The sequence below is a fragment of the Chiloscyllium punctatum genome, chromosome 11, assembly GCF_047496795.1.
Source record: "Chiloscyllium punctatum isolate Juve2018m chromosome 11, sChiPun1.3, whole genome shotgun sequence".
Lineage (NCBI taxonomy): Eukaryota > Metazoa > Chordata > Chondrichthyes > Orectolobiformes > Hemiscylliidae > Chiloscyllium > Chiloscyllium punctatum.
In genome coordinates this window covers 99,596,702-100,052,889 of record NC_092749.1, presented here as the reverse complement: position 1 = coordinate 100,052,889, position 456,188 = coordinate 99,596,702, and the positions used below count along the sequence as shown (strand labels likewise).

The window sequence follows — 456,188 nt, the reverse complement described above, 5'->3', positions numbered from 1 at the left end:
AAAGCCCGCCTTGCTGATCTCTGAGGAGCCCTATTCTCTTCTTGGTCACCCTTTTGTCCTTACTGTATTTGTAGAATCCCTTTGGATTCTCCTTAACCTTATTTGCCATAGCTATCTCCTGTCCCCTTTTTGCCCTCCTGATTTCCCTCTTAAGTCTACTCCTACTGCCTTTATACTCTTCTGAGGATTCATTCAATCCCTCCTGTCTATACCTGACATATGCTTTTTTTCTTTTTCTGCACCAAAACCTCAATTTCCCAAGTCATCCAGCAATCCCTACACCTGCCAACCTTTCCTTTCATCCTAACAGGAATATACTGTCTCTGGACTCTGTCCTTTTAGGGAGACATTCAATTCTTCCCAACATGGTCCAAAATAATTCTTAGCTGTTGAAGGTGAAACATCTATATTTCTGTTTCTAGCCCAGAAAATTTAACTCCTGAATTGCCTTTCACAGTACAAGGTTTTCTTGAGATTTCTCTCAGCAGCTAAAGCTAGGCAAATCTCCCAGTCTCATTTTTTTCTCCTCATGAATTTAACCTTTCCAATGTCCCATCTGCACTCTGGCACAGTGAACCTTAGAAATGTTTAGCCTTGAACTGCTCTCTCTATTTCCCTCTGGGACCCAGTCAGACCAAAATGTCTGTGATGTTTCAGAAAAGCCTGTAACCTGATAACATAATGGCTTCTTCTTTGCCCTTCCTATCTCAAAACACTAACCATGGAAATGTGAATTAAATGGGTCTTGTATCCAGGTAGAGATGTTAGTTTGCTATATTCAAGAGCCCAACTCTCCTTCATCTTGAATATTTGAAAGCATAACTGATTCTAACATGATATTTTCAACACTTCTTTTCTGGGACTTTGGAGACTCTCAGTCAATCCCTAGGCCACTGCTTTTATTTCTCATGAAAACACCATTCACCTTCTTCCCAGTGAAACAATCTGGGCCCCTTTAATCTCCAAGAATCAAACCAGGTAGGCTTTTCTCAGATAGACTTCATAACAGATCACCTGAACCCCGCATTTTACCTTAAATTAAGGACACCAGCTCAAAACATAACAATCTTAAACCTCACAATTGGACAGCATGGTTGCTCAGTGGTTAGCACTGCTGCCTCACAGCACCTGAGCTCCAAGTTTGATTCCAACTTTGGGTGACTTCTGTGTGGACTTTGCACATTCCCTCCATGTCTGTGTGCGTTTACTCCCAGGTGCTCCAGTTTCTTCCCACAATCCAAAGATGTGCAGGTCATTGGACTGGCCATGCCAAATTGCCCATAGTGTCCAGGGATGCGCAGGCGAGGTGGGTTAGCCATGGAAAATGCAGTGGTAGGGTAGGGTAGGGAAATGGGTCTGGGTGGGATGCTCTTCAGAGGGTTGATGTGGACGCGCTGGGTTGAATAGCGTTCTTCCACACTGGAGGAATTTTACAAATTACGCCACTGCATGCAGCAGGATTTCACCAGAGGGTACAATATCCATTGGTATTGGAGGGATGCTGCTAAAAGTCTTATTTTTATTTTGGCAGTCCTTGTGGTGAAGAGCTAGTGTCCCTATTCCTGAACCAAGAGACCTGGATTAAAGTCCCATCTGCTGCAGAGGTGTGTACCAACATCTCTGAACAGGTTGATTAGGAAAATGGGTTAAATAAAAATAGAAAAATTAGAGGCAGTCCTACCTTGGAGAGGGTACAGAGTTGACATAAAGTCTAATTCAATGCAAATATATTAAACGTTCTGTTCCTCAGACTATTATAAATCAAATACAGAAACTGTAACATGTTAAATCACCTGACCTGTCTGTCAAACATGAACAGAGAAGAAAAGAAAGACTTCAATATCAATTTTGATGGTCACAGGCTACTCCCAAAACATTTTACAGCCAACAAGTTACTTCCCATTTTTATTCATTAAAACTATCTATAAGTACATGCAAAGTTTCTAAATCACATCTGTACTGAAATTAAAAAAACAAAGAAAACATTGGAACTCTGATATTTCTCAGAGCTTCTCCGCAGTTGCAAAAGAAAGCATTCCTATAGGAAAAAAAATATACAGGAAACAATTTATCTTCATTTTGAGGCACTGAGAGAGCCTGTCAATTGTACAAACCCTTGTTATAGTTTGGCAGAAAGACCTCTTTCCCCACTGCGCCTTGGCAGCAGCTAGCTCAAGCTTTAGTGCATCCTTCAGCACGTTATTCCTGAACCTTGGAATGTGCCTATCTGCAACACCAGGTCGAGGTCAACTCTTTACACTGGAATACCAGCATGTTTCGGGCAGACCAAAGGGTGTCTTTCACCAAGTTGACGGTCCTCCGTGCTGATGGTGAGAAGAGAACTGTCCATCAGGTCCTTTGTGCACAATGTCCTTGAAGCAGGACTGTACTGGTGAAGAGACTATCCTTCTGGAATGCACCTTTGCAAAGAATGTCTGAAGAGAGACACAATAGTTTTTATTGAGGTTTGTAACACAGACTCTCTATAGCTACTCCCTAGGACTCACACCAAGCCATTGAATTCCCACGCAGTATCATGTAAAAAGCCAATTGCACTCTATAAGACCCTACAAATAGTAGTGTGATAATGACAAGGTAATCTGCCTTACTTAGGCAGCTTGAAGCATAAATAATGATCACGTCATTGGAAAAAACGTCCCTGTTCCTCTTTGAAGTAGGCCTGTAGAATATTTTGTAATAGGTAACAGCTAAGTAAGTTGAACTGTTGAAACTAAAACCTGAAGATACAGAGTTATGAAAATCAGGGATTATTTGCAAGTCTGCATTACCATGCATTAAATATGAGGGAAATTCGAATGTTGTATTCAAAAGATCTGCAAATGAAGAAGCTGAAAACAAGGTTTTATGTTTTGCAGTTTTGAGGATTTGATTCTGTTGATAAATAAAATCATTCCTCTCTTTCTGTTTTAACTTATTTGTAAAATCAAACCAAAAATCAATGGAGAAAATTAAGTCTTTGGGATTAAGCTATCACACAAACTGGTTTTTGTCTCCAACAATTGCCTGACACAGGAATTCTTATGTTATCGCTTTTAACATAACAAATTGAACATGGATATCATGGTTGGAGAAAGTGAGGACTGTAGATGCTAGAGATCAGAGTGGAGAGTGTGGTGCTGGAAAAGTGCAGCCGGTCAGGCAGCATCTGAGGAGTGGGAGAGTCGACGTTTCGAGCATAAGCTCTTCACTAGAAATGAGGCATTCCTAATGAAAATCTTATGCTCAAAACGTCGACTCTCCTGCTCCTCGGATGCTGCCTGACTGGCTGTGCTTTTCCAGCACCACACTTTTCGACATGGATATCATGGTATTTAAGGGACTGACATATTTATTGCGGTTAACTATTAAATACAGAAATTACATTTCTCAGATGCATATTGTCTGGCTTGTATTAAGAAATTCAGTTGCATTAGAGCTGCATGTTTTCAGTGATGTGTCAGGCATAAGGTGATCCTTCCAGTTAAGATGGAGCATGTGACTTTTATACCCTCTGGTCATGTGCTATGATATGATATGATGTCATGAGCATGTCTTTTAAAAGTATACTGACCATGAGATGTAACACCACATATATAGTTCCTCATGGATTTGCATAATAAAATAACATGACAACAATAGATATTTTCTAACCAACCTGTTGAAAAATGTTATTACACACCTCCAGAGTGGGTGGGACTTTTACTCAGGTCTCCAGGCATAAAGGTGGGACACTACCACTGCACCACAAGAGCCCTAGAATGTAATAAACTCACTGCTGAAACTCAGGATCGAATCAGGGACCTTTAGTCTAATGCTATCCCAATCTACTATTTCAATCCCTGTGATAGCCATACACTTTATACTCATAGAATCCCTATGTTGTGGACGCAGGCCATTTGGTGCAACAAGTCCACACTGACTCTCTGTAGAGCATCCAGCCCAGACCCACTCCCCATCCCTGTAACCCCACATCCACCTTGGACAACCCTACCCATCACTGGGGACTATTGGCAATTTAGCATAACCATTCAATCATTAGGCAGCGGGTGGAAACTGGAGGACCTGGAGGAAACCCATGAAGACAGTTGCCCGAGAGTGGAATCGAACCTGGGTCTCTGGTGCTGTGAGGCAGCAGTGCTAACCACTGAGTTACTCTCCCACCTCATAGAGAAGTAATTTTATGTTAGCTGTAGCCCTGCTGGTAACATATAGTTTCTGATTTAGAAGGTTGTAGATTGTAATCAGACTCCAGAGAATTGATCACAAAAGTCTAGGCTGATAATTCAGTTCAATACAGAAGGAACAATGCACTGTTGGAGGTAACGTCTTTTGAATGAGACATTAAATTGATGTTCTGCCATCACTGTCAGGCAGATGTATAAGATCCTGAAGAAGTGGATGGAGGTCCTGATCACCTGAGCCATATTTATTTCCCCCAACCCTCATTAGGTTAAATTGATATCCTCATCCTACTGTTTGTCAGTGCTTGATACATCATGCATAACAATACAGCATGGTTACATTGTAGCTGTAATGGGTGCTTCGAAAATAATTAATTTGCTGTAAAATGCATTTGGAACATCCCGAGATTTTGGAAAATGTTATATAAATGCATTATTTTTTTTTAAAATGCAAGGACATCACCGTCACAGACAAAAGTTGGCAATATCTCCATCATGTGAGAATATTTGTTGAGTCGCCAAAAAAATCTTGTTACTTGCATGCGAAGGCGATCGTCCGTTTGAGGGTTTTCTGGCTCCCATTGTGAGAAAATGAAGTCTGTGCATCGTATTTTTGTAAGTGACCTAGCATTAACAATGTAAATGCAGGAAGCAACAGAGGAAACTTCATTGCCTATCCATAATTTGAGCTTCATGATGACCAAGTTTAAAAAAAAGGTTTGACTAGTCTCTCCTCACCAGCAGCCTGAATCTAGCCGTTATTATGAGTACTCAGTATGTGTTTCCAGAAAAATAAAATCTGTGTTTGATTCAAAATCACTCTGTGCGCTTGTGTTCTTTCGAGGGTTGGTTTAGGACAAGGTATCAGGATATTCACTGCACATCTGGTGCGACTATATCTAACCAGGGAGTTGTTTTCTTGTACTTATGCTGCCCTCTTGCATTGCTGCAAGAAAGTCTTTTGCATCGTATTGATATCACACTGATGTACTAGGTCACTTCAAAACTCTGTCAAGTTTACATTAGTTCAGTACTTTGCAAACTGACGCTCTAACAAAGATGGCACCTTTCCCAGTTTTTCTGCTGGATCTCTCAAAATTCTGAATGAATGAGAGCAACAGACTACTACAACAATTTGTATTTAATCAATGCATTTGTTTGTGATAAATATCCGAAGGTGTTTCACAGACCTATTACAAACAGAGTTTGACAAGGCACCACCTAGGGAGATGCTAGAGCAGTTGACCAAAGGTTTGGCCAAACAAATAGCTTTCAAGGTGCAACTTAAGTACTCAAGTGAAGTGAAAAGATGAGAGAGTTTTATGGAGGAAATAATAGATGTTGGAGTCTCAACAGCTAAAGAAAGCTCCACGAATGGTGGAACAATGAAAGTTGCAGATGCTCAAGGGGCCAGAATTAGATGAGCTCAGACGTCTTTGAGGAACTGTGTTTTGTAACAATCAGTTTCACTGTTAGTTGCAGACTATTACATAGTACACTTACTCAATTAGAACTGATTGAGCTGGTCGGGTCCTAAAGGACATAACTGCTACAGAGGGACTGTGGCGTGTGGTGAAGGAACCAACAAGAGAAAAAAACACCTCTGACCTCAACCTTACCAATTTGGTTGCACAGATGCATATGTCCATGACAGTATCGGTAAGATTGACCTCAGCACAGTCCTTGGGGAGAGGAAGTCCTACCTTCACATTGAGAATAACCTCCATTGTGTTGTGTGGCACTATCACCGTGCTAAACGCGACAGACTTCGAACAGGTCTACCAACTCAAGTCTGGGCATCCATGAAGCACTGCGAGCCATCAGCCACATCAGAATCCTGCCCTGACATGATCTGCAATCCCATTGCCTGGTAGATCCCCCATTCTATAATTACCGTCAAGCTAAGGGATCAACCCTAGTTCAATGAAGAATGCAGGTGGGCAAGTATGAAGCACCACCAGGCACACTGAAAAATGAGGTGTTAACCTGGTGAAGCTACTAAATAAGACTACTTGCTTGCTGAACATCATAAGCAGGAAGTGACACACACAGCTCAGCAATTCCACAACCAATGTATCAGATCTAGGCTCTTTAGCCTTACTCTAGCCTACCAAATTGCCTTGATCCTTTGCAATTTGCCTACCAGTGCAACAGGTCCACAGCAGATGCCATCTCCCTGGCCCCACACTCATCCCTGGAACATCTGGATAACAAGGGTACCTACATCAGGCTCCTACTTATTGATTACAACTCCGCCTTCAACACCATAATTCCAAACAAACTCATCCCTAAACTCCGAGACCTAGGTCCCGGCTCCCTCCTCTGTAACTGGATGCTCGACTTCCTGACCCATAGACTGCAATCAGTAAGAATAGGTGACAGCCTCTCCCCTACAATAATCCTGAACACTAATGCCCCACAAGGCTGCGTACTTAGTGCCCTACAATACTCCTTATACACTCACGACTGGGTGGCCAAATTCCAACCCCAACCCCATTTACAAGTTTGCTGATGACACCACCGTTGTAGGTCGGATCTCAAATAATGATGGGACAGAATACAGGAAAGAGACTGAGCTCTTAGTGGCATGATGTAAAGACAACAGTCTCTCCATCAACATCAGGAGCTGGTCATTGACTTCAGGAAGTGATGTGGAGGGCCCTGTCTACATCAACGGTGCTGAGGTGGAGATGGTCGAAAGTGTCAAGTTCCTGCGAGTGATACTCACCAACAATCTGTCCTGGTCTACCCGCATTGATGTGATGATCAAGAAAGCACACCAATGTTTTTACTTCCTCAGGAGGCTAAGGAACTTCAGCATGTCGATAAGGACTCTTACCAATTTTTATAGATGCACCATAGAAAGCATCCTATCTGGTTGCATCACAGCGTGATTTGGCAACTGCTCTGCCCAATACTACAAGAGACTACAGAGAGTCATGAACATAGCCCAATCCATTACACAAACTAGCCTTCCATCTATTGACACCATCAATATTTCCCGCTGCCTTGGGAAAGCATCCAACATCATCAAAGACGCCTCCTGAAGTAACCCCACAGAGGACATATCCTGTCACCATGTCACCCTTTATTTATATATGGAGAGTCCTTGACACTGATCTAGTTCCTTCAGAGCTAGTTCTGAGAGTGAACAGGATGTTTGACTCCTCCTGTTCTTAACTGTCAGGCAAGGCTTCCTGATTGGGGCTGTTAATCTGGTTCAATCAGGAAATGCACATTCTATGAGGTCTATCAGGCTGACCTCGTTACCATCATGACATCCCTTCCCCTCTGTCAAGGTTTCCCAGTATAGGTTCTCAGTCTAGTTCAGTTGTTCTTGCACAAACTTAAGGGTTAGAATCCAGAGTGAATTTTGTTAAAGACTGGTTCTGCAATCACTGAAACAGTCGCACTGGCTTCGACCTCCATTAGAACCAGGAGACCATTTAACCAGAGGTTTACTTTGATTGGTTCTGTTTTGGATGTTGCTAAGCAATTTAACTGTTCCAGATGGAGGTGGTGTTTTCAGAGTGTGCACTCTCCTGGATATCGGCCTATTGTTATCACTCAATTTAGTTGCAGTGCGACTCTTTTGCTGTCATGAGTCTGCATTCTGGCAGTAACTACAATGGCTTGACAGCTCAGATCCTGAAGAAACTTTTAACTGTTTGGCCGAGGCTTGGCTTTGTTTTGGGGATTTGCTGTGGGCTGACCTAGAGTCTCTCAGTTCAGGATATGGCCTGAATGAGGCTATGCAATTGCCTTTGCTCAAGTGGTGTCTGCCAAGCTCCGTCAGACTGGTGAGGTTGTCCACTTCCATCAGAATACTCTGTAACTCATCTGCTCCACTTGCTGCATTTTCCAATGATAAAGCCAGTTGTAGTGTCTGTTTGAAGTTCATTTGGGCTTCAGCTAGTAGATGCTTTTGCATGGTTACATCATTAATCCCACATACCAACCGGTCTCTCAGCATCTCATCAAGGGTTAAGCCAAAGTCACATGCCTCTGTCTGTTAGGAGAAAGTGGGGACTGCGGATGCTGGAGATCAGAGCTGAAAATGTATTGCTGGAAAAGCACAGCAGGTCAGGCAGCATCCAAGGAGCAGGAGAATTGACGTTTCGGGCATGACCTGAAGAAGGGCTGATGCCCGAAACGTTGATTCTCCTGCTCCTTGGATGCTGCCTGACCTGCTGCGCTTTTCCAGCCACACATTTTCAGCTCTGCCTCTGTCTGTTATCTTAACTGAGTCAAAAATCTCGATACAGATTGCCCTAGTTCTGAAGTAAAACCGATAAGGTCTCAGAATTAGAGGAGGCTTGAGTTTGTTGTATTCCTGAACCAATTTCACCAACTCTTGAGAGGTTTTAGTATCTGGTGCCTCAAGGAACATTAGGTCAGGGAATGAAAAAGCTCTGGGCCCACAGGCTGTCGGGAGAATTACTCCCTGCTTTTCATCTGCCCCAATGTTATTTACCCAGATAATAATAATGCATTCTTTCCACATACAGGGCTCAGTCTTTGATGGCAGGATCGAACTAGTCAAGCTTCCCAAATAACGGCATGGTGTCAGAAATGCTTACCCCAACTCAAAGGCTACTGTTGCAAGGGAATTTCTTCGGGAGCCTGCTATTGTCTCGTTGCCACTGAAATAAATCCTGGTATCCCATCACCAAGCCACCCTTTATTTACATCTAGAGAGTCCTTGACACTGATCCAGTTCCCTCAGAGCCATCTCCTGGAGTCTCAGAATGTCTGACCCTCCTGTTTTTATCTGTCAACCAGGGCTCCCTGACCGGACCCGGTTAACAGCCCTAATCAGGGAACTCATCCACCTGACTAACCTCATTACATTCACTACATCTCCCACCCCCGTTATACTCTCTCCCACCCTCTTCTGTTAGGCAGAAGATATCAAAGCTTGAATACATATACAAACAGATTCAAGAACAGCTTCTTCCTCATTGTCATCAGAATTTCCAAGAGGCCTCTCAAATATTAATGTTGATCTCTCTCTCTCTCTCTCTCTCTCTCTGCACCTTCTCTCTAGCTATAACAATGTATTCTGCACTCTGTTCTGCTACCCTGATGCACTTTGTCTGGTAAGGTCTGCCAGTGTAGCACACAAAACATTTTCTCATTACAGGTCACAACAATAAATCAAACTCAAACTCAGTCCTGTCACGGTCAGTCATGAATGGTGGTGGGCACTTAAACAACTCACTGGTGGAGCAGGCTATCATCAATGATGGAAGAGCCTAACATATCAGTGCAAAAGGTAAGGCTAAGCAGTTGCAATAATCTTCAGCCGGAAATGTCAAATGAATCTTGCCTTGCACCAGTTGTCCTGGTCATTACAAAAACTAGTCTTCAGCTAATCTGGTTCACTCTAACTGCTAACATGAAATGGTTGGAAACACTGGACACTGCAAAGGCTGTGGACGCTAATGATATTTCAGAATTAATACTGGAGACTTGTGCTCCAGAACTTGTTTCTGCCTTAGCTGTGCTGATCTAGTACAGCTACAACACTGGCATCTACCTGACAATTTGGAAAATTACCCAGTATGTCCTGTACCCAAAAGCAGGACAAATCCAACCCAGCCAATTACTGCCCCATCAGTATACCCTTGGTCATTAGTGATGAAAGGTGCTATCAACAGTGCTTAGATTAGATTAGATTAGATTACTTACAGTGGGGAAACAGGCCCTTCGGCCCAACAAGTCCACACCGACCCGCTGAAGCGCAAGCCACCCATTCCCCTACATTTACCCCTTTTACCTAACACTACGGGCAATTTAGCATGGCCAATTCACCTGACCTGCACATCTTTGGACTGTGGGAGGAAACCGGAGCATGCGGAGGAAACCCACGCAGACACGGCTATCAAGCAGCACCTGCTCAGCAATAACCTGCTCAGTGATGCCCAGTTTGGGCTCCACCTGGGCCATTCAGTCCCTGACCTGTTTCAAACATGAACAAAAGAGCTGAAGTCCAGAGGGGAGTGAGAGTGACAGCCGTGAACATCAAGGCTGCATTTGACCGAGTGTGGCATCAAGGAGCCCTACCAGAACTGGAGTCAACGGGAATGGGGAGAAAGCTCTCCATTGGGTAGAGCTATGCCTGGCAGATAGGAAGATGGTTGTGGTTGTTGGAAGTCAGTCAGCTCAGCTCCAGGACATTTCTGCAGGAATTCCTCAGAGTAGTGTCCTCAGCGACCTTCCTTCCATCATGAAGTCAGAAATAGTAATGTTAGAAGATGATTGTACAATGTTCAGCACCATTCACAGCTCCTCAGATACTGAAGCAGCCCATGTCCACATGCAGCAAGATCTGGACAATATCCAGGCTTGGGCTGAAAAATGACAAGTAATACTCATGCCACAAAATGCCAAGAAATGACCATCTCCAATAAGGTACAATCCACGTACCATCCCTTGACAGTCAATGGCTTATCATCACTGAATCCCCCACTATCAGCATCCTGGGGTTCCTATTGTTCAGAAACTCAACTGGACTTGCCATATAAATACGATGATTACAAGAGCAGGTCAGAGGCTAGAATACTGCAGTGAATAACTCACCTCCTGAGTTTCCAAAGTCTGTCCAGCATCTACAAATCAGGAGTGTGATGGAATACTCCCCACTTGCCTGGATGGGTGGAGCTCCAACAACACTCAAGAAACTTGACACTATCCAGGATGAAGCAGCTGCTTGATTGGCACCTAATGCACAAACATTCAGTCACTCCATTACCTATGGTCAGTAGCAGCAGTGTGTACTATCTCCAAGATACACTGCAGAAATTCGCCAAAGGTCCATAGACAGCAACTTCAAAACCCATGAACCTTCCATTGAGAAGAACAAGAAAGTGTATACATTACCCTCAAGTTCCCCTCCAACCGCTCACCTTCCTGATTTGGAAATATATCACTGTTCCTTGACGGATGTTGGGTCGAAATCCTGGCCTTCTTCCCCAACACCATTGTGGGTCTACTTACACCACAAGGACTGTAGCAGTTCAAGAAGGCAGCTCACCCCCACCTTCTCAAGATCAACCAGAGACAGGAAATAAATGCTGGCCTAGCCAGTAACACCCACATCCCATGAGTGAATTTGTAAAAATGTAGTTATCTTCTCTATCTGTGACTCAAAGCTGACATGAACAAACAATATTGTTCTATGCTTTTGACTTACCATTCCCGAAAAGGTGTATCAATGTCATTCTGTCCCCAACATTTTACCAAGGTAGCATCCCTTCACTGTGTAACATGACTTTGTCTTTGCTTCATCTCATGCCCTTTTAATATTGGAATGTGCCCCTCTGTGCTTTAATTATATCAAGGCTGAACTTCTTGAACATACTCTCTCCAGGTTTCTCAATTCATCCCGATGCCAATTTGTCCACAACGCTACAGCCTGGATCTTATTGCTCACTGGGCCTTGCTCACCCAACACTGACAGTTAATGATCACCCATTTCTCAATGCACTCATTCAAAATCCATCTATCTCGCTGAATTGTTATGGCACATAAGGAGGCCATTCGGCCCATAGTGCCTGTGCCTGTTTATATATCCCTCTAAAACACCACCGCAATGTATTTTTTTCTTGTTGTGAGTCTCCGCTTGTGTTGCAAGGTTTTCTGATCCTTGACTCCTTGCCCACCCATCTCCCCCTGCCACCAAAAAACTGTGCCCCCCAAACAGCTTTCCTAAGACATAGTGGCAGTCCATGTCTCTACCCTCTGGAACATCCTCCTGAAACCTCTTAACCAATGCTCATCAAAACTGGATACAAGCTCAATTCCCAGCATTGACCTTCCTAACCAAGAATATGCACAGTGGCCGAGGGTGTCTAAGCATAATGCTCATGGAAGTCCATGAAAATGAATCAGTTTCAAACTACATCATGATTGGAAACCCTAGGTAAATCCATCAACTTAAACCTTTTTCCACCTAATATTCCATCTATCAATACCAGATCATTGAAGGTAGCAGGACAGGTAGAGAGAGCAGCTAATGTAAGACTCAGTGTCCTTGACTTTATTAACAGGGGCATAGCGAACAAGAGCAAGGAGGTGATGTTAAACTTGTACTGAACACTTGTTAGACCTCAGCTGGAGTCTTGCCTGCAGTTTGTGGAAGCCATACTGTAGGAAAGATGCAAACATATTGGAGAGAGCGCAGAAGTAGTTTAAGAGAATGGCTCAAGGTAAGAGAATCTTCAGCTGTGAGGACAGATTTCAAACTGTTTCCTTGGATAGAAGGATCCAGAGTGAAGATTTGATTGAAATTTCAAAAATCGTGAGTGGGCTGGACTGAGTAGGTAGGGAGACGTTGCTCCTGCTTGCAAAAGTTTCAAGAACAAGGGAGCTTAGGTTTAAAAGTGATGTGAGAGAAGCCTTTTTCACAAGGGACGTAGTTCCATTATGGAATGCATTGCCTGGAAAATGTGGTGGAGGTGGGTTCAACTGCGGCAGTTGGTTTTGTTTTCGACAGTAATTGTCTGCAGGGATACAGGGAGCAGGCAGCAAATTGGTGCCAGATAATAGAGACAGTATAGGCACAATGGGCACCTTCAGCACTGTAAAATTTCTGTGACTCTGTAGATGTTTTCAACCAACCAGTTCAGAGATGCTATCACACACCCTTGGAGCAGGTAGGGACTTGTACCTGGGCCCTCTAGCTCAGCGACAGGGACATTACAACTGAATCACACAAGACTCCTTGTGTACACAGCTGCATACCAACCCGCATGAAAGTCAACTTACAGAATGACCACAACCTGTAGTTATTCAAACACTCGATTATTCTTCATTGTTCGCAATATCAAATATTTAACATAAAGGTGATTTTTCACTCAATGTTGGGCAAATGAATCATTTTTAGACTGTGCCAGCCTAACAGCTGGATGTAAAACTGACCATTTGGAATGTTTATGTTATAGATTAGAACAAAAAGCTTTGAAGTTGACTCTCTGTGTTGTTTCATCAGCTGTTCATGGTAAGTAGAAACAGATGTTAGTCCTGGGACCATAACCCACTGACATAGAAATGTTATTTATTTTTCACAATCGTCAGTCGAAGGCCCAATTCATCTCAGCAATCATCCTGCCACCCCTAACACAGAGGGCACATTCAGTTCAAAGCACCAGAAATGGAATTTGATCAATAATACTTTTTTTTTTGACCTGTGCTTCCCATTGTGCCTGATTAACAGTAACTCATCAACTTGACAGGGCTTATCGTTCCTGCAGAAAAGTAATGGAAGGTGCAGGAAAAAACATTGAATATGAATATAAGGAAAAGCAACTGTGCTGCTCGATACATGCTGCATCTCACTGGCACCTCACTGGGTGGAATTAAGTATTGCCAAATGGGCATCTTACCTAGAGAGCTGGCAAGAGCTCTACATTGCCTCCCTCAGGAAAGATGTGCTATACACAGCTGATTGGCACTAAATGCATTTGCCTTCCTCAGGATCAAGGCACTTGAGGACAGAGGTCCCGCCTGCTGAGAGCTGCCAATCAATCAAGAGGGTGGAAGTTCTTGTTTCCTTGGCAGTGCCATGCCAGTTCCTTTGAACAAGGGTTTTTGAACAAGGCTTTGAACCTATCTCCCCAGCTCTGACAGGACTTTGGACTTCCTGCTTGGTGAGTCCACTGCCCAACACTCGGTCAATACCAGTGGTGCTGGAATGGGCCCCTTAAGTGGGCATTAATCATGATCATCAATTGGCAGCCAGTCATCCATGAGCCATTCCTGAGGGGGATATTAGTATGACAAATGCATAAAGGTAGAAGAGTCCATACCAGCCACTTCTGCTTGACTTAATGCATCTCTAGTCACTAAACTTATCACATCCCATCTGTATGTTGGGTGTCACAGTTCCATCTAACCATCACATCTTCAATTCCGGTTTTTCACACTGCTTGCCCGACTTTCAGTACTGGATGAAGCGAAAATGTCCACATTTATCCCAATCCCTCAACTTATATACTGACAAAACTCTCATGTATGTCATTATAACCTCCAGGTACCTTTTAAACCTTCTAGATGCTACTATTCCAAATCACCCCTAGCTGCTTTTCCATCTTCTAACTTTCATATAGTTGGCTCATTCAAAATTCTACTGCCCATGTCCTACACACACCGAGACCTGTTCACCTCTATCAAGAGCTCCTCCGTTACATGGGAACCAGTCCAACAATATTCTGATCCTTGTTTACAAAACTCCTATGTGACCTTGACAGTTGACATTGACTCATGAAGTCTCATGGCATCAGATCAAACATGGTCAAGGGAACCTTCAGCTGATTACCATCTTCAACCTGGCATGGCTCAAAAGAGCTGACCTTGCAGAGATGAAGCGACAAAGATATCAAGACAGCGTTTGACTGACAACAACATCAAGGAGGCCTAGCAAAACAGGAGTGAATGGGAATCAGGGAGAAAACTCTCTGATGGTTGGAATAATACTTGGCACACATGGGGATGGTTAGTTATGCTTGTTGGAGACCAATCATTTCAGTCCCAGTTCGTCACTGCAAGCATTCCTCAGAGTTGTGTCCTCAGCCCAATTATCTTCAGTTACTCCATCAATGACCCTGCCTCCATGAAGAGGTCAGAGAGGGGGATGTTCTCTGAAGATGGTACAATGTTCAGCATCATGCATATCTCCTCAGATACTGAGGCAGCTTGTGTTCATATGCGCAAAACCCAGAAATGATCAGACTTAGGCTGATGTAAGGTGTGAATGGTACTTACCACTCAAACAAAGGAGAATCTGACTATCACCACATGTCACTGAGCCCCTGGCAGAACCAGCACTGAATCTCCCACTATCAACAATCTGGCGAGGTTACCATTGATCAGAAATTGAAATGAGTGAGTTATGTAAATACTGTGGCGACAGGAGCATGTCAAATGCTAAGAACTCTTTTGCAAATAACTCACTTCCTGACTGTCCATTATCTGTCCATCATCTGCAAGGCACAAGTCAGGAGCATAATAGAATACTCTTCACTTGCCTACAGGGGTTCAGCCCCAACAATACTCGATCCCAGCACCATTCAAAATAAAGCACTCTGTGGCTCATCCATCACATTCCATATGCACACCCCTCACTACAGATACACAGTGACAGTAGTACCACTTCCAAGGTACACTGTGGCATCTCACTGAGGCTCCTCCAATTGCCACTTCTCAACCCATGACCGCTAGCACATATAAGGACAAGGGCAGATGATACATGGGAACACCACCATTTCCAAGTTCATCTCCAAGCCACCCACCATCTTGACTCAGAAGTATATCACTGTTCCTTTAGTGTCACTGGGTCAAAATGCTGGAACCCCCTCCCTAACAGCACTGTGGGTGTACCTACACCTCACGGACCATGGCAGGGCAGGAAGGCAGCTTATCACCGCCTCCTCAAGGGCAATTAAGGATGAACAATAAATGTGTGCTTAGCCACCAATACCAAATCCCATGTGTGAATAATCTAAATAAAACTCCCCATCTCTGTAACCTCTTCCAGTCATTAAACTCAGATAGCTTAGCACTCCTCCATCTTTGGCTTCTTGTACATCTGGTATTATTTGTTCCAACACAGCCGAGGCTTTAAGCCTCCAAATTCCCTCCCTAAATACATCTATTTCTCCCTGCTCCTTTAAGACAATCCTATTATCCAGCTGTGTCTACTACCATAACAGCACATGACTTTGTTCCTGCCTCACCTCACCATATTTCACCTGAGTTGAAACCCTCAGCCGTCCCTTTGTCACCTCTGTTCTAAGGCCGTATTCTCATTTTCCACCCTCCACAAATGTATCAACATCCTCTCTCGCACTGAGTCCAGTTCATCTATCATTTCTGTGTTCACTGCCCAAAACTGGCTCCCGGTTAATCAATGTCTCAATCCCAAAGTTCTCAACTACGTTTCAGAATCCCTCCATGGTCTTGTCCTTGCCTCCCTCTGTAACCTCCTTACAATGCTTGGAGTTATCTGTATTCTTCCAATTCCTCATCCTCTTGAGCTATTGCCCTATCACTGACAGCTATGTGTCCACCTGTTTATGTCCTAAGGTCTGGAATTCCCCCTTTAAACCCTGGAATTCCTCAACTAAACTCTGGAATTCCCTGATTGAATCACTTTGTCTCCCTCTTCCCCTCTTTCCTCCCTGAAATTATTCCTTAAAAATCGAACTCTTTCCTGTCTTCTATTTCCTCACGTGACTCAGTATCAAATTTAGTCTGACTGCCCACCTGTGAAACACTGGGAGCATTTTCCCACATTAAATGGCTGTATCAACTCATAGAGTTGTTGTCACAGAAGGTGTGGAATTCTATCACTAAAATCCTGCGCTATCCTGTTGGGGGGATAGAAAAGGCAGAAAAAAATCCCTTTTCCTAACACTGATATTATTCATTGAGGTGAGATTTTTGCTTCCACTAGCATAGTAAATCTATTTTTTCTTTGACCACAAGCACTTCTGTTCTGCAAGAGGATAAACACTTTCACACATGCGCAACCAAATGGAATTAAGATTGTGGAAAAATTGACACCAGTATGAAAAGTTGTGATGTCAATACTTGGGTCTCCAACCAGCTGGCTTGTCAGAAATGATCAGTAATGAAATCGTGCAGTGAATTCCTGCAGGGCTTCTGGCTATCAAATGATCTTCAGAACAAATCATGCTTGGATGCTTAAAGTTGCTAAATTCACAGCTCAAATGTAATATTTTCAATCCCCCTAAAACTCCATCAAGGAACAAAATATCATTGTCTCATCCAGGCTGGGCTGAGATCAAATTTGAAATAAAAACAGAAAACGCTTCTAAGTATTTGGCAACAGCTGGGCAGTGAGAAACAGCTCACGTTTCAGGTCAATGACAGAGAGTTGATCCTCCAGGGCTAAAGGCAATGGTAATGGGGGGGGGGGGCAAGCAAAAAATGGGCAAGGCTTTCCATTCTTTTTTTACGTACAACAAATATTTCTGAAAGGAGACTAGGGATAAGGTGTCGGGTATGTAGGTTACTGGGTGGGTAGGGTACCAGGGTGAGGGTGGGTGGCACGGTGGTGCTGTGGCTAGCACTGCTACCTCACAGTGCCAGGGTCCCAGATTCAATTTCCACCTTGTGCGACTGACTGTGTAGAGTTTGCATGTTCTCCCTGTATCTGCATGGGTTTGCTCCAGTTTCCTCCCACAGTCCAGTGACGTGCAGGTTGGGGTGAATTGGTCATGGGGAATGCTGCACTGCAGGGATAGAGGAGTGGCTGGGGTGGGATGCTCTTAGGAGGGTCGGTGCTGACCTAATAGGCTGAATGGCCTTTTTCTGTACTGTAGGGATTTTATGACTCTGAGCAGGACTCTTTCAGATGTGCAGAGCTGTAAATCCATTCCGATAGGTCCATAGTGGTATTGAATGATGGGAGAAGGTAAGGCAGATCCCTTTCTCACAGCTATACTAGAAAAGACAAGCATCAAAGGCAGCTGCTGTCAAAGGATAAGAACTTAGGTGCGAGGCTACAGTGCTGAGGAGGATGCTAGATGGGTAGGGAATAAGGTGCCAAGTAGGTCACATACCATTTGGGTATGGTGCCAAGCAGGTGCACGTGAGGTGTTAGGTATGTAGGTTACTGGGTGGGTCAGGTGCCAGGGTGAAGGGGCTTGAGAAGCGATGGAGTATTTAGGTTAGGTCAGGGTGGGAGGGAGATATCGGAGGCTGGGGGAGACTTAGGTCAGGTTGCAGGGGGAGTGGGATTGGCTGATTTCATGGCAGGGCAAGAGAGGTCACATTCAGGGTTGTATCCCAGCTGAGGGAGTAGAGACATTGGGCACTGTGTCAGTGCTGTGAGCAAGCTGGGGCTCAGTTGAATAGCTAGTCGGAACTAGACTAGGAATTTAATAGTCTCACTTTTCCTGAGTAAACATTTGCTTTGCTTTAGTGGCACCCTCTGATTTAAATGGATAACTTTAAAGAGTTACAGGTGAAAGGGAATGGTTTCAATTTCCTGGGTAATTCCCATAGCGTCTGTTACCATGGGGATTGCATCTAGTCCCCATACACGACCCCATCTACTGTATATTGACTGTGACTATCTGGTCACTGGAAAACCTGAGCTAAAGAAACAGATGATGACCCCTTCTATCCTTCCATTTCTCCAGATTTCCACCTACCATAGATCTTCCTTTGCCCATATCTACCTCCATCTCTTGCTCAAATCCTGTCCTGTCTCTAACTTATCCCCATTCTCAGGAAGGATTGTGAAGTGTGCTTTCCCTCTCTCTCTCTCTTCCTCCACAGATGCTGCCTGACCTGCTGAATATTCCCAGCAGCTTTCTGGTTTTTTTTATTTTCAGCACCTGCAGTATTCGGCTTCTCACACAGCGGTTTGTGGTTCGCAAACAGCCCAAGAATTTCCAGTGTGTTGAGACAATCCCACAGCAAAGGGTGTGGGTGGCTCAGCGGTTAGCACTGCTACCTCATTGTACCAAGGACCTGGGTTTGATTCCACCCTTGGGTGACTGTTCTGTGTGGAGTTTGCACGTTCTGCCCATGTCTGTGTGGGTTTCCTCCCACTGTCCAAAACTGTGCAGGTTCGGTGGATTGTGCAGATTAGGTTAGGTAGCCTGGGGAAATGCAGGAATGGAATGGGTCTGGTCGGGATGCTCTTCAGAGGGTCAGAGTGGACTCAAAGGGCTGAATAGTCTGCTTCCACACTGTAGGGATTCTATGATCGCTGTGACCACCTCGTTCTCCTCCTCCCACTGTGGCAGCAGCTGGTATAAGCATCATGGTGTCTCTGTGTTACTAGGATGTGACTGTGTGCTGGTGGTTTTGTTGCTTTCTGAATGGATTTGGCCTTTATGAGGGCCAGCTGCAGTTAGGTTTAATTAATGCTCAGACTTTGTGCAGAAATGGTTGAAAAACTCATGTGTTGCTATTAATAACAACACTGCCTCCTCAAGCAAAGTGCTGATTGAATAGAATAAAGCTGGAAAGGGCACTTGTGGTGCTCTGATAGAGTCCCAACCTGGAGACACAGGTTCAAGTCTTACCTGTTCCAGGAATGTGTCGTATCTGAACAGGTGAATTTAAACAAATTCTGAGAACCAAGCTGTAGGTATGAATGAATTCAGAATCAAAATGTTAAAGGGGATTTCATGCCAACATTCAGGATAGTAACTTGCACTGTGAAGGCAATTGCTTCTGGGAATATTTCATTCAATGTCTCTTCTGAACGGGTCCCTTGCACATAAAAGTAATTTATTTCACATAGATCCTGGGATGAAAGGCCGCAGATGGTGAGGAAACTTCCTTCTCTGAAAACAAAGCCTGTGCTGAGAACTTTGATTCCTCATATGAAGTTATCATTATCAGTTCACAGGCACAATGTTCCCGTCTGACGTGCTGCGGTGTTGCATACACGGGGCATTCTGAATCCTGCTGATGAATGCTGTGGTCTGAGCCACAGAGAACAAAGAATCCTCAGTGATGATTCATCTCGCTACTTAACATCGCTGTGGATAATATCCAGACGGCTGTGAATCTTCCTGGCTCAGCCTGACACCAGGGTAATAGATCACATCAAGAAAATATCCTGAAGACGACTAACAATAATCCAGGGATTACTGCATTTTTATCCCTTTGCTTTCGAAGGAATTAAGAATAAAAACCGCTATGCAGCGAATTGTGCTGTCACTGAAAAAAAAAGAGGTGACTAAAAATAGTTGGTTAATACTGAGGTAGCCTGTTATTATTACTGAAACCACATGCTCAAGTTATCTCAGGTATGTATCTCCTTCTTAAGCTTTGTTCGCAGAATGACTTTCACAGACATCTGTATTCCTTCCTTTCCTGCCTTTTCAGTACTTCCTCTGTCTTCTGCTTTCCTCAAGACATTGCTGGTAAACCTGAATAGGGCATTGACCAGCAGGCTATTTGACTGCAGCAGCATCACAGCCCAGTCAAGGCCCTGCCCTGGTCTTGCGTTGGGATTTCAGAAAGGCTGACAAGACAGACCTCTTCCAGGGTTGTCCTGCTTGGCATCCAGTGGAATAATTGAATGCCAATCCATAGGTGGAATCCTGACTGAGCTGCTCTCTCTAATCCAGGGCAATATGGCAATGGCTTGTGGGTTCTCCGTGCTGTGACCAGCTGGGAATGGGCATGTTGGCGGACTGGGATCTTTCTGTGCTTGTCCTATGCGTGCAGGCACACGTACTACATGAATTTGAAAAATAATTAAACCAAGACAAAGCTCTTTTCAACGTGCGAAAGGTAATTAGTTAAAGTAAGACATGAAACCCTTCATTCCTTGGCACGGTTAGCCAGGGGTGGGCGTCACATTTAATCAAACAAGAGGAAGATGGGTAACATCCTGCTGCTTTCTTGCCATTGTCCCAATTCAGTTGGGACCTCCTACCTCGGCCTCAACCGCTGGGGTTCTCAAATGGGCAATTAATGACCCAATAAGATCCCTTATCCTCCTATTGTTGGTGCTTACCCAGTGATGGGTACCTGCAATGAGGCAATTGGTTTAGCTCAGTTGGCTGGATTGTTGGTTTGGAGAGTAGTGTGGGTTCAATTCCCATCACCGGTTTGAGGTTACGATGAAGGATTCTCCTTCTCACCCTCTTCCATCCCCGAAGGTCTGGTGGCCCTCAGGTGAAATCACCACTAGTCACTTCTCCCTGATGAGAGAGCAGCCCCTGTGGTCTGGTCAGACTATAACAACACAATAACGACTTGCAGTGCAGGTTAGTGAAGTCAAAGGTAAATGAGGGCATGTTTGCTGGTGAGTTATTTTGGGAGTGAGGGGGCACCCTTTGTTCCGAGGGGCTGAGTGCCAGTTTGAAAGATGTGGTATGAGGAAAGTGGGAGGGGCAAGGGGGTAGGAGTAGGGTCACTGTGAACCGCTTCCCCATCTGGAGCCCGCTGATGACCTTTCCGCAGCTCTCACCCTGACATCCATTCCACAATCTCTCAATTGTGCTCGAATCCGTGGTAATGACAGGTCTCAGGTGAGTGTGCCATAGGTAGCTGCCCTAAACAGTGAGGATCTGTCAGCATCTTGATGGGCAGAACATCCACCTTCAGAGTCCGTAATCCCAGGCAAAACCTGCCGCTGCTCATTTTAGTCCTGATTGCCACTCTAGTGGTTGGTGGGCATCATCCCTGTCCCCTCCACTAAATACAGTCAATGTTTTCTTCCACCACACCCTTATTGATATCCTTCCGCTGAAAACAAATGAGTAATGAGAGGACGGCTGTGAACACGCACACTACTTTGTATGTATTGCCCTCTCGCACTTCCATTGTTCTCAATGGGCAGACTGTCTTGGCACATCTCTCACACTCGCTGATTCACAAAGGGAGACTGCTTTCATAAAAAATAAACGCCGTTGTCAAACCGTGACTCATCCATACAGAGTTTTTTTCTTTAAATATTGGTCAGTGGGACTTTGAGCAGATGAACGAATAGTCAAGCCATTGTGTATGACAGGAGGCAAAATTCCACAGGCTGCCATTGTAACTTAACTCCGTCTTAAGACCATAAGACCATACAAGACAGGAGCAGAATTAGGCCATTTGGCCCATCAAGTGCTCCACTATTCGGTCATGATTGATCTGTTTCTCAACCTCTTTCTCTTGCCTTTGTCCTGTAACCTTTGATCACCTGACCAATCAAGAGTCTGTCAAACTCTGTCATAAATAGACCCAGTGACTTGGTCTCCACAGTCCTCTGTGGCAATGAGTTCCACAGATGAACCACCTTCTGGCTGAAGAAATTCCTCCTCATCTCAGTTCTAAAGGGTCATTCCTTCACTCTGAGGCTGTATCCTAGGGTCCTAGTTTCCCTTACTAATGGAAACTTCTTCTCCATGTCCGCTTTATCTAGGACTCTCAGCATTCTGTAAGTTTCAAACCTATCCCCCCATCTTTCTAAACTCCATTGAGAATAGATCCAGAGTCCTCAACCCTTCCTGATATGACAAACTCTTCATCCCTGGGATAGAACTTAGATCATAGAATAAGAGAGTGCAGAACATGCCCTTCGGCCCTTGATATTGCGTTGGCTTGTGAACTAATCTAAGGCCATCCTCCTACACTATCCTATCATTCTTGTAAACCTCTTCTCGACCCCCTCCAAGGCCAGCACATGCTTCCTTAAAAATGGAGTCAAAAACTGCCCACCATGTTCCTAATGCAATCTGACCAGAGCTTTGTAAAGCCTCAGCAGTACATCTCTGCTCTTGTATTCTAGCCTTCATTTACATTGCATTTGTCTTCCTAACTGCCAACTGAACCTGCATGTTAACATTAAGAGAATCCTAAACTAGAACTCCTTTTGTGCTTTAGATTTCCAAAGCCTTTCCCTGTTTAGAAAATAGGCTATGCCTCTATTCTTCTGATCAAAATGCAGAACCCCACACTTCCCCACTTTGTATTCCATCTGCCACTTCTTTGCCTACTTTCCCAGCCTGTCCAGGTCCTTCTGCAACCTCCCCACTTTCTCAACACTACCTGCCCCTCCAACTATCTTTTTGTGTCATCTGAAAACTTAGCAACAATGCCTTCAGTTCCTTTGTCCAAATCGTTAATGTATAACGTATGTAGTTGTCCCAACACACATCCGTTCTGACCTCCACTAGTCACCAGCTGCCATCCTGAAAAAAACTTGTTCATCACTACTCTCGACCTTCTGCCAGTCAGCCAATCCATACCAGTACCTTGCCCTTAACACCATGGGCTTTCATTTAGATTAGATTAGATTACTTACAGTGTGGAAACAGGCCCTTCGGCCCAACACGTCCACACCGCCCCGCCGAAGCGCAACCCACCCATACCCCTACATCTACCCCTTACCTAACACTACGGGCAATTTAGCATGGCCAATCCACCTGACCTGCACATCTTTGGACTGTGGGAGGAAACCGGAGCACCCGGAGGAAACCCACACAGACACGGGGAGAACGTGCAAACTCCACACAGTCAGTCGCCTGAGGCGGGAATTGAACCCAGGTCTCTGGCGCTGTGAGGCAGCAGTGCTAACCACTGTGCCACCACTGTGCAGCCTCCTGTGCACCACCTTGATAAAGGCTTACTGGATATCCAAGTAGATCATATCCATTGGATCTCCTTTAACTAACTTACTCATTAACTCCTCCAAGAATTCCAATGGATTTGTCAGGCATGGTCTCCTCTTAACGAGTCGTGCTGACTCAGTCCTGTTTGACCAACCACTACCAAGTACTCTGCAATCTCACCTTTAATAATGGACTTTAAAATCTTAGTAATGACCGAGGTCAGGCTAACCAGCCTATAATTTCCTGCCTTCTGCCTCTTTCCCTTCTTAAACTGAAATGTTACATTAGCCATTTTCCGAGCCTCTGGAAACCCCCCTGACTCTAGTAATTCCTTAAAGATCACCACTAGTACCTTTACAATCCCCTCAGCTATCTGCTTCTGGGGTGTAGTCCATCTGCTCCAGGTGGTTTATCCATCTTCAGACCTTTCAGCGTCCCTAGCACCTTCTCCTTAGTGATGGCCTTGACACTCACCTCTGGCCCCTGACTCTCTTGATGTTCTGGTGCATTGCTGGTGTGTTCCACAGTGAAGACTGATGCAAAGTACTTGTTTAATTCTTCCACCATTTCTTTGTTCCCCATTACTGCTTCTTAAAACGATCATCCAATTTTTTTCTTTAAAACAAAATTGTAAAAGATTTTCAGATAAAGGGATCATCAGGACAATGGGGCATCCCTCAAACACCTTGTGACCTCAACTATCTAGAAACTGAGAGCACCAGCACCTCCTAGTTCCCCTGCAAGTCATGTACCATCCTGAGTTGGACATGTATTGCCATTGCCATGCAAATACTGGGTCAAAATCCTGGGTCACCGTCTCTAATATGGACTTCTCTTTTACCACATGCACGGGAGTAGTTATAGAAAGTGGCACACAACAATTATAGATCCCTGATGGGTTATGGCTTTGCCAGTATCAGCCACATATTCCAGGAATCAAGAAAGATTTTCGTACCTTCCTCAGTTGGATTCATGATTTGTGTTAATTTTGAGTGTTTCCTTAAACCAGATTACTTTGCGTTAGGTTGCAATAAATAACAATTTATCTCCTATTAGAGAGATAAGACTTAACAGGCTTAGTAAACATCGATCATCATCTTAAATCCAAGATTACAATCAAAAGCTTAAAAGCCTTATACAACCGGCATGAATTTCAACACAAGAGTTACCAAATCAGACTGGCAGATGTATCTTCTATTAGTTTTTTCTTCATTAAACTGTTGTGTTTTTTTCACTTGGTTGTGACATTTAAATGACACCTCTCTCTCCTGACACATTTTTATTGCTGATTTGAAATATCCTCACCCTGTATCTTTTCTTCTGGAGTTCTTTTCAATTATTTGGAACTTTGAAATCACATTCCTGATTATGCACAAGGCAAGGAGCTATTTCATGATGAGTCAAAGTGATCTGACAGAACTTAATGTTGTATGAACATAGAGAAGAACAGGAACAGACCATTCAGCCTCTCGAGTCAGTTCCATCACTCATTGAGATTGTGGCTGATCTGTGGCCTAACTCCATATACTTGCCTTTGACCCATATTTCTTAATACCTTTGCTTACCAAACGAAATCTGTCTCAGATTTAAAACTAACAACTGATTTAGCAAGGAATGCACTGCCAGCAGTGGTAGTAAAATCAGATACATTAGGGATATTTAAGAGACTCTTGGATAGGCACATGAAAGTTAGTAAAATGAAAGGTACGTAGATTAATCTGATCTTAGAATAGGATAGAAGGCTGGCACAACATCGAGGGCCAAATGGTCTGTACTGTGTTGGACTGTTTAACTGTTGTTTGTGGAAGAGAGTTTGAAACATATCCCACCCTTTGTATGTAGAAGTACTACCTTATATATCTCCCCTGAATGGTCTGTCCTTAATTCTCAGACTATGCCCTCTCGTACTAGAATCCCCAACTCGTGGAAATAGTTTATTTTATCTGCCCCACCTTTTTCTGTTAAAATGTTGAAGACTTCAACCAGATTACCCCTTAACTGTGAATTTTGGAGAAAACAGTCCTAATTTGTATAATCTCTCCTCAAACGAAACTCCTGAAGTCCAGGTATCATTTTTGTAAACTAACATTGTACACCCTCCAAGGCCAATATATCCTTCTTAAAGTATGGTGCCCAGATATGCTCAAAATACTGTACTCCAAGTCTAGCCAGGGTTTTGTATCACTGAAGCATAACTTCTGTATCCTTGTACTCCAGTCCTCTGGACATAAAGGTCAGCATTCTATTCTCTTTGCTGATTACTTTCTGTACCTGTATGTGGCATTTTAAAGATCTATGCACTGAACTCCCAGATCTCCTTGAACATCCACTATATTTAACTACATACTGTCTAGAAAGTATCCTGATCCATGCTTTATTGTTCCAAAGTGGATACCTCACCGTTGCTTACATTGAACTCCATCTGCCACAGTTTTGCCCGTTCACCTAGTCTATCCACATTCCTTTGTAATTTTATGCTATTATCTACACTGTCTAAAATGACACTGAATTTCGTATCATCAGCAAAATTGGATAAGTGACTTTCTATGCCAATATTCAAGTCATTAATAAATAATATAAGTGAAAGAAGTGCTAACACAGATCCTTGTCTGGTCACATCCGACCCAATATCCCCACTTTCTGTTGCCCGCCTCTCAATCAATTTCCCAGCCATGTCAATAATTTGTCCTCAATTCCGTGTTGAGAAGATTCAGATAAATGGAGGGAGCTTATCCCACCCAGTCATCTATTACTCTCCACACTTCAAATTTAAGGAAAGAGATTGAGAGTGTCTCACCTGTTGTAAGAGAACATAGGAGGACTGTGAGATAACATTTTGTTCTTGGATGAATTTGGTGGCTTACTGAATTGAATGAAAAGGCATGCAAGACTGAGCATGGAACTTCATCGGATCATTCTGACTATGCTCTGTGGCACTGATGTTACACCAAGTATTAGTTCAATAAGGTTCACTGTTTTCTTACGCATTTTCAGAAGTGAATCAAATTTGACACAAATAAAAGCCAACCTCACCTGGAGAGACCACAGGAGGGAAACTATGAGATGCAATGTTTGGTGTGGCAGAGTGTTTCCAGAGTGTTGGCGAGACTGAGAATACAATTTGGTGCAACAAAGTAGAAAGATACAGTTTTGTGCATTCAAGGGTTTATATATCAGTAAATCCAAAACATGCTGTTTGATATGCTTTGTAGTTTCTTATATATTAGCCCATATAACATATACTACAGAGTTCAGCTGATGAAGGAGCAGCACCCCAAAAGTTTCTGATTTCAAATAAACCTATTGGATTATAACCTGGTGTCGTGTGACTTCTGACCTCATATACCACAGAAAGTTAGGTTCTTGTTGAAACATATATTTGGAAGATTATTTACAGCACTAACAATGTGCTGGGCTACAATATCACAGACTTACACACATGGGTTATTTTCTTCTTAATCATTCACAGGATTAGAATATCACTATGGACTTATTGCCCTTCCCAGAGGGCAGTTAAGAGTCAGCCACATTGTTGTGGATCTGGAGTCACATGTATGCCTGACTAGGTAAGGATGGCAGTTTCCTTTCCTAAAGGACATTAGTGAACCAGATGGGTTTTTCCAACAATCAATTCATGATCATCATTGGACTCTCAATCCCAGATTTTTATTTGAATTCAAATTCCATCATCAGCCGTGGTGGGTTTTGAACCCAGGTCACCACTTATGTCTCTGGGTTAACAATCCAGCAATAATACCATTAGGCCATTACCTCTCAACTGTTGTCACTGTACATTACATACACACAGGTGACTGAAGACTCTATATTGATTCCAATACGCAGAGAAAGAAACGACTGAAGGGCAGGTACTTTCATATTGGAGCATCACATCATGTGGTCAAGTAACTATCTTAAAGGTATCTGTTTGGTCTAGAACCTAAGCAATAGGACAATACTCCCTATGATTTTTGTCCTCTTAGTTTTAATTGATGAAGCATAATGGGAGGTTGATGTTCATTCCCCAATCTCAGTTTCTGGCAGGTGAGTCTGGAGTGTGGGATACTGAAGCTGCCCAACAGTCTGTCACTACTTGAGGCACGCTGGTCTGAGATCATTTCCCACTCTACTGGGTACCTGAAACAGGAATGATCCATTCATTGCCGCTTTGACAAGTGCAAAATTCATTTTCAGCTTGCCAGATGGTGCCAGTGGATGGTGGGCAAATGAGTCACAATGTGAACCTTATGATTTGAATTTCCAACCTCCTCACTAAATAAAATACAAAGCCTCGGGCAAGATAAAGTTCCAATCTTGGAATCATGTGGTTTAGTGGTGGGTTATGTCTGCACGCGAGCTCAAATCCATCAGTCGCATGACTGCAGGTCAGCTGTGACAGATGCATCTTGGATCCCTACTGTCTGACCAGGATGGTGGTTACAAAACAACACGGGAGCAAGTTTCTGTGCGTTTTGCCCATGTCAGGTTTTAGCTGATTTTCAGCCTTAGGCTGAGTCAGCAGTGGGTCCCTTCACTAAAACTGTGGCTGGTTCATTACACAACTTCCTCCTTGACATCTGGCTTTCCTACATTGTTTCCTCTATCTGTGAACTAGACAGCCAGTTTTAGAACCCTCTGTAATTGCCATGTTTTCCCCTGTTACATCATTTGAGCCACGAGGTTGTTTAGCCATTGTACTGTCATCTCTTCAGGTTAGAGTTATCTCTAAGTCCTTCTCTTCCAGGATGGTATGGTGTGAAAATGCTTAACTCCCCTCAGTTTTAACCAATGAAGTATTTAAGTATCAGATTTGATTCAACAATCCATGTGCGCAGGTTTATCTTCATAGAATAAAAACCCTACAATATGGAAGCAGGCCATTTGGCCCAACACACCCACCCAGACCCACTCCCCTATCCTATTACTCTACATATACCCCGGACTAATGCACCTAACCTACACATCCCTGAACACTATGGGTAATTTAGCATGGTCCATTCACCTAACCTGCACATCTTTGGATTGTGGGAGGAAACTGGAACACCCAGTGGAAGCCCACACAGACATGGGGAGAGTGTGCAAACTCCACACAGACAGTCACCCAAGGCTGGAATTAAAACCAGCTCCCTGGTGCTGTGAGGCAGCAGTGCTAACCACTGAGCCACCATGCCGCCCATACACTTCTTTTACACTTCTAAATCTTGTTGGTGTCTAACTCTGCAAATCTTATTCTTTCAATGTTGATATGAAATTAAAATAAACACACAGGTCTGAATGTTCAGCCAGATGGAACGCCTGTCTGTCTGGGGTGTGGGGTGAGTATTGAAGTAGATTTTAATGTGAAAATCTATAGTTGCAAAAGTGATGCTGTCTTCAAATTTTGTGATTTGTTTCAAGTAGGATGTCTGAATCACAAGATGCATATTATAGACTTGGTAGGAAAAAATTTAGGATCCCTATGTTCTTTGAAGATGTATATTACCTTTTTGGAAAAACAAGGTATCCTTTTGGATGTGGTCCTAGAATACCTTTGGGAGTGGTCAAGTGTTTGTTGGGATTGTTACAAGTAAACATGAATGTGCGTACAAAGTTCACAAACTCATTAGGACTGTCAAGCTCATTAGAATTGTTGAGACAACTATCAAGGTAGCCATCAAGGGAGGAGAAATATCAAGAAAGCAGTCAAAGAGAGCATATAAAACTCCTACCCTTTAAATATTTGGAAAAAAATGGTCTGCAGTGCTTAATTATTCAATATGTTCTATTTTCTCTCTGTCTGTTGACACAAGCCTGAGGGCATTATGGGATTAGTACTGCGTGTCTGATTCACAATCTTCCAATATCACAGCAGGTGCCTGTCAGTTCACAATCTGATTGACAGGTCCAAATGGCCATGAAGTCAGACTATGAATCTCAATGCTTATTTTTATAAGGGGGGTTAAAAGAAATTAAATATAATGAATTCTTTTTTTTCAATCAATGTGAGTTTTGTTCTAAGTTAGTGAATTCACCAATAGATGCTTAAGGACATGATTTAACCTTAGCATAGAATTGAGGTCTGCCCATAATTGATATTAGGTGAGTTGGCAAAGTGGGTGCCAGGATAAAAGATGGTGTGTTTGGGTATGGGGGGGGTTGGTATTAACTGGCTCTTAGCTGGCATGAGGCTATGCAGGGGTATGGGAAGTAAAGTGTTAAGATTGGAATCATAGAGTCATAGAGATGTACAGCATGGAATCAGACCCTTCGGCCCAACTTGTCCATACCGATCAGATATCCCAACCTAATCTAGCCCCAGCTGCCAGCACCCGGCCCATATCCCTCCAAACCCTTCCTATTCATATACCCATCCAGATGCCTTTTAAATGTTGCAATTGTACTAGCCTCCACCGCGTCCTCTGGCAGCTCATTCCATACACATACCACCCTCTGCGTGAAAATGTTGCCCCTTAGGTCTCTTTTAAATCTTTCCCTTCTCACCCTAAACCTATGCCCTCTAGTTCTGGACTCCCCCAACCAGGGAAGAGACTTTGTTTATTTATTTTATCCATGCCCTTCATGATTTTATAAACCTCTATAAGAATAGGAACCACAAAAAGGCCATAGAGTTGGGCAGTAGAATAATAGGAGTTATATACGGTCATGGGGGTAGGTAGAGATGCATGGGCTGGCATGGGGAGCATGGGCAGTTGGAGCAGCCATAGGGCTGGGTGGAGACCTGAGAAGACACAGGTTAAAATGGACGGGACTTAAACACAGTGTAGATCTCTGCAGGGGATTGTGTGTGGTTTGGGGGGAAGGGAGAGAATTTGAGGAACAGAGAGGATTAATCCAGTTTTATCCCCTTCATGAAGTTGCTTTCCAAGTTCGGTTATAATTCACTGAAATTGTGGTTTACTCTGGTTGTCACATCCTTAACTCGTTTCGCTAGCACTGCAATTGTTATTCAGAGTTAAAGCTAACAGCTGGCCATGCACTGTGGCTCAGTGGTTAGCACCACTGTCTCAAAGTACAAAGGGTCCAGGTTCAATTCCACCATGAGATGACTGTCTGTGTGGAGTTTGCACATTCTCCCCGTGTCTGAGTGGGGTTCCTCCGGGTGCTCTGGTATCCTCCCACAGTCCAGAGATGAGCAGGTTAGGTGAACTGGCCGGACTAAATTGCCCATAGTGTCCATGGATGTGTATGCTAGAGGGGATTATCCATGGGAACTGCAGGATCCCAGGGACAGGGTAAGGAGAACGGGTCTGGTTGGGATGTTCTTCAGAGTGTCGATGTGGACTCGATGGGGCGAATGGCCTGTTTCCAAGCTCTTGGGATTCTATGATTCACTGACACAAATGCTGACCTGACAATTGGAAGTCTGGGTATGTGAACTGTCCAGGCCCCACTGTTCAGTCCAGGAATTGAAAACGGTCGAATTGTCAGTGAACAGCTACGTGCCTGATGAAGCAGAAAGTGGACATTTCCCTGCAGAACAGTGACAGTAACGTCCTGTGGTGGGAGCAATTAACATCGGAGACCACAAATATCTTCTTTTGCAGCAGCTATGACTCCAGCCACTGGAATGGTTACCGAGTAGTTATTTAGTCGCCTGAGCAATCTGGAGACTTGAGCCAAGGATCTGAGGCTAGAGGTTCAAATCTCTTCCTGGCAGCTGGGGATCTGAAGTCTAGATTAGAGTGGTGCTGGAAAAGCACGGCAGGTCAGGCAGCATCCAAAGAGCAGGAAAATCGATGTTTCGGGCAAAAGCCCTTTTTTGAAGTTCACTTTCATGGAGTAAAGTTCTAGACTGCAAAGTTAATATCAGCAATGGTGAGAGAGGTGGGCATTGCAGGGCCTGGGTGCATCATCTCTCTCTCTCTGACTGCACTTTATCTCCCTCTTCTCTTTTCCTTTCCTCACTATATGTATTGCACTGCTCCTGGTGGGTGGTTCTTTCAATCTTTTGATCGGTAAGATTGACGATTTGGTCGTGGTAAAATAAATGATTAGAAATGGTGACTTCTGTAGTGACTGGCTGCTGTCACAGCTCCTCTGATTCACTAATGTCCTTCAGGGGAATTCATCCGCAATTAAGCATCAGGCATTTATGTGATTCCTGATCTATGGGAATATTGTAAACACTGGATATGAGCAAGCCACTGAGTTACGGCCAGTTAAGGATGAAAAATGAATGCTGCTGTTTAATGCCCATATCCTATGAATTACTTAAATAAACTTGAGTGATTTCTCATTAATCACCTCGTTATCCTTCACTTTAATCAATCAACTGGCCTTTTGATAGTTAAGAAACTTATTCTAATCTAGCATTCAGTGCTGACATCCACTGCTGAATGAGATTTAGAGTCATAGTCATCGAGATGTACAGCACGGAAACAGACCCTTCGGTCCAACTTGTCCATGCTGACAAGATATCCCAACCCAATCTAGACCCATTTGCCAGCACTTGGCCCTTATCCCTCTAAACCCTTCCTATTCATATACCCATCCAGATACCTTTTAGATGTTGCAATTGTACCAGTCTCCACCACTTCTTCTGGCAGCTCATTCCATACACATACCATCCTCTGAGTGAAGAAGTTGCCTCTTAGGTCTCTTTTATATCTTTCCCCTCTCACTCTAAACCTATGCCCTCTAGTTCTGGACTCCCCCACCCGAGAGAAAAGACCCTGTCTATTTACCCTAACCATGCCCCTCATGATTTTATAAATCTTGATGAGGTCACCCCTCAGCCTCTGACGCTCCAGGGGTAACAGCCCCAGCCAATTCAGCCTTTCCCAGTCACTCAAACTCTCTGATTATGTTTGAAGCAAATGGCTGGGAGCATGTTTAGCTGGGACCTAGAGCTGAATTTTCCCAGGAGCTAGCATTGGTGAGGCATTTTGGAAAGGTGCATTTTAGGCAGGGCGAGCTCACTGCCTCCCAAGTACCATTCCCAGAGATGATTAATGGGTTTAATGGCAATACTCTTTCCAAACAATAGTGACAGTTTACACTTATCAATGAAAAAAGGTGCTGTTACATTGACAGAAATACACACTGAAAGTGAACCATACAGATGGAAAGGGCAAATGTCTTGCTATCACACTTCAAGGAGAACCTAACCATTTTGATAATGCTGGCCTTGCTGACGATGCTGGAGTCCTGGGCCTCTGCCACTGCCAATTTTTAGCCATCTGACGCTTGGAGAAAGAACACTTCATCTTCTGCCTTGGGGCCCTCCAACTACAAGGGATCAACTTGTCGACTTCACCAGTTTCCTCATCTCCCCTTCTTCTACCTTCTTCCAATCCAACTCTCCAACTTGGCACTGCCCTCTTGAATTGACCTACTTGTCCATCTTCTGTCCCACCTATCCGCTCCACCCTCCACTCCGACCTATCACCAACACCCTCCTCACCTTCATCTACCTATCGCATTCCCAGCTACCTTTCCCCCAGCCCCACCCCCTCCCATTTATCTCTCAGCCCCTTTCCCCCCCCCCCCCCACCCCACATTTCTGATGAAGGGCTTATGCTTGAAACACTGATTCCCCTGCTCCTTGGATGCTGCCTGACCGGCTGTGCTTTTCCAGCACCATACCTTTTGACTTTGAACTCCAGCATCTGCAGTCCTCACTTTCTCCTCCCTGATAATCATGTCCCATGGATGAAGGAGATAAAGGAGGGGGGTGAGGTGTTCAAACCAGTTCTGTGGGTGTAGAACGAGCCATGACCAAATTTGGACCGCGTTACACAACATTTCATCTATCGCCAGGATTCCTGCTCTCCCCCCCACTCCGTGCCCGGGCAAAAAGGTCAGCAGTGAACCAAACCCTCTTCCATCAAGCTGCCATCCCTGCTCCGAGAGATACCAGCTGCTCTCTGTTCTTAGTAACGCCATCGGGAATGGTGGCCATTGTCGAGACTGCAACCAGTTGCCAGTGAAGATTGTCGCTGGAGCTGGATGAAGAGGTACGTTGAGGTGGGACCAGGGTTGGTTGGTCCTGGTAAGTGGTGGGAGGGGGTTGGATTTGGAGTGGGGAGGTGGGGTGGGGAACGAGACTTAGGGGCTAAAGAATACAAGCTCAGAAATGGTGAAGGGAACTCCAGGTGGAGCTAAACCATTTGTTTTGGTGGGGGCAGGAGGAAGGGGGGAATGTTCCTCTGTTGCATCTAGGGGACTCCCTTTTCCACCAACTCAGGCATGGGACCTCACAGGTTTAGATCTCCCTCCTCCGATCTCTACATTCAAAAAAGAATTCCCTGGCCCTTAAGTGGAGATAAAATCGCAACGGGGCTGGTACAGTTTGGTAGGCATCGGGAAAGACATCCATGGCATTGTGCCCATTTTCATGCCTCCCTACCATCCTTGTGTGGAACATAAAATTCTGCTCCTTAGGTCAATCGGTGATGATCTTGTCCTCCTGATCAAAGCTGAAGATATGGAGAATTCCAGTAACTGCACCTCACAAAATGACTCACTGTCAAACTTAGACTTTATTGCATCTGATGACCTCACAGATAGTTTGACCATCTGCTGTAAAACCAGTCAGGTTTTCATTTTTGCATGTCGCAGAATATGATCAGATTCCCTACAGTGTGGAAACAGGCTCTTTGGCCCAACAAGTCCACACTGACTCTCTGAAGAGTAATCCACTCAGTCCCATTTCCCACTGACTAATGCAGCTTACATTGTGGGCAATTCAGCATGGCCAATTCACCTGGCCTGCACATCTTTTGACTGGGGGAGGAAACCGGAGCTAACCCATGCAGACACGGGGAGAATATGCAAACTCCATACAAACAGTCGCCCGAGGCTGGAATTGAACCTGGGACCCTGGCGCTGTGAGGCAGCAGTGTTAACCACTGAGCCACTGTGCCACCCCAAACATGTGAAAAACTTATAAGGAGCATCATCCTCTACCAGTCATTCCCAACGGGGGCCATATGGCCCTCTTAGGGGCCCTGGCACATTTGAAGGGGGTCACAGGGTAATCAATAATAAATGATTTTCTGTCTATCTGTTTGTGCTGTATCCCTTTTTGAAAGGGGGGCCCTGCAATCTGAGAAGCGCTCCTCAGGTGACCAAAAAAGAGTTGAGAATCACTGCCTTGGGTATACCCACCACCCAGACCATGTTAAACCCAAAGTTCAGTGGTTATTATCTCCAGAGGAGTTACACCCTCCATTTCCTAAGTGGTATCTGAATCGTTAGCAGAAATCAGATTGAAAAGAGTATCTGCATCTCATGACTTATTTGCCACACTGGATGGCAGAGTAGTACTGAATTGCATTTACCAATTCTAACTCATTACTTTTAGCAGTTCAATTTTAGTTGATTGAAGAATCCCACTGGAAAAACTCCTCCATTTTCAATCTTCTTCCTCAGCCTAACGCTGAGCACATTCTTGTGCTGTCCTGTAGGTCTGTAGTAGCAGCATTGACTATTTTCTTCTTGAGATATCGAACCAGTTTCTTTTATCTTGTAACATGCACTTGCACAGAAACATCACCAATTAACTCCCAGATGTCTGTCACATTGGTCTTACAATGCATTCTTTCCTGTCACTCTCTTTTCCGAACACACTGTACTCTTGAATGTTAAAATTCCTTTCCATCATTGTGGTTTTTGTGTTCCTATCAATCTGTAGCTCTGTTCTGTTGCTAAGCCTAGCATTTTAATCCTACCATAACTTGGATACTTCATGTAGAATCACCTCCTCTGTTTCCTATTATCTTTTCATTCCAGATCTCCATTTCTTGCAAGTCACTCTGGGTATTGGCACACTTCCCCATCTATTGACCATGTTCAATTCTGTCCTTAGTCTGAGATCTGCTTTTGTTCCCTGTTTTCCCTACTTGCCTGCTGCCTCAACGTGAAACCCCCAAACTGAAAATGACGGGGAAAGCAACCATGTAAGTGACCACAACTACTTAAAAAAAAGACTTAATAAGAAGGCAAGTCAAACGTTTGCCGAAGTTGAAGAACCACAAGCCGTCTAAACTATTACAAGAGATCCTTTTCTTTGACAAGTAGAATGTTTTACCTTCACTAACCATGGAGTTAAATGGCCACCGAAGTGCTTTGATAGCAACGTAGTTGTACAGAACTGGTTTTGAGTCAAAGTGTGTCAGATTGTGCATTTTTGAAACTTTATTCATAAGAGACTAGCAGAGAGTAAAGCAACTGTTCCTAGTTTCCCTTTAAAGAAGGTAGAGTATACTTAAATCACATGCATCAGTACAGTAGGTATTTCACAAAAGCTTTCGGGACTTGAGTGAGAACAGTGCAAAACATTGCTCTTTGTATTTGGTTAAAAATATAAATGGAACTGATTTGGCATCACGATGCACTGAAGACCCGAAAGTCTGGCATGAAGCTGGAAGGCACCAGCTTATCCATGCTGTTATTCACATGCTGTATCCAATATTAGCCAATCTGTCGTGGGAATGTGCCAAAGATGGTCAAACAAGGAGCAGGGTAAATGGGGAGTCAACTTTCACTAAAGACTAGTATAGAGAGGTATTGGCTTCGGGTACCTTCCATCTTTCTTAACTGCGCAAACTATAGGGGGTACAGAATAAAAGCCATGGATAGGGACAGTTCTGTAGCACTGCTTCAGCGCAGTGATTCATGAGCTTTTAAATAGCAGGCTACTTTTGATTGAATTCACTGCTAGGAACTGCACAGCATGGAAAACAAGAGTTAGTTTATTCTGATAGTTGGCCGAGAAAAATAATAAGAGTTAAATATCTACAAAAGTAACTGTTGTCTTCAAATTTCAACATTCCTCACAAGAAGAACTGGTTTCTTTTTTCAGTGATTTTAAAACCAAGTGCATGAAGCAACCAGTTTCGACATTTTCGGCACAAGCAGAAACTATTACAAGGTATTAAGAGATTACAAATACATACAGTGCAATAAATTAACAGGAGGCTTTATAGAAGCAGTGCATATAGAGCCAAGTTGAAAAGTACTTCCCAACTTGTAAAACAACTTTGATTCTAAATAATACAATACTGAATCACTAGGGAAAAAAAACTTTATTAAGTTTTTTTCTATGTTCACCTGAAATGCACAATGTCACTGGTTCCAAAACAGGGGATAACGTAATTCATTTTGTACAAACTCCACTTTATCCAAATGGCTGTCTTTTACAGAGCTGATGGGAAAGGTCTCTCTCCTTCCCCACTCCATTAGAACGTATTCATTGTGATTGAAGTGTCGGTTCAGTGCAGTGAGAGGGAGATACAGAGATGTAATGTGCTGTTGTAAACATTCAATAGCAAATATCCAATGATTAAACCAAAAGAAAAGGAATTGAAAAGGGCTGAACAAAATTCATTTGGGTTCAGTCTGGAGTAAGGGGTTCATGACTAAACTTTTGATGGCGCTCAGCGTTTGAAGGCAGCAGGACTGGATCTTGACTTTGCACAGAGATAAAAGCAGTGGACAGCAAAATCACTGCTTTGTTTTACATCCATACGATTTTTATTTCCAAAGTCCGCAAAGAAATCTAAAATGGTTCGCAAACTTGCTATCACACAAGATCAAGGGCTACCTGAGAGACTCTTAGCAACCTCTCACTTAGTTACAATTTTATTAGAATATAATCGAAGCACTGAGTGACCATTTGATTCCTCAGTGAAGTACTGAAAAAATACTTTCATCAATAACAATGCGCCACTACTGCTGAGACTATCTGGGCTATGCAAGTGAAAAATAGCTTCCAAACTCCCAGTAAAGGCTTCAGAAGTCATAACGAAAGCATTGGATCTGGGCCTACTATTTTTGTTTACCAATAAGTCCAGAAACAGATCAGTGTCAATTGAAGACAGCTGACATTACTCATTGAGATCAAATCCTTCAATCATAATGTTATCGCAGACTCATTTGTCAAAAATTGTATAGAGGTGGGGAGTAGGGGATACAATACAGGGTCAGTCACAACACCTTTTTATAAATTGCCATTTTTTTGTGAGCTGCAAATTAACGGTGAAAGTTAAATGAATATTTTTTATTTTTACCTTCTTGCAATGTTCCTTTTGAATAAGATGTGAATTTCAAGCATTTTCAGAAGGGGTGAGCTGTGTTTAGACCAGTCCGAACTAATTCCCTTCCGAGTCTGTACGGAGGACATTGATTTCTTTGCTATGAACCTGGTTATTATCTGATCCTTCACAATGTTTTCAACAAGCTAAATTACCCATAGTATTCAGGCATGTGTAGGTTGGTGGCAGTAGTCAGGGGAAATGTAGAGTGGTAGGATTGGGGAATGGGTTATTCTTTGGAGGGTCAGTGTGGACTTGTTGGGCCAAATGACCGAAGCGGTTCTATGATTCTATGAAGATGATTACCTTCTTCCTGCTGTACAAACCGTCATTCATCATTATGAAGCAAAACAACATACATAATGCTTTCTTACAAACCATTTTAAAAGATAAACCTGCTCAGACATCCCTGGTATATGACCACACATGACTTTGGTGTGCACGGTTTGTGTTGCTTACTCTCCAGGATTGTCCTGGAGGTTTTGGGGTTTAAAGATTAATCTCCTGTTAAAAAAAAACTTTTTTGTGTTATTTGCGATTAAAGTAAGGGAGACCTGGGAAAAATAAGCGAATTGCAAGGCTGAAGCTCTTGGAGGTGGGAGGTCATGTAATGATGCTGCCATGAGTTGAAAGCCCTGGCTGAGACCTTAAGTGTTCAAATGCAATCGCAAAGATAAAACCTCTTGTGATTAATAAAGAAATCGACTGTGGAAGTTTCACCTCAGTGTGAATCAACAATCCCCATTCCTAATGGTTAAAAGACACTCAGGGAAACCCAGAAGAATTTGATGTATTTGTTGCACTTTGGGGTGGCACGGTGACTCAGTGGTTAGCACTGCTGCTTCACAGCACCAGGGCCCCAGGTTCAATTCCAGGCCTTGGGTGACTGTTTGTGTGGAGTTTGCACATTCTCCCCATGTCTGCGTGGGTTTCTTCCCACAGTCCAAAGATGTGCAGGTCAGGTGAATTGTTGATACTAAATTGCCCATAGTGTTAGGTCATTTAGTCAGAGGGAAATGGGTCTGGGTGGGTTACTCTTTGGAGGGTTGGTGTGGACTGCGTGGGCCGAAGGGCCTGTTTCCACACTGTAGAGAATCTAATTTAATCAAAGCAAGCCCCTAACGTAGTGTTCTGGGATCAGCCTCAATCATAAAAGAAGGGCAAGGTTCTAACTACCTGTAATCCATAAGTACAAATGTTGATGAACTTATGCTGTTTCCTTCAAGCTCACAAAAAGCGGATGGAGGTGTCAGGCAATTCCCCAGTGAGGAGGGCAGATTCACCCACTTCCAAAGCAACTTCAGTGGGTGCCTGATGCAACCGCTTTTCACTCTGTTTCTCTGGGGCTTCTCTTCAATCTTTCACTGCTGCTGTGATGGGAAATTGGGACTGAGTGTCCTGTCTGTGTGCAAAGGCATTAGCCAGCAGCAGAAATAAAAGTGGCTAATGGATATCTGTAGGTGAGTCACAAAACAGGTGGACAATGGCATATGCTATGGGGGTAAAGATTGAGCCATACTGATTGTCAGCTGTCCTAACCTACAGCCTGAGATACACTAACATGCGGCAGTTATAAATAATGGACAGAACATTTCACAAAATTGCAGCTGCGCATTTCTTTTATTCAACCTTTTGATCTCTAAATAGAAAAATAACACTGTCTCAGATAAAGCAGAATATTTCCTATGCTATGGTGAAAAGGCTTGGTGATATAGTGGATCATGTTTCCAGTATGGTGTGATTCAGTTCAAACAGGATTCATTATTACTCTGGAAGTCGACTCTGTAATTAACTTTAAATGGGTATGAAGAAAACCAACCAATTTGACAGGTCCCTTTAAACATTATTTTATTATTGGCATGCTAAATGGAAAAGTATCTGGTTGACAAAAATTTGAACCAGATTTATTTGGGATATGTCAAATACAAGAGCACACAGTGTAATGCAGTCAACTCCAGCTCAACACAAACCTGACCCTCTGATCTACTGCTAAATCTCATAACGTAATCTTTGTGTATTACTATTGTACAAACAATCCCTGCTTATTACTATTGTACAAACTTCCCATCTGAGCAGAAAATGTTTCATTGTTGTCTGCATTTTTTTTTTACATCTTTTATTCTCACCAAACTGAGGAATGCAAACTCAAGAGAAGAACACAGGCTGTAGCATCGAATTACTCCCAGGGCTGAGTAGTCCGTGGTCAAGTGCAATGTAAAGCTCCCTTTGCCGGGCTTTGAGACAGTGGCTCAACCCACCACCTGCTCCTCTCAAGGGCAAGGGAGCCAGAGGGGAATGTGAAATGTCTAGATCCCAGTATTGAAGACAAGCCTAACCTACTAGAGGGGTTTTCAAATCCATTTCATTTAGGATCACTTTTCTCCTGACAGTCAGGGCTTGAGGATAAGACAAGTATTCCTCCACATTGCACCACCCGGTCCACTAATTCTACGTTTCTATTTTTAAGAACACTCCACATTTTGAAAACATAAACCACTGCTAAATATCAAGACAAAACAGCGCATCCTCAATCTATAATCATGTTAACTTATAATAACAGCGTTTGGCCAGTCTTCCACTTTTGTTTGCAGTCCAATTCGTGAATAGAGGATTAACTCAGCTGCATCGATTGGAATGTTTAAATTCCCAATGTGATTTGTACAATTCCTGATCCAGATAAAATTCTGACCGAAGCAGACAATTTCTTGGCAAACTAGTGACATTTTTGAAGTATTTAATTGCATGGGATCTAGGGGAAAAGTGCAGGGAAAATTCCTTGTGAAAATCAACACAACATAAATTTTGATCACAATTCACTCCAACAATGGAAGGAAATAACTAGAGCCGTGATTAAAACAGAACTGTCCTAAAAGGTCCAAATTGGAATTCTTTCATATTGGCACTGTGGTCCCTGAAGTGGGATGCATTCCTGTATGACTTTCAAAACATTGTACATGATGTTCATACTAAGAACATGAATGCATGGTGTACTCTGCTGATATATGTGAAACAGGGTTACTCCTTCCAAAAGACCCATTTCTATTGTTATTAATAAGAATTAAGTTGACATTTTGACACGTGTTGATGCAAGGGAGATACTATTTGGCAACTTAGTTATTGATCATCAGGATGATGTTAGCTGGCATTGTTTTAATTATGGAAAAATGCCAGGGCATTCAAAAGGAAGAAATAAAATTGACCATTGCTGGAGAAACTCAGCAGGTCTAGCAGCATCTGTGGACAGAGAAACAGAGTTAATGAATCAAGTCTCTTTTCAAAACTCATATTTTGCATTTACTTACAAAGGAAGAACTTGATTGCAAAAATAAATTGCATTGAATTTAAGCTATTTAACCTGCCATTTCACAGTGATGAATTAATCGAAACAGGGCTATGAGTTGATAATAATTTGCCTAATTAACCTTGGGGGAATAACCCATAAATTAAAACCAGCTTCTTTGTAGGTGAAGTTAAGAGAACTTCCCCGGGCAAAGAGTGGTAGACATTTGGAATTCTCTTATGGGAATGGCATTCAATGAATTGTTAATTTTCAATCCAACATTGAAGATTTAAAGAATATGGGACAAAGGCTGATATGAATTAGGTCACAGCTCAATCATGATCTCTATGAATGCTGCAGCAAACATGAGGAGCTTTTAACGGCTTACTCCTGTTCTGTCAAATATTAGAACATTTGTAGAGGTTTACAAAATTATGATGGGCATAGATAGGATAAATAGAAAAAGTCTTTTCCCTGGGGTCGGGGAGTCCAGAACTAGAAGGCATAGGTTTAGGGCGAGAGGGGAAAGATATAAAAGAGACCTAAGGGGCAACTTTTTCACACAGAGGGTGGAATGAGCTGCCAGAGGATGTGATGGAGGCTAGTACAATTGCAACATTTAAAAGGCATTTGGATGGGTATATGACTAGGAAGGGTTTGGAGGGATAAGGGCCGGGTGCTGGCAGGTGAGACTAGATTGAGTTGGGATATCTGGTCGGCATGGACGGGTTGGACTGAAGGGTCTGTTTCCATGCTGTACATCTCTTTGACTCTATGAATTAGTAGCAGAAGTAGGCCATTTGGCCCTCAAGACTGCTTGACTATCCCAAATGGCAGAGTTCCTCTCAGCTTGAGTTCCCTACCTTTATTCAAGAGAAATTTGATCAGTTAGCTCTATGTTTACTGACATTTAGAAGAATTGAGGTTGGGGGAGAGGTAGAATCTCAAAGAAATGCATTAAATGTCACAGATCTAGACAGGGTAAACCCAGGAAGTATGTCCCTGGTGACCAAGAAATCCAGAACTACGGTTCACAGTTTAAGGCCGTTTAGAACAAAGATGAGGAGAATTTTTTCTCCCAGCCTGGGGAATTCACTACCATAGTGGTGGAGGCCAAAATGTTGAATGCTTTCAAGAAGGAGTTGTTAGCAGTTAGGGGATCAAGGGAAGGGAGAGAACAGGGATAATGAATTGAACAATCAGCCATCATGACATTGAATGGCAGAGCAGGCTATTTTCTGCATTTCTATGTCAACTAACAACAATTCACATCTCCAAATGCAAAGGTTGGTTAATCATATCTGCTGCCCTCCAGCACAAAGCTTTGGAGCCAGGAGATCACATGAGGAAAACTCTGAGGCATTCCAAAGCATTCTGCTCCTCAGGCTCCTGGTTTTCTAATGTATGCTCCCACAAGTAAAAAAGATACTGTTGGAGGAGGCATTCAGAAAGATTGGCCAAACTGCCAAAATATTAGCTGGGTCTGACAGGGTTTAACTAGGAAACATTGCATCACTCACACACGCTGTCAGAATAATGCAAATAATACCCAGCAGATAAACACCCAGTCCCCCAAAACACCGACTCCCTAACGAAGCAGAGTAGCTGTTCATATAATGTGAGCTTGCTCGCCAAGTATTACTGAGGATGGTGTTGAGGGACACCTATCTCAAGCAGCAGATTCTGCTATTGCTTGCCCCGCTGTAAGTTGTTTCAATAATTGATCACAAAACATAAAAAGACATTGATGCAGAGGTTTTTAGCCCCTTCGAGAGCAGGGAATGCTCTATTCCACTGGGGGGAGAATAACCATAAACATAACAGTACAGCTTTTTTTTCTGCATTCTTGGAATGTGGACAGCACTGGGACTTGTTTCTCATTGTATTTGTCCTTGAACTAGGGTTGGTTCAGGGGGCAGCAGTCACCTTGTTGTGGTTTGGAGTCACGTCTAAGTCAGAGATGACAGATTTTCTCTCCTTAAGAACATAGGTGCGTTTTATTTTTAATAATGATCATGCCATGGTCACCATTACTGAGGCACGCCTTCAACGCCTGACTTTATTAATTGAACTTAAACTTTACAGGCTGCCAAGGCGCGGTTTGGGAACCCTCGTAGTGCAGTGGTAGTGTCCCTGCCCCTGGACTATGATCCCCAGGTTCAAGTCCCACCTGCGCCGGAGTTGTGTAATAGCACCTCTGAGCAGGTTGATTTAGCGAAACAGGTTAAATAATGTCTGTGGCATTATCACTACACCACTATCTTCCCCAGCCTAAATGTTAATACCAGATTATCAGATCACCCATTATCTCATTGAATGGCAGAATAGACTGGAGGGGCTGAGTGGCCTACTGCTCTTCCTACATCTTATAGGTTGCCTTATGTTCTACCTAACCCCTTCTGTTGTACTGAGTCTAGGAACAGAGAACAAAAGTGTTTCCTACTCAAACGCGATTCCAACAACAACGATTACCTGAATAAAAGATTTCCACATAAATCTAGACCTACATTTGAAATGGCTGCAAGTTGCTGCAGGATAGCAACTGTCTTCAACTTGAGGGAAGTTAGTAAAAAGCAAAAAGCATTTGAAGTCAGCCAAGAACTGCTTGCATTGAAATAACTGGACCATCATTTCCGACTGCTCAGTTGAGCTGGGAAGTAAATGCTGTGTGAGTTTACCCACTGGGGTGCCACACTTTACTGCTGCACTGGAGATAGGGGCTGAGCAAACAGTGTCGCAGTCTCTTAGTCCAGCAGTGATATGGGAAGCAGAAAGTTACACTCTGAATCAAAGTCGTGTTTTGAGTCATTTGGTGATTACTTCTCACAGGAAGCAGAAAACGCAATGCTGAAGATACTTGGTTATCAAGTCGGTTTCCATTTCAAGGCATCTCCACAGTCCTTTCACATTCATTTACCGTCTTTGATCCTCATGTGTTTCTGCAGAAAGTGCAACTAAACATTGACCTCATCCTTGATGAAACTGAAGAAACCGGAACTGCACATTTAGCACAGTTGTGGTGATTCTTCTTTCAATGGGTTATGAGAGGCCTCAATGATTATTCTATTCAAACATTTCCTGTTAGGTTCTTAAGACCATAAGACACAGGATTAGAAGTAGGCCATTCAGCCCATCAATCCGCTCTGCCAATGAGACTGATCTGATCATCCTCAACTCCACTTGCCTGCCCTTTTCGCCACAGTCCTTCAATCCCTTCCTGATTATAAAAATCTGTCGATCTTAACCTTGAATACACTTAGTTCAAAATCATACACCATCAAGTTTAGACTATAGTAGATCCCCTACAGTGTGGAAACAGGCCCTTCAGCCCAACAAGTCCACACTGACCCTCTGAAGAGTAACCCACTCCGACCCATTTTCCTCTGACTAATGCACCTAACATTACGGGCAATTTAGCATGGATTGTGGGAGGAAACCGGAGCACACGGAGGAAATCCACGCAGACACAGGGAGTATGTGCAAATTCCATGCAGAGAGTCGCCCGAGGCTGGAATCGAAGCTGGGTCCCGGGCGCTATGAGGCAGCAGTGCTAACCACTGAACCAACGTGCCACCCTAAAGAAAGCTGCTCAAGGAGACATTGAGCAGTTATAGTCCAATATGTTTATTTGGAAGTACTGCTCCGAAAGCTAGTGCTTCCAAATAAACCTGCTGGTCTATAACCTGGTGCTGTATGATTTTTAACTTTGCCCACCCCAATCCAACACCAGCGCCTCCACATCTTGAACACACTTCATAACCCAGCCTTGATGGCCTTCTGATGTAAAGATTTCCACCGATTCACTCCCCTCTGAGAGAAGACATTTCTTCTCATCACCGTGTAAAACATGCGACGTCTTATTCTGAGATGAGTCTAAGATTCTCCAACAGGGGGAAACAGCCTCTCCCCATCTCCGCTGTCAAGGCCTCGAAGTATGTTTCAATGAAGTCGCCTCTCATTCTTCTGATTTCCAATGAGTATTGTCCTAATCCAACCAACCTCTCCTCAGAAGACAGTCCCTTACCCTGGATCAGCCGAGTGAGCTTTCACTAGACTGCCTCCAAGGCCAGTGTATCTTTCCTTAAACAAGTATTCTAGCTGTGGTCTGCCGAATGCTGTACAACTTCTTACAAGCCACTGGAAGCAATTTTGTACCTTCCTGCAAGCTGACAGCTTCCCACTGAACATTTTGAATTGCAATAAGTGATTTTAATAGGGTTCTTTCATCAGGTCAACTTTGAAATCTGACACATTTGTATTATTGAGATATCTGAAAGCAACACTCCTCTTATTAATTTTCACAGCCTGATAAATGCAACTCTAGCAACTGTTATCACTGCTCCCTCACAGCGCCAGAACCCAAGTTCAATTCCACCCTCGGGCGACTGTCTGTGTGGAGTTTGCACATTCTCCCTGTGTCTGTGTGGCTTTCCTGTGGTTGCTCCGATTCCCTCCCACAGTCTAAAGATATGCAGACTAGGTGGATTAGCCATGGGAAATGCAGGGTTACAAGGGTAGGGTAGGTGGGTGGATCTGGGTGGGATCCTCTTTGGAGGGTCAGTGTGGACTCAATGGCCGAATGGCCTGCTTTCACACTGTAGGGATTCTATGATATCAGTACTGACTATCTAGATTTAGTAATGCTGTGGATAATACAATATTCAATCAAACATCAATTCATTCAGTCCGTTCTCCTTCATGACAGACAGATGCAGAAATTGAATTGATTGTGAAGCAATTTCTGTAACAACTAAAGTTGGAAGAGATGCATTTACTATAAAGGACTCTCCTTCTCAACCTCTTCCTTGCCTGGGCTGTGGTCACCCTTGAGGTTAAACCACCACCAGTTGTCTGACTGATATGGTAGCAGTCTTATGGTCTGGCAAGGCTATGGTGACTCTAGCTTTTTAACAACCATTATCACACCCTTTGGTTTTTCTCCCTGAGCACCCTCACCTAGTCCACTCATTGTTTCTCCCTCTTTGTCAACAGCATAAAAACCATTGTTTTCCAACCTAAAGAAGAGTCTAGAGTTAAGCAGTATGGAAACAGACCCTTCGGTTCAACTCATCCATGCTGACCTGCTTTACCAAACTAACTAGTCCCACTTGCTATTGAACTCAACGTGTTTCATCTGTTTCTCTCCTCAGCGATGCTGCCAGAGCTGCTGACTTCCTCCAGGACTTTACTTTTTAAAAAATTTCATATCCAGCATCCATCGTATTTTGGTTTTACCATAATCTGCTGCAATTGAACAGATAGGGGCATGATGTTGGAGCCATACAGAAAGCAGAAATACTTCCCAAATAAATAGCATCAGTTTGGTGATCCAGAATTCCCCACACCAGTGAAATGCCACTGGGTTTTAAAGCAAAGGCTTTGAAATAAGGGAAACACTTGTTTATATCTGTCAGCCAAGGTTCCCTGATTGGCCCAGGTTAACAACCCCAATCAGGTTGATTCCAGAATTGCTAATAATATATTTTATGGCATAGGCTAAATTTCTTTTTAAAAACATTTTTATGACTTTGGTTTGGTAGTGTTTGGAATGAGATTGGCCAGGTGGATCACATTGAGGATGAGTTAGAACATGAGAACTGGGAGCAGGAGTAGGCCAACTGACCCCTTGAACCTGCTCCGCCATTCAATAACATCAGCGGACTCAGCTTCACTTACCCGCCCGCATGACCCTTAACTCCTTGACTGTTTAAAAATCTTCCTTTGCCTTAAAAACATTTGAGGCAGCCTCAACTGCTTCCCTGGGCAGGGAATTCCACAGATTCACAACCCTTTGGGTGAAGAAGTTCCTCCTCAACTCAGTCCAAAATCTGCTCCCCCTTATTTTGAGGCTATGCCCCCAGTTCTAGTTTCACCCACCAGGGGATACAATGTCCCTGCTTCAATCTTATCTATTCCCTTCATAATCTCATGTTTCTATAATATACCCCCTCATTCTTCTAAATTCCAATGGGTATTGTCCCAGTCTCCTCATGAGCCAATCCTCTCAATTCTGGAATCAAACTAATTGGGGTTGTTAACCTGGGCCTATCGGGGAGCCCTGGCTGACAGACATAAACAAGGGTCTCCCTGCACACACACAACATGGGTGCTGGGGAGAAAAAAAGCACTACCGCAGTTAGGCGGTAGTGTGGGAAAGGAAACTAAAAGAAAAAATAATAAACAAGGGTCTCTGGGATTCTCCTCCCTCCCGGGACTGGTCCTGAGCCAACTGGTCAGAGTCCATGTACTGTGCACATGTAATAAAGGGCAACTCAGTGATGGGATACCAGTCTCTGTGGACTTATTTCAGGTTTATTATGGGCTCCAACACTAAACAGAGCTGCACCATTCCCCTTACAACACCAAAGCAGTCGTTGCCACTACGGTGTGAATACTGGGCTACCACAATCAGCTGGCCATTCACAGTAAGCCAATAGTTTTTCCAACAGCTCCACATCCAGCCACGTCCTTTTCACACAACGGGACCGTCTCGTTAAACGACTTTCCTCATCGAATCGAACCTTCGGTCGACTCAATGCCAGACGGCCGTAATTCTGAACAACGTCTGAGATGGAAATGCCGCGGTTTACACGCCACAGGCACTCTCCAAACACGTCCCATCACAATTCAAAAGGCAATCACACTGTGTTGAGTTATTTTGCAGAAGACTGCCACTGAATATTTACCCTGGCCAAGCATTCGGGAGTGAGATTCTGGTTGAGGTTTCCTGACTGAAGTTGACACACATACCTAATGCAGGAGATGCTATTCTCCAGACGAGTGAAGCTCCATGGAACTGGAAAGCAAACTATTGCAGCAATTAGCAGGTGAAAACCATTGATAGTTGAAAATAATTACACAAATTGATGGATGTGTGGTGTATCCAAGCCGTTCATTTGCCAATCAAGTCCCCATGTTCAATAGATCGGTCATTTTAATTTCCAGGCATGCTAGCAACATAGTTTCATTTTAAGTTTTCCTTTTTGTACAGAGATCCTACTTTGGGAGCAGATTGCAGTGGAGTGAGGATAAAGGGAGAGGTGAGGTGGGGGTGGGGGGGGGGGAAGGCGGGGAAGTGCAGGGAGAGTCAAGAACGGCTTTTTAAAAAAAAATCAACTTATTCTTCAAATTCTGATTTGAGGACTGATGATGGAGTGTGAAGGAAAGACATGAAAACACACAAGTGCTGTAAAGATATTTACTGAAAGCCAGCACAAGGAGAATAGGACTGAGTAATAATGATAACGCAGTCCATGTAGCTGGTGAGTAAATCCACATACATTACTCATGGCAATCTCTGAAGCTTAATGGCGAGGAAAAGTCTGAAGTGCGTTAAATTTCTTATGCATTGTATCTCCAGAGCAAAAAGAAAGTCACGTTCTTAATGAAAATAGGATTTAACACTGTTCTGTAGCAGTAGGAGTTGGCTTGTAAACTTTGGTGAGGTGAGACACATTATACAACAATTCACCCCTTTCAGATCATGACTTGGAGATTCAGTTATCATTTTAAAAACAAAGGAACCAGTTATATTCAGATCGAGACAACTAACTGTAAGCAGTTTGGTTGAGCCATTTTGTAGCAAATTCATCGACAAATTTATTAACTACAGCAATAGTTAAAGACAACAGCCTTCCTCAGCACGGTCATTCCTCTCTGTGTAAGAAGTGGAAAATAAGTGGAATAAGACAGTACACTTAGACTGGGTGGGGGGGGGGGTAGGAGAGGTGGAGGGGTGGGGTCAAGCATGCAGGTGTGCACAGAGCTGTCAAGTATCCCTGTAAAAATGTGCTGTGAAACTGCAAAGTGGCCTCCTGTGCTGTTTTATAAATATATAAATTAAACATGCTTTATTCTTAAAACTACCTGTACAGACAAAAACTAGAGTATCTTTGCTTCTTCAGCTGCACCATTTGTACCTTAATCAATATTTCCAAATCTAAAACCGTGCAGCAGGATAAAACTGTGATAATAATTATAATTTCTCATATACTCTACTTTTTCGAAAAGAAAAAGAAAATTCCCAATATATACATTTTTATACCATCAATATACACACATGTACCATTGACTATGCAACTGTTCCAACTACAAAATAAAATAGTTTCGTGCAAATATACCTCCTGGAAAAATCAGTCTCGTCAGGAGGGAGTAGTATCTGGATACAAACTGCAGTGACTGTCGAGATTTCAAACTTCACATCTCAGACTTTGCATGAAGGCCATGGCTCAGAGCTAAAATCCCACTTTCCTTTCAGCAGAAGGAATAGCTGGTGAGCAGAAAGATAAGGTGACTCTTGTCGATTCTTGGTATTCAAGCTCTCTGTGGGAAGGGCGAAGGCGGGAGGGTGGGGGAGCGGGTGCAGGATGGAGATTGAGGATGTAGAGGGAAGAAAGTGAGAGGTAAAATCACAGGGCAATATGACCCCTTGCTTCCAGGTACCTGTACACCTTACTCGCTTCAGTAGCAAAATTACCACTAAATCTCTTTCAGTCCCACTCAACCATCTCAGGACAAAATATCTTTTTTCTGATACAAGTGAGAATATATCAACGTGGCAGGTAAGTCATCCAGCCTTACGTTGATTAGCAGCCAATGAATTCAGATAGTTTGTGTGTGTGTGTGTGTGTGTGTGTGTGTGTGTGTGTGTGTGTGTGTATGACTCCACATAAATACATTAAAAATACGTTCACATCAATACAGGTGTCTTTTTTTTCTCTCAAAAATAAGTCGTGTACCAAGTTCTCAGTAAGAGCGGTCGCAGCCAGCCAACAATAAGCCAAGGGCCTTCAGCTCTTTGTATTGCACTGATACCAAGGTGCTTGCTCCCAGGTCATCTTCATTGTCCATCAGTGTTCCCGGCACATGGGGAGGTTCACAAACGTGAAAACATTAAACTCTGTCATGATGGAGAAGCACAGAAACACGGCGTACAGGAACAGAGACACACACCCAAGCTTCTTATCTAGTTTCCATTTGTTCAAATGAACGCCAATTACCTGCACAGGAAACAACAAAACACGTTTTAGAGGTTCTTTTAAAGTGGCACGGCGACTCTGTGGTTAGCACTGCTGCCTCACAGGGTCAGGGACCCGGGCTCGATTCCACCCTCGGGTGACTGTCTGTGAGGAGTCTGCACATTCTCCCCATGTCTACATGGGTTTCCTCTGGGTGCTCTAGTTTCCGCCCACAGTCCAAGGATGTTGCAGGTTTGGTGAATTGGCTGTGCTAAATTGCCTGTAGTGTTCAGGGATGTGTAGGTTAGGTGCATTAGTCAGGGGTAAAGGAAGAATAATAGGGTAGGGGAATGAGTCTGGGTGGGTCACTCTTTGGCGGGTCGGTGTGGACTTTGAGTCATAGGGATGTACAGCACGGAAACAGACCCTTTGATCCAACTCATCCACACTGAACCAACCTAATCTAGTCCCATTTGCGAGCAATTGGCCCATACTCTGTAAACCTTTCCTATTCATATACCTATCTGTTGGGCCAAATGGCATGTTTTCACACTGTAGGGATTGAATGAACACAATCTTCAGTACTTGACACTTCTCTGATTATTTAGTTGTTGTACAATTGAAGGCTCAAAGAATTGGGGCAGATGATGGCCTAGTGGCATCATCACTACATTGCTAATCTAGAAGCTCAGATGACGTCCCAGGGAACCAGGTTCAAATCCTGCTACGGCAGATGGGGGAATTTGAATTCAGTTAAAAAATTAGAAATGATGACTTTGAGTTTGTTGGGAAAAACCCATCTGATTCACTAGTGCCCTTTAGGGAAGGAAACTACCATCCTCACCTGGTTTGGCCTATATGTGACTCTAAGTCCACAGCACTGTGGTTGACTCCTAACCACCCTCTGGGATGGGCAATAAATGCTGACCCAGCCAGTAACATCCTCATCCTGTTAATGAATAATAATGGAACATTAGGAAGAGATTTCATACTTTGATCCTCCTCCATATTCCTTTAGACCATGGCTGATCTACACGCCAACTTTATTTTCCCGTCTATTCTTTGACACGCTAACTTAAATCTTGTTGTACTTGAGAGTTTAGCAGGATGCTACACTTGCTGTGGATTAATGAGGCACCTTGTTTTCTGGTTGTTCTGCTCCCCACCTGAAGGTGTGGGGTCCCAATTAATGGAAGGACAATGCTGCAGCCTAGCTTCATATCATGCTGCCTGTTCATCCTCCACAAGCAGCTTCAGTGGGGGAAAAGGGCAAAGAATATCACAGCTGAACCTAACTGTAAACCCTCAATATGCACATGTTTATGGTCAAGCTTGTGAACACCGATCAGGACCACAGTGCGGAGAGACTTCTCCTGAGCAGCAATGTACAGACTGAAAGAGATTCGTGGATTTGCATATAAATCTATTGAAACCTGGACCTCTACCCTGACTGATTAAACATTTAAGGGCTGTCTTGCATATGTTCAACTCATTCCCATAACCCTTTGACCTTTTCCTTATACATTCTATGTCTAGGATCTTCCTCTCTCACTAGCACCTGATGAGGGAGCAGCGCTCCGAAAGCTAGTGTTTTTAAATAAACCCCGTTGGACTACAGTCATGTGATTTTTGACCCAGACTGGATTGGCTGTGAAGAGCTGCAGTAGCATGTCTGATGATAAGTAACTTGGTAAGCTAGGAGTGTAAATATATTAAAAATACACGAATAATTGTTGGTTGGTGAGAGGTCCTAATTAACCTAAAATCAGATGAGCAAACTTTTTACAGAAAGTATGAAGGAAAATGCTTGCAATCCTTTAATTTTAGAATGGCAGATTTTAAAATGAAGTACCAAAGAATAAATTTGATCCCAGTTGTTTTTTTTCCTATTCATTCATGGGATGTGTGTGCCTCTAGCTAGGCCAGCATTTATTGCCCAGAGACCAGTTAAGAGTCAACCACATTGCTGTGGGTCTGGAGTCACATGTAGGCCAGACCAGGTAAGGATGGCAATTTCCTTCTCTGAAGGACATTACTGAACCAGATGGGTTTTTCCCCTAACTATGGTTTCACGGTCAGCCTTAGACACTCAATTCCAGATTCTTTATTCATTTTAAACTCCACCATCTGCTGTGGCAGGATTTGAACTTGGGTCCCTGAAACATTAGCTCAGTTTCTGGATTAGATTCCCCTACAGTACGGAAACAGGCCCTTCAGCCCAACAAGTCCATACCGACCCTCTGGAGAGTAACCCATCCAGATCCATTCCCCTAACTAATGCACCTAACACTATGGGCAATTTAACACAGCCGATTCACCTGGCCTGCAGAGTACCCAGAGGAAACCCACACAGACACAGGGAGAACGTGCAAACTCCACACAGACAGCTGCCCAAGGCTGGAATTGAACCCAGGTCCCCAGCCCTATGAGGCAGCAGTGCTAACCACTGAGCCACCATGCCACCCCAAGTCTATTGATAATCTATTGATAGTATCATTAGTCCTTTGGCTGCCCATTGAATTAAATCCCTCCCCATGAATTAATGGTTTTCCTAAACAGCATTTTTGGTAACATGTGATTGCTCGGCTGAAGAATGTTTACAGATTTAAGGACAACAATATTCATTGAAATAAAAATTAATGCCCGTTAATTTTTCACATTATGGCTGAAAAACCACCTGATTTTAGTTTCAAAGGTTCAAGCATGAAGACAATGAGTTCATAATATTTAATAGCTTTCTAGGTCACTAAATGACCAAGTTTTGGTGGCAGTGAAACATTAGTAGTGTTCTTCCAAAGGATTTATACTTGATGTGGACGTTCTAACAATTAGACGTGATAAGAGACCCCGCTGTGTAATTTCCATCCATTTAAAATTCACAATCACACTTACACGCTGCAGGAAGCAACCGAACTTTTGCAGCATAACATTATCAAACTCCTTCACATCATCATAGCGCCACGATGCAAAATGGCACTGGAGTTTTTGTAACAGGCAGATAAACTGCCAGGACACTCAGTACAAGTAAAGAACAGGATTTCTTTTCCTGGTCTTTCTGCCGAGATAACATGTTGTTTTCAAGTCCTTGAGACAGACTTATCTGGAATAAAATGTCTGCTTGCAGACAGATCCAGGCTAGGAGGCTAATGATGAAGATTGTATCAAGTTAGACCGTTAATTTGAATATCTGTGTGGGTGGACTGAATTTAATTCATGTTGGTCATGATTTCAACTCAGATTGGTTGAAACAGAATCTCCATTTAGTTGAAAGCACTTTAAGCTGACTTGAAAGAAGGGAGGAAAGCAGACATTGTGTGAAGAGCAAATAGTGAAACTATGTTCCTGTAAGAAATAGGGGAAGCTGTAAGTTTTTAATAGTGCACCAAAGGGTATGTGGAAAAATAATGCAGGTTTGAGGAAAGAATGTTCTCGCAGACTCAGAATGCACCCTTTGCCTCTTACAGAAAATCAACAAAGCCAGATGTTATGAGGTTTGTAACATACAGCCATGGAGTTATGGTAACAACATTGGATAAACCCCAAGGGTAATTCATCACTGGCTCAGTGATGGCATCAGAATGGCAGTATACAATGGCAACGACTGAGTCCATTACTTACTGTTACGAAAACAGAAGCTAGCAGCAATCCTACCGAATACACAAGGCCCCGGCTGTTCAACGCTAACTACAGAAAGGAAAAGAGAATATTTTATGACCTTGTTAGAAAAATGCACAGTGTTCGTGTTAGACTACTTTCAAGTGATTTCTGCTGAGTGGAGCAAGATGTAAATGTTACGGTTTAAGCTCCAGCTCATCAACTAATCTGTCACTTTCTTTGTTTTCACACTGTCACCTTCTATCGACTCTCATAGACAACGGAACAGCTGTTCCAATTCTGGATGTAGGTTTGCCCAACCTGACCTGCAAATCTTCTCAAACCTTGCGAGTTATTCCAATGTCTCAAAGCAATAGATCAGAGAACCAATTGCCCATGATTTTGTAATAAGTGTTCTCTATATTCAAAATATCTTCCAATATGTGACCATCTTGGAAATCTCTGGCAATGACTCATAGTTGCACAGGTCCTGGCTTTCCCTGGTTATTGGTACATTCTTCATGTATGAGCTTGGACAGCAAGTATTGGCATGCTACTTCATGTGGGTGTGGGGAGTAATCTCAATGATGCTTGATGTCATTCTGTCCTAAATCCATTGTTAAGGAATATTGCAGTATCAGAAGGATCGCTATCCTTGGAAACCAATACCTACAATTAAGGGCACTCCCAGCCTTGACATTATATAAACCCATTTTTGCTTTATTGTTTCTGACTCTGATAATTAAGGAATGGATATCTCTTTCTCGTGGATACAATGGAATTGCTGGACATCCCATTCTTACAGGGGCCACCTCAATATCGTAACATTCACAGTTATCAGTCCGCATTATATACCACGTCCCTGTAGCAATCCAGATGGATAAAATCGGCTAATTTTCCAAAGAGTGCTGACCTACTTTGTTTTTAATGTTGAGAAAGAGCTCCCCATTTCTGACGGGAGATTCCAATCACGGTTCCTTCAGAAATGTGGAGCGTACTTTAGGCCTGACAGATCCTGTGAAGTGCAGGATTGTCAGGGAAAGTCAAGCCAAGTCCCCTTTTTGACGGCATCAATTGATGGATTCTGTGCTTTACATGTCCATCATCACAGATAGTCACTTTGACAGCTCTGGATGTAGGTTTGCTCGCTGAGCTGGAAGGTTCGTTTTCAGATGTTCTGTCACCGTACTAGGTTACATCATCAGTGAGAGTCTCCGGTGAAGCACCGGTGTTATTTCCCGCTTCCCTAAACACATAAATAGAAAGCAGGACATAACACCAGTGCTTTGCCGGAGGCTGACTGATGATGTTACCTAGTATGGTGACGAAACGTCTGAAAACAAACCTTCCACCTCAGCGAGCAAACCTACATCCAGAGCTGTCAAAGTGGCTATCTGTGATGATGGACATGTAAAGCACAGAATCCATCAATTGATGCCGTCAAAAAGGGGACTTGGCTTGACTTTCCCTGACAATCCTGCACTTCACAGGATCTGTCAGGTCTAAAGTACGCTCCACATTTCTGAAGGAACCCTGATTGGAATCTCCCGTCAGAAATGGGGAGCTCTTTCTCAACATTAAAAACAAAGTAGGTCAGCACTCTGGAAAATTAGCCGATTTTATCCATCTGGATTGCTACAGGGGCGTGGTATATAATGCAGACTGATAACTTCCAGCTCAGCGAGCAAACTTATATCCAGAGCCTCAACCAGAGCTACAAATCTTCTCAAAATTCATTAATTCTGACAGCTCCTGGGAAAGGCTAACTGCACAACTGTGAGTTTAGGGTGCCAGTCGTATCAGGTGCCAGGACTGTAGGGTGCTGGATGGGTAAGGTAAAAGGTAAGTGTGGTGCAAGTTGTCAGGTCTGGTGGCAAGAGGAATTAGGTCCAGAGGTGAGAGTGGGTGTAGGGTACATGGTTGTGGGGCAGGACTGTATCAGGGTCTGGAGCTTGTAGGGGGTTAGTGTGACAGATTCAGGGTTAAGCTGGGTTTTAAATGGTCCAACATTTCCGGGGTGAAAATTTATTTAACTGCAGGGGAACCCTCGGATTGAAATGGATGATTTTGGAAGGTCCCTAGGTGCAGGAGAATTGGCCAGAGGATTCTTCGATGCTCTGGACTCTTCCCTCGGAGTCTGCGATGTTGGGCTTTCCTCCATCTAAGCTTCAGAAATGACTAACTGCCTTGGATTTTCCAATGGTCAGTGCTTCCGTACGTTATGAGGAAGGGTTACAGGACCCGAAATGTTAACGCGAATTTCACTCCACAGATGCTGAGATTTTCCAGCAATTTCTGGTTTTGCTTCAGATTTCCAGCATCTGCAGTTCTTCTGGTTTTCTTTCTGTCGAGTGCTTAAGCCTGTGTTTGTCTGACCTATCCCTCAATGAGTCTGAAATTCCAGCTATGCGGCAGCTCTTTGAGAGTTCGGTTAACAGCTTTACCGATCCGGCCAAAGACATTCTCAGATGTCTGTGCAGGTGAATTGTTGGTTAGTATCCCAGGTGACCTGCCAAATGAACTGGTGCTAATTGGAAAGTCTTAGTTAGTTTCAGTGACCGGCTGGGGTGTCCAGACACTTGTCAAATGATGATATTCTGTGTCTCTGGTTTGGGAGCAGGTAGCAAGGAAAGGAGGAGATGGGAGACTGGGATGGGACCATTCGCTGCTGACGATTAGCCACTGCCCTTAGACCACCGAGGTCGCTTAGCCACCGCCCATTGGCCACTGAAGACGATTCCGCAAATAAGCAGATTCACTGCTGATGATTAGCCACTGCCCTTTGCCCTTCTTTTAAGCTTGTTTTCTTTTCCGATTTACCCTCAAATCTTCAAAATGGAAACAGAAATTATTAGTAAACGTGGGAATACGAAGTTTTACCACGATGATTTTATATATGTTTTTGATAAACTATCCAAGAGTGATTCGAGTTTTAAGTTTTGGCGATGTGAACAAAGGGGCCGGTGTAATGGACGGATCCACACCAAGAGTGGCACTGTGATAAAAACAACAAATGGACACACACATTCTCCTTCCGCAGCAAGTGTCCAAGTTACGAAAGTGAAAACAAGTTTAAAACGTCGTGCAGAAGAATCGCAGGAAGTACCTAGTGTTCTTATTAACAAATGTGTAGCTGATGTCCCTCAGTCACTCCTAGCATCTTTACCGACGACAAGCAGCATGAAGAAAATAATTCGACGATAAAGGAATGATATTAGTTTAGCGCCACCAAACCCTACTGATCTTCAGCATTTGGTGATTCCAATTAGATACAAAGTATATAAGCCGGATAATGGAGCAGAAGAAAAATAGACGTGGCAGTAGCCGAAGGGCACCTTTGTTTCCCCATGATATGTGGTCGGTCTATGAGACAATAATAAACGATGAATATCGCACAAATAATCACGCTGAAGCCGCTCATCAGAGAATTGCTTTTGAACTCGGAGCTCACCGTATGGAAATTTATTGGAATGTTAATGAAAGTGCAAAAGGGGCGTGATTTATATATGGAACAGCTGATAGTTGGTTACCCACCACAAATAAAACTAAAAGAAATCGAGAAGCAAACGATTGAATTTAAAAAATTGTTCTTGAATACGGTGAAAGAGATTGTTTGGAATATCTTAGAGGAATAGTGCATAACTATCAAATGAACTAAAAAAATTCATTGTTTAATATTAATGTGAGATTTTACTGCCATTATAAAGATTTTTAAAATATATTTCCTTTTTCTGGTTAAAGTTTGTAACTCATTTTTATATATAAACCAATAAAATGATATTTATTTTACCTCTTTTTTTATCAATATGTAGTATGTAGTTGTATAAATAAAGGGGACTGAGAAGTATGAAAGAACAGGCAGGAGGGAAAACAATTCGTACATATATATATATTTCCGGTGGTGAATAGTCTCCAGAGGTCAAACAACCCCACTGGAGAAACGCTGGTGGAGAACTGGCAGTGGCTAATCATCGGTGGTGAATCTGCCGTGGTGAATCATCACCAACCCTGGGAGACTTGTGGGTGGCACAGTGGTTAGCACTGCTGCCTCACAGCGCCAGAGACCCGGGTTCAATTCCCGACTCAGGCGACTGACTGTGTGGAGTTTGCACATTCTCCCCGTGTCTGCGTGGGTTTCCTCCGGGTGCTCCGGTTTCCTCCCACAATCCAAAGAATGTGCAGGTCAGGTGAATTGGCCATGCTAAACTGCCTGTAGTGTTAGGTAAAGGAGTAAATGTAGGGGAATGGGTGGGTTGCGCTTCGGCGGGTCGGTGTGGACTTGTTGGGCCGAAGGGCCTGTTTCCACACTGTAAGTAATCTAATCTAACTTGTACTGTCTCATTCACCTCCAACTGTGCTGCTCGTGTATCCATCAAATGTATTTCCATGGTGCTTCAATTTCCCTCCTTTGTCATCTTCAGTAATCTTTAGTTGTTCAGCATCTAACATTTCTGAATAATCCAAATTGTTCAAGATGGATCAAGAGCAAAAACCATTAGGTGGGGGTTGTCAGGTGCAGTCGTGGAGTCTTGGAGGGATTTTAATGTTGAAGGTGTTAATGGAAGGAAAGACACTCACACTGAAAAAAGACTGTGTAGTTTTGCAAAGGTCGAAATGGAAAGAGACTGTTGGAATATGAGAATCATTGTCAAGATTAGAGTGGTGCTGGAAAAGCACAGCAGGTCAGGCAGCATCCGAGGAGCAGGAAAATCGACGTTTCGGGCAAAAGCCCTTCATCTGGAGGATCATTGCCAAGGCTGGCTTTAATTGTGTGAACTATTGGATTGAGTTATGAGTCGGGAAGCGGGGAGGACAACACGTTTAGTGCAACGTCAGGGAGTCCAAGAAACAAATACTACATTTTGGGCACTGTGTATCACTTCAGAAAGTTGGTAAATAAAGTCAGGCTAAAGAGGTGAAGACTGCAATATGTTTACACTCAATAACTGCGCAGGGGTTCAGCTGAAGACTTACGTATGAGCCGTAATTCACCACAATTGTTTTTATAGTCCAGGGTAGGCCAAGCCCCATCAAGATGTCGAAGACATTGCTTCCTATAGAATTAGATACTGCCATATCTCCCATGCCTGTGAAGATCAGAAGAAGTCATTCGTTATCCAACACCTTATTCACTCTTTTGCTGTTACCTCATACCTTTTGGACATGTTGAGTGCTGAACCAGTCAATGATTGCAATATTTCTTTCACTTCCCCTTATTCAGGTCTAACCCATGGACAGAGAATACACACCATCCATTTTTACTCAAAACGTACATTTTCTTGTGCAGATCATGGTTTGCTATTGGAGTGAAGCCTCCATCTTGGCTTTGTAAGATTCCAGCTTCCTCCTGTAAGTACACAATATCTCCTGGATTGATGCCTTGTGCAAATCTAACAATTTTGCAGTGAGATTGCAATTCTAGATCATTATGTGCATTAGGAATAACAATCAGCACAGACTCCCAGCATCTTACTCAACTCCGTTCCCCAACCCCAGAATAATTGAACATCTCTTTAAATGACCCTCTGCTTCCTTTTCTTTAGCCAGTTAAGGTCTTCTGACTTTACAGTAAAGAGCAGAGAAGCTTTTGTTTGTCATTTCTGCCGTATACAACTAATTCAGTAAAAAACGAGACAGCGTTCCTCCAGGACCAAGGTGCTGCGTGGACAGCACAAACTACACGATCATACACAGGGCAGCATAAAGTGCATAAGAAGTGCAAAACACGCAAGTGACAGTGTAATAATAAGAATGACAATTAATAAACATTGTTCTAGCAGCAATTTGAAGTTGTGCAAAGAATTTCAGATGGGAACAATCCGATCATAAGCTAAGGAGTCTGATGGCTTGGGGGAAGAGACTGTTGCACAGTCTGACCATGAGAGACTGAATGCTCCAGTATCTTCCGACAGATGGCAGGAGGGAGAAACGTTTGAAAAAGGGGTGTGTGGGGTCCCCCACAATGCTCTTAGCCTTTCGGATGCAGCATGTGGTGTAAGTGTCTGTAATGGAGGGGAGAGAGACCCTGATGATCCTCTCAGCTGTCCTCACTATCGTTAATGCTCCATTCTCCAATATCATCCCCTCCGGAACCTCAGCCTTCAGCTCACGTCTATGTAACCTGAACCTCCACTGTGTCTATTTGTGTGAAACAGGCTGCTGTTTTAGACATGAATGCACTGCTTTTGATTCCTGTTATTTTTACTTCTCTTGATACCTTGTCTTTTTGGACTCTGCCAGTGCGTCAACAAACACGGCCACTCTCTACATTCCCCTCCAGAATATCGAATTACTTTGAAAGAAAATTGGTGCCATTGACAAGCTTTTTCTGAACCGTTTTGCTGATGTTGTGAATTTCAGGGAACCTTGCCAACATTAATCCCAGTCCCTGCTTTCTGAAAGAATAACTTCGCGCAAAAGCAGCTCTCCTCGCTACCTGAGCCAAGAATCCTTGGCTTTCCTATTTTCCCTTGTCCCCGTCTGAGCTCAGAAGTCACACAACACCAGGTTATAGTCCGACAGGTTTATTTGAAATCACAAGCTTTCAGAGTGCTGCTCCTTCATCGGGTGAAACATTACCAGTCTCTGCTTCTGGACCACCTTTACCCGGTGTGGTAATCGGTTCTCTTTTCTCAGATACTGTCCCCTCCATTTCAAAATCACCATCTTGCCCTGCTCCTTCTGAAACGACTCCTGGCTCTCCAGTCATTGCAAACAATTTCCATTTGTGACATCGTCTTCAAAGTCTTCGCGTGTTCCCAAACCAATGCACGTCACTGCTTCCAGTTCCATATCTGAATTTCTCCAATCACGTTTCCACTTCAGTAAGAGCACTGGTAGAATCCATATCAAAGTCACACAAATTCACGCAATATGGCCATGAACTTGGAGTAGGTTTCTTCCTCGTCCTTTCTGTAGCCTTCTGCAAAATTGATCCCACCATTCACCTCAGAAGCTTCTTCCTTGCTCTGTAAACCAGTGGGACTGCCTTATCTTTATTCTAATTCTTTTTGTCAAACGTTGCCTGAACATCTCCAGAGCTGGCCTCTCTTCTCAGCTCTGTACCATTGTGTCTCAGTCTGCTGAAGGATCCATGCTTGGTCCCTTTGACTTCCATCTACTCGAAGCCCTGGTCCAGATGTAAAGACCGAATTTCCATTGAGATGACCTTTTTTCAATATGGCGCACAGATGATGGAAGCAGAAGATCTGGTGGAAACAGAGCTTGCTGCCTGCTTGCTTTTGAGATTTGGCGCCTTATCCACACATGAATATGTAATGAGCTGAGAAGAGCAAAGACGTGTAAGAGAACTGAACCTGCTCCCTCCTGATTTAAAGCCCCACCCCTGACACACACAGCCTGAAAACCAGGGAAACCCACTCCTTCAAGTCTGCAATGTCATCTGCATTTTTAATCTCCAGCTCATCCATTGTTTCAGGTTGAACCAGGCAATTTGCAACCTATTGGAGCCCCCAAGCGGAACTTTTGACAACATTTCCTCCCCATGATGAAGACTGCATACTTCTACCTTCCACTTACCTAGTCTTCCAGGCTCAGCCTGTCTGCGAACGAATACCTCGTCCACATTTTTCTCCTCTAGACTTCACTATTCCTGGACGTCCTCCAACCTCTGTCGACCCTTCGCTGATCTCAGCTAGTCCCATTCATTTATCATCTTTATGCTTACTGACTTACGTTGGCTACTGTTGCACGTTTACAATTCTCACTTCCCCGTCTAAGTTCCTTCCGGGCTTTGCACCTCCCTATGCTCGATCCTTCTCTTGAGGCCAAACAATCTCTGCATACCTGTAACTTGGGCGGATTGGGCATTCTTCATGCATTTCATCCCTTCAGCCCATCTCGGTGCTCGACTATGGGATTATCTACTTCTTCACTGCATCCCTCTAAGACCCTTTTTAGAATCCTCTTTGACTAAGTGTTCAGTCAGCTCTGCTTACACGCTTGGCTTTGGATTATCTGTGATCTTTTCCTTGATAATATTCTTGTGCAGTGTTTTCTGATGTATTCCGCATGTCAAAGGTGCTATAAAAACACAAAATTCTCATTGCGTGGTCTATTGTTCATGTCTCTTTTGATTACATCTGTAACAACTAGCTATTGAACAGCATAACAATTCCATGGTCACGCTCATACAATGACATTAATACATCAACCGTTGCTAATGTGGCACAGTGGCTCAGTGGTTAGCACTGCTGCCTCACAGCACCAGGGACCGAGCAGTTCGATTCCAGCCTCAGGTGACTATCTCATTCAACTCAATGAGATTTGCTTTCTTACATTCTCCCTGGGTTTCCTCTGAGTGCTCTAGTTTCCTCCCACAGTCTAAAGATATGCAGGTTAGATAAATCAGCCATGGTAAATTGCCCACAGTGTTCAGGGATGTGTAGGTGCATTAGTCAGGGGTAAGTATAGGGTAGGGGGACTGGGTCTGGGTGCGTGATTCTTTGGAGGGTCGGTGTGGACTTGTTGGGCCGAATGGCCTGTTTCCACACTGTAGGGATTCTGTACATTCTTTTGTAGTGTTTCTTGAACACTGAATCTCTCAAGGTGTTTCTTTCTGCTGAAGTTCACAAAATTTATAGATGCTGGAGTTAGGCCAAAGTAGTGATTGGGTTGCCAAAAAAAATGGAAGATGGATGGTCTGCATGAAGTACATTTCAGGGAATCAGAGAGAAAAGGGAGAAACCTCATGGTGTAGATAGATTTGAAAGGTGGAACAACCCACATTGACACAAACAAAGTATATGCCCAATCTGAAATGACAGGACTTCCCTGATTAATTCTTTGATTAGATTCCCCACAGTGTGGAAACAGGCCCTTCGGCCCAACAAGTCCACATCAACTCCGGAGAGTAACCCACCCAGACCCATTTCCCTACGCTATATTTACCCCTGACTAACGCACCTAACACTATGGGCAATTTAGCATGGCCAATCCACCTGACCTGCACATCTTTGGAATGTGGGTGGAAATCGGAGCACCCAGAGGAAACCCACACAGACATGGGGTGAATGTGCAAACTCCACACAGACAGTCGCCCGAGGCTGGGTCCCTGGTGCTGTGAGGCAGCAGTGCTAACCACTGAGCCACTGTGCCACCCCAAATGACGATACTCTAGTATTTGAGAAACTTGTTTGGCTTATATTTGAATCTGCCTCTCGGATCTTTTCCCATGTACCTTTGCCAGTGGCAAGATCTTTTTTCTCTTTTTTCTTTTTCTTAATCTCCTGTTTATATTTCTTTTTCTTTCTTTAAGTTTTCCTTTTATTTTCTTTACCCCCACATTACCGTCTAACTGCGGTAGTGCTTATATTTACCCCCAGCACCCATGTTGTGTGTGAGCAAGTGTAAGACACAGTGAGAGACAACAGGTCATAGAGTCATAGAGATGTACAGCATGGAAACAGACCCTTCGGTCCAACCCGTCCATGCCGACCAGATATCCCAATCCAATCTAGTCCCACCTGCCAGCACCCGGCCCATATCCCTCCAAACCCTTCCTATTCATATACCCATCCAGGTGCCTTTTAAATTTTGCAATTGTACTAGCCTCCACCACATCCTCTGACAGTTCATTCCATACAAGCACCACCCTCTGCGTGAAAAGGTTGCCCCTTAAGTCTCTTTCATATCTTTCCCTCTCACCCTAAACCTATGCCCTCTAGTTCTGGCCTCCCCCACCCCCAGGGAAAAGACTTGGTCTATTTACCCTATCCATGCCCCTCATGATTTTATAAACCTCTATAAGGTCACCCCTCAGCCTCCGACGCTCCAGGGAAAACAGCCCCAGCCTGTTCAGCCTCTCCCTATAGCTCAAATCCTCCAACCCTGGCAACATCCTTGTAAATCGTTTCTGAATGCTTTCAAGTTTCACAACATCTTTCCGATAGGAAGGAGACCAGAATTGCATGCAATATTCCAACTGTGGCCTTAACCAATGCCCTGTACAGCCATAACTTGACCTCCCAAGTCCTGTACTCAATACTCTGACCAATAAAGGAAAGCATACCAACTGTGGCCTTAACCAATGTCCTGTACAGCCGTAACATGACCTCCCAAGTCCTGTACTCAATACTCTGACCAATAAAGGAAAGCATACCAGACACCTTCTTCACTATCCTATCTATCTGTGACTCTACTTTCAAGGAGCTATGAACTTGCACTCCAAGCTTTCTTTGTTCAACAACACTTCCTAGGACCATACCATTAAGTGTATAAGTCCTAATAAGATTTGCTTTCCCAAAATGCAGCACCTCGCATTTATCTGAATTAAACTCCATCTGCCACTTCTCAGCCCATTGGCCCATCTGATCAAGATCCCATTGTAATCTGAGGTAACCCTCTTCGCTGTCCACTATACCTCCAATTTTGGTGTCATCTGCAAACTTACTAACTATACGTCTTATGCTCACATCCAAATCATTTATATAAATGACGGAAAACAGTGGACCCAGCACCGATCCTTGTGGCACTCCACTGGTCACAGGCCTCCAGTCTGAAAAACAACCCTCCACCACCACCCTCTGTCTTCTACCTTTCAGCCAGTTCTGACTCCCATGGGGAACCTTGTCGAATGCCTTACTGAAGTCCATATAGATCTGTACAAATCTTTATTCAATTTCCACCACCAGAAAGAAAGGAAACATTCAAGTGGGCAGTGACAAGCAATGCTCTTCTCAGAGGGCGTTTTGTGATCAAACAGGGAAGGGGAGGGCAGGGATTAAATCAAAATAGAGTTGGAGGGGGAAATAAAACACTCCACTCCCCGTGGTGCCCACCTCTCCCTGAAAATCTCAAGGCAAAATCTTTTTATTTTATCTTTCTGCCTTAGGGGACTATTTAGGGATGTATGAACAGGCCTTGGTGCTGATATCCAAAGTTTAAATCAATGTTGCCATTAAACCTGCACACACCCTGGCTTTAGATACGGACAGGTCTCAGCGCTCTGATTTAGAATTGTCCTGCAACATGACAGGAGCTAAAAGTTGGACTGTTTTAAAAGTACACAAAACTTAGATAGGATGCAGCAATATTCACCCAAATGGATTCGAATTGGGTGGATTTTGTGAGCCAGATGATCATGATCCTTGGCTGTGAGCATTAATTCAGTGAAAATTGACAACAGCGCGGCAGTGGGTCATCTTCTGTGTGTGCTGTTGAAGATGGAAACGAAGGAGCAGTGGTTTGGATCAAACCCACAACCGGACTGTGCTGGAGAGAACTTGAGGCTGGCTTTGGGGATTAGAAATGTTCCGTCCTCTCTGCAGGATATTCCTTATTTTGATCAACATGAATAAACAAGTGCAAGAAAGGAAGAGCTGAAATGTGTTGCTGGAAAAGCGCAGCAGGTCAGGAAGCATCCAAGGAACAGGAGAATTGACGTTTCGGGCATCAGCCCTTCTTCAGGAAATGATTTCCTGAAGAAGGGCTGATGCTCGACACGTCGATTCTTCTGCTCCTTGGATGCTGCCTGACCTGCTGCGCTTTTCCAGCAACACATTTTCAGCTCTGATCTCCAGCATCTGCAGTCCTCACTTTCTCCTCTAAGAAAGGAAGAACGTTGCAATGTACAACAAGGGCAGCACCTTGTAATACGTGGATGGAGAAGGAGCTGTCTGATTCCACCAAATTATATCAAAGATAAGCAGCTTGTTGTACAATTCAGGTTTGAACATTTAAATCAACAATCAATGGCAATATATTACTCTTAGTGTTGATCTCTGTACTCTGCTTACCTTGCCGGGCAACTATAAGGCTGGCCATGCAATCTGGTACACTTGTCCCAGCTGCCAGGAAGGTGATTCCCATTATAACATCCGGAATTCCGAGCGTGTACCCAATTATCGTGACCTAGACAAGAGCACATTACTCTCGGTAACTGAACACAGGATTCTGAACCCTTTATGTTTTGGCGTTTGCACTAAGATAACTACCAGAGAATTTAAAAACCACACAACACCAGGTTATAGTCCAACAGGTCTATTTGGAAGCACTAGTATTGGGAGTGCTGCTCGTTTATCACTTGACAAAGGAGCAGCGCTCTGAAAGCTAGTCCTTCCAAATAAGCCTGTTGGACTATAACCTAGTGTTGTGTGATTTTGAACTTTGTCTGCGCCAGTCCAACACCAGCACCTCCACATCATACCAGAGAATCCTTTTATGGATTCATTTTGGTTATTCACATTATATTCGCTTCTTCTGTCTTTGTGCCTCCCAGTACTCCATACAAAAGTTTTGGCTCCCTGCATTATTCTTGCATTAGAGAGGTGCAACGTAATTGCCATTGGGGAAAAACTTTGCTGCTTTCTTGCCTTACTTATGGTCTGCATCATGATGCTCGGTGAGTCCCCTCACTGCTGCAGACTGGACACTTTCTCATGTTGACCGCATGACTATTGATTGTCCAGTCTTAACCCAAGTCCAAACGGTGTGAGAGCCCCATGACACAAAACTGCCTGAAACTGTTCATCTGACCCCACGGGAGGAGCTGGGATGTGAAACAGAAAGTGATGTATCATTGCACTAAACTAGACCAAAGCTTGAACAAGACTTCTCTGGAGCGAACCTATGCTATGTCTTGCCTGGGACCCCTTGATACTGATATAGGAAGAATTCCTGAGCACTAACATCTGAGTGAGCAGAACAAATTAGTAACAATATCAAGCATGACAGATGTCTTTTTAAGCTAAGATCCATCCCTAATTGCAATGATGTTGATGCTTTCAACCCAGTACTGTATTTATGAATCTTAAAATCTTTCGAATTAATTCTCAAAGTGGAGTTCATAAACATCCCACATCTATAGAGCCAATTTGCCAAAGAAAATCGCATCTATTGCTCCAGAAAGGTCGAAGGGCGAATTGAGAGAACAGTGGCTATAAAACGTTGGCCGATATTTGGTAATCGGATAAATGTGACATATTTTAGCTTGCGGGCCAGTGCGGTCACTCACATAGGTGGTCCCGGTAGCATAATAGAGAGGACAGAAGGCCAGCCTACAGCTGTGTCCAGTTTGTATCACTGGGTCTGACCTCACAGAGACGGCTTAAATAGCCAGGGTCTGGACCACCCCACGGGCAAGTGCATCACTCAGAGCACCTGGCTGAAGCCTTTTGGACGCCTTCCCACATTTTCTCCCAGATTGTTCTGTCTTGTGATATTTCCGAGACTACCAGGACACCTACTCCTTAAAACAGCTGTTAACAAAACACACACACACATAAACATACACATACACATACTATCATACACACATACACACACACATATATACACACGTACAATCACACACACATACATACACACATACACACACACATACAATCAATCACACACATATACACACACATACAATCACACACACACATACAATCACACACACACATAACACACACATACACATACATACAATCACACACACACATACAATCACACACATATACACACACACATACACATACAATCTCACACACACACATACAATCTCACACATATGCACACACACATACAATCACTGACACACATACATACGCATACAATCACACACACATATACACACACACATAATCACACACGCGCATACACACACATAATCACACACACATACAATCACACACACATATAACACACACATACACATACATACAATCACACACACACATACAATCTCACACATATGCACACACACATACAATCACAGACACACATACACACGCATACAATCACACACACATATACACACACACATAATCACACACGCGCATACACACACATAATCACACACACACATACAATCACACACACATATAACACACACATACACATACATACAATCACACACATACATACAATCACACACACACATACAATCACACACATATATACACACATACAATCACACACACACATACACACATACAATTACACACACACATACACACATACAATCACACACACACATACAATCACACACATATACACACACACATACAATCACACACATACACACACACATATACACACATACAATCACTCACATATACACACACATGTACACACACACACATATACATACACATACACACACGCATACAATCACACACTCATACAAACAATCACACAAACACATATACACACACATACAAGCGCACACACATATATACACACACATACAATCACACACACATACACACACATATACACACGCACACATATACACACGCACATACACACATACACACATTTACACACATACACTCACACACACACATAACGCACATACACACATATACACACATATACACACATACACACATTTACACACACATATACACACATGCACATACACACACATATACACACACATATACACACACACACACACACACACACACACACACATACAGAGTAAAACATCTGTGTCACTTCAAATAGCTATTTTCCAAACCATGGGGTGACTGCATGACTTCACTTACAGGAAATTCACTGAGGAAAAAGGACAATGAAGTATGATAATATTTCACATTCTCCTGTGATCTTGTTTCTTCCAGCATGGACATCTTGCAAGTTCAGGACTGAACTCTGCTGCATCAAGGAGAGTCGCGAGTGTGGTGCTGGAAAAGCACAGCAGGTCAGGCAGCATCCGAGGAGCAGGAGAATCGACGTTTTGGGCAAAAGCCCTTCAACAGGAATCGGACTTATGCCTGAAACGTTGATTTTCCAGCTCCTCGGATGCCGCCCCTGACCTGCTGTGCTTTTCCAGCATCCCAGTCTCGACTCTGATCTCCTGCATCGGCAGTCCTCACTTTCTCCCTGCCTCAGAGGAGCATCTCCCAAAGTGGCACAGCTCAGAGGATGCGTGACACCTCTTTAATGGGATGTGGACACCTCGGGCAAAACCAAGGCTTGCCAGCCTCAATTTCCTTTGAACTGAGAGACTTGCTCAGCTATTTCAGAGCACAGTCAAAGAGTCAACCGCTTAGTTGTCCATGGGGAGTCACATGTAGGACAAACCAGGTGAGTTTGACAGATTTTCTTCCCGAAAGGAAATCACTGATGGATGTTCATGACACTTCATGGGTGTTAGTGATAATCTGTGTTAGACAATAGACAATAGGTGCAGGAGTAGGCCATTCTGCCCTTCGAGCCTGCAGCACCATTCAATATGTTCATGGCTGATAATCCTTTATCGGTATCCTGTTCCTGCCTTATCTCCATAATCCTTGATTCCACAATCCTTGAGAGCTCTATCCAACTCTTTCTTAAATGAATCCAGAGACTGGGCCTCCACTGCCCTCTGGGGCAGAGCATTCCACACAGCCACCACTCTCTGGGTGAAGAAGTTTCTCCTCATCTCTGTCCAAAATGGTCTACCCCGTATTTTTAAGCTGTGTCCTCTGGCTTGTCACTCACCCATCAACGGAAACATGTTTCCTGCCTCCAGAGTGTCCAATCCTTTCATAATCTTATATGTCTCAATCAGATCCCCTCTCAGTCTTCTAAACTCAAGGGTATACAAGCCCAGTCGCTCCAGTCTTTCAGCGTAAGGTAGTCCCGCCATTCCAGGAATTGACCTCGTGAACCTACGCTGCACTCCCTCAATAGCCAGAATGTCTTTCCTCAAATTTGGAGACCAGAACTGCACACAATACTCCAGGTGTGGTCTCACCAGGGCCCTGTACAGCTGCAGAAGAACCTCTTTGCTTCTATATTCAATCCCTCTTGTTATGAAGGCTAGCATGCTATTAGCCTTAAACGATAGCCTCATCAATGATAATTTTCCCAGAGCAATAGCCCAGTGCCTCTGCATGGCTAATCCAGCAATATTACCAATACGCCACCACCATGCACATGTACATTTAAGGCTGAGCTAGATGGATTCCTGAACACTAAGGGCTGAGGGGGGGAGAACCACAGGAACATGGACGTTAGGAATGTTTGCTGAGCCATGATCCCATTGAAAGGTGGAACAGGCTTGAGGGGCCAAATGGTCTACTCCTGTTTCCATTTCTCATGGTCTTGTGCATACCTAGTGGTTTTATGCACAATTGAAATGACCACACTCTGCACATTCCTGAAAAAGTATCCACTCTCCCAAGGTCGTTTCTCCGAGTTGGGATTTCTCATCCCACCCATTCACTGGCTGGCCAATCTTTGAATTTTCCTCCTGCCCTTATATTCACCTCTCGTTGCTCTGTTGTTGCGTACTTGTGACAACGGAAGGAAGTGAAAGGTCAAGAGCAGATTATTCCAATTGTTTCACTGTAAGGTATATGATGGTCATCGGAAAAAAATAAACAACTGTTTAAATAACTGCCTATAAATGTGCTAATTAAATAAATTTGCTCTATTGTGACAAAAAAGTACAAGAAATACTCAAAAACGTAACTGAGGTTAGTGCATGCTTTTAGGAATGTAACGTTACCAGATGGAAATCTGCCCTGATGCACAATGTCGATGTGTGCGAATAAATAAGACTTTAACACCATAAGAAACAGGAAAAGGAGTTGGCTGTTCAGCCCCTCCATCCTACTCCGCCATTCAACAGGAGTGTGCCTGATCCAACATTCCTCACGTCCACTTTCCTGTCCTTTCCCCACAACCCGGGATTCCCCTCCTGACCAGGGATCTGACTTTGCTGGGGTCCAGTGTTCAACACACTGCACCCATCAGTCTCGGAGACGACAGTGGTCCCTGGGAGATAGTGAGAGAATGAGGGAATATTTGAAGGTGGACACAGATGGTTCACTGACACAACAACTGGAAAAAATTGTTTACCCGATCACAGGCAATGCTGATGTTGTCACAAAATGGGGAGCTTATTCCCGTAGCAAGGACTTGAATGATCTGGCTGACATGACAACCGACTATTGGGCTGTGGTCATTTTGGTGGCCAAACTGGCTCTGAACGTAGGGGATTCAAACAAAGGTAACAAGAAGTATGTTTGTCCTTTTAACTATCGAGGGAATGGGAAGGATGTTTTTGTTCTGTGCTTATGCGACGATCTGAATAGAGCATTCCAATCGAATGAATGAGCTGGATGGTGTCCAGGAACTCATGGAAAAAAAAACAACTGAACTGATCTCTTTATAATGATGTCCCTCATATATTTCTTTTTTGTATTTTTCTTTCCCCTCTCCTGCTCTTATGGAGACAATGAGTCACAATACGTATGGTTATAAACTGGACCCCAGTACATTCTCCACACGTGCACTAAGATAGTGAGTGATGGTAAGTTAATGGCAGGGTCACCTGGTGAACAAAAGTAGGGTTCCAGGCTGACTCCCTGGGTCCAGACCTGCAGGCCGAGCGAAGGCTCCAGCTCTGCGACTAGGCCCAGGTGCCCGAAGGAGCAGTAGTGTCGACGGAAGGGACGGTGGAGGACTGCGATGACTGGAGTCTAGAGGAGCGTCGGGTGGGGCTATAGAACCCAGGCATCATCCCCAGGTCCGTGGTTCCAGCTTGTCGGTGGTGGCCCATAACCGAGACCCCAGAGCCTTTTACAGAGACCCAGGACCCCGTATCAGAGACCCCGGTCAATGTCAAACAGTGACTGGAGCAGCAGGAGAGGAGGGATAAGCAGAACAGAGAAAGATGAACGCTACAGCAGTAAAATCTTGCATTATATTCAGTGTTTCAAGATGGCGCTGGAGGGTGGCGACGCATTGCGTACGACATGCGAAAATAACACTTCCCATTGTATTTTTTAATGTATGTGCGCCAATAAATTTAAATTCAATGAACTCAGAGAGGCCACACCAAATCTTGTCCTTGCTGAGGGTTTGCACATGCACCTTCGTAGGGGGGAGAGTCCACTACAAAGCATAGAGCCATGTCTGATTATTTTGTGACTGGAGTTGGGAAAAGGAAGCGAACTGACATTGCCTGTGCTAACCAAATACAGGGAGCTCGCCTGGACCAAGATTTGAACCGGCAACTCTCAGTGGAGTGTCTTCATTCCTCAGGACAGCTGTCAAAGAGTCTCCAGCTTGCAGTAACTCTAAATGAAAACTTGAAAAGGTTCAAGAGAGCAGGAGACAGGGGCCGGGGTGGGGTGGGGGGTGGGGGGATGCTGCCTGTTTTTGCACCAGTCCTTTGTGAAACGTGCACTTACCATCCACACCATCATGTACGAGAAAACTGCGATCCACAAGGTGGCTGAGACAAACGTGAACATGAAGTATTTCTCCCAACGAGGCTTGGCACAGTTTGGAATTGTGAAGTACATCAGAAAGCACAGCGGCCATGCAATCGCCCACTTTACCACATCCCACATTCCCACTGTGGAGACAGAGACAAAAAGACATTCATCACCCAATTGCCATTTTAATCGGTATCACGGCACTCATTACAATCCATCTTGAAATGCTTGCCCCTTCCTTGTCCTGACTTCTACTCATATCGTTCAACTGCTTCTCCTTCTCACTGCATGGGAACACAATGTCTTGTGGTTTGGCTACATCTCCTAGAGTCATAGAGATGTACAGCATGGAAATAGACCCTTCGGGCCAACCCGTCCGTGCCGACCAGATATCCCAACCCAATCTAGTCCCAATTGCTAGCACTTGACCCATATCTCGCCAAACCCTTCCTATTCATATACCCATCCAGATGCCTTTTAAATGCTGCAATTGTTCCAGCCTCCACCACTTCCTCTGGCATACATTCACCACCCTCTGTGAAAATGTTGCCCCTTAGGTCTCTTTGAAATCTTTCACCTCTCACCCTAAACTTATCTTCTCTCATTCTAGACTCCCCGACCCCAGGGAAAAGACCTTGTCTATTTATCCTATCCATGCCCCTCATGATTTTATAAACCTCTATAAGGTCACCCCTCAGCCTCTGATACTCCAAGGAAAACAGCCCCAGCCTGTTCAGCCTCTCCCTATAGCTCAAACCTTCCAATGGCGACAACATACTTATAAATCTTTTCTGAACCCTTTCAGGTTTCACAACATCCTTCCGAGAAGGGAGCATTGAGGGTGGAAGTGTTGAGGGAGTGTTGAGGGTGGAAGTGTTGAGGGAGCTGCTGCAGGCTATGTGTCTAAATGTCCAGTGTGAAGTGCCCTTAGAAAGTGAAAGAGTGGATCTATTCCCAGCTGTTCACAGGGGAGATAAACTGGGAGGTGGAGCATATTAACTTACATTCCCTAACTATTAATCAAGAGCTAGCTGGAAGCAGCAAACAGATCACTGTGGAAAGTATTGATTTTATGAAGTAACTGTCTTCGTTAGAAGTGTTTCGCAATCTGCATAGACTAATAACTGGGGTGATGACTGCCAACAAAATCCAACATCAGTCTTGAACTGAAAACATAAATAATTCATATCTTCTTTTTGTAAACGGAAGACTTTCTTTTCATTTCCTATTGAAGGGCTTTTCTCTTTCAAAACTGAAATGTGCCAAATGACTGTGACTTGTGGCGATAATGAACAAAAGTATTTTTAAGTCTAGACTCTCTGGGTATTGTTATCGCTGGCAACATTGGTGCATTCTGCCCATTCTCCGTTGCCCCCCTGAGAAGGTGATGGCAGTGGTGTGCTTCCTTCTTGAACAGCCACCGTCCAAGGGGTGAGGCGTCTTTCCCCAGTGTTGTCCAGAATTCTGACCCAGGGGTGGCAAGGGAAGCGAGATGATCAATGTTTGCGTCAGGATGCTTAAGTGACTTTGATGGGGAAACTAGAAGCGATGGGTTTTTCATACAGCTGTGGCTCTTGTCCTTCTCCTGTGGATAATGCAGGAATCTCAGCTGCTCCCTACACCTCAGAATTCACCAGACACAACTCCTTTTGCTTTCTCCTGAATCTAAATTTCCTGTGCGTGCTCAGGCACTGATAACCAGAACCCGGCTTCCTGACTGGTAATACTTCCCACTGTTGTTTGGTTTTTGTTAAGCCCTGCCTTTGCACTGTCGATTGAGAATTAATGATTCGATTAGGTTCTGGGAACACCTCAGCTTTATCCATTGAAGGGAACCAATATCTTCCAGGCTTGTAATGGCCAGGCACGAACACAGCAAAGGTAACAGCCTGAGTTGGAAAATGCAGTTAAGCTGAGGAACTTGCTAACTAACAGCTTTCAGTCAACATTTGAAACATTACATGACCACAAACCTTGGAAGGATTTTAAATTGTGTAGAGTTCTAAAAGGACATTGACAAGTTGGGCAGTCAGATGGCAGATGAAGTTCATTGCAGAGAAAAGTGAAGTGATGCATATTAAGCAGCTGGACAGACAAGATACCGTAAGGAGTGCAATTCTAAAGGAGGTATAGGAGCAGAGGTACCTGGGTACATCGGCGCACAGATTGCTGAAGGTAGCAGGGTAAGTGGAGAGAACAGTGAATAAAACATATCGAATCCTGGGATTTATTAATAGGGGCATAGATTTCAAATTCAAGGAGATCACACTGTATAAGACACTTGTTAGACCTCAGGAGAAAGTGAGGACTGCAGATGCCAGAGATCTAATTGTATTCTAATTGAATACAATACAGTATTCTAGTTGAATTCAGTACTCTAACTGAGGTCTGACAAGTCGAGAGTGTGGTGCTGGAAAAGCACAGCAAGTCAGGCAGCAACCTGAGCAGGAGAATTGTCGTTTCGAGCATAAGCCCTTCCTCAGGAAGGTGGGCTTATTGCTGATGAAGGGCGTAAGCCCGAAACGTCGATTCTCCTGCTCCTCGGATGCTGCCTGACCTGCTGCGCTTTTCCAGCACCACACTCTCGACTTGTCAGACCTCAATTAGAGTTCTGTATTCAGTCAATGCGCCACACTATAAGATGGATGTGAACACATTGGAGAGATTGCAGAAGAGATTTACAAGAATGGTTCCAAGTATGAGAACCTTCTGTTATGGGGTTAGATTGAAGACTTTGGGAATATTCTCCTTGGAGAGAAGATGGCTGAGATGAGATCTGATTGAGGTTTTCAAAATCATGGGTGGGTTGGATAGAGTAGCTAGGGGAGAAATTGTTCCTGATTGTAAAAGGAACAAGTGGGTGTATGATTTGCAAAAGAAGACAATGCAATACCAGAAAAAGCTTCTTCACCGAATGTGTGACTTAGATCTGGAATGCATCGCCTGCAAGTGTGGTGGAGGCAGGTTCAATTTTGGCATTTGAGATTATTTAAAGAGACACACTGAGCAAGGAAAGGTGGGGGGGAAATGGCATTAAATCATAATGCTGGTTTGAAGAGCCAGTGTAGATAATGACGGGTTGAATGGCCTCCCACTGCACCATTATCAATTTGCAATTTGGCCATTAACAATTTCCTACAAAGTTGTAGGTGAATAATTTCTGGCTCCCCACAAATACATTTGAATGTTAGCCCAGAGAGAACATTAACTTAATGAGATGAAATTGTAATGCAACCCATGGCTTACGGACGGTAGATTTGTGTGCATGTATGTTATTTCAACAATGGTGTTCACATATGTGCAGGATCCTGGTATGCATCAAACTAGTTCTTGTTTCTCCGATATCACAACAGTGATGGCACCTCAAAGAGTAACTCTTCGACTGTACTGTGATGTATTTAAAAGGGTTGCTAGAAATGCAGCTCTTGCTTGCATCAATAGGTTACAGAAATTTCCACAGCAACATATATTTACTTATACCTTTTAGCTGTACTGTCTGACACTCAGGAGCATATGTGGAAGTTAAACAAAGCCTGCAGTAAACTGTCAATCATCGCTAACTGGTGCATTCTCTATGGTATTGCTTTGACCAATTAGAGTCCACTTGCAAACTAATTATCCCTCTCCTTTCAATAATATAAATAATGTACACATTGGCTTACTCCTTAAATTGGTATTCTTGCAAATGGTCCTGATAAAGACAAATCAAAAAGCTTCAACAAATGTCTTTTATTCAGCAACTTTGGTGTTCCCAGATGACTATAAAACCTTTGCCACAATGAAACATCCCAAGGTGCTTTGCAGGAATGGTATCAAAATGAAGTATAACACTAAGCCACGTAAGAGGAGACTAGGTCAGATTGCACAAAGTTTGGTCAAGATAGATTTTAAGGAAGGAGGTGATGAGATAGATAAGTGTAAGGAGGGACTTTGCAAACAAGGGGATGGCCACCAAGCAATTAAAATTAGGAATACACAAGAGTCTGGTATTAGAGACACAGAAACCTCAGGTGTTGGGTTGGTGGAGATTCCAAAGAAGGGGACTGTGCTCAGACATGGAGGAATCTGAAAGCATATATGCATTCGAATACAAGTTAATACAAACATATTTACATGTTTCAGTGCTACTACCGCAGAGCATGATTTCAACACACCATAATAGAAGATTAAAACTGCAGCATGCGACGACAATTCCAAAGAACACAGTAACAGAATGTAATGGCAAAGGGTGTTCTGGGGCAGGTTGCAGTCGCGCAGCAAGTACCAGCAGAGGGAACTCAAGAGCAGATACTGTTCAATGTACACCGAGCAGCCTCAGAACAATATACTAACTGTCCTTCACTGAATTAGGGACAAACAGTAATAAAGCAAACCACAGAGCCAGGACACTTCACAGAGAATGGTGCCTTAGAATAGACACAGAGTATCCCAGTCCCTCTCCTTTTTTTAAGATTCCCTACAATGTGGAAACAGGTCCTTCGGCCCAACAAGTCCACACCGACCCTCCGAAGAGTAACCCGCCCAGACCCATTCTCCTCTGTCTAAAGACCCTAACACTATGGGCAATTTAGTCTGGCCAATTCAATTGACCTGCACATCTTTGGGCTGTGGGAGGAAACCCACACAGAATGTGCGAACTTTACGCAGACAATCAGCCAAGACTGCAATCGAACTGGGACATCCTGAACACTGTGGGCAATTTACCGTGGCTAATTCACCTAACCTACACATCTTTGGACTGTGGGAGGAAACCAGAGCAAACCCTGCACAAACATGGGGAGAATGTGAAAACTCCACACAGTCACCCGAGGCAGGAATCGAACTGGGGTCCCTAGCCCTGTGAGGCAGCCGTGCTAACAGCTGAGCCACCGTGTCACCCCTTTTCCAAGGCCCAATGGGACTTACATCCACCACCAGCCCATCTAAAAAGCAGAAAGGCTCACATTTACATGTAGTGTCTTTAGCAACATCTGGGCATTACAAAGCAAATTGCCGTTTGAAATGAAGTCTCTTATGTAAGACGTAATATACAGCAGCTGATTTGCCTACAGCATGGTCCCACTGATATCAATGCGACAATGTGTTTTAATCATGCTGATCAAGGGATAAATATTGGCCAGCACACGGGAGAGAAACTTCCTGTTCTTTTTCAAAATAGACAAAGTCTTTTCCCTGGGGTCGGGGAGTGCAGAACAAGAGGGCATAGGTTTAGGGTGAGAGGGGAAATATATAAAAGGGATCTAAGGGGCAACTTATTCACACAGAGGATGGTACGTGTATGGAATGAGCTTCCACAGGAAGTGGTGGAGACTGGTACAATTACAACATTTAAGAGGCATTTGGATGGGTATACGAATAGGAAGGGTTTGGAGGGATATGGGCCGGGTGCTGGCAGGTGGGACTAGATTGGGGTGGGATATTTAGTCAGCATGGACGGGTTGGACCGAAGGATCTATTTCGATGCTGTACATCTCTATGACTCTATGGATATCTTACATGCAATGGAGAGAGGGCAGATGTTGGCTCCTGCAAAAGCACAGCACAGCTATTAGCACTGCACTGGGACTTGACCCAACAACTCTCTGACTCAGAGATAAGAACACTGCCAACACGATCAACATGGACAACTCACCCGGCAAGTGGAATGGTACATACGGCCCCTCGCCTTCCTCCTCCTCCTCCTCCTCTTCATCGTTCTCATTGTTCTGATTGTCCTCATTCTCGTTTTCATTCTCCCTTTCATTTCTGGCCTCAGTTCTGTCCTCTTCCCTCCTTTGCCCGTTGATGCTCCTCTCAGTGGAGTTGCTTGGCCCCGTTCCATTCTCGATGTTGTGCTTCGAAGGCATTTTAATGGAAACCTCGGGTTCGCCATTGGAGACGGTCTTGCTGATTAGCCTTTGCCTCTGAAAAATGAGAACGGGGATTGTGGGATTGTGGTTATCACCAGTGAGGGCAGGATGCTGACTGAGAGCTAACAACCTGAACCTATGCTTTCCTGAAGAACCAGTAGAACTAGTGAATTCTGAAAGGAGAATGAAAACAATTAAGTTAGCAACCCCAAAAAATCACAGTGGGTTGTTAGGGTGGGGGAGAACAAACGTGAGCAGTCACTGAGTCATCGAGATGTACAGCATGAAAACAGACCCTTCGGTCCAACCCGTCCATGCCGAACAGATATCCCAACCCAATCTAGTCCCACCTGCCAGCACCCTCCAAACCCTTCCTATTCATATACCCATCCAGGTGCCTTTTAAATGTTGCAGTTGTACCAGCCTCCACCACTTCCCCTGGCAGCTCATTCCATACACGTACCACCCTCTGCGTGGAAAAGTTGCCCCTTAGGTCCCTTTCAGATCTTTCCCATCTCACCCTGAACCTATGCCCTCTAGTTCTGGACTCCCCCTCCACAAAAAAAGAGACCTTGTCTATTTACCCTATCCGTGCCCCTCATGATTTTGGAAACCTCTCCAGTCATTTTGGTTTACAGAAGATCAAGTCAAATCAGACTTTTGGAGTCTTCAACATGCCGTTGTTTTAGTGAATATCAAATTGAAAGTTGTCATCTCTTGGTTACAATGGGGTAGGATTTTTACTTTGGTATAGTGTCCACTACTTACAGGAGCCTCACTGACAATACATCCACATTGGGCAAAAGGTGATAACCACTTACCATCAGAAGGAACCACAACACGTGTTGGCTAGAAAGAAGGTGGATGTTCAGTCACATTAATTGTTGCACTTTAAAGCAGATGAATTGATTAGGGTCTGTAACAAAGCCCTGAGCCTCTTTATCAATACTCCCATGGGTTGCTAAGGGAACCATGTCAGGCTCATGGGAAAGGGCAGTGCAGGAAAATGTCGAAGTTGAACAATGGAGGTATGACATTAGATTGGCATTCAGAAACTGCACCCAAAGGGGAAATCAGGACAAAGTTTCACTGGACTTGCCCTCAGTCATCTGAACAGGGAGGTTATTCTCCTATGGGGTGCAGCAAATTATAACTTGTCTCTGGTTGTTCCATGGGCCTTTTCTTATTTCAAGCTTTTTTATGTTCTTAAATAAAAACAAATTACTGCAGATGCTGGAATCTGAAATCAAAAGAGAAAATGCTGGAAAATCTCAGCAGGTCTGGCAGCATCTGTAAGGAGAGAAAACAGCTGACATTTCGAGTCTAACTGACCCTTTGTCAAAGCTGTGACAAAGCTGTCAGTTTTGACAAAGGGTCAGTTAGACTCGAAACGTCAGCTCTTTTCTCTCCTTACAGATGCTGCCAGACCTGCTGAGATTTTCCAGCATTTTCTCTTTTGGTTTTTTTATGTTCTTACTGGATTCACTCTTCCTGCCTGTTTCATTGCATAAAAAAAGTCTCAGGAATAAGGTGCACACTGGATTAAGGCAATCCTTGACAAAATGGAACACTGATAAATAAAATACTAATTCAATCCGGGAGTTCTTTATGGGAAAGCAGCACTGGCTTCTATCAAGATAAGCAGTGGCTCAGTGGTTAGCGCTGCTTCATCACAGCACCAGGGTCCCAGGTTCAATTCCAGCCTCAGTTGACTGTTTGTGTGGAGTTTGTACATTCTCCCCATATCTACATGGATTTGCTCTGACTTCCTTCCACAGTTCAGGTGAACTGGCCATGTTAAGTTGGGTACATTACACAGATGGGGGTGAATTGCTCTTTGGAGGGTCAGTGTGAACTTGTTGGGCCAAAGGGCCTATTTCCACACTGTAGGTAATCTAAAATTCTTCACTTAAAGCTTTCCTGCTTATTGTTAAATCATAGTACTTTAATTATGAACCCCCTCTATCCATTTCAAATCTCTCTACTTGGTGATCCATGGAAGAGGTTTCTTCTATTGGTCTCAGGGGCCACCTGCTTCACAAACAGGATCCAGGGCAATTTTCTTTACAGTCCTGTGTTCTCTACCTGGTGTTCCCTGGTTCTCTAAGTCAACAGTTAGACAACTGGGAAAGCAGCAGAGTGAGATAACTGGACAAACACTTCGCCATCTTATATTCTCAAAGTCTTTGATGAGAGAGGGGAGCTGGGAATCAAGCCCCACTACCCCACAAGCAGTACCAAAAGCAAACATGGCTCATTCAATTACCATAAATGGTCAATGGGGGGTCTTGCTCTTTTTAACTGGAACATAACAAGACTTTCACCAGGATTTTCCTGGGTGGTGTTGTAGAACAGACAGAGAGAGAGAGAGAGACCCAGGAGGTTAGGTTTTTCATTCTTTGAAATTTGTGTCACAAATAGACACGGTGAATAAGAAGGTGTTTCGCACGCTTGCTCTCATTGCTCAGACATTTGAGTAGAGAAATTGGAACGTCAAATTGAGGTTGTATCGGACATTGTTAAGACCCCTTCGAGAGTGCTGTTTGTAGTGCTGATCATCCTGTTATGGGAGGGTTCAGAAAAGATTTACCAAGGTGTTGCCAGGAATGGAGAGTTTGAGTTATAAAAGTAGCCTGGAGAGACTGGGACTTTTTTCACTGGAGTGTAGGAAGTTGAGGGGTGACCTTATAGAGGTTTATAAAATCATGAGGGGCATGGCCAAGGTCTTTTCCCGAGGATGCAGGATTTCAAGACTAGGGGGCATATTTTTAAGGTGAAAGAAAAAAGACAGTAACAACATTTAAAAGACATTTGGATAAGTTAGTCAATAGATTCAGAGTCATCGAGATGTACAGCACAGAAACAGACCCTTTGGTCCAACTTGTCCATGCTGATCAGATATCCTAAATTAATCTAGTCCCATTTGCCAGGATTTGGCCCATATCCCTCTAAACTGTCCCTATTGCTGTACCCATCCAGATGAAGAGGCAAGTTATGGAGGAATATGGGCCAAATGCAGCCAGTTGGGACTAGTTTAGTTTGGGAACATAACTGGCGTGGACTAGTTGGACCGAATGGTCTGTTTCTGTGCTGAATGACCGTGACATGTTTATTACAGGCAAACATATGTTTCATTCTGGTTATCAATAAGTATGTGAATAAATATCTCCCCTTAATCTCACAAACATGCATTCACATACAAACAGTGCAAAGACATATGTGACTCCTTCGGGCCAGTATGGATAAGGAAAATATTAGACCAAAACGGGGAAAGAAAACACAACATCCCTCTGGTCAAGGGGCAAATTCAGTTCTGAAAATGGGCTGATTTCTCACAATTGAATTCCCGACAAGATCCGAATGCCGACAGTCACAGAATATTGGAAGGTCTTCAGACTAGATTTTGGATTTAGCTGAGAAATAATCAGGAGCCCTGACATAGTCATTGAGTGATGGAAACAGACCCTTTGGTCCACCCAGTCCATGCTAAACATAATCTCAAACTCAACTAATCCCACCTGCCTACTCCTGGCCCACGTCCCTCCAAACCTTTCCTATTCATGTACCCATCCAAAAGCCTTTTAAATATTGTAACTTGTACCCGGATCCACCAGTTCCTCAGGAAGTTCATTCCACACACGAACCACCCTCTGTGTAAAAACATTTGCTCCTCATGTCTTTGTTAAATCTTACCTAGTCTCAAAATCCCCCATCCTGGGAAAAGGCAGCTACCATTAATTCTATCTATAGCCCTCATTATTTTATGAACATTTTTCTCTCCCAACTACTTCACATTAGAAATATACAGAGTGCTGCTTTTAGCTCTAGGTTCTGACTGAGACAGTTCTACATCATCGTAAAACCTCTCCAGCAATAGCCCACAGCTTCTAAATGTGTACTGAAAAGAAAACCAATTACCTCAGTCCAGAATCTGTTGCTTAGGGGGTTGCATAGATCCATTAGAGGTTACCAGGTTCATTGGTTCAACATTTAAAGTAATAAAACTCCACCCTTACCTCTTTCTAAAAAAAAACCAAATTGCTGGATTCTGTTTTCCGAAGTCACTTGTTCTTTTTTGTAAACAGCAAATCTACCAAAGTAACCTTTAACCTTTTGACATTCCAGTTCCATAAGACCAATAAAAAATAGGAGTGGAAGTAAGGCCATTCGGCCCATCAAGTCTACTCCGCCATTCAATCATGGCTGATGGGCATTTCAACGCTACTTACCCGCACTCTCCCCATATCCCTTAATTCCTTGAGAGATTAAGAATTTATCAATCTCTGCCTTGAAGGCATTTAAAGTCCCGGCTTCCACTGCGCTCCGTGGCAGTGAATTCCACAGGCCCACCACTCTCTGACTGAAGAAATGTCTCCTCATTTCCATTTTAAATTGACCCCCTCTAATTCTAAGGCTATGCCCATGAGTCCTAGCATCTCCACCTGACCTGAATCCCAGTTCCAAGCGGTCACATGATAGAACCTTGGTAACCCAGTAACATTTGATCATGTCAATAGTCCAGTTCTCATAATCCATAAATATATGTGTGTTCTCAACAAAGATGTCATCTCAGAGCAGGATTCCAACAAGGGTGGCACGGTGGCACAGTGGTTAGCACTGCTGCCTCACAGTGCCAGAGACCTGGGTTCAACTCCTGCCTCAGGCGACTCTCTGTGTGGAGTTTGCACATTCTCCCCGTGTCTGCGTGGGTTTCCTCCGGATGCTCCAGTTTCCTCCCACAGTCCAAAGATGTGCAGGTTAGATGAATTGGCCATGCTAAATTGCCCGTAGTGTTAGGTAAGGGGTAAATGTAGGGGCATGGGTGGGTTGTGCTTCGGCGGGTCTGTGTGGACTTGTTGGGCTGAAGGGCCTGTTTCCACACTGTAATGTAATCTAATCTAATCTAAAAAGGGCCTGGGCCTGAATTTTATTGTGAGCATCAGTACCACGATATGGCAGCAAAACATAGGTCCTGGGCTGGAAGCCCTGATGCTGTAGGCCCAATCATAAGACCAGCAGATCTGAACCCCCTAGCTCACCACAGGATGTGGTTACCTCTGGGGCAGTTAAGGTCACCTCAGGAACTCGGCTTGATAAGTCCATGGAAGTAAGATGAGTTCTGGCAGCTGAGGGTTGGAGGAGAAATGCTCCTGAGGGGATGGTTGGCATCACAGGGATTGTCATCGCTGTCCCCTCTGTGTACCCCTTAGTTTGGACAGTCACCCTGGTTGCTGTAGGGAAACCTCCTCCATTCAGTTGTCAGCCTCCATTATGTGGTGGTTCTTTAAGATGGCCATTAACTGGCTGCCCAGCCCCTCAGAATGCCAGGGTCCCATTCTCCTATTAACTCACCTCCTCCCGCTCCCCCCCCCCCCCCCCCCCCCCCCCCCCCACCCCGCCCTCCCACCTACCAGCACTACCCATCTCTGTTCCTACCAGGAGTCACGATCGGGCTCAATTCTCAGTAAAACAAAAAAGGCAAGATTAAAGGTCAGACTTCTTTAAAGAAGGAAAGCATGTCACAGAATCCCAAAAATGCAGTTAGAGACCACTTGGCCTATCGAGTCAGCACCAAACAACCAAATAGCATTGTGGCCTGTACCCATATTAGCCAGGGCCCATCCACCTAGCCTACACACCACTGGACACTATGGGGCAATTTAGCACGATCTGCACATCTTTGGACTGTGGGAGGAAACCCACACAGTCATGGGGAGAATGTGCAAACTCCTCACAGTCACCTGAGGTGGGAATCAAACTCGAATCCCCTGGTGCTCTGAGGCAGCAGTGTTAACCACTGTGAGTGAAAATGACAGAAGCGAAGAACCATAGCATCATGTCTGGACTGTTGGTATTAAGCTTTTACCAATTAGGCCATGATTTAACCTGACAATTCAAGGGGATATTGAACACCTTGAGTTTGTGTGGTGATAATGGCACGCACAGTTCATCCCCTTTGACCTGTTAACACATGGATCGAGCCCTCTGTCCCGTTGTAGCTGACCGATGGGAGTAATGTACCTCATTGATGAGCATGCGACTAGCCATGCTGAGCCGGGTCTTGGGTCCAAAGTGACTGGTTATCATGATCCTTAAACTGGCCTCAGAGAAAGACAGCTGATGTGGATAAGCTGACAGCAGCTCGTCCACCATAAGCACCGAGGAGTTACGGCAGAAGTTGGCTGTGAAAGAAAGATAACAACTTTAAGCCTCACGGTTAAAACTCTTGCCAATAATTGTACAAATAGCTGGATAGCACAGTTCAAACAGCCAGCACAAACACTGGGCTCCCTGTGGGATTTTATGTATCCATTGTACCATTGACTTTGGGCAATTGACAAATTGACATTGACATTGGGCAATTGACATTGAAAGCTTTGGGCTTTCTTCAGGTTTTTGATTCCAGTGGTTTAGTAATCTCAATCAGTCAACTCACTCCCCAGAACTTTCATCACAGTCCTGCCATTTGTTTATATCGCCAGCCTTTTGAAAATTCCTATTGATTCTGTTTTTATGAGTGTTTCGGTCAGTGCGTTCTGGATCACAACAATTCACTGAGCAAATTAAGTTCTCATCTACCCTTGAAATTTTGGACAACTATTGCAAATCCTCTTGCTACTGACTAAGTGTCTCCCACCCCCTTATTCTTGACTCTCCCCTCTCATTTTAGTCAGGATGACTGACCTCCACTTACCCACTACACTTTCCAAGATCGCCTTTCCAGTAAAACCTCTCTCCTGTTCCCAGATTCCTTTTCCACCCTGTCAGTTCAACAGACATTGCTTGTTGCCTTGCTTGCGAGAGTGCTCCCAATGTTCCAGACAACTCTAACTTTCTAACTGTTGGCAACATGGCACTATGCCACTTGCAAACTGACCCATCAATCCCAAACTGACCCATCAATCCCAAACAGCAACTATTTCACCTTAAATCTCCCATTGCAACATACCATTGCTTTCCAGTCATAGAGTCATACAGCACGGAAACAGGCCCTTCGGTCCAACCAGTCCACGTCGACCATGTTCCCAAACTAAACTAGGCCCATCTGCCTGTGCTTGGCCCACATACCTTCAAATACTTCTTCTTCATGAGCTGATCCAAATGTCTTTTAGATGTTGTAATTGTACCTGCATCCACCACTTCCCCTGGAAGTTCATTCCATACACAAATCACTCTCTGTGTAAAAAATGTTGCCCCTGTCTCTTCTAAATCTTTCTCCTCTCACCTTAAAAATATGCCCTCTAGTCTTGAAATCCCCCACCCCAGGGAAAAGACACCCACCATTCACCTGTACCCCTCACAATTTTATAAGCCCCTCCAAGGTCACCCCTCAACCGCCTACGGTCCAGTGCAAACATCCCCAGCCTTATAACTCAAACCTCTTCCATTCTATGACAGAAGCGAAGAACCACAGCATCACGTCTGGACTGTTGGTATTAAGCTTTTACCAATTAGGCCATGATTTAACCTGACCGTTCAAGGGGACATGAACACCTTGAGTTTGTGTGATAACAATGGCATCCCCTTCTAGGCAGCATCCTGATAAATCTCTTCTGTATCCTCTCCAGCTTAACAATATCCTTCCTATAACAAGGTGAGCCTGAAAAATCGTTCAACAAATCTTCCACATTGAAGTCCTTCTGTGTGGCTTCCATCTGATTTATAAATCTGAAACCGTGACTGACATTCTGCGTAACTGCAACCAATTGTCGGTTAACATTGTCTTTCCTCTTTGTGGTGCTCAGGGTCACCCCACTCTGCGGTTATCCAGCCCTATCAGCCTGCCCCTGTCTGGCTTAACACCTGCCCACCCACCCAAACCCAGCCCAGTGCATCTCCTGTGTTTCTCAGCTCTGTTGTGTCCAGTTGCTTCGAGAATTCCCCATGGATCCATTCTGTCCTGTTTAGCATCAACATCACATCACTTGGCACCATCATTGGCATTGCATGTTGTCAGTACCCAGCTCCACCTCTCTGTCAGTCACCACCTTCTGGTGACCAGCTCAGTGTTGGCAGACTGCGTCAGTGACATTACATCACAATCGAGTCAAAGTTGAATCCTGGTGTGCTTTGGGAAGATCAGAGCGTTTAGCTCTCATCACAGATCGCGTTCCCTTTCCATCGATTCCATCACTGATTCATCAGCCACTTGCTCAGATTGTGCAAAATTCCCAGCAGCCAGCGCAATCCACCGTCAATTCCCAAACCCACATCTTGCCAGATGCTGCCACTGCTCCTACAGTGTGCAAGCAGGCCATTCAGCCCATCGGCTCCACCAACCACCAAACAGCACCCACTCAGACCCAACCTATCCCTGTAACCTTGCATTTCCCAAGGCTAATTCACTAATCCCTAGTGTGCAAACAGGCCATTCAGCCCATTGTCTCCATCGACCCTCCAAATAGCACCCACTCAGACCCAACCTCTCCCTGTAGCCCTTGCATTTACCAAGGCTAATCCACCAAGCCTGCATGTCCCTAGACACTAGGGCCAATTTAACAAAGCCAATCCACCCAATCCGCCCATCTTTGGGAGGAAACCCACGCAGACACGAAGGGAATGTGCAAATTCCATGCAGGTAGTCGCTCGAGGGTGGCATTGAACCCAGATCCCTGGCGCTGTGAAGCAGCAGTGCTAATGGGCTTGGGGCATCAATGAAAAAGGCACAGGTAATTGTTCTTTTACTATGCCCCCTCACCTCCCATCTGAAGCCAGTCCTGTTCCGGTTTTGTGGAACTGCCAATTAATCAATTCTCTCTGCTGTCTCCCTCCATTCCACCAAACTTCTCTTTCGGAGAGGTGGAGTATGGTGACAATGGGACTGCAGTTATAATCCAGAACCCCAGGCTAATGCTCTGGGGACATGGGATCAAATCTTACCATGGCAGATAATGAAATGTGAATTCAATAAAATCTGAGATTAAAAAGCCAGCCCAATGGTGACTGTGTGTCCATCGCCAATTGCCATAAAATCCATCTAGTCCACTAATGTCCTTTAGGGAACAAAATTGGCCATCTTCATCAGGTCAGGCCTGCCTTACATTTATCTGCAGATCCACAGCAATGTGGTTGACTCTTGCATTGTTCATACAGGCACAAACTGCTTTTTAAAGGCAGAACTGCACAGGTTCCTATTTTCCGATACAATGTCTTATGCACAAACTACATGATGTACAATATTTCTGACTTCTTTTTCATTTGCTTTTTTTTGCAAAAAGATCACTAAACAAAAACTCTCTTCCAAGAATGTGTGTGTGTGTGTGTGTGTATACCCATGAGTGTGTGTGTGCGTGTCCCTGTGCATGTGTCCATGTTTGTGTGTGCGCGTGTGTCCATGTTTGGCTATGTGCGTGTGAGTGCATGTCTGTCTGTGTGTGCATGTATGTGTGTCCGTCTTTACGTGTGTGTGTGCATGTGTGTGTGTGTGTCCGTCTTTGTGAGTGTATGTGCACGTGTCTGTGTATGTGTCTGCTGCGTGTGTGTGTCTGTATCTGTGTGTATGTGTCCGTGTCTGTCCTTTGTATGTGTGTGTGTGTTTGTGTGCGTGCATGTCTGTCTGTGTGTGTGTGTCCGTGTTTGTGTGTGCGTGCGTGTGTGTGTGTGCTGTGTCCATGTTTGTATGGGTGTGTCCATGTTTGTGTGTGCGTGCGCGTGCATGTTTGTGTGTCTGTGTGTGTGTGTGTGTGTGTGCTGTGTCCATGTTTGTATGGGTGTGTCCATGTTTGTGTGTGTGTGCACGTGCATGTCTGTACATGTGTGTGTGTGTGTCTGTGTGTGTGTGTGTGCTGTGTCCATGTTTGTATGGGTGTGTCCATGTTTGTGAGTGCGTGCGCGTGCATGTCTGTATGTGTGTGTGTGTGTGTGTGTGTGTGTGTGCTGTGTCCATGTTTGTATGGGTGTGTCCATGTTTGTGTGTGCATGCGCGTGCATGTCTGTATGTGTGTGTGTGTGTGCTGTGTCCATGTTTGTATGGGTGTGTCCATGTTTGTGTGTGCATGCGCGTGCATGTCTGTATGTGTGTGTGTGTGTGTGTGCTGTGTCCATGTTTGTATGGGTGTGTCCATGTTTGTGTGTGCGTGCGCGTGCATGTCTGTATGTCTGTACATGTGTGTGTGTGCTGTGTGTGTGTGTGTGTGTGTGTGTGCGCTGTGTCCATGTTTGTATGGGTGTGTTTGTGTGTGCGTGCGCGTGCATGTCTGTATGTCTGTATGTGTGTGTCTGTGTGTGTGTGTGTGTGTGTGTGTGTGTGTGTGTGTGCTGTGTCCATGTTTGTATGGGTGTGTTTGTGTGTGCGTGCGCGTGCATGTCTGTATGTGTGTGTGTGTGTGTGTGTGTGTGTGTGTGTGTGTGCTGTGTCCATGTTTGTATGGGTGTGTCCATATTTGTGTGTGCGTGCGCGTGCATGTCTGTATGTGTGTGTGTGTGTGTGCTGTGTCCATGTTTGTATGGGTGTGTCCATGTTTGTGTGTGCGTGCGCGTGCATGTCTGTATGTGTGTGTGTGTGTGTGTGTGTGTGTGTGTGTGTGCTGTGTCCATGTTTGTATGGGTGTGTTTGTGTGTGCGTGCGCGTGCATGTCTGTATGTATGTGTGTGTGTGTGTGTGTGTGTGTGTGTGTGCTGTGTCCATGTTTGTATGGGTGTGTCCATATTTGTGTGTGCGTGCGCGTGCATGTCTGTATGTGTGTGTGTGTGTGTGCTGTGTCCATGTTTGTATGGGTGTGTCCATGTTTGTGTGTGCGTGCGCGTGCATGTCTGTATGTGTGTGTATGTGTGTGTGTGCTGTGTCCATGTTTGTATGGGTGTGTCCATGTTTGTATGGGTGTGTCCATGTTTGTGTGTGTGTGCGCGTGCATGTCTGTATGTGTGTGTGTGTGTGTGTGCTGTGTCCATGTTTGTATGGGTGTGTCCATGTTTGTGTGCGTGCGCGTGCATGTCTGTATGTGTGTGTGTGTGTGTGTGCGTGCGTGTCTGTTTGTGTGCATGCTGGCGTCTGTCTCTGTGTGTGTTTGTATTCATGTGCTTGTTCAGACTCTGAATTGCGTTACTGAGGGACAATTGGCAACATGGGGAAGAGAACCCCCCCCCCTGCCACATGACATGCCTGGTTACTGCAGCTCCCGGTTCTCCAAGTAGAGCTGACTTCATTTCTCTGGCCCCATTTTCCACAGTCAAAGTTAATGTCTGTATCCTGTTGGGTGGTTGACTCTTAACTGCCCTTCGGACATCTGGGGGAATGGGCAAAAGGTGTTGGTCTAGCCAACAATATTCACATCCCATAAAGTCAAGTAATTGCACATATTAAGCATCTCCTGATAAAGTGCATCCTTTAGTGTGAGGGACAAGGTTGAAAATGAGACATCGTTGAACATGAAATTTACCAAGAGGTTGCCTCCAGTACATAGAATCTGAACTGAATTGAATTGAATTTATTGTCACGTGTACCGAGGCACAGTGAAAAGCTTTGTCTTGCGAGCAATACAGGCAGATCACAGAGTTAAGTAGCATGGATAGTAAATAATAGGTAATTTGAACCGTACCTTTCTTCAGTAAGACCACAGTTGCGTCACAGTTGCTGTTATCATCCATTTCGGTGTTATTTGCATTTCCATTCACCATGTTCACAGAAGTCTTCTTCCATTTATTTTCAAAATAAATCTGCATCACGCTGTTGAACCTGACACCCATTAGAGCAGCCATTAGATATCTTTAAAGGCAGAAGCTTACACCTGGAAACTAATTCAAATGCGTGTTTCCACAACCCTTGTGAAGTGATACCGTGCATATTTCATTGTTGTGAAACAGCGGGGAGGGTTTCATGGAGATATTACATGACTCTCTTCTTCTGAATGAAATGGGATGGTGTTGTTGGCCAGTTTTTGCAGGGTGGCGCACTGTACAGTGTGTTGTAGTCAGCCCAATTCCCAAATAGTTAACCCTATGTCTCACTCTGAGTGCCCTAATGTCTCAACCTTGCTTCACCTCCCAATCCCTCAGGGGATAATGTCAAAGCTCTGGACCATTTCCTAACCGTAAGTCACAGCCAGTGGGCTTCACGCATCAGTGAAATGCAACATTTCCTACAGGCAAACCTTTGACCAGGAGTGGATTAAGAATTACATTGGAAAGCAAATTGAAATCGTCAGTCAGGCCTATAGTGTGATTCATTTGCACATGCTGCAGCTATATACATTCACACATAGGGTCCTGATCTTTGTGGGCAACAGGAATACGTTCACACATTTTTTTAATTGAAAAGGGCTGTGGAGACACCCAAACCCATGGCCTTGCCCAGACCAACCTTGTCAGGTTAGAGTTTAATCAGTTAACTAAGACTGACATGGCCAATCCTGCACATCTTTGGACTGTGGGAGGAAACCCATGCAGACACAGAGAGAATGTGAAAACTCCACACAGACAGTCGCCTGAGGCTAGAGTCGAACCCAGGTCTCTGTTGCGGTGAGGCGCAGTGCTAGCCACTGAGCCACTGTGCAGCTATTAATTATCTGAGTACATAAACCCGCACCTATGCCTCCAGGGTGTGAAGGATTGAGTAGGCGATAACCTCTATCCACAAAGAAAAGTGCCTTGGTTCTTATAACCTCTTAGAAGCAAAGAGGTGCTTCTGCAGCTGTACAGGGCCCTGGTGAGACCACACCTGGAGTACTGTGTGCAGTTCTGGTCTCCAAATTTGAGGAAAGACATTCTGGCTATTGAGGGAGTGCAGCGTAAGTTCACTAGGTCAATTCCTGGAATGGCGGGATTACCTTACACTGAAAGACTGAAGCGACTGGGCTTGTATACCCTTGAGTTTAGAAGACTGAGAGGGGATCTGATTGAGACATATAAGATTATGAAAGGATTGGATACTCTGGCAGCAGGAAACATGTTTCCGCTGATGGATGAGTGCCGAACCAGAGGACACAGCTTAAAAATACAGGGTAGACCATTTAGAACAGAGATGAGGAGAAACTTCTTCACCCAGAGAGTGGTGGCTGTGTGGAATGCTCTGCCCCAGAGGGCAGTGGAGGCCCAGTCTCTGGATTCATTTAAGAAAGAGTTGGATAGAGTTCTCAAGGATAGTGGAATCAAGGGCTATGGAGATAAGGCAGGAACAGGATACTGATTAAGGATGATCAGCCATGATCATATTGAATGGCGGTGCAGGCTCGAAGGGTAGAATGGCCTACTCCTGCACCTATTGTCTATTGTCTTATCTCACTGACTGCCTTAGATCGGGATTGACAAATCAACTGACTGTACGTGTATAAAGCAAATAACCAAGACCTGGTTTGCTTGTGCAAGTCGTTTCATCTCTGACTTAATAGATGACTGGTAGCGACATGACAGATATTATTGACTTTCTTCTTCTGTACAATGTGGTCACCAATGGTCAGGCCAGCAATTGTTACCCATCCCTATTTGAACCCAAACTGAATACTCGCGGGGCCATTTCAGTGGACAGTTAAGATACAAAGTCAAATACAAAGAGTGCTTGCAGAGTGCTCCCACCACAATAATGCTCGATTCAGCGGAATATCCCCATCACAGCTCCAGCTGTGGAAAAATCTGTACTCACTTCATAATCACAATGTAGATGGCATACATCGATATCAACACCAGAGATTCCCACCTGAATGGAGGAAATAAAAACATGCCCGGGTTTAATCGCTCAAACACTGCACCGTGCTAACCTCAAAATAAACAGCCATTTCTAAAGGTCAGTGACACAAGAAAACTTCAAATAATGATTGGTGTGTGTGGGGTGTTGATGGGGAATTAGAGAGTGTCAGTGAGGGAGTATTGGTGAGGAGTGAGGGCCGGTGAGGGAAAGGTACAGATGAGGGGACAGGGAGAGGAGTAAGGGATATTGCTGCATGGGGAGGGGGTGAGGAGGACTGATGGGGGCGGAGGGAGAGATAGAATGGATGAGGGGCGAAGGAGATGGGAATATTGGTGAGGGGGGAAGGGAGTGAGCAGTACTGATGACGAGGGTGAAGTGGAAGTGTATTTTACAGCTAGATGAGATTGATTGCATTTGGAAAGGTATATGTTGTTGCGTACACACAAAAAACTAAAATGGAGCAAATATATTCTTAAATCTATTTCCGAAATAGGATAGTTTCTTTTTTTTCTGCATCTTCGTAAGAACAGTCTATGTTTTCCATTTCTTGTGAATTGGTGTGCTCGATTAGTAAGGAACACTGAACTGTGGAAGAGAAATTTTGGCACTCACCAAGATACTTTTTCATCATAAATAATCTGGGGAAAAACAAAATGAAAAAGATTTAATTTGTGCAGGAGCTATACCATTTCGCATTATATCAAATTCAAGCAGAGAATAAATTCCAGATTAAACTAAGCAAGGCTTCGGCAACAATAATTAGTAACTAACTAAAGGAAAGGAACAACTTTAAGCAACACACTGCAGTCAGGGTTTTTGAAGGTCGCTGCTGCGATTAGATTTTTTGGTTGCTGTACCAGGTTCACATGTAGGGTGGGGGTAGGTTGCTCCCCCCCGGGTTCCCATGTAGAGAGGGTGTAGGTTACTCCCTCCGTGTTCACATGTAGACAGGGTGTAGGTTACTCCCCCCGTGTTCACATGTAGAGAGGGTGTAGGTTACTCCCCCCCGTGTTCACATGTAGAGAGGGTGTAGGTTACTCCCCCCGTGTTCACATGTAGAGAGGGTGTAGGTTACTCCCCCCGTGTTCACATGTAGGGTGGGTGTAGGTTACTCCCCCCCGTGTTCACATGTAGGGTGGGTGTAGGTTACTCCCCCCATGTTCACATGTAGGGTGGGTGTAGGTTACTCCCCCCATGTTCACATGTAGGGTGGGTGTAGGTTACTCCCCCCATGTTCACATGTAGAGAGGGTGTAGGTTACTCCCTCCGTGTTCCCATGTAGAGAGGGTGTAGGTCACTCCCCCGTGTTCACATGTTGAGAGGGTGTAGGACACCACCCTCCTGTGTTCACATGTAGAGAGGGTGTAGGTCACTCCCCCGTGTTCACATGTAGAGAGGGTGTAGGTCACTCCCCCGTGCTCACATGTAGAGAGGGTGTAGGACACTCCCCCGTGTTCCCATGTAGAGAGGGTGTAGGACACTACCCCGTGTTCACATGTAGAGAGGTTGTAGGTTACTCCCTCCGTGTTCCCATGTAGAGAGGGTGTAGGATACTACCCCGTGTTCACATGTAGAGAGGGTGTAGGTTACTCCCCCGTGTTCACATGTAGAGAGGGTGCAGGACACTACCCCGTGTTCACATGTAGAGAGGGTGTAGGTTACTCCCCCGTGTTCCCATGTAGAGAGGGTGTAGGTTACTCCCCCGTGTTCACATGTAGAGAGGGTGTAGGGCACTCTCCCCTTGTTCACCTTTGGAGAGGGTGTAGGTTACTCCCCATGTTCACATGTAGAGAGGGTATAGGTTACTACCTAGTGTTCCCATGGAGAGAGGGTGTAGGACACTCCCTCCGTGTTCACATGTGGAGAGGGTGTAGGACACTCCCCCGTGTTCACATGTAGATAGGGTGTAGGACACTCCCCCGTGTTCACATGTAGAGAGGGTATAGGTTACTCCCCACTTGTTCCCATGTAGAGAGGGTGTAGGTTACTCCCCCTCGTGTTCACATGTCGAGAAGGTGTAAGTTACTCCCCTGTGTTCACATGTAGAGAGGGTGTTGGTTAATTCCGCATGTTCACATGTAGAGAGGGTGTAGGACACTCCCCCGTGTTCACATGTAGAGAGGGTGTGAGACACTCCCCCGTGTTCACATGTAGAGAGGGTGTAGGGCACTCCTCCGTGTTCAAATGTAAAGAGCGTTTGGGACACTCCCTCATGTTCACATGTAGAGAGGGTGTAGGGCACTCCCCCCTTGTTCACTTTTGGAGAGGGTGTAGGTTACACCCCCCGTGTTCACATGTGGAGAGGGTGTAGGTTACACCACCCGTGTTCACATGTGGAGAGGGTGTAGGTTACACCCCCCGTGTTCACATGTGGAGAGCGTGTAGGTTACACCCCCCGTGTTCACATGTGGAGAGGGTGTAGGTTACACCCCCCGTGTTCACATGTAGAGAAGGTATAGGTTACTCCCCCTGTGTTCACATGTAGAGAGGGTGTAGGTTACTCCCCCGTGTTCACATGTAGAGAGGGTGTTGGTTACTCCCCATGTTCACATGTAGGAAGGGGGTAGGGCACTCCCTCCTTGTTCACTTTTGGAGAGGGTGTTGGTTACTCCCTATGTTCACATATAGAGAGGATGCTGGTTACTCCCCCGTGTTCACATGTAGAGAGGGTGTAGGACACTCCCCGTGTTTCCATGTAGAGAGGGTGTAGGACACTCCCCCGTGTTCACATGTGGAGAGGGTGTAGGTAACAACCCCGGGTTCACATGGAGAGAGGGTATAGGTTACTCCCCCCTTGTTCACATGTAGAGAGGGTGTAGGTTACTCCCCCTGTGTTCCCATGCAGAGAGGGTGTAGGTTACTCCCCCCTTGTTCACATGTAGAGAGGGTGTAGGTTACACCCCCTTGTTCACTCGTAGAGAGGGTGTAGTTTACTCCCTTCATGTTCCCATGTAGAGAGGGTGTAGGTTACTTCCCATGTTCCGATGTACAGAGGGTGTAGGTTACTCCCCCGTGTTCACATGTAGAGAGGGGGTAGGACTCTCCCCCGTGTTCACATGTAGAGAGGGTGTAGGACTCTCCCCCGTGTTCACATGTAGGGAGGGTGTAGGTCACCCCCCCGTGTTCCCATGTAGAGAGGGTGTAGAACATTCCCCCGTGTTCCCATGTAGAGGGTGTAGGACACTCCCCTGTGTTCACATGTAGAGAGGGTGTAGAACATTCCCCCGTGTTCCCATGTAGAGGGTGTAGGACACTCCCCCGTGTTCACATGTAGGGAGGGTGTAGGTTAAGTCCCCCATGTTCACATGTAGAGAGGGTAGGACACTCCCCCGTGTTCACATGTAGAGGGTGTAGGACACTCCCCCCCGTGTTCACATGTAGAGAGGGTGTAGGACACTCCCCCCCGTGTTCACATGTAGAGAGGGTGTAGGACACTCCCCCGTGTTCACATGTAGAGGGTGTAGGACACTCCCCCGTGTTCACATGCAGAGAGGGTGTAGGACACTCCCCCGTGTTCACATGTAGAGAGGGTGTAGGACACTCCCCCGTGTTCACATGTAGAGGGTGTAGGACACTCCCCCGTGTTCACATGTAGGGAGGGTGTAGGACACTCCCCCCCGTGTTCACATGTAGGGAGGGTGTAGGACACTCCCCCGTGTTGATATGAACCGAGTGGGTCTGACACTTACGTTTTAAACTCACATCACCATCATGAAACCTTGCATGGTAATTCCTAACATGTACTGGATTAGTGGTGCTGGAAGAGCACAGCAGTTCAGGCAGCATCCAACGAGCAGCGAAATCGACGTTTCGGGCAAAAGCCCTGCATCAGGAATAAAGGCAGTGAGCCTGAAGCGTGGAGAGATAAGCTAGAGGTGGGTGGGGGTGGGGAGAGAGTAGCATAGAGTACAATGGGTGAGTGGGGGAGGAGATGAAGGTGATAGGTCAAGGAGGAGAGGGTGGAGTGGATAGGTGGAAAAGGAGATAGGCAGGTCGGACAAGTCAAGGAGACAGTGCTGAGCTGGAAGTTTGGAACTAGGGTGAGGTGGGGGAAGGGGAAATGAGGAAGCTGTTGAAGTTCACATTGATGCCCTGGGGTTGAAGTGTTCTGAGGCGGAAGATGAGGCGTTCTTCCTCCAGGCGTCAGGTTTTTACCTCAATTCCTGACTTGTGTCTGGCGAGGCCACAAATGATGTGATCAGTGAGTCACGGTGCGCTGCTTTGGTTTGATTTGACCTTTCGGCCGATCCTGGGGTCAGTGCCTTTTATAACCCCAACAGTCAGGCAGCAGAGGGAGTGTGGAAGTGAGTGAATCCTGTTGTGTTGTGTATTAGCTTTACCATCAGCTAGTAAATGCAGATTCATGTCAAAATACAGCAGTCATTTTTCTGGCACATTAATGCATTGGTTTGTCATGTACCTGTTGTCATTCTCTGATGTGTGTGCATGCAAGAGCACCCTGCCAAAGCACAGTGCCTGTCTCTCTGATGTTGTTCGCCTTGGCTGTGGGGGATATGCTTTCACCTCAATGTCATAAATTTGTGGGTTTGATTCCACTCCACTGTCTTCAGCTCAAAGGCCAGGCAGAATAACTCAGTGTGGTCCTAAGAGAGGGCTGCAGTGTCCGAGTTGTTGTAGTTTACCCAAGACATTAAACTGAGGATCCCTTTACCCTCTCATTAAGGTCTCATGAAGAGCAAGGCTGTTCTCCCAGGTACACTGACGCATCTTTATCTCTCAAACAGCATCGGCTAAACAGATGGTCCGGGCACCATGTGGGATCGCACTGTGCTCCCTAGCAAGCAAAGAACAGTTTTCGTTGATGATTAAATACTCTGGGAAAGCCTGAGGATGGGAAAGCCACTATATAAATGAAAACTCCATGTTTTGTTTTGTGGATAATGGACCTTAGCAGATGAAAGGGCTCATGCTGACTCTCCACAAACAGCTAATCATTTAGGACGGCTCAGTGGTTAGCACTGCTGCCTCACAGCACCAGGGACCTGGGTTCGATTCCACCTTCAGGCAACTGTGTGTTGGAGCTTGCACATTCTCCCCATGTCTGTGTTGGGGTCCTCTGCTTTCCTCCCACTGTCCAATGATGGGCAGATTCGGTGCAATCGCCATGACAAATGCAGGATTATAGAGATAAGGTCTGGTTGGGATGCTCTTCAGAAGGTTGGTATGGACTAGATGGGTTAAATGTCTTGCTTCCACACTGTAGGGATTCTATGATTCTAACCTCATTATACCTAGCCACAAAATCTGGGTCAAATCAATAAGTGGTAGCAATTAGCTCCACAACTAATAGGAATTGATTTTCTCTTATTCTGTTCATTGTTTTTCTGGTTTAACCATTGCAGTTTGAATTTCAAAGTGATCATTTAAATCCTTCACTTGTCCATTTATTTATTTTTATTCAAACACGGGATGTGGGTGTCATTGGTTGCTCAGCATTTATTGCCCGTCCCTAGTTGCCCTTGAGAAGGTGATGGTGAGCTGCCATCTTGAGCAGCGGCAGTCCACCTGCCATTGATTGACCCACAATGCCCTTAGGGAGGCAATTCCAGGATTTTGACCCAATGACACTGAAGGAACAGCAAAATGTTTCTACGTCAGGATAGTGAGGGGAACTTGAAGGTGGTGGTGTTCCCATGTATCTGCCTCCTTTGTCCTTCTAGATGGACGAGGTTGTGGGTCTGGAAGGTGCTATCTGAGGATTTTTGGCAAATATTTGCAGTGCATCTTGTAGATAGTACACACTGAGCATCAGTAGTGGAGAGAGTGGATATGGTGCCAATTAAGCTGGCTGCTTTGTCCTGGACAGTGTCAAACTTCTTGAGTGTTGTTGGAGATGCACCCATCCAGGCAAGTGGCAGTGTTCCATCACACTCCTGCCTTGTGCCTTGTAGATGGTGGACAGGATATTTTTGTGGCGGGGAGTTGGAGGGGAGGTGAGTTACGCACTGTCGACCAATATGTGTCTTTTCTAGGTGCTGCTAGACCTGGTTTTCTCCAGCACTTCCTGTGTTTGTTTCAGATTTCCAGCATCCATCATATTTTGATTTTATTTGAGGGCAAACACCAAGTTGGTCTTGACTTCATTCCTGATGAAAGGCTTTTGCCTGAAACGTCGATTCTCCTGCTCCTCAGATGCTGCCTTTTCCAGGACCATTCTCTCGACTCTAATCTCCAGCATCTGCAGTTCTCACTTTCGCCTTTACTGCAAGTGGACAGATACAAGGAGCTCTTGCCACAATTGTGCCAAATTTTGATGGGACTGCACTTGGAGTGCAGTTTTGATCTTTGTATCTATTGAAGGATTTACATACTGTGGAGATGGGGCACTGAAGGTTCATTACCTTGGCTCCTGACACAGTTGGGCTTGCCCAATGCTGAGAAGCTGAGCAAACTGGACCAGTGCTCACTGGAATTTAGAAGAATTCGAGGTGCTCTGATTGAAATGGAGAAGGTTCTGAAAGCTAAGCAAGACACTGAGAGGTTGTTAGGGCAACTATTGGGGGATCTGGAACACAGAGGCACAGGCTCAGGATAAGCAGGTCAATCATCGAGGATCGAGATGAGGGAAGATTTCTTCATTCAGTGGGAATGTGAATCTTTGGCGTTCTATGTCCATGGATGCTCCATGATAGAACATATTCAAGATTAAGATACTTGCTATTTGGTCTCCCAAGGACTCATGGGATATGAACAGTGGACAGAAATGCGTTGAGGCTGGAGGTCAGCCATATTGTATTGGAGCAGACTTAAGAGGTTGTTGGCTTACACCATTTCCCACTTTTCACGATCTTAGATACAGACAAGAATTAAATGGCACACATTTAGTAGCATCTACACTATGGAACGTTAAAAAAGTGAAGGACTATACCAGGGTTCAGAGGATTAGCTGTCAAGGACACAGTTGCGCAAATATGGCTTCTATTTTCTTGACCACATGAACATTGAGGGGTATAGAACATGATTGTATACCTTCAAAAAAAAACTGCTACTTCTTCTGACTGGGGATATTAACAATTAGGAAAATACTGCTTAATTCTGACACTAGGTCATTCAAGGGTAAGCCTAGGAAGCACATATTCACACAAATGCACAGTGGAAATTCAGAATTCTCTCCCACAAAAGGCTGTATATCTTGGGGGACAGGCTGGGCTATCAACAGAATTTCGGGTAACTGACAATATCAAGAGATATGGAGCAAAGCAGAGTAAATGGCGTTGATGTGTGGATCAGCTATAATCTAAGTCATTGATGTAGCTCAGAGCCCAGAGGGACTGAAATGGCCTCCTGCTGTACTTGAGTACCTTTATGAGGACCTCAAATATATTTTCAGTTGAAAGCGTTTAAGAGCGCATGATTTTCACTTCCTCACGGAAAACTGGACCTTTTTCTGAGTAAAGACATCAATACGCAATGTCTCCTTTATGTCAGTTCGTTGCATATTCTATTCTTTAGTGTGGAAGGCATGATTAAAATGCAGCATGTTCACCTTTATAGATCAGCTGAGGAACTGTCAATCACTCCTGTGTCGAGACTGATCTGCAATAGTGCAGTCAAGATTGAAAGCTAACAAAATGAATGAGCCCCAATTTCCAGCAACAACAGAACAATCTTGCAGACATGGAGAATAACCACCAGATGGCACTCAAACTCTAGGGTGCAGTCAACAAATTTGAGCTTTTAACCCCTTCAGCTCCTGTGCTTTTGTAGATCTTTCAACGGGTTTGGCAGGTGCTATAGAAGATTGCGGAATCAAAGTTTCCGAGTCCCTTACTTCCCTAACGCTGTCTGAGCTGATCTGCTGCCAAAACCTTCACCCACAGCCTTGCGGCCTTCATGCCTGACTTCCAGCTGAGGCCCTCCCAATATAACACTGCAGTTGGAAACGCTGCAGTCTGTATCATAACACAAGTGAAGTCCCATTTACACATTCCCCTCTGTGCTTGTTGACCAACACTGGGTGCCAAATTGGCTGCAGCTGCTTTCCTCTCAGGCCTCCATTCCCTTCCTACCCCTTGTAACCTCCTCCAGTCCCACAACCCTCGTCCCAGTTCTGGCTTCATAGATATCCCTCACGTGAATTACTCCAGCACTGGTTGTCTTGCCTTCAGCTGCCCAGGTCCTGAGCTCTGGAATTACCTTCTTCAATCTCACTGTCTTCGCATCACTTTCCTCATTTTGGACATCCCTCAAAACTTGCCTTATTGGCCAAGCATTCGTGTTGTAAAATTCTCTGTCAATCTTTGCAACAGATAATACGAACTGGCTGGGTAATTGCAGGGTAAAAGAGGTTTATCTAGTTTGTCTACCATTATCCTGACACTCACATTATTTATTCACTCATGGGATGTGGGCATTGCTAACTGGGCCCAGCATTTATTGCCCATCCCTAGTTGCCCCTTGAGAAGGTGGTGGTGAGCTGCCTTCTTGAACCGCTGCCGTCCACGTGCTGTAGGTGGACCCACAATGTCCTGAGGGAGGGAACTCCAGGATTTCAACCCAGCGACAGTCAAGGAACGGTGAGATATTTCCAAGTCAGAATGGTGAGTGATGTGGAGGGGAACCCACAGATTAGATTAGATTAGATTCCCTACAGTGTGGAAACAGGCCCTTCGGCCCAACAAGTCCACATCGACCCGCCGAAGAGCAACCCACCCAGACCCATTCCTCTACATTTACCCCTTTTACCTAACACTACGGGCGATTTAACATGGCCAATTCACCTGACCTGCACATTTTTGGACTGTGGGAGGAAACCGGAGCACCCGGACGAAACCCACGCAGACACAGCGAATGTGCAAACTCCACACAGTCGCCTGAGGAGGGAACTGAACCAGTGCTAACCACTGTGCCACCGTGCCACCCATGGATCTGCTGCCCTTGCCCTTCCAGGCGGAAGTGGTCGTGGGTTTGGAAGGTGCTGTCTGAGGAGCTGCGGTCGATTTCTGCAGGGCATCTTGTAGATGGTACACACTGCTGCTACTGAGTGTCAGTAGTGGAGGCAGTGGGTGCTGAATGGATGGTTGGGCCTAGGTCACTAGGATGTGATGCCAACCAAGCGGGCCGCTTTGTCGGGGCTGGTGTCAAGCAGAGCAATAATCTACCCAATGATGCCCAGTTTGGGTTCCACCATGATCACTCAGCTGCCAGTCTCAGCTTTGGTTCAAAAGAGATGAATTGCAGAGTGAGAGTGAGGTGAGAATGACAGCCCTTGACATCAAGTGTGGCATGAAGGGCCTGAGCGAAACTGGAATTGATGGGCATCAAGGACAAAGTCTCCACTGGCTGGGGTTGGAGTCATACCAGGCACTTTGGAAGATGGATGTGGTTGTTGGAGGTCAGTCATCTCAGGTCCAGGATATCTCTGCAGTAGTTCCTCAGAATAACTCCCTAGGCCCAACCATCTTCAGCTGCTTCATCAATGACCTTCCCTCGATCATGAGGTCAGAAATGGGGATGTTCATCAACAATTGCACAATGTTCAGCACCATTCACGACTCCTCAGACACTGAAGCAGTCCATGTTCAAATACAATAAGATCAGGACAATAGCCAGGCTTAGATCGTACAGTGTGGAAACAGGCCATTTGGCCCAACAAGTCCACACCGACCCTCCAAAGAGCATCCCACCCAGACCCATTCCCCCTCACCAAATCTACATTTCCCTGAACACTGTGGGCAATTTAGCCTGACCAATCCAACATCGTTGGACTGTGGGAGGAAACCAGAGCACCCGGAGGAAACCCCACGCAGACACGGGGAGAATGTGCAAACTCCACACAGTCACCCGAGGTGGGAATCGAACCCAGGTCCCTGGTGCTGTGAAGCAGCAGTGCTAACCACTGAGCCACTGTGAGGCTTGTGCAGACAAGTGACATGTACTATTCATGTCAATAAATGCCAGGTAATCGCCATCTCCAGCAAGAAAGAATCAAACTACTGCACCTTGACAATTTGAAGGCATTACCATCACTGAATCCCACACAGTCAACTCCCTGAGGGTTCCCATCAACCTGAAACTGATCAAGCCTAGCCATAATATTATAATGGCCATAAGAGCAGGTCAGAGGCTGGGAACCCTGCAGCAGGTAACGCACCTCCTGACTCCTCAAAGCCTGTCCCTCATCTACAAGGAACAAGTCAGGAATGAGACGGAATATTTCCCACTCCCTGAGGAGGCTGAGGAAATTCGACATGTCCATAGGCACTCTTGCCAACTTTTACAGATGCACCATAGAAAACATCCTTTCTGGGTACATAATGGCTTGATATGGCAACTGCTTTGCCCAGGACCAGAAGAAACTGCAGAAGGTTGTGTACATAGCCCAGACCGTCTGGCAAGCCAACCCCCTATCCATGGTCTCCATCTACAAGTCTCGCTACCGCAGAAGGGCTGCCAATATCATCAAAGACCCCTCCCACCCCAGTAATGCTCTCCCATAACATCTTCCATCAAACAGAAGATACAGAAGGAGAAAGTGAGGACTGCAGATGCTGGAGATCAGAGTCGGGAGTGTGGTGCTGGAAAAGCACAGTGGGTCAGGCAGCATCCAAGGAGCTGTAGAGTCGACGTTTCGGGCATCAGCCCTTCATCCTCGGACTAATACCTGAGATGTCCATTCTCCTGCTCCTCAGATGCTGCCTGACCTGCTGTGCTTTTCCAGAAGATACTGAAGCCTGAACACACGCACCAACAGGTTCAAGACCAGCTTCTTCCCTGCCGTTATTAGACTGCTGATTGAATCTCCCTAACTTCAAATCAAATGTCGAACTTCCTTTGTGTACTTCCTGTGCAGATGTAACCTTGTGTACCTCACTCTGTCTGAGCACCCTATGCTCTTTGTTGCTGCCCGCACAGTTCGCAAAACAAAACTTGTCACTGCACTTCGGTACATGTCACGACAATAAATCAAATCAAATCAACCAGTTAATGTACATGGTTAATTGAAGAAAGATACAGCCCCATGCTGAGTGCTTAAAGATCTGGAGTTATTGATCCAGGAGACTGGAGACAGGACAGCCCCTTCTCACCTGGTTATACCCCACATCCCTCCCAACGCTCGGAAGCATCTCCTGACACTTTTCCCACCTTTTGAGACAAACCCAATAATATTCTTACCAAAATGAGCGCCATCACCGATAAGGTGTAGTAAGTGGAATCTCTGATCAATGACCACCACGTCAATGGCACAACCTGTCAGCAGATACAGCAGAGAGAACATGTTACTTACTATCCAAACAAGTCAAATCTCAACACTGTAAGCAATGGCTCCCTGAACTGGGAGAACACAAGGTGGTTTGCTGAGTAACATGGCACTCATGTTCTTGAACAGAATTGCCTGTAAGATTACACGTAACACCTTCTTAAATGGAGAAACCCTAAACACACTCGTTGTTATGTCTGTGAGTTACACCTAAAGTTGAATTGAAGGTAAAATCAGTGCAGTCTTATTCTGTCATTGGAAAGTTAACAATCCCACAACACCAGGTTGTAGGCTAAAAGGTTTATTTGGAAGCACTAGCTTTCGGGGCGCGGCTCCTTCATCAGGTGGTTGTGGAGAATAAGATTGTGACATGCAGAATTCATAGCAAAAGTTTACAGTGTGATGTAACTGAAATTATATATTGAAAATGACCAGGGTTGTTTGTTAAGACTCTCATCTTTTAGAATGACCATGTTGGTTTCAGTTCTTTCATATGTAAATGGAAAAACATTTTTTTAAAGGTTACATTCTCAAGTTCGCAATTTACATATGAAAGAACTGAAACCAACATGGTCATTCTAAAAGATGAGAGTCTTAACAAACAACCCAGGTCATTTTCAATACATAATTTCAGTTACATCACACTGTAAACTTTTGCTTTAAATTCTGTGTCTTCCAATGTTATTCTCCACAACCACCTGATGAAGGAGCGGCGCTCCGAAAGCTAGTGCTTCCAATTAAACCTGTTGGACTATAACCTGATGTTGTGGGATTGTTAACTTTGTCCACCCCAGTCCGACACCAGCTCCTCAACATCATGACTCTCATTAGAGTTGAATGTGAGGGTCACCGTGCCTCAAGTCAGGGGTACGGCTGAGAATGTGGGGTCTTCATGGTAACCCCTGTCAGTGCAGGAACTCAACCATCGGCATCACAAACCAGCCATCCAGCCAACTGAGCTAACCAACTCTCAACGATAAATTATATAATTGATGTCACATTGCATTTCCTATGTTTGACTGAGAATATGAAGCAGAAGGCAACATGAAAAGTGTAACTAGCCAGGCTGAAGAACATCAGAGCTGGTGGGAAAGAGAGGACGGTTGCAGAGGGAGGTCTCTCAAACGAAGGTGACCAGTGGCAGACATTGGGAAGTTGGGGTTGGTGAAAGTTACCGCTAGCCCTCGCTCCTGATCCAAGTCTCCATGCAACTCCCAATCCATGAAACCCATCTCTGAAACCCCTCTCATTATTTAATAGCAGTCTAGGACCACCATGATGCTTAGCCTCTGGAGGTTGGGGGTATATGTATGTGTGTGCACATCATGTCTATCCTGTGTGTGTGTCTGCACGCTTGTGTGTGTACATGTGCGCCTGTCTATGATTAGATTAGGTTAGATTACTTACAGGGTGGAAACAGGCCCTTCGGCCCAACAAGTCCACATCGACCCTCTGAAGAGCAACCCACCCAGATCCATTCTTCTACATTTACCCCTTCACCTAATACTATGGGCAATTTAGCATGGCTAATCCACCTAACCTGCACATTTCTGAATTGTGGGAGGAAACCGGGGCACCCGGAGGAAACCCACACAGACACAGGGAGAATGTGCAAACTCCACACAGACATTTGCCTGAGGCGGAGAATTGAACCTGGGTCTCTGGCGTTGTGAGGCAGCAGTGCTAAGCACTGTGCCATCGTGCCGTGCTTCCATACATCTGTGTTTCTGCATGTGTATGCCTGCCTGTGTTTCCAAGTGTATTTTGTGTGCCTGTTTCCATGTGTAGCTTGTGTGTCTGTGTTTCCGTGTGCATGTTTATGTATGTGTCTTGGTGTTTGTGTGAGTGTCTGTGCTTGTGTGTGTGTCTCTGTATTTCTGCATGTGTGTGTGCGTGTGTGTGTCTAAATGTGTTTCTGTCTATGTGTCTCTGTATTTCTGTGCGTGTCTCTCTGTATTTCTGTGTATATCTCTCTATTTCTGTGTGTGTCTCTCTGTATTTCTGTGTATATCTCTCTATTTCTGTGTGTGTCTCTCTGTATTTCTGTGTATATCTCTGTATTTCTGTGCGTCTCTGTATTTCTGCGTATATCTCTGCATTTCTGTGCGTCTCTGTATTTCTGTGTATATCTCTGTATTTCTGTGCGTGTGCCTGCATTTCTGTGTGTGTCTCTGTATTTCTGTGTATATCTCTGTATTTCTGTGTGTCTCTGTATTTCTGCGTATATCTCTGCATTTCTGTGCGTCTCTGTATTTCTGTGTATATCTCTGTATTTCTGTGCGTGTCTCTCTGTATTTCTGTGTATATCTCTGTATTTCTGTGTGTGTCTCTCTGTATTTCTGTGTATATCTCTGTATTTCTGTGCGTCTCTGTATTTCTGCGTATATCTCTGCATTTCTGTGCGTCTCTGTATTTCTGTGTATATCTCTGTATTTCTGTGCGTGTGCCTGCATTTCTGTGTGTGTCTCTGTATTTCTGTGTATATCTCTGTATTTCTGTGTATATCTCTGTATTTCTGTGCGTGTGCCTGCATTTCTGTGTGTGTCTCTGTATTTCTGTGTATATCTCTGTATTTCTGTGTGTCTCTGTATTTCTGCGTATATCTCTGCATTTCTGTGCGTCTCTGTATTTCTGTGTATATCTCTGTATTTCTGTGCGTGTCTCTCTGTATTTCTGTGTATATCTCTCTATTTCTGTGTGTGTCTCTCTGTATTTCTGTGTATATCTCTCTATTTCTGTGTGTGTCTCTCTGTATTTCTGTGTATATCTCTGTATTTCTGTGCGTCTCTGTATTTCTGCGTATATCTCTGCATTTCTGTGCGTCTCTGTATTTCTGTGTATATCTCTGTATTTCTGTGCGTGTGCCTGCATTTCTGTGTGTGTCTCTGTATTTCTGTGTATATCTCTGTATTTCTGTGTGTCTCTGTATTTCTGCGTATATCTCTGCATTTCTGTGCGTCTCTGTATTTCTGTGTATATCTCTGTATTTCTGTGCGTGTCTCTCTGTATTTCTGTGTATATCTCTGTATTTCTGTGTGTGTCTCTCTGTATTTCTGTGTATATCTCTGTATTTCTGTGCGTCTCTGTATTTCTGCGTATATCTCTGCATTTCTGTGCGTCTCTGTATTTCTGTGTATATCTCTGTATTTCTGTGCGTGTGCCTGCATTTCTGTGTGTGTCTCTGTATTTCTGTGTATATCTCTGTATTTCTGTGTATATCTCTGTATTTCTGTGCGTGTGCCTGCATTTCTGTGTGTGTCTCTGTATTTCTGTGTATATCTCTGTATTTCTGTGTGTCTCTGTATTTCTGCGTATATCTCTGCATTTCTGTGCGTCTCTGTATTTCTGTGTATATCTCTGTATTTCTGTGCGTGTCTCTCTGTATTTCTGTGTATATCTCTGTATTTCTGTGCGTCTCTGTATTTCTGTGTGTGTCTCTGTATTTCTGTGTGTCTCTATATTTCTGTGTGTGTCTCTATATTTCTGTGTATATCTCTGTATTTCTGTGTGTGTCTGTATTTCTGTGTATATCTCTATTTCTATGCGTGTGTCTCTGCATTTCTATGCGTGTCTGTGTGTGCATGTGTCTCTGTATTTGTGTGTATGCGTCTGTATTTCTGTGCGTGTCTCTCTCTCTCTGTATGTTTCTGTATTTGAGTCTGTGTGTCTCTGTATTTCTGTACGTCTCTGTATTTGTGTGTGTGTGTGTGTCTGTATTTCTGTGTGTGTGTGTGCGTGTGTGTTCCTCTGAAAGCAGTCATAGCCTTCTCATTGGCAATGCTGGGCATAACAGCAGCTAGCCTCTGATTGGCCAGCATTCCCAGGGTCTCGAGTCCAAGGGGCAGCCTGAATGACCTCCCAGAGAATTATCGCCCAATCTTGGGTTCTTTCCTAAATATTCTCTTTATTGAGAAACCCTGAAACTACCCAGCTACCAGTGTTAATAAATTGAAAAAATTCTAGACAAAAAATAGTTTTAGACACTATGACATGGATCTAAATGTCAGAGAATTGCAGTGGGACATTGATTTGGTGTAATGTAAACTGCAGACTGACAGGACTTTTTTATTCTTGAGATGGAGCTGTTGCTAAAAAGACCAGAATTGGATGCCCATATCTAAGAGCCCCTGTGTGGATATAACATTAATGACTTGTGTTGCACCATTCAGTTGTCAGATTTTAACAGGAATCTTCTTGGAAATTACGGGAGTAGGTGTGAGCAGTGACAGCAGCAGATGTAAGGTGAGGTTGCAACCAATCCTGAAGTGATTGATTTTTGCCCTCGGAATTGGTACAATTTCGGACAAAGTAACAGTCGTAAACCATTGAAATTGTGTCACACGCCCCACTCAATTTCCGATTGCTTGTAGCTCTGTGTGTGGTGTCAGAGGAAATGAATAATGATTGAGACCATATTGAAAATAAGGTTCTCTACAGTCACTCTAGAAGGCAGTAAAACAAGCATAGAAGTTGCTGGAGAAACTCAGCAGACCTGGGGAAGGGTTACACCTGAAATGCCGACTTCTCCACCCCCCCACCTCCGCCCCCCCCCCCCCCCCCCCCCCCCCCCCCCCCCCACCCCCCACCCTCTTCCCATGCTGCCTGGCTTGCTGTATTCTTCCAGCTTCCTGCCTGTCTATTTTGGATTCCAGCACCTGCAATTTATTTGTCTCTAGCATCAGGTTCTGAGCAGATTGGAAGTGTTAACGCTGTTTCTCTTTCCACACTTGCTGCCAGACCTGCTGGGCTCCTCTAGCAATCTCTGTGTGTTTTAGATTTCCAGCACTGCAGTATTTTGCCTTGGGGAGGGGGGGAGGTAAAAAAACCCACTAAACTCCCATGTAAAGACAATAGCCCAGTACGCTCCAGAAGGGAAACTTTATGTTGACAAAGCAACAATTTAGCGACTCACTGGGAGACAGATGCTACATAAAATACCTGTTCCTTTCAAAAACTCAACAGCATTAGAACAAAGAATTTTTACAGCCCAGGAACAGGCCCATCGGCCCTCCAAGCCTGAGCCGATCCAAATCCACTGTCTAAATGTGTCGCTCAATTCCTAAGGTATCCTTCTGCTCCCTACCTACTCAGGCATCTGTCCAGACGCATCTTAAATTAATCTAAATGAAATCTAAATGTTTTGAATGGTTTGCCACCAGTAGTTCAATGACATATGACAGGGGGAGGTGAAGGCTGTTTGATTGATTTCAATGCTGGCCCCAAATTGTTCTAATGGGTTTCAGTCCTGCTCAGCAAGCGCTCAGATTAATTCCTCAAGTCTTCAGCTCTACCCACAAAGCAGTCTCATTGACTGATTAAAACCCGCATCTGATTCGAGGGGAAGCAAGCTGACTTCACTCAGGACAGGACAGACTTGCGACATGGTAACATTGGCATCACTTAGCTGAGCGGTTTATGGAGTCGATGAATGAGGATGTCGGATCCATGCCTCCCATGAACAGGGATCACCCTTTGCCTGTCTCGTCGGCGGGAATGAGTTCTGGGTTCTCTGCTGCTGGCGTTTGAGACCACGGCCACATGGTGAAGCCTAGCAGGGGAGTGATGAAGCTGTTCAATGGGTCGTAGGTTCATCACCTAAAGGCCTCAATCAGTGGCATGGTGTGGAGGGAAATCCACAAGCCTTCTTGGCCTTGCAGAGATGGGAGTAGGTGCAGGCCATTCAGCCTGCCATTCAATACTATCAAGGACTTCAATACCTCTCATCCACATTATCCCCATAACTCGGTATGCCACTGAAAATCAGAAATCTATTCAACTCTACCCTAAACATATTCAAGACTGAGCTTCCAAAGCCCTGTGTGCTAAAGAATTCTGACCGTTTGAACAAAAATGTTTCTTCCCATCTCAGACCCAAGGGGCACTGCCTTAATTTTTAAATTGCGCCTCCTCATTCCAGAGCAGGAGACACAGCTTACCCGCAGTTACCCAGTCTGTGCCTTTAAGTATTTTGTAGGTTTCAATTAGATCATCTCTCATTCTTCAAAACTCTAGAGAACCCAGACCCAGTTTGCACCAGCCCCTCTTCAAAATCAGTGGAGGTCCCACTTGGCAGCCTCCTGCCTGAATACATGCCCTCTTTCCAAACGTGCCTCAGGGAGGGCACTGCATTTTGCCCTCTATCTTGATTTAGAGTCTTGGAGACGTACAACTTGGAAACAGACCCTTCGCTCTGACCATAATCCCAAACTAAACGAGCCTTATCTCCCTGCTTCTGGCCCATAACCCTCCTGGGGATGGCATGGTGGCTCAGTGGTTAGCACTGCGACCCCACAGCACCAGGGACCCAGGTTCAATTCTAGCCTCGGGTGACCGTGTGGAGTTTGCACATTCTCCCCGTGTCTGCGTGGGTTTCCTCTGGGTGCTCCAGTTTCCTCCCACAATCCAAAGATGTGCAGGTTAGGTGGATTGGCCAGGCTAAATTGCCCACAGTGTTCAGGGATATGTAGGTTAGGGGTAAAAGTTGAGAAATGGGGCATGGATTTGGATGGGATACTTTTTGGAGGGTCAGTGTGGAATTGTCGGGCCGAAGGGCCTGTTTCCACACTGTAGGGGTTCTTAAAAAAAGGAACTATAAACACTACTATTCCAATGCAAGACCCTATCTCCAGGGCTATGAGGGACTTGGGTCTTCACAGTCTATTCTAGAGTTGCAAATGGTGGCGCAGTGGTTAACGCTGCTGCCTCACAGCTCCAGGGACCCAGGTTCAATTGGGTGACTGTCTGTGTGGAGTTTGCTCATTCTCCCTGTGTCTGTGTGGGTTTCCTTCAACAATCCAAAGATGTGCAGGTCAGGTGACTTGTCCATGCTGAATTGCCCATCGTGTTAGGTGCATTAGTCAGGGGGAATGGGTCTGGGTGGGTTACTCTCCGGAGGGTTGGTGTGGACTTGTTTGGCCGAAGGGTCTGTTTCCACATTGTAGGGAATCAACATTCCTACTGGGCGGCACGATGGCTCAGTGGTTAGCACTGCGGCCTCACAGCACCAGGGTCCTGGGTCCGATTCCAGCCTCGGGTGACTGTCTGTGTGGAGTTTGCACGTTGTCCCCGTGTCTGCGTGGGTTTCCTCCGGGTGCTCCGGTTTCCTCCCACAATCCAAAGAATGTGCAGGTCAGGTGAATTGGCCATGCTAAATTGCCCATAGTATTAGGTGCATTAATCAGGGGTAAATGTAGGGGAATAGGTCTGGGTGTTGGTGTGGACTTGTTGAGCTGAAAGGTCTGTTTCCACACTGTAGATATTCTATGAGATTAATACAAACAGTCTTTACAAAAATCTTCTCAGGTGTCCCACTGACTGGGAACAGAATGGCTCCTCTCAAGCAAACAGCCAGGATGATAACTCCATATTCAGAACTGAACCCAGTTTAAAAGTAAGAATTGTGTGACACACAGATATCATAAAATGTAACAACTGAATGGGGGAGAAAACACACTTAAAATTAGATTACCCAAAGCAGTGTCATATCTCTTCAGTAATTCAAACAGTTTGCATTATATAATTATCTGCAAGTGCATACTTAAAATATATTTGTAACATTCTGTAGTCAAATCTGCTTTATATAGATTCTAGTCATTTCCAATGATTACTGAAATCTTTGTTTGGCAACTACAAGGCAATCTCATTACCAATAAAAAATAAGTCAGAAGAAGCAGATATAGACTGAAAAGGAGAAATAACTGGAGAGCTTTGGGGAGACAGTAGGAGAATGGGGTCAATTGGATAGGTATTTCAAACAGATCAGACAGCTTCAATGGGCTCAATGGCCTCTTTTGGGGCTGTCTGATTCATTTCTGTTTTAAGAGGATAACTAACACTGAACGTCAAGGTCATAAACAGTCTGCAAAAGCCAACAAAAGGGATAATATGTCTTGGAAATGGTTGAACTGTAGTTCTGTGATCCCTGTGGGAGGATTGTCTTATCTCACTTCAACACAAATGCCTCATGCATTTTCCGAAAAGCATCTAAGGCAGCTGCAAACGATAAAAAGGCTGTTCTGGACAGTGCTGCCTCCCTCGCTGCACCTCTCCCCTTGCCAAACCCAATGGTTCAACATGCAACATCCCAATCCCCAAAACTCGCCACACTTTCCCGCATAAAAATTGGGCAAATGCTCCCATCTGTTATAGACTCATGGAGATGAACAGCATAGAAACAGACTCTTCGATCCAACTCGTCCATGCTGACCAGATATCCTAAATAAATCTCGTCCCAATTGCCAGCACATGGCTCATATCCCTCCAAAACTTTGGAATTCATGTACCCATCTAAGTGCCTTCTAAACGTTGTCCAGCCTCCACCACTGCCTCAATCCATACATGCATCACCCTCTGCATGAAAAAATTGCCTCTCCAGTCCCTTTTATATCTTTCCCCTCTCACCTTTAACCTATGCCCTCTAGTTTTGTACTCCCCTACCCTGTGGAAAAGACCTTGTCTATTTACCCTACCATGCCCCTCATGATTTTATGATAAGGTCACCCCTCAGCCTCCGATGCTCCAGGGAAAACAGCCCCAGCCTATTCAGCCTCTCCCTGTAGCTCTTTCTTTCCTACTGTCATCCTGAATGAAATGCTTCATCCTTCAGTTGCCTCCTCTCCCTGTGAGTAATTTTAGTTGGGTGTACGTGACCTTTCGTAGTTAATAAAAGAATTCAGTGCTAGGGGCCAGGTAACGTAATGGAACACCATTTACGCAGACAGTACAAAAGACTAGCTACAGACCCAGCTAAAAGATTGTGAGAAGCCAGGTACGTTTGGCAAGGAAGCAACAGACTAATGTTAGAGTCCAGTTTCTAAAAGAAAGGCCGCATTATGTATAACACCTTCCACAAGCACTGGATGCCTCAAAGCACTTTGCACTCAAAAGGAAGTCCCTCTGAAGTTTGATCACTGTAATGGCAGAACCGCAGCAAGTTCCCACAAACAGTAACATCACATGATCACCAGTGAAGCTGTATACCATGATGCTCGTTGAGGGCTATATATTGGTCACAACTTGATTTCTCTTCTCTGAAATACGGCCATGTAAGTCTGAGCAGGCAGATAGATCTGCCATCCAAAAGACAACACCTCTAACAATGCAGCACACCTGCAGTATTGCATTACTGTTACAGCCCTGACTTCCATGTCCAAGATGTGGAGTGGGCTTAAGTCCAGAATTTTGTGACTCTGAGGTGAGAGTGCTCCCAAGTAACATCGTAATTTGCTACCTCCCCTGAACTGGAAAGGAACCAATGACCTAAAACACTTCGACTCTCCTTGTGTGGAATGTCCTCAGGTATTTCTGAGGAGTTGGTTGTGAGGTCACATTGTTACAAAATTTTAGATTACAGTTTAAGAACCAAAGAATCAGACTGAGAAGAAAACAAGTCCAATGACTTAACTCCCTTGGAAATTTTAAGAGATCTGTTCTCTCTCACCAGTAGAGGAACCCTGTGCCTCCAAACCAACGACCCAATTTTGGCTGCCAAAATAAAGCTTGTCCAAAGAATCAAACAACAAAGGAGATTTTCTGACAGAAGGAATTCTGGGATACATATTCAGTACTACCTCCTGCCTCAGAGGTAGGGACATTACCACTGCACCACAAGACCCTTCTGGCTTCCATGTCTATTAATGGCAGTTAGCAACGTGTATTCCCCATTCCCAAGTGCCACTGGGATTTTGTCATAGAGTTCAATTGAGGGGTCTGGAATTTTGACATATTAAGGATGGCTTTCAGATTTAATCTTTTAAAAACGCTTAGTATTTAAATGGTTTTACATTCTACATATATGTTTTCCAATATAATTTGCAGAATTAAAGTCTCCCTTATGTTCATAGAGCAGACCGCCAATATTTTCTGCTCCCCCGTATAACCAGTTTTAGAAAAACACATGCCTTTGTCCCCAATTTGGCCCCCCTGTCCATGCTGGAAGAAGGGCATGATGGGCTGAATGGCCTCCTTCCATAATGTGACCATTCTATGATTGTGAAATGGGAAACTCAGTTAGATCTATCCCATGACTTTGCCCCATAGCCTTGCAAAGACTTTTCTCTCTGGATAATTATCTGATACGCTTTTGCAAGTTACAACTGACTCTAACTCTACTGTGCTCTCTGCTGAACAGTATGTTCTAGATCCGCACTAATTGCATTAAAAGTAAATTTCCTCATGCCACCTCTGCTTCTTTTGCCACTCACTTTAAATCAGTGTCTTCTGTTTCTAGATCCCTCTGCTAATGGGAACAACTCCTTCCCATCCATCCTGTCCAGATCCATCATAATTCTGAATGTCGCTTATCAAATCTCCTGTGTCGCAAAGTGTGGATGCTGGAAAAACACAGCAGGTCAGGCAGCATCTGAGGAGCAGGAGAATTGACGTTTCGGGCAAAAGCCGTTCATCAGGAAAGCCCTGATGAAGGGCTTATGCCTGAAACGTCGAATCTCCTGCTCCTCAGATGCTGCCTGACCTGCTGTGCTTTTCCAGCACCCTCACTCGACTCTGACCTCCAGCATCTGCAGTCCTCACTTTCTCCTTTTCAAATCTCCTCTCAACCAATATATTTGTACAGCGCGTAGTATTTGTAAAGTTCCCAGAGAGTAAGGGCAATTAAGTTCCATGAGGAAATCCAATGTTTATCAACCAGAAATGCAGTCTCGCCTCTATATTGTTTGAAAAGTTTATAGAAGTTTGTAAAATCATGAAGGGTGTAGATAAGGTAAATGTCAGGTGTCTTTTCCTGAGGGTGGGGGATTTCAAGACTAGGGGCATATTTTTAAGGTGAGAGGAGAAAGATTTAAAAAAGACGTGAGGGTCAACTTCTTTTACACACAGTGGTTCCTGTGTGGAATGATCTTCCAGAGGAAGTGGTGGATGTGTGTATGGTTACACTTAGAGAGAGATTTGGATAAATACATGAATAAGAAATGTTTAAAGGGAAATGGGCCTAGCGCAGGCAGGCAGGACTAGTTTAGTTTGGGATTATGGTCAGCATGGACTGGTTGGACCGAAGGGTCTGTTTTCGTGTTTTGTGACTCTAAAAATGCTTAAGGTGCAGGTCATTGAAAAATGATTCCCAATCTTAAAGGCGAAAAGGAGGGAAGGAATGTAGTATCATGGCAGAGATTCCAGAGCGTACAGTCCTGTACCTTTAAGAGATGTTACATGACATGACAATATACAATATTCCAGTATAAAGGTGCCCTCCTTGCCTTCAGTCACTGTGTCTGCGGGATGGAGTCTCTCAGTTGTAAATGTGTATAATGTACAGTAAAATCAACAAGCATACAACACAGACTATTATATTGTAGCCTTTTAAAGAGTTAACGTTGAAAGTAACTTTCAGACGTCTGAATCAAACATCAGATTAAAACATATTGTAAACTATAAATGGCTCCACAGTTCATTTTAATATGTATGTAAAGCACAAATGTTACTCAATGACAACATTTAGGAACTACAGTTCGAAACCCCCTCTTGAAATGCCCTTCGAGTCATTGGCAGCTGGCCGGCTGTGTAATTCTGCACGGACTGTTTGCTGACTCCCTCCATTTGGTCTCTGTCCACCTCAAACCCTGAGCCCACACTCAGGCTCATCCCTTTCGAACTTTCTCGGGCGGTTCTGTGAAATGAGTTGCTGAATGAAGCACTTGTTTGAAATTTCTCTGCTCTCCAGATGCTCCGAATGCTTCTGTAGTGGAAGGATGAATATGTTTGCACCGAAGTTTTATCTATTTGAAGGAAATACCATCAGAACCTTTCCAGTCCATGTTTGGGAATATTGTATTGTGGCACGGTGGCTCAGTGGTTAGCACCGCTGCCTCACAGCGCCAGGGACCCGGGTTTGATTGGCTGCATGGAGTTTGTACGTTCTCCCCGTGTCTGCGTGGGTTTCCTCCCACAGTCCAAAGATGTTCAGGTGAGGTGAATTGGCCATGCTAAATTGCCCGTAGTATCCAGGGAAGTGCAGGCCAGGTGGGAAACACAGAATTACAGGGATAGGGTAGGGGGTGGGTCTAGGTGGGATACTTTTCAGAGGGTTGCGTGGACTCGATGGGTCGAATGGCCTTCTTCCACACTGTAGGAATTCTACGACAAATGTGAACAATAACTCAGTGACCCTCTGTTATAGAATCAGAATTAGCTTTATTGTCACATTGACTCACACGAGCACAGTGAAAAGTTCACAAATTGTCACCCCCAGCACCAACTTACCTACAAAGATACCTAGTTACAGATTCTTAAGTACAAATTCTGAGGGGAAAAGAAATGAGAAAAATAATGAAATGGAAGTTCAGAATAATAGTCCTTCCAACCCAGTCCACATCTAACCTCCAGACTGCTCCGGGCTCCCCCTTGAGGGTGGAAGTCCACACGGAGGCCACTCTGGGCTGAGAGACAGCCATGCCAGGCTGGGAGACAGTCACACCAGACGTTTCATCCATCTGCAGTGTCTTTCACTCGCTCCCTTTCCCAGTCCTGACATAGAGCAGAAAGTCATTGACTGCACACTTCTGATGGATTTCTGATCGGTCACTAAAGGATTCTGCCACACCACCTCAGTGAATAACAGCAGGTGAGAGAGAGACTGGGGCAAGCAGCACCCCTCAACCCCCACACTTCTCCAATTCCTCCCTGCCACCCCCATTCCCCTCCCCACACCACATCAACAGAAAGCAACAACTGCAGTTTCTTTGGAAGACATGGGGACACGTCCAAGTGAATGAGTGAGTTACAAATAAAAGTAATGCCAACTTTCACAGTCTTTTCAGTGCAAAAATCCCTTTGTTTTGTTTAAATTGTTGTGAATCTGAAATAGATTGGCCGTAGCCGGCAGTGAGACTTGTCAGAAGACTTTACAGAACTCTGATTGAGAAAATGCCAGTTGTCACCATCGCTTGTCTGCTGTTATTTCCATCCTAGATACAGGCTATTTTCCAGACTGAGGCTTTCACAGTCGACTGTCACCAGGTGAATGCACCCATAGGGCAGCTCCCTCATTAGAGAAACAGAGAGATGACTGATGGTGGTTTAACCTGAGGGTTACCTTGCCTCAGATGAGTGTTGAGAAGGCGAATCCTTCATGGTAACCTCAGCTCTTGTGGGAATTGAACCCACGCTGCTGGCATTATTCACCCACTGTCCAGCCAGGCAAGCTAACCAACCCTCGGCATTGGGGGTGGCACAGTGGTTAGCACTGCCGCCTCACAGCACCCAGGTTTGATTCCAACCTTGGGCAACTGTCTGTCTGGAGTTTGCGCATTCTCCCCGTGTCTGCATGGGTTTCCTCTGGGTGCTCTGGCTTCGTCCCACAATCCAAAGATGTGCAGGTTAGGTGGATTGGCCACGCTAAATTGCCCATAGTGTTCAGGGATACGTAGGTTAGAGGCATTAGTCAGGGGTAAATGTAGAGTAATAGAGTAGGGGAATGGGTCTGGGTGGGTTACTCTTCGGAGGGTTGCTGTGGACTTGTTGGACCGAAGGGCCTGTTTCTGCTCTGCAGGGATTCTATGATTCTATGATGATTCATTACAACAACAATGGAGCATGACAAACTTCAGTCTTGATAGCTTGTAGGTAGATTGCAACTATCTGCAGGAACACGATGTCTTCCACAGTAGAGCCATTTGGAGATCACCAAGAATTGAATTGCCCAGTCTCCAGTCAATGATGGGACCTCAGCTCGCAGTACTGGAGGAAGGCAGTGGTTTGTACCTGCTGGGTGTCTCAGGTAGGTCGTCACCTCTGGCTGGACAAATCCTGGGAGATGTCAGCAGGTGACCCATCTTCAGTTGCATCATTCCTGGGACTCCTGCCAAGGCAGCCCTGCCCTCCTAAGGCTTCTCAACCCATCCTGGTTTCTAATCTTTGAAAATTTGGTGCCTCTCCTCATATCGTAAGATCAAGATATTATTAAGTTATAGAGTCATAGAGATGTACAGCACGGAAACAGACCCTTCGGTCCAACTCATTCATTCCGACCAGATATCCCAATCTAATCTAGTCCCATTTGCCACCACTTGGCCCATATCCCTCCAAACCCTTCCTATTCATATACCCATCCAGATGCCTTTTAAATATTGCAATTGTACCAGCCTCCATCACTTCCTCTGGCAGCTCATTCCATACCCATACCACCCTCTGTGTGAAAACACTGCCCCTTAGGTCTCTTTTATATCTTTCCCCTCTCACCCTAAACCTATGCCCTCTAGTTCTGGACTCACCCACCCCAGGGAAAAGACATTGTCTATTTACCCTATTCATGCCCCTTATGATTTTATAAACCTCTATGAGGTCACCCCTTAGCCTTCGATGCTCCAGGGAAACAGCCCCGGCCTGTTCAGCCTCTCCCTATAGTTCAAATCCTCCAACACTGGTAACATCCTTATAAATCTTTTCCGAATCCTTTCAAGTTTCACAACAGCCTTCTGATAGGAAGGAGACCAGAATTGCATGCAATATTCCAACAGTGGCCTAACCAATGCCCTGTACAGCCGCAACATGACCTCCCAACTCCTATACTCAATGCTCTGACCAATAAAGGAAAGCATACCAAACGCCTTCTTCCCTATCTTATCTACCTGCGACTCTACTTTCAAGGAACTATGAACCTGCACTCCAAGGTCTGTTTGTTCAGCAACACTCCCTCGGATCTTTCCATTAAATGTATAAGTCCTGCTGGGTTTGGTTTCCCAAAATACAGCACCTCGCATTTATCTGAATTAAACTCCATCTGCCACTTCTCAGCCCATTGACCCATCTGATCAAGATCTCATTGTAATCTGAGGTAACCCTCTTCGCTGTCCACTACACCTCCAATTTTGGTGTCATTTGGAGAGGGTTCAAAATTAAGATTTACCAGGATGTTACCAGGCATGGAGGGTTTGAGTTATAATGATAGATTGAAACGTTTTTTTCACTGGAGCATAGCAGGTTGAGGTTTATAAAATCATGAGGGGGATAGAGAAAGTGAATGGCAGGTGTCTCTTCCTTAGAGTTGGGGATTTCAAGACTAAGAAGCATATTTTACGGTGAGAGAAAACTTTAAAAGGACATGAGGGGCAACATTTTTCTTACCCAGAGAGTGGGTTCACATACGGAATGATCTTGCAGAGGAAGTGGTGGATGCAGGTTCAGTTACAATGTTTAAAAGACACATGAATAAGGACATGAATAAGAAACATTTCGAGGGTATCGGAGGCTGAGGGGTTGGCCATATTGAGGTTAATAAAATCATGGGGGTCAGAGGTAAGGTGAATAGCCAGAGTCTTTTTCCAAGGGTGGGGGAGTCCAAAACTAGAGGGCATAGATTTAAGGTGAGAGGGAAAAGATTTAAAAGGGATGTAATGGGAACTTTTTTCTGCCGAGGATGGTGCGTGTATGGAATGAGCTACCAGAGGAAGTGATGGAGGCTGGTAGAATCACAGCATTTAAAAGGCATTTGGACATGAATAGGAAGGATGTAGAGGGATATGAGCCAAACGCAGGCAAATGGCAGTATTTCAATTTGGGAAACTTGGTTGGCATATACGAGTTGATACAAAGGGCCTGGTTCCATGCTGTCTGACTCTATTCTGGATTAGTGGTGCTGGGAAAGCACAGCAGTTCAGGTAGCATCCGAGGAGCAGTAAAATTGATGTTCGGGCAAAAGCCCTTTATCAGGAATACCATTAAACTCCATCAGTATTCCTGATGAAGCGCTTTTTCTCGAAACGTCGATTGTACTGCTCCTCGGTTGCTGCCTGAACTGCTGTGCTTTTCCAGCACCACTCTAATCTAAACTCTGGTTTCCAGCATCCGCAGTCATTGTTTTTACCTGTCTGACTCTATGTCCTATCTGGGCTTGAGGACTTTGTACTGACCTTCAGCAATGGCAACATGAGGAGAAGCATTTTTATGCAATAGTGGTTTCGATTCAAAATGCAGTCCTGGACTTGTTGGGCTGAATGGTCTCTTGTGCTGTAACTGTTCAGTGGTTCTACGTTGAAGGTATATACCCACCCTGTGTGGATGAGATTAAGTGTACAACAGGGAGCAAGGACACTTGTGGTGCTTTGGTAGAGTCATCACCTTTAGGAGAAAGTGAGGACTGCAAATGCTGGAGGTCAGAGTAGAGTGTGGTGCTGGAAAAGCACAGCGGGTCAGGCAGCATCCGAAGAACTTACGCTTGAAACGTCAATTCTCCTGATGAAGAGCTAATGTCCGAAAGGTTGATTCTCCTGCTTCTCGGATGCTGCCTGTCCTGCTGTGTTCTTCCAACACCACACCCTCGACTCATTACCTTTAGCGGCAAGGTCTGGCTTGGGTTATACCTCTCCCCAGTGTCTTATGGTCTTTTCTTTGTTAAAGATGAGAAATAAATCAAGGGAAAGCCTAATGTAGGTACTTGCAGAAGCAGCTTCATGCTTGCCTTCAGTTCTGATATAATGGGGGTGAACAGGATGCATGAATGGACTACTTTTGGAATACTGCATTCACTTCTGCTCTCCCTGCTACAGGAAAGATGATGTGAAACTTGAAAGGGTTCAGAAAATACTTACAAGGATGTTGCCAGGGTAGGAGGGTTTCAGCTATAGGGTGAGGCTGAATAGGCTGGGGCTGTTTTCCCTGGAACGTTGGAGGCTGAGGGGTGACCTTATGGATGGTTATAGCTGTGGTCTATTTCCCAGGATTGGTGGAGTCCAGAACTAGAGGGCATAGGTTTCAGGTGAGAGGGGAAAGATTTAAGAGAGACATAAGGTGCAACTTTTTTCTGTAGAGGGTGGCACATGCATGGAATGAGCTGCCAGAGGAAGTGGTGGAGGCTGGTACAATTACAGCATTTAAAAGGCATCTGGACGGGTACATGAATAGGAAAGATCAGCGGGATATGGCCAAATGCTGGCCAATGGGACTAGAGTAATGTGGGATATCTGGTCAGCATGGCTGAGATGGACTGACGCGTCTGTTTCCGTGCTGTAAAACTCTATGACTGAAGCAGACTGTCTACTTCAATGTAATAGTATTGGAATCAATAGATCTGAGATGTGGGTGTGTGTGGGTGTTAGTGTGTGTGGGTGTGTAGCTGTGAGTGTGTGTGGTGTTAGGAGTGTGTGATGGTGTGCGTGTTAGTGTGTGGGTGTGTTGGTGGTACTGCATGTAGTTGTGAGTGTGTGGGTGCAAGTCTGTGTGGTTGTTTGGGTGTTAGCATGTGGGTGTTAGCGTGTGTGGGTGTGAGTGTGTTGGCGTTAGTGTGTGTGGGTGTGAGTGTATGCAGGGGCTAGTGTGTGTATGTGAGTATGTGTGGGTGAGTGGTATTCGTATGTGTGTGAGTGTGAGTGAGTGAGAGAGTGTCTGTGGGTGAGTGATATTATTATATGTGTGTGTGAGAATGTGTGAGGGTGTGTGGTGCAAGTGTGTGTGTGGGTGTGTGAGTGTTATTATTGCACGTGTGTGAGAGAATGTGTGAGGGTGTGTGTGGGTAAGTGATATTATTGTATGTGTGTGACAGAATGTGTGAGGGTGTGTGGTGCGAGTGTGTGTGTGTATGGGTGAGTGTTCTTATTGCATGTGTGTGTGTGGGTAAATGATATTATTGTATGTGTGTGTGAGAATGTGTGAGGGTGTGTGGTGCAAGTGTGTGTGAGTGTTATTATTGCATGTGTGTGTGTGAGAATGTGTGAGGGTGTGTGTGGGTAAGTGATATTATTGTATGTGTGTGGGAGAATGTGTGAGGGTGTGTGGTGCGAGTGTGTGTGTGTATGGGTGAGTGTTATTATTGTATGTGTGTGTGAGAATGTGTGAGGGTGTGTGGTGCAAGTGCGTGTATGTGGGTGAGTGTTATTGTTGTATGTGTGTGAGAATGTGTGAGGGTGGTGGTGCAAGTGTGTGTGTGTGGGTGAGTGACATTATTGTATGTGTGTGCGTGTGAGAATGTGTGATGTGACTGTGTGTGTGGGTGTATGATGTTAGTGTATATGTGTGTGAGGGTGTGTGGTGCGAGTGTGTGTGTGTGTGAGTCTGCCTTGAAGATCTCTCAACTGAGCTTTCTTTTCACTGTCAGGCAGAGATGGACAGTCGGTGTACACACAGCAAACCTCTTCTGCTCCACTCTCTCTCTGACTTTCACAGCAACAAATCAGGAACTCAACAGACTGCCCAGGCCTGAGCCTGTCCACTGCACGTGAGGTGCTGTGCGGAGCTTGGCATCAGGTGCTTTGAGCTAGGCTGCACATGATTGAATTCGAAATAAATTGTAAAATGTCACATTAAATTTGACTCATTAAACCATAACTACTGGTTTGATTTATGAGCCACATTTAATGCGCAATGTTTTATTACCACTGCTGCAGAGCCTTAAATGATGTTCTCCCGAGAGTGTGGCCGAGCATTGAAATCCCTTGCTTGGGAAAGTAAGAGAAAACCAGCAGCTGGATTTACTCTCAGTATTACAGCACATGAAGTTCAAATGGTAGCATGACTATGATATTTTATAACACTGTCAATTACTGAGATAAAATGATAATCACATGTGATTAAGTCACCCAAAAAAGCTCAATGTGTCACAGGGTGAGAGGCTCACAACAAGGTGGTAAATGAGGGCAAGGAGGAAACTATGTGAAACACTTTATAAAGAGAGAACCAGGAAAAGTGACAGAAAAATCAAAGAGAGCAAAAAGAACAAGCAATAATTCAACAGAATCAATGGGAATTCAGGGATGTCAACTGAAAACGTCCATGTTTGATTAGGATAAATCAAATGGTACTGAGGAATTTGAAGATAAGGCAGAGACTCCCCATCTCTACATCTTGGAGAGTAAGTGGAGCTGGGCAAGGACAGAGATGGCCATATGGGAGGTCCATTTGGGTTGCCCAATTATAGACTAGCTGAAGGCTGGCACCAGGGATGACAGTGATTGAGATTGAGAACCCAATTCCAGAGCTTGGGGGCTTAGGGGGCTGAAAGCACAACACCCCTAGAGACGGTGTGAGTCAGTTCAGGATGGTAAAGAGTCCTGCATTAGAGGAATGCTGATATCACAAATGTTTGCAAGTTTGGAGGAGATCACAGAGATAGGGTAAGACATAAGACCATAAGACATAGGAGTGGAAGTAAGGCCATTCGGCCCATCGGGTCCACTCCGCCATTCAATCATGGCTGATGGGCATTTCAACTCCACTTACCCGCATTCTCCCCGTAGCCCTTAATTCCCCGAGACAACAAGAATCTATCAATCTCTGCCTTGAAGACATCTAGTGTCCCGACCTCCACTGCACTCTGCGGCAATGAATTCCACAGGCCCACCACTCTCTGGCTGAAGAAATGTCTCCGCATTTCTGTTCTGAATTTACCCCTCTAATTCTAAGGCTGTATCCACGGGTCCTAGTCTCCTCGCCTAACTGAAACAATTTCCTAGCATCCACCCTTTCCAAGCCATGTATTATCTTGTACGTCTCTATTAAGTCTCCCCTTAATCTTCTAAACTCCAATGAATACAATCCCAGGATCCTCAGCCGTTCCTCATATGTTAGACCAACCATTCCAGGGATCATCAGTGTGAATCTCCGCTGGACATGTTCCAGTGCCAGTATGTCCTTCCTGAGGTGTGGGGACCAAAACTGGACACAGTACTCCAAATGGGGCCTAACCAGAGCTTTATAAAGTCTCAGTAGCACAATGGTGCTTTTATATTCCAACCCTAAGCGTGGTCCCTAACCTAACATTGGGCTCGGATGAATTGCTTCAAATTGAAACAGCAAACTTTGCTGCAGAAAAGACTAAAGTTGGAATGAGGTTCTGGAATCACTTGAACAACATAAACATCTTCAGGAAACATCCAACACTGAGCACAGCGTTATGACTATAATAACCCAATTACAATGTTATAAACACACCCATCTGTTCCACTAATGTGAGAGGTTGTATCATCAGCTCACTGAGGTGTGAGGAATGTCCCCTGGAATCTCTGCTTACACAGCAGGAAAGATCAAACATTGGCAAAGAAATCTCTTCACACCGTCCTTCGGTTTCTGCTAATTTTGAATTTTCGTTGCAAAAAAGAGAGTGGCCTCTGAATCATGCTGCAGACTTTACTGGAGATAGAGGGCTGATTTTAGCTACAAAGGCAGAAAGCAATTACCCAACTCACTGGGTCCAACCTGGTAAAAGGTATCTTGCAGTGGGCACAGGTTGGCCTCCCTCCTTCATGTCTACTGTCTACAGGACATAAGAAAGGAGTGTATGATGGAATCACTCTCGACTGACCAGCTCTGTCTTTGTCGAAGTTGATTCTGAAACAGAGATTCCAGTTTGACCCTTTCCTCAGTGGCACAGTGGTTAGCACTGCTGCCTCACAGCACCTAAGACCCGGGTTCAATTCCCACCTCAGGTGGCTGACTGTGTGGAGTTTGCATGTTCTCCCCGTGTCTGCGTGGGTTTCCTCCCACAATCCAAAGATGTGCAGGTCAGGTGAATTGGCCATGCTAAATTGCCCATAGTGTTAGGTAAGGGGTAAATGTAGGGGTATGGGCGGGTTGCACTTCAGCGGGTCGGTGTGGATTGTTGGGCCAAAGGGCCTGTTTCCACACTGTAATGTAATCTAATCATACCTCATATTCTCCATACTAACTCGATGCTATACCATAACCTCCTGCTCGTCCACATGCTTCCCCCCCCCCTCAACATTCATAACATCGCTGCAGTCACTCACCCAGTACCCACAATGCACAGCCCCTCAGAAGTCACGTGGAGAATAAACAATAAATTATTCAAGCAATTTGACATGGCTCTCACACAACTAATAGTGACAAAATTCTCATCCACTGTATTAGAACAGTTTTTGTTATTTTTCCACCAAATAAAGATCATCTTTCACCTAGAGAACCAAAAATAATACGCAGAGTGGACAAATGGTTCTGAAGTCTGGTTCCAATATTTTGAAGATTTCTCAATGACGGGGTTGGCATGATAACTCTACTTGTCTCTTCGACAGTTCCTTGGGGTCAAAGATGGCTTGCTTCCCCTTTGCTGTTGTGTATCTAATATTGAACCCTCATACCCTGCGACAGGAGCAGGGTAGGACGTGTTTGGTGAGGTGGGTCAGTGGGGTGCCTGAATTTCTGCATCCTCCTTTTGCTGCTTGCTCCTGGAATCCACCAGTGCTTGTTGGAGATGCTCCAATCCGCTGGCAAACTGGGTGGCTGCTTCTTCTTCAAATTGGTCAGTCTTGGGCTTGAGATTCCTAAGAGTCAACAGAGGTGGGGAGGGAGGGTTGCTTTTTTCTTTCACTGAGGTTTAGAGAACATCCATGAAGTGTTTTCTCTTCCTTTCTGGAGAACAGCTTTCAATGACAAAGTTCAGAACAGAGAGCTTGTTCTGGAATCTCAATGGGGAGAATGTAACACAGGCTGAAACGTTAAGTCAAGCTGTCTCTTACTGATTTTAATTCAAAATACTTAAGTGTATTTGAGACAAGAAAGTAAATAAAAGTCAGTTTTGCAGTTACTAGCGGTGTTCCACAAGGATCTGTTTTGGGACCTTTGCTGTTTGTCATTTTTATAAATGACCTGGAGGAAGGGTTAGAAGGTTGGGTGAGCAAGTTTGCGGATGATATGAAAGTCGGTGGAGTTGTAGACAGTGAGGAAGGATGTGTCAGGTTACAGTGGGATATAGAGAAGCTGCAGAGCTGGGCAGAAAGGTGGCAAATGGAGTTCAATGTGGGTAAGTCTGAGGTGATTCACTTTGGTATGAGTAACAAAACGATGGGGTACTGGGCTAATGGTCGGATACTTGGTAGTGTGGATGAGCAGAGGGATCTTGGTGTCCATGTACACAGATCTCTGAAAGTTGCCACCCAGGTAAATAGTGCGGTGAAGAAGGCATATGGCGTACTGGCTTTTATTGGTAGAGGAATTGAGTTCTGGAGTCCTGAGGTCATGTTGCAGTTGTATAAGACTCTGGTGCGGCCGCATCTGGAGTATTGTGTGCAGTTTTGATTGCCATACTATAGGAAGGATGTGGAGGCACTGGAACGGGTGCAGAAGAGATTTACCAGGATGTTGCCTGGTATGGTAGGAAGATCGTATGAGGAAAGGCTGAGGCACTTGGGGCTGTTTTCATTGGAGAAAAGAAGGTTTGGGGTGACTTGATAGAGGTGTACAAGATGATTAGGGGTTTAGATAGGATTGACCATGAGAACCTTTTTCCATGTATGGAGTCAGCTATTACGAGGGGGCATAGTTTTAAATTAAGGGGTGGTAGGTATAGGACAGATGTTAGGGGTAGATTCTTTACTCAGCGAGTCGTGAGTTCATGGAATGCCCTGCCAGTAGCAGTGGTGGACTCTCCCTCTTTATGGGCATTTAAACGGGCATTGGATAGGCATATGGAGGATAGTGGGCTAGTGTAGGTGAGGTGGGCTTGGATCGGCACAACATCGAGGTCCAAAAGGCCGGTACTGCGCTGTATTTTTCTATGTTCTATGTTCTATGTACCTGCATGTGCCTCTTTAGCCTGGGAGTTCCCTGAAGGATTGGTCCTCAGCCTGATTTATATGCTTTGTCTTTAACAACATCAATGTCATCAACAACATTCGGTTAGATTCCAAAGATCTGCTGGTGACATCCAACTGTTCCTCACCACCACCTCTTTTGTCGCTTCCACTGACTCTCTGCTCAGACAGCTTGGAGAACATCTCGTCTTGGATAAACTGAAATTTCATCCAATTAAATCCAAATTTTACTTCCAAGCCACTGTCTTAACATCAGAAGAATTGCAACCTCAGTGACCTGTTACTGTTAGCTGAGCTTCCAATCCTTGAACCTCCATTAAAAAGAGCTCTTCCTTCCCCTCACTTATCACCAATTTTACTTCACCCCTTTTATCACTGAATCCTATCGCATAATGTCCTTGTGGTTCAGTGATAACCTCCTTATGTCTAGTCCAGGAGACCAGGGGTTCAGGTCTCACTTGCTCCAGAGGTGAATCTCTGAACACACTGATCAGAAAACATCTGTCACTGAAACATTTATTTTCAACTTTATTATTTGAATATTAATTACTCATGAATGGGAAATGTTTGGAGAGATCTGGGCCAAGTGCATACAGGTGGGACTAGTTTAGTTTGGGATTATACTCAGTATAGGGTCTGTTTCTGTGCTGTCTGACGCTATGATTCTTATCTAGGGGGACCTCCCATTCTCTGTCCTCTAAACTTAAACTCAATTCAAAACTTTGTTGCCTACATTATGTGCAGTGCTAGGTCCACTAACATCGGCTAAAACTAATAATCAAATTTATTTACAGAACATATAATTATATAGATGCAGAAGGATATTATAGATAAGATAAAAATAATTATATCACAATATAATGTCTGACTTAGATATTACTTGAAATTACTTGCTTTGAAAACCAAATTAATACCATATAAAATTTTAGGATCTTTTCCAGAGAGTTTTAAATGATACTTTGAAGCTTATAACATCAGTGTACTCAGCACAGAACTCTGACTCATCAGAATCTTGCATCAACAAATGAATTAACCCCAGGATTTGGGGTGGCATGGTGGCTCAGTGGTTAGCACTGCAGCCTCACAGTGCTAGGGACCTCGGTTTGATTCCAGCTTTGGGTGGCTATCAGTGTGGAGTTTGCACATTCTCCCCGTGTCTGCGTGGGTTTCCTCCTGCAGTCCAAAGATGCGCAGGTTAGGTGGATTGGCCATGTTAAATCGCCCTTGGTGTCCAGGGATATGTAGGTTAGGTGGATTAGCCTTGGGAAATATAGGGACAGGGTAGATCTAGGTGGGATGCCCTCCAAAGGGTCAGTGTGGACTTGATGGACTGAATGGCCTGCTTCCACACTGTAGGGATTCTATAAAAATCCCCACCAGTATTATATAAATCTGAAGGTCAATCTTTTTTCCCATGAGCAGATAATTATGCCATCATCAATTTTAAAACTTGAGTTGAAAACCTCTTAAAATTATTGCAAATTGCTTATATATTTCCACACCTGATTTGTATAACAAATAGATTGGCTCTGACAATTGTGAGCATTTAGAAGTTCTTGTACTCTGTTAGCCCGTTTAAGGACCCAAGGTACTAGTCTGCGCCAACGTGATTTGATTAGATCTTAACTTAAGCTGGTCTATTAACTAAAATTGATTGACTCTCTTAGAAGTAACAGATAGCTTGAGGTTATCTTTGTGTATTTTCTTGTTTCCCTGACACAAGCACAGAAATCCTTTGCGGGTGGCAGCTCAAAAACATCTAGTTTAAGTTCACAAACTGGTCATTCTAAAACATCAGATGGAAAGGATCAAATAGAGATTCTGAAGCACTTTGGAACTCTGCTTCCAATGTAGTAGGCTCACCTCTTTACCAGAACATCTTACCATGATTAAGTAATAATTGATATATAATCTAGTGTGTGACACTGCACTTTGATGTCAAGAGAAGTCAAGTTTCTAGGACTGATGATCATCAACAATCTATCCTGGTCCGCCCACATCGACACTACGGTCAAGAACGCATAACAATGCCTCTACCTCCTCAGGAGGCTATGGAAGTTCGGCATGTCCATAAGGACCCTTACCAATTTTTATAGATGCACCATCGAAAGTGTTCTACCCAGATGCATTATGGCTTGGTATGGCAACTGCTCTGCCCAGGACCATAAGAAACTACAGAGAGTTGTGAACTTATCCCAGTCCATCTTGCAAGCCAACCCTCCATCCATTGATTCCATCTACACCTCTCGCTGCCTCGGGAAAGCAGCTAATGTCATCAAAGACCCCTCCCACCCCGGTTATAATCTCTTCCAACCTCTTCTGTCGGGCGGAAGATACAAAAGCTTAAACACGTGTACCAACAGAGTCAAGAACAGCTTCTTCCCCGCTGTTATTAGACTTCTGAATGGTCCTCTTAAATCTTAAATTTAAAGTTGATCTTGCTCTCTGTTCACCTTTTCTACAGCTGTAACATTGTATTCTTTGCTCTGTTCTATTACCCAAATGCACTTTGTATGGCATGATCTGCCTGTACTGCACACAAAACAAAACTTTTCACTGTACGTAGGTACATGTGACAGCAAGGGACAAACACACTGCAGAGAACAGGAAAAAAAAGGCCGCCTCACTTTAAATTATAAACAGTAGGACGCACCTTGATGATAGAATTAATCTGAGTTGATGATTTTGGATTCCAACTCCATTCATGATCTGGACACAGAGTCTTAAGTTCAAGTCTCTATTGTTGAGTTGTTGATTTTATTCATGGTTACCTGGGAAGAAGGCTGATAGGGGCATGCAACATTCACAGAAATACCTCAACTGCCTCAGGATTTTGAGACAGTTTTTCTTCCACGTAGGCCAGACCAAGTTAGGGCAGCAGAATTCTGTGTGACTCAGTGGTTAGCACTGCTGCCTCACCGTACCAGGGACCTGAGTTCGATTCTAGCCTCGGGCTGTCTACATGGAATTTGCATATTCTCCCCATATCTGCATGGGTTTCTGCTGGATGCTCCAGTTTCCTCCCACAGTCTAAAGATGAGCAGGTTAGGTGGTATGGCCATGGAAAATAGAGGGCTGGGGGTTGTGTCCAGTTGGGATGCTCTTTGGAGGGTTGTATTATACTCAGTGGGCTGAATGGCCTGCTCCCTCACTGTAGGGATTCTATGATTTTCTTCCTTAAAACGCATTAATAATCCAAATGGTTTTTGATAACAATTGATGATCATAGGGGCAATGGGCCTGGGTGGGTTGCTCTTCAGAGGGTCGGTGTGGACTTGTTGGGCCGAAGGGCCTGTTTCCACACTATGACTCTATGATTTCATGGCATTAACTGAAATTAGCTTACAATTGCAGATCAACGTTAATTGAATGCAAACTCTACCGGCTGCCAGGGTGAAATTTGAATCTTAGCCTGTGGAATATTAATCCAGTGACAGTATTGTTGTACCATCATCCCCATATACCCTCAGCAAAAGCAGCTCACCGAGTCTCCTTGGATAGTTCCTTCACAATTGTAACCTTTCCCACCAGAAAGGTCAAACAGCGGACTCATGGGAAATCCTGCAAGCCCTCCTCCAAGCCAAATTGCATCCTGACCTTCACAGTGTAGAAACTGGAATCCCTATCCCTGTGGTACCTACCCTCATTACAGAGATACAAGAAATGCTGGCCAAGTCAGAAGCTCATACAGAAATAGCTACAAGACTGTGAGAGCTAAACTCTACACACTCCACAATGGTTCAACAAACCTTGTTCTGACAAAACAATCGGTCTTTATTAGCAAGGAAACTGCATGCAGAGTGGCTGAACTTGGAAAAGAGAGAGCTGATCACAGCTTGTTCGCACTTACAGAGAGAAAAGCAGCAATACTTATGCTTAAAATTTATCGATAGCTATCAATAACTATCACCAGAGGTTAGTCATCCATTAGACCGGTACATTGAATTATGATCTGTGTTATTACTTCAGAGATTTATCATATTGACCTCCTAAAACCTAGTGCCACGTATGTCATCTCATAACTATGTCCTTGTTGGGGGCTGAAAGGATTTTGTGTAATGTCCTTATTCGGGCTTAGTCAGTATCCCAAAATTTATGTGGAACCAGCCTGATGAAGCTCTGCCTAGGTCTACCAAGGTTAAGGAAGTTATGTGGATTCAGTCTACCTCAAGTCCTGCTGAGGTTAGCAATGCTTTGACCTTTGTTATAGTCTTAACTTGTGTTGTGCCAGGCAGTGCTGGGGTTGTACAAAGGTCAGTCAAAGAATATGTAACAACCAGAGATTGGCCAGTTTTCCCATCATGCAACTATCTGTTTCACACAATTCCACACTCACACCTCATGATTTAGTTTACCTGGGAGCAGGCTCACCAAAAATCAGTTGGCGACAACATGAGGAATAAAGCAAAATAAAACAGTGCGAATTTTCATTGGAAAGTTGTACATCTGAAAATTGTCAATTTATATCTTTCAAGGAGACCTCCCTATTGCATTTCTGCATGACCTAGGACTCTGGGGTCATAGTGTGGCAAGATTTATTCAACACCACTGCATTTGACAATCACAAAAACAAAATGGCTGCTTGTATCGTTACATCCAATTGCCTCCAAGAAAATAGCAGGAGGAATAGGCCCTTTGAGCCGGGTCTTTCTTTCACTAAGATCACATTTGATCTTCTACCTCAAGTACGCTCGTGTGCACTGCCTTTATCGCGTCCAAAAATCAATCAATTCCTGACTTTGAAGATGCTCAATGATTGAGAACCTCCAGTGCTCTGGAATAGAACATTTCAAAGCTTCGCAAGCCTTTAACTGAAATTTCTCCTCATTGCAGTCCTAAAGGGCTCCTTGGAGGTTGTGATCTGATGCTCTAGATACCCCAGTCAAGGGTAATGCCCTGCTGGTATCTGCCCTGTCAAGTCCCTTCAGAATTTTATATCAGCCAAAGTATTTAATCTAGCATGGATCTATTTGCGAAGGATCACGGAAATGCTATAAAGATCATCCCATTGGTTCATGTCTAAATATTAAAGGTCAAATCATTGATGAGTTGTACATTGCTTTAAGGTAAAATAATTTCCACTGGTACTCTGTAGTATCTAGTGAGAGTGTAAAGGTGTCTCAGATATACTGCCCTCATCCCTGAGTGAGTAATCTAGGCGATGTGTTAAAGCAACGTTATTTTTAAAGTGGAAATGCAACTGCATTGGACTGATCAAAATCATGTCAAAACAGCAGTATATATATATATATTAAAAAAATGGGACTGTCACAATTTTAAAACTTGGGTACAGAACCTGAAAGCTGTGCTGTGCCCAACACATGGCCAGCAAGACAGGAAATCTAACCAACACAAAGATGCAACCCAGCTTTTATCAGTGATCCGGTATCAGCCTCCAATTCCCTGGCGATGTCCCTGGCCTGTGGAGACCGCAGCGGAATTGGGGATTAAGAGTTTGCCAAGCTGGTTATTTGAAGTGATCGATTTGACCAGCTTTGAGGTGGGTGATGCATATCAATCACTCATGTAACATTCTCTCATTTGGTCACCGTTGGTTGTATGACAGCAGCGACTCAGTTGCTAGTAATGATGAATCAGAAGGTTCAAAGTCCCACAACGGGTCAAAACACTTAAGCTGACACTTCAGGGATCATTGAAGGAATGCTTTCTTTTGGGTGAGATGTTAAACCAAGGTCCCATATGCCCCTCTTAGGTGGGAAGGATCCACGGCACTGTTTTGAAGAAAGGGTAGGAGAGTGAGATCCACGGTTCCACCTGCATTTATCCCCCGATTAGATTCCCTACAGTATGGAAATCGGCCCTTCAGCCCAACAAGTCCACACCGACCGACCTAGTCCCATTTCCCTACCCTATATTTACCCTTGACTAATGGACTGAACAGTATGGGTAATTTAGCACGGCCAATTCACCTAGCCTACACATTTTTGGATTGTGGGAGGAAACCAGAGCACCTAGAGGAAACCTACGCAGACACAGGGAGAATGTGCAAACTCCACACAGACAGTCACCCAAGGCAGGAAGTGAACCCAGGTCCCTAATGCGGTGAGGCAGCAGTGCTAACCACTGAGCCATCGTGCCACCCCATGGCAGCATCACACAAAATAAAACACACACCCTGGTCATTGCAACAGCGCTGTTTACATCCCAGACATGGGAGAGGTGGGTGGGCGAATTCCTTTAAAGAGCTTGCGTCGATATTCAACAGCCTCAAGACTGCTTCTAGCCTGTATCTGGGGAGTGGCGGAGTCCACGCCATCCCAGCCCCCAGAGGGCGATCCCAACTGGTGGGGCAGTCTCTCCTAAGGCAGGAAACTTCCTGAGATGCATCAATCAACTAGGGAGTGAACAGCCGGGCCTTAGTTTAGCATTTACACTGGGTCAATTTTCACTTCCACTGATCCAAACAGTTTATTGCTTCAAAATCGACACAGGCCATCCTCTGAAACTATTACTGCCTCATTTTAACATGGATCCATTTCGGTTTAGAAGCTAGTAATGCCGGTTCCTGTCAATCCTTGGAGAAAGCAGTCCAAATGTGATCTGGAAGACCACCTCTTGCCAGGTCTGACACACAAGGTGGGCATCTCCAAGACCCTCGGAATAAACAGCTGGCTCTTGTTCATTGTGAATGGTCATAGAGTCATACAGCATGGAAACAGGCCCTTTGGTCCTACCAATCCACACTGACCATGTTCCCAAACTAAACTAGTCCCACCTGCCTGCACTTGGCCCATATCCCTCCAGACTTTTCCTATCCAGGTACTCATCCAAATGGACCTGCATCCACTATTTCCTCTGGCAGTTCATTCCACACATGAACCACTCTCTGTGTCAAGAAGTTGCCCATTATCTACTTTAAATCCTTCTCCTGTCACCTTAAAAATTTGCCCCCTAGTTTTCAACCCCTCTACTCTCGGGAAAATACCCTTGTCATTCACCTTATCCATGTTGCTCTATAAGGTCAAGCCTCATCCTTCTACACTCCAGTGAAGAAAGACCTAGCCTTGTGGGTGGCACGGTGGCATAGTATTCAGCACTGCTATCTCGCGGCGCTAGAGAGCCGGGTTCAATTCCCGCCTCAGGTGACTGACTGCATGGAGTTTCCACGTTGTCTGCGTGGGTTTCCTCTGGGTGCTCCGGTTTCCTCTCACAGTCACAAAGATGTGCAGGTCAGGTGAATTGGCCATGCTAACATTTCCTGTAGCTTTAGGTGTAGGGGTATGGGTGGGTTTTGCTTCGGCAGGTTGGTGTGGACTTGGGCTGAAGGGCCTTTTTCCTCACTGTAAGTAATCTAATCTAATCTTTCCGGTCTATTTTTACAACTCAAACCGTCCATTCCCAGCAACATCCTGGTCATTTTTTTCTGAACTGTCTCCAGTAACAGTAGACCAGAACTGTACCACAGTCCTCCAGAAGAAGCCTCACCCAACATCCTGGACGACCTCAATATGACATCCCTGTACTCTGAGCACTGGAGGCGAACATGCTAAACACCTTCTTAAAGACCCTAACCATCTGGGATGCAAATTTCAAAGAATTATGAACATGAACCTCCTGAAGACCTCCTCGTGGGTCTGCTCCTGGGCCTGGCCAAAGTGGCCATCAACAGGTCGAGGCAGCGGGCCATGGAGGAGGTCGTTAGGGCCTGCCCCTCTTCCACGGTTACGTTAGAGCCCGGGTGTCCTTGGAGAAGGAGCACGCGGTGTCCACCAACACCTTGGAGTTGTTCAGGGAGAGGTGGGCGCCGCAGGGAGTGGAGTGTATTATTTCCCCCTCCAACTCTATTTTGATTTAGTCCCTACTCTCCTCTTCACTGTTTTGATCACACAGCATTGCCCTTTGATGTGAAGGGCAGTGCTTGTCACTGGCCACTCGGGTGTTTCCTATCTTCCTGGTGGTGGAAATTAAATAAAGATTCATGCACCTTGTGTTTCTCACTGTGTCTCACACCTACACACACACACACCATGGGTGATGGGAAAAAATAAGCACTACCGCATTTAGGCGGTAGTGTGGGGGTTAAAGAGAAATAAAACAGGAGTGTGATCACACAGCATTGCCCTTTGATGTGAAGGGCAGTGTTTGTTACTGGCCATTCGGGTGTTTTGCCTATAAAGAAAACAAAATGAACATGAACCTCCTAGGTCTCTCTAATGAAGACTGCTTGCCAGGATCCCATTGGTGAGCTTTAACAACCCCATACCATCAAATTGTTGCAATCCCCAGCTCTCAGACTGCACTCCAAACCAGAGATGAATGGCACTGTCATGAAAGGGAGTCGTACAAAACAGCCCAACATGTAACCACTTCCAGCCCCTTCCCTTTTAAATAGGTGTGAATGTTTTTCAGAGGGTTTAACAGGCTGCAGTCACCACCTTAGCTTCTGTCAGCACCACACTCTACCAGGAAACTCTAGAAGGAGTTATCCATGTTTGGTCAACACACAAATTGACCAGAAGTCAAATCAGGGACAGAGTGTGAGTGGGTGCACACTGAAAGTTTGGATATTTATGAAAAGCCACAACAATTAATGGCTTTGCGGCATAAGACTGAGAATTTTATCATCAACTTTCTCCCCTCTCCTGAAGACACTCCAGGAGTGCTACTGGGGCACACTTTTGGTTTGCAAAGTTGCAGGAGGACATGCTTGATAAATGTGTTGCTGGAAAAGCGCAGCAGGTCAGGCAGCATCCAAGGAGCAGGAGAATCGACATTTCGGGCATGAGCCCTTCTTCAGGAATGAGGAAGGTGTGCCAAGCAGGCTAAGATAAAAGGTAGGGAGGAGCGTTGGGAATGCGATAGGTCGAAGGAGGTTAAGGTGAGGGTGATAGGTTGGAGAAGGGGGTGGGGGGGGGCGGAGAGGTCAGGAAGAAGATTGCAGGTCAAGAAGGCGGTGCTGAGTCCGAGGGTTGGGACTGAGATAAGGTGGGGGGAGGGGAAATGAGGAAGCTGGAGAAATCTGCATTCATCCCTTGTGGTTGGAGAGTTCCTAGGTGGAAGATGAGGCGCTCTTCCTCCAGACATCGTGTTGCCATGGTCTCACGATGGAGGAGGCCAAGGACCTGCATGTCCTTGGCGGAGTGGGAGGGGGAGTTAAAGTGTTCAGCCACGGGGCGGTTGGGTTGGTTGGTGCGGGTGTCCCAGAGGTGTTCTCTGAAACGTTCCGCAAGTAGGTGGCCTCTCTCCCCAATATAGATGATTGTTTTAATGCCAATGCAGGCCCAAGGGATTAAATGGTCAACATCTGCTCCTGTTTTGTATGTCCTTAATCAGTGAATGTTATTCAGAGAGCTGAAGTCACTGGAGTGACCCATTTTGAGCCTGGATAGAGAATGCCAAAAGAAACTCTTGCTGATTGGCCTGCCTTTAATCTAGACGCCAATCACAGGATTCCTGCCAGCCAGGAAAAAACTAGCTCACTCAGCAGAGAGCAGGCAATAAACCTGGGAATCTTCCTGCTCTGTATGTCTCAACAAATTACCCCGATGAGCTATCAGAGCCCTTCTCTTCCACTTTATGCCCAGAGTGTGATGATACAAATGTTTCCAAAGGATTTTGGTGGTGTTGCCTTACCGTAAACATTTTAAAGAGTCATGGCAGACTAGGTCAGCAATAGATACATTTGCAGAGGCCATTTTGTCGCTGATTACACACCTGCTTGGGAATCAAAAGCTTATGGGCGGCACAGTGGTTAGCACTGCTGCCTCACAGCGCCAAAGACCTGGGTTCAATTCCCGCCTCAGGCAACTGTCTGTGTGGAGTTTGCACAAGCTCCTGTGTCTGCGTAGATTTGCTCCGGTTTCCTCCCACAATCCAAGAATGTACAGGTTAGGTGAATAGGCCATGCTCAATTGCCTGTAGTGTTAGGTGAAGGGGTAAATGTAGAGGAATGGGTCTGGGTGGGTTGCTCTTCGGAGGGTCGGTGAGGACTTGTTGGACGGAAGAGCCTGTTTTCACACTGTAAGTAATCTAATCTAATCTTAAAAAAAATTTTGACTGCAGAGATGGGAACCCATAATCTGGTTGACACATGCCACACTGAGGGAGTGCAGCACTGTCACAGCCCCATCTTTGAGATGGAACATCAAACTAAAGCTTTCATTGCTTGTAAGTTAAACTCGCTGAGCATGAAGTTTCTCAGCGAGCTAATTTACATATTTATCATCAACCTGAGCTACAAGTCTTCTCAAAAATCACTTTCATTGCTCTTTTAGGTGGGCAGAAGAGATCCCACTACACTACTCAAGAAGAACAGATTATTTCTCAAGGTCTCCATGGCAATATTTAGCTCCCAACAAATGGCATTATAAAACAGATCATGTGGTTGTTATCCCATTGCTGTTTGTGGATACCTTTAGCGCACGCGCACACACACACAGTTTCTCAACCGTGGCTACATCTCATAAAGATCTCACTGGTTGTAAAGAACTTGGAGAGAGACTTAAAAAAATAAAAAGAATTCATGTTTTTCAGTCTGTAAGCATGTAGTGAACCTTTCTCTGTAAGACAGCAGGAAAATGAACCCCCACCAACATTACCTGGATGACCATGTCTTTTTATAGAGAGCATATCTTTAAACTGGAGAGGTTTCAGAAGTGATTTACCAGGTTGTTGCCGGGAACAGAGGCTTGGAGCTATAAAGAGAGACTGGATAGACTGGGACTTTTTCACTGGAGCGTAAGAGATGAAGGGGTGACCTTATAGAGGTTTATAAAGTCATGAGGGGCACAGATAAGGTGAATGGCAAATGTCCTTTCCCTAGGATGGGGGATTTCAAGACCGGGGGCATATTTTTAAGGTGAGAGGAGAAAGGTTTAAAGAAGACATGAGGGACAAGGAGTGGCTTGTGTGTAGTATGAACTTCCAGAGGAAGTGGTGGATGTGGGTACAGTTACATTTGGATAAGTACATGAGTAGGAAAGGTTTGGAGGGATATGGGCCAAGTGCAGGCAGGTGGGTCTAGCTTAGATTGGGTTTATGGTTGGCACGGACTGGTTGGACCGAAGGGTCTGTTTCCTTACTGTAGGACTCTAACTCAATAAATCATCTGTGTGACTAGCAGTCTCCAAACATTAGGGAGAGAAAAGAGTTGTTGTTAGCTGCAACATAACAACAAGTATATTGTTAATCAGAAATAAATTAGGTTGTATAACATATGCTGTCTAGCATAGAACATCACAGCGTCAAACTCTAAATCTATGTTTCCTACCAATTAATTGCAAATCAGATTAGATGCAACTAATCCAGATAATTAGAGATATTATTAAATCAGTCCCTCAAGCACAACTTCCTACCTCTACTTGTGATGAGCAGCAGGAGCCTGAAGCAATCTGTTTGACAATTTATTTCAGATATGCAATTTAAAGAAAACGCAAATACCTTTACTCAAATTGTTTCAACTCTTCAGCTTAATAATACAGCACTGGAATCATTTGGGATCCTATTTATCTAACCGGAACTCAAGAAAGCCACATTCCTTTCGAGTTTGACAAAGTGAATTACCTATTTTGCACAGAAAACCAAAGGGTCAATACTTCAGTCCAAAAGTGCATTATCATATAAAGTGTCAGTTATCAAACACATCCAAGTAGCAACTAATTAACACTCAACCTCACATCAATGGCTGACCATGAGCGGTTTCAGCTTCCCAATGTGAGAAAAAATGCAGCAGCTGTTGGCCAGTCCTGGGCTCTGACACTGCAACAAATTCAACAGCTGCAAAGTGGTAGGATGCGAGTCGATCACAATTCATGTAAAAGCCACACGAATAACAGTAATTGTGAATTTCCGGTGAACTCAACTGGTTCACACACATCTTGACCATCGACAAACACGCAACTCCAGCAACAGTCAAGACCTGAACCCTGTGTTTCTGTGTAATTCCACTGAACTCAAAGAGATATTTTCTGTAAGTTTATTGTGGCAAATTGAGACAAACATGGGGCTATAGTTTTCAGAACATTAAAAAAAAACAGGTGTAGGGTATGTTGGCCCACTGAGCATGACCAGCCATTAATAAGATCATGACTAATCTAATGTGCCCTTAAATTCAGTTTTCTTCCTGTCCCTGGAACTCTGGACTCCTTAGTCAATCAGCAATCAGCCAATTTTGTTATGACTGAGATGGGAGAAATACAGAGTCTTTCTCTTGTCCCACTATTCCATGGCTCACACCATAAATGTAATACTCTCTCTATCCAAGTAATCATCCAATGTCCCTCATGAAAGCCTCAAATGAATGTGACTCCATCACATATCCAGGCAGTACCCAAACGATTCGCTAGGTAATTTTCCCTGACAGCACTCTTGCTCGTTTGCACATCACTTTGAATCAATGCCCTTGTGTTCTTTTTTTCCCTGTTATGAGTGGAAACAGCTTCTCCCCATCTACTCTAGCTCAAACCTCAACCCGATCTCCTCTCAGACCCCTTCTCTCCAAGGGCTACTGGGATAAATATAAAGCAGGTAATCCTATGTACAGGCCGCGAGGTACCCTTTGACTGAACTGTTTTCGCTTCTTTCTTCCTCTTCATCAGCTAACTATTCAGCTATGATCTATGTGGGCGGGATGGCATAGTGGTATTATTGATGGGCCTGTTAATCCAGAGACTCTCAGGACCTCGGTTCAAATCCCACCATAGAACATGTTGGAATTTGAATTTAATAAAAATCTGGAATTAATGACCATGAATTCATTATCAGTTGTTGGGAGGAGAAAACCCATTCTGGTTCTCTTCCTTTCGGGAAGGAATTTGCCATCCTTATCTGGTCTGGCCCACATGTGACTCCTGACATGCAGCAATGTGGTAGACATCTAACTGCCCTCTAGACCATAAATACTGGCCTAGCCAGTGACATCCTCATTCTGTGAATGAATGAAAAATAAACATATATTCTTATTAAATCAGAACTACCGAGAGTATGATAGAATCAACACCAGCCAAGATTCCTCTTCCCAATAGTTATCATATGGGCTGTGCACATTGGGAAAGTACAAATTTTGGCTTTGTTCTGACAACCCCATAGAAAAGCACAATTATTTGCAAATATTAGCTAACCCTAGTGAATTATGTTCTCATGCAAAAACTGACATAATTGGATACAAAATTGGCTGGACAGTAGGAGACAGAGGGTGTTGGTAGAGGGTTGTTGTTCACACTGAAGGCCTGTGACCACAGGTGTGTTGCAAGGCTCAGTGGTGGGTCCACTGTTGTTTGCCATTTATATAAACAATTTGGATGAGAATACAGGAGATATGGCTTGTAAGTTTGCAGATGAAGCCAAAAATTGGTGGTGTGGTTGACAGTGAAGAAGGTTATCTAAGACAACCACATCTTTTTTCAACCAGGCCAGTGGGCCAAGGATTGGCAGATGGAGTCTAATTCAGATAAATGTGAGGTTTTGCATTTTGGTGAAGCAAAACTGGGGAGGTCTTACACAGTTAATGGTAGGGGCCTGGGGAGTGTTGTCAAACAGAGAGACCTAGTGATGCAGGTACATAGCTCCCCGAAAGTGGTGTAAAGTATGGACCAGGGGTTGAGGAAAGCATTTGGCATGCTTGTCTTCATCACAGCATGATGTACAGGAGTTAGGATGTCATGTTACAGCTGTACAAGACATTGGTAAGGTCGCATTTGGAGTACTGCAACAATTCTGGTCACCCTGCTATAGGAGGAATGTTATTAAAGTGAAAAGGGTGCAAAAAATATTTACAACGATGGTATCGAGAATGGAATGTTTTGAGTTATGAGGAGAGGCTGGATAGGCTGGGACTTTTTTCCCTGGTGCATAGGAGGCTGAGGGGTGACCTTGTAGAGGTTTATAAAACCATGAGGACATGGATAAGGTGACTAACCAAAGTCTTATCCTCAGCGTAGGGAAGTTCAAAACTAGAGGTGATAGGTTCAAGAGTCAAGAGTGTGGTGCTGGAAAAGCACAGCAGGTCAGGCAGCATCTTAAGAGCAGGAGAATTGATGTTTCGGGCAAGAGCCCTTCATCAGGAATGAAGCTTGTGAGCTGAGGGGGTAGAGAGATAAATGGTAGGGGTGGGTGGGCTGGGGGAGAAGGTAGCTGAGAGTGCGATAGGTGGGTGGAGGTAGGGGTAATGGTGATAGATCAGACAGGAGGGTGGAGCAGATAGGTGGGAAGGAAGATGGACAAGTCATGAGTGCGGACAGGTAAGACAGGTCATGAGGGCGTCGGTTTAAGGTGAGAGAGGAAATATTTAAAAAGGGCCTAGGGGCAACCTTTTCATGCAGAGGGTAGTGTATGAAGGGAACGAGCTGCCAGATGAAGTGGTTGAGGAGGGTACAATTGGACAGATACATGAATAGGAAAGGTTTAGAGGGATATGGGCCAAACACAGGCAAATGGGACTAGTTCAGTTGAGGAAACCTGGTCAGCAAAGATGAATTGGGCTGAAGGGTTTGTTTCTGTGCTGTATTCCTCTATAGCTCTCTATTCAACAAGGTAGAGTATTGGGGACGGTGTTCCACTGAAAGTTCTCTGCATCGGGGCACGATAAGGGTCAGGACCTGAAGCTGTTGTCTCATTTTTGCAAGATCCTTTCCATGGTTATTTCTCACTGTTAGTTATCTTGGTTCCATTACTTTTCTGATAATTGCTTGAAAGTGATGGTCAAACTGAATTGCTCGGGATCATTTCCTGTAGACTTAATTCGTATCTCAGCTTTTACAATCCATTTTCTGGTTATAAGTACTGTTCCTCATTGATTATCTTATTAATATTTTTAATGAACTGAAGTATAGTTTATCAGGTGGAGAACCTTACGGTCTGTTAATTCCTTCTGATGTCTTCATTTACATAATTTGAAGGTTTCAAAGCTTGAAAGTAATATCAAACTGAGTGCCTTTTTTGCAAGTTATTAACATAATTAATTTTATGGTTTTAATGATTGCTGCAAAATAATTAACTGAACAGCCCAGACCATTTCCTGCATTTTGATAATGGCTCTGTATTCAAACCGGGAGTTGATTGAAATCAGTTGCCTTGTAAATGGCAACACTGCTGTAGACGGACACTCCAAATGCCAAATGATTCAGATTTTTACTGTAACTGCCAAGAACATTTTGGGAACCGGAAGAAGAGCTTGCATTTTAAAATAAAAATTGTCCATGGGATTTGGACATCGCTGGCTGGGCCCAGCATTTATCGCTCATCCTTAGTTGCCCTTGAGAAGGTGGTAGTGAACCGCCTTCTTGAACCGCTGCAGTCCGTGTGCTATTAGGGAAGGAATGGCGATATATTTCCAAGTCAGGATGGTGAATGGCTTGGAGGGGAGGTTGCAGGCCAATGGTGATCCCATGGATCTGCTGCCCTTGTCCTTCTCGGCGGAAGTGGTCGTCAGTTTGGAAGGTGCTGTCTGAGGAGCCTTTGTCGCTTGTGCATCGATAGCACACACTGCTGCTATTGGCCACTATTTTTGGAAGGGAGTGAAAGTTTGTGGGTGGGGTGAAAATGAAGTGGGCTGCTTTGTCCTGGATGGTGGCAAGTTTCTTGAGTGTTCTTGGAGTTGCACTCATCCAGGCACATGGGGAGTATCCCAGCACACTCCTGTCCTTTCACTCGATGGCGAAATCCTGGATGTAGGTCAAATGTTAAGACTGATTTTTTTTTCAGCTGCTGTTTTGGCGATTTGTGCTTCTTTTTTAGTTGTTTCAAAATGCAATGGTCAACAGGGGCATGGCGTGGCATGTGCTGAAGGGATTTTTACTGACTTCAAACTTTATGCATGACCCAATTGCTCCCTGCTATTTCTGCCACAGCTGAACAGGACAGCTTGGAGAAACAAGAAGATCAATACAGAACAGGGTCAAAAAGTGTGGTGCTGGAAAAGCACAGCCAGTCAGGCAGCATCTGAAGAGCAGCAGAGTTGATGCTTTGAGCATAAGCTCTTCGTCAAGAATGTGAGGCGGCCCAAGGGGCCTGAGAGATAATAGGAAGGGCGGGGCAGGCTGTTGGAAGAGGGAGTAGGTCGAGAAATTAAAGCTCTGAGTTATAGTCCCTGCCACTTTGGTTGTGCGGAGGACAGTTCTCCTAACTCACTGAAGAAAATCATGCGCAATGTTGGACACTTCAGTAAGGACATCCTCACCGACACTTTTCAACTGCTGGAGCCGCAAGTGCAATGCTAGAGCAGAGCACTGAAAACCTTGAGCTGACTCCCTCCACCGCTGTGTCACCTCTTCACGCAGCACAGATCTGAGACACTGACCTTTCTAACTATGATGGACCCCTAAAGGGATGCAGGTTATCTTTTTTTTTCTTTTTTTTTCTTTTTTTTTCGGAAATCCCCTGTTTATTTTTTTTTTGCAGGTTAGCTTTAAGTGGTGCTCATGGTTTTCACCTACTTCTGTTGCATCCAGCCAATTAACAATGCAATTAATGTTGGCCGCATGCCGAAATCATTGGAATGAACAGGCCGCATGAAATTGATAAGGTATCTGCATTTCAATCAATAGGTGCCTTTTAAATCTCATGCCGGCGCCTGGGTCTATCAAATCTGGTCTCGGTGATTTGCAACTCCTGTTACAGACACAAATCCCTGCATGTTCTAAATAGATTGCATTGGTTCTGCTGAAGGAATGTGACAATTTGTACCTCTATGTAACCTAAACCTTTCATCTGACAGGGTAAAAATATCACATCCTGAGGTTGCACTGGATGTGATATTTTTACCGTGTCAGATGAAAGGTTTAGGTTACATAGAGGTACAAATTGTCACATTCCATCTCCAGATCCAATACAATCTCAGGTCACCTCCAAGAGTTTTGCATCGTTACTGGTGCCCTTCGAAGTACAAGCAGAATGTTTAAACCTCATGAGTGGAGTTTAACAGCCTCGCTGGAATAAGCTTCAATTTTAAGGTGCAGGATTATCTTCATTTGATTTAAATGGAATTATCAAGGTGAAAGACCAATATTTGTGGTGCAGCTCCCACTATAAAGGCAATGCAACCGACAGCATTCTTTTAAAATATCTTTACCAGTTGGGTGTTTCCATCATATCGGTCAAGGCAAACCAAATAGGACAGTTGGCACTTTCCTTCTGGAACCCACTTGGTTTTGTTTTTCTATTGCTTTCACTGGAAAGAAGATTCCAGCAAATGACATTCAGTCCACTCTATCCAATTCTCCCTTCCTTGTGTCCTTGTTGAGGTGACATTATTGCCCAGATGTTAAAGATGATCCCCTGGCGAGTGAGGTCATAAATGACAGAAGAATCTGAATAGGAAGCCATGCTTGCAGGAATGGATAATGAAATTTGAAGGATCACTGGCTCGAGTGGAATTTGACTTTAAGGAAGAAGAGAAGGACTCACATTCACATCGTGCTGCTGATCATTCTTCAATTGTTGAAGTGCAATCAGTGTAAGAAAATTCAACAGCGCTGAATGCAGACTGTCTTAGTCCCACAGTCAGCCAAGATATAAGGACTAAATATTTCATTTCTCAGGGAGATATAGTGCACTGAGATCTTTCAAGCTCTTCCAGGAAACGCCTCATTTGATCCAAAGTGCAGGGTCTGTGGCATTCCTCTCAGGGACTCATGGGAATGCCAATTTACTATGTGCTCAAGTTCCGGAAAACAACCTTATGAGTCAGGCTGAGCAGACAGCTACAAATGGAAGGAATCCATCATGTTCCTAACTTCTGCTGGATTGGAGTTCATTCCTTGAATCACATTTCTCTTTCATGTTCCCACATTCTCAGGAAGCATGTACTGGCCCTGGAGAGGGTTCAGAGGAGGTTCACGAGAATGGACCCAAATATAAAAAGCTTAACATATGAGAAATTTTTGTGGACTCTGGATCCATACCTGATGGCTTAGAAGGATGAGGGGGGATCTGATTGAAACATTCAGAATACTGAATGGCCTGGACAGAGTGGATGTTGAGACTTTTAGATTAGATTTCTTACAGTGTGGAAACAGGCCCTTCGGCCCAACAAGTCCACACCAACCCTCCGAAGGGCAACCCACCCAGACCCATTCCCCTACATTTACCCATCACCTAACACTACGGGTAATTTAGCATAGCCAATGCACCTAACTTGCACATCTTTAGACTATGGGAGGAAACCGGAGCACCCGGAGGAAACCCACGCAGACACGGGGAGAATGTGCAAACTCCACACAGACAATTGCCCGATGTGGGATTTGAACCCGGGTCTCTGGCGCTGTGAGGCAGCAGTGCTAACCACTGTTTCCATTGGTAGGAAAGACTAGGACCCGAGGGCACAGCATTAGAGTAAAGGGAACATTTTTTTGAACGGAGATAAGGAGAAACTTCTTCAGCCAGAAAATGGTCAATATATGGAATTCATTGCCGTAGAAGGTTGTGGAGGCCAGGTCATTAAGTATGCTTAAGACAAAGATAGATAAGGTTCTTGATTGTCAAGGGGATCAAGGGGATTAAGGAGAAAGGGATCCATGATTAAATGGCGGACCAGACTCGATGGGCTGAATGGCCTAATTTCTACTACTATGTCTTATGGTCATATAGTCATTCCTTTTGAAATCCTTATGTGTTCACTCTAATTAACATTTTGTCAATTTTCTGGTAAAGTGATCCATGTTATGTTAAAATTCTCTTGTTTTATGTTGACAAAACATAACATTATCTTCTTTTGCCTGTGCCCAAGTTCTTAAATGGAAAGTAAAATTCAAAGGGAGGCCACTTCCAACACCACAGCAGTTTGTTCAGTTTTGGTTCATGGCTATCTCTCTATCCATGTGGTCACTGCTCCTTTAACATCACCTTCCTCACTGGTAGGACATTATTAAGATGCTCTCTGAAAACCCGCCCACACACCGTCTCCCGCTTTCCCTTCTTCACTTCTTCAGAAAATTAAATAGTTCAAACTTTCACTTGGGTTCAATATTGTGGTTTGAAGTCCCTGCTCAAATGTGTCACAAAATTAGTCTTTATGTTAATCAAGGAGCAGCAGAATTCACTCTGACAGATTGAAAATCATTTACACTGACACTGCAAACCTTTTGGGTCTTCGAAGGAATTAATGAAAATGGTGAAAAGCTGAAAATAAAAAGTGCGGCCTAAAATATAACAGAATATCACAAACTGCCTTTCACTATTTTGATGATATAATGCTAACAAGTCTAACACAACAGTCAGGCAGGATACACAATACTTGAACAACAGTCATAGCACTTTTACAAACATCCTAAATCAAAAAGGACCATCCCTACGATGGAACTGTTCTCCCTCGTGGACTATAAAATTCCACTGTTTGGACAACTTCCATCTGGGTCAAGAGTCATTGCAGGGAAACACTTATTGCTGCCATTTCTGCATGATCAGTTTATATTTGCAAGCAACTGCGTTCGCATTTTCAAGAGGATCCAAACAAATTTCTGCCTTCCACTGCCAATGTACCTGTACCTGTGTGCAATGGTGTGTCAAAACATATCTGGATGGGTTTAAAATCAGGCCATTAGATCCCTTAAGCTTCATTCAATACAGTCAGAGCAACCTTCGACCTCAATTCCACTGTCCTACCACCCATAAGACCAAAGGACAGAGGAGCAGGAGTAGGCCATTTGGCCAATCGAGTTTACTCATGAGTTCAGTAAAAGATCCCAGCTGATTCAATGATCCCCAATTGCACTTACTGGCCTTTTACCCATCATCCTTAATTCCCTTATTTATAAAGAATCTATCTCAGTTGTTTATATATTTAAAGTACCAGCCTGGACAGCCCTCTGCAGCAAAGAATTTACTACCTAGTGAGACAAAATTCCTCCTCGTCTCTATTAAATGGGTGAGCCCTTACTCTGAGATTATTCCCTCTGGTCCTAGACTCTCCCACAATAGGGAAACAACCTCTCACTACCTACATGCCAAGTCCCCTAAGAAGTTTGCATGGTTCAGTCGGGTGTCCTCTCATTCTTCTAAAATCCAATGAGTACAAGCCCACCCCCCAGCCCTACCTTGCTTCCCACCTTCCTCGATTTCCCGATAAGTCAAACGTCTATCCATCTCAGTGTTGGAGGTACACAATCATGGAGCATCCATGATCCTCTGGGATAAAGGATTCCAAAGATTCACAATCCTTACTGAGGAAATTTCTGTTCACTTCTGTCCTAAACAATTGATCTTTTATCCTGATATTACATCCCTGCATCCAAGCAACTTCCAAATGTGAAATTTGCTCAGCTTAGGGAAGGTTGGGCACCAAATAAAATTAGAGTCGAGAGTGTGGTGCTGGAAAAGCACAGCAGGTCAGGCAGCATCTGAGGAGCAGGAGAATCAATGTTTCGGGCAAGAGCCCTTCATCCTCATTCCTGATGAAGACCTTTTGCCCGAAACGTCAATTGTCCTGCTCCTCGGATGCTGCCTGTACTGCTGTGCTTTCCCAATGGCACACTCTCAACTCTAATCTCCAGCATCTGAAGTTCTCACTTTCACCAAATTAAGTTAACCTAGCTGGGGACTTCCAAGGTTCTGACAGGCAGATCTGCAGTCCAATGTGATGGCAGTGTCTCCAACTTCCACTGAAATGCTGGCAGTTGTTAATACTGAACATAAGGTAAGCATTCGCTCCATCTAGTGTGAATCCTGCCTGGCGTCTCTTGATGTTAAAACACTTCTGAGTTCAATCAGTGACAGCTTTGATCTAGAGTCCAGATTGCTTAAACATATTGTGAACATTACTGGGGAAACAGTGGTGGATTTGCTGTTCCTTTTCACATTGTCATTATTCACAACGAACAAGCCAATAGTACATATGTTGCCTCCTCTTCCTCTAGAAAGGGAGAGAAATAGAAGCTCTTCTATCTGTACTTGGACGTAAAATATTAAATAGAACAGCAGTCTCAGTCGTTTCCTGGTGTTGGCCCTTTTATAGTACTCGGTGCCAGGGCATGCCACCCAAACAATTGCCAATGAGGTGTCCATGTGCCCAGGAGCTTCAGTACTTTGATGCCACTCATTGACTACAGTGCAATACTTTATGGATGGTTGTGGAAAGGTTTGCTTACCAGTCCTGAGAAAAGCCCACACACTCCAATAATGCAGAGAATGTTGAATACTGCAGAGCCCACAATCGTTCCGACCCCGACATCCCCCTTTGTGATGAACACTCCTGAGAAATAGAAAGGGAAGGTTAAGTAGGGAGAGCTGTAGTACCTCTGGACACACAGTAAAAATGTAACAGCACAAACAGTAAACCCAAAAGGGTTTATACGCAAAGTATTTGGCCATAATCAAGCACTGAGTGTATACTGAAAATTGCAAGTTTGCGATGTACACGTTCAGTGTGTGAGCTACCTTGACATTACCAGGCCTCAATAATGAGCCTCCACAAAACTAATAGCCCAACACCATCACTCAATTGCTCCAGAATTCTTCAGAAAGCATCTGAATAAATGGACAATTTGTTGAGATATTGTTTCGCTAAAGCATTAACTTTGAACGGCCAGCTTTCAAATCATGCGCTGATTCACAATTCTTCAGCTATGATTTTCAAAAGTTTGTTTAAAAAAATTGACTTAGAGAATATGTCAAAAAACAGGTAACACTGAATAAAAATCATTCCAGTCTCTATACCATTGTACATGAGGAACAAAGGAAGTGTTGTCAGCAGTTAGTGGACACGTGATAATCAGGTTAGACAATGCAGAAGTGAAGTTTTTAAGTAAGATGTAAATTTTATATAGAATAATGAGTTTCAATTTTAAATCTGTACATTTTAAATTTGACAATGTCAGATCAAAGTCTAATATATAAAAACAAGAATTGTAAGTACGACTTCAAAATTAGGAAGTGGGAAGGCAAAGTTACTTGGAGATTTGGATAAATATTTTGGAAGACAAAATATCAGAAAAGGTGGGGCAAGTGCAATGAAGTCAGGCCAATTGGATAGCTCATGGGGCTGCGACCAGAAGGAAGGGTCGAATGGCCTCATTCTGTCCGTATGCATGAATAATTGACCATGTAGAACCAAATGGACCATGAAGATGGCAGGTTCATTTCCTGGAGAAACAAGCAGCCAGGAGTTGAAGCTGAGACCTTCCTGGTCCATGTTGTGTTAACAGATAGAAGCCAGAGTGACAGATATGGCACTATAATTGGTGCCATTGCCCCGTTATTGTAAGAGATCCAGCTCCTAATTATTAACCAGGGACTTGTGGCAGATGCTAACTGCATCTGGATGTCAGTGGTGATACCCAAATGAACAAATATCCTCCAATGCCTTTCAAAAAATTAACTGGTGGGTGGGACATCGAAAGAATTGAACAATGCACCAGCACACGACACACCATTGAGCTTGGAGAAAAGATGAGAATATTCTGTTTCACGCAGACAGAAACACTATACAGCTGAGTTCATAAGCAGACTACGGTTCAATTTGAAGATCCCTCAAATGTTAGGGGGTGAATTATATCGAATCCATTCACAGAATATAAACATACTTTGTCCATAATTTGTGTAATTTTTTGTGTAAAGTGAGCCCGACAAATAAAATAAAATCACTTTAGAGTGAAAGGATAAATAAAATCATAGAACCCTTGCTGATTATTTTTCACCATTTTGATTTTTAACTTTTTTTTAAAATTATTTTTGGTCTGGAGCTGTTAACTGTGGGCTGAGAGCTGAAAGATGACCTTTGGACTGTGAGAACAAGCTGTTGCTTGTTCATGAGGCCAGAACTGGAAGTTAACTACAGATGGTTCCAAGTTTAAAAGGTGCCCTGTAGACACTTCAAGCACAGGGAGGCCTTATACTTAAGCAGATGTTGAATGTTAACTGAGACCTTACAGGCAGACAACAAAAAGAGTTGCCAGAGTTTGAATTGGTTTTTGGACTGTATTTGAACTGTAATTGGATCACAAAGATTGTGCCTGTGAAAGCCACGGGACAAAGGTTTGATTTCTCCCTGTTTGTACTCTCATTATCAATGTGTTGAAAGTTTAAAGAATAGAATCAAAGTTCTACGAATTGAATGAACGTTCCTTAGAGCCTTTTGGAAGAGATTTGCATGCACCGGTGTCATCAGAAACCAAGCAAGATATAATTTTATATGCTGATGATGTTACAGATTGGGAAGTCTGCTGAATTGTACTGGCCTGTTACATCTCCCTTTTGATTTATCCCTTAACCCTTTTGGTTTGTCTTTCAGTCTTTGTGAGAGTGTGAGGCTAGAATTAAAAAGGACTAGGTTTAAATCTTAGACATTAATTAGATTACCTTGTGGTTTGACTTTGCTCTGCAATTATTATTAATAAATTGTCTTCCAACGCCTTTCATAAAAAATGTCTGGTGGTTGGGATATAGAAAGAATTGAACACTGTATTATTAATAAATTGTTGAGTCTTTTGTTTAGCCTGGTTATCTTGTATGGATTATTCACAAAAATTGGGACTGTTTATTTAAAATGTCTGGCTAGGAATCATTGGGGTCAGTTCCGAGGGTGTTTGAAGGTTTTAATTTTACTATGTTGTGAATACAGCGGTAGGGAGGCTGATTTGATTCAGCTGTCTGTGTCGTAACACAGGGCCATACTTTAAAGATACAAACCTTGTTATTGCTATCAAAAAGGAAGCCTATTCTGGTAGACCCAGAATTAAGCAACAAAAGCTAAATGTAAGCATGTAGGTGGTAAGGAGGTATGGTATGTTGTCCTTAATATTGGGAGGATTTGGATAAAAGTGTTGAGATGTCTTGCTGCATTCATACAGGGCCTTGGTGAGACCAGCCTTGGAGTAACATATGCAGTTTTGGTTTCCTTATCAGAGGAAGGATGTTCTGGCTATGGAGAGAATAAACAGAGGCTTACCAGACTGATTCCTGGGATGGATTAGTGGTGCTGGAAGAGCACAGCAGTTCAGGCAGCATCCGAGGAGCAGCAAAATCGACGTTTCGGGCAAAAGCCCTTCATCAAAAGCCCTGATGAAGGGCTTTTGCCCGAAACGTCAATTTTACAGCTCCTCAGATGCTGCCTGAACTGCTGTGCTCTTCCAGCACCACTAATCCAGAATCTGGTTTCCAGCATCTGTGGTCATTGTTTTTATCTACCTGATTCCTGGGATGGCATGGCTGACATAAGACGAGAGGTTGGATTGGTTCGGACGACATTCGAATAATGATGGGGCATTCTCATAGAAACCTATAAAGTTCTCAAAGGTCTGGGCACCATACATGCCGGAAAGGTGTTCCTATTGACCAGGGCCGACAGTCTAAGGATATCGGGAAGGTCATCCAGGACTGAGATGAGGACAGATTTCTTCATCCAGAGAGTGGTGAGCCTGGGGAATTCTCTGCCACACAAAACAGTTAAGGTCACAACATTTGAAGTTTTCAAGAAGCAGTTAGTTATAGTTCTCCTGGCTAAAGGGATCAAGATCTTAGGGATCTGAGGAAAGAAACACAATATTAAGTTGATAACAAGCCACCATCATATCAAATGGCAGACCAGGCTAGAAGGGCCAAATGGCCTACTCCTGTTCCTATTTTCAATGTTTCTATGTAAAGCCTGTGACTTAGCAGGAACAGTGGCAATGTGGATGCATAGTTGGCTGAGTGACAGGGCATGGGAGTAGCTGTGAACAACTGTTTTTCAGACTGGTGTAGTGTGTACAGTGAGAATCACCAGGGTCGGTATTAAGACCATTGCTTTACGTATGTGAATAATAATATTCTATACCTGTATTCGTGACATAGACTTGGGGGTGTGTAGGGCACCATTTCAAAGTGTGCTCATGGCACAGAACTTGAAAGTATAGTATACTGTGAAGAGGACAGTGATGGACTTCAAGAGACTAAGGCAGGCTGGTACATTGGCTGATTGTAGCAGATGACTGGCAGCATGGTGTCTCCATGGTTAGTACTGCTGCCCTACAGCACCAGGAATCTGGGTTCAATTCTAGCCTTGGGTGACTATCTGTTTGCACATTCCCTCTGTGTCAATGTGGGTGAGCTCCTATTTCCTCCCACAGTGCAAAAATGTGCAGATTAGCTGGATTGGCCACGTTAAATTGCCCATACAGGCCAGGGTTCTGCAAGCTAGGTGGGTTAGCAATGAGATATATAGCAGAGGTGGGGTCAATGGGATGCTTTTTGGAGGGTCAGTTTTGGCTCAATGGGCCGAATGGCCTGCTTCCACACCGAAGAAATTCTACGACAAAGAGAAATGTGAAGTGACACATTTTGGTGGAAGGAATGAGGCGAGGCAATGGAGAGAATTCTAAATGGGGTGCAGAAATGGAGGAATCTGGGGGTGCAGAAGTTGTTTGTAAGTGGCAGGACAGGTTGAGAAAGTTGTTAAAAAGCCACCCAGATCCTGAGCTTCATAAATGGAAGAACAGAATCCAAAGCATATTACGGTGAATGCTTATAAATCACTGGATTAGCCTCTACAGGAATAATATGTCCAATTTTGTGCATCACATTTTTTGCACAATGTGTTGCAGTGGGGGTGAGGAAAGGATTGATGACAATGAGGGACTTGAGTTACACAGTTGATGGACTGTTCGCGTTAGGGAACAGAAGATTGAAAGGAGCAGATGTTCAAAGCTTCGAGGAATTTGGAGAGAGATGTCAATAGGGAGATGAGGGAGATACGAAACACAAACTTCACGTCAGTTCTTACTGTGGAGAAAGACATAGAAGCTAGGCAACACAGGAAAATAAATATTGATGTCTTGAAAACAGTTCACATTACATAAGAGGGGGTGCTGGAAGTCTTAAAAACATAAAGGTGGATAAATCTCCAGGACCAGATCTGGTGTATATTGTGGAAAGTTAGGGACGAAATTGCAGGGCCTCCAGCAAAGATATTTGTATCATCAATAGTCACGGGTGAGGTGCTAGAGGACTGGAAGGTGGCTAATATTTTGACTTTATTTAAGAAAGGCTGTAGGGAGGACCCTGGGAACTACAGACCAGTGAGTCTGGTGGGTACGTTGTTGGAGAGGATTCTGAGAGATAGGTTTTACATGTCTTTGGAGGGGCGAGGACTGATTAGGGATAATCAGCATGGCTTTGTGTGTGGGGGAAATTGTGTCTCACAAACCTGATTGAGCTTTTTGAGAATGTAACCGAAAGGATAGATGAGGGCAGAGTGGTAGATGTTAGCTACATAGATTCTAGAGAAGTCTTTGACAAGATTCCGCATGATAGACTGATCAGTAAAATTATACCACATCGGATTCAGGAAGAGCTTGCCAATTGTACACAAAATTAGCTTTGTTAGAGAATGGTGGTTGAGGGTTGTTTTTCAGACTAGAAGCCTTTGACCAGTGGTGTTCTGCAGGCATTGGTGCTGGGTCCACTGTTGTTTGTCACTGTATCATCGACAGTGAAAGAGGTTATCTAACATTACAAAGGATCTTGATCAATTGGGCCAGTAGGCTGAGGAATGGTAGATGGAATTTAATTTGGATAAATGTGTGATAATGCATTTTAGTAAAACAAACAAGAGCAGGGCTTATATATTTAATGGTAGGGCCCTTGGTAGTCAAATAGAGAGACCAAGGGGTTTAGGTACGTCGTTCTTTGCAAGTTGTGTCGCAGGTAGACAGGGTGGTTAAGAAGGTGTTTAACACAATTGCCCTCATTGCTCAGACGATTGAATAGAAGAGTTAAGACGTCATGTTGAAGTTCTGCAGGACGTTAGTGAGGCCACTTTTGGATTACCGTGTACATTTATCTGCAATAGGAAGGACATTATTAAATTGGAGAGAATTCATAGAGTCATACAGCACGGAGACAAACCCTTCGGTCCAACCAGTCCATGCCGAATGTAATCCCAACTAAACTAGTTCCACCTGCTTGCTCCTTGTCCATATCTCTCTGAACCTTTTCCATTCATGTTCTTATCCAAATGTCTTTTAAATGTCGCAATTCCTAAGATATTGCCAGGAGTGAAGGATTGAGTTATAAGGAGAGGCTGGATAAGCTGGGAAGTTTTCCACTGAAGCATGGGAGGTTGAGGGGTGACCTTATAGAGGTTTATAAAATCATGAGGGGCATCGATAACGTGAACAGCCAAGGTCTTTTCCCTATGGTAGGTAAGTTCAAAACTAGGGGGCATACTTTTAAGGTGAGAGGAGAAACATTTAAAAAGGACCTGAGGGGCGAATGTTTCACACAGAGAGTGTATGTAGAATGAACTGCCAGATAAAATGCAGATACAGCAACAACACTAGAAAGACATTTGGACAGGTACAAGAATAGGAAAGGTTTAGGGGGATATGGGCCAAATGCAGGTAAGTGGGACTAGCTTAGACTGGGGAACTTGGTTGGCATGAATGAGTTGGACCGAAGAGTCTGTTCCCGTGCCGTATGACTCTATAATTGTTCCCATTAGTGGAAGGATGGAGATCCAGAGGATACTTAAATGGAACATCACCACAGTCCCAGAGGACCGTAAGCTGCTTTCTCATTTGAGAGAGATGATTGGAATTGAACCTGCACTGTTGTTGTCAACACCAATCAAGGAGTGTTTTTTATTCACTCATACGACATGGGTGTTGCTGGCTGGGCCAGCATTTATTCCCCTCTCCCCAGTTACCCTTGAGAAGGTGGTGGTAAGCTGGTTTCTTATACCCCTGCAGTCCATTTGCTGTAGGTAAGACCCACAATGTTGGTTCAGGTGGATTTCCAGCTCTATGACCCAGAAACACTAAAGGACGGGCATTATATTTCCAAGTCTGGGTGGGGTGCAGCTTGGGGGAAATTTGCAGGCAGTGGTGTTCCCACTTATCCCATGGATTAGCAAAAGAAATAAAGGTGATGAGAGGTAAAATCTTAGTTTTAAAAAACCCAACAAGTTGTCAGGAGAAGCAAGAATCAATTACAACTTTCAAAAGAAAGTTGGATAATTATCCGAATAAACGAGAAATAGCAGGGCCTCGGGAATAAAGGTAGGAGAGTAGATCAAGTGAATTGGCCTTATAGACAGCTGGCACAGCCAAGAACAAAGAGGAATGACATTCTGTGCAATAACTGCCCTACGATATTGAGAGAGTTCTGGGTTCTAGAGGAACACTTTAGTAAGAGTCGCCTAATTCTCAAAGGCTTCTTGTGGAACACCAGCAAAGATTTAGATAACCTCGAGATCTCAAGTCTCAAGATTTTGTTATTATGCTTTAAACACAGAACATAGAACAGTACAGCACAGTACAGGCCGTTTGGTCCTCGATGTTGTGCTGGCTGTTTATCCTACTCTAAGATCAGACTAACCTATGTAGCCTACATTCCATGTGCCTATCCAAGAAAATGAAGCCACATGCAAAATTGCATTTCTGCAAAAAAAAACTAGTGTCAAAACAATTTTGTTGGAGAAATGACGAACAAGACAGGGATGAACAAATCAGGAATAACAAAGCGCAGCTTTGCTTTCTTGCACTTGACTTCACTCAGTTACCTATGATGGAGGTGAAGAGCTCAGGGGCTGAGCTTCCAGCTGCCATGAATGTAGCTCCGGCCACATCTTCACTGAGGTGTAGGCGCTGCAGAAGAGAAAGCACAGTAAGAAACAGTCATGGTCAGTCATCACCATGACAATTACCAATAGTGTTTACCCATCCTGAACCGATGCTCATTATTCTGATCTGGCAGTCGGTCCATATTCCCCATTTAATCTCCTTCCACAATCCCACTTGTAATACTAGCACTGGATGTTTCCGTTTTGAGCCAGATGTAAATATGGCTGGATCTGTGTTTTTTGATATGAATTCATTAGAAGCTGTAGCAAAAGGTTGCTTAAAGGGATAATGTCAGGAAAGAAAATGCATCGTCAAACATTTCTTTAAAATTCCGGGGACATGGAAGAGGTTACTTAATGTCATTATGGCGATTTCACATGGGGGTGATACAACTTGCAGACTGTGTCAAACAAATGGGAAACAAGTCTCTTTGAGATTTGTTTTAATGCCGAGTAATGAGACAAAGGCATTTATCCTACCTAACAGCTGGAGAGGAATCAGGTTTCCTGGGTTAATAGTGTTGCTCCAAGCAATCCAATTGCTGAGCTCCCTGATAAATTCAACAATCTGTCCCCAATGACTTAACCAAACAGACCCTGAAAGCAACTACGAACCTCTGAAAGAGGAGCGATGTATTTTTTCAGAATGCAACAGAAACCAAACAGTTACCTTGCTCAACAAGAGCAAAAACAAAATACTGCGGATGCTGAAGATCTGAAATAAAAACTGGAGCAACTCAGCACATCTCACAATATCTGTGCAGAGAGAGAAACCAAGTTAATGTCTTTAGACCTTTCTTGGAAACCTCTTTTTTGCATGGGTTTTATGGCTGCTTCCACATATATATTTGAAGGCAGAGGATTAGCAGTAAAATGAAGCAGCTCCTTTCTGCTCATCCCTAACCTGTCTCCCATATTACAGTGGGCAGGACAAGCACAGTCAGTCCTCGTAAAGCCACTTCCTGTTCTTACACCAATACCTTTGACATCTCCTGAGGATCTGACTACACCCTCAACATCCCCTCTCTTGACCTTTCCACTAACCCGAAATTGTCAGACTGCTCATCTGATATCCAGCAGAACTTGCCTCAATTCAGTGTTGGGAAGGCCAAAGGCCATTGCCTTTGGTTCCCGTCACACACTCCACTCCCTCACCATCAATTCCATCCCTCTCCGCAACACTGTTTCCGGCTGAAGAAGCCTGTTGGTAAGCCCGGTGTCACACTCAGCTCTGTGATTAGCGTCCACACTGAGATGTCCTGTTCCACCTCTAACTGTGACTGAGTTTAACTCTGCCTCTGCTCTTCTGCTAAAGTCCACATCCATGTCTTTGTCATCTCGACTTAACTATTCCAAATGTTGGATTAGTGGTGCTGGAAGAGCACAGCAGTTCAGGCAGCATCCAACGAGCAACGAAATCGACGTTTCGGGCAAAAGCCCTTCATCAGGAAGCCCTTCCTGATGAAGGGCTTTTGCCCGAAATGTCGATTTCGCTGCTCGTTGGATGCTGCCTGAACTGCTGTGCTCTTCCAGCACCACTAATCCAGTATTTGGTTTTCAGCATCTGCAGTCATTGTTTTTACCTTATTCCAAGTGTTGGTCTCCCACATTCTACCTTCCATAAACCTCAGAGATATCCACATTTCTGTAATTGGGATCCCTTGAACATATTAGTCATTCCATCATTGATGGTCCTGTCCTCAGCTGCCTGGGCCCAAAGCACTGGAATTTTAAGACCTCCACTTCTTCTGCTCCTCCCTCACCTCCTTAACAACCTACCTTTGACCAAACCTTTGGTCATCCAATCTAATCTCTCCAAAAATGGCTTGATTTCACATATTTTTCATAATGCATCTGTGAAGTTCCATATCAATGCATATAATCCACATAATAAAAGCAGTCAGTCAATTAGGTTTGGATTTTAAAAATCTGGAACTAATAATGGCCATGAATCCATTGTCAATTGTCAGAAAACTCCATCTGGTTCACTAATATTCCTTAAGGAGGGAAACTGTCATCCTTACCTTTTCCGGCAATGTGACTGTCTCTTAACTGCCATCTGGGGAATTAGGGATGGGCAATAAATGTTGGCCTAGTCAGTGATGTCCACATCCCATGAATGAGTAAAAAAAATTAGTGCAAAGTAAGATTCCTCAGGTTTTATTGAATTGCTTAACACTCAGCTCTCTGTTAAACTTATTTTCTTATTTACTTGATGAGTGATAATGCAATGAAGTGAGAGTTGTGAAGTTTCAGGAAATGTTGGGGATAACACCATGTTCACAACATTTAAGTTTAATACACAGAAAATCATAACTTGTTTGTATTAATAAACATTCCTGAAGAAGGGCTTATGCCCGAAACGTCGATTCTCCTGCTCCTTGGATGCTGCCTGACCTGCTGCGCTTTTCCAGCAACATGTTTTTCAGCTCTGATCTCCAGCATCTGCAGTCCTCACTTTCTCCTGTATTAATAAACATTGAGTCATTCGCTTGGGATTGCCGAATTAAATTCCACCGAGACGTACGGTCCATACAGATGGAGTGTGGTAACCTTTTACCCCCTCAGTTGGAGCTGGACTGAGATCCAGGCAGCGTGCTTACATTTCCAAATTCATTAATGGACTCATTAATCCACTTTCTAAATAACCTGCTTTAATACATGACTGCAACAGATGGGAACTGAACCCAGGCCTCCTGGCTCAGAGATATGGACAAAAACACTGCAGCACAACAGCCCTGCACTCAAGGTTGGAAAATATTTTCTAATTAACCTGTTCAGAGATTCACCTCCAGAGCACAAGTGACTTGAACCTGGTCTCTTAGCCAAGATGTGATTTGATTTATTTATTGCCATGTGTATCTTGTTTCAGCATACACTGAAAAGTGTTGTAGAGTGTGGCCAATTTCTTAAAACACAGGGTAAAAAAACAAAACAGCACAATCGCTCAGTGGTTAGCATTGCTGCCTCACAGCACCAGGGACCCAGGTTCAGTTCCTGCCTTGGGCAATTATCTATGTGGAATTTGCACATTCTCCCCATGTTTGTGCTGGTTTGATCCGGTTTGCTCCCAAAGTTGAAAGATGTGCAGGCCAGGTGAATTGGCCTGCTAAATTGCCCACAGAGTCCAGGATGTGTAGGTTAGGGGAGCATTAATCAGGGGTAAATATAGGATAATAAGTTAGGGGAATGGGTCTGGGAGGGTCCGTGTGGACTTGTTAGGCCAAAGGGCCTGTTTCCACACTGTAGGGAATCTATGAAAACATGGAATATAAAAGCCAAAACATAAAGAAAAATGTGTCCAACTTCACAGTCCTTCTTGTTAAGTGCTTATCCATGTGCCATGGGTCAGGAGGCTAATACGAGTCCCCATTGCCACAGAAACTAAAGTTGCCCCCTCTTTGGCATGATCACACCTCCACTGTCACCCTTGCTGCTGAATTCTCAGTGGACGTCGCCAATGCAGACACTGTTAATGCTGCCGGGTACCGTACTGTCCCAAACTCAATTCCACTGCGGCCATGAGTCCATTACAGGCTCATCACACTGATGCAGCCACGTGATAATGATGCCAGGTCTCGTAGTGAGTGCAAACTCATACCACCGCCACATCCATGAAACAACACTGGCACAGACATTGCCGGGAATCCAAACCCGTCTCCACCGCAGCATCCATGAGTCGGTGCTGGGACCACCTTGACAATGCAGAAGCTGCTGGGAACCTGAACCCACCTCTGACTTCGCTGCCACAGGTTTGCAATGCCAAGCCCACTCCAATACCTCCTACTGATCCCACTCCAGTCACCCCTGCCGGGTCCACTCCAGTTCACGGTGCGGGGCTCACTTCAGTTTGTGCTGCCGGCCCCACTCCAGTTCATGCCACGGGGGCCATTCCAATCCACGCTGCAGGACCCACTCCAGTCCACGCTACCAGGCCCACTCCAGTCCATGTTCTGCTGGGCCCACTCCAGTCTGTGCTCTGCCAGGCCCACTCCAGTCTGTGCTCTGCCAGGCCCACTCCAGTCCATGTTCTGCTGGGCCCACTCCAGTCCACGCTACCGGGCCCATTCCAGTCCCTGCTCTGCCGGGTCCACTCCAGTCTGTGCTGCTGGGCCCACTCCAGTCCCTGCTCTGCCGGGCCCACTACAGTCCGTGCTGCCGGGCCCACTCCAGTCCCTGCTCTGCCGGGCCCACTCCAGTCCGTGCTGCTGGGCCCACTCCAGTCCCTGCTCTGCCGGCCTGCTACAGTCTGTGCTGCCACGTCCACTCCAGTCCACGCTCTGTCAGGTCCACTCCAGTCCGTGTTACCGGGCCCATTCCAGTCCGTGTTGGTGGGCCCAATCCAGTCCCTGCTCTGCCAGTTCCATTCCAGTCCATGCTACCGGGCCCACTCCAGTCTGTGCTACTGGGCCCACTCCAGTCCATGCTGCCAGGCCCACTCCAGTCTGTGCTCTGCCACGTCCACTCCAGTCCACGGTCTGCTGGGCCCACTCCAGTCCATGCTGCCAGGCCCACTCCAGTCTGTGCTCTGCCACGTCCACTCCAGTCCACGGTCTGCTGGGCCCACTCCAGTCCGTGCTACTGGGCCCACTCCAGTCCCTGCTCTGCCGGGCCCACTCCAGTCCCTGCACTGCCAGGCCCATTCCAATCCGTGCTCTGCCGGGCTGACTCCAGTCCCTGCTCTGCCACGCCCACTCCAGTCCATGTTCTGCTGGGCCCACTCCAGTCCCTGCTTTACCGGGCCCACTCTAGTCCGTGCTGCTGGGCCCACTCCAGTCCCTGCACTGCCGGGCGCACTCCACTACGTGCTGCTGGGCCCACTCCAGTCCCTGCTCTGCCAGGTCCACTCCAGTCCGTGTGGCCGCGCCCACTCCAGTCTGTGCTACCGGGCCCACTCCAGTCCGTGCTGCTGGGCCCAATCCAGTCCCTGCTCTGCCAGTTCCACTCCAGTCCGTGCTACCGGGCCCACTCCAGTCTGTGCTACTGGGCCCACTCCAGTCCATGCTGCCAGGTCCACTCCAGTCCATGGTCTGCCGGGCCCACTCCAGTCCATGCTCTGCCGGGCCCACTCCAGTCCCTGCACTGCCGGGCCCACTCCACTGCGTGCTGCTGGGCCCACTCCAGTCCCTGCTCTGCCGGGCCCACTACAGTCCATGCTGCCACGTCCACTCCAGTCCACGCTCTGCCAGGTCCACTCCAGTCCATGCTACTGGGCCCAATCCAGTCCATGTTCTGCCAGGTGTACTCCAGTCCCTGCTCTGCCAGGTCCACTCCAGTCCACGCTACCGCGCCCACTCCAGTCCGTGCTACCGGGCTCACTCCAGTCCATGCTGCTGGTCCCACTCCAGTCTGCATTCTGCCAGGCCCACTCCAGTCCCCACTCTGCTGGGCCCACTCCAGTCCCTGCTCTGCCAGGTCCACTCCAGTCCGTGCTGCCGCGCCAACTCAAGCCTGTGCCAAAGAGCCCACTCCAGTCCCTGCTCTGCCGGGTCCACTACAGTCCGTGCTGCCACGTCCACTCCAGTCCACACTCTGTAAGGTCCACTCCAGTCCGTGCTACCGGGCCCATTCCAGTCCGTGCTGCTGGGCCCAATCCAGTCCATGTTCTGCCGGGTCCACTCCACTCCCTGCTCTGCCAGGTCCACTCCAGTCCCTGCTCTGCCAGATCCACTCCAGTCCGTGCTGCTGGGCCCACTCCAGTCCGTGCTCTGCCAGGCAAACTCCGGTGCATGCTGCCAGGTCCACTCCAGTCCCTCCACTGCCGGGCCCACTCCAGTCCATGTTCTGCTGGGCCCACTCCAGTCCATGCTCTGCCAGGTCCAACCCAGTCCACGCTCTGCCAGGTCCAACCCAGTCCATGTTCTGCCGCGCCCACTCCAGTCCCTGCTCTGCCGGGCCCACTCCAGTCCGTGTTCTGCCGGGCCCACTCCAGTCCCTCCACTGCCGGGCCCACTCCAGTCCCTGCTCTGCCGGGCCCACTCCAGTCCGTGTTCTGCCGGGCCCACTCCAGTCCCTCCACTGCCGGGCCCACTCCAGTCCCTGCTCTGCCGCGCCCATTCCAGTCCATGTTCTGCCGGGCCCATTCCAGTCCATGTTCTGCTGGGCCCACTCCAGTCCCTGTTCTGCCAGGCCCACTCCAGTCCGTGCTGCTGGGCTCACTCCAGTCCGCGCTCTGCCGGGCCCACTCCAGTCCATGTTCTGCCAGGCCCACTCCAGTCCCTGCTGCTGGGCCCACTCCAGTCCGTGCTGCTGGGCTCACTCCAGTCCGCGCTCTGCGGGCCCTCTCCAGTCCATGTTCTGCCGGGCCCATTCCAGTCCATGTTCTGCCGGGCCCACTCCAGTCCCTGTTCTGCCAGGCCCACTCCAGTCTGTTCTGCTGGGCCCACTCCAGTCCATGTTCTGCCAGGCCCACTCCAGTCCCTGCTGCTGGGCCCACTCCAGTCTGTGCTGCTGGGCCCACTCCAGTCTGTGCTGCTGGGCCCACTCCAGTCCATGTTCTGCTGGGCCCACTCTAGTCAATGCTGTCGGGCCCACTCCAGTCCGTGCTGTCGGGCCCATTTGCTGCCACCGATGTCTTTGCTGCGACTGAGCTCTTCACGAAGAGGTAAATGAAATAAAGTCAAGAGGTAGGGACATTACCACTGTGCCACAGGAGCACCTGTAGTCACAGTGTGTCCTTGGATTTTGTTCTTGAATGAAATATCTAGTCATTTTCTTCAATCATCAGTTCAGAGATGTTAGTTACATGTGTATTTTCCCGATCAACCTGTTCACAAGTGTTAGCTTACACCTCTTAAATGGGTGGCTCTTAAACATGGGACTCCTAGGTCAGAGGTGGGATACTACCACTGTGCCATGAGACTCCCAGTTAAAGTTGAAATAAAAATATCCTTTTCCTGCCAGGAGGTGTGCCTGGCAGATTTGGAAACAGGGTAAAAACAATGACTGCAGATGCTGGAAACCAGATTCTGGATTAGTGGTGCTGGAAGAGCACAGCAGTTCAGGCAGCGTCCAAGTAGCTTCGAAATCGACGTTTCGGGCAAAAGCCCTTCATCAGGAATAAAGGCAGTGAGCCTGAAGCGTGGAGAGATAAGCTAGAGGAAGGTGGGGGCGGGGAGAAAGTAGCGTAGAGTACAATGGGTGAGTGGGGAGGGGATGAAGGTGATAGGTCAGGGGGGTTCAGTGAAATAAGATTGGTTTAGCGAATCGGTGACATCTTGTGTCAGGAGGTCGAAAATGCTGCATTTTTGGACATAAGGCCTTCCAAATTCCCAACTGTGAGCCAAAGGGCTTCAAGCTAATTAAATACTTTTGTCCTGGAAACACAGTTTACGTGTAGGAGAACGCAGTCACCCACACACAATAGTATGGTTCCATTAATGTAACTTGTATTTATTGATCACCTCCAGATAATACGTCTGCCTGACAGCATCGATAGAAAGAAAAACAGTTGACATTGAGTCCAGTGATGGTCCTTCAGAACCTGACACAAAATGTTAACTCTGCTTTTTTCACTTCAGACCTGCTGAATTTCTCTAGCACTTTCTGTTTTTGTTTCAGATTTCCAGCACCCACAGTTCTTTGCTTCATTAAGTGGGTGACACGGTAGCTCAGTGGTTAGCACTGCTGCCTCATAGCACCAGGGACCTGGGTTCGATTCCTGCCTTGGGCAACTGTCTGTGTGGAGTTTGCACATTCTCCCCGTGTCTGCGTAGGTTTCCTCCGGGTGCTCCGGTTTCCTCCCACAGTCCAAACATGTGCAGGTTAGGTGAATTGGCCATGCTAAATTGTCCATACTGTTAGGTGCATTAGTCAGGGGTAAATATAGAGGGGTGTGTTGCTTTCTGGAGGGTCGGTGTGGACTTAATGGTCTGTTTCCATACTGTAGGGAATCTAATCTAAAACAGCCTTAAGTGCCTCACAAAAGAGTTATCAAGGAATTCAAATGATGCCAAGTGATATTGGGACAGGCAGGCAAAAGGTTGGTTGAATAGATAGGTTTTCTGGAACAGCTTCAAGGAGATGAGAAAGGCAGGGAGATATAAAGTGGGAGGGACAGCGTCCAGGGCCCAGGAAACTAAAGACAGTTCTACACACAAAGGATGGCAGATATTTGGAACTTTCTTCCACAAACTGTACAAAAAAAACCCAAAAGATTTGTGGATGTAAGGCAGGTGTATGGAGTTAGGCCACAGGTCAGCCATGATCTCACGGAATGGTAGTATGGGCTTGAAGGGTTGAATGACCAACTCTTGCTCAGTATTGTGGGATGTTGTAGCTGAGAGTGCAGACAAGGCCTTGGATTTGTACCACAGCTGACAGTGCGTCAATCTCTCAGTATAGCACTGAAGTGACAGCGTCTATCCAAAACGTGTCATCACAGACAGGAGCCAAGAATTATAATTCAAACCAATAGGTACCTCTTCTAATATTAATAAAACTCGAGTAAGAAATGAATCCTTGCAATTAATAAATGAACTGAAATGGGATATTGAAGTTAATGCAAGAGGAAATAATTTGCTGGTCGGTTGAAACAAGGCAGGGGAATAAAAGAGGTCTTCATTCATAGGATGTGGGTGTCACTATCAAGGCCAGTATACATTTCCCATTCTGAATTACCCCCAAGACAAGCTGTGCTAGTGCAATAGGCAAAATGCTCTCCCCTTGCCCTGTACAATCAATGATCAGATATGGATTGCCAAGCATTGATCTCTGATTTCCGAATCCCATCCCTGTTGACAGCGACACTGTGTGGATTAATCCCACAGGAGTGTGGGGAACCAGGGTTATGACAGTCTTACAAACCTTTTATAAAACATGGTTACTTATAACGCTGACCAAGGTGTGTGAAAAGGCTGTGGGCTGTGGTATGATAACACACACACACACACACACACGCACACACACGCGCATACACACACTTGCACATGCACACGCATGAACACGCACACACACAGGTGCACACACACATACACACATGCATGAACACGCACACATGCGTGCACACACACATGCGCACACACACATTAAAATATAAGGAGGGAAGAAATTGTGAAGTGAAAATAAAATTAATTCGGTCTAAGATACTGGGATCACAACATTCGAACTTATTTCTAACCTGTTAAAGTAAACCACCCGAAAAAATAGTCAGTGTTCTGAATTATGATCATTGACTGAATCTTTAGTTAAATATAGAAAGTTTCAGACTCGATTGAGTCATACAGCATGGAAGCAGACCCTTCAGTCCAACCAATCCATGCCAACTATAATCCCAAATTTATCTTGTCCCACCTGCCTGTACTTGGCCCATATCCCTCCAGACATTTCTTATTCATGTACTTATTCAAACGTTTTTTAAATGTTGTAACTGTATTCCCATCCACCACTTCCTCTCATTCCACATACGGACCAATCTCTGGTTAAACAAAATTGCCCCTCATGTCCTTTTAAAATCCTTTTCCTCTCACCATCCAAATAAGCTCTTGAAATTGCCCAGCGTAGGTAAAGACACTTGTCAGTCACCTTATCTATGCTCCTCATGATTTGAATAACAGCACCTCTCGACCTCCTACACTCCAGTGAGAAAAGTCCCAGCCTCTCTCTATAACGCAAACCTTGCATTCCAGCAACATTCTGGTAACAGGATGGGAACAGGAGGAGCCCACAATCTTGTTCTGCCCTTCAGTTAGATCATGCCTGATCTGTAATGTAACTCCATCTATCCTCCTTGGTTCTGTAAATCCTTACGTTAAAAAAAACTACATATTCCAGATTTTGATTTTTCAATTGACCTACAGCCCCACCAGATTATGATGCCAGAAATGAAATGCTTAAGGTTAGCAACAGGCTCAACTCAGAGCCAACAGCAGCTGAGTTATCATTTAAAGTGAAGGGAAGCAACACAAACCTGCATCTAAACAGTGAGACACTAAACAGTGGTTTATAGAAACCAGTATGGACAATTGGTATGGACAAAGCAATATGAGTAATTGGCCAATTCTGCGAAAATAGACCGAAAACAAGGATGCGTTGACAGCGTCGGCTCAGGTAGTGCATAAAGAATCTTATGTGAAACATAGTTAAAAATCACACAATATTAGGTTGTAGTTCAACAGGTTTAATTGGAAGCACTAGCTTTTGGAGCACCGCTCCTTCATCAGGTGGTTGGCAGTCCTATGAAAGCTAGTGATTCCAATTAAACCTGTTGGACTATAACCTGGTGCTGTGTGATTTTTAACTTTGTCCACCCCAGTCCAACACCGGCATCTCCATATGTGGAACATAAACACCAGCGCAGCCCTGTTAGTCTGAATGCACTACGTTCTGTGTTGCGAAATATATGCAACTTAATATGATCCCCGTTCACTGGTGACCTTCAGGTCAGATCACGAATATCAATTTTCTCAGTGTCAATTCTGACAAAAAGAGTCTTATCATGCGAGGATTTACAAACAACAATCATAAAGTCTTCAGGCAACTCTTCGTCTTTTAAAGCTTTGAAAGCACAATGGCCCATATTAATGTAAGTAAATTAGGCAAGAATACACTATTCTCCTGATGGATGGTCGCTAATGCTGCCTGTCATGGTTGGGAAATAATATTTCACATCTAATTAACTGCATACCTCTTCTTTCCAACTGATTTGGTCCTCATCCATCAAGTTGTGCGGCCCCTTTCATTCTGGCTCTGCCCTGCTTATACCTCACCTCCTCCAAAAGGTCTGTTCTGGAGATGTTTACATCCCTCTGTGTTTATACCCACAGTTTGCATTCTCCATGCTGTGCCCCTTGTTTGCGGCCTTTGTCATTTTTCACCCTTCGTGAGGTGCTGGCTCCACAATGTCTTTTGGGAGATAGTTTGAAAGGGGTAATTTTTAAAAAGATTTGTTTTAAAATAATTTTAATATGTACACACAGCTGTGGGCTCTGTGGGTGCAACTGGAATGTAGGGGCAGGGACAGGCCGGGGATTCCGGGCACACGCTCAATCGTTAAGATGATAAGATGGAGGAGCTCACGTAGGCCATTCAGCCCATTGAATCTGCTTCACCAATCAATCAGATTATGGCTGATCTGATAATCGTAGAAACCCTAAAAATACAGAGATAGACGATTTGGCCTGCACCTCTGAAGAGCACCCCACCCAGACCCACACCGCCACCTCTGCGTGGGGCTTTTACCATGGCTAACCCACCTAGCCTGCACAACCTTGCACACTTCAGGGTAATTTTGTTCCTCATGGCCAATCCACCTAACCTGCACAGCTTTGGACTGTGGGAGGAAACCCAGGCAGATAGTGCAAACTTCACATAGACAGTTGCCCAAGGGTAGAAACTGAACCCATGTCCCTGGCACTGTGAGGCAGCAGTGCTAACCACTGAGCCACTGTGCTGCCCTACTCCAATTTCCTGCCTTTTGCCCATAACCCTTGAACCCCTTATCGATTAAAAATTGGTCTATCTCAGCTTTGACACTCAGCACTACCTCAGCACTTAACCATCTAGCCTTGCATGGAACTGGTGGAGGCTGGTACAACTACAGCATTTAAAAGACATCTGGATGGGTACATGAATAGGAAAGGTTTAGAGGGATATGGGCCAAATACCAGCAAATGGGACAAGGTTAGTTTAGGATACGTGGCCAAGTTGCACCAAAGGGACTGTTTCCGTGCTGAACCTCGCTATGACAACCCACTGTGGTGTGAAATTCCACAGATTCACTACCCTCCAAGAGAACAAATTCCTCCTCATCTCTACCTTAAATGTGTGCCCTTATTCTGAGATGATGTCCTCTGATCCTGGGCTCTCTGGATAGTTAACTGGAGCTGCATTTTTAATCTGCCAACCTTCTTACGCCAAATCGAGACAACTCGGACTGGCAGGAATGCTACAACCTGATTGGCTGACCATTATCTCCTTAACCGGCACATGGTTGCCTTTTGTATTCTTTTCCATCACTGAATATTCGAAGACAGTTCACTCAAAATACTGATGTTTGTCATTAGCATTGAGTACAGGAGTTGGGACATCATGTCACAGTTGCATAAGACATTGGTAAGGCTACACTGGAGTACTGCATACAATTCTGGTCACCCCTGCCAGAGGAAGAAAGTTAGCAAAAACGTTTGACAAGAATGTTACCGAGACTGGAAGGTTTGAGTTATAAGGAAAGGCTGGATAGGCTAGAACGTTGGGTGGATGAAATGTGACGAATCATGAGAGGCATGGATAGGATAGACAGACAAGGTCTTTTCCCCAGAGTAAGGGAGTCAAAAACTAGAGGGCATAGGTTTAAGCTGAGAAGGGAAAGATTTAAAAGGGACCTGAGAGACAACCTTTTCACACAGAGGGTGGTGCGTGTATGGAACGAGCTGCCAATGGAAGGTACAATTATAACATTTAAGTTATAATTGTTCCGCCTCGGAACACTTCAACCCCAGGGCATCAATGTGGACTTCAACAGCTTCCTCATTTCCCCTTCCCCCACCTCATCCTAGTTTCAAACTTCCAGCTCAGTTACTGTCTCCGTGACTTGTCCGACCTGCCTATCTTCTTTTCCACCTATCCACTCCACCCTCTCCTCCTTGGCCTATCACCTTCATCTCCTCCCCCACTCACCCATTGTACTCTATGCTACTCTCTCCCCACCCCCACCCTCCTCTAGCTTATCTCTCCACGCTTCAGGCTCACTGCCTTTATTCCTGATGAAGGGCTTTTGCCCGAAACGTCAATTTCACTGCTTGTTGGATGCTGCCTGAACTGCTGTGCTCTTCCAGCACCACTAATCCAGTATAACATTTAAAAGTCATTTGGACAGGTACACAAATAGGAAAGGTTTAGAGGGATATGGGGCCAAATGCAAGAAAATGGGATTTGTTCAGTTTGTGAACCTGGGCATAGATGGGTTGGGCCAAAGGGTCTCTTTCCATGCTGTATGACTCTGTTAAACCAACATTGCCTAGCTGTGAAATGCTGTCACTCAATGGAGCTGAGTAAGGACATTGCTGGCTATTGAAGGGCTGCTGGAAAAGAGAAGTGACATACATCTGTAGGCACAGGTTAAACCGGGGGCAAGAGGCTTTGGCAGTTTTTCTGTAGAAAGCGATGAGCAAAATGGACGACACACTGGTTTTCACACAGCGCTGCTGATTGTCTTACATCCCAGTGAGTTCTGGGCACAGCTTAAAGCTGCTGGATTACATCAGGATGCACAGCATCTCCCCTGATAATCTTCTCTCTGCTGTCTTACTGGAGGCACTAACCCAGTTATTTCAGTCATAGCGAACAAACAACTGCAGGGACCGGAGATCTGAAACCCAGCAAGTCGGCCTGCATCATGGAAAGGAAAACAGAGATAACGTTCTCGAGTGTTGTACTCCTTCTTTAGCAGTTAGCGTTAAAAATCATACAACACCAGGTTATAGTCCCCAACTATTATTCCCTACAGTGTGGAAACAGGCTCTTCAGCGCAACAAGTCCACACCGACCCTCTGAAGAGTAACCCTCCCAGGCCCATTTCCCTCTGACTAATGCACCTAACACTCTGGACAATTTAATATGGCCAATTCACCTAACCGGCACGTCTTTGGACTGTAGGAGGAAACCCATGCAGAGAATGTGCAAACTCCACACAGACAGTTGCCCACGGCTGGAATTGAACCTGGGATGCTGGTACTGTGAGGCAGTAGTGCTAACCACTGAGCCACCGTGCCGCCCTTAGGTGAAGGAGCAGCGCTCCGAAAGCTAGTACTTCCAAATAAACCTGTTGAGACTATAGCCTGGTGTTGTGTGATTTTTTTTTAACTTTGTCCATCCCTGTCCAATACTGGCACCTCCACATCAGCAGTTAAAGCAGCAAGGAAAAGCTGATGACAAGGATTGGGGGTGAGGGGGGAGGGTGGGAGAGAAGTGCGCAAATAAGTGGAGAGGGAGTCCACAGAAAGCGAGAAATGGTGAGGCAGACAAAGGGATTGTTGATGGTCAGCCAGGGAAAAAGAGAGGTGATATTGAGGACTATAACGAGTTTGAAGATAGATTGTCTGCACTAAAGGCAATCCATTCATGACAGGACCTGGGGTATGGGGGTAGGTTAAGGACAAGGAATCGGGGTGTTTGCGCTCTGAAATTGTTAAACTCGATATTGAGTGCTGAAGGCTGTTAGATTTCTAAGTGGAGGCTGATGCTTTATTTCTCCTGCCTGCATTGAGTTTCACTGAAGCACTCCAGCAAGCCTAATACAGTAATATTTATTTCAGGCTGTTTTGAAGAATTACACAGCGTCATTTCAGGGCCATAATTAACATTAAAGAAATTGGAAAAAGTCAGAAAGACCTTTCCATTAACTGCGATGGGGGAGGGTAGACCACCAATCTGTCTGGGGGCTCTGTACAGAATGGCAGAGCTGGTGTGATTTTTAATAAAGGCCAGAACATTATGTTGTTTAAATTAAAATGTTTGACTCTCTTGCTGAAATGTAGGTGCATGTTTCTTTCAGGGAACACTGAATGTCTGAATGTCATTAATTCAAAGGTCAATTGCAATTTGGGCTGCAGATTTCTCGGCTTTCCAATGTCTGACTTGGTTTCTTTGCATTCTTTTATAAAAAGACAGAAGAAAATAAAAATCACTGAAAATCACTGGAGCAGCTGAAATATGGTGACAGATTTCTGCCTCAGTTCTATATAAATAATTCTGCATAATATGTACACACTGCTGTGGGCTCTGTGGGTGCAACTGGAATGTAGAGGCAGGGACAGGCCGGGGATTCCTGGCACACGTTCAATTGTTAAGAGCATAAGATGTAGGAGCTCATGTAGGCCACTCAGCCCATTGAATCTGCTTCACCAATCAATCAGATTATGGCTGATCTGATAACCTTAGAAACCCTAAAAACATTTATGATGGAAGATGTAACAGTTAAACATCCACACTTGCAGTTCTGCTTGGCTGTGACACAATTAGATGGCGCTGTTACAGGAGTTTCAATGTTAAATGTAGCATCCAGCCTGTCACATCAAGCTCAGTGGTAAATAGTCAGTGCTGTGCAAGGGTTTGAAATCTGAAGTAGCATAATTTTGTATGCCTTTTTGCGAAAATCTTCTGCATATTTTTCCTCTGCTTTCAATAGATTTATACAACATATGTTCTTTTCATATGTTGTTCACTCTTTGTCGGTGATGCATGTTTGTGGACATGGTATCAATCAAGCAGACTGCTTTGACCTGGAGGGTGCCAAGCTTCTTGGGTATTGACAGAGCTGTACCCAGTCAGGTGAGGATATTCTATCTCATTCCTGACTTGTGCCTTGTAGATGATGGACAGGCTTTGGGGAGTCAGGAGGTGGGTTACTCACTGCAGGATTCCTAGCGTCTGATCTGCTCTTACAGTCACGGTGTTTACTTGGCCAGTTCAAATCAGTTTCTGGTCAACAGTACCTCCTAGGATGGTGACAGTGTGGTATTCAGTGATGGTAATGCCATTGAATGTCAAAGGGCGATGTTTAAATTGTCTTCTACTGGAGATGTTCACTGTTGGCACTTGTATGGCATGAATGTTACTTGTCGCTGTTCAGTCCAAGCCTGGATATTGTCACTTGAACACTGGAGAAGGTTCAGAAAATATTTACAAGGATATTATCAAGAGTGGAAGGTTTGAATTATAAGGAGAGGCTGGATAGGCTGGGACCTTTTCCACTGGAGCGTAGGAGGTTGAGGGGTGTCCTTGTGCAGGTTTATAAAATCATGAGGGGTACAGATAAGGTGAATAGCAAAGGTCTTTTCCCTAGGTTGAGGGAGTTCAAAACTAGGGTGCATAGTTTTAAGGTGAGAGGAAAAAGTTTTGAAAAGGACACAAGGGGCAACGTTTTTACACAGAGGGTGGTTCGTATGTGGAATGAACTGCCAGAGGAAGTCGTGGATGTAAGTACAATGTCAATGTTTGAAAGGCATTTGGATAAGTACACCAGTAGGAAAACTTTGGAAGGAAATGGGCCAAACGCAGGCAAGTGGGACTAATTTAATTTGGGAGCATGGTCGGCTTGGACTAGTTAGACCGAAGGGTCTATTTCCGTGCTGTATGACTGATTCAGCACCTAAGGTTACACAAATAGCGCTGAATATTGGGTATGCTGAGGATATATGATGTGATAGTGGTGTGTTAGAGTTGAATTGGAGTCTGAGTTGCTCTGGCAACATGAATTTTACTTGAGGCCTGAAGCTGTGGAGAGTGACAGTACAGGCTCCAACATTTTCCCATTACATGGCTGACCAGGGATCTCTCCTGCTCCTGTCACCTCCACTGATGCGTGTTCAAAGGATTTACAGGTTTTACTGTGTTATGAATGGGATTCGAACTGGGAGCTTCTCTCTCCAAAGCAGGGACCATAAGACATAGGAGCAGAAATTAGGCCATTCAGCCCATTGAGTCTGCTCCACCATTCAATCATGGCTGATACGTTTCTCAATTCCATTCTTCTGCCTTCTCCCGTAACCCTTGATCCTCTTACTACTCAAGAAACTATCTCTCTCAGTCTTAAATATACTCAATATATTTGTCATGATGATGGGGTGTACAATCAGATGAAATGTACTGCTATCAGAGTATTGTAGCATTGCTGGTGTCATTTTTGGCTCAATACTCATTGTAAAATGGTGACCGCAATTTCCCTTCCCACATGGTTAAAGATGCCCTCCAACGCATCTCGTCCACATCCCGCACCTCCGCCCTCAGACCCCACCCCTCCAACCGTTACAAGGACAGAACCCACCCTGGTGCTCCCCTTCCACCCTACCAACCTTCGCATAAATCAAATCATCCGCAGACATTTCCGCCACCGCCAAACAGACCCCACCACCAGGGATATATTTCCCTCCCCACCCCTTTCCGCCTTCCGCAAAGACTGTTCCCTCCGTGACTACCTGGTCAGGTCCACGCCCCCAATAACCCACCCTCCCATCCTGGCATCTTCCCCTGCCACCGCAGGAACTGCAAAACCTGTGCCCACACCTTCTCCCTCACCTCCATCCAAGGCCGTAAAGGAGCCTTCCACATCCATCAAAGTTTTAACTGCACATCCACTAATATCATTTATTGTATCCGTTGCTCCCGATGCGGTGTCCTCTACACTGGGGAGACTGGGCGCCTCCTAGCAGAGCACTTTAGGGAACATCTCCGGGACACCCGCACCAATCAACCACACCACCCTGTGGCCCAACATTTCAACTCCCCCTCCCACTCTGCCGAGGACATGGAGGTCCTGGGCCTCCTTCACAGCCGCTCTCTCACCACCGGACGCCTGGAGGAAGAACGCCTCATCTTCCGCCTTGGAACACTTCAACCCCAGGGCATCAATGTGGACTTCAACAGTTTCCTCATTTCCCCTTCCCACACTCACACTAGTTCCAAACTTCGAGCTCAGCATTGTCTCCATGACTTGTCCGGACTTGTCCTACCTGCCTATCTTCTTTTCCACCTATCCACTCCACCCTCTCCTCCCTGACCTACCACCTTCATCCCCTCCCCACTCACCTATTGTACTCTATGCTACTTTCTCCCCACCCCCACCCTCCTCTAGCTTATCTCTCCATGCTTCAGGCTCTCTGCCTGCATTCCTAATGAAGGGCTTTTGCCCGAAACGTCAATTTTACTGCTCCTTGGGTGCTGCCTGAACTGTTGTGCTCTTCCAGCACCACTAATCCAGAATCTGGTTTCCAGCATCTTACCTTATAAAATGGTGAACCAGGCAGCTTCTAACATAGGTGCAAATTACTGCAGGTATTGGAACCTGAACTGAAAACAACGAATGCTGGAGATCACAGCGGGTCAGACGTCTAGGTGACTCTTCATCAGAGCTGGCAGCTTCTAGGTGATGAGACATCAGCTCTCAGCTCTCTTCTCTGATCCAGAAGATGACCCAATTACTGACCACTTAAATGTCTGAGTAGCACTTAATTTGATGGGCTGTCTCTAAAAGAGCTTTCCCAGGCAGTGAGCAAGACCGACTCCAGGTTCCATTAAGCCCTGCCCATTGTGTCTGAGGTCGTGCTGTAGTATTTATAATCCCCACCGGAGGACGGAAGGGTGCACTTACAAGGTGACTTTTTTTAGATTAGATTCCCTACAGTGCGGAAACAGACCCTTCGGCCCAACAAGTCCACACCGACCCTCTGAAGAGTAACCCACCCAGACCCATTTCCCTCTGACTAATGCACCTAATACTATGGGCAATTTTGCGTGGCTAATTCATCTGACCTGCACATGTTTGGACTGTGGGAGGAAACCGGAGCACCCGGAGGAAACCCACGCAGACACGGGGAGAATGTGCCATCTCCACACAGACAGTCGGCCAAGGCTGGAATCGAACCTGGGACCCTGGAGGCAGCAGTGCTAACCACTGAGCAACTGTGCCACCCCACCATGGCCTTTTCCATTATGAACATGGGTATCCAAAACTATGTGCAGTTGTAAGTTGTTTTTAAAATCTTCATGGATAAGAATAGATTGATGGGTAAACTAAGATTATCTGCAATGGACACCAAAAAATGTTTTTAAAGAAATCTTCACTATCACAAAGACATTGGAAGAACAACCATTATTTTGAATATGTCTGCCCAATTCCCTCCATTATTGCTTCCCTTCCAGTGCAAATATAAGCTCTGATGGTCTAAAATATTAAGTCAAGGCAATCGAGCTGTCTCTATTGAGATCACCTTTGCTCAATGCTGCATGTTTTTAGTTTGCAATTCACAGAAAGGATTAATCAGTCAGAGCACAAAGCCATTATTTTGTACTCATCTGTTATCGGTAATTATCAATTACAAATTCAATACACAGTGAAAACATTACACACAGTCTGACAATAACTGTAAACACTTGCACAATGCCTTACTCTCTGAGAATCAGCATGGATAATAGGCAGCACCTACCTCACAGATTTTGTCTAATGAAGGAACGAAGTAGTCATCGCAGACAATTGCCAGAGCGTAGAACATGTACATGGTCTGTGGGAGAAAGAAAGAGGTTGAAAGGAATTGTTTAAACCACATGTGTTGTATCTTCCACTGAAACAATGATATTGTACAGATACAGTTATGTAAGAGTTGGGCATGTCTCCTGAACAAACCTCTTCCGAACAGAACAATTTGTTCTTTAATCACGCTTAGTGGTAAGAAATGGTTAGCTGTAAGAAATGGTTAGCTATCAGATGTCATTAGTTATTGCATTTTCATCAGTCAAAATGAAACACTTTACTTCAGAGTGTAAATGACAGCTCCAATTAATAAACAATTAATTTTGGCGGAACAGACTCGATGGGTCTATTCTATGACCCTACAAGCTTGGACTTAAGGGGAGATGATTGTGTAGTGGTATTGTTACTGGATGAACAGGCCACTGGGTTCAAACCTCGCCACTGCAAACTTGATGGAATTTACACATAATTAATCAACAAAAATATGGAATTTGAAGCTAGTCTCGGTAATGAGGAGCACGAGCATGAAGCGATCATCCAAAATTGCAAAAACTCATGTGGTTCACTAATCCGTGAGGGAAGAAAAGTTGGCATTATCTGATTAGGCTTACAAGTGAATCTGGAAATGCAGCAATGTTGTTGTCTCTTAACTGCCCTCGGAAATGGCTGAGAAATCAATTAGGGATAGGCAACAAACACCTGTCAGCAACACTTTAACAAGATAGACCATCACTGTGAGTACGGTACCTGTTCACTTTGAGAGATACCACCTCACGTTGAAACATTTGCAATACTACATGGAGCTCACCCAACGAAATGGCTTTATGTTAAACTCACCCTTGTTCCACAACCCTAAGTATTCTTGCCTAACAAAATGCCAGCGATCTCAATTTTAATACCTTGTTGACCCTTGATCTCAGCTTCCCTCCCTGGCTGAAGTCCAGATTTCCACTGCCTTGGTGTGAAGTATTGCTTCCTGCCACCAAACGCCCTGGCTCCAAGACAAACCTCAAACTTCATCTGCTCAAACTCTCCTGTGGATAACACAGTCCCAGATCATATGGTTAAATAGAAAGATGTTACATTAAACATAGGATCAAGCCTGATATTCTAAAACAGGCCTGAATTTTGGGTTCTGTCTTTAACTTTTCTATATCACTTAATTATTGTTATGCTTCTTGGCACTCAGATTCATAGAGTACAGCACGGAAACAGACCCTTCGGTCCAACTCGTCCATGCCGACCAGATATCCTAAATTAATCTGATCCCACTTGCCAGCACTTGGCCCATATCCCTCTAACCCCTTCCTATTTATATACCCATCGAGATGCCTGTTGGATGTTGTAATTATACCAGCCTCCACCACTTCCTCAGGCAGTTCGTTCCATACACGCACCACCCTCTGCGTTAAAAGGTTGCCCCTCAGGCCCCTTTTAAATCTTTCCCCTCTCAGCTTAAACCTATGCCTTCTAGTTTTGGACTCCCCTACACTGGGAAAAAGACTTGGCTATTTATCCTATTTATGCCCCTCACGGTTTTATCAACTTCTATAAGGTCATCCCTTAAGGTATCTATTTTTATTTTGACAGGACCATGGTATTGAGTGAGAATTTTCTGGGGATATGCATTGTTGTGATAGGATAACTATGCTGTATGACCTACTTCCCAGCACGAAAAGAAAAATTCTTGTCATAGCCTATATTTCAGCTGCTCTGCTTAGGGTTAACCTCGCTGAAACATTGAAAAATTAATTATGGCTCCTCCCTAATTAAAATCAATGACATTTACAAATGAATTAATATCATCCTGATCACTGCTGTCACTTAGACTGAAAAATAATTGTGTTGGTGGACCTTGGCAACCCAACAATAATACTTGTATAAGTATTAATGCTAATCTGAATTTCTATAATGCTAATTTATATGTTTGTATATTTGGATACCTGATTGTCCTTGAGTGTATTGCAGTACAGTATGATTTATTGAATTGTATGAACAAATCAGTGTGGAGGTTTGAGAGAGAGGGAGAACAGAATGAAAAACAATTCCAGACTCTTAATTGTTCATCGCCACATGGATGCAATTAGTGAGGGACGGGTCAAGAATTTTCTTTTCAATGTATTGATCATCGAAATAGGTCATGGGCTTTCATAGTTAGGGAATTACAAAGGGCCAGCTCAATAAAAATCTACTGATACCTAAAGTAATGATCCAGTTCCATACACAGTTCAACACTGGTTCGCCATTTAATCTGGGAATATCTTCACATTGCATTGTACGCCCTTCCATCTTGAATTCAGAAAACTCCTTTATCACAAGGGATCAATTCTGATGAAGTAGCCAGTGAAATATAGGTCAGTTTTAACTACATTCCCATTTTATTGCCTGTAGTCTTGAAGTCCTCAGATGGGATTGTACTTCCCTCGCCTTTTCATTTGTCTAGCTCATAATATTTGCTATATCTAACCAGCATTACTTTAACATGGTCTGATCCTGAATGAGATTGGTGACATATCGATGCTCCATTCACAAGACTGAATGACCATAGCAAGGCGACAATGCATATGATTGGCTCAAGTGTTATGCTAATCTGAATTTCTATAATGCTAATTTATATGTTTGCATTATTGTATTCCTGCTGTCCTTGGAAGTAATGCCACATTTGCTTGCCACATGGATTTTGAAAAGCTTTGATTTGTTATCTATGTGGTGTTTATTATAATTCAAGCATGTAGGAGGGTATGTCAGAAGCAATACCAGGAACACCTAAAAATGGGGTGTCAAGTGATAGATCTAAGTGATCCCACAACCAATGGATCTGCAGTCCTGCCAGATCTAGTCGTGAATAAACAACTCACTGGAGGAAGAGAAGGCTCCACAAGTAGCCCCACCCTCAATGACAAGGGAGTCAGCACAAAAAAAGGCTGACGTTTTTTAAAAATCCCGACAGCCCAACAACTCCATACAACAACAATCCGCCCTATCACCCCACACCCACCCCTGACTAATGCATCTAACCTACACATCCCTGAACACTATGGGCAATTTAGCATGGCCAATTCACCTAACCTGCACATCTTTGAACTATGGGAGGAAACTGGAGCAAACGCACGCAGACATAGAGAGAATGTGCAAACTCCACACAAACAGTCGCCCAAGATTGGAATTGAATCCAGGTTCCTGGTGCTGTGAGGCAGCAGTGCTAACTACTGAGCCATCTTACCACAACATTCTTCAGCCAGACATGTCAAGCAGATGATGCATTTCTGCTGCCTCCAGAGATCCCAGATACCAGTCTCCAGACAATTTAATTCAGTCCACATGATAGCAAATAACAATGGGAGGCACTGGATAGTGCAAAGACAATGGGCCCTGACAGCATTCCAGCAATAGTAATGAAGGCTTGTGTTCCAGAACTTGCTGCTCCCCTAGCCAAGCTCTTCCAGTACAGTTACAACATTGACACCTACACGACAATGTGGAAAGTTTCCTGGGTACTTCCCGTACACAAAAAGCAGGACAAATCCAACCTGGCCAATTACCGCCCCATCAGTTTACTCTTGGACATCAAATGGAAGGTGTCATCAACAGAGCTATCCAGCGGCACCTGCTCAGTGAGGCCCAGTTTGGGTTCCGCCAGGAGCACTCAGCTCCTGACCTCATTCCAGCCTTGGTTCAAACATGGACAAAGGAACTGGATTCCAAAGGTGAGGTGAGAGTGATTGGACTTAATATCAAGGTCACAGCTGACTGAGTTTAGGTATCAAGAAGCCCTAGTAAAATTGATGTCAATGGGAATCAGGGAGAAAACTCTCCACTTGGTGCAGTCATACCTGTCACATCGCAAGATGGTTGTGGTTGTTGGAGGTCAGTCATCTTAGCTCCAGGATATTTCTGCAGGAATTCCTCAGGGTGGTGCCCTGGGCTCAACTATCTTCAGTTGCTTCACCTTCCCTCCATCGTAAGGTCAAAAGGGGGTGGGGGGGGGGGGGGGGGGGGGGGTTGTTCGCTGATGATTGCACAATGTTCAGCATCATCCATGACCCCTCAGGCCATGTCTAAAATGCAACAAGACTTAGCCAATATCTAGGGTTGGGCTGACACATGGCCAGTAGCATTCATGCCACACAATTACCAAGCAAACATCTCCAACAAGACAGAATCTAACCCTTGTCTCTTGACATTCAATGACATTACCATTGAATCCCCCACTATCAGCATCCTGGAGGCTTATAATGTATCAGAAACTGAACTAGATGAGCCATAAAAATACTGTGACCACAACAGCAGGTCAGACGTGAGGAAGTTGCAGCAACTAACTCACTCCTTGACTCCCTAAAGCCTATCCACCACACACACACGGCATGAGTCAGGATGCTCAACTGGCATCACATCCACAAACATCCATTCCCTCCACTACCAATGCTCAGTAGCAGCTGTGCATACCAACTACAAAATGCTTTGCAGGAGTTCACTAAGGTAGCACCTTAGACAGCACCTTCCAAACCTACGACCACTACCGTTCAGGAGGACAAGGGGAACAGGTACGTGAGAACACTAATGTCTGCAAATTCCTTGTTGCTGGTTGAAAATCCTGGAACTCAAAAAGTGTGGCACTGGAAAAGCACAGCTAGTCAGGCAGCATCCGAGGAGCAGGAGAGTAGACGTTTTGAGCGCAGGCTCTTCATCAGGAAGAGCTTATGCTCAAAACGTCAACTCTCCTGCTCCTCGGATGCTGCCTGACCTGCTGTGCTTTTCCAGCACCACACTTGACTTTGATCTCTAGCATCTGCAGTCCTCATTTTTGCAAAATCCTGGAACTCCTTCCCTAACAACATTGTAGGTCATCTACACCAAATGGTCTACAGTGGTTGAAAGCATTTTCTCAAGGACAACAATGGCTAGGTAATAGATGCATGCCCAGCCAGTAATCACCTGAATGAATTTTAAAAACTCCGTGAATGTTAATAATTTGAAGGTATAACTAGTTTGCTCAATGATATTATTTGCGTGAGTAAATTGAGAATTCAAGATGGTTTTGCCTTTTGAAATGCAGTAGGTATTCCACACTCCTTCATTGTCAAGAATAGTGACTAATCTTCCTTTCTATGCAAATAAATCTCAATTATTTTCAACACTGAACATACTGTGCTAGGCTTTGCTGTTTGTAACAAGTTGTAACAGCTACTGGCTGCAGTGTTCTCTAATTTGCCTCTCAGTTTCCTGTGGTCTTGCTTCAATCATAAGCCCAATGTACTCCTGTGCTGAGAATGGGAAAATCCAGGGCATTGGTCACCAACAGTGCTGTCATAGGAATTGTCACTGCACTGTCTTAGATTTTCAGATGGCAGTCAGAGCGGGCGGAACACAAAGCAAATGCAGAGTAGTTCTCATTCCATTGGACTCCAAAGTAATGCATTTGAACCTACATAGCTCATTGTGCCAAAGTTAATTGGGGATCCTATTCAGTTATAGGACCCACCCGATGCTTCACAGGTAAATGTATTCTTGCACAGGTATGGGATGCCTCTGGTTTGTTTGCTGGATACAGCAAAACTCAGATGTTTATTTGTTTTCTTAATATGCTATAGAACTGCGTTAGAGACTGTGTAAGTATATAAAGATATTTTATGAATAGGGTACATTTTTGAAACTTAAAAATACTGCCTCCAAGGCACTGTGTGGAAAGATCACTGTCTAAGGTTAAATGAAGATCCATTCAGTTTCCAGACCCCCTCGGTGCCTCAAATACATATAATTATAATCTTGTATAAGTAAGAAATGGCTTTGGTTTGTTTGTTAGACTCCAATGTTTCTTCATACGCTACTGTACAGAACTGAACTGCTCTACTGACAATGTATGTAAAGAAATTTTTATGAACAAAGTATTGTTTCAAAATAAATATAAAATCCCAGCATAGGGCTAACCATTTCTCTACAAAGGTCACCCTTGGTGACTGGATAGTGACTGCTTAGTCCTGTTTGATGGTATGTGCCATAGATTCAGGAGCTGTGTTTTATGTTTCCTAGCAGGGTGATGGAAACTGAGTGGACTGTTATCTCCTGTACCCTGCTGTCTCAGCTCACCCAATTACGTGTCAGATAATATTGCCAGGAATGAAATCAAATAGAGGTGCCAAGTTGGGGAAAAGGCTGTTGGTGATTCATTTGCTACAAGCTCAACAGATTGTCAAAAGGCTATTCAAAATGGCAGGCAGGCCGCTGATTCTAACACCCACTTGCCTTCTGTAGTTTCAGAGACAGATATGATAATATCTCATTGCTGACTTGAATTGAATTTATTGTCATGTGTACCGAAGCACAGTGAAAAGCTTTATCTTGCGAGCAATAAAGGCAGATCATAGAGTTAAGTAGCGTAGATAAGTAAATAATAGGTAAACAGCAGCAAAAACAAAAACACAGGTACAGGCAAATGCTAAGAGTTTGTGAGTCCATTCAGAATTCTAACAACAGTAGGGTAGAAACTTTCAAAACCAGCTGGTGCGTGTGTTCAGGCTTCTGTATCTTCTCCCCAGTGGGACAGGTTGTGGAAAAGGGTGGGATGTATCTTTGGAAACCATTGTCCCCCAATATTTGTTTGGGTGGGGTGGCTGACCTGTATTGTGGTAAAATTCAGTCTGACTACAGCCAGGCATGAACTAAATCAATTTGAGTAGCTGTCAGAGAGAAGACAACTTTATTGCATCTGACTGAACTGAAATCGAGAGCTTGCAAAGTTGCAAGACAACTGGCTAACTTCATGCTTGGAGCAGCCCAGTACAATGTATGGACAGAATTCATAATCGACTATATGTTTTTTGTTTGGAATAGTCTTGAGTCTAACACAATGTACGGTATTCCATGACCATTAATTGCAGTCCGATACTATTATGGTGGTAAATTATCACAGTCAGAATTGTGGAGATGTTAATTGCACAGAGTTACAATGCTGAATACTGAGAGTGAAAAGTGTATGTGATTGCAAGCCTGTTGGGTTGCTCATTAATGATAGAATGGGGAGATCTTGGAGTGCAATGGCCACCATCTAGATCATAATGTCCGGCAGATGGAGTACAATGTTAATAAATGTGAATTAATCCATTTTGGTCGGAGTAACAGTAAAAAAGGACTTTTATTTGAATGGTTAAAAAAATTACAGCATGCTGCTGTGCAGAGGGACCTGGGTGTCCTCATGCATGAGTTACAGAAGGTTGGTCTGCAGGTACAACAGGTAATTAAGAAGGCAAATGGAGTTTTGTCCTTCATTGCTAAAGGGATTGAGTTTAAAAGCAGGGAGGTTATGTTGCAGCTGTACACGGTGCTGGTAAAGCCACACCTGGATTACTGCGTGCAGTTTTAGTCTCCTTACTTGAGAAAGGATGGACTGGCACAAGGGGGGATGCAGAGCAGATTCACTGGGTTGATTCTGGAGTTGAGGGGATTGGTTTATGAGGAGAGACCGAGTAGACTGGGATTATATACATTGGAATTCAGAAGAATGGGGGGGTGGTCTTATAGAAACATATTATGAAGGGATTAGATAAGATAAATTTAGAGAGGATGTTTCCACTGGCACAGCCTCAAAATTAGCAGGAGCAGATTAGGACTGAATTAGCAGGAGCAGATTAGAAAGAACTTCTTCACCCAGAGGGTTGTGAATCTGTGGAATTCCCTGCCCAGTGAAGTCGTTGAGGCTTCCTCATTGAATGCTTTTAAAGCAAAGATAATTTTTTGAACAGCAAATGAAGTAAGTATTACGGTGAGAGGGCGGGTAAGTGGACCTGAGGCCATGAAACGATCAGCCTTGATCTTATTGAATGGCAGAGCAGGCTCAAAGGGCCAGATGGCCTACTCCTGCTCCTCGTTCTTATGCAAGCTCCAAGTTCAAGTCCCACTTCAGAGGTTGCTGGCTAAGGAAGGTGCAATTCTAACACGGTCGAGTAGACTGATTGTATGTCTGTAATCCTTCCAATACACACAATGCTGGGGTAGTAAGAACAGGAGAGATTCCTGATTAACCATCCTTCAGAAGGCAATGCACGACTCCTTAATGAAGCAGCCCATGTTCAAGTGCAGCAAAACACAGCAATATGCAAATGGGTTGTAACATTCACACCAGGAAATACCAGGCAAGGACCATCTCCAACAAGAGAGAATCTAATCACTGTCTGTTTACATTCAATGGCATTACTACCGCTGAATCCCCTATTACCAACATACTTCTTATTAACCAGAAACTGAACTGGACTGACCATACGAATACTATAGCCACAAGGCAGGTCACAGATAGGAATTCTGCAGTGAGTAACTCACCTCCTGACTCCCAACAACAGCCCCTCCTCCCCCAATCTCTCCCCAAAACAAATCCTGTCCATTATCGACAAGGCACAAGGCAGGAAGCTCCAATAACACTCATGAAGCTTGACACAATACAGGACAAAGCATCCCGCTTGCTTGACATCACATCCACAATCATTCATTCCCTCCATCACCAATACTCAGTAGCAGCAGTATGGACTATCTGCAGAATAGTCTAAAACTCCTTAGACAGCACCTTCCAAAACCCTCCACCATTTCCATCGCAAAGGACACGGTCAGCAAATTCATGGGAACACCACCACCTGCAAGTTCCCCTTCAAGCCAGTCATCATCCTGACTTAGAAAAACATTGCTATTTCTTCACTTCACTGGTCAAAACCCTGTTACTCCCTTCTAAGGCATTGTGGATGTTCTTACACCTTGAGGGCTGCAGCTGTTCAAGACAGCAGCTCGCCACCACCTTCATAAGGAGAACTTGAATACTGCGTGCAATTCTGGTCTCTATGTCATAGGAAAGATGTTGTGAAACTTGAAAGGGTTCAGAAAAGATTTACAAGGGTGTTGCCAGGGTTGGAGGATTTAAGCTATGGGGAGAGGCTGAACAGGCTGGAGCTGTTTTCCCTGGAACGCAGAGGCTGAGGGGTGACCTTATAGAGGTTTATAAAATCACAGAGGGGCATGGATAGGATAAATAGACAAGGTCTTTTCCCCAAGGTAGGGGAGTACAAAACTCAAGGGCATAAGGTGAGAAGGGAAAGATTTAAAAGGGAGCTAAGGGACAACTTTTTCACTCAGAGGGTGGCGTGTGTATGGAATGAGCTGCCAGAGGAAGTGGTGTTGGCTGGTACAATTACAACATTTGAAAGGCATCTGGATGGGTGTATGAATAGACTGGGTTTAGAGGAATATGGGCAAAGTGCTGGCAAATGGGATTAGATTAATTTAGGATGCCTGGTCATTGTGGATGAGTTGGACCAAATGGTCCGTTTCTGTGCTGTACACCTCCATGACTCCGTAACTGCAGATGGGGAAAAATAGTGCTGTATTGCCAGGGATGTTCACATCCCAAGAGTAAATAATAAATGTATTTTGCCAAGTAAAACCGTGGACTGATCCAATGGAAAGCCGGAGTTGCCAATAATCTGAGGCCATGGCTACCGAGGAGAGAGGAGAAAAGGGAGAGGGTGCCTGGAAGCCCAGCAAAGTCAGGGCAAGTCTTGAAATAAGAGCTGGTTCAATCCTTGGTTAGGATTGGAACTGGAAGGGATAAGTTTGTGCAGGAAGTGAAATTACTTCATACTATGCTGGATCATGGAAACTCCATCGACACAATGTGCTCACCAGGCACGAATTGAGCAAGAGTATGTTTAGGCAGGTAACGTCCATCCTTTTTGCTGGTTGGATTTTGAGTAGAGGTTACCCTGAACTTTCCCTGGGGACTGAATAAGATGAATAGATTTTTTTTCTTTGTTAATATTAATAAAAAGTCCACAGAAGCACGTAATGTACTTTTCTTACGACTTGCTTGCTTATGTACACATTTCAGTTTGAATCTGTCACACACTGTACAACAGCCTCTTCAAACCAACATTCCTAATTAATGCCTACTGGCACCAACAGAGGCTGTGTTGACACTGGATGTTGTATCTGTTTAGAACTGGATTAAACAGTTGTGAGGCACTCAATAAACATAAATGTAGCAGCCTGCAAAGTCTCACTTAGCTGGATTCAAGTCAAATCCAGGACAGGACTCCATACAAGATCAGACCTTTTCCAAAGCACTACTGTCAGTGATAGCATCTTTTGGATGTGGCGTTAACTCACATGTCCTCTCAAGTGAGCGAGGACAGTTCCACAGTGCTACTTCACAAAATATAGTTCGCCCACTTTCCTGGACAATGCTATCCTGCAGCGAACATCATGTTGAAAAAATCTGGTCACTACCATATTGCTGACTGTGGGACTGCACTGTTGGTAAAATTGTCATATTTCCCAAATTTACTGAAGGAGTTGCTTATCACTAGTTATTGGTGGACTGTGCTGTGCTTGGGGATGTTTTGTGGTTTGTGAAAGGTGCTATGTAAATGCAAGTCTTTGTTTCTATCTGTTGAAATTCTATCAGACACCATGTTGAGAATTCAGTGAGCCTGAATGCCTGGAATGCATCTGAATTGATGGCAATGAGCTTGTTCAGCCACATCTAAACGGCAAATTAAATCCAAACCATCTAGATGTCTCTATCTGAGTGCGAGAGACGAGTTGAGGTAAGTGAAATTTCAGGTCACTTTGAGCTTGACTGAAAGACTTGAGAATGTACCTGGGGAAATCCTGTAGAGAACAGTGGCTGCAAATGTAAATCAAGATCCAAAAAAAAGGCAGGAAAACACCAGCGAGAACAAACGCTGTGACAAGGGCAAATCGTAAAGAAATCCCAAAGGAAATCCATTCTCCTACCTTAAGTTTTCACTGTGAACCAGACTTCTCATTCAAAGTCTATTCATTGTGAGGATATGAAATGCAATCATGTAATACCTGCACAGCCTTAATCAAGAGTTCTCTTTACATCTCTACAGATATTCTGCCCAAAGCACATCTTTTGAGAAAATTTAAGCAATCTTACACCAGTGGAAACAGATTTTCCCTGTTTAACAGTTACGATCCAAACCAGACCCCCTCAAATATATATTACAAAGATAGTCTAGACCCTAACATTTTCTTATTTTAAAGGTAAGCATTAGATGTGGTGTTCCACATGCAATTCTATTGGTCAAATTACCAGATTTGAAGCAAAGCACACTTTATTCATCCACCCCAGTTAAAATACAACAAAAGAAAAAAGAAAGAATTGTCTTAGCTGTAACTCTATTGGAAAACTTAACAGAATAATAGATTCGCTAGCTACTAAACAGTAACCCTTCCAATATAGTGACATTCCATAACCAAACCTGTGGCAAAAGGCAAGTTCAGAAAACAGATTGTCTCACATGCAAATCCAGTAGCTCTGGGGGAAAAACATCAAGACAACTCTGAGAGAATGTATCAGGGAGAGATGAGGTGTAGCAACAGACCCAGCAGCAACTGCTACTATTGAAAAGCACAAACACTAACAATCCTGGTGCTGTGACAGCTTGACCACACCCATTCAGGCTGCTTCTATTGTTCCAACCTCTATAAAAAAAACCCAAGGCCTCATAAGCTGTTTACTTTATGAATTTTCAATAAACATCTTGGCATCTCTGACTTGAAATCTTTCTTTCAGAAAAAGTACAAAATAGATCTCTTAAACCCACAGCATTGTTACATAGGCCTTTATAATCCCATATAATTTTGCATACTTCTATAAATCCCACCTTAAACTTGTTTCCTTTAAGCAGAACAATCCTCACTTCTCCTCAATGTCGTCCCCCAAATCTCAAGCCATTCTGATTTGGACATGCATTGCCATTCCATCAATAGGTCCAAAGTCTCAGGAATTGCTTATTAAAACAATTCCAAGTCAGTGGGTGAAGTATGAAAGGAGACACACCTACTTGAGAATGGTTTTGTTCACAAAATGCAATACTTACGTATGTCTGTTCCTTAGCTAGCAAAAACCCTGTCTCTCAGCAGTCTCTCTTCATAGCCTTTTCAAGATCTGAATTAACTAATTCACTTAAAAGCCTGTCCTTGGGGCCCTCCTATGGTACAGAGGTAGTGTCCCTACCCCTGAACTGGGAGGCCTGGGTTCAGGTCCCCCTGGACTACCGGTGTGTAATAATATCTTTGAACAGGTTGATTTTAAAAATAAAAGCCAGGAAACTTTCCCATTTTTTAAGAAAAAAACTGTCCTTGGGGCCCCCTTGTGGTGCAGTGGTAGTGTCTGGGAGTTCCAGGTTCAAGAACCACCTGCTGCAGAGGTCGGTAATAATATTTCTGAACAGGTTGATTGGAAAAATAGGTTATTTTTTAAAAAAAATCTTTTAGAGGGGGACAATATCAAAACCACAAAATTAATCTTAAATATTTTAAGTTAAATTTAAGCTAATTTTAATTACTTAATACAAATGATGTATGGGTTGCTGATTTTAGGCCTGTCTGCTGGCCTACCATTTTCTGGAGACCTGGATGGGATTGGGCTAGTCACTGGTCTTATACTGTCCCTCTGCCTGGAAGATGCATGGCAATATGGAGTGAAGCTGGGGGAAGGGATGGAGTGTAATCCAGCCCAGCTAGCAAATGTTTCCCCACATGTAGCAGACCTCTGACCTCCAGCCTAAGCCTGATGCTGGGGCTCAGAAATCTACAGGTATATTATTGCTCCAGGCAAATGGGGGGGCATGGTGGCTCAGTGGTTAGCACTGCTGCCTTACAGTGCTAGGGACCCGAATTCAGCTCCAGGCGACTGTGTGGAGTTTGCACGTTCTCCTCTTGTCTGTGTGGGTTTCCTCCCACATTCCAAAGATCTGCAGGTTAGGTGGACTGACCATATTAAGTTGCCCTGCAACGTCTAGGGATGCACAGGCTGGATGGATTAGCCACGGGAAATGTGAGGATGTGGATCTCTGGAGGGACAGGGAGGTGTGCTCTTCAGAGGGTCGGTGCAGACTTGATGGGCTGAATGGCCTCTTTGTAGGGATTCCATGAATCCCTTTGAGCTGGAATGTGTGTGCTGAGCCAAAGCTATGGTGTGTTTTGGAGTAATTGCCTTTAGCCCTGTACTGAGGAAAAGACAGAATTATTCAGAATAGAAGTTTTACTGTTTACCCATCACCGTCACTTTGTAGGAATGGGGGACTAACCTCAGCCTCCACCACAACGTCCCAGTTGCTGCTATAGACGGCTTTCCCACATTATTTAGTTTAGGGAATGGAGATATACACTCGGGAGACTAACTGACAAGCTGCCAGAACTGGTGCAGCTCTATTCCAGCACAAGGAGCAAGCTGCGGAGGATGGTGAATGAAAAATGTAACCTATTTGGATGTACATCACTGTGAAAAATAAACGCAGCCCCACATATCCAGATAGGTTTACAAACTGCGTCACTCTCTACAATCATCCATCTCCCAGCTGACATTGCCTCAAGGTTGACAGCTCTGTTAAAAATGTGCTAAGAAACACACAAATGAAACAAGTTGAAGTAAAGGTCATCCCTGCATCACTGTGTTGACAGCCTGCATGTATTAATCAATATATTACAGCTGTTCAGAGCTATCCCACTGATATGTCACAATTCAGCTAGGGATGTCTCCAAATGCAAGTCAATAGCTGATCACTTGAAACTGGGCTAAAATATTACCTCCCTCATATCAACAGGAGTTGGCAGTCCTCATTGAATCAACAGCCTTGTGTTTAAACTTACATTGAGGAGACATGCAGATGTGCTGGACTGACCACCGTCCAGTGGTGGCAGATGAAAGCACTCACTTAACAGAATATCCTTTGAATCCAGCTGTTCTGACGATTTCCAAATGTGCCCTTCACCATTCTTTTGAAGAGGTTTATTCCCATTTATTAGTGGATACCCCCCACCCCGATCAATGGTTCTCAGCCAACAGAAACCAATTTACTCTCATCTTGGAACAACAAACTCTTTCAGAAGTTTGGATAAGTGCACTAAATGACACCAGAGGTCCTGGTCAGTGGTGGGGAAGGCTGGTCCTGGTCAGTGATGGTGAATGCTGGTCTTGGTCAGTGATGGGGAATGCTGGTCCTGGGCAGTGGTGGGGAATGCTGGTCTTGGGCAGTGGCTGAGAACACTGGTCTTGGTCAGTGGTGGGGAAGGCTGGTCCTGGTCAGTGGTGGGGAAGGCTGGTCTTGGTCAGTGGTGGGGAAGGCTGGTCTTGGTCAGTTGTAGGGAAGGCTGGTCTTGGGCAGTGGTGGGGAAGGCTGGGTCTTGGTCAGTGGTGGGGAAGGCTGGTCCTGGTCAGTGGTGGGGAAGGCTGGTCTTGGTCAGTGGTGGGGAAGGCTGGTCTTGGTCAGTGGTGGGGAAGGCTGGTCTTGGTCAGTGGTGGGGAACGCTGGTCTTGGGCAGTGGTGGGGAAGGCTGGTCTTGGTCAGTTGTAGGGAATGCTGGTCTTGGTCAGTGGTGGGGAACGCTGGTCTTGGTCAGTGGTGGGGAACGCCGGTCTTGGTCAGTGGTGGGGAAGGCTGGTCTTGGTCAGTTGTAGGGAATGCTGGTCTTGGTCAGTGGTGGGGAACGCTGGTCCTGGTCAGTGGTGGGGAAGGCTGGTCCTGGTCAGTGGTGGGGAAGGCTGGTCTTGGTCAGTTGTAGGGAATGCTGGTCTTGGTCAGTGGTGGGGAACGCCGGTCTTGGTCAGTGGTGGGGAAGGCTGGTCTTGGTCAGTTGTAGGGAATGCTGGTCTTGGTCAGTGGTGGGGAACGCTGGTCCTGGTCAGTGGTGGGGAAGGCTGGTCCTGGTCAGTGGTGGGGAAGGCTAGTCTTGGTCAGTTGTAGGGAATGCTGGTCTTGGTCAGTGGTGGGGAACGCCGGTCTTGGTCAGTGGTGGGGAAGGCTGGTCTTGGTCAGTGGTGGGGAACGCTGGTCTTGGGCAGTGGTGGGGAAGGCTGGTCTTAGTCAGTGGTGGGGAACGCTGGTCTTGGTCAGTGGTGGGGAATGCTGGTCTTGGTCAGTGGTGGGGAAGGCTGGTCTTGGGCAGTGGTGGGGAAGGCTGGTCCTGGTCAATGGTGGGGAAGGCTGGTCCTGGTCAATGGTGTGGAACGCTGGTCTTGGTCAGTGGTGGGGAAGGCTGGTCCTGATCAGTGGTGGGGAAGGCTGGGTCTTGGTCAGTGGTGGGGAAGGCTGGTCTTGGTCAATGGTGGGGAACGCTGGTCTTGGTCAGTTGTGGAGAGGGCTGGTCTTGGGCAGTGGTTGAGAACGCTGGTCTTGGTCAGTGGTGGTGAAGGCTGGTCTTGGTCAGTGGTGAAGAAGACTGGTCCTGGTCAGTGGTGGGGAAGGTTGGTCCTGGTCAGTGGTGGGGAAGACTGGTCTTGGTCAGTGGTGGGGAAGACTGGTCCTGGTCAGTGGTTGAGAACGCTGGTCTTGTTCAGTGGTGGAGAATGCAGGTCTTGGTCAGTGGTGGGGAAGACTGGTCTAGATCAGTGGAGAAGAATGCTGGTCTTGGTCAGTTGTCAACAATGCTGGTCGTGGTCAGTGGTGGAGAAAGCTGATCTTGGTCAGAACTGGATAAGGCTGGTGTTAGTCAGAACTGGAGAAGGCTGCTCTTGGTCAGTGGTATAGAATGCTGGTCTTGGTTAGTGGTGGGGAATGCTGGTCTTGGTCAGATGTGGAGAAGGCTGGTCCTGGTCAGTGGTGGAGAAGGCTGGGGTCCTGGTCAGTGGTGGAGAAGGCTGGGGTCCTGGTCAGTGGTGGAGAAGGGTGGTCTTGGTTGTTGGTAGGGAAGGGTGGTCTTGGTTAGAAGTGGGGAAGGCTGGTCTTGGTCAATGGTGGAGAACGCTGGTCTTGGTCAGTGGCCAAGAAGGCTAGTCTTGGTCAGTGGTGAGGAAGGCTGGTTTTGGTCAGTGCTAAAGAAGGCTGGTCCTGGTCCGTGGTGGGGAACGCTGGTCTTGGTCAGAACTGAAGAAGGCTGGTCTTGGTCAGAACTGGAGAAGGCTGCTCCTGGTCAGTGGTGGGGAAGGCTGGTCTTGGTCAGTGGTGGAGAAGGCTGGTCCTGGTCAGAGGTGGAGAAGGCTGGTCTTGGTTTTATAAACTTCCAGAAGGTCACCTCTCAGTCTCTGGCACTCCAAGGAAAAAGCAGCAGCTTATTCAGCTTCTCCCTATGGCTCAAACCATCCAACCTTGGCAACATTTTTGTAAATCTTTTGTGAACCCTTTCAGGTTTCACAACATCTTTCCTATAGCAGGGAGACCAGAATTGAATGCAGTTTTCTAAAAGTGGCCAAAACAATATCGTGTACAGGCGCAACATGACTTCCCAACTCCTATTCTCAATGCACTGACCATTAATGGCAAACTGCTGTTTCATTATGGCTCCACTTTCAAGGAACCATGAACCTGCACTCCAATCTCTCTTTGATCGTGAGGGACGCTTGGATATATTTTGGACGCTGGAGGAATGGGAAGGTCATAATCAAACAGCACTGCTCACCATTGTTCCTAAAAGAAGTGCCATTGTTTCCAGGGAATAATCCCCTCCCCCCACATTACTCCTGAATGGTGGAGGCTAACTGGTAGGTTTATAAACAATCTCTTCAATCAACAAGAATTGGTGAGTGCATACTCTGTACTTTGTTCCATTACAACATAAGAGCAATAACGACGAAATAACAACCGTGTGATGGAAAACTGCATGACTTGAAATTTAAACTTGTCTTTGGACTCTTCTTGCCTATGGAACAGCAGGCACTACATTCTAATATCATTGATCTTGTAGCAGAGAGGAGATATTAAATAATCAAGGGTCAAAAAGAGGACGTGACACAAGTACAATAAACTATCACTAGAGAAAACATGCCAGAGAAACTAATGGGACTCAAAACTGATAAGTCCCCTGGACCTTATGAGGTGCATCCTAGGATATTAAAGGATGTAGCTAAAAATTTAATGCACTTGTAGTAATCCTTCAAGAATCCTTAGACTCCCAGAGGATTGGAAAACTGTCAAAGCAATACCTTCATTTCAAAAGGGGAGACATAAAAACAGGAAACTATAGGCCAATTAGTCTGGGAAAATTTGGTGTCTGTTATAAAGGATGAGGAGAAGAGTACTTAGGAATATGTAACCTGATTAAGCAGAGTCAGCATGGTTTCATGAAGGGGAAATCATGCCGAACAAATTTATTTGAATTCTTTGAGGAGGCAACAAGATAAAGGGGAAGCATTGGATGTCATGTATGCAGATTTTCTAAAGGTATTTGATGTCACACATTAGGCTACTTAATAAGATAATAGTGCCTGGTGGTGGTGGTAAATTAGCATGAACAGAGGATTGGCCAACCAGTAGAAGACAGAGTTGGGATAAGGAGGAACTTTCAGGTTGATAACCTGTGGAGTGCTACAGGGATCAGTGCTGAGGCCACAATTATTCACAATACATAAAAACTTTCCTTGTTCAAGTCATGAATTCACAATCACCAAGTTGGTGGATGACACAAAAAACAGCTGGGAAAGCAAGTAACAAGGATGGCATGGAGTCTGCAGACAAATATAGGCAGGTTAAGCGCATGGAAGAAGCTTGGCAGATGGAATATAATGGAGACAATGTGAGGTTCTGCACTTTGACAGGGAGAATAGAGGAGCTGAATTTTATTTAATAGAAACACTGCAGAGGGATTTAGGAGTCTGTATAAATCATAAAAAAAGCTAGCACACAAGTTCAGTTGGTAATAGGGAAGGCAAATGAAATATTGACTATATCTCAAAGGGAATGCAATATAAAATAGGGAAGACTTGTTAAAACTGTACACACACAAGGCAGTTCACAGCTTGAACAGCATGAACAGTTTTGGACTTCTTATTGACTGAAAGATGTACAGGCATTGGAAGCAGCATTCACTGGGGCAATCCCTCGTACAGAGAGACAGGTTTATGAGCAGATGTTGAGTAGGCTGGGTCTGTACTCATTGTTGTTCAGAAGAATGAGAGGTTATTGAAACATACAAGATTTTTAGGGAGCTTAACAGGGTAGATATGAAAAGGTTGTTTCCCCTCGTGGGAGAATGTAGGATCCAAGGGTGCAATCTCATAACAAGGGGCTGCATATTTATGTTGGAGATGAGGAGGAATTTCTTCTTTCAAAGAGTAGTGAATCTATGGAATTCCTTACCACACAGGGCTGTTGAGATTGGCTCATTTTCAAGGCTGAGATTGACAAATTTTTAATCAGTAAAGGGGTCAAGAGTTAGGGAAAAGCAGGAAAGGGGTGTTGAGGATTCGGATCCACCCTAATCTCATTTAATATTGAAGCAGAGTCAATGGGCTGAATGGCTGACATCTGATCCTAATTCTAATCATCTTGTGGAACATTGTGATGGTGCTAGATCTTCAAATGAGCTTTCTGACAGACCCACTCCCCAACTCTACAAACATTGGCTTTTCAAGTAGATTCAATTCCCTTTCGAAAATTATAGGTCGACCCTGCTTCCATTTCCCTTTTAGACTGGATATTCCAGATTGTGGATAAGGTAATTGCTTCACCATTCATACTGCCATCAACTACAGTCTGCGAGTGGAGGTAAGGAGTTCTAGTCTGGAGTTTGGATAGAACAGATGCATCAGTATTAGTTTTCTAAGGTCTCAGTAATTATGCCTGATCAAATGTGGTTGTGCTTATTGCACAAAGCCATCTTATTCTCTATGTACAATGTCTCTTTTGTAGATGACCTACAGTGGCATATTCACTACCACTAGATCCAAACCAAAAGGTGAATTGGTGGCAGTGAACTAACTCGAACAACCGTCCCCCATGTCATCTACTTTTAGAGGGCCAAATACCACAAACAAGCCAGCAGTGGTCTTCTGGGAAAATACTGCAAAATGACAATTCAGAGAGTTTAAGAAAATATGTCCGCCCATCTTCTGCCAAACCTTTCAGGGATTTGGGATTCGGGATCTGTGTCAGGATTGGGACTCTCTCACAAACAAGCATTCAACCAGTGGAGTCAACTGTATTTTTATTTGCATCTCCAACATAAATATGCAGCCCCTTGTTATGAGATTGCACCCTTGGATCCTACATTCTCCCACGAGGGGAAACAACCTTTTCATATCTACCCTGTTAAGCTCCCTAAAAATTAATTGCATCAAAGTGAGAAAATACTTCTGGGGAGAAAATTCCCACCACTTGATTCATTGGAAGAGGTATTATTGACTTAGGATATCGAGCTATCATTTTGCCTTCAAGTATTGATATTGAGCTACTGTGTGGTCTTACATTGCCATTGTACAGAACTGAAAAACTAGCCTTTATCTTCAGCTCAGAGCCTATGGGAGAATTTTAAAGGCAGTCCTTTCACACGACAACCAATAATGACCACTGTTGCAAGCTTCTGAACTCTGAGGGATTCTCATTGATGCTCACTGCTCCTGTTTTCTGAGTACCACGTGTCAGGGTTTCCCTATACCATGCATTAACCAGTAGACCCACCCCAACCCTTTGTAACCCAAACCTGATATAGGGGTTAAGTTTGGAATTTCCCACCCACACAGTAACGTGGGCCCAATGAACCACTTGGACTTTGTGAACTCGGCTGACTAATGTCCAAGGGATTTGGATGGGAAGGGGTTAAAACCAAATCAGGTAGGCAGAGAGGGGAGAAATCTGGGAGAAAATACATCCTGGAGGGGGTGGAGGGGAGAGGGACAGAAAGAGCCAAATTACAGCACAGACCCAGGATAAATGTTCAACCTCGGGCCACAAAGTAACTGCAGATCGCAAGCACTCTGAAGAACTTTTAAAAGGTCTTATTTGAGAATGTAGTTCTCTTCTCCTGCAGCTCACAGTCCAGAGGGTTTGTAGTTAACCTCCCCTGTGAAACATTTAAGAAGCCCATTAAATACCATCTCTTTGAAGTGGATACATTTGTGTTATCTTTGAATCTTGAGTTACAGGTGACAGCAGTGGCTCCATTTCCTGTTTGTAAATGCATATAGAAATGTCAACACTTCTCTGCCTTGCATCAATCAATGTCACTGGACCAGGCTTTGTACTCCAATGCTTTCTAGCTGCTAATTGATGTGCTGAAAAAAACGGGAACAATATAATTTTCAGAGACCTCCTTTTCCAAGTCATCGCCTCAACAATCTACCCTTGCAGTGTTTTTACAAAGGCCTCGAAGACATAATGGAGCACTAACATTCGAAATAGACGCAGGGTAGACCTTCAGCCTGCTCCACCATTCAATACGATCATCCAGTCCCATCTCCTCAGTAAAGAGCTCAGTAAAATTTCCAATGGAATCTGATTCAGACTGTGTTCCCGATCACAACATCCACCATCACTAAACCATTTTGCCTTCTTTCTCCTCGAGTCGTCATGCCAGTTATTTTCAATGTGACATCTGCCTTTTTTTTAAAACACATTAATGTTGTTAATTGTTCTGTTATAAACAGCGAAACACTATTGTCATCCAAGAACATGAAGAAAGTCAAGTGCATACACAATCATAGAATCTTGACAGTGTGGAAGCAGGCCAGCCAGGCCATTAATTTTGCACCAACCCTCCAAACAACATCCCACTCAACACCACCACCTCCCCCCCCCCCCCCCCCCCCCCCTCCGACTCCCAATCCCTGTAGCCCTGTATTTTTCATGGCCACTCCACTGAATCTGCACATGTCAGGACTGTGGAAGGAACCCAGAGCATCCGAAGTAAACCCATGTGATATGGGCACAATGCAAAATTCCAGACGACAGTTGCGGAATCAAACCCGAGTCCCCTGCAGCTATGAGGCAGCAGTGCTAATCACTGAACCACCGTGCTACCCCTTGTTGGATTGTCTTCCACAAAGCTGATACCCTGGATCAGAGCAGAACACGTTTCCACGTGCTAGCAGAAGTATTTGTTATGTTGCAGCAAATATCAGACTCAGTCAATGCAGACTTTTTTCATCAATATAGCTCAAGCATCGCCAGGACACCTGTACAAATTAATAACAGGGAACAAATGTCTGGAAGGCCATCCATCATGTTGAACTGACATCCAAGAATTCAACAGGGTACAACAAAACATGTCTCCACCAACACGGAACTACTGATGTAGGTACTGAAAAGGAAATGGTCTTTTAGATTAGATTCCCTACAGTATGAAAACAGGCCCCTCAGCCAAACACCGACCCTCCAAAAAGCAACCCATCCAGACCCATTCCCCTACAATTACCCCTGACTAATGCACCTAACACTAGTTTAGCATGGCCAATTCACCTAACCTGCACACAGACACGGTGAGAATGGGCAAACTCACACAGTCACCTGAAGCTGGAATCAAACCCAGGTCCTTGGTGCTGTGAGACAGCAGTGCTAACCACTGAGTTACCATGCCGCCCCACATGGTCAAAGGCACAATAGACCCACTCACCAGAGAAAGAACAGACTGTTGCCAATGACATGGTGGTGGATGTAGGAGAGAATGTCAAAAAAGAGACACCTAAACTATTCAAGGTGCTCAACATAAGACAGTTCCCCCAGTCTGAACAGCAGGCTGCTTAGAGAAGCAAAGCTAGATGAAACAACTCTACCGAGACCGGTATCCTGTCACCAAGTCACACTTCATTGACATGTGGAGAGTCTTTGACACCGATCCACCTCTGTCAGAGCGAACAGGACTTCTGACACCTCCTGTTCTTGTCTGCCAGCCAGGGCTCTCTGATTGTACCAGATTAACAGCCGCAATCAGAGAACTCATATTCTATGAGGTCCCCACGCCACACCCCCACCACAGCTGGCAATCACTGCAGCGGAGATTGCCGAAACACGAGCCACAATCTTCCAATCCTCCTTACATATGGGAAAGGTGGAGCAGAGACATACTGTAAACAGCCCCCCTGTGTGTTATGTGCACACACACACACACACACAAAAATGCTAGCAATAATAATGAATTCTTTCCGGCCATGAAGAAGTTTTCTGAAGCAGTCTTGTGCTGTCCCTGATGCCTAATGTTAACCTTTGCCCTTTCCTTTCATCGTTGCTCCCCACTGTCTCGCTGCAGCACCTAAATCCCCAGGGTGGAATTATTTTTAACAGACAGACTGAGGATAATTAATAGCAGATGCCAGCACAGCTTCAAATTCCCTGCTTCGTTGACGGCTGGTTCTGACGGGAACATAAATCCATGCTCGCTGGAGCTATAGCATTTAAACAAAAGCAGGTTCAGCCAACCTACATCGAGTAGGGCGATGACCTATCCAAATAGATATTCAAAGTACATGTTGACTCAAAGGCTACTCATTACACTCTGTAGCTAAAAGGGTCAGCAATTACCTGATAGAATGCCAGAACTCAACAAAACCAATTGGACTAACTCGTTCAGATAAGCCCAATGTGTTGCCCAGTTATAGGAAGGATGTTATCAAGCTGGAAAGAGTTCAGAAGAGAGTTATCAGGATGTTGTTGGGTAGGGAAGGTTTGAGTTATAAAGAAAGGTTGGGACTTTTTTCGCTGGAGTGTAGGAGGTCGAGAGGCAACCTGATAAAAGTTTATAAAATAATGAGGGGTATAGATAAAGTTAAGGGTAATTGTCTTTTCCCTTGGATGGGGGATTTCAAGACTATGGGGCAGATTTTTAAAGGGAGAGGACAAAGATTCAAAAAAGACATGAGGGGCAAATTTCTTTCGACAGAGGGAGGTTCGGGTATGGAATGAACTTCCAGAGGGAGTGGTGGATGCGGGTGCAGTTACAACATTTAAAAGCACATGTAGAGAAGCACATGAATAAGAAATGTTTAGAGGGATATGGGCCAAGCGCAGGCAGGCAGCTGGGACTAGTTTGGGATTATGGTCATCATGGATTGGTTGAACCAAAGATTCTGTTTCCGTGCTGTATGATTCTATGCCATATGTCGTTTCTAATGTAGCAAGGCTGATTTTATTTAGGATGGGGTTAACCATGGAAGGGATGTCTGCACCCCTGCATCATCCAGTATTCTCTTAATCTTAGGCTTGGTTTGTCCCCAGGCCCCTGATAAGGGGTGATCTGCTTGCTAACCCTCATCTGTTCTACTCTCCCAGTAAAATGGACCAATGTTTTAATCATACTTATATTATGCGACTACAGGATACTTGAGAGTGCTGCTTCTCTCTCAGTCTCTGACTCAGACTCTTCTCTCTGACTCACCTGGACTCAAATCGATAACTCTGCTTTCTCTCCACAGATGCTGCCTGACTTGCTGAGTTTCTCCAGTAATTTGTGTGTTTCAGAAAAATAAAGTCTGTTCTTTAGAAACAAATGGAAACCGGTGCCTTTCTTTAAAATATTTCATTACTGTAAACAATGTTTTATTTTAATCAGTACAACTGTCTGAGCTACTTAAAGGTTTCCTAAATATGCACTGAAAGCACTCATAGTCAAACATGTCTCAATATTTACTTTTGCGAGAGAATCCACTATGAGGGCCTTTTACTATCGCCACTGCAAGAAGTTATTTTTCAAGAGGAATCTCTCTGCCTGGCCAAGAGTTGGTGTTCAAGGTTATGTGGCCATTGGAGGAACTAGTGAATTTCCAATGGCAATGCTGGAATATCTCGAATCTTAATGAGCAACGTCTGCTTATGAGATGAGTATCTCATTGCAAACAGTTGTGAACACAGCCCAGACCATCCCGCAAGCCAACCTTCCATCCATTGACTCCACCTACACCTCTTATTGCCTCAGGAAGGCAGCTGACATGAAAGACCCCTCCCACCCCAGTTATAATCTCTACCAACCTCTTCCATCAGGCAGAAGATACAAAAGCTTAAACACATGTACCAACAGGTTCAAGAACAGCTTCTTCTCCACTGTTACTAGACTTGTGAATGGAGCTTTCAAATTTCTCGATCTTACTTTTTGTGAACCTTCTTTGCAGCCGTAACTTTGTATTCCTCAATCATCCTATGTTATGATCTGCCTGCAAAACAAAACGTTTCACTGTACCTAGGTACATGTGACAATAATCAATCAAATCGAATCAAATCTCAGGAAGTGGACTCCTGTTTTCTTTAAACAAACATGAGCAGGCTAATGGAAATGGCCATCATTCTTTTCCCTGGCCAAATTATTCGCTGCTCATTGAAGCTAAAATTGGGGAAGTCTCTAACGAGCAAATGAAGAGGGAAGTGGGTGGTGGCGAGGTTTGGAGAAATAAGCTGAGGCACTACTTCCATTCTGGGAAGCTTCCGAGCTGGGGATCCAGAGCAAAATCACAAGGGGCACGGAGAAAGTAGATTGGGAGAAACTATTCCCGTTTGTGAAAGGACTGAGAGTGAGAAAGCATGGACTTAAAGCCATTTCTAAAAGAATAGAAAAGGTGATATGAGAGAAAGCAGTTTCGTGCCGTGAGTGGTTAGGACCTGGAATGGACAACTCAAGAGTGTGCTGGAGTCAGCTCCAATCAATGTGTAATTCCCTTTGGAACGTTGTTATTGAAATGAACAACATGCAGTGTTGAGGGGAGGAGGCAGGAGAATGGCACAAAGAGAAGCACTCAGTCGGAGAGCTAGTATAGACATGATAGGCTGAACAGCCTCTTTTTCACTGTTACAATTACAATTCTCAAGTTTCTCCTGAAAATCTGAAACAAAGGAACAGCAGTCTGGCTGAGACAACAAGTTCCTGTGGCATGGCACGGCCACATTCTTCAGCAGGTCAGAGGCTAGGGATACTACGGTGAGTAACTCACTTCCTGACTCCCAAAAGCCTGTCCAAGTCAGGAATATGATGGAATACCCTCCCACTTGCCTGAATGAGTGCAGCCCCAAACAACACTCAAGAAGTTTGACACCATCCAGGACAAAGCAGTCCACTTGATTGGCACCACGTCCACAAGCATCGACCCCCTCAACCACCGACGCTCAGTAGCAGCAGTGTGTACCATTTACAAGATGCACTGCAGAACTTCACCAAAGATCCTCAGGCAACAGCTTCCAAACCCATGACCACTTCCATCTGGAAGGACAAGGGCAGCAGAACAAGGGAAAACCATCCCCTGCAAGTTCTCCTGCAAGATACACACCATCTTGACTTGGAAATATATTGCTGTTCCTTCAGCATTGCTGGGTCAAAATCCTGAAAGTCTCCCTCTAGTAGCTCTGTGGGTCTATCTACACCAAAAAGATGGTAATGTTTGAAGAAGACAGCTTATTACCACTTTCTCAAGAGCAACTGGAGAAGGACCTGCTAGCAAACCTTTCATAGCCTTAATAAATGAAGTAAAAGGGTTATCAAATTGGGCTGGAGATATTGGCAGTAATGATGCCACAAAAAGTTGGTGATGTGGGGTAGTTGGGTTCTCAGGGAGCTTGAAACGGGATAATACTCAAAGGGAACAAAAATAGAAGTTGCTGGAAAAGCTCAGCAGGTCTGGCAACATCTGTGGAGAGAAAGCAGAGTTGGCGTTTCGGGTCGTTGACCCTTCCTCAGAACTGAACCTCCATTCTAGGGAAGGGCCACCAATTTAAAAAAAAAGGGGTAGGCCATTTAGAACAGAGTTGAGGAGAAACTTCTTCACCCAGAGAGTGGTGGATATATGGAATGCTCTGCCCCAGAAGGCAGTGGAGGTCAAGAAAGAGATGGATAGAGCTCTGAGAGATCGTGGAATCAAGGGTTATGGGGATAAGGCAGGAACAGGACACTGATTGTGAATGATCAGCCATGATCATAATGAATGGTGTTGCTGGCTCGAAGGGCCGAATGGCCTCCTCCTGCACCTATTATCTATTGTCAATTGGATCTGAAATGTTCACTCTCATTTCTCTCCAGAGATGCTGCCAGACTTGCTGAGATTTTCCAACAACTTCTGTTTTTGATTCTGATTTACAGCATCTGCAGTTCTTTCAGTCTTTAATACTCAAGGGACCTCTATCCACCACTTCATGCCAACTAAAGCCTCCTGGATAAATTCTCACCAATTCTCCGAATAGTTTCAATTTATACAAATATAAGCTAGCCTCAATCGATCTGTATGACTTTCAATGTACTGCATGCTAATACTAGGCTTGAATAGTACAGCCCTTTTATACCTTGCGTTCATCTGTAGTTTAAAAGGAAGGGAACAATAATCATGAGCTCCGTACTGCTTTACATTTTACATCATCCTGCCAAGTACACAATTAGATCAGCGTTGTGTAATTACCCGATGGAAGATAAATGTGCAATAATTTATTTCCTTCAGTTGAAAATTTCCCAGATTCTTTCAATAGCCATCAGGAGGTTGATGCTGATTCCTGTAGACACCCAGCCATTCCATTTGGGATGCCAACTCCAATTACAGGTGAAGTTTGACAGCTATGCTTCATGGATCATATATGTGCATCACTATACCTGGCTTGCTGTGTAAAGCTCAGTTTGTGAGTGACACACACCAACTTCCCATCATGCCTTTCCTGTTAGCTTCCCAATTTGTGTTGTGTACTTTTCATTGAGTGTGCTACTCCAAGGTACTCCTTCACAGATTCTTGACATCCTGCTCCCAATGGTTCCATTGAATATAGGAGTTGGGAGGTCATGTTGTGGCTGTACAGCCACTTTTGGAATACTGCATTCAGTTCTGGTCTCCCTACTATAGGAAGGATGTTGTTAAACTTGAAAGGGTGCAGAAAAGATTCACAAGGATGTTGCCAGGGTTGGAGGGCTTGAGCTATAGGGAGAGGTTGAAGTTTATAGAGGTTTATAAAATCATAAGAGACATTGATAGAGTGTAGAGCCAAGGTCTTTTCCCTGGGGTGGGGTGGGGGGGCATCCAAAACTAGAGGGCATAGGTTTAAGGTGAGAGGGGAAGGATTTAAAAAGGACCTAAGGAGCAATGTTTTCATGCACAGGGTGGTACTTGTGTGGAATGAGCTGCCAGAGGAAGCGGTGGAGGCTGGCACAATTATAGCATTTAAAAGACATCTGGATGGGTATATGAATTGGAAGGATTTAGAGGGATATGGGCCAAGTGTTTGCAAATGGGACTAGATTAGGTTAGGATATCTGGTCGGCATGGACGAGTTGGACCGAAGGGTCTGTTTCTGTGCTGCACATCTCTATGACTCTATTTACCATTTGCACCTCTTTTGGTGTTTCAAATTCAGCCCTGTGCAGTGCTCAAACAATCTTGGGCCCCCTTTTTGCTCCCCATCTCTAGAACCCCAGAAACATTCCCAATCCCCCTTCTTTCTCGCATTCTTGACTCTTGATTTCCTCTCGGTATTCCCACATCCCAAGTGCCTCTCCTAATGTTCCAAGCTGCTGTTCCATATTCCCAGTATTACCAACCCATTCAAGGACTCCCAGCACCCTGGCACCACGTGCCCATCCTCCCATTACCCTGTAACTCTGCCAGACCTTTGCCTCTTCCACACACCTCCAAACGCCAACACAAATCCGGGCTTCTCTGACCCCAAAATCTGAGGCTGATGGTTACAACACTTCCTTTCAGGGAGGGGGAGGGGAGTTCAATTCAAATTCTGTTTCTGCTGAGGAATCAAGAACTTTTCGTGACAGCGAGAGCAATGGACTTAGACTACATTGGCTTGTCCAAGTTTTGTCCTGTTACGTTACAGTTTTAAAATCGGTGTGAGAGTTTCTCTGATTAGTTTGCCCTTGCAGCAGCTGCCCTTGACCCCACTGTGAGCTTCTCTTTGTGTCTATGTTCCTGTGCCTCCAAAGGCTCGGCTTCTGATGCCAGCTCCTGCTCGGGAATCTCAAATTTTCACCTCGTTCCAAGCAGCAAAGTCCTGGAGGACACGTACAGCCGAACACAATAATTCATGAGATGTGCTTGAGCGAGCTCCCACAACCAGCCAGGCCATCTGATCTTTGCCATCAGCATGGCAACTGGCTGCTTCACTCCAATTTGCTAGTGGTGAGGGTGTGATCACCCCCAGCCAATTTGGTATTCCCTGTCAGTCATGCTCTTGCCTCCGAGACAGACAGCTATGAGCTCGACTCCCGCTCCAGAGACTCAATGGCATGACCTGGGCTGACATTTGAGTGAGTGGTGCCCTCCCCTTTGTTAAATCCGAAGCCTTGCAGATGCAAAAAGAGCTTTCTCCTTTCAAGAAGAACAGAGATTTATACCTAATGCATTACTTATCCTTCAGCCAATGTCACTGACACTAATCATCCGATCAACCACCTCATTGTTAGTGCAAGATTTCCCCTCAATCAGCCGCTGCTTCTGCCTACAAAACAGCAGTGTCCCTTCAAATGTACTTCAGTCGCTGTGAAACCCTTTGGGATGACTGAAGCCACGATAATCCTTTACAAGGGAATGTTTTACTTTCTCTTGGTCCATTGTAAAACATCACAATTCGCTTCTTAGCAACATGCTCAGCCCCTCGTAGTTCCGACGCTGAGATTCCTCTTTGACACTGGCTTGCTCTGTGTGGGCACTGTGTGAGGATGGTAACAATGACATTTTGTTATTAATCAATATCTGGTCGAAAGCCAGCCTTTACAATGCTGAATTCACTATCCTTCCTCTTTCCCCACCTATCCCACCCCCTTACTCTAGCAGAATTTATAGGATGACTTAAGTATTGTTGGAGATTCTTGTTTCATCAGGACACACACAAGAATAGCAAAACTCCAAAGGGATATCAACAATTCATACAACTGAAGGAAAGGGTGCTGATTGGTCCTGATGGGGTCAAGGTGTTGCCATGGAGAATGCACCTGTTCTCCTCCATGCTGTTGCCTAGTTTGAACACAAAAAATAGGTAGGCAGGTTTCTTTGTCCTGTGTCTGAAGACATTAGCACGGCTAAATCCAACCTTACTGGTCCCTAGGGCGGTGACATTGTCCACAGATTGTCTTCGAGTTGCCCTTTTAAAGCTCAGACCTGTGCTAGGGACTGGCAACTAAATGGAGAGCACAGCATCTTGTGTCCAGCTAAGGCCTGTCCACGAACAGTGTTTTTGAGGGGAGCGATTTGATGTTCACAACTTGCAGATCTGAAGACACAGGCCAACCAACATGCAATGATCGCTCAGCGTGTAGGGGCAAGCTACTGGTCCATCCACCAGCCCATCTGACTCTTTCCCCATGACCTAACGACGACGCGTGCCATCTCCTAACAGGCAGGACTGCTCCTGGACATCTCTCAAAGACACGCAACAACGTCCTGATCCACACAGCGCCCACTGTGGAATGCTCCAGTGTGGCTCACTGCCTTCTGCACGCCACTCAGAGTTCAGCCCAACATCAGATGGACCCCCACCTTCTCAAAAGCATGGCTCAGTGGTTAGCGCTGCTGCCTCACAGTGCCAGGGACTCGGGTTCAATTCACGCCTCGGGCAACTGCCTGAGTGGAGTTTGCACATTCTCCTCGTGTCTGTGCAGGTTTCCTCCGCATGCTCTGGTTTCCTCCCACAATCCAAAGATGTGCAGGTTAGGGTAGATTGGCTAGGCTAAATTGCCCATTGTGTTCAGCGATGTGTAGGTTAGGCGCATTAGTCAGGGGTAAATATAGGACGATAGGATAGGAGAATGGGTCTGGGTGGGCTACTCTTGGGACTTGATGGACGGAAGGGCCTGTTTCCGCACTATCGGGATTCTAGGATGCTATGAATTATCAGAACGGCCTTGACATCTGCAGTCCTTGATAAACCAGCAACATCTCTGAATGGCTGGAGAAAGACCTCATTGCACATGGACCCAGTCTGGATCTATCAGAGGCTGCTGGCTGTTCCTTTCTGCAGAATAATCAGTCTCATCAGGGCTGGTACCACAGAGATAGTGCTCTGGCGGACAGATTGTGGATTTAATGGACAAGGAGGCTGGCACACTGCCTCTCTCTCTTCCCTTTCTTCACGACCAGAGAACAGACTGGTGAAAGCAGAAAACAAACATGCTGTTAAGAGTCAATCCCTTGCCACCAAAGGGTTGCTTGGAATTTTTGGCATCAGTTACAAACCAGCATTGGACCTCAGTGGCCAAAGTCATCAAACAGCGAGTTGACTGCCAATTCTACTTTGTTTGTTCCAAATTGATGTTCTGTGTGAACTTTTTCTTCGAATGTTTGCCACTTTGACTCCTTTCAGAGTGCTTTACAACTGACCTCCAATTCTCACAAGTATTGCTAGTGAGCAGAGGACAGGAATCAATTCTCATTCTCCTGACGTTCCAACATTGTCCCTTCACTGTTGGGCCTGGTCAAAGGGAATGGCTGCCCTTTTTCCCCAATAGGTGCCAATTGTTTCATTTTGAATAACGCACAGTCAATGAGATTTGTTCTGACAAAGACCGTATTAGACCATTAGACATAGGAGCAGACATTAGGCCATTCTGCCCATCGAATCTGCTCTGTCATTCAAACATGGCTGATAAGTTTCTCAACCCCATTCTCCCCCTTTCTCCCCATAACCCTTGATCCCCTTGATACTCATGAACCTATCTATCTCAGTCTTAGGTATCCACAATGGCCTGGCCTCCACAGCCTTCTGTGGCAATGAATTCCACAGATTTACCACACTCTGGATGAAGAAGTTTCTCCTTATCTCCATTCTAAAAGGTCTTCCCTTTACTCTGAGGCTGTGCACTCGGGTCCTAGCCTCTCCTACCAGCGGAAACATCTTCCCAAGATCCACTCTGTCCAAGGCATTCAGTAGTCTTTGTGTTTCAATTAGATTCACCCCCCTTATCCTTCTAAAATCCATTGAGTATAGAGCCAGAGTCCTCAAACGTTCCTCAGATGTTAAGCTTTTCATTCCTGGGACCATTCTCATGAACCTCCTCTAAACACGCTCCATGGTCAGTACATCCTTCCTGAGATAAATGGGCCCTAAACTGCACACAATACTCAAACATGGTCTGACCAGCCTTATAGCCTCAGAAGTACATCCCCACGTTTATATTCAAGTCCTCTCGAAATAAATGCCATCATTGCACTTGCCTTCCTAACTACTGACCCAACCTGTAAGTTTACCTTGAGAGAATCCTGAACTAGAACTCCCAAGTCTCTTTGCAGTTCAGATTTCTGAATTTTGTCCCCATTTAGAAAATAGTCCATGCCTCTATTCTTCCTACCAGAGTGCATGACCTCATATTTTCCTACATTGTATTTCATCTGCCATTTCTTTGTCCAATCTCCTAATCTGTCCAAATCCTGCAGCCTTCCTGCCTCCTCAATGCTACCTGTCCCTCCACCTATCTTTGTATCATCTGCAAACTTAGCCAGAATGCCATCAGTTCCTTCATCTAGATGGTTAATGTATAAAGGCAACTACAGAGGCATGAGGGAGGAGCTGTGTAGAATTGACTGGGAGAGGAGCTGAGCCGGAAACACAGTGGAACAGCATGGCAGGGGTTTCTGGGAGTAATCCAGGAGACACAGCAGAGATTCATCTTGAGGAAAAAGAAGCGTGGTACAGGGAGGATGAGGCAACCGTGGCTGACGAGGGAGGTCAGAGAGAGCACAAAGGCAAGTGTGAAACATATAATGTAATGAAGGGCAGTGGGGGACTAGAGGATTGGGAAGCTTTCAAAGATCAACAGAGGGCAACAAAAAAAGAAATAATGTTCAATGTAAAGCAACTGGAACAGCAGGTCCCACCAACTGTCCCCAATATTCACCTCTGCCTTCAGCACAGTTGTTTGATGTCAGAACTCCTGGTTGTAGAGTGGAGATTCAGTTGTCAGTGAAAGTGGAGAGTGGCATTAGTTTAACAAGCTTCCTGGATCATGGGTGTACAGCATTCACCTCAACTTTGGTGTAGGGAAGCAGGATATATTCTCCTGCCTGGCTCCTATTACATGGGGTTCAAGTGGACAAATCATTGAAGGGCAGTTTATGAAAGCAGTTGAGTCTGAGAGTGCAAAAGCAGGAAGTGACTTTAAAGTTGTAAAACCCCTGGGTCTTTTGCGACATTGCACTGGATGGGCGCCTCCCCTCCCCCAGGGATTCCACACCAACCAACCTGAAACAGCTGAGGTTCAGACCGCTACCCCACCAAAGGCAGGAAGTCCCACCCTCGAGAGCTGTCGATCAATCAGATTGACTAGCAGCTCGTGAGGTCTCAGCAGTGCCAGACCCCAGTAGTGGGCACTGCCGGGATTACGTGGAGACCCACACAGATCAAAGGTCCAGCCAGGTCCTGGGCTTTTAGGGTGGGGAAGGATTGGGCATTATGGGTGGAGAAATGGTGACAGAGGGTTTGGTTCTGCAGGCCTTGTGGGGGGGGGGGGGGGGGGGGGGGGGGAGAAGCAAAGGGGGAAGGGTTTTTCACTAATGCACACAGAGCAGTTCTCATCAATGGGCTCCCCCATCCTAACCCCATTTTCACCAAATTTGTTAAAAAAACACAGGGTTCCCATTCCCAACCTCCCTGCTCCTGATCAGCATTGCATGGCAGTGAAGGTGAATTGAGGGCCTCAACGAGTCAACAATTTGCCTTCAATAGAGTGAGGGGGCGATGGGTGAGTGAACACTTTACCCACCGGGCACATGATGAGGATGGGCTGGAAGGTGCAGGGTTAGCCCCCTCCACCAACATAATTTACATGACTCTATCCCCCCGAAATCGCTGTGTGCCCAATTGACGCAAGGACCCCAATCGGAGACAGAAGGCACAGGAATGAAAAGAAAAATGTTGTTGCAGTGCGGGCGGTGATACACGGCCTCAGAACGTCGAAGAGGCAGGGCCAATTGAGGTCTTCGACAGAAAGTTGGATCACCACCTGAGCAGAAAATAATTGCTGGCCCACAAAGTGAGGAGCTACAGGAATCTGACATGGTCCGATTGGTGGAAACCTCCTGCTGTGAGGTTTGAGGATAAAGCTGTTCAGAGGCATGAACCTGGAAAGCTTCACTGGCTGAGACGATGAAGATGGTTGGAACTAGAAAAATGCCAAGACCCTGAAGTCTTGGTGAATCTGTGCTGCTCACACTTTGATTTTTTATTTATTTATTTGACGTCCGTCTTGTTTGCAATTGACGGATTTGGAGCTTTGACAAACGTTTCTCTTGTATTCCACATCTCTCCGAAGGATAAATTTGATATTTGTCAGGATTGGCATTCGGGACTTGAATCAATTCTCTAATTGCTCTGGGCCTAGGTGGGATGGGAGGACGAGGGCAGCTAAGGTGAAGTGGGGACCGGGCATCTCCATTCTGTTCTTGCAGATGACTCTGACTGTTCCACACTGTCGGAAGCCAGCAAGGTCATTCTTTAAATACGTAGATCCCCCTCAGATTACATTTTCTTCCATTCACAAGAATGTGGGTGTAACTGGCTAGATAGGAATTTATTGCCCATCCCTACTTGCCCAGAGGGCAGTGAAGAGTCAACCACATTGCTGTGGATCTGGAGTGACATGTAGGCCTGACCAGGTAAAGATGGCAGTTTCCTTCCCTGAAGGGTATTAGTGAACCAAATGGATTTTTCTGATAGTTGGCAAAGGTTTCATGGTCATCATTAGACTCTAAATTCCAGTCTGTTTTTTTTTAATTGAGTTCAAATTCCACCCTGTACCATGGCAAGATTTGAATCCAGTTCCATTACTGGGTCCGTGGATTAGTAATCTAGCAATAGTATTAGGCCACTAGCACCTGGCTGCTTTTGTTATCTGAGGCCTTAGCAAAGAAGCTTTGTACATGAGGGCAAAACCAGTACGGTCAGCTCCCAACAACTAGACTGACCTTCAGAGACCAGAGACTGGGCAGACATTTGGAGCCTGCTGCTTTAGGCTTAACTGTGGGTGAGTAGGCCGCACTGCGACAGTCCCTCACCCGTGATCTTCCCTGAATGAGTGGCCAGACATTGGACTCGCTGTTGCTCAGTGGACTCTCAATCCAGAGTGCCAGGTAATGTTCCAAGGACCTGGGTTCGAATTGCACCATGGCAAATTTAAAACAAAAACTATCTGGAACTGAGTGTCTAATGATGACCGTGAATCGACTGAGAGGGGAAAGCCCATCTGGTTCACTAATGTCCTTTACTGAAGGAAAATGCCATCCTCATTGACTCCAGACCCACAGCAATGTAGTTGACACTTAACTGCCCTTTAGGCAACTGGGGATGGGCAACAAATCATGGTCTAGCAAGTAAGGCCCTCAATCCATGAATGAATTAAAAAAAGGCAGCTGTTTCCAAGAGTAAGGAACGGAGAAAATGATTTAAAATGGAGGCACCATCTGCATCACCAGCGTTTTTCAAAACTTTTAATTTAAGAAGTAGCCTTTACCACCTAATCGAGGGGGAATTATACCCCTCTGCAGGTTGGCCTACAGCTGCTGCCTCACTCGGGTGAGCAAAACTAGTCTCCTGCACTTCCTGGGCGTGCTGGACCCCTCAGTCTGTCCCCACCCCTCCACACCGTGAGGCCACTTCCACTTGGCCAAACCGTCCCTTGCCTCCTTCTGGATCATGGAGGTCAACATTCAGGGAAGTTCCAGTCAGGCTTCGATAGTGGGCCTTCACCTTAGCTGGGTGGCTAGCTACAGGCTGGTTGGTGCTGCCAATCCTAGCCCACATGAACTCAAGCTACTTAGGAGAATCGGGCCTGGGGGTTGTGGAGGTGGGGTGGCGGTGATATGGGGCTGGGAAAATCAATGGGCAAAACTTTGTCCACTCTAGGCCTCGTGTGGGGGAGAGGAGGGTTAAGATATCTAGCCACAGATGTTTAGAAACCCCTATTGTGAAGGGTGCTCTTCAGGACTTGGAAGAGGTGTGCACAGCTGGAGACGCTTTGCTTTACACATGGACTCGGTTAAATCCGAGCTGGGAATATCCAAACGCTGACTGTACAAGAGTGCTTCAACAATACGTAATTATCTTCCACTTAAACATGAGCCAAAAATCAGCAATCATCACATTCGCTGGAATACATACAGATGGGCTTCCTGCAGCTACAGACAATAAGCTTTAATTTTTTAATGTCATGCCTGATTGTGATGAAACAGTTTCAAATGGAAGGCACCGAGCAGCACAGTTTAATTATTTTGCGACATAAGTAGAGTGAGGCACAAAGGCTCCTCTGTTGGGTGGAAAGGTAAATTGTGAAGTGTAAATTGATGAAAAGCAGCCACAATCAGCAAGTCCAGGGGATTGTTGTGAGAGAGAGAGAGAGAGAGAGAGAGAGAAATGAAATGCTAAAATGTGTGGCAGATTGATCATTCCTAGTCTATGCACAGTTTGGCCTAGTTCATAGGCTCCATTTGCCAAGAATCCAGCCTGGGATTAGTGACAAGGCTAACAGGGCAACACTCAGATGCTTGGAGATACTGGGGACTGCAGATGCTGGCAAGTCAAGAGGCAGTAAAGTGCGGAGTTGGACAAAGCACAACACGTCGAGCAGTATCAGAGTCAGGGAGCTTTCATCGGGACGGGTGAGGAGGAAGGGGGCTGAGAAATAAATTGGGAGGTGGGGGAGTGGTGGTGCTGGGGAAAGGTACGTAGAATGGCAATCGGTGGATGCAGGTTGGAGGTGATTTTAGGTCAGTGGGTAGGGTGGAGCAGACGGGTGGGAAGGAAGACGGACGGGTTAGATCGGGTCAAGAGGGCGGGGTGGAGAGGGAGGTATGGACCTGGGATGAGGTTGCAGGGTGGGGGGATTTGGAAGCTGGTGAATTCTACGTTAAAGCCACTGGGTTGTAACCTCCTGAGGTGGAAGATGAGGCGTTCTTCCTCCAGTTCAGATGCCCCTGAATTCACTTCCTTACGTTTTAGAAAGAGTGGGAAGTTGAACCACATCAGTGCTAACTGGGGGTGCGTTCAGCATCCTGACTGGGTCAGATCATCTGCTGTCAGCATACCTCTGAGCAGACTGATTAGGAAAATATCTGCTAAATACAGCTGCCCCACACCTCAGTCCAGTTGCTTAACCCCTCACAAATCGCAACTGGTGGTTGGACACCCAACATAATAAATTTTAAATCTTCCTCTTTGCATTCAGATTCTCGTCAATGCTTCTTTCGCTACTTCCATCTTGTAGTAACTTGGGCCTTCTCTTCACCATCTCTCCACCGCCAACCCCAAACCTTCAGCTCATCATTGATGGAGAATCATCTCTGGAGTTCCCATCTGCTCCTCCGTATCTCCTCCCACCGTGAAGACTTTTCCGAAAGCACGTCTCTTTTCCAGAGTCTGCAGATGTGCTATCTGTACTTCTCCCCATTCCTCTGGACATGTTTTGTATGGTTCCCTCTTGTGGCTAGTTTATCTTCATTAAAAGGCACTGCACATGTTCATTAGATTAGATTAGATTAGATTACTTACAGTGTGGAAACAGGCCCTTCGGCCCAACAAGTCCACACCGCACCCGCCGAAGCGCAACCCACCCATATCCCTATATCTACACCTTATCTAACACTATGGGCAATTTAGCATGGCCAATTCACCTGACCTGCACATCTTTGGAGTGTGGGAGGAAACCGGAGCACCCGGAGGAAACCCACGCAGACACGGGGAGAACATGTTCTTGCCATTGGGAGTACTGTCTCATCACTGACTCAAGTCTCACGTTAGAATTACCAATTGGATGAATTATCAAAAGGTCAACTAATATTTGTGGCACCCAAATGAATAACTGACCTCAGAAGACAAGAAAATCTATCACCAAAAAAGACAATTAGCTTTGCTGTCATTTGATGGAGGATGCTGTGAAACTTGAAAGGGCGCTGAAAAGATTTACAAGGATGTTGCTAGGGTTGGAGGGAGAGGGAGAGGCTGAACAGGCTGGGGCAGTTTCCCCTGCAGGACCGGAGGCCTATAGAGGTTTATAAAATCGTGGATAGGATAAATAGACAAGGTCTTTTTTTCTACGGTTGGGAGGGGAGTCTAAAACCAGACGGCATACGTTTAAGGTGAGAGGGGAAAGATTTAAAAAGGACCCAAAGGGCAACTTTTTCATGTAGAGGGTGGTGCGTGTATGGGATGAACTGCCAGAGGAAGTGGTGGAGGCTGGTACAGTTACAACATTTAAAAGGCATCTGGATGGGCACATGAATAGGAAGGGTTTAGAGGGATATGCGCCAGGTACTGACAAATGGGACTAAGTCAGATTGGGATGTCTGGTTGGCATGGATGAGTTGGACTGAAAGGTCTGTTTCTGTACTGTATGATGCTCTGATTGATCCAATTTTCCTCATCTTCAGACCCAGTCCCTCTGATTGCCCAACGATCTGAACTCTCTGTTTCTCACAAGACAACAGGAAAGCTAAAGCAGAAGGATTTTACCTTTCACTGTAACTCTCAGCAGTAATCTTTCAAAGGGTCTGATCAGCCAGAGTCTCCATTGAATCGTTCTTGAAAAGGTCTCGGAATAAAAATGATGAGATGAGATTTCAAGAGGATTCTGCAAATAGCAGCCACGGTTGTACTACGCCAAGGCACCGTTTTCAGACTCTGCTCTAAACTCCAGTCTGAAGCAACTGACCCCCATCCCTCTCCCTGGTCCCAGTCTGTGATTGAACCGGTCCATTCACAATCTTAGTGCCACATTTGATCCCAAGGTGAGCTTCTGTCCTCATATTTACGCCACCAATCCGACTGCCTATTTCCAACTCCACAACATCCTCCGACTTTCATAAAATGTCAAGTCATCAAGGGAAGTGTCACTGAATGGGAATAATCAAAGTGTCAATCATGTAAAACTCCTGGCCTTTAAACTTTTGAGAAAATGGTTTACAGTGTTTTAAAAAAAGTCTCTGCTTGCCAGTTAAGTCTGTTCACATAAATTCGAGGGCTACCATTAAAAAGATCCATACAAGCATGACTGATTCCACAACCTAATGTTAGCGCAGTGGGCTGCCTGTCAGTTTACAGTTTGACTGACAGCTCTAAGACTTATAAAGTCTCTGAAGTGGATCGGTGAATACAAATGCTTGTTTTTATATGGATCAAGCAGTTGAAGGATGTGAAATGTAGTGAAGGAGTTCTTAAATCAATGAATGTTTTTAGACAAAAAATTGAATTCTCAGCGGACATTTAGAACATTGCATTATTTCATCTCAGCAAAGGTTCTAAAGTTTGTTCATGTGTGAGTTGGCACAGTAGGTATAAGGGTAAATAGTGATGGGTGGGGGTTCATGAGTTGGTATGACTTGGAGGTAAGAGGCTATAAAGGGCCTTATAAGGTGGTGAGGTGGAGGTTGGAAGTGGTATGGGGTAGGAGGGATGATGGCCGTTAATTTTTATTTCATAGATTTCCTGTCGACTGTGACCAAGTCTCGGCCCTGCTGCCCCCATGTGGTTGCCTCCGATGTCTACACCGAGGCGACCAATTCCAACTCTGGCCTGGAACAGAACTCCATATGTCTGGGGCATGCTCACTGGAGTCTAGATGGCAGAGGCAGGAATTTTCAACGCTGTACGCCCAAGTGCGGGATCAGACATTCAGAGCAAAACCTTTGAATTGCAGTAAATTGTCAACTGAACATTTGCAAAGGTTGCAAGTAAATAACTGCTGGCAAGGAGAAGCTTCAGATTTGGAGGAAACTTTCAGTGTAAGAACTTAGTTACTCATCCAAAATCATTGGTTCAGAAAGTCATGGAAAGCAGGTTCATTTGCTTTGGTCAACTTTGATTCCATCCAAATCAAACACCAGCAACAAAACCTTTTGTTTTTAGCCCCCTGTTGAAGTGTCACTGAGTTGCGAACATAATCCTTTGCAATCAAAGGGATCAACACCTCCTAAATACTTGCATTGGGCAACACTAGCTTTCAACACTAGAATAGAGACAAAGAGACTGCAGATGCTGGAATCCAAGGTAGACGGGCAGGAGGCTGGAAGAACACAGCAAACCAGACAGCACCAGGAGGTGGAGAAGTCGACGATTCCACCCAAAACTTTAACATTAGAATGATGGTGACAAAAGGAAGCTACGACTTACACAGAGCAGATGGAGAGCGATAGCCCCATGTCTTCTTTCCTCGTTTGTAAAGATGTCATTGGGGAATTCACGAAGAGCTGCAAAAGAATGAAAAAAAGGTGAATTCATTTCACTTAAACCCTGTGGAAAAGCAAACAGCACTAATTCACTGATTTCGAAGGAGAGGGCCCGAAGGGTAACGCAAGGCTGAAAGCTCCAGCTCTCATGTGGTTTAGGATTGATGGAGTCTCTGTCTGCCACTCTGCCCCTTTCCCTCTCCCTGCCCATTCAGAAACCCCTTCTCACTCGGTCACTGATCGAGGAAGGAAGAGCCACTGAACTGACACACCATGGAACGCACTCTCTGCCATCATGAAAGCACAAAACAGAGTCAGGAAAATTAGGGGCCAGCCATATACATAACCAGCTCACATTCTGTTGCACAAGCCCATGAAACGCTGCATTTCAGAGGGAGCAGGCCTTAATCAGGTGAGATCCATCAATTGGTGACTTAGAGTGGAATCCCTACAGTGTGGAAACAGGCCCTACAGCCCAACAAGTCCACGCCAACCCTCCAAAGAGTATCCCACTTAGACCCATTCCCCAACCTATTACTCTTTCTTTACCCCTGACTAATACACCTTACCTACACATCCCTGAACACTATAGGCAATTTAGCATGGTCAATTCACCCTAACCTGCATATCGTTGGACTGTGGGAGGAAACCAGAGCACCCAGACGAAACCCAAGCAGACACAGGGAGAATGTGCAAACTCCAGACAGACAGTTGCTTGAGGTGGGAATTGAACCCAGGTCCCTGGCACTGTGAGGCAGCAGTGCTAACCACTGAGCCACCGTGCTGCCCTTTGTGGATACATCTCTGCTGCAGCCTCACAAACTCACACCATTAAGAATACACTCCCTCCCGCCAAATTGACGGAGGACCTCTATAGAGCCCCAAAAGAAAACTGATTTGAGTCGACTGCTCCTGGCTGAAATTTTTAGATTACTTACAGTGTGGAAACAGGCCCTTCAGCCCAACAAGTCCACACCGACTCTCCAAAGAGTAACCCACTCAGACCCATTCCCCTATATTTACCCCTTCACCTAACACTATGGGCAATTTAGCATGGCCAATTCACCTAACCTGCACATCTTTGGACTGGGTGAGGAAACCCACGCAGACACGGGGAGAATGTGCAAACTCCACACAGACAGTTGCCTGAGGTGGGAATTGAACCCAGGTCGCTGGCGCTGTGAGGTAGCAGTGCTAACCACTGTGCCACCGTGCCACCCTATGTCTGCCAGCTAGCTCTTAGCACTTTCTTGGCACACAGTAACCTGTATCCTTGGCTGAACATTGAAAGGGATGTAGATATTGATTATTGATCACCTTTCAATACTCAGGAACACATTTAAAATGGTAAGTACAATTAAACATGTCCCAAAGAACTGAACTCTCCCCCACTGCCAATCTTTATCCAGCTCCACCCCCCATTTTGTTTTTGATGGTTATGACTTATTTCTTGGCCTTTCGAGCTGTCGCACAGAGAATGTATTTCCAACGTGGAATGGGTGGAAGGCCGGTTGGTGTGTCGCTGGGTGCCAGTGCCTGGGAGGTGGAGCGGCAACTCCACAAAGTGCCTCATTCATCAGGGATGAAGGCTGCATTCCACCACAAACCATGCTAGGCAGAAACAGAACTCTGAAAATAGCAGAAGAACCAATGCCCTCAAGGCACTTAGAGAGGGGTGGGCACAGCAGGGGCTACAAGAATACAAGACCACAAGAAACAGGAACAGGAGGAGGCTATTCAGCCCCTTGAGTCTACTCCACCATTCAACAAGATGACATTCTCCTTGTGTGTTCTCTTTCCCTTTCCCCATAATCCTGGACTCCCCTTCTCATTAAGAATCTTAAATATATCCAAGGACTCTGCCACCAAATCTCTCTGTGGTAAGGAATTCCAAACACTCAACCACTGAGAGAAAAAAAATCCTGCTTATCTCAATCTTAAATTGGTGCCACTTTATTCTGAGACTGTGCCCTCTGTTCCCAGACTCTCCCATGGAGGGGAAGCACCTTCTCAGCATTTACGTTGTCAAGCCCCTTAAGAAACCTGTATGTTACAATGAGATCACCTCTCACTCCTTGAAAACTACAGTGAGTAGATTCCCAACATTGGTTGGATTTTAGTTCATAGGACAATCCCTCCATACTCGGGCAGGGGGACATCCTAATGAACCTCTTCTAAACTGCCTCCAATGAAATAATATCTTTGCTAAAGTTACCTGATGAAGGAGCGGCGCTCTGAAAGCTAGTGCCTCCAAATACACCTGTTGGACTATAACCTGGTGTTGTGTGATGTTTAACTTTGTCCATGCCCGTCCATTACCGGCTCCCCCCCACATCATGGCTACCGTCTTTGCTAAAGTGAGGGGACCAAAACTGCTCACAGTACTCCAGGAGTGATGGAACGTTTCACATCCCCCTTCATAACCATTTTCAATTCATCTCTCCCTGGTTCTCTGCACCTTTTTGGTTTCAGTTATTGTTCACTGCGCCTCTAAAGAGAAAGGAAAAATAAATGGAGAGAACCTAACTGTACGTTGTTCCTTGGGTGATCTCAAGACTGACCAAAAGTGCTGGAGATCCAATTGAGCGCATACATTATTTATAGCATGAGTCCTTTTGTTAATATTTACTGAGGATAGGAAGTCAAGATGATGGAAATCAAATGGCAATGGGGTGTGAGCGGGCTGAGTCCAGGAGACAAACATTTCAACTGAAGACAGTTTCTGAGGGACGAATGGAACAAAGAGACTGAGAATTGCTGCAGTGATTCTCTCTCTCTCTCTCTCTCAGCGTCATAAACCACTCAAATTAAACAGCTTGGAAACGATAAAATAAAATGCAATTATATTTATTGTCGCTCATAATAGTTTATATGATGACTGTTTCACGTCTAATGTTTATTAAAACAGTGGCTCCATCATGAATCGCAACATTCCAGTTCACGTATGGTGCCGGCCAGTCCGGAGAGGCTTACAAAACAAAAAGTAACTACGTTTTCTCAAACAAAAATCAAATCTCCAAGGTGCCGCAGTGAGCAAACCTGGGAGAGGAAATAAAATCGAACCGTTAGAAAATTGAGCTGAGACAATTTTGAACGCGTTTGCTGACATGCTTGGGAACAAAGGAATTGATGAGCGATAGTGACGCTGTTGCTGGGAACGTGGTCATTGTTTCTGGGGTTGGGGGGGGTGCCTGGAAACTGCCGGGAGGTGCCAGTTTCCACTGAGCGGTCCTCCCCCTCCCCTCACTGGGTGATCAAAATGACCATTGCTCCTGAGTGACCACTCTGTGAACCACTGAACAGCCACCCTTCTCCAGACGGCAAACTTCATCGGACTCCCCTCGTGATGTCCTCGTCTTGCCATTTTCCTTCCTCTCCCACCAATATATTTCCCCCCTCTCCCCACAATCAAGACCCTTTCTCAACCCGTTGTCAACAGGCTGAGAAAATTCATGTCTGTTCAAGTTCCACTTGGCGTGGGAAGGCAGCGGCCTTGGAGGATTCATACGGTGGGGATTGGAGTGAGGATGGGTTGAAGACAGGCTATCGTGATAAAAGCTTAAATACAGGTCAAGGTCCACAACAGTTATGCACTGTTACAGAAACCTTTCAGTGTGCAAGTAGGCCATTCGACCCATTGAGTCCACACCAACGCTCCAAACAGCATCCCACCCACAGCCACCCTCCTGACCTATAACCTCATATTTCCAATGACTAACCCATTTAGCAATTTAGCACAGTCAATCCACCTAACCTTGCACATTTTTGGACTGTGGGAGGGAACTGGAGCACCCAGAGGAAACCCACGCAGACACAGGGCGAATGTGCAAACGCCACACAGACAGTCGCCCGAGGCTGGAATCAAACCCGGGTCCCTGGCGCTCCCTAAATGCAGACCCCCCCACTCTGCTTTCCAAAGCCACAGCTGCTATCTCTCACAGACCTGTTTCCTGCCATTCCCATCCACACTGGGAGTGCAGCCACCACCTGGAAATGACTCTGTCAGGAACGGAGACTGTTCCTATCTCCCGGAAGGTGGTGATGTTGCTGTTTATGTGGAAAGGAAATGGGAAAGGAGTGGAGGGGCAAAGTAGGCAGTTAAAGAGATATAAAGGGGGATAGTAATGGCAATAGGTACAGACTGACTTTAAAGAAGTCCTGTCCATTGTGAACCAGAGTCCATATGAGGGGCAGATGCTGTTCCATCAGAAGTAAAACTGAACAAACCAGTTTAATCTGGTATGGGTTTCATTATTTCATGACAAACAAAAATAAATGCCCCTCTCATCTCCACATATCTTGAACTGAACTCATTTCCACATACCTCGATACTGTCCTATTCCCCCCGGTTCAGGAACTCCCTACATATGCTTGGGACACCACCCACATCCTCCACCTGCTCCAAGACCTTTGTTTCCCCGGCCCCCAATGCCTCATCTTCACCATGGACATCCAGTCCCTATACAGCTCCATCCACCATGACAAGGGCCTCCAAGCCCTCTATTTTCTCCTCTTCCGGCATCCCCACCAGTACCCTTCCACTGACACTCTCATTTGTTTGGCTGAACTGGTCCTCACCCTCAATAATTTCTCCTTTGAATCCTCCCACCTCCTCCAGATGAAAGGGATAGCCATGGGCACCCACATAGGCCCCGGCTATGCCTACCTCTCTGTCAGTTACGTGGAACAGTCCATCTTCCACAGTCACATCGGCACCACTCCCCACCTTTTCCTCCATTACACTGTTGACTGTATCAGTGCCACCTCGTGCTTCCACAAAGAGGTTGAGCAGTTCATCAACTTCACCAACACGTTCCACCCCAACCTTAAGTTCACCTGGACCTTCTCGGACACCTCCCTCCCCTTCCTGGACCTCTCCACCTCGATCAACACAGACATCTTCTACAAACCCACCGACTCCCACAGCTACCTGGACTACACCTCTTCTCACCCTACCTCCTGTAAAAATGCTATCCCTTATTCCCAATTCCTTTGCCTCCGTCGTATCTACTCCCAGGACGACCAGTTCCACCACAGAACACACCAGATGACCTCCTTCTTTCAAGACCACAAGTTCCCCTCCCACTTGGTTGATGATGCCCTCCAGCACATCTCATTCACTTCCCGCACCTCCACCCTCGAACCCCACCCCTCTAACAGCAACAAGGACAGAGCCCCGCTCCTCAACTTCCACCCCACCAACCTCCGCATACATTGTATCATCCTCCGCTATTTCCGCCACCTACAAACAGACCCCACCAGCAGTGATATATTTCCCTCCTCAACCCCATCTGCTTTCTGTAAAGACCACTCCCTCCGCGACTCCCTTGTCAGGTCCAGGCTCCCCACCAACCCACCCTCCCGTCCTGGCACCTTCCCCTGCCACCGCGGTAATTGCAAAACCTGCGCCCGCACCTCGCCCCTCACCTTCATCCAAGGCCCCAAAGGAGCCTTCCACAATCATCAGAGCTTTACCTGCACTTCCACACATGTCATTTACTGTATCCATTGCTCCCAATGTGGTCTCCTCTACTGGGGACACAGGATGCCTACTCGCAGAGTGCTTCAGAGAACATAATTGGGACACCCACATCAACCAATCCCTACGCCCCATGGCCAAACATTTCAACTGCCCCTCCCACTCCACCAAGGACTTGCAGGTTCTGGGCCTCCTACATCGCCACTCCCTAACCACCCGACGCCTGGAGGAAAAATGTCTCATCTTCCCCCTTGGGACCCTCCAACCCCATGGCATCAATGTCGACTTCACCAGTTTCCTCATTTCCCCTCCTCCCACCTTATCCCAGTTCCAAACTTCCAACTCGGCACTGCCCTCATGAACTGTCCTACCTGTCCATCTTCCTTCCCACCTATCCACCCCAACCTCCTCTCCGACCTATCACCATTACCCCCACCTCCATCCACTTATTGCACTCTCAGCTCCTTTCCCTCCAGCCCCACCCTCCTCCCTTTATCTCTCCACTCTCTTGGCTCACAAGCCTCATTCTTGATGAAGGGCCTTTGGCTGAAACGTCAACTCTCCTGTTCCTCGGATGCTACCTGACCTGCTGTGCTTTTCCAGCACAACACTTTCGACTCTAATCACCAGCATCTGCAGTCTTGACTTTAGCCTTTGAATCATCTTTGTCCAGTGCCCTTTAGGGAAGGGAAAGTGCCATCCTTCCCTGGTCTGGCCAACCACCTGACTCCAGACCCTGGGCAATATGGTTGACTCCTAACTGCCCTCTGCAATGGCTGAGGATGGCACTCAGTGGTCACTGAAAGGTAATAAGATTTGGGCAATGCCCACATCTGGTGGATGAAATAATTTGAAAAGGTTGCTCAACCTTTTGTGTTACCCCTGGGTTGGCACGGTGGCTCAGTTGATAGCACTGCTGCCTCACAGCGCCAGGAATCCACAAGATGAGATGGACAGCAGGGTTTTGGATGATCTCAGTTTTACAGAGGGTGGAGTGCTGCAGACCAGGAAGATATTGGAATGGTGAAGACTGGAGCTAATGAAGGCATGTGTGAAAGCTTCAAGAGCAGATGAGCTGAGACAGGAGCAAAGGGACCTGGGTTCAATTCCAGCCTCGGGTGACTGTGTGGAGTTTGCACATTCTCCCCGTGTCTGGGTGCTCCAGTTTCCTCCCGCAATCCAAAGGTGTGCAGGTCAGGTGGATTGGCCAGGCTAAATTGCCTGTAGTTTTCAGGGATGTGTAGGTTAGGTGTATTATTCAGGGTTCAATATAAGATAATAGGGTGGAGGAGTGGGTCTGGGTGGGTTGCTGTTCGAAGGGTTGGTGTGGACTTGTTGGGCCGAAGGGTCTGTTTCCACACTGTAGGGATTCTATGATGATTCTCCAAAACAGAAGGTAATTTCCATGGTAGCACTCAGAAGACAAGCCCTCAGGACATTCATCAATGTAGCACTTTTTCCTCTCAGTTCCTTTGACCATTTGTTCGGGAAATCACGGGAGCTATCTTTAAAAAGCTGAGAGTTAAGAATCATTGTCCAAAGTGAGGTGGATTGGCCACGCTAAATTGCCCACAGTTTCCAGAGAAGTGCAGGCTGGTGGATTAGCCATGGGGAAACATAGGGTTACAGTGATAGGGTAGGGGTCATGGGATGCTCTTCAAAAGGTCAGTGGGGACCTGATGGGCCGAATAACCTGCTTCCACCCCCGTACAGAATCTATGACTGGCAAGGGTGGCAATTGTGGGTGATCAATGGTGTTTGGGGGCTGGGGACAGCGTTTGAGGGTGGGATATTTTGAAATTTGCAGGCAAACATCCGACCAGAGTTGGCCACTGTATCCGCGCCTCCACTCATGTTTATTTTTGATTGCGTGCCTTTTCTCGGAGTCTTAGCTTTTTCGTTATTAAAAGAGAGATAGAAGCAATAAATCTTTTGAGCTGCTCATGACGAGTGAGAGTACAAATCATTGCTGCATTACCCAATGGATAATGAACTCGGAGTGATTTATAAACACAATGAAGAGTTATGGAAGACTTGATTACAAAAGCAATGTCTCCTTAACTTTATTTCCTTGAATTACCAGCACTCTGAAGGCACAAGCGACATAAGAAGAGAGAAAAAAAATGACGGGTATTCCAGCTCACTGGCAGGTTCTAAACACTGCCTGTGCAGGCCAAAGAAGATACCATCGGTTTTATTAAAACCGTTTTGTTTTCCTCCACTTCACACTCCCGCTGGCTGCAATTATCACTTACTCTTCTCCATGTTTTTTAAGATCATATCTCCCTGACAGAGGAGTGCTGACAGAGTTGATAAAGCCTATGTGCTGTGCTAATGACACATCCAAACCAGGGATGTTCCATATGCTGAGCTGATCTCCAAAACTAAACAGAGATAAAGCATCCCAGCTTAGTGCCTCACACCCAATCACTATTCTGCAGTGTCCATTAAAAACCGACTAATATTGGATGGAGACTGTTATATATTATACCAATGTGCTGGTCTCTCTTGTGTCAAACATCAACCAGTGAAGGATTAGAGTCATAGAATCCCGACAGTGTGGAAGCAAGCCATTCGGCCCATTGAGTCCACACCGCCCTCCAAATTGCACCCCCCCCCCCACCCTATCCCTGTAGCCCTGCATTTCCCATGGATAGGAGAAAGTGAGGACTGCAGATGCTGGAGATCAGAGCTGAAAATGTGTTGCTGGAAAAGCACAGCAGGTCAGGCAGCATCCAAGGAGCAGGAGAATCGACGTTTCAGGCATGAGCCCTTCTTCAGGAATGAGGAAAGTGTGCCAAGCAGGCTAAGATAAATGGTAGGGAGGAGGGACTTGGGGGAGGGGCGTTGGAAATGCGATAGGTGGAAGGAGGTTAAGGTGAGGGTGATAGGCCAGAGTGGGGGTGGGGGCGGAGAGGTCAGGAAGAAGATTGCAGGTTAGGAAGGTGGTGCTGAATTCGAGGGTTGGGACTGAGACAAGGTGGGAGGAAGGGAAATGAGGAAACTGGAGAAAACTGAGTTCATTCTTTGTGGTTGGAGGGTTCCTAGGCGGAAGATGAGGCACTCTTCCTCCAGCCGTCGTGTTGCTATGGTCTGGCAATGGAGGAGTCCAAGGACCTGCATGTCCTTGGTGGAGTGGGAGGGGGAGTTGAAGTGTTGAGCCACGGGGTGGTTGGGTTGGTTGGTCTGGGTGTCCCAGAGGTGTTCTCTGATATGTTCCGCAGGTATGCGGCCTGTCTCCCCAACATCGGGTGCAGCAGATGCAGTAAATGATGTGTGTGGAGGTGCAGGTGAATTTGTGGTGGATATGGAAGGATCCCTTGGGGCCTTGGAGGGAAGTAAGGGGGGAGGTGTGGGCGCAAGTTTTGCATTTCTTGCGGTTGCAGGGGAAGGTGCCGGGAGTGGAGGTTGGGTTGGTGGGGGGTGTGGACCTGACGAGGGAGTCACGGAGGGAGTGGTCTTTTCAGAACGCTGATAGGGGAGGGGAGGGAAATATATCCCTGGTGGTGGGGTCTGTTTGGAGGTGGCGGAAATGACAACGGATGATACGCTGTACATGGAGGTTGGTGGGGTGGTAGGTGAGGACCAGTGGGGTTCTGTCCTGGTGGCGGTTGGAGCAGCGGGGCTCAAGAGCGGAGGAGCGGGAAGTGGAGAAGATGCGGTGGAGAGCATCGTTGACCACGTCTGGGGGAAATTGCGGCCCTTGAAGAAGGAGGCCATCTGGGTTGTACGGTTTTGGAACTGGTCCTCCTGGGAGCAGATGCGGCGGAGACGAAGGAATTGGGAATATGGGATGTCGTTTTTACAGGGGGCAGGGTGGGAGGAGGTGTAGTCTAGGTAGCAGTGAGAGTCAGTCAGTTTATAATAAATGTCCATGTTGATTCAGTCGCCCGAGATAGAAATGGAGAGGTCTAGGAAGGGGAGGGAGGAGTCTGAGACGGTCCAGGTAAATTTGAGGTTGGGGTGGAAAGTGTTAGTAAAGTGAATGAACTGTTCAACCTCCTCATGGGAGCACGAGGTAGCGCCGATACAGTCATCGATGTAGCGGAGGAAAAGGTGGAGGGTGGTGCCAGTGTAGCTGCAGAAGATGGACTGTTCCACATATCCTACGAAGAGGCAGGCATAGCTGGGGCCCATGTGGGTGTCCATGGCTACTCCTTTGGTTTGGAGGAAGTGGGAGGTTTGGAAAGAGAAGTTGTTCAGGGTGAGGACCAGTTCAGTCAGTCGAAGGAGGGTGTCAGTGGAAGGGAACTGGTTGGTACGGCGGGAAAGGAAGAAGCGGAGGGCTTTGAGTCCTTCGTGACGGGGATGGAGGTGTACAGGGACTGGATGTCCATGGTGAAGGTAAGGCGTTGGGGACCGGGGAAGCGAAAATCATGGAGGAGGTGGAGGGCATGGGTGGTGTCCCGAATGTAGGTGGGGAGTTCTTGGACTAAGGGGGACAGGACCGTGTTGAGGTATGCAGAGATGAGTTCGGTGTGTTTCCCATGGATAATCAACCTAACCTACACATCCCTGAACACTATGGGTAATTTAGCGCAGCCAATCCACCTAACCTGCACATCTTTGGATTGTGGGAGGAAACCAGAGCACCCAGAGGAAACCCACACAGACCCGGGGAGAATGTGCATCTCCACACAGACAGTCGCCCGAGGCTGGAATCGAACCCGGGTCCCTGGTGCTGAGGCAGCAGTACTGGCATACCTCCAGCACCGGAAGCAGGCTTTCAAATATATGCAGAAAGTGCTAGAAGCATCTCGCCAAAGAGTAACTCCTCAATCTCACTCCTGTGTGCAGCTAGAACAGAGAACCAGAATCAATGCAACACAGGAGGTCACTTGGCCAGTTGTGTCTGTACCATACCTCTAAGTGAGCAAGGTCACACATCCCCACTCTGCCACCTTTTGCTGAAATGGCCTCCAAATCCTGTCTCTTCATTTAGTTATTCAAAGTCCCCTTTGGAGGCCTCAATTGAATCGTCCTTCCACCACACTCTCAGGCAGAGACTTCCCGATCCTGACCACTGGCCCAAACAACATTTTGACTTTAAAATCTTTACTCTTGCTTTCAAATCTCTCCATGGCCTCAGCTCTCCAAAATCTGCAACTCCTTCCAGTCCCACAACCGTTCAGATATCAACGTTCAGTTCTGGCCTCACAAACCTCCCTGATATTAATTGGACTGACATTGACCCACTGGGTGTAACCTTGCCTTCAGGTCTCTGGGCTTGAAGGCCTGAATTTCCTCCTTCAGGCTCCCTAAAGCTTGCCTTCTTTCTTTGCTTGTTAATAAACTGCCTCTTTGACCAACCTTTTGGTCACCTGATGATGTCATTAGATGGTCATTTTTTGTTTTATGGTGCTTATGAAGTGCCTGGCACATTTTCTTGCAATAAGGATGCTGCATAAGCTGTTGTTGGTGAAGATCTATTCTGCTCACTGCACAGAAGGTTTTCCTGAACTGAATATAGCCCTGAGGGGTGTACGGCTACATTACCCCCACCTCCATCCACCTAGCGCCCTCTCAGCTACCAGTTCCACCCTCCTCCCATTTACATCTCCACCCCCAAGGCTCCCAGCCTCATTTCTTATGAGGGCCTTTCGCCTGGAACATCGATCTTCCTGTTCCTCGGATGCTGCCTGACCTGCTGTGCTTTTCCAGCGCCACACTCTCAACTCTAATCTCCAGCATCTGCAGTCCTCACTTTCGCTTAGTGTGGCTATATTACGTTGACTCAAATATTCCAACAGGGATCCACCTGAAAATCCAACATCACGGAGGGTGGTTAGAAGCACAAGATAAAATTCTTATTCCTTACTGCAAAACAAAAATAAATCTGCTGCTGTGCTACCTAACAGAAGAGTAAAATGGCTTTAATCTATACATCTTTATGGATGACTCAGTGGTAAACACTGCTGCACCAGGGACCTGGGTTCGATTCCACCCTGGGGTGCCAGTGTGGAGTTTGCACATTCTCCCCGTGTCTGTGTGGGATTCCTCTGGATGCTCCAGTTTCCTCCCACAGTCCAAAGATGGGCAGGTTAGGTGGATTGGCCATGCTAAGTTGCTCACAGTATCCAGGCATGTGCAGGCTAGGTACATTAGCCATGGGAAAGGCAGGGTTAGGATGGAAGACTAGGCCTGGTTGGATGCTCTTTGGAGGGTCAGTGTAGACTTAATGGACTGAATGGATTAGTGGTGCTGGAAGAGCACAGCAGTTCAGGCAGCATCCAAGTAGCTTCGAAATCGACGTTTCGGGCAAAAGCTCTTCCAGCACCACTAATCCAGAATCTGGTTTCCAGCATCTGCAGTCATTGTTTTTACCACCTTAATGGACTCTTTTCACACCATAGGGATCATGTCCAACATAACAGAGACCTGATAGCAAATTGGCCAGGAATAACTTTGCTCTCTGAATACTAACTATCACCGTCTGTAGATGCACAGATCTCGGTTAAAGGTTAATCCCTGCCCTTAGATACAGGGAGGGTCCCAATTTGTTTCTGTATAAGTTCATCGACCTCAGTTTAAAAAAAGCAATGTAACAGGCTGTGGTTTTGTTACATAAAGTGAATACAGCTCAGTTACACAGAACCTTCGTCACAAAATGGCTACCATTTTAGGTACGATAAGGGCGTTAATTGGCTTTTAGATAAGCAGGTGAATGTTCAAGGAATGGAGGGATAGGGACCAAGGACAGGCAGAAGGGGATTAGCTTACTTTGACGTCATGTTTGGCACAACATCGTGGACCGAATGGCCTGTTCCTGTGCTTTACTGTTCTATGTCCTACTGCTTTATAAGAGATGTAATAGGCCAATTGCGCACATTTTACTAATCACCTTATCAAATCAGATTTTAATTGTGCTTCATTGCTTTTCAAACTGGGCAATCCGCGTTGTTCAAAAAGTACAGGAAGACGCATAATTTATTAGATCCAGTGACACAACACTCTGCTTTTGTGGGGATGAAGGGAAATCTGACACCAGAGCTTTCATGCAGTGTGTTAGGTCCCCAGTTTTGATAAAAAAAAAGGTTCCATCAATATGGCTCAAAAACACCAAGCACCGATCAAATGGGCCGTATGTTTGATTTCACAGTATAAACTTCTAAAATAGGTCTCGTGTGAACATGACAGAACTGGAATACACCATATTGTGAGGTGGTTTGCACATGTTGGGAGGAAGGGGACAAACAAGCATCAACTTAAGCTGAATTATTCGAGACAGACTGTGGACCTCAGTGTGGCCTAGTGAAGTACTCTTTAAGCAATGACTCAAAAGCAGCTTAACCTACTTCCGCTTTCCTGCGTGACGCGCAATGCAAACATGCCACAGTCATTTCAGCTCAAAATGCACCCCCTGCTGCCGCCCCATCAACAGTCCTGGAGAGCTGTGTTCTCAGCTTCACCCAGCACAACGTCACTGCCCATCTGCAGGCTGGCATTGAGCACGCAGCAGCTTGACAATTGAGTCGCTGACAGCTGTGTGCCCCATCGCACACGAACTGCAACATAATAAGCACAAGAGTGTGAGGAACAAATCGAGTAGGATTCACTGAATAAGCAAAGGATGTGTGGTTCAAGAAGATGGCTTACCACTACATTCTCAAGGGCAACTAGGGACGGGCAATAAATGAAACAAATACCTAACCATTCCAATCCCATTTTCCAGCGCTTGCTTTGCATGGCTTGGCCTTCTTAGTTTCTCGACGCATGACACTGAGGAGCTGGTGCTTGTGTTAGCTGTCAAACCCATTGTTTCTGAAATGGATTCAGTACACAGAACGACTCCCTCACTGTATCAGGCGATGCAGTTGCTAAGGACACTGTGCTTTCACCTACACTGATTACCTCCTTCCTTTTCAGAAACATTTTTTTTAACCACTCATCAAGGTTTGGCCATCTTTGGCAAGTCTGGCATTCGATACCATCCCAATTGCCTTTGAAAGGCGGTGATAGTGAACTGTCTTCTTGAACTGCCGCAGTCCATCTGGTTGTGGATACGCCCCTATAAGTGTCATTGCGGAGGGAGCTTCAGTATGTTGGCCCAGCAACAACGAAGGAACGGCAATATCTTATGTTGAGAGGCTTAGAGAGGAACTTGCAGGTGGTGGTGTTCCCAAGCATTTGCTGCCCTTGTCTTTCTAAGTGGCAGAGGTGCCAAAGGAGTTTCTGCAGTGCATCTATTAAAGGGTACAATGTCCTCAGCACTGCCCTCAGTTGATCATTTTTTGCCAACTCTTCCTCAGTGTTCTCTTAGATCGTCCCCATCCTTCACCTTCCACTGCCTTCAGCAATGCTCATGCACAAAGTTGATGATCACTCCTATCTCATCGACCTTCATTTGCTTCAGTCACCCGCCATCTCAAATTTGATGTCATCACTCTTGTGTTGAAATCCCTTGTGGCCACACCTACTGTTACCTCCTCCAGAACTTGCGATGCCAAGACATGCAAGACAAATGCTGGAAAATGGTACTGGAACAGTAACGTGTTTGTTTCATCTGTTGCCCGTCCCGAGTTGCCCCTTGAGAAAGTGGGGGTGAGCTGCCTTCTTGAACCGCTGCAAGTCCACCTGCTGTGGGTTGACCCACAATGCCCTTCGGTAGGGAATTCCAGGATTTTGACCCAGCGACAGTGAACGATATATTTCCAAGTCAGGATGGCGAGTAGCCTGGAGGGGAACATGGAAGCGGTAATGTTACCAAGTATCTGCTGTCCTTGTCCTCCTAGATGGAAGTGGTCATGGGTTTGGAAGGTATTGTTAATGATTCTTGATGAATGTCTGTAGTGCGCCTTGTAGATAGTATACAATGTGGCTACTGAGTGTGGGTGGTGGAGGGAGTGGATACTTGTGGATGTGGTGCTAGTCAAATGGACTGCTTTGTCCTGGACGGTGTCAAGATTCTTGACTGTTGTTGGGGCTGCACTCATCCAGGCAGTTGGGGAGCATTCAATCACACACCGGACTTGTGCCTTGTAGATGGTGAACATTTTTTCGGGAGTCAGGAAATGAATTACTCACTGTAGTATTTGTGACCTGTAGAGGCTTGATGGGCCAAAAGACCTTTTTCTGTGCTGTAGACCTCCATAACGCTATGATTATGACTTCAATTCAAGCCAACCAATCTTCCAATGTCCCAGAATGCTAACCACCTGAGGATTATTGGACAGGCAACAAGACAATCAGGGGGCCCATTGCCTTCTGTCAATAGAATATCAGCATGGTGGCTCAGTGGTTAGCATGACTACCTCACAGCACCAGGGACCCAGGTTCAATTCCAGCCTCGAGTGACTGGGTGGAGTTTGCACATTCTCCCCGTGTCTATGTGGGTTTCCTCTGGGTGCCTTGGTTTCCTCCCACAATCCAAAGATGTGTAGGTTAGGGTGAATTGGCCATGCTAAATTGCCCATAGTGTTTGGGGACGTGTAGGTCAGGTGTAAATGTAAAGTAATAGGGTAGGGGGAATGGGTCTGGGTGGGTTACTCTTCAGAGGGTTGGTGTGGACTCGTTGGGCTGAAGGGCCTGTTTCCACACTATATGGATTCTATGAATTAAATGCTTCCTGTATGGGCTAAGGAGATATTTACCGTCTTCTTCCAAATGTCAATTATAATTGAACATTACTGAAGAGTAATAGTTATAACACTGGTTACACAATCCAAAGAATGCAAGCATTAAATCCAAGCTTTGGCAGTGAAGAATTTGAATAAATGATTTATTTTCAAAGTCTGATACCTGCAAAAGTGACAACAAAGTCAGTGAGTTGTCGAACCTCAATTGGTTCAGGAATGTGCTTGGGGGACAGAAACCTGCCATTCTCACCCGGTCTGGCCAACGTGACTTCAATCCAGAGGGGGAAGAGTCAGAGGGTCAGAAGAGATGTACAGCACGGAAACAGACCCTTCAGTCCAACTTGTCCATGCTGACCAGATATATACTGAATTAATCTAGTCCTATTTGTCAGCATTTGGACCACATCCCTCTGTACCCTTCCTATTCACATACCCATCCAGATGCCTTTTAAATGCTGTAATTATACCAGTCTCCACCACTTCCTCTAGCAGCTCATTCCATACACGTACCACCCTCTACATGAAAACATTGCCCCTTAGGTCCCTTTTATATCTTTCCCCTCTTACCTTAAACCTATGCCCTCTAGTTCCCGACCCCAGGGAAAAGACCTTGGCTATACACCCCATCTATGGCCCTCAACAATTTATAAGCCTCTGTAAGGTCACCCCTCATCCTCCAACACTCCAGGGAAAACAGTTCCAGCCTTTTCAATCTGTTCCTATAGGACAAAACCTACAACCCTGGCAACATCCTCGTAAACCTTTTCTGAACCTTTCAAGTTTCACAACATCCTTCCGATAGGAGGGAAACCACAAGTGCACGCTGTTTTCCAAAAGTGGCCTAACCAATGTCCTGTACAGCCGCAACATGACCCCCCAACACTTACACTTGATGCTCTGTCCAATAAAGGAAAACATACAAAATGCCTTCTTCACTGTCCTGTCTATCTGCGACTCTACTTTCAAGGAGCTATGAACCTACACTTCTAGGTCTCTTTGTTCAGCCCCGGGACCTTACCATTAAGTGCATAAGTCTTGCTCTGATTTGCCTTTCCAAAATACAGCACCTTGCATTTATCTAAATTAAACTCCATCTGCCATTCGTTGGCCCATTGGCCCATCTGGTCAAGATCCTGTTGTAATCTGGGGTAACCTTTTTCGCTGTCCACTACGTCTCCAATTTTGGTGTCATCTGCAAACTTACTAACCATACCTCCTACGTTCACCACCATTCTCTGTCTTCTACCTTTGAGCCAGCTCTGTATCCAAATAGCTAGGTCTCTCTGCAGTCTATGTGATCTAACCTTGCTAACCATGAGGAACCTTGTCAAATGCCTTAGTGAAGTCTATACAGATCACATCTACTGCTCTGCCCTCATCAATCCTCTTCGTTACTTCTTCAAAAAACTCAATCAAGTTAGTAAGTTACAATTTCCCACACACAAAGCCATGTTGACTATCCCTAATCAGTCCTTGCCTTTCTAAGTACATGTAAATTCTGTCCCTCAGGATTCTTTCCAACAACTTGCCAACCACCAATGTCAGGCTCACTGGTCTATAGTTCCCTGGCTTTTCCTTACCCCTTTTCTTAAATAGTGGCACTACGTTAGCCAACCTCCAGTTTTGATCTTAACCAATTTTATCAAACGAGGGTTGAGAATAAATGTTGGCCTCGCCAATGATGTCTACATTGCAAGAGCAAAGAATGAAAATAAAGTTAAAAATCTGCAATTAATATCATGGGATTATGAACAACTGGGTCAACCAAATTCAGACTTTACTTCATGAGGTTATAATTGTTTTTAAGCATTAGCCATATTTGGCAATTCACAATCAGACCAATTCTCGTCCCCGTGAAAGTTGCAAACTTGTGATCTTTCATGCAATGTGTTGAATTTTGTGAAACCACAACGCGAAGTGAGAGTCCACATAGCTGGTATCATCACCACGAGAGTTCTGTGACAGAACTTTTGTAAGTTCTGCAAATGAAAGGAAGCTTGACTTTTCCCCTACTTTCTGCAATGTCGGCTTTTGTGGTTTCAGAAAATTTCAACACGCGTTACTCAGGGTCACTGGCTTGCACATCTCACAAAAAGATAGACTAAATACGATCACTGACAAAAAAAATCATTATCATTTTCAGTAACAAGATCTGATGTATTTGAGCCAGCTGAGATTAGCACAGGGATTATAAATGGCCGAATTATGGAAAGTGGAAAAAAGTCCAAGCCTTTCACAGAATGGAAATGAAATTGACCTTATTTAGCCACCAGATGTTAATGATTTGACCAGATCCCACGTGAGGTTCTGCAAGTTATCACATCTCCAAAGCGGATACTCCGAGTTGTCAAGTTTTGGAGTGAGGAGGGATGAAACTCCCCCCTTTCTTTATTCACTTGCCCCCTTGGATGGTTACGACATTTGTAAATGTTGCAATCCTGTTGCTATAAAGTCTGTGTCTCATGAACCTGCTCCACAACCACCTGATAAAGAAGCAGCACTCCAAAAGCTAGTAAATCCAAATCAACCTGTTGGACTTTAACCCGGTGTTGTGTGATTTTTAACATTTATAAAGGATCCCTTCCTTTGTGGATATCATTCTCCTGGACATAAAAACCAATTTAACCAAACTTTCTTGAGTCAAGCTAACAAAAGAGTTTATTAGTACCAAATTTGGAAGAAATAATAACATAGCACACACAAATGCAAAAAAAAGATAAAGATTAAGACAAATATGTAAGTCAGTCGCTGAATCATTTATGAAGAGTGGATGGAAGAACGTTGTGGTGGTTTTGGTGGCTGTTGCCTCTAGCAGGTGAATAGTTGATTGTTGAATAGTTGATTGAAATCTTTGGTTTGGCTGGTTAATTGAAATGATTGTGTCTTCATTCCTTTTGACAGTGGCTAGGCCATCTTTTAGCTTTGTTCACCTGTGCTGCATGAGCGTCTATTGGATGCTCTCAAAACTGGGACCCTCACAGCCCACTAGTCCATACACTAGGATATCAGGCCACTAACACACACAGACCAGGGTTGAAGCTCACATTTTATACCGGTCTTTGTGTGTTTTTGAAAGGGGGAAAATATAAATCTGACTCCCAACCAGACTGGTGTCTTTTTTTGCATCAGTTTCACAGTCTGAGAGAACCTCCAGGAGTGTGTCATGCATCTTCTCTCTTTGAAACATCCTTGACGCACGCAGGTGAGACATTCTATGGTTCCTCTCCAGGCAGCCACTGGACATACATCTGACTATCTCAGTCCGCCTTTAAAAGAAACAGAACTGAGACTGTCCTTCAGTGATGCTTGGTTGTGATCTGTGATTGTGACACCAGTGATCTTTATTAAAATGCTATTGATCCTGCTATCCTTTATTGCACACTCCCAAACCTCGTATTTTAATTGTTTCTGCTTCTACTTCCTGATGGTGGCCATTGGCAGTGCTGTTTCCTGCATAAAGCCAGTGACACTGATTGAAGTAAAACAATGATCAGCTGTCACTCGCCATTATCTAGGAGACTTCCTAGTTGCTTGACTATAGTAGAATGGTTATCACACAGAAGAAAGTAATTCAATGTGATGTGTCCATGCTGAATTTTTCCTCAGTTAACCCCACTCCTCTACTTTTTCCCCCCCGAGGCTGTGCATTCTTTTCTACCTTCAGGTAATTATCCAATTCGCTCAGTAAGCTACAATTGAAGCTGCCTTCATCACACCCTCAGACAATACATTCCACATCCTAACCAGTCACTGTGAATTTCGTGCAGCTGCTCTTTTGCCTTTCAACTTAAAGCACTATCCTCTGGTCTTCCACCTCAAGGGGCTGATTGGTCTACTCCAGCTCCTACTTTCCTTTCTGCTCTTGGGAGCATTTCCCCTAACCTGCTCTGCACAGGCCCTCATGGTTTTTAACAACTCCATCAAATCTCCTCTTTACCTTATGCTTCTCAAAGGAGGAGTGCACATGTTTCTCCAATCTATCCAAGGAACTGAAGTCCCTGCCCCCTGTAACAATTGTCATAAATCCTTCCCTCACCTTCACACCCTTTTTTTTAAGATTAGATTCCCTTCGGCCCAACAAGTCCACACCGACCCTCTGAAGGGTAACCCACCCAAGCCTATTCCCCAAACTAATGCACCTAATACTATGGTCAATTTAGCATGGCCAATTCACCTGACCTGCACACAGGGAGAATGTTCAAATGCCACACAGACGGTCGCGCAAGGTGGGAATCGAACCTGGGTCCCTGGCACTGTGAGGCTGCAGTGCTAACCACTGAGCCACTGTGCTACCCTGCCTTCCAAATGTGCGGTGCCCAGAAGTGGATACAATACTCTAGTGTGTTATAATGATTATTCATAACCTTTCTTTTGTGTATTGCAGCAACAAAATATTTGTAAATATTCCACATACCACATTATTTACTTTCTCAATCTGCCCTGCACCTATATCCTAGCTCCATATGCTCCCCTTTCATTTGTATCCTTGATATTATTTTACACATTCTGAATTTTTTGCCATATTCTTCATTTGGTACAGACTGTCTAATATCAGAGGGTCCAACCTAGATCCCACCCTTATCTTACTTGCTTAAAAGTACCCACTTTGGAGGCAAATTAGGGAACAGGTTTCTTTCCTTAATTAAAAGTCAAATACTGCAGATGCTGGAAATCTGAAACAAATGCAGAATACTGGAGAAACTCAGCAGGTCTGGGGCATCGGTGGAGGGAGGAACAGAGTTAACGTTTCGAGTCCATTATGCCTCTTCTTCAGTTTCTCCAGCATTGCCTGTGTTTGTTTCAGGTTTCTTGGTCTACCTCAGGAGAGAAAGAAGTAGTGAAGGAGACAGCAAGAGAGAGCATGAGAGAGAGAGAGAGAAAGAGAGTGATCAAGAGAGTGAGAGTGAGCGAGAGAGTGAGTGAGAGAACAAGCGAGAGAGAGAGAGTGCGAGAGGTCAAAAGTCTTATCTTTATGGTCATGTTAATACATGTTGCTTTCTGACTCCAATTCGGATTTTACATAGACAATAGGTATCAAGTGTTACTTTAAGAATATCTACCAGAGGTTTAGTGTGCACCTGTAATCCAGGGTGGCACAAATCATTTTACTGCCATCATCCCTCACAGGGCAACATGCCATGCTGTGAGGATGGTAGCATCGTTCCTGCCAGGAAAAGGAATGATTGGGGAGAAATGAAGGATAGTCAGTGAACCCAGTTTCACACACTTGTTGATGACCATGAATCAAACATGCACAGTGAGGGAAGCGATGGCCTAATTGTATTATCGCTGGACTGTTCATCCAGAGACCCAGGGAATGTTCCGGGGACCTGGGTCTGAATCCTGCCATGGCAGATGGTGGAATTTGAACTCAATTTAAAAAAAACTGGAATTAAGAGTCTAACAATGGCCACAGATCCATTGTTGATTGTTGGAAAAACCCAGCTGATTCTCTAATTCCCTGTAGGGAAGGAAATCTGCCATTCTTGGAGAAAGTGAGGATCGCAGGTGCTGGAAATCAGAGTTGACAGTGTGGTGCTGGAAAAGCACAGGAGGTCAGGCAGCATCCGAGGAGCAGGAGAATCAACATTTCGGGCAAAAGCCTTCCTGATGAATCTGCCATCCTTACCTGGTTTGGCCTACATGTGACTCCAGACCCACAGTGATGTGGTTGACTCTTAACTGCCCTCTGGGCAATTAGGAATGGGCAATAAATGCTGCCTCATCAGGGATGCCCCCATGAATGAAGAAGAAAAAAAGGTACAATTACAAGTCAAAGGTCTGCCCGAACCTGTACGTGGGTTCCACAAAATCTCTGCCATTGCATTGTTTCAGATAACCCTTGCACCCCCACAACAAAGCCATTCATTAATTTTTAATTGATGAGAATGCACTTGTGAAAGAAACATTACAAAATCCAGAACCGTATGGTTTGTGACCGGAAATTCTTTCATCTCCAAGCATACACACACACCTAAAGAAAAATAACTCAAGAGTAACAGACTAAGAAAAAGGGAGTCAACATCAATGACTTTGAACACAGCTTATTTTAGCCCTTTCATTTTATTTTGATTCTTCACTTTATATTTTTCCTGGGTTTTTTTTGTGGTAGGGGTGCCTTTAGATGACAATTCGCAGTCACTTTTACTATTTCCGTTTGCTCCAAACCACCATGGAGATGTTTGAACCCACCTTCTACTGAGTGGAACCAGACCAGAACAAACAGTCCAGCAACGCAACCTCGACATGCAGTATCACCCAAATGGCTGATATTTTGACAGCTGTGCAGTTCAGAGAACGAACAAGCAATGAGAGAAGTTTGCTGCACAATTGTTATTTCATGGGTGATCTGTAAGAACTCCTCAGTCTCGAGACTTTGCAAACAATTGTCTCCTATTACCACGGGCCGCTGGAAATAAATGCTGACCTGCTAATGAGGTCAAAATAATTTCTTGCTGCTTTGTTGGGTACAGGCTTCAAGTTATCAGCCCCTGTCACATGGGAATGGCAATTTTAATCAGAAAAGACTCGCATTGCGACAGATGCCCATTCTGAAGTTAAACACTGTTCACCTCTCCCTGAAATGTTAATTGCAACTGGTTTAGTTCAAAGTGATATTAAAGAATAAAACTGGAGGGATGTCTTCAGTGTCCCATCAGAAGACTGATTTGAAAGCAGGGTTGGAATTTATTCAGTACAAATCACGTTGCTTGATGTTGGAAAATTACTTGGGATAATTTCTGGATCCTGCTTAATATGATTGCAAAATTCTGTCACCTTGGGCACTTTCCCACTTGGTAAAACTCACAGAGATGAGCGCGAAGAATGTTCGAAGATGCGCATATTATTACAGTTTAAACCTGTTCAGGACACTAAACTAAAATAAAAAGCTCGCCACTTGCAACTTTACGGCTTCTTTTTGCTACCAAACATTCTCCAACTCCCTGATCCTAAAGCCAATTGGCTCAATGGTTAACCCTGCTGTCTCATAACACCAGGGTCTTTGGTTTGATTCCAGCCTCGGGTGACTGTCTGTGTTGAGTTTGCACATTCTCCCTGTGTCTGTGTGGGTTTCCTCCCACAGTCCAAAGATGTGTGGGTCAGGTGAATTGGCCATGCTAAATTGCCCGTAGTGTTAAGTACATTAGTCAGAGGGAAATGGGTCTGGGTGGGTTACTCTTTGGAGGGTTGGTGTGGACTGGTTGAGTCAGAGGGCCTGTTTCCACACTGTAGGGAATCTAATCTAAGAGGCAATTAAAACAATTGGAATGTCTTGTAAAGCAATGTGTTACTCAACTCTCATTTCTCAAATGTCGACCAAGAGTCACTCAGAGGCTGGGATTTTTTTTTGGCCACAACAGGCCTCTTGCAGTCAGGTGTGGATCTCGACTCGAGAGGGTTCCAAATTGTGCTGAGATAGAATTCGGGGTACAACAAGAGAGCTATCTCAGTCCTCATAATCCAACAAGCATTCTGCACTCAATGTGCCTCAATACCCCTGGGATGGTGAGGAGGGGGAGCTAATCAGTCAGGATTTCTCTCCTGGTTGTTATCCAAGAACCTTAACCCATTGGCCTTGTGCCCAGAGCCTAATTCTGGTGGAGATGGCAGGGTCAGGTACTGCCTGATTAAACAGCCCCTTCCCCCACTCCCCAAGTTCATCATCAATGAGAGCAAGAGATCCTTCCCTGCTGTAGCCTTCATTTACTAATGGAATTCCTGCTCAAACACACTACCCTGCTTTCCAGAAGGTTCCAGGTCCAGGTGAATGGGCATCAGCAGCCAAGTGGCTGTTCTTACTGCTGCAGTCTGGATGTTTGTCATTGACAACCTCTTCCAATAGGGCTGTCATCACTTCAGTTCCCAATGGACTCATAGAACCCCTGCAATGCAGAAACAGGCATGATGGCTCAGTGGTTAGCACTGCTGCCTCCCAGCACCAGGGACCCAGGTTCGATTCCAGCCTAGACCAACTGTCTGTGTGGAGTTTGCACATTCTCTCCATGTCTGCCTGGGTTTCCTCCCACAATCCAAAGATGTGCAGATCAGGTGAATTGGCTGTGCTCAATTGCCCATATTGTTCAGGGATGTGCATTAGTTAGGCGTCAATGTAGAGTGATAGGGGAATGGGCCTGGGTGGGTTACTCTTTGGAGGGTCAGTGTGGACTTGTTGGGCCAAATGGCCTGTTTCCACACTGTAGGGATTCTATGAGTACTTTAGAAGCTAAAATGATGCCAACTCTAATTGAAGAGGTTGACAATACTAACCATCCAGACTGAGCCAGTAAGAACAGCCATTTGGCTGCTGATGCCCATTCAACTGGACCTGGCATCCTATGGAAAGCAGGGTAGCATGTTCTAGCAGGAATTCCATTGGTAAGTGAAGGCCCACAGCAGGGATGAAGGTCCTGCTCTCATTGGCGGTGAACTGGGGAGGGACTATTTAATCAGGCAGTACCTGACTTTGCCGTCTACCAGACTTAGAGGCTCTGGGCATGGTTGACCTTCCCACCCAGCTTCCAATTGATGCCCTTAAGTAGCCAAAAAAAGGAGGATTTTATTAGGCTGGGGAGTCATGGAAAGACTACCCTGTGCCAAGGAGTGGTCTTCAGGAAGTGCAGATGTTGTGATGGCAACAGGTTGTCAGAGAGTGTCTCCATCATCAGGTGTCCTCTTAGTCTCCCGGCAACAGTGGCACTGCCAACCACTTCTGGTGAGGCTGTCCACCAGACCCTTGTTCCCCACGCCCCCAACTGGCCCTCCCCTGGCTCATTTTGAGGGGTGGGTGGGGGCGGATGGTTGTGGCCTGCTGATGGGTCATGAAGAAACGACACAGAGGCTGGTGTCCTGTCGCCAAGTCACTCTTTATTTACTTGTGCACTGTACACTGGCTGTGGCCAGCCAGCTCAGAGTCAGTGGCCTGAACTGAGGAGATTCTAATCTCCTGGTTCTATTGGTCAGCCAGGGCTTTCCAGATTGGGTTGTTAACCTGGGCCAATCAACAATCCCATAGCCAATGGGGTCAACCTGGCTCCCATCACGACAGGTCATCTCCTCAGAAATCTTTTCCATCTCACTGAGATGACTTCCAGCTTCCTGAACCATAATCAGGATTGAGATCGTAGAACTAAAACTTTACCCATAATTCCAGTTCGGATCTACTTTTGAACTTGCGCCTGCCCATCGCAATCCTGGCTCATGACCCCTCAACCCCCACCAAGGTCATGGCTGCATTCAAATACTGCATTGTATTTACGCTTATTAGAAATCAGAGTTAGCTCTGGGGCAGATTAACCAAATGTGCGGTTGCGGCAATGGTTGCCCTCAGGTACAACGTCAAGCTTTCAACTCAGAGGAAGATTTTCTTCACAGTTTGGACAATCCTTTTGGTGGGAATTAAAGTCATTTTACTTACAGGGAATAGAGCTGCCAAACTATCAGCTGGATTTATGGCCAGATGCCGTACTGTAGTTACAATATTAATTGGCTAAGAGAATTTAGTGTTTAGACATGAAATACAGAGAAAGACATCAAAGCTCTTCAATCAGCTTCTCTCAGTTCAAGGGTGGCTCAGTGGTTAGTATTGCTGCCTTACAGCACCAGGGACTCAGGTTCAATTCCAACTTTGGGTGACTGTGTGGAGTTCGTACATTCTCCCCGTGTCTGCGTGGGTTTCCACTGGGTGCAGCAGTTTATACCCACAGTCAGTTTGATGGATTGGCCTGTTATGTACAGACTAAATTGTCCCATTGCGCACAGGCTAGGTGAGTGAGCATTGGAAAATGAGTGGCTAGGGTGTTATGTTGGGTGGGATGCTCCTGGGCAAGTTGGCGCAGATTCGAACGGGCCAACTAGCCTCTTTCCTCACCATAGGGATTCCATAAGACAGAAGTGAAAGTCAGACTTGTTGTCACACTTACACCTGTATGTGGGAGACTGGACAAGGAACATCAACGTTATGTCTGACCATGAACATGTTACAACCAGGCTGATCCTCACCTGGCAATGGGACACATGCATGAGGAGTAGGAGGTTAACATTAAGGGAAAGAATGTGTGTTCAGTCCTATTGTTTCTCCCCACTGGCCCAGGGGGACTGACCTATTATCTTTCTGTATAGAAGCACAATCTGATCGAGACCTGGAGAGCGTGCATTATAAATAGCGTTTGCAATTTACTGGTGAAAGCTCACCCAGGGAACCTCAGAAGGGGTATGGAGTCAGGGCAGCTTGCATGATTTATTACCCAATTATTTGTGTGAATAAGCTGAACTCCAGGCACTGATACGGCATAATCTTACAAGACCACCGCACAGCCTTCCTCTGAAAGTCATTTTCACACGCCTGTAAATTATTCGAACATTGCCAGAAGGTTTTTTAATGAAAGAAAACACAAAATCAATTTTGGAAGATACACGGTAATTTTTCATTCGTGTGATTTGTATTTGCTTAATGCACACAGATAGGCCAAACAATGAGCATTGATTCATCACCATCTCTCGACCAAGTTATGATTTGGCAATACAATGCCCCAAAGTCACCATCCAACTGGAGACATTTTAAGACTTGCGATGAAATGTTATAATTTTATAGGAACGGAATTTCAGCAAAATATCCACAAAAGGGCCGGAAACCAACATTAGGATTTTCAGATGTGCCATTATAACTTTGATATGCCAAATCCATTTCAAATACAGGCCATTTTGTTACAACCCGAATGACGAATTGGGGACGCTGTTTCTAAAGTGTGAACTTCTAAAAGGTGTGCTGGCTATAAATTTAAGTGCTGTTTCTCAAGCGTGATTTTTCTATCACGTGGGGTTGCACAAGAATGCATTATAGACTGGATCTGATCGTCCAGCACTTTTTAGGAGACATTACATTGTGTCACGGTTGGAGCCAGAGGAAGAGGTGACTACTCAACCCTCTTTACAAGTCAAGATTGCAGTGCTCAAATCTAGTACTGTACACTGGCCTTTGCCCCATGTTCCCTAATATGCTATGAATTATAAAACTCTACAAGCTTCAGTTTTAAAATTAACAACTGATCCAGCATCAATTACCATTTGTGCAAGAGAATTTTAAACTTCTATCTGTTGGCTGAAGAAGTATTTTCTAATTTCACTCCTCAAAGATCTGTCTTTTCTAAAAAAACACACAACTATCCAAAATGAGACATGGTCTCTCCCAATCAAACCCCATGGTCGTCCATCTTAACACCTTGGGAACGTTCCTCAATTCACCTCATTAAGCTCTAAATTCCAAAGTGGGACAACCCCATTGTTGTTCAATCTCTCCATGGAATGTAAACCTTTGTGTCTGGGGGCTAAACCTTCGCAAAGTCAGGAAGAGTTGGTGGAGGTTTACAAATAGTGGACAGACATCCTGTCCCCAATTCCGAAATTCTGTCACTGGGAGAAAAGGTCATAATTCACACATGAGGTACCACCCAAGCTCAACAGGACCATTCCAACTTAGTGATGACTTCAAACAGGCTCCCCTATTGGGTGTTGCAGGGGCTTTAAGTTGTAAATTGTTGGAATAATTCTTTAATTGCTCACAGGATAAGGACGGTGTTGGCTGGGCCAGCATTTATTGCCCATTGCTAAGTACCCAGAGGACTGTTAGGAGTCAACCACGTTGGTGTGGGTCTAGTGTCGCATATAGACCCAAACCAGGTAAGGATGGCCGTTTCCATCCCTAAAGGACATTAGTGAACCACTAGATTTTTCCAACAATTTCTTGGTCGCCATTAGATTTCCAACTCCAGATGTTTTATTAATTTCAAATTTTACCATCTGTCATGATGGGATTATGTCTTTACTTGGACAGTGGTTAAAATGTGGGAGTCACTACCACAACTCAGTGAGGTGAGTAGTCTGGAGCAATTAAAGGGGAAGCTGGATAAACACAAGGGGAAAAGGATTTGCCGGTAGGAAGAGATGAAGGTGTGACAGGAGGTCCGTATGGATCATAAACACCAGTCTGGAGCTGCTGGGCCGAATGGCCTACTTCTGTGCTATCTCCTTTGTGATTTCATGTAACGGTCATTCAAAAATTGACATAGAAAAAATAAAAAGGCCACATAATATCTTATCAGTTTACCTCCACAGATGGCACTCGCCCTTTGAGAGTCATGGTATGGTGAGGGGTGATGGGAAATCAGTCTGACTCAGCAGCACTGCTCTGGCTGAGGTCAACTTACTCCAGTGCAATCCCGGGGTGGTACAGTTCAGTGCCCTCAATAGTTAAAATGCAAGGAAGAGTTAGGTTCCTAATAGGGACTATATCATCTCACACATCCAAGAATAATGTCAGCGCAGATGGTAGTTCCTGTTTGAGTCCTAACTTCCTCCCATCATTTTCTGAAGTGATGCAGACAGTCACTTGTTTTAGTAAACCTTGACCTTCCTTAACTTCAGGCAAGTGCGTTTGGTCCAGCCAAGTGCTCTCCCTAGGCATCCACATGCAAACATTCTCCAGCAGGGGTCACTGCAGAGCCATTGGAGTGATTTGGAACAATGCAATCGTTTCTCATCAATGGTGACTCCATTTGATTCCAACTGACTCTACACATCCCAAAAATTTGGAACCTGCAACTGTCCAGTCTCGAATGATGAGTGATGGCCACGGAGTGGCAGGAGGGAGGGGTGGTTGCTTTTGCAAATGAGGCAGCCAACACCATTGAGAATTGGAATGTTTCTTTGAAGCAAAATTGGACAAACTGGATCAAACTTGGTCACGCTGCCATGGTGTTATCACTGGCTCAGCGGGCAGCACCTCGTTCTCTTAAGTTGTGACTTCAAGCCTCGATCTGGAAATTTGAGAACAAAGTTTAATCTGTCGACTTGATGCTGCAGCAGTGACGGTGGGGGTGGGGGGGTGGGGATGGAGACGTTGCCTTTCACTTGAGATGATCAACCATCTCTTGGGTGGGATTGAAAGATCTAGTTCTTCTCAAGATCTTGACAGTCCTTCAAGATCCCCGGGCAATATTCACCCATCAAGCAATGTGTGGATATTTATTGTAAGGACCTTCTTGTGTAGAAATACTGGACACACCACTCCCTTACATTAGGATAACGGTTACACACCACAAGGTATTTCACTGGCTGTGGAGTGACTGAGACTTTCTGTGGTTGTGAAAGGTTCTACACAAATGCAGGTTCTCGTTTTCTTCGCTCTCTTCGATAATTTGGGAAGCTTTCAATGTGATCTGGAAAGTTTCTCACATTTAGCGTTCAGGCAGGTACACAGGGCAGGATTTCTTTTTCAGCTTATGATTTGCACTGGGGTTAGTTAGCTCAGTTGGCTGCATGGCTGGTTTGTGATGCAGCTTGATACCAAAAGAGGGGGTTCAAATCCCACACTGGTTGAGGTTACCATGAAGGACTCTCCTGCTCAACCTCTCGCTTCACCAGAGATGTGGTGACCCTCAGGTTAAGCCACCATGAGCTGTCTCTCTCTAATCAGGAAGTAGGACTAGAGCAACTGTCTCTGTGGAGGAGGGCGAATGGGAATCGGGAGGGCTGCAAAACTGACCTCTGAGATTAGTGCTGGATTATTCCTCTCTCTCCGTGCCATTTCATAAAACGAATCGTTAATTGGGGAGGAGAGGGGTTGCTAAGGTGTCGGGTTGGGAGATGGCTACTTGCCCTTAAGTAGAGACAAAAAAAAACGCAGATGCTGGAATCCAAACTGGACAGACAGGAGGCTAGAAGAACAACAGCAAGCCAGGCAGCTCAGGAGAAGTCAACGTTTTGGATACAACTTCCCGAGGCTGCCTGGCCTGCTGTGTTCTTCCAGCCTCCTGTTTGTCTACTTGCTCTTGAGTAGCAATTAGTCGAGATTCTGAAAAGATGAGAGGAAGTGGCTGTGTTGAATTTCTCATTCTCTGGCAGCCAAATTCTAGACAGCTCTTTCTTTCATGGAACGTGGGCACTGCGTAAAACATAGAACATTACAGGCCCTTTGGCCCTTGATGTTATGCTGACCTGTGAAACCAATCTGAAGCCCATCTAACCTACACTATTCTATTCTCGTCCATATGCCTGTCCAATGACTATTTAAATGCCCTTAAAGTTGGCGAGTCTATTACTGTTACAGGCAGTGCGTTCCACACTCCTACTACTCTCTGAGTAAAGAAACTACCTCTGACATCTGTCCTATATCTATTTCTTACCCCCCCCCCCCCCCCCCGTTTAATGCTATGTCCCTTCATGCTAGCCATCACCATCTGAGGAAGAAGGCTCTCACTGTCCACCCTATCTAACCCTCTGATTATCTCATATGTCTCAATTAAGTCATGTCTCAACCTTCTTCCTCTCTCTAATGAAAACAGCCTCAAGTCCCTCAACCTTTCCTCATAGAGCCTTCCCTTCATACTAGGCAACATCCTTGTAAATCTCCTCTGCACCCTTTCCAATGCTTCCACATCCTTCCTATAGTGTGGTGACCAGAACTGCACGCAATACTCCAAGTGCGGCCACACCAGAGTTTTGTACAGCTGCAGCATGACAAAACTCTGGTGCGGCCGCACTTGGAGTATTGCATACAGTTCTGGTCACTGCAATATAGGGAGGATGTGGAAGCTTTGGAAAGGGTTCAGAGGAGATTTACAAGGATGTTGCCTGGTATGGAGGGAACGTCTTGCCCAGTTCTTGCCCATGTCTAGTCTCCCTCAAATGGCTTGTAATTTCAGAGGGCAGTTAAGAGTCTTCCACATTGGGTCAGGACTTACATGTGGGGTGGGGTTGAGGTGGAGAGGCAGATGTTAACGCGAGGAAGCACATTGGAATTCCTCTGGGAAGTGTGGACAATCCTAGCTCTCTTATGTGTTTCTCCAACACTCTTCTCACTAACTTACTGACTGAACCTTCCTTGTCTAGGTTTATGGAGGGCCACAGAAACCCAGCTGTCTCAGGGTTGGCTTGGTGGGACCTCCGCCCTGCCAGCTACCAGAGCATCACAACGCTCATTCTGATATGGTGGCATCAACTCACGTCAAGGTACTCAATGCACTGGGCTAAAATAAATACATCGCTGCCTGTAATTTAAAATTGACATCCTCATTTTCACAATGCTCCTCAAACTTCCTTGTTCCAGACGGACAACACCCTGAGAGATCTGTGCTTTTCCAATTCCGATCTCTTGTTCATACCCACTTTGAATCACTCCGTCATTGGCACCTGTGCCAACACCTGGCCAGACTCTGCAATACCCTCCCCAGCTGTCAGCCTTTATACTCTTTTCCGTTAAGGTGCTCCTTAAGACCTACCTTATGCACTGAGCTTCTAACTGTCTGCTGTGAAATTATGTCATGTGACTTAACAAGACCACCAGCACCAGTGAACTAAATGGGCTGCACGGTGGCTCAATGGTTAGCACTGCTGCCTCATAGGGCCAGGGACCCAGGTTCGATTCTACTTTCTGGTGGAGTTTGCACGTTCTCCCTGTGTCTGCATGGGTTTCCTCCCACAGTTCAAAAGTGTGTAGGTAAAGTGGATTGGCCAAGGGTAATATGGGGTGGGTCTGGATGGGATGCTTTTTGGAGGGTATGTGTAGGCTGAATGGCCTGCTTCCACACTGTAGGGATTCTGTGAAATAAAAGGGAGGATAAACACAGCTGCAAATCAACATTTTACTGGGCACTGAGTTTAATTTCCTATCTTTCACATTCCAGGACAGTCACATCACATCTTTCTAACATTTTATGTCAATAATGCAAAGCTGGGGATGAATGTTAGTTCATTTCCGAAGGCTTTGCACAAACCAGGTCACATTCCAACTAAACAAGGTACAATCAAGGACAGAACCCACCTCTCATTCTTTACTTCAACCTAAAATTGCCACAGAAGGTCTTACAAAGGTTCCTTTTAATTGACTCTCAAAAAAGCATGCAACGATTAGAGGGTAAGACATTGTCAGGCTTTTATTGAATATTGATGTTTGATTAAGTGAGCGCTCCAGCAGGACAAGCAGTGTATTCAGTTGATTAAGGAAGAAGACTCCTGCAGAAATTGTACTTGCAATAATCAACAGTAAATCTGAGTAGAGTTCTTCAGAGGCACACGCTCTCTGACTGGGGCCATTTGTATCTCCAGCTTTCACCATTCGGAACTCCTCATTGAAGTCATGCAGCAACAGCAAATTCCAATTCTTGATTCTTTAAGTGTTCAATTTTCAAGCAGTCTTGTTAGGACAGAACTCGTTAGATTGAAAAGACAATACACATTGGGTGTTGCAGTGGGTTAAAATACCTCTTCACAAGATGTGGGGGAACCAGTGTTGGACTGGGGTGGTCAAAGTTAAAAATCACACAACACCAGGTTTAGTCCAACAGGTTTATTTGGAAGCACTAGTGTACTACCTGATGAAGGAGCAGTGCTCCAAAAGCTGGTGCTTCCAATTAAACCTGTTGGACTATAACCTGGTGTTGTGTGACTTTTAACTCTCTTCATAAGATGGGATGTTAACGATAAGATTTTTAAGTTAAATAGCCTTCCGTCTAGATCCGATCAGCTATGAAGCTGCAAAGCACAATTTTGCCCGCAATTAGCTTCTTTTTGGCAAGGTTGACTGTTTGCTGTCTGTTAATCATTTCAATTGCCAGCTACTGCTCAGAATCCAACACCATCATTAATTTGTGTAGGAATACAGAGGTCACTACCATGGAGCTGTTTGCATCTTTGGGAAACCTAATGGTTCTCCAACCCAAGATGAAGATGATAATGAATGCTTATATCGCACATTCATCAACTTCCTCATACATCTAAGAGCTATTTAATATTGTGCCAACTGGCAAGGCTGACCACTAGCACATTTCCGTTATTTTTAAACAAATACCAACCATACATCCCAATTGCACGAGAACAGCCAATTGTTAAAATTTGTTCTCAGGAATCCCAACAGTGTGGAAGCAGGCCATTCAGCCCATTGAGTCCACACTGACTCTCTGAAGAGCATCCCACCCAGACTCACCCTGCATTTCCCATGGCTAATCCATCCTAACCTGCACATCTTTGGATTGTGGAAGGAACTGGAGGAAACCCGCACAGCCACAAAGGGTACATGCAAGCTCCACACAGACAGTTGCCCAAGGCTGGAATTGAACCTGGGTGCTTGGCACTGTGAGACAGCAGTGCCAACAATGAGCCACCAATACTTGATTGCCTAGCTTTTTGCTCTTAGAAGTTGGCAGTGCCCAATTTTCTTAAATTGCTGCAATATTTACAATAACCCTGCCCCTGTGAAAGTATTAGGTTCAGTTTGGAGCAAGAGGTTCCTGTATCAGACTGGTCACGGGAACCAAATTCAAGCTCAGTCCAGGCAAACTGATTATAATCAACGCTGCACAAGACAGTATTGCATCAAACAGACTATAGGGTGCAAAATCATTAGAGAGGACAGAGAAAAAGATTTACAAGAATGATTCCAGAAACAAGGAAGCCTATTCGCTGGAGAAGTCAGGACCGTTGTCATTGACGAGAAACTTGACAGCAGATTTGATTGAGGTGTTCAAACTCTCGAAGGGTCTGGACTCGATAGACAGGGAGGAACCATTCTCATTGGTGGAAGGATCAAGAAAGTCAATTTGAGGCACCTGTCAAAGGAAGCAATGGTGACTGGGGAAAACCTAGTTTCACACAACAAATGATTAGCATGTAGAATGCACTACCTGAGAATGAAGTAGAAGCAAATCCGAACATGAATCTCAAAAGGGATTCAGTTTCACTCAGATTCTGAAAAGAATAAATTTGCAGGACAATGGAGGAAAGGCAGCCGAGTGGGGACTAGGTGAGTTGAAGTTGCAGAGAGCTGGCAGGGATACGATGGGTTGAAAAGCTTTCTCCTTTATTGCAACCATTCTCTGATTATGATCGACAAAACGCTGGAACTGGCTCCAATTATTAACGCCATGATGCAGCAATAACCAAGCGGTGATAATAATTTTATAGCTAGCAGATGTGAAAGGAACAGAGAAACATATCGGAATATCAAGCCCCCAATATGAAAACCCCGTGACATGGTTTCTTAAGACCGACACCACAGACACAAGATGGGTTGAACGTTGGCTTATATGTTAGGTCATGAGGCATAAATCACGAAGATCAGATTCTTGTTAAGATAGATTCTATAAGTTTATTAACATTGCCACAATATTACAGACTTACTCTGGGCTCTGTATCAAATTTTGACTGAACTGACTGAACACACTGCACTGACTCCATAGTGCAGAGAGGGTGGCTAAAGGCAAGGTGGGTACTGGAACATCACGTGACACAGCATCTTAAAAGCACATTGCCTGCCTGGTCTTTGAATTTGTGCAATAACAAAACAGACTTGGTCATCTAAAACCTAACTCCACATAAAACCAGACAAGCGCATAATGGGAATGGGTGGAGATAACAAAACATCAGGCTTAAACCAAACTGCATTCCCCGTGCCCATTGGCACCACCGTCTCCTATCTTGGAAAGGGTAAAATTAGTGCCATGGACTGTGTTTCTGAGGTAGAGCAGGAGTTTTTCTGTGACGTTGTTGCATCATGCTTGATCCCGGGTCATTCAAACTGGAAAGCTTTTCATTTCACAACAACTGACATCCGTCACTGAGGTGAGCACTTAGATCTCAATCAGGGCAGAGAGGTGCTCGAAAGGGAGAGGGGTTTGATTAATCGCACACTACAGTAAACATTACAGTACAACAAATTGAACTCCTCAGCCATGACATTGCTAATTCATCATAACATTCTGCTGCACCTTCAGATAAACTCAGCCAAAACCTCACTAAATTTGATGCGTATGTTGATGCTGTAGGAGTTTTGTGTTGGAGGAAGGGGAGCTGTTGGTTTATTGATGTGCAGAGAATTCCAGAGCTATGAAGTTTGCACGCGCAGCAAATTTTCAAATCACTTTACAACCAAACCTGTGTGTACGTCACACCATTGCAAAGAATGAATGAAAAATGACAAAATATCGATAACGGCACCAGTTTGGGAGAAGGGAAAGAGATCTCAGAATGATTGAAATTGATATGAAAATTTTACAAATAATTGAATTTAATTTGGCTTTATCACTGAACAATAGTCTCCCATTGTAAGAAATGTCACACAACTGAATTCTTCCTTTGTGTCTACAATCCTATAATAAACACTTTCGAGGGCATTAGGTGCTGAGGAGAGTTGGGGAACAGATTGACTCGATGTTCTATGATAGAGAAAAAAAATAAAGTTAACACCCCTCCACAGCCACCACCCAACCACCGCTGATGCCAAAAATGCACTCAGCCGACCAACAGACTCCACATGGTCCATCCGTGCCATCCCAATTCACCTCATGATCACCAAACACCCTCACTGTCTCTCAGACACAACCATCCCCACCACCCGCCCCCCCAAACAGCCCAACATACACAACTACCCTCACACCTCCTCCAACAGCCCAACATACACAACAAACCCCCACACCCTCTCCAACAGCCCCTCATACACAACTACCCTCACACCTCCTCCAACAGCCCAACATACACAACAAACCCCCACACCCTCTCCAACAGCCCCTCATACACAACTACCCTCACACCTCATCCAACAGCCCCTCATACACAACAAACCCCCACACCCTCTCCAACAGTCTCTCATACACAACTACCCTCACACCCCCTCCAACAGCCCCTCATACACAACAAACCCCCACACCCTCTCCAACAGTCTCTCATACACAACTACCCTCACACCCCCTCCAACAGCCCCTCATACACAACAAACCCCCACACCCTCTCCAAAAGCCCCTCATACACAACTACCCTCACACCTCATCCAACAGCCCCTCATACACAACTACCCCCACACCATCTCCAACAGCCCCTCAAACACAACTACCCCCCACACCCTCTCCAAAAGCCCCTCATACACAACTACCCTCACACCCTCGCCAAAAGCCCCTCATACACAACTACCCCCACACCCTCTCCAACAGCCCCTCAAACACAACTACCCCCCACACCCTCTCCAAAAGCCCCTCATACACAACTACCCCCACACCCTCTCCAAAAGCCCCTCATACAAAACTACCCCCACACCCTCTCCAACAGCCCTTCATACAAAACTACCCCCACACCCTCTCCAACAGCCCCTCAAACACAACTACCCCCACACCCTCTCCAAAAGCCCCTCATACACAACTACCCCCACACCCCCTCCAACAGCCCTTCATACACAACTACCCCCACACCCTCTCCAAAAGCCCCTCATACACAACTACCCCCACACCCTTTCCAAACGCCCCCATACACAACTACCCCCACACCCTCGCTAAAAGCCCCTCATACACAACTACCCCCACACCCTCTCCAACAGCCCCTCATACACAACTACCCCCACACCCCCTCCAACAGCCCTTCATACACAACTACCCCCACACCCTCTCCAAAAGCCCCTCATACACAACTACCCCCACACCCTTTCCAAACGCCCCCATACACAACTACCCCCACACCCTCGCCAAAAGCCCCTCATACACAACTACCCCCACACCCTTTCCAAACGCCCCCATACACAACTACCCCCACACCCTCTCCAACAGTCTCTCATACTCAACTACCCCCACACCCTCTCCAAAAGCCCCTCATACACAACTACCCTCACACCTTCTCCAACAGCCCCTCATACACAACTACCCCCACACCCTCTCCAACAGCCCCTCATACACAACTACCCCCCACACCCCCTCCAACAGCCCCTCATACACAACTACCCCCACACCCCCTCCAACAGCCCCTCATACACAACTACCCCCACACCCCCTCCAACAGCCCCTCATACACAACTACCCCCACACCCTCTCCAAAAGCCCCTCATACGCAACTACCCCCCACACCCTCTCCAACAGCCCCTCATACACAACTACCCCCACACCCTCTCCAAAAGCCCCTCATACACAACTACCCCCACACCCTCTCCAAAAGCCCCTCATACGCAACTACCCCCCACACCCTCTCCAAAAGCCCCTCATACACAACTACCCCCACACCCTCTCCAAAAGCCCCTCATACACAACTACCCCCACACCCTCTCCAAAAGCCCCTCATACGCAACTACCCCCCACACGCTCTCCAAAAGCCCCTCATACGCAACTACCCCCCAGACCCTCTCCAAAAGCCCCTCATACACAACTACCCCCACACCCTCTCCAAAAGCCCCACATACACAACTACCCCCACACCCTCTCCAAAAGCCCCTCATACACAACTACCCCCACACCCTCTCCAACAGCCCCTCATACACAACTACCCCCCACACCCTCTCCAAAAGCCCCTCATACACAACTACCCCCCACACCCTCTCCAACAGTCTCTCCAACAGCCCCTCATATGCAACTACCCCCCACACCCTCTCCAAAAACTCCTCATACACAACTACCCCCCAACACCCATCCATCAGCCCCTCATACACAACACCCACACCCTCCAACAGCTCCGCATAACTACCTCCACACCCTCCAATAGCCCCTCATACACAACTACCCCCACACCCTCTCCAACAGCCCCTCACACAGAACTACCCCCACACCCTCTCCAACAGCCCCTCACACACAACTACCCCCCCACACTCCCTCCAACAGTCTCTCATACACAACTACCCCCACACCCTCTCCAACAGCCCCTCACACAGAACTACCCCCACACGCTCTCCAACAGCCCCGCACACAACTACCCCCACAGCCTCTCCAACAGCCTCTCATATACAACAACCCCCCACACTCCCTCCAACAGTCTCTCATACACAACTACACCCTAGACCCTCCAACAGCCTCGAGGACCCAACTACCCCACATCCTCCAACAGCCCCTCATACACAACCACCCCTACAGCCTCATGTGGTCCGCCTCATGCCTTTTCTCAGGAGCGATTTCTCACATCCACAGCGAGATGTGCTGTCAGTCACGATTGATATCTCGTTTTAACCTGAAGATGTTGTTCAAGCAGCCTTCGATGATCAAATTCTCTCCTGTTTGCAGAGTTCCTTTCCTAAAACCAGCACAGGTTATGGGTGGTATTCACGTTTGCTTTATTCCGTTCAGAGGGAGGTCTGCAAACTAAATTAAGAATGTAACATGTTTCCAGGCTTTCCTTTTGTAAATCCACACACAGCTTCACCAGCTGTAAATGAGTATTCCATTACACACAGCAGGATAATTCTGATAGGTGAAGGTGAGGCCTATTGAAGGGCTTTTGCTCAAAACGTCGATTCTCCTGCTCCTCAGATGCTGCCTGACCAGCTGTACTTTTCCAGCGCCACACTCTCAAGGGAAGTTCTGTTATATCAGTCTTTAAATAGCACACACTCTTCTGTTTTTTTTCGTGTATTCTCCATAACCTATTTTGTGATTTATATGCTGTTCGTCATCAAGGACATTAATATGCCCACATCAGAATCCTATAGAACTCATTACACCCAACACAAATGTGAAAGAAATTCCCAAATAGATCCACAGTTCGCATCCTCAATACAATTTTCTTTGCAAACTTTCTTGCAACAGACCAGGGGGTTGGGGATAAGCAGATGATATCAACAATACTGATCGGAGTGCTACACTGTTGTAGATGCTGGCTTTCAAAGAGATGTCAAGTTAAAGTCCCTGCTACTCTCAGGTAAAAAAGAAATTCCACAGCGTCAGTCAAAAAGCAGTGGAGTTCTTCCTGAACTATCGACAATGTTTATGCAGCAATGCAGATCACAAAGGCGGATTCTCAGCAAGTCTACAGCACGTGAACTGGCTGCCATGTTTCCTACACTCCAAAAGTGAACGCACTTTGAAAATACGTTGTTAGCTATAAAGCGTTTTGAGAGAGTCGGAAGTTGTGAAGGTTGCAATATGAATGCAAGTCTTCCTTGTTCTTTCTGATCACCAAAGGATCTCCCAGGAATATTTCACTAATGAAGCTACCTCTGTTTCTTCAAGCATCTATGGTGCTCAGTAATTGACACTGCTGCGTCACAGCACCAGGTTCGATCCCAGCCTCGGGCGACTGGCTACATGGAATTTGCACGCTCTCCCCGTGTCTGCGTGGGTTTCCTCCGGGAGCTCCGGTTTCCTCTCACAGTCCAAAGATGCGCAAGTTAGGTGAATTGGTCATGGGAAGTTGCCCATAGCATCCAGAGATGTGCAAGTTAGGTTGGTTAGCCATGGGAAATGCAGGGTTACAGGGACAGGGTGAGGGGGTGGGATTGATGGGCCAAATGGCCTGCTTCCACATTGTAGGGATTCTACGAAAACATTTCTTTCTCCTCAGCCACCCTAAAATTTCCCAATGTCATCCATCTAAGTCAATCCGTGCAGGGAATCTTCTGGGAACTCAGTTACCTTATCATGTGACAACAAAAAAAATCACACTGCTATCCAACAAATGTTCTTTTCTCATCACTAATCTTCGACCCCTATGTTCCAACTTACTTAGTTTTGATCTCTCTCTTTTCAACACCACTGAGGTAACACTTCTCCAAGTGTTTCTCTTGATCCTTATAAGCTTCAAATGTGCCATTCTTTCACTTTCCTGGAAGCAAGAGGAATCCCATTGTTTTGTCTTCCACTCATCCTTTCCCCCAGTATGATATGTTTCATCTTTGCCTTGCTCCTATAATGCAGATGGTTTAAAATTCCAAGCTTGCATTACGGCAACTCTATTTCAATTCAAAATATCACTTCTCCTCTTCAATTTGAGCAATTTAGTCATTTAGTTAGGGCATGCAATTCAAAATAAATGTATCAGTTACCAATGTTTAATGTGTCCAAGAATACCATTATTACATGAACATGAATGGGAATATCAGAGACGGTTTATAATTTCTGGTGGAGTCAAACTTTCCACTTCTTGGGCAACAAACCACTTTTAGTCATTCCCAGAAGAGATGGTAGTTTGTCGCAATAAATGACAGATTATTCTTAGAGCACAACATTGAAGAACTAATGCTATTTTCATTGCTAATGGTCACTTAGTAGCATCAAATGCAATACCTACTTCATACTGTATTATTTATCAGACTATTGAAGTCTTCTGTCAAAAGAATAATAAATAATACAATGACTGGCTTACAGGAGAGGGGAGATCATTTGTAGAGAATTAACTGTGCGGCGCACCAGTCAATGGTGACTATTTACTAATGATAGACCTTGCAATACTCTGAATCTTCCAATTCACTTTTCCAATTATATCCCACTCAAGAACAAAGTCAGCACCTTTTTTTTGGCTCCTGAGAAAAAAAAGCTAAGTTGCGAAATCCCCAAAACCTGAGAACGATAACAGGAAATGTGCAATTTTAACAAAAATGCAATACTTAAAAATTGTTTTTGATTAACAACACTTAAAAGTGTAAGCTCATAAATAGATTAATCCCTGTATCTACAGCATCCTACCCATCACTTAGAAATCTTGATGTAGAAGATACTATTCACTAAAGATAATCGTGTTAGGAGTCACCAATTTCTTGCAGCTAAAATTAAGGATCCAATTCAAAGGGTTAACTATTCTCTCTTTTCGACACCGGTTCACTTCCTCCAGTGATTTTTCCTCTTTTTATTCCAGATTTTAGATTTAATGCAGCCAAATAAAATCATGTTCTATCAAAGGTTGAGGCATTCAATCAGAATCTTTTTTATTGGATATATTTCTGCTCTTTATTTGAAATATATTAACGTAAAGAATGTTGTGGCTTTTGAACAGTCAAATACTTCCATTTGATATTCACCCACAAACCCCACTGCCAATATCAAGCTACAGCCCTTACGTTACACCATAGCCAGAGGCAGAATACTGCCACAACCCTGCACCTCTCGGTAATTAAAGACCGTGGATGCTGTAAATCAGAAACAAAAATTGAAATTGCTGGGAAAGCTCAGCAGGCCTGGCCGAATCTGGGGAGAGAATCTTGGGGCAGCACGGTGGCTCAGTGGTTAGCACTGCTGCCTCACAGCACCAGGCTCCCATGTTCGATCCCAGCTTCGGGTGTCTGTGTGGAGTTTGCACATTCTTCCTGTGTCTGCGTGGGTTTCCTCCGGTTTCCACCCACAGTCACAGAGATGTGCAGGTCAGGTGAATTGGCCATGATGTTAGGTGCATTAGTCAGAGGGAAATGGATCTGGATGGGTTACTCTTCGGAGGGTCGATGTGGACTGGTTGGGCCGAAGGGCCTGACTCCACACTGTAGGGAATCTCAAAAAAGTGACCCTTTCTCAGAACTCTGTTATTGTCAGTCTGGGTCAGAACCATTATACCTGGTTGTGTGCTCAGTTCACACCAGTGATTTGTGCACAAAATCTAGTCTGACATTGTAGTTCAGAACTGTGGAAGAGCTGCACTGTCAGAGGATTAAACTAAACCTCTGTCTTCCCTCCTGGCACTGGAAGAAATTCCATGGCATTATGATTAGATTCCCTACAGTATGGAGACAGGCCCTTCAGCCCAACAAGTCCACACCGACCCTCTGAAGAGTAACCCACCCAGACCCATGCCCCTACCCTATATTTCCCTCTGACTAATGCACCTAACACTATGGGCAATTTAGCACGGCCAATTCACCCGGCCTGCACGTCTTTGGATTGTGGGAGGAAGTCAGCGCAGACACGGGGAGAACATGCAAACTCCACCCAGACAGTCGCCCGGGGCTGGAATCGAACCCCAGTCCCTGGCGCTGTGAGGCATCAGTGCTAACTGCTGAGCTACTGTGCCACCCCAGTTGTGATGAAGGACAATGAAATTCTCTCTGGTATCTTAGCCAATATTTATACCGCAACCAACTTCCCTAAAACAGATTATCTGGTTGTTTTGTTGTGGTTATTTGTGGCAACTTGCTTATGTACACCTTGACTATTTTCCTTTCTCATATTATGGGGATTACCTCGTGATATTAGATTCCCTACAGAATTGAAATGTGTCACTCGGCACAGTGGCTCAGTGGTTAGCACTGCTGCCTCACAGCTCCAGCGACCCAGGTTCGATTCCAGCCTTGGGCGACTGTCTGTGTGGAGTTTGCACATTCTCCCCGTGTCTGCGTGGGTTTCATCCCACAATCCAAAGATGTGCACGTTAGGTGAATTGGCCGTGCTAAATTGCCCATAGTGTTCAGGGATGTGCAGGTTAGGTGCATTAGTCAGTGGAAATGTAAAGTAATAGGGGAGGGGAATAGGTTTGGGTGGGTTACTCTTCAGAGGGTCGGTGTGGACTTGTTGGGCCGAAGGGCCTGTTTCCACACTGTAGGGATTCTATGAAATCTACACTGACCCTCCGAAGAGTAACCCACCCATACCCTATATTTACTACTGACTAATGCACCTAACACTATGGGTAATTTGACATGGCCAATCCACCCTAACCCCCACATCTTTGGATTGTGGGAGGAAACCAGAGCACCCAGAGGAAGCCCACGCTGACATGGGGAGAATGTGCAAACTCCACACAGACAGTATTATCACTCGATTACTAATCTGAGGAATAGGGCTTGAATCCTGCAACATCCGACAGTAGAATTTAATTTCAATTTTCAAAGAACAGAATTAAGAGTCTTATGATGACCACAAATCCGTTGCTAATCGTCAGGAAAAATAATCCATCTGGTTCACTAATGTCCTTTAGTGAAGGAAACTGCCAGCCTTACCTAAAAACTGAAAGAACTGCAGATGCTGTAAGGCAGAAACGAAAACAGAAATAGCTGGAAAAGCTCAGCAGGTTGGGCAGCATCTGTGGAGTGAAATCAGAGTTAACGTTTCAGGTCGATTGACCTTTCCTCAGAAGCTCTGCTGCTACCATCCTAACCTGTGGCTTACTCTTAACTGCCCTCTGGGCAATTAGCGATGGGCATTAAACGCTGGCCCAGCCAGTGACACCCCATCCCGTGAATGAATTTTTAAAAAATTGCAGCAGTGACTACTATTGATAGAAGTACTTCATTTCACTCTGGGACATTCTGAAGTTATGTAAAGTAGTTTATGAATGCAAATCACTCTTCCTTTGCCATTGCTTCAAGTTTAATGCAGGAGTTTCTGGGAATTGTACAATTGTCCACCTCAGCCATTCCCATGATTGCAAACTTTAAAAAAAACTCATCCTGGGCAAGTGGGCATCAGTGTCAAGGCTGACATTTATTACACAATGCCCATCCAGTGCTGCCCTTGTGAGGTGAGGTGACCTAATTTGCGGGTTCCAGGGTTTTGACCCAGCATTGCAGAAGGAACTTAGCGTCAAAAGCAATGTAGAACTGTGTTGCAGAATGTGTTGTAAGCCCAGGGCCCACTATGTGAGAATTCACACCTAAGTCTAAACCAACAGTAATGTTTAGAGTGAATCATAAAGATGTTGTTTCATTTGACTATTCCTCCAGCTTCCTCAACTATACAACCTTTTCATAACCGAGTGGTATTCTGTGTAACATTCAGCTCGAGATGACCTTTGGTCAGCATTTAATAAAAAAAACAATAATATACAACACTTAGCTTTACAATATCACAGTAATTATCATCCAGTGCATCACAGCAATGATCAGAAGTGCATTCTATCACTCTAATAGCTCCATACCCAACATTGCTTGCTTGACTCTCCTTCCTGCAAATATTTTAGTGTTGGGTGACGCACTTACTTCCTGACACCCTCTCCCTTGCCCTCATGCTCTGCCGCCTTGTTAAGAACCTACACCTTCCGAACATGCGTCTATCAAAATAAACGTGTCCGATTTCACAAGAGGAACAATGTCATGCTGTACCCAAGTACTGTTATATAATCAACCTCTGCGTGTCACATTCCGTACCAGTGTCAAACACTCAGCTCAACCTATTTTTACAGCTCTCCCCCGCCCCACTCTGAGCAAACTGCCTTAACTGAAGTCATGACATAAAATGGCAAGTACTTATTCTGCCTGCTAAAGCAGCAACTCGACAGAAAGGAATTGAGGATAAAGGTTTTCCACATTCACTCAGCAATGAACTCACTCTGCACTAAACACAACGAAAGGGGAAGATCGTTTAATGGGTTTCAACACTCATCTTCAGACAGGCAAGGCCAGGTCAAGTAGATTTTAGATTTAGACAGTTAAAAAATCAGACAACACCAGGTTATAGTCCAATAGTTTTATTTGGAAGCACTAGCTTTTGGAGCACTGTTCCTTCATCAGGTCCACAACCACCTAATGAGGGAGCAGTGCTCCGAAAGCTAGTGCTTCCAAATAAACCTGTTGGACTATAACCTAGTGTTGTGTGATTTTTAACTTTGTCCACCCCAGTCCAACATCGGTGTGTCCAAACCATGACTTAGATTCAGACTTTATTGTCACGTGTACTCAAGAAACAAAGTACAGGAATACAGTGAAAAGTTTTCAATGCCAACTGTATGGTGCCATCTTAGCTCCCAGTAAGCTAGGTACAAAAACCGAAGAACCAGATAGAAAGAAATAAGGGACGAAGTTAAAAGTTAAACATTACAGTCCATCTTCATATTAAGTTGAACAACAAAGAAATCAAGTTAAAAGTTGAACTTTAAAGTCCTTCTGAGAATTAAGTCAAAAAATAAAGAACGAAAGCCAAAAGTTCAACCATTGCAGTCTTCCTTAAGTGTTTACCGCTGACCACATTTCCTAAAAGGGCTCAATCGCCTCCACTTTGGCACGCTTTCCCTGAACTTGCTCAATCTCCCCAGCTCTCATCGTCGCTGCAGATGTCAACGGACCATGCATTTCTAAAAATCTCAATCAATCAAGCAACAGCCTGAGTGACTCAGTCTGGAGGGTGAAAGTGTTTTGAGTGAAGGGACCAAGACTTTGTTTGACAGTGGTTTGTTCTGTCAATGCAACAATTGCCATGACAAGTCTGCTGCTCTTTCACCAATGTCCATAACCAGTGAGGAGAATTAACTTTCTTGCAAGTTGTTCCACGTAAAAACCTCCTACCTATAAATGTGTAGGGGTAGGACAGGGCAGCAATGGGTACTGCCAGTCCTTTGACATATAGTCAGAGAGATGTACAGCACGGAAACAGACCGTTTGGTCCAAACAGTCCATGCCGACCAGATATCCCAGCCCAATCTAGTCCCATCTGCCAGCACCCTGCCCATATCCCTCCAAACCCCTCCTATTCATGTATCCATCCAAATGCCTTTTTAAATGTTGCAATTGTACCAGCCTCCACCACTTCCTCTGGCAGCTCATTCCATACATGTACGGACTATCCAAGAGAGTGCCAGCAGCCAACAGTGAGAACGAACTTCTTTCTTTCCTCTGGCAACACCTGGGTATCATAGCACCTATGATGGATGCCCAGATTTGCCAACTCAGTGGTCTTCGCCAACTCACAATCTCCACAGCGCATGACATGGCACATCTACCAACTGAGCCACGATAGTGCTCCAAATCTTGAAGTGAAAATTAAAGACAAACAAAGCTCTGAAGAAAAAACTAAAGCTGTAAGGAAATATTTGAGAATTACCTTTCATCTCCCTAACAGTGCCTAAATATAGGAGCTCCCAAATGAAAAATTCATGAGATACCAGCATCGATTCATCAAAGGGCAGGATACTTACATGAAATAGGTAGACATCAAACAACCATAAGACACAAACCTAGTTTATTAGCATGTTCTAGGGAAAATTGCACTGATTATTTATTATTTGAGGCAGCTGGTGGCAGTCAGCCAGCTTTTAAATCTTTCCAAAGCTCCGAAGGAGATGTCTGCACTGACCCGGTCGGTTTTTTCCGAACGTTACAGGGAGAAACATTTGCATCTTCAACAGATTTTAACCAAAAAAATTACGCACAAGTGAAGACAGCAATCAGTATCCCACTGCACAAGCTCCAGTGAAGATAGGAATTTCTGCTCTCTCCCACCCATGGCAGGCAAGGACACAAGTTCGCTTGTAAATTTTAACTTGGACTGTGTGCCAAGGAGGTCATTTTGACCCCTGGTGTGTCTGCTGCTGAAGCGGCTCTTCAGCATTCAGGTCTTTACTTGGGAAGGTGCACAGAGGTGAATAGCATTCATCACTCAAATTTCATCAGCTCCCCCAGTTCCTCTTAACGATCAGTTCACTCGTAGCATGTCGAAACCAAACACTCCTTTCTTATCTGCAGCTCAAGCCAATAGCTAAGTGTAAAGTCACAGTCCAATTCAATGTTACTGAAGATGAATGTCCAAGTGCCAAATACCATTATCACTTCGGTGCAGAAAAGAACATTTTTCCATTTGTATGCAGTGGGACCATATGTAGTGGTGTAACCCATGTGGAGATCTAGTTGTGTGATTTGTGGAAAACACCAGATGCTAAAGAGTTGAAGTCATGTCTGTCTTAATGGCTTTTATATTAATGCTGCTACAATCAAATGTACCAATCCACTAATTTAACATATGCATTGACCTACAATGAATGGTATTGTACAAGTCGACCCCATTTTCTTGACCTTAAAAATAATACCTTGATATGTTGTCAGTACATAAATCAACCCAGACAAAACATGCTGTGCTCGCATTATAAGCCTCACAATTGAATGATTTACTTATTGGTGTCTTACCACTGGGAGCAATATGTTCCCAAGATGCATGAGGTGGGTAGGGGTGATTATAGAGAGTTATAGAGATGTACAGCACAGAAACAGACCCTTTGGTCCAACTCATCCATGCCGACCAGATATCCCAAATTAGTCTAGTCCCATTTGCTAGCAATTGTCCCATATCCCTCTAAATCCTTCCTATTCATATACCCATCCAGATGCCTTTTAAATGTTGCAATTGTACTAGCTTCCACCACTTCCTCTGGCAGCTTACTCAATACACACACCACCCTCTGTGTGAAAAAGTTGCCCTTAGGTGCCTTTTATGTCTTTCCCCTCTCACCCTAAGCCTATGCCTTCTCGTTCTGGACTTCCCCACCCCAAGGAAAAGACATTGATTATTTACCCTATCCATGGCACTCATGATTTTATAAACCTCTATAAGGTCATCCCTCAACCTCTGACGGTCCAGGGAAAACAACCCCAGCCTATTCACCCTCTCCCTACAGCTGAAACCTTTCGATCCTGGCAACATTCTTGTAAATCTTTTCTGAATGTTTTCAAATTTTGCAACATCTTTCCGATAGGTAGGAGACCAGAATTGCACGCAATGTTCCACAAGTGGCCTCACCAATATCCTGTACAGCCGCAACATGGCCTCCCAACTCCTATACTCAATGCTCTGATCAATAAAGGAAAGTATACCAAATGCCTTTTTCACTATCCTATCTATCTGAGGCTCCACTTTCAAGGAGCTATGAAGCTGCACTCCAAGGTCTCTTTGTTCAGCAACACTCCCCAGGATCTTACCATTAAGTGTATAAGTCCTGCTCTGATTTTCCAAAACACAACACCTCACATTTATCTAAATTAAATTCCAAATAAACCTGTTGGACTATAACCTGGGGTCGTGTGATTTCTGACTTTGTACCCCCCAGTCCGATACCAGCATCTCCACATCACCTCAACTGTGTTATTGGAGAAGGTTAATCAATATTCCGAAGAGTGACAGGTCTTCTGACTAAGGGATGTCCAGCAGCTCAATTCAACACCAGCTTGCCATGCCATTACAAAGGACAAGCTGTTGAAAATACTAACTTTGTCCACATGCATACACAATCATGCTCTCTCTGGGTCATCACACTGACCCTAAGATCATTGTGGGAACACCATCAGAAAGGATTACTTTGGTTCGAAGAGAGCAGCACTGCAACCTCTCAACCATATACAATAAATCATAGAATCCCTACTGTGTGGAAGCAGGCCATTCAGCCCACTGAGTCTACACTGACCCTCCAAGGAACAACCCACCTTATCACTATAACATGCAGTTCCCATGGCTAATGCACCTAGCCTGAAAATCCCAGGACACCATTGCCAATCCACCTAACTTGCACATCTTCGGACTGTGAGAGGAAACTGGAGCGCATCCATGCAGACACAGGGAGAATGTGCAAAGACAGTCAGTTGTCCGAGGCTGGAATCGAATCCAGGTCCCTGGCGCTGTGAGGGAGCAGTGCTAACCACTGTGCCACCCAGATAAATGCAGCCCGTAATCAGAGAACAAGGAAGAAAATTCCTCTTTCCCTCCCACCGTCCAACGGACAATGAGGTGAACATCTCTCGCCCAGTTCCGAACCGCTGAGGTGACACAATAATGTTTCAACTTCTGATGCTTTTCCTGCTGCTAAAATTCACAGAAAGCTTGATCAAATATTTCTCCTTCCAACAACGTGGAAGTTGTTACTCCTCTCTGGAAATGAAGCCTCACGATTCCCTGCATTGTTACAAAAGTTAACAATGGTAAAATTCCCACATTTACCTATTTTCTAAAGACCCAGGTTTTCAGAAAACATGGGCCACGTTCTCAACTTAACAAAAGTTACGACCAATTACAAGTAGTTAGGCTCCAGCCACAGGAAATCGATCACGGACAACTGGTATCCAATTTGACAAATTAAAACTCTAATCCCCTTATAAACTTCTCATTAGATGCACAGAGGAAGGACAAAAACGCACGAGTTACGGACAGAGAGAAAAACTGGGAAAGCAGTTCAGGGTCTGTCCTCACAGGATCCTTGTCTGATCAAAATGCAGCCCCTCAATTGTCCTTCTCCTGATGCTTCCACTGGTTTACAAGAGCCATGGAATCCCACTTGTGGAAAGGTCTCTGACTTATTGTTTCAAAATCACAGTTTATAGCATCTGCCGGATGAAAGCTAATGTGATTTTCTTCAGGCCTGAAGTGGCTTTAAGCAGGGAACAGAGAGATCCCCTGGCATGGTGGTGACTTGAAGGCTCCCTCATTGTGCTGTTCCCAACTACTCTTGAACCTGAGAATCGATCGCATTGTTGTTGGTAAATTGAAGGCCTTTGACATTGATAACTGGTTACTTATCCACAGACCAAAGTCATCCTGTTATAGGAAGGACATTATTCGATTGGAGAGGGTTCAGAAAAGATTTTACATTGCTGGAAATGGAGTTATAAGGAAAGACTGAGTAGGCTGGGTCTTTTTTCACTGGAGCGTCGAGGGTTGAGCTTATAAAATCATAAGGGGTATAGATAAGGTGAATGGGAAATGTCTTTTCCATAGGATCAGGGATTTCATGGCTAGGTGACATACTTTTAAACTGAGAGGAGAAAGATTTAAAAAAGACATGAGGGGCAATTTTTTTTAACACAGAGAGTGGGTGGTGGATGGAATGAATTTCCAGAGGAAGTGATGGATGCAGTTAGGGTTACAACGTTTAAAAGACATTTAGATAAGCACACGAAGAGGAAAGGTTTGGAGGGATATGGGCCAAGATGGGACTAGTTTAGTTCAGGATTATGGTCGGCATGGACTAGTTGGACCGAAGGGTCTCTTTCTGTGCTGTATGACTCTTTGACTCTAACCCCTCGAGTCCAGTTTGACTGCAAAGCATACTTTAACACATTCATAACAAGGGTCAGGTCACTTGTTTTCGAATCATGCAACAATTCTTGGTTTTAAAGCAGTTCTTCCCTCATTTCAGAAACAAAACCAGAAATTGCTGGAAAAGCTCAGCAGGTCTGGCACCATCTGTGGCGAGAAAGCCGAGTTAATGTTTCTGTTTGAGTGACCCTTCCTCAGAATGTCTCTCATTTCAGCCCACCATTAAAATTCCAAAAAAAAAAGCAAAGACATGGTTTTTACAAATTAAGTAAGAAACAGGAACTCCTATTTTGACAGCTGGCATGCGCGTGATTTTTAAAAAATGAAATCCTGCTTTGTCCTCTGCAAAATCAGACAGTGACCCAAAACTGAGCAAGTACCAATTCTAAACAAGAAGCAGTGTTTGCCATGAGGAACACTGAGCTCACTTGCAGAGTCCACTTTGGTGCTTTCTTGAGATTCCACATCACGGGTCTGTCACGCAATCATCTGCTATTCAAGAATTTCAATGAGGAACAAAACTGCGTGCACTTCCTACATTTGAAACATGAAGAGTGCTGCACAAGCAAAAACCTCCTGTGAATAATGTGACAAGTGTTATTTTCCTTAACTCTACACTGTCACACAGTTCTAGATAAAAGGAAAATTGATGAGCACTTTTTTTTTCCCCAGGCTTTTCATAAGGGATGAATTTTACTGCAGCTGTATAAATCTCAAGTGCTGAGGGTGGCGCCACTACAATCATAGGAGATACGGGTTGGGGGATCAGAGAGGGAATGAGAAAGAGAGAGGATGAAAGACTGTTTGGGCGAGAGAGGAGGAAAAGGAGGTCGGGGACACAGAGGGATCAGTGGACAGAGGGGCTATTTGAATTTGAATTAGCTTTATTGTCTCAGGTATTCACATTACTACAGTGAAATGTTAGCGAGTTTTGCCAAGATTTGTAGCTCAGGTTGAGGTTCTGGAGGTAGGTTTGCTCGCTGAGCTGGAAGGTTCGTTTCCAGACATTTTGTCATCATATTGGGTAACATCATCAGTGAGCTCCCGGACGTAGCTTCACCGGAGACCCTCACTGATGATGTGACCCAATATAGTGATGAAACGTCTGAAAATGAACCTTCCAGTGAAAAGTGTACAAGTCACCATTTATGGCTCCATCTTAGGTATAAAGAACATAAAACATAGGAGCAGAAATTAGGCCATTCTGTTCCACCATTCAATCATGGCTGATAAGTTTCTCAACCCATTCTCCCACTTTCTCCCTGTAACCCTTGATCCCCAAAGATACAAATTCTCAAGTACAAATTGTTAGGAAAAAACATAGAAAAACAAAGAAATCAAAAGCCCAGTATTACAGACCTTCAAAAGTACAAAATCATGGTAATACATTAGAAAAATAAAGAAATAAAATGTTCAGAATAACAGCCCTTCCTCAATAAAAAAAATAAAAAATACAAATTTAAGACTAAGTTCATCTTAGTCCATTTCATGGTCTGGGCTTGAGGACCTGAGCTCCCCTGCTTTTCTCTCCCTAACTCCTTGGAATCCAGGAATTAATGGAGACTCTGGTGTGACAAGAATTCCACATTACCTATTTTTGGGAAGGTTTACTACGTTAATTGCAAATTCGGAGGTGGAGGTATTCCTGTGATCAAGGACGCCCAAGGAGGGGGATACAGGGTGGAACTCCTGGTCCTCCCCCACTGCCCAAAGGCTGCCAGCCAATCAGTGACTGGAATCTGAGCACAGCTCAGCAGCACCACTGGGAAGGCAGTGGCAGTTACTGGAAGTGCACGGGTCCAAGGCCAGGGGTCTCAGGTCTCAGGTCACAGGTCAGTGATGGTAGTATGGGGTTTTCAGGAGTGGGCACAGCCACGACACATACACACTCACGGTGAGGTCTCCTTTCAGCTTTACTGAGGGATGAAGCTTCCACCCAGTGCTGGGTAAATATCTGCACAGGGTTGATAAGATGCAGCAGCCATCATTAGCTGCCCACTTGAGGGGGGATGTCAATTGGCGCTGGGGCAAAAAGAACTCTCGCGGCCTGGATTAATCGAGGCATAGGTGAGAAGGTGGCAAATTCCCTATTCTCCACCTTGATTAAATGTGTCCCCCCCACCATGCTGCCAAACGCAACTTGGGGAAGACCTTAATTGTATGAAAGAGAAGAGTGAGGGAACATGAAAGAGTGTCTGAGGACAGGGAGATTGAGAGGGACTGTGAGGACAGTTTACGTGAGAGAAGCAAGTGAGAACGACAGTAAAGAATAAGGGGGAAAAGAGAGAGAGAGAGGGTAAAAGAATGAAGAGGAGAAGGTGAGAGGGAACAGATACTGAGAATGCGAAAGAAACTCAGCAGATCTAGCAGTAGTTATAGGGAGAGAAAGAAAGTTTCGAGTCTGTTATAACTGAAGAGTCATACCAGACTCAAAACATTAACTCTGTTCTTCTCTCCACAGAAATTGCGAGACTTATTGAGTTTCTTTAGCATTCTCTGCATTTATTTCAGATTGTCCTGCCTCTGCAGTTTCTTCCATTTAATAAGGGAAGAAGAAAAGTGTATGAAGATACAGAAAGAGTGAATTAATTAGAGATATCAAGAATGGAAACAAGCATAAACGCAAGAAGTAAAATAATCAAAGTTTGCAGAAGCTCAAATAAATTGCCAAAGGAACTTTGGGCATTCTTTGTGTAAGGGACAGGGAATGAGGAAATGACAGAGAGCCTCATTCAGATGGTAATACCGTAAGTGAGATAGAATGAGACAGTTGGATACTGTGTGAGAGGCAGAACAAGAAGGAGGGAGAGTGAGAATCAGTCATTGAAATGGAGATCCTTGCAGCACAGATGGAAGCCAGTCAGGCTAAGTTAGCTCTTTGAACAAAGCAAAAGCGAGGACTGCAGATGCTGGAGATCAGAGTCAAGATCAGAGTGGTGCTGGAAAAGCACAGCAGGTCAGACAGCATCCGAGGAGCAGGAAAATCGACGTTTCGGGCAAAAGCCCTTCATCAGGAAGGGCTTCTCCTCTTCATTCTTTTACCCTCTCTCTCTCTCTCTTTTCCCCCTCATTCTTTAATGTCGTTCTCACTTGCCTCTCTCACGCAAACTATCCTCTCATTCCCTCTCAATCTCCCTCTCCTCAGACACTCTTTCACGCTCCCTCACTCTTCTCTTGCATACAATTAAGAATTGAAAGGTCTTCCCCAAGTTGCATTCCTGATGAAGGGCTTTTGCCCGAAACGTCGATTTTCCTGCTTCTCGGACGCTGCCTGACCTGCTGTGCTTTTCCAGCACCATTCTAATCTTGTCTTTGAACAAAGCAACTATCTTTCTTTTTTCTTTATTCTTTCATGGGAGGTTAATATTTGTGGCTTGTTCCCAATCACACTGCAAGTGCGTGGCTTGCTCAGCCAATACATTCACGAAAAACAACTAACTGAGCTGGTGTTTGAGGGACCAGGGTGGATTCTTGATGATGTAAGGCATGGAGATTTACATAAGAATACTTGCGAATATACTTCTATTCAATTTTGGAATGGGGTTGCTGACCATCTCTAATTGCCCAGACAGCAGTGAGGTGTCACATGTAGGCCAAACCAGGCAAGGATGGCAGATTTCCTTCCCTAAAGGACACTGGTGAACCACATGGGTTTTTACGACAATAGAGAGTGGTTAATTTAGATTGCTATTCTAAATTTATAAAAGTCAAATTCATCTTTTGAACCCATGTTCTCAAAACATTAGTCTGGGTCTCTGGATTACGAGTCTAGAGATGCCATGTCTCCAAGTACTAACTAAATATCACATAGCTTTTGTTGGCTTGATAGGGGGGTGCTCCATCTTACTTCCAACATGCAGTTCTGGAACTACTCAGAAATGCTTGAGGAAGTATGCCAAGTTTGTTTAGACCCTTCTGGTCCATTAGAAAGGGCATCATGCTAAACCTCTCAAGGGTCTGCTATACCCCAGTGAGTGTACTGTGTTGAATTCTGCACACCACACATTAAAAGGACAGGCCACGACGTGGAGAAGTTGCAGAGGTGCTTTACCGGAGGAATAGGGGACTTCAGTCAGTGGCATAGACGTTAAAAACTGGGACAGTTCTCCTCGGAGCACAGAAAGGCAAGTCGAGATTCAGAGGTTCAAAGGGATAGAGATTAAAGGGAAATAAATTGCTCCCACTGTCAGCTAGATCTGTAACTAGAGATTTAAGAGAATTGGCAATGGAGAGGGAATCAGTCACTGTCTGTTTGAACTTGAGTTCTGATCTGGAATACACTGCCCAATGAGAACAGATTCAATCGTGATTTTTCAAAAGAGAAATAGGTAGTAAGGGTTAAACAGAAAAATTTTGCAGGATTATGGGGAGAGAGTAGGTGAATGGAACTAACTGGTAGCCATAGTGTCATAGCGATGTACAACACAGAAATAAACTCTTCAGTCCAAACTGTCCATACTGACCAGATTTCCTAAATGAATCTATTCTATTGCCAGCATTTAAACCATATCCCTCTAAACCCTTCCTAAACATATACTGATCAGATGCCTTTTAAATTCTGTAGTTGTATCAGCCTCCACCACTTCCTCTGGCAGCTCACTCCATACATGCACCACTCTCTGTGTGAAAATATTGTCCCTTTTTATATCTTTCCTCTCTCACTTTAAACCTATGCCTTCTAGCTCCATCCCCCACCCTGAGGAGAAAGACCTTGGCATTCCCCCCAACCATACCACCCCGTGATCTTTCCCTTTCAGATCTCTTTCAGCCAGAGTCCACAGGAGGAAATCCTGTAAATTCTGCAGCAAATGATTCACCTCCTGTCTCCCCAAAGCTGCTCCACTATCTACAAGGCACAAGTCAGGAGTGTGATGGAATACTCATTGGGATGGGTGAAGCTCTGACAACACTCATGAAGCCTGATACCATTCAATTCAAAGCATCTGCTTGCCTGGCTTCCCATCTAATGCCTTCAGCATTTAGTCCCTCCAACTCTACTCCATAAACAAGACACAGTGCAACAGCTCATTCAGAATCCTTATGCAACACCTTCCAACCTGACACATATGCAATACCTATGACTTAGAAGATTAGATTCCCTACAGTGTGGAACCAGGCCATCAGCCCAACAAGTCCAAACTGACCCTCCAAAGAGTAACCCACCCAGGCCCATTTTCCTCTGACTAACACTATGGGCAATTTAGCCTGGCCAATCGACCTGACCTGCACATCTTTGGATTGTGGGAGGAAACCAGAGCACCCGGAGGAAACCCACAGAGACATGGGGAGAATGTGCAAACTCCACACAGTCACCCAAGGCTGGAATCGAACCTAGGACCCTGGTGCTGTGAGGCTGTAGTGCTAAACAATGAGCCACCGTGCCACCAAGCTCCACTCAGAACCACACATCATCCTGATTTGGAATATTGCTTGCTGTATTTTCTTAAATGCAAGTGATAATAAATTGCTATTCTATTCTAGCTTTGATTATTTAGATTAACACGGATAGTACCAACCATCTACTCACAGTAAAAAAAAATGTATTAAATTTGGTGCAGTTGCCTCAGGGATTCCTTCAGCTACGTTAATTAATGGCCCACACTTCTTCCTCAATGCAAGAACCACACAAGCATAAAGTGTTATCTAATTGTGCAGTCATTACACAGCTGAACACTTGCTCCAATTGCTCCAATGTTTAATGTGCAGTATGGATAATTCAAGCTAAGAAACCAGCTCAAATTATTAAACTGTGCAAATGGAGAATGTAGTCTGGATTAATGGAGGTCACACCCTTAAAAGCGTGACCTTTTTAAATCTTCTGAGCCAAAAAGAGTCCGACTGTTTGCACGCTAGATCCACCTGTTGTGACAGGGATGCAACCAACTAGCTAGACTTGCACGCTGTAACAGTGAAGCTTGTGGGCAAATCGGGCGCAGTGTAACATGTATTGAACTCAGCCCTGGGAGGGATTGCTGGGCCACATGCTTTTGAGAATAACACAAAGAACTGCGGATAGTCAAAATCTGAAACAAAAATAGAAATCACTGCAGAAACTCAGCAGGTCTGGCAGCACTTGTGCAGAGAGAAACGGCATGAAAGTTTCGGGTCCAGTGACCCTTCTTCCTCAACCACACAGAAGCAATCTTTCTCGCTGGACGCTTTCTCACCCAGGCACGACATATGTCGAAGAACATCAGGACGTGTACCACAGCCTCCTTACGGTGATGATGAGGTATGTTTGCAAGGTGCTAGGATCAGGGTCTGCAGAAACTCGAATAAATCGCCAAAGGGCATTCTCTGCTTAAGGGACACTGGAATGAGGAAATGGTAGAGAGCCTGATTCAGATGGTAATATCAAAAGTGAGATAGAATGGGATAATTGGATACCGAGAATGAGAAGAAGAGAGTGAGAATCAATCATTGAAAGGGTAACACTTGCAACACAGATGGAAGCCAATCAGGCTAAGTTGGCTCTTTGAACAAAGCAATTATGTTTCTTTTTCTTTATTCTTTCAAGGGAGGTTAACACTTGGTGTTTGTCCCCGATCCTACTGGAAGCGAGTGGCTTGCTTGGCCAATACAAGAGTTTGCTGTGGGTCTGGAGTCACATGTGGCCCAGACCAGAGGCCTGCTTTTGCCCACAACCCTCGAATTTGCTCATCTTCAATGGCTATCCAGCTTACTTCCAAATTTATTCATGCAATCAAGCTCCACCAGCTTTTCCGATAGAACGTTCTAGAGCCCAACAACTGTGCCTGAAAATATTTCTCCTCATCTCCCTGCTGCTTTGACAGTTAATAAATCTATAGCTATTAACCCACACACCAGAGGGTTTCTCTCTTTAACCTCACAAAACCTCTGATCACGTAGGAAACCTTCTCTTTCTTTCAAGGAGACTCTGACCATTTCCAATCTCCGAGAGTGAATGAGGAAGAGTGAACCAGGGAAAGAAAGTAACCACGAGGAGGAGTAGAGTGAAACAGGACCATCACGTCCTCCAGATACTCGATCTTGGATGCCATCCATATTTCCACAATCAATCTCTTGTGTTTTGGCCATTACTGTCACCTCCTCCAGCATCAGTTTTGGGAGACAGGAAGAATGTTTTCCCCTTGATGGAGGGTTCAATAACCACGGAGTCATAGATTTAAGGTCAGGAGTAGAAAGTTTGGAAGGGATGTGAGGAGAGTCTTTTTCATCCAAGAGGGTGGGGGGATTCTGCAACTCACTGCCTGTAGGGGTGATACAGACAGAAACCATCCATAAACAGTGACAAAGTATTTAGATGGGCACTTGCGATGCCAAGGTATACAAGGCTATGGGCCAGATGCTGGAGAATGGGGTTAGAATAGTAAGGTAGCTGTTTTTGACCAGCAAAGACACAATGGACTAAAGGGTCTTCTTCTGTGTTAGACTTATAGATATGAACAGCACGGAAACAGACCTTTCGGTCCAACCCGTCCATGCCGACCAGATATCCCAACCCAATCTAGTCCCACCTGCCAGCACCTGACCCATATTCCTCCAAACCCTTCCTATTCATATACCCATCCAGATGTCTTTCAAATGCTGTAATTGTACCAGCCTCCACCACTCCCTCTGGCAGCTCATTCCATACACGTACCACCCTCTGAGTGATTTTTCCTAGATGCACTTCGATGTCCAGAGATACATGAGCTCAAACAGTGAAGGCAGTAACTGTGTAGATTTGCTGCTGTGTCAGTTAGCACTGTAAGTTTCTTTCTCTCTCTCCCTCACTGACCACGTGTTCTAGAGTCATACAGCATGGAAACAGACCCTTCGGCCCAGCCAGTCCATGCTGAACATAATCCCAACCTAAACTAGTCCCACCCACCTGCTCCTGGCCCATATCCCTCCAAACCTTTCCTATTCATGTACTTATCCAAATGTCTTTTATACATTGTAATTGTGCCCAGATCCACCACTTTCTTATTCCACAAATGAGCCACCCTTTGCGTAAAGGATCTTGCAGATCTCTCTGACTCCATGATAAATTGAACCACTTCAACTATTGTAAACTCCCAATCTCCAGACAGAGGATGGTCTGAGTTGGGAGTGCTGGACTGGGGTATCTGACCAACCACAGTTGGAGAGATTGGGGTAAGAACAGAATCAGACATTACTGGATATGACGTTCACAAACTACTCCACCTTCAATAATGAACACCATACCTGACAGTCAGGAAAACAGAGAAAGATTTTCTTTTAAGGTGTGGCTTTCAAGGACATCAACCAACTCAAAAGCACTTTTACAGCCAAGGGAAAACGATTATTGTGTACTCATTGTTATAATGAAAGGAATCGTGACAGCTAATTAGCATAAAGAGTAACGTGACCCTGACCAGAGAATATTGGTCTCTGCGATGTTGATGGTGGGGTTAATATCCAGTTCACCAGGGAAGGTGCGGGGGGAACAGTCCCCAACCCAGCCCTTCTTTGAACTAACATCCCAAGAGCTTGAATGTAGGTCTGAGCAGTCAGATGGAGCCTCAGTTGAATGTCTCATCTGAAAGACAGCCCCACCTAAGGTGCGACATTCTCTCTAAAAACAGAGAACAGCACAGGAGCAGGCCCTTCGGCCCAGCATGTCTGTGTTGACCACGATGCCATTCTAAGCTAGTCCCATCTGCCTGCACATATTCCTCTATTCCCTGTCCGTAATTGTGTCTATCTGAATGCCTCTTCAACGTATCTGCTTCTACCAACTCCCTGGCAGCGCATTCCAGACACTCACCATCCTCCATGTAAAAAACCTCCCTCAGGCGCCCCCTTTCAACATTTTCCCTCTCGCCAGTCCACTGGGTATGTCAGCCTTTCCCTCCAGAGTGGGACTTAAGCATTGAACCCTGTGATTCCGAGGCTATAGTGCCAACAACTGAGCGAGAGCTGACAAGCTAATAATATGAAACAAGTGTCCACCCACTAATACATCTTCCTGTGTTATTGCTGGTGTAAGGGTCTGAAAGGGTTCAGACTGCCTTTAGCACCATCACCGCTGTGAGAATGTCACTTGAACTTCAGAGGAGTTTCACTCGAGACACCAACACTCCATAAAAAAAGAATTTAAAATCAGCAAAGTTGGTTCGGACACAGTCTGTTCCTTCATGCAAGCCATTGACATAAGATTGTAAACAGCACTGATCCCCGTAGTACTGCGTAGCTGCTGTCTGCCAAGCTAAAAAGAACCCATTTATCTTGACTGTATAAAGGTGAAGTCCCTGTAGTCATGCCAGACCATGAGGCTGCTCTCTCACTTGCTGCTTTAGCCTGAGTGTCACCACACCTCAGGTGAGGCGAGACGTTGAGAGGGAGAGTTCCTCACAGTAAACTCAGCTGGTGCAGGAATTGAACCCACACTGTTGTCATTGCAAACCAGCCAACTGAGCTAAACTTCCCCATGTCTTACTGAATGTCTTTTTGGAAATCCATTTACTAGTACTGTTTTACTACTGGCGACTGCAGCATTGCCCTGTTAACAAGTGGATAGTTAGAACTGTGCATGATCTCTGAGCTAGAAGCTTGGTCCCATCTCCTCCAGATGGAACATTTCTGATTGGAGGTTGAGTTAAAATATCTGGAATGTGCAGAATGTTTCTATGGAAACATGACAAGTACTCATCAGGCTCTATCTGTTCTCATTCAAAGTTCAGTTTGACCAGTCTCAGCACATATTGGTTTGAAAAGAGTTTACGTCCATTGAATCTTGCTGAGACGTTAGACTGACCAAGGTCCTGGTTTTATTGTTTGCGAACTCTTAGGAGCAGTTTGTGAGAAATTTATCACTGCTCTAACTGGACTGAGGAATTGTACCTCAGTTTACCAGACTACTTACAAACAGCCAACTATGCTTCAGCAAGAACTTGGGAGAGCTCTAGTATCCAATGCAATGGGATTTTAAGAAGAATTGGCCATCTCAATACACCTGCCTCAGTTTGTGCATCTGACATAGGTTCATATCAATTGGTTTTGATCTGGCCTGGACAGCCAACAATTCCTTATATCTACAGTCTCTCTCATATGCTGTTCCTGATATTCCGGGAGCCATAGTCCACAATGGTTCTTGTGGATCACTCTCCCTGTTTGGGAGAGAGAGAGGGACACAGAGAGAGACTACAAGGGGAGAGAGAGAGACAAAGAGAAAGGGAGAGAGAGAAAGGAAGGAAGAGGGACAGAATGAGAAAGAGAGAAAGGGAGACAGAAAGAGAGAGGGGGAGTGAGAGAGGGAGGGAGGGGGAGAGGGAGGGAGAAAAGGAGAGAGGGACAGCAATAAGGGAGAGTGAGGGAGAGAGAAGGGAGAGAGAGAGAGAGAGAGAGAGAGAGAGATGGTTACATTGCTTGAGGGAATAAGGAGCAAGTACAGTCCATTCAGCCAGCTCCAACATCCAACTAGATCCTGCCTGACCTATCATTTTCCTGCACAATCTTTCATATCTAGAAACCTTTCAATCACCATCTTGAATCTCCTCAGGGTTCAAGCTTCTGACGCACAGAATTCCTAAGAATCACTCAGGCCAAAGTGGCCTGCCAATTATTCTGATTAGATTAGATTAGATTAGATTAGATTAGATTACTTACAGTGTGGAAACAGGCCCTTCGGCCCAACAAGTCCACACCGCCCCGCCGAAGCGCAACCCACCCATACCCCTACATCTCCCCCTTACCTAACACTACGGGCAATTTAGCATGGCCAATTCACCTGACCGGCACATCTTTGGACTGTGGGAGGAAACCGGAGCACCCGGAGGAAGCCCACGCAGACACGGGGAGAACATGCAAGCTCCACACAGTCAGTCGCCTGAGGCGGGAATTGAACCCGGGTCTCTTGCGCTGTGAGGCAGCAGTGCTAACCACTGTGCCACCGTGCTGCCCTGATGTTGTGTTGCCCACTTGGTCAGGGGCACCACTCTACATCCAAGGGAGCAGATAGACTTCCACAAACTCCCATAACTGGCACAGAGATTGGATTCACAACACTGGCATCATTCCACACCATACTCTAACCAACTGGGGAGCCCATCTGCACCCATCGCAGCGCCTGCCCAGTTTTACACTGACGCACCCCACCCGAACACAGCATTTACAAATACTTACCCAATTGTGTTTGATAGTTGTCCCAGTCCAGTGACTGGGTTTAGAAAGGTTGCTGCATTGAAACACAGGACTGCAGATTCACAGATGGTGGGGTTAGGTCAGAATTAAAGGCTTGATTTTACTAAATGTGTAATGGGGGAGGGTAGGGCTGCTGGCAAAAAGCCTGGTAAAAATGGCAAGGCATTGGATGCCATGCCCAAAGACTTCTTGTTGCCATACCAGCAGCAGGAAGTTTGGCACTGATAGGTGTCACCCACCAAGAGTCCAACAGTAGTAGACTCGTCAATGTTAGGGGCATTTAAATTGTCATTGGATAAATATATGGATGGTAATTGAATAGTGTAGGATAGATGGGCTTCAGATTGGTTTCACAGGTCGGCACAACATCGAGGGCCGAAGGGCCTGTACTGCACTGGGATGTTCTATGTTGGGAGACTCTCATGTGCATCGGGAGACCACTCGGGGACATGCAGGGACCTCCTGGTGACTCTGAGGCGATGGGACCCTCATTCCTATGGCAGAGGGCCCCACTGAGACAACGGTCATTTGCGGAACGTTCCAGTCCTTCTGTACTGCAGACATCTTATCCAGCAGAGCTATCATGGGGTCGGCATACATGTGTCTGCTGAAAGTTTCCTTTTCACATGCTGTTCATTAGGCATTGCTGACAGATGATGACTCACTGAATACCTCAGTCAGTGTTGACAGCAAAATCCTGCAGTTTGTGAAGGATGGGCTTGAAGTGACAGGCCATTGCTCGGATGACAGGCCTTTCCATTCCAATTACTGCAGCACCCTGGTGAGCACCATAAAACATCGTGCGCTGTGAGTGACCCAGGGCCCTGAACAGTCTCAGACACCTGACTCATAGATTGATAATCACTAGGGGACAGGGCACCTTCTATTCTTACACATGCCCGGGATGCAGATGTTGTTGGCACAGTTGGCATTTATTGCTGATTCTGTTATCTCCTCGACGATTAGCTGTGGCGGGCCATTTACAATGAAGTTTAACCCTCTCACTGCAACGAGAGCACTGGTTGGAGGGCACGGGAGGTGTGGCTTGCTGTGAATATATCGCAAAGTCAGCCTGGAAGGCAGGCCGTACAAATGTAGCCACCGCACGAAACAGAACAAATTTTCAAGTGCTGACTTGTCCACAGTGCACAGTTCAGACTAAAGGCTTACTCTAGCTTTCTGTGTACCATTCTAATGTCGAACTGAGCGCAGAGACAGAGAGCCACTGGGTCCCTATCAGAAGCAGACAAGGAAGAGGCTGGAAGAACACAGCACGCCAGGCAGCATCAGGAGATGGAGAAGTCAATGCCGAGTGTAACCCCTTCTTCAAGACTGGGGGGGGGGAGTGGGTGCAGGGGGTGGGTGTAAGGGGAGCGGTGGATCAAAGGGGTGGGGCGGGCAGGGTGGTGAAGTGGGGATAGGTGAAGACACGTAGAGGGTATGGCCTGGTTGGTCAGTGGGAGGAATGAATCCAGTTGGTAGCTGGAAGGAAGGGTCAGTTAGAGGAATGAAAGGGCGGGGGAGGGACTGGGAAGGGAGTCGGGGATGGGAAGGGAGGCTACTTGAAATTGGAGAACATAATGTTGATGACGTCCGGGCTATAGGCGGAAGATGAGTTGTTGTTCCTCCCCTCTGCAATCTGATTCACTGTGACAATGGAAGAGGCCAAGAATGGCCATGTGGGAAGGGGAATTGAAATGGGTGGTGACTGGGAGGTCTGGTCGACCCAAAGGAGCAGCCAGCAGGTCAGGAACATTGTACACCTAACTGCACCAGGTTTCACAAGGGTAAGCTGAGCAGGGTACCCAATCGCTGCTGGCTTGGTACAAGGGCCCCAACGGAATGAATGAGCGGTGGTGAGAGGGGAAATTGTGAGCTACGATTGCAGACCTTCCCCTTGGCGCCTTGCTCTAATGGCTGTGATACCAAGGGCACAATACGATTAGCCCAGCTGGAGTCTGGCTGAAGACACAGAGAGTGGGGAAGTCCTGGCAGTCACACAATTGCCATCCACCCAGCGTGTTCCCAACTCTGAGTCAACGCATGAGATGCCAGCTCACACTGGCCCCAGTTACCCACCTCACCCATGGCAGGTAACCAGTTAATGCCCACTTAGAGTTAAGTTGGTGATGCCACTGGGATTTTCCTGATCGCCATCGCAAACTCCAACATTAGGCCGGAGTGGAGGAGAGGTGTTGGAGAGGCTTGGGCAGTAGCTGTTTAACCATCAGCCACACCCAGCCCTGGGTCCAACAGAGGATTGGAAGGCACACAGCAATGGCTTCAGACCGTGCCATGGGGAGACAGTCACCACTCCCTCATCCTCCAAGCAGATTGGATGACCCCCTCATACCCAGTTCTTGGGCCTGACCAAGTTGGCAATGAATGGCCCAGGCAGCTGGACCAGACATTCATCGCCATTGTCTTCTTCTCCTCCATGGTCATGCCCACCACAACCAGTTGAGTGCCAGCGTATCAAGGCTTTTTGCGACTGGCGGACACCGCAGGAGCTCACTGCCAGCTCCAATAATGCTGTCTTAGTTCAATTTAGTAGGTTTTGGTCAAAGTTTGCTTTTGCTTCCCTGCCCCTTTAAGAAAGGATCATTCATTTATTTGTTTATCTAGGTGTACTCAAAGGATGTACAAATCCATCAAGGTCACACACAATTTAATAAGGCTTTCAAGAATAGCATAGGAAACTCAAGTTAATAAATAAAAACTCCCTCTCACTAAGGGATCGTTTCCAAGCTCAACATGCAGTCACGGATGGGAAAGGCGCTAGGGTGGCTGTAATAGTTTCTTTTCTGATTCTACCACAAGGGAATGATCACTTGAGACATGCAAACTGGCATTAGCCTAAGTCTATGTATATATTTGCAATCCAACACTTCTGATAGATTTAACAAAAAAAATTACTGATTCTCTTCAAGATATGAAATGATTTCCGTTGCTTCCCAAATGCCATAGAGCCACAGGAAAGACTACACTGTCCATTAACCAGTCTCAAAAGTGTTTAACCTTTCAATTGTCCATTCCTTTCACTGTGCTATTCTCTTTAATTTTTGCACATTTCTCTCGACAGGGTTTTCCACACATTCACCTCTGCAAGGGAACTCTTAACCTGTATTTTAATTCCAGTGGAGTTGGTTAGCTCAATTGGCCGGATAACTGGTTAGTTTGCAATACAGAGTGATGTTAGCAGCATGGATTCAATTCCTATGCCAGCTGAGGTTACCATGAAGGACTTTTCCTATAAACCTCTCCCCTCGCCTGGCTAAACCACCAACAGTATCTTTCTCTCCAGTGAGAGAGCAGCCCGATGGTCTGGTAGGACTATCCTCTCTTAACCTAACTTCATGCTCCGACCTTGACTCTCGTGTCCTAACTTAGTCCTGGTTAGCAAAGGTATATTGATCTCAGATTTTAAAAAAAATTCAGCTTTGGAGGGCAGGAATTCCACATTTCTCTAACCCCAAAGACATGTTTTTCAACTTCTCTGCAAAATGGCCTGGCTTTGATCTTACGGATCTTTCCATGCGTCCACGTAAATGCGTTGACTTTAAACTGTTCCCCTTCCTATTTTTAAACAGCAGCTCGCATCCCCTGGTTGTTTATTATAGAACCAGGGCCCAATTAACTCATCCCCTCAAGGGTCTTGAATACCAAAGTTATGTCTCCCCTGAGAATTTTCTTTGCCAAAATAAGCAGACCTAAGCTCATCAAGTTCCCTGTCTTAAATTGGGCATCAATTTGTCTGTTCTTTTCTTTAAATGTCCGGATATTCATGCAAGTTTACTGGTGAAAATTGCAAATAGTACTCAAAGTGAGGTGATAGCATTACAAACATGTCCACACCTCCTGATGCTTGAAAGACAAAGCAAATCACTAAAATCTGGTTGGCCTACCTTAAACCCACCGGATACTGCATTTTTATTTGACTGATTTACCTAGCAATGCTGTCAGATTCATCCAGTGGCCTGTAGCTTTCATGCATTCGGTTCATATTTTTATTGTTTATTTTCCATCTTTAGTCTCAACTATTTTCTATCAATGTCATTCACACATATCAACCTGTCTACTTAGCCTATCCAATCATTTTGTACTTTTCTGCAGGTTTGTATACGGTGTGCCCCTCAATTGGGTGATTTGAAACAATTTAAATATAGTAACCTAGAATATATCTGATGGTAGATTTTAGAGTAAGCACTCTATAAAATTTGTAGCAGTCTTACTGATCAAACAATATCTTCTCTGAGCGCAGACTGTGGAGGTAATACATGTTGCATTGATTTGACGTGATTCCATCTGGGACTCAAAAAGATCACACATGGTCCTACTTTCATCCTGCAGAGGCATAGCAAGATCAAACTGAGCCCAACTACTCCAGAAGCAGTTTAGATGTGGTCATAGAAATGTACGAACACTGAAAGGGAGCCTTGAACTAACTGCTGTGCTAACAGAAAGAGATGGCCCGACATCTGTTTTGCCAGATGGCCTCATTACAAATGTTGGCCTGGTCTCCAGAATTCGAATAACAGAACCAATTCATGTGGTGACACGTGGTGACTTAGATTTGACTGAGTGACATCTTTATGAGTGCACTCTTTCTTTGATCTTATTCCAATCCCTCCGCACATTTATTTGGATGTGATTCAGTGATCTGAGGTGGAGTAAAGTTTCTGTACTTAAAAAGCACTGTCTGATGGACTCTTTATTAAGGTCATAAGAGTCACCTTTCCTTTTCAAAGCAGGCTTCTAAATGGCTGCATTCTTTCACGAGCATTTCTACATTTGTCATGGTTATTGTTTGGCTGATTGGCTCCACACATAGTGAATGGACAGAGAGCTGGAACTGGAGGCATGATACAGCATTGGTTAGAGATTCCTGAATCCGTCAAATGGCTCATTAAAGCCTTGTAGCCCCATCCCCAGTGAACCAGAACCCTCAAGGAGCTGACCTGACACCATCAAAACTGCGGGGAGAGGGGATATGACAAGTCTGCTCTCACCATGGAGCGAGGAGAAAGTGAGGACTGCCGATGATGGAGAATCAGAGTCGGAAGGTGTGGTGCTGGAAAAGCACAGCATCCGAGAAGCAGGAGGATCAACGTTTCGGACATAAGTCCTTCATCAGGATTGTTGGAGGTGAGGGGTAGGGGTGAGGAAGGAGAGGGGAAGGGGGCTGAGGGATAGGGTGGGGTGGGGTTGAGGTAGCTGGGAAGGTGATAGGTAAATTAGATGGGGGGGGGGGGTTAGGTGGCTTCGACCTATCACCATCACCCCCACCACCTGCATCTACCGAGCTTATGCACGAATCATCGACTCTCCTGCTCCTCGGATGCTGCCTGACTGGCTGTGCTTTTCCAGTGCCACACTTTGATTCACAATGGAGCTACCCACGTCATGGCTGCAGACTGCCTTGTCCAGTGGAAATTGTCAAAAACAGAAAAAAAATGTGCGGGATTCTTTGAATTGGTTCTGTCATTCTTAAAATGTCAGCCCAAATGGTGAAATTCCAGGTTTACAGCTCAGGCATGAGCAAATATGAAGATTTAACTCGATGGCATTATTACCAATAAGGGTTATCACTTCAAATAATTTTGAAATGTGAGAATAAGGCATTGAAGGGTCTGCTGACTCGAAGACATCAATTTCCAACACAGCGCAGCCTGTGCACTCCACAATGGTATAAAATGCTGCACCAGCCAATTCCTTTGATGGGAATTGAGTTTCATCAAACCCAAACCCGACACCATTCGCTTTAGCTGCCTCCTCTAACTCCAGAAGCATTTGTGATAATCGTTCAGGAGCATTTGAATCTTCAGATTGAAAAAGGAAAGCCATCTCCCACGCCAACAAATTCCTACTTTGTTGCTGTGCTATCTCGAGAAATTTCAAGGAAGGGCAGCACGGTGGCTCAGTGGCTAGCACTGCTGCCTCACAGCACCAGGGAACCCAGGGTTCGATTCCAGCCTCAGGTGACTGTCTGTGTGGAGTTTGTACATTCAGTCTGTGTGGGTTTCTTCCCACAGTCCAAAGATGTGCAGGTTAGGTGAATTGGCCATGCTAAATTGCCCACAGTGTTCAGGGATGTCAAGGTTAGGTGCATTAGTCTGGGGCAAATGTAGGGGAATGGGTCTGGGTGGGTTATTCCTTGGAGGATTGATGTGGGCTGAAGGACCTGTTTCCACATTATAGGGATTTTATTCCATTGTATAATTGGGCATTGAATTGGGAGAAGTAACTCTCAGTTTTGAATAGTGCACTACTGTGCACAGAGGGAAGGAAACCTCAGCTAAAGGTGTAGGGTCTGGACAGCTGAAGGTCAAGCCAGTGACAATGAAACAGTTTAAAGAGGAATGCCTGAGAGAAGTTACATAGACTTGACTTTGCCCACTTGTAAATTGATTTTGGTCTCTCGTATTCGGTGCTGAGATCATCAACCATGCTTTAGTTGCCTCCAGACTCAGCTATTCAAATGATTTCAGGGCGGGCTCATATCATATACCATATATATCTAAACTGTATACCCTAGCTTGCACCAAGTCCCGTTCACTTACAGAAATATTTCTATCATCTCTAACTATGGGTGAGGTACCTGATGACTGGAGACTGGCTCATGTTGTACCTTTCGAGAGTGTGGTACTGGAAAAGCACAGCAGGTCAGGCAACATCCGAGGAGCTGGAGAATCGATGTTTCGGGCATTAGGCCTTCATCAGGACTTTTGGGCATAAGTCCTTCCTGATAAAGGGCTTATGCCTGAAATATCGATTTTTCTGCTCCTTGGATGCTGCCTGACCTGCTGTGCTTTTCCAGCACCACACTCTCGACTCTAATCTCCAGCATCTGCAGACCTCACTTTCTCCTAATATTGTGCCTTTGTTTAAGAAAGGTTGCAAGGAGAAACCAGGGAACTACAGACCTGTGAATCTGACTTTGGTTGTGGGTAAATTGTTGGAAGTGGTTATACAAGATAGGGTTTAATGGACATTTAGAGAGGCAAAAATTGATTAAGGAAAATCACGTCTCACAAACTTAGTTGAATTATTTTGAGGAAGTTACCAAAAAGGTTGATGATGGTAGAGTGGTAAACATTGTTTATTGGATTTTAGTAAAGCCTTTGACAAGGTTCCACATGGTAAACTAATTAGTAAAGTTAGGTCAGGTGGGATTCTGGGTGGGCTTGCTAATTGGATACATAATTGGCTTTATGACAGGAGACAGAGAGTAATAGTGGAGGGTTGCTTTTCAGACTGGAGGCCTGTGACCAGCGGTCATCCACAGGGATTGGTTCTGGGTCCTCTTTTGTTTGCCATTTATGTAAATGATTCGGATGAGAATATAGAAGGCATGCGGACAACACCAAAATTGGTGCCATTGTAGACAGCGAATCAGGTTTTCTAAGGTTACAAAAGGAACTTGATCAAATGGATCAATGGGCTGAAAAATGGCAGATGAAGTTCAATCTGGATAAATGTGAGGTATTCTATTTTGATTCAGCAAACAAGGGTAGGGCTTATACAGTAAATGGTAGGGCCTTGGGTATTGTTCAGTCCTTTGAGTATAGGAGTTGGTAAGTCATGTTGAGGTTGTACAGGACATTGGTGAGGCCTCTTCTGGAGTACTGTTTCCAGTTCCGGATGCCCTGTTTTAGGAAGGATATTATTAAGCGTGGGAGGGTTTAGAAGACATTTATCAGGATGTTGCCAGGTATGGAAGGTTTGAGTTATAAAGAAAGGCTGGATGGGCTGGGACTTTTTTCATTGGAGCTTAAGACGTTGAGAAGTGATCTGATAGAAGTTCATAAAATAATGAAAGGTGTAGATAGAGTTAATGGTAGTTATCTTTTCCCTAGGATGGGGAATTTCAAGACTAGGGGGGGGGCACAGTGAGAGGAGAAAATTTTAAAAAGATATAAGAGGCAAATATTTTACACAGAGGGTGGTTCATGTATGGAATTAACTTCCTGAGGAAGCGGTAGATCTGGGTACAATTACAAGGTATAAAAGACATTTCGATAAGTACATGACTAGGAAAGGTTTGGAGGGATATGGGCCAGGAGCAGACAGGTGAGGCTAGTTTAGTTTGGGATAATGGTCAGCATGGGCTGGTTGGACCGAAGGGTCTGTTTCTGTGCTGTATGACTCTATGAATCACTATCTGTGTGTTTGCCAAACTGCACTGGCTCCAAAACTGTTCATGCTTCAATTGGAAAATTCTTGCCCTCATTTTCTAATCTTTAGCCTCTTCTCAAAGTCATGTTGCTCCTCCTGGCACTCAGTGTTAAACTGTTCTACGTTGTTGGTTAAGCTTTCAGCTGACTGGACCCTAAACCTGGATTCTCCTTCCCTTTATGTCAAGGAATGCAAGGTTCCAAACTGAAGAGCTGGCACAGTTCAGCTGATGTGAATCAGTTATAGATCCCCCTCGGGTCCAAACCCTCCATGACCAAAAGTGGAAATATCCCAGCCTTTCGCCTCAACAGTAACGTCACAAAGCCATCGCACTGTGTGGTGTCTGAGAAGTCAACTTTGTTAGTGGATGAATCATTGTGAGACAAAGATCTGTGTTGTTGGATTTTATTCACAGAAATCACATTAAATCTTTGAGGGCCACCATGGTGGTTTCAATGGCACATTAGATACAGCTCCAAAAGACTAAAGGGATCAAGGAATATGGGAGAAAGTGGGAAGAGGGGACTGAGTTGGATGGTCAGCCAGGATCATATTGACTGGTGGGCCAGGCTTGAAGGGCTGAATGGTATATTCCTGCTCCTATTTTCCATAATTTGATGACACAAACGAGCATAGACTAAACAACAAAAACAAGTAACTGCTTTCTAACAGTTTGGAAGTATGGAAAGTAAGAAAGGGGTTAATAGTGATTGAGGGAAAAGGAAAGTCAACTCTGTCCAATTACTCCACCAAGTAGATTCTGTTTTAGTCCTGGGTTTGACCCAGTTCTCAGTTACTCCCTTCACCAACTCATCTTTATGCATCAGGCAACCTCTTGTGGAAACTGGACTCAGTCCAGAAGTGCCTCTGAACTGGCTCCAAACTTTGCTACAAAAGGTGACAGCCCATTCTCAAACTCAGTGAAACATTAAGTTGGACTCATCGCTCCATTTCTCAATTTCAGACCACCTTTCCCGACAGGGAGATTGGATATAAGGGGAAAGTGACATAAAGCATTGATGTCAGCAGAAGTACTCCACGTCACATGCAAAAGAAAAGCACATTTCCGCACTGCTGTCAGAAAAGCATTTCGATCTGTCGGAATGACAGAATTGTTCACTGACTAAGTGCAAGGAGTCCACACAGAAGGCGGGGAAAGGTCGAGGGGAGTTACATAGAAATGGTAGGGGACTATCCCTCTTATCATGCTCTCACCTTCTCCACCCTGACCCTTCTGCTGCTTGGGCCTCCTGCTGGTGGGCACCGCCATTGTTGGCCGGCGAACACCAAGGCAACCCATTAATTGGCCACCCTCTGCAAAACCCACCTCGAGTGCGCACCTGACCCTCGGGCTCCCACACTTGTGGCCAAATCTAGCCCCGAGATTCCCAGAAACGATCCAACAACAGCTTGCTACTCGCATGGATCCCAGGGATTTTCTCAGAAGCGTGATAAAAATGGGACGCACGAGGGATTGTTAGGCCCGAAGACCAAAGGTGTGGTCAGTTTTAAAGGTGAAAAGTCAGGTAGAGAGGTAATGAGACAGAGGCAACAAGTCCCAGAGCATGGGGCCTCGGAAGCTGACCAATGATCTAGCGATTATAACTACAGCTGCTCAAGTAGAGTACAGTAACTATTTGTCGTTTCTACCATATGCAGCTGGTACAATAAAAATGAGACAGCATTCCTCCAGGACCAAGGTGCTACATGAACACACAGTCTACATGAGAGTACAGTCAGACACAGGGCAGCATAAAGTGCACAAGAAAGTGCAAAACATGCAAGACAGCACAGTAATCCCTGACAAGACAAGGGTCCAGAATTAGAGTGGTGCAGACATCCCCGCTGGTTGTGGGTCTGGAGTAGAACACAGACTCGGTGGGAGTGTGGGGGCTGGGTGGGAATACGGAGAATCATAGGCTAGTATTCCAGCATGACTCAGATGGGCTTAATGGCCTCCCATGTCTGGTCTTACACTTAAGCTCACCCCATAGCTCTAAAATCTGAGTAACATCTTGATTTCTATCGACGCCTCCCTTCCAACGAATGCAGGAAGATATTAAGGCAAATCAGATTTTAGGCAAAACACATGCTGTCTCACTAATCAGTGACAAGAGTCCGAGAGTCACATCTTTGGACACATTCCAGGGAGGGTTTTGTCTATATCTGCTGGTCAATAATTGGTGTTGAAGCTGCCTGATTATCCTTTCATTGGTTATTTTTGTAGCAGAGCATGAAATGGACTCCCTCATAATCTATCTCGATAACCTACGGATTGGTTTTTACATCCACACTATTTCGGATGCATCTCGTTCATTGGTAAATTTGGAAGGATTCAATTCATTTTGAGAATAGCTTTGTTGGCTCAATGAGTTATTGTGCACAAGTTAACTCCTTTACTGATCCAGTCTTTTATGGGTTACCGTTATGATGCTGTTTGGCAATGGAATTCTTTTTTTACTAATAGGCCCGTGAGCAGTTAAGTCTGGACTTCCATCTATTGAGTCAAGCCAGCCATTAGCCTGACCATAGAGTCATAGAGTGCAGAAGAAAGGATGTTGCCTGGACTCAATGGTCTGAGTTATAGGGAGAGGTTGGACAAGCTAAGACATTTTTCTTTAGAGTGTAGGAGACTGAGAGGGGACCATATAGAAGTGCATAAGAATATGAGAGGTATGGATAGGGTGAATGCACTCAATCTTTTTCCCAGTGTTGGGGAATCAAGGACGAGAGGGGACCTGTTTAATTTTAGAGGGGAAAGAAGAAAAGGGAACCTGAGGGGCAACATTTTTAAACCGAGGGTGGTACGGAATGAGCTGCCAGTGGAAGTGATTGAGGCAGGTACATTAACAGGCATTTAAAAGGCATTTGGACAAATATATAGATATGAAAGGTTTAGAAGAATATGGGCTAAGTGCAGGGAAATGGGATTAGCGTGGACGGACATTTTGGTCGGCATGGACTAGTTTAGGCCGAAGGGCCTGTCTCCATGCTGTAGGATTCTATGACTCTGTGATGCTATGAATTGCCCAGAGAGCAGTTTAAGAGACAAATTCACTGCTGTAGGTCTGGAGTCACATGTAGGCCAGACCATGTTAGGATGGCAGTAAAGGTGTTGATGAAGGGCTTAGATCTATCAGCAAGGCTGACGAAGGGCTTAGACCTATCAGCAAGACCGACCAAGGGCTTAGACCTATCAGCAAGTCCAACCAAGGGCTTAGACCTATCAGCAAGACCAACCAAGGGCTTAGACCTATCAGCAAGGCCGATCAAGGGCTTAGACCTACCAGCAAGCTCAATGTAGGGCTTAGATCTATCAGCAGGAATGACCAAGGGCTTAGACCTATCAGCAAGGCCAACCAATGGCTTAGGCCTATCAGCAAGGCTGACCAAGGGCATAGACCTATCAGCAAGGCTGACCAAGGATCTAGATCTTCCAGCAAGACTAATGAAGGACTTAGCTCTATTAGTAAGGCTAATGAAGGGCTTAGATCTAATAGCAAGGCTGATTAGGGTTTCAATCTAATAGCAGGGTTGCTGCAGAGGGTTCAGGGATAGAAAGGGCATGTGGCTAGGAAATCACCCACCAAATTAAAAAATGCTGCTAGGTGATCACCTTCCCTGTGATGACCCCATGTTAAATGGGAAAGGCTGGAAAAGAGATTAGGAGGGAGTGCACGCGACTAACTCCTACACAAGATTCGGACACTATAAGAGCCTCACAGTTAACGCAGGGCTCTGTGCTGAGATCACCGACAGATTGGAGAACCCTGACTAATCTCTGTGGGAGCTCATGTTTAATAAAGATCACCTCATCAGAATTCCGAATGAGATTCTCCATGAATAACAAGACGCTTTTGCAATCGCCCGAAAACTGTTGACTTGCCCCGTGCTGTGCTGACATCGCCCCAAGTCTTGGCTGTGCGGCACATCCAGGAGAGTGCAGTGAGTGTTAAAACCACAAGAGCATTCAACAACAGCAGCAGCCTCACATTTCACAGGCCACTGAGGGAGCTGGATGACTCGCTCACCACGGATGACTGACCGAATCTCCCGTGCAGCTTTAATGCCAACGCACAATGCGTGTCCTTGGGAACAAATTACTGCAGATGCTGGAATCTGTACGGAAAACAAGCACGCCTTTGGGAATTGCTGCTCTATTCCTTCCTGTGTCATTGATGATTGATCTAATTTGGTAAAACAGCACAGGTAACATCTTGAACTGCAGCTGTAAGCCATACCGACCGCTATGGCGACCACACTACCCTGAAGAGACCTCGTTCAATGCCTTGTTGTTTGTGCAATGACATTGTTTTCGGAAAGGTGCAAATGTGTGATACAGTGAGAGTCATGAGCTTAAAAATGTGTTGCTGGAAAAGCGCAGCAGGTCAGGCAGCATCCAAGGAGCAGGAGAATCGACGTTTCGGGCATAAGCCCTTCTTCAGGAATGAGGAGGGGCTCATGCCCGAACCGTAGATTCTCCTGCTCCTTGGATGCTGCCTGACCTGCTGCGCTTTTCCAGCAAGACATTTTTAAGCTCTGATCTCCAGCATCTGCAGTCCTCACTTTCTCCACAGTGAGAGGCATGTCATGTAGACAGAGATAGAGAGAGAGAGAGAGAGAGAGAGAGATAGAGAGAGAGAGATGCTTCTTTTTCTGACTGCTATAGCGCAGTGAGCAGGATATGGAAACCTGTTCCAGCAAACATCAGAAAACTGGGAGTGGAACTCACTGTTTCCTTGCCCATCTCCCCCGCCAGTTGAGAGACATACAGCCTCAGAAGATATGTACCTTTGTAATCCCTCAGATGAAGTCCAGTTCATTACTGTTTGATCAGCAACGTCCTGCCACTCCCCCCAACCCCTTCACCTCCTCAACCATTATCATTCCAAATAGCGATTGTATTAATGACATAAATTCTGATCACACACTGTCCTACTACACACCCCAGGTTGTCCACATCTCTCCCCTACCCAGGATTCCTGCAAGCCTGCCATCTATTGACTATCTATACCCCTGACAAGACAGCATCGGTCATGGTATTAATAAAATCCACAAACGCTCTTTGAATATCATCAGGACAAATCTCGATACCGAAGGAAACGCAAAACAACATTCATTCTGAATGAGAGGAGAGTACTGACTGGTTGGCGAACGGACTCGGATTGATTCAGGCACTGCCACGGAGAATGTGCCAGTTGATGGCAAGTGACAGTTCACTGCCGAGCTTTGCTTGAATTTTAAAACAGGGCAGGCTGACTCCCAGTTATTCATGGAAGTGCCCTGAGAAATGAACTAGGAAATGGCTGCCACCTGTTATGTTGAGTTGAAACAGGTGGAGACAAGTGTTCTGTCTACAAAGACACGTGTGTGCTAGAAGCTACGTACATTAATAGACAGGGCCTTGTTTTTTGAAGAATACAGTCTGACTGCCAATCAATCAGGACTCTCCTTTCCTATTATTGTATAAATTGTTGTTTTCCCTGTACATTGGTATTTCGTGTGAATTTGTTGTCATGAGAGGAGGTCAAAAAGCTTCGATAAAATGTGTCTTTTTCCAGCAATATTCAAGAATCTGATTTCCTGCAGCAGTGCATGGCAGTACCTACCTCACACATGATATTGATTAGGGTTTCGCTAGGAGGGAATAAGTCTTGCTGTTGGGTTCAAGTGGGCACAAGTTGTCCCTAACATATCCATTATCCTTTCTCGATCCAAATCATCGCCCCACTTTACTCGGAGGGTAAGCTATTTAATGCAAGATGGCAAATTTTCACAGGATCTTTGATCATGAGGGCACCACATTCAAGCCAAGCCTTCCACCCAATCCTTGTACAGATCCCAGTGCTGTTCCCCCATCAGCATTCATAGGAGTATAGAGAATAGGTGCAGGAGCAGGCCATTCGGCCTTTCGAGACTGCCCACCATTCAATATGAGCATGGCTGATTATGCAATCTCAGTATCCCCTCCCGTTTTCTCCCCATACCCCTTGACCCCTTTAGCTGCAAAGGCCATGACCAGCTCCCTCCTGAATATATTGAACAAACTGACCCCAACAGCTTTTTTTGGGCCAGAATTCCCAACTCTCTGAATGAAGAAATTGTTCCTCACCTCAGTCCTGAATAGCTTACTCCTTATTCTTAGACAGTTACCCCGAGTTCTGGACTTCCCCAACATTGGGAACATTCTTCCTGCATCTAGCCTGTCCAGTTCCATCAGGATTTTATTTGTTTCTATGAGATCCCCCTCACTCTTCTCAATTCCAGTGAGGACAAGCCCAGTCGATCCAGTCTTTCCTCATATGTCAGTCCTGCCATCCCGGGAATCAGGCTGGTGAACCTTCGCTGGACTCCCTCAATAACAAGAATGACCTTCCTCAGACTAGGAGATCAAAACTGTACATAATACACAAGGTGTGGCCTCACCATGGCCCTGTCTAACTGCAGCAAGCCATTCCCACTCCGATACTTAAATCCTCTCACTATGAAGGCCAGCATGCCATAAGCACCTACATGCTAACCTTCAGCGACTGTTCCACCATGACACCCAGCTCTTGTCGCCTTTTGCTAGACTGTCACCATTCGGATAATAATCTGCCTTCCTGTTTATGCCATCAAAGTGGGTAACCTCACATTTATCTGCTCACTGGATCTTGACTCATCTGTACATGAGTGATACAGAGGAACTTTGAATATCCAGCATTCGATTATCCGGCAAGATCGCAAGGTCCCAGTACTCGGCTAAACTATGTTATCCGGCATTCGGCTATCCGGAATTCAATTCCCCGCCTGTGTCCTTCAACTAATCGAGGTTCCTCTGTAGCTGTCACTGTTGGATGGCATGGTTTCGACTCGATCTGGATTGGGAAGGCGCGTCTCTTTCTCTGTTAAGATGAAGATGCAGATTTTCACTGTACACCACGACCTTGATTTACACAAGAAGATTAATGTTGTTATGACCACAGATTTATCGAGCTGTAATCCTCAGTTTACAGCTGGGTACTGACAGTCAGTATACATAATGCGACATTAAACAGTCAGTAAATAATGAGTCAGGTCTTATTTGAAGCATAGACCCAATTAAGCAGAAGATAGCATAATTTAGGGCGACAACTCGGTATAATTCTGTGCCTGGGACTGAGTTTTTGCGATGGACTATTGAACTTCTTTTAACAAATGGAAATTCAATGTGAAGGCTCCAATTTAATGTGAGAAGCCGTCGTGGTATTCAACTGATTCAGGACAATAAAAGTGCATTGACACCATTAGTACATACATGTGCATGATCAGAAAGGCTTATTCCTCCATTAATCGGGTTTATGAGATACCATGACAGGGAAGATTCCAGTTTGTTGACCACAGTTGGCTTTACAAAGGGATAGAAGAATGTGGAAATTGTGAGTCTTGCTTCAGTGGTAACGCTCAGGTCTCTGAATCAGAAGGCTGTGGGTCCCATGGATTTAGACACAAAATCCCTAGAGAAGTACTGAAGGATTGAATTGGGAAAGGTTTCCGTGTGGTAACAGAACACCAAGGAAAATGTTCTTAATGGTCATGGGACATCTCAAAGCACTCTGCAGCCACTTTCCTAAGTGTGGTCATTCTTGGACAAGTGGGCAAGAGATGGAAGCAAGCAATCTGGTTAACTCAATGTGATGTTTGAAACTTGATTCGGGGTTGGTAAGGACTTCAGTGGCCTGAGTAAGCCTGTGGTCATGGGGACAAGGGAGTTACAAAATCGTGAGATACAAAATGATCATTGAGGCCTTTCCAAAGTGCAGTGAGAGGGAGATTGACAGTTTTATGGTGAGTAAGCTGCCTGAAAGTGTGGATTGGGAGTGCGAGGGGGTTTTATGTGAGGTAGTTGGGAGGCAATGTTGGGCTTTGTAAGCACGGCTATTGAAGGTGAATTTACGCCTGTAGATAACACACCTGAAGGGCTGGAAAAGAAGGGGAAATAAATGCTCTCATTAGGGAGTGAAGTACATTTATATGTGCAGGCAGATTAAGGTAAGATTTCTGTGAGAGTGACAGAAAGTAGGAGTCAGAAAGGTTCCTGCAAATCCATCTCTGCTGAAGAGGCCCCTCTCTGCAATTCCCATTTTGGCCCAGCAGGGGGCGCGTTAGGTGGCAACAGAGGGGAGAAACATTACTTTGGGACATTGACCAGTTGAATGTCAGTCCCTCAACCTGACTCTGACACACCCATTCACCCACCAATGCCCATGCATCCGCCACATTGCCCTCTCCCAGTATTCATCACCATCAGAGTGGACGAGCCATTGGCAAGCCCGAAACAATAAACAGAAAAACAGCTCAGCTCATGAAATGTCAATCAACCACTAAACTTGTTCACCTCACACCTCTTAACCTTGTGCGAGTAACTACACTCACATTGAAAAACCGCTTCCAAGAGAAGAATAACTTACTACATGGCAATAAAAGCATCAATCAAACAAAGCCTGACTCCCGCTGAGTCAACAGTGCCTGCTGTTAGCTAAGGACGTTTCTCATTCTTGGAACTCAGCCAAGAATTCATAGTGACACCATCTGGAAAGATAGATTTTAAGAACAGTTTCTTTATTAAATTCGAACTGATTCTGTTGATACAGTTGCTAACTCAACTCGGCTCAGTTCAAGGACAGTTAGAGATGGAAACAATATTGTCCCTGGGAATGTCACACTGAGCTTATGAAGGTATGGAAAGAAGTCTTGTGCTCACGGCCAATCAACTTAAGTGATGGAAACTTACCCACCACTGCATGAGCACCTCACAGTTTCGCTCTTCCTTTTCAATATCTGATGGGCAATGGATCTCTCAACTGCCAAACACTCATGTGCCCCAGCACGTGTGGACATTGACAATTTGATTCTGCCACTCTCCCAGTCCCTGACATGAGCTCATTTTCCTTAAGGTCGAGTTAGTTGGACCATTTTCCTTGTTTCTGGCCTTCCCCATTCCCCACCATTACCCTTTTTTAAAAAAGCTATTGAAAGACTGACACACCATCTGACTGCGTGAGTTACAATGTCCACTCAAACACACCATCACAGGTGTTTGAAAATGCTGACCCTTAGGGTCACTATAGCACAGGATGAGCTCATAGAGTCCGTGCTGGCTGTCCCTAGAATGAGTGCTATTCCCCTGCTCTCTCCCAGTAGGCCCACAAGTTTATTTTTCTCAAGTGCCCCATCCAAAATCATTGATCACCTCTACTACCAATGACTGATTCATTTTGATTTGATTCATTATTGTCACACATACCTAAGTGAAAAGTTTTGTTTTGTGTACAGCAGATCATAACACACAAAGACTCAAAGGATCACAGGGTGATAGAACTGAGCGAGGAACACAGAGTTACAGCTGCCAAGAAGGTGTACAAAAAACAAGATCAACATGAGATTTGAAATTTGCAAAGTCTAATAACAGCAGGGAAGAAGCATTTTTTGAGTCTGTTGGTATGTGTGATTAAGCTTTTGTATCTTCTGCCTGACTGGAAGAGATTATAACTGGGGTAGGAGGGGTCTTGGATGATATTTCCATGGCAACGAGAAACGTAGATGGGATCAATGGATGGAAGGTTGGTTTGTGCGATGGTCTGGGTTGTGTTCACATATCTCTGTAGTTTCTTATGATCCTGGGCAGAGCAATGCCATACCAGGCCATGATGTATCCAGATAGGATGCTTTCTATGATGCATCTGTAAAAGTTGGTGGATGTGCCGAATTTCTTTAGCCTCCTCAGGCCTGATGGCACAAGTAGACACAAAACAGCACACCTAGAAGACAAGCCCCTGGAACCACAAGTTTGAAAATAACAACTGCAACAATTACGCAGGACGCCCGTGCAAAACGCTTTCATTTTTAAAAATCACTCTGCTGTATCCTGCTGGAATTTTGTTTTCCATGGATTACAGGGCTTGGTGAGAAACCATTCAGCACACATTAGCCTGGCACAGTACAATGGAAACTTCAGATGGAAAAAAAAAGATCCTGGAAGTTGAAACACACACAGAGAGGCCTTTGTGCCAAGGTCTCCAGATCTCATAGCTGCAACCCTCGCCTCAGAGAAAGGGCATTATTTTGAGATGGAAAATGTTAGCCAGACAAATTTCACGGAACGACTTATTTATTTATTTTTCATCACAACAAAGGTCCTGATTCACATAGCTCTTGCTGAGTCGCGAGTGAGCGAGAGAGAGAGAGAGAGAAAAATTTTTGCTATGATTGTTCTCGGAATGAGGTCGCTCTTGTTTCAATTGACAGCAGCAGAGAGCTCCAGGAGTATCTGGACAAGATCAGCAATCTGTGATTGGGTCACAGGTGACCAAAAGTAACCTGTGTTGAGAGCAAACCGACCCTTGAGGTGCTGCGAGTGCTCACAGTGACAAGGACTGCAGTTTAGAGACTTCATTCATCCAGGATTCAGGGATACGAGGGGCTCAGAGTTTTGCAAGAGCACTCTTTGCCCATAAATGAATGGACAGCTTCCACCTACTCGATTTTAAACACGTACGCTACACAAGAGGAAGCCGTTTGCACCCAAGCGTACTTTCCCCTGCCATTTGGCATCAACTCCTGTATGTTGTTAGACAATGGGAAAGCTGGGAGCATTGGAAATCCAGCTGTCTGATGGAGATGGAAGGGGTGAAATTTAGAGAGAAGCTGTGTTTGTCAAAAGCTGATCGTGAACTCGGCGCATCCAAAGCCCCCGAGAGCCATATTTTCAAAACGTGACCCGGGCTGTAATGGAGGGATGAAGATGCAGACTGGACATGTCAGTAAATGCCTATTCCCTGCTTTCTGAGTTAGTGGCTGATTTGCTGGATATTATCAACCATAAGGCTCTTGTGATAGAATCCCTACAGTCCATAAACAGGCCATTTGGCCCATCAATTCTGCACCAATCCCCTGAAGGACATCCCACACCAACCCAGTCTCCTATTTTTGAGAAGATTTGTAGCTCAGGTTGAGGTTCTGGATGAAGGTTTACTCACTGAGCTGGAAGGTCAGCTTCTAGCTCAGCGAGCAAACCTACATCCAGTCCCCTATCCTAACCCCATATTTACCATGACCAATTCACCTAGCCAACACATCCCTAGACACAAGGGGGCAATTTAGCACTACAAGAGTGGGTAGCTCACTGGGTGAAGACATGTCTCCTTCCCTCAGTCCTAAAATATTCTTTCCTACATCCTTAGACTGTGAACTCCCCAGTTCATCAGGGATATCCTTCCTAGGTTTGCCCTGTCTAGTCTTGTTCGAATTCCACACCTCAGGACCTGTGCCTCAGAGAAGCTGAGTTCAAGTCCCACTTTGGGATCTGATCACCAAATACTACAGGAGACAGTGAGGTCTGCAGATGCTGGAGATCAGAGTTGAGAGTGTATTGCTGGAAAAGCACACCAGGTCAGACAGCATCCGAGGAGCAGGAGAATAGAGATTTTTCGGGCCAGAGCCCTTCATCACAAAACGTCGATTTTCCTGTTCCTCGGATGCTGCCTGACCTGCTGTACTTTTCCAGCAACACACTCTCAACACCAAACACTACAGCCAATATTCCAGGACAGTACTGAGGGAGTGCTGTATTCTTGAAATATTCTTGCTGTCTTTTAGATGAGATGTTAAATCACGGCTCCAGGTGTAAAAGGTGGTGGGAGTCCATTTCAAAGAAACATAAGAGAGATATCCTCAATATCCTACTCAACATCAATCCCTCAATCAACATCACAAGAAACAAATTACCTGGTCATTATTACATTCTACAATTCAAAAAGGTAGCTCACCACCACCTTCTCAAGGGCAACTAGGGATGGGCAATAAATGCTGGGCCCAGCCAGCGACACCCACATCCTGTTAAAAAAAAAGCCCATTCAAGGGAGCTTGCTAACTGCAAATTGGTTCCTGTCTTTTCTATGCACAGCACTGACTAAATTCAAAACCTATAAAGAATTTTAAGACGTCCAGTGTAAATATAAATTGCAAATCTTTTGCTTTTGCTTTTTAGTACTTGCTGATGTGTGTACTTTGGAATGCTAGTGAAGTGAAGATATGTACGTTTTTAGAATGTCTTCATTATACAAGTTATCGAAGAAAACATACTATGAAATATGGCTTTGTACACATAAGCATTTATTTTAAGTCAAGGAAAGGAGAGAGACTTTTCACAATCCGTGGAAAATTCCTTTCTGGAAGAACACAAGTTTGCTTTGGAAAAGGAGGAACTCTCTTATCACAGAACCAAATGCATCATGTACCCCAATTCCTCAGCAATCCCACAGGGATTATTCCTGCCTGAGTCAGAAATGTCAAGGGGCCAGTGCACAGGAGATATGGTCATTAGTTTTCAAATGAAAACTGTCAAACTCAATATACTGCCAACTGAGAGGATGTGGTCAGATGTATGTGTGCCCAAAGTAGGGCTACCTCATGTTACTGCCATCTCTAGACACAGTGCCGTTACAGAGATTCACATTAGCGGTTGACATTATGCACAGCAACAAGTGGTCCCACCAATTTCAAGAAAGCAATGTGTAAAACGAGACAAACAAATGCGTGAGGACCAGGCTGTTCAAGCCTGCCCTGCTATTCAATAAGATCGTGACTGAACTCCTTTAGACCTCAACACCGTTTCACTGCCTACCCTTTGACTCCTTCGTTGGTTAAAAATATTACCTACCTCGGTTTTAAAAATATTTAATGATCCTGCTCATTTTGATTTGATTTGATTTATTATTGCCACATGTAGCGAGATACAGTAAAAAGTTTTAGCTTGTGTTCTATCCAGACAAATCATACCTTATACAAGTACATCAGGCTAATAGAACAGAATGCGGAATATAAGTGTTACAGCTACAGAGAAGGTGCAGAGAAAGATTAACTCTAATAGACGAGAGGTCCGTTCATAAATCTAAACAGCCAGGAGGAAGCTGTTCTTAAATCGGTTGGTAGGTGCTTTCAAACTTTTGTATCTTGATGTGTCTCTCAAGAGAAAAACAAATGCTTCTTCGTCAATCTTAAACGGGAGACACCTTTAAGTTACATTAGAACCCCATTAGCTTTAGTCTCTGGCACACTGGCAAGCAGTGTTGCCTCATAGTACCAGGGACCTGGGTTCAATCCAGCCTAGGATGACAGTCTGTGTGGAATTTGCACAATTTCCCCATGTCTGTGTGAGTTTCCTCTGGTTTCCTCTCACAGTCCAAAGATGTGCACATTAGGTGGATTAGCCATGCTAAATTTTATTGGTAGAGGAATTGAGTTCCGGAGTCCTGAGGTCATGTTGCAGTTGTATAAGACTCTGGTGCGGCCGCATCTGGAATATTGTGTGCAGTTTTGGTCGCCATACCATAGGAAGGATGTGGAGGCACTGGAACGGGTGCAGAGGAAGTTTACCAGGATGTTGCCTGGTATGGTAGGAAGATCCTATGAGGAAAGGCTGAGGCACTTGGGGTTGTTTTCATTGGAGAAAAGAAGGTTTAGGGGTGACTTGATAGAGGTGTACAAGATGATTAGGGGGTTAGATAGGGTTGACAGTGAGAACCTTTTTCCACGTATGGAGTCAGCTATTACAAGGGGGCATAGCTTTAAATTAAGGGGGGGTAGATATAGGACTGATGTTAGGGGTAGGTTCTTCACTCAGCGAGTCTTAAGTTCATGGAATGCCCTGTCAGTAGCAGTGGTGGACTCTCCCTCTTTATGGGTATTTAAGCGGGCATTGGATAGGTATATGGAGGATAGTGGGTTAGTGTAGGTTAGGTGGGCTTTGATCGGCGCAACATCGAGGGCCGAAGGGCCTGCACTGCGCTGTATTCTTCTATGTTCTATGTTCTATGTTCTAAATTGTCCAGGGATGTGGAGGTTGGGTGGATTAGAAATGGGTGGAATGCTCTTCAGGGGGTTGGTGTGGACTCAATGGGCCAAATAGCCTGTTTCCACAATGTAGGAATGCTATGATTCCTCTCAGCCTACGTCCTGTCGAATCTCCTTCAGGATCCATGCCTTTCAATAAGGTTACCCTCATTCTACTGAACTCCACAGTATACAGGCCCATTCTAAGGAAGCTATCCTCACAGGATAATCCCCTCATACCAGGAATCAGCCACATGAACTTTCTGTGACTGTTTTTAATGTAACTAAATTCTTTCATAAACAAGGAGACCATAACTGTGCTCCAGATGTGGTCTCCCCAATGCAGCAAAATTACACAACAGCTCAATGAACATAAGTATTAAAACATTTCAGCAATAAAGTTAATCTCTCAACAATGTAATCCACAGAACTAAATTTGAAGGGGGACACCTCTTCTTGCTACCGTATAGGTGAGAAACTAGAACAAAATCATTCATAAATTAGCCATCTGCTATTTCCTTGATTGTTTTGATCAGTTGTAAATTAACTTCCACCCAATAAAACCTATTGAGCAAGCAGCCAAGATATAAACTTCCCTTAATAACTTTTCTGCCAACTACTGTAGCTCTACAACTGACCTCTCAATCAATGTGCTTTTGCAAAATCCCCCAAATCACCTTGTTTGGTTAGTTGTTTTTAAATGAGAAGTTCTGCTAATTTTCAAATTAATTAACGATGCTTCCAGGTTCCTCGGGTCAGACTGCGTTATGATAGCGAAACAATTAATAACATGGTCGAATTTTTTTTAAAAATAATTTCTTGCCTTGTTCAGACTCTGCTTTACTGATCCTGTGTTATAAATATGTAAGAAATTACATGCCAGTGTGCTGTCTGATCATTTGACCCTGCCTCCCAAAAGAACATATTATGAAGCAGATCAAACTGTTGCTTCATCACCAGATTGCCAGATTGTGAGCACAAGGGCTAGCGTGAATTGGAGTGAGTTACAGCATCTGAGGCAAGCTTTCACCTTCAGAGTAATGAAAGGTTCTGTTAAGTATTTGTGTTGTTCAGCCTCTGCCAGGCAGCTCAGCGGAAGGTGAGCCTCTGGACAACCTGCAAGAGTCGAACTGCAAGGGTTCAACAGCTTTTGAGGACTTCAGCTCAAACCGTAGGCCAGTAATTGCTCAATCCTAGCATCTGTACTACAACTATCGAATCTTCCTAAAGCATCTTGAAGTCAGACAGATGGAAACAAACTGCCTTCCTTTTTGTATCTCATTCCCATGTAGACACGGAGGAGGCTTGAAGATCACAGCAAATCAGGCAACAGTAGGCGGTAGAGAGGGTGGCATGATGGCTCAGTGGTTAGCACTGCTGCCTCACAGCACCAGGGTCCCAGGTTCAATTCCACCCCTGGGTGACTGTCTATGTGGAGTTAGCACGTTCTCCCGATGTCTGCGTGGGTATCTTCCAGGTGCTCCGAAGATGTGCAGGTCGGGTGAATTGGCCATGGTAAATTGCCCATAGTGTTAGGTGCATTAGTCAGAGGGTCTGGGTGGGTTACTCTTTGGAGGGTCAGTGGTGGACTTGTTGGGCTGAAGGGCCTGTTTCCACAATGTAGGGAATCTAATCTAATCTAAATCAGGAGCTGAAGGGTTATACCTGAAAACATCGACTTCTCCACCTCTCGATGCTGTGTTCTTCTCCTGATGTCTATCTTGGATTCCAGCATCTGCAGGTGTTTTTGTCTCTTATTCTTGTATGGCATGGTGTTCTCAATGGAAGGGAGGAAGGATATTTAGGAGCAGGAATAAAGGCTGTTTGGCTTATCAGCGTAGCTTTTAACTTGGATGTGAGCTGGGTCAGTCTTTATTACTTATCCCTAATTGCCACATGAGTGGCTAGGGCCATTTCAGGGGGCAATTAAGAGTCAACCATGCTGCTTTGTGGGCTACACCAGGTAAGGGCAGCAGATTTCCTTCCCTCAGGGGTCATTAGGGAACCAGATGAACTTTTATAACATTGTTAGGTGGTTGCCATTAGACTCGCGTTTATGCCAGACTGTTTTCTGTTGAAGGAGAAAGTGAGGACTGCAGATGCTGGAGATCAGAGCTGAAAATGTGTTGCTGGAAAAGTGCAGCAGGTCAGGCAGCATCCAAGGAACAGGAGAATCGACGTTTCGGGCATGAACATCTTCAGCATTCCTGAAGAAGGGCTCATGCCCGAAACGTCGATTCCCCTGCTCCTTGGATGCTGCCTGACCTGCTGCGCTTTTCAAGCAACCCATTTTCAGCTCTGTTTTCTGTTGAGGCCAAATTCCCGCAATCTGTCATGGTGGTATCTGAACCCTCAACCCCGGGACATATGCCTGGTGTTCTGGATTACCAGTCCAGAGTCATTACAACTACATTGCCTGCCTCTCACCTCAGAACTACTTAATCTGACTTATTTGAGCAAAAATTGTGCAGAACTAAAATCCTACTGGTCTCACTAAAGTAACCTTTCATTGTAATTCTTGCTAAACTCAATAATGCTGTGATACTCTGTGACGTTAGTTTGACGTAGCAATCTGTATTAGCACAGCAGGTCAGGCAGCATCTGAGGAGGAGGAACATCAACGTTTCGGGCAAAAGCCTGTCATTAAGAATGATGCTGCCTGACCTGCTGTGTTTTTCCAGCACCACTCTAATCTTGACTCTAATCTCCAGCATCTGCAGTTCCCATTTTTTTGTTCCATTCAATTTCAGAGTGACCGCTCCACATTGGGAGTCTCCTTTATAGAAGTGATGTTGAGATCGGGCAATGGAAGTGCACTGTTTAAATGGCTGGGTCCAGTTGTGCCAGTGTTGGGATTAGCTTTAATTAAGTTGTGTTCTCAGACATCATTTAGTGGGGCCCCTCCGCTCTCGTCCATTTGTTAACCTCTTGTACATCTGATAGTAAAGTTTAAGACTTTGTACCCAAAGTAGGGGTACAGTGTGTTGGTCGCTATCTTCTGAAAGCTGTGCAGCAGATGTGTGAACAGGAACAAAGCGAGCTGAAGGTGACGGTGGGAACTTTTCCACTCTCTGGTGGCCTGGTGCACTGACCTCAGTGAGACCTCTCTGTTCCTGCAAACTTGGGAAGGTGTACAGTCAGGATCAGCGCAGAAGTGCCAGGCAAATGTGCAGAGAAACAACCGAGTTCCTCGCTCCAGACCGCAAACCCCACCCCACCCCCCTCGGCTTTCGTTTATGCCAGAGTTCTCACACAGAGAGAAAGAGTGCACCAATGGTGCGAGGTCCCCAGGAAGATGTGTGAAAATGTCACTCGCAGGGAGGTCTTGCGAGAGGCCTCACAATTAATACGCCTCCTGGTAAGTTTTCTCAGAAGGCAGCTAGCAATGAGCCTCCCACTCAGAAGTAATCTCCTTTTCCGAAACATGTCCTGCAGCAAGCAGAGCCCCTAATGTTCTCCCAGCGTGTAACTGTACAGAAACAGCCCTCCTCTGTTACACTCATTAGCTGGCATTTACCAGGTGCATACACTGAATGACCCTCATGGCAACATTTAACCACATTGGCAATTATACCGTTGCCATAGTTTCCTAGTTGAGCACCAAGTGGGAATGGGATGCAATATTATTTGTTTTGGAGGGAGAGGTTCTTTTTCATAGCTTACTCCTCGAAAGTCCTTTTTACATTAAGTAGCATGTATGGCTGATTTAACCCAACACACCGTACACGTAATCCTTCTTACACATACAGAATCCTTGCAGAGTGGAAACAGGCCATTCAGCCCATCGAGCCCACACCAATCTTCGAAGAGCGTTTTCCTACCAATTGCTGCAACCCTGTACTGCCCACAGCAAACCCACCTGGTCTGAACATCCCTGGACGCTCTGCAGTAATTTCCTATCCACCTGACCTGCACGTCTTTGGAGTGTGGGAGGAAACCGGAGCAAACCCACGCAGACACGGGAAGAATGTGCAACCTTCACACACACAGACAGTCACCTGAGGGTGGAATCAAACCTGGGTCCCTGGCATTGTGAGGCAGCGGTGCTAACCACTGAGCCACCTGGGCCACCCCTGGGTCTAGACTGGGGGGAAAGAAAACATTGGCAGGAGTCGCCCGGATGAGGAGTGAGCATGTTTCTTTATGGGGAGGAATATTCAACAAGATGTTGACCCTCAGGCTTTTGACCTTGATGGAAGGATCCCAGTGACCAGCACAAACTCTGTAGCCACTATGGTCTTGGCCCGACCTTCCTATGGCAGCTACAGAGCAGGAGCATTTGGTGCGCGTGGTGGATGCGGGGTAGATTATAACCCCTAAATCTCAAAGGTTGCTCCCAGTCCCACCTCCAAATCTATCTCTGCCCAGCCTCAGATCCACGGTGCGCAAGAGGGCAAGTCCAGTCACACAGCGATAACACAGTAACGGGAATGCTGCAAAAACACCGCAGTTCCAGCAGCAGAAAGCAGCACAGCTAACATACAAAGTCGGAGCAGATATCAGCCATTCAGCCCCTCGAGCCTGCTCTACATGGAAAATCTATTTGAGTTTTACATTCAACAACTCCATCTATTTCTGATCATTGAGTCAATCAATTTTTTCCTTCAGAACTGATGTCAGTTCATTTCCACAAAGAATCGTTCCACCTGTTTTCTCTCTCTCTCTCTCTCACACAGAGGCTGCCAGACCTGCTGAGTTTCTCCAGCACTTCTGTTTTCTCCATATTTCTGATCTCCAGCATCAGTATATTTTGCTTTTGTAATGCGACAGAAACACTTTACATTTCAGGTGATTGTAGACGGTGCATGAGGTGTGCTTACAAGTATTCCATTTTATACACAGCCAAACATATGGACTTCCCTTGACCTTCAGTGAGACGAAAGGATAACCAGATTTTAGTTGAGGGCAATATTCGCCATTTAGGCAGAGTTTTGGTTGCTAGGGTGCTAAAGACATGAATTTCCTCTTTATTGTGATTGATATCATACAGATTCAAGTTAATTGGTCTAAATTGTAGGGAGCTGAAAATGTATTGCTGGAAAAGAGCAGCAGGTCAGGCACCATCCAAGGAACAGGAGAATCGACGTTTCGGGCATTCCTGAAGAAGGGCCGATGCCCAAAACGTCGATTCTTCTGCTCCTTGGATGCTGCCTGACCTGCTGCGCTTTTCCAGCAACACATTTTCAGCTCTGATCTCCAGCATCTGCAGTCCTCACTTTCTCCTCCTAAATTGTAGGGATCAGATACAAAAAAAATCCAAAAGCATTTGCAAACAGAAGACAAAGATCAAAAAGGCAAGGAAGGTTTGTAACGGTTATCGGAAGCTCAGCTGGATCACATCTGGACCACTGCATACAGGTCACTGCACAAAAGCATAGCAAGTATATAATGGCCTTGAAATGGGTGCATTGTAGATTCACCATGATCTTACCGGAGCTGGATTAGGAGGAGAGATGACATTTACTCTTATAGAATTGTTACAGTGCAAATGGAGGCCATTCGTTCCATCATGTCTGAACCAGCTCTAAGATGAGCAACTGAACACCACCACCTGCAAGTTCTGCCCCAGACTGCTCACCATCCTGACTTAGAATATATATTGCTGTTCCTTCACTGTCACTGGGTCAAAATCTTGGAAATCCCTCCCTAACAGCATTGTGGGTGAACCCAGAGCATGTGGATTGCAGTAGGTCAAGAAGGCAGCTCACCACCAAGGATAGTGTGGGATGGGCAGTAAATGCTGCCTACATCCCAAGAATGAAGAAATAAAACATTCATTTGCTCCAGTGAAAGTTGAGAATTCACGTTTTTCGTGCTATGAGCACAATGTAGTGTACATCTAGATTGTTCATTCAAATATAAATTGGCTTGAATCTCCATTGTGCAACATCAGTTAAGAGAAGCAGTTAACCAACTCTCAGCCTATTAACATTCAACAGTTTTTTTTCAAATCCAGAACATGTAGTTCAATCCAAGCAAAGCTCAAAGTATCATGCCCTTCCTGCTGGACTTAAAAGGCATAGGCTTTATCAGTTGGTCCTTCGATCCTAAATGTACATTCTCCTGAAATGAGAAACCATAACTTGGAGAAGCCGGTGTTGGACGGGGGGTGGTCAAGGTTAAAAATCACACAACACCAGGTTACAGTCCAACAGGTTCATTTGGAAGCACTAGCTTTTGGAGCGCTGCTCCTTCATCAGGTGGTTGTGGAGCATATGAGTATATGGAGTATACCCCACAACCACCTGATGAAGGAGCAGCACTCTGAAAGCTACTGCTTCCAAATGAACCTGTTGGTCTATAACCTGGTGTTGTGAGATTTTTAGCTTTGAAATGAGAAAGTCAGACTTGGTTCATACTGCTTTATGCTTCTGAGAATGTTGTTCATGTGCTTTATTTGGATCAAATAAGGGATTTTTGTTGATAAAGATTATTTGATGTTGTCATTGACAGATGTAGAAGTGTTTTAATCCTCACTGTTGATGTCCTGTGCATTGTAAAGCATACAATTGACTCTTGAGGTATTGCAGTTTTTTTGTAAGATTGATTGTATATAAATATAAAAATGCATGACTTGTAAAACCATCTCCTAAGACAATTTGAACTCATTTATAAAATGAGTTGTCAGACTTTTAAAATGCAGAATGGAATTGAAGAGTTGAAGAAAGAGTAACTGAAACACAAGCAGAAGGGGATGTATGTATGGAATGAGATGCCAGAGGAAGTGGTGAAGGTTGGTACAATTACATTTAAAAGCCCTCCAAAAGTCAGTGTATACCATCTACAAGATGCACTGCAGAACTTCACCAAAGATCCCTAGACAGCGCCTTCCAAACCCATAACCACTTCCATCTAGAGGGACAAGGGCAACAGGTATATGGGAACACCACCACCTGCAAGTTCCCCTTCAAGCCACCTACCATCCTGACTTGAAAATAGATCGCCAATCCTTCACTGTCGCTGGGTCAATATCCTGGAACTCCCTCCCTAACAGCATTGAGGGTGCTACACTTCAAGGGCTACGGTGGTTCAAGAAGGTAACTCATCCCCACCTTCTCAAGGACAGCTAGGGACAGGCAATAAATGCTGGCCCAGCCAGCAATGCCCATGTGCCACAAGCGAATAAAACAAAAGGAGGAGTAACATGGTGGTGGGGCAAGTATGATGGTAGTGTGGGGCAAATTCACGATATGTATTGAACTCAGTCGAGCTAAATCCTTCCTTCAGGTAAAAGCCAAACCTGACAGTGAATGATGATGGTATTTAGAACATAGAATAGTACAGCATAGTACAAGCCTCTCAGCCCACGATATTACACTAAGTATTTATCTTAATCTAAGATCAACCTAACCTACACTCCCCTCAATTTACTGCCATCCATATGTTTGTCCAGCAGTCGCTTAAATGTCCCTAAAGTCTCTGACTCTACTCCCACCGCTGGCAGTGTATTCCACTCACCCACCACTCTCTGAGTAAAGAACCTACCTCTGACATCTCCCCTATACCTTCCTCCAATCACTTCAAAATTAAACCCCTCGTGACAGCCATTTGTGCCCTGGGGAAAAGGTCCCTGTCTATCTACTCTATCTATGCCTCTCATTACCTCATACACCTCTATCACCTCTCTTCCTTCTCCTCTCCAGTGCGAAAAACCTCAGCTCACTCAACCCGTCTTCATAAGATAAGCCTTTCAACCCAGGCAGCATCCTGGTAAACCTCCTCCACACCCTCTCTAAAGCATCTACATCCTTCCTATAGTGAGGTGACCATTTAACTTCAAAATATCTTCAGATTTTCTGCTACAGTGCGTAGTAAATAAAGGGTGACTTGGTGGTAAGTTACCAGTCTCTGTGCAGTTATTTCAGATTTGAAACCATGCTCCCGGAATACTAAGCTGGGGGGGATTGTTAGATTACCAGTCCAGTAGTAGTACATGGCACCACCACCTGTATTGAAACAGCAGATTCAATACAGTCTGCCACTGTTCCACACAGCGAAGGTGACAAAATTAATCGGATACCCCGCAGGAAACACTGAGGAACACATCTTATTAAGATGCTTTTGAAGCGAGTGAAAGCTCAGTGAATTGGGTGAGCACATCACTTCTGGTTCTCATTATCACGCACTCATCCACTTTCTACGAAGACCATGTTGAGACAAGTCAGTCAATTCTCAAGAAAGCTGTGAGCAACCATTGTGTTTATTGCTGTTTCCAACTGCTTCCGCCTCTCAATTATAAATATTGTGGATCAACCAGCACAGACAGAAAACGACACAGCTCTGGAGCAGGTGGGATTGAACCTGGGCCTTCTAACCCAAAAGTAATGACACTCATTGCACCACAAGAGCACAACCTCTAGATTGGGTTTTGAATGCAACTGCATCAATGCTTCGACCATGCCTGTGGAATGAATATACTCCTTTTGTACTGATTTAGGTGCTTAGTGTTTTTGTACCTTGTTGCTGACATTTCTTTTGAACGCTGTCAATATTTGTGTTCCCTCATTCACGCCTTAGTTTCCTAATGCCTCAGTGCCAAGGTTTGTTTACCCTGGGTTCCGTGGCCTATGTGAAACTGAGCTGACACTTCCACAATCGCTTTGCTTACGGTAGGGACTGGTCTCATCGAGACAGCAATATAAGTGAGTATGCTGCACTGAACAATCCTATCCTGTGCTCCCACGGTGTTTAAACTGCTCCCCTCGGTGCAGCCCCATTACGGCCTGGTTTGCTGAATTCGGCTCTGCTTCTCAATTGAAGGCAAGTGATGATTCCAAACTTCCTTTTGGACATTATCTTTCATCGGCTTCACCCGTACTGGTTAATTCAAAGCCAATCCATTGTTGGTTTGAGGTTTTTTAAGAGGGCCGCAAGTTACAAAGGCAACAAGCCAACTCTGCCAAACATTGACTGGATAGGCAGTAGGCCATTCAACCCTTCTAGTCTGCTCCGCCATTCACAAAGGTCGTACCTGATCTGCCTTTGGCCTCCCCATCTCACACCCAAGATGCCCTTGTGAATCAATAATCTAACTTAAACCTGGACTAATTTCAAGGAGTGAGCTGTCACTGCTTTCTGGGGAAGACAATTTAACAAACAAAATAACCTTCTCTGAGAAACAAAATATTCTCCCCATCTCAGTTCGAAAGGGGAGACCCTTAATTCTTAAACTGCTGCCTTGATCTAGCCTCCTCCACGGTAGCTGGCGTGCAAATAGGTTGATTTAAAACTCCACTCTCAAAAAGAATGAGACAAGAAGTAAGCCTCAAAAGGTTAAAAGAAATGTATATGGAAAAAAAAACAAAGCGCGGGAGAAAGTGAGGGCTGCAGATGCTGGAGATCAGAGTCGAGAGTGTGGTGCTGGAAAAGCACAGCAGGTCAGGCAGCATCCGAGGAGCAGGGGAATTGACATTTCAGGCATAAGCCCTTTATCAGGAAACAAAGCCCAGTGTGGCTTGTGAGGAATGTAATGGCGCTAATTTAATTGGGGAGAAAGGCATTGTGGACCTTCTAAATCCATTCTGGGGACATGGACATCGCTCGGCCAGTATTCATTGCCTTTGAGAGGGGGAGGTGAAAGAGCTGCCTTCTTGAACCATTGGATTCCATTTGAGATGGATCTCATGAAACCAGGCAAAATCTCACCTTGCTGTAAAAGGCAACAGAAATAAAGAACAAAGGAGTATTTATATTGCAATTTTCCAGACTACTGCATGCGTCTCAAGGTGAATTTCAAACTCGATGACAGACCTCTGCAGTGTGGTGATGGCCGAGTGTAGGAAATGCAGAGACCAATTTGCACACACTAGCAACGTGGTAATGATCAGGTCATCGGATAAATATTGGCCAAGAATCCAAGGAGAACGTGTCTACACTTCTTTGAACGAGAGCCAAGGGATCTTTTACACCCAAACACCGAGCAGACAGGAGCGGCCTCAGTTTAGTATCCAAGCACTGCAGACAGAGCAGCACTCCTGCCGCAAGTCTCTCTCTTGGATTTAACTAGAAATTTAGCTCAAAGCTTGTGATTTTGGGGCAAGAGTGCGGCGAACCCCACCACTGACAACACCCTGACCCACAAGATTCGGGAGGGTTGCTCTGGAAGAGAAGGTGACGCCCATGGTTTTTCTTTCCCTGCTGGTTGCTGGGAAATTTATACCTCGTCGACAGATAACTGGCTTAGGAGCATTGGAACCAGGTTGATGCAAGGTGAGCCTTCAAGTGACATTTGAATATACAGTACAACCTTGATTATCTGAATGAGACGGGTGGGGAGTATTTTGTTTGGATAACTAATCTGGTCGTAAACTGTAATTTGTAATTTGAGTGCTGATTAGCAAACATGCCTCGGTTACCCGGCAACACACGCACGAGAATTCCTAGAAGCATGGCATTCCAACTGGAACTCCCTCAACAAACACATTGACTTGGATCCCATTTACCACCCCCTGAGAAAAAGAACAGGAAATGACATCACCACCGGATGTGCCACAAGGATCGGTGCTGGGTCCTCTACTTTTTGTCATTTACATAACTGATTTGGATGCGAGCATAAGAGGTACAGTTAGTAAGTCTGCAGATGACACCAAAACTGGAGGTGTAGTGGACTGCGAAGAGGGTTACCTCAGATTACAACCAGATGGTCCAATAGTCTGAGAAGTGGCAGATGGAATTAGGTACAGATAAATGCGAGGTGCTGCATTTTGGGAAAGCAAATCTTAGCAGGACTTATACACTTAATGGTAAGGTCCTAGGGAGTGTTGCTGAACAAGGAGACCTTGGAGTGCAGGTTCCTAGCTCCTTGAAAGTGGAGTCACAGGTAGATAGCATAGTGAAGAAAGCATTTCGTATGCTTTCCTTTATTGGCCAGAGTATTGACTTCAGGAGTTGGGAGGTCATGTTGCGGCTGTACAGGACATTGGTTAGGCCACTGTTGGAATATTGCGTGCAATCCTGGTCTCCTTCCTATTGGAAAGATGTTGTGAAACTTGAAAAGGTTCAGAAAAGATTTACAAAGATGTTGCCAGGGTTGGAGGATTTAAGCTATAGGGAGAGGCTGAACAGGCACAGTGACAGTGGTTAGCACTGCTGCCTCACAGTACCAGAGACCCGGGTTCAATTCCCCCCTCAGGCGACTGACTGTGTGGAGTTTGCACATTCTCCCAGTGTCTGTGTGGGTTTCCTCTGGGTGCTCTGGTTTCATCCCACAGTCCAAAAAATGTGCAGGTTAGGTAAATTGGCCATGCTAAATTGTCTGTAGTGGTAGGGGTAGGGGAATGGGTCTGGGTGGGTTGCGCTTCAGCGGGTCGGTGTGGACTTGCTGGGCCGAGAGGCCTGTTTCCACACTCTAAGTAATCTAAGGCTGGGCTGTTTTCCCTGGAGCATTGGAGACTGATGGGTGACTTTACAGAGGTTTATAAAATTATGAAAGGCATGGATAGGGTAAATAGTCAAAGTCTTTTCCCTGGGGTCAGGGAGTCCAGAACTAGAGGGCATAGGTGTAGGGTGAGAGGGGAAAGATATAAAAGAGACCTAAGGGGCAACTTATTCACACAGAGGGTGGTACGGGTATGGAATGAGCTGCCAGAGGAAGTGGTGGAGGCTGGTACAATTGCAACACTTAAGAGGCATTTGGATGGCTATATGAATAGGAAGGGTTTGGAGAGATATGGGCCGAGTGCTGGCAGGTGGGATTAGGTTGGGTTGGGATATCTGGTCGGCATGGACGAGTTGGACCGAAGGGTCTGTTTCCATGCTGTACATCTCTATGACTCTGTTTAAAAAATGACATCACCACAGGAAATGACATCATCAGCCCAAGGAAACCTAAACACATAAATAAAAAGCAGACCGTACTGCCAGTGCTTCACCAAAGGCTCACTGATGATGTTACCTCGTATGGTGACGAAACGTTTGAAAACAAACCTTCCAGCTCAGTGAGCAAACTTACCTCCAGAATGCTATAATGCCGTTTAACTGATAATTGAATGCTGAGTTGCCTAATTGCATTTTTATAGGACCTTGAGATCTTGTCCAGATAATCTGAAATTTGAATTATTGATGTTTGGATAATCGAGGTTCCCCTATATCATTAAAGTGGAGTATGCTGCAGATTCAAGGGAAAAGCCAATCATCAGGTTTTTCAACGAGTCAGCACAGACATGGCAGACCAAAATGACCTCCTCTGCTGTAAGATGGTGTGAGATGTGAAAGAGAGAGAGACAGGAGGAAGGATAGAGAGAGAGAAAGAGAGAGGGAGGAGTGAGGGGATGAGATAGCGAGAGAGAGAGGAGGATGAGAGAGTGAGGGGTGAAGTGGGGAAGGGGTGACGGGCATGGAGAATGAGGGAGAGAAAAGAGAGGGCCAGAGGAGGGGGCTAAAGAGACAGGAGAGAGGGAGGAGAGATGGGGAGAACAGTGAGAGGCAACGGAAATAGAGGGGGTAGAGAGAAAAGGGAAAGTGAGGGTGGGAGGGAGGAAAGAGGTGGCATGGTGGGCGGCACGGTGGCACAGTGGTTAGCACTGCTGCCTCACAGCGCCAGAGACCCGGGTTCAATTCCCGCCTCAGGCGACTGACTGTGTGGAGTTTGCACATTCTCCCCGTGTCTGCGTGGGTTTCCTCCGGGTGCTCCGGTTTCCTCCCACTATCCAAAGATGTGCAGGTTAGGTGAATTGGCCAGGCTAAATTGTCTGTCGTGTAGCTAAGGGGTAGGGGTATGGGTGGGTTGCGCTTCAGCGGGGCAGTGTGGACTTGTTGGGCCGAAGGGCCTGTTTCCACACTGTAAGTAATCTAATCTAGGTGGGGAAAGAAGAGAAAAAGGGGTAGGTAGAGTGCAAGTGAGAGAGAGAATGGGAGGCTCGGAAAGAGAGAGAGAGAATGAGAGTACGTTGGTGGAGGAGCACAATAAAGAGAGAGAGAATCCAGAAAGGTATATGAACAGTCACAAGTCAGGAGTGTTGAGAGAACTGAGCAATGCAGAGTGACAGTCAACAGAGTCAACTGTCAGATTACATGATGAAAAGAGGAGAGAAAGTTGTGATTGTATTGAACAGAGAACTGATTCAATCACACCTTCAGAGCAATGTCTAGCTGTGGTTGCCAAGGGACGACAGAAACGCTCAGCACTGGAAATAATGAAAAGACTCATGAGATTAATGGCCTGTACTGGAGGCTCGGAGCTGGGAGGTGAGGCTGGAGACAGTTCCAGCTTTTGAACCTGGAAAGGAGGCACCTTACTGCAATGATCTTGTATATAAGACAGTGAGTGTCACAGTAAAGACGTAATCTGGAATATGACAGCAAAATGGAAGACCACTCAGAATAGGTTACTGCAGAGCTACTCTCAGATTATTCTGGTTTGCACACACGTACACACACACACACAGGCACACACACACATACAGAGGCACACATACACACACAGGAACATAACACATACAGAGACACGCGCACACACACACATATACACACAGACACACACACACAGAGGCGCACACACACATACATACACACACACACACACACACACACACAGACACAGGCACACACACACAGACACAGGCAAAGACACATAAACATACAGAGACAGACACACAAACATACACACACAGACACACACACACATACAGAGGCACACATACATACACACAGGAACATACACATACACACAGACACACACACAGGCACATATACACAGACACACACACAGACACCGAGGCACGCACACACAGGCACACACACACACACACACACACACACACACACACACACACACACAGACATAGACACACACACACAGGCATACATGTGTGCACGCGCACACACACAGGCACACGTACACACACATACAGAGAGACACACACACATATACACACACAGACACAGGTACACACACACATACAGCCAGACATCCACACACACACACATGTACATGCAGGTACACACACACATGCACACATATACACACACACAAACAGGCACACACACACACATATACGCATGCAGACATACACAGACACAGGCATGCACACACACACAGGCAAATACACACTGACATACACACACACACAGAGGCATACATACACACACACACAAACAGGCACAGACATGCACACACACACAGGCACACACATACAGCCACGCACACACACAGGCATATACACACACACACACACACCCAGGCACACATACACACACACACATACACACACAGGCACAGGCACACACAGACACAGACACACAGACGTCCACATGCAGATACAGACACCCAGACATCCAAACAACCACAAACACACATCCAGATATACACATACACACACACGCACACAGACATATACATGCACACACAGACACAGACATCCACACACACTGACTTATGCCCATACACGCATACAGACATATACAGATGCACACTGACACAGACATACACAGACACACGTACAGACACACACACTTTTCATACTGACACAAACATACACATGCACACAGACACACATACACTCGGCATGATCTTCCATGTGCGATAAACCCAAGTCATTTCTGACACAAGTAAACATGTGAAATATGAGGTGAGTTGAGTCATCAAATCATTGCAGAATAGAAAGTGGCCAGTCGGCCCATTGAATTGATGCCAGCTTGTTTATGGAACAATCCAGTCAGCTCCACTTGGCGGATGAGTTACACCAAGTACAACTGTGTCACTCATCTTTGTGATCCTGAGCCAGAGAGACAAGCAACCAGTTCAAATGAAAATATGCTAGTGCGGGCAAAAGGCAACACGAGAAAGTGTGGAGGAAATGAACAGGAGGGAAGTCAAGGCAAATAAATAATGAGAATTAGACAAGAGAAAGCTGAGAGACAGAGAGGAGGGTTAGATAAATAGAAAGATAGACATGGGAAGACTAGCCAGTGAACTGTGGTCAGTTTTGAGCTTTTTAGTTAAACAAGGAATTATTTGGGTCAAAGGAGGATCAGAGAACGTTCACTAGCTTCATTCCAGAGATAAAGGGGTTGCCTTATGAGGGATGGCTGTGCAGGTTGGGTTAACGCTCAGTTTAGAAGAATAAGGGATGAAACATGCAAGAGTCTAAGAGTGCACGTGAAGATGCTGAGAAGCTGCTTTTCTCTTATGGGTGAATCTCGCACCAGGGGTACAGCCTGGGAATAAGAGCAGTCTCATTCAAGATGGGACCAAGGAGGAATTTCTTCCCTCAGGGAGGTCACTAATCCTTGGAATTCCCTTTCAAGGTCATCAGTGGAGGCCATTTAATATATTCAAGATTGGCTTTGACAGTGTTTGTATTATAGGGGAGTAGAGGGTGGATTGGAGAACTAGCAGAGAAGTGGAGTGGTGGCCAAATGTTGACCTTATTGAACAGTGGAGCTGACTCAAGGCACTAAATGGTCTGCTCCTGCTCTTTTATTGCTGAGGTTCTTGATCATGTAGTTCCTCCCTGTCCATTTGTGATTCAAGGTCCCGGAGCCCAACACTACCAGCAACAAAATCCCATCCACTAGGAGCCCAGCTAGTCTGCACCTTCTGTCCATTGGTGGCTCCCAGCTGCTCAATTATCTCCCACCATCACCCCCCCCCCCCCTCTCCCCTTTGCCCCCAAAGATGTGAGGAGATATGGATGCTCCATCATCATTCCGTGCAGACACTTTCCCCCACGTCACCGCAGGACACGAACTGACAAAAACAAACAGCAAATTGCTTGCTTGGTTGTTTCGAGACATCTTGAAAGGTGCCAAACAGGATCAAATCCGGCCTGGGTTTTCACATGGACCTCACCTCGTTGTGTCACGTGCACAGTGGGGCGCACACCTGAATGCACGGATTTGCGCCAAGCCATTGGCATCAACTGAACTCTGGCAGGTCCAGAATGTAGGAAAAAGGGTGGCTGATCCCCTCACTAGAGATTATATTAAAATCTTGACTGGACTGCAGCCCCGGCTGGACTTACACACACTCACGTAATCATGGAAAGCTGGGGGGCCATCGCCATCTGACAGCTGTTGCTATGACAACCGTGATAGCGGAGATATTATCAGGAGCACCGGGAGCCGTGGCTCTGGCCCAAGTGATTCTAACAATTTTTGGCAACTTTACACCTCAGTGATGTCGAACATCATGACACGGTACAGCTCCGTCCTGCTTTCCCTCAGTCCACCCCGACTCGATCTCTCTCACATCATTCCGGCAATAAAGTGAACGTCACACCTCGAGTGGAGTCAGGGTAAACAAAACGATTCGAAAAGCTTGCCGATGGAAAGCAAGGAGAACTGGAAAGCAGCAGCTAATTGCTCAGTGAACAATTGTGGCTGATTGAATCCACTTCAGTGGTTGGAAAATGAAACGATCAGCACACAGTGTGAAAGCAAATCAACACTGGCATTCATTCGATAGAAATCATCGCCAGACCGAGCACACTGCGAGAAGGAGTCACAATTCGCTTGCTCACGAGGCTATTTTGCAATGCACTGCTCTAGCTTCTTGAGTCACAAGGTTTGGAGTCTGACTCTCACTCCAGATATTGAACTCAAACGATTAGACCAGGGTGTAGGTTGCACTATAGGTCGCTGGCATCTTTCGTATGTGACCGAACGCTTGAGTGGTTAGCACTGCTGCCAAACAGCGCGGGAGTCCTGGATTCGATTCCGCCTTTGGGTGACTGTGTGGAGTTTGCACATTCTCCCCCTAGTCTGCATGGATCCACTCCGGGTGCTCCGGTTTCCTCCCACAATCCAAAGATGCGCAGGTTAGGGTGGATTGGCCATGCGAAATTGACCATAGTGTCCAAGGATGTGTAGGTAGGCTATGTGGATTAGCCATGGGAAATGTAGGGATATAGGGGATGGGGAAGTGAGTGGGATGCTCTTTGGAGGGTTGGTGTGGACTCTGTGGCCTGATTTCACACCACAGGGATTCTATGATTAAGATGAACACTGCTGAGGTGGATACTAAATCTCTCAGAATACTATTTCAAAGAAGTGTCCCTGCTAATGGGTATCCCATATCAACAGAAACATTGCTGCTTACATTATCATTACAGAATCATTATCACATTGCTGCTTACAGGAGCTTTCTGTGTATAAATTGGTTGTTACATTTCCTACACTACAACTGACTCCTCGAATGTTTCATTGACGCTAAAACACTTTGAGGTCTGGGGATCATACAAGATGCTGTAGAAATGCAAGTCTTTTCCCTGCTGCATTATTATTTAGTGAAGGCAATTCCCTGAAGCCAAGAGATTGTTCTCTCACTTACTGAATCTAAACTGATTAGTCTGTCACACATTCCGTGGAGGGAATGTAAAATCTTCTTTAAAACAATCATATCCTTCTCAACAAATCCGCTTCTATTCAATTCAGTCCCTTATCCCAGCAAGGCAGAGGAACCTTTTTTTTATCCAAACTCCAGTTATCTGAATTTTGGATTGTCCGAACAAGATCGCAAGGTCCCAATGCTTGGCTAAACTGTGTTATCTGGCATTCGGTTATCCAAACATTCGATTATCCAAACAAAATACTCCCTGTCTGTGCCATTCGGATAACTGAGCTTCCTCTGTACTCCCTGACTTTACCCAACTCTAAATTCCTCCCCTTCTAAAATCCCACGGTGATGATCCCACATACATGGAAACAGAGGAGCTAAAGTAATCCTTTTGGCCCTTCGAAACAGCTCCCAAATTCACTCAGATCGTGGCTGATCGTCCAACTTAGTAACGTGTTGCTGCTCTCTCCCCATACCCTTTATCCCTAGGAGCTGTATACAATGCGTTCTTGGAAACATTCAATATTTTGGCTTCAAACATTTCCTGCGCCAGAGAATTCCTCACCAGTCTCTGAGGGAAGATATTTCTCTTCATTTCAGTCCTAAGTGAGCTACCCTGTATCTTCAGATGGTGACCCCTGATTCTAGACTCCCTGGTCATTGGGAACATCCTTCTTGTGTTGACCTAGTCTGGTCCTGTGAGAATGCCGCGATTTCTGTGAGACTCCTCCCTCACGCTCCTCAACTCCAGCGAATACTGTCCTGATCCAAGCAGTCTCTCCTCACGCATCAATCCTGCCATCCCGGGAATCAGGCTGGCAAATCTTTGCTGCACATCACCAGAACCTCCTGCCTCAGATGAGGAGTCCAAAACTACACACAGCACTTCAGGTGAGGTCTCACTCAGGCCTTGTACATCTGCGGCAAGACGTCCTCAAGAGGGTTGGAATATAAAAGCAGAGATGTACTACTTAGACTTTATAAAGCTCTGGTTAGGCCCCATTTGGAGTACTGTGTCCAGTTTTGGTCCCCACACCTCAGGAAGGACATACTGGCACTGGAACGTGTCCAGCGGAGATTCACACGGATGATCCCTGGAATGACAAGTCTAGCATATGAGGAACGGCTGAGGATACTGGGATTGTATTCGCTGGAGTTTAGAAGATTAAGGGGAGATCTAATAGAGACGTACAAAATAATACATGGCTTTGAAAAGGTGGATGCTAGAAAATTGTTTCTGTTAGGCGAGGAGACTAGGACCCGTGGACACAGCCTTAGAATTAGAGGGGGTCATTTCAGAACAGAAATGCGGAGACATTTCTTCACCCAGAGAGTGGTGGGCCTGTGAAATTCATTGCCACGGAGTGCAGTGGAAGCCGGGACGCTAAATGTCTTCAAGGCCGAGATTGATAGGTTCTTGTTGTCTAGAGGAATTAAGGGCTACGGGGAGAACGCTGGCAAGTGGAGCTGAAATGCGCATCAGCCATGATTGAATGGCGGAGTGGACTCGATGGGCCGAATGGCCTTACTTCCACTCCTATGTCTTATGGTCTTATGGTCCTTGGCCCTGTACTCAAATCCTCTCAGTTTTGCCTTTTTCACTTCCTGCTACACCAGCGTGTGCACTCTCAGCTTTCATTCATCAACAAGCTCCCCAGTATGACAATGAGCAAGGCTCTCATTGCGCTGACCTGGGTTTTGAGTCCTGTCAGAACAAAATACAGAGGAGAACCCAGTTTGCTGATTGCCCTTTACTTACATTCAGTGACATGAACGTCAGACAGATTGCAATGTTCCCAGCCTGGCTTTCTCGTCTCCACATTACCCGGGCAATATTTAAATGAGATTCTACATTGTTTCGCTGCCAATTTGGTTGACGCGGTCGTCAATCAAAAGCAGGAAAATGTGCCCTTTCAGAAGGCCCCAAACAATAAACTCCAAATTAAATTAAAGCCCAAAGGGAACTCATAAAACATTATTCCGTGTCGGTGTCAGTCCCTCTGGTACCCAGTTGGGAGGCAAAGCTCGAAGCATCTTGGGAAACAATGTGTCTATTGACTCCCTGGTCCCAAGACAAATCAAGGGCTGGTAAGGGGCAGATGGGAAGGACATTCACAGGAACTGATGGGCCCCACTAACCATCTACAAACCCACACCATTCTGTCCTTTAATTCAGGATCAGTGAATGCGCGCAAGGAACCTTGTTGATATCCAATTCCTGTGAATTTGGGAATAGATGTTACTGAGATTGAACATGAGTAGGCCATTTGGCCCTTTAAGCCTCCTCCACTGTTCAACGAGATCACGGCTGATCTATTCATGGACTCAGCTCCACTTACCCACCCTCTTACTGAAACCCTTAATTCCTTAACTGTTCAAAACAAAACTATCTTAGCTTTAAAAGCATTCAATGAAGAAGCCTCAACTACTTCACTAGGCATTGGACAAGTAGGTGGCTCTTGTGGTGGGGTGGTAGTATCCTTATCTATCAACCAGGAGGCCAGGGTTCAAGTCCCATCTACTCCAGAGGTTGGAGGTAAATTTTCTGCACAAGTTGATTAGTAACTACTTACGAGCAGCACGGTAGCTCAGTGGTTAGCACTGCTGCCTCACAGCGTCAGGGACCTGGGTTCGATTCCAGCCTTGGGTGACTGACTGGATGGAGTTTTAACATTCACCCTGTGTCTGTGCGGGTTTCCTCCCACAATCCAAAGATGTGCAGGTCAGGTGAATTGGCCATGCTAAATTGCCCATAGTTTTCAGCGATGTGTCAGTTAGGGGTAAACGTAGGGGAATGGGTCTGGGTGGGATACTCTTCGGAGGGTCGGTGTGGACTTATTGGGCCAAAAGGCCTGTTTCCACACTGTAGGGATTCTAATCAATGAATGAAGCAAATAAATCTGCATTGTTTCTCTTTCGTCTTAATTTGAAAGCTGAGCTCCGAGAACTCTGTGACATTTTAGTCAGTGTTACACTTCGCTAAGGATCCAACTCAAATAATAAATGGGGGATAAGTTCAACCCATAACCAGGAGCTGGGTTTTTGGGCCAAGTGGGGTTGCTATGGGAACTTGCATCTAATACGATGCCAGGGTTGGATTGATGAGAGGCCTGAAGGGATTGGAAATCCCGTTTGGCAAAGGTCAATTTGCTGAGGCAAGAAAAACAGCACAAACTGAAAGCCCACCTCGTCCATGTGCTTGGGAACATTGGCATCAGTAGAGGCTGCCCTGATCTTTTAAAAGTGAAGCAGAACAAGTGCGCCATTGAGGAGATTTTTAAAACAGATTCAGCATCGGACTCTTTCCCTGGACACTGCTCTGCGACCAATGCAGTTTCCATCAGCCAAGCTATGTCAACAATAGTGGGGCTCAACGGCATCCTTCAGTATTGACTTGGTCCACAATTACAATCTTTATGTCTTTTTTTAAAAGAAGGCAGCCTTGCTTCAATCAAAATGCTTCTTATTTTGAACAACACCTGCAGATAAATGCTGAGAGGTTGCATTTTAGGTTTTAATGGCTGAAAAGTGATTTGTTTTCCAATGTTTCAGACGGTGTTTATAATGGAGCCCAGTTACAGGGAGACTATGTTATTTCGATGGTGAATTGAGGTCGGATCAGTCTAAGATGTCCTCTCATCCATTGAGGCCATTCTGCCTCCTACTATTAGTGGGGGTGAGGGGGTGGCGGGTGGTTTTGCCTGCAGAGGGGTGTCACTTTGACCATCTGTCACAAACCTTTCAGTATTGATCTCTTGTAGTTGTAGCAGAAGCTTAGCTCCTGCCTGTGCCACGGTGTTGATTCCCAGTCACTTCACCTCCCACCCAATGCACAAGGAGGTGGATCAATGGGCAAATGTCTTTCATTACACAGCAACGCCACAAGAGGGCAGCATCATGAAGTCTGGGGACAGGAGGGTGTGGAGAAATTGGAGAGTCATGTGCTGAAACCACCCAGAGAAAACCATCAAGAAAAATTCACAGGATCTTTCCCGAACATTTTAGGGTGGCAAGGTGGCTCAGTGGTTAGTATTGCTGCCTCACAGCACCAGGCACCCGGGTTCAACTGCAGTCTTAGGTGACTGTCTGTGTGGAGTTTGCACATTCTCCCCATGCCTGCGCTGGTTTCCTCTGGGTGCTCTGGTTTCCTCCTAGAGTCAAAAAGTGCAGCTTAGGGTGGATTGACCATGCTAAATTGCCCATAGTGTCCAGGGATGTGTAGCTTAGGTGCATTAGCCAGGGAAAATGTAGAGTAATAGTGTGGGGGAGTGGGTCTGGGTGGAATACTTTTCAGAGGGTCAGTGTGGACATTGGGCCAAATGGCCTGTTTCCACACTGTAGGGATTCTATGATTCTGTGATCTGGGAGGTTCACTGAGGACTATTAGATGTAGCCCTTCCATTGGCACAAGTGTGTCACAATGCTGGGCACCAGGAGTTGACATTTAAGGTAAAAGTCACAATAGTCCTAAAAGACTGCTGTTAAATCGGAACCCGAGGGTTAATCTCACCTGAAACATGATAAGGAGGCAGGACTTTTACTGTGACCTCAGCGAATACCGGAATTGAACCCACACTGATGGCATCACACTCCTTGACAAACCAGCTGTCTGACCAACTGAGCTAATTAGCTAGTGAATGCATAGTTCGTGCCGCCCCTTAACTAGATTGAGTCATGACCTCAGCATTCACAGTACTGAAGGGATCTTGCTTGTTATAGTTAAATCTCCTCCTCTGCATACTTGCTCTGCCTCACTTTAAAATGGTCAAGGGACAAAGTCAGTGCACCATGTACTGATGCCAACTTTCCCGAGCTTAGGGTTTCAGCATTTTTCCAAGTCTCAGCAATTTGATCTTTGCCAAATGGGATTTCCAATCACTTCAATCCTCTCATCAATTCAACTCTGGCTGCACATTATAAATGAGTTCTCATAGCAACGCTTGGCAGTGATCCTGAAGAGCCTAACCCCTGTACAGCAGCTACATCAGTGCATTGCCCCAATTATATGCCTCTGTGGTGTGGGAATTGTTTTTGCTTTTGTGCACTATGAGTGAAGATCTATTTAACTCTGTCCCCTCCACGCTTCTGGCACTGTCCTTACATTCTCCACTGAACTCTCACTGTTCCCCTACTCCATGCTCAGCAAGAACAGAGGTGTTGGGACTGCAGGATGAAACGTGCGGCATTGAGTCTTTCTCCTGCTTCAGGTATAGCAGGAATAAGAGACACCTGAGGATGAGAGTCCTTGATATCCACGATATGTGCGTTGATACCAAGATCCTTGTATATAATGCAGCATCCCTCCAACCCTTCTGTATTACCTCCCAAACCTGGACGACACCTCAAGACACTCAAGAAGTATTGGAGGCTGAGGGGTGACCTTATAGAGGTTTACAAAATCATGAGGGGCATGGATAGGATAAATAGGCAAAGTCTTTTTCCTGGGGTCAGGGAGGCCAGAACTAGAGTGCATAGGTTTAGGGTGAGAGGGGAAAGATATAAAAGAGACCTAAGGGGCAACGTTTTCACACAGAGGGTGGTACAGGTATGGAATGAGCTGCCAGAGGAAGTGGTGGATCTGGGCACAATTACAATGTATAAAAGACAGTTGGATAAGTACACAAATAGGAAAGGTTTGGAGGGATATGGGCCAGGTGCAGGTGAGTGGGACTAGTTTAGGTTGGGATTATGTTCAGCATGGACTGGCTGGGCCGAAGGGTCTGTTTCCATGCTGTATGACTCTAGAACACGTGGTCAGTGAGGGAGAGAGAGAAAGAAACTTACAGTGCTAACTGACACAGCAGCAAATCTACACAGTTACTGCCTTCACTGTTTGAGCTCATGTATCTCTGGACATCGAAGTGCATCTAGGAAAAATCACTCAGAGGGTGGTACGTGTATGGAATGAGCTGCCAGAGGGAGTGGTGGAGGCTGATACAATTGCAACATTTAAGAGGCATTTGAATAGTACATAAATAGGAAGGGTTTGGATGGATATAGGCCGAGTGCAGGCAGGTGGGACTAGATTGGGTTGGGATATCTGGATGGGTTGAACCGAAGGGTCTGTTTCCATACTGTACATCCTATGACTCTATGACACTAAGATGGATTCTCTGCACCGGCCAGGAGGTCAGGCATGTCCTGAAGCAGCCAATATCACCAGCAATGATGCCATGATCTTCTGAAACCAACTCCGCTGGACTGACAACGCTCTTAGGATGTCAGATTTCCAACTATCAAAGCTGTTCTTCTTTGTCCAGCTCAAGGAAGAACGTGAGGAGGTCAAAGATCCCCCCGAAGAAGTGCAGCATAGATGTCAACATGTGGGAGACTCTCGCTCAGCTTAAGCTTGCGCGGGGGACCCTCCTGTATGAAGGGACACAATTCTTCGAGAACACCCAGCGGCAAAAGGAGGTATGGAAAAGTACGGAGAAAGGAATTCCAATGATCGCAAGGCCCGCCTCCCGGAAACACCTGATCAATCTGAGGTCAGAGATGTGGCTCTCAGATCCGGATCATCAGCCTCACAGAACTCATGAACAGCGACACACACATCCTGGGTGGACAATCCTGCTCGTCAACAATTCATCGCCAATGTGCTGCACACACTGTTTTTCTACATTTATGTAATCGATTTGGATATGATTGTATGATGGTTAAAACAGCCCCAGCCCTATTCAGCCTCTCTCCATAGCTCAAACCCTAGCAACACCCTTGTAAATCTTTTCTGCATCCTCTCCAGTTTAACAATGACTTTCCTATAGAAGGGTGACTGGAATTGAACACAGTATTCTAAACGTGGCCCCATTGATGGGCTGTACAGTCGCATCATGATGTCCCAACTCCTACGTCCAATGTTATGGCCATTAAAGGCAAGTGTGCCAAATGCCTTCTTCACCACTCTGACTGCCCACGCCAACGAACTGTGCACCTGCATCCTTTGGTCTCTATTCGGCAACACTATTCAGGGTCCTATCATTAATTGTTAGACTTGACCTGGTTTGTCTTTCCAAAATTCAAAGCTTCACGTTTATCTGAATTAAACTCCATCTGCGACTTCTCAGCCCATTGGCCCATCTGATCAAAGTCCCGTTGGACTCTTGAGATAATCTTCTCCACTACATTACCTATTTTAGTGTCATTTGCAAACTTACTAGCCATACCTCCTTATATTCACATCCAAAACATTTATATAAATGAAGAAAAGCAGTGCGCCCAGCACATTGGCAATCACTCACGAATGAACAGGACTGTCAGGGGCTGAGGGCTGATCTTTATGGAGGTTTATAAGATCATGAGAGGCATGGACAAGGTAAATAGCCAAGGCTTTTTTCCTAGGGTGGGGGAGTCCAAAAATAGAGGGCATAAGTTTACGGTGAGAGGAGGAAAAGATTTGAAAGGGACCTGAGAGGTAGCCATTTCATGCAGTGTGTGTGGAGCTGCCAGAGGAGTTGGTGGAGGCTGGTATAATTACAACATTGAAAAGACATCTGGATGGGTATATGAGTAGGAAGGGTTTACAGGGGTATGGGCCAAATGCTGGCAAATGGGACTAGATTAGATTAGGATATCTGGCCAACGTGGATGAGTGTGACTGAAGAGCTTAGTCATTCTGTATGACCCTTAGCCAATCTGAACAGAATCCCTCCTTCAGAGATACACAATTTAACATCGCCACCCCCACCATGGTAAATATCTGAAAGAAGGTTAGGTGTATTAGTCATGGGAAATGTAGAGTAATAGGGTAGGGGAACAGATCTGGAGGAATACTCTTCAGAGGGTTGGTGTGGACTTGTTGGGCCGAATGGCCTGTTTCCACACTGTAGGGATTCTATGATTCTATGAAACTGTGTGGTAATTTGGTGCTAACTGCGGACACATCGCAAATATTTCTGCATGCAAGCAGAACTGCACCAGGATGATCCAAAGCTCCTTTATTTCTAGATCCCTTGAACCTAACAGACAGAATCGACTCACCCATAAACACACAAGAGTGCGTGGGGGCTGGGGGCTGCAGTTTGAAGCTAGAGGATAGACATTGAGATCCTGCGCTCCCAACGTTGGCAGAATTCTGCAGCCGAATAAAAGCAAAAATGCTGTGGAGGCTGGAGATCCAAAAGGAAAGCAGAAAGTGCTGGGAGAAACTCTGCAGGTCTGGCTGCAGCTGTGGAGAGAGAAACCGAGTTAATGTTTCGAGGCCAATATGTGAGCATCACATCCCTATTCCAGCCCCATTGATGCAGGCAGCTCAAGATAAACCAGTTGGGGAATCAAGGGAGAGGGCAGGGAAGTGGACATTAGGAGTGTCCAATCAGCCACAATCCTGTTGTACAGGCTCGAGGGGCCAAGTGACCTACTCCTGGATTTAGGGTCTAAAATGGACCATGATGGCACCACGTGATTGCGCTTGACTGGAAATGAGAACAGGGCATCCCGAATTGGGTTCAGGACACGAAATGGGATTCACAAGCTCCAAAACAGCCGTGGCCAATGCTCTCCCCTCCCCTGCTCTCAGTGGTGCCTTCCGCCCCCATCCCCCTCTCTCACTGACATGGCGTAACCATTTTCAAATGGGGGTCACAACACGGAAACCGCTTTTTGCAAGCACTGGACTGGAAGATTCACTCAGTGAGGCCCCACGACCATTTATGGTCAACAACCACCTCTTTAATTCTGCGCTGGCAGGCAAGAGTTCAAAGGTGAAAGCAGCCAGGGCAGAGACACCGGGAAGCCAACCCCTCAGGATTTCTAAGCACGTTGAGGTAAATCACCTCACATTTTCACCCTCAGGAGCAGCTTAGAGAGAACAAAGAGTAAAGAAATCAACTCCATAAAGTGCAATTGAGTTACCCCATGTGAATTTCTGTTCTAGCCAGGAAATCATGAAACTAATTAACCAAAAATAGCGCACCGTGACAACAGATGTCCAGATGCATATCCCATGGTAATGAAAGTGAATTAAGTCTGTCAATCAAACCTGAACACGATCTTCCTCTCCTGGACGGAGAATCAGGAGCAGTTCAGGTGCAATGGGCGGTAAATGCATGTGGGAACCGTGACTGCACGCTGCCTGTTAACCAAGGTGTAGGCCGGGAGCTTGCTAAAAAAAAAAATCCGCCTTCATCAGTACACATTCACTTTACATCCCCCCAAGTGAATGTGGGCATCGTTGGTTTCCACCCGCATTTGCAAACCTGTGCCCAAATTTCCTGTCAATGGAGGGCATTTCAGAAGGCAGTTGGAAGTGCTGCTGGCCTGGAGTCACGTGTAAACCAGACTAGGCAAGATTGCTTTTTTTGAACCGTATGGGATTTGCTTCTTCATAATGATCAGCTAGACTCATGACAGACTGGCTTTCGATTCCCCATTTGTTAATTGAATTCAAATTCAGCAATTGTCATGGTGGGACTTGAACTCATATGGGGGCCTCTGGGCCCCTGGATGACAGGGACGGTGACCATTAGCACCGGAGCAACCCCCTTTCACCCTACCACCACCCTTAAAACAGCCGGCTGGTGGATATATGATGGAAGGCATGATGACAGCCTACAGGATAGGCTGCGCTAAGGCATGCTGAAAACCTTGTCTCAGGGGCTGGGGTTAAATGGATGACCACCCAAGGAGGAACACTCCCAGCCCGCTGCCTTATGGTGTCCAATGCAGATCCCACCATGACTTCAACTGATAACATATTCCCACTCCCTCTGCATAATTGCACCTCTCCTGCGGGCTCTGCCAGCGTTCAAGTGCAACTGAGGCTTAGTAGATGGGAAAGATAGATGATAGCTACCATCCCTACACTTGTCAGGTCTCCCTTGACCCGAAGGCGGGCACCACCTTGCCCCATGGTCAAACCCACTTTTACAGCTTTCAATTCACTCTGTGAAAGCCAACTGCACACCTTCTGCACAGAAACATTTACTGCCCACTAGGGGGAACAGCAAGCTCAAATATTGCACGCATGTATAGCATGACCTGAACGTGGCACATACAGCTTTACACTTTGGGGAAGCCATGGCCACAAAGGTGCATTTATCCATCGCCTTTGAACATCGTGAAACGGCCAGGGCACTTAACTGGAAAGGCAGCGAGCCAAGTTTGACACCGCACCGTGAGGGGAGGTAGCAGGGCACATGAGCAGTCAGTCAATGAGATAGCATTTTACAGTGAGGTGGTGAGATACAGGGAGGGAATTCCAGAGCTTCGGGGCCTGAGCAAGTGAAGGCACATCCTCCAAAAGCATAGTGACTCAAATCAAACGCAGAACCAATGATGAATGGGAGCACAGGTAGGCCATTCAGCCTATCGAGTCTGCAGCACCATCCAATGAGATCATGGCTGATCTGATAACATCAAATCCACTTTCCTGCCTTTTCCCCCTAAGCCTTGATTTTCTTAATGATTAGAAATGTGGTTCGCTCAGCCTTGAATACAGCCTAACAGCCTTCTGCAGCAAAGAACTCCATGGAATCACGACCCTCTGAGAGAAGAGGTTGTTCCTCATCTCCGTCTTAACTGGGAGACTCCCTACTCTGAGAATAAGCCCTCTCCAACAAGCCTCTCCTCGTGAGGCCAGAAGTGGCCGAGCACTGGGGACGGCGGAGGGGAGATTGCAAGCAGACAGGACATTGGAGATAGGGAGGGACACAACCTCAGAGACACCCGGGTTCAATTCCAGCCCCTGGCGACTGTCTGTGTGGAATTTGCACATTCTCCCTGTGTCTGCATGGGTTTCCTCCCAGAGTCCACAGATGTGCAGGCCAGGAGAATTGGCCACATTAAATTGCCCAGAGTATTCAGGGATGTGTAGGTTAGGTGCATTAGTCAGTGGCAAATGTAGAGTAATTAGGGAATGGGTATGGGTGGGATACTCTTCGGAGGGTTGGTGTGGACTTATTGGGCCGAATGGCCTGTTTACACACTGTAGGGATTCTATGAAAGCTTCTATGAATGTAGAAGCCTGGATGAGGAGATTGCAGAGATAGGCTGGGAACAGGGCTCAGAGAGACATGAAACTAAGGGTGGAAATCTTGAAATTGGCACATTGCCCTAACCATGAGTCAATGCATTGACTGGGATCTGGCGTAACTAAGGACACAGGCAGCAGAGTTTTAGATGACCTTAAGTTTACAGAGAGTGCAACATGGAAGCTATCACCCACACATTAATGTCATCTGAAATGTATTTGCAGGCACCCACAGGCAAACATCTGTTTCCCATTCCAACGCGTTCCCGCTGTCACCACCAACTTAAATCCTGTCAAGACATGTGCCTTTCTTGTTTCGAGAAGTAAAAGTCAGGAAACACTGCTGCCATTGGAAGGAGAAACTAATGCATAAAAGGGCGGTTTGTAAGAACAGCTACAGTGAGCTATTGTCTCTGTGCTGGGGAAACCAGGTTGATCACCTGCCTCAAGTTATATTCCGCAGCTCCCCCTTACACCCACCCCAGGTCCTGACGAAGGGTTACACCCGAAACGTTGACTTCTCCACCTCTTGGTGCTGCCTGGCTTGCTGTGTTCTCCCAGCCTCCTGCTTGTCAACCTTGGATTCCAGCATCTGCAGTTTTTATTTTGTCTGGAACCGAGTTGTATTCCCATCATTCTTCACACTTCCGTCTAGCCGATATAGACCCTATACCTGATTACCACAAAGGAACGAAAAAGCAATCTCAGCGGTGGGTGCGTAAACAAACTAAATTGGTGACTGGACCTATATACCAATAGCCCTACACGTCACGACACGGTAAACCCTGCGAATCCCCGGTTAATTTTTTCTCGTAACAGAACGAAAAGTTCACGGACTGGGCTGCCACACTGACCTCGCTCCCTACCCAGTTTCTGATGCCAGGGAATTTCACACAGGCAGCACTCTGTTAGGCCAATCAACCACCGCCTTGAGGCAGCTGCAACCAACCATGTTGGAGGATCACCAGAGACAGAACAGTTCTGAAAGGTCAGCTGTACTTGCTCCACAGAAACGCTCCGTGGCCACAGATGATGCAAAAGCATCTGGAATTGTTCCTCTCGGATACAAACGGGGGCCTTTCTCAAACTTTACTGCTCCCACCTCAGAAAGCAAAAATGGAAAGCTTGTTAGGCCGACAGAACCAACCCCTGCGGCCAATCTAGTGGATTCGCTCCCACAGAGGAATAATGGACACAGGTTGAGGTTGTGCAAAGATGTTGGCGAGGCCTCATCTAGGGTGCTGTGTGCAGTTCTGGTTGCCCCGGTATAGGAAGGATATTATTATTATATTGGAGGGGATTCAGAAGAGATGTGGCTGTAGAGGTTTGTAAAAAGAGCAGGGATAAGGTGTCCTTTCCCTAGGGTGGGGGGATTTCAAAACTAGGGGCACATTTTTAAGGTGTGAGGGGAAAGATGGAAAACAGACACGACGGGCAACTCTTTTACACAGCATTCTATGGAATGTGGAATGAACCAACAGCATATGTTCCTGTATGGAATGAACTTCCAAAGGAAGTGGTGGATGCGGGTACAGTTACAAAGTTTTAAAAAAAATTTAGATAAGCACATGAATTGGAAATGTTTGGAGGGATATGGGCCAAGTGCAGGCAGGTGGGACTAGTTTAGTTTGGGATTATGAACTGGTTGGACTCAAGGGTCTGTTTCTGTGCTGTATGAATCGATGACATGAAGGGCCTTAATACAAAGATGTGCAGCTGAGGTGGATTGGCCATGCAAAGTTGCCCGTCATGTCCAGGGATGTGCAGGCTATGTGAGTTGGCCATGGGAAATATAGGGTAGGGGGATGGGTCTGGGTGGGATGCACTTCAGAGGGTCGGTGTGGACCAGTTGGGCCGAATGGCCTGTTCTCACACTGTGGGGATTCTCGGATGCTATGAACAGTGCATGAAACTCTACCTCTGGTCCTGGCATCACCTTCCAATGAAGCTGATGGACTGATCGGGCCAGTCCACAGTCCAGGCGGGAAAGAGCAGGTTTATCCTGGGAAGCATTAAGAAGTGAGGGGGGCAGTGTCGACTCGATATTGTGACGTTTGGCTTGTGTGTGCATGGCCAGTAAACCTTCAGCTCCGGGTTACAGCTGGGGGGACAGACAGAATTCCCGATGCAGCCGATAACCTGGTGGCTGTGGGTTGCGCATCCAGGTAGCAATCAGCAGGATGACCAATGTTTCCCTGGAAAGTACGCTCTCTCGCTGGCTTCAAAACAACGAGAGTGAAGACTCCATTTCAGCACTTTGGCCTGAAGCTGTCAGAAAGCAATTCACTGTCCTTTCCACAGCCACTACGAGGGCTGCTGAAAAGGTGAAATGAGGAACCAGCAAGCACAAAGTCACAGGCCTGCATGGGGTTGTCATAGCACAGTGGCAGTGTCCCCACCTCTGACCCAGGAGAACCGGTTCAAGCCCTACCCGCTTCAGAGGATTACATTAACTCTCCTGAACCAGTTCACTAGGAAAAGATACAAAGTCACAGGTTGGGCAGGGAGGTGTAGGGTGGAGGAAACATTCCTCAAAAGACTTGAAGGCAGATTTGGAAACAGCAGCTGTCCAAGTCGGATGTCCGCATAATCCTCTCTCCACAGTCAGCACTAATGATTGATTGCTGGCATTGATGTACGGGATGGTTCCGGAAACATCAACGGTGAAAGCAAAATGCCAAAAGGGCGTGTGAATGTCAGCGGGCCTTTGGGATTTGGAACGAATGCACTGCCTTGAATTTGCCGCCAAATATCTGGGAGTCTGCTGGCAGCCATCACCTCTCCGCATCCGAAGGTCACAGCTCTGACTTCATCATAAACCTGGCAGAGGTGTTTCCATTGACTGTCCAGTGGGTGAGAAATTTTCTCATGAAACCCGTTTGGAGATGTTAGCACGCACCTCTGGAGCAGGTAAGAGTGAAATACAGCTCTCCAAGCCCCAAAGGTAAGGACGCTACCACTGCTTGCTGAGAGGCCGCACCAAGGCCCTACACAATCGTGTGGGTTCAGAGTCCTCTCGCTGTCAAGGAGTTTTCCTGGAGGCAGCCAATACATAGGGTCCCATCTGGTTCTGTTGTCCAATTAAGAAAGATGGCAACCCCAACGGCATATCCAGCTCAAGGCCATTCTCTCTGTGGATGAGATCACGTTCAAATAAAGTGCTAACCGATCTCCATCAGTAGAGAATGGCCTAGTAACCAGCCTACTCCCTGCTTTCCCACTCCTCTCCCTTTTGATTACTCACCTTATTGTGTATAGATGACTGTATTTCGGAGTAAGGCTACAGGCCAGCCATTGAGCTCAAGGGGCTGAATGGACTCCTCCTGTTCCTATTTTCCTCATAGTCACCTTACTCCACAGTAATTCATTGTGCTTAGAGACAGAACATTGATATATTTTTAAGCAGTCTCAGAACGTGTCTCAGGACAAGTCCACTGCACATGTCTCTACACCTCACAGTCTAGCACTTTCTGGTTCAATTGTGTGGAGGATCCTGCCCATCACAATTGTAAATGCGAATGAGCCATGTGTCTGGGGAAAGAAATACATGGAGTGGTTTGTCATTGTCTTCCTCAGGTGGGCTTGAGGAAAATTCCGCTTCCAGAAGGATCCGTCTCTTGAAAACAGTCATGGCTCCTCAAAGTTCTAGGTTCTTCGACCATCACCAGTGAGAATTTTCCACATGTGTCTTTGGTCATGGCTTATAGCCTTCAGCTTAAGACCCTTAGCCTTGGCCATTTAATGGGAAGACAGGGCCCAGCTCTCAAGCTATTTGTTCAAAACTTTGACTAGAGTGAAGTAACATTTGACTCCTACACAGCAAAAATATTTCTGATGCTGGAAGACCAGATGTCATCCTTATTTTTCTTACATTTGATCTCTCATGAACCCTTCTTTGGATATTAAGTAACTTTGTTCTTCTGTAATTCCCAGAATTAATATTGTATCGTCACTCTCCCTTCGGTGGTGATCTCTGCTTTCAATCTTGGAAGAGCTTTATTAGCTTGTTTCACATTCCTTCCCCCTGGAATTTCAGTAACACAACATAAGAACGTAAGAATGAGGAGCAGGAGTAGGCCATCCGGCCCTTTGAGCCTGCTCCGCCATTCAATAAGATCATGGCTGATCTTTTCATGGCTTCAGCTCCACTTTACCCACTCGCTCACCATGGCCCTTAATTCCTTTATTGTTCAAAAAATATCTACCTTAGCTTTGAAAACGTTTACTGAAATAATGTCAACCACGTCACTGGGCAGGGAATTCCACAGATTCACAACCCTCTGGGTGAAGGAGTTCCTTCTCAATTCAGTCCTAGATCTGCTCCCCCTAATTTTGAGGCTGTGTTCTCTTGTCCTAGTTTCACCCACCAGTGGAAACATCCTCTCTGCATCTATCTTATCTATTCCCCTCATAATATGTTTCTATAAGATCCCCCCTCATTCTTCTGAATTCCAATGTATATAATCCCAGTCTACTCAGTCTCTCTTCATAAACCAACCCCCTCAACTCCGGAATCAACCCAGTGAACCTCCTCTGCACCCCCCCTAGTGCCAGTCTGTCCTTTCTCAAGGAAGGAGACTAAAACTACACGCAGTACTCCAGGTGTGGCCTCACCAGCATCCTGTACAGATGCAACATAACCTCCCTGCTTTTAAACTCAATCCCTTTAGCAATGAAGGACAAAATTCCATTTGCCTTCCTAATTACCTGTTGTACCTACAGACCAACCTTCTGTAACTCATGCACAACGACACCCAGGTCTCTCTGAATAGCAGCATACTGCAACATTTTACCAATCAAGTCTTTGTCTCTTCCCTTCTTGTTTCATGATTGTCTAAGATGGACATCTCCCGTAAGGAAGCTACTGCCTGGGCTCCATATCTCTGCATTTCAATAAATAGCAATTTGAGACAGTCAAGACGACTTTTTTTGGATAGAGCAGGAGTGTCCCTGCCTCTCGGCCCCACCTTGCCCTGAATAACATGTCCCAACAGGATGACTCAGAACTACTTTAGATCTAGTGAGCAAATCCTCTGAGGTCACTCTCAGATATCACACAAGGCTCTTGATTCAAGTATCAGCACTCACCATTCAGATCTTACTTTTCTGTTAATTGAACAATTAACAAAGTAAAACCTGCTTTTCAACCAATATTTGCACTACACATCGGTTATCTGTGTTTTTATTTGTCACGGTATGTTGTGGATGCTGGAACTCACCAGTACTCAGATAATTGAATGGGTCTTTTTCTCTCCCTTGCTCTTTCATACTCTCTTCTTCAGAATCAGGCGTTTGTGGGTTTAAGTCTGACCCTGTGCAAAATTTAAGCTGCGGCTGCACTGAGGAAATGCTGCACTGACAGAGGTACCTCTACTCAGATCAGGCACTAAAGCCATCTCTTGTCTCAACTGGATGGAAAGATCCCATTGCACAACTTCAGAGGACAGCAGTGGAGCAGTTCCCAGGGTCCTAGTCATTTGATACCACCAAAGCAGATTATCTGTTTATTCCTCCTATCTGCTTCTGGTGGAGCCTTCTGTGCACAACTGTGGCTGCTGCCTTTCCTGTATTACAACACACACCACATTTCAAAACTCACAGTCACAGACAGTAAGACACTGGACATCTCCTGAAGCCAATGATGACTAAAGTCACCGCTATGCTACAGTCTCCCCCAAAAGCATGCCAAAGGACAAATTCTTCCACCTTCAGCGCACCCCAAGATGAACATACATTGTGTTAGTCACATCACTGGGTACAATGCAGTGCTCACAACAGTGTGCACACACCAAAGCCTCTCCAGTGACCCTTCCCATGACCTATTCCACTGGCCAAAGAGCTCGGGAAACCCCACCACAGCCATTTTCTTTGGGAAGTCTCAGTTAACTGCCTGCCTTTGGAGCTCTTAAGGTCCTGCCTCCAAGAGCTTCTGGCCAATCAAAGAGCTCCCAGCTTTTCTGCCCCACCTCCCCCCTCCTCACCCAGCAGCGCCACGGGGAGCAGTGGTCACCACTGGGATTACAGCCAGTCCCAGAATGCAGCTCAGTCAGCAAGTCCAGTTGAAGATTGGGGAGAGGATGGGGGAAGGAGAAGGAGGGGTGCACTCTATAGGCCACATTCAGGACAATCCCTCCCAACAAGCTCTCAAAGAGGCCATCAGCTTCCGTTGCGTGTGGCATCCCAGATGGCGCACACAATCTCAATTCGTTCTCAATTCAGTCCTAAAATCTGCTTCCCATAATTTTGAGGCTACGTTCTCTTGTCCTAGTTTCACCCACCAGTGGAAACATCTTCTCTACATCTATCTTATCTATTCCCTTCATAATTTTCGATAAGATCCTCCGTCATTCCTCTAAATTCCAATGAATATAATCCCAGTCTACTCAGTCTATCATCATAAGCCAACCCCCTCAACTCCGGAATCAACCCAGTGAACCTCCTCTGCACCCCCTCTTGCGCCAGTCCATCCTTTCTCAAGGAAGGAGACTAAAACTGCACGCAGTACTCCAGTACTGCCCCCACTCCAGTATGGAAGATGGGACCCTTGATAGTGTTAGTTGACCACAGGAGCTGCTCCAAACTGCACAGGTACAAAGGTCATCCATCAAGGTGATCTCGTCCCACTGCTGCTATTCAATGAGGGAGGACAAGTATTTGCAACCGACATAAATCATTTCGGAAGTCGGGATCATTCAAACCACTCTTCCCTGTCCTTATCATTCGGGGAGAAAGTTGGGGGTGTAAGACAGAAAGGTGGTGAGTTCCTTGACCTTTCTGACTCTTCAACACTGCATTCCCAGCCAGCTTGGCGGGTGGAATGAAAAATAAATCCCTCCCCCAGGTGCGTGTCGAAAAATTTACTTCATAACACTTGTATGGTGTCCATCCTCTGGCTGCACTCCCTCAATCACCTCCCATCCACAGCAAAGAAAAACCAAAGAAAAAGGCTCAATGCTATGTTTTTAATCAACCCATCGCACAGAGGTGTTAATACACATCCAGGAAGCAGCTGGGACTTGAACGCAGGCTGCCTGGGTCAGAGGTAGGGTCACTACCATTTTGACACCAGGGCTTGAAGCAGGCAGCTGAATTAAAGATTGTCACGGGTTATTGAGCTGCTCCAAACTGCACAGGTACAAAGGTCATCCATCAAGGTGATCTCGTCCCACTGCTGCTATTCAGTGAGGGAGGACAAGTATTTGCAACCGACATAAATCATTTCAGAAGTCGGGATCATTCAAACCATTCTCTCACTCACTATTGGAATTCCCTCCCCTCCTGCAAAATATTTTAAAAGATCAACCTTGCGCCTATTTTACTGCTTTTCAATCTTCTCGATGACGAGCTGCCCAAAATGTTACAGCTCCCATACAGCTTCAGTGCTGGTCACATCAACTTGAACCCCCTTGCTTTTCTATTCCATAAATGTCTAACCAACTGAATCTATTCCCTTTTATGTCTGGTATCAACTTCAATCATCCCTCACACACACACACACACACACACACACACACACACACACAAATGGCTTGTCAGACACTCTGAGCAAGGAATGGAAGGAGTTAATTACAACAACAATGACTTGCATTTATTTAGTGGTTGGTAACATAGCAAAGCATGCCAAGGTGATTCACAAGTGCTGCCTCACAGCACCAGGGACCCAGGGTTTGATTCCAGCCTTGGGTGACTGTGTGGAGTTTGCACATTCTCCCTATGTCTGCGTGGGTTTCCTCCCACAGTCTAAAGATGTGCAGGTTAGGCGAATTGGCCATGCTAAATTGCCCATAATGTTCAGGGATGTGTGGGCTAGATGTATTAGTCAGGGGTAACTGTAGAGTGACAGGGCTATGAGTCTGGTAGGACACTCTTTGGAGGGTCGGTATGGACTTGTTGGGCCAAAGGGCCTGTTTCCACACTGTAGGGATTCTAAATAAATGGGTACCATCCAAATTTTATCCATGGTTTCCAGGTTGCTGTACTATAATCCATGGAGATCCACCAGGACACCCAGATTCCTGAGCACGTTTCTCTGGGTGCTCCGGTTTCCTCCCATAATCCAAAGCTGTGCAGGTTAAGTGAATTGGCCATGCTAAATTGCCCATAGTGTTCAGGGATGCGGACGTTGGGTGCATTAGTTAGGGGAAAATATAGAATAATAGGATACAGGAATGGGTCTGGGTGGGTTACTCTTTGGAGGGTCATTGTGGACTTGTTGGACTGAAGGGCCTGTTTCCACACTGTAGGGATCCTATGATCTATGGAGAGCACTATCAATGAAAATTAAAGACTGAGCCACAGAAGGTGATATCAGGACAAAATACCAACAATTAGGTTTAAGAAATCGGTGTTGGGGATGATGTTAAAAGAGGAGACACAGAATTTTGAGGGGGTCCTCCAGATTAAAGGTTTAGGCCGCTGAAGATTGATTGAACCTTGACCTTCAAGTAAACGTTCAAGTTTTGCGCTGACAACGTGATGCCCTATCACAAACTGCCTGTTATTATCAGATATAGGAGAGAGGTCATTTATGGTCATAACTTTTTAACCTCATGCAGTTATGTAATTTATTAGCTATTAATGAACACTGAGAGTTCTCGAAAATACCGACAAAAGAAGGAAGAGCCAAGCAGATAGCCAAATTCTAATCAGATTCACTGGCGTGCACATTAATAACATTAAAGACCTTTGCACTTACCCACTGTGAGAACCTTCTCAGGAGGCATGATGTGTGCTGAGCTCTGTCCCATTGTAAATGCACTGAGAGAGCAAGCAGGCATTGAGCTGCGCTTGTTTTTATAAAGTGTGCGTGAATTCCAAGGAGCTCCCCCTCTAAGCCCTTTCTAATTAGCAAGTTTTAAACTTGGCCTGGTGTTCAGATCCATCCTGCGCCAAATCAAGGTGGAAATCTATTCATAGCTCTGCAGAGGTGGTGGGATCTGTGCACCCTTCAATACACTGGGCTGGCATCTAACCAGGTCACAGAGTCCTAAAACAAAGCTACTGATAGCACGGCACAAAGACTGGACATCATTGCGCACTCTGTTCCTAAGCATCGCTTTACTCACTGTGCTTTGATAATTGGTTCGGAAATGGGAAAGGAAAGACCTGTATGTATATTGTGTTTTTCATTGACTGCCCAATGTCTCAGGAGCATTTTACAGTCAATCAGATATTTTCAAAGTGGAGCATTTAAGGCAAAACTACAGCCATTTGCACAGGAGGTCCCCCTCAATAAGTGATTAACAAGTTAAGCTGTTCTTTCTTTTGTGTGCTTTACAGTTGAACCCAGGTTCGATTCCACCCTCAGGCCCACTGTCTGTGTGGAGTTTGCATATTCTCCCCGTGTCTGTGTGGGTTCAATTTCCTCCCACACTCCAAGGGTTAGGTCAATTGGCCATGCTAAATTGCCCCATAGTGTCCAAGGATGTGCAGTCTAAGGTGGGCTAGCCATGGGAAATGCAGGGTTACAAGGATAGGGTTGAGGAATGGGTCTGGGTGGGCTGTTCTTTGGAAGGTCGGTGTGGACTCGATGGGCCAAATGGCCTACTTCCGTGCTGTAGGGAGTCTATGATTCTATGAGGGATAACTCCCATTGCTTTTCTTCCAAATGGCCTTCCGGAACCCCCCTGAGTTGGGGGGCGGGGTCTCAATTTAACATCAGCACCTGTGACACTGCCATGCTCAAAATTAAAATGAAATGTTGCGGACTCTGAGATCTGAAGTAAGAACAGGAATTGCTGGAGAAGCTCAGCAGGTCTGGGAGCAACAGTGGGGAGAGAAATGGAGTTAACATCTCAAGTCTGGTAGGACACTTCTTTGGAACTTTAATTTTGCTTCTCTCTCTAGAGCTGTCTGCTGCCCCTGCAGGACTTTGTGCTTTTAATAGAGTGCAACACTCTCTGAGTATGCGAGACAGTCCAGTTTCATGTTGGTGCTCAGATTCCGAAAGAGGACTGACATAGAGCAGAATGTGGTACGAATAGAACCATGACTGAGTAACGGCCTAACAGATGGTAATGTGCTGATACTGCCAAGAAGTAAAGATTAACATCTTCATGAAGAGCTTTGTGATATTTTGATCTATGGAGGAAGAAAACCTGGGCCAAACTTCAGGAAGCATCTCAATTCCACTTCCCATCTTCCAGACTGCTACCTTTTCCCTCATCCTGGCCATCTTGAAGGATATCCACAGCTTTTTGGAAGGATAAGAAGTAGGCTAGTGAAGAAGGCATTTGGTATGTTTGCCTTCATCAGACAGTGCACTGACTGTAGGAGTTGGGATGTCATGTTGCAGCTGTACACGGGTAACTTTTGGGGTCCTGCATCCAGTTCTGGTCGCCCTGCTATAGGAAGGATGTTATTAAATTGGAAAGGGTGCAGAAAAGATTTACAAGGAGGTTACCGAGACTGGAGGGTTTGAGTTATAAGAAGCAGCTGGATAGGCTGAGTCTTTTGTTCCCTTGGAGCTGAGGGATGACTTCAAAGAGGTTTATAAAATCATGAGGGGGCATACATAAAATGCATGGCAAAAGTATTTTCCTTAGTGTAGCGGAGTCCAAACCTTCGAGGGCATGTTTAAGGTGAGACGGGAAGGATTTACAAAAAGGACCAGAGGGTGGTGGGTATATGGAATGAGCTTCCAGAGGAAGTGGTAGCGGTGGGTACAGTTACAACATTTAAGAGACATTTGGACAGGTGCATGGATAGGAGAACGTGAGGACTGCAGATGCTGGAGATCAGAGTCGAGAGTGTGGTGCTGGAAAAACACGTCAGGTCAGACAGCATCCGAAGGGCAGGTGAATCAACGTTTCGGGCATAGGGCCTTCATCAGGACTTTCGGGCGTATATCCTTCCTGATGAAGGGTTGTGCCTGAAACATCAATTCTCCTGCTCCTCGGATGCTACCTGACCTGATGTGTTTTTCCAGCACCTCGCTCGAGGTACATGAATAGGAAAGGTTTAGAGAAATATGGGTGAAATGCAGGCCAATGGGACTAGTTCAATTTTGGAAACCTGGTCAGCATGGTTTCTCTCTCCACTGTTGCTCCCAGACCTGCTGAGCTTCTCCAGCAATTCCTGTTTACATACTGCATGACTCTAAATATACCTTTAACAACATCCTCTGTATAATGTTTCTTTGTTTGTATTACTGGAGGTTACTCTATGTGTGTCTTTCTATGAGGGATTTCCCTGATCGCCTACAATACTGCAGAAACGAGCAGATGAATCCTCATTCTGCTTGGTCTCTTAGTGAATGCTCCTTGTGTGACCCACAAGGCCCCTAGTGGGATCCTGAACCCAGAATCTCAGGTTCAGCATGCTACCCACTGCGAGATTTTCAGATTAAAAAGCTCAAGTGCCATTAAGATTCGAAGCGGATTCACTGCCCAATGTCTTCTTCTAAAACTATCTGCCCCCTCCAACCCATTTCTGAGTGTGACTACACCCTACCCGGCTTCTATTGCACTGCTATAAACCTTCCAGTCCACCTCATTGACATGGTAAGCTTTTGCCAATGCCACTTAGACCGCTGCCCATTCAAGTTGCTAACTTACCAGCTGGGCACTCTCCCACCCCATTCCATCTCCACTGCCCACTTCAAAATGCAAACTGTAATTTCTCCCCTAAATGCCAGTCACAACCACTGTTGACAGAATGCTATTCGGCCTGTCAAACATTCACTAGCACATTCCGCATTCACTTTCATCACCATCCATGGTTCATTTTTGCTGCCATCATTACTGTCCCCCAAAGTGGATCCCTTTTCATTACCTTCTCACACCTCTTATACTATCACCTACTTCTCCATTACCCCTCCTCTATCAACCCATTTCCCCTTGCCATTTATTCAGCTCCTTTCCCCGTACATTGCCCCCTTCTTGCACTTTCCCCATCAGTGTTAATTCACAGCTCCATAAGGGACTGTTTGCTCCAGTGAGGGTTCAGGTGGGCACCATTTGGGCCCAATGGCTCTGGGAATAGAGGAAGGATAATGGAGCCTGTCCCATTAATAGGCAGTGGCTCCCAATGGGAGCACAAAATGTGAGTCATCGAGTCATACAGCACAGAAACAGACCCTTTGGTCCAACCAGTCCATGCCAACCATAATCCCAAAGGAAACTAGTCCAACCTGCCTCCGCTTATCCCTCTAAATGTGGCTGGGAAGACTTTGAGAGGGTTGGAGGTCAAAGGTAAGGCAAGGCTGAAGTGAACAGAATAGTTTTGCCTAATAGTCATCATTAAATGCTGACGTGTGTGTGTGTGTGTGTGTGTGTGTGTATGGAAAGAAAAATGTTGGAACAATTAGAGATGAACCACACAAGGGGAATAAACATGAATTTGGCTGATGGTGTAAAATGGGCAATATTGACATGGTGATGTCAGTGGGAAGGAAGATAGGGATAGCATCGATCAAGCTGTGACGGCCCAAGCAATCTCTCCACAAATACGACTTACCGCTGAGTATAAATACAAACTGCCAGTTTGGGTTATGGACAGTCACCAGCTTTGTTATTCACCACCTGGGCTGTGTTCATTGTGGACTTGTGTTAAAACCCTGGGTGCCTGTGTAATACAGCCCATATCTTCTGCTTGCCCCTCTACCCCCAGTTATTAAAGTGTAAGTAGTTCAAACAGACATTTGTGTGTGAGGTGAAAAGCTGAGGCTGGCTATGAACAAAGTGTCGTGGCTGAAAATGCATGCCATGCATATGCGAAAATACAACATGGCAGAAAAATGGGGCCAACTTATATACTGAGTCGACTTATATACTGTGTTCTCTTATATACCAAGTTGGCTTATACACTGCAATCTACAGTAGTGGCTCAACAATCTGATGCAGTTCATTTTACACCAACATCTCAAGTCTAATGGCCTCAAATGAGTGCAGCTCTCTCCCAGGGATAAACAAGGGGAGGGATAGCAAGGCAGATGCTGCTCTGGCCCATCAAGAGTTTAATGCTCACTCCTGCTGTTCTTAGACAAGGAGTGGTAACATTTTGATAAGATGTTCCCAGCATTTCTGTTTCAGACAGCAAGACAAACTGAAAACACATAACTTCTGACTCAGTTACAACTTCCCAGAGATTACCAGACAGCAGTAACATGCACCACTGTTACAGAAGAGAGATATATCGACACATACCAGAGAAATTTATAGCCTCCCCGCTGTTTGGCTAAAATGATAACCACAAAATGCTACAAATCCCCCGCAGTCTGATGAATCAGGGAGGCTATCAGAAGACTGCCAAGGCCAGGGGTGAGGAGATGTTTGTCCAGAAGAGCAGGCCACAGCCAAGCAGAGACGTGAGGGTTGATTAAGATTCAGGAGACTTGTCCACGCAACACTTCCCTCAGGAAATTAAGGCGGATTTAATCCCATTACCTGTTACAATTCAGACAGGGGATTGGTGAAAGATCAAGAGGAAAGATGCAAACATGTCACAACAATCAGAGGGGAACCCTGGACAAACGCCTTTTAGAATATTCAAGCCACGAAAGGCCTCCTGGTTTAGGGTGTATGTTTGCTCGCTGAGCTGTAGGTTTGATATCCAGACGTTTCATTACCTGGCTAGGTAACATCATCAGTGGCGACCTCCAAGTGAAGCGAAGCTGTTGTCTCCTGCTTTCTATTTATATCTTTCTGCTGAATGGGGTTCCTGGGATTTGTGGTGATGTCATTTCCTGTTCATTTTCTGAGGGGTTGATTGATGGCATCTAGATCTATGTGTTTGTTTATGGCGTTGTGGTTGGAGTGCCAGGCCTCTAGGAATTCTCTGGCATGTCTTTGCTTAGCCTGTCCCAGGATAGATGTGTTGTCCCAGTCAAAATGGTGGTTTTTTTCATCCGTGTGTAGGGCTACGAGGGAATTCCTAGAGGCCTGGCACTCCAACCACAACGCCATAAACAAACACATAGATCTAGATGCCATCTATCAACCCCTCAGAAAATGAACAGGAAATGACATCACCACAAACCCCAGGAACCCCATCCAGGAGAAAGATATAAATAGAAAACAGGAGACAGCAGCTTCGCTTCACTTGGAGGTCGCCACTGATGATGTTACCTAGCCAGGCAATGAAACGTCTGGATATCAAACCTACAGCTCAGCGAGCAAACATACACCCTAAACCTCAACCTGAGCTACAAACCTGGTCTCCTGGTTTTCCAACGTTCCTAGAAGGAGCATGCTCATTGGCATGGTCTCGTTCCAAGTCAGCTTGTGCCCATTCTAAAAGATGAAAGACTTAACAGCAAACTAGGTTTGTTCAATATATCATTTCAGTTGCGTGACACTGTAACCTTTTGCTATAAAGTCTGTGTCCTCTGGTCATGCTCCACAACCACCTGATGAAGGAGCAGCGTTCTGAAAGCTCGTGCTTCCAAATGAATCTGTTGGACTGTGACCTGGCATTGTGTGATTTTTAACCAGTGCATCTTGTGAGTGAACTCAGCAACATTTTACAAGAAACAGGAACCTTTTCAAGGACTGAACTTCCTCAACAACTAGCAGTGAAAGGCTTTTCAATTTTCCAGGAGTGAGGAACTTCAGCTTGCCAGCTAGATTGGAGAATTCGCTTTGAGGGAGATTAGGGAGAGTTCCCCAAAATCAGGATGGGGTCCTGACAGGGTAGAGAAGGAGAAACTGGTCTTGCTGGCGAGGGAAGAGCTGGGCACAGGTTTGAGGTGGATGGAAATGAAGATGTGAGGAGGAGCCTGTGAGTGCAGCGAGTGAACAAGACTCAGAGTGTGGTGGAGGCTGGTCCAACTGAGGCACTTGCATTATTGTCTGGAAAGGAGGAACGGGCGGGGTTACGGCAGGGAATGGACCCTGGCCTCGCTACTCCTCAGGAGAGCTGCAAAAGGCTGAATGGCCTTTTCCTATGCTGTTCACAATTCAGTGAAAAGCTGCCACACTCCAGAGCGCTGTCTCAGCCACAGAACAGACCCTCCACTCCTATTCATCTCATTTCAAAGAGACCTCCCCCCAGACAGCGATGATTTAACAGTCATAACATTCACTCCTGCAAAAGCAATTTTCTCACAAGGCCCTGCATTCTTTGAATACCCAATACATCCCCTCTAATCCTGCCCATTGATCATGGCAGACCTTGAGGTGACCGTTAACTCCAACTGTGTGCACAGTCAGTGGGGGCAGCTTTAAGAAAGTAAAAGCAGCCCATGTTTTAAACACAGACAGTTTCACACAAACACACAGACAGACAGACACACACACATAGAGTTTCACACAGACACAGTTTCACACAAACACAGACACACACATTCTCACACACACAGTTTCACACAGACACACACACACACAGACACACACACACAGTATAGCAATTCGAATCTTACTGTGCTCTAGGCTCCCTCAGGATCTCCAACCTCCCAGACAAACAGAAGGTGCATCAAACAGTTATGAAATCCTGGAACATCAGTCAACGAAGACACATCATACCCACAAGCATTTCGTGAGGCACAAAATATGAGGACATTACGGAACCAAATTATAGGCTGTTCTGTTATAACACACGTTTCGTTAACGTGAATTCGCTGTAACGTGATTGACAAACTGGGGGCGCTGTTTCTATAGCGGGAACTTTTAAAACGTGTGTTGGCTGTAACACAATTAGAGCGCCAACGTTTTTAAGCGCTGTTTCTAAAGCACAATTTTTCTATAATGTGAGATCGCACAAGAACGCAACCATCGCGTTATAGAAGAACTACTTACATTAGATGGTGTTCAGCTACAATAAGAGGAGGAGAAGCTGGGCTGAGGTTACTGTTTACAGAAAGTTGCAAGAACTGTAGATTTCTAATTAACTGAAAATCTGAAGTTGAGGTGACTTACTTTGACTTTTTCACCAATTCCCTTTAACAACATTTTGTTTAGATCAGAGTGGTGCTGGAAAAGCACAGCAGGTCAGGCAGCATCTGAGGACCAGGAAAATCGACCTTTCAGGCAAAAGCCCTTCATCAGGAATATGGGCAGGGAGCCTCCAGGGTGGAGAGATAAATTGGAGGGGGGGGGTGGGAGAAGGTAGCAAAGAGTAAGCAGATGTATGTGGCTGTGGTAGCGAGTCCGTTTCAGGATATGGTTGAAGAGCTTCAGGGCCAAGCAGATGACATGGGAGGGAGCAGTGAGAGACAGACTCACTGAGATTCTTGTGGAGAGAGGAGCATTTTGTTTAGTTCAAACACAATTTTCAGGAACCAGAGGGAATCTTGCTTTCGAAGCACTTCGGAAATTAAGAGTGACCTTGTAAAATACAGGAAGAACGGATCTCCGAGTGGCAATACCACAGGACCTTCTCCCTACAAAGGCAGGGAAAGCAAAGATGATGGATGATTTCAAAAGGATGGATGGACACTTGGGGAAAACAAACTAGGAATGGCATGGAGGCTCAGTGGTTAGCACTGTTGCCTCACAGTGCCAGGGACCCAGGTTCGATTCCAGCCTCGGGTGACTGTCTGTATGGAGTTTTCACATTCTCCCCGTGTCTGCGTGAGCTTCCTCCGGGTGCTCCGGTTTCCTCCCACAGTCCAAAGATGTGCAAGTTAGATGGATTGGCCATGCTAAATTTCCTATAGTCTCCAGGGATGTGCACATTGGGTGGGTTACAGGGACTGGCTGAGATGCTCTTCAGAGGGTTGGTGTGGACTCAATGGGCTGAATGGCTCTGCTTCCACACTGAAGGGATTCTTTGACTGACAGGCTCTGGGAATGGATGAGGGGAACACAGCAAAGGAATGGGACTGATTGGATTAATTTACATGGACCGAACGGCTTCCATCCATGTTATAATGATTCTCCAACTCTGAAGACTCTAGAGACAAAGCAACAATCCAATACAAAAGCAATCCCACAATTTCCCCCCATTTGGAGCCATACATGTACTTCTCTTTCTCACTGTATTTTCCAACAATCTGAGTCAGGCTACATTTTTTAAAATGGTAGCATTGGAAAAATGCTCAGGAAGGAAACTTGCTTTTTGATTGATTTTAGTGGTAATAAAGAGACTTAACAAACCCAAGTCACCAATACCAAACACACAAACAACAAAAATCAACATTGGATACAGTCAGGCGGAGGTGGGTACTATAGATGCCAGAGATTAGAGTGGTGCTGGAAAAGCACAGCGGGTCAGGCAGCATCCGAGGAGCAGGAGAATCGATGTTTCGGGCAAAAGCCCTTCATCGGGAATAGATACAGTCAATTGTCCTGTACAACCCGAATTTTATTAAATAGAGGTTGCAAACCCATACCGCAGACTGGTAGAGCAGAAACTAGCTCATGCATTTCAGAATAGTCTTGCAAAGAGAATGAAGACAGAATATGAAACAAAGTTAACATCAAAACCCTGCCTGCATATCAATTCCATCTCTAGCATTACATGATTAACAAGAACACTTCTGACTCTTAGTGAGTCTCTGGAGCACATGGGAACTTGGGAATCTCAGGGATTGTTCCTGTGATTTATATATATTCCGGTTGCACTCATTAAGGTCTCAATCTCAGAAACACCACCTCAATGGTATTTCCTTGGCACTGATTAAATATTCTCACAGTCTTAAATATTTGATGAAAGCCTGATAAACACACTATAAATCTTAGCTCTCCACCACCACCATGCATGTACCTTATGTCTCCTATGAGTTCTGTTTTATTGTTCAGTCACTGCTGGGGTTTCCCACATTGAATATTACAATTCTGCAGATAGCCTCATATGTTTTTCTCTGATCTTGCAGAACACAGGCTGAACACAGAACGAAGCCAACTCCAACTTAACAACCTGTTTAGTTTGTGTGTGCGATACAGGAACAGAATAAAGTTAGTGTGCATGTCACTCTATTTTGTCCCAATCCCATCATGATACGACAATAACAAAGGTCCTATGCTATCCCTGTTGACAAGCTAAATACACGTTTCGTTCTCGGAAATCATGGAAAATAATGAAGGTGGTAAGCTTCGGAAGGGTCCTCTTTATCTGACTTGTTCTGCAGGTTGATCACCTGCTTCTGGTGTGGAGTTCCCTGGAAACTATCCCTTACTGAGCATCTGTGAATAAAAAGGAGAAAGCAAACCAAACTGCCATTTCAAACAGGCGAAAGTGAGGACTGCAGATGCTGGAGATTAGAGTCTCGATTAGAGTGGTGCTGGAAAAGCACAGTAAGTCAGGCAGCATCCGAGGAGCAGGAAAATGATGACGGGCTCCTGCCCGAAACATCGATTTTCCTGCCCCTCGGATGCTGCCTGACCCGCTGTGCTTTTACAGCACCACTCTAATCTTGATTGCCATTTCAAACGTTCAATCTCTCCACCACTGACATCAATGTGAACACGCAATGCACTTCAGCAACTCACTTAAGGCTCCTTCAACAGCAACTTCCAATCCAGCAACCTCTACCATCTGGAGGGACAAGAGCAGTAGACATATGGGAACACCACCACTCGCAAGTCCCCCTCAAAGACATGCTCCCCATCCTGACCTAGAAATTATTCAAAGTTCCTTCACTGTCACTGAGTCCAAATCCCGGAACAGCAGCGTGGGTGTCTACAACACATGGACAGATGACTAAACCTAACTCTACCGCAAGAAGGCAGCTCAACATCATCATCTTCTCCTGAGGAGAGGAGCAAGTTTTTTTATTGAAGAAAAATCTCCAGCAAATCAATTGAGTGTTTATTGGAAAGGGAAACTCATCACAGTTGCATCGGTATTGTCATTAGGCAGTTGCAGGATTGGGAAGATGTTTGCTTAGATATTCGAATCTCTGGAGAGCAATCCACATCAGCCTTTTACTGAATCAGATGTTTTGATCAGGTCAATGAATCGGGAGTGTGGCGCTGGAAAAGCACAGCCGGTCAGGCAGCATCTGAGGAGCAGGAGAATCGACGTTTCGGGCATAAGCCCTTCATCAGGAATGAGGCTTGTGGGCCAAGAGGGCTGAGAGATAAATGGGAGGGGGTGGTGAGGCTAGAGGGAAGGTAGCTGAGGTTGCGATAGGGAGATGGAGGTCAATGAAAACAGTGAATGCTGTTATTTGACACAATTTTTCCTCAGACTTTCTTGGAAACCGAGATCCTGAGACAGTGTGCTCCTGTGGAAGGTCCAAAGCCAGAACGCGTCTCTGGGAGAATTTCCTCAGCCACAGGAAGTAACTGATTCAGGAGTACGTACATCAGGATTTTCCCAGCTGTGGATAGAAGGGAAAGTTTCTCAATAGTTTCCAAAGCATCAAGCACGTCTCATCTTAAAGAGAGTTACAAGTGTGGATTGCTGAAGTTAGGGCTGATGGTAGATTGGAGCTGGTTGGTTCAATATTCTCCTCCCAAATCCATACGATGAGTGCATGGAGAGTTCGCCCTGACATGCACCAGTATCAACCTTAATGATGGAGAGGAGCGTATTCAAACGGGTGTCAATCCAATCACTGCCCACTTGTTCTCAAAACAAGCTTCTGCATTCCGGACCCCACAAGCTCCAACGGGTGGCATGCGCCAACTGCCCAAAGATCCATAGGTTGAGAATCTAGCCTGTTCAGTCCCAGATATAAGGCAGAGGAACCGAAGTAGGCCATTCAGCCCATCCCGCCATTCAATGAGATCGTGGCTGATCTGATAATCCTCAACTCCACTTTTCCCTCATGACCTTTGATTTTCTTACTGATTAAAAAGCTGCATATCTCAGCCTCAAATGTATTTAATGACCCAGCCTGTGGTGAAGAATTCCACAGATTTGTTGCCCTTTAGTAGTGGAAATTCCTCCTTATCTGTGTCTTAAATGTGTAACCCCTTACTTTGAGATTATGCCCTCTAGTCCTAAACTCTCCCACAAGTCCCTCGAAGACTCAAGGCAGAACCCCAAGACTCTGAAGGTGATATTGTCCTCGAGTCGAAGGGCTGGGTTTGGTCGGGCCTAAGGAAATGCTCCATTGCCTTAAACCCAGGATGTTATCCAGGATGTGAGCATGTGTCCAGACAGTCCATCACACCCAAGCTACATCTCACAAAAGTGTAAATTCTGCCTTTTCGACATTTCATTGTTAAATTCAATTTATTAGCAACATGGTGATTAAAAAAAACCCAAACATTCCTGTCATAAATGCCAAAATATGACACCACAGTAAAGTACAGCACATAAGTGGGCGGCACGGTGGCACAGTGGTTAGCACTGCTGCCTCACAGCGCCAGAGACCCGGGTTCAATTCCCGCCTCAGGCGACTCTCTGTGTGGAGTTTGCACATTCTCCCCGTGTCTGCGTGGGTTTCCTCCGGGTGCTCCGGTTTCCTCCCACAGTCCAAAGATGTGCAGGTCAGGTGAATTGGCCATGCTAAATTGCCCGTAGTGTTAGGTAAGGGATAGATGTAGGGGTATGGGTGGGTTGCGCTTCGGCGGGGCGGTGTGGACATGTTGGGCCGAAGGGCCTGTTTCCACACTGTAAGTAATCTAATCTAATCTAATAACGACTCCTGTAACTGGATTTATATTTGCTGAGGAATGAATCAATAGAATTTCTCTAAAAGCCCAGGATGCTTCGTATGTGAATCACATGACCTGAGATTAACAGACTGATTCTTGGGATGGCAGGACCATGTATGAAGAGAGACTGGATTGGCTAGGTCTTATAATCACTGGAGTTTAGAAGAATGACAGCGTGTATCTCGTAGAAACGTATAAAATTGTAACAGAGCTACACAAGAGTAGATGCAGGAAGGATGTTTTCAGTAATAGGGGAGACTGGAATGAGGGGTTACAGTTTAAGGCCACAGGGGAAGCCATTTAGGATTGAAATGAGAAAAATTCTTCACCCAGAACCTGTGGAATTCTCTGCTGCTAGAAGCAGTTGAGACTGAAACATTGAATGTTTTCAACGAGTTGGATACAATTCTTCGGGTCAAAAGATATGGGGAGAAAGCAGGAAGAGGGGACTGAGGTGGGCGGTCAGCCATAATCAGATCGAATGGAGGATGAGGCTCAAGGGGCCCAATAGCTCACTCCTGCTTCCATTTTTTATGTTTCTACGATAATAGATGTCCCTGTTATACCAGAGGGCTGTTTCCAACTGACTAACTGTGGGGAGTACCAATCTCTTGATAAACACAGCCTGCTGTCCCTACTGTCAAAGACACTACTTTACAGGAATGTAGAATTGAGGTTAATCAGCCGTGAGCCTGAGCAAGCTGGATGGACAGAGTGGCCTACGCTTGTTCCTTGTTAGGAAGTTTGTCTGCCTTAGGCTACTTTTCTTCGAGCTTCCACAGAGGCGGGCTCACAGGTGACGAGGTAGAGTTTACTCCCGGAGCAGCGGCCAACTGCAAGATTTCCACATTGCAGTCATCCATTTTATTAAGGCCTGAATTGCTGCATGTCAATGCCAAAAATGTTTTTTGAGTGGTAAAGGCAGCTTTTTGTGTGAGGGGCTGTGCCCATGTGAGAGTGGCCAAGTAGGACAGACAGAATGGAATCAGCAGAGATAACAATGGGACCATCTGCTTCAGAGAAAGAAGTCACATGACACCACGATATAGTCCAACAGGTTTATTTGGAAGCACTTGCTTTCAGAGTGCTGCCCCTTCGTCAGGTGAAATGAATTGAATTGAATTGAATTTATTGTCATGTGTACCGAGGCACAGTGAAAAGCTTCGTCTTACGAGCAATACAGGCCGCTCATAGAGTTAAGTAGCATAGAGAAGTAAATAATAGGTAAACAGCAGCAAAAACAAAAACACAGGTACAGGCAAATGTTAAGAGTTTGAGAGTCCAGTCAGTATTCTAACAGCAATAGGGTAGAAACTTACAAAACCGGCTGGTGCATGTGTTCAGACTTCTGTACCTTCTCCCCGATGGTAGAGGTTGTAGAAAAGCATTGGCAGGGTGGGATGGATCTTTGAGAATGCTGGCAGCCTTTCCTTGACAGCGGGCCTGGGAGGTGGATTCTACAGATGGGAGGTTGGCCTTCGTGATTGTCCGGGCCAAGTTCACCACTCTCTGTCACCATCTCCGACCTTGAATGGTACAGTTGCCACACTAGGTAGTGGTACATCCAGCCATCTCTCCAGTGGAGGGAAGCGCACAGGCACAGAACTTGTAGATGGAGAGACGACTGCAAGATAATTCCAAGTAATTAAGAGTGTCAAAAGATCGTACAAATGGTGTGAGTTGAGTGTCGGGAGGTGGAATAGCAAGTTTTTGCAAGTGATCAAAAGTGTCAGACTGTGTGAGTAAAGTCGAAATGTGTGGCGCTGGAAAAGCGCAGCAGGTCAGGCAGCATCCGAGGAGCAGGAGAGTCAACGTTTCGGGCATAAGCCCTTCAGCGGCGTATGTGAAGTGTCAACAGCTGAATGGCAAGTGAGGGGATGGCCTACGATCCGATTAATTAAGGCAGAGAGATAATTACGAAAGATCAAAAATAAGATGGCACTTGAGAAAAACCAAATGGCTGGAATAACGCAACAGATATAAGAGTTGCTTCAGAGAAGGTAAAGCTAGAGACGGTGTTGATAACAAAGCTGTAAAAATGTCAAAGGCAACTGACCAGATGCAGGAAAATTGCTGCAAGATTCCCAGCGGACAATAAATTGGTCATATGAAGCAAACAGGAAGCAAGATCCGCTGACCAGTTGGTGTTAAACATCAATCAAAGCAGCGGTAAGGTACTGTCACAGAAACTAGAGCACCTACGCTTCTTGCTTTGAGAGATGATGATTTCAGCAAACAGGAGTTAATCTGTCCTTCCATATCTCCATAAAAGACTGCAGCTGAATGAGGAAAGACTTTAAAAAAAAAATTGATGGAAAAAGCTGTGACAGAATGCAGGCGACTGAACTGGATTCTACCACAGAAATTTTCCATACTGCTAGCCAGGGTCAATTGCCCATATTTGGACTGTTCAAGACGATCAGAGACAAAATGGACTAAGGATCAGTTTTGGACTACATTCATCTTATAGTAAAATAAAAATAGTTTGTCAAGCAAATAGGAAGGCAAATCTGTAAGCAGCAGCTTAACCTGAGTAGACCCACTTTAATTGGCAAATCTCCACTCCTAAGTAACAAATTGGGCACTGACTGAACAAATAACCATCGTGACATATTTTTAAGTCTCTGCTCATTGCAGTTATTGAAATCAAAAACTGTTCACCGACAGAATGTTTCAGTGTCTCCATGATCATGGATTGGATGACACATAAAAGAACAACCATTTAGTTGTGTCTTTATAACCGAGTTTGGAAATGAAACGTGGGGATAGAAGAGTAGGAATTAGTCTGCACTTTCAAGTTTACTGTCCAAACTTCACAGAGAGGCACTGTTGTAAATTAGCAGATGCTAATGATGCAGTGACTAATTTTGGTTGTTTATCGATAGACTAAACAGCCTATTCACAACCCAATAACAAAATAGAATGTCTTGAAAACTTGGATTGATGTTGAATAAACCTGGATATATTTTTGAGGTGGGTGCAAGTTCATACAGGTTAATACATGCTGGATGGAACGATTCTAAAGCTCATCGTGTTTTCTTTCTCACTACTGAAGGGGCTTTCAACAAAGCCAACTCGCAGCTTTTCAAACCAAACAGCAGCGTTTTGAAATTGGGGCTTGTCACAGCTTGTTGACAAAGATCAGATTGTGACTTAAATTGCCTGTGCTCAGGCCAGAATGCCTTAGAAAGGTGCAAATCCCCACTGGGGGTGGGGGGGTGTTCCCTTTCTGACCTCAAAAATGCAACTGGTTTGTACGCAGTCTGCTTTCTCAACATTATCCAGGACCTCCTTCAGCTGATGGCTCTGTTAACTTTCTTTTAAACAGCTTTAGGAGAGGGGTACATTTGTAAAGTTTTGCACTTTGACCCTGTCTCAGAACTTGCTTTTATTAATGAGACTGGTGACCTTTGATGGAGGGGTAGCTGCTAGATTACAGTCAGATATAACCACTGAGATGCCCCTGTGCTCAGTCTTGAGATTTACCTTGTGACGTAATTCAATAAAGTGAATCAACCCAAGCTGTACTTGGGTATCCCTTCTTGATAATGTAATAAAATTCTATAAAAGGCCTGCCCTCAGCATCTGCCTGACCTTACACAAAAACAGACTCAAGTCACACAACACCAGGTTATAGTCCAACAGATTTATCTGAAATCACAAGCTTTCGGAGCGCTGCTCCTTTGTCAGGTGACCCTGCGGCCTTCCGAAAGCCTGTGATTTCAAATGAACCTGTTGGGCTACAACCTGGTGTCGTGTGACTTCTGACCTTATCCACCCCAGTCCAACACTAGCACCTCCACATCATGGCTACACAAGATTCTCTGTGATAACTTCAGGTGTCACTTAGTTCCCCAGCAGGGATTGCACCTTCAGCTGCTTAAGCTCTGGAATTCTGTCCCAAAACCTCTTTCCAATTTCTTTTAAGAAGCACATTTGGCCCTCTGATCGAATACTGACTAGCTCAATGTGAAATCATTGCCACCCAGTAGAATCTTTTACTCTTTTAAAAGGCACTACAAAATGACAGTTGTTGTTGTGCACGTCCATCACAATGCCATAAAATTCCAAAAGCAAGCTTATAACCCATTACCTCACTCATCAGTGTGACATGCCTGCGTAATTCACTGTACGCACTGATACTTTTTGAATAATACAAAGCGCTACTATTTTGTTTTCTTTATATCTGACATCAGAAATGTCACATTATCTGGTCATTATCACATTTTTTGTTTGTAGAGTCTTGCTGTGTGCAATTTGGCTGCCTCAGTCCCTGTATTACAACACTGACTACTTTTCAAAAGCATTGGCTGCACAGCACTTTGAGACATCTGGTAGTTGCAAATAATGCTATGTAAATGCATCTCTTCCCTTTTCTGTTTAAAAGTGTATGTAATGTATCCAGAAAGTCAAACCTTTCATAGAGTCGTACTGCTGTACAGCACAGAAACAGACCCTTCGATCCAACTTGTCCATGATGACCAAATATCCCAAATTAATCTAGTCCCATTTGCCAGCACTTGGCCCATATCCCTCATAACCCTTCCTATTCATATACCCATCCAGATGCCTGTTAAATGTTTGCAATTGTATCAGCCTCCACCACTTCCTCTGGCAGCTCATTCCAGACACGTACCACCCTCTGCATGAAAAGGTTGCCCCTTAGGTCCCTTTTATATCTTTCCCCTCTCATCCTAAACCTATGCCCTTGAGTTCTGGACTCCCCCACCCCACGGAAAAGACCTTGCCTATTTACCCTATCCACGCCCCTCATGATTTTGTAAACCTCTATAAGGTCACCCCTCAGCCTCCAACACTCCAGGGAAAACAGCCCCAGCCTGTTCAGCCTCTCTCTGTAGCTTAAAACCTCCAAACCTGGCACCAGCATTGTAAATCTTTTCTGAACCCTTTCAAGTTTAACAACATCTTCTCTATAGCAGGGAAACCAGAAGTGAACACAGTATTTCATCTGAATAGGTAAAAACATGACAGATTCTAAATGAAAAGTCAATATGTTAATGGGTAACATGTTCAAAATGTCAGGAGAGGGGGGCGAAATGTCCACAGAACCTTCTCATGCCCTGTGGAAATAACTCAGCTTTCCAATTCACCATGGGAAATGCCGCAACACACCAGCACAAAAAGCATTGTCATATATTTTAGATCTTTACCAATAAATCACTTGATGGGACATGTGTTCAACTCAGAAGTTAGGATAAGTTCCTCATTAGACTGCACTCTGTGTGTCTACTTGTTAGCGCATGAGGTAGGCTTTAGATTTTCACATCAAAAAATATGCTACACAATCCCCAAAACACTGAATCTACATACAGTTTGTTCATAAACCAACTGGTTCAGTTTAGAGCTACCAATGTTTCTGAAGGCATTCGCACATTTTTACATTTTATTTCTCGAAATTGGCAGGTTAGAAATTGGGAAGAGAGACATTCTCACACAGTTGCAATTATAATCTCTTTAATAATGGGCAGAAGGATACATCGCAATACACTGCGTAGCGTTCTGCCTCTGAGCCAGGAACACAAGGATCAAGCCCCATTCCAGGAAAGTGTGCACATTATGAGGGCAAGAGTTCATCAGCTTGCTAATCCTTCCAACCTATTCAATGACAGGCAGTAAGGGCAGAGGAAATTTCTGGGTCAACCCCCCACCATCTCTATCCCGAGCTCCAAGGCTACAGCATGCTTGTAAAAGTCTTTATTGGTTGGGGAGACCACTTAGCTAGGTGGCCAGTGTGTGCCAGGCTGGTGGCAAGTGCAGGGTTCAATCCTTGCCCAGCTAGTACAGTTTCACAGCCTGTCTCCTTGATCTTCCAGGAGAAAGTGAGGACTGCAGATGCTGGAGATCTGAGCTGAAAACGTGTTGCTGGAAAAGCGCAGCAGGTCAGGCAGCATCCAAGGAGCAGGAGAATCGACGTTTCGGGCATCAGCCCTTCTTCAGGATCTTCCACCAGCCCGAAACTTGTGAACAATGAATACTTTTCTTGTTTATTCATTCACAGGATGAGGCCATCGCTGACTAGGCCAGCATTTATTGCCCATCCCTAATTGCCCAGCAGGCAGGTAAGAGGCAACCACATCGCTGTGGGTCTGGAGTCACATGTAGACCAGACCGGGTAAGGATGGCAGTTTCCTTCCCTAAAGGACGTTAGTGAACCAGATGGGTTTTTCCAACATTTCACCATGGATTTGTGGTCATCGTTAGATGAACTTTTTATACTCAAATATAATATGGGGCATTATATTGAGGCTGTTGGTGAGGCCTCCTGTGGAGTACTATGTCCAGTTCTTGCCCTGTTATAGAAAGGATGTTACTAAACTGGAGAGACTGCAGAAGAGATTTACCAGGATGTTGCTGGAAATGGAGGGCTGGAGTTATAAGGAGAGTCTGGATAGGGTGGGATTTTTTTCCTGCAGTGTAGGAGGTTGAGGGATGACCTAGTAGAGGTTTATAAAATCACGAGGGGCATTGATAAGGTGAATGGCAGGTGTGTTTTCTCTAGGATGGGGGATTTCAAAACTATGGGGCATTTTTATGGTGAGGTGAGAAAGATGTGAGGGGCACTTTTTTTCACACAGAGAGTGGTTGGTGTGTGAAATGAACTCCCCGAGGAAGTGATGGATGCGGGTACAGTTACAATGTTTAAAAGACACTTAGATGATTACATGAATAGGAAAGGTTTGGAGTAATATGGATCAGGAGCAGGTAGGTGGGACTAGTTTAGGATTATGGTCAGCACAGACTGAAGCTTCTGTTTTCATGTTGTAAGATTCTGAACTCCAGATTTTTACTGAATGCAAATCCCACCATCTACACTGGTCAGATTCAAACCTGGGCATGTTTGCTTGATTGACAGTCCCATGATAATACCACTAGGCCATGATCTCCTATTCGAATACTGGTCCAATCTGTCTTGTATACCTCAAAATGGAACTCCACTGTGTTCATTTCCAAGCATTGTTAGTTTTTTCTTCCCCTCTAGCCTACCCATGGTGAAGATCAGCCATCTCAATCAAACTTGCTCAGGAACATAATTCAAGAAGATGATGATAAATTGAAAAGTCATTAAATCAGAATGCTAATTTGTTTTTTTTCTCTCTCTCTCTCTCCCCCCCACCCCCCCCCACCCCCCCCCCCCCCTGCCCCACGCACACTGCCTGAGAGTGTTTCCATGTGTTCTATTTCAATTTCAGATATCTAGCCTCCACAGTATCTGATATCCAGCAATTCGGAGTTATTTGTCCTGAGTGTGCTGCCAATTGATTCCAACGTCAAGGTCCAGGAGATAGTGGAGAGATCCAACCCCAGGCCTCAATCACACAGGGTCAGCATGACACCAGAACTGAGAGGAGACTAGGTAAAAACAATGGCTGCAGATGCTGGAAACCAGATTCTGGATTAGTGGTGCTGGAAAAGCACAGCAGTTCAGGCAGCATCCGAGGAGCAGTAAAATCGACATTTCGGGCAAGAGCCCTTCATCAGGAATACAGGCAGAGAGCCTGAAGGGTGGAGAGATAAATGAGAGGAGGGTGGGGGTGGGGAGAAAGTAGCACCCCACATCTTTGGACTCTGGGAACACCCAGAGGAAACCCACACAGACACGGGGAGAATGTGCAAACTCCACACAGATGGTTGCCGGAGGCTGGAATCGAACCCAGGTCCCTGGCATCTTGAGGTAGCAGTACTAACCACTGAGCCACCGTGCACCCCAAGATACTACTTAAAACCTTGATAAACGGTGACCGTCTATCCCAATATCACCGTATGATGCCTTGGCATCTAGAATATAAAGCTAGGATCTCAACAGTGTGGAAGCAGGCTATTCAGCCCATTGAGTCCAGACTGACCCTCCAAAGAGCATCCCATCAAGATCCACCATATCCCTGTAACCCCACATTTCCCACCTAGCCTGCACATCTTTGGACTCTGGGAACCCTCACAGACACAGGGAGAATGTGCAAACTCCACACAGATGGTTGCCAGAGGGTGGAATCGAACCTGGGTCCCTGGCACTGTGAGGCAACAGTGCTAACCACTGAGCCACCATGCCACCCTTAGTTTGCCTCATAACTCGCCCATGGAACACTCCGGGTTGTCCTCTGACACTAGAAGGTGCTACGTAAGCACAGGGTGTTGTTGTTGACTCTTTCAAATAAACAGCCAGAGAAGTGCACACAGCACACGTCAACTCCTTGCTCAGGCTGCCAAACAGAGGAACAATATGGAGATGGAAAATTGCTCCAGGTAGATTCGGAGGTTAGCACAGCAACTAGTAAACAAAGCTGCACAATGCATCTTCTCATATTTATTTTCCAAGCTCCAAAGCCAGGCAGTTGCTTTGGAATGATTTCATTGCATGGCCCAGTGATCCAGATAATTTTCCCCTCAGTGGCAGTGCATTCCTGCACTTCCAGTTTTTCCACTGCACTCCAAGCCAGCAAATGAGCTTTTAGGAAACTTTCCAATGATTGGGCAGGATTTGTAACTAGCTCCACAATTTCTTCGACTAGTCTGTGAATTACTCCAACGTGCAAGACTGATATGATAATCAGACAGTCACGTTCATAACTTTGGAGGCTGCTTGGAGTCTGAAGCCAACATCCAGTATTCACAACCCCACCCTCAGTGTAAACAGGATAGAATGATGCGCAAAACTGCTCAATTGGTTGTAGTCCTACCAAATCTGGGGACATGAGTATCTCGCTGGTCCTGATGAAGGGCTTTTGCCCGAAATGTCGATTTTCCTGCTCCTCGGATGCTGCTTGACCTGCTGTGCTTTTCCAGCACCATTCTAATCTTGGCCCTTAATCCCAGCAACCAAACCAGTGAATTTTCATAGTAGTGATTCCAAGACACATATTGGACATGTGCAGACTTCCTTCGGTGCTCAGTTCAGAGTTCTCCAAATAATGCAGAATTTTTAAAACAATCAAAAGAGACAACAGATTTGATCTATGTTATGCTTTAAATGGGAGGGCACGGTGACTAGCACTGCTGCCTCACAGTACCAGAGACCCGGGTTCGATTCCAGCCTTGGGCAACCGTCTGTGTGGAGTTCACACATTTTCCCCAGGTCTGCGTGAGTTTCCTCCAGGTGCTCTGGTTTCCTGCCACAATCCAAAGATGGGCTGAGTTAAAAATTACACAATACCAGGTTGGGCAATTTAGCATGGCCAGTTCACCTAACCTGCGCATCTTAGGACTGATGTGGAGGAGCTAGTGTTGGACTGGGGTGGACAAAGTTAAAAATCACACGACACCAGGTTATAGTCCAATAGGTTTATTTGGAAGCATCAGACCTCAGGTGGTTACGATGAAGGAACAGCGCTCCGAAAGCTAGTTAGGTGAATTGGCCATGCTAAATTGCCCATAGTGTCCAAAGATGTGTTGGTTTGGTGCATTAGTTAGGATAGTGGTATGGATCTGGGTGGGTTGCTCTTCGGAGAGTCAGTGTGGACTTGTTGGGCCAAATGGCCTGTTTCCACACTGCAGGGATTCTATGAAATTTCCAAAAGATTATTCAGAAAAAAAGCAGACGTATTTCAGGAGGGAAAGAATTGAGAGATACGGAAAGAGAAAGGACACAAAGACTTTAGGTCAAATCAAAAAAGAGACAGGGCTTCTGATTTAAACATCCAATATGAATAGATTGTTACCCTAGAATCAGCCAAATGTTGGCATTTAAAACTGGCTTTATAGTCACATGTACTGAACTGAGTACAGCGAAAAGTTTACAAGTCACCATTTACAGCGCCATCCTAGGTAGGAGGTCCATAGGTACAGAGTCTTCAGTATAAGTTTTCTTTGGGGGGGTAGCCTTATTAAAAATAAAGAAATAAAACATCAAGCATCACCGATTGTAGGCACAAATTAGAAAATCGCAAAATAAAAAGATCTGCCTTTTCACGTCGTGCTTTATTCTTTACAAACCTTACTCAACGAGTTATTTCTAGAACTGGGCACATATTCACACACCAGCCTTGCAAGCCTGATGATAGATATTTTTAATCAAGCTAATTCAGGGACGTTAGGACATACATCTCTGGAACAGGTCAGACTTGAACCCAAATCCTGTAGCTCAGGGAGAAGGACTTGACCACTTGCCACAAGCACTCTCAAGGCTGATGAGAGATGAGGGTGATTCAAGAGCTTGCATCTCATCGGCCTGTGACTCAACCTTGCTCAGAGGCAAAAACAGAAGCTGCTGGAAAATCTCAGCAGCTCTGGCAGCGTCTCGTGGAGAGAAATCCGAGATAATGTTTCAGGCCTGGTGACCCTCGCTCAGAACCAGCGGTGGTGAGGAAATTGTTGGTTTTTATGCAGAAGAAAGAGGGTGGGTATGCAGGAGAGAGAGAAAGAGAGAGAGGGAGATCGGGGTAAATGATAGGTGAACATAGGGCCCAAGGAGAGACAATGACAGTTGGACAGACAAAGAAATGGATAGCAATCTGACTAGGAGGGTGGATAGCTGTTAATGGAGATTGTTAGTGGCTGACAATGGGTTGTCTGTAATAGCAGACTATGTGATAACATGTCCTGGTGTGGGAGGGTTGGGGTAAGGACATGGGAACCTCAAGCCCAAAACTGTTGAACTCGATATTGAGTCCAGAAGGATTCCCAAGTGGAAAATGAGGTGTTGTTCTTCCAGTTTTTGCACTGAGATTCCCTGGAGCACTGCAGCAAGCCCGGGACAGAGACATCGGTCAGTATCCGCAGCTTTTTCAGTTTTTATTTTGCTCAGAGGCAGTTATGTGCTTGCTGCGTACTGGGCTGGGGATGATCAGACAGGCGTGCTGGCGATGCATGATGATATTGGACATCAGACCTCCTCAGGGCTCCTCATGGTGCAGTGGTAGTGTCTATAACATCTGAACAAGGAGATCTAGCTTCAAGACCCACCGCTCCAGAGGTGTGTGATGCCTCACCTGAGCAGGTCAGTTAGGAAAACATCAACACCGTAGCTTACGAGGAAGAGTGAGCCCACCACTAATCTGAATTAGACCAAATGACTTGCATTTACAAAAACGCCTTTAACAAATTCAACATCCCAAGAGGCTTCATAAGAGCATTATCTGACAAAAAAAAAATGACCAAACCAAAAATAAAGACTTTAGGGCAGTTTGGTCAAAGAGGTGGGTTTTAAGAGAAATGCAGAAAGTGTTGGAGAAACTCAGCAAGTCTGGCAACATTTATGGAGAGAGTTAATGTTATGGTAAGGGTTAACGTTTCAAGTCAAATATGAGTTTTATTCAGATTTCCAGCATTTGCAGTGTTTGGCTTCTATTGGAATAGGAATTAAGAAACATCAGGAAGGGAGTAATGAAGAGACTGTGCAGACCATGGAAAGCTTTAATATTCACATTCAACCAGATTAAGAGCGACTTCATCTCTTAGGAATTACTTTTCGTCTCCAGTGAGGAGAACTTGAACACTGTATGACTTTTGCCTGCAGTAAGCAGTTTAGGGGTCAGCAATGGAATTATCCAGGGGGAAGCAATGATTTTTTTGGAATGCGTGCTTCCAGCTAAACCACAGCTCTGTAGTCTCACACCTTCAAAAGATTCCATGTGTTTCTGTCATTCAAAAACAGTGAGACACCCATTAGACTGCAAACGAGGCAACAACACCAAGCTGGGATCTGACAGTGCAGCCCTCAGTTTTACACACAAACACACTGATATACAAACACACACGTATACACGCACACAGATATACAAACATGCACGCACGCGCATGCACACATACACAGATATACAAACACACACGTGCGTGCATGCACACACAGATACACACACGCGAGCACAGGTATACATGTACACACATACACGGATACACACACACACAGATATACATGCACATACACAGATATACAAACACACACACGCACACACAGATATACAAACGCACACAGATATACAAACACACACGTGTGCACACACACAGATATACAAACACACATGTGCGCGCGCACACACGCCGACACACACACACATGAGAATTGGGGTCAATCCCACACAGTGGACACTACAGGGTACGCCTCTTTCCTACAGGCTTACATTCAGATAAGAAAACTGCACAGCACTGTACAATAACCTTGGAAGATTATCCAAGGAGGACTGGAAATGTTGATCTGTCCGCAAACACCAACAGTTGCCATGTCTACGGCAGACTCACAACAGATTTATTCCATATAGCAAGTCTAGGCCAACACAAGTGCTCTTCCAACTGTAGAAAAACTTTAATAGGAATGCTTCAGCAGGAATAAGAGATAATCCATGGGCATAGGGATAAATATTAATTTATGATTTTGAGTGTTTTAATCTCACTTCGGTACTGCAGCTAATCAGAAATGCATTGTCAGTCTATGCCTGAGTTCAGAGGTCAAGGAAATCCCATGAAACACCATTGGTGGGTCACTGCTAACAGGTGGCACATTCTCCTCACTGTCGACTTAGCTTCAGACCCTCATCCAGGTTTGCACTGTTTGGCTTCCTGGCCACACTTTCAGGTCAATTGAGGTCTCCACAGAATTTCCGCTCTGCAGGCCAGTTAATAGTTCACGAGTCGGTGAGTTTGTACTGGCTTCATTCTGCGCTGTACATCACAAGCCTTTTAGGCTGTTACTGAGTCAGGTGCAATGTAAGGTCAGTCCCTGGGTTGATATGTATGTGGAGTTGATGTCCAAAACCCAAGACTCCTCCATCCAACATGTCCTTACTGAGAGTGTCACTTACTTTATTGTCCAAATCCTGTCAGTCAAGAGTCACCCAAATTGCAAATTTCACTCCTCCAGCCCCAGCAAAGTCCCAATACTTTTATAATTATGAAACAAAACGCTCAAAGGAAATTAAAAAGGAACTTAATGCTTCACAACACAAGCAGTGGTTTAGCGTTCTGTTCGTTCTCAGCTACACAGCGACTGGCAAGTCACTGACACGGTTCCTCAGCTTCCAAGTCAGAATCACCTCGGTCTGAATCCAACATAGCCAGTGGAATGGCTGAATAAACTATTCCAGCCTTTCACAAATCTACCACCAGAAACCCACCACATGGAAGGGATCAGTAGGGGAGAGAAAGAGAGAGAGAGAGAGAGAGAGAAAAAGTACACCACCAGAGGTCAGGGGTCAAAGAGAGAGAGAGAGTGACCAACCAGAGGTCAGGGGTCAGAGAGACACCCACCAGAGGTCAGAGGCCAGAGAGAGAGAGAAAAAAGCCCACCAGAGGTTGGGGTTAGAGAGGGACCAACCAGAAGCCTGGGTTTGGAGAGCGGCCAATCAGTGGCCAGCATCAGAGAGGGAGCCACCAGAAACCCGGATCTTCCTCTACCACCAACACACAATGGCAGCAATGTGTGGTAACCCGAAGGTGTACAGTCATTCATTCTCCATCACTGGGTCAAAATGTTTTGACTCTCCTCTCGAACAGCACTGCAGCTGTGCCGACATCACATGGACTATGACGGATCAAGATAATTGTCAACCATTACCCTCTTAAGGGCAATTAGGGATGGGCACAAATTATGACCTAACTAGCAATAATCACATCTCAACAATACATTTCTAAAAACCTGCGTCAGCCTCTCTGATCTCTGCCTGAACACGAGTGTTATATTGCTACTATTAGAAGCCCTGTTGATAACTCACATTACAGTTCTAATTCCCAATTAGGAGCAATTTGCAGGGTTAAATTACTGGAGGCCTGCTCGTCGATGTTTTCCTCAGCAGAAAGTGTGCGCACATATCCGTCAAAACAAAAAGGTAACATTTTCAAATTGTTCCAAACCTTAAAGGTTCACCATGATCTGTGATTAGATTGAAATGTGAAAAAAAGTGTTGGAAATCTGTACACTGCACAATTGCAGCTTCTTTATCTGTATCATCTGTGTTTCCATGGGCTACTGAGCTGAACTTGGCATCAAGATGTTGGTCAAATAGAAACATGCAAATTGCCAGAAGCCTCCACAACAGAAAGGTGCTTCATAAATCCTGTGATCAAGACAAGCCTCCTGGCTTTTACACCCACAGGTTACCTGTCTGCACACGTGCTTATATTTAGGCATTTCAGGTTGTGTTTTGTGTAAGTGAAACTGGTCATCAGCCAAAGCAAACCAGAATAGGATATATTCCATTAGCGTCATCAGAAACACACATTAAAAAGGCTATTCATAACAAAATATCTTTCACACACCAAGTTATTTGAACCTGCGAGAAGTGGCAATTGCAAAATGTCAACAATTACATCTGAGAGAGAATTAAACAAAAAGTCACACTATGTCAAAAGCGTTTGATCTTGGACTAATCAGGACAACTTGCAAGGAATATAAATGTAAAGGGAAAACAAGATTTATACTGTATATGAGCTCAGAATAAATACAGGGTTTCCTGATGAATGCAAGACAAAAAGCTTTCTTTGTTCAGCAAGCTTTGGGCTTCCAGCTGATGAAGAGATTGAAACAAGACAAGGAGAAGGAATACAGGGCCTAGAGCTCCGATGAAACTGCAGTTTTGACACAACCTTCAGGGTTGACATTCTTAGGAACGTGCCCTTTCTTATCACAATGATTTTGTAACCGTTTCAAAATGCTTTGAGTCAAAGGGATGGGGTCATGCGAAGACAGGAAGACCCTGAGCACTGACCTTTGCAAAACCAAGCTGCTCTGAGGTGGTCGTACACATCTTGGCCCAGGCTGCCTAACTCAGTGGTAAGGAGACATGTACCACACCACAAGAACACATCGCCACTTAGTCTAACTTGACGGGACAGGGGGATGAGGCTCTTACATGAGCATTCAGGGTCTCATTGGCAGTGGTTGGTGGGGGGGGAGCTGGATGTAACTGAAGTGGCAGGGTCCCCCGCCCTCCCTCCAAATTCAATGCCCCTCCCCACCTTCCAGGTGAGAGGGCAGTAAAATGTTTTTGCCCCGTGAGTGGACAGTGTCACAACAGGCCCTGAAGAATGGTGCAGTGTCTCTGACAGAAACCTCTGGGTCTCCCCTTTTGACGGACATGTACAGGTGCCAGAATTGCTGTCAGATTTCCAGCCTCGCCACTATTAAAGTCCCAGACACTGCGTTCTAACAAAGACGGCACAAAGTGGACTGAACGCATCAGCTGAGCCGATGATTTCCCAATTGGGCATTCCTTTCACATTCCGGACATATTCGACGGTTGAAATGTCACGAGCTTCACTCACCTCTTGGCAAACATACATCCCTTTCTCCAACTTCCGACTCCGTTCCCTCGGCTCTGCTGATGACAAGTTTCATTTGAAGTGTCCTTTGAAGCCGACGTGGTTTTCCTTGGCCACTGACCAATATCCTTGGCCAAATGCACCTGCCGATTCTCTCTCAATGAAGAACTGCTGCCGAGCTCACCTTCCATTCCACAGCCACCAAGCTGTATCCTCCACCACTTCAACAAATTTAGTCTTTCGCTTCTCCTTCCATTTCCTCCAATTAATCCTCAGTCCCTCGTCCTCGCCTGGCAATTTCCCAGGGAACCAAACATTCCTTCAGCAAGGCACAGAAACCATGATGCACCTCTTCCAATGAAGTGTACGAAAATTCCGACTGACTTCCCCATTAGGAGGCAAACATCAATCGAATGAGCTCCATACAAACATCTAGTGCTCTGGAGACTGTAGTCTGGTAGAAGTGCTTTTCATTGACACAAGGGTCAAGAGACCCTAAGACCATAGGTTTATAAGAACGAAGAGCAGGATTAGGCCATCAGGTGTGTTGAGCCTGCTCTGCCATTCAATAAGGTCATGGTTGATCTTTTTGTGGACTCACTCACTCACCATAACCCTTTATTCCTTTACTGTTCAAAAACCTATCAATGAGGCAGCTCCAACTGCTTCACTGGGCAGGGAATTCCACAGATTCACAACCCTTGGGGTGAAGACGTTCCTCCTCAACTCAGTCCTCAATCCGCTCCCCCTTATTTTGAAGCGATACACTTCATTACCAACCAGTGGAAATAACCTCGCTGCTTCTATCTTATCTATTCCATTCATAACTTTATACATTTTAATAAAATTCCAATGCATATAATCCCAGGGTCCTCAATCTCTCCTCATAAGCCAATCCTCTCGACTCCCGAATCAACCCAGTGAACCCCCTCTGCGCCCCCTCCAGTGCCGGTTCATCGTTTCTCAAGTAGGCCACAGGAGACTGATTTCAGTGACTCAACAAAAGAGTTAGAGACGCCAGAAGATTTTTTTCATATAGGATAGGGTTTGGAATGCACAGCCTGAGTATGTGATGGAAGCAGATTCAATTGTAGCTTTCAAACGACAGGAGGATAATTATCTGAAAAATAAAACTTTGCAAATCTCCCGGCAGAAAGGAGAGCAGTGGGACGAGCACGAGCTGGAATGAGTGTGATGGGTCAAATGGCCTCCTGCGCTTCACCCATTCAGCTCAAAACCATGACTCCAGCTGAACTATGGCTCAGTAGTTCAACTGCCCTTTTTATTCCCGCTCTGATATAACATCTTTAGCCTCCCACCCTGCTTTAAGACCCCAAATTTGTCAAAGATTTTCCATATTCTTTCATGAAGTTCTCCCTTTGAACGTGGACTTTAGCAAATTGAGATCTTGCCCCTGGACTCAGAGAGAATGACAGCCAGCAAGCAGCCCTGGCAAAATGGACATCAATGGGATCATGGGCCAAACTCTCCCCTTGTTTGGTGTCATACCATTTACAAGTTCACTGATAACACCACCATAGTCGGTCGAATCTCATCTGGCGACGAAACAGACTACAGACAGGAGGTGGAAGACCTGGAAAAATGGTGCACTGAGAACAAACTAGCTCTCAATGCTGGCAAAACCAAGGAGCTCATTATTGACTTTCCACAGGATGTTACTCATGCTCCCCCCTACACATTAACAGCACAGAGGTGGAATAGATGGATGCACTCTTTACAAAGGCCCAACAATGTCGCTTCTTCCTCAGGCAGCTCAAATCATTTGGCACGACAGCAAATACCCTTGCCAACTTTTATAGGTGCACCATTGAGAGCATTCTGTTCTGGATGTATCAGTACCTAGTATGGCAACTGTACCATTCGAGATCGGAGATGGTTACAGAGAGTGGTGAACTCGGCCCGGACAATCACAAAGGCCAACCTCCTATCTATAGAGTCCATCTACCAGGCCACTGTCAAGGAAAGGCCGCCAGCATTCTCAAAGATCCATCCCACCCCGGCAATGTTTTTTTTAAACCGCTACCATCGGGGAGAAGGTACAGGAGCCTGAACACATGCACCAGCGGTTTCATAACAGTTTCTACCCTACTGTTGTTAGAATACTTCATGGACTCACAAATTCTTAGCATTCGCCTGTACCTGTGTTTTGGTTTTTGCCGTTATTTACCGATTACTATCTATGCTACTTAACTATGTGATCTGCCTGTATTGCTCGCAAGACAAAGCTTTTCCCTGTGCCTCGGTACACGTGACAATAAATTCAACTCAATTCAATTCATATCCATCTCAAAAGAAGATGGTTGTACTTGTTGGAGGTAAGTCATTGCAGCCCCAGGACATCATTGCAAGTGTCTTTCAGGGTAATGTCACAGGCCCAATCACTTCCACCTGCTTCATCAATGATTTTCTTCCCGTCACTCAGTCGGAGTGGTTAGCTGTGTGATGGGAATAACACTATCTACCATCTCTGCCCATAGTTCCAGATTACAACGTACATGTTAAGCTCATGTTGCCACAGCAACATGGAATCTCTGAGTGAATGGTAACACTACCATGGGGGGACATTAGCTACAGTTTCCAATCAAAACATTTTTACTAACTTTTCCCTTTGGACTACATTTCATTTCCAGAAATTTTGCTTTTTTTTTTACTTCGTTCTCCAACACCTTTGAACAGTGATGACATAGGTGACTCTTACAAAAGACCTTCTGGCTTCCTAGGCCCCAGGCTTCCTTCTAAAAGATTCCTGAATGTAAAAGTCAAAATAATAGAAAACAAATCATTGTAAACCATCAGACAACGTATTTTCTAATCGAGAGAGAGAGAGAAAGGAGGCTGGGAATTCAGCTTCGCCCATTTTGAAATGGGCTCTATTTTACATGTTATTGCAGCCTGTCTCTCTGACACTGAACAGGTCTCTCACTGACCCTCAATCTTCATGAACATCCATCCTCCAGCCCCATCCACCACACCCCTAATTGTCCAGGAACCCTGTCTCACAGGATTTAAGATTGCATTAAATATCCCCGAAGAATGGGCGCACACTTCCTTTCTCCCTCACACTCCAACCCAGCCCTCAAAGAACTATGAATCATCCAACTCCTTTCTCTGTCTCAAAGCAAAACATCAGCTCATACAATCATCAATGCTACAGCCCAGGAGGCTGTTTGGCCTACTGTGCCCATGCCAGCTTTTTCATTTCTAAATGTGGAGAAAATTCAGAAATCTGAGGTGCAAAGGGACTTGGGAGTCCTAGTCCAGGTTTCTCTTCAGGTAAACTTGCAGGTTGAGTTGGTAGTTAGGAACGCAAGTACAATGTTGTCATTCATCTCAACAGAACTAGAATATAAAAGCAAGGATATACTTCTGAGGCTTTAAAGGTCAGACCACATTTAGAGTATTATGAGTAATTTTGGGCCTCACAACTCAGGAAAGATGTACTGGCCCTGGAGTGGGTACAGAGGAGGTTCGCGAGAATGATCCCAGGAATGAAAGGCTTCACATATGAGGAACATTTGAGGACTCTGGGATTATACTCAATGGAGTTTAGAAGGATGAGGGGATCTAATTGAAACTTGCAGAATACTGAATGGCCTGGACAGAGTGGAGTTGAAAAATGTGGTGCTGGAAAAACACAGCAGGCCAGGCAGCATCCGAGGAGCAGGAAAATCGACGTTTTGGGCATAAGCCCTTCTTCAGGAATGAGGCTGGTATGCCAAGTGGGCTGAGATAAAAGGTAGGGGGGAGGAAATTTGGGGGAGGGGCGCTGGGAATACAATAGGTGGAAGGAGGTGAGGGTGATAGACCGGAGAGGGGGTGGGGGCGGAGAGGTCAGGAAGAAGATTGCAGGTCAAGAGGGCGGTGCTGAATCTGAGGGTTGGGACTGAGATAAGGTGGGGGGGGAGGGGAAATGAGGAAGCTGGAGAAATCTGCATTCATCCCATGTGGTTGGAGGGTTCCTAGGCGGAAGATGAGGCACTCTTCCTCCAGGCATCATGTGGCCAGGGTCTGGCGATGGAGGAGGCCAAGGACCTGCATGTCATTGGCGGAGTGGGAGGGGGAGTTAAAGTGTTGAGCCACGGGGCGGTTGGGTTGGTTGGTGCGGGTGTCCCAGAGATGTTCTCTGAAACGTTCTGCAAGTAGGCGGCCTGTCTCCCCAATGTAGAGGAGGCCACATTGGGTGCAGCGGATGCAGTAAATGATGTGTGTGGAGGTGCAGGTGAATTTGAACTCTGGTACTCCAGCATCTGCAGTCCTCACTTTCTCCCGGACAGAGTGGACACTGGGAAGTTGTTTCCATTAGCAGGAGAGACGGGGACCTGAAGGCACAGCCTTAGACGGAAGGGAAGAATGGAGATGAGGAGGAATGTCTTTATCCAGAGAGAGTGGTGAATCTGTGCAACTTATTGCCACAGAAGGCTGTGGAGGCCAGATCATTGAGTAGATTTAAAACAGAGATTGATAAGTTCTTGATTGCCAAGGGAATCAAAGGGTACAGGGAGAAAGTGGGAAAATGGGGTTGAAAAACCTATCAGCCATGACAGATGGGCTGAATGGCCTAATTTCTGCTCCTATGTCTTATGATCTAAAGGGCTATCCAATTATCTCGCCCCCTTGTGTTTTTTTTTTGCCTGTGACCCTGCAATTCTCCCCTCTCTAAATATGAATCCAATTCCCTTTTGACAGTTAGTACTGAGTGTGTTTTCACCAGCTTCCCAGGCAGCACACTCTAGATCACCACAACTTGCTGAGCATGTTTTTTTCACTTTGTTCCCTCGTGTTCTCCACTGGGTCGTTTGCCAGTCACTGTAAACTTTGGATCGGATGACCTTGAGGATCACCTCTGGAGGTGACACCCTCTCGGAGCCTGCATCGAACTCCCTCACTTCCTTCAACAGCAACCAGAGCGATGTGTTTTCATTTCACTGAGACAATCACAAATCTCTTCACAAGCCACAAACTGTCACAATCACCTCAGTTACTATCTATTAGCTGCAATGGGACAAATGAATGCAGTGGTCACTTTTGCTGTGAACCTGTCAGAGCATCTCCATTCTCCCTCATCTGCAACATATACAAGACACCCTTGATCACCTTCACATTTGTTGTAAAAGAGAGGTTTGGAGGGGTTTTCAATGCTGCTTTGTTCTTGCACAGTACAGGCAACACAGTGGTTAGCACTGCTACCTCACAGCATCAGGGACCTGGATTCCATTCCAGCCTTGGGCGACCGTCTGTTTGGAGTTTGCACGTTTTCCCCATGTCTGCATCGGTTTCCTCCCCCCAGTCCAAAAACGGGCAGGTTAGGTGAATTGGTCAGGCTAAATTGCCCATAGAATTGAATTGAATTTATTGTCACATGTACCGAGGCACAGTGAAAAGCTTTGTCTTGCGAGCAATACAGGCAGATCACAGAGTTAAGTAGCGTAGATAGGGAAATAATAGGTAAACAGTGGCAAAAACAAAAACACAGGTATAGGCGCATGCTAAGAGTTTGTGAGTCCATTCAGTATTCTAATAAAAAACTGTTTTGAAACCAGCTGGTGTGTGTGTTCAGGCTTCTGTACCTTCTCCCCGATGGTAGAGGTTGTAGAATAGAACTGCTAGGGTGGGATGGATCTTTGAGATGTGTCCAGGAATGTGCAGCCCATAGGAATAGCAGGGATAGGGTAGGGAGTGGGGTGTGGGTGGGTTGCTCATCAGAGGGCCGGTGTAGGCTAAATGGCTTGCTTCCACACTATAGGATTCTATGATTTGAAAATGAATGATATTAATGTTTTCTTGTATCACAACAACCTCATTTCACTTCAATATTTTCACATTGAACAAGTACAATTTATCATATACACAAAGTAAATTTTTATTTAAACATATCTTCATTATGCAATTTGGCAGAAAACATGAACGTTGCTAAATTTATATACCTAATGTAGGATACGGTTTCCTACCCCAATAACGTCGATTTTCCTGCTCCTCGGATGCTGCCTGAACTGCTGTGCTTTTCCAGCACCACACTAATCCAGACTCTGGTTTCCTGCATCTGCAGTCATTGTTTTTACCTAGTTTTTTCCTACCCTGATGCTCGCCCCACTTAACATCCTGTGTTGTACTGTAGATAATTTAAACAAAAATATTAAAACTGTAAACTAAACAATACTCAAGGAATTTAATGCCAGAAGACTGAAATATTCAATAATTCGAATTAAGCAATTTTAAAAGACAAGGAATAGACTAAGTTGTAGAATACATTAAATTAAGAAAATATGGTATCAATGTGGAAAACATTTGTCTGTTCTACATCACTCAGATGAACTTTAGTGAATCCTATTGGATGTTTGTAGCACATGTCACTGAGTCTATAATTTCTTACTTTATAACATCATGAGGGGCATGGATAGGGCAAATAGATAAGGTCTTTTCCCTAGGGTGGGGAAGTCCAAAACGAGACAGCATAGGTTTAGGGGAGAGGGGAAATGTATAAAAGGGACCTATGGGGCAACTTTTTCATTGCAGGGGTGGTGCATGTATGGAATGAACTGCCAGAGGGAGTGGTGGACAAGCAGGAGGCTGGAAGAACACAGCAAGCCAGGAGGTGGAGAAATCAATGTTTCGGGTGAGACCCTCCTTCAGGACTGGGGGTGAGCATAAGGGGAGCTGCAGATAAAGGGGCTGGTGGGGGCAGGGTGGTGAAGTGGGGCTAGGTGAAGACAGGCAAAGGGTGAGTCAATGGGAGGAATGAATCCGGTGGGCGGCTGGGAGGAGTGGAAAGGAGAGGGAGGGGCAGAGAAGGGAGTCAGGGTCAGGGAAGGGAGGTTATTTGAAATTGGAGAACTCAATTTTGAGTCCTCCAGGCTATAGGCTGCCCAGGCGGAAGAAGAGGTGTTGTTCCTCCAATTTGCGGTATGGTTCATTGTGGCAATGGAGGAGGCCGAAGATGCTCATGTCAGAAAGGGAATGGGAGAGGGAATTAAAATGGGGGGTGACCAGGAGGTCCTGTTGGTCCCTGCGGGCCCGGCTGATATGCTCGGCGAACCATTCCCTAAGTTTGATCTTCCCGATGTTGAGAAGACCACTTCGGGAACACTAGACACAGCAAACTAGGTTGGAGGAGAGAAATGGTGGAGGCTGGTGCAATTACAACATTTAAAAGGCATTTGGATGGGTATATGAATAGGAAGGGTTTAGAGGGATATGGGCCAAGTGCTGGCAAATAGGATTAGATTAGTTTAGGATATCTGGTCGGCATGGATGAGTTGGACTGAAGGATCTGTTTCTGTGCTATACATCACTATGACTCTATGACCTCCTAATACCAGCAGCACTTCCTATGTCCAGGGTGAAAAGGCCTACCTAAACTCGGGCTGGTTTCTCAGCCCAGTGTGCATGGACAGAACATGGAGTGAATGGATTAGTTTTGCCAGTTTTTCAATCAAACTCTCACCCATTCCCCTGTGACTTCTGAGAAACCATCAAGCACAAGATCACTGGCCAAGAATCGAATTTGAAGAGAGTATTAAGGCTACAGAAGCAAGTGGAGTAAAGGGAGTCAGAAGTGTAGTGGTAACACCATTGGACTAGTAATCCAGAGGAAGAAAAAGCAAAATACTGCCGATTCTGGAATTCTGAAGCCAACACAGAGAATGCTGGAGAAACTCAGCAGGTCTGACAGTATCTAAGCAGAGAGAGAGAAACGGATTTAACATTTTGAGTCCAGTGTGACCCCTCTTTAGGAGCAGAGGTGAAGCAGAATCATATTGAACTTGGCAGGTTCACTCTGTCTGCCTCTCCGCAGATGCTGGCAGACCTGCCGAGTTTCTCCAGCATTTTCCATGCTTATTTGAGTAATCCAGAGATCCAGAGACTGGGACATGAGCTTGAATTCCACCAGGCCAGTGATTTACAAAATCTGGAATTGTAAGTTGGTCTCAATAATGATGACTCCGAAACAGTTACTGGTCAGAAAAATGGAAGTCCACGGGATACAATGGAATATGCATCAAGCTAGATCAATAATCAGCCCAGTGACAGGAAAGGGATGGTCCATGGATGTTCTTGTGAATGGAAAACAGTTTCCAGTTTCCACAGGGCTCAGTGTTATGACCCTTGCTATTTATGATATATGCTATTGATTTCGACTCAATATGATTGGGACATTTGCAGACGAAACAGAAATTGGGCTGGGCAATTGATGGTGAACAGGATGTCCATTGACTGCAGGAAGATATCAATGAGAGAGAGGAAAAGTGGTAAAGGGAATTCAATCCAGACTGTAATGAAACTACAGCTTTAAGAGGTGTATTTTATCCTGGCGCTTTTGTGAAGAGACGTTTTAAGGCAGAGGTGCCAAGTTGTCTATTGAAAGCTCAAAGAATGACCTGCTGATGAGACCTTGGGATTTGTTTATAAAAGGGTTGGAACAATAGAAGCAGCATGAATGGGTGTGGTCAAAACAGGATTTTTAGTTTGAGCTTTCAGCAGTTTCTATTGGGGAGTTGCAGATGTGGAAGCTATTTTTTCCCCCTCTCTCAGTTACAGTTAAAAGCTGAGGGTTCTCTCCCTGCTGCTGGAGTTACATGTGAGATAATCTATATTCTGAATTTACCTTTCGTCAAGGGTGTGTTTGTGGGAAGTTACTATATTGGAACAGTTAATTAGTAATAGTTACTCTATCCATTTTGATAGAGTTACAGTGAAACTAATTCCTTTCTTTATTCTTTCTTTTCATGTCTTTTAAGTATCGTGTATGAATAAATTGTGTTTTGCTTAATGTCAAGTAGTTTGACCAATCGAATTGCATCTGGAATGCAACATCTTATATCTGCCTTTAAAATAAAAAAAAACCTAAGATCTAGGCTATCTCTTAATGTATTTTGAGGGGGTTTGTTCTGGTCCATAGCAAGACAATTATAAGGTTATGCATTTGGAGCAGGCGCACAAAGCTAGGACATGCACAATAATCAGGAGGGTACTGAGAGAGGTCGAGGAAGTCAGTGACCCGTGGATAGCAAAGGTCCCCAAAGGGGGTGAAAAAGTAGATAAGGTGTTAAAAGAGACATACAGGACACTTTCCCTCAATGGAAGAGATATTGAATACAAATGGAAGGATATAATGCTGGAACTACATGAGACACTAGTTAGGCCATACTTGGAGTTTTATGTACAGCTCTGGTCACCACATTACAGCAAGGACATATTTGCTCTAGACACACTATAGAACAAATTTACAATGTTGGAAAGGCTTGAAAATTGCAATAGTTGAAAATTGATTTTTATCGCAATAGAGGGGGCTAAGAGCAATTTAACTGAGATGGATGAAATGAGAAAGGGCTTGATTAAAAGTGGACAGGGGAAGGTTGGTTTACCTAGCATAGACTGGGGGAGGGGGCATAGGCCTGAGGAAACAGGTAGAAGGATTTGAAGGGTCATGAGGAAAATCTTTTTCGCTCAGAGGGTGGTGGGGGTCTGGAATTCAGAGCCCAGTTCAGTGTGGTTGAGAGGCAAACCCTAATTCATTTAAAAGGATTCAGAACAAGGGAGTTAGTTTATTCATCTGGTGCAGACATGATGGCCTGAATGACCTTTTCTGGCATTATAACTTCTCTATAGTTCAGTTATCGGCTGTCACTTGGTTTACTCCCATCCTTTGGGAAAGAAAATCTGTCATTCTTATCTGGGCTAGCCAACATACAGCTCCAAAGTCACCGTAACACAGTTGACTCTTCCACACCACATGAAATGGCTCAGCAAACCAATCAGTGCAAGGGCCTTTAGGAACAGGAAACAAGTGATGGCCCAATCAGCAATGATCACACCTTATGAACAATTTTCTTTTAAATATGGACGAAAGTTACAGATCAGCCATGATCTAAATGAATGCCACATGATCCTGCTGGGCGATCTGCTGCAGTCGGTCATCTTGGATCACCAGGTCTACAACAAATACCCACAATCCTTAACAACTGCTGTGGACATTTCACACGGGCGTGAACTGCTCTCATACAGACCTCAAGATTCAACCATAGATACTCCTGGGGAACATTTCCTCACAAAACTGAGGGGTTGCAACATCATCACTGGTATCGGAGACCACTGGCAATGACTGGCATCCACTATCTCTTGTGGTGCCAACTAAGCCACAGCATTCCCCTCCCCCTATCTCTTGCTAAACTTCTGACCACAACAACAATTTCTGTTTAGAAAGCGTTCTTGACGGAGCAACTCCTCCAAAACAAGACAAAGGAACAAGGCACCTCATTGCAAATCCAAATCACCAACACTGAGCTACAGAGGGGCAGCTGCTCAAAGAGGGAGGTTGTGAGGAGGGTCTCAGAGGAGGAGACAGCGAGGTGTGGATCATCTCAGGCCTGTGCTCAGCATCACTTCAAACCTTTAAAAATAGATAGTGGGCAGCCATCCCCAGCAGTGAAAATATTCCCAAGCCTTAGTTGTGCAGTTGGACACGGTGGCTCAGTGGTTAGCACTGCTACCAGTGCCAGGGACCTGGGTTCATTTCCACCCTCAGGTGACTCTGTGTGGTTAAGTGGATTGGCAATATTAAATTGTCCCATAGTGTCGAGGGATGTGCAGGCTAGGTGGGTTAAGCCAAAGGGAATATAGGATAGTTGGGTGGGATGCTCTTCGGAGGGTCAATATGGACTTGCTGGGCCAAATGGCCTGCTTCCACACTGTAGGGATTCTATCTGCACAGTATTATAGCACTTACCGGAATCAGAGAGAGTGCCATTGCAGAAGGTAGGATACAGTGGCATTACAGGGTGCAGTTTAACATCCTCACCATTGGGAAAGGGGCACTGTGGCAGCAGAACTATGGCAAAGATCATTCAAGTTCCAAAACCCTTTCAGGACTCAAAAAGGTCAAGCTGCTGTGTTTCATTTAACAAGATACTTCCTTTGGCTGCTTTTTAACGAACAATATTGCAGATTGCAGCCTCTTCTGACTAGTTTATCCTGACTATTCTCACTGAAGAGAGAGGGGGGGCGACATGTACAAAGTCTTTCATGGCTTGAGCCTTGCCGCTTCAGCAAACACACACACGAAGATGTCCTCCAGCTCCACACACCCTAGGGGACTGGGATTTTAAGCATTCTGTCCTGCTACCATGCTGCACTTTGTACAGTATGATCTGCTCAGATACCAGGCAAAGTGACATTTTTCCACCAACAGACAGGAATATCAGGTAAAGGCCCAGGGATTTGGGAACAAACACTTTCTCACCGCTCAGGCCGCACTGAGTTTCAGCAAACTCCCTTACGGCGACCTGTGGAACTTCTCGAAGTAAATCGCTTCAAGTCATAAGAGTTGTACGGAAACAGACCCTTCGGTCCAATTTGTCCATGCTGACCAGATGTCCTAAATTAATCTTGTTCCTTTTGGGCCCATATCCCCCTAAACCCTTCCTATTCATATACCCATCCTTCTGGATGTTGTAATTGTACCAGCCTACATCATGGGGCAGGATGGTGGCTCAGTGGTTACCACTGCTGCCTCACGGCACCAGGGACCCAGGGTTTCATTCCAGCCTCGGGTGACTGTTTGTGTGGAGTTTGCACATTCTCCCTCGGTCTGCATGGGTTTCCTCTGGGTGCACCAGTTTCCTCCCACAATTCAAAGATGTGCTGCTTAGATATATTGGCTGTGCTAAATCACCCCCAGTGTTAGGTGCATTAGTAAGGGGTAAATATAGGGTAGGGGATGGGTCTGGGTGGGTTACTCTTTGGAGGGTCGATGTGGACTTGTCGGCCCGAAGAGCCTGTATCCATACTGGAGGGAATCTAAACCAACCTAATCACTTCCTACACACACCACCTTCTGTGTGAAAATGTTGTCCCTTAGGTCTTTTTTAAAACTTTCCCCTCTCACCCTAAACCTATGCCCTCTAGTTTTAGACTCGCCTAGCCTGAGGAAAATACCTTGCCTATTTACCCTATCCATGCTCCTCATGATTTTGTAGACCTCTATAAGATCATCCTTCAGTCTCCGATGGTCCAGGGAAAATAGCTCTAAATTTACCATAAATCAACATCAGCATGAAGCAGTGACAAGCAATTGTATTGTGTGCTGCAGTACCAGAGCTGTCAGAACCTAGACACTAGGAATGAAGGATTTGGGGGCTGCAACATAAATGAGGTAGTTCCACCAGAACCACAATGGAGTGGTCCCCAAGTCAACAATGACAGATGATAGCCCTGCTATAGGAAGGGTGTTGTGAAACTTGAAATGGTTCAGAAAAGATTTACAAGGATGCTGCCAGCATTGGAGGGTTTCGGCTACAGGGAGAGGCTGGGTAGCTTAGGGCTGTTTTCCCTGGACTGTTAAAGGCTGAGGGGGGTGACCTTATAAAGGTTTATGAAATCATGAGGAGCGTGAATAGGGTGAATAGACAAAGTCTTTTTTCTGAGGGAAGTAGAGTACAAAACTCGAGGGCATAGGTTTAGGGTGAGAGGGGAAATATTCAAAAAGGACCGAAGCAGCAACTTTTCCACGCAGGTGGTGGTGCGTGTATGGAATGAGCTGCCAGAGGAAGTGGTGGAGGCTGGTACAGTTACAGTTACAGTTAAAAGGCATCTGGATGGGTATATGAATAGGAAGGGTTTAGAGGGATATGGGCGGCACGGTGGCTCAGTGGCTAGCACTGCTGCCTCACAGCACCAGGGACCCAGGTTCAATTCCAGCCTCGGGCGACTGTCTGTGCGGAGTTTGCACATTCGCCCTGTGTCTGCGGGGGTTTCCTCCGGGTGCTCTGGTTTCCTCCCACAATCCAAGGATGTGCAGGTCAGGTGAATTGGCCATGCTAAATTGCCCATAGTGTTAGAGGGAAATGGGTCTGGGTGGGTTACTCTCTGGAGGGTTGGTGTGGATTTCTTGGGCGGAAGGGCCTGTTTCCACACTGTAATTAATCTAATCTAATAAAAAAAAGGACTAGATTAGGTTAGGATACCTGATTGGCATCAATGAAAGGGACTGAAGGGTCTGATTTTGTGCTGTACATCTCTGTGTCAGGCTACATTAGAAAGAGGAATTAACCTAAAAAAACACAAAAAGGTGAGGTGGGCTGTAAGTGACATTAAGGGAAGCTTTTTACTGAATGAACCATCGAGGTGAAACACCCTGCTGTTTGGATTTGATGTGATGTATTTATTGTGACGTGTTGACAAGTGTTGTTTCGCATCGCCAATCCACAGTGCCATTTAAAACACAAACATAAACCCAAAACATAGAGTTCAAAGGCAGAGGAGTAAAGAAATAAAAAAAAGAGGTGTTCAACACTTTCGGTCCTTCTGGTTAAGTGCTCCACCATGGAGCCAGTGACCAGGCACGAGTCCCATTCTCCACACCACCGCCGTTGCAATGGAAGTCCGCGCTCCTCGGTGCCATCTCACCTCCACTGATGCCTTCGCCACTATATCCAGCACCAAAGTAGATGTTTGCAGTTCTTGGAGACTGATAATCTCAGCTCCAAGACATCTCTGCAGGAGTTCCTCAGTGGAGTGTCCTAGGCCCAACCATCTTCAGCTGCTTCATCAATGACCTTCTCTCCATAAGGTCAGAAGTCAGGACGTTCACTGATCATTGCACAGTGTTCAGCACCGTTCATGACTCCTCAGATACTGAAGCACTTCATGTCCGAATGTAACAAGACCTGGATAATATCCATCCAGGCTTGGGATGACAAGTGGCAAGTACCATTTCTGCTACCTAAGTTGTAGGCAATGATCAACTCCAACAAGAAAGAATCTAATCAGCTTCCCATGATATTCAATACTACTACAACTAACTCCACTCTGTTAACATCTCAGGGTTTACTGCTGACCAGAAACTAGATAAGCCACTGTGGCTGCTTGGAAGCTAGGAAACTTTGAGGCAAGTAACTCTCCTCCTGAATCCCGAAGCCTGTCCTGTCACCTGCAAGGGACAAATCAGGAGTGTGATGGAATGCCTGAATGAGTGCAGTTGAAATGACACTCAAGAAGCTTGACGTCATCCAGGATGAAGCAGCCTGGAATTCCATCCATGACATTTCAACATTCACTCCCTCCACCACCAACACCCAGTCGCAGAGCTAACTAGCATCGACAAGAAGCACTGCAGCAACTCACTGCAGCTCCTGAAACGGTATTTTCTGAACCACAAATCTACCAGCTAGGAGGGCATGGGCAGCAGGTGCATCGGAACATCACCACCTGTACAATGTGTCCCCATCCTGACTCATGTCAGGTTTCTTCACTGCTAGCAAGTCAAAATTACAAAGCTGCTTCCTAACAACATGGAGGGTCTCGCTGTGGAAGGTCTCGCTATACACCAAAGGCAGAAGTCTCCAAAGCAAGCAGGTCACCAACCACTAGGGTGATGAGAGGAGACTTAGAAATGCCAGCGGCACTTACACCCCAGTGAATGAATCCAATAAAGTACTTTCTGACGCCCAGAGCCTCATGTTAGATCAGCAAAAAATATGGAAAATCTCTGGTAAAAAGTGATCTTTATTGCCTTTCTAAAAGGATGAGGAGAGGCCAGTATAACTTTGGATGCCGATTCCACATTTTTTGTGGTTTCATCTGACAGCCGTCACTCCAAACACAAAAAAAACTCACAAGGGGCCCACAACCCAGTGCCCTCCTCCCAGCCTTGGCTTCATTCCTCGTGTCTATGGCAACCCACACAAGTTAGTCAACTCCACACAGAACTGGAGGCAGAGGGATTGAGGCCTGGGGAGCAGCGTTGGAGAGGTTTGCCAACACTTCAAAATTGGGTCAAGGATGTGGCCGGTGGGTAAGATGAACAAAACATCCCACGAGGTGCTCTTGAAGGATCAATGAAGAGCAGTGAATCTTGGGAACTGAAGGTCAGCGAACACAATGGGAGTGTGGGATTGCCCTGGGGACTGGAGTCACAGTCATGAAATCATACAGCACAGAAACAAACCATTCAGTCCAGAAGTGCACACCCTCAGTAAGAATAAACCCCAGCATGAGTCAGGAGAGAAGGGGAAAAAATGATCACTTGTGCTTTCCAAGCCCAAAATCAAAGGAGTAGTGCTTCGTGAGAAACAGCTCCTTCATGATCTCAAGGTAAACAGTTCACGCATGTTGCCAGCAACACTTTTAATTGTTACGTCTTAGCAGCATTCCATCACATTGGAAACACAGCGAGCTGCTTTGCAAAGTGTCTGAAATTCACCACAGGTGTCGGGTCAAATTATACAGGCAAAGGAAAAGCAATAGAAACATGCAGCCTGGAAAGAACAGGCCTCAGATTGCCTGAAACTGCTGACACAAAGGTGCACCTCAAAACCAGAGTGAACAGCTAACCTGGGTTTTCAGAAATTGCCTCAGCATGTTCCTTCCCACAATGCCATTGGGCCTGTATTTCCTCCAGGCAATGAATGAGGATGGTCAGGCCTGTCCTTTGTGGAGGGTGGGGCTGGGAATCCAACACAGGGGTGGTAGTGCTACTCAGGATCAACCTGAAGAGCTGGTTCGATCCACTTTGGGGAGTGGGGGGACAGTTTAGGAGCAGTGGCATACCAAAACCATAGCCTGGGGAGGGGCGGGGGGGGAGGGGTGTCAGGTCCAAGTAGGCCCGAAAGAACATCAAGTGGATAAGGAGTGGCCTGAATAGGCATGAACAGCCTGAAGGGGAGGGTTTTGGGGTGCTTGGAAATAAGGGATGGGTTATCGAAGAAGGTTCAAGAGGGGGTGAGGGAGTAATCCAGGTCTGATGGGGTGGGCAGGCATAGGTATGAGAGGAATAGTCTGGGCGGGTCTGAAGGAGGCAACCATGAGGGTGGATGGCCTGGGGGAGGGGTTTGTGTGTGTATCAGAGGAGGTATAGAGCCTCAGCAACTCTCCACTCGTCAGTGCACTACTTTGCTTTAATTTCCCCCAAAACCATTGTCAGTGGCTGTTATAAATAAAACAGTTTCTTGCTAGCTTGCTAAGTGATTAAGAGTAATCTTGGCAGGTGGCAGCCTGCTGGACAAGATCCAACTTTCAGAAGCTGCAAGTACTCCATTTGTTGAGAAAGGAACAGCCACTTGCTGTAGGTGGATAGTTCCTTCAGCAAATACACCAGAGCAGGTACACAATCACTGACTGAGGGGGTGGGGCCATGAAAGCAAAGCACCATTGATGCTCGAGATCTGAAATACAAACAGAAAGTGCTGGAGAAACACTGCAGATCAGGAGAGAGAGAGAGACAGAGTGAGACAGAGTGAGAGAGAGTGAATGAGAGAGTGAGAGTGAGTAAGAGAGTGAGAGAGTGACAGAGTGAGAAAGAGACAGAGACAGTGAGAGAGAGAGAGAGAGGGAGAGACAGTGAGAGAGTGAGAGAGTGAATGAGAGTGTGAGAGTAAGAGAGTGAGAGAGTGAGAGAGTGACAGAATGAGAGAGAGAGAGACAGTGAGAGAGAGAGAGTGAGAGTGAGATAGTGAGAGTGTGAGAGAGTGAGAGTGAGAGAGACAGTAGAGAGTGAGGGAGTGAGGCAGTGAGAGAGACAGTGAGAGAGAGTATGAAAGAATGAGAGTGAGAGTAAGAGAGTGAGAGAGTGACAAAGTGAGAGAGAGAGAGAGACAGTGAGAGAGAGAGTGAGAGTGAGATAGTGAGAGAGTGAGAGAGAGAGAGAGAAACAGTAGGGAGTGAGAGAGAGTGAAAGAATGAGAGTGAGAGTGAGAGTGAGACAGTGAGACAGAGCGAGAGAGAGAGAGAAAATAGTATTAAGTCCAAAGAGAGGAAGTGGTGGAGGCTGGTACAATTATAGCATTTTAAAGGCATCTGGATGGGTATATGAATAGGAAGGGTTTAGAGGGATATGGGCCAGGTGCTGGCAAATGGGACTAGATTAGGTTGGGATATCTGGTTGGTATGGACGATTTGGAACAAAGGGTCTGTTTCTGTGCTGTACATCTCTCTGATTGTAAGACAAGGGTTTCAAGGAAGTCAGATTGAAACGTTAGACAATGTAGGCCATTCAGCCCATTTATGATCTGGTCATCCCCCACCCACTTTCCTGCCTTTACCCCTCAACCCTGGATTCTCTTCCTGATTAAAAATCTCAGCTTTTGAATATGCTGAATGACCCAACAGGCAGTGAGGAATTCCACAGCTTTATACCTCAGAGAAGAAATTTCTCCTGACCTCTACCTTGAATGTGTGACTCCCAATCTGAGATTATGCTCTGTGGACTTTGACTCTGGCTCGAGGGGAGATAACTTTCCAGTATCTACCCTTGTCAAGTCTGCAAAGAATCTTGTTTGGTTCAATGAGGTCATCTTTCATTCTTCTGAACCCCAATCAAGACAGGTCCAATCTACTCAACCTCCCCTCCATACCTGGGATCAACCCAGCGAACCTTCAAATCATACAGTCCAGGAGAACCTTTAGCCTATGACCTTCTGCAAATGGCTTCTAATGCTGATACATTTTCCCTTGGATAAAGGGACCCAAACTGTCCACCATATTCCAGGTCCAACCCGTGCTTTGTATATGTTTTGCAAGACTGTTCTATTCTTATACTCCATTTACTTTGTAATAAAAGCCAACACTGGATTTGCCATTCCTACTCAACTTGGATGCTAACTTCTTGTAATTCATGTGCTCCGATCCTCAAATCTCTCTGTGCTATGGCTTCCAGCAGTCTCTTTACCCTGTTTCTCACTCCAGGCGCTGCCAGACCTGCTGAGTTTCTCCAGCACCGTTTGGACGAGGGCCAATCAGTCTGGGCCCCCACTCGCGGTGACAGAGTTTACATCTTCATTTCTGGGGTAAAAGGGGAAGGGAGATCAGTTCTGGTTTTACGCCTGTGCACTCGCAAATACCAGGTGAGCTTAGAATGAGCCAGTTGCAAATGTCACTCAATTTCAATCGCGCGTTTTAGAGAATAACAGAGGACAGCTTTTACCTGCATGTCACCAGCTCAGGGCGGCCTTGAATACTGGATCAGGGCAGATTTTACACAACTTAAGACAAAAATATTGTAAACCATAACAACACAGCAATAGACTGTACAGCCTTACAGAAATCAGACCCGACATTTCCAGGCCGACGCTCCTGGGCAATACTGAGGGAGTGCTGCACTGTCAGCAATGTTGCCTTCCAGATGAGACATTAAACGAAGGCAGATTTTGAGATGCTCAGAACACTAACTCACAGAGGAACAGTGGAGTTCCCCTGTACAATAAAACAACAAAAATGGAAGCCATTACTGAGTTCAGTGTGAAACCGTTGAGTTCAGAAAATTATTTATTTTCACCCACAAAAACTACGCCACAATGAAATGAGTGGGATTGGCCATCACTAGGTAAAGATTTGTAAAGTCAGTGCAGACTCGATGGGCCAAATGGCCTCTCTCTGCCCTGGAGGGAATCTATGGTATGCAAAAAGGTTAAGAAAAGAAAGGGGAAACGGGAAAAATGGAAAATGAAGAAAATAAGATTAAGAAGTGTGCATTTTAATTCACAGACAATTAAAAGTGCTGGTGAAACATTGCAGATCTGGAGAGAGAGAGAGAGAAAGAAATAATGTCAAGAGCAAAGAGGTATTTGGCTCCAAGGAATTTAGACTCTATGATGTAGGCCGTTCAGCCCATTTAATGTATTAGAGTCATACAGTCATACGGCATGAACTTCGGTCCAACTAGTCCAGATTAAGCATTAACTAGTCCCACCTCTCTGTGCTGGCTCTTATCCCTCCAAATACTTATTCATGAATTTGTCCAAATGTCTTTTGTACCTGCATCCACCACTTCCTCTGGAAGTTCATTCCACATACGAACCACATTCTGAGCAAAAACGTTGCCCCCTCAAGCCTTTTCTTTATCCTTCTCCTCTTACCTTAAAAATATGCCTCCTAGTCTTGAAATTCCACCATCCTAGGGAAAAGATACCTATCATTCATCCTATCTATGCCCCTTATGATTTTATAAACCTCTATAAAATCATCCCTCAGCCTCCTAGGCTCCAGTGAAAAAGTCCTAATCTCATCCCATAACTCAAACCCTCCATTCTTGGCAACACCCTGGTAAATCTTTTCTGAACCCTCTCCACTGTAATAATATCTGTCCTGTGATAGGGCGACCAGAACTGCACACAGTAATCCACAAGAAGCCTCACCAAGATTCTGTACAATCTCAACATGACATCCCAACTCCAATATTGAAAACTTCTATTTGGACATAAGACTTTCAAGATGACGTGGGAAAGAGAATAAGGAATAGTAAAGGGGCGGCACGGTGGCTCAGTGGTTAGCACTGCTGCCTCACAGCGCCAGGCACCCGGGATCGATTCCAGCATCGGGCAACAGTCTGTGTGGAGTTTACATGTTCTCCCTATATCTGTGTGGGTTTCCTCCCACAATCCAAAGATGTGCAGGTTAGGTGGATCAGCCATTTCGACAGATTTAGATTAGATTACTTACAGCGTGGAAACAGGCCCTTCGGCCCAACAAGTCCACACCGTCCCGCCGAAGCGTAACCCACCCATACCCCTACATCTACATCTACATCTACCCCTTACCTAACACTACGGGCAATTTAGCATGGCCAATTCACCTGCACATCTTTGGACTGTGGGAGGAAACCGGAGCACCCGGAGGAAACCCACGCAGACACGGGGAGAACGTGCAAACTCCACACAGTCAGTCGCCTGAGGCGGGAATTGAACCCAGGTCCCTGGCGCTGTGAGGCAGCAGTGCTAACCACTGTGCCACCATGCCGCCCATGCTAAGTTGCCACGCATAGTGTTTAGGGGTGTGTTAGGTTAGGTGGGTTAACCATGGAAAACACAGCATTATGGATGGGATACTCTTCAGAGAATCACTATAGCCTACTATTTCATTTGGTCACCCCTCTGTCTGTAGGGATTCTATGATTCTAAGTTGAACAAGTGTAGGTTGCTTTGGCAGTTTATACAGAACCAAGTGCAGGTGCCCAAGCAGAGCTTTTGTGCTGTATTCAACCTAGCTGAGGCTTCTGGCAAACCAACGGCGCTCTCTCTATCCTTGGAAGTGGTGGTCGCAGCTCAGCTGATAGCACCACTGTCTCAGCAAGAGGTTTGTCAGTTCAAATGCTGATCCACACATCAATCGACGTGGACACTCCCCCGCTCAGTATTGAAGGTGCCCTTCCCTGTCAGGGGCGCAGTCCTTCACAAGAGATGCTTGCACCAGGCCCCAGCTACTTTCAAAAGATGGCCAGTGAAAGATGTCATGGCAATTATTCTGCAGAAGAACTGGAGAGCTATCCCTGGCGTCTTGGCCAACATTTCGCCCTCAGTCGACATCTCAAATTCCTGCGCTGTTTTGGGGAGTGTTTGGTGTGCGAACTGGCCAACGCATTTCCAAAGTTATAGCAGTGCTTCCACTTGGAGGTGCCCAGCGGCGGCGATGTGTGTAAGGCTTTCCTTCTCAACCTGTAACTCACCTAGAGGGCGGCACGGTGGCACAGTGGTTAGCACTGCTGCCTCCCAGCGCCAGAGACCCGGGTTCAATTCCCGCCTCAGGTGACTGACTGTGTGGAGTTTGCACGTTCTCCCCGTGTCTGCGTGGGTTTCTTCCAGGTGCTCCGGTTTCCTCCCACAGTCACAAAGATGTGCAGGTCAGGTGAATTGGCCATGCTAAATTGCCTGTAGTGTTAGGTAAGGGGTAAATGTAGGGGTATGGGTGGGTTGCGCTTCGGCGGGTCGGTGTGGACTTGTTGGGCCGAAGGGCCTGTTTCCACACTGTAATGTAATCTAAAAAAATCTAAATCTAGAGGACATAGAATGACGGAAACCCGACATTGAAAACGAACCGCATGATGCTTGAGGAGTGCTTTTCATTTTCCATCCCTGTGGGTTGCTGCTGTGGCAAAACAGAGACAAATTCATTCTGCAAACCTCGCAAGGTCTAAATAAAGGAGAAATGTCCTTCCGTTTGTGAGGAACAAGAAGGAGCTGAGGTTTATCAGATCAGCCATGACGTCAGTCAATGGTGGCGGGGAGCAGACTCAATGGGCTGAACGGCCCATTTCTGCTCCTATGTCTCAGAGTGTGTGGAGTGTGCGATCTGAAAGATTGACAGAGGCAGATTGAAACCTTGGAATGGCCTGTCAGGCTACAGAGAAACAGAAGGATTGTGAGACAGCACACACACAGTCATAGAGATGTACAGCACAGAAACAGACCAACTCATCCATGCCAACCAGATATTCTAACTGAACCTAGTCCCAATTGCCAGCACTTGGCCCATACCCTCCTGAACCCTTCCTATTCATACACCCATCCAGAGATGCTTTTTAGCTGTTCTATTTGTACCACTTCCTCTGACAGCTCATTCCAGTGGTCCAAATGGCCTCTTTCTGTGATAAATGATGTGGTATTTCTTACACCTGACCTGAAACTGCCAAATGCTTCCAAAAATGTGGAAGTCCCGTTCCTCAGGAGAGATACCACAGGCATTAGGAGAGTCACAATGGAACAAAATGAAGGAAAGGAAAATATTTGCAATTTCAGAACCTCAGCATATTCCAGAACATTTCCTTTTGATGTTGCAGTCATTGTCAATGCATGTAAATGAATGCTTCAGGTTTTAGACATGAACTGGCAGCAGTGTTACAGAAATGCAGACATTCCCACAAGAAGGGTACTCGACTGCCCTTTCTTTGATGCCAAAGCATTGAATGTTTTCAAGAAGGCGTTAGATATAGTTCTTCGGGCGTCAGGGATCAATGCGTATGGGGAGAAAGTGGGAACAGGGTCGTGAGTTGGATGATCAGCCATGATCATACTGAATGGTGGGGCAGGTTAGAGGGGCCAAATGCCCTACTCCAGCCCCTATTTTCCATCTTTCTATATTTCATGCCAACTCCCAGGCAGACGCTTCATGTTTTGCAGCACATTTATGTAGACAGTGCTGCAAGGTTCCGTCACTCTCAATTGCCATTTCACCGTTTGCTTTCTTAAAAAGTCAGCTTCAAAGCCAACCAGTATTTGCCGTTCATGGTGAGGTTTAATTCGGAACGCTTTGGTTTTATCTCAGATTGCCTCTCTTCGATTCGCTCCATGGGGGCATTTGTCATTGCTCCTAGTACAACACAGCTCAAAAGGGAAGCCATGATGTGTTGGACTGGTGTGGACTAAGTAAAGAAAAATAACACAACACCAGATTACCATTGAATAGTGTGGTGCTCACACAACACCAGGTTACCGTTGAAGTGCTGGAAAAGCACAGTTGGTCAGGCAGCATCCAAGGAGCAGGAGAGTCAACGTTTCGAGCATAAACTCTTCATCAGGGATTTGGAAGCACCAACTTTCAAATAAACCTGTTGGGCTATAATCTGGTGTTGTGTGGTTTTGTTTTACTAAAGGGGAAGGTGGAGGAAGTACATTGTTATCCGAAACTACAACAGTATCTAAACCGGTAACCACTAACAAACGAGACGTGATGGGAAGGAACTTGCAGTACCAGTTTTCAGAGCAGCTCTTTTGTTTTGAGGTCAGACTTCCTTTCCCACTTGCGAAGTAAGAAGTGAGAAAGCTAAATCACTTTTGGACGTTGTGCACGTGGAACGCTGATTGTGAGCTGTCAACAACAAAAAAAAAATAACAAAATCACAGGATCACTTTCGAATGGGAGTGGGCCACTTTCCGACCTTGCAAACTGAAAAGGACGCTCATGTTGAGAGTCTCTATTGGAAGGGTCACATCCAAAGATAACTTAAACGAAACATAAACAGCTGTGGATTTTGTGCACCGCAGCTTTCATTTCACATGACCTTTACGGAACACTTGCCTAGCTCCCGTGCGCTGCAGATAGAGTCATAGAGATATACCGCACAGAAACTGACCCTTCATTAGAACTTGTCCATGCTGACCAGACATCCAAACCTAATCTAGTCCCACTTGCCAGCTTTTGGCCCATATCCCTCCAAACCCTTCCTATTCATATACTCATTCAGATGCCTTTTAAATGCTGTAATTGTACCGGTCTACATCACTTCCACATTCCACACACTTACCACCCTCTGTGTGAAAAAGTTGCCCCTTAGGTCCCTTTTATGTCTTTCCCCTCTCACCCTAAACCAATGCCCACTAGTTCGGGACTCCCCCACCCCAGGAAAAAGACTTTGCCTATTTACCCTATCCATGCCCGTCATGATTTTGTAAACCTCTATGAGGTCACCCTTCAGCCTCTGACGCTCCAGGGAAAACAGCTCAGGCCTATTCAGCCTCTCCCTATAGCTCAAATCCTCCAACCCTGGCAACATCCATGTAAATCTATTCTGAACCCTGTCAAGTTTCACAATGTCCTTCCAATAGGAAGGAGACCAGAATTGCATGCAATGATCCAATGTCCTATACAGCCACAAAATGATGTCCCAACTCCTGTACTCAATGCTCTGACCAATAAAGGAGAACATACCAAACACCTTCTTCACTAACCTATCTACCTGCGACTCCACTTTCAAGAAGCGATGAACCTGCACCTGCGATATTATTTAATACAGTCACTGTAATTGGTGGCGTGTTGCTCCTGCTCAACATGGTGACATTATAAAACGGTCCAAGTTAAATCATAGAGGTCTCCAGCACGGACAAAGGCCCTTGGTCCCGCTGAGTCTGTACCGGTCAAAAGCAAGCACCCACCTTCAGAAATCCCCCTCCTGTCATCTCTCCTCTCTCTCTGTGCACAGTCAAATGAACCGAAGACTCACCAATGAGTTGCTTCTCAATTACTGAGACAGTCTTCATAACTTGTTCATTGTATTCTTTTGGGACGCAGTATCCAAACTGCTATAACCTCCTAAATTCTCTTAAGTATTCCCCTCAGGGAGAGGTGGCGAGAGGGGAAATGACTGGGTGAGCTGCCCTCAGAGAGACAGAGACAAAGAGAAAGAGAAAGAGAGAGAGAGAAAGAGAGAGGGCTCATCTCCTTGTTGCCATCTCACCAATTCATCACTGAATGAGTGCTTCAGCAGCTCGTGTCAGGTCCCGGCCTGGTCTCTCGGCAGCTCAAGGTGGTGTCTCAACTCGACATGTGAGTGGATCCTGCCTGGGCCCATTCGCGAGGTATCAGGGGAGGTCAGAGAGGCAGCAGTGACAGTATCAGCAGCAACATCGAGGACACGAGACGTGGAGGACTCATTTTCCTAGCTTAAACTACAAAACACTTTAAGCCAAACGATTACCTATTTCTTTATTTTTCTACTGCAGGTCGGTCTGCTATAACACGTGTTTCGTTAACATGAATTTGCTGTAATGGAATTGACAAGTTGGGAATGCTGTTTCTAAAGCTTTTCAAACATGCGTTGGCTGTAATGCAATTACATCGTTAACACTTTAAGCGCTGTTTCTAAAGTGCGATTTTTTATAACACGAGGTTGCAATAGAATGCAACCATCATGTTATAGAAAAACTCGCTGTGTTCTATGAAGTAATGCTTAACCTTTCAAACTCTCGGTTCTCTTACTCTTCATGCCTAAGCTTTCTTTGCAAATTGGCAGCTGAGGTGGCACCATGTGTGGTGATATTATATACTTTTCACTGTATTCCTATACTTGAGTACACATGCTAATAAAATCTAAAATCTAAGGTCCTCATAGGTTTGATTATCGGTCACTTTTACAGTTCCTCACTTGAGGATCAGTCACATTGTCATGGAAATTAAGTCACTAAAAGGTCAGATCTGGTAAGCGAATTTCCTTCCCTAAATGACATTATTGAGCCAGTTGTGTTTCTATGACAACCCAGTCGTTTCATGGTCACAGTTAACTGATACTGGGCTTATGTCATGACAGACTTATCTAACTTACTAAATTTTAATTTCCATGATGGGATTTAAATCCATAGCTCCCAGACAGCCTATGGCTTGCAGTTCAGTGACATAACCACTGTGCTACTGAGCCGCAATATCCCAACTGTACAATTACCTCAACACATCATAAGTAAAATCTTGCTTGTGAAAGTTGGAATCGACAGCTTTAATTAAACGTGAAAACAATTCCACGGTAGATTTAATACATAGTAAAAACCCATTTTTTGAATTTTTGCAAGATGCATCTTAGCAGGCCACCCGACCATGTTCGGTTTTTGTTAGCTGGTCTCTGAAATGGAATCTGAGTGAACGGAACTGGGTCTTGTAGAGTATGAGTCCAGTCTTGGGTTCTTACAGCACAGAAGGAGGCCGCACTGTGTCTGTGCTGCCCTTTTGACACTGCTATCCAGTTAAACCCCATGCACCCACTCTATCCCCAAAGCCATAGAGTCATTGAGCTGTACAGCACGGAAACAGAGCCTTCGCTCCAACCTGTCCATGCCGACCAGATATCCTAAAGTAATCTAGTCCCACCTGCCAGCACCCAGCCCATATCCCTCTGTACCCTTCCTATGCACATACCCATCCAGATGCCTTTTAAATGCTGCAATTGTCTCAGCCTCCACCACTTCCTCTGGAAGCTCATTCCATGCACGCACCACCGTTAGTGTGAAAAAGTTGCCCTTTAGGTCCCTTTTATATCTTTCCCCACTCATCCTAAACCTATGCCCTCTAGTTCTGGATTTCCCCCATCCCAGGGAACAGACTTTGTCTATTTACCCTCTGCATGCCCCACATGATTTTATAAACCTCCGATGCTCCAAGGAAAACAGCCTCAGCCTGTTTAGCCTCTCCCTATAGCTCAAAGCTGGTAACATCATGGTAAATCTTTTCTGAACCCTTTTTCATTATCCTTTTCAAATCACCGCATAGCACTTTCTCCCCATCTCTTAAACTTGCGTGCTCTGTCCGCCAACATTTCTTCCTCATTAGAGCACCCCATTATTCTGAACACCTTCTACCCCTCGACTTTCTCTGAGGAGACCAGTCCCATTCTGCAGTTCCTCATTCCTAGGGTCTTTCTAGTAAATGTTGCAGATTTTCCCTCCAGTCATCTTAATACTGACTCTCCTGTTAGGGGGAAAAACCATTTCTCACTATTTAGCCACTCAAAACATCTCGTTGCTTGAGAAGCAATATCATCACCAGAAATACTTACAAATATAAAATAGTTGAACTTCCTCAAAAAAAGCCTTTGTAATTGCTCCAATATGTGAACCATTGTGTTTCTCATTTTATACCATCAGTGTGAATGTGTCTTTGCCTGAGTCTGTGCGAGCCTGATGCTTTTGTTTTGCAACAAAACTCATTTCCCCAGATCAAGATTGTGCCCAGCACATCCTGAGTATTACAGAGAGGCTTCAGATACAAGAGACATGTTTAAAAAAAAGGAAAGACAAGATCAAAGAGCATAAAAATAGCAAAAGCGCCTTGAAGTGCTGCAGTAACCACAGTTGAGAAGGTCCTGAGGAACTTCGCCTATTTACAATAAACAATTTTGCTTGTTTTTTTCTACAACTGGTTCATTGAAAACATACCCTCAGTGGGACTGAGCTCTCAGTACCAGTTACAGAATCGTTCCTCTTAAAACAACTTCAAAGCGTGATCAATTGAGGACAAAATCGCCCAAGCTTTTGCATTGAACAGCGTAAAATGAAAAACACAAAATCAAAAGGCAAATTCTGCCTGTTGTTCACGTGCAAAATTTGCAGTTATGTTCTGTGCTCTCTCTGTGTCTGAAAAAACATTGTAAAGCCATTTTGACTTGGACAATATTTAAGCATATCTGTTGGCAGTCTTAGAGACACATTAGGTCCATAGGATGTGCTATTTTGTAGGCTCAGAATGTTAGTGTTGAATAACCTGCAGCGTTTCCTATTCCTGTTATAATGTAACCAGTGGCTCTTAAAGGTATCAGTAGAGGCACCCTGCCAATAGGTTGGTTTCTTAATTACAACTTGCCACATTGAGCTGTGGGAAGCACAGGGTGATTGATGTGCCTCCACAACATTCCTGTGGGGCGATAGTGGTCTACAATTACCACCCCCACTTATTTACCACCTTGTGTTCTCCCTCCATTACACTGCCAAAACAATTCTACCTGGAGGGTGCAGGGAAAGGTCTGACCTAATGGTGCATTTTGCAAGATTGGCTGATGCAATGGGAACCATCCCAGCATCAGTTAAAAGAAAGAAGCATTGTCTTCAATGGAACAGTAGACATAGGATCTTCATATGGACTGCACAATCATATTGGGTACAGTTAGCTCCAAGGGTAAGCAGCAAAGATGAAAATAAACACTGTTTGAGACATTCATGGTTCGTGTATTCTAAAAGACGCTAACTTGGTATTTTACAGAACAAAATGCAAAGGACTGGAAGAAATGAGGCAAATTCCACTCACTGGATTCCTTACAGACATTAGAATGGGGCCCTTCAGCTTTGGGCATCACTTATGCTGTGTTGGAGCAGATCATTGTTACAATGGCAAATCTACGGTTATATCGGCTGCAGTGCAAGTTTGTGCTTTCAGTTTGTCCCAACAAAACGTTTCCCTGTACAACAACAAAGGTGACTTAAGCAGTGATCAAGCACAGGCACATTTTATAGTGGGTTCTGTACACCAAATGACCACACCACCCCCCTTTAAAGTAAAACGGAATATCTTCTGCAGTACGTACAGCAATGCGATCAATTGTAGACAGTCTCTCAGAATCACCTATGTGCAGTTTTCTTTTTAAAAGAAAAATATTTGCTTCTCCCATTTACCTTCCCCAGTTAAGTAATGCGGGCAAACCACTCCATCTCTATCAATGGTACGCTGTAGCCAGCATTACTGAGAGCTCTATCACACCTCAGAATTTCCATTTTCTCTCTCTCTCTCAACCACTGCCAGGTTTCTAATTGGGTCAGCCTGTTACCCAAAACTATTTTTAGAACAAGAATACGTTACAAGCAACGTCTCACTCCTGTACAAAGACAACACATGACTGCGGAACATTGTGAGACTGTCTCAGGAGCACGGTGAGATACTGCTTCTCTTACCAGGCTCAGTGCAGTTCTTGTACTGGTGCGAAGTTGTCTTGGCATTTGTGGCATTGCCATCATCATGTTCCATCAGTCTTCGGCCTATCCTCTTGTCATCCACCTCTGAAGCATAACTCACCACGAAATACCCTGGGAATAGCAAAGTCAGGGGGTCAAAATGGAAAACAAAAATAAATGCCCGATTTCTGAAAAATTACATCAAGATGTTAGTCAAATTAAGTGCAGTTTCTCACATGTCTGTCAAAGAGGTTGGGCAATAGACTGCTCAACACTTGCTTGGTATTTTACAGAAAAAATGCGAAAGACTGGAAGAAAGGAGGCAAATTCCACTCGCTGGATTCCTTACAGACATCAGAATGATTGAAGAGCATATACCTCATCATCTGCAGAACAAATGGGTCCTCCTCCAAACCCCCAACCGCTGCGTCTACTTTCTTCATGACAGGCCATTCAGCCCAACAGAGCTGAAAAATGTGTTGCTGGAAAAGCGCAGCAGGTCAGGCAGCATCCAAGGAGCAGGAGAATCGACGTTTCGGGCATAAGCCCTTCTTCAAGAATGTCATTCCTGAAGAAGGGCTTATGCCTGAAACGTCGATTCTCCTGCTCCTTGGATGCTGCCTGACCTGCTGCGCTTTTCCAGCAACACATTTTTCAGCTCTAATCTCCAGCATCTGCAGTCCTCACTTTCACCTCGTTGATTCAGCCCAACAGGTCTATGCTGTGTGACACCATTAGGTTCATGTTCACGCTCCACATGTTAAGATATCCTCTCAGGTTTAACTGCCTCACCTCACATTTATCCCCCTCAGCTCGCCCACTTCTCAGGACAGCGAATACTACATTCCAAGCCGTCGAAGTTAGAAAGCATCTCCTAAATGTCTTAGTCGAAACTTTGTCATACTAATGGGCACTCGTCTTGGGCTTTCCCACAAATGCTAACAGTTTCTCAATGTTGAATGTTTACAGAGCTATTTCCACCCCTGGCCCTATTCAGAGGTTCATTTCCTCGCTCCATTGTGTCTCCAAACATCAGGCCAAGATTTATCTTTTATGAGTTGATAAGTGTTTGGCCAGAAATAAAGCTCTAACGTGAATACATGCCCCAGTTTCTGCTTAGCTCAGATCCTGAAACCATATTTCTTCATGAGTATTGCAAATTCAGCAGGGGTCAAAACGGCATCTAGTCATCGGTCACTTGGAATCTCCTTCATGATGTTTTGCTCCAAGCTTCAGTCAGGTTCATATCCCATTGGACAGCTGGGATTTGAATTGAATTTAAATTCACTTAATAAGTCTCGCATACCCAAAGCCAGTCTCGGTAAGGGTGGCAATCAAGCGTTTAACACCTTTCTTGGTTCTTCTCACTTTTTAAGGTGACCACAGCACTGTACTGTTTTCAACAAAGTAACCTTTTGGATTTATCCATCAAACTATTTCAGTATTTTGTTACAATTAACGATCACCAATCCACCACAAGGGCTGCCATTAGTGATAAATTCCCAGTCAAAAACATGCTTTGAGTAGGTCTCCTTTTCTAACCATTATGTTGTATTTTGTACCAAAATCAAACTGCATCTATTGTAGCACCCCCTGGTCATAAACACTACCTCAGTTCTTTTGACACCCGCAGGATTGTCCACGAGACTTGACTTGTTTTCCCAACTCCTGCCTGTGTTTGATCAAATCCCGTTCGATTGCAGATGTAGGGACAATGGCATTGACGACTTGGGATGTTCACCATCCCAATAAAGTGTGGCGCTGGAAAAGCACAGCAGGTCAGGCAGCATCTGACAAGCAGGAGAGTAAATGTTTCAGGCATAAGCCTTTCATCAGGAACTGGAACTAGCTGGAACCCCTGAAAACCTGCAGTCAGCCAATTTCTGAGCCACATTATAAAGAAGCATCCCTCCTTTCTACCGGCACCAAGAATTCAGCTGATAGTTGCAACGTGTGCCGCAAATAAATGTGACATGTTGCAGTTGGGTAGAATCCAGTACTGTGCTTTTCAGCTACACCATATACATGGCATAGTGGTAAAGCCACTGTATTAGTAATTCAGAGGCCCAGGCTAACACTCTGAACTAACAGGTTCAAATCCCACCATAATAACTGGATTTTAAACTCACTACCATCTGATGAAGGAGCGATGCTCCGAAAGCTAGTGTGCTTCCAATTAAACCTGTTGGACTATAACCTGGTGTTGTGAGATTTTTAACAATAAATCCAAGATACAGTTGATTGACAAAACCCAACTGGTTCAGAAAAGGAAATCTGCTGTCCTTACCTGGAACTCCAGGTACAAGTGGCCTGGCAAGCCATTCAGTTCAACAGCAACGAGGGACACACAACAAATGCTAGCAACTAAAGCCTAGTGAGGCTTTTTTACACATTGCACTAAGTAAGATAAGGGGGAGTGAGATAGTGAAAGGTTCCTGGAGAGATATTACCAATGCCCTTGGCGGAGATGAGCTGACCCAACCTATTATTGTTCAGTAATCAAACTATTGATCGACTCTTATGGGACAGTGTGATTTCAGCTTCTTCTTGCTACAGTTGGAGGGAGGACCAGATTCCAAGGAGGCAGTGTTTAATCCGGCCAAAGTATCATTCCTTCCTTAAGTTTTGGACAAATGCCCACAAACTTGAGGGTAAGTGAAGGTGAAACGAGGTGACCTTAGAGTGCAACATAAGGAAGGAAAACAGACCAAATGACACAAAGCATTGATTTGCACTTCATTATCCAGGGAACCTGAAAGCCCTTTGCAGCTAATGCATGTCACTTTTGTAATGAAAGAAATGCAGCAGCACATTTGGGCACAGCAAGCTCCCACTATACGCAATGGAATAATAACCGGCTCGTTGGACATTAGTTAAGGGATAATTGTTGCCTGGGACACAGAGGAGGCAACCCTGTCCTAAATGGCATCACATTTTCCACATCGAATTGCCTTACTCTAAGATCTCAGCCAAATGACTGCCCCTCCGACAGTGCAGCACTCCCTCAGTACTGACCCTCTGACAGTGCAACACTCCCTCAGTACTGACCCTCTGACAGTGCAGCACTCCCTCAGTACTGACCCTCTGACAGTGCAGCACTCCCTCAGTACTGACCCTCTGACAGTGCAGCACTCCCTCAGTACTGACCCTCTGACAGTGCAGCACTCCCTCAGTACTGACCCTCTGACAGTGCAACACTCCCTCAGTATTGACCCTCTGACAGTGCGGCACTCCCTCAGTATTGACCCTCTGACAGTGCAACACTCCCTCAGTATTGACCCTCTGACAGTGCGGCACTCCCTCAGTACTGACCCTCCGACAGTGCAGCACTCCCTCAGTACTGACCCTCTGATAGTGCAGCACTCCCTCAGTACTAACCCTCCAAAAGTGCAGCACTCCCTCAGTACTGACCCTCAGACAGTGCAACACTCCCTCAGTACTGACCCTCTGACAGTGCAGCACTCCCTCAGTACTGACCCTCCAAAAGTGCGGCACTCCCTCAGTACTGGCCCTCCGACAGTGCAGCACTCCCTCAGTACTGACTCTCCGACAGTGCAGCACTCCCTCAGTACTGACCCTCCGACAGTGCAGCACTCCCTCAGTACTGACCCTCCGACAGTGCAGCACTCCCTCAGTACTGACCCTCCGACAGTGCAGCACTCCCTCAGTACTGACCCTCTGACAGTGCGACACTCCCTCAGTACTGACCCTCCGACAGTGCAGCACTCCCTCAGTACTGACCCTCCAACAGTGCAGCACTCCCTCAGTACTGACCCTCTGACAGTGCGACACTCCCTCAGTACTGACCCTCTGACAGTGCAGCACTCCCTCAGTACTGACCCTCTGACAGTGCGACACTCCCTCAGTACTGACCCTCTGACAGTGCAGCACTCGCTCAGTACTGACCCTCTGACAGTGCGATACTCCCTCAGTACTGACCCTCTGACAGTGCGACACTCCCTCAGTACTGACCCTCTGACAGTGCAGCACTCGCTCAGTACTGACCCTCTGACAGTGCGATACTCCCTCAGTACTGACCCTCTGACAGTGCGACACTCCCTCAGTACTGACCCTCCGACAGTGCAGCACTCCCTCAGTACTGACCCTCCGACAGTGCAGCACTCCCTCAGTACTGACCCTCTGACAGTGCGACACTCCCTCAGTACTGACCCTCTGACAGTGCAGCACTCGCTCAGTACTGACCCTCTGACAGTGCGATACTCCCTCAGTACTGACCCTCTGACAGTGCGACACTCCCTCAGTACTGACCCTTTGACAGTGCAGCACTCCCTCAGTACTGACCCTCCAAAGTGCAGCACTCCCTCAGTACTGACCCTCCAAAGTGCAGCACTCCCTCAGTACTGACCCTCTGACAGTGCAACACTCCCTCAGGACTGACCCTGAGGCACTCCCTCATTACTGCACTGGGAGCATCAGCCTGAATGATGTGTTCAGGTCTTCGGAATGAGGTTCCAAAAGCCACAATCTCTGGCTCAGAGGGTTAGGGGGCTACCAACTAATCCACAGTGAAAACCTTAAATGTGATTAATCAATTGATCACTGGGCTTTCAGTGGTAAGTGACATTCTTCAACGTGGGGCCAAGAATTTACTTTGGGAGGAGAAAAATATAACGTTAAAAACCACCCTAATACAGAGTGAAACTGTAACACAGGGTGGACATAAGGCACTGTGGGATATCAGTAGCAGCAGAAGCAACATTGTACTCAACCACAAACTGTAACTGTATGGACCAATGTTTCCCCAAATCTACCATTACCATCAAGCCAAGGGGTCAATGAAGAATGCTGGAGGACATGCCAAATGCAGTGATTGGAACAAGGTCAGCCCGATGAATCTCTCAGAGCGTGAGTTCTCTGATTGCGGCTGTTAACCTGGTCCAATCAGGGAGCCTTGGCTGACAGACATAAACAGGCAAGTCGGAGGTGCTGCTCTCTCTTGCAACTGGCTCTGAGCTAGCTGGGTCATGTGCACATATAAATAAAGGGTAACTTGGTGACAAAATACCAGCCTTTACGGAGTTATTTCATCAGGAACAGCACCAGGCGTGCTTAAAATAGAGATGTCAACCTGGTGAAGCTACAAAACTGCACTACTTACAGCAGAAACAGCATGAACTAAACTGGTCTGAGTGACTCTTCAACCAGTAAATCAGATCTAAGCTCTGCAGTCCTGTTACGTCCGGTCATGAATGGCAGTAGACAATTACACAACTAAATTGGAGGATACGGCTCCGTTAATATCCGCACCCTCAATGATGGGTAGTGCCAGCACAATCAATGCCAAAGGCAAGGATGAAGCACTTACAAGCATCAGCTGGAACTGTGGAAAGGAAAATCCATTTTAGCCACCTCTGAGGTTCCTCGCATCAGAAATGCCATTCCTCAAACAATTCACTCCACACGATATCAGGAAATGGCAGAAGGCACTGGATCCAGTGAAGGCTATGGGCCTGATATTATTCCAGCAATCAGACTGAAGACAGAATGTAACCAGTCCCCTGGCCAAACTGTTCCAGTACAGTTACAACACTGTCATCTAGCCAACAATGAGGAAAATTGCCCTTTACACAAAACAAAATGACAAATCCAGTCCAGCAATCACTGCCTCTACTCTTGACCATCAGTAAAGTGGTGGAAGGTGTTATCAACAGTGCTGTCAAGGAACATTTGCTCAGTAAGAACTTGCTCAGTGATGCCCAGTTGGGTTCTGCCAGGACCATTCAGTTCTTGATCTCATTCTAGCCTTGAACCAAACTGGAAAGGATGTGGTGGACTGAAGTGGACAAGTGAAGGTGATTGCCCTTGGCATCAAGTCAACGATTCGTCAAATGTACCATCAAGCTCGAGAAAAATTGGATTCAATACAAAAGTTGGGTCGAGCCACACCTGGCAGAAAGGAAGATGGCGGTGGTTGTTGAAGGTCAATTATCTCAGGAATACCTCAGCATACATACTGTCAAATCAACCTGTTCAAAGAGTGTTATTACACATCATTGGAACAGGTGAAACCCAAACCCAGGCCTCCTGGCTCAACGTAGGGGCACTGCCACTGCACCAAAGCAACCCTGGTCCCTCAGGGTAGTGTCCTAGGCCCAACTACCTTCAGCTACTTCACCAACGGCCTTCCTCTCATCGTAAGGGCTTATGCTTGAAGGGCTTATGCCCGAAACGTAGATTCTCCTGCTCCTTGGATGCTTCCTGACCTGCTGTGCCTTTCCAACAACACACTCTCGACTCTGACTCTAAGTGACAGCAGTGTGCTGTATCTACACAATGCACTGCAGTAGTCCAGCTAAGGTCCTCCAACAGCACCTTCTGAACCCGTGACCTTTGCAACCCAGAAGGATAAAGGCAGCCGACAAGTGGGATCATCACCATTTGCAAGCTCCTCTCCAAGTCATACACTCTCCTGACTCGGAACTATCTTGCTGTTCCTTCAATGTCACTGAGGCAAAATCTTAGAACCCTCTACTAACAGTACCTTGGGTGTACCTACCCCACCCAGGAACTGCAGTGTTCAAGAAAGGAGCTCATCAACACCTCCTGTCCCTATCCCATGAATCAATTTTAAAAATCGGAATATTGATGGAGGGATAATATGCAATCAAAGGAGCTGGTCAAACTAAAGAGTACTATTTGGGTGGCATGGTGGCTCAATGGTTAGCACTGCTATCTGATAGCACTGGGGACCCAGGTTCGATGCTAGCCTCAGGCGACTGTCTGTGTGGAGTTTGCACGTTCTCTCCATGTCTTCATGGGTTTGCTCGGGTTCCCTGCCACAGTCCGAAGATGTGCAGGTTAGGGTGGATTGGCCATGCTAAATCGTCCATAGTGTTCAGGACGTGTAGGCTAGATGGGTTAGCCATGAGAAACAGAGGGTAGAGGGATGGGTCTGGCTGGCTTGCTCTTTGGAGGGCTGGCATGGACTTAATGGGCCAAATGGCCAGCTTCCACTCTGCAGGGATTCTATGATAATGTATACATTTTTATGAAAACTGCAGTCAGAAGTTTAGTGAAATAAGAACAAGTTTTGACAAGTCCACAAGCAACCTTTCACAATTCTGTAAAATCCGATAAATCAGCAGATGGGGTTAAGTCTAGATTTTGCGAGGTGTCAGCTGATTTAGATTTCAGAGTCAAGATTAGAGTGGTGCTGGAAAAGCACAGCAGGTCAGGCAGCATCCGAGGAGCAGGAAAATTGACATTTCAGGCATTAGCCCTTCATCAGGCTCCTGTGTGAAACGTCAATTTTCCTGCTCCTCGGATGCTGCCTGACCTGCTGTGTTTTTCCAGCACCACTCTAATCTTGACTCGGATCTCCAGCATCTGCAGTCCTCCCTTTCGCCTAGTTGATTTGGATATCACTCCGAACACTTGCAACACCTCACAAAGGGTTGTGATTGAAGTGGAGCTGTCATGTGATGGGCTCGAAGTCAGTGAACCCATGGAAATAAGATAGCTGAGGACATTATTTAAATAAATCAAATACAGCAACTGGAAACAGCTATTCTTATTTCATTGCCTGCATATCTAAACTCCACAGTACACTGCTCAGCAGAGTATTTCAGAAGAAATTACTGAAACAAAAGGGCAGACATATTTGTTTACAAACATATTGAAGAGAATAAATATTCCTGTGCTCTTTAGTAATATGTGTCATTGGGAATTAAATCACTGGGCAGACATACCACTAATTATCCTTGGAGAATTCCTTTGACGTTAAGACTAAGATGCCTCAGCTGCTGCTTTCCCTTTTCCTAACTCACTGGGCCAAAGATCTTCAAAGGAATCCCATGCTCCAGCCATGAACTCTGAATCTTTCCCTAGTTTCACCTCTGTACCCTCCTTGACCCGTTGTTGAGTCCACCCTGTTCATCTCCTGATCCTCTGGCCCTATTGCCACCAATCTCTCAGACTGCTCCTGGAAAGAGGGTTGGGACTTTAGGGTCAGAGATGGAACAAGAGTGATGGGGCCACAGTTTTAAAGATTTTAGATTTAAATTAGATCCCCTACAGTATGGAAACAGGCCCTCTGGCCCAACGAGCCCACGTCAACCCACCCCCATATATTTACCCCTGATTAAGACACCTAACACTATGGGCAATTTAGCATGGCCAATTCACCTGGTCTGCACATCTTTGGACTGTGGGAGGAAACCCAGGCAGACACGGGGAGAATGTGAAAACTCCACACAGACAGTTGCCCAAGGCAGGAATTGAACCTGGGCCCCTGGTACTGTGAGGCAGCAGTGCTAACTGCTGAGCCACCCTCCCTCCCCCTTGGGATCAAATCCAGAAGAACGACTTGTAAGCATTCAGTCATCTCTTTGTCTGTGGGTTTCCTAACCCTACCCCTGCATCAGGTGGAGTCATGAAGGAGCAGTGCTCCAAAAGCTTGTGATTTCAAATAAACCCTTTGGACTCCATCCTGGTGTCGCGTGACGTCTGACCTTGTTAGATCAGCACAGCACAGCTTCTCTTTCCTGCTGGGTGGAAGTCTAACTTCCACAGAATCCAGTCGACAGCCGAGTGGAGTACCACATTGTCGATGGTGCCACACTTCCGAGGAGACAGTAAGCGGAGGCTGAGCAAAGATCCTACTGAACAGAAATGCCTCTGTTTCACGGCCAGCATTTACCTCTGGTTGTGAAGGGCTTTACAACTGCCTGAGTATGGGAAATATTTAAATAAGACCTCATTCTTTCTTTGTAATAAAAACATATGGGTGACTCATTCCAGCTTTTACTCACTGTTTGAGTGCCCAACTTTTATTCCAGTAAATCATTCATGACCATAAATATAGTGTGGTAGATCTTCAGTATTATAGCCTCTAACTTGGATGGACATTAACATTAACTATTAGGTCAGGACAAAAGGTTTGTATCTACTCCAACATCAGAACTGGCAATTACTTTTTCCTGTACATACATGCACACAAATATGTGCATATCATATAGATGGTATTTAACATATATGATAATACATAGAAACATAGAAAATAGGAAGGGCAGGCCATACGATGCTTTCAGCCTGTTCCACTATTCAATATGATCATGGATGATCATCTAACTCAGTCCCCTGTACCCACTTTCACCCCCTTATGCTTTTATCCTTTTAGCCAAATGGAACTGTTTATTCACCAATCCAACTGTAAGCCATTCCCTGCCACTTGTAGAATTCACAATTTCTAGTCCACCATATTTCAAAGATTGTAATTCCTTGGGAAAATTTCTCAAATATGTTTTAGCCTAACCTGTTACCTTGGCTCACACTCTCAAAGACATTTGCTCTGCACTGTTGTATCAGTCTCCATTACTAAACCCTGCTACTAAACACTAGTCACGTTAAAGTGAGTGTTGCACACTATGGGAAAAGCCATGATAAATGTGCCAAATGTGTAAAAGTTTTACAGATCTCTAAATTCTTTCGGAATGTTGTCAGAATTACATTCACAGAATTGCTGTAATCGTGGGTGGAGCTTGAGATGAGCTCCGCTATTAAAGATTAAGGATTTGTTCAGCCATGTTAAATTGAGGGGCTTACCCTTTTGAGGCAGTGGGCAAATGGGGCTAATAGGAACAGGAGCTTGTGCTGAGGCAGAGGGCAGCAAGTAGTTAAGGGTAGGCCACAGGAATACAAAAAATGAGGATCTAGGAATCAACGCTGTGGGGACAATTGGAAGTCATTGAAGATTGACAAGGAAGACTGTAGGTAAAAAAGACAGTCAGACCAGGTACTGATGGCTATTTGTCTTTGAAGTCCCTCACAATGATGGGAGTGATGGAGATTTTCCCCCCAACCTCAGACACCCAATGTCCACACTCCCAGTTCAGGTACAGTCTAGTCAGGTACAAAGCAAAGTTCTTGCTGAGCTGACAGCTCCTCACTCTGAGGAGATGGCTCTGGCTTTAATCTCACTGTAGCCTTGACCACATCGATCTAGCCTCACACTTACTCATAGCAGGGGGAGCACATTTGGAAGAGAAACGTGGCTGAGACTCTGAGTTCATTCTCAGGAAGGTGTGATATGCCAATTTGGAAAAGAGTATGAGTTTTGCTCGTGCTCTGGTCAATATTGCCCTTACAACTAATACCAACCGTAGCAGCAGGTTTTATAGTAATTCGCTCACTTTGGTTTGTGGGTAGATTGGCTGCCAAGACGGTTCAAACAAACAGTGATGACTGTGGTGTCCAAACTCATTCCTTGGATTTGAGTGTGAGCTGAGGCACTATGCAAATGCAGCTCATTAAATTTCTGTTACTAAGCCTCAACATTGGGCCCCAACTTCTGAAGACCTTCCTCCAGTTTTCAATCTCTCACAAACTAATCAAACAGCCACCTTGTAAGATGTTGATTTGCCTCGTGGTGATCAATAAATTTTACGTGGTTTAGTTCAGAACCTCCCACCTCGGCAGGCCATCGCTGCCGTATTTACTGTGGAGGGAGATAGGTGTTGAAAAGGTAGAGGATTCGCTTACCTGTTTTCTCTGGGGCCTGTTCTCAACCAACTACTGGCCTCTTCAGTGCCCCTTCAATCAGTCAGAGGTCATGACTGTCTATGGTGGCCTTCCTGTTGCCCGTCTGTTAATCCCATCAGAAAAACATCCATGGAGATGTCTCATTGTTAACTGATTGAAATTGGAGCAAATAGCTGCTTTTGGTTTAAGTTTATTTTGTTCTGAAATAATTAAAATACATTTATGATGCGGCATCTTAAAGGTGAGGTGGAAGCCTTTTATTTCTGGGAGCTGATTCAGAGAATAGCCTGTCTGCAAAGCCCATTTGTATGGGCAGGGTTTAACCCATTTACTGCTGCGTGAGGGTCAACAAGGAAAAGAACTTCCTTGAATTTTGTTCAAATTAGGAATTGCACTCAGTAACCACAGAATGTATGTTGTGAGAGATTGAAAACTGGAGGAAGGTCTTCTGAGGTTGAGGCATGGTTATCTAACCTGGTTATCGCAAATAAGTGTGGTGCCCTAAGTCATCCCTTGAATTTGAGAATGACCTGGTCAGCGTAGTTGAGTTGTACTGAAGGGTTTGTTTACGTGCTGTATGACGCTATGGCTGTGCCTCTGCTGCTTGTGTCACCTCAGCCACACTCCGAAGCTCAGTACTGGAACTGCACAATGTGGCAAAGCTGAAGGCATCAAATCATGCTTTATGCCCGGTAAGGCTTACACTTTACATTGATGTCCTTACTTGCTAGTTGCATCCACCTCCTATTATACATGATAGCAGTGCAGTGTGTTGTCTTACATCTCACGGTCAGTACGTCAGTGTGCCTTTAAGAGATATACCCATGACATCATCACCCTTTGGTCTAACTCATCCGCACTGACCAGGTTTCCCAAACTAAACTGGCCGCATTTGCCTGTGTCTAGATCAGAGTGGTGCTGGGAAAGCACAGTAGGTCAGGCAGCATCCAAGGAGTAGGAAAATCAACGTTTCGGGCAAAAGGCCTTCATCAGGACTGAAGGTAGGGACCCTACAGGGTGGAAAGATAAATGGGAGGGGGGGTGGGGCTGGGGAAGAAGGTAGCAAAGAGTACAATAGGTGGATGGGGGTGGGGATGAAGGTGTTATGTCAGAGAGGAGGGTGGGGGAAGGTAGAAAAGAGTTTAATGGGTGGATGGGAGTGGGGATGAAGGTGATGGGTCAGAGAGGAGGGTAGTGCGGATAGGTGGGAAGGAAGATTGGCAGGTAGGACCGGTCACGAGGATGGTGCTGAGCTGGAAGGTTGGAACTGGGATAAGATGGGGGGAGGGGAAATGAGGAAACTGGTGAAGTCCACATTGATGCCCTGGGATTGAAGTGTTCTGAGGCAGAAGATGAAGTGTTCTTCCTCCAAGTGTTGGGTGGTAAGGGAGCAACGGTGGAGGAGGCCCAGGACCTGCATATTCTCGGCAGAATGGGACTGGGAGTTGAAATGTTGGGCCACGGGGCGGTAGGGTTTGATTGGTGCGGGTGTCCCGGAGATGTTCCCCGAAGTGCTCTGCGAGAAGGCGTCCAGTCTCCCCAGTGTAGAGGAGACTGCATCGGGAGCAATGGATACAATAAATGACATTGGTGGATGTGCAGGTGAAACTTTGATGGATGTGGAAGGCTCCTTTGGAACCTTGGATGGTGGTGAGGGAAGAGGTGTGGGCGCAGGTTTTACAGTTCCTGTGGTGGAAGGGGAAAGTGCCAGGATGGGAGGGTGGGTTGTAGGGGGGTGTGGACCTGACCAGGTAGTCATGGAGGGAACGGTCTTTGTGGAAAGCGGAAAGGGGTGGGGAGGGAAATATATCCCTGGTAGTGGGGTCTTTTTGGAGGTGGTGGAAATGTCGGTGGATGATGCGGTTTATGCAAAGGTTGGTAGGGTGGAAGGGGAGCACCAGGGGGGTTCTGTCCTTGTTACGGTTGGAGGGATGGGGTTTGAGGGTGGAAGTGCGGGATGTGGATGAGATGCATTGGAGGCATCTTCAACTACATGTTTAGCCCATATCCCTCAAAACCTTTCCTATTCATGTACTTGCCCAAATATTTCCTAAACGTTGTAACTGTATCTGTATCTATCACTTCCTCTGGCAGTTCATTCTATTCTGCATGAAAAAGTTGCTCCTCAGGTCGCTTTTAACTCTTTTCCCTCTCACCTTAAAACAATACCCTCCAGTTTTGAATTCCCCTCCTCTTGTCTATTCTCCTTATCTATGCCCTCATGATTTTACAAAGCTTTGTAAGGTCACCCATCAACCTCCTACACTCTAGGGAAGGCGTCCAAGGCTACCCAGCCTCTCCTCATAACTCAAACCCGGTAACATCCTTGTAAATCTTTTCTGCACCATTTCCAACTTAATAATATTCTTCTTACAGAAGGGCAAACAGAACTGCATGCAGTATTCCAAAACTGGCCTCATCGATGTCCTATACAGGCACAACATGACACCCCAACTTCTGGACTCAATGCTCTGACCAATGAAGACATGCTAAATGCCTTCTTCACCACCCTATCTACTTGTGATACCACTTTCAAGGAACCCTTTGGTCTCTCTGTTCGAAAATACACCCCGCGGCCCTACCATTAGCTGTAAGTCCTGCCCTGGTTTGCCTTAGCAAAATGCAACACCTCACCTTTTATTTAAATTAAACTGCATCTGCCAGTCCTCAGTCCATTTGGCCCATCTGATCACGATCCTGTTGTACTCTTAGAGAACTTTCTTCGCTGTCCACTTTACCACCAATTTTGGTGTCATCCGCAAACTTACTAACCGCGCCTCTTATATTTTCACCCAAATCATTTACCGTATACGAACAACAGTGGACCCCGTACCAATACCTGTGGCACAATGTTCAAAAAAAAAACGACCTTCAACCACCACCCTCTGTCTCCTTCTGTCAGGCCAATTTTGTATTCAATTGGCTAGCTCCCCCTGGATTCCATGTGAACTCCCTTTACTGGGAAACAGATAGGGAATAACTCAGCCAAGTACAGTGGTCTCAATTTATCAAGTTGAGCAATCATCTGAGAAATGGAGAAGTAGATGGGGAGCAGTAGGATAGACAGCAGTCCCAACTGACCACAGGCAACTGTGGTTAAATTACTATTACATGTAGCTACGTAGAGACCATTAAATCTCAAATGACATCCCATCTACCCCCAAACAATTGCGATGCTTCAAATTACACTGCCATTTGCTTCCCAGAATTGAATAAAGTATATTCTGGTTGTCGATAAGTTGTTACATTTGCACAGCAAGTCGACCCATTTGCAGATTGACGTTCAACACATAGTTAAATGCTTTTTTCAAGTTTAAGCCTTTTTCAAAAGTTACTGCACCCTTCGCTTTGACATCTCCCCACAGCTCCAGTTTTAATCCGTACTGCGTGCTCAATCAGAAATAAGCACTTAGTCTGCTCGCTTTCTACTGTATTCTATGATGCTATCACAGTTGAGGATCCAAACGTCCTTGCAAAATGAGCTAACGTTATACAGCACACATGCTTAGCACGTTCACATTAAATTCCTCTCCCTGCTGCATCAACAGAGGCACTGACCAGCTGCAGAATAACATCCTAGTAATTGTTTCCAGGTTTGTGTCTCAAAGTGTATCGGTGCAAATTTATTTTTGTACAAACATTCAGGCAGGCCAGAGCCTTACAAAAACATACTTTGCACGACTGCTTCAAAAAGAAAGGGAATGTACAGGAAGTGTAACTGTAAGTGAGGCAAGTGCACAACAGTATCCAAGGCTAAAGAGCTGTACGTTCTCATTGTAAAGTAGATTAAACAGGTACAGCCCATTGTACCTGTACTGTCACTCAATAAGGCCAGGGCACAGCTACGGGTCAACTCCACTTCCTGTATTCCTGAATGTGCATTGAAGAATTCAAGTGAAAGGATATCCATTCTCAAAGAACATTTTTCTAAATATCACCTTCTGCATGTAAGTTTGCTCATGGATCTGGAAGGTTTGTTTTCCGACGAGGTACTAGGTAACATCATCAGTGAGCCTCTGGTGAAGCACTGGCATTATGGCCTGCTTTCTATTTGCGTGTTTCGGTTTCCTTGGGTTGGTGATGTCATTTCCTGTGGTGATGCCATTTCCGGCGTTGGTGATGTCATTTCCTGTTCTTTTTCTCAGACCATCTGCATTTAAGTGCCCTCAGGCACTGGGGGGGGTGAGCACGCACTTGTCTTGAGGGACCTACGAGCCGCTTTGAATCCAAAGACTGAAGCCAAGCTTAAAACGGGTTTGGCTCATTCCACTTATCCACCCCTATGTCTCGCTCATGCTCAACAATACTCTTTGGCATAAAGAGCTATGGAGAGACAGTGGTGATAGAACACTGAGAAAGTGTTACAGCCTTAATGGGTTGCACATTGTAAATCAAGTATTCCCGGGGTTATACTAAATGTTAACATGGTGTTTTAAAAGGTGCACACAGTACCCTGATTTATTGGACTTCCACACCAAGTTTCTGAATTGGTTTAAGTAATTAAGATTATAGCTACAAATAAACACATATAAACCACTGGGATGTAACCCAGCTAACTAAAACTCTAATCCCTCCATAAACTTCCCCTTTACACACACACACACACACAGACACAAACACATGTGAAAATAAGTGCAAGGAAAATAAATTACTGGCAGAAGTAGGGAAAATCTGAAAAGTTAGTTCAGGAGTCTTTGCTTCCTGATTCCAATGTTGAGTTGATCCTTCCTTAGCTAGCCAGGTCCTTGCTGATCAGTTGTCTTTCTCTGTAGAAGCTTCCACCAATTTGTAACTGACTCACTTGGAAAATGGCTTCAATTTATTAATTCAAAAATCACATTTCCTAGAAAGCTCTGTTGAAAAGGTAACTAGTTTTCTTCAAATGGGTTGCTTTCACTGCAGAGAACAGAAAGCTACTGCTGGGTAGAACGACAGTACACCCTTCTGTGTTTTTCGCTCTGTCAGTCTGGGTCTCTGTTTCCAGTTCCAACTCGCTCAGTTAGCTGAGGACCAACCAGCTTCACTTGTAACAGCTCCTCGGCTCCGGGTCATCTATAACATTGCAGGAACCCACAGCCACAGAAACACTGAGCTCGCAAGAAGTATCAAATCCCTTTCTGGAAAATGATGCAGCCATTCCTGTTTTTAATAACAATTCATTCCTTTTGCAGTCCATAGGCACATAAATATAAGGACAGGGTCCTTATGTGCAGAAGGGTGCTCAAGCAAAGCTCAGTGCAAGCCGGAAGAACAATGTTTCATTTTCTGCTTGGGAACCCTGCAGCCTTAGGAACCTAATAGTGAGTTCAACAATTTCAGGGCTGAAGCACCTTTCCCCATGCTTTCCCCCACCCTCACATACCCCTGGCCTTGTCACCACCATAGGCTGCTACCAGATACTACCTATTGTCAGCTACTGAAGTCCCATTAGCAGCTAGTCCTTCTCCTAGGCCTGGTCTTTACCCACTCCTTTGTCTGTCCAACTGTTTTTCTCTCTCTTCGGGCTCTATTTCCACCTATCATCTACTCTGCCCTCCCACCCACTCCCCCTTCTGTATAAAAATGACCCTTTACCTAGCTACCACCATTACTGAAGAATGGTCATTGGACCCGAAACATTAACTTAGATTTCCCTCCATGGACCTTCTGAGATTTGCCAGCATGGTGTGCTATTGTTTCAGATTTGAGATATAGGGAGAGGTTGAATATACTGGGGGCTATTTTTCCTGGAGTGTTGGAGGCTGAGGGGTGATCTTATAGAGGTTTATAAAATCATGAGAGGCGTGGATAGGATGAATAGACAAAGTCTTTTCCCTAGGATGGGGAGTCCAGAACTAGAGGACATAGGTTCAGGGTGAGAGGGGAAAGATATAAAAGGAACCTAAGGGGCAGCTTTTTCACACACAGGTTGGTGCGTGTATGGAATGAGCTGCCAGAGGAAGTGGTGGAGGCTGGTACAATTACAACATTTAAAAGGCATCTGGATGGGTATATTTGGAAGGGAAGCCCAGAGGGTCCAGTCCAGTCTGGGTCATAAGGGAGTCTCAGAGGGTCCAGTCCAGTCTGGTTCCTAAAGGGGGGTACCAGAGGGTCCAGTTCAGTCTGGTTCCTAAAGGGGTCGCAGAGGGTCCAGTCCAATCTGGTTCCTAAAGGGAGTCCCAGGAGGTCCAATCCAGTCTGGTTCCTAAAGGGGGTCCCACAGGGTCCAGTCCAGTCTGGTTCCTAAAGGGGTCGCAAAAGGTCCAGCCCAGTCTGGTTCCTAAAGGGGTCGCAGAGGGTCCAGTCCAGTCTGGTTCCTAAAGGGGTCGCAGAGGGTCCAGTCCAGTCTGGTTCCTAAATTGGTCCCAAAGGGTCCAGTCCAGTCTGGTTCCTAAGGGAGTCCTAGAAGGTCCAATCTGGTGTGGCTCCAAAGGGGGTCTCAGAAGTTTCAGTCCATTGCGGTTCCTAAGGGAGTCCCAGAGGGTCCAGTCTGGACAGATGCATTTGAAGGTGTTGCATTTTATTTATTTGACCAATCAGAGTCAACCTACCTTTGGCAGTTATCTGTTAGTCATCATCTAAACGGTGCATTCTCCATGATGATGCCTCTATCAGAGTCCACTTGCCAACCTAGCATGCCAATATAAAAATGCTGTTCTGTTCTACACTGGCATTCTTGCAAATTGTCCTCGTGAGTGTAAGACAGAAAGTTTCACACTACAGGTGTCTTTTATTCAGCAACAGTCAGGCTCAAGGTATTAACCTCCATAAGGACAGCAACCTCCAATGAATGCTCCCTTGCAGTTAATTGCAGGAATCGGGGTGTTGTGGCTGCTGGAAATGCCTTGTTTTGTTTAGAAATTGCATATTGATTGCATTCTACTGACTCATCACTGAAATGCAGGGAACGGGGACAATTTACTGTGTTTACCTGATGGATAGTTCACTAAGCTCAGCAGAGCAAGTTTGAATTTGCAGATTTCATTGCATTTCTATTTCGAAACAGTGTGGCGAGTGTGAATTACAGCCAAACAACTTCCCTGGCACTGAGAATCAACCATCAAGAAGGACAAGGGCAGCAGATACATGGGAACACCAACTTCTGCAAGTTCCTCTCTAAGTCGCTCACCATCCTGACTTGGAAAGATATCACCGTTCCCTTCGCCGTCGCTGGGTCAAAATCCAGGAATTCACTCCCTAAGGGGCTACAGCAGTTCAAGAAGACAGCTCACCACCAACTTCTCAAGGGCAAGCAGGCATTAAATGTTGGCCCAGCCTCCAGTTCCCATGAAAGAATAATGTTCTAAAAAGATTAACAAATGTGGAGTCTCTTTTTCTTGATTTTAGTTTTTCAAAAGGGTTTGCAAATCAATAAAAATGATTGCATGTTAAGGTTCTTTCTCTCTCTTCTGCTTCCCTCCCCACAATCCAATATATTTTTCCCAAAGCTATTTTTCTTTCAGTCTATGATTGAATATTAAATTTATTGCTCTGACTTGCACGTCCTCATTCAGGATCTCTGCTGCTGGGTTAAGGATTCTTCAACCAGTTTGGTTAAAGGGATACACAACTGCTTGCTCCGTGATGCAGTTCTCATATCCTTGAGAGCAGAAAAGGCTTTTTTTTTGGCTCTTTCATTTGCAGAGACATTCCAATAATGTGCCAAAGAGTCCTTGCTATCCTACTGGTGATAAACATGCACTTTGTGGCATTAAACTAACTGAGTAAAATCTGGTTTAAAGGTGAGGGATCATCAACACGAACGAGGCTGTACTTGCTTACAAACAATCACTGCAATTCTTACAACTTCCAAAGTTGTGGGCAGTCCCTGTCTGCTCTTCCTGTACAATTGTATGACCACGGGACATTACTTGGCCAAGAATGTCGACTACTGTGAAACAGTAATTGAGCTTCCAAAACGTAATTCACTGTGTGAGGCACCATGAGATAGTTCAACGAGATTGACTACCACCGATGTGAAAACTTCATTCGTAATTCTCTGACCGCAGTCCCATAGGAAGTCAATTCCAATAATATTTTAAAGACTGCTTCAAAACTTTCACCACACAAATAATACATTGGACTAACCTTGGTAACACATGATTCACCACCCCTTCAGAATATCCTAGCAACTTGTGGGATATTCACACAAATGTCATTAGCAATGAAAACTGCACCATGTTCTCTTTGTAATATATATTATTTAGATAATTACAATCGTCAGATTATGGTAGATATTCTGAGACTTAAGATCCCACATTTGTTTTAAAGTGTCCTCTCATTTACAATGTACAATTGGCTCGATGGCGTTTGTCGCAAAGAGAAATCTTAACTTGCTATTTTCTCTTTGTTGGTGGTGCAGAAACTGGAACAAATTCGAGCTTGGCGTTTAGCACACCCCTTCTGGGGTTATTGGCAAAAATGAAAGCAAGATCAAGCAAAAGCCTGAACTCTGATCAACAAAATGCTTCTGCGAACTTCTGATTAAGGCATCCCTGAATCTTTTCACGATATTATTGCCAATCTAATTATAATGCTGAAAAATGTGTTGCAGGAAAAGCGCGGCAGGTCAGGCAGTATCCAAGGAGCAGGAGAATCGATGTTTTGGGCATAAGCCCTTCTTCAGGAACCTGCCGGAAATGTCGATGCTCCTGCTCCTTGGATGCTGCCTGACCTGCTGCGCTTTTCCAGCAACACATTTTCAGCTCTGATCTCCAGCATCTGCAGTCCCCACTTTCTCTTAATCTAATTATAATGCTGAGAGAGAGATATAACCAAGTTACCACTTACTGTGAAATAAGTCAAGATTTAGCTCAGCTAGTTTAGAGGCGATAATGACTAAAACTGATTGATTAAGTTATCAAATGGGGTGGCACGGTGGCTCCGTGGTTAGCACTGCTGCCTCACAGGGCCAGGGACCCAGGTTCAATCCCCACCTTCAGGTGACTGTCTGTGTGGAGTTTGCACATTCTCCCTGTATCTGTGTGGGTTTCCTCCCACACTCCAAAGATGTACAGATCAGGTGAATTAGCCATGCTAAATTGCCCATGGTGTTCAGGGATGTGTACGTTAGGCACATTAGTCAGGGTTAAATGTAGAGTAATAGGGTAGGGGAATGGGTCTGGGTGGGTCACTTTTCGGAGATTTGTTGGGCCGAAGGGCCTGTTTCCCCATTAGGGAATCTAATTTAATTGCCATGGTTTAGCAATAGACTGAGAAGTGAAGGCATGTAGCTTATTAACATCCCAAGTAACTAGGTATTTATGTCAGTGATTCTGATCATGTTACTGGTTTTTTTAAGTTACATCACCCTACCTGGACTGTGTGTGATACAGAGACATTAAGGATAAAGAACACAAAGAAGCAAATGCTCATAGAGTTATAATGTGGAGATGCTAGTGTTGGACAGATTAGATTAGATTCCCTACAGTATGGAAACAGGCCCTTTAGCCCAACAAGTCCACACCAACCCACCGAAGAGCAACCCACCCAGACCCATTCCCCTACATTTACCCCTGACTAACACTATGGGCAATTTAGCTTGGCCAATTCACCTGACCTGCACATCTTTGGATTGTGGGAGGAAACCCACACAGACACGGGGAGAACGTGCAAACTCCACACAGTCACCCGAGGCTAGAATCAAACCCGGGGCCCTGCTGCTGTGAGGCAGCGGTACTAACCGCTGAGCCACTGTGCCGACAGGGCTAGACACAGTCAGAAATCACATGACACCAGGTTATAGTCCGACAGGTTTAATTGAAATCACAAGCTTTTGGAGCTGCCTTTGAAACTGTGAGATTCCAAATAAACCTGTTGAACTATAATCTGGTGACGTCTGACATAGAGAATGGAAACAGACTCTATGGTCCAACCACACCGTGCCGAACACAATGCCAAACTAAACTAGTCCCACCTGCCTGCTCCTGGCCAATGTCCTTCCAAACCTTTCCTGTTCATGTACTGATCCAAATATCTTTTAAAAGTTGTAACTGTACCCACATCCAGCACTTCCTCAGGAAGTTCATTCCACACATGAATCTGCAAAGAGTTCACACAGTTCAACCAGTGCACTGTCCTAAGGCAGAAGATGGTGATGAGGTCATTGAAATAGCGGAGGTTCCCCAAGACCATCAGATATAGGAGGAGAATTAGGCTCTTCAGCCCATATATTTCCTATTGAAAGGTAAAGGTAAAGGTCAAGTTACCATAGCCTTACCAGGGCAGCACGGTGGCTCAGTGGGTAGCACTGCTGCCTCACAGCACCAGGGTCCCAGGTTTGATTCCACCCTCAGGCTACTGTCTGTGTGGAGTTTACACATTCTTCCCGTGTCTGTGCGGGTTTCCTCCAACAATCCAAAGATGTGCAGGTTAGGTGGATTGGCCACGCTAAATTGCCCGATGTGTAGGTTAGGTGTATTAGTCGGGGTAAAATGTAGAGTAATAGGGTAGGGGAATGGGTCACTCTTTGGAGGGTTGGTGTGGACGTGTTGAGCCAAATGGTCTGTTTCCACACTGTAGGCATTCTATGATTCTGATTCATTGTAGGTCTGCTCTCTCATTAGAGATAAGATTAGATTGGCTACAGTGCGGAAACAGGCCCTTTGGCCCAACCAGTCCACAGCGACCCTCCGAAGAGTAACCCACCCAGACCCATTCCCCTAACTAATGTACCTAACACTATGGGCAATTTAGTCTGGCCAATTCTCCTGACCTGCACATCTTTGGGCTGTGGGAGGAAACCGGAGCAAACCCACGCAGACTCGGGGAGAATGTGCAAACTCCACACAGACAGTCGCCCGAGGCTGGAATCAAACCTGGGTCCCTGCTGCTGTGAGGCAGCAGTGCTAACTACTGAGCCACTAGATGACTGGTGGTAATTTAGCCTGAGGGTCACCACACCTCAGGTGAGGGGAGAGGTTGAGAAGGAGAGTCCTTTATGGCAACGTCAGCCGGTGCAGGAATTGAACCCACTCTGTTGATGTCACTCTGCATTGCAACAGTGTGTACCCATTACCAACTGACTCCATTAGAAAGCAGCACAGTTGACAATCAGCTGAAGACCCTATCAGGTTTAGCTGCTGTCACTGGGAGAGAGTTTCTACATGAGATGCTATCAGTGGTGCACTGAAAATGACACAGGCTAGGTTACAGTTCAAATTTTCAATAAAATTCATTTGCCTAACCACAAATGTAAGACCTTCAATGACCTAGTACAGTTGGGCAATATATTAGCATGCAATTATTTATTTTATTAAAATTCCCAGTAAAAAGCAATCTTAGACATATTCAAGTGATAACCTACTGCAGTTTTATTAATACAGATGGAAGTGGATTTAATCGGCAAAATTAAGCATTTTAATAAGTGCCCCCTGCCTCTGAGCACCTGCTAATGTATTTCATTTCGAGACTCGATGTCATTCACTTCTTCAAATAGCTCTGTCAGCCACTTTGAGTAATCTAATTCATAATTACTTAAAATTAGTTTTAAAAACTACACTGACCATTTTAATGGCTTTATTGTTGCGCACTCATGAGTTTCTTATTTTTCTGCCAGATTAAAATGTAAAACATGCCTCTGAAGTTACAGTAGTGAGGGGGAATTTGAAGAGCTGCCCTTTGACTGGCATCATGGCATACTGACCCAGCCGGACTTGTGAATGGGGTGAGGTTCATGGAAAACAGAGAAGAAAGGGGGAAGACATTCGGCCCCTCGAATCTGCTCCATCATGGTCACGGCTGATCATCGAGCTCAATACCCTAATGCAACCCCCTCATCCCTTGATTCTTTTAGACACAAGAGCTACATCAATCTCCTTCTTGAAAACACACAATGTTCTGGCCTCAACTGCTTTGTGTGGTAGTGAATTCCAATCTCTCCAGGTGAAGAAACTGCTCCTCATTTCAGTTCTAAAATGTTTACCCCTTATCCGTAAACTATAACCCTTGGTTCTACACTCCCTCACCAATGGGAACATCCTTCCTGCATTGGACTTGTCTAACCCAGTTAGAATTTTATCGGTTTCTATGAGATCCTTGTCATTCATCTCAACCCCAGTGAATTCAATCTTAATCAGCTCAACCTCTCCTCATGAGTCAGTCCTGCCATCACAGGAACCAACTGGGAAAAGTTTTGCTGTGTCCCCTCTATAGCAGGAACAATCTTACTCAGATAAGAAAATTGAATCTGGAAACTGACTTTCAAGACTTTAGGGTGGCTCAGTGGTTAGCACTGCTGCCTGACAGTGCCAGGGACCTGGGTTCAATCCTACCTTCAGACAAATGTCTGTGTGGAGTTTGCATATTCTCACTATGTCTGGGTGGGTTTGCTCTGGTTTCCTCCAGCAGTCGAAAGATGTGCAAGTTAGAGCAGATTGGCCATGTTAAATTGTCCATTGTGTTCAGGGATGTGTCGGCTAGATGGGTTAGCCATGGGAAACCCAGAGTGATAAGATAGAGGGATGGGTCTGAGTGGTGCCAATGGGTCTGTGCTGATGTGTGTGTTTGTCACTCACGGCAAAATCCTCCTCTTGGAAGCTCTTAATGCCGGGACGCTCCAGCCAGTCACCAAGCTCCTGGCTTCAAGTCGTCAAGTGAGGCTTGAACCCAGAGATTCTGGTCCAGAGGTAGGGACATTACCACTGGATCTACTGATGTTACCAGCTGAAATGAGTAGGAATTTGCTTCAGCATCTCACCTTTGTATTGATTAATTCTTGGTACATGGGTAGGATAGAAAAAAAAATTATAATCCCTTTACAATGGAAGCAGACCAATCAGCCCATCAAATCCTCCAAAGACATCCCACCCAGACCCACCCCCACTCCTGTAACTTTATATTTTCCATGGCCAACCCACCTAGCCTACAGGTCCCTGGACACGGCCAATCCACCTAACCTGCACATCTTCGGACCAAGCCACGTGATACCAGGTTACAGTCCAACAGGTTTATTTGAAATCATAAGCACTTCACACCTGACATTGTCCACCCCAATCCTGCACATCTTTGGATTGTGGGAGGAAACCACAGCACCCGGAGGAAACCCACGCTGACACAGAGAGAATGTGCAAATTTCACACAGACAGTCGCCCGGGGCTGGAATCGAACCTGGGTCCCTGGCGCTGTGAGGCAGCAGCACTAACCACTGGGCCACCATGCCAACCCACGTGAAAATCTGGAACTGTAGTCAGCGGGACACAAAACCTGACCTGACATGCTTTCTAATCAATCAGCCTAGCTAGTCAGCAAGGATCATAGGCCCATTTAATTTAATGATTATAACCACCACACTATGGTTTCAGGTGTATCAGACTGAGTCGGAGGATGAGCCCTAAGCTTCGGGAGAGAAGAGTAGGAGTTACAAGAGGCAAAACAAAAACACCATGACATTCACAAACCTACGTTCAATTAAGGCACATTAATTAATGCACATTTCAGCTTTGCAAAGGTTATGCCCAGTTTTACAAATTTCTTGACACTCTGTTGAAAGCAATAATGTGCGCCTACAGATCTGTCAGTGTAACAAGAAAGATGTCTTCAGACAAAGCTAGTGGAAATGTCCAACTCGCTTCAAGTTGTGGGTTTTAGCTGAACCGAACCAACCCATACCCTAACCCTGATGAGATCACCAGGCAGGATTTCTTTTTCATTCATTCACGGGATACATTTAAGTCGTCATTGGACAAGCATATGGTCGTACATGGAATAGTGTAGGTCAGATGGGCTTCAGATTGGAATGACAGGTCGGTGCAACATTGAGGGCCGAAGGGCCTGTACTGCGCTGTAATGTTCAATGTTCTATGTTCTGTATGGGTGTTGCTGGTTAGGCCAGCATTTGTTGCCCACCCCTAGTGGGTGGCGTGGTGGCACAGTGGCTCAGTGGTTAGCACTGCTGCCTCACAATGCCAGGGACCCAGGTTTGATTCCAGCCTCGGGCAACTGCCTGTGTGGAGTCTGCATGCTCTCCCTGTGTCTGTTTCCTCCCACAATCCAAAGATGTGCAGGCCAGGTGAATTGGCCATGCTAAATTCCATAATGTTAAGTGCATTAGTCAGAGGGGAAATGGGTCTGGGTGGGTTACTCTTCAGAGGACCTGTATGGACTTATTGGGCCGAAGGGCCTGTTTCCACACTGGAGGGAATCTAATCTAACTGAAAGTCAACTACATTGCCATGGGTCTGGAGTCACATGTAGGTATGGATGCCTAAAGGACATTAGTGAAGATTATTGAGAGAAACACAAGCAAGCATGTGGGGGTAAGTCACAGGTCAGCCATGATCTAAATGACTGGCGGAGCAGCTCAGATGGGCTGAATGGCCCAATCCCACTTCAGTGTCCAACAGACCAGGTTCAGGAATCTGCTAAGTCACAGATGAGTGTCTTCCTGCTTCAAAGCTTTGGCAGATCTAGGACACACGTTGTGTGTAAGGAATTTCTCAGTAACATGTCATTCAATTGACCTTTCCTATCTCCTGTGTTTGAGACCATTTTAGGAAGCTCAGTGCTGTTGAAGAGCATTGTGTTGTTTTTAATATTTATCTCAAAATCTGACGGCCGCAAATTAGTCACCTCCATCATCTACAGACAACTAGCACTGCGGAGGGCTCTGAGAAATTAGCAAGCACTGTAAGAACATCAGCTAATAAAGGGTTTATTAACTCTTTGCCTGCCATTTTAACCACTGTGCTGGAAATAATTTGACATGCCTCACTGCATCTCTCACTGTATCTGTAAATTAATCGATTGATAACTGACTTGTCTCATGGTGCTTTTCACCTTCCAAAGAAATCAAGCCAACGATAGTGTGGGTCCCATTTGGACAACTTAATTAGGAATTAAATGTTTTTAAAACATTGCACTGTACAGTGCACAGACAAAAACGGAGATTCTAATCTGTTTCTGGGATTAGCATTTGTTGTAAATCCAAAAACAGAAATAGTGAACTATTAATAGTCTGTTTGAGGTTATCTGTCGACAGGGCCTAAATTGTAGGCCAGAAATCTTTAAGTGCACCACTGAACTTGCACTTAAATAGTACTTAATCATATCTCCCAATTGGTGGTGCATGTACAATTAGCTACACGGAAATGCGTTGACTATGATCCAGGCAAAATGGGGGAGTGCGCAGCAAGATCCCACAAGTGATCAACTGAAAGGTCAGCCTGACCAAATTCCTCCCTCAACCAATGGCAACTCAACTTGATGTAAGTCCATGGCAGTTGGGATGAGAGCTGTTCTGATGGCAGTTGTCAATGGAGGCCTATCAAACAGGCTCATGGGGGACTTTTGTACATGGTTTGCGACCTCAACCACGAACATCAGCTGAAGGGCCTTGTGTTTTAATATCAAAATCAAAGAACACCACCAAAGTAAGTCATTCTCTCTTTGGTGTATTATGCTTCTTTCTTTCCCATCATGGTCCGCAAGGAGTTAAGAGGTAGATTCAATCACACTAAATGCTGCCGTTTGTTTGGATACACAATACACCCAGATGCAGACATAATGGGCGGAACTTGCCGGAAAAATAATGGCATGTCAACGACACACGCGGTTATTAACATTCAAAACTTTTCCGTCCTGTCCTTTCTCCAACCAGCCACCCTTTCTCTTTGTATCTTTTTAAACACAATCTGAGTTTGATTCTCTGCTACTCCTCTGTCAATCCTTAAAATCCCACCATTTACTGGGTAATTACCTGATGGTCTTGCATTCTTTTGATTAGATTAGTTTCCCTACAGTGTGGAAACAGGCCCTTCAGCCCACAAGTCCACACCGACCTTCCGAAGAGTAGCCCACCCAGACCCATTCACCTACCCTATATCTACTAATGCACCTAACACTACGGGCAATTTAGCCTGGCCAATTCACCTGACCTGCACATCTTTGGACTGTGGGAGGAAACCGGAGCACCTGGAGGAAACCCACGCAGACACGAGAAGAATGTGCAAACTCCACACAGACAGTTGCCCTGAGGCTGAAATCGAACCCGGGTCCCTAGCGCTGTGTGGCTGCAGTGCTAACCACTGTGCTCATTAGCAGCTTATACTTCCTGAAATTTACGGGGGGGGGGGGGGGACACGTTTTGGGTTCATGGATACAGGGGGACATCTGACTAATGGCCTACCAATGGCCAAAGAGCTGAGACAGAGACATTCAACTCGTAAGCAATCACGCCTGAATATGTGTATGATTGACAACCGTGAGACGGCACAGTGGCTCACTGGTTAGCACTGCTGCCTCATGTGCCAGGGACCCGGGTTTGATTCCACCCTCGGGTGACTGACTGTGTGGAGTTTGCACGTTCTCCCCGTGTCTGTATGGGTTTCTCCCGGTTGCTCCGGTTTCATCTCACGGTCTAAAGATGTGCAGGTCAGGTGAATTGGCCATGCTAAATTGCCCATAGTGTTAGGTGCATTAGTCAGAGGGAAATGGGGCTGGGCGGGTTGCTCTTCGGAGGTTCGGTGTGGACTGGTTGGGCCATAGGGCCTGTTCCCACACTGTAGTGATTCTACTCTATTTAAGAGACACATACTTAAACCTCCTTCCATGAGTCACACTTTGAAATGCAAGTTCATAACTTGCTTAGTACTGATTGAGTCAACCACCTGATGCCAAAGAGATCCCACTGTAGATAAGCCATAAACTACCTCACAAGGTTAAACAATTGCAGCCCCCCCTTGGGGCTGGTCCAGTTCGTGTTGCTGGATGCTAACGTGTTTTTTTAAACCTTCTGAAGAATTGTTAAAATTGCACTTCTGTAACCCTAGCTTCTCCTCTCTTACCCATTTACTGCTTAATAAATACACTCGACAGTTTACAGTCAAAGTCATAGACTCATGGAATGGTTACTCAACCACAGTCAAAAATTTGAGGTGACTATACAAAGGCATATCATCTGAGCAGTAACCTGAAACACAGGCAAAGACAGACTGTGACTCATGGGGACTGACGACTCTCAGATAGGAGTGGTTAGACCAGTTGAAGCCTTGAGCACCAAAGCCTCAAAGCACCACGTTGGGAAAACCTATAACACTCTAACGGGAGTACACAGGAAAGATGTTCCCGATAACTGGGGAGTCTGAACCAAGGGTCAGAGTCTAAGGATATGGGCGTAGGCCATTTAGGACTGAGTAGAGGAGAAAACTCTTCACCCAGAGAGTGGTCAGCGCATAGAATTCTCTGCTTCAGGAAGTGGTTCAGGCCAAAACATTGAAGGTTTTCAAGCTACAATTCGGAGGGCTAAAGGGATCAAAGCAGGAACAGGGCACTGAGTTGGATGATCAGCCATGATCATACTGAATGGCAGAGCAAGCTCAAAGGGCCAAATGGCTTCCTGCTACTCCTACTTTCTATGTTTCTAAGACACTGCCATCGCTACACTACAGTGCTCAGTACTCATTTGGTTCTAGGATTGGGTTGGGGTGGTTGTGGGGAGAGATTTAAACACACACACACAGGTGTCTGACAGAAGAATAAATGTCACCTGAACTAAATATTACCTGGTCCAAGCTGATACAGGATCTCTACCTAGAGGGCCAAAGAAAGCAAGAGAAACTCTCACGCGTTGGCTGAGGGAAGGATGGCTGAGAAGTTGTGGTCTATCCAGACTAGCACAGGATACAAACGCAGGCCAGAGACTAGGAATTCTGCAGCGAGTAACTCACCTCCTGACTCCCCAAGGACTTGCTACCATCTACAGTCCGGAGTGCGATGGAATACTCCCCACTTGCCTGGAAGAATGAAGCTCCGACACTCAAGGAGCTCAAAGACAAAACTGCCCACTTGATTCATACCCCACCCACCAACTTTGACATTCAATCTGTTCTTCACTGGCTCTCAGTGACACCAGTGTGTCCCACCTACAAGATGCACCACAGCAATTCCCAATGGCTCTTTCAATGCCACCTTCCAAACCCATAATCTCTACCACCCAGGAGGACAAGGAAAGCAAAAGCAATGGGAACACCACAGGTAAGGTTCCCCTCCAAGTCACATGCCATCCTAACTTGAAAGTATCACTCTTCCCTTATTGCCAATGGGTCAAATTCCAAACTTTCCTTCCGAACAGAGCTATTACTATAACCATACTACAGGGTGTGCAGTGTTTCAAGAAGGCAGAACAAATAATTCTCAAATACTGCACTTGCCAGTGACATCTACATCCTGCAAGCAAGTTTTTAAGAATGAATTCAGTTCAGTTATGCCTTGTACATAAACTCCAGCACTCATTCTCATTCAACATCTTGCCCTTGGAGGCCAGTAAAAAGTCTTCTGGTCTTTGCAATGTTTTCGATGTAAACCACGTTACTTACTACCAGTTGTTGGCAAAGGTAGGAACTCCCTACTTTCAGACACAACCAGATTTCACCGCTGGGAGCCAGGGCTACAATTGTCAGCATTGATGGAATCAAACGACCTACTTCAGGGTATCCCAAGGCTGGGGTCCGGGCCTCAGGTGGAATCACATGCAGGAAGTTTGGGGCACCAAGGCAGCAATGATTCCCTACCCTCCACGTATCATCTCTCTCGCTGGTCATCTCTCTCCCCCACCCCCACACCCCTGCTCTCTCCATTATCTTTTCCCTCACCCAACATGTAGCAGGTCACAGTGGGATAGAGTAACACTGGCCAACTATAATTAATTAAGTCAAAGATCAGTCCAGGCTCCATTGTTGAACTGGGAAAACAGCAGAACTGCGGGTTAATGTGTCTTCCCCCCCCCGTTAACTAAATCTTTATCAGCCACAAAGCTGCTTCCCTACCTTGCGCTGACATCAATGTTTATGACTTGCACTAGCACCAGCAACACCCACATCCCATGAACGAATTAAATAGAGCGCAAATTCAGCCTGGATGCACCCAATTCAAGCTGTTTATTTGATGAATTGGCATATGTACTCCTAGCTCATTGGGATTATTGAAATCTCCAATAACCTACGCTTTTAAGAACAAAACACAGTCACCCTCCTCCATGCTAACTGTGCTGCGGCTTTCTGTGCAAAGATCCAGAAGAGAGAGAAAATGAACAGAGAAGTTGAGGATTGAAGGGATGGAGGTGGGTTTGTGCAAGGTCAGTTACAGATCTATTGAGAATGATTACAATTATTTTTACCCGAAAGAAAACGCCAGAAGGGAATGGCTGAATCATTACTTGGCCAGCTACGTTTCTGTGTCAATACAAAATAGAGAGTTTAAAATAAGAATTGTATGGGATAAACAGCATCCTTGCTTGTAGGCAAGACCTCACTAACTTATGAGTGGCAGCCACTTTTCGGCTATCACATTTTTTATAGCATATTAGCATTTATTGCCAATCCCTAGTTGCCCCTAAAAACGGTGGTGGGAAGCCACTTTCTTGGCCATTGCAGTCCAAGTGGTGTGTGTCCATCTACAGTGCACAAATATTGTCAGTTGGAGCGCCTCTGGAGTAAGATTCCACTGTTTGACCAACAATGATCACCTTCATCAATAAAATGACTCCATAATTTCAGTACCTTGGTTACAGAAACGCATTCTGAATTAACAAAAATGCTTCCTTCACAGCTGGTTGAGCATATCAGCTTTCTTAACCCTCAAGATTCCCAACCAGTACTAACACTCATCCTATCATCAAGACAAGGATCATCACATAAATAAGTAGAATGCCAATAAATGTTCGAAAATAAACGTCATAGGTTACAACACAAACACCAAGCTCCCCTCCAAGACACACATGCCCTCCTGGTCTGGAACCACATCTCTGCTCTTTCACTGGCATGGAGTGAACATTCTGTGACTGCCTCTCGAACAGCACTGTAGATGGACACACACCACATGGACTGTGGCTTCCCACCACCGTTTTTAGGGGCGATTAGGTATCGGCAATAAATGCTGACCTAGTCAGTAACAGCCACATCCTGCAAAGGATTTTTAAAAGAAAAATAAATTCAGCCTCATACAGTGAGGCTGCATAATTTATTGATCAATTCTGCACTGCCATTTCTTTGGGATGTGTCATCGTAATGGTGAGAGTTAGGTCTAAAATCATTCAGATGTGCACTAAACTAGCCTTTTAAGTTAAAAATCACACAACACCAGGTTATAGTCCAACAGGTTTATTTGGAAGCACTGTAACCTGGTGTTGGACTATAAGCTGGTGTTGTGTGATTTTTAACTTTGTCCAACCCAGTTCATCACCGGCTCCTCCACAATCTAGTCTTTTAAAAAGAAACTGCAGAAAAGGCTCCCGGACATATATTGTGTTGTACAATGACAAGGCACAAGCACATTTAAGAACCACACGGGGTCAGCTGTAGGATTAATGAGGGTGGACTCTAGTTCTGCAGTTCTGCTGTGCTCTTCCAGCACCACTAATCCAGAATCTGGTTTCCAGCATCTGCAGTCATTGTTTTTATCTAGTTCTGCAGGAGATAAGTGTAGTGAGAACAGTCTTATCTTAATGAAAGGGACCTCTTTCCTGATTATGTTCGTGGCTTCAGGACTGCCTCACTTATTGGAGTGGTGTTCAACACTTGACAAATATTCAGTACCTAACAAGAGATGGGCATCATTTTTATCAGTTATAGCCTTCTGTTCAATCAGCACTCTACTATTACAACACCAGGATTATGAGAGAGTTATTTTGATAAAATCACTTCTTATCACTGTAAACATAGTAGTCTCTGACGTGCATCCCTCGTAACAGCTTTCAACAGACATTTTTCCCCATGTTCAGCAGAACTGAATTCTTAGGTGCTGGCAAAAGACAACAGCTTGATATCCTACACAAACAAACTTGAAGATGTATTCCATTTGCAAGCAGATAAGCAAAATGGACACGCAGTAATAGATCGTTGGGAGGGAGTCACTTTCCACTAAGCATCTTGAAGTGTCTGAAAACAGTATAATCTAGGTGAACCCACAGGTGAGGTGACAGTCTATATTGCATATTCTAGTCTTTTTAATATAAACCTCACCTGGGTCACCTAGTTACGCTGGCACTGGAGACCAGCAGGACGCAAGATGATGGAAGTCCATTAATACCAACAGCCATGATACCCCAATTCTGCCTCGAATTTCTTGAGTGACCAATATTTTTGCTCAGTTCTGCCGAGCTGGCCACCTGAAACACCTGCCTCTTTCAATAATACGCATGGTGCAATTCGGCTGGCTTTTCATTTCAATTTGAATCAAACTGGCGATGAGGACTACGGCCATAGTCCAGGTCCCTGCACAGCTCAAAATTACAGACAGTATTATCCCATCACTTCAGTGCACACAGACAGAACCACCTCTCCTCAGAACCACGGTGATGGTCGCCACTTAGAGCAAAAAAATACCAATGCCTCGCAAAAGCTGACCGAGAGAGGGACTTGAACAGGGACCTCCTGAAGACTGGACATCGATGCACATGGTCACCCCAGCGAGGGGCAGAGTCAGGAGTGTAGCCACTGACCCTTGAGGTGTAACAGTGCACTACAGCACAGTCCATGAATCTAACCTGGGAGCATTAATCCAGAATCAGAGGCACAAGAGTAAACTTGTTTCACCTCTCTAACTTCTGGTAGGGGTGTGGGGACAAGTGGGGGGGGAGGTGAAGGGGTTGGGGATAGAGACAAGATAAACTGGAAACCATCGAAACCTCGGTTCCTATTAATGAGTGCCCTTCTCACAATGTGATCACAACAGAAAACAAACCTCTGTTGTTGCCCAGGAGTCACTGTAATTTCTTGTTGTTATCCAATTTTTTTTGAGGTGGGGAGGCATTTGTATCCTTTATCTCTAAATGGTTTCTCTGCTAGGAGAAAGTGAGGACTGCAGATGCTGGAGATCAGAGCTGAAAAATGTGTTGCTGGAAAAGCGCAGCAGGTCAGGCAGCATCCAAGGAGCAGGAGAATCGACGTCTCGGGCATCCTGAAGAAGGGCTTATGCCCGAAACGTCGATTCTCCTGCTCCTTGGATGCTGTCTGACCTGCTGCGCTTTTCCAGCAACACATTTTTCACCACACACACCTAGATACACACAAACACACACACCTACACACACACACACAATCATACACACCTAGACACATACACACACACACAATCATACACACCTAGACCACAATCATACACACCTAGACACATACACACACACACACAATCATACACACCTAGACACATAATCATACACACCTAGACACACACACACACACACACACAATCATACACACCTAGACACATAATCATACACACCTAGACACACACACACAATCATACACACCTAGACACATACACACACACAATCATACACACCTAGACACACAATCATACACACCTAGACACATACACACACACACAATCATACACACCTAGACACATATACACACTATCATACACATCTAGACACATATACACACACACTATCATACACACCTAGACACATGCACACACCAGTAGACTCACACTCACACACCTCGACTCACACACACACATATATACCTTGACTCTCTCTCTCTCACATACACACACAGACTCACATACAGACACATCTGGACTCACACACACATGTATACACACGGAATCCCCCCTCTCACCTGCCTTCTCCAACACGCTGGAGATACACAGCAGCGCCAGCAGCAATCCGCCCAGCCAGCAGACCTGCCACCAGAACAAATCCCGTCTCCGGCGGCGCCCTTTGATGGTCCTCAGTTTCAGGGTGAGCTGCAAGCGGCGATGCTGGCGACTCTCCATCCTTCAGCCCCGTGTTTATGATCGTGTGTGTGTGAGAGAGAGAGAGAGAGAGCGCTGGGAAACGCCGGAGCTTAGGAACCCAGGAGAGAGAGACAGAGACAGAACAGCAACTTCAGCGGAGAGAGAGAGAGAGAGAGAAGGGGGGTGGAATAGAAAGAGGGGAGGAGGAGAGGGATGGGGAGGGGGATGAGGGGTGGGAAAGGGAAGGAGGGGGGGATTAGTTTCCCCCCCTTTCAGTCCATTAGACGCCCAGAGGAGAGGAGATGGGGGGGTAGGTTAGAGGCTTTGGGTGCTGCTGCTGCTAGTGCCTTCTTCTGATCCATGAACAAGGGGGAGAGAGAGAGAGAGAGGAGAGAGAGGCAGAGGGACAGCGATAGACTGGAGCCTCGCTGCAAACTCAACTCAAGTCTCCAGCTCTGCACTAAACCCAGCGCCGCGCACAGAGAGGGAGGGAGGGAGGGAGGCAGCATCTGGGCAGCCGCTGCGCCCTCTTCGGGTTCCCGTCTCCAATACAAGGCATTCCCCTTGGGAGGGAGGGAGGGCTACACTATCACCCTCACACAGCCCCTCCTTCATGGCACTGAGTGTGTGTGTGTGTGTGTGTGGGGTGGGGGGGGGGGGGGGCGGTGTGGGGTGTCTGCACAGTCTGGGTCACACAAACTCACAATCATACCTAGAGACACACACATCTAGAGACATATACACACACACGCCTAGACATATACACACACAATCATACACACCTAGAGATACACACACACCAAGAGACACACACACACAATCATACACACCTAGCCACACACACACCTAGAGACATATACGCACACACACCTAGACACATATACACACAATCATGCACACTTAGAGACACACACACACCTAGAGACACACTCACACCCTAGACACATACACACACAATCATACACACCTAGAGACACACACACACCTACAGACGCACACACACACCTAGACACATACACACACGATCATACACACCTAGAGACACACACACACCTAGAGACACACACACATGATCATACACACCTAGAGACACACACACACCTAGAGACACACTCACACCCTAGACACATACACACATGATCATACACACCTAGAGACACACACACACCTAGAGACACACACATACACCTAGACACATACACACACGATTATACACACCTAGAGACACACACACACCTAGAGACACACACACACACACACCTAGGCAGGCTTTGGGGCAGCAGAGAAGGCAGAGGTTTTGTCACCCAGCTCACTTGTGTGGGAAGCCCCACGGCAATTTTGGAGGGTCCGGTTACTCTCAATCAGCCCGTCCTGGCAACCCCCTTGTGGAACCTTCACCTCCTGTCCCAGAGCTGCAAACACTACCACTCCAATGCAAGACCTTATCCCTCACAGCCCTGGAGATACGATCTTGCACTGGAGCGGTAGTGTTTGTAACTCTTGGACAGGATGTCAAGACCCAAGTCCCTCATACCCCTGGAGATAAGGTCTTGCATTGGAGTGATAGTGTTTGTAACTCTAGGATAGGATGTCAAGACCCAAGTCCCTCATAGCCCTGGAGATAGGGTCTTGCATTTGGGGGTGGCTCAGTGGTTAGCACTGCTGCCTCACAGCACCAGGAACCCGGGTTCAATTCCAGCCTCAGGTGACTGACCGTGTGGAGTTTGCACATTCTCCCTGTGCCTGCGTGGGTTTCCTCCGGGTGCTCCAGTTTCCTCCCACACTCCAAAGATGTGCAGGTTAGGTCGATTGGCCATGCTAAATTGCCCCATAGTGTGCAGGGACGTGTAGGTTAGGGGTAAAAGTTGAGTAATGGGGAATGGGTTTGGTGGGATACTCTTTGGAGGGTCGGTGTGGAATTGTCGGGCTGAAGGGCCTGTTTCCACACTGTAGGGATTCTTTAGAAAAAGGAATTACAAACACCATCACTCCAATGAAAGACCTTATCTCCAGGAGGTTCTTGAATCTACTGTTCCACATGTAGATACATTACCACCACATCACAAAACCCCCATCTCCACGAGTTACCAAAGGGTCTGTTTCCATGCTGTATGACTCTAGGAAGTACTTGAACCATGACCTACTGTCCCAAGTTAGGGCCATTATCACTGCACCTTGAACTTTGACCTTCTGTCAGAAGTAGATCAGTGCGTTACCACTGTACCATAGGATGATATCTCTAGGAGCAGGTGGGTCCTCAGCCTTGACCTCCTGTGCCAAAGATGGGCACATTAACACTTTTCCACAAGACTTTATCTCCAGGGCTAGGAGGGACTTGAATTGTAACATCCTGCCCCAGAGGTACGTACGCTACCTTTGCACCACAAAGCTCTGTTTCCAGATGCAGAAGGGACTTGAACCTTGACATCCTTTCCGAGAATTCGTCATAGAGTCAGAGCGATGTACAGCACAGATCCTTGACACACCACTAGTCTCAAGTCTGAAGAACTACCCTCTGTCTTCTACCCACAAGCCAGTTCTGTATCCAAATGTTTAGTTCTCCCTGTAATCCGTGAGATCTAACCTTGCTAACCAGTCTCCCATGAGGAACCTTGTCAAACACCTTACTGAAGTCCATATAGATCATGTCTACTACTCTGCCCTCATCAATCCTCTTTGTTACTTCTTCAAAAAACTCAATCAAGTTGTGAGACATGATTTCCCATGCACAAAGCCATGTAGACTATCCCTAATCAATCCTTGCCTTTTCAAATAAATGAACATTCTGTCCCTCAGGATTCGCTCTAACAACTTGCCCTAGAGGCCCTAGTTACCCTTTTGTTTGTCCTTAAAATATTTATAAAATCCCTTTGGATTCTCCTTAACCTTGTTTACCAAAGCTATTTCATGTCCCCTTTTTGCCCTCCTGGTTTCCTTCTTCAGTATATTCCTACTTTCTTTATACTCTTCTAAGGATTCACTTGATCTATCCTGTCTGTACCTGACATATGCTTCTTCCTTTTTCTGAACCAAAGCCTTAATTTCTCTCGTCATCCAACATTCCCTACACCTACCAGCCTTTCATTTCACCCTAGCAGGAACATACTGTCTCTGAACTCTTGTTATCTCATTTCTGAAGGCTTCCCATTTTCCAGCCGTCCCTTTACCTGCAAACATTTGCCTCCAATCAGCTTTTGAAAGTTCTTGCTTAATGCTGTCAAAATTAGCCTTCCTCCAATTTAGAACAGATCTATCCTTTTCCATCACCATTTTAGAACTAATAGAATTATGGCCACTGGCCCCAAAGTGCTTCCCTACTGGCACCTCAGTCACCTTCCCTGCCTTATTTCCCAAGAGTAGATCAAGTTTTGCACCTTCTCTAGTAGGTACATCCAAGTACTGAATCAGAACATTTTCTTGTACACATCTAACAAATTCCTCTCCATCAAAATCCTTAACACTATGGCAGTCCCACACTGTTCCACAGGCCCCTATTTCCAGAGGCAGGTGGAACTTAGGAACAATGAACAGCAATAAGCCATTCAATCCTTTGAGTCTGCTCCCCCGTTCAATAAGGTGATGGCTAATCTGATTTTAACCTCAACCCTACATATCACCAACAATCTTTCATCCCCTCGGTAATCAAAAATCTATCTACCCCACCTTTAAAATATTTAAGGATTCTGCATCCACTGCCTGTTGAGGAAGGGAATTCCAAAGATACTCAATCTTCTGAGAGAAAAAAAATGGTTTCCTCAACTCTGTCTTAAATGGGTGTCCTTTTATTTTTAAACTATGACCCTGGTTCTAAACTCTTTCACAAGAAGAAACATTCTTCCACCCAGTCAACTCCCCTCAGAATTATATAATTTTCAATTAAGCCACATCTGAGTCTTTAACCCCCAACTTCTATTCCAAAGATACTTCTGCAGCACATGACCCTAACTGACAGATTTCTGTTTGTTGAATTCAAATTTCACCATTTGCTCTCATGGGAGTCAAACTCAAACCCCCAGAGCATTAGTCTGGATGTCTGGATTACCAATCCAGTAACATTAGCACTGCACCCCCTAGAATATTGCTTGTGGGGAAGAGTGGGGACGAGGCAAAAAGACACTGTGTTAGTCAATACATTCTCTTTCCAGGAGAAACTTTGTGCATCTTGTGCACTGCTGTTGGAGAAGGAGAAAGAAACATGGAAGATGGGAGCAGGAGGAGGCCATTTGGCCATTTGGCCCTGCTCTGCCATTCATCACAATTATGGCTGATTGCCCGACTCAATAACCTAATCCTGCTTTCTCTCCATAACCTTTGACCCCAAGTGCTATATCTAGCCGCATCTTGAATACATTCAATGTTTTGACATCAACTCCTTCCTTGGCTCACCACTCTTTGGGTGAAGAAATGTTTCCCCATCTCCACCCTTAATGGTCTACCCCAAATCCTCAGACTTTGACCTCTGGTTTAGGACACACATCCCACTGGGAGTATCGTCCCTGCATCTACCCCGTCTGGTCCTGTTAGAATGTTATAAGTCTCTATGAGATGCCCTTTCACTTATCTGAACTCCAGTGGAAACAATCCTCACCCAGTCAATCTCCCCTCACACGTTAGTCCCACCATCCCCAGAATCAACCTGGTAAATCTTTACTGCACTCCCTCGAGAGCAAGAGTATCCTTCCTCAGAAAAGGAGATCAAAACTGCACACAGCTCGGGGTGGCCTCACCGAGGTCCTGTATAACTGCAACAACTCACCCCTGCTCCTGTACTCAAAACTCAACGAAGGCCAAAATGCCACTTCCCTTCTTTAGACCTGCTGCACCTGCTTACCTTCAGCGACTGGTGCACAAGGACACCCAGGTCCCACTGCACATTCCCTTCTGCCAATGTACAGGTAATATTCCGCTTTCCTGTTTTTGCTTTCAAAGTGAATAACCTCATATTTATCCAAATGATACTGCATCTGCCATTGATTTGCCCACTCAGCCCAACCTGTCCAGATCATGCTGAAGGATCTCTGCATCCTCGCCATGGTTCACCATCCTCACCCAACTTGGTATCATCTGCAAACATTGAGATGTTACTTTCTGTTCCCTCATCCAAGTCATTAACATATGTTGTGCACGCTGTTTCTGTGCTGTTGTTCTAATTCCCTCCTGCTAGCTGAGAAGGTCCAGATTCAGGTCAGTCATTGGGAGAGAGGTGAGGCCTTGGTCTTCAAACCTTCCATCTGTCCCATTGTCACCATGACAGAATTCAGACTAGTATTAATCTCCATGTTGGTTGCTATACACTTCCAGGGGAGTCCTTTGGGATTAGGAACAGGAGTATACCATTCAGCCCATCAAACCTTCTCTGTCATTCAGTCAGGTCATGGCTGATTATCAATGTCAATGTCGCTGTCTTGTACTATTTCCATCTCCCTTGATATCACCAGTCCTCAAGAAACTGTCGATTTCTGTTTGAACCTGCTCAATGATTAATCTCCCACAGCCATGAGGGGTAGGGAATTCCACAGATTCACCAATCTCTGAGGAGAACAAATTCCTCACTGTCGCAGTTTTAAATCTCTTACTCTGGGATTTTGTCCCTTGGCTTTAGCATCATTAGCAGGGGAAGTATATGTCAGTATATCCACCCTGACATACTTTGTAAAATGTTTGCAAGTTTCAATTAAGTCACCCTCAGTCTTTGAAACTCTGAGGATACAGACTCAGTCATCTCAATTTAGCATCAGAAAAAAATTTCACCATCCCAGGGATTAATCTGGTAATCCTCTGTTGCATTCCTTCTATAGTAAGTATATCTCTCCTTAGATAATATCAAAATTGTATGCAACATCCTAGGTGAGGTCTCACCAAAGCTGTATTCAGCTGCAACAAATCAACTTTACTCCTGTAATTAAATTGCTTTGCGATGATAATCAACATGGGCGGCACGGTGGCACACAGCTGCCTCACAGCGCCAGAGACCCGGGTTCAATTCCCACCTCAGACGACTGACTGTGTGGAGTTTGCACGTTCTCCCCGTGTCTGCGTGGGTTTCCTCCGGGTGCTCCGGTTTCCTCCCACAGTCCAAAGATGTGCAGGTTAGGTGAATTGGCCATGTTAAATTGCCCGTAGATGTAGGGGTCAAACTAGTCTGACAAAGGGTCAGTTACACTCGAAACGTCAGCTCTTTTCTCTCCTTACAGATGCTGCCAGACCTGCTGAGATTTTCCAGCATTTTCTCTTTTGGTATTTTTTCACTTAAGACCTCTAAATCTAAGACTTACTAATACAGGCTTATTTTTGGTTCCTCAGATCCTCATGCCATTTGGTTGTTCAGTATTTCTAGTAGAGTATCTTCTTCTGTGATGAAGACAGTCTCAAAGTAACAGTTTAATTTCTGTTCGGAATTATACATTTTCCTGTCCCCGCTTATAATCAGCCCACATTTCTATGAGTTAATCTTTCCCTTTTCACCTACTTTCAGAAGCTTTTACAGTCTGACATTACGTTACTCACCTGTTTGCACTCATATTCTATTTTCCCATTCTTCATTGGGCTGTAGGGGACATTTGTGAGGCCACGTTTGGAGCACTGTGTACAGTTCTGGTTACCCTGCTAAAGGAAGGATATAATTAAATTGGGAAAGGTTTACAAGGATGTTACCAGGTTTGAGCTATAAGGAGACGCCAGATAGTCTGGTACTTTTTATTCCAGCATAGGAGTTTAAGAGGAGACTTTATGGAGATTTATACAATCTTGAGCAGTATAGATAAGGTGAATAGCAAAGGTCTTTCCCCAAGGTAGGGGGATTAAAAACTAGAGGGCATTGTTTTAAAGTGGAAGGGGTGAAATTTAAAAGGGACCTGAGGGGAAACTTTTTCACATAGAGGCCGGTATGTATATGGAATAAACTGCCAAAGGAAGTGGTCGATGCAGATACAGTTACAACATTGAAAAGACTTTTGGACAGGTACATGACTAGGAAGGGTTTAGAGGGTCATGGGCCAAATGCAGGCAAATGGGATGAGATTAGTTTGGGAAACCTGTTCGGCAGAGGATCTGTTTCCGTGCTCTATGACTCTACGACTTCCAAGGAAAGAGTCCAAGCAATCGGAGCCTTGGCAGAGGAGCAGGAGATACAACACAAGGGATGAGCTCAATAGCCAAAATATCAGGAGTCTATCCGTGAGGATCTAGAAGGAATGCTGCACGGTGGCACAGTGGTTAGCACTGCTGCTTCACACCACCAGAGACCCGGGTTCAATTCCTGCCTCAGGCGACTCTCTGTGTGGAGATTGCACATTCTCCCCGTGTCTGCGTGAGTTTCCTCTGGGTGCTCCGGTTTCCTCCCACAGTCCAAAGATGTGCAGGTCAGGTGGATTGGCCATGATAAATTGCCTGTGGTGTTAGGTGAAGGGGTAAATGTAGGGGAATGGGTCACGCATCGGCGGGTCGGTGTGGACTTGTTGGGCTGAAGGGCCTGTTTCCACACTGTAAGTAATCTAATCTAAGTTCAATGATCTTATCTCAGGGGTGAAGATAAGTGAATGTATCCTCAAAAGTATATGCTTCCAACTGCCTGACAGTCCTCAGCCACTGCTCAATTCACTACACCTGCATCACTCACCTCCCATCAACCTGCCCTCATACCTATTATTTAAATATTTCACCAGTAATCAATGTTCCAGCAGACCACCAGCATTACTGTGGCACCACCCTAAGGCAATGCATTTGCTCCATGAGGTATGAACCTGCTACCCTCTCTCATGAAGACAACGTTCATCCTCCCAACCCGGCTGGGGTAGTGCCCTCACTGTTGCCAGTCAGTCTGCCAGTCCGGACTGAGACCACCCCCACCTCCTGACATGTGGCACAGTACACAGCTGGACTTTCTAGGTTCAGGGTTCCTCATGGTCATCCAGCAAGGTCACCCGCAGTTCCCTTACACTGAAACTAAGCAGCAACAACTGGGCTAGGCAAAGACCCACAGAGAGCCAGCTCAAAGGGATGGCACATGGTGAAAGGGTGACTTTATATGAGCGCACATCTTTGATTCTATTTATAAATTTGGTTTGCAAAATTTGTTTTACAGTGGCTTTTCCATTTGTAATCTGATCTAGTGGCATCGGTGATAGTCTGGGACAAAAAGGAACAGGTCAGCTGGCGAATGGGGAATGATGATTACTGGTATTGCACTTGAATGAGCTTGTCACAGACACAGGCATGGAATTATCAAGGTAGCCTCACCTCATTCCCCCTTCCCTGCCCCCCTCCACTTCCTCATTCTCCTCCTCCTGCTATTGCTTCTTCAGTTACTGAAGAGCCATGTGATACATAGACCTCCCAGTAGCCACCTTCGAATTTGCTGTGGCAGCATAAATGCAGAGTGGACAGTCGCAGAATGAGCACATAACAATTCCTGTTCAAATACTGGGCATTACTCCCGAGATATGACCATTCATCAGCTGGAAGTCAGGGAGTGAATTCCCTTTTCATTAAGGGAGGGTTGACATTCAGAGCCTGCCAAGTAGTATGGATGCAATCAATGCTGCTCTGTGGGGCAGGGCTGACTATCATCCTAGCAAAACCTCATGGTGTCCTTGCCCCCTGTTCACTGAAAAGAAAGAATAGAATGTAGTCAGCTGTCTTCGAATAAAGAGCTTCAGTGACCCCTTTACATCAGGGATGATGGAAAACTGCAAGATGTTGCCAATAGCTGCATCACCAGCCTTGGTGGAACCCAAGTGCGTTGTTGTAGCTGCGGCAGGTAGCCAAAATTAGGGAGAATTTCCTTCTGGGTGTTTACATCGTGTTCCTCCCTGGGAATTCAAAAGGATGAGTACCTACTAGATATGGTCTCCTCCTTCTCTCACTCCCCTCCTCCATCTTCTGCCAGCTCATCCTCTTCTGTGTGACCTCTGCTAACTTTCCCAGTTAGGAGCAGGAGTAGGCCATTGGGCCCATTGAGTCTGCTCTGCTATTCAATAAGATCATGGCTGATCTTTTTTGTGGACTCAGCTGCACTTACCAGCTCGCTCACCATGACCAATAATTCCGTTACTGTTCAAAAGTCTATCTCTCTTTGCCTTAAAAATATTCAATAAGGTAGCCTCAATGGCTTCACAACCCTCTGGGTGAAGAAGTTCCTCGTCAACTCAGTCCTAAATCTGCTTCCCCCTTATTTTGAGGCAATGCCCCCTTGTTCTAGTTACACCCACCAGAGGAAACAATGTCCCTGCTTGTATTTTATCTATTCCCTTCAAAATTTTGTACGTTTCTATAAGATCCCTCATCCCCCCCCACCCATCCTTCTAAATTCCAAAGAGTATAGCCCCTGTCTGCTCAATATTTCCCCAGAAACCAACCCTCTCGACTCCAGCATCAACTTTGTGAACCTCCTCTGCACCTCCTCCAGGACCTCTTTTCTCAAGTAAGGAGACCAAAACTGTGCATCATACTCCAGGCAAACTTATGTTGTATTCCATGGGGTTTGCTTATGAGGGCACCCATATCTGGGAGTGACTTGTTTGTGCAGAAGGCTTGTAGTGAAGTAATAGCAAGAGAAATCATTCTGTCTCTCAGGTGTGGTCTGTCATTCAAAAGAGTCGCGGCAGAATTAATTGTAGCTGTAAACTCCACTTGCCTGACTGGACCCACCCCCTACTCACCCCACAGCTCTCAATTCCACTGTAGATCAAATATCTGTCCAACTCAATCTTCAATGTAATCAATGACCCACTGCTCACTGGAGGAGTGAATTCCAAATACCAATGACCTGCGAAAGAAGAACTTTTCCTTATCTCATTCTTTGGTGGGAGATCCCTTAGTTCTGGATTACCCCACAAGAGAAAACATCCTCCCAGCATCCACCCCATCAAGCCCTGTCTCAGAACCCTTTGTGGTATATGAAGGAGAAAGTCCTTTGGCGATTTGGAACCACTGCAGAAATGTTCGAGATTTGTAACAACAGTTTCAAAAAAAACCAACGACCCACAACAAACCTGCAGGCAACCTGATAATCTCTTTAAGTAGTGCTACTGGTGGAGAGTTGGTGAACCTCCTGCTGCTGAACTTATGGTCAGCAATACAATGGCAGGAGCTGCAGCATGAAAGCCATCTGAGTTGGACAGTGATTCACATCAGGATCTGCCCTGCCCTGCATAGTTACAACAGCCATGGCCTTACCAACTGGCATAATTTGCCCTAGCATTGTGTGTGTGCTACAGAACCCATTTGGAACATTCATGGCTCTTGAAGCACACGCAGAATTGAATGCTAATGGACACAAATTCTTGTAGGTAGGTTTTACATGTTTTCCTCTATTCACTCGTAGGATGAGGGCATCATTGGATATGCAGAATTTATTGCCCATCCCTACTTGCCCAGAGGGCAGTTAAAAGTCAACCACATTACTGTGGATCTGGAGTCACGTGTAGGCCAGACCGGGTAAGGTTGGCAGTTTCCTTCCCTAAAGGGCATTAGTGAACCAGATGGTTTCTTTTTCGACAAAAAGCAATGGATTCATGGTCATCACTAGATTCTTAACTCCAGATTTTTATTGAATTTAAATTCCACTATTTGCCAGGGCAGGATTCAAACCCAGGTCCCCAGAACCTTACCTGGGTCTCTGGAGTAACAGCCTCGCAATAATGCCACTAGGCCAGCACCTTCTGCTGATGAGTCCTGATTCTTGAGGAAGGGCTTTTGCCCAAAATGTTGCTTCTCCTGCTCCTCAAATGCTGCTTGAGCTGCTGTGCTTTTCCAGCACCACTCTAATCTTGACCTCTGCTGATGATACCCTACTCAGTGGGATGTCGAATTATAGAAGTAGAAGGAAATAATTTGATCCGACCTCGACATCATCTTGGTTCCCATACATTGTCAGGGCAGTATTCCCAGTCTCTGTCACCACTACTTTTTTCACACTTCCTTACAAACGACTTTGACTTGTCAGGAAACATTAATGTGACAGGAAATCTGAACAAGTGGCCGCTTAATAAGCTTTTACGAACTTCCCATTGTTTTGGCAAACCCTCTTCCAGATCTCGTACAGTCTCATACAATTCGATTTCCGCAATGCAGGTCCTGCTACATTAGCATTCAAAGGGATTGACTTATTGGATGGTTTCAAAATGATCTGCACTGGGATCAGGGATGATTCGATGTTGAGTTGATCGCATTGTGTTAAACTATGTTGAATATTCGAAACGAGGTTTGAAAAATGCAAAGAGGTTCATTGCAAATGATCGGCATTGAGTGTTTGCAAATACAGATTGTGGGGATAATAAACAGTGATAGAATCGTAAGTTATATTTAACAATGTTTGCCAGCAGGTACTATAACATTAGTTTCTTCACATGTTCTTATCACTTTTGAGTCCCTTGAAAGCCACCTCTGGCTCAATTCAGTTTGCAATTTGAGTTCTGCAAAAACAGATCGCTCCTATTGTATTTTGTAGTTCAATAACAATTCACATTTATATGGCAGCTTTAACACAATGAAATGTCACAAGGACCATTCTGAAACACCAAGTCATATAAGGAGGTACTGGATCAGATGATTAAAAGCTTGGCTAAAGAGGCATGTTTAAAGAAGTGCTTTCAAGGTGGAAGGTCTTTTATTGTGTTGTTTGATGCCACTTTATGAACTTTGGAATATTTACAGGCTGGTGAATGAGAAGGCAAAGTCAAGGATTATTTTATTCTTCATAAACTTCATAAGTTTGTCTTTTATATATTAACACTAAATACTGCCTTACATGGTGAATTTAAATGCTAACATTCAGTAAGGACTAATCTATCTTGTATGATTATACTGATGTTGTAGTTTGTTCTGGTGCAGAGTTGCAAACTGTTCCCTGTGGTGTTGTAACTCCACCCACACTACAGTATTTATACTCAGTGATGGGCAGCTCTATGACATCATCACAGGGCTGCTTTAGTGTCCTAATGTCCTTACAGAACGGAAAGCAAGGACGGTAGATAGAAAGCAAGGCAGGGAGACGAAGAAATAAAGGAATTCCATAATCCATGCAGCCGAAGGTGCAGCCAAAGGTGGAATGATTACCATCGGGAATGCTGGAGAGGCGAGAATTAAAGAAAAACGCTCATCCCTGAGGGTTGTGGGACCAGAGGTGATTACAGACACAAGGAAGGGCAAGGCCATTAGGGCTTTGAGAACAGGATGAGAATTTTAAAGCCAAGAGGCTGATTGTCTGGAAACCAATGTAGGGCAACCAGAACAGGGATGATAGAGGAATAGGACTTAGTACAAGTTAAGATATAGCATCGAGCTTGGTACAAGGTCAAATTTACAAACTGTAGAATGTAGGTGACCAGCCAGGAATGGATGTAACAGACAATCTCGATCCAAATTCAAATCTATTGCCATATGGAATGAGCTGTCAGAGGATGTGGAGGAGGCTGCTATAGTTACAATATTTAAAAGGCATCTGGATGGGTATATGAATAGGAAGGGTTTAGAGGGATATGCACCTAGGTGAGGTGAGGATATCTGGTCGGCATGGACGAGTTAGACCGAATGGTCTGTTTTCATGCTGTACATCTCTATGACTCTATATGAGGAAATTCAAAAGTTGAGACTATATCATTGCACAATGTTCTCAGTACTTCCCTACAGTAACACATTTTCTTCAGAATATACCAGTCATGCTGGGCAATTTGTTTCAAAATGTATTGGATCCAGCTTTGCATTGACCCATACCAAGGAGTGTATCTCAGATGGGAACTCATGTGAATGACATGTGGACAAGATGTCAAGGAGGTGTTCTCACACCACTTTGATTTGAGTCTAATGTTTGCTCTTTCCTGAGCCCCTGTGTTCACCTCTTGGTCATATCAACTAATGTTTAACCTACAGATATGTTGTGGTGATCTGCCTAAGGCAAGTCCTCTATCCATTTCTCCACAGCTTGTGCTCTGTCATTTTCCTCTTCTGTTGCTCTTGATGGCCTTCCATTTTCAATATGAAGTCTCCAACAAGATCATTCTCTTTGTTCCCTCTTTGTCTGCACCCCATGAATCTTCCTTCAATCACCCCTTCACCCCCTGGCCCAATCCCTTTAGCAAGTTCTCATCCCTCAGTACATGGCCTGTAGTGTTCAGGGATGTGTAGGTTAGGTGCATTAGTCAGGGGTAAATGTAGAGTAGTAGGGGAATGGGTCTGGGGGGGTTACTCTTCGGAGAGACAGTGTGGACTGGAGGGATTCTTTTAAAAGAATTTTTAAAAATCCAACCTTGTTGCCATTTCTTGATAATATCCATGAACATCCTTCCCTCTTCCACTATCCTGTGAACTGTTTGCTTTTGAGTGCTGTCCTTCGGACCCACTCCACATTTCTCCAGTACCGTGTCTCACAGGCTGCCTCATCATTAGGTGGCCAGTTCCCCAAAGTCTGCAATCCAATCTCATACAGCATGACAGTCCAAACCACGGTCTGGATAATTCTTTCCCTATGGTCTCTGCTCAGACCTACACTGTTCCAATTCTTCACCAGAGGAGAAAGCATTCTTTGACGTTGTTACTTGACCTCGGATTTTTTCATTGCCTAATCTGTTCTGCTGCTAGTTGTGTATCCTGACCTCTGCTTTCTGCTTGTTCTTTCATCTAATCTTCATAAGCTCTGTCTGAGCAGATAAAAGTGAAGGAAGTGGTGAAAGCTTATGGAATGAGATGAGCCAGTTTAAATTTATTTAAAGGCATTGCCTGGCATCATAGAATCCCTACAGTGTGGAGGCAGGCCATTCAGCTCATCCACACCTACCCTCCAAAGAGCAGTCCATGCAATCCCAGCAGCCCCCTACTCTATCCCTGTAACCATGCATCTCCCATGGCTAACTTACTTAACCTGCACATCCCTAGACACTGTGGGTAATTTAGCATGGCCAATCTACCTAACCTGCACATCCCTAGACACTGTGGGCAATTTAGCATGGCCAATCCACCTAACCTGCACATCCCTAGACAGTGTGGGCAATGTAGCATGACCAATTCATCTAATTGCACATCTCAGGACTGTGGGAGGAACACAGAGCACCCGGAGGAAACCCACGCAGACACGGGGAGAATGTGCAAACTCCACACAGACAATTGCTCAAGGTTGGAATTGAACCTGGTCCCCGGTGCTGTGAGGCAGCACTGCTAACTGCTGAGCTACCATGCTGCCCCTTGGAATTGCTAAAGTGTGGAAGGAGGCCATTTGGCCCATTGAGTCTGCACAGACCCCCGAAGAGCATCCCAACATAACCTCGTGACACATTGACCAAATGTAGAACGCAGTGTCCCAACACCTTAAACCATTGCATAGGAAAGGCTTGTGAGTAGTGAGTGGTGATTCTGCCTCTGCGCCGAAGCTCTGGCTTCAAGTCCCCCTGTAGGACTTGTCGCCCCTGGCAGTGGTGTTAATGTTGTGGTGCAAGCTGGTTGATATTCAGTCTCTTAATCCTTTCAATTCTTTACTATTCCCCCAAAAGGGGTTTAAAAAGAAGTGGGCACCAAGAGACAAACCAAAAAATGCGTTGAAAAGTTTGTGAACGTTCATAGCATTGAAGCTCTGAGACTTTTTGACCCTGAATGTGATATTGAACTAAATGAGTTGCCTACACCTTGCTAAATGACAAAGTGATTTTAATGCCAGTTAAGTCGAAATGAGTCACTGTGTAAGTGTATTTTGTGCAGTATATTTGTTTGTTGGCAAAACATAAATTTCGACGAATGAGACATGAGAATGAAACAATTGCCCTCATTAATTTACATGAGTTCCTCACAGGAGGTATGGTCATTAAAGTAAGTGCAATACAGTTTGATATGTTGACTGACTCTTGCCCTCACAACAGCCCAGAGAGGAAAAAAAAATCTATGTTTTCTTTTTGTACAGATGAAAATTAGAATCACAAAGATTTAAATTAAATAGATATCTGTCCAAACTTCAGTTGAATCTAGTTGTAAACCAAAGAGTTGTAGAGAAACTGATGTAAAACATTCCTGAACTGAAAAGACTGTCAATAATCGAGGGAAAGAAAGCAGGTTCGCAAACGAAATGGAGGGCATAGGTTTAGGGAGAGAGGGGAAAGATGAATAGGAAGGGTTTGGGGGGATATGGGCCAAATGCTTGCAAATGGGGCTAGGTTATTTTCGGATATCTGGTGGACATGGGTGAGTTGGACTGAAGGGTCTGTTTCCGTGCTGTACATCTTTACGACTCTGACAGTTTAATGTGCTGAGACCACAGGCTAGGAGTTCTGTAGGGAGCCTCCCATCTCCTGACTTCCCAAAGCCTGTCCATCACCTACCAGGAGGAAGTGAGGACCGCAGATGCTGGAGATCAGAATCGAAGAGTGTGGTGCTGGAAAAGCACAGCAGGTCAGGCAGCATCCGAGGTGCAGGAGAGTCAACATTTCAGGCATAAGAGGAATTCCAGCACCCACACTCTTCGACACCATCTACCAGGCACAAGTCAGGAGTGTGGTGGAATACGCTCCACTTGCTTGGATGTGTGCAGCCCCTACAACACTCAAGAAGCTTCACATCATCTGGGAAAAGCAGCCCGATTGACTGGCACCACATGCATAAACATCCACCACCGATGCTCAGTAGCAGCATTGTGTGCCATCGACAAGATACACTTCAGAAATTCACCCAAGATCCTCGGACAGCACTTTCTAAACCTATGGCCACTTCCATCTAGAGGGACAAGGGCAGCAGATACATGGGAACACCACCGCCTCGAAATTCCCTTCCAAGGGTCTCACTATCCTGACTTGGAAATATATCGCCGTTCCTTCACTGTCGCTGGGTCAAACTCCTGGGAATCCCTCCCTTAACAGTATTGTGGGTGAACCTTCAAATCATGGACTGCAGCAGTTCAAGAAGGCAGTTCATCACCATCTTCTCAAGGACAACTAGGGATGGACAATAGTGACTCCCTTGTCTCACAAGTGAATACAAAAACCTAAAGACTAGACAGTGGGCAGACACAGAGGAGACTGAAAATCATGATGTGCCTTGATTCTTCAATGTGGTTATCCATAGCCAAAATGCTTACAGACCCACCCCACTGTGAGCTACGAATGGAGTGACACTTGTCAAGGACAAAAAGGCATCAGTGCTCATTGGAAGGAGCACATTGAAGATCTCTTCAACCAAGCTCAGTCTTTGACATAACGCCCTTGATGACATTCCCACAGAATGCTACCTGTCACCATCCCAAGACCACCTCACCTCAACAGGAGTTTGGAAAGGCCGCCCAGCAGCTGAGAACCAACAAGGCTCTTGATGCAGTTGGGATCCTCGACAAAATACGAAAGCATGGTGGAGAAGCAGCCTCGGCATGCAGATGTCACCTCATCTGGAAGGAGGAGAACTTGCTGGACAGAGTCTGAGAGGCCATACCTGCAACCACCTTCATTAAGGGAGGCAAGACCCATTGTGGAAACCGCAGAGGGAGCTGTCCACCACCGGGAAGGTCATTGCAAAAATCGTTCTCATTACCTCCTGATGGGGGAGTTGAAGAGGTTTCTGCCAGAATCATTATGTGGACTCTGTCCATTGAGAGGCACAGTGGACGTGACCATCACACTAAGACCAATTGAAATGAAGTATGGAAAGTGGCAATCATGTTCCGACATGGTCTCTTTTGAACTCATAAAGACATTCATCTTGATACCTTCCCCAAATTTAGTTGCCTACAGCAATTCATCACCAACCTCCTCCAGCGCTAATTAGATTAGATGCCCTACAGTGTGGAAATAGGCCCTTCGGCCCAACAAGTCCACACCGACCCTCCAAAGAGGGACCCACCCTGATCCATTCCCACACCCTATATTTACCCCCTGACTAATGCACCTACCATGGCCAATTCACCTAACCTGCACACTTTGGATTGTGGGAGGAAACCCGCGCAGACCGAGGGAGAATATGCAAACTCCACACAGACAGTCGCCCGAGGCTGGAATCGAACCCGGGTCCCTGGTGCTGTGAGGCAGCAGTGCTAACCATTGAGCCACCGTGCTGCCCCTTTTTTTTAAGATCAAGAATACAGATGCTGTCGGTAAACTGAAACAGACGGCTAAGGACTCAGTGTCACAACACAAGCCCCAGTAGCATGCATCGCCAGCTGCTCCAATGTGTCATTGAAGTTGACATGCAAGTGATGATCCTCACCAGCAAAGACCCAATATGTGAGAAAGCTGGGGTTAAGCCAGGCCATGTCATAGTGCCAACACTTCTCCATCTTCCTGGTTGCAACATTTCACTCGGTATCTGAGAATCTGGTGTGGAGCTCATCTACAGGGCGAGTGGGACACTGTTCAAACTGCGTCACCCAGTCCAGAACCAAGACCACCCCAAACCGTGCCATTGAACTGCAGTTTGCAGATGAGTGTGTGCAGAAGCTAAGATCCAAACTGTCCAACCTGATCAAGACACATTAAAATTGGACACTGGGCTAAACAGCTGGAGCATAGATATGTTCTATCAGCCAGCTCTCCTACAAACCCTACTATCATCCACAGTGAGTCAATGGACAAAGTGGATCAATTTCCACACCTTAGCAGCTTCCTCTGAGTGACAATCAAATTCAACATCACCTCCAGTCTACCAGACCAGCCTTTGGCCATCTGAGTGTCGGAATGCTTGATGATAATGATCTCAAACTGGACACCAAGCTCACGGTTTAGAGGATAACAGCATTACCAGATCTTAGGGGGTGGCATGGTGGGTAGCACTGCTGCCTCACAGTGCCAGGGACCTGGGTTCAATCCCAGCCTTGGGCGACTGGCTGTGTGGAGTTTGTACTTTCTCCCCACGTGTGCGTAGGTTTCCTCTGGGTGCTTCAGTTTCCTCCCAGATGTGCAAGTTAGATGAATTTGCTGTACTAAATTGCCCATTGTGTCCAGGGATTTTGTAGATTAGGTGCATTAGTCAGGGGTAAATATAGGGTAGGGGGAATAGGTTACTCTTCGGAGGGTTGGTGTGGACTTGGTTGGGCCAAATGGCCTGTTTCCACACTGCAGGAATTCAATAATTCTATCCTGTGCGCTTCAGAGATCTGGACGATGTACAACAGACCTTTGAAATATCTCCAGCAATGCCTGTTCAAAATCCTCAAGCAGGATAGCACCATTAGTATTCTTTCTCAGTCCAACATGCCTGGTGGCGAGGCACTGGTAAAAGTCCATCAGCTGCTTTGGGTGGTCAACACCCTCTGAATGCCTGACAGCAAGGCTTCCATGACAAGTTCTCGACTCACAACACCCAGCTTCAAGATCTCATTGAAGAGCTCGATATCTCCACTGCCTCATGGGAATCTCCAGCCCAACGCTGCTTAAACTGGAGAAGAGGCATCGGCAAAGGTGCCAAAACATTCTGAGCATCTCCGACAAGCCTGGGCAGAGGTCGAGCGCAAAGAGCAGAAGGAGTGTTTGGAGACTCAAGGAGCACCCCCCTTACCCCAATTCAGGAAGTAGCACTTGCCCCCAGTCAATGCAGCGTCATAGAGTCATACAGCAGACCATCTGTCTGACCAGTCCATGCCGACCATAATTCCAACCTGCCTGCCCCTGGCCTATATCCCTCCAAACCTTTCCTGTTCATGTCCTTATCCAGGTGTCTTCCACAAAAGAACCACTCTCTGTGTAAAAACGTTGCCCCTCGTGCCCTTTTTAAATCTCTCTCCTCTCACCTTAAAAATGTGCACCTGGTCTTGAAATCTCCTCCCATCCTCTGGAAAAAACAACTACCATTAACACGTCTCTATCTCTCATGATTTTATAAACCTCTATAAGGTCACCTGTCAACCTCCTATGCTCCAGTGAAAAAAGTCCTGGGCCTATCCAGCCTCTCCTTATAACTCAAACATTGCATTCTCAGCCATATCCTGGTAAATCTCTTCTGAACGCTCCCTTAATGATGTCTTTCCTGTAACAAAGCCCTGAGAGTTTGATTTGTCAGGTCAGGACCCAGACCATCAAGGAGCAGTCGAAAGCCATCCTCAATCCTTGCATAAAAGCAGATGGAGGCCAACGTCTATGGAGAGAAAGCAGAGAGCAACAGCTAGGAGCAAGGAGAAAGATTGGATCAGAATTCCTGTCAGAGAGAGGAGCAGAACCTCAAGGTGGGCATACATTCTGAAGAAGGGTCAATGGACCTGAAACGCTAACTCTGCTTTCTCTCCACAGATGCTGCTAGGCTTGCTGAGCTTTTCCAGCAACTTCTATTTTTGTTTCTGGTTTCCAGCAGTTCTTTCAGTTTTCAGCGTAGGCAAAATGCAAGAGCTTCCCATCATATTTACTGTGGCACAACAGATCATGTCGATGTAATCAAATCTATCAACAACCTGCAAGGCTATGACTGGAAGTGAGGTATAAGCCAGATCCCAGAATGACATTCTGAGAAGATCATCCAACATACTCAAAGACCAAGATATTATACTTGACCTGCACTTGGATGTTCCTGAGTACAAAGTTGAAGATGTTCTCACGTTTGCTCTGGTACACTTTAGCCAAAGCCAGTGTGAATAGTTACAGTCAGCAACTGCCAAAGATGAACAACAGCAGGGTTGCAAAAGGCCATTATTCAGAGTGGCACGGTGGCTCAGCGGTTAGCACTGCTGCTTCACAGCGCCAGGGACCCAGGTTTGATTCCAGCCTCGGGTGACCGTCTGTGTGGAGTTTGCACGTTCTCCCCGTGTCTGTGTGGGTTTCCTCCCACAGTCCAAAGATGTGCAGGTTAGATAAATGGGCCAAGCTAAATTGCCCCATAGTGTTCAGGGATGTGTAGGTTAGGTGCATTAGTCAGGCGGAATGGGTCTGGGTGGGATACTCTTCGGAGGGTCAGTGTGGGCTTGTTAGGCTGAAGGCCTGTTTCCACAGGGGGGATATTAATTCTAGATGGCCCATCAGGTATGAAAGTAACTGAGAAAATGTGTTTGTTTTTGCCATATACAGCCAAGCTTGGTAAGGGTGCATATTCTAATATTAAAAATATTACACCAGGATATCATGTCCACCAGGTACATCTGGACACAGGATGGCTAGCACATGAATCTGGCTATTGGCCAAGGATGAAGCAGGATATTCAAAGACTGGGGGATGCATGTGAGGGATTGCAAACCTCTCGAGCCAGCAGTGGAGCAAACTATAGACAATATTTTATCCACATCTTGGATGTAAGTATCACCAGACCTTTACTTCTCTAAATTTCCCATTGCTGAACAACTCAGCAACACATTGAGTTGTGAGTACCTCTGACCCCACAGTGAAGCTGTTGTCAGTTTGTTCATTGAAGAGATAGTACCTGACAACAGGACAGTGGCAAACCATTTAGAGGCATGTGTGCAAAGTGGGGACTGACCCTTATCAAAATGTCACTCCACAATCCATACTCAAGTTGTCCAGTAGGGCGCACGGTCTGTACTATGAAATCAGTAATCGTGAAGTGTTGAGCAACAATGTTAGATTTTCATATTGTGTTGATGCATTTTCGTGCAACTCAACAGGAGAAGGGATTACTATTCCTAGTGTAGTGTACGCTCAGAAGGCAAGTGTGAATGGCCCTTGCCCAGCAACCAATTATCTAACCGTTCCAAGACACAGGATATTCTTCTTCAAACACAGGGGGTGAAGAAACGGTGCATAGTGAGTGTGTAAGTACTGAACTATCACATCTGCGCCAGTACAAACACTTTGATAGCAGCAAACATTTCTAGAACATGCAAGGAAACCAAATCGTACATTGATTATGAGGCTAGATGGAAAAGGAACAGAAGCCAACTCAGACCAGTTACACCAGTTGGGTACCCACAGAGTGAGGGAGAACACTCTGACAATGATGTTGGGCATGACGTTAAGAGACAACATCCAGCAGCAGATTAAACAAGTACAACATTGAATAGAATGTACCTCTCCAGACTACTATACGATCAACAGATCAGGATGAGTTGTCAAAGTTCCAAAGCATTACATTGAACTTTGAAACATTAATCTTGTAATCTCTGCTTTGCTTGTCTGTATAAGTATTGATCTGATAATGGATATGCCTTGTCTCCCGTCATGTGTGTCACTTTGGAATAAACTTTTATCTTTAGCAAAGTGGGATATAGTGTTGAGTCTCCGAGTCAGTGTAGCAGCGTACATTTAAGAGATATGCCCATGATATTATCACTGTGTCATGTATTATCTCACTTATATCCATGTGCAAGGACATCTATTACCTGCTTTCCCGTCCTGGCAGCTTGTGTACGTTGTCCTGAAATCTAACAATATTCCGCAGTTGACCAAATCTCCACCTTAGTGTAATTTGGTCAAAAAGGTGCCAGGTGCCGGATTGTGATGATGACACGGACAAAATAAGTAATTCTAATTCACAATAAAATTATAGACAACACAGATGTTAGTCTGTGATGCCAACACAAATAAAGCATGATGCAGAGGTGTTGATGTTGTACTGGGGTGGACAAAGTCACATGACACCAGGTTATAATCCAAGAGCCATTTCACCTGAAGTTCCTAAAACTTGTGATTTTGGACAGATAAAGCAGAAATAGAAGCAGAATCATTAAAATCAAAATAAACTATTGAATAGCAAAATTAATGAGCAATTATGAACATTTATATGTGCGTGTTAACAAATGTTCAGACCTACATCCAAATTCAAAATGAAGATTAAAGCAGATTTCTGAGGTGCCTCAATTCCAAACTCCCTCCACTCCAATGGTCAACTTTCTACCCATTCCACAACCTCTCCTTTTTTGCAAAAGCTTTGAATATTTCTTAACAAACCTTGCAAGATAGTCTATCAAAGACTTTCCCCTCTGAATCAGCTTTACCTATCCAATCTAACACTTTTTGTAAAAATACCCTATTAGATTTATTCAGCAAAATCAGTCCCAAACAAATCCATGTTGCCTATTCCAGATTAGCCCATGTATTCTGGTCACTCGTTAGACACAGCTTTGTTTCAAGTGATGGATTGCTGATGCATTTTTCTGCAAACGTTTATAAATCTGAATTCCAAGAGTTTGATTACCACTAATATTAAACTCAGCAGCCTATTAGTGATCTGGACTATGCATCCATCTCCTCTGTCATTGGATAAGGGTATTATATCATGCCCTCCCCAATCCCATTGCACAATTCACATATTTTAGAAATAGCAAAATATTCTAGACTGATCTCTGTTTTCTCTCCTCTGCCTCCTTTCAACAATCTTGACTTCACTAGCCACTAGCACTTTGCAAATTATTCACATCAAGTTCTGCTAATCTCTTGGGAATTGATTCTCCTTTTGCAATCTTGGCATTTTTCCATTTTTCCTTTGGCACAACCTGATTCTCATTGACACTAACACTTGGGGGACAAAAAAGTCACAAAATATTTTTTATTTAATCCAACGTGTGTTCATCCTCCACACTAAGACTCCCCCTCTTTTATCTCTTGCCAATTCTTCCATTTTCTCCATGTTTATAAAAAACCCTTATTTCCTTCTAAGTTATCCGCATGGTTTCATTAATATTTCTCAGGTTCTTCCAAATTCCCTTCGTATTTGCCTGTTACACTTTTTATAAAGCTTATTCATAACCCTAATTTTATTATCTACCTCCTAACATTTTGCCACAGATGTTATTTTAAATTTAGATTAAAATCTAATAGGTGGCACAGTGGCTCAGTGGTTAGCACTGCTGCCTCACAACACCAGGGATCCAGGTTCGATTCCAGCCTCGGGTGACTATCTGTGCAGAGTTTGCAGATTTTTCCCGTGGGTTTCCTCCGGGTGCTCCGGTTTCCTCCCACAATCCAAAGATGTGTAGGCTAGGTGAATTGCTACATTGTCCACCGTGTTAGGTGCATTAGTCAGGATAAATGTAGGGTAGAGGAATGGGTCTAGGTGGGTTACTCTTCAGAGGGTCAGTGTTGGCTCAAATGGCCTGTTTCCATACTGTAGGGAATCTAATCTAAAAGCTTCTAAATTTTTAGGATTTCCTAATATTTGAAATATTCCTAATATTTCCTCACTGCTGACTTATTAACCAAACATTTCCACTAGTTAACTACCATCAAATGAATGTTTAGCCTTCTGAAGATTTTGCACTTTTACGTTGGTTGTGCTGCCTAGTTTGATCTAGCCTACCGTGACAACCACGTTTCCTTCAATAACGCAATGTGGCACCAGGTTTTCCTTATGTAACACCTCCTATTCACCTCGTGCCATGTATTTGAGGTGTATGTGTGAGTTTACATGTCTGTAACCATACGGATTGATAGTAAAGGACAGCCAAGGGGCATCCCTAATGATTTCAAGGCCAGAAATAAGAGGGAAGCAATTTTCCCTGCCCATTGGTGTGATCAAAAATGCCAAATGGATTAACTATCTTTACTATAACCAGCAGAGATTTATTAATTACACCTATGATGTCCTCTCAGCACTAGGTGAGCAGTTGGATGCAACCAGAATAATGGTGTGGCAAAATAGGCAGGTCTTGGACTGGCTGTTGGCTGAGAAAGGTGGTGTCTATGCAATGTTTGGGGAACATTGCTGTACCTTCAGACCAAGTAAGAGTCAAGATTAGGGTGGTGCTGGAAAAGCACAGCAAGTCAGGCAGCATCTGAGGAGCTGAAAAATAGACACTTCGGGCAAAAGCCCTTCATCAGGAATGAGACAGGGAACCTCCAGGGTGGAGAGATAAATGGGAGGAGGGTGGGGCTGGGGAGAAGGTAGCTAAGAGCGCAATAGGTGGATGGAGGTGGGGATGAAGGTGATAGGGTGGAGCGGATAGGTGGGCACTGAGATCCTTGTACAGAGAGGAGGAAAACTTCTTCATACCTAGTAACACTAGTCCTGAGGGGTCGTTTACTAAGGCAATGGATAAGCTGAGGAATCTGAGCAGAGAGATTAAGGAAAATGTGGGGTCTGGTCATCAGTTCTTTGACTGGGTAGACAACGTCTTGAGAGGTTGGGAGGCTTGGTTTGCCAAGATTGGAATTGTTGCTGCTGTAGTATTACTTGTCCTTGCCATTGTGCTACGCCATGCTTTACCTCTCATTAGATCATAAAGCACTTCGCTGCAAAGCAACTCCTCTTCATACTGGTCTGCCCTGAGCCGTCTCCCATTGCAGAAGAGGCTTTATTATTATGACCTGCTGTCTACTGAAGTGCAGACTGCATTTGACTTTCTGAGTTTTTGGTTTTTTATCTCTCTCTCGGTTCCCCTGTCTCATTTTCCCCTTAAATTTAGTCTTTTAATGTTTCTGGGTCTTTTTTCCTGTTCTGGACTTTGAGGTTTTTGGCCTGGTTACCCCAGGGATACAGGAAGAACCTTTTGAGAACTGATCCTCTAAATTTTCTGCCCATTTTCGGGCCTAGAGCTACATGAATTGGTCTATCCTCATTGTGTTCTTTCGTTGTGTGAGACCAATAGGTCTCAAAGAGGGAAATATATGGTAAATATGAATATATAACTTCAAAGCAAACATGTTGGGATATTGCGTAAGTGTAAGGCCTGGGTTGCAGGCTCGAATCAGCCTTGTGCGACTGCGGTCTGTCAGGTGACAAAAGGTGAAGGAGGATGACCACAGCACAACATGATGGTTTGCAACAATCCAGCAGACAATTGTGGCAGAGTCTGATTGGTTAAGGGGATATAATGTAGGCTTAGTGTGATTGGTTATGCTAATATAACAGGGATAGGGCGGGACTTTTAGAACAATATAACCTCAGCGTAGTCTCGCTGTTTGGGAGCTGTCAGGGTTGTCTGCTCTGATGGTAACAGCTTTTGTTTGCAAATAAAGGCTTATCATCTTGAGGAATTCTCTGCATCTGGTCATTCCTAAAAGGTGCTATCAACCACAACACTACTTGTTCACCTCCTGCCATGTATTGAGGTGTATGTGTGAGTTTACATGTCTGTAATTTCGTGGCTTAAGAATTAAGGTCATTGTCTACTGGTCAGCTATGACCCCAACACTCCTACATGTTTCAGAGACTTGGACAATCTAAAGTAGGCACCTCAACATACTGGAGAAATGTTGTCTGTACCTTCACAACATCCTCCTAATCTGGGCAGCATGGTGGCTCAGTGGTTAGCACTGCTGCCTCACAACGCCAGGGTCCTGGGTTAGATTCCAGACTCGGGCAACTGTCTGTGTGGCATTTGCGCATTGTCCGCATGGGTTTCATCTGGTGCTCTGGCCTCCTCCCACAGTCCAAGGATGAGCAGGTGAGGTGGATTGGCCGTGCTAAATTTCCCATATCCAGGGATATGCAGGCTGGTTGGAATAGCCACAGGAAATGCAGGGTTACAGGGATGGGATGTGGGTCTGAATGGGACGCTCTTTGGAGTGTCAGTGTAGACTCAACAGGCCGAGTGGCCTATTTCCACACTGTAGGGGTTCGATGAAATCCAGTGGCAAGAAAGGAAGTTTAACAACAGCTACCTCCCCCAAGCCAACATGCCCAGCATCAAAGTACTCATCACTACAGGCCACACAGCATGACGTATGCTACCTTGCCAAGACCGGGCATCAGAGGGGCTGCACAAACCCTCAAACGATCGCCAACCACCGAGCTTTCAAGTCCCACCTACCGTGGGTCACACATACCAGTCAATTCAGAAAACAAATCAGGGTAGAAGCAAGTCTTCCTCGATTGCCAAGGGACTGATCAAGAAGGAAGTCATTTCTCAGTCAGTTGAGTTATTCTAATAAAGGAAGGGGCCGGGGTTTTACATGATGATGCTTGAGTTACCATATTTAGGTCTGGAGTTAGGACCACTGGCAAATCCTGAGGGGCGTATCAGGAGTGAGAAACATCTCACCTGGTATACAGTGTTTCTGAAGTATAAACGTGTTTTCAGAAGATGCCCTTGCTGATAAGAAAGACAGTGCGACTGGATGAGGAATCCACCTGACGGCGTACTGCCCAGAAACAGAGGGGGAACCTCCAAAAGGAAAGACTAGTTAATATTGATGCTGTGGCTATCAGGCAATAGGTGAGTCACTTCTTCCAGCTTTGACTGCCTTGAGAAATGAAAGCAAATGTTTGCAACAAGAAGGTAAAAGTAATCCCCGAGGAAGTGACAAAGCCCACTGGGTTCGAAAAGAATGTTTACCAACCTGAAATGTTCAATTCTGTTACTCGTTCCACGAATGCTGCTCAACTCGCTGAGCACTCGCAACATTTTCTTCACTCTCTGCTGGATGCTTCCATTTTGCTTTTGCTGTGAAAATTTAACTGCAAAGAGATTTCATGATAACCTGGCTTGGAGCCCAACCTTCTCAGCTTGGGCAGCTCCATCAGCAGATTTATGGATCCGACCACAATGAAGCCAATGAAGAATGATGCCTCAAAGTCATCATAGCACAAGGTGACTTCCACCAAAACCTGGGAGTTGCGATGGTAGCTCATGTGGCTGTTATTATGACCGTGGATATTGTCGTGCATTGAAAATTGCATCGACTCTTTTCCACTTCGGAATACCATTCACACATTCAGGGCGGCACGGTGGCTCAGTGGTTAGCACTGCTGCCTCATAGTACCTCAGGTTTGGTTCCACCCTCTGGTGACTGTCTGTGTGGAGTTTGCACATTCTCCCCGTGTCTGCGTGGGTTTCCTCCGGGTGCTCCAGTTTCCTCCCACAGTCCAAAGATGTGTAGGTTAGAGTGAATTGGCCATGGGAAATTGCCCATGATGTTCAGAGATGTGTAGGTTAGGTGCATTAGTCAGGGGGAAATGTAGAATAATAGGGTAGGAGAATAGGTCCAGGTGGGTTACTCTTCAGAGGGACGGTGTGGACTTGTTGTGCCAAAGGGTTGTTTCCACACTGTAGGGATTCTATGATTCTATGACATGTACCAGCAGAGGGAGTCTAGAAGGAGAACTAATGGAATTCATGTTTAACAGCGATCATTTCCTTTCTGCTTTGTCTACTGCTTCTTCAACCCACCCCCTTGTTCCTGCTCAGCTTCTCTGTCTCAGGCTTGCTGCAGTGCTCCAGCGAAGCTCAGCACAAGCTGGAAGAAAAACACCTCATTTTCCGCTTGAGGACGCTGCAGCCTTCTGGACTCAGTATCGAGTTCAACTATTTTAAGGTTTGAGCTCTCCCATGTCCTTAGCCCAACACCCATACACCAGGCCTTGTTATCATAGTCTGCTATTACATACCACCTATTGTTAGCGAGGAAGACCTAGAAAAACAGTGCACTGAGAACAACTTTGCTCTCAATGCTGGCAAAACCAAGGAACTCATTATTGACGTTTGGCAGGATGTTACTCATGCCCCCCCCCGACGCATCAACAACACAGAGGTAAAATGAGTGGAGAGTGTCAAGCTCCTGGAAGTGGTCATCCACAACAAGCTTCCTTGAACTCTTCATGTGGACCCACTGGTTACAAAGGCCCAACAATGTCTCTTCTTCCTCAGGTAGCTGAATACCCTTGCCAACTTTTATAGGTGTGTCATCGAGAGCATTCTGTCTGGATGTATCACTACCTGGTGTGGCAACTGCACCAGTCAAGGTCGGAGATGGTTACAGAGAGTGGTGAACTTGGCCCGGACAATCACGAAGGCCAACCTCCCATCTATAGAGACCATCTACCAGGCCCGCTGTCAAGGAAAGGCCGCCAACATTCTCAAAGATCCATCCCACCCTGGCAATGCTTTTCTACAACCTCTACCATCGGGGAGAAGGTACAGAAGCCTGAACACATGCACCAGCCGGTTTTGTAACAGTTTCTACCCAACTGTTGTTAGAATACTGAATGAACTCTCAAACTCTTAACATTCGCCTGTCCCTGTGTGTTTGCTTTTACCGCTGTTTACCTATTATTTACTTATCTACGCTACTTAACTCTGTGATCTGCCTGTATTGCTCACAGGACAAAGCTTTTCACTGTGCCTCGGTACACGTGGCAATAAATTCAATTCAACAGTGCCCATTCACAGCTATTCACTCTCCTAGCCAGATCACTATCCATTCCAACGGTTCTTCTGTGTCTTTGGGCTCAATCCCCACCTATCATTTACTCCTTACTCCCTCCCCTCACCCTACCCTCTGCTTATGAACCATCCTTTTCCCAGCTACCATCAGATCTGAGGAAGGGTCACTCGACCTGAAAGGTTAACTCTGATTTGATTAGATTACTTACTTAGAGTGTGGGCCCTTCAGCCCAATAAGTCCACACCGACCCTCCGAAGAGCAACCCACCCAGACCCATTCCATTACATTTACCCCTTCACCTAACACTGTGGGTAATTTAGCATGGCCAATTCACCTGACCTGCACATCTTTGGAGTGTGGGAGGAAACCGGAGCACCCAGAGGAAACCCACGCAGACACGGGGAGAACATGCAAACGCCACACAGATAGTTGCCTGAGACGAAAATTGAACCCGTGTCTCTGGCTAGTGAGGCAGCAGTGCTCTCCACTGTGCCACTGAGCCACCCACAATTTCTCTCCGCAGATGCTGCCAGACCTGTTGAGCTTTACTAGCAATTTTCTTTTCTACTTCTTACTGAATCTTGCTGAACTTACCATTATTTCATAAGAATTTCGCTGGTACCAGTTGGGTGTACCTTATTGTACCGAGTATCCCGACAACCCTGTGGAGCATGAGGTTCTAGAACCTTCTCAAGAGATCAGCATTCATCACGGCACACCTGCCACTCCAGTGGTACATTTGCTTTTGCAAGAGTGGGACAGGCAAACTGAAACAATGCAATCCATGGTGACTATGCAAGGTTATCCTTCAACACTATCTGCAGAAAGTCAACAATCTTCAACTGGCAATGATGAGCCACTTGGCTGGCACTGCACAGCAGCACAAGGACGGGCAAAAGTACAAAGTCAGAGGCAGACTCGGTGAGCAGTACTTCTCATGGGGTGTCATGGTGGCTCAGTGGTTAGCACTGCTGCCTCACAATGCAAAGGACCTTGGTTTGATTCCACCCTTGGATGTCTGTGTGGAGTTTGAACATTCTCCCCATGTCTGCATGGGTTCCTCTGGGTACTCCGGTTTCCTTCCACAATCCAAAGATGTGCAGGTTAGGTGGATTGACCAGGCTAAATTGCCCCATAGTGTCCAGGGATATCTAGACTAGGTGGATTAGCCGTGGAAAATAGAGGGTTGCAGAGGGCGTCCAGGGATGCTCTTCAGAGGGTTAGGGTGGACTCGATGGGTCAACTGGTCTGCTTCCACACTGTTATGATTCTATGTCTCCTCAATACCTGTCAGGAGTGTGATGGACTATTCCCCACTTGCCTGGAGGAGTGTAGTTTCAATAACACTCAAGAGGCTTGACACTGTCCAGGACAAAGTGTTGCTGCCTTACAGCGCCAGGGACCTGGGTTCAATTCCAGCCTTGGGTGACTGTCTGTGTTGTGTTTGCACATTCTCTCTATGTCTGCTTGATTGATCTCCTATCTAACAGCTTCACCGACACTCATGCACAGCAGCAGCTGTGTGTACTACCTACAAGATACATGGTCACAACTGACTGAAATTCCTTTAGCAGTCTTTCCAAACCTGCAACCTCCATTACCCAGAAGGGTAAGGACAGCAGAATGCATGGGAACCCCAATCAAGAGCTCGATGTGACAATGGCTAGTGACTGAAGGTGGTCAGGAGAGACTGTTGATGACTGAGGGTTGAGAGTCGACACCATTGGTCTTTCTCTCGAAGTAGGCATTTACATACCACCCATGAAGAAAGGAGCTGACAAGACTCTCCCTTCCTCTTTCCTCCTCTTGCACGTTCTCCGTCAGCACATCCTCTCTCAAGAGAATGTTCGCAGTATAGTCTTAAAGATGAAAACACACGCTTTGTTTTAATCTGCCCTCCTCTGAACCTGCTTTCCTTCCTGATCCCTGATGACTCTCCTGCTCCTCGGATGTTGCCTGACCGGCTGTGCTTTTCCAGCGCCACGCTCTCGACTTCCTTCCTGGCAGGAGAGAAGAAAAAACGTTGGTTTCTCCTTGCGTCCCTACATTCCCCACTGCGGGTTAGTGAATTTTAAGTGGAGGCAGTTGTTCAAACCAATCCTCTCCTGATGCAACTACACAACTCCCCCGCCCCACCATCCACCATTGGGGCATCACTGCTGCCTCACAGCACCAGGGACCCGGGTTTGATTCCCACCTCGGGCAACTGTCTGTGTGGAGTTTACACACCTCTCCATGTCTGTGCGGGTATCCTCCGCGTGCTCTGGTTCCTTCTCACAATCCAAAGATATGCAGGTTAGGTGGATTGGCCATGCTAAATTGCCAATAGGGTCCAAGGATGTGTAGGTTAGGTACATTAGCCAGGGGTAAATGTAGAGTGATAGGGGAATGGGTTTGGGTGGGATACTCTTTGGAGGGTCAGTATGGACTTGTTGGGCCGAAGGGCCTGTTTCCATGCTGTAGGTGAGTCTATGTTCTATGAGTCCACCTCTGCTTGGTTGGGCTGTGACCCCAGTGCTTTTCAGGCTTGCTTCAGGACCAGACTTGTGCCAATCCCTATGGAGGGCATCCTACATTTAAGAGCTGCCCACTCAGTGTCTAGCTATATTCTTGACCCCCACCCCACCCCGGGGAGCTGTGGCCACAGCTGGAACTTCAGACAGCCTCCGAAGAAGAGATGGTAGACAGGCAGGAGGCTGGGAGAACACAGCAAGCCAGGCAGCATCAAGAGGTGGAGAAGTCGACATTTCAAGTGTAACCCTTCTGCCAAGAAACATTGACTTCTCCAACTCCTGACACTGCCTGTTTTGCTGTGTTCTTCCAGCCTCCTGCTTGTCTACCTTGGATTCCAGCATCTGCAGTAATTTTTTTTTGACTCCTTCCGAAGAAGAAATGCCGTGGATCTGGATTTTGCTGCACTTCCTGGGTTTCGCAGGGGCCAGGATGTCCAACCCCATCTCAAGGTCTGGGGACCCAAACTCAATTATGCTGCAGGGGGCAGGGAGGTGTCAATGTGTTAGAGAAGCGGGGTGGGACAGAGCTTTTTGAAGGGGGTGCCTCTGCGGGACATTGAGTAGAACAGGAAGGAGCTATCCCAGGGTGGCACCAGCATTGTGTAATAAAATAGTTCTGAAAGGGTTAATGTCGGAGACTGCATTAAACCATAGGATGTAGGAGTAGACTTGGACCATTCAGCCATCAAGTCTGCTCCACCATTTGGTCATAGCTGATACATTTCTCAATGCCACTGTCTTGCTTTCCCCCACATAATCTTTGATCCCCTTACTAACCAAGAACCTATCCATCTCAGTCTTGAATACACTCAGTGACTTAGCCTCCACAGCCCTCTGTGACAATGAGTTCCACAGACTCACCGCCCTCTGGCTGAAGAAGTTCCTCCTCATCTCAGTTCTAAAGGGTCGTCCCTTCACTCTGAGGCTGTGCCCTTGGATCCTAGTATCCCCGACTAGGGGAAACATCTTCTCCACGTCCACTCTACCCAGGCCTCTCAGTGTTCTAAGCTCCACTGATTACAGACCCAAAATCCTCAACCACTCTTCATATGATGAATCATTCATCCATGGGTCATTTTTACAAAACTCCTCTGCACCGTCTCCAATGCCAGCACATCTTTACTTATATGCAGGGCCCAGAACTGCTCACAATATTCTAAACGCCATCTGACCTGAACCTTATACAGCCTCAGTAATACATCTCTGCTCATTTTCTAGCCCTCTTGAAATGAATGTTAACATTGTGTTTGCCTTCCTAACTGCCAAATGAACCTGCATGTTAACCTTAAGAGAATCCGAAACTAAAGGTGGCACGGTGGCACAGTGGTTAGCACTGCTGCCTCACAGCACCAGAGACCTGGGTTCAATTCCTGCCTCAGGCGACTGTCTGTGTGGAGTTTGCACATTCTCCCCATGTCTGCGTGGGTTTCCTTTGGGTGCTCTGTTTCCTCCCACAGTCCAAAGATGTGCATGTCAGGAGAATTGGCCATGCCAAATTGCCCATAGTGTTAGGTGAAGGGGTAAACGCAGGGGAATGGGTCTGAGTAGGTTGTTCTTTGGAGGGTCGGTGTGGACTTGTTGGGCTGAAGGGCCTTTCCACACTGTAAGTAATCTAATCTAAAGCTCCTTGTGCTTCAGATTTCTGAAACCTTCCCTCAAACAGAGAATAGTCTGCTTTTTTTATTCTTCTGACCGAAATGCATAACCTCACACTTTCCCACATTATATTCCATCTGCCCTTTCATTGCTGACTCCCCAAGTGTGTCCATATCCTTTTGCAGCCTCCCCACTTCCTCACCAACACCATCCCTCCACCTGTCTTTGTGTCAGCTGCAAACCCAGCGACAATGGCCTCAGTTCCTTCATCCTGATCGTTCACGTATAACGTGAACGGTCATTGTCCCAAAATTAACCCCTGTGGAAGTCCACCCAGTCTGATGATGCCATACAGATGTGGTTGGAGAAAAGGCAGAATACCTTTGGGTCTTGTGGAGTGAAAACCTCTTGTCTACGTCTCCACATTGTCTTAGTATCAGTGTCTAACTTGCTAGTGTAACTTGTACCTGATTGTTCTCATGCAATTAACTTATTTGACACAAGACCTTTGTCTCATTAAGACTCACTAGTGCTTTTCATCCCCAAATATAAAACAATTAGGTCCTTCCACCCAGGGCAAGAAAAGAGGATGGAACTACCCCAAAACTACAAGCTGGTAGTGATTAGTCTTGCAGAACACACTACATGGTGAACATCCTAGCTCAATTGGAGCCTTTTTCCTCGGATGGTGAAGGCAAATATGAGGGGACATACCTTTAAATTGAGGGGTAATAGATTTAGGACAGATATCAGGGGTAGTTTCTTCACTCAGAGAGTACTAGGGGCGTGGAATGGCCTGCCTGGAACAGTAGTAGACTTGCCGATGTTAAGAGCATTTCATTGGGCATTGGACATACACATGGATAATTATGGAACAGTGTAGGTTAGATGTTCACCAGGTTATTTTCACAGGTTGGCACAACATTGAGTGCCAAAAGGACTGTACTGTGCTGTAACGTTCTATGTTCTGAATATTATAAGGTAAGAATGGTGAAATCTCCAGTGGACATGGGAGTAGTGCTGGATGTTTCCAGCTTTAAAGACTTTACAGATTTAAGAGCGAGAGTCAAACAGCCTGCAGACAAACTCGTGGAAAGATCAGCAAGGCTCGGTCAACACTTCATGGTAAATCCGGTCAATTCAGATCTATTAGGGAAAGTGCAGAAGCACAGATGAACTAAAGTCTAGACACACCCGGCACTTACACAATCCATTGGAATCAAGAATGTGTGGGAACAGTCCCAGTGAATGATTCAGCTGCAAGTGAACAGGGATAACAGCTTCATCAATCATTGAATCACAGAGGTGTACAACATGGAAACAGACCCTTCGGTCCAGCTCGTCCATGCCAACCAGCTATCCTAAACTGATCGAGTCCCATTTGTCAGCATTTGGCCCATATCCCTCTGAACCCTTCCTATTCATATACCCATTCAGATACCTTTTAAATGCTGTAATTGTACCAGCCTCCACCACTTCCTCTGGCAGCTCATTCCATACACGCACCGCCCTCTGAGTGAAAACATTGCCCCTTAGGTCCCTTTTAAATCTTGCCCTGCCCGCCTTAAACCTATGTCCTCTAGTTTTGGACTCTCCTATCCTGAGGAAAACCTCTTTAAGGTCACCCCTCAGCCTCCGACCCTCCAGAGTAAACAACACCACCTATGCAGCCTCTCCCCATACCTAAATCCTCCAAACCCAGCAACATCCTTGTAAACCTTTCCTGAACGTTTTCAAGTTTCATAACATCCTTCTGATAGCAGGGTGACCAGAACTGCACACAGTATTCCAAAAGTAGCCTAACCAATGTCCTGAACAGCCACAACGTGACCTCTCAACTCCTATACTCAATGCTCTGACCAATAAAGGCAAGTGTGAATTAATTTTTAATTATGGACGTAGAGAAGGTGCTTTCAGGGGAGTGCAGAACCGGGAGTTTGAGTAAAGAGAAAATCCCTAAGGGGAGAAGGATACATTAATGGCACAGAATGGGCTCCAACATTGAAAAGGAATACTTACAGCTGTCAACAAATAGTGGTATCACAGAATGCAAAAACACGAGGCAAGAACACACTAAGGAAGTCAAAGAGCGTGGAAGTAATTTACACCCAGGTCATGACACTGGTCGTGCACAAAACCAGAATTAAGGTGGCAAAGGGGCAATACAAAAAACCTAAACAGACAGGGTCCAATAGAAAAAGGTGATAACTAAGGAGACTATGAGGCTGAGGTAAAAGTGTAAATTAAACGATGGTTTCAATAGATAGACAATAGACAATAGATGCAGGAGTAGGCCATTCTGCCCTTCGAGCCTGCACCGCCATTCAATATGATCATGGCTGATCATTCCTAATCAGTATCCTGTTCCAGCCTTATCTCCATACCCCTTGACTCCACTATCTTTAAGAGCTCTATCCAATTCTTTCTTAAAAGAATCCAGAGACTGGGCCTCCACTGCCCTCTGGGGCAGAGCATTCCACACAGCCACCACTCTCTGGGTGAAGTAGTTTCTCCTCATCTCTGTCCTAAATGGTCTACCCCGTATTTTTAAGTTGTGTCCTCTGGTTCGGCACTCCCCCATCAACGGAAATATGTTCCCGCCTGCCAGAGTGTCCAGTCCTTTCATAAGCCTATACGTTTCAATCAGATCCCCTCTCAGTCTTCTAAACTCAAGGGTATACAAGCCCAGTCGCTTCAGTTTCGGAAGGCTATTAAAGCTATATTCCCCGGGTTTATTGGGTAAGTCATGGACAAGAACAAGCATTGGGTATTAAGGTGGAAGGTGGAAAATCGTCCATTTTGTACAAAGAAATATGAGCAATACAGAGATACAGGGAGAAAGTGAGGCCTGCAGATGCTGGAGAGTCAGAGTCAAAAAGGGTGGCGCTGGAAAAGCACAGCAGGTCAGGCAGAATCCCAAGAACAGGAGAGTCTGTGTTTCAGGCATAAACCCTTCATGAAGGAATGTGGAGGGGGAAGGGAGCTGGGAGATTAATGGGGGGGGTGCGGGTGGGGCTGGAGGGAAGGTAGCTGGGAAGGCGATAGGTGTTACAGAGTTTAAAAGCCTTTCAGATTAGGAAAAGAAAACACTGTTGTTATATTGATACAGGAAGATATTGTTGGGTAAGAGATTAAAGTAGCATCAATATACTGCAAGATGAAAAGCCTTTAAAGGCTGGAATTAAAGCAGCATTTAGATATAGCAGGACTAAAAATCTTTAAAGGACAAAAAATAAATAATCTGATTAGAAAGAAGTATTAGAATGAAATGAATGAGCTGTACAATCCATGCAATCTCATTGATCAAGTCTTAACTGAAATGGTTCAGGAACCAACATAACCTGGTCAATAAGCTATCATAGCAGAATCAAAATTGGTATCAGGTTTATTCAAAGAGTCATTCAGCAAGGAACCAGGCCTTTCAGTCCAACTCGTCCATGTGGACCAGATATTCTAAGCTGATCTAGTCCCATTTGCCAGCATTTGGTCCACATCCCTCTAAACTCTTCCTATTCATAGACCCATCCAGATGCCTTTTAAATGTTGTAATTGTACCAGTCTCCTGTGTGCAATTATGGTCTCCTTCCTATCGGAAGGATGTTGTGAAACCTGAAAGGGTTCAGAAAAGATTTACAAGGATGTTGCCAGGGTTGGAGGATTTGAGAATAGGCTGGGGCTGTTTTCCCTGGAGTGTCGGAGGCTGAGGGGTGACCTTTTTGACATCATGAAGGGCATGGAAAGGATAAATAGACAAGGTCTTATCCCTGGGGTGGGGGAGTTGAAAACTAGAGGATGTAGGTTTAGGGTGAGAGGGGCAGATTTAAAAGGGGACCTAAGGGGCTACTTTTTCATGCAGTGGATGGTGCGTGTATGGAATGAGCTGCCAGAGGAAGTGATGGTGGCTGGTGCAATTACAACATTTAAAAGGCATCTGGATGGGGACATGAATAGGAAGGGTTTAGAGGGAAATGGGCCAAATGCTGGTAAATGGGACTGGATTAGGTTGGGATATCTGGTCGGCATGGATGTATTGGACCAAAGGGATTATTTCCATTCTGTATATCTCTATGAATCTATGTCTTTATGACTTCCATTAGCAGCTTGTTCCATACACGCACCACCCACTGCGTGAAAACGTTGCCCCTAAAGTCCCTTTTAGATCTTTACCCTCTCACCTAAACCTATCCCCTCCAGTTTTTGACTCTTCTATCCTGGGAAAAAGACTTTGTCTACTTACCCTATCCATGCCCCCTCATGATTTTGCAAACCTCTATAGGGTCACCCCTCAGCCTCTGACGCTCCAGGGAAATTCCTTTTCATTGTTTACTCAAAGGGGAGGTGATAGCCTTGTGGTGGTAGACTAATAATAGATGAGACTATTAATCCAGACACCCAGAGAATGTTCTGGGGGATGTGGTTTCAATCCAACCACAGAAGATGGTGGAATTTGAATTCAATAAAAATCTGAAATTAAGACTGAAATGCTGACCATGGAAGCTGTTACCGATTGTCAGAAAAGCTCACGTGGCCCACTCATGGCCTTTTGGGAAGGAAGTTGCCATCTTTACCTCCATGTGACTCCAGACCCACAGCAATTATGGTTGATTCTTACCTCTGCTAGGGATGAAAAATGTATTGCTGGAAAAGCGCAGTAGGTCAGGCAGCATCCAAGGAGCAGGAGAATCGACGTCTCGGGCATAAGCCCTTCTTCAAGAATGAGGAAGGTGTGCTAAGCAGGCTAAGATAAAAGGTAGGGAGGAGGGACTTGGGGGAGGGGCGTTGGGAATGTGATAGGTGGAAGGAGGTTAAGGTGAGGGTGATAGGCCGGAGAGGGGGTGGGGGAGGAGAGGTCGGGAAGACGATTGCAGGTCAAGAAGGCGGTGCTGAGTCCGAGGGTTGGGACTGAGATAAGGTGGGGTGAGGGGAAATGAGGAAGCTGGAGAAATCTGCATTCGTCCCGTGTGGTTGGAGGGTTCCTAGGCGGAAGATGAGGCGCTCTTCCTCCAGGCGTCGTGTTGCCATGGTCTGGCGATGGAGGAGGCCAAGGACCTGCATGTCATTGGCGGAGTGGGAGGGGGAGTTAAAGTGTTCAGCCACAGGGCGGTTGGCTTGGTTGGTCCGGGTGTCCCAGAGGTGTTCTCTGAAACATTCCACAAGTAAGCAGCCTGTCTCCCAAATGTAGAGGAGGCCACATCGGGTGCAGCGGATGCAGTAAATGATGTGTGTGGAGGTGCAGGTGAATTTGTGACAGATATGGAAGGATCCCTTGGGGCCTTGGAGGGAAGTGAGGGGGGAGGTGTGGGCGCAAGTTTTGCATTTCTTGTGGTTTCAGGGGAAGGTGCCGGGAGTGGAGGTTGGGTTGGTGGGGGGTGTGGACCTGACGAGGGAGTCGCAGAGGGAGTGGTCTTTCCGGAATGCTGATAGGGATGGGGAGGGAAATATATCCTTGGTGGTGGGGTCTGTTTGGAGGTGGCGGAAATGACGAAGGATGATACGATGGTTGATGATGCTCTCCACCGCATCTCCCCTACTTCCCGCTCCTCCATCCTTGAACCCCACCCCTCCAATCGCCACCAGGACAGAACCCCACTGATCCTCACCTACCACCCCACCAACCTCCAGATACATCATATCATTCTTCATCATTTCCGCCACCTCCAAACAGACCCCACCACCAAGGATACATTTCCCTCCCAATCAACCCAATTCTACATGTTGAAGAGTTTAGAGACTTCAATGCAGGTGTATCAATACATTGAGAGTGAATCTTGGCTCAGAATGATTGGCTGTATATCACTCAATAGTGGCCAACATTGAGACGAGATAATCAATCTCCATAGATTCAGGAAATGGCCAAGACAAAATTGCCTGGGCCAGAAATCCAAAATACTGCAACAGAAAAAGAGAAAAGGCCCATTTTAACCGATCTTCCATCTCCCATGAAGGCACTTCATGAGATTAAACATCCCCCTGGATGTTTTTATTGAACAACTGTCTGATTAAGTGGGGTCGAATTCCTCTGAGAAAGAGTTACAAATCTCACCACACCAGGTTATCGTCCAACAGGTTTATTTGGAAGCATTAGCTTTCGAGGCACATCAACAGCTAGTGCTTCCAAATAAACCTGTTGGCTGATAACCTGGTGTGGTGTGATTTGTAACGTTGTACACCCCAGTCCAACACCGGCACCTCCGCACCTGAGAAAGAGACTCAGGAGATCGAAGGTCCCACAGATGAAGTATTGGACCGACTACCTCAGCAAAGGACATGGAGAAATAAAATGTCTTTCAGCATAGAGAGAACTCACTACACAGGGTCAGGGTCAGCACTCCTCAAACGAAACGCCTACCAATCTTTAAGGTCTGAAGAGAAAACATTCAGGAAGAATTTTGAAATGTCCAGATGGCTAGAGCTGGATTGTGATAAATGTACTAATATTGCATAAATATTAACTATTAAAGGAGAAAATATCTGGTGGAGAGATGTTCTATAATGTAATAATTATGAAGGGATTAGTGTTGGAAATGGCATCAAACTCCACTCAATCTAATTATATCAGCAGGACTTAAATGTGGAAAAGGCAGAGTATCTTCGGACCTTGTGGGATGAAGACCTATATCTGTATAGTCTTTGGTCTAACTTGTTAATAACCTATATCATGTTTAAGGCAAGAACCTCTTGTCATTAAGTCTCATGCGTAAGTCCTTCGACTCAGTCATGAAA

At 45.3% G+C, this 456,188-nt stretch overlaps 1 protein-coding gene across 1 annotated transcript; it reads right to left on the bottom strand.

The window, feature by feature from the left end:
- Positions 1–35,387: 35,387 nt before the first annotated feature.
- slc24a3 (solute carrier family 24 member 3) lies at positions 35,388–417,893 on the bottom strand. The gene is made up of 17 exons (XM_072581405.1): positions 417,298–417,893; positions 384,263–384,394; positions 210,697–210,773; positions 171,888–171,962; positions 152,908–152,992; positions 145,520–145,623; positions 101,907–101,981; positions 91,383–91,408; positions 90,726–90,779; positions 88,687–88,823; positions 83,171–83,331; positions 76,933–77,203; positions 71,274–71,440; positions 64,896–65,010; positions 58,114–58,226; positions 53,164–53,229; positions 35,388–49,587 (listed from the first exon to the last, which is right to left on the bottom strand). Exons 1-17 carry the CDS (start codon positions 417,452–417,454, stop codon positions 49,438–49,440), a joined length of 1,965 nt encoding a protein of 654 aa, XP_072437506.1. The 5' UTR covers positions 417,455–417,893; the 3' UTR covers positions 35,388–49,437.
- Positions 417,894–456,188: the final 38,295 nt, after the last annotated feature.

Coding starts and splice junctions, on each gene's coding strand:
- slc24a3 (XM_072581405.1), bottom strand. CDS start 417,454: ATGGAGAGTCGCCAGCATCGCCGCTTGCAGCTCACCCTGAAACTGAGG. Junction 90,780..91,382: donor TATGATGAAAAAGTATCTTG/GTGAGTGCCAAA, acceptor TCCTCCATTCAG/GTGGGAATCTCTGGTGTTGA. Junction 71,441..76,932: donor TGTACCATTCCACTTGCCGG/GTGAGTTGTCCA, acceptor CTGTCTCCACAG/TGGGAATGTGGGATGTGGTA.